Here is a 530,900-nt window from a genome sequence, read left to right on the forward strand (position 1 = left end):
GATTCTATTTAAGACAGTTTGATAAGAATGACCGTACCTCAATTTAGCTGCAGCTACAGCCTTTTTCGGAAAAGTCCCGCCCCTTTAACTGTCTCCACCAATCATTCTTGGAGGCTTAATCACATGTCATCAGTCTTACCAATAAGAGGTTGTTAAAGTCTTCACTTCCTTGTTCTGATTCTGCTCGTAAAGTCTCTCAGTTCCAACAAAATACCAGCTCAATCTCGTCTTTAGCGGTGTAGCTCAAAGAATCCGGCATCAGACCGTGGAAAAAGTGAACAAAACCATTAAGCTCAGAGACACCATTCTGTCTGCGTTCAGTGGCTGTTTGTACTACATCTCCCATTATGCATTGGGTTAAAGTGACAGCGTCTCCGCGCACAATGAGTCTTCCTTGTTAAACGTCTTGAAGCCACAACGAACACACATCAAACAGTTTTTAAATCTTTTAACTTAACTTTTATTACATCTTTTAGAAAAAAAGCTGCAACTTCCAGCTTTTTCTGCCACAATTATCACAAAAATGCACGTGAGATTGCAGAGGGGCTGTAGATCAATACAAACTGTGATTTTCACCTTCTTTTTTTTTTGGATGCTGGTGTGCTGCAGGATTTTTGTCAAGATTAAAGTGTGCCGTGGCTCAAAAAAGGTTGAAAAACACTGATCTAGACCCACAAGACAGTGCGCTAAACCTTTTTTATTCAATGATCTGTGATCTTCACTGGTTTCCTTGGATTACATGAAATCCTCTCCACCTTTATCCACCTTTGTCGTGGTAGGGAGAATACGTCAATTTTCTTGACCCCATAGGATAGCACAAGGGTTAAGACAGCAGGTACCCAAATATTGTGTGTCCCACAGCTACGTCAAAAAAGGAACCACTTGAGGTCAGCAAAGTCTAAATTTTAGAAAAATCAATATGAAGCGCTTCTCTACCCAAAGCAACCAGCAGTAAAGACAACAGAAATATTTAGATTATTTTCAACAAACAACTTTCTGTATCTTGAAAAGTGACGTTTTTACAGACAATTTTACTTTGCTAAAGGCCAAAGATCAAAGCACAAAGAAGCATTTTGCTGCTTCACATTTTCAGTATAGGTTTGTTCTTGGGTTGTTTCATTAAAATCAGGGTTGTAAATGTGTGCAGTTTTCTGGTCCTGTAATAAAAAGTATATTTCTCTTTTCTTTTCCCTTTTTATCTTAGTGTCCCTATCAAACAGATATGTCACTGTGTCACTGAAGGGCTGTGTACCCTTGTGGTACTACAGGTTTTCTCACAATTTTTGAAAGAAATTATACACTCACCAGCCACTTTGTAACCCTTGTGCTATCCTAGGAACTTTACAATTGGGAGTTGGGTCATCTAGACCCACTAGACAGTGCGCTGAACCTTTTTTCTTCAATAATTTGTGATCTTCACTGGTGTCCATGGATTACATGAAATCTTTCCACCTTTATCCACCTTTGTCATGGTAGGAAACACACGTCAATGTAAGGGTGGGGTCATCTAAGATAGCACAAGGGATAAGGCACACCTGTCCAACTAACCCTTAACGCAAATTTCTAATGAGCCAATGAAATGTCAGCAAGTCAATGCATTTAGGTAGACATGGTCAAGACGGTCTGCTGCAGTTCAAAGCGAGCATCGGAATGAGGAAGAAAGGTGATTGAAGTGACTCTGAACGTGGCATGGTTGTTGGTGCCAGACGGGCTGGTCTGAGGATTTCAGAAACTATTTTCAGAAACTACTGGGATTTTCACCCACAACCATCTCTAGAGAAAATATCTAGTGAGCGGCAGTTCTGTGGGCGGAAATGCCTTGTTGATGCCAGAGGTCAAAGGAGAATGGACAGACCGGTTCCAGCTCATTGAAAGACAACAGGAACTCAAAGAACCACTGGTTACACTTGAGTTCTGCAAAAGATCATCTCTAAACAAACAAAACACATCCAACCTTGATGCAGATGGGCTACAGCAGCAGAAGACCACACTGTCATTCCTGTCAGCTAAGAACAGGAAACTGAGGCTACAATTCAAACAGACTCACCAGAACTGGACAGTAGAAGATTGGAAAAACGTTGAGAAAACGGACGCATGCAAACTCTATTGACTAGTCAATTAATTATTTTTGTATTCTAAACCTCAAGATCATACATTCACATCTATAACATCACAAAATAGTGGAGACCCATTAAATACACCCACTAAGTTTCACAATGTTCCATGTAACTGCAAAAAGTTAAAGAGTCAATAGTTTAGGTGACAAAGTAGGATTCTTGTAAATACATTACATAACTTTCAGGGTTAAAGTCAGGGTAGTTTAAACACGCTTTCTGGAATACACTTTAGCTGCAGTGCATTGTTTATACCATTTGCATTTAATGAGCTTTCTGGCAGGTGTCATATTTTTCACTGACTAAAGCACGGGTTCATGCTGATCATGCTATGATCTTGTTTCATGCTTCAAGAGTTTAGTGAAGGTCTTTCACCTTTTTGGTCACATCATTTGTTAACAACATTTTTCTCATCAGAACCTCGTTCCAAAAAGCATGGAAAGGCTTTTTGTGGGTGGAACAAAATCAAAGAAATAAATAAAAATAAAAAAATAAATAGGGCCCCCCTCCCCGTACCTAGCCCCCCACTCCTTGCACACCTCCCACCCCCTAACTGATGGGAAAGACAATGAGAAATAGGCTGAGCACAAAAATATGATGCTGGTAATGCTGGTAATTGGAACCTCCGCCTCCGTGAACAGCCGCATAGACAGCCAAATACAGCAGAAAGAAAGCCCCTTTGTGCAAATGATGGGTATTTCTGTCAAAACAAGAAATAATAACACTTACTGTCAAACTTGATCAAATTCAATCATAATCTGAAAATTGTATCTTTATAAAAAAAAATCCAAAGTTTCATCTGGTTTAGGAAGGAAAATTTGAATTAAAAAGCTTGAATTAAAAACCTAACTGTTTAACGCTTAATAAGTTACTAGTATGACCTGAAGGCGATGAAGTCCCTGTTGAGGTAGCTTCTGCCCCTTTACATGTTTGTTCTGCACTAATGGTGTCTCCCACAATGCACTTCACTTATGCCTTTCTGTGTGAAGACTGGTGCAAGAATTCTATTTGCATGCCCTGTGGGTCTGTCCACCTGTCCAATCATTCTGGCGTAAGGTTTGTGAGGATTTATCAATCTGGTTTAATCATAAGATTCCTGCTTGCCCCAAATTCTGCTTATTAGGTGACCTGAATAACATCAACATGGAATCTAACAAGGCTTATATGGTTCTCACCGCTGTATGTATAGCAAAGAAAACTATCCTCCTAAACTGGAAATCTAAAAATAATCTTAGCATCAACCACTACAGAAACCTCATGTCAGAGCATATTAGTTCAGAGATAATGTCCTCCACAAAAAACCTGTCGGCTTCAGACTCTCCCTGGCTCCAGCTGGTTAGTCACATCACCTAGTGGGGGTGGGATGGTGATAGGTTGAGCCGGGTCCTGGCTGGTTGGGTGGGCCGGGGTGGGTTTGGGGGGGTGGGCTCTGCCGGGCCTGTCGTTCTCCCGGTTCGGGGCTCTGGTTGCCTGGGTGGGGTGGTGGTGGGGGCGCACACTCTGCCGGCAACTTGGCAGGGGTTCCTGGGCGGGTGCCTGCTGGGCGCAGGGTAGGCAGTGCGGCTGACCGGGAACGGCGGCCGGGTGCCGTGCTGGGTGGCTGGTCGCCGTGGCGGGGGCTGGGGGGGGGGCTTGGGGCTCTGGGGCCTGGGGTCGTCTGCCCGTGGCCGGTGTTTCGCCCGTGGCCGGTAGTTGGCGCGTGGCCTGGCCCCCCGGGGGTCGGCCCCGCAGTCACAGCAGGGGTTAATGGGTTCACTTGGGTGGGTTTATTTCATTATTATTATTATTATTATTATTATTATTATATTAATTATTTTATTATTATTATTATTATTATTATTATTATTATTATTATTAGTATTAGTATTATTAGTATTATTAGTATTATTATTATTATTATTATTATTACTTATTTATTTTTTTGGGGGGGGGGCCTGGGGGGGCAGTGTGCTAGTCCTTAGGGGGGCCAGGGTATGAATGGTGGGGCTGGACCCCCTGCCCCCCCGTTCTGGCACCGGGACCCTTCCTTGCTGGCTGTCTCTCGGCGCCGCGAGGCTCTGGCCTCCGACTGCGGCTGGCTTGGCGTTTCTGGCTGCCCGGCCGCTCTGGGAGGGGGGGCGCCTACCGCGGCCGGCTGGGGGGCCGGTCGCTCGGGGGAGCCTTCTCCCCCGGTTGTGCCCATCCGCCCGCTCCTCCCCGCTCTCACCCAAACAAATATTGCACACAGGCACATAGGGCCCCGGGATCTGGATGGGAGGGGTATGCTGGCGGGGCTCACTGGGGATGCCCCTCTCTGGGTTCTCGTTGGCACCCGCCCTCCTCCCCGCTTTTTACTTGCATATTAGACACTCTGATTCATCTAGGGCCTTGTGGAGAGGGTCTGGTGGAGGGGGGCACGGTGAAACATCCGTGCTCACCTTTCGCTGGCCCCCCCACAATTTTAACTTCCTCTGTAGACACACACACTGCATGCTAGCAGCACACACACAGCAAATACACACCACTCACAGAGGGACTCCGGAGTGGGGGGCTTTGCGGCTTGGCAGCGGTGGATCCCCCCACACTGGTGACCTCCTATTTTACCTGCAGCACACACACAGCACTCCCACACCTCCATACATGGGTGGGGTCGGGGGGGGGCGGCCGGTCTTCACACGCCTGGTCCTCTCAGGGCGGCCGGGCTTATGGGTGTCCTGTCGGCTGCGGGAGGGGTCGGGCATGCGGCGCTGGGGGTCGGCCGGCTGGGGGGGGGGGTTGCTGCTTGGCGGCGGGGGTAGGGAGGGTAACCAGATGATTGTGAGTATGTGTGTGTGAGTGCATGGGTAGGACCGACCTGGGGGCTGGCTCGCTGGGACCCTCTGGGGCTTTCCCTCCCCATCACAGAGAGGGGAGGGCACTGAGAGGGTTGGGGAGGGGGGGTCAGATATTATGGCGGGGGGGGTGGTAGTGCGTAGGGTTTTAGGGGGGTGGCTGTGGCTGTGGGTGCGTGGCGATCCCTGGGTTGCTAAGGTCGCGGGCCTGGGCTGGCTTGCGGGGACGGGGCGCCGGTCGGGTGGTGGCCGGCTCTTGGGTTCCGGGGGCCCTGGCTTCGTCCCTGGCCTTTGTCTCGGTGTCCGGCGCCCGGTGGCCCCCATGGCTGCCGCCTGGTACGGCTAAGCGCTCCTGTCTTGTGGCCTGGGGGCCGGACACTGGGTTCGCTTGTGCCTCTGGGCATTGGGGGGGCCCCTGTAGGGGGGCCCTCTCTGTGCCTGGCTGGTGGGGTGGGCGGTCCCCTCCTCCTCCCCTCCCGGGCTGCCTGGGTCCGGATGCTGGGGGGGCTTCTGGCCTGGGGGGCTCTCCTCCCCTCTCCTGGTCTGGCTGGTCTGGCTGGGTAGGATCTGGCTCCCTTTATGAACACACGGTTCACGTCGGCAGCATGCATGTATCTCCACCCCCACGTGCACGTGCACACTCCACACTGCTCCCTGTCTGCTTCATCCCTCCTCCTTACCTACAGTGTATTGATGGACAGTTTTTTTTTCTCGCTCATCTTAGTGTCAGATTTTCACCTTTGATGTAACATTCGTCTTTCCAGCAGATCTGGTATAATTGTTACAGCTTAAATTAATAACTTAGTCAAATCAGTGCTTGTATCCCCCACCTTTTCACCTTTCTTCCTTTTACTCTCTTCCACCCTCCCCTCACATTCTTCCCCTCTCCCTCCCCACACACACTAAATGTAACAAATAAATAAAAAATAATACGACAAAAAGGGGTTTATACAAATCTACACTCTAGTTTCTTGAAGCTATATAACCTCTTTTTGTGATAGTAAAACCTGTCCAACACAAAAAGCCTTCAGCTCTAATCTGTTTGCTCAGCTGTTGGACAGAACAAGTTAAAAAAAAAAAAAAAAAAAAAAAAAAAAAAGACTGGTGCAAGAAAATTTACAGATCCTTGTAAAAAAAAGGGAAAGCAACAAAATGAGTCAGCTGTGTCACATAGTTTTGTTTAGTCCCATTAAGTTCACACATCAATCAATCAATCAATCCATTTGTACAGCAAAACATGCTGTAGAATACAATGTGCTTATAAAAAACGTACATCAACATAATTAAAAAACAATAAAAATTTATATTGAAAATATTAAATTAATTCACTTTCAGTAAAAAAAAACACGAGGGTTACATTACAATTAAATAACAATGACAACACACAGCAAAGAGGAGCATCACTGTCATCTCATCTCATTGTTTACCTGGGTTTTACAGGGAACATTGTATTTTTCCTCTGGCCAAGAACCTGTGCTACATGAGAAAAAAAGATTATATAACAGATTACAAAAAACATAAATAGTATAGAAACAGTAGTCTGTTTCCTTTCTGGAAACACAAAACGTGTTGACAATTTATTTTCTTTTTAGAAGGAAATTCATTTTCCAAAACAATTGCAGAATATGACAGCCCTGTTTACAGAGAAAGCTAAAGCTTTAGCAACTTTGTGAGAGCTTGGCAATGTGGAGCGGAAGTCTGTTGACGTTTTTATGTTTGTATGCCTCAACAGAAGCAAACTAAACACAGGTAAATCCCCTGTTGTAGATGTTCAAAAGAGACCAGGTGTCTGAAATGAGCCACAGCAGAACCTTTAGCCACACCTTAACCATAAAACATCCTAAGTTAAGGTTCAAATGTTCATTTGGGCCTGAGCAGAGCCCCTCCGCAGTAGGTTAGTGGTCTATGTCTAGTAGTTACGATTGGACTGGGTGTGTCTCCTGCAGGATTCTTTTTGCATTAGCCCAGACTTTATCATCCATCCATCCATCTGTCCATGCATCCATCCATCCATGCATACATCATACTCATTATATTCCTGTTGGATGTCACAAGGTTGCTGGAGCCTACACAGCTGCTGAAGGCTGAAGGCAGGGTACACCCTGGACCGTTCATCAGTCCATCGCAAAACCCTCTTCATTACAGGATCGACATGAACATCACAGCTACTGACCTGCATGATCGCAGTCACCATTACTTGGTCCTGTCCCTGAACGGTTACATGATGGCTGATTCTAAAGTTAATTTTGAGAATCAAAACAGTCAGGGTCTGACTGGTTCTGAAATCCTCTTCTCTTTGTGCAGCGTCTTCTATGTAGCTTCTGTCACCCTGTGAAATAAGTGCAAGCAAGTGTTCATGTTTGCACTTGGGTTTGGTTTCACAGCTCGTCCGCTCTTACAGGGTTGTACCTCTGTTGAGTGCTCTGTCTTCGCTACAAAAGGCTGAGATACAAAGTAGACTGTAGTTTTGTTAGCAGTCTGCTCGTTCTGGCTTCCTGTTTTTACTGTAGTTATATAATTAGGCAAACCCCATAAGTCCTTAATAAAGGTGGACCAAACATTGAAAAATTTCTCTTCCCGTCCTTGTAGGGTGTACCTAATTTTTTCTAAATTTAGAAAACATAAAATGTCTCTAATCCACTGGATGTGTGTGGGAGGCTGTGTTTGCTTCCAATTTAAAAGTATTATTCGCTGTGCAAGTAAGCATGTGAAATGAATTAACCTACGCTCAGATTTGTTTTTAAAAGTTTGGGGGTCGGTGATTCCCAGAATACCGATGAGGGGGTCCAACTTGACTGTCTGGTTTAAAATTTTTGACAGTGTCAGAGAAACATCAGACCAAAAGTTTGACAGCTTAGAGCAACCCCAAAACATGTGTGACAAAGATGCTGGAGCCTGTCTACAGCGTATACACAGAGGGTCAACGTCAGGGAATATCTTACTCAGCCTGAGCCTAGTCCAGTGGAGCCTGTGTATTATCTTAAACTGAATCAAACCATGCCTGGCACAGATTGAGGTTGTGTGTGTGGAGCCTAAAGCTAGATCCCATTGCTCTTCTGAAATATTTATTCCGAGCTCTTCCTGCCAGGCCTCCCTCAAGTGCTGCAAAGTGCTGTGGCCATTGAGGTGGCTCAGTTTGTTGTACAAATGTGATATTCCGCCTCTAATCTCAGGGTCTTTCAAAAATAATGAATCGGTAACAGATTCCTCTGGGAGTTGTGGGTAATTTGGAGAGTTGAGTCTAACAAAGTCTCTTACTTGCAAAAATTTAAAAAAGTGAGTGTTAGGCAAGTTATATTTGTCTTTCAACAGTTCAAATGATGGAAACAAACCATCAACATAGAGATCTTTGAAGACACGTAGTCCACGATCATACCAGTCAGCAAAATTATCATTTTTCATTGATGGAAAAAACAAATGGTTTCTAACAATAGGACCTGACAATGAATTTGCTTGCAGGCCAAAATGACGCACAATCTGTTTCCATATTCCGACTGTGTGGGATACAACCAAATCCTTAATGTATTTTAGTGATATTGTAGTTATGTCTGCAAAAACAAATGCCTTAGGGGAAGAAGGGGTGCAATGGTTCTGTTCTATCTCCATCCAGTTTGGAGATTTCTCTGTGATCCAAAATGAAATATTTTTAAGGTTACAAGCCCAATAATAAAGCTGAAAATTTGGTAAGCCCATCCCTCCTGAGGATTTTGCTCTTTGTAGAAACTCACGTCTAATCCTAGCGACTTTCTTATTCCAAATGAATTCCAGTATTGTCTTGTCTAATTTTTTGAAGAAAGATTTGCTTAGGTGGAGAGGAATAGATTGAAACAAAAACAAAAATTTGGGCAGCACTGTCATTTTAATCACCCCCACACGACCGGCAAGAGAGAGTGGAAAAAAAGACCATCTCTCAAGGTCAATGGTGGTTTGTTCAACTAGTTTGGCGAAATTTTGGTTGTAAAGTTCTTTTACCGATGATGTAACTGTAACTCCCAAGTATTTAAATTGGTATGAAAACTTGAGGGGAAGTCCAGATATGTTGACACGGGTGTCATTAATTGGAAAAATTATACTTTTATTTATATTTATCTTATAGCCAGATACATATCCAAAGAATTCTAGTTTTTTTCATTATCCTTGGAATAGAAATGCTAGGATTTGAGACGTATAACAGCAGATCGTCCGCATAAAGTGAAACTTTATGTTCGCATTTTGCTCTTAAAATGCCTGTATAGTCCTCCAAAGTGCGTAAAGAGATTGCAAGTGGCTCAATTGCAATAGGAAAAAGTAATGGATAATGGGCAGCCCTGTCTTGTGGACCTGGCAAGTGGAAAGTACTCCGATCTATAGCCATTTGTTTGAATAGAGGCGACTGGAAAGGCATATAATAATTTAACCCTGGAGATGAAACTGTCTCCAACACCAAATTTTGCAAGGGTGAAGAAGAGGTAAGACCACTCCACCCTATCAAAGGCCTTCTCCGCATCCAATGAGATGAGTAATTCAGATGTGGGCTTTTCACCTCTTGTAAAGATGATATTAAAGAGACGACGAAGGTTATGAGATAGCTGTCTATTTTTAATGAAACCATTTTGATCGGCATGGATAATTGTAGGTGGCACTGATTCTAATCTGTTACTTCAAATTTTTGCCAGAATTTTAGAATCAACATTTAAAAGGCTTATAGGTCTGTATGAGGACACAGATGTAGGATCCTTGTCTTTTTTATGGATCACAGATATTGTTGCCTGATAAAAAGTTTGAGGGAGCCTACCAAGGCAGAGAGATTCATTATATACTTGCAACAACACCGGGGCCAGCCTATCAATAAAAGGTTTATAGAATTCAACAGTATAGCCATCAGGTCCTGGAGCTTTGGAGCTCTGAAGGTCTTTAATGGCCTGTTTTACTTCCTCCAATGTAACTGAGCTCTCTGGAATCTCTGTTTTATTCTTTTGACTAATTAAAGGAATAGAAAGATCTTCAAAAAAATTGTTTACAAGGTTAGCATCTTCAACTTCAGATGAGTACAGATCTTTGTAAAACATTTTAAATTCTGTATTAATTGCTTGTTGGTCGAGGCTTTAGTGCCCGATTTTGTTATTATTTCCTCAATTTGATTTCTTACCGCCATTACTTTAATTTGATGAGCTAAAAGTCTACTTGGTTTTTCCCCATGTTTATAAAACATGTTCAACCTTTTTTGAGCAACGGCACACTTTAACCTTGACAAAAATCCTGCAGCACACCAGCATCCAAAAATTAAAAAAAAAGGAGAAACTCATAGTCTGTATTGATCTACAGCCCCTCCACAATCTCACATGCATTTTTGTGATAATTGTGGCAGAAAAAGCTGGAAGTTGCAGCTGTTTTTTCTAAAAGATGTAATAAAGGTTAAGTTAAAAGATCTAAAAACTGTTTGATGTATGTTCGTTCAACGTGCGTTGAAACCACATCAGTAGGAGAACAAGGAAGACGCACTGTACGCTGAGACACTGTCACTTTAACCCAATGCATCATGGGAGATGTAGTGCAATCAACCGCCGAACGCAGACAGACTCGCGTCTCTGAGCTTCATTGTTTGGTTCACTTTTTCCACAGTCTAATACTTGATTCGGTGGAAAGCTACACCGCTAAAGACGAGCTTTAGCTGGTCTTTTTGTTAGAACTGAGCGACTTTATGAGCAGAATCAGAACAAGGAAGTGAAGACTTTAACCACTTCTGATTGGTCAGACTGATGACATGTGATTAAGGCTTTAAGAATGATTGGTGGAGACAGTTAAAGGGGCAGGACTTTTCAGAGAACAGTTATAGCTGCAGCTAAATCGCGGTACCGTCATTCTTATCAAAATGTTTTTAATACAATTAAATAAACACAAAGAAAACATTATTTTACAATCTTTTATATTCCTAATTTCTCAGTGTTTTATCAGGGCCTGTTTGGATGAACAAAGAGGTGATATCCTGGAGATGGAAAATGTTTTTAGATCAGTGAATAAGGGGAAATTTCCCACGGCACACTTAACCATCTCCCACGGAACACTAGTGTGCCGCAGCACACTGGTTGAAAAATACTGTATTAGACAACTTTTTAAAACCTTTACTAGTAAAAAAAAATACTGCATTTTTCCACCATCCAATTCAGAACCCACTGAATCGCTTTCGGGGTCACAGGTTTGCTGGTTCCAACCCAACAACTGTTGAAGGTGGAGTACAACTGTTGCATCTTGATCCAAAAAAGAAGGTCTCAAACATAGAAAGTGGGTGCAACAGTTTAATTTGCATAACAGAACCTCTCTGTACAGCCTGACCTCATGTCTGTCCCGACTTCTTCTTATTCAACACACAATGCCACAACTCAACTAAACTTGCAGGTCTGCCCTCTGCTGGCCACTACATTACAATACAATATTGAAACACAACCTTCTCAGATTCAAGATACCACATCCCCTCCCCTTTAAGATGTGAACTAACTTTCCCACATAGAGGCTGCTCCAATAAAACAAGCAATTCGACATTAGACAGAATAACATTACACAGAACATTTTCTCTTTTCTTTTCTTTTTTTTTTTTTACTGAGAAGGTACATCCTTCCCGTGAGATCCAGAGCTCATTGTTGCTCTATTCCTGGAAAGATCTCACTCTATCTAACAAAATCTTTGAGATGTCCTGGTAAATGTCTCTCTCTTTGTGAGCGTCGCAACACAGGTGCAACTGGTGACTCAGGAGGAACCCTAGGGGGAGTCGCTGGTGTTGGGTCACGTGACTCATCTGATGACAGTTGGGTTGTAGAAACCACACATAAAGGTGCTTCCTCAACTGCAACAGTTTCCCCATCTTCGCACAGCTCCCGGTCTGCCTCCGGTTCCCCTAGAACAGTGTCTTGGAGCCTAGCTCGGACTTGATCCACATGCCTCTTCATAGTTCGGCCATTCCTGATGCTGACGTTGTACGACACTGATGTACGACGACCTGATGAGTCCATCACGACTGCTGGTATCCATTTTGGACCATAGGAATAGTTTCGGATGAACACCTTGTCTCCTGATACAAAACTTCTCAATGTTTTCTTTGTGTCATGTTGGTCTTTCTGTTTCAGTTGTTTTTTCTGAACTCTAGTTTTTACATCCGGCATGAGCAGGTCAAAAGCTGATCTAAGTCTCCGTGACATCATCAGTTCTGCTGGGGACAAACCTGTTGTTGCATGCGGTGTAATTCGATAACTGAACAGAAATCTTGACAGTTTAGTTTGGAGGGTGTCACCTTTTATCTTCTTCATCCCCTCCTTAAAAGTCTGCACTGCTCTTTCAGCTAGACCGTTAGAGGATGGGTGGAAAGGTGCAGATCTTACATGGTCAATTCCATTTTGTTTCATGAATGACTCAAATTCTGCACTTGTGAAACATGTCCCATTGTCTGATACCAGCATCTTTGGAAGACCAAACACACTGAAACTCTGCCTCAGTTTTTCAATGGTTATTTGTGAAGTAGCTGATTTCACAGGATAAATGTCCATCCACTTTGAATGAGAATCTACCACCAATAAAAACATCTCACCTAGGAACGGTCCTGCATAGTCCACATGGATTCTGGACCACGGTGTTTCTGGCCATTCTCAGGGGTGTAATGGTGCAGCGGGTGGTGATTTGTGGTGTTTTTGACATTCTTCACATAACTGCACCTCCTTTTCGATGCTTTCATCCATACCTGGCCACCAAAGATATGACCTTGCTAGACCTTTCATCTTTGACATGCCTGTGTGAGTCTGATGTAGAAGCTTCAGGATGTTGTCTCTCCCTTTGGTTGGAATCACCACTCTAGCTCCCCAGAGCACACATCCATCCCTCACACTTAGCTCCATTTTCCTTTGTTGATATGGCTTTAGGCGGGCGTCCAGTTTTTCCGGCCATCCTTTTAGTATGTACTCATGGACTTGGGACAGAAGAACATCTGTAGATGTCCATCGCTTGATCTGTCTGGTGTCCAGCAGTGTGTCATCCAAGACATCCATCATCAAAACTTGTTCAACAGACTCTTTTTCTGGTGTTGTTTCAGGTAGCGGCAATCTACTGAGTGCATCCGCGTTAGCATGGCTTTTGCCTGGTTTGTAGACGATGTCATACTCATATGCACTTGATAGCCCATCTTTGCACTCTTGGTGAGCCCATTTGAGGTATGGGCTTCTTCATGTTAAAAAGATAAATCAGTGGCTTATGATCTGTGTAGATCGTGAAAACTCTGCCATACAAATATTTATGGAACTTCTTCAGACCAAATATTACTGCTAATGCTTCTTTGTCCAACTGTGAATATCTTTTTTCAGCGGGTGAGAGAGTACGTGACATGAAACCTAGTGGTTTCTCACAGCCATCCTCCATTCTGTGTGACAACACAGCTCCAACACCATAAGGTGATGCATCACATGACAAAACTAACTCTTTATCAGCTGAATAGTGGATTAACACATCAGCGGAGCTCAGCAGCCTTTTTGACTTTTCAAATGCTTCAACATGCCTCTGTTGCCATGACCACTTTACATTCTGCCTCAAGAGTTCATGAAGGGGGGCCAACAGGGTCGCCAAGTTTGGGAGAAATTTGTTATAATAGTTTAACAAACCCAAGTACGATTTAAGTTCAGTTACATTGGTGGGAGCCGGAGCATTTAAAATGGCTTCCACTTTCTTTTGCACTGGGTGGAGACCTTGTGCATCAACTTTATGCCCCAAATATTCCACCTCTTTTTGCATAAACTCGCACTTACTTCTTTTCAGCCGCAGCCCTGCTTCTTCCAGCCTGCCCAGCACCGCAGTCAAGTTTTTTAGGTGGTCTGCCTCATCCTTGCCACTCACCAAGATGTCATCTAAGTAGACCACCACCAATGGTATACCTTTTAAAAGGTTTTCCATCGTCCTCTGGAATATGGCTGGTGCTGATGCTACTCCAAATGGCAGTCTGTTGTACGTGAAAAGTCCTCTGTGGGTGTTCACCGTCACATATTTCTTTGATTCTTCATCCAGCAGTATTTGTTGGTAAGCATGGCTCATGTCTAGTTTAGAAAACTGTTTTCCTCCTGACAGCGCAGTGAATAGATCCTCCACTTTTGGAATAGGATACTGCTCCAATGAAGCCACTGTATTTACAGTCAGTTTATAATCTCCACAAAGTCTTACAGTTCCTGTAGGTTTAAGAATGGGTACCACCGGCGCTGCCCCTTCAGCATATTTGACTGGAGAGATAATATTTTCTTTTAATAGGCGGTCTATTTCTTCATCAACTTTTGCTCGCATAGCAAAAGGAACAGAACGCGGGCGGAAGAAACGTGGGGAGGCATCTAATTTTACCCGAATGGTGGCTTTTGTGCCTCTCAGGGTGCCCAACTCCTCTTTGAACACATTTTCATGCTTGTTTAACACTTGCTGTAGTGTGTTTTCATTTTCTTTAACCTTGTGCACTCTTTCAGCTTTACATCTCTTTTTTATTTCTCTCCAATCCAGACTTAACTCCTCCAACCAGGCTCGACCTAACAAGCTGGGCCCTTCCCCCTTGACAACAATCAGGGGCAGTTTCAATGTCTGCTGTTGGTACTGTACAGTTACTTTTGTGGTACCAATCACCTCCACAGGATCCCCTGTATAGGTTTCCATTTTGATTTTGGCCAGGTTCAGACTGGGAAGTTTTGTGTTTTTCCATGTGTCTTTAAATGTGGCTTCACTCATGACGGTTAAACAACATCCAGTGTCGAGTTCAAAGTTGACATACTGTCCATTCAGTTTCAATTTTACCGTGTAGGGCGCCACTTTTCCGAGGTCCCCTCCGGCCTGACGTCCTACTTTGTACACGTTGCCTTTTAGATTTGGTCCACTATTGATGCAGTTCAAAGCAAAAGAGTCTTGATCTTCATCCTCACTTTTCTTTTCATCTTCTGTGTCATACACTTTATGAGAATGATAATGTGATCCCCGTTTATTTTCTCTCTTGTGATGTTTATGCTCATGTTTTTCTGGGTTGCTTTTAACTTTGCTTCTACAAGCTCTTGCTATATGACCCACTTTGCCACAAGCATGACATTTTTCCTGCTTGTACTTACAATCTGCAGCTGTGTGTCCAGTTCCTTTGCACCTGTAGCATTCTTTTCTGACTCCTTGGAATGCCCGAGTTTCCTGTTGTCCTCTACTGATGCTGTAGCATTTTGTAGATGTGCCAGTCTGCAGATCCTATGCATTTTTAATTGCCGTCTCATGTGATACTGCAATTCCCAGAGCCTTTTCAAAAGTGAGATCTGTTTCGGCCAGGAGACACCTCTGAATCCTGTCATCATTAATCCCACATACAAGCCGGTCCCTCAGCCTTTGTTGCAGAGTGTTTCCATAGTTGCAGTCTTGGGCCAAACGACGCAGCTCAGCTACATAATCCATAACTGTTTCATTAGGCTTCCGGTTACGAGAATCAAACTTATATCTCTGTACGATTTCGCTTGGTTTTGGGTCATAATGGTTCTTCATCAATAATACAAGCTCATTAAAGGACTTGTCTTTTGGCTTGTCTGGGCTGAGGAGGTTGCGCATTAAACTGTAGGTCGGTGCTCCCACTACACTTATCAATATTGCCTTTTGTCTGTCTTCATTGTCTATTTCATTGGCCGCAAAAAACTGTTCAAGTATTTCTGTATACTCATCCCAGGTTTGAGTTTTCGGATCAAACGCTGCTAGCGTGCCAATTGTTGCCATGCTTCACTTCTCTGTGAGAGGCTAACCAAACCACTTGTTAGCCACGTACCTTTCTGCTGCTTCTTTTTTTTTTTCTCTCTCCCTTTTTCCCGGAGGTCTATGGGCCTTTCTCCTCCTTAAAAATCCTCGTCGCCAAAAAGATGTTGCATCTTGATCCAAAAAAGAAGGTCTCAAACATAGAAAGTGGGTGCAACAGTTTAATTTGCATAACAGAACCTCTCTGTACAGCCTGACCTCATGTCTGTCCCGACTTCTTCTTATTCAACACACAATGCCACAACTCAACTAAACTTGCAGGTCTGCCCTCTGCTGGCCACTACATTACAATACAATATTGAAACACAACCTTCTCAGATTCAAGATACCACAACAACCTAATCAGGTCAACAGTTTGTTACAAACATAGGAGCGACATGCAGACAGCAGTTAATCTGTAAAACATGTTTTTGAAAGGTGGGAGGAAGCAGGAGACAAATCAGACCTGCAGAGGGAGAACATGCAAGCTTCACGTAGAAAGGTCACAGCGAGGATTCAATCCTCTCGCTGTGTGATGAAAGAGCTGACCACCACACCACCGGGCAACCTTTTTGATGACAGACAACTAGTAATCACAAAAGTTCTACCTTCCAAGAAGTAGCAGACATTTCCACTGAAATGTACCTGGGGTTAAAGGTCTCAGACACTTGCATCAAAACAACAATCAAACATTCATATTAATGTTTAGATTTCTAACATGTCAGTCATATAACTGAACAAAGTGATGACAAAAGTTTTGATCCACTGTCAGAGTGGATTATCAGTAGATTGAGCTTAAAGCACATTTTCTTATCCTTGCTGTTCAAAAGTGAAAGTATAGAATCGCATTTACATGTATGGATTAGGAAAAAAAGTGGATTCAACACCAATGTTGTCATTGTAGCCCGGTCGTAAAAGAAGGAAAAAAGTAGTTCATTTAAATAGTATTTGTCTTAAAAAATATCTATATTTGCTTAAGTTTTCTTTAGATAAACAGTGAAGTTATTTATGTTAAGTTAAACTGTTGGCAAAGATTTTGAATATAGTATTATCAGTGTTTTATTATTTGTTTTATTATCACTTTTTTGAAGTTACTGTAAGTGTAGGAAGTGCGCCCATTGTGTAGGTTAGTCGAATGGGATGTCAGATTGTCTATCAAGGGATTCTTTGAGTGTTATTTTGTTGGTTTTGGATGTTAATCCAATCACAACATCTGAGGGCGGGACGACTGAAACACCGTGTGCGTGTTGAACAGACTACGTTCAGAAATTCTCTGACGGTGGTGGATGCAGAGTTCACCAAAGGAGTTCAAAGCATACGGAATACTGCTGAAGGTAAACTTTTTGACAATATTTGTGTATATAATAGCGCTGAGTTTTACAATGCACAAAATGAGAGGAATGCTACAGCATGTAACTTGTTAGCTGCGATTAATTCTGTGACCCAACGTTACGGTAAAAAAAAAATGTAAACGGTGCTAATGTAGTGAAGTTTAAACGTTAGTTAACACCCTTGAATTGAGAGGTTGTTTGGGAATATTAACAAGGCATGTTTGTGCATTGGCTGAGGAGCAGGAGCAGGAGCAGGACCAGGACGTGCTCTTGGATTTTTCCTGTAGGCATCTGACGGCGATCCAGAAAATTCCCGCTGGGACCAGGTCGTGCTCAGTGAACATCGAACGAGAGTCCATTTCCAGTTTTGGGTCAAGTTCCTCTTCCCTCTATAATTTCCAATAACTCAATACGCCATGGAATCTGCACTGACTGACTAGGAGGCAGTGAGTACAAAAACACTGCATGTGCTTATTTTGTTTCACTTTTAAGTGAAGTGATCACTAAGTTTTAGACCCCAACGCTCCCAAGCAACGACACAGGCTGCAAAGGGTATTTTGTTTATTTAAAAGAGACATTTTCTGAGTTTGTAAGTTTGAGTTTGACAGCAAAATAATTAATCCCAGACAGTGTCTCCCTTTTCCACTAGATGGCGTAACAAACACAATTTCATCGTCAAAGGAACTCCACATTACAAAGACACACACATTTTTTTTTTAATTTTTTTTTATTTTTCCAAGGTACGCACTGATTTCTTGAGACACTTTTGCCTGTTTCTGTTGCTTTTGGTTGTTGGTATTTCAAATAAATTCAAAGGATCTGCATTTTTTTAGTCCAAAATTCTCATCCATGAGACATGGAGGACTTAGAATAGTGCACAATTGTACTTTGAAAAAGGTTTCTCGGTGCTCTTCAATGTATAAACAACCTCACATGGAAGCTCCTGCTTCTTTGCTCTTGTCTCTATATTTGTGACTTTAAACACCTCGTAAGGAGGAATCAAGATTTCTGCCTCTGCTTTTTCAAACTTTGAATATGGTGAGATATCAGCTCCAAAGCACGTTTCAATGACAAAACAGCTTTTGTTTCCAAAATCTTTTTCCAATTCTTTGCTTTGGCTGGACTCTAAAGGATACTGTGAGGAGGAAGCAAAATAACCAAAGCGCATCTCCTTGTTAAGAACATCCTGACTGAAGGAGGCAGTAGTTCTCCTGTAGGCAGTGTAACATTTTCCTTTTTTCTTTTTGTCAAGTTTTTTTAAAGCGCTTGTAAGAAAAAAGTGCAGGGAGTGATAATTAAATCTCTTCTTGTACTCAGTTCCCAGTTCTCTAACTTCCTTATTTAAGTCACTGTAAATTTTTGTCAAAGCATTTGTGTAAACATAAATGGCCACAACCTCAGCTCTACTCAAAATTGTTGTCAAAGATGTTGTCATCTCTGCTTCATTCCAAGCAGCACGAAATATCTTATTTTTGTTTTTCTCGTTCTCCAGGAACTCTTTTTCCACTTTTTCAGACATTTTGTCTTCACAGCCCTCATACATGTCATCCACAGAGTTGTCAGCCATGTCCAAGGGATAAACCTGCCATAGATGTATAAAAAGGCATTGTAATTGTTAGTACTGATGCTGTATACAGAATAACTACAGAATGTTACCAGTGAGACACGATCAAGCCTCATTGGTTCATTTTACCTTTGCAGTCACCATGGAGGCTCCAAACATCAGCAGAAAAGCAGCCCAGACTGACATCTTTGTGGTCGGATCACTGCTGGACACAAAGCTCCCCTGCTGGAGCACAGAAGATAAAAAAAATGTGGGAATTATTAAATTAATACTAAACACGTAATTGTACACATAAATCCTTCAACTTTGTTAAATTAGGAACTAAATTCTTGTTTTAACATTTTCCTTAGTTTGGTAAAATATCAGCCCACCTAACCAGTTCAACAGAACTTTCATTTTCATTTCCAACAACAAACCTTTAGAAGATTAGTTGCTTATCCAACAGTCTATTTTTGCAGTCAGGGGCCAGACACTCTGCTGTCTTCCTGATCCTGGTTCTTTCCTGATTGAAACAAGAAAAAAATTCATTGCAGAATTAGCTCTACATTCATTGCTAAGGCACTCCAGCATCCCTGGCCCATGAAGACTCATAATTGTAACAGTAATGTAAGTATTCCACAACATACCTGCAGCACTGCACGATGTCCATGTCCCTCGTTTTTTACCTGGACTTTTATAGCAGTCTCCTCAGTGATAAAATTAGATACAATTATGCCTGAAACAAAGTAGCAGGTAAAAATATTTGCATGGATTGTTGTACGTATCTTTATGACGGGGGACACTACAAAGAAAGCTTTGTGTTAGTTCTGATCAAATCATGTTAAGCCAACAGTTTTAAGGATGCAAAGAGTTCATGCAAAAAAGTTTTTAAAAAAATTGCTATGCTGAAGAGTAGCTTGATTCTTTTTTATGTTTAGAAATAACTTTTCTTTAAAATGTGTGATTCGTTTGCAAATCATTGCAGTTTTGCTGTACTGTTGTTGAATTTGAATTTGTTTCTATTTGTAGCAATATAGAGTTAATTTGACATACTCTGTAACAAAGAAATGCTACACTTATCACAGAAACCTGCACAAATTTCAGAGGAAAAACAGCAGATCAAAGAAAAAGATTTAAATATTTCAATACTAATTCTCATTTTTCTTATAGTGGTTTGTATTCTTTAGTTTCTGTCATTTATTGGCTGACATGTTATTTGGTCATGTGACAGGAGAAGCTGAAAATGGGTTTTGGAAAACTCAAACGATACTTATTCTTTTAAAAATGAGACCTGGTGTGAACTTGATGGTGTTGCTGCTGCTTGATAAGACAACCTATTACAATGTCTGACAAAACAGAGAAATGACTTCACTGCAAATATTTAGCCTGAACTGCATTTCCAACATTAACTTTAATCTGTGTTAACTGCAAGTGTAGTTGGCAAAGCTTAAGCAAAAAGTTGGACATTTTATGGACATGACTCTTACTGCTGCAGATTTGTTTTTAAATTTTACTGTGTTTACAGCTTTTTTGGTTTTATATAACTTTGGGATTTGAATTTTAGTTAACAAAACTCATTTTGTTATTATTATCAACACTTCATAGATTTGTCATTTAAGTCTGCTTGAGCAGGAAATAAATAAAATCAGGTTTGTTTGAGACACTTTTGTGATGTAACTAGACGTCTGAAGTGATAATCTAGTGTCCTCCATCCTCACTCATGATTAGAAACAATGGTGCAGTTTATTGATCAGGAATATAGATGAAGATGACGTCTCACTCACCCACTGGCAGGACATCATTTACAGCCTGCTTTGAATACCTGCATGTGTGCAGAATAAGAGCTCATTTATCAAAGAACTTCAATGAAGTGGGTGCACTTATCTAATTTTTGCATGACTGCATGTGAGTGTGAAACCGCACATTTGCTGCTGTTTTAACCCTTGTGCTAAATTAGATGACCCCACCCTTACATTGACGTGTTCACCCTACCATGACAAAGCTGGAAAGATTTCATGTAAACCATGGACACCAGTGAAGATCACAAATCATTGAAGAAAAAAGGTTCAGAGCACTGTCTAGTGGGTCTAGATGACCCAACTCCCAATGTTAAAGTGCCTAGGATAGCACAAGGGTTACATGTGTCTTCTTCAGAATCCTAAAACATGATACACTTTGACTATTGACATTTTAAACTAGATATAAGGTTCATAACAAACAATTTTGTCTCTTCAGTTCTATTTTATCCATCAATTTGTGAGGGGCGTCCTTTAAAAATTAATCTTTTAACATATCAAAATTTACTAATATAAAATGAAATGTATATAAAATTCATTAAAATTGATTTCTATGTGATTTTCTGTTTCTCACTGTTCAAGTACCCTACCATTAGGATGAATAAATGTCAGTTTTTTTAGGTGGGCAAACCACCAAAGTCAGCAGCGCATCAAATACTCACAGTGGTGCAAAAAAGTATTTAGTCAGCCACCAATTGTGTAAGTTTTCCCACTTAATAAAATGAAAGAGGCCTGTAATTTGCATCATACGTTTACCTCAACTACAAGAGGCAAAATAAGAAGAAAAATCCAGAAAATCACATATAGCCGACACCAAAGAGCTGTCCAAGGACACCAGAAATCAAATTGTTGACCTGCACCAGGCTGGGAAGACTGAATCTGCAATCGAGTGATATTTGACACAGCGAGGATGATGATTTGCTAATGGGTTTTTAAAATTTTTATTAATTTTTTATTTTTATAAATTTGGTATCGTTTTTTTCAGAATTCACTCTAATTTTTTAGAATTTGCTGTAACAATTTCAGAATTTTGCTAAAATTATTTTAGAGCTTCAACAGTAGTTTTGCCCCCCTCCCGCCACCCTAAATAAAAATGTTCTAGCTCTGCCCCTGCATGTTGTTCATTCATTTCTGATCATGGACACATCACCGGAACCGAAGAAGGTGTTTCATAGTGACATCTGATAAACGGGTAGAAATAATGAGACGGATATTCCCAACACATTTCAGTTTAAAAATCATTCAATATTTTTTTTAAGAATTGAGGATGAGTTGCTTATGAGGAAACATTTAACTGTTTAAATTCCTTTTGCATCAACATCACAATTTAAATACTACCTTGGAGGAAGGATTTCATTTATTTTCGCTGGCTAACTCAACAATAACACACCAACCATCAGTAAAAGCAGAGCTCCCAGCACAACAGCGACAAAACGTGTCTGCTTTCCTCTGACAAGAACCATAGAGCAAACCACCAGCAGGAGTGCACAAATCCACACCTTCACAGTGCTGTGTCCGAGCCAGAATGTTCTGGCAGCTGCTAAAAATGTTTCACTTCGCTCTTCTCCAAGTTTGCAGTTCTGGTCGGCTCTTGGTACTCTGGTGCTTTCCAGCTTGTAGACCACGCTGCACCAGGGCTCACGCTTGGAAACTTTAGTGATTTTGAAGACCTCATAGGTGGGGACGAGCACCTGCCCCTGCTGCTTGATGCCGGAGTAATACGTGATGTCAGCTCCGTAGCACGTGTAGATCTCAAAGCAGGACACGTTGCCATGAAGTTCAAATGACAGACTGCTGGATGCTGCCCAGACAAAATGACCAAAACGCACCTGTGTGTGGACCACATTTTGGTCAAAGTGTTTCCACGTCCTGAGGTAGGTGGTTCTGCACGACGTCTGATTGTGACGCAGGCTCTGAATAGCGTCAGTCAGGAAAAAGTACAAGTAGTGGAATCTAAACCTGTGCGTGTTGTACATGTGCTTCCCTGTCTTCACGGCTTTGTTGAAAACCTCCCGGATGTGTGACAGTTTCGTGTACATATACATCGCAATAGCGTGGTCTTCTTTTAAGCGCTCGTGCACAGGCCTATTTGCATATTTCTCAGCGAAAGCCCAGGCCTGGCTGAAGTTTCCATTGTAATTCCACTCAAACACACCAAACAGGTCAATCACTGCGGCGGTTTCAGGTCTGCAGCCTGCATACATGTCGTCGATGGAGTCTGTAGCCATATCCAGAGGTGAAACCACCACTTCTGTTTTCTGCAGATATGAGAAAACCAATAACAGGGATAAGCATCAGCTAAAACGCAATTTTACATCACAAAAAGAGTTCGAAGCTTACCTCGAGAGGTCTCTGAGGCCACCAGAGTATCAGAAATGGGTCGTTCAATAACAAAAGCAACACCAGTGCTGCCATGGAAAAAACTGCCCATTTTCTCAGGATGCCTATCCCAGACACAGCTCCTTTCACAAGCTTCATATCTGAGAGAGCACAAAACACCAAGAATCAGAGACATTCATCTCAGTGTTACAATAAATGCTTAAGACAACAGATAGCAAATCAATTCTACCAAAAAATATCGTTTCAAGTAAATTTTCCGCCTTACCTTTTTTAGGTATTTAGAGCAACATGTCGCTTCTTCAAAGAGGAAAAGTCAGCGGGTACTGCTGCATGGTTGTTTGCAAGACAGGAAGTTCTGCATACAGGACTTACAGGTATGGCAGAGCAGATCTCTTTTCACCCTCGTGTTATGTTTGCGAAATCTCTGCAATTATCTACAGAGCATTTAAAAACTACTGCGGAGTATTTCTACAAGCTCATTCCTCCTACCAATCCCGTAAATTTGTATCTTACTTCAGCTTAAACACGTCTGCATCTCTCTGTTGGTAGATAAATTCCTGCTTGTGTTATTCAGGTTTGGCCGTCAGGCTTCAGGTGGGAGGTCCTGCATGTGGTTACACTGGAAAATCCTGTTTGGTGGCAAACAGAAGCAGCAGATTCACCACACATTCTTAACCTACAATAATGCCTATTTTTTAACATCCCCTTGGTAATCTGCAAAGGTTGAAAGTTCAAATCTGTCTGCTCTGGTTTCGATGTCTGGATTCGTTGTAGTTTGTCCCCGTTTTATTCTTTCTAGTGCATGAAATGCTCATTTCTCTGGCAGGAGGCCAACACAAGAATAACAACTGAAGCCCAATCTGCCATGGTTGTAAAGAAAAACAAAGTCCAAAAACCTTGAGATTGGGCCTTATCAAGTTTCCTGTTTATAAAGAAGTGTTGAGGTAGCCCTCCGCTAGCCTCGCCAAGTTGGTTGATGAGGAAATGAGATACAAAAATCATGTTTAGAAAAATCAAAGTTGAATCAAAGTTGTACGGAGCTCCGGGTGTCAAGCAGCTTGCAGTAAAACGTAGGCAGATTTTATGGCAGCATTGGCGTTTCCTGTCTGAATACACACAAATTGTAAAGGAGAAAACACTCATTTCCACGCCCCGCTTCCTGTCAGGAGGGGAGGAGTATACTGATCACTTTTTGGCTTCATATGGTCCTGGAGGTGTGGCTCGTACTCTAACTAGTTGGGATATGGGTGTCCATCTGGATGCAGCGTCCAATCAAATGGCTCTGGATCCAGGCTCCTGTCACACAGCTGAACGAGGTCATTCTGCTGCACTGTGGAGCAACACCCAGACGAACGTTTCCTTCAAAAGTCATAACAAGGCACTTGTTTTCATCAGTTTGGTTCAGTAAAGTTGAACCGCTTCAAGGCATCAAATGTACGTAAAAGGTGTTAAATATACATAAACAGTATTTGATTTGAAATGGTTTATTTCAAGCAATTAAATAAGAATAATACACAAAAACAATACAATCATAAGTTATACATTCATACAATGACATATCAAATTTAGGATATTTAGACATTAAATTAAAGATTTCTTGAAAGGGAGTGGAAGGAAGCGAATTTATATAATCCCACCCCTGTTCTACTGTAACCATTTTATTACATGATTTATCATTATCCGGTTCATAACTTTATCAGACAGAAGTAACCCTTGTGCTATCCTAGACACTTTACCATTGGGAGTTGGGTAATCTAGACCCACTAGACGCGTGCGGCTCTTTCATCTCTGTGCTGCGGCTCTCTGTGGTTTTGTAAAATAACCATCATGTTCTAAGATTGTCTAGGGGGGGTGTCTGTGTCTGTGAAAGCGGTACAGAGTCTGTTATGGGATGGAAAGCTCTTCTAAAAAGACACTCAGTGGCAGTGTCGTAGGGGGCACATGAGCGCCAAAAAAAAGCCTTATTTTTCTCCCCCAAACTAAAACCACACATTCCTGCATAAAAGTAATTACATTTGCGTAAGGGCGCCCCTACTATCCTGTCAACCTGCTGCGATGATGACCGTATGTTGCGCTGTGTAGGACACGCTGGAGGGGGGGGGGGTTGCACGTGGGGGAAAACAACTTGGAGCTGCAGAGGATGTGAACAGGTAGAGTGGCAGGGGAGGGGCTTAGACTCACCGCTTATGATTCTGGAATATTAACATACTTTATTGGGTTTACTGAATTTAAAGAAAAAAATAAAAAGAAGTTGCATCAAAGTGAATTTGGATTCCATCATCTCACTCATTTTAACTCTGTGTTTGACAAAAGGAAAAGTCAGAATCTTCTTTTTTATTATCATTCTGCAGTGCACAATGAAATTTTTTCCAGCAACTCTCGTCCAACAATATAAAAAGGTAGAATAAAATAAAATAAGAATAAGGAGCTATATAAGGCATAAATACTGTACAGTAGAGGGGGGTGAATATTGCACATGAGTGGGTATTCCACATTAGAATGGATATTGCACATACAGCATGAATATTGCATACATAGTTTAAAATACAGTCAGAGCATTGTCAGCTGTGTGCTGACAGGGGTTAGTGGGTTATGTTAAGTCTGGGGGGAGGGGGCGGTTTCGTTGACCCAGTTGTGTGATGTGTGTGTGGGGGGGGGGGGGGGGGTGGATAGACCTCACTGCTCTTGGGAAGAAGCTGTTCCTCAGTCTGTTTGTGTGAGTTCTGATGCTCCTGTATCTCTTCCCAGAGGGAAGAAGAGGTACAAACAGGTTATGTCCTGGGTGGGTGGGGTCTGCAGCAATACGACCAGCCTTCCGTCGGACCCGGCTGTCGTACACTGAGTCGAGTTGTGGGAGAGGTCCTCCCACAATCTCCTGTGCGGTTTTCACCACCCGGGCCAAGTCCTTCCTGTCTTGAGCGGTGCAGCTCCCGTACCACACCGTAGCACTCAGACAGAGGATGCTCTCAATGGTTGCCCTGTAGAAGTTCCCCAGAAGTTGTGATGAAACTCCTGTCCTTTTAAGCTTCCTTAGAAAGAAGAGTCTCTGCTGAGCCTTCTTCACCAGGTGGGATGTGTGCAGCGACCAGGTGAGGTCAGATGTGATGTGGATCCCCAGGAACTTGATGTGGTCCACTCGCTCCACCTCCTCCCCGTTAATGAGGAGGGGGGGGTGTGCCACCTTTCTAGTCCTTCTAAAATCCACGATGATCTCTTTGGTCTTGGAGGTGTTCAGGATGAGGTTATTGTCAGCACACCATCCTGTCAGGTGCTGAACTTCCTCTCTGTAGTGAGTCTCATCATTGTTGGATATGAGACCCACTACGGTGGTGTCGTCGGCGAACTTTAAAACCAGATTTGTGGAATGAATAGCGGAGCAGTCGTGGGTGAACAGAGTGAAGAGGGCGGGGCTGAGGACACACCCCTGTGGTGTTCCTGTGCTCAGGATCAGAGTGGATGATGTTGAGTCCCCGATTCTCACCACTTGGGGCCTGTTGGTGAGAAAGTCTTTGATCCAGAGGCACAGGGAGGCAGGCAGACCCAGGTTGTGGAGCTTCAGTGTCAGCTTGTCCGGGATCACCGTGTTAAAGGCTGAACTGAAGTCCACAAATAACATCCTGACATAGGTGTCAGGATGCTCCAGGTGGGACAGGGTAGCATGCAGGGCTAATGAAACTGCGTCCTCTGTCGATCGGTTCTCCCTGTAAGCGAACTGATGGCTGTCCAGAGTAGCAGGGATGATGTCCTTGATGTGGTTCAGGATGATCCTCTCAAAGCACTTCATGATCACCGGTGTCAGAGCGACCGGCCGGTAATCATTGAGGCACGAGACAATGATTACCGGCCGGTCGCTCTGACACCGGTGATCATGAAGTGCTTTGAAGTTCTATTTAAGGTTGTGGAAAATGGACAAAAGATCAAAGGAAAACTCACACGCTCATAAATAATTAAAATAAATAATCTGACGGCATTTTGAATCAATACAAGTATCACTAAATGAAGTGTCGCGATATTTTGGCGAAACGATTTCTTCTAACACCCCTATTGTTGCGGCTCCCTGTGCTTTTATTTCTATGGGAAACTGATCCAATTGGCTCTTTGAGTGGTAAAGGTTGCCGATCCCTGCACTAGACAGTGCGCTGAACCCTTTTTCTTCAATGATTTGTGATCTTCACTGGTGTCCATGGATTACATGAAATCTTTCCAACTTTATCCACCTTTGTCATGGTAGGGAGAACACGTCAATGTAAGGGTGGGGTCATCTAAGATAGCACAAGGGTTAAGAATCCTAAAGTATCAATAAAGTATCAATAAAGCACATGACCAAGATGAATTACTTAAATTATGATGTAAAAACATAACTATTTTAGAAATCAACATGGCAAATACAGATCAGTTATCTAAAATATATACAGATTGTTCTAATTTTAAAAATAATGCATATGATTAAAAAATTATACTATATCAGTAAAATTGACATAACACTTTTTTAAAAATCTTCATAGCATACATTGATCAAGTATCAAAAGTTAAAAATATGCGCAAATTAAGTTTCTTTAGGAAAAATCATGAATCAATTTTTGGAGCAAGGGAAGTAATATTAGAGATCAATCAATATGACCATCTTCAATAATTGATTAAGCATTTATTATTATTATTATTATTATCATAAGATAATGCAGTGGAATAAAATAAAAAGGGGTCCATAATCTGTCGATTGACCAAGGTTGGTATTCCTTCTTCTGCTGATTAACAGCCGTTTAAACGGCAGTTAATCGCTGTTATGTCTGCAGACATTAGATGAAGACCATTATCCTTCTGCGGCTGCTATCAGCAGCGCTAAAAGTTGAGATCAAGTTGTCTGCTGGTCAAAACTTTGCTGAAAATCAGGGTCACTTCAGACTTTTGGAGAAGTATAAAGATGAGAAATAGGGAGTCCCCACTGAAGCTTTGCTCATTCCCAGCCCCATCCTCTCTGGTTACCATGGTAAATAGGGAATTATCGTTCTTTTCCATAATGGAGCAATGGTCAAGTGTACTCTTGAGAAGTGATCCAAACCATAGTGCATGGAAATGAATAGTTTTTAAAAGCCTAAAGACTTTCTTTGAGGACTTCTGCATCATCTCACTCTGAAAACATCCTTCATTGGTTGATTAGTGACTCTAAATAGTACAAAGGACTGGCGAACTGTCCAGGATGGACCCCGACAAACCACTGAAGCTGGAACCGACTCCAGCATCCCTCATGACCCTGACCATGACCCTGCACAGGGCTAAGACAGAACAGAAGATGGATGGATACAACTTCACTTTTAACTTTCAAAATATTTCACTTTTTCAGTGATATGCTAAGGAGCCCTTGATTTGACATGGGTAAAAATTAATATTAATATTTAGTTCCCACCAAATAATTAATTCATTCCCCGAATACGTTATTTTGTTCTCACAAAATAATTATTTTGTTCCCGCTAAAACTTTCTTTCGTTAAAAAAAAGTTGTTATAATTCATTTTATTACTAGTTTAAGTTTATTTATAAGTATGTCATTTCATCAAGGCAAGTGTAAAATGTCTACGGTTCTCTAAAAAAACGTCACAACACAGAAAGCACAACATTGTAAAATTCTGTGACTGCAAAGGTGACCTCCAGGAGAACAGTTACTGAAGATACTGTGAAGGAAATTCAACCCAGATAAACCAGTCCTTTCCAAGACCCGCTTTGAAATGTTTGTTATTTTGACGAGCTTTCCCCATGTGCTGCATGGTGGCACAGTGATTCGCCTTCTCACCTCACAGCGGCACAATCCCGGCTTGGACCTTTCTGTGTGGAGTTTGCATGTTCTCCCCATGCATGCGTGGGTTTTCTCTGAGATCTCTGCTTTCCTCCCACCGTCCCAAAACATGATTCCTCGGTTTACCCTAACATTGTCCCTTGGTGTGAGTGTGTGACTGTATGGTCCTGCAACAGACTGGCGACCTACCTTCGCCCTCCTGTGGCCAGGACAGGCTCCAGCAGCCCAGTCACTCCGAAAGTGAAGAAAATGGATGGAGTTTTCCCATATTGTTCGTATAATACAGCGATGTCTGTGTTCCCTTCAGTTTGCCAGGTGGCGTCAAGAGCGGAGTGTGACTCCTCTTCATCCCTCCAAGGTTCCTCTAGGTGGAAACTGGATGATCATGTCAGTGACGGCATCACTGTTCATGTTATTGATGCAATCAGTGACCATCAGGTCAGTCTTCAGGGTGGTCAGAGTTTGTGTGGGGAAAACAACTCAGAAAACACACAGAAAAACCACAAATCTTTACTGTTCAACTGCATCAAACATCCCAAGTGTCATCTGCAGCACCACCTGCTGTTCACTTTAGGTGCAGCTGGCAGCTGTAAACAGCAGGACATGTGAGCAGCAGAAAGCATAATTTGCTGTTTTTCTAAATTTCATTGTAAATTTTGCTCTTCAAACTTTGTACATAAAAATTGCTATCTTAGATGACCCCACCCTTACATTGACGTGTTCTCCCTACCATGACAAAGGTGGATAAAGGTGGAAAGATTACATGTAATCCATGGACACCAGTTAAGATCACAAATCATTGAAGAAAAAAGGTTCAGAGCACTGTCTAGTGGGTCTAGATGACCCAACTCCCAACGTTAAAGTGCCTAGGATAGCACAAGGGTTACGAAAAGAGGATTTTCATTTAATTTTACACGGACTAAATCATTATGCCGATCTGGAGCAAAAACATCTGTGCATTTCTGTCTCAGATATTTGTATTTTGTACAGTTCTGTCATCATCAACTACTAAAAAAAGCACTTCAACTAACATAAAAAGAGTACTGGAGAATCTGCTTGATTATCTGTAAACCAAGTAGAACTAAAAACATTTTTAAAGAAGTCTAAATACACAATAGAATTGTAATCCTTGGCATTATTTTACGTGGCAAAAGCATTTATTCATAGACTTCATAAAAACTAAGTAACATTAGTGTCTGAAGTACATCCGAATATCCAATAGATGGCGCAACTGGCAACTGAGTCAAGCCGGGGAATTCTGCAGGTCATTCAAGGACTTTCAGCTTATTGTTTCTTTCGTTTCCTGTTCATGGGTTTTCTGTTTTCTTGTAGTTTTTTTCCCCTTCAATATGCAAATATTACATGAAGCTTCTAAAAAAAAAAATTTGACAAGTTCAGACAATCATTTTTCATGTTGGTTCCTTATAGTGTGTTTATGGGGAATTTTTGAGTTTTTTTTTTTCTTTTTCTGATAAGCAGCTGCTTTAAGAACTGCACTTTAGTACCATGAAGGAGCAAACGTAAGTTTTAGGCACCAACTTGTACGAGGAGTACTCTCACTAAAATGTCGTAAAGGTCTTTACATTATTACTTATCTGAAAGTTTGTGTACAAAACTAGAAAGAGTTTTGTTTACTAATTTTAAAAAAATCTTCATTTCTATGTTTTTTTTCCTTTTTAAGTAAATAAAGTGTTCAAATTGTCCCTGATATGCGTGTATAAAAATCTTTTTCTTTTATAACTAGGGGTGTAACAATCAATCAATTAATTAATTGATTTCTATTCTAGTTGAATCAAATCGACCTATACCATTAAAAAAACTTTCAAAATTAGACAAATCCATCGTCAAATCAATATTGGAAAATGCCATTTAGATTGAGACACTGTAGGTTTATTTTACCATCATATTAAAACGACCAAGTTCCATCACAGCGGACAAAACACATGTGATGCAGCCAAAAATGATCAGTCCATCATTCCAGTGCAATGTGTGGAAACACTGCAACCCTTGTGCTATCCTAGGCACTTTAACATTGAGAGTTGGGTCATGTAGACCCACTAGACAGTGCGCTGAACCTTTTTTCTTCAATGATTTGTGATCTTCACTGGTGTCCATGGATTACATGAAATCTTTCCACCTTTATCCCTCTTTGTCATGGTAGGAATAACACGTCAATGCAAGGGTGGGGTCATCTAAGATAGCATAAGGGTTAAATTTAGCAAAGACATGTCACCATAGTGTGCTAGAATGTTCCCTTTGGATTCTTTGAATGTGGAAAAACTGAACTTTAGGAAACTAAAATGTGGATTTGACATGAATTATTGTTTACTTGTATGTTTGTACACATATTTAATTTACACTTGATTATCTTGAAGAAATACAAGGAATCTGAAAAACTTCACCTACACTGTTCAGTACCAGGTATTTCTCTCTGAGTCACTCTGGTAGAAGTCGCCCTTGATCCACTTTAGGTCCGTTAATCGGATCGAATTGGAACGTCTAAAATGAACCAAAATCGAAGTTGAAGTTAAAATAAATCGTTTCACCCCTATTCATAAATATTGTTTGTATTCTAACAAATTCATGGTTACAAAAGCATGACGGTGTTTTAGGACCATAAAAAAAAAGAAAAAGTAAGATTACAAGAAAAACGTCGTAAATTTACGAGATTAAAGTCGAAGTGAGCTCACAGTGCAGCAAATATTTATTGTTTTTATAGCTTTTCAGTGGTTGTAGTTTGGCCACTATGGGTAAATGTTACGATTTGCACACTATTAAAATGGTGAACAGATAGTGTGCTGTATATGAAATACAAGCTAATATATACCAGGACAACAGTTCAGCCTTGAAAAAAACGAGTCCATTTCCTTAGAAGTTTTGTAACAGTCAATGCGTTTTAAAATGTGTGTAGTCACAAGTGGGTCCCAATGTCCCTTTGCCGGTCCCCAGCCCGGATAAAATACAGGGTTGTGTCAGGAAGGGCATCTCTGCCAAACCAGGTGTCCCAATCACTTGTGCTGATTCGCTTTGGCGACCCCTGACGAGTTATGCTGAAAGGTGAACAACAACAATGTGCTTTAAAAAGATTTCTGTACACATTAAAAATGTTCTTATTAAGAGCATTTCTGTGCACCAAAAACAAGATGAACAGTGCTAGAATTTAAAATGTGGAAAATATGTATGTCATAATAGCAAACATAATAGCCCACTGGCACTATGATTTAGAAAGTCCGTAAATCAGTCTTTTGGTGTAGTAATCCTAATATGTGTCAGCATTTTCTAGTGTGACAAAGCTCAGCTTTGGTTTTATTGGGATTCCAACGACAGAAGTGCTGGACCAGGAGCAGATGCATTCATCGATGTGATCATCTGCATCATTAAAGGTAAAATAACGTGGAATTTGGATGAAAACATGCTTTCATTTTGATTCTAAATGAATATATATATCTTAAAACATACCTCTTTGAAATTTTCTTTCAAAACTAGTTCGAATTGCACCAATGGGTTGATGTCCCTTCAGGCAAAAACGCAAATTTAAAGACATGCAGCATTCACGTGCTGTCGGAAAGATCGGAAAAATGCCTTTCTGACTCCGAAAACACACACGGACATTAGAAAAGCAACAAATCTGAAAGCAGAATCCTTTTAAGCACCTAAACAAAGGTCAATGTTTCTGTTGTGCATCATCTATGGGGAAACAGGTGAAATATAATTTATCTGTTTAATGGGCAGCATATAGCCATAGTGTGCCCACCCCTACTTTAGAAGAATTTTGTTGGGTCATATTTGGTTTTTGGTGAGATTCGGGTCTGAAAACATGGCAACATTTGATGTGGTGGTCCTTTATCGTGTGGTATGGAGCGTTGTTTTTATTCAGAAACATGACAGGTTTCTCCAGCTCTCTGGAAGATCAGCTTATGATATAACTATCATATCCTTTTGTGGTCTATGAACATCCGTGTTTTACTTTTACTTTTTCTTGTCGTGTTAGACTAGACCCCGGTGTTCACAAAAGTCCTATTTTATGAAGTAGAAGGAGCCGTCCTGTCTTTGGACTCCAACAGCCAATCAACAAAATATCTAAAACTGCAGCAGCAGCTTCCTTTTCCTTTCCCAGAGCAAAGAATGTTTTTGTTATAATAGAAAAAAAAAAGAAACATCAACAATAGCTAATAAAGTTTAATTATCAGTTTCAGAAAAAGTCAAGCAATTGTTACAAGAATCAACCGAACGAACCTCAAGGGGCCATAAAAATATAACAGGAACAATACTAGTTAAAGTGGAAGAACAAAGAGCAACTTCCAGCAGCTTAACGTGGATGGCACCTCTGGGGTGTGTTGCACTCGCACGCTCACATTCACACACCTGTGGACCCACTCAGGGGGGTTTGTGAGGCTCGACCCGGGACCACAGCAGGCGGCGCGGTGGGCCGTCTGGATGCGAACCCCACCGGGAGGAAGAGGAGCCAAGGTCTTGGTCCATCGTTGCAAAGAAACGCTAAATAAATGTTTGCCTTCAAATATTACAGCACTCACAAAATCAAAAGTACAGCAGGTTTACTACGCAAGAGAGAGCAGAACTCCAACACCCCCCCCACTAACTTCCCATGTCAACATCAAAGCACTAAAAATGCAAAGCGCCAATTTCTTTCCCCAAAAACAGTTTCTGCCCCCAACAATAATCAGAAACAATACTATTATGATTACACTATAATGAGGAGATACTTCAGTCACTCTTGTATGTTCAGATGACCAAAGACACATGTGAGTCAACCGGGGATGTCTTATTTCTCTCAAGTCAATAAAAAAAAAACAGGAAAAAAAAACAAGGAAATGCCATCTTCATCACAAAAAAACGTTCTCAGCCTCCGAGCACATTCACGTCATTTCAGCAATGAAAGCTGGGACAGACAGCATGGCTGTAAGAAACAACTGGAATAATCAGCAGCTGCAGTAGTATTTACAACAAGCTTTTGTGTTACTCTTTTAAACAGAGCAGAGATAACCTCTCACAGACGTGTTGCATTATTTTAATATTCTGTGCTGGATCCAAAATGGCCCTGGAACACCGTTTCCCTGGCAGGAGAGGAGGTCTGTCCCACACATAGCAGATGAGATCCATACAGGGAGGCTGGTTACTGCTGTATATTCATTTTCAGCTCAAGAGACAAAAGCAATGAGTGCAGAGAAATAGCTACGGTTTAGTAACAAATGCAAGTGAGAAACCGTACGGGAAGACCACAGAGGACCTTCTCCTTCAGCCTGTATCTTCTGAGTCAATGATGGATTAGAGGATGTTGGTCCAACAACACAAGAAGACATTCCTTCATCGTCATTAAGGTGTCACAGACTGCAAAGGGCAAAAATGCGTTTGCACTGATCCAAGAGTAACAGCAGAAGGGAGGGCGAGAGCAAACGCGGGTTAGGCCCGACACAACCGAGCGTAAACCTGCGTGTTTGTGTCCCACGCGGCTGCACTGAGCTGCTGGCATCAGAACACGAGCTTCACTGTCAGGTTTCCTTATAAAGGACTCCCGTATTTTACTACCCCTTGTGCTATCTTGTGGGGTCCAGATGACCCCACCCTTACATTGACGTGTTCTCCCTACCATGACAAAGGTGGATACAGGTGGAGAGATTTCATGTCATCCATGGACACCAGTGAAGATCACAAATCATTGAAGAAAAAGGTTTAGCGCACTGTCTAGTGGGTCTAGATGACCCAACTCCCAACGTTAAAGCTCAAATTGGGAACGAAAAAAGCAGAAAATGAGTTGACTTTCTCCATCATCTGCCTTGTATTTATACGAACAGCAGCTTTGATTAAATGTGTCACCCAAGCTGCATAAAAAGGCCTGAATTGTTTGCTTTACACTCATCGCTTTTAGATTGTTGGGACAATGAAAGCATTAAATTCCCCCCTGCAGGCCTCCTCCTCCCCCATGTCATGACAATGAAGCTCATCCTCCACGATTCGCTCTCCTTCGGCCTTCGCCGGGACGCAAAGGCACGAGACGACGGATGTGAGAAAACGGAGCGTCTCCGTTGAGCCGGGGGGACATGTAGCTCAAGGCAGAGTTGGGGTTGAGAGGACGACGTCTGGGAGCTGACACCAGAAGGATGCAGCGTGCAGAGGCACTGAGTTCAGAGGGTTCGGAAGCTATCCTCTGCAGAGGCTAACGTTTTCTGATGCATTCACCCTTTCTTTTAACCCTAAAGCGAGTAAATACGTCTTCTAGCAGGAGTTTTTCTTGTGGACACTTCATGCAGCATATAAACCTTTTGGTTTGAATACTACGTGGGAAGCTAAAGGGAAGGGGAGGCATCAGAGGAAAAATCTAACCATGGCTGTGTTCTTCTGTTCAGGATGCACCTGATGAAGAACGTTTTCTTTTCTCAAAGCATCCTTGGCTTCTGATTTCCCAAGAATCAGTCTGACATCTCCCTAAAATGGCCTTTTTCCAGCTTATCAGGTCAAAGCGGATGGAATCATAAGAAATGTCCAGCATTAGTTTCAGGCAACACTTGACCCGTCATAAGGAAGTACTTCAATAGTACGCAGATACATAAAATCTTTTTAAAAAGAAAGTAACGTTTATGTCAGTAACTGCTCCCGATCTAAAAACAGGAAGGCCCGTTTTGTGTAAACAACTGAGGGGATTTCGAACGGAAGGCAAGGGAATGGATGGTTGTATCTTTGGAGGTATAAAATTCAAGTGTTTGGCAATGAGCAGGGGGAGAAAGGAAGAATAACAGCCCTGCCTTTGGAGCGTTAGCCAGGTAGAGTCTGGAGACCTGAGGTGTGTTCACGCCATGATTGTACTGCTCTTGCATCTTCCATGCCATGGAACAGATGATTGTGAAGATTCCTGACTGTATTTCCGGTGCGTCCTATTCTAGCAAATGTTCTCTACTGTGCAACTCAGTCGATCAGCTGATTTTATAACCAAAGATAAACAACTATGCTTTTTACCTCGGTCCTCAAGGCAACTCCCTAAAGGAATGATTTGATTAGAGTCAGCTTAACTAGGTAGAACTAAACCAAAACAAGGATCTATTTGTTAAACAGACCACTAGAGAGAAACGTGAGGATTTTGAATGAAAGTCTGGATTGAACAGAAGTGAGCTGTGGTTACTGTTGGATGGCTTCAGTGGCGGTAACGCTGTTTTCAGGTGAAGACTATGGCGAATCACCAGATATGGCTAAAGAAGTTTAAATGTCAGGGCACTGTTTGGAGGCTAGACTAGTTTGATTGGACTCAAAAGACCTGGTAAAGCGGGAATAAAAAACTCGCTCCTCAGTCCTGCTGTTCGTCCTCTTCAGCATGGTCAGAGTTGGAAGGAGAAGTGGGCGACTGGAGGTGGTTGGAATCAGGTGACGGGTCGGAGGAAGAGCCCTGCGGAGCGTGGTCAGGAAGGGTCAGGGTTTCTGGAGCGGACTTCTTGCGGGGCCGGTCTTTGGGGACAGACAGGGACTCTGGTGCGTCGGTGCACATGGGGGTTGAGGGGGCGCTGGCAGGGCCGGTGAGGGCACAGGAGGAGAGGGGCGTCTCGCTGATGGAGATGGACGGGGGGAACATCCCAATCTTCTGGTTGGTGGCCTCCTGAATGTTGCGCTCATACTCTCTCACCTCATCCATCGTCATGTCTGGATTAGAGAGAAATAAAGTTATGATCAGTTAAGATGATTATGTCTTTTTGTGACATTCCACAAGAGCATCTCTGATTCTAGGTGAATTTATGTCAAAAGACAAAGGTTTGAAATTCAGATCATATATTCTAGGTTAACAACATTTCATAAGAAAGTGTTTTCTTACAATAAAGCAAAACATTAGGATCTCCACTCACTGGCCACTTTATTAAACGGGGACTTCTGTATGTTTCTACTTGTGTCTTCTACTTTCTCAGAAGACACAAGGGCGGGACATGGCGGGAACTGAACGTTTTGATCTTTTAATCAAAGTTCGACCACTTTACCTCTGCACTCTGGCTTCCTCCCTTCTAGGCACCCTGTCACGCTGCTTCTTAATACCAACTTCTAATCAGCCAATCACATAGCAGCAACGTAATGCATTTAGGCATGTAGAGATGGTCAAGACGGTCTGCTGCAGTTCAAAGCGAGCATCAGAATGAGGAAGAAAGGTGATTGCAGTGACTCTGAACGTGGCATGGTTGTTGGTGCAAGACGGGCTGGTCTGAGGATTTCAGAAACTGCTGATCTACTGGGATTTTCATCCACAACCATCTCTAGGGTTTACAGAGAATGGTCAGGAAAAGAGGAAATATCCAGTGAGCTGCAGTACTGTGGGCAAAAAAACTTGTTGGTCAGAGGAGAATGGTCAGACTGGTTCCAGCTGATGGAAAGACGACAGGAACTCAAAGAACCACTGGTTCCAACTGAGGTCTGCAGAAGATCATCTCTGAACACACAACACGTCCAATCTTGAAGCAGATGGACTACAGCAGCAGAAGACCACACCGGGTGTCACTCCTGTCAGCTAAAAACAGGAAACTGAGGCTACAATTCACACCGACTCACCAGAACTGGACAATAGAAGATTGATAAAATGTTGTCTGGTCTGATGAGTCTCCATTTCTTTGCTACATTCTGATGGACGGGTGAGAATATGGTGTCAACAACATGAAAGCATGGATCCTTCTTGCATCTATCATCATTGGTTCAGGCTGGTGGTATAGGTGTCATGGTGTGGGGCAGGGCTACTCATTCCTGGTCCTCGAGATCTAGCACCCTGACTGGTTTCCAGATCTCCAAGTCCTGCTAGCTCAATCAGATGTCTCCACATTCTGATTGAATGAGCACACCTGGTCCAGGTAATCAGCAGCAAGCAGTGCAGGGAGAGCTGGAAAACAGGCAGGGTGGTAGATCTCCAGGACCAAGAATGAGCAGCCATGGTGTGGGGGATATTTTCTTTGCACACTTTGGGCCCCTTCCTACCAATTGAGCATGGTTCCAACACCACAGCCTACTTGAGTGTTATTGCTGACCATGTCCATCCCTTTATGACCACAGTGTTCCATCTTCTTATGGCTGCTTCCAGCAGGATAATGCTCCATGTCAGAAAGCTGGAATCTGCTCAGACTGGTTTCTAGAACATGACAGTGAGTTCACTGGACTCAAAAGTCCTCCACAGTCACCAGATCTCAACCCAGTAGATCACCTTTGTGATGTGGTAGATCATAGATGTGCAACTGACTATCCTGCAGCAACTGTGTGATGCTATCATGTCAATATTGACCAAACTCTCTGAGGAACGTTTCCAGGACCTTGTTCCCACAAAGGATTGAGGCAGTTCTGAAGGCAAAAGGGGTCCAACCTGGTACTAGCAAGGTGTATCTAATAAAGAGGCCAGGGAGTGTGTCCTTATTAGTATACTTCAACAACCTTAAAAAAAAGTCTGTGGAAGAGAAATTATATTCTCATGCCCATAAGTTGATTTTCTTAGGTCATTGAGTCTATTAATATGAAACAACAAACTCAACTCTGAACCGTTTTTTCTGTGTGATTATAACAGATGTTCTTGTATATGCCTTGCAAATATTTACCTAAATTTGTGGGTAATAATTCAGGGCTCCAGACTAACTTTTTTCACTAGGAGCACAGTGGCCCCTAACTGAAAATTTTAGGGGCACAACCAGAAAATTTAGGGGCGCACACCGTAAATCAACATTATAACCAAATCTACTCATTTCCACTGTATTACTAAGAAATACTTTAATAATAGACGCAGAAATTACAATGTGCTGTTTCAAATTCAGTGTCACATTTTATTCTGCACTTTTGAAGATGCAACAACAAGGTAAACTGACAGCACCATCGCTGTCACGACAGTACAAATAAGTAAAGAAAACGGATGGAAATTTATCTTTGTGACACCAAATAGGTGCAGCCAAGATGCACAATAAGCGTGTTTGAGATCACAAAAATATCGCGAGAAAGGGGTGGGAGCAAGGGGCAAACCTACCCGGACACAGCTGGAAACTGAACTGACTGAAAGCTGCCCTACAGACTACAAAACAATGCATTATGGGACACGTGTCCTGATGGTTTTTGTAGTGGAGTGATTAATTAAAATAATTTAAAATACCAATTTATTAAAAAAGGCTACATACATCACAAAACCTTAAAATAATCATACAATATATAATAACACAGATCACACTAAGGGGGAGAAGAATATTAAAACTAAATTGAATGTTAAGGACAACTCAAATTTCCTGTTCTCCTTCAGTCTTGCTGCAGATTTGCTTTCATCTCACAGCCCCCCCGCCTGGTGTCCCCAATGATCCAGGCGAGGTGCCGGTTCATCTCAAACACGCCTATCTTGCATTTTCCCCACGTATTTTCAGTGTGTCTAAAACTAATGTTGTTTTTGCTCGAGCGTGTTTAAAGTTCAAGCCCCGTTAGCTGTCACGCATGTAGGTGGGGGACATTTATTCTCCTCAGCTGACCATCTCCCGCGGGAGCGGTGTGCTGCCGTAAAGGGCGGGCATAAACCCTTTGATGCGCCGCCGTAACCAAAACCTAAACCTTCCTCCGGGTCTGTGCGGCCCAGAGAAAAGTTCAGCACGGACTGCATGTATTTAGAAAATTACGAGCGAATAAATACGTTCTAAAGGAAAGTAAGGAACTCCTTAATGTGGTCCGGGGAGGGAGGGGGCTGTCAGGTGTCCTGCTTTCAAGCCCGGTCATTGCCACGCCCCCAAGAGTCATATACCCCACTGTGATTGGTTGCTTTGTCAGCTCAGCGCACGGCAATGAAAAAGTGTCATTCATACAAACTGGCGGGCTGCAGTAACATTAAACCTTCATATTAAGGCGGGGACCGCAAAATATCATCTTGGGGGCCGCAAATAGCCCGCGGGCCACGAGTTTGAGACCCCTGCTGTACACTCTGGCACTGGTACACTAGCCGCAGGTCGGAAGAACGAATCAATAGTTCGCTTGCTCATAGCTCAGACGCACATATCAGGTTGTGATGATATTTGTCTCAGTTTCCTTCCCACAGATGTTTACGCGCACTCGATTATCTCTAGGCCCCTCCCCCTCCACGCATTTTAGCCACTCACAGTGGCTTTCCCTATTCTTCTCATACGCAGTGGCCGCCTCACACACAGGCATCACGCGAGAGTGTACGTGCTCGCGTTTCATGAGTATGTGCGCGAGTGTGTGTGTCTGCCTGCGTGCGTGTGGCTTGCGTCTCATTGATTATTTCATTGATCATTGACGTGCCCCTTCCACGTTTAATGTATAAAAAATACGGAGGGTGGGGGAGGCAAATTTACTGGTCGCACATGTGCGACTGGATGTAAAATTCAGTCGCACACTCTCAAATTTTGGTCGCAAAATGCGACCAATTGCTCGCAGTCTGGAGCCCTGATAATTTATGTGACACAGTAAAGTGAAAGATATATATTTGAATATTTTTCTCATTATGCTGACCTACTTTTAAGTGTGAGCATAGCGAAACCTTTAGCCTTTTTTGTGAAAGTAGACGCAACTAACAAGTACCGTAATGTCTTGCTTAGGGTGAAACCTTATAGACGTGAGATCCAAAGTCAGGAAAGAGAGTTCAAAATCTGGCTTTTTAGGATTTATTTGATTTTGGTGTCTCAGCAGATGAGCGAAAACAGAAGCCTTATTAAAAAAATTGTTTTTTCTTTCATAAATTGTTAGTTTGCCCCCTTTAAGACACGTGAGTGGGACCATGAACACATGAAGCTGTAATGGGATGAAAAACGGAGCAAAACAATGAAAGAGACATACACTTGCTTTGTCATGGATCTCTATGTCATCCAGTGTAGGTGGGTTTGTTGCAGAATGCTCTTGCTGCTCATCGCAAACCTTAATGTTGGTTTTCTCATGCATTTGTCTCTCGTAATCCCGCACGTCATCCAAAGTCATATCTGGAAGAAGGTGGGGGAGGGGAGCAGCAGGGATGGAAAGGCTGTAACTCATCCACAATGCACTCCAATCAAGAGACAGAGAAGGAGACGTGAGCGGCAAATGTTAGGCTGTGAGGTAGAACCGAGAGCTTCACGTGGCTCGGAAAAGTGTGCAGGAGGAGGCAAGACAAATCCAAACCACGCCGGGAAGAGAGGAGGGTCGAGTGTGCTTCAAGATGAAGGAAATGAGAGAGAGACACCCAATGTTTAATTGACCCCACAGGAAAATCAAAAGAAATATTAGGTTTATCCATAGAGAAGGGAACATTAAGGTTAGTGATTATGCAGAGGAGAAGACTTAAATATGTTTGGTGCCGACGATAATCTGCTTATTAAGTGTGAGCCTGTCAGTTATGCAAAAAGCCGAACAGCTGAGTGAGTAAAAATGGCTTGTGGACGCTCGAGGGGCAAACAAGGCGGCCTCATGTGCAGACAGGAGGAGGCAGACACAGGCAGCATTTGTGTTTCAGTAGATGCACAATTTCTCATCCAAGGCCAGTTTTGGATTTGCTGTTAGAAAGTGCAGAAAATGTTTCTTTGGGCTTCATAACCAAACTCAGAGAATCGTCAAGCGTTGGAGTACAGGACATCCTCGAGCTTTAAACTGAGGCAAACCCTGACCATGCTCACACTCCTGAAAGAGTCAGTGGCGGGTGAGTGGGAAGTGGAGGGTCCGTGCTTAGGACAGAGATGGAGCTGGAGGGACTGCTCATGCAGCAGCAGCAGTCTTACGCAATCAACATAGACGACAGCTTAAAGAACACTGAGCTACAACAATCCAACAGGGCTGCAATGCAAATGCTCGTTACATGGACAACAGATATGGTAGCAGCTCAGTGTCTTTGATGGGTGTAGAAATGTTGTTGCACGCCTACCTATCCACTCATCAACCCAGGCAAACGCCTGCCTGTGTCCCAGCAGCAGCACATCCCGGACCACCTGCAACACAGACGCACGCTCTTCAACAGGAACCGCACTCTTTGCAAATGTCACACAGGTTTTTAGTACACATGTTTTAAGTCAGACAAGTGCTTCTTAGGAGCAGCACAAACTGATGTCAGATGTTGCTGGAATAGCATGACTCTTCGTCTGAAACAAACTGTTTCTATGCAGCTCAGTTAAAATCATTCCAATCTGCCCGAGTGATAAACAGACTGGAAGGAATTTACCACAAACTGGTTACAGGAGCCAAATGGATTCTGGTCTTTCTAAGCCACTTTGCATATGGGGAAAGGGGTGCTTTGTTTTTTGTTTTTAACTGTAACCCATATGGTTAGAAAGAAAAACAAAATTTAGGGTGTATTCAGACTGGAACCCGGGCCGAGTCCTGAACCGTGCCTGTCAACCGGACTACATTGTTTTGAAACAAAAGCTTGTAAACAAAAGCCCGTCACTGGAAATTATGAGGGCGGGGCAAAGCAACGAGAGACAGAATTTATGGAAGTCCTGCGCTTTGCAGTTCTTATTAAGGTTTGTCAGCTTATTCAAACTTTATATTTCGCTGACCAGTTTTGAACACCGGTACAAGACTTTTTATTCGGTATGGTGGAGGCGCTCTGCAGGGTGGTTACTGAGGAGGCAACAGCTGGTTGATAAGTGTTTAAAACATATAGATTGTCAGTAAAACAGTGTGCATCACATTAAAAGTTGTTTTAATGAAGCTGCATTCACCTGACCAAATTTCAATGAACTACTACTCTGTTTACATCCCTCAAGGCTGGCTATAGTGGCCGTTTTGGTCCAGTTGTTCCGCTCTGAGCACAGAGCCTATTCAGACAGAGGAAACTCAGGCGAACTGCAGCTAACTCCGATTAGAAAGAAAGCAAGATCGCCTCTAAAGATGAGTCTAAAAGCGGTTCCTGGTCCCAGACCGGGCTCCGCTTGGGTGCACTCAAGACTGAAGATTTTTTCTGGATTATTAGTGGAAATGAACTCTGGTTCACTTGCAGCAAACCAAATTTTTCCCGTCTGAATACACCCTTAAATGTATCCCGGAAAAGTTAGTTTCTTAAAGACTGGACTCGTCTGCTGGTTGCTCTCCCACCTTGTGCACAAACTGCTCCACTCGTGTCTGCAGGCCCCACACCTCGAACTTGACGGTGACCAGTTTATACGAGCACATGATGGGATCCTGCGTGTCCCTCCAGCCTTCCTGCAGCATTCCCCGCGACGTCTTCTCTGACCTGAAATACCTCAGGTCCTGCATGGTTGGTGGGAGAGAACATCTATGTTGAATTGACCACGGTAACAGGAACTTTCATTAACCCCTGGTACTTCTGGGGAGAGTCAACATAAAAAAGGCTGAACTTACAACTGCAATGATTCAGTTCAAAAACAAAAACTCCTATTTAATACAATAATACATACTTTTGATTTGAGATGACTGAAAGACAGGTCTACATTTTCAAGAGTTTATCTGGCATAATTATGATGTAAATTACCTAGAAAGTCTCAGGAAAGGACGGTAAGTCAAAGAGTCATAGAAAAAATGGTTAAAGAAGCAGACTCTTCTAAGAGTGCTGCATTCAAGCAGACTGATAGACTGATAGAACAAAGGATGCGGCTTTTGGAGGATCTCAAACTAACTTTCGTCAACATTTTAGGTCCCCGAGGACTGGCTAGAGTCTGAGCTTCATGAGCAAACAGGGACAGGCGTATCCATAGTATGGATTCCAGCCAGTGCCTTTTACTGTGTCAAGAGGATTCTGAACCAAAGACAATACCTGCTATTCAGATGAAAATATTGTTTTTTTCAAGACTGGCAAAAAAAATACATATATTAAAAGTTGCTTGAGGTCAAATGTAATGATTTCTCGCACAGTGGTGATGAGGGGATTCATGTCATCTGCCCGGCTTCAGAGAAATTAATACTTATACAACATTGCATTACTGTAGTAATTCATACAAAGCAAGCCCTAATAAATGTTAGGTGTCCTACAATCTCTATATATAAGTAATTCATAATTTCTGTGTGGAAAACATGGTATAGCTTTCTCTGATTTGTAACAGAATTCAAGGTGTACCTATGTTATTAGTATCAAGCACAGGATTTCATTCTTAGAAGGTATATTTGCAGAAACGTGTTGGATAATCAGTTTTATTGAAGTTATTTTATTGCTAGGCTCATACTTTGAGTATTTTCCATTGAAGCTCTCACATAAAGTACCTCTGACTCCTTGTAGTAGCGCTCCGGGATTTCATCGTAGACAATGTCAACGAAGCACACCTCCCTCTCCTGATCCTTCAGCTCCGTGTCAAAGATCTGAAAAATGATCACAATGATCCGGAGCTGTGTCAACACGCCAGTGAGACTGACGTCTGTGTCAGGACGGCAGTCACGGGTGGACTCAAACACCTTCGCTGATGCTGTTCAACACAAAACTCAGTCAGACACCTCCATCGCCATCAGGAGGCGCTCTCCTCACACGTTCCTTTTGATGTTAGGTGACAGAGCGCCACTGTCATATGTTCAGCCAGCTGTCCACACTCATTACTGGCGTTTTACCTCATCATTAGCTGCTGGAGCTGCTGATCACACACACACACACACAACTCTTCGGCTTGATTTCATTCTTGATAGTCTGTGGAAAGTTACCCGTTCACATGAATGTCAGTTCAACTGTTTTTCTCTACGAACTGAAGAAAAACAGCTGATGTGCTCCCATATGACCAGCAACAATTCATTCGTCACTTTGCTTCTGTCCAGAATTTGGCCTTTTTTCCGTTTTTCTTTTTGCTAAAAGTGACAAAGGCAGGTTTCCCAATACCTGATTTAAATGTAAAAAAATAAAATAACTGAGGAGGAAAATGAAGACTGATGCTGTAAATAAAGTAAATATTAAAACCTTTATCATCATCTCATTTGTTTTGTCTCAACCTGTAAATGTGGAGCAGAAGTCGATGGCACAGGTTACACAGCCCCATCCACAAGTCCCTTTGACCACTGTAAATCAATGTGGTTACATAAAAAATGGGATTTCAGAGTATCAGCCTCTCGCCTGAATATGAAGGCATTCAAATCCAAAAAGACATGGATAATGCAGCAGCATGTCAGGTAAAAATGTTGTTTATCTGTAAATCTGTAAGAGATTTGGAATCAACTACAGGTACAGTATTTACATTTTGAAGATGAAATATAAGCTCTTATAGGTCAAAGGAGCTTAACTCCTCATGGTTGCAAAAAGGAAAACAAATTGATTGAAGAGAGCTGTAATAACACAAAGGCCAAAGCCAGAATTTAGTCCAGATAGAGAGAAAACAAATAGACCGGTGAGCTTAGTAAGATAAAACCCTGGACATTCGCAGGCAGCATCGCTGGATTTCTGCAGGGTTGTGGGCTGTTACAGCCGAATTTCACGCTACCATAAACACGACGATAAAACAATACGATGGAGAAAGGGAATGAAAAGCATAAACAAGTAAAAAAAAGAGGCTAAGATTCCCCTAAAGGTCATGTCACACAGCCACAAAACACAAGTAAATCTAAGTAGAACATGAACCGTGTGGGATTATTGCACGAAACCCCCACGGCCGAAACCCTCGACAGACATTTGTGCACATCGACGAGTGACGGACACGAGACACAGTTCCTGAATGTCGTATATCACACATGAATCACAAAAAAAACAAAACTTTATACGTGGAAAATGCACAAAATGTACGTAGTGGCTGTGTGGCACGACCTTTATACAGAGTAGTCCTGCAAAAGGTTTTCTTTTTCGAGTGATGAAGCTAAAACCAAAAAGCACAAAGTACTGTGACATCCACACAGAGGCAGAGAGGTGGGAGGAGCCTAAGCAGCTTTCAGTTTATAGCTGGTGATGTGACAAAAAATTCAGATTTACCTTCAGACAGATTTACCGCCTGCAAACCAAATTATGTTTCCACCAACATTTTTACACGAGCAGAGTTGATCTAAAAACAAAAACTTTCCCTAATTATGTAATATAAAGACACAAAAGACAACCAATAAAGTCAATGAACATGTCAGCCATCCCCTACCATTTAACAGAACATTCACACAAAGCCAGCCATTGGTTTAAACCAACAACAATGACACTGATGTTCAGTCTCTCGGTGCAGTGGATTTAGGGACTGCAGTTAACTTTCAAAATGAAAGACAAACAACATCCAAACTGTGCAGCTTTGTATCTGCTCCTTCATACTCAGCTGTAAACTCTCCCATACTGTTCAAAAAGACCACCATGTCCACTCATCTTCTGTCCCTCCACCATTTTCCTTCCTCGCTTGAAAAAGACTGGTTAGCCTCACTTCCTGCTTCCGCTTTGTGTTTTCCACTTGTGACTACTTTCATTGCACTTACTCACTGTAAATGCAGTGCAATACTCAGTGGGATTGACAGGCGACAAACACAAACCCTGTTCTGTGTAAATTCATTGTGGCATGCATCTGCAATCACACACACATTTGATGCTTTTAACCCTTGTGCTCTTTAACATTGGAAATGGGGTCATCTGGACCCCACAAGACCCAATACCTGTCTTGTGGGGTCATCTGGACCCACTACACAGTGCTCTGAACCTTTTTTCATTAAATAATTGGTGATCTTCACTGGTTTCCATGGATTACATGAAATCCTCTTCACCTTTATCCACCTTTGTCATGGTAGGGAGAACACGTCACTGTAAGGGTGGGGTCATCTGGACCCCAACCAGATAGCACAAGGGTTAAGCCAAGAGTACAATATCAAAACTTGGAAAGCCTCCAAAAGCTGCATCACAAAGTGCATCTTTGCGTTTTTCATCATTACAGCTGAAAGCTCAGTTCCGTCTGTGTGCAGAGAGGACAGATGTTCAAATATTAACCCATAAACTCCTTCAGACTCAGACGTGTCATCTTGGCTTGTTCTAGAATCGTTTGAAGGACAGGTGTCAAACTCCATGTCTCGATAGCCAGTGTGTAATCGGCAACAGGTAGAGCTGGGATTTTTACAAAAACCAGCAGGATGTTGGCGCTGGAGTCCTGGAGGCCTGTAGTACGACACCCCCTGATGTAAAGCGTCCTCCATACCTTCAGTCGGTCTCAACTCGAAGAGTTAACTGTGAGCTACTCGGTCCACTGGAAGAATTTCAATAAATGGGACTTTCTATTTCTATCAACCCACCAATGTATCCATTTTTAATTTAAGAGCCTCCTTGTGGTCAAACCTGAACAGCTGCATTACTTTTCCTACAGAAAATCAGTCTCAGAACACAAAGTGGAATTATCAAATGCTTTCATTTGTGGAAGCTAATGTTTTCTCAGAACCACTAACTGCCAACCTTTAGTCTTTATTCCAGTCCTACTAGATTCTGCCTGGTGCAGAGGCATGCAAATTATCAACAGGGTGACTGGGTGAGATGTCGAGAACCTTTACAAGAATGTGTAAGAAATGTAGAAATAGTCTTTTTAGAAAGAAACAAAACCATATCAGTCAGCCTTAATTCAACTCAATTTATCACTAAAGTGACCTTTTACAGCCGAAGGTGTCAGAGGACGCTACAAAGATATACAAAACATCAAACCAAGTTATAATTGTTGTAATCTAGTTGAGTCCAAATTAGGGCTGCACGATATGAGGAAAACTTGCGATACGCTATATTAATGATCAGTATTGCGATAACGATAAAACTTGCGGTATGTGAACAAAGTCGCAAAACAACAAAAAACAAATTCCCCTTTCATTGCAACAGTTTAAAAATTATACTCTAATGACCCTCGTCGACATAGGTGACAAACATCTAACATAAAAGGGCTCCATCTGATTGGTCCAATGCATAAATGGATTGATTTGATTTGTTGAATACTACCAAGTTGCCATAAGATTCTTTTAGCACATTCAAGGTAACCATTTATTGCAATTTCGCAGTCTTTTGTGATATGCATTGATATGCACAGCTTGATGTCGCGATGACGAAACATTTGCGGTATATTGTGCAGGCCTAGTCCAAATACTTTCAATAAGGCCAGATTGTCTTTTATTTATATCAGAGGCCAATAATTACGTAAATTAACTTGTTTATACCCTGTCAACACCATGCAAACTTTCAGGGTCAATTTGTTTTTTCTTCTTTAAAAATATGAGGAAATTTGCTGATGAATGGCTTTGTGCAGGATTTCTTAACAAAAGAAACATTTTTTGCTTGATCAGGAAGATGTTATTTGTTTTCACCAATGATTTCCATGTTTGACACTGTGAACACAACTGCAGACAGCCACATGCTAACCAGCTGGAACCAATGGGAGTGGACTCAACAAACGTATTGACCACTCTACTCCAAGCACTTCATAGCCACACTCGGTGACTAATCCCTTTCAGCTGGAGTGGCCAGTGTGTTCTCCAACAACTTCAGGCAAATTAGAGATCCATGAGTGGAGCGGTGTGGAGTGATCTCTAAAAACTCCTGCAGGCTGATGGCCTGATGGCTGTTAAATTTCCTCATTTTAGCCACTCAGCAGAAATGATCCGTAAGGCCGTGTCACACAGCCAGTATGAAATTTCATTTTTTTGTGGTACATGCGTCATAATTCACAAGTGTGTCCTGCATTCGTCATTCATTAATGTGCGCAGATGTCCGTCGACATTGCACAGATTGATTTGATTTGTCTGAAAGTTGATGCATCAGAATGGAGCAGAGCAGGGAGACTTTGGCCTGCTGACGATAGCACCTACGTAACAACTACAAGCTTTTTCTAACAACATTCACCACCATTTGAATTGAGAATTACTCAAAAACGCAATTTTAAGCTCAATTTTCTTTAAATATGACAAAAAGGCCACCAAGAACATGTCACTACTGCGCTACTTTTTGACAGTATTTTACTGTAATGAACATTGATTCTTTAATAGCCTACGTCAGATGTTTTTCTTTTTTTTTTTGGTTTTTCCAAACTGTGTGAGCAGGATAAACATCCTCCAGGAGCAGTGATTCTATATTTTGCCTGAGGCTGAGATGAAAGGTTTGAGGGGGAGTCACCAATTCTCTGCCAGCTATCAGCAGTACCGAAAAAAGGCAACACGAAAGAGGAAACAAGTGTGGATTCGATAATTCAGAAATTTGATAGTGAGAAGCGCACAGACAGAGTACTCACATTATCATTGCATCCCTTGTTGTCCTCATATTTTGTCTCTATGTGGATGGAGAACTTGGGCAGGAATGAGCACTATGCAAAAAAAGAGAAAGACAGATTAGTAATGCATTTTGTTTGGAGGACAAGTTTCTGCCGTTTTAAAGATAGATCATCCCACATGTTAAGGAGCTCTTAATAGTCAGGAGTGAGCGTTACATTTGCCTTACGTTGAGTTTTTTATCACTCTTAAATGAACACGAATCACGGTGAAGGTGACAAAATCTAGCATGTTCTGTCTTTTCCGGCAAAAATAGTTCTGCAGGGGAGTATTTTTCAAACCCTGACTCATTTACGAGCACAAAACTCGGCTCCACATGAACATTCTGTCGCTCTCACGTCACCACCCTCTTCTTCCCCCTCTCCTCTTCCCCCTGCACTCTAACGCAGCATGATTCACGCTGCCGACATTCATCTCTGCACCGCAGCAGCCGTGTGGCTGACTCTGACGGAAAGTTTGAAATGTGTCAGCTTTTTCGGGGTTCTCGGGGGTCTGGTCAGGCTGCAGAGGCGTAGCTGGGGCTCTTTGGGTCTTGTTTAGCAGAAAAAGATTCTTTCAAATGTTTCTTCATGAAGGAGGTGTTTAATGCATCAGAAAAGTGCACCACGCTCCGCCAAATCAATGTGAGAATGCCGGACTTCTGCGTCATTTAAATGGATTCAAAGCTTTGGAGTCTTTTCCGAGTAAATAGATAGTTGAGTGAACAGAAAAGGAAATGAATGCAACAGGAAGAAGCAAACCACCACAGCCTCTGCAGGGTGACCATAGGAACACTGACGACTTTCAAACCCACTGTGCATGAACCGCATTGAAGATACTTACAGTGTATTCTTCGGGGCCCAGAGTGGTGAGGCAGGCAGACACCAGGTTGGAGGGGAGAAAGACAGCAGAGATTCAATGGAACAGCACTGAAAAAAACCTTTCATAATGAAAAACATCCAGTGCAAAACACTTTTAGCTCATCGCTTGGGTTATTCCTTCCCCAGTCATTTGCACTCATCAGGAAGCCATTCCCTTCATCTTGTAACGTTTCTTTTCACGGATCAGTATCATTAGAGCAGAGCAGAAACACTTTCTGAGCTCTGCAGCTCAGATCGCTGCAGCTGTGATTACTGCTGCTCCGCACGGCAAAGCCCAACCCGCTGCAGCTCTCCGGTTAGGCCGCGTGAATGAGAAGCACAGAAAACTGCAAAGATGGCAAATAAAAAGACTATACTGTCATGAAATTTGAATCTGCATGTATTTCTTCCCATCAAAACACATGCATGCTTTGGCTTTTGATTGGCTCATTTAGAGGCCTGCCATCTTTTTAGAACAAGTAAAACCAGGGACAGAAGGAGGTTTGTAAACTTAAGCTTCTTGGGAAACTATTCCAGCTTCGTGAACCCTGCAAAGGACATTTACAGAAAGGTCAACAGGTCTAATGCAGAAAAAAAAAAAAACAGTTATAGAAGGTTTATTGTTGAGCTGTTTCCTGACTTAGACAAATAAACCAAGAAGATGTTACAAAATCCCATAAACAAACATACCATGTGTTCATACATATATTTAACAACAGACAGAAAAAGGACAAAGACAGGAGTCCGAACTTAAGGCCCGTACACACCGGGACGAATATTCGCCAGGCGTTATTCGCCAGCGTTTTTCGCCACGTTTTTTGTGTTCACACCCAGGCGATTTTCGCTGACGATGAGTGGAGTGAACATGCAATTTCATTCCCTGACATTAGATGGCGCTTAATGTAAAACAGAAATACTCCTGTACACAAGGTGGCGCTGCGCAACTTTACGCTTCTTAAAGTCGCTTTTCACTCAGAAGAAGAGAGCAAGTTTTTACACGCTTGTCAGAATCAAACAAAGAAAACATGAATATTTCAAGCACCAGTAGCTCCAACTGGTGCTTGGTTCGGGGATGTTTTAGAATGTCCGTCATTATTGCTTCGCGGCTGTGTAGACGCTACTTGGCGTCTATCTTCTTCGCTGGTATGTGTGCTCAGCAAGGCAGTTTTGTGTTTGAGCGCCCCCAAGTTGTGTTTTACTGTAACTTCAGAAGCTCCAGACACGTGAGCAAAAGCGCCGTTCTCATTGGTCGAGTAGATTTCGACGCGACGCGTCGAAAAAAAAAAAGAACCCGAGGCGTTTTTTTTTTTTGACGCTTTAACGCCTGGCGTTTTTTCGCGTCGGTGTGCACACTCTCATTGGTGCCCTTTGTTTAGTCACGAGGCGTTAAACGTCGGCGAAAATCGCCGGCGAAATTCGTCCCGGTGTGAACAGGCCTTAAGCTTCCATCTTCTATTTATCCACTGGCTATAGATCTACAGCCCTAAACCTGTGTTTTGATTGAAGTTTTTAATTAAACATCAATATCAAACATTTGTCTCCTTTAACATAATTGTGGTTCGTATCAGTGTTTCGGTTTTAACCCGTTCACCGTTAGACGGGGCCAAGCAGAAAGCTGCAACGGTCTTATAAGAGTTGAGAGCACTTTCAGTGGTCCTTCTGTGTCAGCAAGAACTGTGTTACAGAATCTACAGAGTCAATTTGGCAGTAATACTGAAGACAAATCAGTAACTCTGACCCCGTCTCTTCACGTGCATGTGAAAGTGGACCACCTGCAATTAACATTTTCCTTAGAATGCAATTAAAATGCTCGCACTTCCTGCAGCTGAAATCCTGGATGAGCCCTGGATAAATCCTGGATAACGTCCACTCCAATCATCTTTTGATCTATTTTCAAAGTGTTTTTTTAATTATGATTATGCCACTTTTAGCTAAAATCCGAAATCCTCAGTTGTTTTTAGGACGTAGTTTCTGCAGAGCGGCAGAAGTTCTGCCTGCACTCATTTCCCACTCTCCCTTTGTTAGTTAAAAACTAACCAGGAATTTGCAGCCTTGCTATGACATCCATTCAGTAAAGAAATGAGCACAACTTTGTCCAACTGTGGAACATATGTCAGGGGCTTCAAAGGACTTTGGTGGTTTACGCAAAGACTTTTGAAATGTGTTAAAAATCTGCTGAAGAGATTAGCAGTCTTGGAACACTACTTGTCTTTTCACACAACGTCACAGTGCTACAAATGTCCAGTAAAGTGTTTGTAACAACAACTCTGTGCCCAGTAAAATCTGTCCTGGCTGCACAGCCTTTGAAAGCCCAACTGAACCATCCCGAGCTCCAGGCTGCTGCGGCGCAGTCACAGTTTGGGTCTCTGTCCCAGTACTCACCCGTCACGGTGTAGGGGTAGTAGTTCCACGCTTTCTCTGTCACATAGAAGATTTTGGGAACCACTGCTCGAGCCCAGCTGGGTAATTTACTGCAGGAAGACATACAAAAACATTTAAAAAGAAATTTGCATAAACTATACAGGAGAAGTAAGCTGCTCTTTTGAAAAAAAATTACACAAATACAACTCATTGACTCTAAAATAGTTCATTTGATCAAATTTAATTATGAAAAGATGCACACTCTGTCATTTTCCCCCCCTAGACTGACACAATATTGACAAAACCATAATGAATCCTCGCAATAAAGTCCATTTAAAACTTCTTAGTGTTTTTTATTTTATGTCTGTAACTAAAATGAAACAGAAAACAGACGACTGTCCAAAGGTTTAAAGTGCGTTTAAAATGTACATTATTCTCTTTTAATGAAAACCCTGATTTAATGGACAAAACTTCTAGCAGGTTCTGAATGTTGTCTTGCTAGTCATTTTTAAACCAGCTTTAAATCCAGGTTTTTTGAGGATCATTCTGCAGATGTGCAGTATTCAGGTATCTTTTTAACTCAAAACAACTAAAGAACTCTGAATGACCATTCTTTTAACGTGTATCTTTAAGTTTTCTTTTCAACATTGCATTTTTGTGTCAATTTCCACAATGAAATGTTGTTTTTTAAAATAAGTAACTCGCTGACTAAAGATTTTATTCACTAAAAATGGGAAAAGTTACAGTAAAGAATAACACAGAGTCAAAATAAATAACATGGAAACTATTTTTCTCAGGTTTTCTGTGTTCTATCCCTCCACACATTTTTGTTTTCCCCCTGCTGGAGTCTCTGTGCCTTTCTCTCTCTTTCTCTTATGCTGCAATTCTGCTTTTTTTCTCACACTACAGATAAAATCTTGACTTTAAACCAGGCCATATAAATGTAATTAAGTGAAAATACAGATTAGCCTGAACATGTGCTTAAGAATTCAATCTAGATTCTGAGATAATTACATCCAATTCAAAATGAATCCAACGCATCCATGCGTCACACGGAACAATAAGCTAACAGCAGCGGATCTCTGGGGCAACACAATCTTGATTAATTGCAAAGTTAAAGGTCGCCTTTACTTAGCACTGCTTAACAGTGCAGCAATAAGGTCATTCAAGAGTACATTGATAAAATACAAATTCTCAATATGAAGTAAGAGATGTGTAAAAAAGAGACATTCATAAATGCAGATGACTCCCCAAACATGTGATCATTATATTAAGGCCGTGTCACACAGCTACTACGTACATTTTGTGCAAATTGCATGGATGAAAATTGCTCATACGTGATTAAACGTCGATATAGTGAGAAAGTTGTACTTTGTAAGTGAAATTTTTACAGAATGAACCACGTTAAAAGCACGTAAGACAAAAAAACTATGCAAAAACACGTCGATCAATTTAGAGCATGAACCGTGTGCGATTATTGCGCTGTTTATAAGCGGTTCATTAGTGACTCATGTTTTAATTATGTAATTTTATCGTGGTATATGCGCCGTATACGAGATAAAATATTCTACAATACATTCATTGGCATGAGGCATAGTGGCATGTACATTTGTGAAAGGTCTGTTACATGGAACGGTAAAAAATCACGCACAATTGCGTGAGATTTATGTAATAATGCATAGAAACTACTTAAATTTGAACCCCTGAAAACTGAATTAACGTAATTCACATCTATACACTGACAAACGAAAAACGCAAGAAACACGCATGAATTTCGTAAATCAGGCATGTATCACGAAAGACCGGAATTTCACATGTGGAAAATGTACGTAGTGGCTCCATGAGACAGCCTTTCTTCTTCACACGTGTTTAACATCTTGAACACCATCTCAGATGATGAACATGTTTTGTAAAATATGTTATTTGAACATTTAAAGGCTACAATGGGAACGTACTCAAAAACTGTACGAGAGAACCAATGACTTGCTTCATCTTCCTGTCCGCCTCTTTTGACTGGCACGGTTCACGGTTTCTTTTAAAGGACAAAAATGACGCCTTCTGGATGGTGACAGCTGTGAATAAAATCGTCCCTGGACTGTGATATCTTGCAAGCGTTGGCAGGCCCACACTCTCTCTCTCTCCTATTAAAGGAGACTGACAGTCCTCCCACACTTCCATCTGTTGATTTCTGCCGTTCCTTTGGTTTTCACTCGAGGATTTTAGCCATTATGAGATGGGACTCTGCACACGTTTGCCAAGTGCAAAAGCCTTATGAGTGGCAACACTTTATTTTAGTCACGGTAGCAACTATCTCCTCCAAGCTCGTAATGAGTTATTGACAGAACGGTCACAGAGAGCAAGCTTTAATGGTGAGAATAAAGTGGGACACAACCAATTTGGATTGATTTTTCTGCAGGTAAATCATATGTGGATTGATTAGTTGTTGTGTGGTTGAAATGAAAGCGACCAAAAACTGACAGTAGAGACATGAAACACTTAATTATTCCGCCTGGTTTATTTAATTTAAAGATTTCTAAAACCCTCCAATTTGTCCTCCTGCTTTTATATCAAATTCTGCTCTAATTTATTCGTTTATTTATTTAATCTGCAAAAAACATCAAATGTTTTTCAGTTAAATTAGAATCAAGTATTTTTTATTTCATCCAACAAAAACTTTTAGTTCACACTCATACAGAGTAATTAGAACTTTTGAATTGTTTGAAGAATCGTTTATTTACTAGTAACCATTCGTCCCGGCAGAACGTCCAGAAAAATTAAACATTTGAAGTTATTTTTTTAACTTAAAATTCAAAAACACTTCACTCCTAAATGTTTTTTGGATTTATTTTCATCCTTTTTCAAATGGATTTTCTTAAAGACAGCTCATATCTTAAAACGACATCTGAAATGTAGACCGATCAGCGTCTTTGACAGGTTTAAATCAGCATTTATAAAAAATATACTTGAATCAAACATCTATGGTGGTTTTGAACCCCTCATCTGTGGCTTTTTGAGTGCTATGGCTTTAGCCCCTCACATTCACTTTTTGTCCCTTTTGCCTTTGTCTACTTACACCAGGGGTGTCAAACTCATTTTCACAGAGGGCCACATCAGCATAGTGGCTGTCCTCAAAGGGCCGGATATAACTTTTACATGTAACTGAATGTAATGAAGAATAAATGTAACTTCTTCTTCATGTTGAATAACTGATTATTTATTTATTATAACTTTTTAAAGTCACAAATACAGTTGCATAGAAAAAAAATGTTTGCTTGTTACTCTAGCATAAATCCTTTTAAATTTGATTCTGTCAGGTTAGGTTACATGGACAGTGTTTAAGTCCTAATGTATAGTTGCCCAATCTGATAGTTTAAGTTAAATTCCCCCTAGATATGAATAAATACACACCAATTTTTATTTTTCATTTTAAGAAATTAAAAACTTTTATGCTCTCGCGGGCCACATAAAATGACATGGAGGGCCACATTTGGCCCCCGGGCCTTGAGTTTGACACATGTGACTTACACTATATTTCCAAAAGAACTGGCTTGCTCATCCAAATGATCAGAATCAGGTGTACTAATCATCTGGTCTGACCACAGGTGTAAAAAACCAAGCACTCAGGCATGCAGACTGGTTTTACAAATGTTTGCGAATGGGGCGCTCTCAGGTGTTCAATGAGTGTGCAAATCTAGTAGGGAAATGTCCTCGCTCATAAATATTTTACAGTTAACTGTCAGCTCTATCAGAACAAAATGGAATAGTTTGGGAACAACAGCAACTCAGCCATGAAGTGGTGGACCACGTAAAGTGACAGAGAGGTCAGTGGATGCTGAAGCGCATAGTGCAAAGAGGTTGACAACTTTCTGCACAGTCATTTGCTACAGCGCTCAGAACTTCATGTGACCTTCAGATTAGCCTGAGTACTGTACGCAGAGAGCTTCATGAAATGGGTTTCCATGCTGCATCTAAGCCACACATCTCCAAGAGCAATGCATTGAATACAGTGGTGTAAACCACGCCGCCACTGGACTCTAGAGCAGTGGAGATGCCTTCTCTGGAGTGATGAATCACTCTTTTCTATCTGACAATCTGATGGACGAGTCGGGGTTGCCAGGAGAGCAGTACATTTGGGACTTGGGCTTGGCCCCTTAGTTCCAGTGGAAGGAACTCTGAATGCTTCTGGATACCAAAACATTTTGGACGATTCCATCCTCCCAACCTTGTGGAACAGTTTGGAGCGGTCCCCTTCCTCCACCAACATGACTGTGCATCAGTGCACAATGCAAGATCTATAAAGAAATGGATGACAGAGTCTGGTGTGGATGAACAGGACTGGCCTGCAGAGTCCTGACCTGAACCCCATCGAACACCTTTGGGATGAATTAGAGCCTGAGAGCCAGGCCTTCTCCATGAGCTTTTGGAAGAATGGTCAAACATTCCTTTAAACACTCCTGAACCTTGCGGACAGCTTTCCCAGAGGATTTGAAGCTGCATAGGTGCAAAGGGTCGACCAACATCCCATTAAACTCTGTGGGTTATGAATAGGACTGCACTTCACTTTATATGTGAATCAAGGCAGGTGAGCAAATACTTTTGGTAATATTGTGTATATTTAAAAATAAACTCAGCTGTCTGAAAGTATGTGTTCATCTTTAATTGACACTATTTCTATATAGCAAAATAAACAGCCAGGCCTGACCCCTAAAGATCCAGTGCTCCCTTTGCTTTCTTCCCCTCCTCTGCAGCAAAGTTCTGCTGACTCAGCACAACTCCTTCCACAGCAGAGCCAACGCTGACACAGGTATTTCTGCTCTCACACAAAGCCATGAGCATCTTCTGCCTCCTTTCATTCTTTCCATTGGGCTTTTTTTTTACTTCACTGTCTTCCAAGGTTGTTTACAGTTTCACATGTATCCTTATTGGTAAGTTCATTTTAATGTGGGAGTTATTGTCTTTTCTAAATAGTTTAGCTGACATTCGGGTGAATTTATTTTTCACTTTATCAGTTCAGTTTTTCTCCACTCAGCTGAATGTCTATTACACAAATACGCAAAACTTTATCGAAATTCAAGAAATGTCGATTTCACAATTACACGGTTCCCATTACATCATATGCGAATAAAAACATGGTGACGGGTGTGAACAATACGTTGATTTACAGCAAATCCATTCAAATTTCTGCCACGGCACTAGCACTCATCATCAGCAGAGGTCAGCGTCTTATTAAGGCCAGGGAGCGGCGAGCTCATTACACATGGGAGTGTCTATGGATGACGCCACTTTGAGTGACATGTGTTGTAAAAGTGCTACATAAATACAGGTTGATTTGATTTGATTTTGGAAAATGGCGGTTGGTGATTTCACAGAGGAGCTGTGGATCCAACAATTCCACAAGACTCGCTTAACTTTTGATGAGCTGTGCGAGGCTGTGAGACCTCTGGTGGCGCCCGCTGTGCAGCGACCAAGGCAGCCAGTTCCGACCAAGAAGCGCATCGCCATCGCTATCTATAAACTGGCTACCTGTGGTCACGTGACTCATTTAATTTGAAAAGAGGGTTTCCATTGCAGTTTTGCGAAATATGTCAATATGCCTCAAAAACGACCTCCTCCAAGCGCAAAAACCCTTTTTCCATAAAAGTTTCAGTTAGGCAAAATTTATTGTCACAAATCCCACTTGTGCAATTTCCTATTTAATTGTTACGGCTGTGGCCGTATTTGCTTTTGTTCTGTCTTTATGTTCTGGGTTTTGTGTATTCTATTTCTTTTAGAGTGTGACTTGGTTGTTTTGTGGATCTTTGTTTGTCTGATTACTTTCAGGTGTGGTGCTGGAAAGGGTGTGGCTTCCACTGGACCCAAGCTGATGGCAGCAGCCTTTAAAAGCATCATGTGGACCTCCAGCCTGGGAGAAGGGAGCTTCGCTGCAACCCGTCTCCACTGCAGCTTGGCGGTCTTCTCCACCTGCTTCTGTCTGCAGCACTGAAACCACATGCTTGTCTTTCCATAACTTTCGCAATTCCCCACATTCTTCAACTTTAGTCTATTCATTGATGGGAATTCTTTTCTGAACCTACATCATAAAAGTCTTTGTTTTAATTATTGACAAATATTTTTGATCCCCCATTTCAAACCTTTTATTTCTGAGTTACAGATCAGTATGAGAGGATAGGCAAAGGTTTATTTTGAATTGAGAAATCAATAGAAACATGTAGATTAGTCTTGTTATAACCTCAGGTCTTTTCTTGAATTTTCTCCACTGACAAATATTTAAAGATAATCAATGTAATGTGATGCTGAAACAGTTGCAGGAAGCCTCATTGTTTAATCAAATATAACATCCTTTTGCTTATCCAGGGTTATAAACTTAAAGAACAACCCTAATGAATGGCAGTATGTATCGGGGGACAGAGTGATTGATTCGTTTTGTCTTTATCTTGGTAGAATGTGGCATCAATCTTTCCCAAAACGGAAAAAAGGCAGCAAAAACAAACCTGACTGTTGTTGAGCCTAGGAAGCCTGAAGGCCTGATGGACTCCAGTCGATTTGATTGGAATTAAAATGTGGTAAACAAAAAGTCAAACACAACTAACTGTTGTTCACCTTTTGTATGTCTTCAAGGGTCGCCACAGACAATCAGCTTCCACTGATTCGAACAGGTGGATCGGCAGCGATCTTTCTGCCGGATGCCCTTCCTGACACATCCCTGTGTTTGATCCGGGCTGGGGACCGGCACAGGGGGACCCACACTTGACCCAGAGTTATGCAGTAGCATGAAGAGTCTTGCTCAAGGACCCACACTGGATGAAGCGCAACTTGGGAACCGAAGCCTGATTTCCGAGTCCTGCACCTGAACCAACTGAGCAGCTGAGCCGCTCAAATGTTACTGCAGACAGTTTTGTGTTGATGTAAATGAGGACTAATGTCAGACAGCATCGAGCCACCTAGCGGTTAATTTGGTGAAATGACGTGGAACAATCTGATTCTCAAACATTTACATATTTTTGTATTTTTGGTTCTTAAAAAGAGATTACAAACCAGAGAGAAGCTAAGAAGAAGGAGAGGGAAATGATTTATCGTGGTATTTCAGATCTGACAGCCTAAAGGAAATGCTTGCAAAGTATTTTGAATGAAGATGTTGTTTGGTTTCTGTAAGGCCTTCAGTTGTCCTTGACACTCCATGCTGACTAGTAGTAGTGCTTTTTTTTTTTTTTTAAAGCAAGCAAGTTTATTTGTAAAGCACAATTCATACCCAGGGAAATTCAAAGTGCTGTACGATATCCAAAATTACAAAAAGAAATCAAATGCTAACTTTCAAAACATAAGCAAAATCATGAAAATCCTTAAGATTAAAAGCCTAGATTTTCAGAAATCTTTGAGGGAAAACACTGAAAAGCTGCCTCGCCATGTTTAGTTTTGACTTTTGGACCTGAGGAAGACCTCCGCGTAAGGTTCGTAGACTTTGAGTCGGGTTAAAAGGAACTAGCATATCATTGGGTGCTGCGCCACAGAGAGACTTATAAACAGGTAAAGCTGTTTTAAACTCGATTCTCTGGGCAGCGGGAAGCCAGTGCAGAGAACTTAGAACTGGACTGATGTGGTCATTTTTCCTGGTTTTTGTCTGCAGCATTTTAAATACCGTAAGTTGCAATTGTTTGATGCCTCGTTTAGAGAGCCCAGAGAGAAGGCCATTACACTAGTCCAACCTACTGGACACAAAAGCATAGATTTGTTCTTGTAAGTCAGGTTTGGACACCATCCTTTTCATTTTAGTGATGTTCTTCAGATGGTAAAAAGCTACCGATGAAAGTGATGAGACGTGACTTAACTCAGAGTCTGACGTAACTCCTGGGTTTCTAAACAGCTTTTTTAGTTTTAGAGAACGGGATTCCAGGTGACAGATAACACTCGTCCTGTGATTTTACAAATATTTCAGTTTAGACGGAGGAAATGGTTTTGCATCCACACATGAATCTGTCCAAAAGAACAATCAAACAAACATAAAAAAAAACCTTCCCACCACCAGGGGGACTTCCTAAATCAATGCAAGTACATAGTCTCACAGGGTAAGAGCATCACAGAGCCATGCTCCACTCACCTGTTGAGGTAGACTCGCTTCTCTGTGAACTGTCCCGAGCCATGAGTGGGGTCTTCAAATGGCTCATTCTGGACGACCTCCACTCCTTCGCCCCGATCGCTCTGCTCGTGGCTGTGCTTGCTGATCATGTACAGCTGTCCGATCCGGTACTGCAGGAGAAAGGACACAGGAGGGTTTGGATTTTTAGGACTTTTATTGTCTCAGCTTCTAAGAGGTGACCTTTAGTTGCTGCATTCTTTCAAAATATTTTACAGACTCTCCAAGTACTGTAAGTTGCCACAGCTGCAATCAAAGTTCATTTATCAACCTGCTGAACGCCACCTGAACATTCAACCTCGTCTACAACCCTGTATGCCATTAAATTTGGCATTTGTGATGATTGCGTTTGTGACTTTAATTGGTTTAGGGTGGGACGACATAAAGACACTTCTAAACCTTTTAAAACCAATGAGTGTGAAGAAAGAACCCAAATGAAATCAGTATCCCCGTTTGTTTTGTTCAAGTTTGCATTTTTATTAGCCAAGGACTTGCGGTCTTAGCTTGTTTCGTAAACCGTTTTATTTCTTTATACTTTATTTTCAAAAAATTTTAGTTCATTTAATAAGACATTTATTTCGGGTTAGGACAATGAGTTTAGACATTTGGCTTTAACTTTGATATAATCAAGCATATGTTGTTAAAGTAAAACTTGTCAAAACAAATAGTTTGATGTATTGGCAAAATGCTGCCAGGAAATCCTTCAGTCTGCGGTAATGACGGCAACAGAACATGAGTGAATTAAGAGTTCAGCTGGGAATTCTCTCATGAAGTAGAAATATTTGCTTTAAAAATCACCAATGAATCTTTTTTTTAATTATTTTTATTTAGACAACCTCCTTTATGAGCAAAGCAAAATGAAGAGAAGCTCGGCACACAATCTCAAGGCCGTCGCTGCAACAATGTGTCCACAAAACAAGGTCAGGCAAGCGGGCTTTTATGATAAACAAGTGTTGCATCATGTCTGTATGACCACCATGTGGAGGAATCCAGTGAATTTAGGATTAAATGTGAACAAAAGCTGGGCTAAAAATTTATAAACTTTATAAAACGGTTTAAAGAAATGAACAGATTAAATAAACACATCAGTGACAACTTTCATCAAAACTCTGAATGTGCTGCAGTCATGCAGTTTTCTGTTTCTTTGCTTAGTGGAGCTTTCTCTGTCTCCCAGACATGGATGTTAGTCTGAAAAGAAACCTGCCACTGCAGCAGACTGTGGTAACGAAGGAGAACCAAAGTGACCAGCTGGCCCGAAGGGGACATTTCCCCCTCCCTGACCTTTACCTGTCACACCTGTCGGCTGAGCTGTAAAACACTGTCAGGGGGAGATGTGAAGAGCTCAGGACTCTCAGGCTGTCAGCACCAAAATGCTGATGAAAGTATGTCCCAAACTCCAGTCCAAGAGGCACAAATGTCTGAAAGACTACAAACAAAAACTCACATCCATAAAGGAAGACTGTAAAAAGAAATGTCTAGTTTGATAGAGCACAATATGAAGGTTTTGAACACCATCATAACCCTTGTGCTACCTTGTGGGGTCCAGATGGACTCACTCCCAACGTTAACGTGCCCTGGACCAGTGTTTTTTAACATTTTTTGAGCCACACGCTTTATCCTTAACAAAAATCCCGCGGCACACCAGCATCCAAAAATTAAAAAAAGTTGAAATGCTGTAGTCTGTATTGATGTACAGTCTCACATGCATTTTTGTGATAATTGTGGCAGAAAAAACTAGAAGTTGCTGTTTTTTTTAAGTTGTAATAAAAGTTATGTCTGTGTCTCCTGAATACAGTTCCAGTTCTTTCTGAATAAGAACAGAACATTCATCTTTTGCAATACCAAAGTATTGCATCTTTTGCAATACTAGTATTTTCAAAAACACAAATGCTGTCCTTGTACGGATGTTTGTGCGAAAACATTCCGGTAGTCAGGTGCCAGACTCAGCCGAAGGTCAGGAAAGGGGACTGTTGTGAAAACAGTGTTCAGCTCCTTTTGGCAGGAGTAAGACCCATTCTAAAGATGGGTTTCGTCCATCCCCTTCCTTTCTGAACTCAATCTGAAACATTCCATGAAGAAGCTATCAGAAGAAACCTCAAGCTTTAAAGCTTTTATAAAACATTAGTCAAAAGGAAGCCATAATGTCGGACGTTCTGCTGCATATTTGGAATTTGAGATATTAATAACCAGGAGTGATTAATATTTATTTTCAAAGAAAATCAAGTTCAGTTCAAGCATTTAGCTTGGTTCAAAATCCAAATACATATGTACTAGACACAGTAAACAGGTGATGGCAGCGTTCTTGACAAACAATTGTTTAAATGACTTTATCTAATTGGAACAGAAAACCCAACAAGTTCAAGGGTGATGACAGATGAATGCTTTCCCAAGACCCCACTGACTCTTGAGCCACACTTCAAAGAGCCAGAAATTCAAAATCCTCATGTCCGTTAAAAGCAGATCTACGGTGGCCCAGAAGGGTCATAACACAACACATTAACTCACAACACAACACATTAACTCACAACACAACACATTAACTTACAACGGAAGTAAAGCTGCAATTAAAGTGCTTTTATTCTGAAATTTCCACTGTGCTGATCGGCTAACTAGCTAACAGAAAGTAACGTCACCGTGAGCTGTGGAGGGAGCACGTTTTTTCTACAAGAGAAGCTAGCAGCAGTGTTGCCAGATTGGGCGGTTTTGGTTCTAAATTTGTCGGTAAAAATGGCTTTGGGCGGGTATGCATAATATGGGCGGTTTTAGGGTCGGTTTGGCATTTTTTTCCCCCTGACGACTATATAATAGCGGACTACGTTAGGCCGTGTACAGATTGCTATTCGGTCACTGCATTGAGGTGGGGAACTGTCAAGTTGCAGAATTCTGAAATTAATCTGGCAAAAGGTTATTTCCAGCACTCGCAGCATCCCCTGAGGACATTTTGAGCATGCACAGGCTCATGTCTGAAATGGCCCATGTGTTCGTCTGCACAGCAGCTGCTGCACTTCTGGAGGAAAGCATCACGATTTTTGTGTTTCTTATATAAAAACTAGAAATGTTCCGTTGGTCTCTTCTTTCTTATTTCCTAATGAGGATACCTACCTGGCCTAACCTAACCGATCTGGATCAGATGGCCATTTCCACCATTTTTATATTTTTTTTATCTTCCTCAAACAACATCAGTTGCTGCATTAATCAGGGTTTATCTTTTGTCATAGTCTTGCATGAGAGCAAGCGACTCCAAAAGCAGCTCTGGGACAGAGAGCCCATGAGGCTGGCAGCTTGAGTGCTACTGTAAATAATGCAGATGCACTTCATCTCTCATCCTCTTTCCAGACACACACAATCAGGAAATCTGGGAACAGTGAGGACGTGAAGGAGTTCATGGGTTCTCTGTGAGGACACAGAGACAGAAAATGAGCCTGATGTTAGGCCGACAAAAAGTATTCCTAACGCGGTTAGGAGGCGCTAAACCGGGACATCAGACAAAATACAAACCCTTTTTCCGACAAGCGACAGCCTCATCTGTTCACGGTGTCCACAGTAGGATCTGAAAATGATCAACGACTCGCATTCATTATCTACGCCTCTTTACCCTTGTGCTATCCTAGGCACTTTAACATTGGGAGTTGGGTCATCTAGACCCCACAAGACAGTGCGCTAAACCCTTTTTCTTCAATGATTTGTGATCTTCACTGGTGTTCATGGATTACATGCAATCCTTTCCACCTTTATCCACCTTTGTCATGGTAGGGAGAACACGTCAATGGTCATCTTGACCCCATAGGACAGCACAAGGGTTAACAGGGGCACTGTGATGACGTGTAAAGCTGGAGATCAGTTCAGTCACAACAGATGGATGCAGAAAGCTCCAAATTAGAGTAGGAGCAAAAAAAAACAACAAATAAGATATTGTGGGGATGGAAGCGCTCCCTGTTCTCCAGCAGCTGTCTCTGGTGAGGCATCTTCACAGCATCATGAATCAGTCAGCGACAAGAGGTCAGCGCTCGTCTTGCCTTTATCTGATTTGTTTGATGACAGGGCACTCTGCTTTGCTGCGGTTCATTAATCAGTGCCAATAAACTGGAGGATGCTGCCATCATCACCCACCGTTACTGACTTCTGGTCTGGGTCACAGTAACCTACATCGCTCCAATGTCTGTCTTTCTGAGGGTTTTTATCAAAGTGTTGTAATTTTAGGGGGAAAAGTACAGAGTGTTATTTACAGAAGTCGATATTATGAATCCTTTTTTTAATTGAACCCGTTTAAAGGGCCTAAATCAAGTGTTTTGAGCATTTGAGTGTTTTATAATATTCATTCTTGACTTAAAAACAACCCCAAAGCGGTATTTTGATTTATTCACGCATCTGAGTATTCCTCCAAAACTCTGCCCTCTAAGCACTGGCACCTTCCAATCCACAAAAAAAAGCAGGCTCTCACATTGTGACGTAAATTAATGAAGAACCGCCCCTTCCAGGAAGAGTCTGCGCTGTCAGCTCCGCCCCCAGGCTAACACACACACCCAGCTTCTCTGTAAAGTTAGCGTTGATTAGCTAAACGCTTTTATTTTCTATGCACAATATGCACATCCATCTTTGCAAAAGTTCTGATGTTATTTGTTTTCGTGGGTGAAAAGCAGACACGCCGCCGAGGCAGACTGTAGGTTGACATCATGAAATGGGCGTTACCCACAAGGAGAGAAAGGCGGAGCCTCAAAGATCGAGTCTTCTTAAGTCCAGGTAGAAAAACGATCTGCGAAAATAACTCAACTTTCTAAAAAATGTGTTCTTTAGTGTGCCAAAGGTAATATCTGATGATATACATGGGTATCCTTCACTCTGAAAGGCTGACATGATATAGGCCCTTTAAACATTAGCCGCTAAATAGTGAAATTTTATTTTTATTTTATTTATTTAATAATGACTTTTACAAAAAGGGCTTTACATATATGCTGTTTTCCTGTTTTTTCTTAAATTAAAATGTAATAATTCTTATTACATTTTTTTTATTTAGGCTCAAATGAATTCTAGATTCTGCGTTTACAAAAAAAAGATTGTCTGACTAGAAATCAGACAATTAAAAAGGCAGCTTGACCCCACAAAAAAGCCTGGCTAAAGCACAAGGCCATTTAGATCAATACCTCTCTAAGGACACACTCTGCGCATTCATAATACCTTTGCATTGAAACCGCTAAGTGGATGGGTGGAGCTTAAACGTAACGCTGAAATCCGTGAAAGATTTGCCACAGAATGCTACAGTACTATGGCATATGAGCAGGAATGACATAAGACACAGAGTGGTCTGTTGTCAACTGCGTGACATGAAAACAGCGAGTTATGTTTTAAAAAGTCTCTTGTAGACCCATGTAGTCAACAAACTCAAAAGAGATAAACCTGTTTGGTTGTCTTTGACAGGGTCCTTTTACTCACTTTTCTAAAGTTTAGTCATTTCTCACATGCGTTTGATGAGAACAGCCTCTAGATCTGGAGAAGCAGATCCTCAACCCCAACTAAAGCTGCACGATATGAGGAAAACTCGCGATATGCGACATTAGAGATTAATATTGAGATAATGATATAATTTGCGGTATATAAACAAATTGTAAAATAACCAAAATTACCATTCCAACAATTTCAATGCAACAGTTTAAAAATTATTCTCCAAATGACCCTCGTCGACATAGGTGACAAACATCTAACATTAAAGGCCTCCATCCGATTGGTCAACAACGTGAAGCCGTCCATCCGATTGGTCAAATGCATAAAAGGATTTATTTGATTCATTAAATACTTCCAGCTGCCCTAAGATTGTTTTAACACATTTAAGGTCTACGATTTATTGCGCTTCTCGCCGTCTTTTGCGATATGCGTATTGCAGAGCTGGATATTGCGATAACGATAAATTAGCGGTATATTGTGCAGGCCTAACCCCAACTAAGCTTTCCAATATTAGAGTTCATATATTTTCTAACGTGTGGCACACTCATCCACTCATTCATTCACTCTGTGCCCAGCTTTTCTCCACTGCACACAGGAAAATCTGGTTTCCTGTTTCTGCTTTCAGATCCCCGAGCTCAACCCCCCCACCAGCTCCAATCAGATCGTCTATGAGTAGTTAAAGGGGGCTCGGAATTCTTGCTATTGGCTCCAGAATTCAAAACCAGACATGACAGGAAAAGATGTAGTTTAACAGTACGACTGCAAAATATCAAAATAGTATTTGAACTTTTAGAACTCTTTGAGAGAGGAGAACATTGGGGGTAAGTAGCCCCCTTTAGCCCCCTCATCACCTTTACGTGCCTGTCACAAACAGAGGTATCGGAGAGGAGGGTATAGTTGACCCAGAGTCAAGCAGGGCTGCTCTATGGCATCACCTCTCTGTTGAAATGTCAAAGTGAGGAAATAATTACGTTAACAGCTTTGATAATCACTTTGTTTCACTCAGACCGAGCTGCATTACTGCCCCCTGAGAGCGCCATGGCACAGAGATGAATGTGTGTGGCGGCTGCTGTAACACTGACAAATTATTACAGCAATTTTGAAAAGGGGGGGGAAAAGCTGTGAGACCTAAAACTAATTCTGCTCTCACTGACAGATCACATCAGCTCAGCGGATCCATCTTACATATAGAGACGGAAAATATGAAGGCGAGCTTCTTTTTTCTGAATAAAACCAAGGAAGCTTTATTTTGTTTTAATGAAAGGTTGCCAAAACTGTGCGAATGCTTCAGTTAGTGAGGGCTGTTTGCTGCATAAATCCTAAAAAGACTAATAAATATTGAACCAATCCCGCTAAACAGAATGCACAGATTTTGGAGCATAAATAAATAAAAGGATTTTAAACTATAGCAAAAAAAGTCATTAAATTCACACGATATTGACATAAATTATGTTGAAAGATTGATAAACCGGTTATATTAACAATAATGCACCCACAAAGGTAAAGGATTAGTGCTGTTTGTTGAGGAAAAGGTTTAATGCTGCATTAGCTTAATGAAGACGCTCTGTGAAAATGCATTGTGCATCCAATTTGACGCACGTTGAAAAAGAGGCTGGGGGGCAGCACCATGACGCTAGCTAGAGTTGTTCAGAAGCATCGCACTTTTCTCGTCACTCCAGTGCGATTTATGCATGATTTTTTCTTTTTGACTTATTTATTTTGGGTGCTGCATCTTATATTCCAGATGACTTAGAGTCCATTAAATGTGGTATGTGCGTACGTCACAGCACTACCAGTTTAGTGTAAACAGACCGCTAGTTTTGGCAGATGCCCTTTTAGAGGATAATTTGGGATGCACTCGATGCCTGGATTATCAGAAAATTCTGAAATTCAAACTTTTCTGGTTTGAGTCAAAGATTCCCCCTGAATTGAATTTAAACTCACATTTACTTCCAATGATTTGGTTCTCATGAGATAACCCTTTTGGACTGACAGAGTGGTCAAAAGGTCAAATTCAGAGGAGTTAGGTTGATAAGGAAACATTTAGCTTTGGTTTTTGTCTCATGTAATACTATTACAAAGTAACAAATTACTCTAATTTAATTACTTTTGTCAGTAAAGGAGTACCATAACGAAATACAGTTCAAATTTTAGCAATTAAATTTCAATTATTAGACTACAGAAACCCTCAATACTTCATTACTCACATTTTAGTGCAATGAAAGCATAGGTGACTAATAAAACAAATTAATTCGTGTAAACAGCGTGGCTTTTGGAGTTCTATGTCATGAAGGTCCGTGAACGCACCAGGCAGATACGCTTAATGGACCGGGTTCCGTCATCCAACCTGTTGTTGGGGGTATGCAACGCCCCGCCCCGCCTCTTAGAAATTGTGTTCTTTAAAGCTTGATATTGCAATACATTTAGCCACACGGCCTAACGTAGACCGTTATTATATATTCATGCGGGAGAAAAACCCGCTGAACCAACCTTAAAACCGCCCAAATTATGCAAACCCGCCCAAAGTCATTTTTACTTGCAAATTTAGAACCAAAACCGCCCAATCTGGCAACACTGCTGCAACCTTCTCTTGTAGAAAAAAACGTGCTCCCTCCACAGCTCACTGTGACGTTACTTTCTGTTAGGTAGTTAGCCGCTCAGCACAGTGGAAATTTCAGAATAAAAGCACTTCCATTGCTGCTCTACTTCCGTTATAAGTTCATGTGTTGTGTTATGAGTTATTGCTGTGTGTTGTGAGTTAATGTGTTGTGCTGTGAGTTATTGTGTTATGAGTTAATGTGTTGTGTTGTGAGTTAATGTGTTGTGAGTTATTGTGTTGTGTGGTAAGTTAATGTGTTGTGAGTTAATGTGTTGTGTTGTGAGTCGTGTTGTGAGTTAATGTGTTGTGTTGTGAGTTAATGTGTTGTGTTGTGAGTTGTTGTGTTGTGAGTTATTGTGTTGTGAGTTAATGTGTTGTGAGTTAATGTGTTGTGAGTTAATGTGTTGTGTTGTGAGTTATTGTGTTGCGTTGTGAGTTAATGTGTTGTGAGTTAATGTGTTGTGTTGTGAGTTATTGTGTTGCGTTGTGAGTTAATGTGTTGTGTTGTGAGTTAATGTGTTGTGTTGTGAGTTAATGTGTTGTGAGTTAATGTGTTGCGTTGTGAGTTAATGTGTGGTGTTGTGAGTTAATGTGTTGTGTTGTGAGTTAATGTGTTGTGTTGTGAGTTAATGTGTTGTGTTGTGAGTTAATGTGTTGTGTTGTGAGTTAATGTGTTGTGTTGTGAGTTAATGTGTTGTGAGTTAATGTGTTGTGTTGTGAGTTAATGTGTTGTGTTGTGAGTTAATGTGTTGTGTTGTGAGTTAATGTGTTGTGTTGTGAGTTAATGTGTTGTGAGTTAATGTGTTGCGTTGTGAGTTATTGTGTTGTGTGGTAAGTTAATGTGTTGTGAGTTAATGTGTTGTGTTGTGAGTCGTGTTGTGAGTTAATGTGTTGTGTTGTGAGTTAATGTGTTGTGTTGTGAGTTGTTGTGTTGTGTTGTGAGTTATTGTGTTGAACTGCGTCAGCTTAAAATTACAATCTTTTCCTGAATAAATAAGGGGCCTTCTCTTAGCAGAACGTGAACCAGGTTGACACAGTTCTAGGAAGAGTGCATAGTTTGGATTTAGACCGCGTGTTAAACAGATAAGACTGCTCTTGAGAACCATGTTAGTCAGTAAGGATGACTGTCCAATCATGGTTTTCCGCTCATTATTACACCCTTTCTGCCCTCCAAGATGGTTATCCTTTTGGCAACCCAGACCGGTGACCCATGCGTGCCCACCACCTCTGCGGTCCGACCCGTACAAGACTCCATGACACTGTCCAGAGCGTCGGCTCAAGTCAAGAATCGCCTCTGTATAATATGTCCCAACAGACACTATGTTTATGCTGGCATAACCTTGTGTCTCACAGTCATGGCAATTGTTTACACGAAGGCTTAAAACAGCTAAAATAACTCATCTGAATGGGATTTAGCTTCAGAGAAAAATTAAAAGGACGTCTGACTCTGAAGGTTGTTTTAATCGCCTTCAAGCAGAACAAATGGAAGTCAGGCATCCGTCTGTGATTTAACCTGATCCATGTCAGCTCAGAGCTCCTGCTAATGTGGGCTAAAGAGGCCAGCTGAGGCATACAAGCAGGATGTACGTCTCACTTCCACACACAGCCCAAGCTATTTTTATTCATAACACGCTGACTCACAGATGATGCACGATAAAACAACAAAATTCACTTACAAAAAGTTATTTTTGTATAATGATGGACATAACGGTTTGGAAAAAGAGCTTCATTTTATGTCGAGTATGTAGTGTATTTAAGTGAGTTAAGGCTGTGTGTTTTTCAAAGCTCAACGCTAAAATGTGCTACATTAAAACTCAGTTAAACATCTTTATAAGATATTTGACTGGATTTGCAGACATGAAACTGGCCCAAAAGGCTGCGAGTTGGTGCAAACAGGGGCAGATGCTGGAGCGTTAAAAACCTGCCAGACAGTTTGGCTGATTCCCACATTTAAATATTCATCAACACCTGATTCATGTCAGGATGACGCTCCACCTGTCGGTGGAGAAAGCTTGCTACAGTTGAAACGGCAAGTCAAGTGTCTGCCCAGAAAATCAGTCAAGATGTTCCAGTTAGGTAAAGGTCACGTCCATTCTGTTATCAACTGCTGCTGCTGCAAAACAAAATAATAGGGATGTTTAAAACCAAAAGAAAAGGACATCAACACCATCTAATTTTGCAATTCCTAAATGTGTTTTTCTATATTTTATGGTGTTGTTTTCTGTTTGTTTAGGTATTCTGTATTTTGGACCATCACAGTTAGACATCACACAATCACATTACCCATTTTTACAAACGCTGTGTTTTTCAATAGGATTTATTTTCTAAGTCTGTTAAAGGTCGCGGAGTTCAAATGAATATAAGTCTAGGCTTTGACTGAGACTCCAAAAAAGAAATGCTGTTTTTTTAAAACCCATTACAGGCTGATTTTTTGCAATGTTGTCCTGCTGTAGTTATAACCAAGACTGCTGTTAGCCTACAATATTTAGCAACTCTCTCTGGGTTGTGCATTATAAGTGGCAGAATTAGCTGTTCAAACCCATTTTAGGCACCTGTGCAGCCATAAAGATTGTTACGTTAAACCCTTGGTTTCAGTAGAAAGCCTGTGCACCAGAGAAGAAGACTCCCATCTCCACACTGATTGCAAATCAATTAAAAGTGAATCTATGGTAAGTGGCATATATTTATATAGTGCTTTATTACTTCTTAGAAGGTACTTTAAATTCACAGTCCCATTCACCCCCACACAAACATTCACACACTGATGGCTGCATGGCCCCAACCTATAACCACCAGGAGCAATGTGGAAAAACGTCGTCTGATCTGATGAGCCACTATTTCTGCAAATGTGGAGCGGGAACCAAAACAGCAATCTTCCAATCAGAGGTCGACGGCTCTACCTCTGCACCACAGCCGTGGTGTCCAAATGTAAATGTGCATGGAGCAGGTAGAAGGGATGTGGGACTTGCAAGTCTCAACCATGGCAAGTCATTCAACCCCTTACTTTTACACTCCCGCCTCCATGTTTGACTGCTGGTGTAAAAATAAATAGAAACTGTTGTTCAGGTTCTATCAAACCATTTCATTTAAAAAGTGGGACAGTTTTTGTTCCTTTTCGTGTGTTCAATCTTTTTCTTTTTTGTGTGACAACTATGAGTAGGAAAACAGTGAGAGGACAAACACTTGTGTAGCATGTAAAACAACATTGTGTTAAAAGGCTAAAGTCTCTCCTGGTGTTTGATGGGCCTTTGCTCCACGCAATTTGCTGAGGTAAACTTTATCCAGTGGTCAGGAGTAGCTGTGGTTTGTATTCAAGAGGCCTTGCATTTTAAAAGCCTCATAATGAGAGCTTTTAAGGATGGCAACCTTACGGAAAAGCTTTAAACCAGGGGTCTCAAACTCAATTTGCCTGGGGGCCACTGAAGGCAGGGTCTAGCTGAGGGAGGGCCACAACGTCAACACACACACACACACAACTAGTGAATGTCTGAGAGCCAATAAATTTGTATGGAACATGTACTATACTATTACTATACTCTATTATTAACTGTTTTCTGCACAAAATTTACTTATAAAACTCTCATTCAAATAAAATACGTAAAAAAAAAATCAATAAGTAAATAAATCAGTAATACATTTCTGTTTATTTATTCTTTATATCTGCTGTTTTCTCATTTAAACATCTTTATTAATACAGTTCAGTTAACACTGTTGAATTCTAACTATTAAACACTAAAGAAGACTTAAATTCTACAGTTCTGTAAATCCATCATGTTCAAAAATCATTTCTGTTAATCCATTTTAATTGTCAAAGTAGACATTTCTAAATGAATCTACACATTTACCTGATAACTTTTTGAAAATGAAATGTCAAATACCATTTTCATTATCATTTTAATTAAGTGACAGAAAAAGCAGTGTTGAGGAAGGAAATGAAAAAGCATTTTGGTGGATTGCTTTTTCATTTTAATTTTGGGCCGCAAATACCCCGCGGGCCGCGAGTTTGAGACCCCTGCTTTAAATAAAAGTATATACATAAAAGTACATATAATTCCATGATGTTTCATTGAGTTTTTCTAAAACTGACTTTTGTAATGCCAGTGGATTTGTCTATTCTAGTGAAATGTGATTCTTTGTTGGTGGTGTGATGGTGGAGTAATGCACTGAGTGAAAATGGAGAGAAGCTAGCAGAGGGGTGACGGAATGAAATAATAGAGAACGGATTAAAGACGGGGAAGCAAAGCTTCTATTACAGACCGCCAAGACAGCAACGGAGGTTTAGATGAGGAAAATGAAGAGTAAGATATATAACTGTCCATGACATGCATATTTAAATAATTAGAAGTCCAGTGATACATTTTATTTAGAATAGATTTGAGTTAGAAAAATGCAAATTCAGGGAGATAACTAATAAGATTGAATGTGTCTGTAGAAAAGAGCTACAGGACAGAAAAAAAGAGAAAGCTCTTTTTCAAACTCTCACATTGTCTAACCTATCACACACACACACATTTACACACACACAAACACACACACCTTCAGGGAATTCTAACAGTCTGAGACACGTGTCAAAGGGTAAAACGTGTAGAAATTCCCACATCAGGACACAAACAAGCATTTAAACATGTGATCCGTTCTTGATATGCAGACTTCTACCAGAGTATTTATATGTAATAAACAGCGCTGATTAGAATGAGAATAAAATAGATATCAGATCCCTCATTGGGGTAAAATATCCGCTTTTGATTAAGTCTGAAACTCTGTGATCAGGCCTGATTTCCAATCATGTCATCAGATCTGGACAACCCTAGTTCACAGAATCTGACAGACACCATAAGAGATTGGTAAGCTGTAGTTATGAATTTGATGGGGAACGATTCGGTTATTTCAACACAAATTGAACTTTCGGAGCAGAGTTTTCAGCACAGGACCCATTACTACAGTCTGTGGTATGACCATGACAGGAATATTAAGTCCAGGGTTATAAGGCTGAGACCACTGAGCGGGTCAAATCCACAAAAGAAAAAAGAACCTAATGCAGAAGCAGAACGTTTTGCAAATACATACTAGGAAAAAAGAGATCAACCATTGCCAAGGAACAGCAACAAACTGTCCATCAAACTGTAAAAACAAGATTTTAATAATGATGTACATAACAACCTAATGATACAGCTGTCTAATTGAAAGTAAACACAAATATCTACCAGATAAAATTCTTCAACAGGATGACATATTGCATTTCCACAGAAACATGCAGCATTTAATTAAAAAAATGACAGCTGTTTTGCACTGCACATTTGAAACCTTGAAGTCCCAAAATTTCACACAAAGAACAGTGAGAATCAACTAATAATAAGAAAGAGTGCTTTGAAGAACACAGGGTTTTATCATCAGGCTTTAAGCACAATGCAGATCTTTCATTACAACCTGTCTGTTATCTTTAGGGGATCTCTAGTCTGACTGAAAGATTATCAGTTAGAAAGGTAATCTACGCTCACCAACCACTTTATTAGGTCCACCTACCGGGTACCGGGTTGGACCCCTTTTGCCTTCAGAACTGCAATGTTGGCATGGCTTCAACGAGCCACTGGAAACACTCCTCAGAGAGTTTGGTCCATATTGACATGAGAGCATCACACAGTTGCTGCAGATTTGTGGTTGTACATCCACAATACCAATCTCCTGTTCCGCCACATCCCAAAAGTGATCTACTGGGTTGAGATCTGGTGACTGTGGAGAACATTTGAGTCCAGTTCTAGAAACTGGTCTGAAATGATTCCAGCTTTATGACATGGCGCCTTATCCTGAAACATTGTGGTCATAAAGAGATGGACATGGTCAGCAATAATACTCAGGTAGGCTGTGGTGTTGTAATTATGCTTATTTGGTATTAAGGGGCCAAAAGTGTGCAGTCTTATCTGTCATCAGACCAGACGCTTTATCAGTCTTCTATTGTCCTGTTCTGGTGAGTCGGTGTGAATTGTAGCCTCAGTTTCCTGTTCTTAGCTGACAGGAGTGGTACCCGGTGTGGTCTTCTGCTGCTGTAGCCCATCTGCATCAATGTTGGACTTTTTTTGTGTTTAGAGATGATCTTCTGCAGACCTCGGTTGGAACCAGTGGTTCTTTGAGTTCCTGTTGTCTTTCCATCAGCTGGAACCAGTCTGACCATTCTCCTCTGATCTCTGGCATCAAGGCATTTCTGCCCACAGAACTGCCGCTCACTGGATATTTCCTCTTTTTCGGACCATTCTCTGTGAACCCTAGAGATGGTTGTGGGTGAAAATCCCAGTAGATCAGCATTTTCTGAAATCCTTAGACCCGCCCGTCTGGTCACTTCAATCACTTTTCTTCCTTATTCTGACGCTCGGTTTGAACTGCAGCAGACCGTCTTGACCATGTCTACATGCCTAAATGTTTTGACTTGCTGCCATGTGATTGGCTGATTAGAAATTTGTGCTAACGGGCAGCTGGCCAGTTGTGCCTAATAAAGTGGCCAGTGAATGTACAATTACATTGGAAATAACAAATGAAAATTATTAGAGCAGATATTTTAGAGAAAATGTTTTACCATTAAAGCAAAATTCTCATTACTTTATTCCATTATTTTCTAGTAAAAGCAAACATTTCTTTCATAGAAAAAGCTTCAAAAGTTCAAATGTCATCTGAGTTTGTGTGTGCGTGTGTGTGTACTCGTGTTTGTTGGTTTCCTGGCAGCACATGAAAGGCTGTGCTGTTTGCTAAAAGGGACATTCCTGTGTCCTCTGCTTCAGTGCTGCTTTTGCAATTATAGCACGCATTGTTGGTGTGAAATTGATGTCAAACCTTTCAAAGAACGTATTCAAAGACGATCCATCACACATGCCATTTACAAAAAAGAGTGCTAAACTATGTTTGTGAATCCATTTGTGGATGGATGGATGGATGGATGGATGGATGGATGGATGGATGGATGGATGGATGGATGGATGGATGGATGGAAAGGGAAATGTGTTTGGCTTCCATCAAACATAGCTGCTAGTGACAGAAATAGCTTGAATGAAAAGGTCAGAATGGGTGAAAGAGGCTTTGATAGGATCCCCCCATCCTCCCCCCGCCAGGCTGTTCTGTTTGAGTGTCTGTATTGAGACGATTTATGAATTGGGGGTTACCTACCTCTATAGTTGAGCGTATTCTCATGTCTTGGGTTTCATCCTTTACTGATAACACAACATGGACGAAAAAGTAATTGCTCTTCAGACGAGTTACAGCTCACACCATTTTAAAATGGGGCTCACTAAAACAAGGCAGCATTCGACAGCAGGAGAGGCCAGTTGCTCACCAGTCTGCCAACAATCTCTAATCACTAATATAGTTTTGCATTGCCCCTAGGGCCATGGCGACCTTAAATACATCAGGGCACCTGCAGCAGATTTCAGACTTTTGTAACAACCTGCGTGAAATATATATCTATTTTTTAAATAGAGCCAAATGCTGTTAAAGAAAAAACTCAAAGAAAGTGGATTCATATAGTAAAACAACTGTAACACTGGCCTCTTACAACAGTTACCAAAATGCCAGACGGATAGGATTATGCAACAGTATAACGTATTTAATCAATTAACCCAAACAGTTTTTTAATGGGCCAAGTTACAATTTAGTGAATTTTGTGACTACTTAAAATTCCATTAAATCTGGCTTCTCCTTTGCTTTCAATTCATTTTAACAACGATTTGATTCATATCATAATTTGTGATAACGGATACGATTCATAGTCAATATTGGTTCATTTTCATCAACCAATTAACTGACCTAAAATCGTTCCAGGACATCTTTAGCCAAAACTTCAGCCAGTGTGACTCGGAGATAAATACCTGCTACTGAACAGTGCAGGCGAAGATTTCCATAATTTATTTGTATTTCTTGCAAGACAACCAAGTGTAAATTAAATATATGTAAAACCAAACAAGCAAAAATGAATGAATATCAAATTCACATTTTACTTTCCTAAAGTTTCCACATCCAAAGAATCCAAAGGGAACACTATCAGAACATTCTAGCACACTGGATGGTCACATGTCTTTGCTAAATTCAAAATGCTTCCACACATTGGACTGGAATGATGGATCCTTTTTTAATGCATCGCATGTTTTGTCCACTGTAATGTACTTGGTCGTTTTTACATTTTAGTCAAATAAAACCTACCAATATAAATAATAATATCATTTTTTCATTTTGAAACAGTTTCATAATGGTATCGATTAACAACTTGCCTCAGACAGATCGATGTGGTTGGATCATAGGAACAGAAACCGATTCATCTATTAATGGATCAATTAATTGTTAAGCTACGTTCCACATATTGTAAATCAGATATACTTTGCCACTGTTCCATGTAGCGATCGGAACAAAAGACATTTGGCAGTAGCTCCTCCCACACGCGTGCGGGACGTCAAGTTCATGAACACATTTTTGGACAGGTGTCAAGCAGCAAATTCGCTGTGCATCCAAACAGAGGAATTCGACGCGCAAATCTGCAGTAAATGAAAATAAATGTTTTAATTCTGAGTATTAACACACATGTTTAAAAATGTTCAGCAAGATGTCAAAACAAAAGCATTCATTACAAATGTGACACATCTCTGTCTCTTTCTAGCTCTGGATTAGGTTAACAGTGTTGTCAAATTGTGTAACCTGCATTCCATTGGTAGACATTTCCTGCAGTGACACACCCGCAGTTTTAGCTGATATAACATCCAAGCAGGGAAAGGGGAGAGACAATCTGCTAAAAGAAAAGAAAAACTGTGGCACGGATGGAACTGCGAACCGAAGATGACTCTGCTGAACGCTTGCAAAACCAGACAGAAAAAAATGAGGTGGGTGTCAGAAATCCTGCGGTTCTTCCCAACGTCAGTCAACAGCAGACGCAATAATGCCAAGACTCTGGCATGATTCTGGTAGATAATTACACAACCTATTGAGGCATTTTCTTAACACACATGGTCATAATTTGGATGTAGAGCATAAATCAGGTCATTTAGACATAGCTTAAACTTAATTTAGAGTAAATTTTTATCATTCCAATGAAAAATGTAACTAAAGTATTAATACCAGCCCTTTTCAATGGCAAAAATAAATAGTTTAAACAAACCAGATGTCTATATAATGTATTATTTGACTGCCTGAAACTGCCTTCATTGCTAAAACAAGAATATTGTAAGTCAGATGTTTAGCTCATTGCGGCACAAAACAAGTTTTAGTAACAGTACATATTAAACTTGTCTTTAGCTTTATCAAAACCTTGAGATGATATGATAACATCTTATTCCAGACATATGCTTTAGAGGAAAAATAGAACGAGATCAAAAATGACTTTAAAAAAACATAAAATATAGGAGAGAAGTAAAACCCTTATAAATTTGGACCAAACTTTTTACCATACCCGCTATCTATTATAGTCCTGTTCTTTCTCTGACAGGTACAAATTCAGTTTTAGATAAACATATAGTCTCATGTAGAAAAAAATATACGATAAACTCATGGAAACATTCAACACACATTTGTCATGTAAACATTTGGTTCCATTGTGTCCCCAACACACCCAAGTGCCTCCTCAAACAATTCAAATGTATACTCATAAATATTTCCAGATCACTGTTTACTTGTGTTTTGTATGTGATGTTTTCTATGACTTTAATAAAGGCTCAGATATGTTGACTGGTTTGATCTGACCCCGTATCATACCCATACCAGTAAGTTATATTTTTAAATAAAATCATTTGATCTAGTTTCAAAAAAATGTTTCCAAAATTTTGGAGCACTGAGGCAACAGAGAAACTGGCCTGCAGTTTGTGAAATGGTGCTTGTTCCTGGTTTTGATTGATTTATAAGTTCAAATATATTCTTATGGTTTTGGGACACCATCAATAACGGTTATTACCAAAGTCATATCAACGTTGTTAACATCAGCACATTTTTCCCTTCATTCCTCTCTCTTTAGTAGCTCATTTGCAATTTCTGGGGTTAAGACAAAATGAAACTTGTATTTCTGTTTGTCAGTGTGTCCATATTTTTGTCTAATGTCCCTGGATCTGGAATTTGATCTTCCATTCAGGTCTTAAATTTACAAAAAAAAAGTCATTTAAATGTTTGCAAAGTCCTCCATTTGGTACATTTCCTTTTCTTCTTTGACGAAATATTTTGGATAAGTAATTTCTTTTGTTCCGCTTCTTAAAATAGCATTTGGGATGTCCCATGTGTTTTTATAGCTACGTCTTGCTTTTAGTGCAGTTTTTAATGCTCCCTACTTTCATTCCTCCATTTCACAGAGCTGTTAATGTAAAGCATCATCTATATATGCCATCCCATTCTCAGGACACGATTTTATGGGACAGAAATACACCAGCCTGTCATCCTGCTGTAACAAGTCAGGCATTAAAAGAAAGACATCTAAACAAACCTACCTCCGGTTGCAGTCACTTAAACCAAACAAACTGGCCAGTCTTGTCTCTGCGCTGCCATTTTTTTATTATGTGTTGATACCAGGAAAGAGGAGTAAGAAACAGCTAAGCACAAGAGAAAGCACAGTTCTCCTCGATCGGATGAAAAAGAAGGAGTTTCTCTGAACCCCACAAAACTCAGGGTGTATTCAGACTGGACAAATTTGGTTCACTAAAAGTGAACGAAAGTTCGTTTCCCTCAATAATCTGGATACATTTGCCTCGTTTCCACTGAGTGGTCCGGTCCGGTTCAGAATGGTCCAGGCACTTGGTGAGTGTTTCCACTCAAAGTTGGACCATCATGGACCAGCATGCGAGGTGTAGACCCATTGAATAGCTTTGCGTCATAGTAGTGCGACTACAGCAACGTAGTAAATCATAATAATAAATTTTATTGCTCAGCTTTTGGTTCTTTGTACATACAAAGCATTTAATGCTTTACATTGTTGTAACAACCTTCGACCAATCAACAGGTTTCATCGTGTGAGGACGGTAGCTCCCCCCTAACCAGTCCATTCCATTTTTCTTTGGACCTACAACAACCAGGTGCACCAAAATGGTACGGTTCGGTCCAGCTTAATGGATCCAGTTTAAAATGGAAATGCTCAAAATACCGGAGTGGTCTGGACCGGACTGAACCACTCAGTGGAAACAAGACAATTGCTTCTCACATTGTTTTTCAGACAATCCAAAAAGAGTCAACAAAACTTAAATTACACTCCAGATGACTCTTGTCTAAACAGGAGGTGAGCATCTAACATAAAAGAAGTCCATCCGATTGGTCAAATGCATTAATGGATTTATTTGATTCGCTAAATAACTCAAGCTGCCATAAGACTGTTTTAGCACATTAAAGGAAACCATTTTTCTCAATTATCGACTTTTGCGATATGCTTATTGCACAGCTTGATGTTGCGATAATGATAAATTTGAAATTTATTGTGGAGGTCTATTCCTGGCCAATAAGTATTGAATCTTTAGTCACATGGTTTACAAGCTTTGGTCTGGCATGGTAAAGTCTGCTTGACGAGGGAGGGTCTAGGGGTCAGTGTGGTTAGCTCAGTTTAGAATTTTCCTATTGAATTCTAAGTATTCATGATCCTTGTGATTTTATGTTTACTTTACAATTACAAGCACGAACCCCATTGAGACGACTGTTGTGATTTTGAGCTCTATAAATACAATTGAACTGAATTGAACTGACGGCAGTCTGAATACAAACCAAACGCAAGGTTCAAGACTTGATCCGGACCGACAGCCTTTTCCTTAGTGCCTGGAGTGACTGGATTAAGAACTGTGTGCTAATCCAACAGCATGCCTGCATTTGTTTTTCAGGCACATGTGTCCAAGTATGTATCTGCCGCCACACAAATCTGCATGCAGCTGAACTGCCAGGGCACACTTACTGTGTTCAATTCTTTACCTAAGCACACAACACACACATAACTGCAGTTGCAAAGACTTTGTAGCGTTACCACAGCAACTAAAACACAAGGGCTAATTATAGTTATAGTTGTGGACTCTTGGATACAAATTCGTTCTTAGACACATTAGGATGAACAAGCACACAGAGCCACTGCCATTAACTCCAAGTCCTTATAGGTTTTGTTTCAAGTGGACGTCATTCTGAGGCACAAATAATCACAGCTGTTCAATTTGATGAAGAAGAGGGTGCAGGAGGAGGCTCAGGACCATTTTTATTTCATGAAAAAAATCATTGAAAACGCACAAAATATGTTGTGTAATTGTTTGAGCTGAACTCAGCCCTGATTAACACACATCTAAATGTGCCCTAAGTGTGTTCAAGAGTGCTGCTCAGCATCAATGCAGGAAAAGAAAAGACTCATGTTTGATGGAACACATCCATCCTGTTGTTAAAAAAACAAAAAAACATCTTTATTTTACTGTTTCTGCCCAGCTCCAGGCCTCTGTGTTCTGTTTCAGTTCCTTGGATTTTCACTTGGCATTGAATTTTTTTACAAAAAAGCTTTTTTTCTTCTCTCATTCTTTTATTTAAATGTCTTGCTAAGGTATAAATGCAAAGACGCAGCTTTACAAGGACACCAAGTCATCAAACTGGGCAACAGAGAGATAAAGGTACACCGTTGTGCTGCTTTTTAACCCAAATAAATTGACCTCTAAACATCATCAATGTCTTCCATGCATTAACTGTATGTACAAATATTAAACAGGCAATGCTCTCATATAGTGATGAGGCAAAAAACTTGATAGTGGCTCCTCCCACATGCATCAGAAGCGGCAAGTTTAGGAAGATGTATCTGGACAAGCGTCAAGCAGTGAATGTGACGCACATCAAAAGAGAGGCACCGGACGAGAAGTTGACCCGTTGGGTGTGAACACAGAATTACACTTCTTAGAGCAAGCCGTATACATACCTGAAAAGGGAATTTGTCTGCTTAGATGGCTTACAAAAGCCAACATTAAAGTAGGGCTGGGCCATTAATCAATTTAATGAGATATTTCGAATTTATTGTTTTAGATGTATTTTTGGAAAAATGTATTTTCCCAACTCTCTTCTGCTAGTTGCCTCCATGTAGCTTCAGATTAAGGAGGTGAAGCAGCGGAACGTGAGAGGATTTTTAACCGGATCCAGAAAGAACTAGAGGATAAACCTGTTACTTACAGCAGCTACAGAGCTTTTAATAAAAGTGTTGGTTTGGAGACAGCGGTGCCGTTACACACTGATGCTAGGATGCTATGCTAGCGAGCTGTTCCGTGTGTCGGCTACATGTAATCATGGACCGGTTTCAAGTCAGACTATATTTTATTTTATTTTAAGACGTGGCGGATAATGCAACAAGAATATTTAATTAAAAAATGTATAAAAAATGAATTTTATAAATACAAAAACAGGCACTTTGTACGAAACTTGGCATGAAATTTTTGTTAAAGAAAGTAAAAGCATGGAGAAAAAAAATCTGTTTGAAATCATATATTGAATTTGGAATAAAAAAAAAATTTGAGATTTTATATTTTGCCCAGATCGCCCAGCAAAAGCAAAATACATTAGATTGTGCTGGAGATATTTCTAGAAGGAACCTGTGAGGAGAGTTTCCTGTTGTAAATCAGGAATCCACCCGGCATTCCTGAGCAGCTTCTGCACTGCTAAGGCGTAACTAAAGAGAAGTTTCCACTGCACAGGATCCTTGAATGGTAATGAGGTCATTACTTTAAACCCCATCAACAGTCCCATGAGTTTTTGTGTTGCCACCTTTAAGTACTGGCACCTTGTTTTCTGCCTTGAGAAACATCTTTTCCAGTTTCTACCTTGAGATTTTTGTGGCTTGAAGCTGGAGCCCATCAGCCAAAAAGGAAAAAAGAAGTTGGAGAAGAAATAAGAATCTCTCTCAGGCACACAACCACCTCCTCTCTTCTTCCAAGAAGGCAAAAATAAATCACTCAGGACCGCAGAAGAGTAATGACGCACTGCATAAAGCACAGTTGGACTGTCAGCATTTTCTGTGCGTGTGCTGCTGGTTGTGACAGCACACACACATGTTCAGTACCTTGGCCAGTTACAATTTCCTTACAAATACAATTTGAATGAAAATATTCACAACCATCCCATCATCTCAGATGCCTTACACCAGACCTTCTAAGACAGCCCTCCGCTAGCCTCCCCGAGTCGATTGATGAGGAAGTAAGAGACAAAAACTAGTTTGTTTTTTAAATAATCCATGTATTAAAAAGTTGTTAAAAGGTTGGATCAAAGTTGTACAAAGCTCTGGGTGTTTAGCAGCATGCATTGCTGACCAACCAACCAGCAGTAAAAACTGGGCAGATTATATGGCAGCAGGGGGCGTTTCCTGTCTGCACACGCACAAATAGTAAAGGAGTAAACAACTGGTTCTAAGCCCTGCCACATGTCGGGGGGGGGGGGCTACTGATCACTTTGTGGCTTTGTACAGTCATGGAGGTGTGGCTCGTGCTCTAGCTGGTTATGTTGTGTGCGTCAAACTGAATGCGGTGTCCAATCAATGATGTGGGCTCTCTCCTCCTGGCTCCTGTCACGCGGCCGAACGAGGTCATCCTGCTGCTCCGGGGAAAGATACCCAGACTAAACCCGTCCTTCAAAAACCATAACAAGGCACTTGTTCCCATCTGAGTTTGCTTCATCAGAGTCGTATCACATGAAGGTTGAAATGCACATTAAAGAATTTAAATAGAGGCAGAATAAACAATTATTTATAAAGAAAAGCGACACTGTCCAAAGTGGTAAACCTCAGCATTACCAATATTAATGCTAACTCACTGAAAAAATTTGACATTATAACTCAGTATCAGAAGAAAGTTAGGACTAGATTTGACATGACAGATTTGGCACTCCATCAAAACCAATGACTGGAATGAGTGAGGCCACAACTGTTCAGACTAGTCTGAAAGTCTAATCCCAGGACTAGAGCTGTCGGTGAAGAGGCAACCAAAGTAATAAACACCTGAAAAATCAATACATTTCGACAAAGGTGGCGTCCATTATTCCAAACAGTACAGCAGGTACAATTTTATTCTTTTCCAGACTAAATCACTTGTTCTGGGGGCTCCTTTTTTCTGGTTTTATCTCATGCATATGGTGACTTTTTGCTTACTTTAACTTACTCTTCTGAAAAATGTGTTATGTTACAATTGTTGAAACCTAAAATATTTTCTAAAGCTTTAACGGAGAGGGTTGGTGCGGTTTTGTATGCCTTATTTTCAGATTTGGTTGTTTTTGTTTTCTTCAGTTCTCTTAGTTAATTTTTTTTAAAGAAGATTGTGTAAAAGTAACTTTATTTTTCACTGATTTCTGTGATTTGATAGAGATTTTGTGCAATTTCTACATAAAACAAATAAAAAGCCACATTGTGTGGAAGGGGTAGTACTATTCTTAACCATCGGACTGATTCGTTCTTGGAATGACAGGACTATGTTATTACCACAGAGTTGGACCTCTTTTTGCTTCTGCTGCAGCAGTGAAGGTTTTTGCCTGCTTCCGAAATTATGTTAACATTTCTTTTGCAAGTTCGTTCTCATGATACTCTTTTAGTGTTTTATATATTTATTAAGTTTTCAGTTTTAAAACATAGAACAAACAAACTCAAAACCCAGTCCCCCACCCCCTGCTGCTGTCAGTGTCATATACACCAATATCAATTTTAGTAATGGAAATATAAGGAAATAAAATGGTGCAAGTTATAAGCAGAAACATGAATATATAAAATCTGTCACAGTATAGGTTAAATAGCATATACATAACAAAAAAATAAGTAAAGTGCAAATATATTAATACACACGTAAAGAAGAAGAAAAAAAAAAAACAAAAAAAAAAAAGAAAAAAAAAACGGCATCATTCTGTTACACTTGTAGATGGTAAACTATAAAAGTTGAGAAATGGTCTCCATACCTTATAAAATTTATGCTCTGATTGTCTTACAGTAAATCTTATTTTTTCAAGCTTAAGATGGTAAAGCACATCTTGAATCCAATGTGATAAAGTGGGTGGGGCAGCATCTTTCCACTTAAGCAGAATGTGGCGTCGAGCTAGTAAAGTTGTAAAAGTAATGATTCTCTGACCACCTGGAGGCAATGTCGGAGCCCCGCTGTTTATTCCAAACAGAAATACAAGTGGGTTTAAAGTCAGTTGGACTCCCAAAATGCAGCTAAGTGCCTCACATATATTTCCCCAAAAGCACTGTATTTTGGGGCAGTACCAAAAAGTATGAACTAGTGTGGCCTCTGCTGATTTGCATCTGTTACACAGTGGATCAATTTGTGGGTACATTTGGGCTAATCTGGCTTTACAGAGGTGAGCACGATGCACAACCTTAAACTGCAATAGACAGTGTTTTGCACAAATCGAGGATGAGTTGATGTTCCTCACTATATTTTCCCAGTCTGTTTCATTAATGGTTTCATCAAGATCCTGCTCCCAATATGTTTTAATGGTTAACATCGAGGAAGACTCTATGGCTGAGATCATGCCAAGCAATTTAGATATGGATTTCTTCCGGGTGGGATTGAAGATCAAAATGTTATCCAGAGTATTTTGAGGAGGTTTAATAGGGAACCCTGTGATGGAAGTCATGATGAGATGACGCACCTGCAAGTATCTAAAAAAATCTGAGTTAGGAACATTATATTTGTCGACCAGTTGCTGAAAAGTGGCCAATTGATTATCAAAAAATAAATCGTTAAAGGTCGTCAAACCGTGTCGCCGCCACCTCTGAAATGCAGCATCCAACAATGAAGGTTGGAAAAATGTATTGGATGCTATTGGAACTTGCAGGCTCATCCCTAAGTAACCAAAATGTTTCCTGAATTGATGGCAGATTTTAATCGAGTTATGTACTACAGGATTATCAATAGTCAGAGGTTTAGTCAGTGGGAGTGCTGCACCAACGACCGAGGGTAACAGACCAGGTCCAGCAGAAAGTTTTTCCATCTCCACCCACGGCGGTCCAACATCATAAGAGTAATGTGCCCAGTATGTCACACAACACAGATTAGCAGCCCAATAATAATATTGGTATTATTAATATTGGCGTAAATTTGGAAGTGAAAAACCACCATGTTGTTTTGCTTTCTGCAGATGTTCCTTGCGCAGCCGTGGTTTTTTGCCGTTCCATATGAACGCTGAGATAATAGAGTCAAGTTTTTTAAAGTAACTATTAGGGATATATACGGGGATGCTCTGAAATAGATATAGAAATCTGGGTAATACAGACATCTTAACCACGTTCACTCTCCCAACTAGCGAGAGGTAGAGGGGAGACCATTTAGCCAGGTCCTGTTGTATTGTCACCTGCAGTTTCCCAAAATTTTCTTTAAACAGATCACAGGGTTTTTGTGTTACAGTTATTCCTAAATAGACAAAGCTAGTTCTTGTTATCTTAAATGGGAGAGTAATTTCCTTCATGGCTGAGTCAGATATGTTAAGTGGCAATAGCTCACTTTTCTGCAGATTTATTTTGTAACCGGAGATAGTTCCAAACTTACCAAGCAGTTCTAAAACGTGAGGGATAGTGTCTTTAGCCTTAGATATAAACAGCAGGAGGTCATCCGCATAAAGGGCTAACTTATGTTCTGTACCCCATCTTGAAATGCCACAAATGTAATTATTTTTCCTTATTGTTATTGCTAAGGGCTCGATGGCTAACACAAAGAGTAGTGGGCTGAGGGGGCAGCCCTGTCGGGTACCACGGTGCAGACTAAACGGTTCGGAGTAGGTATTATTAGTGAGTTCTGTAGCAGATGGACAAGTATACAAAAGCTTGACCCATGATAAAAAGGATGACCCGACCCCAAATTTGTTTAGAGTCTCAAAAAGATATTTCCATTCAATCCTATCAAAGGCTTTCTCAGCGTCCATGGAAAGAAGGCATTCAGATTCGGTTACACTAGGGGTGTATAAAATATTGAAAAGCCGTCTAATACTAAAAAATGACCGACGGTCCTTAACAAAACCAGATTGGTCATTAGAGACAAGACTAGGCAGGACAGTTTCGAGTCGGCAGGCAAGGACTTTAGCCAGGATTTTATAGTCAGTGTTCAAGAGTGAAATTGGCCTGTAAGAACCGCACTCTAGTAGGTTTTTATCCTTTTTAGGGAGTAAAGTAATACTGGCTTGGTTCAAACTATTAGGAAGAGTACCTTTGCAGAAAGAGTCTGCACTCATGATACTCTTTTAACAAACTAATACCGGGTCTCTGCCAGATGGACTCACCTCTGACTCACAAGTTTATAAACTGAATGTAATTTTCAGTGTAACATGCCATCCATCCATCCATCTTCCTCCGCTTATTTGGGACCGGGTTGTGGGGGCAGCAGTCTTAGCAGAGATGCCCAGACTTCCCTCACCCCGGCCACTTCCTCCAGCTCCTCTGGGGGGACCCCGAGGCATTTCCAGGCCAGCCGAGAGACGTAGTCTCTCCAGCGTGTCCGGGGCCTCCGCCCAGTGGGACATGCCCGGAACATCTCTCCAGGGAGGCGTCCAGGAGGCATCCGGACTAGATGCCCGAGCCACCTCAACTGGCTCCTTTTGATGTGGAGCTCGGTTCTACTCCGAGCTCTCCACACATACTGCAATCGCATAACTACGGACTCTGCTCAATCTCACGCTCCGGCCTTCCCTCACTCGTGAACAAGACCCCAAGATATTTAAACTCCTCCACATTTAATATCAATTTGTTTATTAATGTTATAGTCCCTGGGGATTTTTGGCATGAATTTCTGGTATGAGGTATGAAAAACCATTTTTCAGCGACTTAATTTGAACAAAGGTGAATATTTTGTGAATTCTAAAGTTTATTAAAAATGAACTGCTAGAAAATAATAGAATATTTGCTTACAAAGAAACTCGTTTTCTAGATTTTAATATTGCATTTTTAAATGCAAGGCTCATCAGTTTACTGCAGGCAAGTTCCTCCTCAATGAAGCTACCATCATTATGGTAGCTAACATTATGATGCCCCAGTGGACAATGATGTGAGCTTGGTAGGATGGTAGCTAATATCATTATCGTAGCATTGTAGGATGGTAGCTACCATCTTTATAGTAGTATAGTATAGTAGCTACCATTATGATGGTAGCTACTATAATGATGGTAGCTACTATAATGATGGTAGCTACCATCCTACGATGCTACGATAATGATAGTAGCTACCATCCTACCAAGCTCACATCATTGTCCACTGGGGCACAGGTGTACTTAATTCCCATTTGTCCATACAGATGTGTTAACATCTATTCTACACCTATCAACAGGTCACTGTTCCAATTTATCTTCTAACGATTGGACGCTAAGAATGTTTTTTTTTTTTTATTTATAATGAGACAAACTGAACAGAAGAGAGCAGGAAACCTTTGAGCCTGATCCAACGCTGGAGCTCATTAAAATTCTTTCACACGCAACCAACTAAACCCACTCTAAAGTGAAAACCTCTCTGCCAGGGTGGTCGCAAACTGACAGCCCAAACAAACCAACCAAAGAATGAGGCTGAAAACCGCCACAACAGTGGAGGAAGAGGAATTAGCTCAACTGGCAGTTTGTCAACGTGGGGACAAAAGCCTTTCCCAACGTCCTTTCGTCCTTTCTCTTATAGTCCAGCAGACCTTTTCCTAGAAACAGAGCAAGAACCTCATTCTTCCATTGCTGGTAACTGAAGGGCTGTGTCAATTGACAGGGTGACGGGGTAAGTAAAGGTTGGAAATGTTTGAAATACGATAAACTCTCAAATGCTAAATATTAGAATTAAAACAAACACATGTGTGACGAAAATTTAAGCTCATCAGTTGATAGAACCTTCCCTCTCCAGATGTCGTAAGACCAACAAAATGCCTCATGGACGAAATGGAAACACATGAAACACTACACTTTAGAATCCCGGGTTTTCTAAATGCCGATTAAAAAGACAAAACAAGAAAGCAGCCACATCTTCACAGTTCCTCTTAGAAGGGAAAAGGACCATGCTGCTAATGAGAAAGGCCTAACGCCTCATTAGAAACAGGAGGACTGTCAGTTCACTGATCCACATTTTTTGGTCATTAAGATGAAAGAAAACTCAAATCAATCCAGACAGTATGATGGTTTCTAGAAAGTATTTACATAACTTCTCCTTCTTCTAGTCAAGTCTGAGAGTTGCATCTGAACAAACCAAAAGATTAAACTTCTTTATGCATGTTTAGAAGAAACCAAACACAGCAAATCAGCAGTTACATTTGATCATGTCAGGCATAGAGGTGGAATGATGATGATTTGGCTTGGTTTCAGTCACCACGCCCCACTTTCCAACTGCCAGAGATGGTCAGGAAGATGATTGTGCAACAGGGATATGGCAAAATAAAATAAAATAAAAAAATCCTGCACCAAAAACCTTTACCAAAATCAAGAGTAAAGTGAGCAACAGTGTCATAAACTCCAGCAGCAAATCTCAAAAAACTTCACTTTCAGAAAGAATAGAAAAGGCTTCCTCTAAAACATTGCAATTAATCGTAATTAAATGTTGAGTTTTGACTTACACTGTGAAAAAAGGACAATTGGAGGTGTGATGTCACCCAAAGAAAACGCCTCACCTCTTCCGGCTCCTGTGAAATCAGGCCAAATCCCTCACCATTGCTCCCTGATACGGGCGCCGCCATCTTGAAACCCGTCGACAGCGATTGGTCCGAGTCGCTCTGAGTCATCGTCTCTGTGGCAACGGTAGTCAATCAATGTCCACTGGTTTCAATATGGCGGTGTCAGTATCAGGACGCATCGATACTTCCTGTTTGTGAACACTAGAAGGGAGGGGTTGAGCTGTCCAATGTGTTTACAGTCAATGACTTTTAATCACTTTAGTTCTGTAACCTATCGAGTCGGCAGGTGTTTTACCTATTCTTGGCTGTGGCTGACACAGATAAGAACAAGATTCATTTCAAAACAGTAAAAACACAGTAGTTGACATGTTAGTTTTTTTTGTCTGTGGCTCATTTTCCTGCTGAGAGTGGACTGATCCCCTCAGATGTAGAGATGCACTGCTAAAAACAACAGGTGTGATGCTCAGACAGATCAAATGGTATAGAAAAATTATTATTTTACAATAAATATGCCTAAATGTGAGCAAAATCTTATAACATTTTCAGTATTCAGGACGTACTTTCTCGTACCTGATTGATGAAAAGTGAAATTATATAAAAATGACTCACAATAAGGTTGGTAGATTGTGAAAATCGCCGTGGATGTTGTATACACAGTATTTCATTTCACAGATTTTGTTTTTACACCTAGGGACAATTTAGAGTACCCAATTAACCTATGAAGCATGTTTTTGGACGGAGGGCTAAAAACCCACGCATGCACGGAGAGAACATGCAAACTCCACATTGATGTTCGGCTTCAGGCCCCCTAGCCAGGACTTGAACCGTGCTGTGAGGCAAGAGCGCTAACCACTGCGCCACCGTGCAGCAATGACTCGCTTTCATATTAAAATTAATCCCACTTTTTGGCAATGCCAAAATAAAAGCTTGTCGTATTCATCTAACTCAGAAATGTAAAAAAATGTTTCAAACAAGAGTAAAACATGTTGACAGCCTTTACATATAACAACCATTCAAACATAAATTAATAATTAGGAAGAATCGGGGTTTAATCTGAGAATTTTTCATCTTAATTTACAAATGGAATCATATCGCCACTTAGGTCACGATGCGCAGCCCTTATTGAAACTGCACACACTGCTGTTCAGCACAGCCACTATTTAGAGCCAGTAATATCCTGGCATGCACATTGCACGCTACCTTTCACATGACTGCACATAGCACCTTAGTGTGAGGACATCTGCAGCTCTGCCAGTTCTCCATTTTAATTGTTTCCAGTAGCGCAGAGCCGCTTCCTTTTGAACAAATTAAACTGTCAAATAAAACAGGCAAAGGTGCTTCTGGAAGACAGCAGCTCAAGTGTCAGCAGTTAGGCTGAATAAGTCAACCATGACTGCAGTCTTGGTGTCATTCGTCTGCAATGATGAGCATTACACAGGGATACTGAAAGAACAAGGGTAAGTGCTGAGGAGCCTGAATGGGAAGCTGACACAGTGTTACTAAAGCAGTGATGGGGCTCCTTTACCTCTGTTACTGCAGTGCATGCAATAGAGATCACTGCAGACGCTCCCCGAGGGAAGGTGACGGCGTGAGCAACAATGAGACGGAAAGACCCTGTTTTTCTCTCTCAACACCCCCAGGATGAAAAATGGATGCAACAAAAACCTCCTCAGTATCTTGTCACACTGGAGACTGGTTCAGATACAAGTTAAAAGACTGCACATTTTGAGGAGGCACTTGTTGAAAACTGTTCAGGAAAAATGTCGTGAATGAAGCAGACGGGAAGAAAAGCAGCCCAAAAGACGACACATCCAAAAACAAAGGAGTCTAAAACACACAGAAGACCATAATAAAGTGATAAAAAAGTTAAGACTGGTCACCTCAACTGCAGTGTCATGGCACTGGTACCTTTAAATTTTACAATATTTGTTAATACAACAAAAGTGTATGGAACTGACTAAGACTCTAGATTTATATTTTTATCATAAGTTTGTTTTAAAGATCCCAAAAAAACAGATAAAATAGGAAGAAAAATAAAAAAATAAGGTTTAACTTAAGCCCCTAATTATTTAATTTATTTACACTTATAAACAAATTAAATTCTTGTAGATTTTTTTCTTTACAAAGTGAAGCGAAATGAATGGTACATTGTGAATTAGGAACATAAGGGGTTAAAAGTTATAAACGCATACAAAAATATATTAATAATTATAAAATAAAAAAATGTTTAATGTTTGCAGACCTCCCTAAATGCTGACAACTCCATATCAGACACAGAGTGCTGCTCAAACAAAATAAATATTTAAAATTGGAGACAGTTGTGATTTTAAAAAAAAACGATATAAAATGCTTTTAAAAGAATCAGCAAATGGGCAGCTACACACGGCTGATTTAATATTAAATTCAAAAGCTAACCGTCCCTTACTTCAAATAACACCACCTCAAGACCTAAGAAAATACACTCAAAATTACTGTGATCAAATAAAAAAGAAAAACATTTTCCCTCTGAACATCTACATCTGAAGGCCACATTTATAACCACTTTACTAAAGGTTCCTATCAGCTCAGGGACAACGATTAAAACACCACTTTGGGGTTGTTTTTCTAGTGAGAAATAAACATTATAATACACTTAAAAGCTCAAAAAGTGGATTTTTCATGTTACGGGCCCTTTATATCCACTGTTACCGTCAGTTTTATGACGACCCATACAGAAGCATCAAAACACCAGGAGTAATGGAAATGTCAGATGGTATTGTGTGAATTGTACGACTGCTGGAGCAGTGGAACATATTTGCTGGTCTCGCTGATACTCAGATGGGTGAGTTGGGGTTGGCTAGACTTTTGATGCCTAACGGAATTCTATCAGTAGTGAGTTTTATAGAAAAGGGAGGATAACATTGGCTTGATTTTTTTTTGGGGGGGGGGGGGGGGGGGGGGTTGGCCAGCGCACCTTTGAAGATTATCTTCTGCTTCCATTTTACCAGAACATTTTTGTGAAGGCTGTCTCCAACCTTAGGAAGAAACTCTGTGGAGGTTCTTTTTTTCTATTTCACCGTGTCTATGCCTCAGCACACTCCAGAAATGCATGGTCCAATGAGTACAATATGAACAAAATTGAACGTCTGGCCGGAGCATTGGCCCCTGCAGCATCGAACACCTTTCAGATGAACCTGAATGAAGATCACATGCCAGCTCTTTGAATCCAGTAGTAGTACATGAAAAATCCTGCACTGCAATACCTTTACTGTGTATCTATGGGAATGCCTGGACCTAAAGTCCCCTACAGTCTTCACTAACTCATAGGAGAAAGAAATAACTCAATCTGCATGAAAGAAATATGCATTCATTTTGAGTAAAAACCCCTATAGCTTAAAACATCCCATTTTGGAGTTTTTATATCAAAACTGTGGCTTTGTGTTCTTGTTTTAGTGCCAAATGCACCGGGGGAGTGGATATCCTTCAGGAAAAAAAATGCTAACTTAGAGAAATGCTGCTCTTACGTGAAAAAAGATTGTCCAACTCGGAGAACACACGTACATTTCAGAAAAACAACACATTTTACAACACCACATGAATAAAATAAAAAAGTCTGCACCTAAACAAAAGTCAATGAATTTGTGGTGTTCAATCTAGAATTACAGGGAAACACTAATAAGGAATATCATCAATATAATTTGTTCCAGTTTAGTTTAATGGGCTGCAAATGGCCCCCACGCCGTAGTTTGGCCTCCTCTGTTCTGGACTAATGATTAATAAGCTCAAGCACAAATAAAGTTGCGTATAGGTATATTTAGAAGTAGTTAAATTTGCTGTGTCCACTCCGCCTGCTTGGAAAAAACAAATGAGACACCATTTGTACCGTGCAAACATATTTCCTATTCCAAACTACTGACTTAAAGATGTCAACAGCTTGTGAGGTCATGAGTATTCTGGGGGCCAGCTGCCTTCTGATCATCAGATTTACCCCTGGATATTAAAATGACAATATCAAAGCATCACTCACACATTGAGCTGTGCGAGCGATGCTTTCACTGATGCAGGGTGAAAGAGTCGCTCTCCCAGAATGGAGCTCAATGTGTCCCAGAAGCTTCATGCCCCTAAAGGCCCCTACAGAGTGTGCCCACTGCATGTGTGCCCATAGCTGATTTTCCATGACGCCGAGTCAATTTGTTGCTTCATAAGCTTCATTAACCTAAACGAAACATCCAGTCTTGGTACACACCGTCGCCGCTACGAGCTACAGTATGTGACCACAGGCTGACTAGCTCCCATATGAACAATTACAGCCAAATATCACATTTATTCAAGCTTTCTTCATGTTTTTACAACATAAAATAGAATCAAATATTCTTTAGCTCCTGCATCCAACAACCCACTTTCTGCAACACTAAACAGACCCACTGCAATGCAAGCCTTTATGGCCAACTAAAAACAACATACAAGCTTTAAGGATCAACTCCAATAAAAATAGTGCTTTTAGGGTTTGTTAACATGTTCTTGTGGCGTTTGTCTCGTGATGGATGGCACGCATAAAGAAAAAAAAACATTTCTGAGTATTTCTTTTGGGGGTGTATGAATAATCCACTTAATCAGTGAATCGATTTATATTCCTACAATCAATTCGATCCATCTGTTATAATAGAATGGAATAAATCTGACCTATGCAATAAAATTATTGTTTCAAAATGATAAATATTGGAAAATCCCATTTGGATTGAGACATTGTAGGTTTATCTTTACTATAAAGTAAAAACGAACGAGTCCATCACAGCATGTGATGACAGAAAAAAAACATCGATCCATCATTCCAGTCCAACACTCAATTTTGCAGACATGTGATCATACAGTGTGGTTTTAGGCAACAGCATATAATTATGTAAATCGAATCGTTGTCATTGCACATCTAATGGTGGTGAATCGGGAACCGACGAAGAAAATGGAGTTGGAAAAAGCTCGTAGTTGTGACGTACAAAATACAATCAGCAGGCCCAAGTCCGGTCCAATGCATTCACTTGCAGACAAATACATCCATGTGTGTCTTTTTTTCTGAGCTGGGATCTGGCCCGATGCTGTACAGCAGGATAGCTCCAATACTATTACTTGGTTGCACCACTAATGTTAGGTTGGGGTTGTGAGGGACTAAGCTAGCAGGAGAGAGAGTAAACAAGAGGATGATGGGACGTCAGCGGAGAGTTACTTCCGCGCCAACAGTCTCGCCTGTGTCGTAGAAAACAACACAGGTTTTAAAAACGTTCCTAAAAATGACATTAAAAGAACACAAGGAATCCTTCTTAGTGATAGATCAAAGATGATCGTAGTGGGACTTTAAATCCTCTTTTTAGAACTTTAACTTTGTTAGAGGACATAACTCTTATTTTGTCCTTTCCCTTGATTGACACTCTCTATAGAATCGTTTGCCCTGTAGCTGTTCTACCGCTGCAAAGAGAGGCAGCTCGCTGAAAAAACAAACATGACGAGGAGCTTGATCTTTTAGCACAGAGTTCAAGCCCCTTTGCCAGATCCCACTTTCGTGGCCGGCTGCTTGCGTCATCCATCTGCAAACACACAGCAAGTTTACTTCTCACACAGTTCCATAATTGGAGATTCCCCTAATATAAATGAAGCCCAGTAATACCATGAACAACTACAGTTGTTTTAATCCATCTGTACAGACTTTTAAAGCTAGAACCGACAGATTTCTTCATTTTCAACACAAGAAATGCTACTGACATAAAAACAGATACATTCCTTGTCTGATAAAGGGTCTCACCGTTAAAGCAAAGTGATATCTGACCTTCACCTAGAAAGGAGAGATAGAGGAGTCAGAGACTAGTCTGGATTGCAGCGCTCACAAATATGTGCAATGGTCCAGTTTCACCTCCCAGTTACGTCAAAGATCTTTGGGGGGGGGGGTGGTTAGAGCAATTATTTTCCTTCATAACAATGTCATCCTTGGTGTTTTTTGGGTCTTTTTTAAGGTTTGGGGGGTTTGTCTGCAGCTGTGTAGAGCTAATGAGATAATTAAAAAATGTGTAGTATAGCGAGACCCAAAAGTCTGACCATGCATGCTTTTTTATTAGGAAGGTACTGCGCTATTACCCTTTCACTTATGTCTACTAATGCATCTGTAAACAGTTAGAAACTCTGCAATTTATTGGATAAAATCAGATTTTTTTTTTAAAGAAAAGTGAAAAATATGTATTTGGTCACAAACTGATGCAAAACATTGTCATGAAATGAAACACAAAGGCACTGGTTTAGCTTTGGCGAACTTTTAGCTGTGCTAATAAAACCTGCTGCAGTTGGAACCCACCGTCTGCCCGTTTTGTGACACCCATGTTGTTCTTTGAGCCGAGATGCTTGGTTACCTGGCGCTCCAAATGTGTCCAATTACAAGTTTTAACCATTTCTTGGTTGGGATCAAGCAGCAATCTGCTCCTTCTGGGAAACAAAGCCTCGTTTTCAAACACTAACTCTGTCTGAAGAGACACTTAAAAACATAGGAACTGCTTTCCCTAGAGCCGATTCCACAGAATGAGGGAAGAAAGTCGTTGCCAGCATGAGCTGTTTGCTGTTCCAAACACAACAGATGCACATGACTATTACTAGGCCAGGCAAATATTGTCTTCTGTCTTAAGTGGATCTTTTTCCAATGGAGTCTTGCTTTTATGCACACTGCTATACACACAAAAGAGGGCCCATAAGAAATTAGAAGTCAGTATATAGAATTAATAAATACACGTTTCTTTAGGTGAAAAGTCATGTACAGTATATATGTTTGTGCACAAGCACATAGTATTATTCTCTTTAAGTCGTGCCTAAAAAGTCACAGTACTCTTTTTAAAGCGATGCCACGCTCGTTCTCCCAACCACCCCCAAGTGAATTCTGGGATTGTGTAAGAATAATCTTTCTTAGGAGAGAAGATCGTGGGATGAGACTGAGTAACACACGGATGAATGCACTTCAAGAAAAGAAATGTGTAGGAGGTGATCAAAAGTGCTTCAGGACCGTGTGGGTCACATGTGTGAAAGCTAAAAGATAGAAATATCGCAGTCTGGAGGTGGTGACCCTGCGCAACCTGACAAAGCTTTGGAAGTCAGAAGAATTTAAAGCAGACTAACATGTTTGGCTGAGTGCAGGAAGAGGATGTGCAGAAATAAACAAGTGATCTGGCTTGTGACGTCACGCGTTACTTTTCACAGGCTTTTCAACCCTTTAAACTGACTTTCAAGTATTATACATGCAAGCAGCTGTACGTCTTAGCTAAATACACTGCAGGCGTGTCAATCACTGCAAAGATAAGTGATGAAACGAAAACAAAATAAAGCTCTTCTGAAAAATGTTTCCTAGAGGAGAGCGAGCTTTCTCAGAAACCAATCCAACAGAAAAGGAGGGAAATGGCTAATAACTCAATAAAAGCAGTGATGTGTAATTTCTGTGACTCCTTCCTGGCACTCAGAGTCAGAGCAGCAGAGCTGAGCGGGCCACTTCTCTTTGGGTCTATTTAAAGAGGAGCACATCTGCCTCCTGTTTGCCTTTCCAGGGTTGTAAAACCTGGAGAGTGTGATGGAAGACAGGGAGGAAGACAGTCTTAATGAGAGATACACTTTGCACCAGCAAATCAGAAAGATGCATGTGACTGGACCTACTTAACCAACCCCCCCCCCTCCCCCCTGTATTTAATGGCTGTAGCTCAACTGCCTAGGTGTTCTTAGGGTGTATTCAGACTGGAAAAATCTGTTGGTTTGGACCCAGTCCTCTTAATTTGGTCCAGATCGAGTCCTGAACCTTGCGTTTGGTCTTCGTTCAGACTGCCGACTTTCCTGTTCCGGACTAAAGCTTGTAAACAAAGCCATGCAACTAGAGATCTCTTTATTCATTGGTCGGCAATTAAGAGGGCGGGGCAAAACAAGTGGAGGCAGAAATTCAAACTTTTTATGGAATTCAAACTTTATAATTTGCTTTGAATGTCTGCATCAACGTCAGGCTCAACACTATTTACTCGCCGCTTTGGTCCGGTGGAGTTATGCTGCAAGGCAGTTACTGGCAAGAAGACAGCTAAGAGGGCACTCATAAGTGTTTATGACATGTAGATTGTCGGGGAAACAATGTGTATCACGTCAAAAGTTGTTTTAATGAGTGTGAATTTATCCGATCACATTTCAGTGAGTTGCTGTGTCTAACCCTTGTGGTTACGGCGTTATTTTAACTGAAATCTGTTAAGGAACTACAAGGAAGCTTTTAGGATGACATCACAGTAGCCCCTGTCAGGTGCGTGCAGACTCTGAAAAGTGTGCAAGAAGCTGTAACGGAGAGGCCAGGGAGAAAACCCAAGAACAGGAAGGAAAGACACGGATCCAGTTTCCAGACGAACAAGGCTTGAATGCCAAAACACATACCAAACCTGGATCATAGAAAGGACGGTGCTCCGACACAGAGTCTAGAACAGCCACAGTATAAGTAGATATGAACATAATTAACGTAGTAAGAACACCTGTGACTCTCACAGGAGACCCCAGGAAGGGGAGGGCCTCCAGGACAGATCACAGCTGGTTGCTTCATTCCTACCCTGTTTACAGTACGTGTATCCTGTAGTATTTGTAAGGCTAATGGGAGTTGCACACACTTTAGACGTAAGCGTGATGCTGTCGTACGGTGCCCTTTCTACAGAACCTTCTGCTTTTTAAATTATACTACTTGTTGTTTGCATTTATGCTACTTTTTCTTTGTTCTTGTTTTTTATATTATTCTTAGTCTTTTTTTCCCTCTGCTGTCAGTTGCTATGGTAACAAACAAATTTTCCCACGTGTGGGATCAATAAAGTATTTCTGATTCTGATTCAGTCATTAGTAATGCTGGACGTGATACGCAGGTGCTCATAGGATGGCCACACAAAACTACACTCTGATTTCCACATTTCTAACAACCACACTGCAGCAAGTGACCTGCAAAGGGTGCAAAAGGAGCATGCACTTCTCACTTGAACCGCACTAATGACGTCCTTGAGCAGTGTGCAGGGTTAAAAAATGAGAAATAGGTATGACATGACTGAAACTCACCTACTTCCCCCTTACATGTTGTAAAAGACGACCTTTCTCCTGCAGCATGCCTATAGTAGAAATGTGCAATAGCATTTACGCCCTACGGGCTCACAGAGCCAACCATCTACAACTTATATTTCCTACATGTCCCATACAGGTTTGCCCATTTCTTGCCCGCAGACAGCTCGTTTCCACCTCGTAAGGGCAATTGTGACTGAGGCTTAAAGCACACTTCAGGATTTACCAAATCTCAGATCAGCACAAAGCAAAACATGAAGGCAGTTCCCTTCAAAAATGAAACTACATTTATTCTAACCTAAAGCATAAAATTCACTTTAGTTCAACTCTTGTTCTAAAACCTTTTAAAAAGAGTTTAATGAGGGCAATAAACCAACTAAGATGTTTTTGCATCAAAACCTATTTTTTTAACTATAAAATCTAATCAAACATTGTTTGTATGACACTTTTATAACTCAGGTCACTTAAAGTGCTTTACATAAAAACATAACCAAATTTAAAAACCAAAGGACAAGGACAAAAATGTCATGCAAATGCCAACAACCCCCCCCCCCTACACAGACACACACACCCACACACCATGATAAAAAGAGCGACAAAAGGATGCAATGTAGAAATCAAGCAAATTTTTGCAAACTGAGAAATCCTGTCCAGGTTTTGGCTCTTGGTCACAGTTGTGAACCTCTGACAACATAACAATGTTAACAGATGAAGTAAAAGCCTATGCAGAGTGCAGGTGTTGAGGTGGATGTCCAGAGGTTTTCTCACACACAATATATCTATATTACACAATAAAAAATTAAAATTCCTACTAGGTTTTGTTTTTTAAGCTGTGTGCATGGAAGCACCCCGTTACTCCTGTTATTTCGGTAACAGCTGTTCACTCTGCCCGTTAGTTGCTGGGAAGCCTCTTCTTTTGAAGCTGTTTGCTGAGACACAGAGAGTGGACGTCTGAGCCTCTGGTGAGCTTCCAGTCATGTGTAGAAGTAGCAAAAGCCGTAGCTATAAATAAAGTGTTATAGCTATGGATTCACAGCTGATTACACACTGCAAAAATGTTTGTTTTAAATTACAAGAATCTACCTCAACCGCCTGATCGTCTTCAAGCACAGAAACGTTACCCAAAAATAATGCAGTCAAACCTCTTGGAGGCAGATCAGTCTTTGTGCAAAAAATGCCAAATGCTTTATCCTTTTTTTGGAGCTGAATTGGTCAGAAGAAGCATGAGGAACAAGGAGTTGTGAAGCGCAGCTGAGGGGCGTGTTGCTGAATAACTCAGAGGGTGCATTCAGACCCAACATATTTGGTTGGGTTTAAGTGAACCAGTTCGTTTTCTCCGCTCCATGACCCATCTTTGGAGGTGGTCTCAGTTTGTTTCCGATCGGACTGAGCTTCGGTTCGCTCTGAGATCTGAAATCCGTCCTCGGAGCGCAGCAACTGAACCAAAAACGGCCGTCGTAGACCGTAAACGGAGTAGGAATGTAGGAAACGATGAGCCACAGACAAATTTAAAGCAATGACTTTTGTGTTATTAAACAGAAAAAAAGAGCCCAACTGTTTACTGTTAGAATGTTTATCTAAACACTGCAGAAAACGCTTCATACGTGCTTTTCTGCGTCTCATAATGCGTCACGGGCCCGGTGCTGCTGTGATGTCATCGTAAAAGCTAGTTTCCATAACACTCTTTAAACCACAAAGAAAAGACACAGCAGCTCATTTAAATGGGGATGAATTCAGACTCATCAAATCCAATTTTCAGGTGATGCACATAGCATCTCACTGTTCCCCCGACAAGCTATATGTCATAAACACTTATCAGCGTACCGTCATACCCGACGTCTCCGCATCACTGCAGTTTCTAGCAATCTCTGAGTTAAAGCACAAACGGCACGTCTCCTTGACAGTAACCGCACGCCTCCACCATACCAAAGTAACAAGTAAAAGTGTTGTTCAAAACTGTTCATAATACGTTTAAATAAATTATTTGTCCTGATAAGGATTTTAAAGCACAGCTCGTCTGTCTTTCTCTTGTTGTTTTGACCCGCCCTTGTAGTACCTGGCCTGACTGGCATGACTGAAGACAACTTAAGTCGTGTCTACAAGCTTTGGTCCGTAACAGAACGGTCCACTTGATGCCAGTTTAAATACAGACCAAACGCAAGGAACAAATTAAGCAGACTCCATCCGGAACAAAGGATTTTCCTAACCCTTACATTTTTTCCCATCCTTACATTGACGTGTTCTCCCTACCATGACAAAGGTGGATAAAGGTGAAGAGGATTTCATGTAATCCATGGACACCAGTGAAGATCACAAATCATTGAAGAAAAAAGGTTCAGCGCACTGTCTAGTGGGTCTAGATGACCCAACTCCCAACGTTAACGTGCCTCCAAGGCACACCGAACCCCGGAAAGCCGGCTCCACTGACAATAATCTGATTTAGAGTCGCCAAAAGGTTCTGAATCTCTTTGTTTTTTAAACCTATTCGGAAATAAAGCTTCACAAAAGGCTCCACATATTTTACCTTCAAGCTAGGCTCCAATAAACAGAAGACTTTTGTGTTTTTTCCTCCTTAAGTTATGACTGTTTTCCCGTAAATTTACGAGATTTTAAGTTGTAAATTTACGAGTTTTTTTCTCGTAAATTTATGACCTAAAATCTCGTAATTTAACAGTTATGAGTTTCTTTCGTAAATTTACGACTTAAAAGTCGTAATTTTAAAAAAACATATTTTTTGTAAACTGGCCCTGAAACGCAGTCGTACCATGCGGTATTAAATTCAATAGTACTCTTTGAATATGAACTTATGCTTTAATATTTCTCATTTAACGCTGCTAATAGCAAGAACTGGTTTCTGTAAAAACTGCTAACCAAAGGCTGAGGTGGTCACTTCCAGCAACCTACTGAGCCCGACAAAATAAAAGCACCTTGAAGCCCCCCCCAGCCTTCTCTAGACTCCCATCTAAAGGATTAAACCTGCAATGTCAAACAGAAAGCAAGTCCTCCTTGACCTGAGTCAGATGATCATACCGCTGTGAGAATGTTATTAAAAAAGGTTTTTACTGAATAGGCACATTTCTACATTTGAAAAAATGTCTCCCAATTAATGTTGCCAAAAAAGAATATCCATAAAAAAGAAGTGCCTAAAAAAATAAATACTGTTTAATGATGTAATCACTTGATTTTTTTCCCCCTTCTTATCATTTCAATATTTATTCCTTTCTGTTGTTTCTAGAGAGCAGCCTTCAGTAGCAGACAAAATCAAAATACTTTTTCAGGTGTGTAGCTCTTAACCTCTACATGCCTTTTATTAAATGTATTAAAAATATTCTTCTAAGTTTTTTTCTGTTTAAGGTAATGCTAAAGAGTCCTGGAATCCACACGGCGTTCAAAGGCACCACTCAATCAAACCCCAGACTGTTCAGGCTGACTCCGTGTAAAACACAACATGAGACGCTGAAAAGGAGGAATAAAGAAAACGTGCACAGTGAGTAAAGTCAGGCAAGGTCTGAGGAGGCCCTGAGACGAACAGTAAATGAGCTCTGACAGTAAAGTCCCCTCCTCCCTTCCTCTCTCCCTCCACCTCTTTCATCCCCGTTTCTGCTGCCGGAGGAGGGAGAATGAAGGAGTTTCAAGCTCCACAGTGGAGTCATTAAGATAAGACGAAGTTTATTAGTCTCATTCTGTTCCTTGATTGCCACAGCGTTCATTCATCAGCCCTCCTCTGCCTAAGTTACCATGAAATTATTTGTTTTTGCCAGCAAGGTTGCAGATTTACAAGCCCGTCTACATTCCAGCCCTCAGCCATATGGCCAGGAGGTGTGGGAGGAGAGCCAAGAAACAAGCTATCCAAAAGAAGAGAGAGATCCAAACAAAACCGACTGCATCATCAAGTGGGAATTCCGAAAACGTATATTGAATAATACAACATATTTAAAAAGGTACAAATACAGTTTTGGGACAGAAGAAAACAAAATATGTTCATCTGTTTTTTATAAACTGAACAGGAAACTCAACTGTAGTTGATACGACACAAGAACCTTCTTTATCCCCACATATGAAGACTCATAGAACAGAGCAAACAAAAACGAAGCGAAACGGAACAAAATAAAACAAAACGAAACAGAACCAAACAAAATGAACATAACAAAACAAGAACAGAATATTCTCCTGCTATAAGCTAGCGGGAGAGAAGGTAAACAAAGGAATGATGGGATATCAGCGGAGGCTTACTCCCTTCCAGCAGTCCTGCCCACAACGCAGAGGTGAAGTCCTGCTGCTCTGCAGCAACTATGTCATACCACTGCACCACAGGGCAGTCGTGGCGCAGTGGTAGGGCTATCGACCTCTTATCGGGAGATTACAGGTTCGAGTCCTGCCTTACCCGCCCATGTGTCAAAGTATCCTTGGGCAGAACACTGAACCCCACCTTGCCTTTGGTGGGAGGTTGGCGCCAGTGTTCGGCAGCCATCAGGGCGTAAATGGGACTGAGACTGTCAAGCGCTTTGGGCCTTCAAGGAAGGTAGAAAATATACGCCATTTACCAAAAAACAACATGTTTTATGTTGTTTTTTTTAGCTAAAAACTATATAATCATAATTAAAAGAACAATTTTACAATAGATAAAAATACAGTTAGAGTGAGACTTTAAATCCCCTCCAAGCACAGAGTCAGCTAGCAAGACTATGAGCGTCTTCATTCTTTTTTTATACCCATTCTCAGACTGGCATCAGACTAAATTTACAATGATTCAGTTAAGAACGATAAACATGGATGGCGCTTGTTTCCGTAGAAACCCTACCACGGACAGAGGATGATAAACGAAGTGTTTTGGGGAAGATTTGCAAGTATGTAAAGTATTTCTGATGGTTTCTGGGGATGTTTTTCAATCTGAAACATACACGTGTGTGCACATGCGTGTGGGCTGAACTGATTCTCCCAAAGAGACCACGCTCCTGTGCGTGGGCTGAGGCACAGCCAAGCAGCACCATGACCACAGTGTGCCTTTGTATTCTTTTACTGTGAGAGAAAAGTATCGTCAATGACACAAAGCAGAAACAAACCTTTCAAAACATTTGCAATGGATGCACTCATTAATCAAAACCCTTTTAGGGAACCCAGCTGAATGCAGCTAATAAAACAGATGGAAAATCCTTCCCATGTACACTTTTGTTCCCAAGAGTGCTTTCAGCAGTGGTTACTATAGTGGTTAACATCATGCTATACCATGGTCCGGGTGAATACTCGATTCTGATGGGCTGCTGGGTGAGCGTTAAAAAGTGATTCTTACCACAGGATAACCGCACGGTGAAAAAAGAAGTTCCGGTCACATATCCCAAATGTTTTGTATCACTGCGCCGGCTTCTTTAATACAACCTTTAGCTTCATCATTTGGACAAAAACAAGCGGTAAGAGGTGAACTTTCTCTCTGAACTGATGCTTTATTCAACCCATCGGAAAGATCAACATATATATAAATCGCTTTATATCGCTGAATTTTGACTGCAGCGGTGGTGCGGCGCAACGCGGACTAACAAATAGTCCGCTTTTTGTGAGAAAAGCGATCCAAATCGGAAAAAAAACAGAATTAAGGACTAAAAACTGATTAATCGTTTCCATTGACTATGAAATTGCACAAATTGGATTTTCAATAACAAGTTTGCCTAATTGAAACAAGGAAATTTTGAACAAAATTGCATTTATCGAAAAAATCTTTTGTGCTTGGAGGAGGCGGTTTTTGAGGTGTATCGATCTACCCATCCATTCATCTTCCTCCGCTTATCCGGGACTCGTTCGCGGGAGCAGCAGTAAAGGGAAAATATCCAGACTTCCCTGCCCCGGCCACCTCCTCCAGCTCCTCGGGGGGGACCCTGGACACCTCCCCAAGCAGGCGTCCAGGTGCATCCGGACTAGATCCCCGAACCACCGCAACAGGCTCCTCTAAATGTGGAGAGGAAGCGGTTCTACTCCAAGCTCTCCACGGGTGACCGAGTTTCTCACCCTATCTCTAAGGGAGTGCCCAGCGAACAGGTAGCGAGTCAGAGTCAGAGAGCGATGGCAGTGCGCTTCTTGGTAGGAACTGGCTGCTTTGGTCACTGCACAGCAGACGCCACAAGAGGTCCAACAGCGTCACACAGCTCTTTAAAAGTTGAGGGTTTCATGTGGAATTGTTGGATCCACCAACCACCATTTCCCAAAATGGCTTCATCTGTAACCACTCCCACGTGTAAGGAGCTTGCCACTAATTAAGACGTTAATGTCTCCTTTGATAGAGGATGGTCAGCGCTAGTGCCAGGGCAAAGATTTGAATGTATCTGATGTAAATCAAAGTATCGATCACATCCGTCGCCATGTTTTTGATTGACTTATTGCATGAGTTGGTTTGTGTTTATTTGCATAATTATGATTTAATGGAAACAGTTTAATTGCAAAATAGTGTTTTATCTAGAATTTTGATAAAGTATTGTGCATGGCATGCGTGTGATCTTTAAGGACTATGAATACTTATAGAGGAACTGCTTTTCCCTGATACTCTTACCTGATGCTTTACATCTTGGTCATTTAGCCTGGAAACTTGGACCAGAGGCAAATGAAGCTGGATTTCTGGTTTAAATGGATGCTTTACTTCTCACCCAAAATGTTTTATTAGCCCAGAGTTGTGAAGGGGCCAGCCACTCCCAATGACACAACCAACAATAAACTAGTATTGGTAAGTTTTGCTTTAAAAACTTCCGGCTTTAAAAATAGAAAGAGTGAAAACCTGAGAAATTGGGAAGGGATTTATTTTACAGTTTGAAAAATGTTGATTAAAATCTCAAACCCACCACTTTCCCTTTGGGGATATTTTTAAGTCAACCCAGGAGTACCAAAGGCCAAGTTTCACAGGAAGCAGACCCATTTTTCCATAGGCACTCATGTTAACCCTTGACATTCTTTCAGCCAGGGATGGGCCATTATAATTTTTTCAGTTTTTTCCGGATGGATGGATGGATGGATGGATGGATGGATGGATGGATGGATGGATGGATGGATGGATGGATGGATGGATGGATGGATGGATGGATGGATGGATGGATGGACAGATGGTTGGATGGAATTCCAGTTAATGTGTTTCCCCCACTTATGACTTTGTTTTCACAGTTTTGAATCCTTCAGGTGACTCCGGGGAGGGCGCACTCTATATGTTTATGAGCTAAACTGCACATTTACATTAGTTTTATTTTTCAACCACAGTCCCAACCAGTGGGTTCATGTTAGGAAAATGTATTTCACAAACAAAAGGACAAAACACTGTGTTTTTCCTAGTCTCAACAGGCCATGTCAGCGTGATCTCACATCGTGTTAACCCATAGAGGACAGATTTCAGCGAACATGAAAAAGAAAAAGAAGTTGTTGTGGCCCAAAGAATCAGCTGCTTTGTCTATTTTTAGCTCACACTTAACAGAATTAGCAACCGCCTCCAGACTGTGCCAGAAGAAAACATCTTTTATGCCTCCGGTAACCTTACCATTCTAGAGACATACTGGGAAAAACCAATCCACATTCTGTTCTTCCTCAGGGACAAAACAAGAGCCTGAGACTCAAGCAATTAAAATATGTGCTTACGCTTCATTTTTTTTATTCTCTCCATCAGTGTCACAGTCAGCAGGGCGTAACAATCTTATAAAGCTCTTGAACTACAAGACCTACTTTTTTTATAACAATACATAGTCATGGGGGCGGTGACACATACGTACACACACGCAAGTCGTTAAACACAGCCATCCAGGAAATGAGAATAGTCCTCATCCCCGGATAATGGTCTGTCACAACCCATGATGTTTTCCTCTAGAAGGGTAAATCGCAGCAAATAGGATGATTATTGAATCATAGCATTGCCATGAAGAGCTGATGGCAAAAGGAGCCTCACACCTTACCACGAAACACAAGAAACCAATGGTCTGTAAGGGGGATCATCCCTTTAGAAAAGGGATGGGGGAGGATCATCCCTTAGAGAACCGTCAGGGGGAAGGACCTCTGTCAAAAAGAAAGCTACTTTTGGAATTCATAAGGCTCTTTTTTTTTATTTTTCTGAGTCGGATACAAATACAGATACAAATCAACAAAAAATAAAAATAGACCTAAAGAGTCAAATGTTTCTGACTGAACTTTTAGTCTGAGAAGAAAAGTTCAGTCAGCCATGTATAACTTTAAATGTTATCACCTGATAAAGTTTTTCTATTACTAGTTATAAACACTAATTGGTTTGTTTTTATAATAGATTTCCTGCATTACGGTGGGAAATCTTTAAAAAAAAAAAAGTATACCAACTTTTGTCTTCTAGGATAATTGACTATCAATTCCTTAATTCTAGAAGTCAATTTTCCTTTTCAGTCATTTTTTTACATTTTGGTTTTTGGGCACAAGACACCTTGCAGATTAGGGCTTGGTTGATAAAATCCATAGAATCCATTAATTAAATCGATCCAAGCTTAAAAAATCAATAATCGATCCATAAAAGCAGAGATCGATCTTTTATCCCTTTCCTTTTCCGGTACCAAATGGGGCATTAGCTTGATGCTAACGTATAATAGAATTCCCCGTAGAACGGCTAACGCTAATGCTCAGTCGAACTAAACATACAAAAGAAAACCTTTAAATACTTACTGGTATGAAATTTCCAATCTCTTTTAAGGAAACTTTGTTTTTTTTTCTAAATAACCATTAGTGGTTATTTAAAAAAAACACAGTTTTTTGCTAAAATCTTCTGGAATAAAGTTTAATGCTATAGAGCTCCACCTAGTGGCCAAATGGAAAAGCCCTCGAGGAGAGGCAGAATATTTATTTTGTAATATGATCCAGTTTAGAATCTTTATAATATTAACGATCTGCACATTCTTTTTGGAATTTATTCATTTTAGAAACCAAGTAACACCGTATGGTATTAATCTTTTATTATTGTTAAACTTATTATTTCAACAATAATGTTTACAGTATGTAAGCTGTGTCAGATTAATATGAATATCTTCAAAACATATATAAACTATTAATATATTTTTATGTACTATGTCTAAACGTGTAACCGTGTAAAATCAAAATTGAATTGAAATGAATCGAGTGAGTCGAAAGAATCGAGAAAATCGTGAATCGATACGATCCAGTTCAACTGGATCGAATCAAATCTGGAAATTATTGGTGAAACCCAGCCCTTCACAAGAATTAATTTCAATTCAATTCACTTTTATTTATATATAGCCCAATATTACAACACAGTTGTCTCAACTGGCTTCACTAAATATACAAAACATAAAATCAGTTATGAAAAACAACAGCTGATTGATAAACTAAAAACACTAAACTAAATTTTTTCGATATTCATATTAATATTTATATTAATATTTATATTTTCGATAATAATTTAAATAATATTTGTAATTATAATTTTTAATAATTTACTTTTCTTAATAATTTAATATGAATTTCATTTTTTATGTCCTTTTTTGATGTTATATGGATTATTTCTGAATGTCGTTTTTTGCTGCCACAGATATATGAAATTTCCCCATTGTGGGATTAATAAAGTCATCATCTATCTATCCATCTATCTATCTATCTAAAATGAGCATCCATGCCCTTAGACCTTCCTTCTCAGTCTTATGGCAACTCTATCTTCCTTAAGTTTATGTCACTGGTTTTATTAACGTGTTGATGATTAAGCAAACTTAAAAAATAAATAACTGTTAAGCTTAATTGTGGCAAATCTTGAGTATGATAGTGTCACTAGAAGAAGCCCAATGTGATGTTTCAGTCCCATTTTCATGCTTTGTATTCACACTGCAGCAGTCGTGTTGCTTCTGTTGGCCAGCTGCTGTTAGATATTTTAAAGTTCTGTTTTAACAGCAGACGCTAATGTCGTGAAATATACGAGCCAGCCGCTCAGGTGTCGGTGCAGTCAGTCATTTGGCCTTTCATTGAAGAAGCCAGCCTCACATGCTCCTGTTTCCACTGCCATCCCTCCATGAATCAACACAACTGTTTCTTAGTCGCATAATATCACTGGAAGAAGCCGTTTTCTTGCAGGCCGTGTACATTTTTAATGCCCATTCAGAAACCTGAACTCCTTTTACTATGCCCGGGCCGGGACTCATCTCCAGTTCTGCATTTGATAGATCACTTCTCCTGCTTTACTGCTGCCAGTCCATAATAAACTGGATTTATGGTCAAAAATGAACAGACCTATGGGTTTTCAATGTAATATGCCGTGAAACAAAAAGCCGGCCTCCCAGTTTCGTTCTCTACGATTAAAGTCCCAGCAGACATTCAGAAAAAGCACAATTCAACTGCAACAAACAAACTAAAAAGACATTTGACTCATTCATCCATGAATGAAAGGCTTTTTTTTAAGGAAATGACTATTCACATGTAATTTCTAAAATATGTGCTGAACTTTTTTCTTGGCCATATTTATTTTTGAATGCGGAAAAATATGTGGCTTAATATAGCTACACTTCAAATATTTGCTGTGCCACTTGGTAACCATTCCTGGTTTTACAATTACTCCAAGTTTAACCTTGTACACAATGGAAATACATGCGTACGCTGCAGCAAAGTGCATCCTAGTCGTATGTACTACATGTGGCCAACATGAAATTCCACTTTTCGTCTACTTAAAAAAAATGCGAATAACATCAGCCCTTTTTTAATCCTTACTCAACTGGTTCACACTCTGGAACTTAAAAAGTCATGAACTCTTATAATTGTTGCATAATTACTGCAAGTAATTATAGTATAGAATAGAAGTATAGAAATACAGGAAATTAAACAACTTTAAATGAGCCAAAAGCTCAACAAAAGTAGAAACATCACAAAGACATCATGAAAAGAAAGAAATTATTCTTGCAATTTTAGCCAGTACTGTTTTTATTGATTTTCTTTCTTTCTTTCTTTCTTTCTTTCTTTCTTTCTTTCTTTCTGATTCAATGACCAAAATGGAAAAGATTATCTTTCATTCTTTTTGGAAGTGGCTGGATGGCTCAGTTGGCTGGGTGTAGGACTGGCACATGCGTTTTCCCAGGGGGCGCAATGAGTTTCATCCAGTTTAGGCAAGAGCTTTCACGCCCCCGCCTTACTGTGGATCCCCCTGTGCCGGTCCCCAGCCCTGAGAAGGTACCTGGTTGTGTCAGGAAGGAAATCCAGCGTAAAAATCTCTGACAAACCCCCTGTGGCGACCTCTGAATGGGGTGTGCTGAAAGGTGAACAGCAGATTTCAACTATTTTTAGAAAAATTCAACAATCGTACTGGATTTGAACTTGAAATATTTCTTGAACCCTGGGGAAGCAACCTGAGCACAGAAGCAGATTGATATAAGGACAGTTTGGTGACTATAAATGTTCACAGCAATGAAAGCAAAAGTCCTAAAAACTATCAGGAAAAATAAGGAAGTCACGCTACTTTAAATAAAGAAATAGTTCTCTCTAGTCAAACTTTCCTCATTCAAAGTGTTAACTTTATTTAAACTACATGATTTAATCAGATGTTTCCAGTTCTCTTTCCTAGAATGTGCATTTCCATGCTAAAGGCCCAGCAGGTACAGCGATCACACACACCTGGATGATGTTGCTTCTAGATGACTAATACTACAAGACTGGCCTGTTTAAGCTTTGCTGAGGGCAGGGTCTGTTTGTTGCTCAGTTACTAATCTTATTTTAATATGTTGTAACCATCAGGACAATCAGAGCTTCTTATGAAAACTGGTGTATCTTCTCATATGACTGTTCACAGCTTTTTTAGCGGCATAAGCTGTTGTACGGTAAAGTTTATCATGTTATCGGAGGCAAATTAGCTTTCTTAGACCTGCTAAAAAAGATTTCCATGGAGTGACATTTACTGGAATAAAACTACCGGAGCGTGAAATTGTGAAAACTACAGGTTCACCAGCAGGTGGCTCGGGCGAGCCCGGAGGTTGGGCGGTGAGTGCATTGTTCAGGAGAGCCTGTGCAGTTGGTGTCAGTGAAGGTGGAGAAGGTGAAAGGCTTAACAACCGAACAGAAAGGGGAACATATCCATCTCCTGCGATGCGTCACTTCTCCATCCTTTCCAGGAAAGAACTGGCACTGCATTTAATGAATGGCTCAGCTCGCAGGAGAAGAGAGCAGAGTTATTCTCAGGGTGCTTAGAAGGAAAATGATTATTTCGTGGCAGAGTGACCTGGTGTAATGTTACTTCTAAATCTTTCGGGATGGAGCTTTAAAGCCATAGTCAAGCATGAACGCTATGCGGTGATTACAGCCCCTCCGAGATTCGGAACTGAGTGGCCTCTTTAGTTATTGCGCAATGAAAATCAAGCTTAATGTGAGTGAATGTTTTCCCTTCCAAAGGGAGGAGACTCAGCGGTAATGCAGACCAGCTTTCATTAGTGGAAACATTGCGCTGACATTTCAGACGTTATGTAATCTTAAGAGATTAGTTTTTCCAGGCACGGACAATTTCAAAAGTTGTGCCAAAAAAGAAAAGACCCCAACTCTGCAGGAAAGCAGTCACAAACTGACCCTTTCAAAGGTTTTAACCATTGGTTGTACAGTATATGGAACAGAATGTTCCTTTTTTTTTCCTCTGTCTAACGGAAATAGCTCCTCTTTAAATCGTCTAATACATCCATCCATCCATCCATCCATCCATCCATCCATCTTCCTCCACTTATCCGGGACTGAGTCACGGGCAGCAGTCTAAGCAAAGATGCCCAGACTTCCCTCGCCCCGCCCACTTCCTCCAGCTCCTCTGGGGGGGACCCCAAGATGCTCCCAGCCCAGCCGAGAGACATAGTCTCTCCAACACGTCCCAGGCCTTCCCCGGGTATAAAACAACAAGTTCAAATTAATCGATAAAATGATTTATCAATCTTACAATTTCTGGTTCCAACCTGATGACGGTCGTATCGCCAAAAACTGGTGACTGAATTGATTTCATTTGGTTGGAACCAGAAGCAAGTCATTTTTCAAGGGCGATGTTACACTTACTCAGTCCAGTTCTCTTATACAGTCTATGCTCATTCATTTTTTTCTAAACCCGTTTTGTCCCTTTCTAGGTCACGGGGCTGCCGGAGCCTATCCTGGGCAAAGGCAGGGGACGTCCTGGATAGGTCGCCTGTCTGACAGGACCACAAACACACCCATGCACAATCCCATTCACACCTAGGGACAATATACAGTAACCAATTAACCTATGAAGCATGTTTTTGGACGGTGGGAGGAAGCAGGAGTCCCCAGAGAAAACACACACATACACAGGGAGAACATGCAAACTCCACACAGGGGTCCTGAACCAGGGGTCTTCTTGCAAGGGCAAGGGCGCGAGAGAGAAGGAGGGAGGGGTAGAACAGAGAGTGGAAAAAGTATTATTAATCCATGGAGCACACACCCAGACAGGAAAAGCATGACTAAAAGAACAGATCGTCAGGACTAAGAAGGGTTCACATGCTACGTTTCAACTGCATGGTTACGTCAGCCCACATGGTGCTTGTTACACTTGTATAAACAATAGCGAGTCCAATATCTGCAGCAGCATAGTTGTGATGACATAACACAGCCAAGCAGCAGATGCTAATACCATACACAAGGAGACTTGACCCTGCATGTCAGAGACACCTAAGACAGATGCGACAACAGTCTGTGGACAGGGAGGCTAGAAAATGCAACAGAACTTCCTCCTTAAATGTCCCTCCTCGAACTGTCTTCCTTATCTCTTCCTCATCTTCCTCTCAGCAGCCAACAACAGCTCATATTTGTGGACAAGCATCCATCCACGCCACCCCTTCCTTCGTTCATAACAGCTACTCCTCTTTTTGAGAGAAGCAGGAAACAGAGTCCACTTTTAGTGGAAGCTAGATGACACCAAGTGCAATGTGTGCAGCCATGATAAGAACCAACAGAGCCAGCCGCTGTCTTTCCTGCAGTGCCCCCCCCCCAGGGGCATTTAAGGGATTTCCTCCTGAGCTCGGCTGCCTGGGGTTCGTCCAAACTGGGCTTTTTCTTTCACAGAAAGAAGTAGAAAAGTGTAGGGCTTATCGATGCAGCAACGTCTCTGTTGTTTGAGGAAATGTCGCAGACGACTTTGTCCATTTTTAGACAAAGTGCAATCCTTCATGCACTTTGTGGTCCATTTAGCAAAACAAAACTCCATTAGAGAGAAATTCATTGTTAAAAAGAAGCATTAAAAAAACTGCTGGATAATAAATGAAATTTTGCTTGGTAGCCGTTCAAATTTAACACGTGTAGGTGTTATTTAGCTCACTTTGTTGTTCTCAGGCTTCATTACAGACTGGAGGTTGCTGCAACTGATGCATGAAAGCCTTTGCTTTGCACTTCTATCTGGTGGTATTATTTCTGCAACAATATCCGTTCAGAGTTGACAATTTGAAGTTTTTCACCTATGTGCAGGGCAGCATGAATTTTGATTGGCTAAAAGTCATCTTGAGCCGAAACCGGCCAGATAAGAGCCACTTTCTTCACGTGATGATGAGCTCCACAGCGATAAGTGAAAAAGAAGCCCAGGTTCATATCGCTGACCGTCTTCACATAAAGGATGCACTGTGGTTTTTGTCTTTTCACAGATAGCAGGAGCATGACATCACAAACTCTGCAGATTGAGCCACGTTTATTGAACTGCTCCCGGGTGGCAGCAACATGCTAAAACATGCAGATGAGTAAGCAAGGCACTTCCTAAGTAATTGCAGAACCACGCCAAAAAAAAAAAAAAAAGAACAAGGTTTAAGGCTCATGTCCACAGGTAGGTACAAAAGACACTTTTTGTATATGGTAATGTTATAAACATTGACTGTATACAGGGAACTGGACTGAGCAAGTGAGACATCACCAAAAGAAAATGACCTGCTTGTAAATTCTGTAGCCTTTTTTTGATGCCATGTCCATCACTGAGTTGGAACCAGACATCACATCCTCAGTTAGCAGCAATTGGTCCGTGTCGGTCTTATGCTGCATTCACAGCGGACGCAATTTGAGCGCATCTGCCACCTCTCTTTGGGTGCACGTCAAATTTACTGATCGACACCTGCCCTTGACACCTCAAAGCAAAGCAGCAACCAACGTTTTTCTGGACATCAATCGTTGCCATGGAAAACATGGATGATGTTGAGCGAGTAGCTAGGGTTTATATGTTTCCTGTGATCCTTGGGATCCTTCAGACATCTAGCCAGCCGCCTAATAAACTGTGTACCACGCGCTACCGCCCAGGGTCCGGCTGAGTTAGCGAGATCCGCCGCCAAGGCTCAGGCCCGACCGGGGCTATCGTTGTAGCAGGCGCGATAGCTCCAGCTCCATGGGCTCTGTGACAGGCTGGCAACCTGTCCACGGTGTATCCCGCCTTTGCCCAACAGTAACTGCGGCAGTCTCCGGCAACTCTCACAGCTCCAGCAGGTTAAAAAAAATGGATGGAGTTACAGGACAAAAATCACCGTATTAAGATGCCATATTTGATTCTTTTTTTTACCCTTTGATCAAGTCATTGAAAACGCCCGACACCCAAATCGCGCTGCAGGACCTCAGATCGCCTCAGTACATTAGCTTAACATCAAAACTCAATGCCCCTGATGAGCGTATTAGACGAGCATTAGTCTACATTTCCATGGCAACCACTCTCTCCAATCAAGAGTGAGCATGTCAGAAGGCCACACCCCGTCCACTGAAAGCAGGCTGGGAGAATCTGTCAATCAAACACTTCAAACATTCAACACGAGGCACCCACTTTTTTGAGGCATCTGATCGCCCAGATTATAACTTGAATGATTTGCATTCCAGCAAAAATATGAAGAAATTGGGATTAACCAAACAAGTTAATAAAAGGTCGTAGGTCAAGACTGACTAATAGAATGACTGAGAAACAGATGTTTATTTCTCTTTATTAGGCTATGGACTTGTATTGTATTTGGACCACAAGGAGGGAGGGGTCACTCAGACCAGTTCTCAATATACAGTCGATTGTTATAAAACATAAACTTTAACATTGTCAACACCGAAAATACTGGAATACAACAGTTAGAACTGCAGCAGCTCCTGGGAAGAGCAGCGAAACATCTAGATCAGCCCTGAAAAACAAACCCCTGCAATAAAATGAACTGAAGGACTGAAAATCTACATAACCAGGTTGGGATTAAGGATGATCTGATTTACACTGACTTCAAAACCATCTGTTTTCAAGTTTAACTGACCTTAACAGGAAAAGAAAAGTTGCACCTATATGGAGGACCTCAGGAGTACAGGCTGGGTCCAGTCAAGTCAATGGAAAAGTCATTCCTATGCAATAGGCTCCTTTACACGCACATACACACACATGGATGTTAAAGAACACCTTGACATTTCTCTTTTGACCTCATGTTTCCATGGGAGCCGGTGGTACTGTGTCTTTTTTTTTCTCCTTGTGATGCTGGAAGAAATGACCATTCCTGCAATCAGACCTTAACGGTTTTCCTAAAGACATCTACAGGAAGATCTAAAAACATCAGAGCTGCGCAAGAAAAAAAATGAATGAATAAATGTGTTTTTCCCAAGATTCATAAAAAAAATCTGGACTTCTTCACTGCTCTTGCTGACTTTGTTTGTAGTCAATCAGTAGACACCATGTGTGGATGATGATCTCACTTCATGACTAGGCGGTCAGAGAGGAGGGCTGCAGTGGGCAAAAGAAGTTGAAGTGCTGCTGTAAATCCAAAAGACTAACTCCATCAATACGCGCGTGCCTGCTGTAGAAATACAGTTACATGTGAGGAAAACGGCTCTGCCTTGTTAATCCCATCACGTGCAGCGGCGTGAAGAAGTGATTTGATTATTGCGCTGCGATTTGCATGCAACTGCATGTGTCTGCATGGAAGCAGAGGGGAGTGAGTGTCTTTCAGAGCGCTGAACGAGATTATGGAAATGCGTCGTTCCTGATGACCGGGGCGCGCGCTGGTTTGGTTTACTTCTGAATCCGCTTTCATGGAAAGGTATAAAGCAAACAAACAAACAAGAGCATCGTGATGCCAGCGTGACTTGGCTTCGCTCTACTCCGAAGAAGAGACCCTCTTTACGCTCCAAGTTCCTCTAGATCATCTCTAACCTGCAGCCACGTTTCCAAAACAGTTTGCTGCCACGGTCGAAAGCAGCGCTTCACTGACTCGCGCCAGCAAAAGGAAACTTACCTCCTCCACCGTGAGGGGCATGCATATCCGGTACTCCTTCAGTAACATCTTCCCCCTCTTCGTGACCCCGCTGCGCGGCTGCGATGTGTCAAACCAGCGGAGGAAAGGGAGCCTGCGCCGCCCGACGGGATGTGCGTAATGATGGCTGGAGGCGCGTCAGCAGCACATTGGCGCGTGAGCAGAGACCGAGCCGCGCCGCACACGCGGGACGTGTTTCATCGGAACCAGTGGACGCCTCCTGAAGGGCTGAGCTCAGACGGTACTGGGTTGTCCCCTCCTATCAGACACAACCGAGTCAAGCTGCCAGGCCCAGACATCCGTGCCGGAAGTGGACCCAAACGCGGCTCCCAAAATAAAACCATCACAGATGGGAGATGCCTTTTAATGACAAAATGTCATTTATTTGTGATCTTCTGCACTAACTGCCCCCCACCCCCTTTCTTTCACCTTTCTATACCTATAGCCTATGGATAATGACGGAAGGAAAGTTTCAGTAAAGTTATTGGCCTTTCCAACTCCGCGACCATTGGTGAAATAAAAGCAAACAAACTTGAATTTCGTTACTGTTTGCTGAATGATAGAACTTGAATTGAAAACTGTAATGAGAACATAAAATTTTAACAAAAAGAAACAAATTATATGCTCTTTTAAATTGAGTGTAAACTGGGATTTATTTATTTGGTCCTAATCTAAATCCCCATCTCTCTTCTATTATAAAAATAAAAATCATAAAATATGACATACACATTTAAAATTCAAACTAATTCAAGAAAACAACAAAAAAATAATGCAACTCAAACATTTAGCAGCAAAGAATCTCCACTAACAGAACATAACACGCTTTTAAGGTGTGAACCAAAACTGTGAGCTTATTTGTGAGGCTGTGAATATCATAAAAAAAACTCCATTCTCAGCATAGCCGCCAAAATTCAATTGGGAAAAAAAGCACAACATTTTTGGACCTAACGCTCTGTTTTCGACTCGTTCTCGTTTTTCACAGCCAAGAAATTAAAAAAAGAAAAGAAAGAGTGTACATCCCTTATTTTGAAAAAAGAAAACCGGATGTACTACTATCTACGTCGTTTGGGTTAAAAACAAAAGCCTTAACGAGATCAGGAAAGAGCTCGAATTTGTTCATTTAAGCTGTTGTTTCATAGAGAAGTGTTTTGGAAGCCCTGGATTCGTGTAAGGTTGTCCTCTGAGTCACGCATCAACCGCTTAAACGGTGGAACGAGTGACTGCTCGAGTTCTCATCAGCGCTCAACTCGCTACGTGTGAGACTCGAGCAGCATGATCATGAGTGAAGGGGTGTCGGAAAATGAGGGCAGTTCGCGGCGACCTCGACCCCGTTTCCTTCCACGGCGCGGCTGTCTGAAACAGTGAAACCGAGCGACGCTTGGTGCAAACGGCGGCCGCAGCGCAGGAAGCGGCGGCTGTGGTGCAGCGTCGCCCTGGGGTTTCGTGTGCAGCTATGGGCTTCCATGCAAACGCGTTTGTTTGCAGGGCGACTGTCAAAATCAACCTTTGGTCGACAAATACGACCAAACGTATACACTACAGTGTTTAGATCAAACTTAAATATATATATATATATATATATATATATATATATAAAATAAATGCACACAAATAGAGCATAAAAACCCTAAAACACAACAACTCAGGCAGTGAGAAGAAGTAAAACGGATCTCCTTTGTCACTTCCTTTGTTGGCTTCCACTTTTGACATGTTTAATGCAGATAACAAATATTTTCATACACACTATTTTACCAAAAGTATTGGCTTTAACCGTCCAAATGAACAGAATCAGGTGTCCTAATCACTTGGTCTGGCCACAGGTGTATAAAATGAAGCCCTCGGGCATCCAGAGTGTTTATACAAACATTTGGGAAAGAACGAGCTCAGTGAATTCCAGCGTGAAACTGTCATAGGACGCCACCGGTGCCACAAATCTAGTGGTGAAATTTCCTCACTCCTAAACATTCCACAGTCAACTGTCAGCTCTATCAGAACAACATGGAAGAGTTTGGGAACAACAGCAACTCAGCCATGAAGTGTAAACTGACAAAGAGGTCGCCGACTTTCTGCAGTCATTTGCCACAGAGCTCCAAACTTCATGTGACCTTCAGATACCAAGTACAGTGTGCAGAGAGCTTCGTGGAATGGGTTTCCATGGTTGAGCATAGGGATGGGAATAGAAGCCCCATGAAGCTTTCACGGGCTTCATGTAATTATGCCAGAAAAATGAACCAACCATTCAGGGCTTTGAAACCACACAGAACAGCGGCATCTGGTGGCGGACTGGACGTAGATCATATGCTTCAACTAGGCTCCTTGTATCACTTCACTGTGGAAATGATGAAAAAACGTAAAACAAAATAATGTTGTTAATGATTAAAAACAAAAGTAAAACAACACAACGAGTTACATTTTCTGTGAGGAGTGCTTGACACAGCAAAACACACATACGTGAAGAAAATAAACACAAGACAAAAAAAATGCAATTTCATGGTTTTGAACCTAGGATTTCTAGCTGCAGACACCATGACTTTTCCACTAAGCTGTCTCTGCTACTACTGTAATAATATCCCATGCCATTATATATTTATAGAAGTATTTTCTTTATGAACAACGTTCATAGTGTACTCTCTTATTAGGAGAAACCGAGTTTTTACCAGGAACTAGTGCTATGAGCCAGCGCTGATTCCAATACAGGGGAAACAACAGAACTGGTCGGGAAACGTTCGGGATTTATTTGTATTCACAGAGAGTAGCGCGCCCAACTGTTCAAACACAAGTGACATATGAACCGTGGGTCGACCAAACCATGCATTTGGCGCTTCATACATCATCAACCACGTGATGTGCACTAGTTGACACACGCCCTTTGTGCCGAACCTCTGTGCTTCACGAAGATGAAAAAAGGGCCGAAGCGTCTGTGTCAAACGGGTCATCCCTAGTTAAGCAGCTACACATCATCAAGTGCAAAGCCCAGATGCATTGGTGTAAAGCATACCGTCACTGTACTCTAGTCTAGAGCAGTGGAGACGTCTTCTTTGGAGTGATGAATAACGCTTTTCAATGTGGTAATCTGATGGACGAGTCTGGGCTTGGAGGTTGCCAGGAGAACGATACATTTTGAACTGCATTGTGCCAAGTGGGAAATTTGGTGGAGGAGGAATTATGGTAAAGGGTTGTGTTTCAGGACTTTGGCTTGGCCGCTTAGTTCCAGTGAAAGGAACTCTGAATGCTTAAGGATACCAAAACATTTTGGAAAATTGTATGCTCCCAACCTTGTGGAACAGTTTGGAGCGGACCCCTTCCTCTACCAACATGACTGTGTATCACAGTACACAAAGCAAGATCCATAAAGACATGGATGACAGAGTCTGGTGTGGTTGAACTTGACTGGCCTGCACAGAGTCCTGACCTGAACCTCATAGAACACCTTTAGGATGAGGAGCAGAGACTGAGAGCCAGGCCTTCTCCACCAACATCAGTGTGTGACCTCACCAATGCGCTTTTGGAAAAAATATCCAAAATTCCCATAAACACTCCTTAACCTCGTAGACAGCCCTCCAGGAAAAATTCAAGCTGTTATAGCTGTAAAAAGGTGGACCGATATCGTATTAAACTGTATGGGTTAGAAATGGGATGGCACTCCAGTTCATATGTTAGTCATGGAGGTGAGCCAATACTTTTTTGGAATATGGTGTAGTTACTCAGTTTACAAAAGTATATCTAAACCAACTATGTCTGCAACCTTCCAGAGACATGTGTGGCTCCTTTACTCCTCCAATGTGACTCTATGGTTAAAGAGAAATAAACTGTTTATTCAGTTTATTTAGAGGCATTCATTGTGGCTGCAGAAATTTTCAATCTGCAATGCAAAGCTCGTTTCTGCATCATATGATGGTTCATGAGGGGTGGAGTTATTCAGACGGAGCACTACTGAAGGCGCGTGTGTGTAATGCACATGGTTATTGCACATACATTTACACACATATATTATGTTTTGCAATTCAGTGTCAACCACATAACTGAAGATTAGAACTTAAGCTCTCACATTCTCCCATGTACACAACTAAACAACTTGCATGGATTCCAGCCAAAACTTTCAATGGTCCCATTACTTCTCTTAGTACTGTAACACTTTTCCCAGGATGGTCCTCACTACAAAATCTTAACCTCTTAAAAAACAATAATAATAATAAAAATCTGTTGAAGTAATCTTATTTCTGGAATTGAACATAGTTGGGCTGTTTTACAAACAGAGTCCTGAAATTTAAAGGTTTTTGTGTTCTCTGCCTCAAAACCAGATGGATTAAAAAGGCCTTCACATAGAGTAGTTGATTATTCAGCTGATAAGAGAATGACTCTACAAAAGTACTTGGTCTTTTATCACCCACTCTCATCATGTGGGTGTAAACTAAATGATTTAAATTTAGAGGTGAAGACAACTCACTCTGCACCAAATCAGGAAAATAAATGAGGCCCATTTACTCAATTTAAAAGCTACCTTTGGAAACAGAGGTGAACGAAAGCTAAAAAGGACATCTACTGACGGACTGTAGTCATTACATATGGAAGTTGCAGTTATTTTCCCTCTGTTGTAATCCCTTAAAGATTTTGTGTAATTTATGATGTGATGTGTAATAGTTAATTTAGTTCCATCTTTTGTAATGTTATATAAATTAAATACAATCGAATTAAAAACAGTTGGATCATTCAAACTTTATTCAACTCCTTCACAAACGATGCACAGTTAGCATTACTATACCAAGCTCCTGAATAAGCTGCCTATAATGCTCCAACAATCCATTAAGAGTTATCTCTTCATAGTTTACCAAAACTAAAACATTTAGACCTTTTTGTCCATCACCCTCCACCACTTGGAACACAGAGACACCTGCGCCAGGGTGCTCCTTGTGGACTATAGCTCTGCCTTCAATACCATCATTCCTGACATTCTGGTCAGCAAACTGTCTGACCTAGGACTTCACCCACTCACCTGTACCTGGATCAACAGATCACAAATAGTTAAACTAGGACCCTACTTCTCCTCGACCTGGACGCTGAGCACAGGCTCCCCACAGGGATGTGTGCTGAGTCCTTTGCTGTACTCGCTCTATACAGCAAACTGACTGTAGACCAGCCCACACCAGTTACACCATAGTGAAGTTTGCAGATGACACTACTGTGGTGGGGCTGATCTCTGGGAATGACCAAGGGGATCATTTTGGATTTCAGGAAACACAGAGCAGACCAGACCCCACTCTACATCAACGGTTACTGTGTGGAAAGAGTCCACAGCTTCACCCTCCTGGGCACCACCATCTCGGCTGACCTCACATGTTCCATCAACACCCTGGCTGTCATCAGGAAGGCATAGCAGCGCCTGTACTTCCTGAGAAGACTCAGGCAGAACAATGTGAGCCAGGAGCTGCTGGTAACCTTCTACCCTTAAACCATCGAGAGCATCCTGTCAGACTGCATCACAGTGTGGTCTCCACACTGCACTGAAGCAGAACGGCAGAGGCTCCAGAGAGTGGTAAAGGCAGTGCAGAGGATCATCGGCTGCCCTCTCCCCTCACTGAAGGACATTTACCAGTCAAGCTGCCTTAGCAGAGGGACTAGTATCACCACTGACTCCACCCATCCTGCTTTCCCTCTGCTCGACCTGACGCCCTCTGGCAGGAGGTACAGGCCCATCAGAACCAGGACAAACAGACTCAGGAACAGCTTCTTTCCACAGACAATTACCATACTGAACACACATACCTCCACTAACTACACCCCACTCTGACTGTTCTACACACACTACACTACTGTTCACTATGCACTCTATATACTGCATTATGCAGCAGAACTCCCCACTCTGCTCCAAATTGACAAGTCTTATGTGTGCATTAACTAACTTTCATTTACCTCTGCACACAATATTTATTATGCTGCACTTTAGTGCACTCCACTTTATTCTATTTGTTTCATACTTGTATTTTAATTGTTTCTTGTACATATTAGGATTAGATTTACAGCATTTACCACTCCAAAGCTGTGACAACTTTGTTATATTGTTATGTGCAATGAAAATAAAGGATTCTGACGTGGGTGTAAACTAACTGATGTAAATTTAGAGGTGAAGACAACTCACTCTTCACCAAATCATGAAAATTAATCAGGCCCATTTACTCAATTTAAAAGCTACCTTTGGAAACAGAGGTGAATGAAAGCTAAAAAGGACATCTACTGACGGACTGTAGTCATTACATATGGAAGTTGCAGTTATTTTCCCTCTGTTGTTCTATTGGCTCCAAAAATGTGTGTAATCAAGCCCTGATTTGTAATAGTTAATTTAGTTCCGTCTTTTGTAATTAATATAAGTTAAATAAAAATCTTATTGAAAACTTTATTTATTTATTTATTTAAGCATGGGTAGTCAATTCAAACAGTTACTTCGGGATTAAGCTGACTACTAGCAGTGAAAGCTGTGGAGGGTCCTCAGTGGGTCCTTCAGGCGCCGCGGACAGCTCTTCGGTTCTTCTCTTTGATTGGTCACCTGGCAGCCTCGTTCATTTGACATCAAAATAGTTCGTGGCTGCAACTGATCGCTCGAGGAGAACCACCACCGCTAATTAAACTACAACAATGACTGAAGTCGAACGATCGGAAAGATCCGATGGGAAGATTGTGAAAATGGAGGTCGACTACAGTTCGACTGTAGATCAGCGTCTCCCGGAATGTGAAAAGATGGCTAAAGTAAGTAAGAAGGCTGAGTCATTGTGTCGCGCTATCCGCCGCCTGTGTTAGCATTCACGTTAGCATTTAACGTTTACAGTCGTAGCGCAGCCCAGAAGAAAGCCAATCATGAACAAATTCAGTGAACTTTTACATGTTTTTGGCGATATTCTATCTTTCCGAAAAGTTATTTACCGCAAACCTGTATCCTTCCGTGTCTTATCATGTTGATGGATTTCTTCTCTTATATGTTCTAATTCAGATTCTTTGTTTCTGTTTACTTCGAAAAAATAACTAAAAAACTACATCATGGGAAACAAAAAGAAGAAAACTTGTTTTTCCTCCCCTTTACATTTTTTGGGATTAGTCAAAAACATTTGTGTTTGTGTGTAATTTATATATATATATATATATATATATATATATATATATATATATATATATATATATATATATATATATATATATATATATATATACACCCTGATCTGACACGGATACATCAAGCTCAAGGCCCCAACTGACAGTGTGCTCAGTGAATGTCTCAAGCAATAAAGGGCAGAGGATACAGTGCTGGAGGACAGATCCTCATGGGAGGACAAACCCCTGCATGGGGTGTACCACCGGACCATAACTGAAGTGGCTGATATCAAGAAGTCCTACCAATGGCTAGAAAGGGCTGGCCTACAGGACAGCACTGAAGCGCTCATCCTGGCAGCTCAGGAACAAGCCCTGAGCACCAGAGCAATAGAGGCTCAGATCTACCACACCAGACAAGACTCAAGGTGTAGACTGTGCAAAGACGTGCCTGAAACAATCCAGCACATAACTGCAGGGTGTAAGATGCTGACAGGTAAAGCATACATGGAGCGCCACAATCAAGTGGCTGGAATAATATACAGGAACATGTGTGCAGAAGATGGACTGGAAGCCCCAAGGTCAAAATGGGAAACACCTCCGAAGTTGGTAAAGAATGAGAGGGCAAAGATCCTGTGGGACTTCCAGATCCAGACTGATAGGATGGTAATGGCGAACCAACCAGACATTGTAGTGGTGGATAAAGAACAGAGGAAAGCTGTTGTGGTGGATGTGGCAGTGCCAAGCGATGGGAACATCAGGAAGAAGGAACATGAGAAACTGGAGAAATACCAGGGACTCAGAGAAGAACTGGAGAAAGCCTGGAAAGTGAAGGTGACAGTGGTGCCTGTGGTAATTGGAGCACTCGGGGCAGTAACCCCCAAGCTGGAGGAGTGGCTACAACAGATACCTGGAAAGACCTCAGACCTCTCAGTCCAGAAAAGTGCAGTGCTAGGAACAGCTAAGATACTGCAGGACCCTCAAGCTCCCAGGCCTCTGGTAAAGGACCCGAGCTTGGAGGAGAAACCACCCGCGGAGGATGAGAGGGGCGTTTTTATATATATATAAAATAAATAAAAGCAGTTTTTTTCCCAAACAAGGTGATTTTGGAATTGTTTTTTTTTTTTTTTTTTGCTTTTATTCTTTAGGGTTAAAATACTTGCAAGCACTGCTGCAATGTGCCTTTTTTTCTGCAGCGACTACATGTGGCCAGCATGACTTTCCATCTGTTTTTGTGATTGGTTTCACGTGAATATGTGCACATCTGCCTTTTTTTTGTTTTTTTTCAGGATGGTAAGCTGCAGGAGGCCGTCGAGAGCTTGCTGTCTTTGGAGAAGCAAACCAGAACGGTAAGTCAGAATGGAGCCTGACTTGAAGGTTTTTGATGGCCTCACAGTCAAAGCAATAATCAATTCGTCCAACAGTGAAAAGCATCAGCATTAAATTTGTACTTTAAGTAGGGTTAAAGTGTTGCCTTCTGAAGAAGTTCTGTTTTCTCAACTTTAAAGTAGAAAGCAGGATTTTTATTTATTTATAGAGAATAAAAACCCTGCCATCTGTCTGTTTGTTACTGGAATGTAATCAAGTATTAATGTGTTTTTTAAAGTTTGCTCTTTAGTTGTCCTTTTCATCAGCTGTATTGTTCCAATGAATTTCATAAACACCAATATTATTTAATGCTTTGTGAACATTGCCAAATTTACCATGCGACTTGTTCGCTGTGGCGACCCCTGATGGGAGAAGCCGAAAGTGGAAGATTTAATGCTTTGTGATCCCCTTTAAAAAGCAGGTTTTGATGGGATTTTATCAGTTAGTAAACACTTTTTCTGCAATTTAATCACAAAATCACTAACTAGAAACAGTTGAAGCATTTCCTCAAGACACAAAAAAGTAATATTGCGGGGCGCTAGCGAGCAGGCAATGGAGTAGGTCGCATGTTTAGCGTGCTCTGCATAAATTAGCAAAAAAAGCCATAATACTCTAAAAAGTGCCAAGAAAACTCGTGCGGCTTAGCAACCTATCTTCTTTCCTCATCGCCTGGATTTTATTCTACAAGCTGAAATGGCAAGTAGTCTCCGCAAATATAAATATACGGGCAAAGCTGCTGCCTCTGCTAGCAAAGCGTGCTCAGACTCAGCTAGCTCCACACCTAGCACACCACCTGAAGAGCTAGGAGCACCAATGGAGCCGTGTGAACTGTCTGAGACGGGACTTCTAGATCTGAAGAGCGACATACTGGCCTCGATCAAATCAGAAATCACCCAGCTCTTCCAGACGGAGCTCGCAAAAGTGATAGCGAAGGAGTTCGGGGAGGTGAAAATGGAGATGCAAGCGGTCCGAACAGAGTTGGCCAACAACACCGCCACAGTGCGGTCAGAGTTGAAAGCAATTCAATCTACTGTGTCAGAGATGGAGCGAGGACTTTCAGGGTGTTCAGATGACATAACAACTTTACAAAAATCTGTCCAGCAGCTGGAAAAACACATGTCGATCCTCCAAGGAAAGTGTGTGGATATGGAAGGACGCATGCGGAGATCAAACATTCGCATATTGAATGTACCCGAGGAAGTTCCGACCACACCCGATTCAATCTCCAAACTACTCAAAGAGGTGTTGAAAATCAATAAAGAAGTGCTGATTGACAGATGCCACCGCGCTCTACAGACGAGACAAGCAGATGGGAAAGCCAGAGCGATCATCGCCAAGATGCACTACGATCAGGATTACACTGAGATCTTCCGCCGTGCCCGAGCTGCAGGTCCTCTCCTCTACAAAGGTGCCACCATCCTCATTTTTCCCGATTATCCACCGAGTGTAGCCAGCGCCAGGGCGGCCTTCAATGAGGTAAAAAAGCTTCTGCGTGGACGGGAGAACGTGCGTTATGGGCTGCTTCACCCGGCACAGCTGCGGATTACACACAATGGAATTGAAAAACGATTTAAGGATGCAGCACAAGCCATGACGTATGTGAAGGGAAATATTCTTTGAGGAGTGATTATTTTTTACTATTTTCTCTTCTTTTTTTTCCTCAATTTTTTCCTCATCTACGTTATTCCTGTGGGGTTTTTTGTCACACCGGGAGACTGACGGAAATGCTCATCTGTCACACACAAATCATACTTCCACTCTATATGACTACTAAAAGGATGGTAATCTGAATAAATAGGTAAACTATGATCGGAATGAACCATACCTTTTCCTCCCTTTTTTTTATTATTAAACTTTTTTTAATTCAATATATATATATATATATATATATATATATATATATATATATATATATATATATATATATATATATATATATATATATATATTTTTTTTTGTGTGTGACCTCTTCACCTGCACCATTTTTGGACATTTAATCTGAATGTCAGATGTTAAAAGGCTTTTTGGTATTTCTACTCTTAAATATTTTTGCAGAGCAAACTGGACGCTAGAGTTCTAACAAGCACATAATGTGTGGATTTTGTTGTAAGAGGGTTGTTTATGATCACCATGTTCTTGTTGGTGATGGGTGGGGTGGGTTACCTGTTGCACCTAAAGTTATTTTATTTTCATCTGTTGCATCTATTTCTGTTAAAGTGATGAGATCTCATGTCTTACAGGTTGTATTTACTTGCCCAGATTAATACCTTAAAAATACTGTTTTTCATAGCCAATGGCTAGTCAGTTATTCAATAATCAGTATGGCTGTTGCCCAGTTAATTTTGTTAGCTGGAATGTCAAATCACTAAATCATCCATTAAAACGTAGGAAGGTGCTCTCACATTTGGAGCAGCTGAATACTGACATTGCCTTCCTCCAAGAAACTCATCTAAACACCTTTGATCACTCCAAACTTAGAGGGGGATGGGTGGGACATATTTTTCATTCTACCTTTCATTCTAAATCCAGAGGTACAGCCATTCTCATTAAAAAATCAATTTCTTTTAACATGACTAAAGTAGAAGCTGACCCGTCTGGAAGATATATAATAGTAGTGGGAAGATTGAATAATACTCCTGTTATACTGGCAAACATATATGCTCCTAATTGGGACAATGGTGTTTTTTTTACTGAAATTTTTTCCCGAATACCAAACATAGATTCGCACCATCTCATCCTCGGAGGTGATATAAATTGTGTACTAACTCCTTCCCTTGACCGTAGTTCGCCTAAATCCACACAACCATCACAGGCATCACAAGTGATCAACCAGCTTCTTAAAACATATGGAATGTTTGATGTCTGGAGATTCCGGAATCCCAATAGCAGAAGTTACTCTTTCTACTCACCAGTACACAAAACTTTCTCACGAATTGATTATTTTTTCCTTGATAGCAACCTACTTTCTCTAGTCAATAAGTGTGAATATCAAGCAATAGTTATATCTGACCATGCACCATTGTTAATGACATTGAAAATGCCAAGTCCAGGTAATAAATATCGACCATGGCGATTTAATACTCTACTGCTTTCAGATAGAGAGTTTGTTAAATTTATTTCAAAGGAAATAAAGGAATATATCACACGTAATAGCACCCCTGGAATGTCCTCTAGCTTAATTTGGGAATCATTAAAAGCATACCTTAGAGGCCAAATTATATCTTATAGTGCTAGAACGAAAAGACTTCTAACTGAAAAGATTAAGAGGATTGAAAATGATATTCTCCAATTAGATGATATGCTAGCTAACTCCCCTTCATCTGACCTGTTCAAAAAGCGCCTAGCTCTTCAGACCGAATATAATCTGTCGACTACACGGCAGATTGAAAATCTTTTAAATAAATGTCGATATAAATCATATGAACATGGGGAAAAGATAGGTAAAACACTCGCCCATCAGCTTCGTCATCAGCAAGTGGCTCAGGCTATTATAGCCATCAACACTGAACAGAATGTGAAGTTAACTGACCCTTTAGAGATTAATCAAAGGTTTCATACATATTATACACAGTTATACACCTCAGAATCTAAAAAGGATCAAGTACTTTTTGACAAGTTTTTTAGCAAGCTTAATCTGCCTAGAGTAGATGAGGAAGTATCTCAAAATCTGGAGAGACCTTTTAAAACAGAAGATATTCAGAAGGCCATAAATTCTATGCAAAGTGGGAAATCACCAGGACCAGATGGCTTCCCAAGTGAATTTTTCAAAACCTTTGCAAAAGATTTGTCCCCTATATTACTCTCAGTCTATGATGACTCCTCCCTCTCAGGTTCTCTCCCAGAGACTATGAGACAGGCTGTTATCTCTTTGATACATAAAAAAGGTAAAAGTCACTTAGAGTGCAGTTCTTACCGGCCTATCTCGTTATTAAATGTAGATAGTAAAATCTTTGCTAAGATACTAGCACATCGCTTGGAAACTGTTTTGCCCTCTATCGTATCTGATGATCAAACAGGGTTTATCAAAGATCGTCATTCTTTTCATAATGTTCGAAGACTCTTAAATATTCTTCATCATCCCTCTCCACCAGATACATCTGAAATAGTTCTCTCGCTTGATGCTGAGAAAGCGTTCGACCGTGTGGAGTGGGACTACCTTTTTTATACACTTAAAAAATTTGGCTTTGGCCCAAGGTTTATCTCATGGATACGTATTCTCTACTCTTCCCCAGTCGCAGCAATTCGTACCAATAATAATCTTTCACCTTTTTTTAAGCTGGGACGTGGAACAAGGCAAGGATGTCCCTTATCACCTTTATTATTCGCTTTGGTCATTGAACCTCTAGCAATTACTCTTCGAGGTGATGATTCTATTAAAGGTATTCAGAGAGGGGATTCTGAACACAAAGTATCTCTGTACGCGGATGACACATTACTATATATATCTGATCCCCTATACAGCCTTCCTCATTTATTCACACTTTTGCGTGAGTTTGGAAAAATATCAGGTTATAAAATAAATATGCACAAAAGTGAACTGATGCCCATAAATCCTGTTGCACTAAAAGATGTGTCAAATTCCATACCATTTAAATTAAGCCAGCATAAATTCAAGTATCTAGGGATTTGGATCACAAGCAATTATAAACATATGTACAAAACAAACTTTATTCCATTGTTAGATAGTGTAAAACAAGATCTGCAACGCTGGCAATCCTTACCAATTTATTTAGGAGGCAGAATTAATGTTGTTAAAATGAACATCCTACCTAAGTTTCTATATCTTTTTCAGTCTATACCTTTATTTTTAACAAAAACATTCTTTTCTAACCTAGACAAACTGATTTCATCATTTATATGGAATGGGAAGACTGCCCGCATTCGCAAAAATATTTTACAATACCACAAAGATTATGGGGGAATGTCACTTCCCAATTTCCAATACTATTACTGGGCAGCAAATATCCGTACATTACTTTATTGGCTAGAGACATCAAGTCATAAGGATCTTAAATGGTTAAATTTTGAACGAATGTCATGTCAATCTGCCTCTTTACACTCTCTACTTTGTTCAACAATACCACTGTCACAATCCCTCGACAAAATTTCACAGAACCCAGTAGTTAAACATGCACTTAAAATCTGGGCACAATTTAGGAGAAGCCTGCACCTTAAAAATATGTCAATCTATGCCCCAGTTGTGAAAAATATTATGTTTCTCCCTTCCATAACTGATAACTCTTTTACATATTGGTCCACAAATGGTCTGAGAACCCTGAAGGATCTGTTCATCGAAGGTCAATTTGTTTCATTTCAGAGACTAAAAAATGAATTTAAAATTCCTGATGTTCACTTCTTCAGATACCTTCAACTTCGAAGTTTTCTATCTACCACATTCACCCATTTCCCTTCGCGACCACCAGACTCACTTCTTGAAAACATCTTGACCTTTAATCCACAGTCAAAAGGACTCATCAGCAAAATATACACTGCAATCAACTCATCAAACACAGATCCACTGACTCATACCAAAAGAAAGTGGGAAGAAGATTTGGCTACGGACCTATCAGAGGATGTATGGCAGACTGCTCTTCAGAATATTTATTCATCCTCTATATGCTTAAGACAAAGGGTTATACAATTCAAGGTGGTTCACAGACTGCATTGGTCCAAAGTAAAGTTAGCTAAAATCAAACCAGACCTTAATGCTAATTGTGATCGTTGTGATAGGGTACCAGGTACACTTTCGCATATGTTTTGGTTTTGTCCGACACTAAGGGCCTTCTGGCACAACATCTTTCAACTTCTCTCTGACGCATTGGGGACACACATGGCTCCTGAGGCCTCAATTGCAATTTTTGGTGTATCAGAGTTCTCTCTGCGGCTTCCAAGTAAATCCAAAAGTGTGATCGCTTTCACTACACTTCTGGCCAGGAGGCTAATCCTCCTACACTGGAAAAACAAACAACCCCCTACTTTTAGGAAATATCTTGTGGATCTTATGTGCCATCTTACCGTAGAAAAAATCAGATATTCAATGAAGGGTTGTACTGCAGGGTTTTTTAATGTCTGGCAGCCAGTTCTGAGCAAGATCAAAGATATTGATCCATCGCTTCTTTCTGAGGGGTAACACTGTTACTCCATTCAGCAAAATCTTTTTTTATTGTATTTAATTATTTTTCTTTAGGGTGCAACAGGGGGGGTTTGTTTGTTTGTTTGGGGTATTAAGGGAAAAAAAAAAAAAAAAAGTTTGAATGTCTTTTACACTGTATATGTTGCTGAATACTCAAATAAAAAGAAACTTGAAGAAAAAAAAAAAAAAAAAAAAAAAAAAGTTATAATAAATTAATAAATTAATTGTTTAACATTAAAAAAAAAAAAAAAAAAAAAAAAAAAAAGTAATATTGCAGTGAGGCTTAGCTGTGCGTTTAATAAGATTAAGAGTTTGAGTTTAATGTAAAGGAACAACTATTTTGTACAGATTGTTTATACAACACAATTTATGCACAAAGGACAAACAGTTTGCATTAAGGACTGCAGGAACTGACACATATAACATTTAATTCTGAAATGTTTTAGGCTTATTCACTTTGCGTGCAGTAAGATGGAAGGAAAATTATAAACCATTAAACGTCAATGAAACAAAGAATGTGCTGTGGTTTGGGTGTGTGGTTTAAAAAACAAACAAACTTTTTTTTTAATATAAATACTGTAAGTCTGTGTGGTTCTTGCAGGCGTCAGATATGATATCCACATCCAGGATCCTTGTTGCTGTGGTCCAGTTGTGTTATGAAGCAAAGGACTGGGATGCGCTAAATGAAAACATCATGCTGCTGTCCAAAAGGAGGAGTCAGCTCAAACAGGTCAGTGTCTGTGATGACTCAGAAATAAAAACACATTTTTTAATTTTTTTTACAAACATTTGTTACAACAGAGTTTTAGGGGCAGTTTACAGTTTTTATTTTTAAATTACGCTTTTAAGTCGTATATTTATAAGAAAAATACCGGTAGTCATAACTGTTAAATTACAAGAATAAAGTTGTTAGTTTACCAGAAAAATTTCATAAATTAACGAGGAAACACCCCAACGTTGTCTGTTTATCGGAGCCTCGCTTGAAGATGAAAGATGTGGAGCATTTTTGTGAAGCTTTATTTACGGATAGGTTTCAAATAACAAAGAAATTATGAGCCTTTTGGCGACTCAAAACCAAATTCTTGTTAGTGTAGCCAGCTTTCCGGGGTTCAGTGTCGGTAAAGCGGAGTTTTATATGTAAAATATGGAACTCAGAGACATGTTTGGGTGCAGAGGATCGCAACTTCATTCTCCCTTTTCATTCAAATACCCAGAAGTCCATTTGTCACCTTACGTCATGAATCTGTCATGTGTAGAAAAAACACCAAAGTGGAAGGAAACGGTGTTTCATACGCCCCCCCCCTGCAGATGAAAAGTCCTGTTTCATCATGAAACAATAAAGAGGAATGAAAATAGTCTGTTATATTAGCATTAGAACGTTGAAAATGCCAAAAAGTGCTGCTCCTCAGACGGAAGCGTCACACAGACGTAGAGATGTTGGGTTTGGTGGAGGAAGAAAGGATTGAAGTGGACATCTGCAGGGACACCGATGTCTTCATCAACAGACTGCAGAGATCCTGAAAGCCACCCGTAATTAAATAAAACATCAATAAATTGTCGATCAAACAAATGAGCTTCCAAACATTTGAAACTTTATCAATTAACATTCTGTTTAACTGTTAGACTAAGTTTAGTCGGTCTGCTCTGCTGCTGCACAACGTTCACTTGCTGCTCTGTACGCTCACTTTAGTCTCGTAGTTTACAGGGTTTTTTTCTTGTAAATATGCGACTTTAAATCTTGGAAATTTCCTTTTTTTTTTTTTTTTTTTGGTGGCCCTAAAACTCTGCGGTAAAATGTTGCCCAAATGGTTTATTTGGTTTGAGTTTTTCTGGTGGTGTTGTGCTTGTTACTGGAACCTCTGAGCATTATTCTGCTGTGCTCTTTCTCTCAGGCTGTTGCCAAAATGGTGCAGGAATGCTACAAATATGTGGACGCAATGAGTGACCTGACCATCAAGCTGAGGCTTATCGACACACTGCGCACCGTCACTGCTGGCAAGGTTTGGCTTCCGTCCTTTCATTGGGCGGTCTCAGGGACGCAGCAGTAGTTCCCTCACACGTTGTGTGTAGAAAGAAAAGAGTGATGGAGCTAAGGGTCACCATCTTGCTGTATAGAGAGACACGAATACTTCATTAACTGCGTCTTTTTGTGAACCCTGCAGATCTATGTGGAGATTGAGCGTGCCAGACTAACAAAGACTCTGGCAAACATCAAGGAGCAGAATGGGGATGTCAAAGAGGCTGCTGCTATTCTTCAGGAGCTGCAGGTGAGAAGCTGAGATAACTTATTACCTCTCTGTTTGAACAAAAGTGTTACGAAATAGCTATGTGGCGCAAATATGGCTTATTTATTATACTGGTGCGAAATAGACTTAACAGGGGTTGTTTTTTTTTAAATGAAACTTGTCTTAAGATGTGTGTTTCTGTGTAGAAATCCTTCTTCTTTTGCTTCCCTGGTCAGGTTGAAACGTACGGCTCCATGGAAAAAAAGGAGAAAGCCGAATTCATCCTGGAACAGATGAGGCTCTGCATTGCTGTCAAGGATTACGTTCGCACCCAGATCATCAGCAAGAAGATAAACACCAAATTCTTTCAAGATGAGGGCACTGAGGTGAGAAGCTGAAATATCTGACATTGTTCTGTTGTGTTTCAATGGTTTGCTTTCAAAAAGCCTCTCTAATGAACAAAGATAAAAACCAAACCCTTCCATTATTTCCCTTCTGATCTCTCAGGAGCTGAAGCTGAAGTACTACAACCTGATGATTCAAGTGGATCAGCATGAAGACTCCTACCTGTCCATATGCAAACACTACAGGGCTATTTATGACACCCCCTGCATCCTGGAGAAGAGCAGCGAATGGCAACAGGTGGATGTGTTTTCCTAACGCTTTCAAGTCAGGATGCAGTTCATTCACTTTTAAGTTCCTAATGTATTGATTTTTCTTATTCAATATCAGTGTCATTGAGGGATCAGTAATGGTAAAACACAGCCAATCATACACTCCCTGGCCATTTTACTAGGAACACCTGTCCAACTGCTTCTCAATGCTAACTTCTAACCAGCCAATCACATGGCAGCAAGTCAAAGCATTTAGGCATGTAGACATGGTCAAGACGGTCTGCTGCAGTTCAAAACGAGCATCAGAATGAGGCAGAAAGGTGATTGCAGTGACTCTGAACGTGGCATGGTTGTTGGTGTCAGACGGGTTGGTCTGAGGATTTCAGAAACTGCTGATCTACTGGGATTTTCACCCACAACCATCTCTAGAGTTTACAGAGTATGGTCAGGAAAAGAGGAAATATCCAGTGAGCTGCTGTTCTGTGGGCAGAAATACCTTGTTGATGTCAGAGGAGAATGGTCAGACCGGTTCCAGCTGATAGAAAGACAACAGGAACTCAAAGAACCACTGGTTCCAACTGAGGTCTGCAGAAGATCATCTCTGAACGCACAACACGTCCAACCTTGATGCAGATGGGCTACAGCAGCAGAAAACCACACCGGGTGTCACTCCTGTCAGCTAAAAACAGGAAACTGAGGCTACAATTCACACAGACTCACCAGAACTGGACAATAGAAGATTGTCTGGTCTGATGAGTCTCCATTTCTTTGCTACATTCTGATGGAAGGGTCAGAATATGGAGTCAACAACATGAAAGCATGGATCCTTCCTGCATCTATCATTGGTCCAGGCTGGTGGTGGAGGTGTCATGGTGTGGGGGGATATTTTATTTACACACTTTGGGCCCCTTCGTACCAATTGAGCATAGTTCCAACACCACAGCCTACCTGAGTTGTTGCTGACCATGTCCATCCCTTTATGACCACAGTGTACTATCTTCTGATGGCTACTTCCAGCAGGATAATGCTCCATGTCATAAAGCTGGAATCATCTCAGACTGTTTTCTTTGATAATGACAATGAGTTCGCTGGACTCAAATGTCCTCCTCAGTCACCACATCTCAACCCAGTAGAACTGTGGTCCCAAACCCTCAGGCCAATTTGAAAAATAGGTTTTTCAGACTTTAGCCCAGAACAGGCCAGTCCATGAAAATATCTGACAGTTAACCGGTCCATGGCCAGAAAGTTGTTGGGGACCACTGCACAAGAGCACTTTTGGGATGTGGTGGAGATTGGCATCATCTGCAGCAACTGCGTGATGCTGTCAGGTCTGTATGGACTAAACTCTCTGAGGAATGTTTTCAGGACATTATTGAATTAATGCCACCAAGGCTTGAGGCAGTTCTGAGGGCAACAGGGGGTCCAACCCTCTACTAGCAAGGTGGACCTAACAAACTGACCAATGAGTGTGTTTTCATGCGTTGTTTACCATAATGAGAAGACAGACGGATCAAATGGATCATGATCCATTTACGGTTTAATGTCTTTTTCTTTCTTTTTTTTTTCTTTTTGGAAACGATTCTTTCCAAACATGTGCTCCGGACCTGGTAGTCTTTCTGTCTAATGTTACTTTTCTAAACTGCCACAGGCAACAAGAATGTGTTTCTAAATAAATGATGATTTTGTTGCAGGCCCTGAAGAGCGTGGTTCTGTATGTGATCCTCTCTCCTTATGACAACGAGCAGTCGGACCTCGTGCACAGAATCAGTGCCGACAAGAAGTTGGAGGAAATCCCTAAATACAAGTATGGTTTCTCTTGTAACAAATGCTGGTTTGTTGACATTAAAACACCCGATAAATATCGGATATAAACATACGGTCTAAAGTTGGATGTCCACTTTCCGAGTTGTTGCATCAGAAAAAAGCGAAAACGACGGTGATGTGCTCGTAAAGTGACATCTATCTCACTCTCTGCAGATGTTTCCTCTGGATGTGACCTTTAACCCTCTTAGTGGGACATAATGTTGAGTTTAATGCCTTTGTAGAGACGTTATTGATTGGTAGCAGATCTTTGTCTTCAGTCTATTTAACACAGGGGTCTCAAACTCAATTTACCTGGGGGCCACTGAAGGCAGGGTCTAGCTGAGGGAGGGTCGCAACTTCAACACACACACACGCAACTTGCCTAACGTGCCTAACCGTAACCAAAACCTAAACCTTCCTCCGGGTCTGTGCGGCCCAGAGAAAAGTTCAGCACCGGCTGCAAGTATTTAGAAAATTACAAGCGAATAAACACGTTCTAAAAAGGAAAGTAAAGAACTCCTTAATGTGGTCCCGTCTTAAATGTTCCCCTGCTTTCAAGCCCGGTCAATGCCACGCCCCCAAGAGTCATTTACTCCACTATGATTGGTTGGTTCGTCAGCTCAACACAACGCTGAAAAGGTGTCATTCAGACTGGCGGGCCGCATTAACATTAAACTTTCATATAAAGGCAGGGGCCGCAAAATATCATCTTGGGGGCCACAAATAGCCCGCGGGCCGCGAGTTTGAGACCCCTGATTTAACAGGACCTATTTGGGGAGAGCTGGTGATCAGAGCGCAGGTTTTACAGCAATGCTCAGAAATGGGGGAATGGATCAAAATACCACTTTGTTTTTTTTTGTGAGGATTTAACATTATAATACACGTAATAGCTCAAAAAGTAGAATTCCCATGATATAGGCCCTTTAAAGAGAAAAGTGCATTAAGTGTTTAGTGAGGAGTTTTAAACTGTTAAAGTAATATTTCTGCCACTACACTGAGAACAAAGGTCAAAGTTTGGAAATCAAAATTTCCTCATTTGTAAACAAAATGTTTTTTTTTTAACAGTATGATATGAGAATCCTAAGTTTGCTTTAAGAAACCTTTTCTTTGGTGTTGAAATGCATTTCCGTGTTTCCGAAGCGTTGTGCCTTGAATCTCACTTTCTTTCTATCTTTGAAATTCTCAACTCTGAGTTACGCCCTTTGTGCCACCAGACTTCCAATCACAGACAAGATTGTTCATGCTCATTTGTTTAAATTCTGTCCAATCTAGTGGTTTTGCCTGCTCATTTGCAGTTTAACAAGGTATTTTTTTTTTTAAACTGAACATTTTGTTTGTAATTTAGGAAACTTTGATTTCAAAGCTGTGACTTTTGTTCTCAATGTGGTGGCAGAAATTTTACGTCTATAATCCTCCTACTTTGCAGATCGCGGGCCTATGGCCGGTTACTTTTAGAACGGAACTCTTGCAGTAAATGAGGGACCACTGTACTAAACGTACAATTAACTTGCATCAAGAAAATTCCAAGGTTTTAGCAGCCAGGCTGTTATTTTTCTCGAGTGGAAGCACATCTCTCCTCTGCTGAATAACAGATTGACACAGAAACGTTTAAATGTACTTTTTTTTTTAGTTTTTCAAAGTTGCACCCCACGCCAAATATTTTTATCTGTAGACCTGACTGGCTGCATCAGTGACTAATGCACATCCCCAATTACACATTATAGTATTCTATAGTATCATCATTTTTGAGCTTTTAAGTGTATTATAATTTTAATTCTTCACAAAAAAAAAACCCAAAGTGGTATTTTGATCCAGTCACGCATTTCCGAGTATTCCTCTAAAAAATTGCTTTCTGAGCCCCAGCCCCTCCCAATCTGTGAAAATGAGTGAGTACTCACATTGTGACATCACAAAGTGAGGAACAGCCCCTTCCAGGAAGAGTCTGTGCTGTCAGCACCGCCCCCAGGCTAAGACACACCCACTTTCTCCACGGAGCTAAGCACGTTTATTTTATATGCACAACATGCACACCCATCTTTGCAAAAGTTCAGATGTTTGTTTTTGACACGCTGCTGAGGCCGACTCTAGGTTGACGTCATGAAATGGGCGGAACCGACACGTAGCGAAAGGCGGAGCCTCAGAGACAGAAGTCTTACTTCTGGGTAGGAAAAAGGGTTGTGACAATAACTCCTATTTCATTTTAAAAAATTGTTCTTTAGTAATATATTAACATATAGAAATAGTTTACTCTGAAAGGTGTAAGAATAGCATGATTTAAGCCTTTAAATGCAACTTCAACGTTCTTTATTATTTCTTCTTGCAAACATGACTGATATTTATTCCTCACTAGTTGCCTGGGCCTCAAACACTATGGCAGCTGCAGGTTGTGGTTCTAGATTAACAGTTTTTTGTTGCTGCTTCTCCTTAGTGTTTTGTAACTTCTGACAGATTAAAAGTCCTTTGGTTTGATGATTCTGCTAAAACCTCGGGTTACAGTGTTTGCTGTGTGTTTGCTAAAGAGGTTTGGACTTGTCAGAGCTGACATGGAAATTAAAGATGGGATTTATTGTTCTTTACTAAACACAACAGCCTTGCCGTGATGACACAAACACACATGACAGATTTGTCATATTTGACTAATTGCTATATTTTTCAAGCATTTTATTGTAGTGGTGCCCACAGTTTCTCGCTTTCAGTGAGGTGTGTATTTTCACAGGGAGAGAAAGAGCTAACTGATAATATTATGATTAAAAAAACTTTTACCATGTTTAAGAAAACCAAACTGCACAGAAAGAAGAAGTCTACTTTGGGTTCCCGTAAAGGTGTTACCCACGAGCCTTTCCTAATCTGAAAGCATTGAAGCGGTCCGTCCTGCAGTCATGCAGTTATTAATAATAATAATAATAATAATAATAATAATAATAATAAATTTTATTTCAAGCGCCTTTCAAGTCACCCAAGGTCGCTGTACAAGGTTAAAATATGAAAAAACAGAATAAAACATCAATAAGAAATTAACAGGGTAAAACATGAGTAAACATAAAGACATAAAAAAAAACATTTAAGATAAATACATAAAAATTATAGGATAGAAAAACAGACAGACAAACAGACAAATGAGGTTGCGTTAACTGAATGGATTAACTGTATGATTGTTTGAAGAGACGAGTCTTGAGTTTGGATTTGAATAGTGGCAGTGTGTCGGTATTCCGTAAATCTGGAGGAAGAGAATTCCATAGCTGAGGGGCGGAGCGACTGAAAGCTCTTCCCCCCATGGTGGCAAGACGGGCAGGTGGGACATGGAGTTGGAGAGAGGAAGTGGAACGGAGATCGGGAGGGAATGGAAATGTGAAGAAGATCAGAAAATGTAGGGTGGAGCCAGGTTAAGGAGTGCTTTGAAGGTGATGAGGAGAATCTTGAAACTAACCCTTTGTTTTATGGGAAGCCAGTGTAAGTTTTGGAGAATTGGTGTGATGTGGTGGGATAACGGGGTCCTGGTGATGATGCGGGCTGCAGCATTTTGGAGAAGCTGCAATTTTTTGAGAGTTTTATTGGGCAAACCAAACAGGAGGGAATTACAATAATCGATCCGAGACGTAAGAAGACTATGAACAAGTACAGCAGTTGTATGAGGTGTGAGAGAAGGGCGGAGACGAGATATATTGCGGAGATGAAAGTAAGCAGAACGGGTGATGTTATTAATATGAGATTGGAACGAAAGTGAGCTGTCGAGGATGACACCAGACTCTTTACCTGGGGGGAGGGAAGAACAGAGAAGTCGTTGATAGAGTTGGAGAAGCTATTGGATTTGGAAATAGTGGATGGAGTGCCTACAAGGAGGACTTCAGTTTTGGAACTGTTGAGTTGCAGAAAATTGGAAGAGAACCAGGAATGGATTTCTTGCAGACAGAGGGTAAGGGAGGAAGGAGGAAGTGATGAGGAGGGTTTCGTAGAAATGTAGAGCTGGGTGTCGTCCGCATAGCAATGGAAATTAATGTTGTGTTTATGGAAGAGAGAACCAAGAGGGAGGATGTAAATGATGAAGAGAAGGGGACCTAGGACAGAGCCCTGGGGAATACCAGCAGAGTGTGTGAAGGTGTTTGACATATGAGGTTTAATGTGGATAAATTGACTACGGTCTGATAAGTATGAAGAAAACCAGGACAGAGGGGTGTGAGAAATACCAATAGTTTGAAGTCTGTGAATAAGAATATTGTGGGAGATGGTGTCAAAACCAGCGGTTAAATCAAGGAGAATGAGAATGGACAGTGAACCGGAGTCTGAAGCTAAGAGGAGGTCGTTTGTGATTTTTAAAAGAGCTGTTTCTGTACTACGGAGTGGGCGGAAACCAGATTGAAAGTGTTCATAGATGTTGTTACTGGAAAGATGAGCACGGAGCTGAAGAGCAACAGTTTTTTCAAGGATTTTGGAAATAAAAGGTAAATTGGAGGCTACAGTTTGATGATGACACCAGGTTTGTAATCCATAGATCAAGAAGTTCATTCTTTGCTGATATGTAGGTTTTTGTTTTAAAACTTTGGTTTGCAAAATTAGATGGCTTCAACTGAAAGCATGATGGGTAGTTTGTTTAGATCACATTATTTAAAGCTGCGCTTTTTAAACATTTTTTTTAGCCAAGACACACTCTTGACAAAAATCACGAGGGACACAACAACTGAAAACGTAAAAGAAAAAGTGTAGACTAAAAATGATGGAGCAGTCCAGGACCAACATTATATTCGTTTTTAATAAGATAAAAGAAAAAGTGAACGTGCTGAAGTTTTATTCCAGGTTTTTGTTTTGTCTAAAATCAAAAAATGTAGCTTAAAAATTATGTCTTTCTTTTGGGGGGAAAATTACTATTTTTAATAATTAATACTTTTATTTATGTTTCTTTTATTTTGTTATTACTTATACAGGGAACAGGCAAGCAATTGACACCACCCAGTTGCCCTTGGGCAAGACCATTAACGCTACTGCCTACCAGCATGAATGTGCATGAATGATCCCGGTGATGGTCAGAGGGATCGTATACGCGAACTGGCAGCCACGCCTCTACCATAACCAAGTATGAATGAGGAGTGAATGAATAATGGACACATTGTAAGCGCTTTGAGTGTCTGGAAAAGCGCAGACAAATCCAATCCATTATTATTATTATAATTATTATTATCATTCCTATGATCCTACCAGAATGATCTGTCTGAGTTGTTAATCAAATCAACCTATACCTTTACACATATTTCATTTTCACTTGATTATATTGCAAGAAATCCAAGGGAATCTGGAAAACTTCACATGCATTGTTCAGTAGCAGGTATTTCTCTCTGAGTCAGACTGGTTGAATTTTTGGCTAAAGATGTCCTGGATCCATTTTAGGTCAATGAATTGGGTTGATCAAAATGAACCAAAATCTATAATGAATTACATCAGCAAACACAAATTATGGTTTGAATCAAATTGTGGTGTAAAAGAATTGTTACACCTCTACCTAAACATAATTTATTTCAGTAAAACTTGAATGAATTTATTCTCTAATTTTAAAATATTGGCACAGAATACACACAGGATGGCTTTGGATCTTTTCACAAGTATTAGGATGTCTTAAATAATACCTGAAATAAGACCTAATAAATACGATCTCTATTTTTCCTCTGTCTCCATAAAATAATAAAAATTAATAATCTGGGATTTCTGAAGCTCACAAACTGGTTGTAAATCATTTCTCGCCATGTAGCTGAAGTTTTTCAGTCTGGTTAAAAGTTCCACGCTGCGCTGAACTTTCAGCCTTAATCTCCCCCAAAACTTCACACACCAACAACATCTAAACCAGCAAAACACGGTTGTTTCCATTAGAACGAGGACTAAACAGCAGTTTGGAAGAAGAGCGCAGAGCTGCTGCTGCAGCAGTGCTAAACGGCAGAGACCCAACCACTGCGCAGAAAAGCACGGCAGCTGTGTGACAGACTTTCAAACAGACAAATGTTTATGATCAGATAATCAAATCAAACTTTATTTATTTTTTTAAAAAAGCGATAAACTATTTTAGTATAGAAATTGGTACAATTTGGTTCAATTGTTAATAAATGAATATGAATTCCAAAATACATAGAAGAGACAGAAATGAATTTGATGGGGGAGAAAATGGCTTAACGGTCTTTTGTGATAGGCGTATTGCACAGCTTGATATCGCAATAACGGTATATTTGTGATTTATTGTGCAGGCTTAATATTCAGTTTTTGGAAAGGGTGAGTGTGTGATGTGTAAAACCCCAACTTAATATGCTGCATATTAGTTTGTCTTACATTTGGTTTAAACAGGATTTAAAGGCTTTAACTTAACATTCTTAACACATCCTTTCATCCGGTTCAGAGAACTGGACCTTATTTTCTTTTCAAAGTGCAATGAAGTCCTGTATTCTACCTGCACCGTAGTTTTTCTTTTCTTCAGAAAATCTGCTTTTCCTAACCTGGAATGTGAGGCATTTGCCCTCTGAGTTGGATTAGACAAATAAACCATCTTTCTTTTCTTCCTAGGGATCTTCTTAAGCAGTTCACTACCATGGAGTTGATGCGCTGGGCCTCCTTGGTGGAGGACTATGGGAAGGAGCTGAGAGATGGCTCACCGGACAGCCCAGCCACGGATGTGTTTTCTTATTCAGAGGATGGGGAGAAGAGGTGGAAAGACCTGAAGAACAGAGTTGTGGAGCATGTAAGTCCTAAAGGCAAATAGAAAGAAACTGTGGAAGAGCAATGAAAAACTGCCCTCATATGTGCATGCCTGTAACGGTTTGTGGTCTGTCCCCAGAACATCCGAATAATGGCTAAATATTACACAAGAATCACAATGAAGAGGATGGCTAATCTTCTCGACCTTTCCATCGATGTAAGCAAGTTTTAAAGTCTGCGCTAAAACCACAGAAACGGATTTTATTCAGGGTTTAACTTGAATAAAAAAATGAAAAAAAGGATTTTAACCAAATCTGTTTGTTCTTAAATACTTGAACAGGAATCAGAGGAGTTCCTTTCCAGCCTGGTGGTAAACAAAACCATCTATGCCAAGGTGGATCGACTCGCTGGCATCATCAACTTTCAGAGACCCAAAGACCCCAATGATCTGCTCAACGATTGGTCACACAAACTCAACTCTCTCATGTCTTTGGTTAACAAAACCACACACCTTATTGCCAAGGAAGAGATGATCCACAACTTGCAGTGATACAACAACGTTCTTTGTTTTCTATTTTTGATTCTGCTGGGCACCCGTACTTTTGAACACGCAGCAAACTGAGCAATGTTTGACTGCAGCTCAACTGGAGTCTCAGAATTGAGGAAAAATAAGACACATCCTTTCAATAGTGTTTTGTTTTTACTGTGTAGTAACGCAAACAAATCTTTCTGGTTTTCATTTAACCCAATGACCTTTGCAACCATTTGATGGAAAATTACATCCTCGTTTTTTTTTTTCAATTGCTTTATGAAAACGTGGTTCAGCCTGTTGTTTTCATTGTGTACTGTACTTAGCAAGGCAAACAATAAACTTGTTTGGTGAACTTGTTTTAGCTTCAATGTTAATGACAATAAACTTGAATTGTCTTCACATATCTCAGTGTAATCTAAACACAGTGACATGTATAGACTGTCTGTGGTGGTGATCACAGCCTACAGGAAAAGCATTCAGGGTCCAACCTGGAGCAACAGTTACTTTACACATGTTCTGCAGCCATTTCTATGAGCACAGAACCCCTAAAAACATTGTTCTCAATTGGAAATGAAACTATTTTTGCGAGGAATAATGTGCTTCTTTAAACCTTGTGCTATTTTGTGGGGTCCCAACGTTGCAAGTGGGGTCATCTGGACCCCACAAGATGGCACAAGGGCTAAAGTTAAAACTTAGTTTTCTTTATTAAAAAGTCAGTTCATACAATCCAGCCGTTCCTCTTCAGTTTCACAAATTGAGCAGCATTTTTATGAAAAAATCATTTCACAGTTTGAGGCTGATAAAAAGGTCAAAGTAGGTCAATGTATGCTGATATCTGAATTGGTTTCTCTGTATGCAGAATCAAAGGGCAAGGAATTCATAAATGAGCGTACGCCCTTGTGGATTTTATTTTCCTTAACAAAAGCTAAACTTGTGCCGCACTTGCATCCCAAAGTCAAAAATGTTTCTGATTAAAAAAAAAGATGCAATGTGGAAACGTGTCTCCTCCCTAAAATCCTCTCACCAATGCTGTCTGCATGTTTTGCATATTGCATCATGAGTAAAAGCTGCAGACAAACTGTTTTAGTGCCATGTGGTGTACACTCAGAGGCTATAGCAGAAATGCTCATGTGACAAATAAGGAGGTTTTTTTTGCTGTTAGCACGAACTTCCTTAGGGAAGTATAAACATTGCAGCAAACGCTCTTATATAATTGACGCTTTTGAAGGCTTCAGCCAGAACTGATTCCAATAGATTAAAAGGCGTTTATTTTACATGCTGCTTTATCTGTTTTTCATATTTCTTTACTCTATAGAGAACACAGTGCAAAGTTACGCACGCATGCACGCGCGCGCTCTCGCGCAGTCCTCTCAACCTTCAGCTCAGTACATCCCACTATGCTTTGCGATGGACTGACAAGTGGATCCAAGATGGCGTAGAAAGTAAAGCTAGGTAAGTGTTGACTTCCCATTTTTAGTCCTTTTAAATGTCTCTTAACGTCGCAGAGGCACCGACAAGAATCCCCTTCAGGCATCACCAAGACGACAGAGAATTATTCAAGTCCATGCATTCACTCCAACAATGTGTCGTAAAAATAATATGCACATAAACAGCGAGCCATAATGTCAGGCCCCAAACCGTTTTGTTTCGGCGAACCTAGCTAGCTAGCTCGCTAACAAGAGCAAACTAGCCAGCTATTCTTGTGATCTTTGCCAGATATTTTTGAGCCAAGAAAGGTCGTGTTTCTTGGAAAGCTTTTTACTCTTAGTCTCTCTGGTAGCAACATCGATTGTTTAGCCCAAGCGAGTAGATTAAGTGAGCTCCGACTGTGCGTGTGAAATCATTTTTAACAGCTTTACGCTGCCGTCATCGGCTTGATTTGCAGCAGGAGTCATGGGCAAGTTTTCCAGCCAAACAAAAAAACAGAGGAAAACACGCCATTACAGCAGAGGGATATTAGAAGTGCATGTTAGTTTGAATGTCTGCTCGTTGTTGCTGAAAAAAATGTGCGCACGTTTCGATTGTTTTTTTCTTTCTTCTTCTTTTCTTCGTTAATTTGCTGCTTCGGATGCTGCCAACAAAAATAACGTTACAGTCAGGATGAAAGCACAACTGTATTCCTGTTATCAAGCCATCCCATCCAAACACTTTAGTGACTTCTAATCGCTTATGTTCTATTCAACCATACAAAAAGAAAAAAAAAAGTTAGTCGTCCAGTGCATCCCGCCAGATAACTTTATTATTGCTATTACGTCAGATTCTAGATTTTGAAGTTTTAACACATAACATCACATACAGGCGTAATCATACTTTTACTATATTTGCTATAGTTGATTAACAATATTTTTATTTTATGTTTTACTCTTTTTGTTAATAGTAACGTTATAATTAGGATTGGGTGATGTGCAAAAATGGACATTCTGGGGATAACATTGGGCTTTTATTTTGTAGGCCCCTCATGTTGCTGCTGCATTTTGATGGAATGACTGTTGCTGAATGTAAACCTCTTCAGTTTTAGGGATTTTCTTTTGTTGTCCTAATTTTTTTTATTTCGATCGCTCATATGTCCATTTTTAAGGGCAAAATTTGTAAATGCATTTGTCAGTATACTGTGACCTGCTGCGAGTATAAAAATGATGGACCTGGACTTTTGTTGGAAAAAAAACTATTATTTTTTGTTTAGTTCAACTTTATACTCATGTGCTTATAGTCCAGGTTTGTTGGACTGTATGCTATTTTGCAGAGTCTAGAGATTTTCCAGTTTCCCTATAAAATAATTCAAAATAATTACAAATTACTTTAAAAAATTTAAAATGGGGGCAAGCTTTCTGAAAGCTTTTTGTTTATCACATTTATTTAGTTTTTGTCGTGTAACTCAGCAAATTTGAGCAAGAAGAAACTAATGTCAACAGTGTCTGATAATTGTTTTTCTTTTGAGTAGTTCGACTTTGAAAAATGTATGGAATTTAGGACACGGCTCATGCGTGTAATTACCATGTGATAGTGGCTGAGCAGTTTTGAGTTTACAGGCCAAAAATATTTAAAGTTGGGAGGTGTGATGGGTCTAATCTGAATATCCTAATTTTTCATAGGCAGCTACATTTTTGCCAGATTCCCTTATAAATTAAGTCATGTGGCAGGATTTTTAGAGGTGCTTTTTTTTTTTAACTTTTTTAACTTTTTCAGTATCCTAATTAAGGAAAATGTTTATGTTCCTGCTAAGTGTCTGACCACATAGAAGATTGTCTAAAATCAACTATTACTACTGCTATTGGAAAGACAGACCTACTTTAAAGGAATTAAAAAAAAACCTGTTATATTTACAACACACATTTCGATGCATGTGTTTATTTCAATTTGATTTCAACCACATTGATTATTAGGTGCTAAATAGGCATAAAATCCACATTAAAATGTTAAGAATTTCTTGAATTTGAGCAAAATGTCACTGAAGAAAGATATTGTTGAACCAGCAATTTTTTTTTTGCCATACTTGTAAATGAAACTGGCTTGTCATGTTTATTAGTTCTCACTTTTCTTTTCTTTTTCAATGAGATCACCTGATATGTTCAGTAAAATGCATTCTTGCTGTGTAAGACCACCGTCACCTATCCCAAAATGCCACGGTGTGGCGGCCTAAATGCAAGTTTTTTAGCAAATTCTGCAGGTGGCCGCAGTTGTAATTGTGAGGCGGCTGTCACATTATTACACGGCCGCCAGGGGAGGTTTTAAGGAAAAACAGAAATATTTGACGACGACCGGACAACTTTTTTTGTGACACTGGTCAGTGGCCGCCAGGGCACATTGAAGGTCGCACGATGGTAGTTCAGTGACAGACGGGCGGCGGAAAGGCAGCATTGCGATCATTTGACTGATGGGAGGGTCTTCAGGTTCCCCCAAATCGTCTGAGGATTGGCCGATTACAGACTGCCACTCCCCTGCTACCGTGCTGCCATTCCACTGCCACCATCCGATTGATAGACAGTGTACGGTTGCAGCCCGGGCAGTACAGATGGGCCAGGGGCCTGGCGATGACCACATGTCAATCTGGCGATCTCACCCACCGTGGGTCCTGCAAATTCTAGGGAAACGGCATTGATGATGCATTGATGAAGACTCCTGCTGCGGTTGGATCCTCGTTTTCTTGGGCCCTGGGGGATTGCGCTTGCTGGGTTTCTTGGGAGGCTTGTTGTACAAAAATCTGTAAATTGAGGATTATGTGTGCTCAAAATCTGAGTTACGAATGACCAAGGGTACAGAATGACCCGATTGTTTTTAGATAACTGCGGGCTACCGGGTGGCTGGCAGCTGCTGGCACTCGATATGGATGGCCGCCGTCCGGAGACATTTACACGTCAATCAGAGCTGTTGCCGGCTGGCACCGCCCTGTGGTTGCCCAGCTGTCGCCCAATTACGTAAAGATGTCATCCCTGCCTGCCTGACTAACGCCTGACAGCCGCTGTCTACATTCATGACTATGCCAACAAATTTTTAAAAAATCAGGCGGCGGCAAGAAATCTTAAAGATTCTGCCAATGCCTTCCCATCGCATGGTGGCAATTGTGTTCGTAACCGCAAAATAATTTGCCGAAAACTTGCCTAATGCATTAACAATAGGGGGGGGGGGGGGGGGGGGGGGGGGGTCAACATTTCTAACTCTTAATGTTTTATATGTCCTTATCTATGTATGTAAATGTGTGGACCCCCCCCCCCCCCCCCCCCCCCCCCCCCCCCCCCAACTGTAGCTGGGATAGGCTCCAGCAACACAGTGACTCCAAGAGGGCCTAAAGGGATTAAGCAGGTTTAGAGAATGGATGAATGGATTTTTTTCATGATTTTATTTAATTTTTATTGCAGAACCTTATTTATAAGGCTCTCTTATTACTGCTATCAGTTAACATTTTTACCACAATTTTCTCTATAATAAATAGTTTACACAAGCATTTGAAAAGTGAAGATGATTTAGAAAGAAAGTATCCCCAGTACATAAGAATAATTATTTGTCGTCTTGTATTTCTTTGGATTGGCAAAGACAGCAGCTCAATATTCACAAACGCTGTCAGATGGTCCACAGCTGCTGTTAAAAAATGTGGCTGGTTATTTTGGGTTTCAAGTTAACATTTCTCTTTTTTTTTCTTTGTTTTTTGCATTTAACTCTAAAATTCATTTAGTATTAGACATAAAGGATCATACTTTTTATAGATCTGCTTTGTTAGTACTATATCACTTTTTTCTGTTATCCAGCTTAATACTGGTAACCAGCAGATGTCAGACAATGCATTGATGGTCTTTGTTTTATCCAAAAAGAGTCATATCTTCAGATTATTGTATAAAATGTGTATAATTAAGCTACATCATAATTGTGGGAATTTTATTTTAATAATGCACATTATCTGATATGATTGACCTTTCCTTAATCATTTCTGCATTTTTGTCCGTTCTATTAGGTTCTGCTCAAAAGTCATCATTATACGTAAAATTTAGGGGTGGAGCAAATTTGTTTTAATGATTCAATTTGTATCATAATTTGTGGTTGCTGATACGGCTCCTAGTTAATATTAGTTCCTTTTGAACAGTCTGATTCACTGACCTAAAATGGATCCAGGACAACCAGTGTGACTCAGAGAGAAATACCTGAACAGTGCAGGTGAAGATTTCAGTAATTTATTTGTATTTCTTGCAAGATAACCAAGTGTTAATTCAATATGAGTACAGCCAAACAAGTAAACAAGAATTAATGTCAAATCCACATTTTAGTTTCTAAAGGGATCATAATTAGAACATTCTAGCACACTGTATGGTCAAGTGTCTTGACTAAATTCAAAGTGTTTCCACACATTGAGCTGGAATGATGGACTTTTTGCTGCATCACATGTGTGTTGTCCGCTGTGATAGGCATTTTTATGTTATTGTAAAATAAACCTAAAGCACCTCAATCTAAATGGCATTTTCTAACATTGATTCAACATAAGTCTAAATTTTTAATAGTATAGGTGATTCGATCTATTAAGGTTCTCCCACACACGCTCTGTTTTCAGATCATAAGATGGTGACTGAACAGGTTTTACTCCAGTAGTGCTTTTATTTCAAATGTGCTTAGCGCTCTCACCTCACAGCGAGAAGGCCTTTGTTTGGATTCCCAACTGGGACCTTTCTGTGTGCAGTTTACATGTTCTCCCCGTGCATGCAAGGGTTTTCTTCTGGCAGAATTCCTTTTTACTGGGTACTAGGTGTGGTCAAATCTTGGTGAGTTTTCGAGTATGTGGCGGGGGTCAAATTTATGCTTGAAAGTGCATCTATGTAATTTTTTAACGAGGGATTTTTGTTTCGCACACCCACATTTCATATCATATCATGTCAAATGTTATATTGTTTTGTTCAGCTTGAGCCAGGGAATCATGCATTAGGTTTTTATGGCATTATGGTAAAAGAAATGTCAGCTAGAAAGGAAACCCAAATGTGCGAGCTCGCCACGCGTACGCCGTTCAAAATTTACAACTTCTTATGCGTACGTTTTTTCCACATTGCTTCCCAGTGATGTTAAATTAGGAGGCAATACATGAAATTCTCTAGGGTCCGTTTGAATTTGTGGCTGATACTGACATTTTTTTAATTTTATTTTTAATGCATGAAGACGGCCTATTCCCATGGCTAAAGGTCAATGAAACTTTGGTGGTGGTTGTAGTCTACAGCTGGCAAAATGTGAATCAATTTTCGAGACGATCGCTTTAACAAAAGTTTCCTTTCCCTGTTTTGGGGGGCAGCGTGAAGATTAAATCTCAAACCTCCTTTGGATATCCCCGACACGTATGTTTTGGTTTTTGGGGGGGTATTTTGACATATTTTTATGGCTCCATAGGAGATTTTGGCCCCATTCATTTTTCTTGGCAGTGTCGCCCACCATGATGTCATTGTTGTTTGTTTTTTGGTGGAGGGTCGTTCCCTCTGCCCCAAATTCTTTTTTGTGGGGTACTAGGTGTGTGTAAATTTTGCGTGAGTTTTTGTTTATGCGGTGGGGGTCAAATTTTTGCTCAAACGTGCAACAATAAGAAGAAGAATATATAACATTCAGATTACAATAGAAGTTTTCACAGTCACGTTGAGTGTGTCTCTGTGTATTTTATTGATGCTACACACGCTTTATATCTGTTTGGGCTTATTCCTTTCCTTTGAAGACTTTTGAGGATTTTTTTTGTGGTCTTTTTTGTATTTTATTTTTAATCATTGCGAAAGCAATTTGGTCCTTGCAGTCAGGGACTGCTATGGGCCCTAATTATTTTTAACTCTGTGTCTGAGCATCAAGTTTCTTTTTTTTTTTTAATTTTCTTTAAGTCTGTCCTTACTTTTTTCACTTGAGGGTTTTCCAAGAGTTTTAACTTGCCTACAAGTTTTTCAATATATTTTAAAGCACATGATCCAAATGTTCTTGAGTGACATTATTGCTAGGATTAAATTCAGTATCTATACATATACTGAGCTTTAAAATAGTTTAAGGTTTTATTTAAGACAACTCAAGCACTTGTCATTTTCCTGCCGAATCTTATAAAGCCGAAGCTCTTCTTGTTATGCAAGGGTTAACGGCCGATGCAGTGTGCATTATCACTTTTTAACGCACGCCGTGGAAGCCTGAACCGTTCGACGCGAGTTGCTTCCGCGAGGTGCGTTTAAAAAGTGATAATGCACACTTCGAAAGCTTATACCGCTTATACCATGGTCACTTACAATAGCAATACATATTAACCAGTTTTTAGTCCTTAATTCTTTTTTTTTTTTTTTTCTGATTTGGATTGCTTTTCTCACAAAAAGGGGACTACTTGTAACAAATAGTCCACGTTGCGCCACACCACCGCTGCAGTCAAGATTTGGCGATATATATATATGCTGATCTTTCTGGTGCGTTAAATAAAGCATCAGTTCAGAGAGAAATTTCACATCTTACAGCTTGTTTTTGTCCAAATGATGAAGCAAAAGGTTGTTTTAAAGAAGCCGGCGCAGTGATACAAAACATTTAAGCTAGGTGACTGGAACTTCTTTTTTCACGGTGCGGTTATCCTGTGGTATATCACTTTTTAATGTACACCCAGCAGCCAATCAGAATCGAGTATTCACCTGGACCATGGCATACAGATATTTAAACTATAACATTGTATCATTTCGGGATGCTAGTGATGGGAAAACATCAGTTCGTCATCATCGTTTCAACAGTATAATGACGTCACAGTTCAGTGTTACTGTTTGGCCTTCTAATGTTCGAAATTCTTTATTAGTAATAAAGATAAAATGTTGAGACAATAAATTACATATCATCCCTGTTATAGATACATATTTGTTGTGTCATTTAAGTGTACTATATGCACTTACAGTTTGCATGTCTGTTTTTGTTGTTGTTCTTAATTTGATTAAACATAGCCTTTTATTTTATTTAGTAATAGTTGTGTTTTGTTAAACATCCTACTGTAAAACAACTTTTCCTTTCAGTAGTTTGCAGTGTAATGAGATTATGACCTGGAGATGTCTTGACATAAATGTTAGAGGCTGCAATGCCATCACTGCATATGGACTTGAATAATCTAAACCAGTGGTCCCCAACCTTTTCAACGCCACGGACCGGTATGAAGTCACACAGAGGTTCCACGAACCGGTCTTGTGTTTGAAGGCGCATGATTATTATTGCTACGAAAAACAACTAACGCATTTGTGACAAAACAATCCCTGAGCTTTTTTTTTCACATGCATGACATTGTACATCGCACAGGTGTCATCATCCTCTCCCCGTCCCGAACTCATGGTGCAAAAAAGAAGTACTGTCTATTAAATGTAGCTTTCTATTTTTTGCAAGTTGTGGGCTCCTCTTCTGACTCCTGGCTGCGTCTTCCCCTTGGCAAAGAAACTTTCAAAAGACGTTTGTTTTTCACTCGTTTTGCTAGCTCCTGGGTTTTATTTTAGCGGTAACCTATCAACCTATAGACGGATGAAACAGCGAATCGGGCAGTTTTTCAAAATAAAACATCTTTCAGATTCCGAAATAAATAAAACGAATGTAATTTAAGTTATTTATTTTTTCTCTGCGGCCCGGTACCAAATGACCCACAGACCGGTACCGGTCCGGGGGTTGGGGACTGTTGCTCGACCGAGCAAGTTAGATGTCACTCATTGAAAATGGCTTACTTCTGCTCCAACCAAAGAAGTCAATTCCGTTGCCATGTTTTCGCAATATGGAAGCTAACATATTGGAGCCAGTGAACTTCAGTTGGCATTGATTGGTCAGAATCATTTGAGTCAACATTTCAATGGCAACCACTCTTGCCAATCAGTAGTGAGCTTGTTGGAAGTCCACACCCCTACCATTTGTTAGTTGGCTTGGGAGGTATCTGTCAGTCACGGCATCTGATTTCACTACCGGAAAAATATGAAATATTATTACGATAAGCAACAACATTATAAAACTGGTAGTAGAGCCAGAATGGTTATTCTGACAAATGGAATGACTGAGTAATAGCTGTTTATTTCTCTGTAGAAGTCTTTGGGATTTTGGATTCTTGGTACTTCCTATTTGGAAAGCGAGCAGTTCTCATACATAGGTTTAAATGTATGGCTTTTTATTAGAATTTCAGACATTTTTGGTTTAATGTTACATTTATATTTTAAGCTTAAAAACTCTCATCAGTCAAAAGTGATTGGTTGTAATTATGTATGATAGTCTTGTCTGTAGCATAGACTTTGCAAAGTTTAATGCACTTTAGCTGTTTTGTCGTTGCAGTTTTAAAATGTAAAAAGGTTGCTTAGCGGGAAGAAAAAACTTATGACAAAGCAACTTGTGGTTCTTTTGGCCTATAGATGTTTTCTTGCTGAGTCATGGCAGACAGGAGAGCGGAGAAGTCATGTGAAGAAGCCAGCAGATCTTTAGCCAGGCGGGAGTACGAGGCGGCCGTCACTCACAGCACGGATGCACTGGTGGTCCTTGCACCCCAAACTCCAACCTCCAGTGCTCCGGGCCTGCAGAGCCCACCATCCCTCTTCTCTGCCGGACCTCTTCGCAGCCGAGCCCTACTCTATCGAATTGCTGCCTTTCTTCAGCTGGTGAGAAAGAAGTTTTTTTCAGCGCTGTTGGTTTCATACTGGACACGATTGATGTTTGAGTAAAACTTCACTCTTTTGCCAACAGAAAAATTATGATGAAGCAGATGAAGACTGCAAACATGGTAAGTGCTACATGTTGTATTTACCGCAGGAGCTGCTGTTTGCCTTCAGAGAACTGGATAGGATTCCGGGGTGTTTGACCCCTTGGAACTGAGTGACGCCTAAGGGGAATCTTGATGCGTGACGATGACATCAATCAGACCTGATTTACTTATATAGTTAAGATGCTCATCAGTGCCATGGCTTCAAATCAAAGATGGAAAGAGCTAACAAAGCAGATGTGGTCAATTTTTGTCCTAAAATGTTGGAGTATTCGAGGGTCAAAGTATAGTCCACAAATAGAGAACCGACTTGGAAGTCAATTTTAAAAGTTGCGGGAAAGCTTACCATCATCAAAACCATTTTTTTTAAATCTGTCTTTTGATGTTGGATCTGTGGTTCTTTCTTTGTCCGTCTTCTGTCACAGTTCTGGCAGAAGAAATTGCACGAGGAGATGGCTCACTACAGGCGAGTTTGCGCTCCATGCTGTTGGATGGCAGCCTGCAGGAGGTCGCCAGCATCCTCTCTAAAGCCTTGTATGGAGAGCCAATGGTACGAACAAATGAGCACGTCATTTAAAACACTCTAAACATCACGAGTCCTCCCGCTGAAATGCACTACTCGCCACAAGTCAGGAATATTCTGAAAAAGTCAGTGGGTGTTGTTTACACAGCGTTTGTTTTGAGTCATAGGTTTTTGGGATAGGGGGGCAAATGTACTGGGGGGGATAGAAACCTCATTTTGGGTTTTCCACATAACAGCCTCACTGTGCCCAGTGCGCCTTACTTGTTGGGGCCAAAACCAAAAATCTTCTTTTAATGCAGGGGGACTTGGCTGCAGGCAAGATGGTAGCCGGAAAAGGAAATGCTGCAAGGCTTCAGAATCATAGCAGCTTTTATCAAAACTTTAATAAACGGTTTAGTGTGAGGATGACCTGAAAATAGGGCAAAAAAAGGAAATTGTTTAATTCCTTTTAAAAAGGGATCTAAACTAAAGGGTTCAGGTTTGTGAACGTTACACCAAAAGTCTAGCTCCATGTTTGCGTTCCTTCAACCACCGTAACGTTACAGCCTTTGGAGCGGGAAATGTTGCTGTTGAGCTGTCATTGATGCACGACCCGCTGTCGACATGGGCAATTTTTGTTCCTTCGAGATGTCTTTATTATTTTCTCAATTTTGGGGGTAATAAATGTCACACTAATAAAAGTGAAAGATCAAAGGGAAGTTTTACAAATGTCATTAAAGTTCTGACCTAATAGATGAAGCATCTCTAACTTATTGTGAGTAGTGTAAATGTTAATGGGATTAAAAATGAGGCTTCTTGTTGCTAAGGTGACAGTTTTGCTTCCTGTCTGATCGCATAACTGTAAAGTTGTATGTGACACTATTTGCAAATTTTGCCAAGATTTGTCTCAAAATATCTTGTACATTTAACCACAACAGCACGTTATGAAGCAAGTTTAAAAAAAAAAGGCTCAGCAGCATCATATTTCATGCTCCGCCCCTTTTCCAGCTTTACTTAACAAGATTTATTTTACAGTCTGATCTCTAAGAATTGAACAGGATGTGGAAATATTAGTAGTTCAACTAATGAAAAGCTGACTCTCCTCCAAAGTTTTAGTTTTAGTTGAACCTTTGTCCTTATTTGCAACAAAATAGCATTTTCTTTCATGTTTAAGATTTCAGTAATGTCTTCAAAACTAAACAGACATTACTTTTAGATGTCTTCCCATAAATTTCCCTCTGAACTAGATTTTCTTAAAGGTTTAATGTTTATTATGTAGATCAGTATGTTGGTTAAATTGTCCCAATATTGTAGAGTGGAAGCTAAGATCTGAAGGGCCAATCAAAGATTTACATAATTGTGACAACAGGAACGCTTTCACAGCCCACTGTTAAAAAAAAAAAAATTGTGCAAAAGCTGAGCGGTGATATGGCGATGGACCACTGTGTGCAGATTGTTATATTCCATTTAGAGTATTTAAATTGGGACAAATAAAAAGAAAAGGATTTTTAAAACATAGCAGAGAAAGGAAATTGACTCATAAACTACATTTATGCTTTATTGTTGAAGCTCTTAATCTCTTTCCTTTACAGAATGGCATTGTTACAAAAGACTTGACCAGATTAAAAATGCTATTTTCGGAAATTGAGGTAAGAGACCAACCCTGTTTTTGGGTGTTTCTGATGTCTATCTAACAATGATAACAGGAATGATAGAAGCTGTCCCATTTCACAACAGGCTGTAAACAGAGAAATGGCTCCAGACTGCACGGATGAGCAAGATGAAGGTAAGATCACTTCATCATGGCTCCTTTTCTTTGAGTTCACTATCACGATAGGAAGCACAAGCTAGGTTTTGTTGTCTTTAAAACATTTTTAAGCTGCGTACTATAGAAGATGTCAGTATTTGTTGGGCACGAATGCTCCATCTGGTTTTTTGTCGCCTGCATTGTAACAGAGGTCTACGATGGCTGGCAGTTCCGGCCTCCTCCCAGAGGAGTCACCAGCAGCGAGGAGTACACCTTGTGCAAGAGGTACTTAGCCCTGTCATGACAAATGATCACTTTCATTCCTTTATTTTACCAAGAAAACTGTAGGTGTTACTTTAAAAAATATTATGTTAAATGCAAACTGAGAGGAAGTCGCAACATAATTAGATAAATCGCCAGATAAAAAATGTTTTTTTTTCTCTAAGGAACTCCTGTATTGATTTCTAATCAATCTGTCTTCTGCTTTTTGCGTTTTTACGCCGTCTATGAAATGTTTGATTTTCAATCACAAATGATTGATCTGCTTTCTTGCTGAAAAACACCCCTAGGAGAAGAGGGGGTTTCAGTCAGTCACCTGTAGTCTGAACCAACTGGACAGTCAAATTTAAACCTGCTGAGAAAACAAGGACACATTTACTGAATGGAAGCAGATTGACAGAAAAAGCCCCTTTATTTCCAAATTCTACCTCCTGTTGATTCATTTTTACAAAAAATCATAGCAAAAAAATTTGCCCAGCCCTAGTATAAACCATAAATACCATTTATTTTATGCATGAAAATATTCATGCATAAAATGGTTCGCTAAAACGATTCAAAGTAGAAATTTGGCCACAATTTCAGAATACGCATCAACCTACATTCTGAGTCGCAGAGCTGTGACATTCCCAGTTTGCTTCTTTTTGCTATTTTTTTCTTGTTTTTATTTCTGTGCTCAGAATGTTAGAACATAGAATGAAATGGAGCCGAGCAAGCAAATGAGAACGATTAGCCAAACGGTTGATTTGAAGCCTTCCGGCTTTAGGATTGGTTGAAAGTGAAGTTTGATTTTCCCTCAGGTTCCTGGAGCAGGGTCTCTGTCGGTATGGGGCTCAGTGTACATCCGCTCACTCTCAGGAGGAACTAATGGAATGGCAGAAGCGTTACGCGTCACGACTCATTCGCCTCAAACAACAGCAGGAGAGCAAACACTTCACAGAAAACTACATGGAAACCTTGATAGAAAAGTGGATTAACTCCTTTTCTCCAGAGAAAGTGGTGAGTTGTTTTGTGACACATCCAAGCAAAAAAAAAAAAAAATCTGTGAAGCAACAAAAACACAAACATGTTACTAAAATGACAGTTTGCTGTTATAGAGTGACATTCTCTTCAATTTGTAATTTTTTTCTTTCAGATGTCACATTTCTAAATCACGTTTTTCTTCTTTGTTCTTGCAGCTAAGCGACAGTTTGGAAGGAGTGAATGTAGAGACGAGCTCCAGTCTATCCGTTACTGTCACCACCAAAAAATCCTCCCACTCCTGGATATTCTCTTTGTTGTGCAGGGTAAAATAAAACCATCCGCTCTCTTTGTCTAAGCAAATCCCAGAAAAAAACAAACATGTATGGAAAAAGTTCTGCATGATGTTTGTGACAACTATTCGAGTCTGTCTGTTAAATTAATCCAAATCAATAAACACGATCATTTAAATCATCAGTCAATTTTCATCACTTTATTGTTCTGCTTTTTTTTTAAACTAGCCGCCGAGAAAGCTGTACCGCATCGCTCTGCTCTATGATGCCCATCGACCACACTTCTTCATCACAGGCGTGTCGGCCGAGGAGCGCCTTCAAACTGTCCCCAAAGGATGCCAAGAGTGGACTCCTGGAGAGGAAACAGCAGGTTTGTTGGATATTTTGGTCAGGAATTTAGTCTAGCTAAATCTGAGGCCTTGGTTCTCCACCGGAGAAAGGAAGTCTGCCGTCCCTCGGTGGGTGGAGTGTCCCTGCCCCAGGTGGAGGAGTTTAAATATCTTGGGCTGTTGTTCACGAGTGAGGGAAGACCGGAGCGTGAGACTGACAGGCGGATTGGAGCAGCGTCCGCAGTTATGCGGTCGCGGTATCGTTCCGTTGTGGTGAAGAGAGAGCTGAGCCAAAAAGCAAAGCTCTCGTTACTCACCAACACTCACCTACGGTCATGAACTCTGGGTCATGACCCAAAGAACGAGGTCCCGACTACAAGCGGCTGAAATGAGCTTCCTCCGTAGGGTGGCTGGGCGCTTCCTTAGAGATGGGGGGAGGAGCTCGGTCACCCGCGGAGAGCTCTGAGTAGAACCGCTTCTCCTCCACATCGAAAGGAGGCTCGGGAATCTAGTCCGGATGCCTCCCTGGAGAAGCGTTCCAGGCATGTCCCACTGGGCGGAGGCCTAGGACACCCTGAAACTAGGTCTCTCTGCTGCCCTGGAAACGCCTCAGGGTCCCCCCAAAGGGGCCGGAGGAAGTGGCTGGGGCGAGGGAAGTCTGGGCATCTCTGCTTAGATTGCTGCCCCCACAACCCGGTCCTGGATAAGTGGAGGAAGATGGATGGATGGACAAAAGGGTGTTGTTTGTAAAAACTATGATTTAGGGTTTGTCAGAGGACGTATTCATTTTAGTGGTGCCCAATCTCTTGGTACTGGGCCACAGACAAAAAGAAACATACATTATTTCTGTGTATCTTGGAAATCTAGGAGATATTGTTCACCACACCAGTCTATAAAGCCGGAGTCTTTGTTGAAATATGTATTTATTGTGTCAGTTGTTATTCCCGCCCATTTTTATTTATTGATTGGTTTATTTTACAGGGGCACCAGACAATGGTCTTGATCAGTGCATCTACAAGGTGGCAGTGGGTTTCAGCACAGAGATCTTTGGAACCTTCAGGCAAACCATTGTTTTTGATTTTGGTTCTGAGCCTGTTCTCATGCAGCGGATCATGGTGGACGCCGCCTCTATTGAAGGTATTATTGTGAGACAACCCCAGAATCAGATCATTGAGTTTCTAATGAATGCTACCAAGTAAATGCTATAAATGAGATGTGTAACACAGTTCTTTGACGTTAACTTTGAAACACATTTGTGAATCGATTCTGGCCTCCACAGATCTAGAACACCTGTTGGCAGCCAGGCAGCAGTTGCTGATAACTGCAAAGCGCTGGGACTCCTCCTGTAAGACCATTGTAGAGTTCAGTCCCAATGAGACGATGGGTGAGCTTGAACGCAGCCTCCTTTCCCGCTATCAAATACCTCTGTCGGCTGACCAGCTCTTCACCCAGTCGGTCTTGGACAAGACTCTGACCAAAGACAACTACCAGGCTCGACTGCACGACTTGCTCTACATTGAAGAAATTGCACAATATAAAGAAGTTAGCAAGTAAGTGTATGCAAACTCAACGTTTTTATTTTTTTACCGGCCGGAAATATTGATCTGAATACACGTTAATAGTGATACAACAACGTTTAAAGACTACAAATTGTGTTTTTGGTGTTTTTAAGATGTTCTTGTGGCATTTTCCTCATAGTGGAGGACATGTGTAAAGAAAATTAAGCTTAAAATTGCATTTCAGTATTTTTTTTTATTCGAATCATTGTGAAATGCAAGAAATTGGTTTAAAAAAAATTGTATCGGTTCAATAGAAGGCCACGAGGTCCCTGCTCCACTGCATTCTGATGCATAGACAAATAGATCCATGAACGTCTTTGTCTTCTTCATCCACGCTAATATTAGGTTGGGGTGTGAGTGGCTTTAAGCTAGCGGGAGAGTGTGTAAACAGATTGCTCAATTATGACAGGAGGGGGAGTTGCTCCGTGTCAACAGTCTCGCCCGCAACTCTGCGACAAATTTCTAACCAACTACTGCTGCTCTGCAGAAACTGTCCTGAAGAAGGCATTATGGTTTGGGGCTAAAAATGGCAAAACCATAACGAAAAGACCACTGGGAACGCTTTTAGATTGGCTCAAAAGAAGATTGGACTGGGACTTTAAAGACCACAGGCCACCCTTAGTTGCAAATGATGGGACCTTTCAGATTGTGTTGATGTTAATACAGACAGAATTTCATCTATTAATTAATTGCACGTTTAAACTACCCGGACTTTAACCCTGAACTCTGGCTGAAATCCGCCTGAACTTGCTAACTCTGGGTATGTCTGTTCCAAAAGACCGGAAATGAGTTGGCGTAATTACGCTCGACTTGGTAACACTGGGTTAATGCACGTGCACGGCAAGTACATAAAGACATTCTCAATGGATCGACGATTTCAGGAGTCACCATGGAAACGGGTGGGGAAAAAAAGGAGAGCACTAAACTGCAGTGAGACAAAGTTAACACACGAGTTTCTGATCTTATTTCTATTTTCATTGTATTATTTATATATATATATATAACTTATCCAACTTAAATTCATTAATTCAATTGGTAACAAGTAATTGAGTTAAATGTATTCAACCTAATTTTTTACGTCTGCCCAACTCAATTATTGTATTTACAACTCAAATTTACATATTTCCCTAACTAAATGTCATTTTACTCCAGTTCAAGTAAATGTTTTTTTTATCTTAATTTATTGTACTTCTTGAACTCTCATATGTTTAAGTTTGAGGCTGCAGATTTTCTCATTTTTATAACAATAAAATGAGTAACTCAATGTGGATTTGCAATGTGTAACCTCTGTACTCTGTTATCATGAGTCTGACTTTATTATTTTCTTGTAACATTACAAGGCACTAGTGGTACTAAATAAACTCATCATCCTCTTCCTCCCTCTCCCTCATGGTGCAGAAAGAATTAAACATAACAGGACAGATAACTCGGCAAAACACAGTAAAGTAGCTAAACAACTAAACACATTTGGACAAAAATCCACACTTAAACCCAAATTCGTCCAGACAGGCAAAGGGAACGGTATCCCACAATTCCTTGCGGTGCCGATCTAACAGCAGCACCAAAGTTGCACCCACTTAATTGTATTAATTTGAATGAAATTAAGTTAACTGTCTGAACTGTTATTTTTAGGCAGACTTAACTAAAAAAAAGATTTATCTTAACTGAAGCAAATAATTAAGTTAAATCAATGCAAAAAGTTTATCTTTCCAACATCCATATGTGGTCTTATCACCCTTTCACGGTGGAAAAAAGTATTATATGAGCTTCTTCATCCACTAAATCATCTTCAAATGGACACATCATGCTGTGTCACCTCTGTGAAAACAAACTAACCTTCAACTAAACCTGCTCCAGACCAGGTTATGTTCAGAGCATGAGTTGCTATGGCAACTTGACATACTCTGAAACATACCTCCATTTCTGGAACTGAAAGCTGAGGTTATCCGCGTCCTTAGCCTCAAACTTACTGTGGTAACTAACATAACCTGCTTCCTGGAATACCCCCCCCCCCCCCCCCCAGTTCACTACCTTTTCACCTGCTGCTTTGATTTCAACTCAGTTCTAGGTAGGAAGCCGGAAGTCACCACAAGGGGTCAGACTTGAGCCGTGCACTTTAGTAAGGCGAGGAGAGGAATTGGTGTGTACCTCACACACTTCCCTCACCCATTTTGCCACGTTTAGGAAGCCGCTGTTTGCCTTCTGCGTGGCAGCAGTGAGTGTGTACGCTGTTGTTCAGGAGGTGTGTAACAGTCATGTTTGCTGCAATTTATACTCAGTATAATTTTTCCACCAAATCTTAAACCGATTTTGTTAGATGAGTCATGTTGTTTGACGTGGTTACAAACAAAATAATTGGATCTATTGTATGAATCAATACCCATGGCACATTCTGCATAGGAATCTCTGCGAATAGGATCTCTCTGCGAATTTTTGCTTTAAGTGGTACTACACTTTAGAGAAGACTTTCAGTCAGTTTTATTATTTTTTTAATGTACACACTCTGCAGACTGTGTATTAACTTGACAAAGCAAAGAGAACTTGTACAGAAAAAAAGAGAATTAAAAAAATTAATAAGTAAAGCAATACGAAGAACAGCAAATACGTTTTTTAAATCAACAAGTGCAGAACTGAAATGTTCAAATTGAACAAATTGGTTCACTTAAGGCAAGTAAAACATTAAATACAAAAATGAGCTTTAGGGGGATAAAAATGACTCAAGGTTTAATTCAAACTGCATTTCTAAAGTTGAGAAGCACTCCCTAAAGTTGCTCGTGTGAAATTTTCATGAGATCAATATTCACATTAAGATGCGTTTGAGTCGTAAAGAAACCTCAACTGAAGAAACCAGCTGTTCTGTGGAATGAATGGAAATGCTGCAGCATGCACAGCAATCGTAACACTATTATTCGGTTTGAAAATAGAAACAGAAATAAAATCAATCAAATCTTTAACCCAAGAAACATTTTCACTCACATGAACAACAACAGCACTTAAAAAAAACAGTCCAGCAGCAGTAATGGAATACGCTGTATGAATTAGAATGAAAGAATAAAATGAAAACAAGAAAAAGGTTTGTATTTAATAAGAGTGGAACGGTTTTTCTACAGAAGCCGAGAACGTCCTGCCCTGCTTTTTATTTTATTTATTCCCATTTTCTCATAGCAGCAGCTATTATATTGTTATAGCGAGAACCCCTCCCCCCCTTTTTGTCTTTTCTTATGATACCGGACCAAGTCCCCAATGTTATGCAGTCCTATGTAGACGGTCTGATCCCCTCATCTGGTCACCGACGAAATTGCCTGAACTGCAGATGCCTGCGCAGCTGCAGCTGCAGCCGCAGCCGGGCCAACTTTCTCCTCAAATGTTGATGACTGATTTGGACGTTGTTCATGACCATCTACATCAGCAGAAACGCCGCCCGTGTTCATCCGTGAATAAATGAATCAGTAATACATGAATCAGTTCTTCTGGTGGTCAACATTTTCTCTCAAACTGCTTTGTTTAGCTGCAGATTGTAGAAAAATGAAAGAAAGAAAAAAGTTTTGTAGTGGAGTAAGTCGAGCTGGGAGGCTGATGGGGTTCTGCTAATGTTCTAATGTCCGGAGCTCAGTGAACACACCAGGCAGAGATGCTTGTTGGCACTAGGTTCTGTCATTCCACCTGTTGCCGGACTCATAGTGTTCAGTTAGAGGCTGAATAAGGGAAATTGGGGGCTAAGTGGTGCATGGGACAGCAAAGCTCCACTAAGAACTGAAAAAAAAAAAAGAAAACTAAAACAGATTTCATCTGAAAATCGCATTGCTGGAAAGGAATGCTACAGTCTATTCTCCATTGTCTCGTTATTAAAGCAAAATTGTTTTTCTTGTGATAAAAAATACATAGACGTAGTTATCACAAGAAAATTAGCTTAAAAACAGTACAGTAGACCGTCCTCTGCTTCCGAATATTACTACACAAGTATCCAAAAAAAAGTTATTGTTCTCATTTGGAAAGAAGTGTTGTCCGGCCTCGAACTCAAATATACAGCAACTGGTTATGCATGAAACGCATGGATCTAGTAAGTCTTTTAGAATGAAACATTCACTTTTTCTTTTAAGGAGCAGTTCTGGTCTGGTCTCTTTAGGGTTTATGCTTGGGTAAGTGTCTTGCCCAAGGACACAATGACCATCAACCCTAGAACTTGAACCCCCAACCAACTGATTGGAAAACGGTTTCTAAGCCCACTGAGTTACAGCCACTCCCCTTTACCAACTACTGCTGGGAATCTGAGGGAGAAAGAAACTTACAGGCCTGCTGCGATTGTGTAACACCACTAGTTTATACATGTTACTGCAGAATAGATGATTTTGTTTGTCAATCATCCACTGGAAAACATTATCATATTTCTTCCCATTTCATCATTTCCCATACTGAAAAGCCCGCTATATTTAAACAGACCTGAACTGAACCTTTTTTTAAGAGTTGCTTAAATTTCTTTTTTTTTTTTTATTGGTTTATTTTCATCTTATTTAGGAGTTTACTGACACTTCTTTACTCTTTAATTTTCAGTAATTTTCAGTAAGGAGGGTCATTAAAGCTGGGATTCCTTGTATTTACCCTCAGGTCTGAGTTATTAATGAGACCAAAAAAAAATCAAATCAATTCTTAAATGTGATTTTCTGCATTTTTTTTTCTCAGTTTGTCTCTCATAGTTGAGGTATGCAAATTACAGGCCTCTCTCATCTTTTTAAGTGGAAAAACTTTAACAATTCATGGCTGTCTAAATACTTTTTTGCCCCACTGTAGAGGCTCCTTTTCTTTCTAATTTCTAATTTCCAGGAGTTTTTACACCTCCTTTCAGTTAAAAGAAATGCTTACGATCACCGGCAGCTTTTCTCAGTCTTTCATGTGAGTTTTCTACCTTTTTAATATGAGGAATCTGTGTCTCTTTTGCCCCATTTTCTGACAGATTTAACATCAAAGTGAACCTTCAGCTGGTCAATAGCTTCATGCTGACTGGCATTTCTGTTGGAGCCAAGTATGCTCAGAACGGACAACTCTTTGCACGCTTCAAACTCACCGAAACTCTTTCTGAGGTAACTAAATCAGCTGCAGTGGTGCTTCTGTACACCTACTGCTATTCCGTAATGGGGTTCATGCCTCGATCAGTGCTTTGACCAGCTCAAAGAATTGTTCGTTTGGTAAGACCATTAAGTGGTTTTTTCCTTTTTGCCAGGACACACTGGCTGGACGATTAGTGATGACCAAGGTAAACTCGGTTTTGCTGCTACCGTTGAGCCGGGATGGAGTTAGCAGCCAGCCACCTCCGGGTGTGAAGGAGCGGGTTTATGAAGCTGTGATAGAGGAGAAGACCAAGGACTACATCTTCCTTAGGATCTGCAAAAACTGCTGTGAGGAGCTGGGCCTGCAGTCTGACAGAGAATTACAGGTACCTTTGTTCTGCTATCACCACTACGTTGGAGATTAATAGGAGTTTTTTCAATGTGCATTATGACTGGGTTAAAAAAATCTGTTAATCCAAATCAATATAAGCTTTTATTTTCAAATTGCAGCATCAATTCATCAAATATGTGAATTGATTTTCTTCTAAGGGAACTTTTTGTAGTTTTTGCTAGCAAAACAAATAATTTTTTGTTATTTTTGAATAGATTATTAATAAAAACTCTGCCCATTCTTCAGTTTAAATCACTAGTTATGTGAAAATTGAATTCATTCAAATGGAGTTGCGTTCAGAGATGATCTTCTGCAGACCTCGGTTGGAACCAGTGGTTCTTTGAGTTCCTGTTGTCTTTCAATCAGCTGGAACCAGTCTGACTATTCTCCTCTGACCTCTGGCATCAAAACGGCATTTCTGCCCACAGTACTGCAGCTCACTGGATATTTCCTCTTTTCCTAACCATTCACTGTAAACTTTAGAGATGGTTGTGGGTGGAAATCCCAGTAGATCAGCAGTTTCTGAAATCCTCGGACCAGCCCGTCTGACACCAACAACCATGCCACGTTCAGAGTCACTTCAATCACCTTTCTTCCTCATTCAGATGCTCGCTTTGAACTGCAGCAGACCGTCTTGACCATCTCTACATGCCTAAATGCATTAAGTTGCTGCCATGCGATTGGCTGATTAGAAATTTTAGATGGACGGGTGCCTAAGTGAGTCTTGTGTTGCCTTTCAGAATAGGAAATGAGGTGATTTTTGGGCAGTTCTGGCTGTTGACAGTATACTCTCTGTTTACACGTCCTACACATTTGGCAAATCTTCTGGACTGTGGAAGTTGATGATTAGAAAAATAAACAAGCTGCCTCTCTTAACTTTGTTTCAGGTGGAGCTCCAATTTCAGCTAAACCGACTGCCACTATGTGAGATGCACTATGCCCTGGATCGAATCAAAGATAACTGCATCCTCTTCCCTGATGTTACCATGGTTCCTACCATCCCCTGGAGCCCCAACAGGTATGAGCTCTATAACTCACACACATCCACTAACACAAATGTTTAACTTAACCTGCAAGTGTATCATTTTTCTGAGCACGATATTTATGTTTTAATAAGCAGCATCAATTCAAAGTCAATATTTTCTTTTGAAAATGAAGAAGAATGTTTGAAATAACATGTTGGTTCTGCAAGTTGTTCAACTTTTTGTTTGCAGTTCTAAACACACTATGCACACATTTTTGGACATAAAGCAGGAAAGTCTTGTGAACCACTCCAATAAAAATTATGTTTTTTAACATGTTCTGGTAGTATTTTTCTTATGATGGAGGACATATATGAAGAAAATGAAGATTAAAACTGAGTATTTCTTAATTCAAATCATACTAAATCAGGAGCAGAAGAAAAATGTGATTTGAAAATGCTTGTAGTTGTTAAATAGAAACTACAAGCCTCCCTCTTTGCTCCATTCAGATGCATCCACTTGCTGACGACTAGATCCATGTACCGGTACGTCTTTGTTTTCCTCATTTGAGCCGGGATCTGGCTTAAAGTTTTATGGCTGGATGGCTCCGACGCTGCTCGCCAGTTTTGTTGCACCGCCAATGTTAGATTGAGGTTACGAGGGGCTGTAAGCTAGTGGGAGAGAGTGTAAACAAAAGGTTGATGGGAAGTGAAGGCAGTATTGCTCTTCGCAGCAGCCCCACCCACAATTTAGAGGGAAATTTCTGATCAACTCTCGCTGCTCTGCAGAAACTATGCCCCACAAAACCACAAGCTTTGTTTGTTTTGGCTAAAAGTGGCATAATCATAATTAAAAGACCACTAGATACTTTATAATACAAATCTAGGAGCCAGCATCATCGATGATTTATTAGTTAAAAGTTTTAGAAGCAACACACTATTTATGAGTAAATGCACCCCTATAAACCTTTTTTTTTTTAAAGATGTCAAGCTTATATATAACTAATAATTTGTCCGGTGTTGATGAAAAATGAATGAGTTCATGTAGGTGTAGTTTGTTGTTTTTCTTTTTTAAGATGAAAGCAGAGGAGATGTTCACTGCTCACTATAGCTGCATTGTTGTGCATCATCTGAGTTTTGATGCAACCCATTCAAACCTGTCTGACATAATCGTCTGGGCTAAATGCCTTTATTTTCCGGAGTATAAGTTGCACTTTTGGGAGGAAAGTGCAAGGCTTCTGAACGAATCTGCCCAAACAACAACAACAGATTCACGTCCCAAATTTGCGTTCGCTTTTCCTTTTAACGCACGTCAAATGCTTGTCCAAAAATGTATTCAAAAACCTTACACTCCAGACACGTGTGGGAGAAGATACCGTCAATTATTTAGCCTCATTGCTACATGTAAGCATTGGCTTTATGTCTTATTTATTTATTTATTTACAATGCACAGAAGACATGGATGACGATGAGAGATCAGATTTATTTCTTTAGAGGAGCTCTACAAAAGCATCGATAAGCACGTCTCCATGTCTGGGTTCACAAGATCATTCAATCTTTTTTTCTACAGCGATCTTTACCCTCTACTTTGAATGCATCTGAATGACTATGCTTTCAGCGCTACTTCAGTGTATCCGTAACTCTGTTAAATATTAGAAGCAAAAATAATAATGTCTCGATACAAATAAGAAAAATATCAAAGTTCAGGAGGAGAAAAATAAGATTCTCCATTTTGTTTCGGACGGCGCTTCGTCTTCCGCCTTGCTGTAAGTAGGAAATACTGATCCACCTACAGTGCCATCTAGTGGTAAGCAACCGCTGGGCAACCATTTGTTACTGGGAAAATAATGAATATATGAGCCGATCTTGATTTTTTTTTAAATCACATAAGTCCCACCTTACCATGAAGCTACATTCACGCTAGCCTCAGCAACTGGCGTTCAAGCAGCCACTTTGAATAAAAGCTCTTTGTAAACCCGCATCTTGGGCTTCCGCACTCAAAAGTCTCCCTTCTGTGTCGCTGCGGACATTTTTAAGTCTCTTCTCTGGCTTTACATGCAAACCGGGCATTAATTGAACGTCCGCTGACTGCTCAAACAGCAGAACTTTGACCAATTGCAGAGTTGGATTTGGTAGGGTCGCATGGGTGGCATCGGTTTTAAAACACGGAAGAGAAACATCGGTTCATCATTCAGGAGGAAGTTATAATTGTGGTATGTGCCAAGCCAGAATTATAGGACTCTAAGTCTTTCATATTTTGGAAAAGAGCTGTGAAAGAAGTCTGAAGAAAGATTTGTGAGATTTGCACCCTTTTGACATTTCACACCAAGACTCTTCTAACTGTAGGTGGTGGACATGCTAAGAAACAATCACAAAACAAAAGGAAGAAGAAGCCCCTTCCTGCTGCTCCGTGTTTGTCCAGTGTGAACACCACTGACTGCATGGGCGTTCATAAAACCGCGTACAGTACGTTCTTGAACATGCAAAGCTTTATACTTATACAGCATGAACAGACATTTACAAGACAAGCTATAATTTATGATTGTAATAGTTGAAACTCTTTAAAATGACACAGGTTGTCACAGTGTAGGTGAATTTAACTTTTCAACCCCTCCCCAGTAAAACTCCCGATGCTGAGAGCCAGCAGGCTGTGTTTGATATGACCGTAGAACAGCCCCCACACAGTCTGAAGATGGCCACTGTCCCAGCAGGCCAGTGAATCCAATAACCATGTGTCCATTCTTTTCATGCCTGCAGACAGTGGGATGAGCAGCTCGATCCCCGTCTCAATGCCAAGCAAAAAGAAGCCATCCTGGCCATCACAACACCTATCTCCATCTCCCTGCCCCCTATCCTCATCATTGGACCCTACGGTACCGGCAAGACCTTCACTCTGGCACAGGCTGTCAAGCACATCCTTCGCCAAGACAACAGCAGGTCGGTTTGTGTGTCCTTGTCTTTCTCTTGAATCTTTGATTAGTGCCAAGTGGTGGCGAGAAAATCTGTGGATTGCAACAGTTTTGGAATCATGTCTTAAACTATAATATGGTACAAAGGCAACTTGAGCATAACAAAAACAACTAACTAATTAACCCTTGTGCCATCTTGTGGGGTCCAGATGACCCCACCCATATATTGGTGTGTCATCCCTCTCATGTCTGGCATGGACACCAGTGAAGATCAAAAATCATTGGAACTAAAAGTTCAGCGAGTTCCGGATTAGCCCACTCCCATCATTAACGTGCCTTGGATAGCTAAGTAGTTAATATATATTTTTTAATGAATTTAAGTTGATCTGGTTTCCAGATTGCAGTGAAGCCATAGAGCAGCTTATGTTGGGAGAAACAGCTGTTAATTATGTAAGGCTGTCTGGAAGTAAAAAGAAAGTTTATCTTCATAAAGGCAATTTTGAAGAAAACGGGGTCTTTTAAGTCCTGTCTATAGTAAGCTACTTGTTTACCTACGAGTTACGCAAAACAATCAAATTCATTAAATCATGATCCGGGTGAATACTCTATTCTGATTGGCTGCTGGGTGTGCATTAAAAAATGATAACGCACACTCCCAAAAAAAAGAAGTTCCGGTCACCTATCTTAAATATTCTGTATCACTGCGCCGGCATCTTCAAAACAACCTTTAGCTTCATCATCTGGACAAAAACAAGCGGTAAGAGGTGAACTTTCTCTCTGAACTGATGCTTTATTCAACCCATCGGGACGATCAGCATATATATGTCGCCGAATCTTGACTGCAGCGGTGGTGCGGCGCCTTGTCACCTTACCATGACAAGGCGCTGCACCATGTAACAAATAGTCCGCCTTTTTGTGGAGCATCCGTGATGCAAACAGATCACTAGCCATGGTTCGGCACACACGGGTACCACGCATTCCATTATGGACGTGCTGAGAAAAATGCTTTCCACATCTGATTACTTCAGTTTAGAATTTGGATAAATGGACGATAAACTTCTAAATGTGATGTCAACATACGTAGAAGCTAAGGCAAAGCTAACACTTTTTATTTTATTCTATCTGGTTTACAATACCATCAAGGTTGGCCTTGATAAAGTCCTGTTTGATTTAAATATTTCCATTTTGAATAGTAGTTAAATGTGTTGAAACAAACGGATTCAATTCCCCATCATACGCAGCATGTAAGCTGGACTGTCCCCCATCAGTTTTGACCTTCAGCATGATATTAATCGGTGAGAAAACACAGAAATAGTTTGTTGGCTTGTGTGTTTTAAGCCTTTTTTGTGTGGTATTTGTATGATTTGTGGCCCGCATTTACCTTCACTCTGGGTGGTGGTCATTTGGACATCAGTTCATTTCCTGCTCTGTAATGGAGGTCAGTACAAGCTATTACACATTCTGCCAAATGATTTTACTTCAACCTTCCAAAGGGTTTTCTGTCATAGTAAGGTATTGCAAGGTTTTCCTGGACGGACTTTTTTCCCCCCTCATTAGTGTGTTTCCTAAATACGTACAGATACCCACAGGAAATTCTGAAGTTTTACATAATGGATGCAACTCAGCGTGGCACCAGCATGTCAACGGCTCCCTGGTCTTTATAAAAAATGGATGCAGTACTTTCTGTCCCCTAACACAAGATTTTACTGTCATAAAAAGAGAGCATGGGTTTACATGTCATGTTAAAGAAAAATGTAAGTCCCAGAAAACTCGTGACATTGTAAAATTTATTTTTAGTTTCATGCAGTTAACATCTCTGCAGGTGCATTATACATGTCCTAAAAGCCAAGATAAGGAAGGTAGTCTCCTAAAATATTGCTATTCTCTGGTCATAATTGTCATTTCTGAAATAAAACATACATATGTCACTGGGATGAACGGGGAACTCAAAAGTTTTCTTAATAGGAGGCTGCGGAGGAGGAAGGGGGAGGCGACCACCACCTGGCACATTTCAGTAGCTGAAGACACGAGGCGTTGCCACAGGGGGGGGGGGTTTGGGATTCTCTGTCAGGAAGAAAATTTGAAAATTATTGCATTTTCCAGGCACCTGGGGATTATTTCAGCAGATTAAAAAGTAATAGAAACTGAACTTCTACTCTATCACTGCTAACAATGATTGGAGAAGCCCCTGAAGGACCAATATTTGTAAAGTAAACCTATGTGTAACATTCAAATAAGTTTACTTAGTACTTTACTAACAAGTGCTCTTTCCACATTGAGTTCAACTACTACAAAAATGGCAAGAGTGTCAGTTTGATGTATTCAACAAAACAATTTGAATTGCAGTTAATCAGTAATGATCTTTCACAAAAACTCAGTGCTACATGAAAAAGGCAGAGCAGAGAGGAACCGGTTCATGGAGGGATCCTCTCCCCGTTCCTCCTGATCTATTGATGTTTTGTAATTTATGCAGAAATGTGACCAAAAGCTGCAGAGAACTTAGCTAAAATTTTTATGGCCACCACATCAATAGCAACTTGAAAGAAGAAAGCACTATTGACTGTAGATGTTTAATATTCACCGTACTATCAGAACCTCCCAGCGAGGCGGTTTTTCTGGCCTTTTCAGCCATGAATCCAGTAACATAACGAGGATCTTTCTCTGAGACTGCTGCCTTGCTTAAGTATCAACCAATCACAGATGTGCTTACAAGGGCATTTCGGGGTACACCGAAACCAAAATGGCTGTGAAGTAAACAAAAACTGAATATTAGCGCAGTCACACGATTCGTTTTTTGGGATTATGAATTAACCATGACCTGTAATTAATTGATCTAATCTGTTTTTTAAATTTAATTATTGCTGTAAAAACCTCATTTTGAGGTATTTTCATTTAAACTAATGACACTGTGGCCCAGTGAATACTACTGATACTACTCAGCAAGGCTGTTGATAAACTTGCCTCGAGAAAAGCCCCAGGCAGGGACGGGATTCCCAGACAATCCATGAACCGAGACGAGAGCTAGGATACGTCATCCATGGTCAACACGGACCGACGCAGGCCAACAACTACTAAAAAAGTGGCTTATGAAGCTTTCCTAATATAACAGACTTCCGCCAAAAGGTACTTTTTTTTTTCTATCTCAATCTATTAAAAAAAGCAAAACATCAGGTTCCAGATTTAACGCAGCAAAAACTGTAGGAATACTTCTGAGCAATCCTAAAATATTAACCACAAACGTTTTATTAATATCATAATGCATAGTTGACATCCCTTGTTCCACAGTTTATCACAACAGCAAGACAGTAGAAATGGGATGTGATTTTATAGTTTCATTTAGCCAGTTTGGTGAATTTGATCATTTTGAAGATTTGGATGCGGCAGAAAAAGTAAAGAATAGAATAGAATAGAAAAGCTTTATTGTCATTGGACAGAATACAACGTAATTTAGCGGCAGCTTCCTTGTGCAAAGAATGCTAGGAAAAAGGAAAGAAAACAACACATATAAGAGGTAAATTGTAAAACATTTAGAAATACAGTGCTATGTGCTGTCTGCACTCAGGGCTGAGACAGCTCTAGGATAGAAGCTGTCTCTTAGCCTTTTTGTTTTTCTTCATATTGACCCGTATCGCCTCCCAGAGGGCAACCGGTCCAAGAGGCGGTGTCCAGAGTGGATCTGCCTTTGGCAATGTTATGGGCTTTATTTAGGCAGTGAGAGTGGTAAAGGTTGGGCAGAGAGCAGCCGATGATTTTGGAAGGTGGAGGTTAGACACAAGGAGGGGACACCGGAGGAGTTGAACAATTTCAACTTAAGGCTTTGTTTCTTAGTTGTGACTGAACAAAACCAAGTGGGGAGAGGTTAACTATCCCCTCTAAAAAGATCCCTTTTTGGTGAAAAACAACTTATATATATTTCTTTCTTTTGTAAGTGCCCATGATACAAGTGGGATAATCCCCTTTTGAGGTTTCCTTTATCAGAAATGTACGAACTTTACTAAAGTAACAATCCGACCCAGTCAGGCCTCCACTTCCTCCTTAAATGTTTGCTCATCAGGAATTAGTGGATAATAGTTATAGATTAAAAGTAAAGATTACCCCCCCCCCCCAAAAAAAAAAAAAAAGAATGTCCTAATTGGTCTGTAATGAATTTATTACTAAACCATGAGAGGAAGAAGAAAAGCTGAAACAGACTAACTTGCCGTTTTTTCTAGATGCTTTTTGTGTTTTTGTTTCTGTTGAGACCATGGCCGTTTCATATTTATGCTGGGATGCATTTTTCGTTATTTTCTGGTGTGTTTAGCCCAGTATTTCACCTTGGAATAGTGCTGAAATGCCCCCAAATAAAGGGTGTTGGTGGACTCCAGGAAAAAAAGAATGTACCGGTATGTTGAACAGACAGAGGGATGAGCATCCCATGCTGTATTCTGGCCTGTGTGAGTCCTGAGAATACATGTGGGACATTGAGCACTCTGAAGATGTCTCCTGGTAGTTCATTCATTCCACTCATTGAGTAAATTCTTCTGTTTGTTGACAACTTTCTGGGTTTTTCAGAGCAACCCCCCAGTCACAGAGTCATTTCCTTATTTCCCTTTACTTGAACATTTAGAATAAACTTTCAAATCTATTTTTTCAGGAAAACTAAAACATTACTTTGACTTGTTATTGCAGAATTGTGAGGATTTACCTGAGACCTGAAGTCTATTTACAACTCACCATCGCACAACAATGTCACTATTTTTGTTCTTTCTTTCTGCAGGGTTTTGATCTGCACTCATTCCAACAGTGCGGCTGACCTTTATATCAAGGACTACCTTCATCCTTATGTTGAAGCAGGCAATGCGCATGCCAGACCTCTCAGGTATAGTAATATACTTTCCCCAGAACAGCAATGGGTCAAGTGCACCTTTGTGCTTTCCAGCATTCTGCCAAACATCATTCATATGTGATTTATTTTGGGTAAAAATGGTTAAGAAGCTGCAGAGAAGGTTTCTATGGTTGGGCAGACGGGTCTCTGCTACACATTCGCATAGGTTAGCTTATTGTTTTATCACAAAAAGGGAGTTCCAGGACAATTTGTTCTTCGTCATCTCCCTGACACTTTAGAGAGCTTCAAAACTTAAAAGAAAAACTTTTTACCACAAAGTCAAAGAACGAAGGACAGACTTTATACACAAAAAAAGTTGGGACTACAATGCATGATCAACCTCGAAGAAGTTAGAAGAGCTCAATCAAGTATATGCCATTTACTAAGCAGAAAAAACAAAACAAGAATTTCTAAACAGAGTTTAGACCTTCAAGAATTATTTTCTTCTTTCAGTTGAGAGTTTTAGTGACTGAAAACTGCTCTTAATTGTGTTGTACGGCACCATGTAATTTTTTAAAGTTTAAGTTAAAACTGAATTGAAAACACACAGTGCAGGTCCAATTTGCTCTGTCATCTATTGCTGTACTAGAGGAACATGTATGTGTGTGTGTGTGTGCACATGCAAGGCAAGTGTGTGAGCAAGACAACAAACAAGTCAATAATGTAAAAACGAGGCTGATATTCAAATGGCCTACTGCCAGTTGAATAGAGAATTTGTTTTTAAATGACTCAGTGTCTCACTGACCATGACCCTCATCACACATCACTGCTTTGAGGTAACACACAGACGCAAATCTCAACATTTTCTGCTTTGTATCATGACTTGTAATCACACCTCAGTAACCCCAGATATTGCCAAACAGGGAGGCAATTCTGCATTATCTAGCTTGCGATTCTGTCGTCAAATACAAGCCAGAGAAAAATGTCCACAAATGACTTGTAGTGGTCAGTGGCCTGGCTGTGATTCGGTAAGTTGAGCAGCTCTTTAGATCCGGCAGTTAGATCAATTAAATTTAGTTGTTCTGTGTTGCCTTTAGTCATTTTCTGGAGGGGATTCCTCCGTTTCATCTTTGTGCTTCTCCTTGATCCCTCCAGGGTATACTTCAGGAACCGCTGGGTGAAGACGGTCCACCCGCTGGTCCAGCAGTACTGTCTCATTTCCAGCACACAGGTCACTTTCCAGATGCCCACAAGGGAGGACATCCTCAGGCACCGCATTGTTGTGGTCACCCTCAGCACCTCCCAGTACCTCTGCCAGCTTGACTTGGACCCTGGTAAGTCCTGGAAAGGATCACTGTGTGTTGTCGTAAACAACCCAAGTGTGGAGATTTGTAAGTGACTATCTAGGTAAACATTCTGTTTTACATTCTATTAAAATTCCCTCAGTACTAATTTGAACCACAAAAATACCAAACACTGATTTTTGTAATGTTACGTTTTAACAGTTAGGGTTCCATGTTTTATCTCATACTCCAAACCAAACCAGCTCACTTTTTGCAATTTTTATGGATGAGTAATACAAAGTGATGCTGGTAAGCCTTAGCGCCGAAACAGAGTCCCGATGGGATGCTTTTGTTACACAATATAAGAATGAGCAAACTAATAAATATATCCAGGTTATATTTATTCACCTTCTTTTATCATGAAACAATGCACTTCTCTGCTTAGAAACAAGCAAGCAGGTTATTTACTATTGTGCGAGAATATTCCGTGACTTCAGCTTTAGGATCTTCAGAGCTATTGAACATCTTTTATCATAAGTGATTCATATTTCTAATAAAAAATCTCAAAACTTAAGAAAACAATTAATTTTGTCAAACTTTTGTTGTAGCATAAATATAACCAGAAGGAGCTGCTTTTCCAGAAGAAAATGTAGGGATGAATGCTCTATTGCTGAATGAAAAGGAAACTTAAAGGGTCATTTATGGCAACAACAAAAAAACTTGAATAAAAAAATGATCAAAGTTGACCATAAATTAGGGTTGGGCGATGTCCCCTAAATTGGCCGTTGACGATGTTTGCTGTCAACCATCGGGATGGACTATGATATTGTGTGTGTGTGTGTAGGGGGGGGGCTATTTTTAAATGTTTCGTTCTTATATAATTGCTATTCGTTATTTTACCTAATTACTTTATTTATTTTATTTCCCAACTAATGACTCATCTGCGATGATCCAGTATAAACTGGGGGAAGTGACTTTAACAAAAAAAGTAACAAACAAAATAGAGCTCAGATCGTCAGCACTCACAGGGGTGAAAGCTTCAAAGCAGAAATGTCGCTCAGTCCTTAGAAACCGTTCAAACAATCACGTGGATTTGTGTTTCCAGTCGTGTCCCGACTAAATAAAGGCTGATGTTATTACCACATGTTTACGTCCGGCCAGGATGCAGCGCCACCCAAAGCTAATGTTGTTAGCCCGTGTTAGCATACTGCTAATCCTGGCTTCTTTCCGGCTCCGTTCAGAAAAAGCACTGACCACACGGATTAAAATTCAAATGATGAGTGAACAGGTGTTTCATAATAACCGTAACATTATTAAAAGCACGTTTAGAAGATCGTCTCGTATATTACCGAGCTGACATGTCAATGTATATAGCCGGTCGGCGCTGTTTAACATTGTTTTGTATTGAATTGTTACATTCAATAAAGTTTGGCGGAAAAAATAGCCGCTCGGCGGAAGTTAAACCCTCTTCCGGTTTGTCAAACCCTACTGCGCATCTGCGAATGATTTATTCCGACCGAAAGTGTGACCTTATTGAACGTTTGTTATATTCTGAAAACATTTTTCTGGGCCCATCTACACGGTTGGATTCTGACCCGACCATTGATCCCATCAAGATATTTTGCACATGTAACCGCGGCTTATGGTGTCTACTCGCAACGTGGCGGGGGCGTGGCATCACTATGGAGTCTCTCCATTGGGATGTCACTCACCCATCCCGATGGACGATAGTATCGTCCATCGGCACAACCCTACCATAAATAAAGCGAAAACAGCACAATAGCAAAAAATATGTTTTTGCTGTATGTGAATTTCCCCCATGAATCAGGTTCGGTTTGAACGCAGTATTAGTCTAAGAGTAAGCTCGTCTGATAATACAAGAGACATTATACACACACGACAGTGAGATACAGAAATGATTGTTTAAAAAGATGGGTGAAGAAATGAATGAGTGAGAGGCTTCACCAGACCACACCTACGGGGCGTGTTCCCTATAAACTGCTCTAAAGATCATACGGCATCCAATTCGCAGACTTTCTGCTAAATTGCAGAAATAATTCTTTCTTAAAAGCTAAATTGGTTTGCCTTAAACAAAGAATTAACAATTGTATTTGCTTTTCTAGCTTTAATTAACCCACAAATAAGTTATTTTACAACCTCGTGAAACGACTTCATTAGTAATTATCTGCATCATCAAAGAAAACGTTTGTTTTTTTCAACTTTGATATTAGTAAGTCCTGACTGGTAAAGTCAGAAGTGGTGTTTACATGGACAAAGGTAATTGGAATGAACGCCTGATCGGAAGGAAAAGGCGTCATGTAAACACGCCGATTGGAATACTCTGCCCCGATCAGACTCGTTCGGATCAAAATGTCTTTCCGATTGAGATAGGTGGGTTATGCCGATTTTTGATCCGATCGTTGATCATGTAAACGGTTCATTCCGATCGTGTGTCACTGCTGCTCTTGTTTAACGTCATTCATAGACGGTGTTTCGCTGAGAGAAAGCTTTGGAGCTCAAACAGGACTGACCGGCTGCTCCGCAGACGCCTCTGCGCTCCGCCCTCGCCCCGCGGGCTCCTCTCCCAAGGGAGAGGGTGCTGGGGAGGAGCGCTTTGTGCCCCCGACGCCGTCCGGACCCTGCACGGTCTGGGCGCGGCTGCCGGTGGACCGAGCGAGCAGTGTCTCTGAGCAGAGCAGCCGGACTTGGAGCTTTGTGTTTGAGGGGAGGGGAGGATGCTTTGTCACGTGTGGGAGGCTTCAGACTGCGATCCGTCCTGCAGCTCTATGTGAACGAGCTGCCGAACTCAGGAGAACCAGGTCTCCCGGTAGAACTGAGTCCCCAAGCAGGGAAGTGGCTTTGGGGCGGTGTGTGAGCCTTTCAAAGCAGAAATGTTGCTCACTGCTTAGAAACCGTCAAACAATCAACGTGGATTTGTGTTTCCTGTCATGTCCCGACAAAATAAAGGCTGATGTTATTAGAATAGAATATCTTTATTTCTATAGCACTTTTCCCAGAGCAAGTCACAAAGTGCTTTACAAAGAGCATAAAATCATATCAACACACAAAAAAGTGATAAAATACAATAATAATAATAATAAAACAAAACACAGTAAAACGTGGTAAAACTAGGACTAAATCAACTAAAAGCTCTCCTAAATAAAAACGTCTTGACCTGAAATTTAGAACACTCAACGGAGTCAATCTGACGCAACGACAATGGGAGGGAGTTCCAAAAACGAGGAGCAACAGCTTGAAATTATTCCACATATTTATGTGCAGCCAAGATGCAGATTAGGGCATTTCCCGCATGGATTTTATGTTCATCCATGGCTAAATGTTGTTGGCGCGTGTTAGCCTCTCTTAGCCCTTCTTCCGGCTCTGTTCCGCTACAGAAAAAGCACTGACCACACGGATTAAAAATAAAATGATTTCCAATTATCTTAAAATTGATAGAAAACTTTGGCAAGATCTCTGGTTATACAGTCAATAATACAAAATCCGCCATTCTACTACTTGATGAAAAACAAGCTAGCAATCCTAACTCGCGGTCTTTATCATTCAAACTTGTGGATCATTTTACATATTTAGGTATAGAAATCAGACGTAAACTAAACGACGTTGTTAGGGTTAACTATGAATCTTTGATAAATGAAACTACAGTGTCTGTTGATAGGTGGATGTCCTTACCTCTCTCCTTGATGGGAAGAATTAATGCTATAAAAATGAATATTCTCCCCAAAATGTTGTACGTGTTTCAGAATTTACCATTGCCCCCACCTGATGATTTCTTTTCAAAAATCAAAAAACAATTTCTTGCATTTATTTGGAAAAATGATAAAGCACGAATTCGGTTATCCATGATGCAACTGCCATATAACCAGGGCGGGTTAAAATGTCCAAATATAATTTGGTATCATTGGGCTACACAATTAAGATCAATAAAATTTTATTTTGAAATTATTGATGCCCCCCAGTGGAAAGAAATGGAATCTGTTGGTCTAGATTTACCACTGCCATATTATCTTTATTCAGATACGATTTTTAATTTGATTAAGAAAACTACAAATCCAATTGTTAAATACATGATAAAAATCTGGTCTAGGGTATACAAGCATACTAATGAAACTAATAACTTATCTTTGTACACCCCAATTTGGGGAAACCAGTATTTTATCCCAGGGAGGGCAGATATTATCTTTCAAGACTGGTCTTCGAGAGGAATAAAATCAATACAGGATCTATATTTACCAAATTCAGAATCACTAATGTCCTTTGACGAACTGACATGCAAGTATAACATTGATAGGAAATGTTTCTTTAAATTCCTTCAGTTACGGAGTTTTATTAGAGAAAGGCAGGGTAATCAATTAACTAAGCAAAAAAAAACATCACTTGAAAGAATGCTTTCTAAAAATAGTCGGAATAAAGGTGCCATATCAGAATTTTATGATCTTTTGTTGTCCAACTCTAAGGAAAACTCTGATTTTAAATTTAGTGCCTGGAATGAGGATCTCAAAACAACCTTGTCAAAGGAAGATTGGGAGTTAGCTTGTAGCAAAGTTCCCAAACAGATAATCAGTACTCGGCTTAGGGTTCTGCAATACAAGTGGCTTATGAGAACATATATAACACCAGCGCAACTGAACCGATATAACAGTAATATTCCCGATATCTGTTGTAAGTGTGCTGAGGCTAAAGGAACTCTCTTCCACTGCATGTGGCAATTCCCTGAGATAAGTCTTTTTTGGGAGGAGGTTAGAAAAGCAGTGGAGATGATTGTTTCAAAAACTGTTCCAACAAATCCTGTTATGTTTATTCTAGGTATATATCCTTCAAATCCCAAGTTTAGTAAAAGCGAACAAATTATGATTGACATGTGTTTTTTACAAGCAAAAAGAACCATTGCAATGTTTTGGAGAAGAACCTGTAGGCCCAAATTGACTCACTGGGTGAAACAGATGCTCGTAGTTTTTCCATTAGAAAGGATTACATGTATTAGGAAAGGAAAGTTGGAACTGTTTGCAGAAATGTGGGGTCCTCTAAAAATTTTTGTGAGGAGTCTTAATTTGGAGAATGGATCTGTGGATGACCAAGACTAACTAAGAATACTCTGTAAACCTTCAGTATTTAAAAAAAAAAAAAAAATGCATTTGTATTTGAAAAATGTATCAAAAGATGGCTTTTCTTTAATTTCCTGATAAATAGAGGTTGATCTGTTTTTTGTTCTTCTTGTTATTGTTTAGTTTTTTTTCTCTGTTCTATTTTGTTTATTCTATTTTAGTTCACATATACAAATTGGATGTAAAGCTTGTGATTATGGTTGATAATGTACCAAAAATTAAAATAAAAACAATATTAAAAAATAAATAAATAAATAAATAAATAAATAAATAAAATGATGAGCGAACAGGCGCTTCATAATAACAATAATAAAGGCACGTTTAGAAGATCACCTTTTATATTACCGGCTTGTTTACAGCGGGACTCATTTCCTCTTCTGATATTTATACATCACTGCACTTGCCCAAATGATTTATTCCGACCGAAAGTGTGGCCCATGTGAACGTTTGTTATAATCTGAAAAAGTTTTTCTGGGCCCTTGTATGCAGCTGAATTCTGATCCGATCTTTGATCCGATCAAAACATTTTGCACACGTAACCGCGTCTGGTGATGGCGTTTGCACGCTGCATACATGAGCCGTGATAATTCTCGTCAGCAAGAAAGTAAATAAAGTTTCTTATTTAACCCCGTAAAGTATTGTAAACTCCAGCCACATTTGTGCAGCAAACTAAGCTACTTTAGTTTCTGGTGTCCTTAGACAGCTCTTTGGTCTTGGCCATAGTGGAGTTTGGAGTGTAACTGTTTGAGGTTGTGGACAGGTGTCTGTTATATAGATAACAGGTATTAATGCAGGTAATGGATGGAGGACAGAGGATCCTCTTACAGAAGACGTTACAGGTCTGTGAGAGACACAAATTTCACTTGTTTGTTGGTGACCAAATGCTTATTTTCCACCTTAATTTACAAATAAATTCTGTAAATTCAGACCTGGGGATTTCTCATTTTGCCTCTTATAGTTGAGGTAAACCTATGATGCAAATTACAGGCCTCTCTCATTCTATTAAGTGGGAGAACGTGCACAAATGGTGGCCGACAAAATTTATTTGGCCCCACTTTGTAAAAATCAAAACTTGTGAGGTGTTTTCTTTTAATAAATACGTTTTTTTAAATGAATGTTTTAGCCTACATTGGGTTTGCAATCCTGTACCTCCTATCTGTCCTTTTTGTTCAATGCACCAAATTGTACATTATTAGGCAACATCAGACAGGAGTAACAAAAAGATCATTTGGTTTAGAGATACGTTCTCTAAAGCAGGCAGCTTTGCCCCACATAAAGCATTATTTTCTTTCGATGTCACTGCCAGCTCTTTGCTCCTAAGACCAGCTTTTTGTCTTCTGTAGCGCCTCATCGTATCACTGCTGTCACGCCTCTGACTTGTAATTACTCATCAGTAATTTGTTGTGCCATTTTGTGTTCATGTGAACTGGAGTTAAAAGTAGTTGTGCTGAAGCAAGTTTTCTTCTGTTAGACATTACATCAACTCAGTTTCTATTATGCCAATCTTTTTTAATTAGGCACTATTTGTTTGATGTCAAAACTTAAGCAGTTTAGTAGCTCAATTCCAGACTCTCACTTTATTCCAGATAATCCAGCGTTTCCTGCTGTTTTTGTCTAAAGACTAGACGGCCAGTCCTGCAGTTTTTTATTTCTTGGGCTGGACAATAGATCGATTTAATCGATGAATTCAGATTAGTTGTTTTAAAAGCTTTTGTTGTTCGGAGAAGGGTTAGCCCGCCGGTTTCTCGCAAGGCGCAGGCGTGAAAAAGGCATCTAGCAGAGAGGAGCTTATTCAGCGAACCAGAAAAAACCAAAGCTTGTTCTGTGAGATACAGAAGCACACACGGCATCAGAAGCCTTGCCCTGTACCCTTTCTGTAGAGCGTTTGGCTCATAAAGCAGCGAGATGTGACTATTTCTAACAGGATCCAGACAGAACTGGACGACAAACCTGCTGGACCTACAGCAGCAACCAGAAAATGAAATTAAAAACAGTTGATTTGGAGAAAGTGATGTCATTGGACAGTGATCTGCAAAAACGCTTTCCTTCTATTTGCACAGTATGCACAACCATCTTTGCAAAAGTTCCGATGTTGTTTGTATTGGTGGGCGAACCGCAGACACACTGCCGAGGTCGACTCCAGGTAGAAGTCATGAAAGTCACCCATAAGGAGCGAAATAACAGAATGGTTACGGTAGAACAGGGGTGGGATTATATAAATTCACTTCCTTCCACAACCTTTCAATCAATATTTAATTTTAAGGTCAATTATCCTAAGTTTGATACGTCTTTGTACGAATGTATAACTGATGATTGAAATGTTTTTTTTTTCCATAAAAAACGTATTTTCTAAATATAATGATATAGATAATGAAACTTTATTAGCAGTGTCTTTGTGACATTACACAGCCAGTGTTGTGCTGAAACATCACTGTGTCATTTGTAATAATTATAATTTTTTGGACAGACCAGGATTGCTTTGGAGGAGGATTTCTTTCTTTATTTGAATTTGAAAAGCTCTCACTATTCATCTTAAATGAAGATCTTCTTAAAAACAGGTGGTTTTTATTCAGACCTCCACTCCCCTCTTTTGGCTTGACATGCTTTCATTGTTTGTTGACGGCCCGCGTGTTTATTTGGCATTGAACTGTAGCTTTGCGTTCCTGCTCCTGCTTTCCCGTGGAACTGGTGTAGCTTTAAAGGCTGATCGCTGTTTCTCCCTCCTCCACCGCTCATTTGCCATGCCGTTTTATCCCCCCCACTCACGCTGCCAAGCACCATTTGTGCTTTTTCAAATCTGTTGGGTTACTGTTCAACTCCTCTCTGATTTTCCACAAAACCAGTTTAGAGAGAGAAACCGGATATTTTCGGTTCTGGTAAACTGATTTCTCAGAAGCTAATTTATGTTTATATGGGATTGTAAACGATAAAATACTTAAGTACTGAAATTTAAAAATTGGAATGTTTTAAAATATTGAACCTCCTGAAAATGAAACTTTCCATAAAGAAATTTGGTCTAAAAGTGCATTATTTTTATTAAAAATGTTTGTCACCTTTGTGCTAAGACAAATATACTGCATATGCTGTTCTTCATTTTATATTGTAAATAAGAGATTGTTTTTAAAAGTCGGCAGAAAGCCTGATATGTAGAACATGAGCTGCTAATCTCTAACCCCTTGGTGCGTCGTGTAACACAGATGATAAATGTTTTGGCAGGATTGTTCACTCATATCCTGTTGGATGAAGCAGCTCAGGCCATGGAGTGTGAAACCATCATGCCTTTTGCTCTCGCTAGCAAATCAACCCGTATCGTGTTGGCTGGGGACCATATGCAGGCAAGTAGAGGGTCAACAGCATCACAGTGTTTGAACCTTTCTTTGTGGAAGCCACAGGTTTTAGTTCTAAAAGAAAAAGCTAAATGAACAAGCATAGTTCTGCCCGTTTAGAAATCCGTTTAATTAAACTGTACTTTCTTTTAACGAAGACATTTTTTAATTATTTCAATGTTCATGTTTTTCAGCTGAAGCTGTGTGCAGTTTGTTTCTCCGCTGCTGTCATGCTTCTCTTCTGATTATTAGTACTGTAGAAAACTGAAGGATGTTTCTTAATCTCTCTCACTTTTCCCCTTAATTTTGCAGCTCAGTCCATTTGTGTACAGCGAGTTTGCACGGGAGCGCAATCTGCACGTGTCTCTGTTGGACCGGCTGTATGAGCACTACCCCTCTGAATACCCCTGTCGGATCCTCCTGTGTGAAAACTATCGATCCCACGAAGCGATAATCAAGTGAGTGGATGTTCTCCACGCTGCTTTGTGTGAAAAGGATTGAGATGAAGCCAGCAGGGAGGGCAGGTCTGGAGTGATAGCCAGTATGCGACACCTCAACATTACTGTAGGCCAGGGGTCGGCAACCTGTACCACTCAAAGAGCCATTTGGATCAGTTTCCCACAGAAATGAAAACACAGGGAGTTTCCAGTGGATGACATCATTTCACTCGTTTTAAAAGTCCGTGAAGAGGTGTTAAATTTTTATACCATGCTCCGGGTGAATACTTGATTCTGATTGGCTGCTGGGTGTGCGTTAAAAAGTGATAACCGCACGCCCCAAAAAGAAGTCGGAAAAAAAACAAGAATTAAGGACTAAAAACTGGTTACTATTTATTACTTTTGAAAGTGACCATGGTATAAGTGGGTTAATGGCCTTTCGAAGTGTGCATCATCACTTTTTAATGCACTTCATTAAAAACCGCACCCTGTCTTCTCTTTTTATGCAAATGAAAAAAGTAAACTGGTTAATAGTCGACCTAATTTGTAAAACCACTGCAGTCTGAGGTATAACGTATAACTTAAACGTAAACTTGATGGTTAAAATGTTGCACTGCATCGATCCGAAGATGGTAAGAACTTCTTCAGAACTTTTTTTTTTTTTTTTTTTGCATAACTTGATTGTACAGGTTCTGAAGTCTTGGTTTCAAGCCCCTGTTTTTCCTTCTCTCTATAGCTACACATCAGAATTATTTTATGATGGAAAGCTGATGGCAAGCGGGAAGCAACCCTCCCACAAAGACTTCTATCCTCTCACCTTCTTCACAGCCAGAGGAGAAGACGTCCAGGAGAAGAACAGCACTGCCTACTACAACAACGCCGAGGTGAGTCTGCAAGCACGCCGTCCTGAAAAGAAGTTTTTCCTTTTTAACAGCTGTGTGAGCTTCTTAGTTAAACGGGGTCTCTGTAGAGAGTTTTGACTGATAATTTGTGAATGCTTCCTTCTTTAAAGACGTGTTTTTATTTTTATTTTGTGTGGACATAAAGCAACATGAATCAATTTTCATAGTTGAAGTATTAATATGTAGATTATTACTGGTAGTTTATGCTGTTAAAGCATGTTGTAGCCTCTTTAGTTTTTCCAGGATTTTGTCAAACTGTTTTGTTCATTATTTCTTCTTTTCATGTTGTCTGTGGTTCTTTGACTGGGCTCTTTCATTTTTTTTTAAAGAGGCATATCTCAACCACAGAGCATTGACATAAAATGTGATTTGTTTGAAGTAGTTTAGAAAAATATTTTCAATGTATTTACTTCAGAAGGCATTTATAATGTTCCTTTTGAAGTTTGATGTAGATGCCAGCCCTTTACCCCAAAGAGAAAGAAAATCCAGTGTTTGAGCTGAATAAAATGTAAAATATGTACAAACAATAATCCGTCACAGCTCACTTGATTCTCTGAGCATTGTCATCTTTTTCTCTTTATTGCATTAATTCAAGTTTTAACTTACAGCCACACAGAATGTAAAATCTCAATAGATTTATTCGTTACCATAGAAATTTAAAGTTCATAACAAAGTTAAATGCAGCAAAAACAAAATTAAGTTTTCAGCCAAAAGAAAATGTTTTTCATCAGCAGCTACAAACACAACCACATTAAGTCTCACAGGTTAGATGTTAGGTAAAACCTTTTCCAATTCACTTTTATTTTGAATTCCAATGTAAACAGCTTCCCATCATGTAACACGGTCGTACTAATAGCAGCACTGAATGTTGCCAGTGAATCATCTTACAAATCTCTTCATAAATTATTTGTAGCTCTGCAACTTTCAGGCTGTATCTTTGAAGTTTGTTGATGTATTCGTGTTACACACTTTCCCTCTTAGCCCTAAAACTCGTCTGTTCCCAGTGTACAGTTGAAACCAGAAGTTTACACACACCACATAAACACACACACACACATGCTTTTTTATTCTCACCGTTAGACATGGAAAAAAAAGTCAACTTTTCATGTTTTTGGTCAATCATAATTAACAAAATCATTTCTATTTTTTAAATGTCAGAATAATGAGACTAAGGTTTTTTAGACAAGTTATGACGACTTTTATCAAATTCAAAAGTTTACATACGCTAAGACCTTTAAACAATTTGGGAAACCCCAGATGATGATGTCATCTCTTTGGAAGCTTCTGATACGTTTATTGACAGCATGTGAGTCCATTAGAAACACACCTGTGGATATACTTTAGGGCACATTTGAGACGCACTGGCTTGTTTGTAAAAACATCATGGGACAGTCAAAAGAAATCAGTCAAGATATTAAGAAGGCAGATGTGGTTCTGCACAAGTCCGGTTCATTATTGGGTGGAATTTCCAGATGCCTGAAGGCGCTGCGTTCATCTGTTCAGACTATTGTACGCAAGTATAAACATTCTGGGAACGTCCAGCCATCATATCGCTCAGGAAGGAGACGGGTTCGGTGTCCCAGGGATGAACGCACCTTGGTCCGATATGTTTAGAACAACCAATGGACAAAGGCAAAAGATGTTGTGAATACCTTGGCTGAAGATGGTTATCAACAGTGAAACAAGTACTGTACATACATGGGCTGAAAGGCTACAGGACCAGGAAGAAGCCATTACTCCAAAAGAAACATAGAAAAACCAGATTAAAGTTTGCTAATGCACACAAGGATTAAGACATTCATTTATGGAGACATGTCTTATCGTCTGACGTAACTAAAATTGAACTTTTTTGCAACAATGACCATCATTATGTTTGGAGGAAAAAGGGGGAAGCCTCCAGGCCTTGGAACACTAAATGTAAAACATGGGGGTGGTAGCACCATGATGTGGGGTTGTTTTGCTGCTGGAGGGACTGGTGCACTTTAAAAAATAGATCATGAGGAAAGAACAGTATGTGGAAGTATTGAAGCAACATCTGAAGACATCAGCCAGAAAGTTCATGAAGCAATGACCCAAAGCAAACTGGTAACAAAGTGGCTCAAGGATAACAAAGTCAATGTTTTGGAGCCCGGATCTAAATCCTATTGAGCATTTATGATCAGAGCTGAAAAGACGTTTACATGCAGTTAACTCTTTAGAAACAAATCTGCTCATTGCTTTATTAATTTTCAAAATGCATCTTTTTATCCTTATGGTAAAACATATATCAACTGTTGCTTAAGTTATTGATTGATTTGTTACAGATTTTTCTTTTCACCATTTTTAATATCGAACTCCTTAAATAGCGTGATTCTTTTCCGGTGCGTCCAGGTGTTTGAGATCGTGGAGCGGGTGGAGGAGTTGCGTAAAAAGTGGCCAGTTGCTTGGGGTAAACTGGATGACGGAAGCATCGGGGTGGTGTCCCCCTATGCTGACCAAGTCTTCCGCATTCGGGCTGAACTTCGTAAGAAAAGGATGCACGAGGTCAGCGTTGAAAGAGTACTCAACGTCCAAGGTGAGCAAACGTGTACTGAAAGCTACAACTGCAATGTGTGTCCAAAGAGGAAAAAAAGAACCTGACATATTCTGCTTTTTAAACATTTCCCCCTAAAGGGTAAGTTATGAAATGGCAGTGTGATGTTGTGCTTTTACACTGTGTGTCGGCATAACTTTTAGTCAACTTTTCATTAGTGACGAGTGTAAAGTTAATGGGATTTTTTTTGTGTTTCACACAGCAAACTAAAAAGAAACTTCTGGTGCTGCTTCAGTTTATTTTCATGTGGTATTTATGCACAGTTCTAGTAAACTTTAATAAAATGCCTCATTAAAGAGGAAGTTGATTCAAAGAAGGTGGACGTTACCAGATTTAGTCTGATTCATTCCTGTTTAACTTAAGTCTTTTAAGACGCAGCTTTTGACTTTTCTTGATATATACATACATTCACTGGCCGCTTTACTAGACACACCTGTCCAGCTGCTTCTTAATGCTAATTTCTAACCAGCCAATCGCATGGCAGCAACTTAATCCATTTAGGTAGACATGGTCAAGACGATCTGCTGCAGTTCAAGAATGAGGAATGAGGCAGAAAGGTGATTGAAGTGACTCTGAACGTGGTATCGTTGGTGGTGCAAGACGGGCTGGTCTGAGGATTTCAGAAACTGCTGATCTACTGGGATTTTCACCCACAACCATCTCTAGAGTTTATAGAGAATGGTCAGGAAAAGAGGAAATATCCAGTGAGCTGCAGTTCTGTGGGCAGAAATACCTTGTTGATGTCAGAGGAGAATAGTCAGACTGGTTCCAGCTAATAGAAAGACAACAGGAACTCAAAAAACCACTGGTTCCAACCGAGGTCTGCAGAAGATCATCTCTGAACACACAACACGTCCAACCACGATGCAGATGGACTACAGCAGCAGAAGACCACACCGGGTGGGACTCCTGTCAGCTAAGAACAGGAAAATGAGGCTACAATTAGGGTTGTGCCGATGGACGATATCATCGTCCATCGTGATGGGTGACTGACATCCCGATGGAGAGACCACCATCGTGATGCCACGCCCCCGCCACGTTGCGAGTCAACACCATAAGCCGCGGTTACATGTACAAAATATCTTGATGGGATCAATGGTCGGATTAGAATCCAACCGTGTACATGGGCCCAGAAAAATGTTTTCAGAATATAAAAACGTTCACTAAGGTCACACTTGCGCAGTAGGGTTTGAAAACCGGAAGGATATAAATTCCGCCGAGCGGCTTTTTTTTTTTCAAACTTTTTTTCAAACTTTGCTTTTTCTGAACGTAGCCAGGATTAGCAGTATGCTAACACGGGCTAACAACATTAGCTTTGGGTGGCGCTGCATGCTGTGAATAACATCAGCCTTTATTTAGTCGGGACACGACTGGAAACACAAATCCACGTGATTGTTTGAATGTTTTCTAAGGACTGAGCGACATTTCTGCTTTGAAACCGCTCAAACCGCTGTGTGTGCTGACGATCCGAGCTGTGCTCAGCTCAGATACACACTTTTAGACCCGGTTCTGATTTCGGTTGCTTGTACCACTAGAGCTGCGGGGCGGATCGCAGTCTTAAATCTCCCACACATACCGCTCATGTACCCCCCCCCTCCCTTCCCATCAAACACAAAGCTGTAAGTCCGCGCTCCGCCGGTCCACTTCACTAGTTAAGTGCAGGAGCGGACTACACTTCTTTTCTATTTTGTTTGTTAATTTTTTTGTTAAAGTCACTTCCCTCAGTTTATACTGGATCATCGCGGATTAGTCATTAGTTGGGAAATAAAATGAAAAAAGCAAAATAACGAATAGCAGTTATATAAGAATGAAAAATGTAAAAATACCCCCCCCACCCCCCAACCCCACCCCCCCCCCCCCCCCCCCCCCCCCAGGCGATGTCATCGTCCATCCCGATGGTTGACAGCAAACATCGTCAACGGCCAATTTACGGGACATCGCCCAACCCTAGCTACAATTCACACAGACTCACCAGAACTGGACAATAGAAGATTGTCTGGTCTGATGAGTCTCCATTTCTGCTGCAACATTCTGATTGTAGGGTCAAAATATGGCATCAACAACATGAAAGCATGGATCCTTCCTGCGTTGTGTCAATGGCTCAGGGTTGTGGTGGTGGTGTCATGGTGTGGAGATGTTTTCTTTGCACACTTTGGGCCCCTTCCTACCAATTGAGCATGGTTCCAACACCACAGCCTACCTGAGTGTTGTTGCTGACCATGTCCATCCCTTTATGACCACAGTGTACTATCTTCTGATGGCTACTTCCAGCAGGATAAGGCTCCATGTCATAAAGCTAGAATCATCTCAGACTGGTTTCTAGAACATGACAGTGAGTTCACTGGACTCAAAAGTCCTCCACAGTCACCACATCTCAACCCAGTAGATCACCTTTGGGATGTGGTAGAACGGGAGATTGGCATCATAGATGTGCAACCGACAAACCTGCAGCAACAGCGTGATGCTATCATGTCAATATGGACCAAATGCACATACGCACACATTTCTTGGTATAAGACCAATAAGGTAGATAGTTCTTCTTGTGGGCTTTTATCGTTTCCTTTTGATTGCTTTGTCCTGATATCTGTCAGATAGTAACAGCCAGCAAGTTTTAATTAAACAGTCCGGGAGGGGTGGACTCCCGCCAGGATGGGGAATCCCCAGCTGCAGCAACAAAATCTGCCTTTTTTTACCCACAGAATGTTGGAATTGAAGCCACATTGAAAATGTTTTTCTGTTGGAATGTTTTGCTTTTGGCCCCAATAAGGAGGGCACACTAAACACAGAGAGACCATTCTGTTGAAAGCACAAAATGAGGTGTGTCTGTCACTCCAATACAATTGCCTCCCTATCCCAAAAATCTGATAAGTGGAACAAACACTGTGTAAACGACATCCACCGTGCTTTTCATTATATCCCTGACTTTTTGTGACTAGTGTAACTAAGATCAACTAAAAACAGGTACTCTGAAGGGTAATGTTTTCTTAAAACCTAATGTCTGGATCAAGACTCTCGATAGACTTGAACTCTGAAATGAAAACGTGACGTTTTGTGTTGCAGGGAAACAGTTTCGGGTGCTGTTCCTCAGCACCGTGCGGACACGGCACACCTGCAAGCACAAGCAAACAGCCATCAAGCGGAAAGAGCAGCTGGTTGAGGACTCAACAGAGGACCTTGATTACGGTTTCTTGTCCAACTACAAGCTACTTAACACAGCCATTACAAGAGCCCAGTCCCTGGTTGCAGTTGTGGGAGACCCCATAGCGCTCTGCTCTGTAGGGCGCTGCAGGTAATTTGTTTTGAGAAATAGTAATAGACTGTGATCTGGATTCTTAATGATTGTTAGCTTTATTTTTTACAATTATTTGAGATGTTTTAATGCTGTGAAACTCCTCACTACACACTTTATACACTTTTCTTTGACAAACAGTGATATATTCACCCTTTAATCTCTTGTTTAAACACTGAGTTCAAACCTCAGTAGAGAAAAATAAATCCAGGATTATAGAATGGAAAGGAAAATCTGTCGTACAGGACAAGCAACATGGAGGAGATCTATTAACAAGGGTCTACAGCCAATCAGGACACAGTGCTCAGCCTGCACCTAAATAAAAAAAATAAAAGCAGCCAGCCTTCAAAAGGTGAACCGCGTTAGGGCGGGGGACTGCTCTACCTATTAATGGAAAAAATATAAATAATATAAAATGGAAAAAAAGTCAACGTTGATTCATAAATGTTTGGCTCATTCTAGTAACGTGTGATTACTTCTTTTTATTTTCATAAAACTCTGAATGTTTTTGGCTCACAGTAATCTACCAATTACTTTTTTTTTCTAATTATTACAGCTTTATTCTTGCTTTCTTCCCTTTAAATAAATCTGGCACCTCTCTGTAACCGCCTCCTCAGTAACTGATGTTTGTCTCAGCAAATAAACTTCAAGCTGATTGATAAATGTCAGCCTGCAGACCTATGAAGCGTAAGTCTTCAGTCTGTGCACAGCGCATCCACACTCTGAATTATCAGGAATGAAAAGCTGTCGGCGCAAAGTAGCTGGCTAGCAACCAAAATGGAGCACAGCTTAAGCTGTTTTTTCAAACCAGATAGAAAATTGAGTTTGACTTTCTCTTCCTCGCCTTACGATCACAGTTACTTAAAATTCTAACAACACAGAATAAACTGTGTGTTAATCGTCAGTTTCTTGCTTTTTGCAGAAAATTCTGGGAACACTTCATTTGCATTTGCCATGAAAACGCGAGCCTGCATGGCATCACCTTTGAGCAGATCAAGGCTCAGCTGGAGGCCCTGGAGCTCAAAAAGACGTACGTCCTGAACCCCCTGGCTCCAGAGTTCATCCCTCGTGCCTTCAGACCCCTGCAAGGACACCACTCTTCCCCGCAGGCCCTCCACCCCCTCCATCATCCACACCCCCAACATGCTCAGTCAGCCTCTAACAAGCAGGCTTCGCAGCAACAGCAACAGCAACAGTCCCCCCCTAAGGTGAGGTGTTTTACCAGAAAAGCCGCACAGGAGCGTACATTTCTGTTTCTATCCACTACTCTTTTTAAACTGTTAAATCTAAAAAAAAAAAAAAAGATTGTGCAAATAAAAGTCAGAGTACAGAAATTCACGTTTTTTTACATTCACCTCACTAAAAGCTGTCGGATAATTGCATAAGCAAGGTGGTTGTCATGGTAACGCAGCCGGCCGCCTCGCTCAGAAGTTGTGTAGGAGCTCAGAGGTTTGAGAGGCTAAAAGTATTGCAATGAGGGGATTTGTCACGGTTAACGGCAGGCTGAAGCTCAATCCGACTCTGAAAGACAGGCATGCATGTTGGTCTTTGTCACACGACAACAAACGCTAATTTTCTCTTTATTCTACGTCAATTATTAGATTTTTTTCATCTTGGAAGAACATCAAAAGTCACATTTTTATGGTTATGTTTTGATTGGGCTTTTTTCTGTTTATAATACTCCTTTTAATCTGTATCTGCTGTGTAAACACAGCAGATACAGATTAAAAGGAGTATTATAAACATAAAAAAAAGCATGCTTTACACATGCTCTACAGTGTCAAATGTGTGTTAAACGTTCATTTCACAGCAAAGAAAATCCTTTTGTGTGTGTTGGGATGGGTCACATTTTATTGGGACTGAAAATGAAGCAAAGACACATTTCACGTTGTACTCGGGGCTCGCTTTAGAAAGCTTGTTCGGCTCAGGTGGGGTTGGCTCAGCCCGTCTCGTCACATAAAGGTTAACCAAATCAGCCCAGCAGCCAGCCTGCTGCCATCACACACGTGGCTTAATGAGTCAAAACTCTGCAGCATGCTCAGCTTTAGAGGTAAACACACACCTCGCAGTTTTATTATGCTGTTTGTAATGATACAGCACAGATTGACACAAAGCGAATGAGTGACATGGCTGTCAAAGTCTGAAACTAGATCCCACTGAATCCATGCAGAAGGAAAATGTCTATTATCTATACGTCTTACTGTACTAATATTCTTTTTATTCTAGTTCATTGTGGGGTGTTTAGGTGCCTGGTTTTAAAACAATCATGAGTTGAAATGAATGTAAATGTGAATCCCTTTGTTCTAGTCAGCTCAGTACGTCCCTCCATGTTGGTACAGAGCATGAAAATAGACTGTAGCAGATGTATGCATAAAATATCAAGGCTCATTTTTTTCCCTTTAGAGTAAGATATTGGACAGTTTGGGGTTTTAAAAAAATGTTTGCGTTTAAATCAGTAGATACATGTGCAGATTTAGAGGGCTGTCACTTTCTGTAGCTGTAAGTAAACACTCTGCCTCTCAATGAACTAATGCTGAAGTCTTTAAAATGACAGTCTTTATGGTACAAAGATGATTCACGCTGTGATGTTGCTGTGGGCCAGGATTTCACTCTCAAAGTATCAGTTGTTGGTTCCTGTAGACGGTTGTCGTTTACACTTCTTGCTGTTGCTTTATTTGACATTTACAGACATAAACTGTCCCTACGTGACGAACGCTGCTCTTTTGTTTGCAGGGGAAACATGCTAACCACTCGGAGCACCTCCCACCTGAAGGATATGGTGAGTTTGTGGGAGAAATGCTGTAAGAAGGAAATCCAGCTGTATTCAAAGAATCCTTTTGGAGCCCAGACCCAATTTTTATGACTTTATTTAATTGGGGCGAATACAAAAAAACAACTTTTTGCAGGTTACTACTTGACTAAAAGATGGCACTAAAGGTGGTGGAAATAGAAATGCTTTTAAACTGTATATCATTTATGAATTCAGATGGTTAATAACGATTATTTAAAAAAAAATTAGGTGCATTTTTTATTTTATTTTAAAAGTTTTTAAATGTAACCCCAAAACAGAATTTTAAATTTTTTCTCACAGCATTTTTTCATCTTAACATTGATTTATATTTAATTAAAAAGTTTTGGCTTACATTTGCTTGGCACTGCAGTTCAGCCCAACCCTGCTGTGTTGATGGGAAACCCTATCCGGGCATTCACTCCACCCTTGGGCGGCACCGCGGCTGGGATGGGCAAGTCACCCAGTCCGGTTCAGAGGATCGATCCTCACACGGGCGCCAGCATCCTCTACGTTCCAGCTGTGTACGGGGGAAACATGGTCATGTCCATGCCTCTGCCGGTACGTTCAGCACTGCCGGAAAACTACTGTGGTGTGCACTTGTCTGTAGTCTAGTGCACTAGACTAGTAGTCTAGAAGTAGTCTAGTGCGCTAGTAGTCTAGAACTAGTCTAGTGCGCTTGTAGTCTAGCGCACTAGACTAGTTTGTAGTCTAGCGCACTAGACTAGTAGTGTAGTGCACTAGTTGTATAGTGCACTAGGCTCTTCTGTAGTCTAGTGCACTAGACTGGTCTGTAGTCTAGTGCACTAGACTAGTAGTCTAGTGCACTAGACTAGTAGTCTAGAAGCAGTCTAGTGCACTAGACTAGTAGTCTAGAAGTAGTCTAGAAGTAGTCTAGTGCGCTAGTAGTCTAGAACTAGTCTAGTGCACAAGACTAGTAGTCTAGAAGTAGTCTAGTGCACTAGACTAGTAGTCTAGAAGTAGTCTAGAAGTAGTCTAGTGCGCTAGTAGTCTAGAAGTAGTCTAGTGCACAAGACTAGTAGTCTAGAAGTAGTCTAGTGCACTAGTGGTATAGTGCACTAGGCTCTTCTGTAGTCTAGTGCACTAGACTGGTCTGTAGTCTAGTGCACTAGACTAGTAGTCTAGAAGTGGTTTAGTGCACTAGACTAGTCTGTACCGTAAATCCACCCAAAGTACAGCCGATGCTGAAGGGATGGATTTAAGTGAAAGGGAACAGTTTTATTTATTCCATACTTAATGCAAATGGATCATTTTATTTCGAAAATAGTAATTTAAATGCATTATTTTTAATAATAGCATTTTAGTAAATGTTGTGTACATATTTTCTATACCTTCCCTTCCCCTGTGGCAAAAACTGGAAATAATGTTTTGAATTCTCGTCAGCTTCCTTGGCCTGGATACCAGAACCGCTTTGCTGTGGACCCGCGCATCATGAGCCACCCAGCAGCCATGGCTTACAACTTGAACCTGCTGCAGCCGCAGAGCAGAGGCTCCCCCATTCCTTATGGCGGAGTCGCACATCCCTCCCCATTAGGAATGGGCCAGCCCAGTCCTGACAAGGAGCAAGCAGCTGACCCCATCCGAAATGGCAAGTCCAAGTGTTTGCATAAGCTTCAGTATCAAAGCAGAAGCCAAGTTTGATGGGTTTTGTTTCATTTCTTATTTTAACCCCTTCAGGTAAAGTGGAGGGAAGTTCAAAGTCAGAGCAAAACCGTCTTCAGACTCCAGAGAGGAAAAATGCTGAAATAAAAGAAAAACAGGCAAGCTTTGTTGATTATCTAAATGGGTTTTGTGGAAACAACAGAAAATCTGATGATGGTTTGAACTGTAACTGTTTTTTCAGGGAGATTTAGATACGGGGCAAAGTCGAGGTCAGGATCCACAGACAGAAGGGGTCATCGGATTTCCTAACAGTTTGCTACTCCGAAAAGACCCTTCAGCTTCTCAAAGACCTCTCAACTACCACCTGGCGCCTCCCAGCGCAGCGTTTCCTCCCCATCCCGCCAGTGGAAGAACTTTCCCACAGCAGTTTCCGGTCCCTAGGCTTCCTTATCGGCTCGGCCAGCCCCAGCATCCAGGAATGGCGCCGCAGAGTCAGCAGCAGCTCAGTCCCGCCTTCAGCGGCGGAAACCACAATGCTCCGTTTTTGAGTGGCGCCATACCCGCTCACAGGCCGGTGCAGTCGCCTTCCGCGGATGGACCGGAGCCTGGAGGAGTGGAGGACTTGAGCAGCGCTGTTAGGACTCCGCTGGGCCTCCCCACTGCCCAGCATCTGGGTCTGCAGCATAACAGAATCAGCAGCTACGGGGAGGATGGACAGAACGGAGGCCCAGCAGACCCTCTAGGTGAGTGGAACCTGTCACTGCCTGCTTTGTAATCAGGAGGATCCTGTTGTGGTTCCACGGTACAACAGGAACGTTTGGAACACTTGTTGATTTGCCAAAACAGCATTGATACAACAACTGTTATCCACTAAAGCGCATTGCTGAAATGGTATCATGCTGCACATAAAACGACTGAAAGAAAATGAACTTTACTGAAAATGAAAGGCTCACGTTTATAGGATTTTTAATATATATATATATATATATATATATATATATATATATATATATATATATATATATATATATATATATATATATATATTATTTAGTCTTTTGCATTTCTTACACAATTTTTAAATCAGTATTTGTTTTTAAAATTAGTTTATATTGTTGTGATTCTGTTTTTTTACAGTTATCAGTTTATTTATTTGTGTTTACATAAAAGCTTCTAGTGATTTAAGTTGGTATTTAATAGAATTTCTTTTTTAAATCACTGATACAATTCTTAAGTAAATGTTCACTTTTTATTATAAGGGGACATTTTAAAACCCCGTGGGCACATGGTCGCCCGCGACGACCACTTAAAGCGCCGTCAATGCATGCTCTAAAAATATCCCAGATCACTGTGGAATTCAACACAATTCTGACATTTCATTTGGGTTTGGAACAAATTAGTCGATCGACGGATCCCATAGAAAAGCCCTAAACCTCACAAAGGTTGGTGATGCCTGTTTTAGAAGATCATAAGTCAAGTTTGGTTTCAGATTTTAATGAAATTATCTTTCTTTTTCTTTTTTTTTGGTTCGCTATGAATCATCTCTGGTAGGAATGAGTGAAGAAAACAATGAATTTTCAAGTTTATTTTAATATTCCCTCCAGTGATGTCTCAGGATCAATTTTAGTGCAACGAAAATCTGATGAGAGTTTGAAAACTGGAATCCTAGTTAACCTCTGATGGATTTGATCCGAACTGAGCAGCACTGGTGGCTCTGAGGAGACGAAACTGAAACATGTGCAAAGAAGACAAACAGGAAGTAGACGTGTGACGCTCCTCAGATGTATCCAAACAGGGAACTTTAAAAATCCAAACCTGACGTTTGCGGTAGAAACTCTTCTTCACTGAACGTCAAATCTTTCAAATGTGTCAGTTCATAGAGGTGGAGGGGGTGAGCTAAGACTATGAACAGGGATTATTTTCACCTTTTCCAAATAGTTTCCCATGTTGGTTCTGTTTTTCATGTAAATATTGCTGATATATTTGTGTCATCAGAGATGTACTTAAAATAACATTTTCTGAAACGAGTGAATGTGTTTTTTTCTTGTCTTCCCTTGACTGAAAGATGTTGCTTAACAATGACATGAAGGTGCTGGTCGGTCGGTCGGTCGGTTGTTTAATCCTGCCGTTGCCCTTTCAGACAACCAGGGTACCTCGGCGCTGGAGGCCCTGAGTCAGCAGCAGGCGGCCAGGCGGGGGCAGTGGGGGGAGGCAGCAGGCCCTTTCCTCCAGGGGAACGTCGCCTTTTCTCTGCCTCAGCAGCTCGCTCACCTAGCCCAGCCTGGCATGGCCCGCTTCCCCCCCCAACTGCTCCGACCGGCTAGCTGGGGCCTTTGTGCTGAAGAGGAGGCCTTCCCGTCGACCACGGGGCCGACGTTTGCCAGGTATGACTAACTCCTGCCCCATGAGCACTACAGTGAGGCTGCAGCAGCTAACAACATTAAATTCATCGTTTCTACTTTTGTGTTGTTGTTGTTTTTTGGTCAAATAGTTTCCGTAACAAGTGGTGCTTATTTCTGACTTCCAGATACCCAGCCCTCTTGAGAGAGATGCCCCCCCAGGATGCCCCCGAACCAAGGGAACCGCCTGAGATGCAGCCCCCACCGCAGTCCCGCCTCCTCCAGTACCGACAGTCCCAGTCCCGGGCTGCGGCCGACCCTTCGTCCTCTTTAGCTACCATTTCCAACCATGCTGGTCCCTACCCAACAGGACTTTACCCCCACGAGACCGCTCACGCCCTCCCCAATGAAAACATGCTCAACAACCAGGCTCTGCAGCAGCAGCAGCACCCTGGGAACCCCCTCTACAACCCTGGTAGCTATCCACCTCAGCCGTCGGCTCACTCTGGCAGCCCTCCTCCTCCTCCTCCCCCCCCTCCTCCCTCCTCCCAGGGCAAATATCTTCTCCAGGACGCTCAGTGGTCGCACGGTGGAGCTGCTGCACAGCAGAACCACATGTTAGGGAACCAGGGCCACAACCTTCCTTATGGATTTCCCATCATAGCCCACCCCAGCAGGCAGGAGCAGGTGCACCTGATGCAGCTTCACCACCAGCAGCAGCAGCAGCAGCACCACCACCACCAAAACCAAGGCCAAGATGTAGAGTCCTACCATCCACTTTCCCCCAGAACACCAGCAGCCACAGCCCTTCACACTGTAGACGAGGTAACGCTCGCTGTGATTTAACAACACCACATCCTTTCTACACTGAAAAAATGACGGGGGGGGGGGGGGGGGCTTTTAGTGCTCCTGAAGTTGCAGAGGATCTGTCATCCGCTCTCTTTGGATTTGATCTTTTGTTTATTCCTTCAATGAGATTGAGTTAGACTGCATTCAAAGCTGTGTACGGGCTGAAACGTCCGTTCTCTGATGCCTCTTTGCTCTTCCTCCCCTCCATAGTATGAACCCCGGGGTCCAGGTCGGCCCCTCTATCAGCGCCGCATCTCCTCCAGCTTCCCGGACGAGTCCTGTCCTGCCAACACGCTCAACTCCCTGCCCCAGCAGCCCCAGCCCTGCTCCTCAGACCCGGAGCACCCCCAAATACAGCATCATCAGCACCCTGCAGGCTCCTACAGCTACCCCCTGCACGACCACCTGTGGCCCAGCAACGGCGGAGGGCCCGGCCCCTTTCAGAACGTTCCGTGTAACGGAGCCGGCTCGCTCGCTCAGCATCGGGAAAGTCTGGGTAGGTCACCGTTCTCAGCCACATCTGTAGGTCGCTCCCGTTAAGTCAATTCAACCGTCCGTCGGTGGAAAACCTGCTGACATTTTTGGTGACGTCTGTTTTAGCTTCACCGACAAAAACAGACCTGGAAGCTAAAACCTGTTTTAGCTTTTCAGTCCACTTTTTATCAGCCTTTTTAAATCAACCTAGATTGGCGCCGTTTTCAACAAATGTTTTCGGTTTTCTTCTTTTTTCCTTCTATGGGCTTAAAAACCAGCATTTAATTCCATTTTTCAAAAAGATGTGAACATGGAAGATCCTCCCTGATGCTGCAATGACTCTCCATGAAGCCCCTCCCCTCTCGTACGCCAGTATAGAATGCTGAGATTCAATAAAGGAATTGGTCAGCAATGTCAAAATGTGACAGCATTACCAGCTCTGTGGTCTTGTGGAAGAGTGTCCGCCTTGTGACTGGAAGGTCGGGAGTTCAAATCCAGGCCGAGACTTTTTTTGGGACCCATTGCCTCACTAAGGGGTTGGATGGGGGGTTAAACCACCAACTGGTTCCCAAGTGCAGCGGTTGTGTCTGCAGCTCCCCGCACCCCCGGGGAGGGGTCAAATGCTGAGAAGAGTTTAACTCAAACTAGTCACCTTCGATCCCGACCCACTTTCCACAGACGGTGGAAAGCTGCATGGTTTTTCTGAGCTGGAATCCACTGATTTTATTTCTTAATCGTGTCGGAGGCGGTGAGTTCCAATACGACCATAACTGCCTGTTATGAAATGCAGCAGCATGGGGAGTTGTTAGTTTGATACATCGTGTGGGGTAACTACTGTGGAGGGTTTTTGACGAACGCTTTGTTGGTGTCTGAAGTGGCTGACAGGTTGAAGCCGTTTTTTGCTGTTTGTCTGACGATGGCATCTCCTTTGTGCTTTGGGTTAGCGGCCTCCTCCAAGGCCCATCGCCAGACGGATGAGCAGGTAAAGAGCGAGGCCATCGCAGCGCCGCCGATGCACCCTCACCCCGCCAACTCCCTGCAGCACCAGTTTCCTCCTCTCATCTCGAATAAAAAGCAGCAGCAGCAGCAGCAGCAGCAGCAGGCGTCTCCACCCCTGGCCTCCGCTGAAGCTGCACACGGGGCTCCAAATCTAAGCAAGACGCCGACCATGTCCTACGCGAGCGCCCTGCGGGCCCCACCCAAACCCCGCGCTCTTCGGCCTGAGCAGGTGAAGAAGAACAGCGACCCCCTCTCCCTCCTCCAAGAGCTGACTATAGGAAGTTCAAATGGTAGCAATGGTTACTATTCCTACTTTAAATGAACGTCCGTCACACTCTTCTGAAACTAAAGGAAAAAACTAAAAAAAAAACTAAAAAATTCATAATAAAAAAGAAAAAAAAGAAAAATCATTTAACTGTTTCTAAATGTAGACCTTTATGTTTGTTTCATTTTAGCGTTTTATTGGTAACTGTCATTTATTTTTCCTTCGAGTTACATATCTGTGAAAAAACGTTAAGTATATAATAATTAATACATTGCCAGTATATACATACTCATTATGTATATATGAAAATATACTTATATTATCTACACTTGTATATGTATCAAATGATAAAATAAATTTAAAAAAAAAAACAGAAAGAAAAAATCGTTTAAAAATTTGGTTGACCACTTAGCTGCACATTTCTTCTAGTAGAGATGATTCTGTTCTGACTAAAACTCTGGTTTTCCTCCATTTTTTTTTCCTGTGTTTTTGTTTGTTTATATTTCTATGCTTCTGTGCTCGTGGTGGCGGATGAAAGCTAAGTGGTCAACCGACAAACCACATGGAACAGTGTATAGAATTAGTTCATTTTCCTCTAGTCTGTACAGAAAAAGAATGAATCGTTTGCCACAGATTTCATGAGTTTTTTTGTTCATCAGATTCTCTTCAGCTCTTAGTCCTCCGTACATGGAAACCGTTTTCTGTGATTATTTATAGAAAAACACAAATGATGCTCAGATCATTAACCTTTCCTGGGAAAAAGATGAATTCAGTGTGAAAATAGCGACATCCCTGCTTTTCTTTTCTTTTTTAAGAAGTTATATATGATTGCTGCTTCACCATGTGTGTGTGTTTTTTTTTAGTCTATCGTTTTGTTTTTCAGTTTTAGTCAGTTCTGCCTCGTTGCTCCACCTTCAGATCCAGATTCTCACACATCCTTCCCGGCGACACCGAGGGTCTCCATCGTTTTTGCTACTTTAACAGTTATTTGTGCGTTTTTTTTTTTCTCTTATTTTGAAAAGTTCAGTCTACTCTGAAGGTTTGTGTAAGTGGGACGAGAGGGGCGAAGCGGAGTTTCAAAAGAAGAGCGTGGCGGTTTTAAAAAGAGGGGAACGCGAAACTAAACTGTATGTGAAGGAGACGTATTTTTATCGGGTTTTAGGCAAACGCCATCGCATACTGGAGTGTTTTTTTTTTCTTCCAGAGCGCTCACCGTCAGCACAACGTCAAAGCTTTATTGACATTTAACTTCCCGTTCAATGAAAGCTGGCTGAAGCCATAACAGACTTTTATCCTCCATCATGATCTGACATCTAAACTTTTCTTCTTTTTTGATTGAGACTCAACCTTTTTCACTTTTAGATGCTGGAGGGAAACGAGAATGAGACATTTGATGACAGAGATGGTTTAGGTTGAACTGGGAACGTCGGCGGCATCAGACGATTGGTTTGTCTCTTTTGGTACCGTTGCGTTTTGTTGAAAGAGCCCCGCCCAGCTGTTTAAACGCTTCCATCACTTCCTGCCGGTCTTTTTTCCCACTCCTGCCTCTGAAAAATTCATCTTCTTTTTTGAAAATGCTACAGCTGAGATCTTTGGCTGTGAACAGGAAGGCGGAGCTTCATCAAACGTATGGTTTCCTTCCAGTCAAATGTTTTTACTCAGCAGAAAATACATATTTGTAAATATGCATTTTCTATGTATTTACAAATGAGAACTTTGGGAACGCCTCGATTTTATAGATGCTGTTCGAGGAAGAGGTTTGCCCTTTTCAATTATGCAAATTCACACACAAAAAAGTCTAGAAATGGAAAAAAAAATCAACGAACAGTTGCAACATATTGTAACTTTTTAGATCAAAAATCTTTTCTTTTTTTTTTTTTTTTTAAAGATTTTGTTTTTATAAAGGCAGTTACATCGCTGCAAGGCGACATGCTTCTGTGTACGATGTGTGTGTTTTTGTTCTGTTTTTTTGTTTCATACCGATTGCTGGACGGTAAATTTCCTGTACAACAATCAAGGATTCATCTGAAATGTGAAGTCTTTATTTCTTCCTGTTGGTGCATGTTCAGGTCACCGGGCTGATTGGATCCGTTCGCCTTGATTTCTGGTTTGGAAATGAGGGAGGGGGGGTAGAAAAGTTAAAAAAAAAAAAAAAAAAAAAAAACACCAAAAAAAAGGAGTTTTGTTTAAACTAGTGTCAATTTTTCACTCTATAATTTGATGTGTACAATAACTTGTGACATGATCAATATGTTACTTTTACTAACGTGTCAATCAAAGATGTGATGGTCAGTCGTGTTTCCTTTCTTTGGCGTGACCTGAGCTGGGGGGGGGGGGGGGGGGGGGGTTGCTCCCCGTTTCCCTCCAAGCAGAAGTTGTGCAATACTAACATTTCACCGCTTCTTTAGCTGCAGTTGTATTTATTTTCGGAGCAGAAGACGTTGAGCCAAAGACATTTGAAAGGGACTCTGTTTCCATCATGTCAGTACCCCCCCCCCTTTTAACCTGTCAGAGTCCCCCTCTTTGTGTTGGAACAGAAGTCATTTCACGTTAGGACCTCCTTCAGCAAAGGCGATGACGGCGTCAGGAGTAGGAAGGGAGCAACCTTTGGCCCGGCCAGCAGAGAGCGGAGCGTTCAGCCCTCTTTAAGCCCATCGTCCCGTCTATCGGTGATCACCCGTCCCACTTTATCAGTCCCGGTCGTTCCTCTCTCGTGGATGCAAAACTACTAGATGGTTTGACTCTTATACATTTCAGTTGGTGATGGCTATACTAAAGGATTTAAGTTGTGTTTTAAAGGTTTATTTTCTTTTTATTTTATTTCTCTATTAAAGTGTTTTTATTGAAACTGTTGGATTTCTTTTTGCTTCACTGAAAACCTTTTTTTTAATTTTTTTTTTATTCCCAGTTGAACAAAACGATATCGGGGACAAAGTTTCCAATGCTCAAAAGTTTATTTTCTTTACAAATTGAATGCGTTTAACAAACACACACATCGATTCAGAGAAACTAGAATCAGCTAGAATGAAGAAGATCAAAGACATTCATAGCAAAAGTGAGAGAATAGAAAAGAATCCAACTTTATTGATCCCACAAAGGGGACATTTTAATGTTCTTACATGTTCTGGATTGGTTTTAGCAAATATTTCAGATTGGGGTTGCACTTTTAATATATATTAAAGTCACAATTTCATTAACAACCATAGACGTAAGTATCTGCTGCACATATGTTAGTGATAAAAAAGCATTTTTAGTAACATTTCAACAGCTGAGGCCTTTCTGACTGATTGCTCAGTATTCAGGCTGCTGCACGCCGCTATCCTAAAGATGAGCTCAAAGTTAAAGCTGATGGATGCTTTTCAAAGTCAAGAGCGACAGGTTGGTACAGGATACGTACATGATGCAGCACATGAAAGAAACTGGATGCTAAACCTATAGTTATCATTTAAATGCTTTAAAATCAGTGTTTCATAAAAAAAAGTTAAACCACAATAACAAGAAATTAGAGGTGAGATTGAACACGTCTTACGCTTTCAATTACAGATGAAGTGTACTGAGACAGAGCTTTGCATCAAAAGCATTCATTTTTCATTTAACGCGTCTATTTCTGCAATAACGATGACGGTGAGTCAGATAGTTTTAATATACAGTTTGATGTCTTTTATTTTCTCTTTGGAAAGTAATGCAAAGATGTCTTTGGGTCACAAATGGGGCAAACATTCATCCAGAATTTATTCCCATATGGCAGCTTCTTGCTCTTAAAGCCACCCTCCCTTCCCTCAACTTTGGATCTGTTGTGAAATCATTCCCAATGTTTTTTTTTTAAATATTATTATTATACCTTTTATAGCCCAAATCCAAAATCCTAGTTACTGCAGAGCGGCAGGAGTTCATCCAAAATTGAAAAAAAAAAAAAAAAAATATTAAAACAATTCACCTTTGAGTTGTGGTCGGGACTGTTGCCGCAGTTGGTAAGCCTCTGCTGATATCCCATCATCCCCTTGTTTACGCTCTCTCCTGCTAGCTTACAGCCCCTCACAACCCCAAGCTAACATTACCGGTGCTACAAAAAGGACGAGTAATATCAGAGGTTTGACCCACATTCCAGCTCAGACGAGGAAAACAAAAATGTTCGTGGATCTGTTTGCCTGCAAGGATGCATCAGAAGGAAGCGGAGCAGGGAGACTTTGGCCCCGCCCATTTTACTTAACGTGTCACAAAAGAGAGCTGTTTCAAACGGCATTTGTTTTGTCTGCTCCTGATTTGAATAAACAAGTACTCAAAGATGTGAAAAACAGGATATTCATTGGAGTGGGCCTTTAACCCTTGTGCTATCCTATGGGGTCCAGATGACCCCACCCTTACATTGACGTGTTATCCCTACCATGACAAAGGTGGAGAGGATTTCATGTAATCCATGGACACCAGTGAAGATCACAAATCATTGAAGAAAAAAGGTTAAAAGCACTGTCTAGTGGGTCTAGATGACCCAACTCCCAATGTCAAAGTGCCTAGGATAGCACAAGGGTTACGGTGAATCAGTATGGACTTCCCTCGACTGCTTTTATACGTGCAGCAGTCCATCATTCGGCTTGCTCCGGCTCGGCGTCCATGCACGTCTCCCATGGATTCCTGGGCATTTGAGGCATGGAGAGGACGAGAAGTGATATACCGCAGAGGAAGAGGAGGACAAAGCCGGTGCAGGCACAGGCGAAGGACCAGGAGTAGTAGTACTCGATCCAGATCGTGTCCTCGCTCTCAATCATCCGTTTGACCGACTGACGCATGACCTCCAGCGAGATGAAGGCACAGAGACCTGAGGAGAGAAGTTTGTGAGCCAGCTATGGACGCCATCCTTTGCAGCAGATTTCTAGACGGCGCAAACACGTCCGTGACCTTTACAACAGAGCGAGCTGTACTTTGAGTGCACTAATTGGTTTGCTGACCTCACCTGCAAAAGCAAAGAACATGCCAGCAGGCTTCAGGAGGTAGTCTCTTCCTTTGCCTTTGCCGGTGCACCATCCCAGCAAACACAAGGATCCTAAGATCATGAAGGCCAGACTGAAGATGGAGATGGCTGCTGCAGAGATATTGTACTCTGTTGAGAAAGAAAGCATTTATATGAAGTCGCTGGAGGTGGTACTAAAACATCAATTCAGGCACAAGGTTTAAAGTCCCTTCTACATCTCCTCTTTGGTGTGTTCATTAAACAAAAGATCAAGTCATAAAAAGTAAAAATTCTCATTCACATTTTGAATCAAACTTTTTATTTTTATTTTTTATAATTCTCTAGAAAACTGAAACACCAGCTGGTTTGTATTTGAGGAGGGAGGTGGGTAGGATGTGAGGCTTCTGATGTTCTGCCAGTGCAGGAAACCCATGGGAAAAGCCAGTCCTTTGGGGGTGGGAGCCGTCGTCTTTTGCCGGAAACTGAAGCTGAGCCAAACGCCAGTGCTGGTCCTCTGGGAAGGTGCTCGTCTGTAGAACGCGTCGGCAGAAACGCCTCTCAGATCTTCGAGAATTTGATCCTGTCCCGTAGGATTAAAAGACCCCCCCTCCCCCTATGAAGCAGAGATAGAATCACGTTTAACCCTGTGCTGTCTTAGATGACCCCACCCTTACATTGAGGTGTTCTCCCTACCATGACAAAGGTGGATAAATGTGGAAAGATTTCATGTAATCCATGGACACCAGATCACAAATCATTGAAGAAAAAAGGTTCAGAGCACTATCTTGTGGGGTCATCTGGACCCCACAAGATAGCACAAGGGTCATTCCTGTGACCTTTTGTTAGATAAAATGTGTCCTCCAAAGAAAGCACCATGAGAAGAACTGTGTTGGTACTGAGGTGCAGAGTTTCTGCACTTTCAGTTTCAGTTTAGATAATTTCAAACACAAATGAAAAATCAACACAACACAGTGGTTTAAAAAAGACCTAAAGCAATACAGTGTGCTTGAAAAGGATGTCTGCTCCCACCCCTTTTTACAGAACCTTATGATGTGCATATTCAATACACGTATTGCTATTTACAGATAGGTACAAAACATTCACGGTACAATTCTGCATGGCAACTGTGCAAAAGTGACTTTTTTTTGTTTTATTAATCATTTCTGGCCTTATAAAGTTCTATTAGTGACTTCTTGTAGGTTTTTTTGAATACATGGAAAGTATGTGTTTGTTTTAAACCTTCATCCAATTCATTCCATAAATCCACGCCATAATTTAATAGACACATTTTCTTTTTTGTTGTGCGAACACACTGCTTTTTGAAATTCAGTTGTTTTCTTGGATGGTAACTTCCGTCTCTGTCTTTGAACATTTGCTGTAAGTTTTTTGGAAGGAAGTGGTTTCTGGCTTTAAACATGATGAGAGCCGTCTTCAGTTTCACTAGATCTCATAGGTTCAATAAACCCGACTTTAAAAATGAGGTATTTGTATGTGTCCCATAATCCACTCCATGAACAATTCAGACAGCTCTTTTTTGTAAGATATATAAACAGTGTAGGTTTGTTTAATAAGTATTTCCCCAATCTGTACTGTAAATATGGTAGTATTATGGATGAATATATTAGTAAACGTGCTTTGTGAGTGAGAGTATGGCACGTTTTTCCCAACACTTCTATGCTTTTAGCAATTTTAGCTCTGACCTGCTTTATTTGTGGTTTCCAGCTTATTTTGTGGTCCATAATTACTCCAAGGAACTTGATTTCAGACACTCTTTCCAGAACATGGTTATGAATGGCAACTTTTATTTCTAATTCTGCAGGAATGTGGCGATTTCCGAAAATCATGAATTTAGTTTTGTTAACACAGTTTATTTTTGTCAAACCATTGTTTCAGTTTTCCTAATTCCGTATTTACTCTTTTTATAATTTCCCTGAGATTCTCCCCTGTACAGACTATATTTGTGTCGTCTGCGTATAGAAAGTATTTGAGTGTATTTGATACCAAGTGTATGTGATTAATGTAAAGGATGAACAGTGTGGGACCTAATATTGACCCTTGTGGAACTCCACAGCTTAAATTTAGCAGGGATGATTTACAGTCCTCCAGTTGGACAAACTGCTGCCTGTTATTAATGTTTAACCATTTTAATGCAGGTCCTCGTATTCCATACTTTTCCAGTTTGTTTACTAGAATGTTATGATGAATTGTGTCAAAAGCCTTTTTCAAATCGATGAACACTCCTACCACGAACTCTTTCTTGTCAGTGCCATTTGTAATTTCTTCAGTTAGTTGCGTAATCGCCTTCAGAAGAAGTTTGGCGTTCTTCACCTCCAGCAGCTTCATTGGTTGCCTCTCACTGAGGAGCTGCTGTAGGGAGATAAGACGCTAACGGAGTGGATGGACCTGCCTGTGGTGAGGATGTGTGTGCCTCTTGATTCCAGCGTGAAAATGCTCGGGATGGAAGTGAAGGGTTTTATGTGTGTGCGGCGCCGTGTGGACGTCTGTCTGCGGACACTTGAGATCGGTCAATCGGTTGGTGGAAGAGTCCTACTGAGTTCATGCGTCGGTGGGTTCAGGTTTGTGTCAGTGTGCTTCACATCACACACAAGTCCATTTACATTCACACCCCGGGAATTGATGGTGACAATGCACCACTTGTACTCGCCCCAGAGGGGCTGCAGCTCCAAAAGGGTCACTGAGGAAGAGAGGAATGCCCCCCCCCCCCCCCCCCCCAATACCACGTCAGCTGCAGAAATTGGTCTTGAGCTGCACTTTCATGAGATGCTTCATCATTCATGATAGATTCTATCGATAACAGGCATTTTGCCGACTTAGCAGTTCTGTGGAGGAAGGAGCCGCAGCTCAGCTGGAAAAGTCGAGAGGACGTGGTTGCAGACAACAACACGGCGCCTGGACACTATTTACTGGAACCGGAAGTTCACGCATCACCATTTTGGTTGTTTTTTTGGTCCAAAAACAGGAATTTAGTTGGCGACCCTAACAGTTTCAGTTTTTTCCCGCTTGTCAAAGCCCGCTTTGCTCTAGCCGTAACTCCTTAACCCTTGCACTATCCAAGGCATGTTAAGTTGGAAGTGGGGTCATCTGGACCCCACAGGACCTTATTTTTCTCCAATGATTCTTGATCTTCACTGGTGTCCATGGATCACATATAATCCTATCTTATCCACCTTCGTCATGGTAGGGAGAACACGTAAATGTAAGGGTGGGGTCAACTGGACCCCACAAGGGTTATGCGATCAACGTGAATCAGCTTATCAGCAGAGAAAAGTGGCTTTGCGCCCGTCAGGAACCCTTCCCTGATGTGCATATAAAGTGTCAACGGTGATTTCTGGTGATCACATTGAGGGTTGAAAGGTTACAGTTGTTGAAGGAATGTAAACACTGGAGCTAAAGCTCTGAACACTTCTGTTACTATCCTTTTTGAAACGAACAAAACGATGACCGTTTTTGCCCCGATTTGAGCTCATGTTGCTCACTGAACCCTTTAATCATATTCAAAGGTTTAAATGAAATTCTGAAATCTTGTACAATTTCCATTTCCTGCTAACGATGTCCGGGCGCCATCTTGTCTGCAACCAGGTGGGAAGGCAGGTAACCAGACCCTTTTTTTAAAAATATTTTTACTGTATGTGTTGACCTTTCAAAAAAAAAAAAGGATAGAGTGAGTCAGGAAAGAGAAAACCTACCTTTTTGTGTTTTGTATTCAAATATTTCAGTATTTTGTCCCGGAGAGAAGTGTCGGAAGTAGGTGCAGTTTTCCTCTGTGAAAACACAGAACACACATTTAAACCACGGCTGTTCACCACAGTCGCTGAGTGCACGTGATCACGTGCACGTGAGAGTGAGGATGCAGGGACTTCTATAGCACAAACTCATAGATTAACAGAAAAAACACAAATTAACATTTTATGAATGAATAACTAAGTAGGATTCACAAGAGACAATGACGTAATATGCAGAAATGAATCAATAAATAAAGATTCTTTAGCCAATCGGACGCAGTGACCACGGCAGCCCGACAAAGATGGAGGCGGAAGTCACAAACACGTCACGCTTCACAGGTCACGCTTCCTGCTTGGTGCAATCAGCCGATTCTCAGGCTGCTGTAGTTTAAGAGATTCTGATTGTTGTCATTTAGAGCAATTTAAAACGATTGAATGTTTCAGTTGAGTAAAATAGCCATTATTATAATATCAATTCAAAAAGGTACAGGAAATGGAGAAAAGCGGTTTAGGAGGCAACCTGTGACACTTCTTGCAGTGAAAGGGGCAAATCATAAGAAAGTATTTAAATGAGGATCAGCTGGGAGAAAAGTTTATCATGTGACAATGAAAAATACACATTTAACCAAATCCAATGCACATCGGTGCATTTCTGCATTCATTTTTTCAATTTCAGTTCGCTATCTTGAGAAAAAATGCTAAAAGATTTGAGCAAACATGGACATTGGAGAGTTGGGAAATGCTATAACTTCGTGGGGTGGTTCTCATGACTGTCACCTTGGTTATTCTAAAAATCTACATTTTCAGACGGAACAACACCGTTTCAGACACGAGAACCAGATTGTTTTTTATTGTAGTTTTGCTCGTCTTTATTTTGGTTTTAAAAAAAAAAAAAATGCTGCAATGCCCGATAAAAATCAGGAATAAAGACATGTAAGAAAGTGATTGCAGCCTGAACCAACAACACAACCTTCCCTGCCGCCTCCACACAGGCCGGGTCACACAGCCACTACACACAATTTGTGCATTTTCCATGTATGAGATTTCAGGTTTTGTGATAATAATAAAGTGTTCCTCACATACAAATTTGACGACATCCTCTTGTGTTTGAATTCGCCGTTTTACACCCAAAATGCGTGAATTTGAAGGTCGGATTGCAGAGGGGTCAAACCCAGCTCCACAGGGGGCCTAAATCCAAAACATGCTTTAGGGTTTGGGCCGAACAAGATAAACATTTACTGAAACACTCTAAAACTAAACTTTTTAAACTTTCAAACCTTTAAAACTCAACTTTTTGTACATAAACATGAATCAAAACAGAATATTGATCCAAAATGAATCTTGTTAAAACTAAGATAACGTATAATATTTTGCTCTCGCTAAAAATATATTCTGTCAAAATTATTCAAATATAAACATGCAGCAGAACAAAACAAACAAAGCCTGGAAATATGAATAATCAAAAATAATAAATCAAATCATTTCGTTTTCTTTGCTCTTTTGTCCGTTTTTTTACAGCTGGCATCATTTTTAGCAATAAGTTCATTTGTGCTTGGTGTGTGACGTCATGTGTGAAACGTATCACAGTTGTTTTTTTAAAGCCTCTTATTATAAATATTATTTTTAAGTGTTATAAATCATTAAAAACTAAATCACATAACTCATCAGTGGGATTATTCCAAAAATATTTGTAATTTTCCTAATTTTGTGCAACACCAACGGTAAAAGTCCTCCACAAAACTCAAAACATTCATAAACAAATAAGCTATTGTTTATTTATGATGTCAAAAGTGCAGCTGTTTTAGTGCATTACCTGCTGTCTTTATGTTAAATACTGACACCAACTAAACCACGGGCAAACAAAGAAAATACATTTATATGGAAAATAAAGACACATAACAACAATGTCTGCAATAGTTAATAAATAATGACATTATTAGCATTAGCTGAGTAATCTAAAGGCACCCATGACCCAGGTGTTGCGCAATCGCGGCTGCGCTCCTGCGTCCTCCAGCCTCCCCTTTTCCTTCACACACATTTGCAGCACCTCCTCACACAGGAGATGCTGCAGGGGCGCCAACTCACAGCTTTCAGGCTGTTCCAAACTCTGGGATATAACAGATAATAAAGAAACCAATAGTGGCGCAGATTTTTTATATATTCTTTTTCTAGCACTGAGCCGCCGCCCCCTTTAAATTTGCGCCCCGGGGCAATTGCTCGCTACTGCTTGCGTTCGTCATTTGTGCATGTGGGCAGATGTCCGTCGAGGGTTTTTGGCCGACGGGCCTTTATGTGAATTCGGTTTGGAGCAGTTGAGAATCACACAGTTTTACGTTGTTTATGCGCAATTGTGAACAATTATTAGGAACTCTTTCGTTCCCTCTGCCATCAGACTCCTTAACAGCTGACAGGAGTCCGCAGCAGACAAACGGCACCTTTGCACAGCCTCGTCGTTTACTATTACTGCTCTTCAACCTTAATATTCAACGTCCATGTGGATCACGCTGTTAAGCTCATGAAAGTCTCTTTTGCACAGCTACTCCCAGCTGAATTTGCACAACAGCTGCATATAGGTTTAGTCATTTACTGATAGTTATATTTTATGCTATGTGTGAATTTTTCAGATATCTTGTTTATATTCTATCCTATCTTATTTCATTCGATTTGACCTTTAACCTTTTGGCATTCAGAGCAGACAGCAATGTAAGCATCTCATTGTACAGGGAAACCCGTTTCCTTACTGTGCAAATGACAATAACTAATAATCCTTTAAATTATTACGTAAAGTGCAATCGTGCCAGATGTACACGCAAATTTGTGTCTTTCCATGACCGGTCCATGTCCATCTAATGGACTTTTCACGCAGGCACCACCTATGTCTAACTTTTATATCACATATGCATACAGTATATCATGTTAAAATCACGTTAAATTACGTAACTGATGCACACATTGGCCCTTCACATTAATTCACGTGTTATTCGCGTGGTTCATTACTATGTCAGAGGTCTGAACGTGGTACATTCGTGGTACATACATTTTCTTACATTTTCTACGTTTATTCACTTATGACCAGTTTTCGTATGCGCAAAATGTCCGTGGCTGCAGTGTGACGCGGCCTGGAGGTTTTGTTCTGTTAACCCTTGTGCTATCTTAGATGACCCCTCCCTTACTTTGACGTGTTCTCCCTACCATGACAAAGGTGGATAAAGGTGGAAAGATTTCATGTCATCCATGGACACCAGTGAAGATCACAAATCATTGAAGAAAAAAGGTTCAGAGCACTGTCTAGTGGGTCTAGATGACCCAACTCCCAATGGTAAAGTGCCTAGGATAGCACAAGGGTTAAGCAAAGCTCATTAGCATTTACAGTCATGTCCCTTTTCTCTTTTTTCATTTAAACTATGTGGGTTATGCCCCACATCTGTTTCCCTGCTTTCTGAACTGCATCTACTCCCTAACTAACCCCTGGTGATTAAAGTGCATCAATTGACCACTTTACACTCATACTGGGAGAGACACAGAGTAAACTGAACATAAAAAAAAAGAATACAGAGGCACAGCCTGCACTGTGTGGTTTAACTCTCAGAGTGAGTGTGATTACGGCTGCCTTCACATTTAATTCTTTCCCCCAGATGAGGTGCTAAACCTTTGGGATTCGCAGGAATAAAGCCAAGCTGCTCTGTGTGTTCACTCACTGGTTCGGTAGACGAGGTGCCCTTTGATGCTTCGCCAGGCGATAAAAAATTGACTCCAGTTTCAAAACTAGCTGGGCTTCTTGTCAAACCTTGATTAACTTATCTCCAATCACACATGCGACAGACTAATGGAAATGCACAGCACGGGATGGGCGCGCACGCTCAACATGTGAGCCCCTGTTCATGTAGCAGGGAATGGGGGGGGGGGGGGGGGGGTGATGAAAAATGCATAAAAAGGCTTAAATTGTCATTTGCAGAGACATCAAACCTGTTCAGGAAGAGAAAAGTCAAGAGCACTCTCATCTCTGCGCAGAGACATGGAGGAAGTAAAACGTGCAGCAAAACATGGAGAGTAATGAAGCTGCAAGCTATAGCCGACTCAGAGAGACAGTAAAAGACTATTTTCCTGATGCTAAATGAGAGTTACTGTGTTCACACAAAGATGGCCTTTAAAGATTAAAATGTTTTAGTGCTGTACGTCGTATTGCATATATATAAAATACAGTTAGTGGCCACAAAAGAGAGACAAAAAAGAGGCAGAGGTTGTTACTAAGCAACCAGTCCTGCTGTTATCTCTGTAGACAACACGAGATGGTGCATGAAGCCTTGCATTCAAAGGAGAGGCTGAAATGGGTTTGCACGCTTCTAAGTACTTCTGCATGTAGTCCTGATTTGATTTTTTTATTCAGAAAAATATAATCACAGCTACTTTTTTTCCTCCTTTTTTTTTTTTTTTTTTTTTTTTGCTTTCAAATGAGAAGCTTCAGGGATTCCTTCAATTTTCACGTCTATGTGATGAGATACCGGTGCAGACAGTAGGCCTTTGATCCCAGCTCTGTGGCCTTGTGGGAGAGTGTCCAGCCTGAGACTGGAAGGTCATGGGTTCCTCCCTGCTTGGCACTCAGCATTTAGGGGATGGATTGGGGGATTGAACCACCAAATGGTTCCTGAGCAGCTGTGTCTGCAGCTCACTGCTCCCCAGAGGGGGGGTCAAATGAGAAGAACAAATCTCAAGAACAACTTTAACTCTTTAAAGGACCTATATCATGCTTTTCTTGAGAGTGTCAGACTAAAGTATATCCATATATATGTTCATATTTGACCTTTGATACACAAAATATTGCATTTTTTTAATCAAATATGAGTTATTTTCGCAGCTCATTTTCCTTACCTGGAAATAAGACGACTTAATCTCTGAGGCTCCGCCTTTCACTCCTTGTGGGTTCCGCCCATTTCATGACGTCAACCCAGAGCCAGCCTCGGCAGCGTGTCTGCGTTTCGCCCACAAAAACAAACAACATCCGAACTTTTGCAAAGATGGATGTGCGTATAGCGCATAGAAAAGGAAAGGAAAGCTAGCTCCACGGAGAAAGCGGGTCTGTGTGTTAGCCTAGAGGCGGAGCTGGCAGCACAGACTCTTCCTGGAAGGGGCGGTGACATTGTGATGTCACAATGTGAGGATCTGATCATTTTTGTGGATTGTGGATTGGCGCTCAGAGAGAAGGTTTTTAGAGGAATGTTCAAAAATCCATGAATGGATCCAAATTCCGCTTTGGGGTTGTTTTTAATGATGAATGAACACGAAAATACACTAAATAGCTCAAAAAAGTTGATATTGCATGATATAGGCCCTTTGAAGTTTAAGTAGATAAGTTCGGTGCAAACTTGAGATTAGCAGCATTTCAGCACATTTGTCACATCGCAGGAATCTCCGTCCTTCGTGGCTTTAATGTGTTCTGTTAATTCATCTTGTTTATTGCTTGGGTAAAGCTCGGCTCGCACATCTGAGCCCCTGAGCCGCTTCTGCTGTCAGGCCATTGAAAAGCCTGCCATTCTTTTGTTACAGACCACATGGGCGTCCCACACAAAGACATCTTCAGGTTTTCTGCAAAAGCCAACGACTTTGACTGAATCTTTTTTTATTTGTGGTAAAATTAGTTAATTAACAAAAAAATGTAGACTTTTGTACCTAGTACTATAAAACCGACCCTTGAAGAGTTTGTCAATTCTAACCCTGCAGATGCCACTGTGATACTTTGATCCAATTGTGAAGCTCAGAATCAGGAGCAGCCCATCCCCACGTGCTACCTGAACTGCCGTGTCAGAGTGTTGATCTGGAAAACGGCGGCGATTTCACTACTTATTTGGACTCGGCATCCCCAGGAAATGTGTAAGATTACAACTGCATGGGGACAGAAAAGTGCAGCCAGGTCATGAGGGAGCAGACTAGTGTGAGCTTTAGAGTTATGCTGGGCCCTTTCAGCCGGCCCTGTCACTCAGAGAGTCACCGGGCCTGTGCATGGACACTTGACCCCCCCTAGCACAGCTGAGTATTTACAGGTCCTATTTTTAGGACTAGGGCGGAGCGGGTTCACCACCGTTTTGTATGAAAGGTAAAAGAATAAATGAATAAAACAGATTTTGTATTGTTGGGATGCGAGCAGACGGATTCAAAGAATTTATTATTCTCTGCAGTGGCCCTTAAAAATGCCGAAATACCGATTCAGATTTACATTTGGACTTTTTTACACAGTTTTACCTCTAAATAAGAAGCAGAGAAAAACCCTACTGTAGCAATTAAGACTTTTACAGCTGTATCTCTGTAGAGTAGCGAATGATTTTGTTGAATTACAGAGAAAAAGGTGGTGGCTGTCAAAGTCTGAGCGCATTAAGTGTCTCTCTTCAGAGTGCTCTCAGCTTGTGAGATACTTCATAGAGTTTGATCCAAGCTTTTAGCTGATTTTAAGTAGGAGATTTCCCTCCTAGAAAAGGACATGGACGCAAGGCGAGGTCACATGACCCATTTGTTTCAATTCAGCTGAAATAAAGCCATTCTTTTCGGGGTCCGGACCCAGTCCATCTATGGGGTCACAATGGGGTCACAGAACCCTGACCTCTTCAGAAAAAGAAAAGCCGGCTGGTCCAACATCAGAATCTCTGTAAAGCTAGGAATTTGTCAAACTCCGCCCATTTCTGTGCATAACTCTGATATCTGATATTACAACATGTGATTTCTTTTTTTTTTATTTTAGTTTTACGTCTCATCATCTTAGCTTTGGTTTAGCTTATTGCATTTGTCTCAGCGAGGCTAATTAGTTGGGGGGGGCTCATATAGCCGACTGTTTGCACTTTTGAAAGAGACGCAAACAAGAAACTAATTTACTAAACAAATACTATAAAAAGGAACACCTGAACTTTGCTTCATAAAAACTCAACTGTGTCCACAAGCAGCAGCCGGGCTGACCGTCTCATCGGTTCCTCCTGCAGCAGGAAAGACACTAACTCATGTTTCTTTATACAAACCCACTGAAACAACAACTGCAGCATTTCTAGACTCTGTAATACATCTGTCCTGGGTTTTCAGGAAGATCCCTCAGCATGTAATGTAATCTCCAGCCTGTCTGCACTTTGTCAGCAGCCAGCCTCAACAATAAGCCGGTTCATTCTTTCCGGTCGTGCGTCCCACACTGGATGTGATGTCTTTACCCGCCGTCTGCCTTAGTTCAGAGCTTGACACCTTCCTCGGGTCATGGAGGCGGGATAAACAACACTGTTCCTCTCCAAATACAGTTAATGACTCTGAGGAAACCCTCAAAGATTGATAGGAAAGCCAATGATTCTTTTGGCGCTGAGGCTATATCCTAATTCCTTCACTGTACAGTATTAGTGCCCTCACCATTTTGTAGAGCTGTCCAAATCTACAATTAAATCCCAAATTCATGTGGAAATTTCCCACAAGTCTCTAGGAAAAAGCAGTGTGCATCGGTGCTCACTAGATTGGGGAACATGGACCACAATGCATTGCGTTTGAACAATTTTGTGACAGAAAATATTTTTTTGGCAATAATCCATCCACGATTTCATCATCAGAACACAGAGGATTTCGAAAAAGTCTTTGTAAAATGCTTGTATTTATTAGGTTTACGAAATCACTGACGTCATATTTGCCATTAAAATATATATATATATTGATGGTGTGTCAATTACTTTTAAAATCCAGGGCACTACATAGTCCTGCACTATACAGGGTTTCAGTAGTTAGGGATTAGGGAGGGAATTCAGACGTACATTCAGATTGGAACAATTTTGCTGCACTTGTTCAAATGACAAAAGAGGCAAGTTCTGTGTTAACCCAGAGGGTTGAAACATTACTAATACAGGCATCCGACAGAGCCTCAAAGATGACCGCATTCATCTAGAATTAGCCCCATGATGCAACTGGACTAAAGAGAAAACAGGAAACCGACACTTTGAAAGCTTTTACTTCAGTTGCAATCTCCGGCTATAAAACGTTTTCACAGCCAACCAAGTGAAAGATCATTTTACATTTCATTTTATGTTATTAATCTGTGGTCATTTCCCATGTCTATGAGTGGAACAAGACACTAAAATTTGGGGAACATGAGCAAGCACGAGAAAGACCATGTCTCATATTACACGCCCCTCAAAGCATGCAAAACAAAAAAAAACAACAAGAAGAAAACCACAGACGGTCCCCTTCCTCTGCACATCATTCATTCATGTATTTGACCAACTTGTCCAGGAACTGAGCAAACAGATCATCACGGAAAGCCTCTTGAGTTGGACAGATGTCAGTGTTCCAATAGGCGGTATGAATTTGCCGACACACGAGGTGTTTATTTGTATAAACCCCTTTTGTATTTGAGGCTAAACTTTATGCACATTAGTTATGCTTGAATAGATTTCTTGTTGGACCGAACGGGAGAAAAAAGGAGAGAAGAAGAGAGTGGGATGTTAGAGATGGGGGATAAGCGTACAAACAAAAGGGGAGAGAAAAAGAAAAAAAATCGGGGGATGTTAAGGAAGTCTGAATACAAGTCATTAATTTATGATTTAAAAAAAGAACCAAAACATTCTCATGTGTACCTCTGTAAATCAAAACAAACTAATCGTTTAACAATTGATACATAAATTGAAAAGTTACATTAGTTTTATTTACTTTTAAATGTATTTACTTTGGAAATGAACATCAGAGAGCAACCATGTCCATGTATGCAGATTGTAATTGCACTCTTCTTTTTGTCATCCTGAAAGGTTAAACAGACTAAACCACTGACACTGGAAACAAAACAAAACTTCTAGATCTGTATTCTCCTGACTGACCACCATTCTGAAGGGATTTTAACTTCCTGGCTTAGGAAAGTTCCAGATTTTATGATCTCTGCTAGTTTTTAGTTGGATGCATCCAGAAAAATGGAAAACCAGGAGCAATAAATCCTACAAAATAGTCTGAATGGATGTTCTTTCTTAAACATTTGACAGACTTTTATTCAGAAAACCGGCCTTTCTGATGAACCAGCTGACTGAAATGGTCGCAGAAATCCCATCATTCATTGAGAGGAACAACTGTGTCCTGACAGATGGCTGCTGTTTTGATTCCTGCACCCCGCCTGCACCTAAGGGCCACTCCAGCAGCAGATGATGTGCCTGGGGGTGTGTCACTGGGTCACGGCATGTGCTGAATATTCAAAATCAGCTTGACCTTCCCACACACACTGAGAGTCCTTCAGATGTTGGTGACGAGCTGCAAAGCACCTTTAAAGACAGTTAAAATGCATTTTTTGAATCAATGCGAGGAGCCGTTTATTCAACCCAAACAGATCATCCTTCCTGTGCTTCATACGTGTCCATATTTGTCCTTTGAAATTGCCAGGAGTTTTCAGCCGTGACTTCAACCTTAAAAAAAAAAAAACTCGTGTAGGGGCGGGGCATCGAGCCAAAGCAGCTGTTGTGGTGTTTGGATACTTGGGTTTTTAAGTTGGGGTTGCTGTGGTTGATGTCAAACGCCGGCACTTGTTAAGGGCATCTTAGGAGTGAAGGACCGGGGTGGGGGTGGGGGTTAGGATTTTTTACATGCAATCAAATCTCCTTGAGTTTCACAGTTGGAGCAGCTGTTTTTAAACCCAATAAAGTGTGATTATTTCAGCTGGATTTAGACGAGCCTTTCCCTGAATCCCAATTCAAGTAAACAGGATTTCTGATAACTGCATACAACTACCTTTCCTCCAACGACTTGCTGCTGCTAAAGCTGTACCGTTTGGACAGCAGTCTTACACTCCTCGATCACCGATCAACACAATTTCTGGGATAAACAAAAGTTTTCTCTGAGGTTAAGTTGATGACTTAAGCTAATGCGCTTAACCTGATTTAAAGCTAATCAGAATCTCTTTTAGGATGTTACTGTATGAATAGTTGAGATGTTTTTGCAAACTCAAACATTAAAAACAAAAAAGGGTCCGACTGGAACAAACATTACACAAACAAATAAAAAAACCACATGCCTGGAGATCCTCCTCTATTCTTGGCATGCTAATGGTTTAGCAGAAGGGTCTAGGTTGCAGGAAGATCCTTGCAGATTCAAGTATTCGTCAAGAGAAGGTCCAAACTTTCAGAGTTTATCAGCCACAGACACAAAAACAGAACTTCTTACTGCAAATGAAAGCCCCATCTTGAGTTCGTCTTACCTCCCGGCAGACTGATGGGTCCACAGCCGTGCCCCATCACGAAGTTCTCCGAGCTGAGGTAGATGAACTTCTTGCAGAGCCTCCACAGGCCAAAGTGGGCTGCCTCGCAGGTTTGATTGACCTTCTCGATTTGCGGGCTAAGCACTGCCCAGTGGTCTGTTACCACCGCTGTGAACATGCACGCCATTCCCACAAACAGCACAAAGACGGCAATCTTTATCTTGGTACTCTTATGCATAGCTCCAGCTGGTGCCACTTCTGCTCTGCAAAGATTCTCCTTCTGATGGAGCCCAGCAAAACCTTCAACACCAGATGCTGTGGACACTCGTCTGTGTCCACTGGGCTTCTGTTCTCGGTGTTAGCAGTAAGCCTCACAGAACTGCTTCGCTTTTCCTCTCTCCACCCAAGACCAGTGTCTTCTCTCCCCCTGTCACAGATCTGTGCTTCTGGTTCGAATGGAAGGGGGCCAGACTGCTCTGTCCTACTTTCACGTCCCTGTTTCCCCACACACTGGAAGCTGCCGCTCTGCTGAGGGGCTGCAAGTTTAGAGGGTCAGCTGTTGAGGTAGATCAGGGAGGAGGACGACCTGACTGCCGTGGTGGGTGATGGGTGTGTTTCCCGGGCGTCTCATGCTATAAATGTTACGGGAGAGTCAAATTGTCCGCCTCTCTGCTTATCCAGTTACATCACAAGTGTGCTGTGATCTGTAATTTGCCGTAAGTGAGCCAACATTGATCCTAAATACAACAACACCCTCTGAGTTAGGTGTTTCTGCAGACGGAAGCCAGTTTTCTTTGCACTTAGTTTCGGTTCTTACTGCTGGAACTCACCTCCAAACTGCCAAGCTGTGAATTTGACTGAATAAGAAAGTGAACGATAATAATAAGCTGTTGCTCAGATCCAGCTGACAGCAATTTCCCCTGAGGAACGCAGCTGCTTTTTGTCATTCCTGTCAGTATCCCTGCTCAAATACCAGTTCAATCAGCAGCTTTAAATTAAAACCAATCATTAATAACTTCCTTGGTGAGATACTGATGTCTTCCTTGATTCAGAAGTTTCTAAAAAATGTGTCTCCTATCACAAAGGAGATTGAGCTTTAAGAGAAAGGGATTTTTCACAGGCTGCTCTCTTCAAATGTTGGATCTATTTCAGTTAAAGGGACAGAATCAGTTCAGAGATGAAAACTTGGCCACGAATCACAATAACTCTGTTGGATTTATGATTGACGGAGCTGAACCCATTCTTAGCTGTTCCTTAACTTCTATAGTCAGCAGACGGTCCAAACGGAATCAAAAACTAGAATTCCACCTCATGAGCTCTGCAAAAAAACTCTTTAAGCTATTTTCTAATTATATGCAATTATGTGTATGATGTTGAGGAACTGATGAAGAAAACCAGAACGAAGAGGATTTACATTCTAAAGAAACGACAAAATGCTTTTCCGTTTTCTTAAAAGCTCCCCTGATGGGCTTTATTTTTGAAGCGCTGGCCCACTTTTGAGTCATTGTGACCCATTTCCCCCTCACATGAGCAGATGTTCACGTGAAAGTCAAAGAAAGGATCACAACAGTGAAGTGGAACCCGGAGAAATCTGCAAACAAGACACACAACCGTCTGTTTGAGTGCAGCTTCCATCCCCCTGATCCATAAAATCGGCCCAATTCGTTTTATGTTTATTTTATTTTTTTGCATTTGTTTCCCCCATGCAACAAGTACTTCACTTGTAGCAGGTTAAAAACAACCAAAGAAAAAAAAACAGAAGAGTTGATATTTCTGAGCCCAGAGATGTTTCTTTTCCGTCTCTCTGATTCATTTTCAAAGCAGAAGCTTACTTGGGATGAAGTCAGGCTTTCCTTATGTGGGGCAGTAGGTGGTGTTAACAATGTCCCCATGATTTTTACTAAACAGCGCTTTTTCTCCTGGGACAGACACTCAGCCCTTCGTGTTTGGTAGTGCTTTGAAAGGGGAAACGTGGTATTCACCAATCTTTGTAATATTTCGGTCAAAATGTTCTAAAATGTGTTTATTTTGATGTTTAGTAAAAGGCTAGCGGGAGTTGGGTCAGCTGAGACACATATTAATTTACAAATAATATTACTTTTTGTTTTGACAAGTAATTTATTAACAGTTTGGCCACATCCGAATTCTTTCCCTAGCCCTACATTTATCCCTCCAAAAGGAGAGTTCTGGAAAAAATAGTGTCCTCTAATTTAGACCTTACTACCACTCGATGATGTCATGAATAGTCGCCGGCCATCTAGGTTAGCGTGTAGCTGCCAGCGCTTGGAAAATACAAAACAACATTGGTTTTATACGTTTAAAAAGTCCTGCAAAGATAAAAACTCAATACTTATATTCAAATGTAAACTTCTGTGCTTCAAAACAAACCCACCTGAAGAAAAGCGTTTGTCCTCCGCGACGCAGATCACCTTCCCGGCAGAGGGATATCCAGCTCTAAGTCACTTCAGCTTCCACTTAACCCTTGTGCTATCTTGTGGGGTTCACAAGGGTTAAAAAAAAGATAAGTTTAGACACCACTACAACTAATGCACCACTAATGCCCCTACAATTGGAGCAATAGGCGGGAGCCAGAGGGGTGGGGGAGGAATTTGGATTTGGCTGAAGTCATATTAACGTCTGAACGTGTTTGATATGCATTTGAAATGGAGATATATGGTGACCGCTGAGGGCTGCACGAGAGTTTGTGAACCTAGTCGCCTCTGGAAAGAAAACAAAAATGCCCCAAACAAAAATGTCCCACCTGGTCCTCCTCTGGACTGCAATCCCTAAACCAACTGTCGCTTCTGATGCTTTGGCGCTCCGCACTACACGTCCTCCCGTGACAACGCCATTAACCCTTGTGCTATCCTAGGCACTTTAACATTGGGAGTTGGGTCATCTAGACCCACTATACAGTGCTCTGAACCTTTTTTCTTCAATAATTTGTGATCTTCACTGGTGTCCATGGATTACATGAAATCTTTCAATAACACGTCAATGAAAGGGTGGGGTCATCTAAGATAGCACAAGGGTTAACACAAAGCTACGCCTCTGAAGACCCCGGAGACTTCAAAACATGGCTGTCACAGCAGTACTGTAACACCGAGCAAATCAAGACGAGTCAATCTGCATCAGAAGCAGACGTTTAGAATTTTGGTTCAAGTCTCCTTGATTGACAACTTCAGTTGTTAGTGCTCATGAGATGCTGCATCGAGTAAAGTTCTCGTTTCCACATCCTTCTAGTTTGTTAAAAGGAACAATAAACAGGATGAATGTCTCTGCGTTTGATGTTTTACACGGATGTATAGTTCGGTTGCAGGCAGGAGTTTGTCTCTAAAGCTCCTTTCAAAGCAGAGTCTTGAAATGTGTGTCAGCTATGGCGGTGTACTTTTTCACGTTCTTTTACCAGAAAAACAAGGGTGTCCAGATGACCCCACCCTTTCATTGACGTGTTCTCTCTACCATGACAAAGGTGGATAAAGGTGGAAAGATTTCATGTAATCCATGGACACCAGTGAAGATCACAAATCACAGAAGAAAAAAGGTTCAGCGCACTGTCTAGTGGGTCTAGATGACCCAACTCCCAACAGTAACGTGCCTGCAGGCACGTTACTGTTGGGAGTTGGGTCATCTGGACCCCAAAAGACAGCACACAAGCTAAGCAAAGTGTGCTAGCACATAGGGGGTGGGGGCGTGGTTGTGAAATCAGCTGCCCCATTGTGATAATGCTTTGCCATTCTGCCTCAAGCATTCATGCAGTATTTTTTTTTTATTTTTTATTTTTTTATTTTGCAGCAGTTGCTGCATCCAGAACCGCTCAGAGACACGACGGTCGGGCATCACTGGGCTGCAACCAGAACTAATTAGAAAACTGACATGGCCAGAAAGAAAAAAAAGGAACGTGCCAAACAGAGCGGCGTGGAGCAAGTAGGACGACACACACACACACACTCCAAACACACTCTTTCAGACAAGAATCTCATTTATCCCTTCCTCACATAAATAACATATGGAGCTGTCGCCCTCTTCAGGGGGCGGGGGTGGGGGGTGGGATAACAGTATAGTCATCAAGCAGCTGAAGAAAACAAGATGATGCAAATTAACGAGTGAATCTGTGCGCATGCATGTGCCGTAGGGAACAAATGTGGTTGTGTGTCTCTAATTCTTCAGTCCTTTCAGTCCACCTCACTCACTTTTTTTGGATCGAACAAAACTGTAATTGTCTGACCTCCGCCTGCTCCCCCTTTGACCTTTAGCTGCACAACCTAGACCCAAAACAACGGCATCTAGGCGTTTAAGTCCAACAGGAAGTCAAATACTCTTCTCCAATGGTGTGGACAGAACTTGAGCCACTAGATCCTATTGATTTAGCTCCCAGGGGACAGTCATTATGTCCAACCGTGTCTACTTTTCAGCACATGATTTTAACGCTCATTGGTCATTTTGAGTTTGACAGCAGGAAACTATACTTACCTTCTTCAGAAATAAAAGCTGGTATAAAAATGAATAAAAGGAAAAATCATGCAAAATCAACCTTATCAGCTAATAGGTGTATTTCAATAAGGAAAGATCTCAGGAATGTGAATAAAGATTTTTTTTCTGATACAAAAATGTACAAGAAATATTCTATAGTCTTTTGGTGGTTAGGCTCTGAGATGTCTTCTTTATCCTGGTGGGATTAGCTGTGACCAAAGATGGATAGGTCCTCTAAACTAGACGCTGATGGTGGTCGAGGCCAGTCCACCACAGTATTGGCCCAGCTAAACTGACTATAGAAGATAGCAGATGAAGACACAGCAAAACTTCAATAACAATGACTGTAAAAAACCGGAAAACACTCATAGTTCTTTCATCTAAACATGCGGAAACAGTTTTTCCAACAGACATGTTTCACAAACATTCATTCGTCTTCAAATCCGTATTTTCCCATTCAGAGTTACAGGGCTGCTGGAGCCTATCCCGGCCACTTGTGGGCAAAGGCATGGGACATCCTGGACAGGTTGCAAGACTCTCGCACCCAATACCCATTCACACACATTTTAGAGTTACCAATTAACATACGAAGCATGTTTGTGGGAGGAAGCCGGAGAAAACCCCCAATGCTCTGTTTCAGGTCCCCAGCCGGGACTCACAGCCTACTTGCTGTGAGTGAGGAGCGCTAACCACTAAGCCACCATGCAGCCCTTGTTTCAGTCTATAATGGATCTACCAAAAAGCATCCACACGTTTAGGCGAACATAACGACATGGATTCTCCACCATGATAACAGAGTCACTAAACATATCACTTAATTGATCATGAGAGTTTTGTAATATTCTTATTTATATAGTGATTGAATTTCTTTATTCAAATTACCATCCATATTTAACCCTTGTGCTATCTTAGATGACCCCACCCTTACATGTAACCCTTGTGCTATCATAGGCACTTTAACATTGGGAGTTGGGTCATCTAGACCCACTAGACAGTGCGCTGAACCTTTTTTCTTCAATGATTTGTGATCTTCTCTGGTGTCCATGGATTACATGAAATCTTTCCACCTTTATCCACCTTTGTCATGGAAGGAAGAACACGTCAATGTAAGGGTGGGGTCATCTAAGATAGCACAAGGGTTAAAATGGTCGAACTGTAAGGGTTCTGTGGTTTTGTTTGGTTTTTTGGTCATGTTCTAAGTTGTTCTCGGTCACACTGGTTCCAGGTTCATCATGATCCACTGCTGTGATAATTTTATTTAATTGCCCTCAGCCTATTTAAGTGTCTGGTTTATCCTTGTCAGGTCATCTGCTCTGTTGTGTCACCTTTTGGTTCCTACATGGGTTTTGCCTTTTTGAGTTTGTTTATTAAAATTTGTTTCAGGAATGTGGCGACAGGGGAAGTGACCTGGAAACACACCAGAAATCTTAAAAAAATATTTGTAACTAGTGTCAATGTAAGGGGGGGGGGGTCATCTAAGATAGCACAAGGGTTAACGTGTTCTCCCTACCATGACAAAGGTGGATAGAGGTGGAAAGATTTCATGTAATCCATGGACACCAGTTAAGATCACAAATCATTGAAGAAAAAGGTTTAGCGCACTGTCTAGTGGGTCTAGATGACCCAACTCCCAATGTTAAAGTGCCTAGGATAGCACAAGGGTTACAACAAAATCTGTTTTTTAGAACTCATGTCAACTGAACTTCATCCTCCTTTCATTCATTCAAGAAAAAACTCTTGATAGTTTTACTTTGAAAATGAGAAATTTCACTGACACTCGACTTTACTTCTGGTGACAGTAGCGCTTTTTTTTTTGTTTTGTGTTTCCTGAAGAGTATTTTTACTACACTCTGCTATATTTAAAAAGATCGCAAATCAGTGATCTTGGACACCACAAATATTCATACTCATTTTTTCCCAAGGTCTTTTTTATTCCAAAAGTTACAATTAGAGTAGAAAAAAGTTAACAACGCCATAAATATTTGTACTTCTCACGGATCGCGTTTATCCAACAGATATCCAAGTATTTAAAGACTCGTCACAGCCCTACTCTATTAGGTGGTGATTGAATGTGGTTGACAGTCTGGCCAATCCATTTGAAAGATTTTACGGCATTGGATTCACCAAGGTCAAATATCTTTCTAAAGTAGCTAATAACTTTATCACAGTTGATTCATAAATTGGTGGACCAGAATGTCGTCAGTGTCGAAAGAGTCCAGCAACTGTGTACTGAACAAATACAAGACCGTGAAAGGAGGATAGAAGAAGCAGTTAGAGCATAAATTATGCGCCATCAATCCAGCAGAGAGCATGTTGAGAGCTGGAACAGGAGTCCAAACACTGAGCATTGTTTGGTGTAAATAGAATCTGTTAGAATGACCGTTGAAACCCAACAACCGACAGAGTAACTGTGACATTTACAGCCAGGATGTTATCCCGGGGAGAAAGGACCGCAGCAAGACGTCTTTGAATATGTTCGGCAATAAATCTTAGGACTCGGATGTGTTTGGAAAGGGGCTGGATCAACATCTAAATTCCAAGGTCTGTTTTATTCCAAAAGTTAGATTTAACACTTGTGCTATCTTAGATGACCCCACCCTTACTTTGACGTATTCTCCCTACCATGACAAAGGTGGATAAAGGTGGAAAGATTTCATGTAATCCATGGACACCAGTGAAGATCACAAATCATTGAAGAAAAAAGGTTCAGAGCACTGTCTAGTGGGTCTAGATGTTAAAGTGCCTAGGATAGCACAAGGGTTACAGTAGAAAAAAAATCGAAGTTCTTTGTTCTCCTCCAATTGTTGTTGGGTTGACATCAGCTCCCAGCTTCCTTCTCTTCTGAGCTGCAGCTCCTCAAGTTATAGTAAAAGAAAGTTTCAGAACTACAGCTGGAAGTTCTGACAAAAACACCTTTGACTTCTGCTGCGGGAAGGAGCTTAATGCCAAATCTCCACTCCAGCAGATGGTAAACTGTGCTGAAATCTCCGAAGCTTTTTCTTCTAATGTTTCTGACTGGAGTTTCTTGTTTTTTTTTGTTTTTTACTTTCTCAAAGTGGTAAAAAAAAATCACAAACATGCAGAGTTGTTCAGGTTTTTTGTCCTTTTGCCTCTGCTTGAAAAGAACATTTTCTGTAAACGAATCAGAGAAACCTCTGAGAGACATCGTGTAGCCATGCAGTAGTTTGTCATCATCACACATTTCTGCTAAGCTACTGCTGACACCGAGGTGGACTGCCAATCGAGAAAGCTTAAGGCTCAGATTAACTCTAATTTGGTAAATAAACACGTTTTGTCTTTTACTGGCTGGGTCATGAGGTTCTACTTTCACTTTAAGTAAATCTTACCTTCACAAATAACTAATATCTGATGCAGCTGTTGCCTAACACCTAAGGATAGGAGTGCTGACCTCGGCTCCAAAGGTTTAGAGATCCCAACAAAGATCAGCGGACGAAAAAGAGGGAAAAGCTTCAGCTGCTGCCGGCTAAATCCGCTCTGAGTACAGTAACAGATGCTGGAGGTTGGCGGATCGGCAGTACAGCAGCAGCAGCAACGGGAAGCGAGGCATCAACCCCCTGCTGGAAAAAACGTCAGCCGCTTTAAATTTTCAAAAGCATGGTGGGAGGTGAGGGCGTGCCTGTGGAGATGGGATCTCACAGAGGAAATCACATCCCTCTTCCACCCGGTTAATAGGTTTGTGTTGTTACACTGATCTATTGGCTGAGCCTTTCCATGTTTTTGAAATATTTTCCTTGCAGACCTGAAATGAAGTCATTATCTAGAGTGAGTCTTTCCAGCTGAGGTAAATTCTCTCTAGTCATAAATCCTCTGTCTTGGTGCTGAAAGGTTCAGGTTCAGTAAACTGCCACTAACAAGCACGTGGGTGAGCCTGGTGACTTCATGGCCCTGTCATTTCCCCCTCAATTACTGCAGGAGATTTTTCACTGGCACACAACAGGAGGAAGAGGAGCTTTATTGAGGATGAAAATATCGGTGTGAACCCATGGGATTTACTAAATTCAGGCCTTGGTGAAGGAGCAGAGAGAAGGAAGATTTTGGCTTCAGTCCACGAATGGCGAACATGGTGATCAGAGAAGTTTGGCACGACAGAAATCCTTCCTATGTGATGGGTGGAAACATTCGGATTCAAAAATGTACAAACCCGTGTGAGTTGGATGACAGCAATGGCTTGGGGAACACACATTTCATCCAAACTATTTCACCTTCCATCCCTTTATAACACATGTGTCAAACTCAAAGCCCGCGGGCCAAATGTGGCCCTCCATGTCATTTTATGTGGCCCGCGAGAGCATAGACGTTTTTAATTTCTTAGAATAAGAAATTAAAAAATTGTTGTGTATTTATTCATATCTAGAGGGAATTAGACCTGAAATATCGGATCGGGCAACTATACATTAAGACTTGAACACTGTCCATGTAACCTAACCTGACAGAATCAAATGTAAAAGGGTTTATGCTAGAGTAACAAGCAAACATATATTTTCTATGCAACTGTAATTGTCACTTTACAAAATTATAATAAATAAATGGAACATTTAGTTAAACATTTAGTTACATGTCTAAGTTATATCTGGCCCTTTGAGGAAAACCACTATGCTGATGTGGCCCTCGGTGAAAATGAGTTTGACACCCCTGCTCTAAAAGTTTTCAACAAAACGCTGTTGTGAGACAGAGTCCCAAACTGGAAACCCGATAAAACAAGTTCCAATCTCTGCCCGGAAATATCCAGCTGGGAATAAGACCGTGACGCTGACAGGGAATCAGGCCATGTCAGACTTAGAAATGAGAAATCACTTTTTTTTGTAAAAGTAAAACAAACATCAAGCTTTTTTTGCAAACTACTTTAAGCATTTGAGACCCTGTTAGTTCATTCAAGAACTAAAAACGTACTTTGATGAAAATGGTGTTTTTGACATGTTCTTGAGGCATTTTTCTTATAATGCATATGTATAATAAATTAAGCTTAAAATTGCATCACTATTTCTTTATTTATATTGTTGTGAATCAAGAGCAGATTAAAAACGCAGTTTGAAAAACAGCTTATTTGTTACATAGAAGAGCCCTAAGCTCCCTTCTCAGCTCAATTCTGATGCATCACTTGCAGACAAATAGATCCATGTACGGCTCCATTTTCCTCGTCTGAGCTGCTATCTGGCTGGAAACTGTACGGCTGGATAGCTCCAATATTGTTCTCATTATTTTTGTTGCACAGCTACTTTCTCCACATATAGGTGCACATATATGCTGTCCGTGGTCACTTTAGATTCAACTTTTTGACAACTGAGACAGTATTTTTAAAATAAGATGCTAGACTAGTCATGGCCTGGAATTATGCACCAAATTCAACTTCTATGTTGACAACTTCTTGCCTTTAGTCAAAAATAACATGCTTTTGTACTAATAACTCAAAAACTACACAGTAAGAGTACACAAATCTTTGTGAGGAGAAAGCTTTGTTGTGTGTATTAACATTATTTTTGTATTAACACATAATTAGAACACATTAGGTGTTTTATTATAAAAACAGAAAGCAGCGACAAACGCGTTTCATGCTCTGCTGTAAAACCGTGTTATGGAGGGAAGCATGACATGTCCAAAGCGCGGCTGGCTCAACCGCGGCTGAGCAAACAGTGGCCCCAGCTCCGTTGACAGGGCTCGAAAAATGTGTGCTTGTGGACACTGCTGCCGGAGTGGACTCGGATCCCTCAGGCGTGGTCCGCAAACCCGGAAGCAGGCAATGTGGGTGGACGGCTAGGTCAGACGGAGCGTCTCAGAAGATGTTGGACTGGCCGTTCTGCATGTCAATCAAGTGACGTATTTCACGATTAGGATGGTGATTCATAAATATATCTTTATTTATTATTTATTATTATCTTTGATGGCCCATGATCTACCATCACATTCTGGTCAGTGGCGATCGCTGTAATGAGCCCCCCTGTGCTAGACCATCAGGCAGGGATCCCATCACATCTAAGCCTGGGGGTGTCCTTGTCCCTGTGGTGCTGGCTCTGGTCCTTGCCTCCAAGCGCTTGGCCTCTTCAAAATTCCAACAGTGGGGGAGCCTGGTTTACCACGTCCGTGAGGAACCCCCACTTTCTTGGGTGTCCTCCTCTTGGGTGGGGGTGAGTGGGCCCTGCCTCTGCTGGACTTCCTGTGGGTCAGGTGGGTGGTTGCCTGGAGCGTGGAATGGGTCTAACCTCGGGGGCCATGGTTCCCTGGGTTGAGGTAGGGTAGATGCTCAGAACTCCTGGGTGGTGGTGGTTTTCTCATCTGGGGCCTCTCTGGCAGGGGGGGGGGCTTTTGCTTGGCCTTCTGACACGGGAAGAGGCCTGTTCTTTCGCTGAGCTGGGGCTCTTTGTGCCCCTGTATTACACTGCTCTCTGGCGCTGGGGGACCCTGTAGCAGCAGATCCCCCTGATCTGCTATCCCATGTGGGTATCTGACACGGGATGCCACTGAGGCTCCTCCACAGTAGAACATGAAGACTCACCTGAGCAAAGGTGCCAGCTCACCTTTGCATAGATAGTATGCATGCAGGAGTGATGCATGCTTGACATATGTTGGTTTGTATGTATAAGTATGTGCGTGTGAGCTGTATTTGTATCGTGTATGTGTTGACCTGTATGTTTGTGATGGTTTTTTGGAGCCAACAGGTATGTTTGAGTGTGTGGATGAGTGTATCTGTGGACAGACCTCACCCTCTTGATTAACATCTACGTTTGCCTCAAATACAAAAGAGGTTTATACAAATATACACCTCATGTGTGAAAAGATTCATAAGCTGCTGTTGTAACAGTAAAATCTGTCTAACACAAGAGGCCTTCAGCTCTGATTTGTTTGCTGAGCTGTTGACAGGACAAGTTAGAAAAAACTTTAGAGACTGATCAGAGCTGAAAATGTCAGTCAGCACAATTCAGCTGCCAGATCTTATAGAAAGCAGCTGCCGGCTGCTTTCTATAAGTGGATTTTACCTCCTGCAATAATTCAAACTCAGCATTAACCCTTGTGCTATCTTAGATGACCCCACCCTTACTTTGACGTGTTATTCCTACCATGACAAAGGTGGATAAAGGTGGAAAGATTTCATGTAATCCATGGACACCAGTGAGGTTCACAAATCATTGAAGAAAAAAGGTTCAGTGCACTGTCTAGTGGGTCTAGATGACCCAACTGCCAATGTTAAAGTGCCTAGGACAGCACAAGGGATAAAGAAATCTTCGCTTAGCAACAGGTGTTCACAAAAAGCCAAGCTATGGAGAGAAATTAGACTCAGTCGGATTTGTGCGTGCGTTATTCTTGATTTGTGCGTAAATTAGGATTTGTGTATGCATATTCTTGCTTTGTGCGTGCGTAAATTAGGATTTGTGCATAAATTTGGATTTGTGCGTGATTTGTTACTCACATAATACGTTTTGTGTATAAGTTAAAAAAATATAAAATGAAAAAAAGACAAAATACAATTTACGTATGCACAAATTAAGATTACAACAGTTTGAAAGTACTTACACACACACACACACATCTTTAAAAAACACGCACAAATCCCTTGTTACGCACACACGAAGCCAAAGTTACGCACGGATCTACCGTGAGACTCTTTTCACGTCTCACAAATTGTCCGTAGGTGCTGCGTTTAAATACCAGTGGAATGCTCGGTCATTAGAATTTTCCTATCAGCCTTCCCTTCTAAACGTATTTCCTTCAGTGGGTGTAGCAGGGCTTAAAAAAACTTTAAAGGAAAATAAAAATTATTATCTGAGAATATGACGTTCACTTTTAAACGCTAACATATATATATTAAAAGTATATTATTCTCCAAGGCCTCCTTTACACTGCAGGTCTTAATGCTCATATCCGATTTTCTGACTATATCCGATTTTTTTGACGACCCGCTTACATCATCTTTTAAAAGTGACCCGTATCTGATTTTTGCATTTACACTATACAATGCTGAAACTATCAAACGTAGACGTTCTGAGGGAATACGTAGCAGCATTTCCGCCTTCCGCGGACCTCTTTCGGATGTTTGTGATTGCGGTTGTCATGGAGGCAAGTCGGCGACGGAGGGAGGCGTTGCCTTGGGCGCTCCAGAGGGGAGAGGAAAAAGGAGGGCTGCTCGGCCGTCTTATATGCTCTCTCTGAGTTTTGAATGAGGAAGTGTTTGCAGACGTTGTGCTGTCCGAACAGTTTGATCCAAGTGTTGAACCTTTCCTGCGCGATGACTTCTCTTTTCTGATCGTAGTCAGAAACACACGGGATATTTCCTCTGGGTTCTCTTTTCCGTTCTGAACCCTCAGCCTCCAGAGTGGGTTAAGAAAGACTCCAAAACTTTTGGGGGAGACACCTTATTTTTAATTTACGGTTCTCCGACAGTCCCCCGCTCCGCGCTCACACTCACTCTCTCTCCTTACACAAACACACACGCAAGCGCGCATGCGCGCGCTCACACACACACACACACACACACACACACAGTCACGCCCCCCAAAGAAATAAACGGTTTCTACCCTGTTCATAGCAACGGTGTCCCGCTTCATTAGTTACCGTTTGGGTCCGGACCGGACATAACAGCGGTTTCCAACTACGGTCTGAAGCCTGAGGCTGAAAGGTAACACGCTGACAGCAAAATCAGCGCACAAAAGCACCTTAATAAGTCATGTGATCTCAGTTGGTGGTGTCCTGAGTTGACGTCACTGACGTACGACTCGCATTTACTGGGGAATATCCGATTTGTCTGCTTACATGGCACACGCAAATGCATGTATCCGATTTGTTTCCGATTTATTTCCACATATGAGAGAGGCCTGTATCCGATCTGAGAAAAACGGAATCCATGCGCTTTTGTCCTGCTTACACGTTCACCGGTCATATCCGATCTGTGCCACATGAGAGGAAAAGATCGGAATTGGGTCACTTGAACCATGCAGTGTAAAGGCGGCCCAAGACACCGAATTGATACAAAATACGTAACAGGAACGACCAGTAGGGGGCACTGTTTTTTTTCTTCCGGAAAAATCAAAGGCAGTCAGACTGAGAGAGTCACGGGAGAATGGCGGCCTATCTCGGTGGTCAGCGCCCCGAAGTAAGTAGCCTCTATGTTCAACACTAACATCTACTGTCTTCATGTATTGATTGAGTCATTGTCTGGATACGTTTAGAAGGGAAGGCTGATAGGAAAATTCTAATGACCGAGCATTCCACTGGTATTTAAACGCAGCACTTACGGACGAATTTGTGAGACGTGAAGAGTCTCACGGCAGATCCGTGCGTAACTTTGGCTTCGTGTGTGCGTAACAAGGGATTCGTGTGTGTTTTTTAAAGATGTGTGTGTGTGTAAGTACTTTCAAACTGTTGTAATCTTAATTTGTGCATACGTAAATTGCATTTTGTCTTTTTTTCATTTTATATTTTTTAACTTATACACAAAACGTATTATGTGAGTAACAAATCACGCACAAATCTAAATTTATGCACAAATCCTAATTTACGCACGCACAAAGCAAGAATATGCATACACAAATCCTAATTTACGCACAAATCAAGAATTATGCACGCACAAATCCGACTGAGTCTAATATCTCTCCATACTAAGCTGTCCTGCAGAAACAAAACCATAAATTCCCTTAAGTAACCGGGTCGTTTTATACCTTAACTCATTCACGAACATATGAAACAGTATCATAGTTTAGTATAGAGCATTACACTTTAAATTAAACAAAATATTAACCACATGACCATATTGTGTAAAAAAAATTAGGTTCAAGTAAGGTGGGCTATTTTTCAGTTTACATTCATTCATTCAGTCATTCATTCATTTTCCAGACCCGTTTTGACCCTTTCGGGGTCACGGGGCTGCTGCAGCCTATCCAGCCATTTGTGGGCAAAGGTAGGGGACATCCTGGACAGGTCGCCAGTCTGTCGCAGTAAATCATCTTTATAAATGTTTTTTATTTTTTATTTTTTTACAATTTTGTCATGTATTTTCTATTATGGACCTTTGCTGTGGTCAAGTTGGTAAATAAATTGTTTTCAATTTATCATGACAGCTTTTAGAAAAAAAAGGACAGAATTGTTTAGGTGTTTTTGTGTCTCTTCTTATTGTCTCATTCTTACAGGAACTAGCGCTATCTCCTTTGTCTTCTACGAGCTGCATTTTTGTGCTTAATATTATCTCACTGCACAACATCTATCAGCTCTTTCTGCCTTATATCAGTTAGTTTGACGTTGTCATCCTCCAGTTCCCGCGTTGTTGCATTTATTAACAAACCTCTTTTGTCTCAACAAATGGTCTGTGGTTTTTTGTGGAGGGATGGGAGATATATGTCAGCGTCAGTATCGGTAGGGCCTGATATTTGCATAACTTGAGTTTCTCGGTATAGATCCAATATCAAAAAAATCTAACGATATTTCACTGATTGTTTCAGAAAAACGTTATTTAGGAAATGTATACTTGTTCCTAATAGATTGGGAAGCTTGTGTTTACAGTCATAGTCAGTAATTGATTGTTTTCAGGTATGTTATTTTTGATTGGGAAACATGTTGTCGCTAATAGATCCCTGGATATGGGGAGCTTATGGTTTACAGTTATGTCCAATATTACAGATCTATTCATATGAAAGTATTAACTCTTCTGCTATCCTATGGGGTCAAGATGACCATTGGCGGGTTCTCCCTACCATTACAAAGGTGGACAAAGGTGGAGAGGATTTCATGTACTCCATGGACACCAGTGAAGATAAAAATCATTGAAGAAAAAAGTTCAGTGCACTGTCTGGTGGGGTCTAGATGACCTCACTCCCAATGTTAAAGTGCCCAAGATAGCACAAGGGGTTTAGTGAGCCTTGTTTCTATGAGATCCTTTGCTGTATGTTAAAAAAGAAATCTAAACTTTGTATTAGTGTAGACACTTAAGCATTAGTATCAGCAAATATCGGCTATCGACCACAGTTGCAGGGAAAATATCGATTATCAGTGTCGGCCGGAAAAAATTATATCAGCCCATCCCTAATTTTTGTGTTCATCTTCTTCCATGTCTCTTATGTCCTCTCTCCTTGTGTAAATGTTCCAGATATTTTGAGCATGTCTGACTGCTTCTGTACCAACTTATCTTCTATGTTTAGCAAATGTTCCAGTGTTTTTCTGTGTGTCTCCTTGCTTTCCTCTGAAGTTATGACAGATGGCTACCTTCACGGGCCGCTCCTGTTGGACGTTCCTGTCTAATCTTTCTGTTACAGGAAGTGTTCCTCGTGCTCAGTATGAGAATTGCTGCAAAAAAAACTTTTAGTGTCATCTGTTGGTCACTTTTATCCATTATTATTAAAATACAGTTAAGACAATTTGGCTTTTTTTTTAGAACGATCTGGAATGTTTGGAACCCATCTTTAACAATGTACTAATTCTGTTAGTACATTGCTTAATTTTTTCTTTTGCTCTTTGAAACGCGATTTGTGATTTGGTTTGAATTATAAAAATAAACTAAACATAATTTTATGAAGATGTTTATAAATATTAGCCATTTACGTTTCATAAATCACTTCATCTGTTAGGTAATTCAAATGACAAATTTCATTCAAAATAAAACAGAAAAGTGTTTTTACCAGAAGAAATCATACTGTGACATAACCAGAATTCACTTGTTGCAATAAAAAATTACAGAAATTTATCCTGACACAAAATTGTTTATTGAGAATTTGTTAATTGCTTAAAAAATATTTAAAGCTTCTTACATTTCTTGTTGCTAAAAAGCGATAAGACAGAAATACTGTAAACATGAATCCACCGGGGTTTCCTCTTTCTCAAGCAGCAGAATTTGCAGCAGAGCAAATGATCTGAACACAAAGGCAGTGAGAGCTAAAATTCTTGGAAAAAGCTCAGATGATCACAAACACTGAGAGCATGACCGCTTTTTACACCGCCAGCTCTAACAGTCTGTCCGGCTCAAGTTAGGAACTGACCTGTTCCGTTCAGCATCCCGGAGCGAATGGAGAGCAAACTACAAGGACTGTCTTTGCAGAGCTCACACTGACACAAAACACTGAGATGGCCTCACTGAATGGGGGGTATGGTATTCGTTTTACAAATCTACAAACATCCACAGTCTGCTGGATTCTGGACATGGCAAAATTTCACACATAACACTTATCACATCAGTCAAGCACAATTCAAAGAATATTTTATGTACCAATAGAGATCTTTCCATTGGAATGAACGGGGCTGAGGACCATCCGGAGTGTACAGAAGAAGGAAGCACCATTTCTGTTAAGGTTACAAACAAATACAGCACAACAAGGCATTTAAGACAAACAGTCACAAAACACTTTGTTTTAGGATACCTGGAAACAAACATCCAAATTCATTTCTGAAACACCACGTCACAACCAACAACACAATATTCAAAGATCTCTGTTGGTTCTGTCAGTTTGTATCCCCGTGAATGGAAAGCCCAGAGAAGTTTCTGCTGTAAGCAGCAGCATCAAAGAAGAACTGCTGCAAAGTAAAACCCACAAGCTCAGATTTCATGTGGCTCTCTGCAGCAGCAAAACCCCTCTGCTCTCTACTTTAAACTCCAGCTTCAAATATTGCTACATGTACAGTACCTGCAACGGTTCGAAAAGATAATAAGTCTTGACAGGAAATGCTCAGTTAATATCTACTTTTATATTAACTTAAAACAAGAGGGATTCTGTCAGGGAAAGAGGCCAATCTGAGCTCAATCTGAACTTTCAAAAGCAATGAAACTCCCTTACCGACCCCTATGAAAAAACTGCTTGGGCTCCATTGAGCTGTTACTTAGCACTGCCATACTGTTTTTACCTCAAACCGGCGTGGTCCTCCGGTTCGCTCCATCTTTCATGTCCTTCTGGAAGCAGTTGTGGACTTGTAAAAAACCAGAGTCTCTCTCGGGGCTGTAAGGCCCACTTCCACCCTTCAAAGGTTCCCTGTTTAGGGTGTACAGGGATATGTCTCCCATTGGTAGACCCATCCCCAACCCCCCAGCACCAGATCCTCCACTGATCTTCATTCCCAAAGGGGAGGGCTCGCGGGATGGGTTGGTTGATCTGGAGCTGGAGCGAGAGCGCCTCCGTCTGTAGCGGAAACTCGGTATACGAGAGTATGGAGAGGATGAGGAGGTGCCTTTGATGAAGTCATGGTTGGCTCGAAAGTGCACCTCTTTGTTTTTTTCAATGTATATGTTGACTGCAAGAACACCCACGGATTCAGCCACAATGAAAGAGAGAGCCCCAAAGTAGAAGGACCAGCCGTAGTTGTATTGGTTCTTCTTGTCCTCCTCTTTCTTGTCACTGGGATCTCCAGCATTACTGGAGATGTAAACGATGATACCAATGATGTTGCTTAGGCCTAAGGAGATAAATAAAAGAGAAAAGATGTGGTGAGAGGTGGCTGAAGGTCAAAACAACAAAAAACATCTTTCAGGATTGTACTTCAGAATCGCCACAATAGCATGTCAAGAGGAGGTTTCTGCTGTAGCAGGTTGACTTAAAACGTGGAAGGTAACTGATGTCACCTCAGCTTATGTTTCTATTCGTCATCGAATGTATGTCTTGCTGTACCTGCAGCCACAAACAAGATGCCTGCGCTGAGCAGGATGTTGTTCTTTCTGCTGTAGATTCGTCCAACCCCAACACACAGGCCGCCCAGCATCAGAAGAACATTGCTGAGAATTGGGAATAGACTAGAGGCACGAACTACACCTGCCCAAAAAGAATCAGAGGCAATAAATGTAAATGTCAGATGTTATCATCATTGCTTGAGTTTAGAGAACAAAGGAAATTAGATTTGTTTAGACTTTCAGTTCGAAAGGAGCTGTGAATAATGAATAGTGTGCCAGGAACAAGTGAGAAAGCACTCGAGGGAATTCAGACTTCAGATGTGGCCTTGAGTAGGTCTGCTGTTGGGACTTAAGACTTGAACTTTGCTTCAGCAAGGTCTTTGTTGTAAACACAGAAATACATTACTGTGTCCCCCTGGCTGTTCTAAAGTATCATGTGACTGCTTTTTAAAGCACAAAATCTAGTTTACAAATAAAGCATTAGCGGCTGCAGATATTTTTCTGAGGATGAAGATGGAACTTTACCTTCAAAAGTTAAGGGGAAAAAAAATTCAAATGCCCACTTCCGTCTCGCACAGGCCGGACTGTGAAAATATTGTCTGACATTAACCCTTGTGCGATCCTAGGCACTTTACCATTGGGAGTTGGATCATCTAGACACACAAGACAGTGCTCTGAACCTTTTTTCTTCAATGATTTGTGATCTTCACTGGTGTCCATGGATTACATGAAATCTTTCCACCTTTATCCACCTTTGTCATGGTAGGGAGAACACGTCAATGTAAGGGTGGGGTCATCTAAGATAGCACAACGGTTAAACCCATCTGTGGCATGGCAAAGGTTGGGGACCACTGTAATTACCAGTTTGATTGTCAGATTGTTAGGCCCTCTGTCTTGTAAGTTTTTTTTCATCTCTTAAAACATTTATTTGTATTTTCACAATTTCTTCGGTTTTGCTTAAATTTTGAATTTTTTATAAATCATGTTTGGTCCATGTATGGGTCACAACCGAAAGAATAAGGTCCTGAATACAGCTGGTCGAAATGAGCTTCCGCCATTGGGTGGCTGGGCGCTCCCTTAGAGACAGGATCAGAAGCTCAGTCCCCTGGAGGAGCCAGTTGAGGTGGCAAAGGCATCTTGTCCTGATGCCTCAAGAACGCTTCCTTGGGAAGGTGTTCCAGGCATGTCACAATGGGCATAGGCCCCAAGAAGACCCAGGACACACTTGGTAGACTACGTCTCTCCACTGGCCAAGGGTTCCCCCAGAGGAGCTGGAGGAAGTGGCCAGGGAGTGGGAAGTCTGGAAATCTTTGTTTAGACTGCTGACCCATGATCCGGTCTGACTGTAAGAAGATGGATGTTGTTTGGTACATTTACCAAATTTGTTAAATGTCTATGATCAAGCTTTTGGTTATTCTTTCAGTTCATTTGCCTACACAATGCCACTTTTGCAAAAAAATAAAAATAAAAAAAATAATTAATATATATATATATATATATACATAGAATAAAGTTTGAGTTTTAAGCAGAGCAAATAAATGAAAAAAGTTGTATATTAGAATCTTTATTTTTTTTCTTTTTAACCAAATATGGAGCATGGCGACATTTGCATCTATTTGCTTCATGACTGGTATTTACATGACAAACAACAAATTTAATGACGAGAGCCCCGACTTCAGCTTGTTGAAATACATCCATACAGACAACAGACTCAATAGAACTGATGCCTCTGGGAATCTGCAATAATCTGCAAACCATCAAAACAATGCTGACTCAACAGTCAGAATTTCAAGATATCTTGATAAACATTTTAAAAGCGCACTTCTACTAGCTTGCAACATTCTAGTAAAGCTTCTATTATTAAAAGCAACACTTCAGTATAAGCTTAGCTGCAGTGACTGTCATGACATCATCCTTTTATAGGGAGAAGATGGAGATGTCATGATACATTAAGAGCCGTTGTGATAACTCCATCATCACAGACGAATAGAAGAGAGTTTTAAGCCTGGAAGTGTTCGGAGACAGTGAGATTGCATGGACTTACGTAAGATGTACTCCGAGCTGTCTGTATCGTAGTCGTTATCTTCAGGAAAATGATTGATCCGGAAACAGCTTCCTTTGTTGATGCCTGTGGAAAAGCGAGAATGAGTGTGATCGGGACTTGTGCTGGTAGCGACCAGTTAAATGAAAACACTCTGTCTTCATAACAAGGCTGGACTTGACAAGTTCCAGGATGGAGACGTTCACTGAGTCCCTCATGGACAACTTGAATAACATGTAAATGGAAGAAAAAATTGTCTGTTTATACATTTAAAAAAATACAAATATTGGCATGAAATGTTTTCTTGTTTTGCATCTTTGACAGAGTCAAAAACCTTTTTCAAGATGGGCAAGTGTAGATCCAAAGTTCTAAGGCTCTCAGGCCCTCAGGCACTTTGTGTTCAAAGACCAGATCTCTTCACTAAGAAAATCTTCCCTCATCTCTTAAAAGAATAAAACATTGGGAGAATTATAAATATTGAAAGGTTAGAATTTGAATTAAAACTGATAAAATCCTGCTTTTCTACCGCTTTCTTTGTCCCTCAAAAAGAGATATTACTACCAACGAAATGCATGTCAAGTCCATGACATATTTGTATGACAATTCTATGAACATCACAGAACAAAATAGAGACCATGATTACAATACATTCAATGAGAGCTTAGCAGCATATATATGCAGCAGCAGCCCTGGACAGCAAGGACCACATTGTTTTCTCAATTCATCTTTTGTATTACTGCGCATTTAAGCGAAAATGTTGCTTCCGCAACAAATCCAAAAAGATTCACCAACATTTTCACACACTGTGGTTACGATTACTATGGGATGGCCACAGGACCTGCAGCTTGGCAGCCATTTTGTGGCAAAGTGGAAACTTTTACATTTTCCCACAATATGGATAAAGAAAACTTTTGTTCAGGCGATCTTCAAAAAACTCCACACCACCATGTAGAGCTGTGACGTTGTGGGATTTTTAATCACCGCGGGGGGGGGTCGCGGTTAACCGCAGCCCCCTGCCAAACACAAAATCCCCTGGGGGTCATGTCGCAAATGAATACAATTACAAAGCAGTATTCTGTCTTAACAAATAACAGTAACAACTAACTACCTATCTAACTAATGAACTAACTATATAGGTGTTGCAGAATGACTATGTGTATGTGTGTCATTGGGCTGCATATGTAGAAGTAAGGAGCGCACATTAGTGTGTTGGGGTGCGTGTTGATTCTTCTGCAGCTGACTGCTCTGGAGCTGTACGTGAGGCTTCACCTGTGCTCTCTGGTACCGACATCTTCTTAGAATATTATATATTGCCCAGTAATAAACGCATTCATCGAAATCTAACAGTGCACGTTCATGTTTGGTGTTACAGAGTGAAGGAGAACGGTAATAACCCCCCCCCCCCCCCCCCACACACACACACACACAAAATCCTCCAGCGGATGGCCGCGTCTCGCTCTCAAGAACGCACGCAGCTTGTAATGGAAGTTAATACAATGGAAATTAATAATTAGAACGCAGTAAATTTGTCGTATTTCCTTGCGAGACGGAACTTCTGTTGTAGAATGAGGATGTGTATGTGCTGCTGAAACTGCAAGTGTGTGTGTAAGTAGAGGAAGCGCCGCGTGCAGCGTAGAGGGAGTGAGAGGCGCGGCGCAGGAAAACAGTAATAAAAAGTTTCCCCCAGAATCCTTAAAGTCTGAACACAGGACTATGCATAAATTTCAAAGAAAATAAAAAAACGTTCAAAAAATAAGTGCGGTGATGCGGTCATCATCACACCCCTACCACCAGGTTAAGTCTTGACTTGAATAAAAAAAAAAAAGCTAGAATTTGTACAAATTTAGACTCCTCCAAGGGGTTTTGACCTACTGCCTCATCAGCATCATTAGAAAAGCTACTTAGGAAAAAATGTTGGTTTTGAAGTCGATTTCACAAATATGCTCGCATATTTTTCACTGGTCTTCTGAAAGTTACTAAGACCTGTTTGTCACTACCAGATGACCAAAAAAATACAGTTGCTGCTGTAGAGATAAAACCAACAAAATAGCAGTCGTTTTGCTCATGTTTTTTGTTTTTTTCTTCATGAATTTGCCAGATGTAGCTCTGACCAGGGTTGCAGAGACAGTGACATGGCCCATATACTAGGGTTTGGACAGTTAATGATTGGTGGACATGTTTTATTTACACAAAAATAGTACCACCATGTCGTATTGAATGTTACATCTGCTAGCATAATTAGCATCTTTAGGAATTTGCTTTTCTTGCATTATTAATGATGCTAAATGGAACACTAGCCCTTTGGCCAAATTAGCATAGTTAGCATAATTACAATGATTAAAGTTTTGAGCTATATGCTTTTTATTTTTTTATTTTTTTATTTATTTATTTATTTATTTTTTCTAACTTGTCCTGTCCAACAGCTGGGCAGACAGATGAGAGCTGAGGGCCTCTTGTGTTGGACATATTTTACTTTAACAAGAGGGGTTATTAATCTTCAGACAAACCAAAGGTATGTCTGAATAAACCCCTTTTGTAATTGAGGCCAAACTTTATTAATTTCAATCATGTCTGAAAATCTTTGGTGTTGGACCGGACGGAAAAGGAAAGAGGGGAAGAAGAGAGAGGGACGTTAGAGAGAGGGGGGTAGGGGGTGATAATAGGAGGGGAAGGGGGATAAGACCATGAAGCAGCATAAAGCAACAAGTTTACTGGTTGTTAATCATTATGGTAAGTTTCAAATGTAGTAAAAAACAAAAAAACAAACAAAAAAAGGGGCGGAGCCTGTCCACACACACGCTGAAATGTATTAAACACACCTGCTAGCTGCAAAAATGTCCACCTGTCGACATGTACACAAAACAGATAGTGTTCACACGCATACTTATGCCTTAAAACCAACTAGTGTGAAATATTTCAGTCATTCAGTCATGCAAACTGTTAGTGCAAAGGTGAGCTAACACCAGTGCTCAGGTGAGTGTTTATGTTCTTCTAAAATGGGTGGTGGAACGTGAAAAGAAGGAGGGAGAGTGCCCAGCCATCCCCACCCCAAGACCCCCACCGCAGCAGCAGCGGCAGCCGGAATCCCCCCAACGCCACACGGGAACCGGCAGGGAACAACCGCCGCCCGGGCGACCAAGCCCGCCACCCAGGCCAGGGCCAGCAGGGCCGCCGCAAGGCCCCCAGAGCCAGAGGCCAGGGAGGCACGGAGGGAAAGAGAGCGCCGCCCCAGCCCAACCAGGAGAGCAGCCCCCCCGCCGCGCCGGGAGAACCCAACGCAAGGCCCCACCGGAGAAGGATGCCCACAGCCCCAAACAAGCACCCCACCACCACCCAGGAGTTCCGGGCATCCCCCCGCCCCAACCCCAGATACGAGCCAGGACCCCCCAAGGGAGACCCGCTCCGCACTCCAGGCAGCCATCCGCCCGGCCCACGGTTGGTCCAGGGAGGAGCGAGGCAGGGGCCCGCCGCCCCCGCCCAGGAGGGGGGAACCCCGGGGAAAAAAGAGGGCCCACAAGGGGTGTTGTAAATATGGCCCGACCAGGCTCGGCCACAGTTGGAAATTTGGCGGGGCCCAGCACTCAGGAGCGAGGACCAGAACCCACCCCCCAGGGACCAGACACCCCCGGCTCAGATGTACTGTGAACCCCCCCACCGTGCGGAGAGAGCACCGCCGGGCCCAGGAAGCCGACACCCCGGGGACACGGCCGCCGTTGCAAAGGGGCCCGTACCCCCCACCAGGGAAGAGGCAGGGGACAGATGGACCCAGGTCCCACCTTCCTTGCAAATGCTATAAAAAGCTATATGCTTTTTAAAGATAATTGATGATGCTGAATGCAATGCTAGCACTCTTAGCAATCCATAGCATTTTAAGCATAGGCTAATTAGCATTTTTAGCCAAAGAGAATGTGGCTTGAAGCGGCCACTCAGCCAGTGAGGGCGGGTAATAAGAGGGTGGTGTGGCAGTGGCAAGGCCAGGAGCGTGTAGCAGTTCCTCGGCCAGTGGGGACGAGTAGAAAAGGGGCTGCAAGGGGTGGGCCTGTAGCCCCTTTGAGCAGCATTGCTTGCGGCTTTCATTTAGAAAAAAATATTTTTTAATTTTGTGGTTCCTTTAGGGGTCGCCACATAAAATCCTACACCTCCACTTAACCCTCTCCTATGTATTCTCTTTGTTCACATGAACCATTCTCGTGTCCTCCTCGACAGCATTCACAAACCACCTTTTGGTCTTCCATTATTCCTCTTTCTTGGTAGCTCCAACTTCATCCTCACTACCCCTCCTCTCAGCATCTCCATCTGACTTTCTGCATTTATTTCCAAAACATCAAACATGAGCTTGACCCTCTGATGTATCATTCCTGATTCTATCCATCCTCGTCACTCCTAAAGACAACCTTCGGCTCTGCTACTTCCAGCTCAGCCTCCTGTCTCTTTCTCAGAACAACAGCGCCAGACGGCCCCATACAGAATCACAGCTCCTCCCCCAGTACTCTATAATTGACTTTCTGCAGACCTGCAAAGACACAATGCAGCTCCTTCTGACCTTTTCTTTAATTCTCACAAGCATCCCCAAAGCAAACATCGCATCTGTGGTTATCTTCCTCTGCATACTTCCAATACTATTTCCCATAACCTCATTGTTTGACTCATCAACTTTATCTTTCCATAGTTTTTATAACTCTGTGTGTCTCCTTTCTTCTTAAATTGGGCACCAGGACACACAATCTTTATCAACAGCCCAGTCAGAAACTCTACTGCCCCCTCTTCTAAAGACTTCCACACCACCACAGGACCAGCTGCTTCCCATCCTTTTTCAGTTTCTTTCTCATTTCAACTTCCCTCATCTTTGCTATATCCTGCTCTACAACAGCCACTTCTTTACGTTTGTGCTCTCTAGCATTCATAATTTCATCACCCTTCTGGGACATATTGAAACATTTCTTGATAACTATAACCTGGTGGACATGCATATCTTTTTCAGTGCCTTGCCAAACTGTACATATAAACGTTACAAAAGTGTAAAGCTCCTTGGAATCCAAGTCCTAATATCATTTGGTTTGCCTTTGTGTCTTGTTAATACAAATTTCTAATCAGCCAATCACATGGCAGCAACTCAAAGCATTTAGGCATGTAGACTTGGTCAAGACGATGTGCTACAGTTCAAACTGAGCGTCAGAATGACAAAGAAAGGTGATTGAAGTGACTTGGTTCTTGGTGCCACAGGGGCCGGTCTGAGGATTTCAGAAACTGCTGATCTACTGGGATTTTCACCCACAACCATCTTTAGGGCTAACTAACTAACTAACTAACTAACTAACTAACTAACTAACTAACTAACTAACTAACTAACTAACTAACTAACTAACTAACTAACTAACGCACGCACGCACGCACGCACGCACGCACGCACGTTAGTTAGTTAGTTAGTTAGTTAGTTAGTTAGTTAGTTAGTTAGTTAGTTAGTTAGTTAGTTAGTTAGTTAGTTAGTTAGTTAGTTAGTTAGTTAGTTAGTTAGTATGCATGCATGCATGCATGCATACATACATACATACATACATACATGCATACATGCATACATACATACATGCATACATGCATACATACATACATACATGCATACATACATACATACATACATACATACATACATACATACATACATACATGCATACATGCATACATACATACAGTCTGTGCTTGGGGCACCGGAAGCCTAAAAAAATTAAATACAAAAAACCTTTAATCCCATTCAAGGCTCTAGGTGCCTTTAACCCTTTAACACCAGAGTCACCTGCTGTATACAACACACTTCTTTGACATACTTGACTTTTTATGCGATCATCGTGAATCAGCCGACTTGTAGTGATTGCATAAGCATTTCACTACTTTGCATATCAGCGCAAAGCTGCTTTTCTTCGCTTGGAATTACGTTCATTGCATAAACAGTTGCAGAGTTACGTTAGTCGAAAGAATGTCAACACTAGAGCTAATGCTCCATGGTTACAGAAGAAAAAAGGGTTTTCATGAGTATGACTTATTAACAGAAAGCATTTTTACAGAAAAAAATGATCCCATGAAAGCCATCAAATTTGTTACAAATAACATACTCATTTAGTTTGGCTCTTTTTGCCTCAAAAGGAGAGTTGTAACACTTGAAAAACAGTTAAATGGCGTACTGTGTAGAAGATCATTGATCCTCCATTATCATCCATCCATTTTAAGAAATGACAATAAGAAAAAGAAACTAGAAAGTATGTTTAGACAGTGACAGTGCAGAAAATAGAGCTGCTATCAACTGGCGGACGTTTGTTTGAACTTCTGATTGTGTACAAAGAAAGATTAAATGGAAATATGACATGGGTTTTAGCCATACAAACTGGGTGTTTTTAAGCTTTTTCTGTACTTTTTTAAATTCTGAGTACACCACACAGAGATCAGCTAAAGTCTTAGAGATGACACCTTTTTCCCCTTCAGGGACTCAGACTTCAGTTCAGATGGGCTTTTCACAATCAGACAGCAGGGAATGTAAAGAATCTAGAATCTTCTTAAAGGGCCTATATCAACTTGTAATCCTATTATGCAAGGGTGGGGTCATCTAAGATAGCACAAGGGTTATTTAGGGTAAAAGCTCCTGCTCTTGGAGTGGTACCCGGTGTGGTCTTCTGCTCCTGTAGTCCATCTGCATCAAGGTTGGACGTGTTGTGTGTTCAGAGATGATCTTCTGCAGACCTCAGTTGGAACCAGTGTTTCTTTGAGTTCCTGTTATCTTTCCATCAGCTGGAACCAGTCTGACCATTCCCCTCTGACCAACAAGGCATTTCCGCCCACAGTATTGCAGCTTACTGGAATTTCTCTTTTCCTGACCATTCTCTGTAAACCCTAGAGATGGTTGTAGGTGAAAATCCCAGTAGATCAGCAGTTTCTGAAATCCTCAGACCAGCCCGTCTGGCACCAACAACCATGCCACGTTCAGAGTCACTGCAATCACCTTTCTTCCTCATTCTGATGCTCGCTTTGAACTGCAGCAGATCGTCTTGACCATGTCTACATGCCTAAATGCTTTGAATTGCTGCCACGTGATTGGCTGATTAGAAATTTGCGTTGACGTGGAGTTGGACAGGTGTTCCTCATAAAGCAGTTGGTGAGTCTATGTTGTCATTTGTTATTTCATGGTTTTTTACAACAGCAACACAGTAGAAAACTAGTGATTTAGTGAATTTGATCATTTAGAAAAATGCGATGCAGCAGAAGAGAAAGAGAATCTAAGAAGGTGGAGATGAGACAGGATGAGGTAACACAGGATTAATTTGACAATTTAGACTTTATTTCTTTGAAACAAACTTTTGTGTCATCATCTAGACAAAAACAAGATAAAGATATTCTTTATTGATGCCACATTGGGGAAATTCAATTGTTACAGCAGTTCAAAAAGCAGAGACGAATGACAGCAATGTGCAAATGAATGAGGGGTGTTCAAAATGTGCACAAAATACGAATACTAAATGTGCAAAAATAGAAAAAGTAAAAAAGTAATAACTTATGTACACTATAACGAAATAACGTATGTTATGCATAATAATAAAACTAAATAAATAAAGTAAAAACACAGAATATACAGATGGGCTATGGATGTATGATTACCGGTTTGTACATGCACATTTAAACTGTGGCATTGTAAAATTTTACAGCTGTTGGAATGAATAGCCTGCGGCACCGTTTCTTTCTGCATGGGGGGTGTAGAAGTCTGCCACTGAAGGAGCTGTTCAGTGCCTCCACTGTCTGATGTAGTGGGTGAGAGGTTTTGTCCATGATGGATGTTAACTTGGTCAACATCCTCCTTTCCCCCACTTCCTCCACAGAGTCCAGTGGACAGCCCAGGACAGAACTGGCCCTCCTGACCAGCTTGTTAAGTCTTTTCCTGTCCCGTTCTGTGCTGCCTGCTTCCCAACAGGCCACAGCGTAGTGGATAACAGAGGCCACCACAGAGTCATAAAATGTCCTTAAGAGAGGCCTGCACACTCCAAAGGACCTCAGTCTCCTCAGAAGGTGGAGGCGACTTTGGCCCTTCTTATACAGGGCATCGGTGTTGTGAGTCCAAAAACAAGCTGTAAGAGGTGAAGTTTACCCCCGAAAGCATGCTTTAACTTATGACGATCAGCATATACCGCTTTTCTTTGCCTCTTCAGTCGAGGTCTGTGCGGGTTCTGTAGCCGTCACCATGACAACGTGTCACACACCGCATATCAAATAATCCTGTCTTATGTGAAGAAAATGATTCAAACCTACATAAATAACAAGTTTAAAGTAGTAAAAATGGATTGATTTTTTTTTTGTAAGTGACCATGGTATAAACGGAATAACACCTTTCGAGGTGTGCCTTATCAGAAATGAATGAACTTCACGGAAGCTCCACATCAGACGGTTCAGGCTTTTGCTCGTCTATTAATTTCTGATAATGCAGAACTCGTCGGGCATTATCCTTTACATAATAGATAATAGTTGTAGCATTATAGCATTGTTTGGGATTAACTCTGTTACGAACTACAAAGTTGCATATTGATGACATCACAGGAGCCAGCGGTGCAGAGACACTGAGAGCGGAGTAAGACACGATTTCAGCTGAGATCAAATAAACTTTCCTGCAAGTAAAGTGTTGGACTTGTTTTATTTTTGAGAATATGGCAATAGTTATACAGTAGATTAAAAATGAGATTGATGCGATTTAATGCGCTAATTTGTCTGTAATTAATTAGTCGCGATGATTTGACAGCACTATCTTAAATATTTAAATACCCGTCTGATTCTTCAGTGCAATCACTGTGGATGGACTCCACACAAACCAGATAAAGGCTAAGGCCAGAGAGTTTAAAGATTACATGAAAAATAAATATATGCACAGAAGGTTAGTCCACTAATAATAGGAGGGGGCCACAGCATAATGAGAGTGCAGAATGAGAGTGAGCTCACCAGAGGAGGTATCTCCCCAGAGCCCATCTGTCAGAGTTACAGAAGTCGATCTTTTATTACTCAGCATAGCTTCACCATAGCAACCTCCCTCTAGCAACCCAGAATCCCATCTCCAGCTCCACTTCTCAGAGGACGCCTTTGACATCTTACTAATGTATTCACCACTCTACACGCGCACGTACACACACCGCAAAAAACAGAATGAAGCTTTTGTGATTCATAGAAGCTGCAGAATCACTTCAAGAAAAACAAATCAGGAAAACGTAAACCGTCTAAAGTCAGAATTGTTTCCAGCATACTAAGAAGAAACTGGCACGTCTACTATAGCTGAGAAATCTTTATTGTTTCTACAAAAGCTTTTTCAGAAAATTTTCCTTTTTCCTTTATAGTTCCTTTTGAAGAATTGCTACATTGCCAGTGAACCGTTCACTTGTTGAGCCAAATGGGTCACAGGTAAGATCACCGTTTGGATGGATTAGTCAGAACCTGCAGACCAATTATTTTATGCTGCTCAATTTAACAAAACAACTGCCTGCAGGCTGTGAAATCTCTTAACCAAACCGTTTAACCGCAAAACGACAAGTAGTCTTGGCAGAATGTGAAAGAAGAACCTGATTTAAAAACCTTTGCAGTGGATTGAAGAAAGACATTTAAGGGTTGTTGAAAGTTTATCAGCATGTGAGTGAAAGAACAACGAGCAAAACAGTCTGCAGCACTCACATTTCCATACTTGGGAGATGTGAGTGATTCTTAAGGATCCTCAACAAACCATTCCGACTCTTGCAGCCATATGAAAATTCCAGGTCAACTGCAGACTTAAAGCCGGGGATCATCTACCTGAGAGCTAAGCAAGTGATGGCTCCATGCATTAACCACCAGCTGCAACAATGTCAAAGGGCTCTCCATGTCTGAAGATGCCACTTCCATGCCTTCTGCGTTCGCAATCACGAGGATCAAACAGGATTCTAGCATCTGCTTTGTGATTTCACAGATTTCTTCCACTAAACAAGCACAGAAGAGTGCCTGCACCTGGTTGGCTCCAAATGCGCACAGACATCAGATCAGGCAACGTTTTACACAAGTTTCCTCCGTTTTTTCACCAGAGAAAGACAGAGATTGGGAGAATTTGGGATTCTTCGCCACAAAAGACAAAGAGGAGCAAACAGTAGACTTCTTTCTTCTGGTTGATTTAATTGACATTGCTTTGTTTACTGCGCGCGCTCTATGCGCAGACGCTTCCATCCACATCATATGATATAATCGACCTGTTGTCCGAACGCAAGACGCCCAACCCCAAACCCCCACAGGCAAGTTAGCAGGGGACCAAACAGCTTTTCTCCAGAGCTCTACTGTTATCATCTTCATCACATCAACCTTTACTGCAGAAATCGAATTGTTTCATGGAAAACTAAAGAAGAATGCTTTTCTGAAGAGACTGTGTGCTTTGATCTGAGCTTTTTCATCTTTTTACAGACCGCAAGGAGGAAAAGAAGTGATGCAAGCTCGTCTTTACGCGCGGATGACGCGAGCTGTGCGCAACAGTTTTTCAGTGTTTTTGAATTTATGAAAATCCAATCTATTTATTACAATTCCCTAAAAAAAAGGTGTGGCTGCTTTCAGTGCGTCATTCTGCAGAGTCACATCACAAAAATCCTAACTTCCAGATGTTACATGAAGCCATTCAAAGTTCTCACCGTGATAAATAGACGGTACAGTTGAGGCTTCCTAATGTGAGATGTTTTTTCTTTCGTTTCTTTTTTACCTTCAATACAACAAATCCTCCACAGCCCGGAGTGCGTCAGGTCGCCTTTGACTTTCCTGGTCTGCATTTGGCCGTCGTCGGTGGTCACGTTGGTGGCGTTACAGATGTACGCCCGGGAATACAGCCAGTAGTCGGTGCCGATGGCGATGGTCATGAGGCCGAAGGCGGTGAAGGCTCCCGCGACAGCCAGCACAGTCTGAACCCCGCGGTCACACCATGCCATGGCGGCTCATAACGTGAGGATCCTACTCCGCGTGGGGCCACGAGCGCATGATGGCACAAAGGAGCGCACGCACGGGAGCGCGGCGGAGACCCTTTGCGGCCGGCTCTGCCTTTATTCTGGCTCCTCTTCTATGGGAAGAAAACTTTAGTCCGAATTCATCCAGACTCTTTGTGTTCACTCATCAACGCGGCCACAGGTGGAAGCGAGGAGAAACCAAAACTGCAGAGAGAGACGATCCTCAAATAGAAAGTTCAAAAGAGAAATGAAACGGTGTTCAAAATAAGTGAAAGGGTCTCAGGAAGCTGGGATTTTTTTGTTTAGGTTTGCCTGATGTTTGACTCTAAACTGAACAATAGATGAAGCATCCGAGAGCCACGCCCTCCTCCGCAGTTACAGCCAATCAGACGCGAGGAAGAGAGCCGCGGCAGAAACAACAGAAAGTGTGTATATATATATATATATATATATATATATATATATATATATATATATAGATAGATAGATAGATAGATAGATAGATAGATAGATAGATAGATAGATAGATAGATAGATAGATAGATAGATAGATAGATAGATAGATAGATAGATAGATAGATAGATAGATAGATAGATATAGATATATATATATATATAGATATATATATAGATATATATATATAGATATATATATATATATATATATATATGTCTGTGTGTGCTTGTGTGTGTGTGTGTGTGTTGTGTGCGCATACACAAATTTGTCATATAGGGTGGAGAGGTACAAAAACCAGATCTACACAAAAGAAAAGGTGAAATAACTAATTTTTTTATACGAAACGATGAGAAATAAGAAAAAAAAAGAACTCATTTCTTCTAGGTTTTTTTGTTTATGTGATGAATCCTCATATATGTAAGTAATATTTGAAAAATTGTAACCACATTAAATTTATTAAATTTTTATTGTTTATTTTAAAAAGCGCCCAATGTCAGTCTTCAATAGGATTTAGATGCTTCAGTGAGGATACTTCAGAACAGTCAAATGTATTGTTTTTTGTCTTGTCCTGGCTGTTTCAGTCTCAAAATGTCATCCTATTAATACAGATTTAAGACATCCTGCATCAGATGCAGCAAAGCAGCCCAGAGCATCACCACACCTCCTCCGTGTTTCACAGACGGAAATGATTTATTAACAGGCTTCATTACATGTGACAGTAAACCAAGGCTTATGTTAACATGGGCTTCGTACATCTCTGAACAAAGTTAAAGTCCCGTCAGTTGGGGCACATGAGTGATACAGTATTTGCTCACTACATTTGTCGCATCCCTGGGGGTGGGGACGGGGGGAGTAATCTTTGTAATCTTGCTGACTGCTCTCAACCAGAATTCGTTTGTATTGTTTGTTTGTGTTTGTTTGCGTCAATGAAGTAGGACATTCATGTTACACAAAGATGCACTTTCAAGCGTTTTGAGTGTCATGCAAACTCCCTCCACAGTCACTTTGCTCAGTTCTCAGTTTATGTTGCAAATAGCAGGAAACTCTCCTTAGTTCTTGATAGTTTTGTCTGCATGTTCCTGGCCTTAAAGCTGCATTTGCACGCTTAACCCTCGTGCTATCTTAGGCACTTTAACATTTGGAGCGGGGTCATCTAGACCCCATAACACAGTGGGCTGAGCCTTTTTTCTTCAATGATTTATAATTTGCACTGATGTCCATGGATTAAATGAAATCCTCTTTACCTTTATCCACCTTTGTCATGGTAGGAATAACACGTCAATGTAAGTAAATCAAGAAAAAAGGTTCAGAGCACTGTCTAGTGGGTCTAGATGACCCAACTCCCAACATTAAAGTGCCTAGGATTGCACAAAAATTGTCACCTAGCTGTTTATTTCTATGGGCTTTAGGCTTTTTGAACCAGCGGGTACTTCCTGATTGGAACGCGAGGGGAGAAGGGTCTCTCTGTCCAGTTCTCTATGCACAGTCAATGCTAGGAACCCTTACCAGGAACCCCTAGGAATGCCGGGCCTGCTCTATTGAAAGATCTTCGCGTCATGCCTTTGACTTACCAAAAGCATGATCCGAGGATCCGTGTGAGTGCATTCAGCAGGGCCCACAGCACCTCCACTCTGGGCCCTTGGTTAGACTTGGCATGGTTGTGTGAGTGAGAGTGGGACTGTGAGTGGCCCTTGTCCTTTGACTACAAGGGCCCTTGACCTCACTAAGGGCCCTCTCGCACAAGACAGCCCCTAGATGACCCAACTCCCAATGTTAAAGTGCCTAGGATAGCACAAGGGTTAAGAGAAGGACTTCTACAAACAACAAAAATCTTGGAAGAAGTTTCCTGAGCATTGATACAAGGATTTTCATTTGAGGTTGATTCAAAATTTTGTTAAATAAAAGGTTTTCAGAGTCGTATTCAAGATATACTTATTCATAAAAGTCAAAAGTACAATCTGAAAGCCAGTATGACATCTTCAGCATAAAGTCAGTGTTACTACAATCACCAATAGTAACGGTTGGCTTTTCAAATTAGTGATAATTTGACACGAGATGCAAATGAGCATGCTAATTATTATTTATTGTACCTTGTAAAGCACTTTGTGGTATTAACCTGTAAAATGTGCAATGTCAATATTTTTTTCCAGCTTTGCAAGTGTGCAGGGAGCCATGTGAAGCCACAGCGCTCCGATCTATTCTCCAGCCTTTTTGACTTATACTTTTATTAGCTTCACACATATTAATAGTAAAATCCATTCAACATGGCACATACAGTGAATAGTAATAATAAGAACAATAATAGCAACAACATCAAAAATCACAAAGACCCATATATAGGGAAGGAGGAGGCAGAAGCTTTTTTTAAATGAAGACCTGTCCCTATTAAAAAGAAAATAGAATAAATAAAATTACAAAAAGAAAAACAAAATATATATATATATATATATATATATATATATATATATATATATATATATATATATATATATATATATATATATATATATATATATGGATACATTTTCAGCATACCAAAAAACTACATTTATATAGTTCAACAGTCTAATTCATGTTAAACAACTAGTACTACAATTTATGTTTTAATAATTCTGTATTATGCCCATATCCTTTGTTTGTAAGTATATTTTAACCTCTTGGATGTACTTTTTCTAAAATCTACGCTGTTCTAGATTTTTGATCCGCACACGGAGAAAGAACATCTGCGGTTGGTTCGTGCTTTCGTGCAGCTCGTCAGAAGTCTCACATCGCTGCATCAAATGTCATTTCACTCCTGATTGGTTCCATTTTGGTAAAGTTGGTCATTTTTGGTCTAATCTGTAGTAGGTGAGAGATGAAGGAAATTAAGCAGCTACTTAACATACATTGAGAATAACAAACATAAATGAAGACAGCTTAAGGTAATAAACAACTTGCTGGAACAAGATGGACACACAAAAAAGTAAAGTGCAGAGTCACATGGAGATGTAACCTGTGCTTATTTGCATCTTTTTCTATCACATAGTAAATCTTCAAAGGCTTCATCAAACAATACTGTCTGTACAGTACTGACTTCTTGGTTCTTTTGTGATCAGACATGGGTTGTGTTAAAGTGCCTGAGATAGCACAAGTGTTACAGTCATAATAAAGCCAGATTTATTTATTTTTTAAATGCAGTTTTTCAACATTTTTAACATATCTAAAAATTTTCCAACTTTGGTGAGACGAATTGGCTGATGGTGTAGTGGTTAGCATCCTCGCCTCATAATGAGAAGTCTCTGGTTTGAATCCCAGCTGGAGTATTTTTTTCTGTGTGGAGTTTTCATGTTCTCGCCATGCATGTGTGGGTTTCCTCCTGGACTCCTCCCACAGTCCAAAAACATGCTTCATAGGTTCAGGTGGGATTCAAAATTGTCACTATGTGTGCATATGAGTGTGTGTTGCCCTGCAACCCACTGTGGCTTGTTCAGGGTGTTCCCCGCCTTGGTCCAACAGCCCCAAAAGGGATAAACCAGGTTCTGGAGACAGATAGTGAGACAAAAACTGGTTGAACAAAGCAAATGCCATGACTTAAAAATGATTAACCCTTGTGCTATCTTAGATGACCCCACCCTTACATTGACGTGTTCTCCCTACCATGACAAAGGTGGATAAAGGTGGAAAGGTTTAATGTAATCCATGGACACCAGTGAAGATCACAAATCATTGAAGAAAAAAGGTTCAGCGAACTGTCTAGTGGGTCTAGATGACCCAACTCCCAACGTTAAAGTGCCTAGGATAGCACAAGGGTTAAACAAAACAGTTTAAACCACAAAAAAATGAAGAAGAACTTTTAGATCAATTTGATCAAAAGTGCTGTCCTGTGACTACATTTTGTGCAATTAAACTAATCATGACCGGTCATTAATTAACCTAATTATCCTATTTTTTATCTGACCTAATAAATGTTGTCAAAAACTTCATTTTGATAAATTTTCATTAAAATTTGTGACACAGTAAAAAATCAAAATACAACTAAAGAAATGGCTTCGTGAAGTTTTCCTGTTGCAACAGACTTTTCCTTGACCGCCAAAAGGTACATTTGAAACCAGAAGTTTACATACACCACATAAAAACACACGTGTCCTTTTTGTTTTTCTCACCGTCAGACATAAAATAAAATTAAACTTTTGGTATTAATTCTGGCCCGTTGCCTGTAGAAAAAACGACCCAGTACCTGCAGGGGGTGGAGCTCCATCATGGTGGGCAGAACCAAGTACAAGCCTCGTTGCGGGACAACAATGGAGGGCATTGGGTTGCGCCGCTGGAGGAGAGAGATTTGCCAAGAAAGGCAAGCGGCATGCCATGCCTCGCCCTCTTTGAGCTTCTGGTCATTTTAAATGGACAAAGGACTCCTCATGCTCAGTAGAGCCTCAGGTTCAATTCAAGATGAATTTAAAGACTGTGCAACAAATTTAAATAAGCTGTCCTCCCTCTATTAAATCCAGTCAACATCTTTACTCTGCTCCCAGTTGATCAGAACTGTGGTAGGTGGAAACTTTTTTAACCCTTGTGCTATCTTAGATGACCCCACCCTTACATTGGCGTGTTCTCCCTACCATGACAAAGGTGGATAGAGGTGGAAAGATTTCATGTAATCCATGGACACCAGTGAAGATCCCAAATCATTGAAGAAAAAAGGTTCAGAGCACTGTCTAGTGGGTCTAGATGACCCAACTCCCAATGTTAAAGTGCCTAGGATAGCACAAGGGTTACAACAAAATCTGTTTTTTAGAACTCATGTCAGTCAACTGAACTTCATCCTCCTTTCATTCATTCAAGAAAAAACTCTTGATAGTTTTACTTTGAAAATGAGAAATTTCACTGACACTCGACTTTACTTCTGGTGACAGTAGCGCTTTTTTTTGTTTTGTGTTTCCTGAAGAGTATTTTTACTACACTCTGCTATATTTAAAAAGATCGCAAATCAGTGATCTTGGACACCACAAATATTCATACTCATTTTTTCCCAAGGTCTTTTTTATTCCAAAAGTCACAATTAGAGTAGAAAAAAGTTAAGAACGCCATAAATATTTGTACTTCTCACGGATCGCGTTTATCCAACAGATATCCAAGTATTTAAAGACTCGTCACAGCCCTACTCTATTAGGTGGTGATTGAATGTGGTTGACAGTCTGGCCAATCCATTTGAAAGATTTTACGGCATTGGATTCACCAAGGTCAAATATCTTTCTAAAGTAGCTAATAACTTTATCACAGTTGATTCATAAATTGGTGGACCAGAATGTCGTCAGTGTCGAAAGAGTCCAGCAACTGTGTACTGAACAAATACAAGACCGTGAAAGGAGGATAGAAGAAACAGTTAGAGCATAAATTATGCGCCATCAATCCAGCAGAGAGCATGTGGAGAGCTGGAACAGGAGTCCAAACACTGAGCATTGTTTGGTGTAAATAGAATCTGTTAATGTTAGGAACCCTCACCAGGAACCCCTAGGAATGCTGGGCCTGTTCTATTGAAAGATCCTCGCGTCATGCCTTTGACTTACCAAAGGCGTGACCAGGTGTGAGTGAGAGTGGGACTGTGAGTAGCTCCTGTCCTTTGACTACAAGGGCCCTTGACCTCACTAAGGGCCCTCTCGCACAAGACAGCCCTTACTGTTTAGCCGTTGTGCTATCCTAGGCACTTTAACATTGGGAGTTGGGTCATCTAGACCCACTAGACAGTGCACTGAACCTTTTTTCTTCAATGATTTGGGATCTTCACTGGTGTCCATGCATTACATGAAATCTTTCCACCTTTATCCACCTTTGTCATGGTAGGGTGGAGACTTCAGCTATGTCCGAATTCCCTCCCTACACCATAACTATTAAAAAATACTCTTTAGTGCGGGACTTTCTAGTGTTTTAAAAGCATTTTGGACACCTTGCTCACTCCTTTTTTTTAATAGCAAATATGACGTCGCGGATATCCCGAAGTAAAAACCTGATAAAAACAAAATTTTATGAAGACGGTTTATGAATCCACTGTGTTCCGATGATGTGAACGTGGATGGTTTGTAAAAAAAAACGTTTAAGTTATTTTTTTTATACAAAAACCATTCAAACACATTGTGGTCTATATTTGCATATCTAGTGAGCATTCATCTACACTGGTTTTTCTCTGCAAAACCCAGTGACCTGGAACAGGACTAAAGTGGGTTCAGAAGATGGGTGAATGGTTATGGTTTAGTTTAGTTTAGTTTAGTTTAGTTTAGTTTAGTTTAGTTTAGTTTAGTTTAGTTTAGTTTGGTTTGGTTTGGTTTGGTTTGGTTTGGTTTGGTTTGGTTTGGTTTGGTTTGGTTTGGTTTGGTTTGGTTTGGTTTGGTTTGGTTTGGTTTGGTTTGGTTTGGTTTAGTTTAGTTTAGTTTAGTTTAGTTTAGTTTAGTTTAGTTTAGTTTAGTTTAGTTTAGTTTAGTTTAGTTTAGTTTAGTTTAGTTTAGTTTAGTTTAGTTTAGTTTAGTGCCCAGGAGCAACACCGCACAAGTGTGCTAGTCACTGAGGGGCCATCATTGCTAAAATCCCTGAAATGGTGTTCAGCCAGGCTTGGATGTGGAAACAGCTGGAAAACAGCTGGCTCTCTGCCCTACACTCAGTGGAACTCCTGTTTATCGTTTCTGCGTGACATTATTCTGCCAGCTAATAGGGAAATCTTTTATTTGGATTTTAGAGACTCCTAAAAGAGTTTGAAGTTTTCACCTTCCAGACTCTGGAGTCCTCTTCCTCCTTATGTCCGTGACGCCATTTGTCATTATAGTTTTCAAACTAAAACTCAAAACATGACACTTCAAAATGACCTATACCTACGGTAGTTGATTTGTTTTGTTTTGCAATTTTTAAAAGTTGTGTTGGTTTCTTTAAAACCTTTAAAACCATAAACTTCCTAAACAGTGTTCTTTGTTGTTCTGAAAAGCATTTCAAATAAAATGCAATTTTATTTAATTACAGTGATCATATATGTCATTATTAATAATAATAATAATAAATGAACCGTCTCAAAATAATATGAAATATTAGCTGCAAATCATAAATAAATGTATTTTTATTTAAGATTATTTTACTTTAAGAAACTATGCATTTTTGTTAATAAAGAGAGTTAGTTAGGATTATACATGTGACAACAGGCTTATTTTTCTTCTGCTCTGTAAGTTTATATCAGCTCTTGTTTAAAAGTTTTTTTTAAAGTTTTTTTCTGTCAGTTTTGTGTTTGCCTAACCCTTGTGCTATCCTAGGCACTTTAACGTTGGGAGTTGGGTCATCTAGACCCACTAGACCAGGGGTCGGGAACCTTTTTGGCCAAGAGAGCCATAAACGCCACATATTTTGAAATGTAATTTCGAAAGAGCCATACAATAATGTAGTGTCCCTTTCCCACACTGAGGCACGGAGACTTAACCTCTTTTAAGGTTCTTTATTCGGGTTACTGCAGACCGCGACAAACACCGTTCAATTAATTCAGCAACTCCTGAATCTCTCCCGCCGACACGAGAGCGCTTCTCCCAACTTTATATTCCCCTGCTCCCGCTGCAGCCCTCCCCTTTCCCTTATTCGGCCCATAGCTGAACCCCATTGGTCCAAACTACCTAACAACAGGCTGAGCGACAGAACTGAGAGCCAATCAGCTCTCTGCTTGATGCGGTCAATGAACTCCAGAACTTTTAACGCGGCCCAACAGCCACCCAACTCAGTCCGCGACAATATGTTTAAAACTAAAATACAAGTGAATGTGTGCATTTGATGTAATTTCAACCTTTTTAAAGTACAATAAGTCTGTGGATTCTTTTTAATAACATTGTTATGCTGTTTCTAATAAATGATGAGTATTTCTCGTGGTAGTTTTGCTGATGGTCTAGTCTGGTTTACGTGGTGAGTTTCTGCTTCATTGAAGGCGTTGAGACTTTAAACGTGATCTTAGGTTGGTATGAATGTTTTGTAGATGTGAGACAGACTGCTCACATGCGGACCTGGAGCCAAACACACACTCACACGCTGCAGTGAGTGACAGGCAGTGGGTTTTACCTATTTACAATCCCTGCGCGATTCACCTGCTGCCTGTCCCCACAACACCTCAGCCCCACCCTCTGCTTTCTCCCTCACACATCCCGTCCCCGCAACTGCGCGCTCTTTCTCAGAGACGGGAGCGCGCAGTTTTAGGCACGGCAATTCACAGGTTTCCGGGTGGTACAAACTCTGTGAATTAATAGACAATTTTAAACTTATACTAGTGCTGGCGCAGATTTGTCTCTCTAAGCACCGCTACTACTGCGCGCCTCTGCCATCGCATCGCGCACGAGAAGGACTGGTCTAATGAAGAAAAAAAATTTGAATTAAAGATTTGTCTGCGAGCCACATGTGACCATCAAAAGAGCCATATATGGCTCGCGAGCCTTAGGTTCCCGACCCCTGCACTAGACAGTGCTCTGAACCTTTTTTCTTCAATGATTTGTGATCTTCACTGGTGTCAATGGATTACATGAAATCTTTCCACCTTTATCCACCTTTGTCATGGTAGGGAGAACACGTCAATGTAAGGGTGGGGTCATCTAAGATAGCACAAGGGTTAAGATGTTTACACCAACAATAAATGCAAATGTGTGAAACTTATTTTCAGAGAATGTCCATTTTTTTAAAATTAAAAACTGTTTTTCCTGTAATTCCTATAATATTAAATTTCTAATTTTACTGAAAGTCTTATCAGGAAAAAACTTTTTCTGATTCAGTTCTATTTTTCATTCAGTTTGAAAATTAACAAATATTATCCTTTTTATGCAAACTCTGCTATCATAAAATGCTTTGAATCCGATGTGTAAACGACAATGAAGGCATGCATTACACAACCTACACAAAACCTCATTATAGCCATTTAAGGTCATTCTTTAAAAAGTCTGATCTTTTCAACAAATCTCAACCTATTAACTATCAAAAGATTTAATGTATTGCTATTAGTGTTTACCGGAAAGGGAAATATATAATTTGGCTGTTAATCAAATGGCAAGCACTGAATTTCCAATGAATGGGAAATAATCTTGTCAAATTATTTTGTGTAGACACTGAAGTGACAGCAGGCGGCGCTGTTGTCAAACTGAAGATTTCTTTTGCAGGAGCTACTGGAGGAAAGGAAGAAAAACACCCAGGTAATAAAAATTATTATTTTTGGATGTTTAGAGTAACAGATTTAGCATTTTTGGGTAAAATTGTGTCCTGTTTGTCTATGTTTTATTGTAGGACTTGATATATATTTAAGGAAAACGTTCATTCTGCTTCAAAATTATGAAATATACATTTTGTTAGTTAATGTAATCATAGTCATCTATAGCTTCTCATTGATTGGATTTAGTTTTGCACAATTGTTTTCTCAAGTTTGAGCTTTTTTTCTCTAGATTCTTTTTCTTTTTACAAATAAACTCTGTTCTTTTGTAATATATTTTTAAGGAACAATCCATAAATACTTTAATGTTGACTTTAGGTCACCAGTTCATATTTTTGCAGCTATGATGTACATCATGATGACATGACAATACTTTACATGAAACTGCACCTCATCAGCTTTATTACTTTACGTCTCGTCAGAGGGGTCTATTTATCGGCCATGTGGCTTTGCCGTTACACACATTTTGCGCATTTTCCATGTACGAAAATTCAGACTTTCGTTGTTAATGCGTGATATGTAATTCATAAGCGTTTCTTGAATTTGCCAATCGATGTGGGCAGATGTCCATTGAGGATTTTGGCTAACGGGTCTTTACATTAATTCGGTTTTGAGCTCAATCAACCAAAAATTTTGGGTGATGTACATAAACTGTGTCCAAATTCGCACCTTAACCCCGATATAGGGCACTATATAGTGCGTTTGCCATTTTGTAGTGCTGTCCGAATCCACAATTCCAAAATCAAGTGCCCTAGAAATTTCCCAGAAGTCTCTGCGAAAAAGTGTGCATCAATGCTCACTAGATCGGCAAATGTAGACCACAATCCATAGTGTTGGAACATTTTTTGCCAAAAAATATGCATTTAAATGTATTTTTTAAATAAATCCTCAACGTTTTTATCTTCAGAAGACAAGTGGACTCATAAATAATTGTTGCAAAACGCTCATTTTAATTGGATTTTAACTTTGTGGAATTGATGACATCATATCCAACGCTTAAAAAAAATTCACGGCACTACACAGTGCTGCACTATATAGTTTTTCAGTAGTTAGGGGTTACGGTGGGAATTCGGACACAACCGTAGTTTAACGTACATCTTATGCAATTGTGCTGGATTTTTGTGAGATGCGTACGCAAATTTGTAGCTTTCCATGCCTGCACCACCAATGTATAACCTTTATATCGCATATACAGCACATATCACATAAATTGCGTAATTGACGCCCAAATCACTAATGAATTGTATATAAACAGCGGGACAATCATGAGCAGTTCATTTTCTACATTGATTTGCGTGTTCTTTGCGTGGTTTATTTGTATTTCTTACGTGGTTTAGCGTGGTTCATACGTGATACATCTGTAAAAATTTCATGTAAAGACCCCAACTTTTCTCACTTTTTCCACATATATTCACGTATGACCAATTCTCACCTGTGCGACATACCCAAAATCTACATAGTGACCCTGAGACACAGCCGTAACCCTTGTGCTATCCTAGGCACTTTGACGTTGGGAGTTGGGTCATCTAGACCCACTAGACAGTGCTCTGAACCTTTTTTCTTCAATGATTTGTGATCTTCACTGATGTCCATGGATTACATGAAACCTTTCCACCTTTATCCACCTTTGTCCTGGTAGGGAGAACACGTCAAAGTAAGGGTGGGGTCATCTAAGATAGCACAAGGGTTAAAGACCTACGCTGACTGAGTGACCCCCTACCCCTACCTGCTCATTTTGCCTGCTGTTAGGGTGGCCATCTTACCTTGTACTAAGATAGAACAAGGGTTAAAGAGACAATCTCATTCAAAATTCACAACAACATAGAAAAACAGAAAAGTCTTAAAGAAAATCTTTAGAAGAATCTTTATTCATTCATTTCTCCGATCCATGTACAATATGACAAGTCCTCTTTACAATAGACTTTTAAAGATACAGTTAGATAAAGAACAAACAATTTACAACAGGTTATGAATCCTATGTGTCATATTCATTTGAGTATAGATTAAATACTTCCCACACTAACATAATAAATAGGAGTGATGGTAAAAGTTTACATACAGATTAATGATGCCTGACTAAGACACCGACAAGCTGCAGAAGAATCAATACAACAAAGCAAGTGTAGCTTTCAGTGAAGTTTATACAAAAGGTTTTGTCTGCATCACAGATTTTATATGTACAAATATTTAGGTCAAAATATCATCAACTTAAAGCACGATCAAGTTCAAACTGGTGCAGAGAGTGAAAAATATTTCCTCTAACTCAGTTTGCTTTTTGCTGAGCAGATGCTCCCGCTTATGCAAAGTTAACTGCCAGAAAGAATCCCACTGGGCTCAGACACATCTATTAGATATCTAACTCACGGCTATTTCAATGTTTACAGCTTATATGCATCTAATAGACATGGATTCATTCAGTTCTACTGCACATCTCTGTTTAGATCTCTAACAGACGACTTTCCCACAGTTCCTCCCGTCATCATGCCTTCAGCACTGTAAAAAAAGCCGCCATTTCCTTTCGAGGAGGGTAAGCGTTAATTAAATAACATAAAGAATTATTTAGAAAGTGCATTTAGTGTGCTACAGAGGCCATCCTTCAAGCTTTCGATAATGTAACCCAGGACGGTATTTGTTTAGCTCAAATCTACAAGACAATTGATGGTGTCTAAAAATCGGATCATTTTAGTGAAAGTGAATGTTCAAAGTATTTAGGAGATATGTTTATACTTGTGGTTTCAGTAGCTATCTGCATTGTTACTTTAGGGCAGGGCTCTGCAACCTTTCACAATAGAAGAGACATTTGGGTTACTTTCTAAGTGACCAAACTCCAAGTGAGAGCCACAAAGTCCCACTGCTCACCGGTTAGATAAACACATTTTATTGATGTTTCCACTCATTCATAAAACATAGCTTTAAATATTTACAAGTGTTAAAGTATAAAGCTTAATATTTATCTATATATGACAATTTTAACTACTTTTAATTCAACAGCAAGTAAATTATGTCCAAATAAGTGTTATAAATAGGATCCTCCTGCTGGAGCAGATTTACCTCAAATAAAAGTAAGAAAGCTGCATCAAACATGGTGTTTCTATCATTGTGACTTTCTCCTTTTACTATTGAATAAATCATGACAACATTGGTGTACAATTTTTTATTTTCTACACATTTAAGTGGGATTCTACACTTTAAGGACTTCTGAACAGCAACTAGACACTGTTGTGCAGCAGAATATGAGACACAAAATGATTACCTAAATTAAAAAAACAGAATTACCATAATTCTGCTCAGGTATCTGACAAGTTAATCTAAACTTTACACTATGGTTTGGGTGAATACTTGAATCTGATTGGCTGCATGGTGAGGATTAAAAAGTGATAACACACCTTGATAATGGACAACTAAAAAATAAGGTTTAGCTTGAATGTTCTGTATTATTGTCCTGGCCTAAACGCCATTTGGTAACTGGAGCAAAAGAAACACACAACACAGGATGACACAAGACACACAAGACAATGGTAGAGACATGAATAATTTGATAGTTTCCTTTAGCTTGTTTGGTAAATGTAATCATTTTGAAGACTGGGGTGCAGCAGAAGAGAAGGAGAGAAAAGTAAATAAGGAGATGAGACACAAGAAAGCGACAGATTTGAACAATTAAGACTTTGTTTCTTTGAAACAAACTTTTGTTTCATCGGCTGGTCAAGAGTAAGCGGTAACATGTTTCCCTTCCCTCTAAAGAGATGCTTTGATTAATTTATCACGATATTTAAAAATACCACTTTCCTCCGCTACTGCAGAGCCAGGAGGGTGCAGGCTTGGCAGCTGTTACCATGACAACGCCTCGTATCAAATTATCAAGTCTTTCCATGGAAAACAACCTAAAAAAATAACACAATGAAGGTACTATTAACTGATTTAATATTTATTTCGTGCGAACGCAACTTTCTGACAGATAGCGGAGGAAAGTACAAGCCTCTATATGCTCCAATAATTTCTGATAATGCACAGCTCTTCGGGCAGCGTTCCCTTACATACATGCAACATTTAATTAACTTAAACAAATTAAGCAAAACTTGGAACCCATTATTTCTTTAACCCTTGTGCTATCTTAGATGACCCCACCCTTACATTGACGTGTTCTCCCTACCATGATAAAGGTGGAAAAAAGTGGAAAGATTTCATGTAATCCATGGACACCAGTGAATATCACAAATCATTGAAGAAAAAAGGTTCAGAGCACTGTCTAGTGGGTCTAGATGACCCAACTCCCAATGTTAAAGTGCCTAGGATAGCACAAGGGTTAAATAGTTTTTAAAGCCAATGAGCCACAATGAAGGGGTTAAAAGAGACACATGCGGCTCGGGTTCCAGACTGCTGTTTTAGGGGACCTCTGTGTTTAAAATGTCCTAAATTGGGCTTTGATTTGTAAGATTGTTGAAAACTTAAGATGTGGTGTTCTGATTCTTTTGAATGAATATGCTGTTAACAGATTCGGTTACATATACATATATTGGATTGTTTATTTTCTTAATAAGTATCTGAGACCCTTTAACCCCGGGAAGGAGAAATGTTTGTACTGCTTGGAATGTAGAATTTGGTGATTACTAGTTGTCTGTGAATAAAAAGGCTGCATGGTGTCTTAGCGGTTAGCGCTCTTGAACCCCGTTGAGACAACTTTTGTAATATTGGGCCATTTGAATAAAATGGAATTGAGTTGAATTACAGAGAGAAGCATGGAGAGAAAATAGACACAAAAAATTTGTTTGAGCATGATGCTTGATTTCTAACTTGTGTCTGCTTGTTTGTGTGTAACTTTGGATTTGTCTGTGTTTAAAAATCGATTTGTGACTCGTACAATACATTTTTAGGGATGTAACGACAGGGACTCCAATGTTTGCGATCTGCTCCAAAAATTTGATTACGAATATTTTGATTGCTGATTCACAATCTGTATGAACAAAGTAGAGGGTAGTAAAAATACAATATAGATAAATACAATTCAGGCACAACGTGTGTTTGCTCTAAAATGCAGCATAATGTTGGATTTTTGTAGTAGGAAGAAAAAGATTGAAGTTCCGTTTACTGACATAAGGTCAGAAAATAACGAATTTGCTTTAACCCTTTAACACCGCAGCTTTAGCTCCAGTGTTCACACTTTTTGATTATGCTAACTCTTCGACCACTCAATGAACATAATTTCAGGGGATTCTGAAGCAGAGAAATGCTGATATGCAGCACCACTCAGTAGTGGAATGCTTATGTAATCAACGTCAATCAGCTGATTCAGCGGCTTTTCATACCCGCCTAGCAGTGGTATGCAATGCCTAAGAACGTAAAGTGTTGCATGTCGGTCAAAGCCAGCATGAAATTATGCTTTTCTGCACTGCAGAATCAGCTGTTTCACGGTGATCACATGTCACAGTCACGAATTTCACAGGAGGAATTTAAGAATATTGCAAACATTTCATGATTAATGTGATGTCATGTGACTATAAGCATGGTGGAGAAGTGGCACAGGAGCTTTATTTTAAAATGTTCTTCTAAAGTTTTGGGAGTCTTCTGGTTTTTCCACTAAAGCTGAAGACTGTCAGTTTGTAAAACATGGTTGTTGGAAGCATTGTTGTGGGTTTAGATGAAAGGTCTGTGAGTGTTTTCTAGTTGTTACATTTCTATTGAGGTTTTGCTGTGTTTACTATCTCGTCATCAATCTACTAGAACTGTAGTTGGCTAAACTTTGAGGATGGAAAAACTGGAGAATATTTTCAGGCCTGTTACAAAATGGTGTTGTTCTCCTTCCGATTCTGTTTACTGCTGTAAAAACTGTAAAAACACATTATATTAAATAGTAAGAATCATGGTTTGATCTGGGAGTCATTAAGTTTGATTTGTGAATGGAATCGCCACCTAATTAATGATCCACAGCTCTAATACAGTTGTGTAGTCACGTATGAATATCCCAAGGTTAGATTGTAGGAGACCTCTTGCAGATAACTTTCAGAACACTAGTGGTAGACCTCTAATACTACGTACATACTGGACTCGGAAACATGCCATCGAGTGACCGCTTCCACTCCATGGCGAAATACAGACGCATTTCATGCGTCCACGTTCAAAACTCTCGCTTTCGCATTTCAAAACGCAAGTTTTAAGTCAGTTTTGGGCGCTACGTACAGAAGGCCCAGCAATTGAACGTGCGTTAAAGTTTAACCAGTTGAACTTTAACCAATCAAAGACTTTTATTTGGTGGTTACATATGAGTTGTGTTTTTTTTCTTCAAAGCACAGAAGTGCCGACCGTTTGAAAATTGATCGTAAAGGAATTCTATGAACCCAAGTCTTTGTATATCGGAATAGAGCTGTGAAAGAAAAAGCCAGGAGTAAGATTCGCTACGACATTTCGTATCAACATTCTTCCAGCTGGGAATTCATGTGCTAGTTTTGGGTGGAGACAGACCTTAGTCCACACCATATGCTATAAACGGGTTCAAGAATGCTTGTTTAGTGCTTTCCTAAATGCGCGACCCATGCCCGGTGTGTACACAGCATAATAGAGTAACAAAAACGAGTTGTCTGAGATGTCAAGCAGACAATGGAAGTACTGCAGCTGTACATTAGTTATCTAACAGACCTCTTGTGCCCGGTGGGATCATGTGGAGCTGACAGCATGCAACCTTATGAAGAAATAACATCTTAAGAAAATATCTGCCATCTATAAAGAAGATTGCACAAGACATATATGTAACATGTTTTCACACACCAAAAGCAAGAAATGTGAATAGGTGGTACTTGGCGATTTGGTGCATCGTCTTCTATGGAATGTCAATGGGTCATAGGTACATTTGATTGTGACGTTCCTACATTAGTTTTAGCATCATGACAAGGGAAGAAAATGGAAAAAATATGCATCTGTGGTTTGGGTTAATACTGCAATTCTTTGTGGCAGAGGCTTTTTAAGCAGAAAAATCTCATTAAGCAGCGTTTTCTGTCAGCTTATCTTACATTCAAAAAGGCTCCATGTGAAACTACCGACTGACTCATCCACATTCCACACTAAACATGAGCGCCAGAACCTCCTCTTCTCCCCTTTTACTCTCTTTTCTCTAACTGGCAGACAAGGAGACATCTGTTAAACAAAAGCTGTCTTTGCATATGCTGCATGAATGCATATGCTGGCAATAAAACCTTAAACACTAGTGAAAAAGTCTTGTGTTGCTCATGAATAATCGGTGTGAATCTTTGTTATATTCTGTTAAAATAAAAATGTATGACCGCATGAAATTGTCAGAATTTAGAAATAAACAAAACTCCAAAAACAAGAACACATTTCCCTTTGCAGAAGTATAAATGATGTTAATATTCCTTCATCTGATTGAAGATAAAACGGACAAGATTGAAACAGAAATATTAGAAAGTATTAAAAAAATAAAGGTGTGATCTCAGCACTTTTAGATCTTCCTCACTCTAATTAATTGACTTGTATATGAAGTTCTCTTTTCAAACGGTTTTGTTCTGAAAGCTGTGAAGATTAGAAGTTTCTATACTTGTGCACCAGGACATGAAAAGAAATTAGAACGTGGAAACACCTGCAGCACAAACTGCTGCTCTCACAATAAATCCTACTTTGATTTTTTTCCCTCTCCCCTACCAAAGCACAATCCTCCTGAATAAATAATTGTGAGAATGTTTCCAGAGACCCACAGATACAGAATAATTTGTATTCTTGAGCTAAGACTATCTGCTTTCATATTTATTCTTTAGAGACGCTCTGCAATCTCTTCCTCTGATATCTACAGGTAATACTCAGTGAAAGCAAATGAAACTGCTTAAAACGTTTCCTCGTTCATCCTGAAACAAGACTGCTGGAGAAAACAAGAAACTAATCTTGAGGCTGTTTTTATTTTTCCTCCCTACAAAACCAAAAGCTGCTATCAAAACTGGCAGCTGACAAAGAAAAGCAACTCGGGTCATTGTCAGAGCACTTGAAGCGATAACTTCAAGCTGAACGATATATACTTAACGGCCAAAACCCGGGCAGATCAACATGACCCCAGCAATGCCTCAGCAGGGGGAAGAGGACATGTGTTCGTACTCTGGACACTTCAGGAGGGCGGGATAGTTGGAGGAGTTCATCTGGAGGGAGGCCTCGGAGGAGATGGAGGAAGGACTGCGGCCGCGCCCGGCCCAGGCGTCCGGATGCAGGAACTGACCCGAGTAATCCGAGCAGTTGCTCAGGCGGGGCCGGTAGAAGCCCTGATGAGGCCTGTACATCTCCTCTGCTGTGTAGCGCTTCATGAACAGGTACACAGACATGACGCCTGCTGTCTGGACAGGATGGAAAACAATGAAACCATCAAAAAAAAGGTCAGGTCCTATTCTTTTAGTTAACTTTCAATGCTTTTTTGCCTTTCATTGGGGGTTTGAGGATGGAGTTATCAAGTTTGAATGAGAAGGAACAACCGGAAAACGCAGACATGGGTATTTAATTAACACAAAAGCAGATTGATTTAATGGACATACAGATTTAACAGCTACAAGAAAACATAATTCATCTTGTCTGCGATGATAATGTTTCCAATAAAAGAAGCACCGTTTAGAAGCCAGCAATTGTTGAGTAAAAACCTTAGTTTTTAACCTTAGTTACCTCAGTGAGCAGGAAGGAGATGGCGGCAAAGGCAAAAGACCAGCCGTACTTGTAGCTGAAGTAAGCTTCATTCGTTTTGGTCCTGTTCAGCATTTCATCGTTAATGTTGGAGATGTACAAAACCAGCCCGACGACCAGAGACAGACCTGTTGAAGCCCACAGATGACAAAAACAGAAACGCAAATCTCTCGATGACCAAAGTACACGCAAACAAACGTCTTCACAACAAAGCCTGTACCTGACAGGATGAAGAAGATCCCAGAAACAAAGGCGAGGATGGTGTGATGCGGTCGAATGTGGCCGATGTTACTGAGCACAAACCCGATGAACATGAAAAAGAGGCTGACAAGAGGGAAGGGCGTGGCTGATCGGATCATCTCTGAAACGACAGGAAGCACATTTGGAGAAGTCAGAGAAAGTTTTCCTTTGTCTCGTTGAGTGCACAGCATGAGGAGCTCTGCCTCTCTGTCTCATGTTTTCATCAGCGTGACGCCTGCGGTTTACAGGTTTAGGTTATGACTCTTCATTCAATGACTGCAGGAGCTCATCCGATCCTGCTGTGAGGAAATGAAAAAGCCCGTCCCAGAGGTACCCCCCCGCCGCCCCCCCTCACACAAAACGTGCCTCTTTAGCTAAGTGGACTGTATGTTGTAACCTTTAGGGATTGCTCTCTTCAGTAGTTTTACTGCAATCTTGCCTGTTTAGAGCTGCAGAATGTCAGACATTTCCTTTCAGTGCGTATAAACCAACAAAATGTTAAGAACATGCAGAAATGAAAAAGGAAGCTGGTTCAACTCCAGGTAAGACATTTCCTAACAGGTAAGACTACACTACTCACAATAAGTTGGAAATATTATTAACATGGGTGCTTTTTCTATTTGGTCTGAATTCTATTGAAATATGTCAAAGTTACCTTGGATCTCACCTATAATAAATATGAAGGAACACTATTGTCATTAGTTTGATGTGTATTACCCCAAAAATTAAGACGGACGTAAACAGTAGAGAACACAACAAATAGCTTGAACAAATTTTGGCAACATTCAAAATGCAGGAACAGGGGCTGGAATTGCACAGTATCCATTCTGTCTGCCAATCAGGCCACAGTGTTCCAAAGTTGAACCCTCACCACCCAGAACATCTGCTGTTTTCTCGTCTGCCGTATGCCGCTGTGAGGAAATAGTTAAGTTTTGGTTATCATGTAAACCATCTGACCGGTTTCACCATCTCTGTTTAAGTGCAGTTTTCTCACAGTCAAAGCGAAATTAAAGCCCATTTAATGACAAAAAAGACGGACTCATTATCAGTGGAAATGATAAGATCAGTCACAGACAATAATAAATGTTTACCATTTTATTTTTTGTCTTGTCCCAGAAACTTAAATGACTCTTGATTCTTTCCCTTCTAGTCTATTTAGTCAAAAGTAAAGTTCTTGAATTTTTCTAAGATCGTCATGGAGTTGTTTGGGATTCCAATTTAATAGGAACAAATTTCCTGCAGTAATGAAAATATTTAGACAGAGATGCGGCATCCGCATGTCTCCATACTTGCCTGTTTTCTTTAGCCCCGGGGGCAGGAACACATTACACACATTTTAAAACCACTGCATTGGCTCCCTGTGCCATTCAGGATTGGTTTGAAAGTTTTCTCAATGTTTTAATGATCTTGGGCTTATTATTTAACTGATCTGCTTTTAAGATATGAACCCTTGGGGACCCTGTGGTTCTCCAGCACTGGCCTCTTAGTTCTTCCTCAGGTGAGGACCAAGACACACGGTGAGGCCTCGTTCCACCATTACGGTCCTCGCCTGTGGAAAAGCCTGCCGGAGAGCTTCAGGGCTGCAGAGGCCGTAGAGGTTTTTAGGAAGAGGCTCAAGACCCACCTTCTCAATCTGCCTTTTGTTTCATGATGTTAAAGCTGACAAGGGCTCTAAAAATCAGTCAATTCTTGTTTTCACATTCCTGTACATGATCACAGTGTTTAAGAACACTTTTTGCTAAGGCATCCATTCTCCTAAAAGGGTGAACCAGCCTTTGGTGGAAATAACAAGTCAAGTTTAGTTCACAGCTCTTCTCACAGAGGTGTTGTTAAATATTAGCACTCAAGTCAAGCCCAAGTTAGATCTGCTATCACCTAACACTTAACAAATCAAAAGGGGAGCTGGCATGTCTTTACAGCCTTTGTCAACACCTTCAAGTGGTGAATAAAAACAGCTGCTGACACTCATTCTGTCTGCAGAGTGTCTAAAATGAGGATGAATCACAGAGAGAAAAATCCTGCCACTTTGGAAAAATGACTCCAGAGCTCTGCTCATCTTCAATTTATTACTTTTTGGGTTGAATACTGCAACAACGTGATTCCAGATCATTTCAGAAATGACGACATGCCTGATATTTAGTTGTAGTTTAGTTGAATAATTAGGCCGTTAAAATTGCAGCATCTAGTTAGTTTCCCTTCACTGGATCCCAGTTGAATCTACAATTAAGTTCAAAATCCTCCTGCTAACCTATAAGGTCTTGCATGGTATGACCCAATCCTATATCAAAGACCTCATAGTGCCTTACCGACCAAACAGAACACTTCACTCCCAAAATACAGGACTGCTTGTGGTTCCTAGAACTTGTAAAAGCACAGTTGGAGGTAGAGCCTTAACCACCAAGCCCCTGTTTTATGGAATAAGCTCCCAGCTCATGAAGGAGAGGCCGACAGTTTCTACATTCAAAGTTAGACTGAAAACATTCCTCTGTTGACAGGCTTATTGTCAGACTAGCTAGTAATCAGAGATTATTTAACTTATTGCTTCCTCTACCTCACCTACTGTAAGGAAGTTTGGGGGAATAATTGTAATTTTCCTTACCTCCATTATACATATTTCTCTGCAGAGGGAAGATAGTTTCATAAACCGGGCCAGGGTGGCACACTCCCCCTGCTTTGATTAATACTATATTGTATCATTGCTGTTGTGGTAAAAATGTAGAGGTTCTATTCTTGTCATTATTATTAACATCAGCTGTATGTGCCATAGTGCATGCAACTTACTATAAACATGTTTTAATTTAATTTAATAGCAATTAGTTGCTAGTAGGCTGCTAGAAGTTTGAAGCTGGGGAAAGTATGGAGTACTGGGGTTCTGTCCTTGTTACAGCTGGGGCTGTATTTGATTTTGTTTTGTTTGTTTGTTCTGTGTTTTGTGTGTTATTTTTGTATCAGAGTGGGACTTCTGTGTTTTTTGTGGATCTTTGTTTGTATGTCTGTGATTATTTTCAGGTGTGCTGGCAAGGGTGTGGCCTCCATTTGGACAAGCTGGTGGAGGCAGCCTTTAAAAGCCACCACTTGGACCTCCAGCCGGTGAGAAGGGTGCCTTGCAGCAAAAGCCTCCACTGCAGCTTGGCCCTCTTCTCCATTTTGTTTTGTTCTCCATTTTGTTTATGTCTTCTCCACTTGTTTTAGTTTGTGTTGCACTTTGTAGTTCTTTGTAGTTTGTAGTTTTGTCTGTGCCCACTCTGTTTAGTCCTTTGGTTTATGATTTTGTTTAAGTGAAGCTGTAGGGGTGAACCGCCATTTTGTTTAGTACATGTTTTCTCCTGGTTTTGTTAGGTTAGGGAGGTTAGCGTTCTGTCTTTGATTTCCCTTTTCTTTTGTTGCAGGTAAGATTACATGTTGCAGTTAGTTGGGGTTTTGTTTGTTGTTTTGGCCTGGGTTCACCCTGAAGCCTTTTAGCTTCACTTTTAGTTATTGTTGGATTGTTTATTTGTAAATAAATTGGGTTATTTTATGGAGACATTCGTTTGGTGTTTTTTGTTACAGTCAACTTCAGTAGCCAAACCTTTACTTTTTATGTTATGCCCCCCCTAGCACCCCTAGACACAAAGGGGGCGTAACAGTCCTCTATTCTCATCTACTTCTCCTCTCCTCTATTTTTGAACATTTATTTATTCGACAGTGGCTCAGGCAGTTTAGCGGGTCGTCCAATGATCAAAGGGTTGGCGGTTCGATCACCGCTCCCACCAGCCAAAATGTCGTTGTGTCCTTGGGCAAGACATTTCACCCTACTTGCCTCCAGTGCAGCTCCACTGGTGTGTGAATGTGCATGAATGATCCCGGTGATGGTCAGAGGGGCCGTAGGCGCGAACTGGCAGCCACGCCTCTGTCAGTCTGCCCCAGGGCAGCTGTGGCTACAACCATAGCTTACCATCACCAAGTATGAATGAGGAGCGAATGAATAATGGACACACTGTAAGCGCTTTGAGCGTCTGGAAAAGCGCAGAAAAATCCAATCCATTATTATTCATCATTCAGTTCTCCATGCCTCTGTTTGGTTCAGTGCGATTCATGTGTTGTTTCTCTTTCCCACTCCCCTCCTGGGAGTCACTGTAGAGTTAGATAAGCTAATTCTTCTCTAAGAGTTCTGGTACATCACCTGTCCATCCTATGGGAGGATCCCTCCTGCATGTGGACATCCATGAGCTTTCTTCGTTTTTTTACCAGAATTCGTTTTTTTGGGAGGTTTTTCTTACCGAGGAGAGTCAAAGGACAGGGATGCCCAGTTTAGCTTAGTTTGTTTAGTTTAGCCATTACCTATTGAATTCTATGACTTAATGATCCTTATAATTTCATTCATTCATTCATTCATCTTCTTCCGTTTATTCCCTTTCGGGGTCACAGGGCTGCTGGAGCCTATCCCAGCCACTTGATTTCATGTTCTTATAAAAATACCGGTATGAAATCCGTTAAAACAACTATGTTGTAATATTTTGCTATATAAATACAACTGAATTGAATGGAAAATTGAAAACGTAGCTGTTTTGGGTGGTGGTTTGCCGACAGCAGTTAAAAGTCGTTTTTTAAGCTTCTAACTGCTGCAACACTCTTCTTGAATATCAAAATCCAAGTCAAAGAGCCAGACATCGAAGCAGGGAAATTTAACTAACACGAAAAAAACAACAGAAAACCAATGGTTTCAAGCAGCTACTTACTGAGCACACTGACAGTGGAGTCAGAGGTCATCTGCACAGTGGTCGGCAACACATACTCAATGGTGAAGCATCTTCCTTTCTCTTCTCCTGGATAAAAACAAGGACAAATGATCTTACACCATTTGAAGGAAACTGTTCATCATCATTTCAATAACCGGAAAGGGTCCTCCTCAGGATGAAATCTGTACAGAGCTTTAGATGACTTCCATGCTGATTAAACAATGTCTCGGGTTTACAGCTCATTTACATAACGCTCATATTTTGAAGTCAGCATTTAAGGAACACCCAGAATTAGATTTAGCACATATTTTTGACACAAACACAGCAGGTTCACACCAGCTCATGTGCTCCGCACAACCCAAGGTGTTATGCACAGAAAATGAATCTAATACTAAGATTTCATTGGTGAAATTCTTATTAAGTAGCCTATACATATTTTATCTAAAAGATGTCTGGCTTTTAACACATTTTAAAACAATAGTTTTCAATTTTGGGTCCATTTTTCAAAGTTGCTGGTTTGGATTTGTCTAAAATTAGCTTTTTAATATTCATGTCTTCTGTTTTTTTCTCTCCTCACTTCTCAACCAACAGTTTTCACTCTTGTCTATTTCTCCATCCACAAACACAGAGAATGTTGCGTGAATGTTGCTCTTCTCGCCTTCACCCAGGTCCAAACTTCTCACCAATCTACACTTTATGATCATATTATGTCTCATCTGCAGCAGAGATGGACATATGTTCCTATGTTTCCTGGGTCTAATCACCAAAGTTTTTACCAGAGAAGGAAATGGGTTTTCAAATAATCAACATTCATGATCATCCTTCAGCAATCTCTGCTGAGTTTATGTCCAAACAGAAAAGAATAAGTGAGACAAACAGCACCAGACCTAAAGTCTGCTTAGTGATGTCAACTAGAGAAGATTTTAACCTTAATTCATGGAGCCTCAAGAGTCAACTCCCAAGCATTTCTGGGCGACGGAGTGGATCTTCACTGGTCCAAAACCAGATTGATTCCTACTATTGAGAATGCATTACATAATATAATGTCCTTCATAAGCATGCTCCAATCAAAAGCTTTGGATAAAAGGTAGTCATGGTCCCTGGTTTCACCAGGAACTTACTGGTGGAATAAAACTCCACTAGGTCACCGGCAGATTTGGGTCTTTAAACAAAACAGAAACTATTCTTTACAAGTGCAATTTGGTGAAATAAAATCAGAACATTTCAAAGAACAGTTCTTATTCAGCAAATGTGATCCCAAACGACTTTGGAAAACACTGACTGTATAAGAGCACTGGACTGAGTGAGTGTACCGTCGCCCATACAAAACGGCTTACTTCTGGCTCCAACTAAATAAAGTCAATTAAGTCGCCAAAAGACATTAAGGAGCCAGACGACCTCAGTAAGCCGTGATTGGTCTGAGTCAACGTTTCTATGGCAACTACTGTCACCAATCCGGAGTGAGCTTTTTAGAAGTTTTCTTATCCAGTTTTTAAAAGGTATTTTAACAATCATTTTAATGAAATACTGTATGCTGCTGTACAGTTTAATAAGTTTGATGCTGTTTTGATTTAAGACTGTTATTTCTGATACTTTTGTTGGTGGACTGTAACCTTTATCTTTCTCTCAGAAGGTCTTGCCTTTTGCCAGGCCACAGTTGAAAATAATAATATTGTTCTTTATCTGTCTTGCCTGGATAAATAAAGGTTAAATAAAAAAAATTAAAAAACAAGTTAGTAATTTTCCAGTTACTAACTTGTTTTGAGTTATAATGTGTGTGACAGCATTCACTCAACATATCATCTCAACAAAATGAGACAGGTCTACTGCCCCATCACTGTTTGAACTGTGACATTAAGAGATTCTGGGACTAACACTGTGCTTCACACTGGTTAAGTAGGTCATGAGGTCACTCAATTGACACAGAAAGACAAGTGGACCAGCGGTAAATGCGTGGCCTGCAGTGAACTGTTCCCCAGTTTAAAACATCTGTTCTCCAAACTCAGCTGGACAGGCTTCCTACTCACAAAGACGGGACAATTGAGTCCAAAACAGGACAGGAAAAAGCATGACTGAAGCAATGCAGCACCATGTGGGTGAAAACCACAGACAACCATACAGCTGTGTGAAAAAACTGAACTTTTGAGTTGCAGCATAAATGGCATGAAGATGTTATTTTGATCACTTGCAATGCCAAAACACAACTGAAATGCAGAAAAGACAAACTTCTGTATTGAGCAGATACAATTTAGGGTGAATTCATTACCTGCTGGTGAAAAAACCATTGAAATGTTTTAATTAAAAAGTTTCTGATGAATTTGGAAAAAGTGTAAGAAAAATCGGAAACATTTCTGAGTAGAACTTCAGAGCAGAGTTTCTCTTCCCATTTGCACATTTTGCCCAAAAGGATCCTCAGGGCCTCTGACATCCTGATAGATCAGGCAGACCACAAGCAAGGAGCAACTGCATCTAGCAGTCTTACCGACCTCAGATACTTCTCCACACCTGTTGCATTGGAAAAAGGTTTTGCTGTGATGGTAAAAGTGTTCAAGACATATGTGTATGGCGGCGGAGAGCTTCTGAACCGCAGCAAGCCGCAGTTTAGAACAATAGTGGATTTAACAAGTTCATGAGCATCCAGTCAGTCTGATAGCTGCGCCTGTGTGAAACATTTTCTTTTTCCTAGGGGGGGCTGGCAAAAAATAATTGAGAAGCACTGGTATAAAGCATTATCAAAAATGTTGGATACTTTTTTCAGAGATAATTTTAAACCTACAGCTTTGTGTCACAAGCAGAATACCTTTAGAGCTCCTCTGAGCCTCTGTCCGTCACCATTTAAGAGTTAACCATAGTGTCAAAATAAAGCCTTCTCCTTGCTCCTCTGAATGTATTAACCAGAATGAAGTATAAGTTAAGACTAAAAAATTAAACCAGTATGTAAAAGAAGAAGATCACAGCTGTAGGGAAGAAAAACAACCCAATGGTGTTATTAGAGGATGCAAGAAAAGTTGATACCTGTTTTACGGATGGAAAACGCTTGCGTGGAACGTTTTGTCTCTAAGAAAAGATTAAAAGCTAACAGTTAGTTTCTTTTGTTATCTGAAAATAGCACCTGCAGGCATGCAGAGGCATTGCTGGAAAAGGGACAGTTTTCTGAAGGTCAGAAGGTCAGAAGCAGCGGAAAATGCACAGACAAGGGGGGGGGGGGGTTCATTATCAGTTCAAGGTACCAGCATCGCCTACGGATCGCAGTCCCTAACTGGGAAAGGTTAAGCACACACCCATTGACAAACTGGAAAAAGCTAACAGTTTGAGGGGAGAACTTGAGCGCAGTTCATAGACAGGTTTCCATAGAGGAGATGGATAGTGGTCTGAATACTGCAAAGAAAGAAAGTTAGGAAAAGTCATGCAAACATCTACAAACATTTCACACACTAGCCTTCAATAGACAAAAGACAAGAGAGAAAAAAGAACAAAACAAAAGCATTGTACGATTTTCAACCCAATGCCCTAAAACAATCAAAAACAGCTGTTACTGATTGTGTTCAAACAAATGAATCATACTGCTCATTTAACAACAAATCATTATTTTTGAATGAAAACCTTTTCAGTGAAGTTGATATCAATGCTGCTTGTTGTTTTTTATGTTACAGTAAAATAAAACTTATGTGTCTCAATCCAAATGGTATTTTCCAATATAATAAAGTTGTTTAACCCTTGTGCTATCCTAGGCACTTTACCATTGGGAGTTGGGTCATCTAGACCCACTAGACAGTGCTCTGAACCTTTTTTCTTCAACGATTTGTGATCTTCAAAAGATTCCATGGATTACATGGAATCTTCCCACTTTTATCCACCTTTGTCATGGTAGGGAGAACACGTCAAAGTAAGGGTGGGGTCATCTAAGATAGCACAAGGGTTAAATCTGAAACGATTCTTCATGGAATAGGTCGATCCTATTCGATTAACAGCTTTGGCTCAGACAGATCGTTCTGATTGAATCGCAGGGATAGAAATCAATTCATCGATCAAGTCAATTAATCATTACACCCCTAGTAACCGTTTTTTTTTTATTCAAGATAATTGACTTCAGACACACAGTAACTCACCAGCCATGAAACAAACCCTCCACAGGCCAGAGTGAAGGGACATGCGCATCTCTGTGCTCTGGTTCAGGGGGAGGATGACTCCTTCCTCCAGGTAGAGCCAGTAGTCGGTGCTCACCGCTATTCCCAGCAAGCCCAGACCGCAAACAGCAAACACGCTGCTCAGCAACGTCAGCGCCTTCCTGCCACAGAGGCTCATACCACAATCTGAACAGCAGGGGGGGCCTGCTGGCGGAAAAGGGAGCTAAGAAAAAAAGAAAGAGAGAACATTTTAGGTTGTATGCTATTGAGTAGGGACAGACAGCAACAAGTTGAAGGCAAAAAAATGCTGCAAAAGGTAAGTAAACTCAAATTTGGGCTAAAATTCATTCACTTAAGTTGTGCCACAGATGTGAACCCAAAGTTCACAAAGTTAAAAAAGTGGTAAATAGCAGTTTCTGGAGAAGCGCTGTGTGTGGCGTTGTCTTGGTCATTGGGGCTGCATTTTATCTTGGTCACGTTGAAATGCAGGGCTGTGTGAGGAAGGGCATCTGCCGTAAAAATCTCTGCTGAACCTCCTGCGCCAATCATTATAGTTGCTAATCATCTCTGACATGGGGCTCAAACTCACAATCATGACCTTTAAGTCTCTGTCCCCAAACATCCATCCCAGAGTTGGTTCAAACATTCAATTTTGACTTACGGGCTTTCATTACGAGCTCACTTCTGCTGCTTTCAGGTGTGCTGGGCATTTCTAGCATTGACATACACTGACCTCAGCCAACACAAACCCACTTGTTGACCTGTGTGATTGTAACTCCATGAAATCATTCCGATTCACAACTACAACACACTGATCTGTAAGAAAATCCACAATAACGCAAAATATTACACATATTTCAATATATGCATGTTTTTTCTTTGAAGACATTTACTAAAGAAAAAATGTTAAAGTAATTATTTTACTGTTTGTCACTAGTTTTAATCTTTGCTTCTCTGTTGTACATTGGAAAAAAACCTTGATGATTTCAACAAAGTTAATTTCTAAAAAGTGAATGTTTTTATGCACATGTGTCAAACTCAAGGCCTGCGGGCCAAATGTCATTTTATGTGGCCCGCAACAGCATCAAAGTTTTTAATTCCTTAGAATAAAAAATAAAAATGGGTTTGTATTTATTCATATCTAGGGGGAATCAGACTTGAAATATGGGATTGGGCAACTATTCATTAGGACGTAAACACTGTCTGTATAACCTAACCTGTCAGAATCAAATTTAAAAGGATTTATGCTAAAGTAACAAGCAAAAAAATTTTTTCTATACAACTGTAATTGTCACTTTAAAAAGTTATGACAAATAGATGAGTTATGTATCATTAAGGAGTAGTTACGTTTATTTTTTTATTACATTTAGTTACATGTATAAGTCATATCTGGTCGTCCGAGGACAGCCGCTATGCTGATGTGTCCCTCGGTGAAAATGAGTTTGACACCCCTGGTTTAAGGAAAGGCACATGTTCTTAAAAAGGTTTATAGATCAGAAGTCTCTTTTGTATATTTGTATAGGATGTAATATTCTCACTCCAGGTTTTAGGGAGATTTAACAGAATAGGTAGGAGGCAGGTGCCACCATCACCTTCAACTCTCATCAGTCTGTTAAAGTTAAGAGCTCAGATGTGCTTATAAATCAAAAGACATCACCAATGCTCTAAAAAAAAACGTTGTTGCTGCACAGTATTTTAAAAAGAGTTCAAAACTTTCCTCTTGGTCGTCCTCTTGGTGAAGGACATAAAGAAAGAACAATCCTCCGAAAAGAAAAGAGGCAATACAAATTCTGAGACGAGACAATCCTGCATGTTTCCCTGAAGTTCAGAGAATAAAAAACAAAGAGATCAAGGCAGTGGAGCAGCCAGGAGAAAGCCCAGACCTTAACTCAAATGTTGGGAGAGTTTGGTGTGAGCCAGTCTCATGAAATGTTAAAACCTTGTTTTGCGAGAGAAGCAAATATTTCAAACCACAGGCTCCGTGCTCAGAAACAAACATGATTTGAATTTGTTTCCCTTGAATGCACTCCCTCTATGTCTTTCAGCAAGGACTATAAATCAGTGATCTGATTTATTTAAACTGAGTATGTCCTTGCTTTCTACCTAATTAAATATATTTTCAGTGGAATAAAAAGTTGCTGCTGGCCAGAACGAACTGCAGCCATGAAGAGGAAGCATGGTACGTACTGGAGACTCAGAATGAGCAACTGCCGCCTACAATTTTGGAAACCAAAGCCATGCATCCTGGAATCCACGCTGAAAAGAAGTAATTTTGCATAATGAGTTCTGAGAATGCTGTCACACTGATCCCCCCCACCACCACAAACAGAAAACTGTGAAGATGGAGGAAATGTGTGAGCACGTCTGGCAATGCAGGATCTACGGTGGCCCAGAAGTACGGTGGCCCAGAAGGGTCACAACACAACACATTAACTTTAAACACAACACACTAACTTTACACACAACACACTAACTTTACACACAACACATTAACTTAACACACAACACACTAACTTTACACACAACACATTAACTTAACACACAACACATTAACTCACAACACAACACAATAACTCACAACACAACACAATAACTCACAACACAACACATTAACTCACAACACAACACAATAGCTCACAACACAACACATTAACTTTACACACAACACACTAACTTTACACACAACACACTAACTTTACACACAACAGATTAACTTTACACACAACACATTAACTTTACACACAACACATTAACTTAACACACAACACATTAACTCACAACACAACACAATAACTCACAACACAACACAATAACTCACAACACAACACATTAACTCACAACACAACACAATAGCTCACAACACAACACATTAACTTTACACACAACACACTAACTTTACACACAACACACTAACTTTACACACAACAGATTAACTTTACACACAACACATTAACTTTACACACAACACATTAACTTAACACACAACACATTAACTCACAACACAACACAATAACTCACAACACAACACAATAACTCACAACACAACACATTAACTCACAACACAACACAATAGCTCACAACACAACACATTAACTCACAACACAACACATTAACTCACAACACAACACAATAACTCACAACACAACACATTAACTCATGGCCCAGAAGGGTCACAACACAACACATTAACTTACCTCACAACACATTAACTCACAACGGAAGTAAAGCAGCAATTGAAGTGCTTTTATTCTGAAATTTCTACTGGGCTGAGCAACTAACTACCTAACAGAAAGCTCACTGTGACATTACTTTCTGTTCAGAAAGTAATGTAAGTAATGTAAGTTAATGTGTTGTGTTGTGACCCTTCTGGGCCATGAGTTAATGTGTTGTGTTGTGAGTTAATGTGTTGTGTTGTGAGTTATTGTGTTGTGTTGTGAGTTAATGTGTTGTGTTGTGAGTTATTGTGTTGTGTTGTGAGTTAATGTGTTGTGTTGTGAGCTATTGTGTTGTGTTGTGAGCTATTGTGTTGTGTTGTGAGTTAATGTGTTGTGTTGTGAGTTAATGTGTTGTGTTGTGAGTTATTGTGTTGTGTTGTGAGTTAATGTGTTGTGTTGTGAGTTAATGTGTTGTGTTGTGAGCTATTGTGTTGTGTTGTGAGTTAATGTGTTGTGTTGTGAGTTAATGTGTTGTGTTGTGAGTTATTGTGTTGTGTTGTGAGTTAATGTGTTGTGTTGTGAGCTATTGTGTTGTGTTGTGAGTTAATGTGTTGTGAGTTATTGTGTTGTGTTGTGAGTTAATGTGTTGTGTTGTGAGTTATTGTGTTGTGTTGTGAGTTAATGTGTTGTGAGTTAATGTGTTGTGTTGTGAGCTATTGTGTTGTGTTGTGAGTTATTGTGTTGTGAGTTAATGTGTTGTGTTGTGAGTTAATGTGTTGTGTTGTGAGCTATTGTGTTGTGTTGTGAGTTAATGTGTTGTGTTGTGAGTTATTGTGTTGTGTTGTGAGTTATTGTGTTGTGAGTTAATGTGTTGTGTTGTGAGCTATTGTGTTGTGTTGTGAGTTAATGTGTTGTGAGTTATTGTGTTGTGTTGTGAGTTAATGTGTTGTGTTGTGAGTTATTGTGTTGTGTTGTGAGTTAATGTGTTGTGTTGTGAGCTATTGTGTTGTGTTGTGAGTTAATGTGTTGTGTGTTAAGTTAATGTGTTGTGTGTAAAGTTAGTGTGTTGTGTGTAAAGTTAGTGTGTTGTGTGTAAAGTTAGTGTGTTATGTATAAAGTTAATGTGTTGTGTGTAAAGTTAATGTGTTGTGTGTAAAGTTTGTGTGTTGTGTATAAAGTTAATGTGTTGTGTTGTGACCCTTCTGGGCCACCGTAAGGATCCCTTTGTAATAAAATTAATATTTTCCGATTTGTTTTTTGACTCTTGGAACAACAGAAAAGATTTGATCTGCATGGCGTAAATTATAAGAAGACTAGAAAAGAATTAGATATTGTTTAAGATTTTTTGGGTAACTGAGGTTGATACATTTGAAGGTGTATAATTGCCAGTGAAATTGACATTGGGAGGATGGGGGAAGCCAGGACAGTTGCTGATACATTAGACAGTGGTGAGTTCTAAACGACAACGGAGAATAAACCTACACAAACTGTTATAAATAACATTCAGCGGTCGGAGATTAGTGAGAGTGGTGTTTTGATTTATCATGTCACCGTAGTCTAAAGTCTGGATAATCAGTTGTGAGATAATTTTCTTCCTGAAAGAGAAACTAAAACACTTGATTGATAAAGTAATTTTAAATGAGAAATTGTTGAATGGAAAATGGACTGAGCATGAGCACTAAAAGAGAGTGAGGAGTCAAGTGACAAACCAAGGTATTTGAATTGTTCTATTGGGGAAATAGGTGGCATGTCCATGTAAGGTAAATTTATTTCATTAGCAGCTACAGGACAACATAAAATAGGATTTTGATTCGTTGAGTAAGAGCTTATTAGATTGTAACAACAATTGAACAGAATTAAAATCATGTTGAATTGAGTGATGAATGTCAATTATATTAGATTTAGATGAGTAAATGACAGCATCATCAGCATAGAGTTAAATCTTGCTGTCAATGCATTTAGTTGGAATGTCATTAATGCCATCTATCCATCCATCCATCCATCCATCCATCCATCCATCCATCCATCCATCCATCCATCCAAAGGTCGTTAAGGGGATCAAGTGAGGAACCTTGTGGAATGCCTGGAAATATTACTTCCTGTTAGAAATCAAAATGAATGTCCACTGAATTAGAGAAATTCTTTTAAAAAAGCAGATGATGTTGAAGTTTTCCACAATAATGTGACAGAGACCGATGCTACTGGGAGCCCAGGGGCCTACCGGTTTCTAGGTAGCCCTCTACAGCAGAACGTTTTCATTTTTAGTGAAAAAAATATTTCACCCTATTTTTGGGTAGCTTTGGGGTCCCACATTTAATATCAATTGTAAAATTGATCACCCCTCACCCCTTCAACCAGATGTTGGTTTGTTGCTTCAAGGCAAAACCTTGGGTGGTTAAAACACCAGATAATCATTGCATTTGAACTAAACATGAAGCAACAAACAGACAGAAAATTATGTAAACATGTAAACATATAAAAATATATCCAAAAACTTCTATTTATACATTTCTCAGGGGTTCATCTTCTTTACTCTGTCGTAGCGATCAGGTGTAAAACAGAGGTAAAAGCTGTATTTTCTGTTCAGAAAAAAGGAAAAATATCCCAGAGAGAAAAAAATGCAATTGGACTAGTATGCACACACACAATTACTGTTCCAACTGAAGTCTCACTGAACCCTGAGCTCATAAGTGGCCCGTAACCCTTGTGCTATCCTAGGCACAGTTGGGTCACCTAGACCCACTAGACAGTGCGCTGAACCTTTTTTCTTCAATGATTTGTGATCTTCACTGGTGTCCATGGATAACATGAAATCCTCTTCACCTTCATCCACCTGTGTCATGGTAGGGAGAACACGTCAATTGTCATCTTGACCCCATGGGACAGCACAAGGGTTAAATCTGATTCATGAATCTATTTCTTCACTTCCTCACTGTTTTCTGAAATTTCGCTGTCCGCACATTCTGATGGAATCTCCTTCCCCGGTCTCCTTCCATAAAAGCTTTTTCTGTCTATTTCCTATGATCGTGAGTAGATTGTAAAGTAAAAAACACTGACTGTGATCTTATACATGCTTACTAACACACAAACATGCTAATGCATTATGTTAGCTGAAACACACTGACTAACTGCACAGTGTTGCTTTGAGGCAACGGATGAAAATGAACAGTTTTACTGTATAAATCCTTTTTTAAAGTATCAAAAGTACTTTTTCACATCTCAATGTACATTCACATATTTTTAAACGACATTTACATTAATATAAACGTAAAAACGTTTTGTTATAAAGTTTTCTTTCTTGTAGCACAGCTTACAGAAAAGCCCCCCCCCCCCTAAACTTTATTGGACAGTAAAATGACTTGTTGCATTTTTTTTAAAGGAAAAAAAAGTTCTGAGTTGCTCTGTCAAGCAAAGGGCATATCATCACAAGCGGTGCAACTCCCTTCTTTCTGCTCCTAATATGCACACAAACTCATGTCAACTTCAATTTAAGCGGCATATCGGAAATCCTGTGGGTTTCTTTTGAAATGTTCTGGATGATCTTTGAAGAAAATAAAACATGAATTCCTAAGGAAATGCTTGAAAAGTTTGGGATTTCTGACCCAAAATAAAAGAAAATTTTTATCTCAATGCAGATTCTTTTCTTCAGTGAAAATAAGACCAACATCTCACTACTGAATGAAAAATGAAAACTGATTGGTGAGGTAAACATGACTGGGACGAATGGCAGGATGTGTGAAATGTCATCCCAAACAGCTGACACACTCATCTGAACGTGTCCATCTCTGTGGAGGCTCTGTCAGTGTCACAGCACAGATCTCTTTTGGCGTGCGTGTTGACCCACTTCCTATGGCTGCAGGACTGCGGCTGAGTGCGGTCCCTCTGTCGCGTCTGATGTGGACCGGCAGCCCACACTGTGTGAGTGGGCTCCTGTTGGGTGATGTTGCTCTGGGCTCTCTGGAGGACAGACAGGGTCTAACGCATGAGAGGACGTAATGCCACGCAGCCACAGATGCAGCCGGGTGAGGCTGGCAGCCCCCGCTGATGGACATCTGAGTTCTGATTAAGTGGTGACGCTTCGCATGAAGATGTTCACATCAAAAATGTTCAAACATTAGATCAGACTCACTGATGTAATCCAGGGAGTGACAAACCGGCTGAATCCAGTTTCTGAATCAACGCAGATTATTAGACTGTTTCAGGGACCCACAAAGTGTCTGCGGCCAAGCTGTCCTCCTCATGTGGTCAACAAGGTTATGTCTTTAAACAATTTCAATGCAAATATGTTTGGAAAACTTTAGATTTGGACTAAAAGGACCATTTCTGGGAATTTTAATCCCTGGTTTGAACTGGAATACATTTGTTTGTAGCTGATTTTTTTTTTTTTTGTTCTACTTTAGTTTCATGTTTCTGAATAGAAATCAAAGATGTTTTTTTGGCCGATGTTATTCTTTAGTATTTACGTGTCACCAAGCACAAAAAGTGGTGGAAATTGATGTCGGCCCCACGTAATACGTAGGGCTCAGTGCTCACCTAACCCTGACCCCGCCCTCATTACAAGACAATAGTCACTTCCTTTTTTTGTTGAGATTTAATTTTAGCACAAAAAAGAGAAATAAAAAAGAAAGTGAACACCTTGTTTTTAAAATATTTTTAAACATTAATTTGACAATGGCAATTCTGTTATAGAAGTTTGTCGGTTTATTGATTCACTTCAGTTTTATCTGTTTCATTAGTTTTGATTCAAAGCAAAACATCAAACCATGAAGAAACACAATTTTTTATCCTTTCTACTTTCCCAATTCATTTGAACTCTTTCAAACTGATAAAGCCCATAAAGGTGAACTGATTGTTATCTATAGTGAGACAGGAATGAGGCAAAGGTAGAGAAGCGTAGCTCTGACAGTAGTAGTTCCAGACTCAGTAAGGATGAACCTGAGATCAAATAACATTTACCAGCTGATCCGTTTCTTGACATGAATGATCTGGAAGTCACAGTTTTTATTTGGATGGAAACGTGGCTGACGTTTCTCACAACTTCAAAGCATTTGCACTTTAGCCAGTCGTTGCTTTTGCTGACACTTTTATGATTTTTAGTTTGTTCACTTCTTTTCCACTGAGCCATGTGTTCAGCACCACCGTGAGGATCAATGAAGACAATGGAATATTAAAAATGGGATCTGTTTTCATCTATTTTTCTCATAAGGCAACCAATGAAAAAAAAATCAAAAGAAATATAAAAATGCTGAAAAATGGAAGGATCCCTTCTTGCTAGCAGTGTTCAGTTATTCCTCTTTGATCTGGAGTGCCACCAGTCCGACTTTATCCATTCTGGTTGGACTTCCCTCCTTGTATGTGCTAGAACTCAGAACATCCTTCGCCTCCAGCAGGAAGCAAACGGGGGAATAAATTCTCAGCGGCCTAATTTTGGCGATGAATCACCAACTCCTTCAGGGCACGCCAACAAAAAATGAGACACAGTCACGGGTTGAAAGCGCTGCTGCAGGCAAGACGACCTCCTTTGGCAGAAAAACGCAGAGAGGTCACAGCTGTCAGCACGGACAGTCGAGTCAGATTCATAGGAATTCTGGCTCCACATTTTTACCATTTCTCCTGAATAAAATCATGAAATTTAGATAATGTATTGACCTGATTATCTTTCTAGGATGATCAAAACTGATTTGAGGAGTTTGGCCAGTAGTCAAACCTCAGATTCAGGAACAACAGCAGGGTTTCCGTCCTGATCGTAGAACAGTGGACCAGAAGGCCAGCTCTAAATCCTTTATAGGGTGCTGAGGGTTTGTGGGAGTTTGCTCATTCAGTCCACATGTGCCTCGTGGATTTGGAGAAGGCATTTGTACCGGTCTATTGTGGTGAAGAGAGAGCTGAGCCAAAAAGCAAAGCTCAATTTACCGCTCCATCTTCGTTCCAATACTCAGCTATGGTCATGAGCTCTGGGTTATGACCCAAAGAATGAGGTCACGGCTGAAATGAGTTTCCTCCGTAGGGTGGCTGGGCGCTCCCTTAGAGATAGGGGGAGAAGCTCTTTACCCGAAGAGAGCTCTGAGTAGAACAGCTTCCCCTCCACATTTAGAGGAGCCAGTTGAGGTGGCTCGGGCATCTGGTACGGATGCCTCCATGGCGCCTTCCTGGGGAGGTGTTTCGGGCATGTCCCACTGGTCGGAAGCCTCAGAAAAGACCCAGGACATGCTGGAGAGAGACTAGGTCTCTAATTGGTCTGAGAACGCCTCGGGGAAGAGCTGGAGGAAGTGGCCGAGGAGAGAGAAGTCTGAGCATCTTTGCTTAGACTGCTATCCCCCGCGGCCCGGTCCCGTAAAACAGAAGATGGAGGGAGGGAGGGAGGGAGGGAGGGAGGGAGGGAGGGAGGGAGGGAGGGAGGGAGGGAGGGAGGGAGGGAGGGAGGGAGGGAAGGATGGATGGATGGTTAGGAGGGATAGCTAAGCTTTAAAACTCTTCCCCTTGTCTCATCTAAAAACTCAGACTTTAAAGTTTTGTTCTTTGAAATCTATTCTCTAAAACGATGCTGAGACTCTTGTTAGGAATTTTCCTGAAAATCACAAACACACCTGGTTTGAGGTTAAAGCAACAACCGCAATTCTTTACTTGAGCTCAGTAACAGCTGAAGATCCTCTCAGCACCTGAGTAGGTCACAATCAACATTTTAAAAGCTCAACAGTGTCTGGACGTGACACAAAGTGAGCCACCACTACAGGGCTAACATCTATTTCCCAGTGTTTGTTGGGAGAAAAAATGCAACATTTATAAGAGCTTGACTTGACCCTGTCGCCAGGCAACGCAATACGGAGAAGCTCCCAAATCAGTAAAGCATGAACGGACTGATGAGTGCGTTCAGAAGCTAGGCTTTCTATTTGGCTGGGCATTTTCAATGCTGGAGTGGGAAAGAAGGAAAACAGACACACAAAAAAAACCAACAGGAGTTTATGCTGTCAAAAACATTACATGAATCCATAGAAACACATCATCACAAAAACTAAAGGCTAAGATCAGGCCAAGATAGACCTATCTATCTAGATAGATCTAAATCTTAGATTAGATTACGGCTAAATGTTTCCATCTCATTTCTTCCATTTCAGCACATCTTTGAAAAAACTTCCTCCACAGAACATCTAAAAGTGTTTTTTGTCATTTACAGACTGGATTGCAGAAGAGTCGTGACGTTTACACTGGCTGAGTCTAGCCTCAGCCCCAGATGAGTGATCATAATTATAACAGAGAAGCGAGCCGTCATGCGGTGGAAGGTGTTTGAGAAACGGAGCCCACTGCAGCTGTGATCCCAACAAAACAGTCTTTGCTTTAAGCAGATATTCCCCTTCATCCCTGTCACAGAGACACAGTTTCATGGATCCATGCAGACACAGGGAGTAATGTTACAGTTTCAAGTTGGACGCGCCTTTGTGATGGAAGAGGCTGCTTCACTTTAGTCGATTTTGTATAAAATGTAAACGTGACCGCAAACATTCATTAGCAGATGTTCAGAGATAAAAATAAGCCTCCATCTTTAACTGAAATGAATTAACCTATAGTGGTTAAAAGGACACGACATTAATGGAACTGCGATGATGATGACAGGTCTGTGTTAGCTCTTTTTTGTTTTTAGGTAGAAGTCACAGATGTGAGCATAGGTGCTGCACAAAAAAACCCACAAATATAGAAGTGAAAAAATGAAAAGCGGATAGAATAGAAGCAAAGATGGAGATATTTTTTCTTTGGTTCACTCTCCAAAACCTCAGAATCTATAGATTACTTAAACACCCATGCGTTTTGACTGGAATAAATCTAAAAATAAAAATAAAAAACTAAACTCAGAAATTAAAATCTTTTGAAGGCATTTCAACACATTAGTAGTTTATTTATACTAGTATATATATAGTTTTTCCTCTGTGGTGAGACTTGAGGATTCCTCTGTTCGCTGTCCGTGGTGCTGAAGCGCCTCAACAAGCAGTCAACAACAAAGACAGCTGGAGGATGCTGGGAAAAGCTGCTGTGCCGGAGGAAAACGATCGAATCAAGCCTCCGTTTATGCACGTTTGTCGACGTGCAGGAATTTGGTTGTAATGTGAATCATTTTGGGTTCAAATGTCCCTTAATAGTGTGTTCCACCTCCAACCTGAAGCTTTTACGTTTCACTGAACTATCTCTGGTTAAGAGAATGACACTATTTTACTAACAGACGGTTGGATTCCCAGACAGCTAAAGTCGATAACTGACTTCTTTGAAATCGCTGTTAAGTTTAATTCAAAGAGACAAAAAACGTTAATAACAGGAGGGATAAGTAAAGGCAAAAAAGGTACACAACTGTCACGTTTGTTTCAGAGTAGGTGACAGGAAGAGCAACAAAGACATCCTGTAGGAGTGAACTGCTCCATCATCAGCCCAAACGGGTGTCCTACCTTCGTGAAGAAGATTCGTGGATGAAAAAAGCGACACAGTAGCGTCCGAGTCCGAGTCCGAGTCCTGATCTGCGTCCTCTGCCTTCAGTCGGTCCGGGGAGCTCTGACACACGTGAAGCCCGCGTGCAGGACCAGAGCTGGAGCGCGCGCGCCACTTGGACCTGAGCGTGCGGAGCGGAGCACGTGGCAGCCGACCCCGCGAGCCCCCTGTTCTCAGGTGTGCAGAGGAGCGGGACACGGAGGGGTCCAGGGGGGGGCGTGTTCGTTTTATTTTCATAATTAATTTATAAACACGAAGTTTATGCTCACACACCGACACACCGACACACACGCACACACACACAACTTTGCATGCAGCAGCAGCATCCATAGCCGTTCAGTTTTTTGGTTCAGCCCCAGAAACTGGATCTTTGCTGTGTCTGTACTCATGAGGTTTCTTTGAATCGCCCTTAGTCCTGCCTGACCCCCCCAGGAGCTGCACTATCAGATGAAGGTATGGACTTCCAGAAGTCCAAACCTTCATCTGATGGTGCATCTGCCCTGCCCCTGTTAGGAGCAGGGCAGATGCCTGTGACAAAGTTGCTCTGGGGGGTGAATTCAGGCACTCAAACCCCTCCACCACGATAAGGTGGCGATTCAGGGAGGGGGAATTTTTCAGTTTCAAGCCAATCACTAACAATTTGGGTGGGAAAACCGGATTACTCGGAGGAAACCCACAGGCCGTTCTTTTCATCTGGAACAAAGAATTTAGTGTGACTGATTTTTGTGGCCAAAATTAATCTTTTTTGTTTTTGTTTTGAGTTGTAATTCTTGGGTCGTCGTCCTGCACAACAAAAAGCTGGAAGTCAACGTCTGTGACTCTTCAAGATCCTAAACCATCAGGAACCATACATGAAATGTATGTGTTTTTGATATGCTGGTACAAAAATGAAATTGTTTTTAACTTATTTTAACATGTGAAAGTTTTAAGGTAAATATGATGAATTAGTCAATGTATTTTGTGTGTGTGTATTTTTTGCGTATGGATCCCAGGAAGACTAGCGACCACTTTGTGGAAGCTGATGGAGCTCCAAATAAATAAACAAGCTATCAGGAACCACAGAATGGTTCTTCTAAACAGGTGGGGGGAACCGAAGCCCTCGGAGGAAACCCACGCAGACACGAGTCCGTCAGGAACCAGAACTGACCCAACAAACCAACGTGCCGCCCGATTTTTTTCTAGCTTATTTTGGGAACTAATTTCACACAAAAACTAGACATTTGAACTTTAACTATATTAACCCTGAACTCCAAACCCATATTTTCTGAACTTCTTTTACAACCTAAAGTCAGTTATTAAAAAACATTTACAGTCTATAATGAAAAAAATGACATTATTATAACCCCAGTTATAATGTAGAAGAGTAAACAAACTTGAACAGATTTCCAGACTTTTATTTTACAGAACAGAAACTTTTTTTTTGTGCTTTAAGAGTGAAATTGAAAAATATTTTTAAGATACAGGCCTACAAGAATTACAAAAACTAATAAAAACATAGCAATCTAAATAAATAAATATGTCAATACATTAATAATCAACTAACAAATAAATAACTAAATACTAAAAAGATAAAGCATCACTAGATTTTTTGGATCTAATCTCAGCAAACATCCTACAAGCTAAATAAAGATTTCTTGATCCACTATATTTTCCAGCCTCTTTCTAGCTCTCTGAGTCTCTGTTGTTCCTTAGTGAGGGTCTTTTTAGGACCCCTGGGAACCTTCTTTGGTCGTTCGGACCTTTTCACAAACACGGGTTTGGGTCTCAAACTTGGGCATTTTTTAGCGGGACACTGAGTCTTGTTCAGAACAGCTTTCGGCTGTTGGGTCCTTCCAGTATCCATGGAAACCGGCTTTGGTTCTGGTTTTCTCACAGACACGGGTCTGGGGATCAGACTTGGCCGGTTTCTAGCGGGACACTGATGCTGTTGGGTCTTTCCAGTATCCATGGGAACCTGCTTTGGTTCTGGTTTTCTCACAGTCACGGGTCTGGGAATCCGACTTGGGCGGTTTCTAGCTGGACTCTGAGGCTGGTTCAGAACAGATGTCTGCTGGTGGATCTTGGATCTGTATTCTGAAACCTGCTCAGCCAGAACTGCATTTTCCTTCCTCAAAGACTCCTGTTCTTTTCTTAAAGCTTCAAGCTTGGCCGGTATTTGTTGTCTCTCATAGAAATCCACGTTAAGCTCCTTTGATTCCCCTTTCAGGCGGTAGTTTTCCTGTTTCAATTCATCAACATTTTTTACCACCTGATGGAATTCTTTTAGCAGCAATTTAGTCTCTGATTTTGAATTTTCCATCTTCCTTTGTTCTTCCAGAAGGTCTTCCTTTTCTTTTTCAATGGCATTTATTTGACATTTTAACTCCTCGATCTGTTCAGGATAGACCAGTTCTCCATCCTGCTGTTGGCTGTGGATCTGAATGACCTCCCGGATGTGCTCGCATTGGCCCTCCAAGAGGCTCTTTTGGGCTTCAATGCATCTCAAATCGATCCTCATTGCTGCTTCTTTACTGCGTTTCTTCTTAAGATCTTCCAAGTCCTTCTGGAGAACTGCATTTTCCTGCTCTAAGGCCTGGATCTGATCTTGGTATTCTTTCTGCAGATCCTCAGGAGAAATGCCCGGATTCATCATCAGGATGGCTTCCTCTTGTTGGATCTTTAATTGAAGTTGCAGAAGCTTTTCTTTGAGGACTGAGTTTTGCTCCTGGGTAGCTTTGAGGTGGTCTCCTGCAGGTTCATGCTTAACTTTTCTGTCTGACAAAACAAGAAGTTTGTCCTGAAGCTTTTCAAGTTCCTGGACCATTTCCTCATTTTGCTGTTTTAAGTCCAAGCTGCTGGTTTGACCTTGTTTGTGTTGACTTTCTGCTTGAAATCCAGGCTGATCTTCCTGAACTCCTTCAGCCTCACATGTCAGAAACGTTAAATTCAGAGCTTTGTCAGTGAGGTTGGCTGAGATGGAATCGTTTCTTAGCTTCTCAGCTTCCCACACGTGCCTCTGCAGGTTTTGGAGAGCTTTCCGGAGAGAATAGTTCTGCTCCACAATATAATCCAGTTGCTGCTGTTTTTCGCTGTACAGGTCCTCCCAAGACATCTGATCCCTGGGGATTTTATTTCCACGTTTTAACCATTTCCTAAATCTTTGCTTTGCTCTCTTAGTGAATCTTTTCAATCCGTGCTCCAGCTTTCTGCAGTCGTCTAGCATCTGGCTGTCAGAATCACAGAGGGATTCAGTTGAAGAGCTGGTAGCTCCAAGACTTTTAAACAGATTGTTGTGGAACATGGCTGTTTCTGGATTGAAGTGAATTTGTGAAAGAGCTGAAGGCTTAAACGCTTTTGGAAACACGAATTTCTGAAACCGCTTGAAATCTCTCTTGATCTTTAAAATGCTGCAAGACTCTCAGAAAGATGGAGTATATATAAACTTTGGAGAGGCAGCAATTGACCGTCAAATGACGTCAAATGATGTCAAACTATGTCATTTTAATCATTTATGATGTCTTTTTGATTATTTATGATGTCATGTGAATCTTTTTAATTCCTCTGAAATGACGTCATGTGACATCATTAAGACGTCATGTGACATCATTTTTCTGTACGTGTCTGGAGATTACATCATTTGACTGCCACGCCCTCTGGTGACATCACTTCCTGTTTTTGTCCTCTGTCTGTTACTTACGAGCCAGTAAAATGAAGGGATTGTGTTTTAAAAAATGCTTTAGTTTTTCACATTTTAATGCAATCTTTTTGTTCAACGTATGGAATAAAAGATGAAAGTCTGCACTTCAATGCCATCTGAGTTGTTTTATTTAAAATTCACTGTGGTAATGTACAGTAACAAAATTATAAAAGAATGTGTTTCTGTCCAAATATTTATGGTCTTGACTGTAGTTTACTCTGAAAGGCTGAAGAAAAACATGATATAGGCGAAGCCCATAGGAAGAAAATGTTCATGTTTTTTCTGTGGGGATCAGGGTGTGTAGTGGTAAACACTTTACCCTTGTGCTATCCTATGGAGTCAAGATGACCATTGACTTGTTACCCCTACCATGACAAAGGTGGATGAAGGTGGAAAGATTTCATTTAATCCATGGACACCAGTGAAGATCACAAATCATTGAAGAAAAAAGGTTCAGAGCACTGTCTGGTGCAGGGGTGGGCAGTTAGTTTTTGCCGGGGGCCACATCGGAAAACTGAATTGTGCAAGAGAGCCACTAACTTTCCTCCGTTGTAAAATGCTTTTAAAGTAAAAACATTTTTAATAGCTGGTACTGATATTCAGAAGAATAAAGCACTCTGTAAATGTTTATATCAGGTTATGTAAAATTGTGGTTTATAGGTCAAAAAGGAAAACAAAAACAATTATTGAATCTGTGCAAATGTTGTGTGCAAAAGACAAGAGGCAGGTGGTTCCAAAAAACTAAAGATTTATTTAAATAAACCAAAGGCACTGCATGGCAGAACAAGCAAAACCAAAGCAGAAACATGAACTAACATACTTGACTAAATTAAGAACTGACTTGACTAGATGTGACTTGGCTTGACTTGAAAATGAAACATAGCAACCTGAGAGGGGGAACATACCATCACAGTAATCAATTTTTAACTTGTTAATCTCCCCAAAAAATAAACAACAAACTAACAAATTTACAGAAATAGAGCAATACCTCAGTATTGATATGTATTGTTGAACAAACAATAACTTTTAATGTTTTCCATCCATGTTACCTCTTCAGTGAGAATAATCCAGTCTGTTCTGGGCTTGAACAAGGGCACTAAAATCTGGCTGAATGTCTGAAGTGGCAATGCGAAGAACAGCTGAGAGGTGGTCATCAGTCACAGATGATCTGTGTTTGGATTTGTTAAACGTCATAACTGAAAATGCCTGTTCACAATGGTAGGTAGATCCAAAGAGGACTAAGATCTTCTGAGCATGCCTCCTCAGGTGTGGAAAGTTCTCCTTTTTAAGGGAGGAGTAGAAGTCCAGCAGTGACACTGACCTGAAGCGCTCTGCCAGGAGCATATCAGACTGCAGCTCAATGAGTTCCATCTGAACTTCACTTGGTGCATCATCCACAATGCAGTTGAAGGGAGAAGAAACCACATGCATTTCACTCTCAAGAGTTTTGAAATCTTGAAATCGCCTTGAAAACTCTGCATGCAGTGCTTCTAGCATGGTTGAGTACTTTTGGAGGTGACCCTCTGGTCTTTTGGCTTCCTTTAGTGTTGGCAAATGTGTCAGATTATTGTCCTTCACTTGGCTTTAGAGAAACTGCAACTTTCTCATAAAAGCCTTCACTGCATTGTACATCTCATGCACAAAAAGCCCCTTGGACTGCAGTTTGACATTTAGTTGGTTCATTAGTGCAGTCACATCCACAGCGAATCCAGCCACCCAGTCTTCATCTGAAAGTTCTGGGACGTCATGACCTTTGTCAACACAGAAATCCTGAATCTGGCCTCTCAGGTCCCAGACACTTTTCAGCACCTTGCCAAGGCTGAGCCACCTGACAGTGCAGCTTATGTCCAAGGCACGTTGGCATTGGGAGTAGGGTCATCTGGACCCCACAAGGTAGCACAAGGGAACTGCAGGACACACCTGCATTCTCTTTAACCCTTGTGCTATCCTATGACCCCACCCTTACATTGACGTGTTATTCCTACCATGACAAAGGTGGATAAAGGTGGAAGGATTTCATGTAATCCATGGACACCAGTGAAGATTGCAAATCATTGAAGAAAAAAGGTTTAGTGCACTGTCTTGGGGGGTCTAGATGACCCAACTCCCAATGTCAAAGTGTCTAGGATATCACAAGGGTTACGCTGCAGCCGCACCTCTAGGGGACCAAACAAGCCAAAAACCTGCAGCACCTGCACAGGTCGACGTATGTCCAGGGGCCTCATTTATAAATCTTTGCGTAGCATTTGCGTCAGAAGTGGCGTACGGATGAAACATAGGACGTGCGTACGCAAATAAATATTCGGATTTATAAAACCGTGCGCACGCACATCCTACGCATCTTTCCCTTAATAAATCACATCCTATTCTTAATGCAGCGCAGCTTTTGCGGCTCCATGACACGCCCATAGTTGCCCATAAATAGTCCGTGAAACGCCCACAAGTTAATATTCATTGATTGCGAAATCATGGCAAACACAGAGAGGAAATCAAAAAAACGTAACTTCACTCAATGTGAAGTAGAAGTTATCGTTGGCGAGGTGGAAAAGAGGAGAAAATGTTGTTTGGAGGGCAAAGTGTGGGCATTACTAATGCCAAAAAGGCACGTGAGCGGCAAACGGTGGCAGACGCCGTAAATGCTGTAGCTTCACAACCTTGGACCGTGGCCGGTCCGAGGTTGTGAGGCTACAGCGCTCCATGGGGGGGGGACTGGAGCGCCAGATGCATGCACCGGGTGACACGCGTGGTTCCTCCGAGTGCTCCTCTGTAACGCCGGGCCCAAAAGTCCACAGCGGTCCAACAGGACGGCTCGAGGAAGTCGGAACTGGCTCATAAGCCACTCGTCCTTGTTTGTCAACAAGTCTTCTTGCTGTCTAAAGATGCGTTCACTCCGAATTCTACCATTTGCCACATCTTCTAAGGGCGCAAGATCAGCCATTGTGCGTCATTACGCATTGTGATGGGGCATTTTATTTCCCTCCATTTATTGCATCTGACAAGCTACAGATGTCGGTAATAATCGACGTGGAAATTGTTCAGCGCAAATGTAATTTCTTGTTGCTTTCTGAATGGTTGAGACATACGCCATACATTGTTTTATCAAAAATAAAACAAACTAAAGGCATATGCATGAATACCATAATTCCATAGCTTATGAAGAAATGTTTTAATATGAAGACAACTTTCCCCAGTGGACAATTAATATGTACGTCTGTCCGTCCGTCCGCACGCCCGCACCTATATGTCTGCTCCGCCAGACGGACACACTGACGAGAATATCAGTTGTGTACATTATTTCGTTCTGTTAACTATATTATTTATGAGGATGAATTGCACAACATGCCAATATTGCAGAACATATTTCACTTTTCTTTCTGCAAATAAGTGTTCTTTGAATTTCTGTTGTAATATTCGTTTGATCTTTTTTGTTTGTTTCACTGCTGATCGATCAACGGGTGTTCGTGTAGGCTGTTAATTGTAAGACTTGCTTTGTGAAGTCTTCATGTTATTTCTGAGAGGCAGTATTGTCATTTTCACTTTCACGTGTTTCTTCCATCTGCCGACGGTGTCGCCATTTCTCATTTCACCCGTTTTTGTGCGTACGCCTGGGTCAGAGCTTGCGTGGAGGACCGCACATTTTCCCGTCAAGTTTGCTTTTTATAAATCTCAACTATTGCCTAGAGAGTGGCGTACGCCTTCTTTTGTGCGTACGCAACGTTTATAAATGAGGCCCCAGGTGTTTGTGACTAAGGCTTTAGCAGAGACATGAAGTGTGGGAGAAGAAGTTAAGTAAAGTAAACGACATGGTCTGATCTTCCTCATGTAGAAGGAAAAGTGTTGGCCTAATGAGTGGAGGAGATTTTTCCTGTAAAGGTAAGTTGGTCGTCATATTCCTTGTGGAATCGGCAGAAGCATCACTAAAGATAACTGGTAAATGTAAACTTGATGGGAACTTTTGTTGTTGACATTAAGATGAAAAGATTTATATTTTTTGTCCTTTAGGCAGGGAGGTCTGTGGGACAGACAGAAACGATAATGCTGCTGTAGGATCTGATGTAAAACATAGGAGGAGGTGTTTGTGTCTTCAGCAAAGACATTGTATGAAAAGATGATGTGTGAGGGCCAAGAGCAGAACCCTGAGGAACACCAGTGAGGAAGCAGTGAGAGCTGGATTCTTCCACTTTCCAGGATTTTTTTTTAAAGTTCGTCCAGATAAATGGGATTTATGACAGAACAGAGACCCCAAGGAGGAGTGAGAGCCCAGGAAACAATGACACAGAACCAGAAGACAAAATGATTTGAAGACCTAGAAAACGTTTTAGAAAATAAATCTGTTTCAGAAGATAAATACATTTGAATATTTGTTTTTATCCGTTCTGTTTGATTTCCGTTTCTTTTTTCTTTTCAATATAACACAATGTTCCTGTTTACTTTAGTTCCTTTGGTCTTGAATTCCCAAACAAAACTGTTTTTAGAGACGTTTTTTATAGAGTTGCTTGCTGAGCATTTAAGGACCAGTGGGGATTACTCTGCTAAAGGAGCATGATAAATTGATGCCCTTTAAAGTTAATTTTATATTTCCATTCTTCACAACAACGTCTGTTCTAGTGGAACCTAAAAATAGCTGTATAAGAGCACAATACTGTTGAGATCAGGATCCTTGAGTAGAAAACAGGTTTAACTATCAGTTAAGAGGAGATATGATCGTTTCACAACAACATTCAGATCATTGAACCTAGAGTGATGACACTCTTTACTTCTTATGTTTTTTAGGATTGGTTCTCCAGTCATTCATCTTCTTAACCATTTTTTCCCTTTCAGGGTTGCTGTAGTCTATCCCAGCCACTCCTGGGTGAAGGTACGGGACATCCTGGACAGGTTGCCAGTCTGTCGCAGGGCCACAATCAGACACCCATGGAAACTCTAATTCACACATAGGTACAATTTAGAGCAGGGGTGTCAAACTCCAGGCCTCTAAGGCCGACCTCCTGCTGCTTTTTCAGAAATCCTGTCTCATCTGCTGCTGATGACCTGGATCAGGTGTCTTTAGCCAATAAGGAGCTTCAATGGCAGGTTGGTTAGATCAGTGTTTTTCAACCTTTTTTGAGCCACGGCACACTTTAACCTTGACAAAAATCCCGCGGCACACCAGCATCCAAAAATTAAAAAAAAAGAGAAAATCACAGTCTGTATTGATCTACAGCCCCTCTGCAATCTCACACGCATTTTTGTGATAATTGTGGCAGAAAAAGCTGGAAGTTGCAGCTGTTTTTCTTAAAGATGTAATAAAAGTTAAGTTAAAAGATTTAAAAACTGTTTGATTTGTGTTCGTTGTTTTTTCAAGACGTTAAGAGGAGAGACTCATTGTGTGCCGAGAAGCTGTCACTTCAACCCAATGCATCATGGGAGATGTAGTGCAAAAATCCGCCGAACGCAGAAAGGCAAGCGTCTCTGAGCTTTATGGTTTTGTTAACTTGTTCCACGGTCTGATACCAGATTCTGTGAAAAACTACACCGCTAAAGACGAGCTTTAGCTGGTATTTTTGTTGGAACTGAGAGACTTTATGAGCAGAATCGGAACAAGGAAGTGAAGACTTTAACCACTTCTGATTGGTCAGACTGATGACATGTGATTAAGACTCCAAGAATGATTGGTGGAGACAGTTAAAGGGGCGGGACTTTTCAGAAAACAGCTTTAGTTGCAGCTAAATCGTGGTACCGTCATTCTTATCAAAATGTCATTAATAGAATCAAATAAACGCAAAGAAAAAAGTATTTTACGATTTTTTATATTGCTAACTTCTCAGTGTTTTACCAGGGCCTGTTTGGATGAACACAGAGCTGATATCCTGGAGATAGGAAATGTGTCACGGTGCCTGTCAGTTCTCCTCCCCCTCCCCTTCACCTGAAGATTGGAACCAGCTGTGGACACTCAACTCATCTCCCTCAGCGCCTTCATAAGGAGATCCAGCCCAGCATTGGGCTGCGGCACACTGGTTGAAAAACACTTGGTTAGAAAACATGCAGGACACCTGCCCTTGAGGCCTGGAGTTTGACACCTGTGATTAAGAGTAACCAAAAAACCTATAAAGCATGCGAAGAACCCAGAGAAAACCCACACCTGCAAACTCCTCACAGAAAGCTCCCCCATTGGTGTTCTGCTTCAGGTCACCCATAGTCGGGACTTGAACCCTCATGCTGTGAGGCAAGAGCGCTAACCACTGCGCCACCATGCAGCCTATTTTATCTAATGAACTTCTGCTTTGGGAGTATTGTCGGGATGTACTTTCCTTGCTGAGCTCCGTTCAAACCTAGAAGGGAATTATGGGACTTTAATGAAAAAATAAAACGGTGAAGAATAGACTAAAAGTAAAAGACATTTGTTAAAAGGACTGGCAGCATAAAACCCTACACCAATCAAATGAAAGTCATAAATTTAAAGGGGAAGACATTGTTGGTAAAATCACCAAATGGTCCTTGGTCTGGACGACACTCTGGGGTTTAGATTTAGATTTAAAAATTGACTGTTAAATGCATTTTTCTGAGATTTGTCTTCAGGAAATATTTAAATGGATTTTTAAAATACTTTTTTAACCCTTGTGCTATCCAAGGCACGTTAACATTGGGAGCTGGGTCATCTAGACCCAGTAGACAGTGCGCTGAACCTTTTTTCTTCAATGATTTGTGATCTACACTGGTTTCCATGGGTTACATGAAATCTTTCCACCTTTATTCACCTTTGTCATGGTAGGGAAAACACGCCAATGTAAGGGTGGGGTCATTTTGACCCCACAAGATAGCACAAGGGCTAAATCTGGAATGTTGTCTCTTAGATTTGACAGATACTCATAATTGAGAACCGTTGCTTTAAATAGCCTCATTTTTTTTTTCTTATTTAACTTCCACATCTGCTAAACAAATGCTTCTCAGATCTCAATCTTCTGAAGAAAAGACTTTAACCTCTTTTTTTAAAAATTTGTTTCATTCTGACATTTTTTCCCAGTGAATCCTGCAGATAAAACTGTGGCGTGGACTCACAGTTTTATGGCCTCTTGATATGGTTTTGGAGTTCTTCCTGTGGCTTGCAGGCTGTGTTTCGTTAAACAGCTAAATATTGACTAAATGAGCAGCCAGGATGAAAATAAAAAGCTAAAAGCTCTGAATGGATTGAACAAAGTGTTTAAGAGAACAAATTGGAGAGGCTGCCTCCCACCAAAAAGATTCCTTTCTGTTAAATCATCTGACCAGACGCAGAAAAATGACAACTTCATCCTAGACACACTATAATGTTCTGCACAGTGGATAAAACCAATTACAGCAGATAATGTCCCAGAAAAAGCTTTAAATGTGACCGTTATTTCCAGCTATAGGAAGCCAACAGACTGGAGACTTCAACCTTGGTCCAAAAGAATAGAGAATAAATGCAGAATACTTTTTTCCCCTTTATTCTGAATTTATTCCATTTGTTTTTTTAGGCAAAGAAAACAGAAAACATTCAATGTCTAAAAAAACAGGAGGTAATGATTCACAAAGACTCGGGTGCGTCTGAATAGCCCGAAAAGGTTTTCTCTGTCTGAAGAAACAGCAGGATGATGCAGCTGTTTTTTCGCCTCCAAACCTGGCTAAAGCTGGGCCAAACATTTGAGCTTTTGCTTCTAATAAAGCCTGAAACGCAGCAGTGAGAGCTGTGTCGGCAGACTGCAGGGCTTAAACAGAGTTTTGACTACAAAAACGGCAAAAGTGTCATGGTTTGAGTTTGTTGTGTCTTGTTTTTCGTTTTAGTTCTTGTTCTGTCTTGTTTGGTTCTGTTTCCTGTTTTATTTTGAAAGGTTTCCTGTCTTGTCTTGTTTCTTGAGTTCTACTTCCTTTGGTCCCCATCTGCCCTAATCGTGTTCACCTGTGTCTTGTCTGCCCTGTCTGTTTATAAGTTCTGTCTCTGCCTTCCTCCTGGGCTGGTCCATTAACTTCTGGTCGTGTGTTTAACGTCTGTAACGTCTGTAACGTCTTCATGTGTTCACGTCCCTTCATGCCTTGTTCCTTGTCCCTCGCCACGCCACAGTGAGTTTTAGTTTTGTTTTGTCCTCCTGCTCGGCAGCGCTTTTTGTTTACATTAAACCCTCTTGCCCTGAAACCGTTTGCCTCCCGCCTCTGCATTCTGGGTCCTACCGGCTTTCGAGCCACCCCACATCGTGACAAAAAGGGTTGGTTGAGGTTCAGCCTGACTTTGTGCGTTTCCACAGGTTCTTTATAAAAAGAAACTTTGGGACACAATTGAGCCCTGACTGCTATTTCTGATAAGTAATGAAAGTCTGATTTTTTTTTTTTCATGCTTTGGAGTAGTGTATCTAAAATAGAAACTATAAAAATAAAAGCCGAACAACGTGAACTTTACATGATTTGCTTCTAAAAAGCACAGCACCTTCACTTATTTTAGAGCAAAGGCTTGTTTTTCTATGCTTGTAAATGGCCTCAAAATGGCCACAACGGAACCAAAAACCGATGTAACCCTTGTGCTATCCCAGGCACTTTAACATTGGGAGTTGGGTCATCTAGACCCCACTAGACAGTACGCTGAACCTTTTTTATTCAATGATTTGTGATCTTCACTGGTGTCCATGCATTACATGAAATCTTTCCACCTTAATCCACCTTTATCATGGTAGGGAGAACACGTCAATGGTCATCTTGACCCCATAGGATAACACAAGGGTTAAAACGGTTCCAGGTCACATCTCACCTCTGCAAGGCAGCTCCTCGTGACCCCCCCCCCCCCCCCACACACACACACACCACCACCATCGCCAGCGAGCTCCAAGCCTGTGACAATACATCAGTGAAATGGAGGAGATCTCCAGCACACCAACTTTCTCCAGGATTTGTGAAAGATTCAGATTGAAAATGTAATGATAAGCAAGATGGAGGACTGTCCTAAATGCAGGAGACACCAAGGTTAGAAGGAATGAGCGAAAAACTCTGAAGATGAAAGAGCAGCAGGGTGAGGAATCTGACTTATACTCTAGATGAGGCGGATATTTTCTCACAGCTTTGCTATACTGCTGTGCATCTAATGATAACTATAATCCAGTCTTGTTTCACCCTTATGACCTGATTTACTTATAACTATACTAACCTTTGCCTAAAGCCTGTTATTTTTAGTTGACACAACATATATATTGCGCATTGACTACACTTAGATTTATTTAAAAGGCAACAATCCAGTTCTAGAAAAACACCATAAAGAATTAAGTAAAAAGGCCTGAATTAGCCAGAAAGTTAGTTTTGATCAGGAACCCCCTGGCCTTGACGTTAAATTCAAAAGCAGTGAAACACGAGAAGACTGAACACAAGTTCCAAACAAAACAATGGATCAACTGGAGTAAAGAAGCGTTTGAGGAATCAAATAGGATGAGGAATGTGCCATAATTGTCATTAAGCGTCCCTTAATGGAAGGAAAAATAAGTCAATAATGAATCAATTTTCTTTTAAAAAAAGTTTGTGATCAAACACTGAAGGAAGTGAATTTTCATCTGAAGGAACCTAATCACAAAGACAAACCCAGATGGACAACGACTGCCTTTTGATATTTATTATGACATCAGCATGAAAATGTAGAGGATGTCATGGTTTTCAGGCGAGACAGACCCAGGCGCTGGAACTCAGAATGATCAGGCAGGTGAGTAGCTTGGTAAGTGATTTTAATCACAGGAGTATGTGACAAGGTTAGCTTCTTTTACAGGATGATATCCAGACGTGAACGTGGCTTGTGGCGAGGCTGGAGGTACTACTGCGGCTGGGCGGCTCCGAGGCTCGTCAAGGCAGCAAGTGAGTGACAGCAGATTTCCACACGGGTGACCTTCGTTCTGGTGAATCCTGAGACATAGAGGCATAGAATGAGAGCAAGGCAAGGCGAAAGGAAACAGACATGAGCAGGCAGACCAGGCGTAGTCACCGTTAGGGGCAACGAACTGGCGTCGAATGAATGAGCTGGATCTCCTTAAAAGCAGGCCGGTTGATGAGGGTGAAGTGGTCACAGCTGGTGGAAATCAGGAGCAGAGCTGAGGGGGCGGGGCTGACCCAGGCACCGTGACAGAGGATGATGGACACGAGCATTTCAGTATCATGTCAGTGGGTGACAGTTGGCGGATGATGCGTCAGAACAGTTTCAGACAAAGATGGTGGTAGTGAACATGCTGACATGGTTGTGATCTTTGGAGCAAACAGGAATGTTTGTGATGCTCTTTGAAAACCTTCACAGGAGTTGTCCAGTGTTTTTTATTTATCAAGGAATTTGGTTTTGAAAGGACAGACCTTATGGGGGCTTTGGGTCATGTTGGTTCCTTTTACCGTCCTCAAACGTCTTAATAAGATCTCCAAAGAGTTTTTTTTTTTAAATGGGTTTGGAATGTACTACACATTAGAGGACTCACGGTTCCTCCTTTTTTCATGGTTTGAGAAACTAAAGAAGTCCGAAGGCATCGGAGCATGCTACACCAAACAACACTCACACCTGCCTTAACTCTTTATCAGATCAAAGTGAATCAGCGGATTCTGATGCCAAGAACAGCAGCTTTGCACCAATAAGCAACACTTTTCGTTAGGAACGGCAGGAGTTTTTCAGAAACGTACCTCTGAGGTGTGACACTGCTGGTGGCACCCCTCTTTTCCCGTGATCTCTTTGTGCACAGGCTCCCCCTCTAGCGTACAGCCCCTCACAACCCCAACCTAACGTTAGCAGTCTGACAAAAATGGCAATGTCGGAGCTATCCAGCCGTACAGTTTAGAGTTTTGAGACGAGGAAAACAAAGAGCCACATGGATCTATTTGTCTACAAGTGGATGCATCATTTGTAGACATCGTCAGGCGTCCGATTTTTGAACTCTTGACACGCTGCAGATCGTGTCCGGACATCGAAACTCGCCGCCCCTGACGCGTGAATCGGGTCTGCTGGGAATGCAGCTTTAAAGGGATGAGATACAGCTTAGTAGTACACAGTCATGAACAAAAGTTTCATAAACTAGTTCATAAACATATTTCTGGCACAAACAGATCCTTTTATAATTGGCTCTGATCTCAGCTTCCACTCGGGAACCTCCCACAGAACAGGGTGACTGACTGACTGAAGGTGCTTTTATGCAGAGAGGTCAGTGTCACCTCTAACAGATTCTCTCTCGGTGGCGCCTTTCTGATTAAATCTCTAGGTTGGACTCTGCAGATTTTAAAGTAGTAGTGGTGGTTCAGATTTAGAAAGTCATCCACTTGGACTTTATTTTCCACATGCATGTGTTGCATCTGCTTGTTTTGTGTGGGAACGGTGCCTTTTACCCTTTGGAATGTTTTTCTATCCTATTGTGCATTTCATTTGTGCGATAAATGTTTTGCACCCTTTTCTTCTGTAGGATTTGTTACAAAACCTCCTAAAAATAATTTATTGACTATCGTGAGCCATGTATCATTAGAACAAATATGTTTGCTAAGAAAACGTTTTAAAACTGCAGTGGGAAAGAACAGTCCATCAAAAAAATGTTCTTTGTTTCTTTTCTACTGCAGTCTAAAAACAAACAAATGATGAGCAAAAGTACGAGTGTTAAATTGCAAAAGCGTGAGCTGCATGAGGCTCATTTTTCCTGACTGCTGACATTCACTAAATCAACAAAATAAGACATTTCAGGCACCGTGCTAACCAAATTTATGACAAAAATACTGCAGACTTTGACAAAAAAGTTAAAAACATCTCAAGCTAGCGTCAAAACGTGTAGCTTTAACAAACCTTTGTGTTACAAAAACAATTTGCATTGGTGATTTCTTTCCGCATTTCAGCACTGATGACCTCTGACAGCGGCGAGCGCCACACATTGTTCCTTCTCGCAAACACCCTTTTCCCTTCTCCAGGAATCGGGAACGAGCACCAAAGAAGCCTGGAGCGCACACAATCGATGACAACAATCTCAACACAAACTCAGTACTGTGTAGCTGCTAAAGTGAAGGACTTTGCCCTCTCTGGATGCCACTTTTTTTTTGCTGTTTGTATTTGTGGATGTCCTTTTTTACTGCCGATGACAAGAAAATGTCCCCGTTGTGGGATAAATAAAGTTTTATCTATCTATCTATCTATCTATCTATCTATCTATCTATCTATCTATCTATCTATCTATCTATCTATCTATCTATCTATCTATCTATCTATCTATCTATCTATCTATCTATAAAGAAAAACACCTTAAAGCATGCCAACACCAGCATCCATGAAAACAGAACATCTTAAAATAGATGCACCTGATACCATACAGTTTGTAGAAAAAAAACACGTTTGCATGACTATGGATCTCATTTAGCCTTTTATTTAATTTCATTATCATACATTAGGTACAAATGACACATTCAGTTACAAGGTTAAGTAGCTGAGACTCATTTTAAAGGTTTCAGGCTGGGAGAGAAAATAAAACATACAGCATTTGCGAAACACGTGGTTCTCCTTCTGTGCAGTCTCTGTAGACGTTTACTGCGAGTAATTCATGTACGAGGAGCACAAACCAGCAGGGAGTGGCTATGGAGCTGCGTGGTTATAAGGCATTCATTCCTGCACGCTGCTGAACCGGCGCCCTGCGTCATGGATGTTTTCTCTCAGGATGCAGCAAACAGGGACAAACCTGGCGCGGGACACATGTTGGACCAGGACAAAAAAGGACTGTGAGGAGTGCTACTTCATTTAGGAATAACAGGTTGTAAAATGTCTTTACAGGACTTAGTTTGGACAAAAAAAAAAGAAATCGTTCAAAGCGTTAAAAGAGAGGACAGGAGCTGGAAAAAAGCAACAATTTGAGGAAAGTTTCTCAGCTCTGCGTGGGATTTTGCTCATGCAGACATGTGGCAGTGATCCTGTGAATCAGGTGTGCAGAAGATGGTGCGTTTGAAGGGGGGAACAGAAAGAAGCCACTCTTTGAACTGATGTAAACAATTTCACAAGAAAAATGGGACTGAATTCATAGATTAAGTGACAGATTTGGCCCTTGGACTAAGAGGAGGCGGAGTCTTCAAACTAACACCAAAAACTCTGACATGATCCTTCACCTCCTCCATCAGCCCGTTTTCTTTAGGAACTGTGGGGTATAAAGGATAGAAAAGGGAAAAGCAGGCTGTTGTTTCAGAATCCTAAAAGTTCATATTGGCAGAGAAAACATACTTTGATTGCGTTCATCTATAATTTTCCCAGATTTCAGCTGTATATCCTGGGAGTGGAACACACACCGCAGCTGGTGGATGGGTACTGAGAAGGATTTGTACCGAACATATGTACAAGCTGGGGAAGGCACACAAGGGAAGAGCAGTAATCGCGCTCCAGTTCAGTTAAAGGGATGAAGCTAACTATTGAGCCAGAGACACGGTGCAAGTCAACGTCTGCAAGGAACAAAACAACAGCTTCAGACACAAAACTGAAGGATCAATCGGACAAAGGAAACTATCAAGCTGACTGGCACTGTTGGGTTTACTGACACAGTGTACACGGGTAAACTAATGGCAGCGTCTGACCTGCTGTATGTGGCCAGCAGAGGAGCTACCAGTGTCCTCCATGTTACTACGGTTAGTTAGTGCAAGGCTGCTATTGTTGGGTTCTGCTGTTCTCCGGGTTTGGCACATGCTAAATGCTGTAAAGGTTTAGAAACGAGACGGAGGAGTGAAGCAGTAGGACAAACATAGACACACTGAGGTTGCCATTCAATGGTTGCTACCGGTAACCAGTTTTTGATGTGATATTCTGTCTCTTTCCTTAACTTTTACCAGAAGAATCGAAAAACAAAAACAATTTAAACCCCAGAAGGAACTCAAAAGTCAAGAGAAACACATACTTTTGAGAAAATAGAACTTGCATTGGAAACTGTAGTCAGTCAACCTTTAACTGATCCGACTGAAAGTCTAACCGGTTTCTGTCAGACGGACGTTTTTCTGGCTCCTTGGCACCAAACTCCATTAATGCTGCCTAACCTTAAAACTCTATTTCTGCTCTGCTTGAAACTAAACGGCAGGAGAAAAGAAAAAAAAGTTGAACATTTTGAAACCCTTTTGTTTCAATTCATCAGCAGGAATCCTCTGCGCGAATCTCCCAGGACTTTTCCTTTTCCTCCACCGTGAAGAGCAGCGCTGCTGTCACATTTTCACTTGCGGGAGTTTCCTGCTTGGCAGCATGCGGCATTCGAACCGATCACATGCATGAGTGCTGAACACCCAAAGTATGCAGACACAGAGGGACATTCCAAAAGCATCCAGTCAACACCAAAGTACAGCCAAGAATCTTATCCCAACAAAAAAAAAGAAAAGTAGTCGTTTCTGAGGAAAACAGAAACAGAAAACTTTCTATTTGTCCTAAAAGAAGCATCCAGCTGTTACAAAGGTACTGGATTATGCTTTTGATGGTTAAAGTGTTCGAACAACATAGAAATATTGGCTTAAATGTAAGAAAAACACATACATGTATTGGTATAAAATGTATCCTTCTCTGCCCTCTTAAAATAACTCACATTTATTTACAAAGGAGTTACTGGCATTTTTGTTACTTTAAAATATTATGATCTAATGGAAAGATATGAAAGATCACCAGGGTACAGAGTATAAACAAACAGATTTTCTAATATTTTAAACAGAAAAGAGTTAAGGGAACGAAAAACAACAAAAGTATGAAAAGAAAAATATTATATATTACAAGATAGAATGGGAAAAGGAAAGCACACGAGCATGTCCACTGATATAAACTGTCTCTGCAGCTTCAATGTGTGAACTAATGCTGCACCTGTTAAAACTCCATCTGCTATAGTTTTATCTTCAATTTGTAAAAAAAGAAATAAAAATAAACTGCTTCGTTATGTGACAGAAGAAGGGAAAGTTTTGGTAGCGAATGAAGTTTGGACTTCTTGTAGCCGTGTTTTCCTGACGGCTTGTACCAACTCTTTACATTCCCGCGTGTTCAAACTCTTCCTGTAGTCAACAAATGCAAGAAACTGAGAAGGAAACTAAAAAGGAGAAGAAAAAGTGTAAACATGGTAGAGAAATCATTGAATCAAAAGAGCTGCTGACCACCTGTCCTTAATATTTGGCTATAGCGTTTACATTCCTGTACTTCTGTTCTGTTCTTTTAGGATATGTACATTTACACTACTCACAATAAGTTAGGGATATTGTTATTTACATCAGGGCTTTCCCTAATGGTCAGAATCTTAATGAAATACATAAAAGTTCCCTTTGATATCACTATTAATGAATGAGAAGTAACACAATGCTTCCTTCATCTGCCAAAATGACAGAGACGCCTCATGGTGTGTAAGTGCTACATGCAGTTCTGCCAGGTCACTTAGGGATGGGGTCCAATCGTCCAGTCTCTGCCTCCGCTGATCACAGACGTGCTCTATGGGGTTCAGGACAGGGGGCATTGTGGGCCAAACCACATGAGCCACGCTGAATTCCGACCATTCTGGAATGATGCGGTGGAGTATTAACATCCATGACGAGAAAGTTGGGGGAGGCTGGTGGAATTTGGGGATGATGACGGTTCTATGATTTCTCTGAGGTAAGAACTTGCAGACTGGGCTGTCTAAACAGGTCTAAACTAATCTCCTCCTCCTCTAAAGCCAACTCTTGGGACCCTGCGGACCTTTGCCTGATGCTGACGATCATCCTTTCTGAGCAAGATGAGCAGACACTCATTAGTGAACAGGACGGTAGGTATTGTCCAGGTCACGCAAACGTTCATGGCAGTGTCTTGGTGTCAGGGGAGTCACCTGCAATGGTAGTCTGGCGTTAGTTAAACGTGCAAAGGTCCACAGGTTTTGGTCATGGTTATTGTCGGGGCTCCACTCCTAGGTCTGTCTCGCACTCTGCCAGTAGTTTTGTGTCTTGGTTCAGGTGATGACACTTAAGGACGAGTTCACCTGCAAAATCTGACTGTCTACTACCGACCTGACGACGCGCTATGGCCAGGTGGTGCTGCTCGTCGCGTGTTCATGGAGGTTTGAATGATGGACTTGGAATGACTTCCTGACTAAATCAGGTTTTTTACCCACAGAATGTTGCCATTGATGCCACATTGAAAGGGCTTTTCTTTTAGAATTTCTTGGTTTTGGCCCCGATGACTAAGGCACACTGTACACAGTCAGACCATTCTGTGGGAAACGCTAAAGAGTGTGAGGTGTGTCTGTCACTCCAATACGATCGCCTCCCTGTCCTGAAATCTGTGAAGTGAAACAAACACTGTGTAGACAACATCCACTGAGTATTTCATAATATCCCTAACTTATTGTGAGTAGTGTGGATAATGTGTTGATCATCAGTTAGGGCAGCACTGAGAAATGTAAACTTTTATTTGAATTGGAATTTGTTTTTAAAATAAATGGATTATTAAAGCCTGACACTGTCATGTCTTAGTGCTTCCAATAGCCCAATCCTTCTATGGAATTAATCTCTTTCTGTTACCAAAACCCAAACTAATCTATTCCAATTATATTATAGGAACATACAGACTACTTATTTGTGTTTGCCGATGAATCAAATAGATATTAATATCTATCGTGCAACATTAAACATGAACCAGATTAAAGGTTTGAGTTGGTGGTGTTGAGCGGGTTGTTCTGATGCCACTCTCATACGCTGTTGACAAGTGACGGGTGCACAAACTCCGGGTTGATGAAAGAGAACCCTGCAAACTCGGCCTGGTCGATGTTGGCGATGACCAGCTCGTCTGGCGGGGTGAGCTGAGGCTGGGTGCGTGTGAAGAACTTGTCAAAGTTTTCTGCTCCTTTGCCACACTGCAGAGAAGACACACAGAACAGGACAACATGGTCACACGTCAATATTTATTGCTTGATTGAAAATCAAAATCCTATCAAATGCCCCGGCAGCGGCCGCAGAGGAACCCGATCAGCTGAGCTCCATGGTGGACGATGTGAAAGATTTTTTCAAGATTTCTCTGGATTGAAAACTCATTGCTTTACTTTAAATTCTATTTGATGTTCGTTAGTTTCATTATATTTGCTAATTTACCATAGGATGGACATTAATTTTGTTTCTTTGCTGTATTTTGAAGCCTGTCTTGGCCTTTTTTCCTTCCCCATTGTGTGTCTAGTTGGTTTGATCAGCCACTTCCCCTGTGTTTCCAATTAGTTAGGTCAGTTTAAGTGTGTTTGTCTGTTCAGTCGTCCTCCTCTGTTACATTTGTTGCTTTGACCTCTTTTAAGGGCCCTTCTTGCCCATCTTGATGGTTTTTGAAAATAAATTGAAATATTTTTTACCATCCTTGCCTTATACTGCTCAACAAAGTCCTACAAAAATAAACTAAAGGAAATAACATGGAAAAGTTAAATAAGGTTTACTTCAATAACCTACTGAAGGAAAATAAAAACTATGTGAAGCGATCATTAGAAAAGGAACAAAAAAACAAATGTACTCAAGTTTATGGTTGATGAAAAGGCTCAAAACTATGATAATGATGAAGCAGCAAACGGCTTCAATAACTACTTTGTAAATGTGGGTCCAGATTCTGCAACTGAAAAGGTGCCAAAACCAAAACAAAAGGCAGCAGTTTCACCTTGAGGTCAGTTCCAGCTGATGTTCTGCTCAAATCTTCAAGCTTAATGATCAGTCTACAGGAATCACCCGAAACAGAAACTACTGTTTGGGCAACAGGAGACCTTCAAAAACCCCTTTTAAAAAGCTGTCACACTGTACAGCACAGTTTCACCAGAGCACATCTTTTGCAACAACACACACTCGTGTCCTTAAATAAGTGGAACGAATGGCGTGTGGGAGGCGCTCTGAGGATGGCAGAAACATGTCAGCTTGCACCTTTTTGAGGCATGTTTACTTTAAAATACAGCATATTCCGGTTGTTTGGGATTTTTTGGCTTTTTGACCACGTGAAACAAGGAAAGTGTAAATAGCAAATAAAAACTGAAATGACAAAACTTTTCTGAAGATAATGCTTTTTTTTTTTTAATTAACAAAGCAATTTCTTCATAAACAAGAAAAAATGTGCCATTTTAAAACATGGAACCCTTATTGTAACAAGTAGCTGGAAAAAGGCTGTGCAGAAACCTTCACTTCTCTCTGGTAGGTTCATCCACCTACACAGCGGCCTCACAGGTTCGAGTCTTAAAAATACTCAATTACTCGCACGTGTGCTCCCACATGGCCCCTCCCACACACACACACACACACACACAAGAACCTTCATGTTTCTCATCTTTTGAAGCCTGCTACGACTGAGAGCAGATTTCATGGCGCTCTAGCATAAAGCTTCACTAAAAACAAACCAAGATTTTAACATCGAATAAACACGTCAGTTCAGAATATTCAATTCTGGGTATAACTACCAGAAATGACTTTCTGCCTTTTATCTTCCACTATGAACACAACATAATTCCTGCTCTAGAAACGTCAGTTCTGCAGAGCTACATAAAACGAGGGCGTTTTAACACACCCTCCTCTGTTTTCAGTCCATTCCAACCAGGATTATTAGCCATTACATGGGCAGTCCGAGCCCAAAGCCAACAGTGACCGAGCTCTCAAGTCTTGAATAACTCATGGCAAACTGACCTTATCAGCTGCCGTCCTATATTCCATTTAGAGACATGACATCATTGCCAGCCTCAAGTGCATGTTGGTGTTTACGTGAGTGTCAGTACGCATCAAGAGATCTTAATGTCAGTCAAACTGCATTAAGGAATCACTCTTTGTAGAGGTTCAGACGTTTCTTACTTTCTGGATTTGCTTCTGACACGAGTCCAGATGTGAGCCATGTGCAGATCCCAGCACCAACGATGACGGTAGAGGTGTGTCCTGTGCTGTTGTTTGTGTGTCGTGCATGCGACCACCAGTCAATGACATCTGCTTCAAGCTACCGAGACCGTTTCGGGGTGCAAAGACAGCAGGACAAATGAGACACAGTGCACACAGGGAATGCTGCTCTCCCTGCCACACAAACAAAGACCTGAAAGGTTGTAGCCACTAGCCTCCAAATGGTGCGTCTCTCTCTGTCCACTTGTATTTTTCTATCCATCACTGACAAGTCATTGCTTGAGTGAAGCAATGCACTTTTAAAACGGAAATCCCCAGCACTAAGATGTCCCTTTAGTAGGACTTCCTGGTTACATCAGGTCCCAGATGCAGAGAAGCACTACTACCATTCTGCACCTCAGGACATTTCTGGGACCCAACTTTACTGCACAGCAATCGGCATTGTGCCTTATTTATAACAATCTTTAGGGGCTTTATTTATTATCATCTTGTGATCTCTTATCAAAGTCTTCCCGGTGGTCTTTTAATTATGATTATGCCGTTTTTAGCTAAAATCAGGGACTTAGTTTCTGCAGAGCGGCAGGAGTCAATCAGAAATTCCCCTCCGAGTTGTGGGTGGGACATTTGGCACGGGGTAAGCCTGCCCTCATTTCCCATCGATCCTTTGTTTGCACTCTCCCCCACTAGCTTACAGCCTCCTCACAACTCCAACCTCATATTAGCTGTGAAACAAAAATGGCGAGCGACATTGGAGCTACGCAGCCGTGCAGTTTACACTTCACCCTCCCTGCCTCCAGTGTGGCTCCACTGGTGTGTGAATGTGTATGAATGCCCCGGTGATGGACAGAACTGGCAGCCACGCCTCAGTCAGTCTGCCCGAGGGCAGCTGAGGCTACATCAGTAGTTTACCATTACCAAGAATGAATGAATGATGGACAGATATTGTAAGCGCTTTGAGCGTCTGGAAAAGCGCAGATAAGTCCAATCCATTATTATAATTAATTCTTTTTTATGAACATTTGTATTTCCAGTGCTTCCTCAGTTGGGTCCACCCCTTTGGGTCAGCTGCAGGTTCGTTACCAGCACCGTAACCTGCATCACCGGTTTGCTGTGGTGGAGTGGGTGTCTGTCATGCTGCACGTGGCTGGCTATGCGGCTGTCCATGAAGGAGGGGATCCCAACTACTAGCTACAGTATGTGTATTGTTGGAGCCATTTGGCTGAATTTAGGTTATTTATTAGATTTAATGCATGCATGTGCCTGTCATTCTTTGGCCATCCAGCTGTTCCGGCTTCATATTGGTTAGGTGCATTTTGGGAGCCGCCGTGTCTTTTATGGGCATTGGCTTTTGGATTTGAACTTGGGAAGCACGGCAGCACATTAATCTTAGACCGTGCTTAAACTGTGTTAAGAACCTTTTATTTTTACATTAAGGACATATTCATGCTTTTGAGTATTTTTGTGGTTTGTACTTTATATTTTTACCGTTCAAGAAAATAAATGCCATAAAAAGGAAGAACGACCCTTTTTTCTGAAGCACGCGTAAAGACGGTTCCTGCTCCCCAAGATATCCGAATGTAACTGCAACGGCAGTTACATCTATGTACATCGATTAAGGGGGATGGAGGTTTTGTGTGAGTGTGTTGCATATGGGTGGGGTTTAATTTTTATATTATTATGTTTTCCTTTTTCTATCCTATTTGTTTTAGTGTACTGCACTTTGTGTTACCTTTTGTATGATATATAAATAAAGATTGATTGAGTGATTGATTGATCGCAATCTTGCCATCATATCCAACAAGAAATGTTAGGTCAGTTTGTGATCCAAACTGTACTGTTCAGAGGGAAAACAACCACTACAATGAACATGCATATTTTTAAAAGTTCCCAGTTAATGCACAAACTCCACAAACACACACAAGCTACAATGAGACCAACACTGGACTGTGACGTGACTGTGATAACCTTTCATTGCCCTCTTGTGTGCTCTTGCCAACTCCTAATAGGCATTGATGTATCTCCATTCTCCATACGCTACATTATCCCACATGAGGTTCTTTTTGACCTACTTTCTCTAATCTTCAATCTCTCTTTGTGCAAACAGACATCCATGCCTCTGCACTCACAGATATTAAAAGAACACTCAGCTGCTTAGAATGGTAAATGAGTGCAGACTTGCATTAGCGTGGTTCCACACATTCTCTGCGTCTCTTCTACACACTTCTGTCTCCAAAGCTACAATGGGAGGTTTGTTAAAAAGCAGACCCCACTTGTTTTCTCCTAAACATTGAGCTTAGCCGTTCTGACAATGAAAACAAGCAGACCACACATAGCACAAGAGCCTACAGGCAAAAAACTCAACATAGAATATTGGGAAAAACTTTCATGTTTTTTAAAAGTCAGTGATTTCAAAAGTGAGTATCTGATTTAGAAAAAGTACACATGAATTACGGAGCCCCTAAAGGGCCATTGAAGAAAAAAAATTGAAGTAAAAAATAAAAATAAAATAGTGGGTGCGCAGCTGTTAGTAATGGGTGCACACCTGTTACTTCACAAAGAAATGTTCCCAAGTTACCTGGAAATGGCATTACGTGAGCTAATTAAAGTTTGACTTTGCTTTTTGACTTTTCTACAAAGAGATGGCAGCTCTGCTTGCTTACCGTCACAATTACATCATCTCTGAACGTCATCTTAAAAGAGTTTTCAAGTCATGTGGTTTGTTTCAAAAAAGGGTCCAAATTATATTTGGCATTCGGATTCTTAGGACAAACTAAAGCCATTTGTTATTTGTATTAATAGCTCTTAGTAACTAGTAAAAAAAAACAACAAAACTGTTGAAGTAAAAGAAAAAAACACTAATGAATGTGCACCCGTTAATTTCTTTTTTTTTACTTCAATTTTTTTCTTCAATGGCCCTTCAGGGTCTCCGTAGAATGTTGGTGATTAAGGTTGACAAGTAAACAGAAATTTGAAAAAATTCAGTTAAGAAATTTGAACATTGTATAACAAAAATCTGTGATGGAAATTCATAGCATCACATTCTAGTCGGCTTGTTACCACATAACGCTTGCAGATGCTGAAGTTACATGCACCTGCACGGGGATTGACCCGTAGAAGTGCCGCAGGTTTTTGGGTTGCCTGGGCCTGTGGAGAGTCAGACAGGTGCAGCTGCGTCTTAAAGGGGGCACAGGTGTGTCTCGTATTCCCTGGAGGCTCATGTGGTCACCTCAAAGCACGTCATGAAAATGGAACGTATGATTTTTGTGGGTGTGGTATATGTGAGGCTAATGTAAGTTACACACCTATGACAAATGAGTGATGCTGTCATATGGTGCAATTATGCCACAGTCTTTGGTGAAGTGCACGCACTGGTCCCCTACTGCTGCACACATGGGGAGTGTAGGGGATACGTAAGTGCACTGAGCTGGAGCTATCGAGCCCTCTACAACCGCACCCACAGTCCATCCGGACTTTGGGTGGCGGTGTTCGCTAGCTCCAGCTCCATGGGCTCATGATGTTTATCTTTTGAGACAATAATACAAAGATCCTTTAGGTTGTTTTTTTACCCCTCTCGGGGCAACAGATGGACGGACGCAAGTAACGGCCGTCATCCAGGCTTAGCACCTGCAATAAATGGTCAAATTCACTGTACTGCGAGACTCTCTAGAAGTCTCTATAGAGCTCTCCAAAACATATAAACCCCAGCTAATCGCTCAACATCATCTATAACTTCCATGATGAATGAAGTCTAGAAAACGTTTGTTGTTCCTCTTCAGCCGTGGCGTCAAGGCCAGGCGTCGAACAGTAAACTTGACGCGCATCCTGCTGCTGACAACGTGGTGCACTATTTAGTGCGCTTAACAGAATTTTCTTCTTCCGTTTTGTCACAGTCACGGGGCTGCCGGAATTGGTGTTTGCCGTTTAAAAAGTGAGCACGGTATCCAAATTGCCTTTAAAATACAGGGGACTAGATAGTGATTTTTTATTGGTTAGGAAGTAGGGAGGTACTTGGAAATAGTTTTCAGAGACTTGACATATGTGCTAAAAAAAACATCCTTTTATTAACGGTCTTATGACATCATCTGCTTTTCTCAAATACTACATTTTGGGTTTTTAATTATCTTTGGTCAAAACCATTAAAATGAGAAGCAAAAGAAAGTTGAAAAACAGTATTTTATTAGTTGTATGCCTAATAATTCTGTCTGAGTTTGAACTGACTGAATGCAATTTTGAACTTCTTTTTGAGCTACTCCTACGTTTTGGGATGTATCAGTATATTACTTTCTAGCAGGAAGTGTAAACTCGGTCTCTGGGGTCTCTGGAGAGTTTCCTTCCAGTGAAACTAATACACTATTTATCCTTAAAAGCCTTATTTGATCAAATATTAATGAAATTGAAGCAAAGAGTGCAGCTAAAATTTTGGTTAATAGCGCAGAAGCTCTAGAATCATAACGTTGGCTAAGGTTCAATGGATTTAAGAAAAAATGGGTCTAATTCTTGTTAATAGTTTTCCACCTTCAAAAGATTTTTTACTTTCTAAAAGCACCTCATAAGAGTTTTGATTAGTATCAAGTAAGGTGAACATGTTTGAACAAAGGTTTTATTGGTTCAGCTAGTCCAGGGGTCGGCAACCTTTTATACTCAAAGAGCCATTTGGGACCGCCCCTAATAAAAAAGAAAGCACTCGGAGCCACAACCCGTTTTGACATCATTATATATATTATGCATGTATATATTATTCAAAGATGCTCATTACGTCGATCGCGATCGACCTGTCGATCTTCAATGACATGAGTGTAGATAGCGGGCCAGAAAAGATTTTAAAAAAAAGTACTTCTTTAAAATCCACCAGCCAATCAAAATCCTCACTGAGAAGTACGGGACTTGATTGACATGTAGATTGGCCAATCGGACATCGTCTGAAGCATACGTCGCTGCAAATGCACATTATGTTCTTTAAAGGATGATACCGCGGCCGCGTGTGGGAGGAGCTACTGGTTCTGGTCTGATCGCTGCATGGAGCGATGTGTTTATCAATGCATGGTAGACACTGAGAATGTGGAGAGATCAGGTTTATTATTTTGAACAGTTCTATTTGGTAATCATGTTTCCATTTTTGAGTTCATAAAATCATCCCAGGGAAAGTCTCTGCTTCAACTCCCGCAGGGAAAGCTGCGTCTCAATCTGATGCTTTGAAGCCAAAGCCCCTCCTCCGCCTCTTTACCTGCTTTTCCTCTCTACCTGTTCACCTGTTCATATCCTCTGCAGATAAGATTTGTTTACCCCGCGCTCCTCAGTTTGTTCTACACAGAGAGCGCAAAATATGGTAGTCGGGGCGCTCCAGCGCCACACAAGGATGAAAGAGCCGGACGCAGGTTATAGCGGTGATAGAGCGGGTTAAGCAAATGAATGGAAGAAGGCGGCCCGCTGAAGAGATATTCAATAGTGTACACATTTTATTATTAGTCTGAACTATCTTTTATTTAGAAAAATCTTTTATTTTATCAGTCCAGTACGAAAAAAACATCAACAAAAGCTGTGTTAGGCGGTTTTTGGCTGGGTCTGGCGGTTTTCAGATGACTTTTGGGCTGGAAAACTGTGACTATCTGGCAACACTGGCGCAAACTCTCTGTCATCAGCGAGTTGCTCTCTGCCCCGCGGCACCTCAAGTTCCCGGCAGAAGATCAGAGTGTTTATTGAAGCCGCCCCGTGTGTCTCCTCCTGCTATCGGCTCTGCATGTCTCACCCGATAAATACGAGCTCATTACAAAGCTGTTTTTTACGTGGCTCGCGCTTCGTACAGAGCCATCAGCGCCTTTGAAATGCCATGAAAAATGAACAAACTAAAATTTTTTTTTTTTTTTTATAAAATACTCATTTTCCAAAGTCACATGGAGCCACAACAGATGGATGAAAGAGCCACATGTGGCTCCGGAGCCATGGGTTGCCCCCTGAGCTAGTCTAAAGGCCCGTACACACCGGGACAAATTTCGCGCGCGATATTCGCAGACGTTTAACGCCTCGTGACTAAACAAAGGGCACCAATGTGAGTGTGCACACCGACGCGAAAAACGCCACGCGTAAAGCGTCATTTTTAAAAAAACGCCTCGGGTTCGTTTTTTTGGTTTGACGCGCCGCTTCAAAAACTATACGACCAATGAGAATGGCGCTTTTGCACACGTGTCTGGAGCTTCTGAAGTTACAGTAAAGCACAACTTGTGGGCGCTCAAACACAAAACTGTCTTGCTGAGCACACATACGTCACTGCGAGGAAGATATACGCCAAGTAGCGTCTACACTGCCGCGAAGAAATAAGACGAAGAAGATGCACTCACTGACGGACATTCTAAAATATCCCCAAAAACGCTCATGATACATTTTCAGCTCTTGTATCAGTCGATAAAACTCCCCATGTTCTTCTCTTCTCGTAACTATGGGATGTACCAAAAATCAATGTCCTTTCCGGCGTCTTTCATCATTCAACAGAACAATAATTTCTTCATCGCTGGAACTGGAGCTGGAGCTACTGGTGCTGGAAATATTCATGTTTTTATTTGTATGATTCTGACAAGCGCGTCAATACTTGCTCTATTCTTCTGAGTGAAAAGCGACCTTAAGAAGCGTAAAGTTGCGCAACGCCACCTTGTGTACAGGAGTATTTCTGTTTTACATTAAGCGCCATCTAATGTCAGGGAATGAAATTGCATGTTTGCTCGGCTCATCGTCATCGAAAATCGCCTGGGTGTGAACACAAAAAACCTGTTGAAAGACGCTGGCGAATAATGGCTGGCGAATATTCGTCCCAGTTTGTACGGGCCTTAAGAGTAAAGTTTCGTTCCTCTTTGGAAATGTTGTTCCACCAAGGTTTCAAAGACATGAGATTCCTGAGCATGAGGACTGGAGTCGCGTGTCAGAGGCGTCGAGTTTCAATATTAAGTCAATGTACAGACGCCATCTGAGTTCCTGTGGCGTTTTTGTCGTCAGGCGTGACACTGTATCCACCAATCGGGGACTCACATGAAGTTTTCAGTGATTCGATCAAAGGCTAAAAAATTAATCCAAAATGGCCGCTCAATGTGAGGACTATTGTACTGAACTTCCATCATTTTCTTAACTTGCTGGGGCCGCTGAGTTGCTGGAGCCTGTCCCGGTTACTGTTGGGTGAAAGTGGGATACACCCTACAGGTGCTAAAACGGCACCCACGGTCCGGCCGGATCCTGGGCGGCGGCGTTCCCTAGCTCCAGCTCTACGACAGGCTGGCGACAGGTCCCGCCTTTGTCCAACAGTAACTGGGCCAGCCTCCAGCAACTCAGCGTAGCGAGCAGAGGATTACGATCGAGCGAGTGCCGCTCCTCAGGGTCCAGCAGTCAGACCCTGAGGAGCGGCACCTGCTCTGCCCAGCAGACGGAGAGCTGGTGCTGTCATTGTGGCCACGATCGCTTCTTCAGCTCCATGGGCTTATGACGTTTATCGTATTTTCATTGAGACAATATTACAAGACGCTCCAGTTTTAGCTTTATTTTCTCCTCTCGGGTTAATGCTCAAACTGGACACAGACAGACCGTTTAAAATGGCCATAACCCAGGCGCAGCTACCGCTGAAGGAGTGAAGCGCACTAGGAGAGACTCTGAAGAGGCGACGTGCTCACCCCAAAACATATAGACCCAAGCTACTTGCTCAACATCATACTCGAAAATGTTGGCGGCTGCTCCACAGCCAGGGCGTCAAAGCGTTTGACGCGCCTCAAAAGAGAGGCGGCAGATCCTGATTTGACGCACAAATCCCGTCCTCTGTGAATGCAGCACGACTCGCCAAAATGTTTCCATAATGTGTGCATTTCTTCATTTCCTCACTTAGAGTGTGGGTGCAATTCTTTACATGTTGTGGGTCGTAACGTCGCTAAAAAATATAATTTTGACTTGATTTGCAAGTTTAGAATTGTTTTTTTCCAAACTTACGAATAATCAGCCAAACATTTCTTTATCAAATTTGAGCATTTTTGAATTCAGATTATAGCCATTGATGAAAGCAGGCACAGCTAGTTTGTTCTATTAAAACCAAGAGAAAACCACCAGACAAGGGACAATGAGGTAGTTTTTAACCCAATTCTGGTTGGAAGGGGAGTTTAGATTAGAGAGCAAACACTAACACCTGACAAGTTAAAGACGTCCTATTCAGTATTATTGTTTTTAAATATGAGGGCTTGAACACAATGTATCTGAACCTATTTTAGGGGTAAAATTTACATTTGGAAATGCATTTTGTGAAACCATTTCCAAAGTGATTCATATCATGACCCACAAAAGGAAAAGCGGTAAGCTGCACAAGCATATTTCTCCTCTGCTTCTATTTCTTACAGAAACACTGAGTCAGAAGTCATCCACATTGCCATCTGTGCATATGTGTGACTGTGTGTACCCCATGTGAAACAGCCTGTTTGGATACCGCTCCCAGACTTGTGTAATGACTAAGTACTCCCGTTTGTTCTTGGCCTGTTTCTCCGCTTTCGCTCACTAACACTGCAGCTTCTTTTCTGACCTACTTTTTTCCATCCCACTCCGCACAAAGTTGTGAGGACTTTGGGTACCCATAATGTGTAGGAAATAAGAGAGCTGGTCTCTCAACAAGTCATTTCAAACACAATTGAGCGCAGTAAAATGATGGGTATTTGTTTTTGAGCGGCAGAAAGCTGCAAGCCCTAAAAACAGAGATCAGCATTAAATTAGCCGGCGTCCGAGCTCACTCTGTTGCCATAACAACGTCATCTGTGCGGTCTGAGGTCCCGCTGAAATAGGTGCAGATGGTCTCTCAGCGGGTCTCAGACGATGTATTGATCAGAACATTTTTCCACAGCTGTTGAAGGACGATAAAGTGACTAAGCGGGGAAAAAGCAACGGATGTGTTCGAAGTGAAGGAAAGAGTAGATGGTGTCAGTAAACACAGAATCAGATGGCAGAGTAAGACCAGCATGCTTAGAGGGGAGGGTGATCATGGCTGTGACGAGCATTTGGTTGTTTAATTATTCCCTTTTCCTATCATCCCTTATTTATCTGCATATAAGTGTTAGTCATGCAAGAAAATGTTCTGCACACACGCATGCAACCACTGCATGACTAGAGTGACATATACATATGAGCTCCTACACTATTAAAAGTCAGTGTACGATTTGTTTATTTGGTTTTTACTCTGAATACAAAACCTAAAAAGAATAAAATACTTGTTTTTAACTGGAAAATTAAATATTGACTGGATTAAAAAAAAAATCCAATTCAAAAACAATCAAAAACCTGCCGATTCTTGTTTTGTCGATTCCAGATTCCAAATAAAATGTGAAGAAAACAAATGTTGGTCTCTCTTGTTTTGCAGTTCTTGGCAAACATCAACCACCAGCAGTCTGTGTTAAGCCTGTAGGCCAGGAGCCTGCAGCCTTCAATACGGGGGGATTAATCAGTAGTTTGACTTTACTAGAGCTCCAACTTTAAGTTTTTATTACGATCATGTCTTTATGATCCACAGGTTGCAGGTATGGATGGACGTATGCTGATGAAGTTATTAGACACTACAAACCCCTTATTTCTACAAATGGATATCACTGTCCTTCAAAGCCAGAATGGAGATATAAAATCCTGATCAGCAAACCCCTGCACAAGACGACTGACCAAAGATATCTTAGATTTTAAATCAACTTTTTCAAAATTTGTTTTTCAAACATATTGGGCGGCGGCAGCTAGTCTAGAAGATTCTGCCGGTGCCTCCCCATCGCGTGGTGTCAGTTGTATTCATGACTGTAGACCAAGTTACACTAATCGCCTGCTCTCATTGTAATGTATGTTTAAATGACAGAAGGCTATACGAGGTTAAGTTGCAGGATTCTGGACATTATACTATTTTCTGTCATATTGCTGTGATGCCTTAAAATAGCGTATTAACGTTTATTGTATTGATTCTTGACACACAGCGTTCACTCTCAATGCGTTTCAGCTCATAAAATATATGAAGACATATAGAAAACACCCTACGGCATAAACAATTAAAATACAAGAGAAAAAGCTAAACTGAAAAAAATATCAACTGTCCATTCTACAGAAGAACTCCGTCTATAAATTGTTTGGAATCCAGTTTAAACTCAACTGTATTGTCGTTTCACAAAGGAGTGAACTCATTTGAATTCTAGAATATTAATTCAAATCTGCACTAACTTTTAAGATATGTCTTTTTTTCATCTTCAGATGTTTAGGTCCAGCGTTCTCAGACCAAACACTGGGGCGGGCTACGCTCAGAACTGAACTTACCACTTTAGGCTTGAAGGGCGGCTGTATCTCTCGGTTCTGGAGGCGATCCCAGTCAATCCGCCTGAAGAAAGCGTGCTCTCTGATGTCCCTCTCTTCTTCACGGCTGCAGCCCAGACGCTTGGAGGGGTGTTTGGTCATTAGCTGCTCAGGATTTTAGGGAAAACAGAATGACAGAGATGCAGTTAGCACAGATCTACACCCAGTTTACTCTTTTATCATCAGAACAGAGTTATGCACATCAGATTTAATAAAAAAAAAAAAAAAAACATGACCGGAACTTTATGAAATATTATTAAGGTTTAACCCTTTGAAGTCAAAACACACATACAAATAAAAAATGCAGACTCTTTCTTTTGAAGGATGACATGAAACAAAAATAGAAAATTCTTGTTTTTTCTGCTAAATTTGATGCTGCAGGTTAACAGGAAATTGTCCATCAACTGATAATAACTTTTACAATTTGATGTCAATTCTCATTTGAGGTCAGTAAACATATTAACCGACGAGCCAGAGGTAAAAAAAAAACATCAAAAAGGCCTCCTTTTGTCCTCTGCTTGCTGTGTATCTTCAGGGAATCGCAGCCACTTGCTGTCACACCACAACATGAGCACAGAATTTGCACTTTGTTAAGTCTATATGATAGAAGGCACCAGGTCACCATGGAAACCGGAATGTGTGTCAGTGGGTTTTCATGTGGAAAACCTGGCTCAAAAGGAAAGTCGGTGGGAAGAATCAAGCCTGTTTGAAATCTTGCAGAATGTTTTCTATTTAAATAATTGTTTTGATCTGCCGGTAATGTGTCATGATCTAAAATAAAAAAACAGAAGTAAAAAAAGAGATTTTTTGCAAACTATTTTATAATGGTGTTGGTTGATTTAATGAAGAACCTGCCTCAGACAGATCGATCTGGTTCATAGAAATAGAAATCAATTCATTGATTAGTTGCTACACCCCTACTGGAAAGCAGTACTTTAGTTACTTTAAATACTTAAAAGAGGTTGGCTTAGACTTGCAGAACCGTCCATCCACATTTTCACACATCAGCACCACCTCTCGTTAAATCCCTGATCTGTAATCCATGCTTAGACATGGAGCTAAATCACCTTGACAGCTCCCCAGCAACAGAAATGACATGCTTACTTTCAGGTGCTTTACAAACAGAGTTAAACGGCATTACCACTATGACAAAATCTGTAGTTTGTGGAGGGCATGCAAACCACATAAATACTCATGTAAATACTGTAAAAAAAACATAACAAAAAAAAAAAAAAAGGATTAGGCAAACCGGGAAAAAAAGATCTGGATAAAAACCTGGATTTGCTGAAATCTTTTGAGTTAAATGCAGTCAACAGAGAAATGTAGTTACAAAAAAGGAATAATTTGAATTATTTAAAATTGTGTTACAGAAAAGGACTCTATAGTTTCGTGGTCTCGCTGTTTTGCAGTTTTTTTGACGTGCAATTTCCATGGAGCACACTGTGTTCTGCATCCTGATTGGCTACTGACCTCGTCAATCACGTGTTCCTATTCTAAATGGGTTCAGGATGCAGAAATCTTCGATTGCTGGCAGATACTTGTTTTCATTCTAACAAAGGACTTATTTTTCTTGGAAGGTTTGAACTTTGAGTGATTTAAAGAAACAAAGAGTGAGAAAAGTGGGAAAATGTTAAGGGGCGTCTGATGTAGTAGGTGTTTTAAAAATATCTATACGCCCACTTTCCAGATACCGCCTGTCATTTTTAGAACGATAAACAAGGGAACACTGTATAAGTATTCCTTTATAGAAAATACATATTTTATTTGGGATCTTGCTGTGAACATATTGCTTAGTTTGTGTATCGCTAATATATAGTACTACGATTAACTTTATGGAGGTATAAAAATGTAATTTGATCTATTTTGTGAATTGGTCCATGTCTGAACCAGCAGAGAATGTCAGGATGCCGTGGAGCTGAGGAGGAATAACAGGAATAACTGTCTGCTCACAGCCGTGCTGCAAACACTTAACTGACACACCTCACACACCAGGACACTTCACGAGCTGCTGGCCTGCATCAAAACAACTGCAGAAATGTGAAAGTGGCCTGAATTGCTTGGCAAATGTAAGAAAAATAACCATCACCCACAGCATAAAAAAACTTCAGCTGTCATTTCTCAGAATTTTTTTCTCTCTTTTATTTTAGGAAGTGGTTTGATTGACGTTTCTGAAACCTCAAATTTACCATGCTGTCCCTGCTAAGAGCTAAAGGTCTATTCAGTAGCGGTTTTAGGTACGGGTAGTATGGGCTGTTGCCCGGGGCGCCAATTCAAAGTGGGCCCCGGCTTTAGCGCCCTCTTTGAAAAAGTAATGCTGCTATGGAGAACACAAAACGATGAGGTCACCAAAGTGTAAATGTGTTTGTCGAAGTCAGAAGTCACAGCAGTGGAGTCAGTTGAGAATGGTTTGTCTGCTAACCCTAGTAGCCCTCACATCTGGTAAACGGGCCTACAGCTGTGTGGTGTTTGCTAAACCATGTCTGAGGTCAGAGGTCCTTAGGGTTCTGGTCATGGGTATAGTCCATCACTGGCAAGGCTCCACACTGCTGGGTCTGTCACAAACTCTTCCAGTAGTTCTGTGTCTTTATGCATGTCTGCCGAAAACACTTTGAGAGAAGTTCCTCTGCAACATTTGACAGTCTACTGCCAACCCAAAGGCGTTATAGACAAGTGACATTGCTCATCCGTAAAGTGACGTTGTGTTCATAGATGTCTAAATTATGAACTTGAAATGGACTATTAGCAAAATAAACCTTTTATACCCATGGAATGTTGAAACTGATGCTACATTAAAAGTTTTTTTTCTTTTCCTTTTTCTTAGTTTTGGCCCCGATTAATAAGGTACACTGTACACAGTAAGACAAGTATGTGGAAAACACAAAATGAGGTGTTTCTATCACCCTAATATCACAAATCTGTAATGTGAAACAATGTGTAAAACATGAGACTGCCGCAGCTAAAATAGATAAAAACAAGACTTTTTAATGAAAAATAAATTAATTTCCTGTTGCCTCTCTTAATCTGTCTCCAATCACTCTTGTTCTTCCCTCTCACCCTCTAACTTACTTCTCTAGCAGGTTAGGCAGCAGCGAGCACTAAGCAATCATTAAAGAGAAGTATAGCAGCTTTGCAAAACCAGGACCCATCTAGCTTTGTTTCCATGGCTTCAGCAATGCCTGCATTGAATTGTATTATTAGAGTTTTTTATGACGCCAATCTGAACCAGCACTTATGGTAATTTTTAAGGCATCGTTCAACAACAATTGCCTTAAAAATGCATTTCTTTTTCTTTAAAGAAAAAACAGTGAGGCATCTTGCCCCCCAAAGAAACATATTATTATTTATTCTTTTCAAATGTGTCCCACGGCAGGGTTACTATACTGACTGGCACTCACAGCCAAAATGAGATAGGTAAACAGATAATTAAAGGAAGGAGAAAGGGAAAGAGGAGGCAGAGGGAAGCAAGTGGAGAGGAAGTGACAGGAAGACAAAGCACATTAGTGCACAGCTCTCTGACTTTGGATAACCTCTGGTACTAAAGAAAACAACATTTTTCACATCTTGAACTAGTATTTCTCACATTCAGCACATGCTTTTGTCTCACCAAGGAGTAGTTCTGTTCCAAACACAGGTAGTATGTTTGCATGTAAAAAGCACTACTGTATTCTGCTTTCGTGGGGATAAAACATTGGTATCAAAGCACCTTAAGGGAAACCGCATGGATCATATGGGCTTGTCAGAGACATTCATCATCTGAGGCGGGCAGAGCGGTTGGGCTCCTGCTGACAGTGACAGTGGCTCCACAGACAGCTGGACAATTTCATGGTGTTTACTTTCAGCTGGAGTTATTGTTTGGATCGACAGGTGATAAAGTTCCACCTTCTACCCCTGGCTGTGTTGTCAGATTGGGCAGTTGTGGTTCTGAATTTGTGTGTAAAAATTGCTTTGAGCGGGTTGACATCATTTGGGTCGGTTCGGTGGTTTTTATTCCTGATGAAAATACTTTTCAACCAGGAGCATGTGGTCAGGAGAAGCACGTGAGTCAGTCCCACATACGTCATCGTCCTCGCCATTATGAGCATCTCGTGATAAAATAAATGTGACCACTGATCTGTCTATAAATGCAATTTCTGTGTATCATTTAAATCCTTCTTATTCCTAAAATCTGTGTGTTTTGCGTCATTCTTATTTAGTTACTGTTCGGGCTGTGAGGTGAAGCAGCCTCATGGCAGATCTCACTATCCTATGTAAACTGGGTTGAACTTGTGCATCTAGTTTACTCAGCGTATGCTGATAATGTAAGGCTTTATTATTTTTTAATACATTGTTGACACTTTCTATTACATGCAATTACTTTCCATTTAATAGTTAATATTTTTCATGTCTGTCTGATGTTAATGTAGTGTTCAGATCTGACTGCACTGAAAAGACAAAGTGAGTAAAACAGTGGAGCAATTTGGAGTAATCTCAGATTAGATTTAGTTTTGAATGTTTTATCAATGGGCGACTTAAAACAATTAGATTCACAAGAAAAGGTTTTTCAAAATCCAGCCGCTCTTTTAAAAAGTTTCACAAGGACATTTTCTGAATGTTCTTGATATCTAAGAAAAAAAAAGAAAAGCTCACGTTTGACCTCATGTGGTCGTTAAAGAATCTCAACGTGAGTCCATTACTTTATGATTTGCAATGAACGGCAGCAAAAGTTTGGATGTAATATCATATCAAATTTTATTTATAAATCAAATCAAACTTTATTTTAAAAAAAAGCCCATTGTCATACCTTGCGCAAATTTACGCGCTTTAACATTTAAAAATACAACAACATATCATTGAAAAGGTTTCAAAGTTGGACTTTTAATCAAAATAGGAAGTCATAAATAAGGGATGATTAATTTCTGCTAATTAATCCCTGTTTTTGTGGAATTTGGCGGTTTTTAGATGACTTTTGGGCTGGAAAACCGTGACTATCTGGCAACACTGACCCCATACTACATTTAGAAGAAGACAGACTAAACTGACTATACTGTAACCAAAATATCCCATCATTCACCTACCCCTTTGCAGATAGAGACAGCCTCTTTAGACATGGACTTGGGATAGGACACATTGTGCTCCATAATGGACTGGAACAACTCATCTTCATCCTCTCCATCAAATGGAGGCTGTGGGTAAAAAACACACAATATTCAGACTATGACTGCTCAAACATTTTACAAGAAAGGCTCATAGTTTTTCATCAAATTAGGTGCATAAAAGCTGTTCCCTTACAGAGGAGCTGAAACACACGACTCAAGATAAAACAGGACACAATCAGAGCGGCAAAAAACACTAAGGCAGTGAAAAACGAGAATTCAAAGAACAGCACGACAGAAGATTTTTCACAGGCCAATCTCGTGTGGTCAGTGGAGTGGATGACCCAGCTTTTCCCCCCTCTTTCTGAGTTGTAATCATCAGTAACCATAGGTATTTTGACACTTCATAAAGTGAATTATTCCTCATTTCTAGTCCATTAGACCCAACGTCTAACAGTAACAGACAGTGCTTCTTTTTGCTTTGTTTTGGAAAAAGCTATTTTGGTTTGGTTAAAAAAATTCTGCATCAATGTACATTTTAAAACATATTTTATTTAGCACTTTTCAATGAGGATTTATTAAAAAAATTAATTTAAAGCAAATTAGCAAATATATTTTTTGTAAGTTAAGAAAGCAAAAGACTTCCAAAAAATTCCATTTTGTCAGTAACAATTTTTCTTATAATAATTTCTTTTTAGCTTGCCAAAATAAAAGATATTAATAAAACACAACATTGTGTTTGTGCTGATCTGAAATATTTATGATAGAAAATGAAGATTGAAGCACTACACACACCACTCTCTGGTGTAAAAATACACACATCAGTGGCCTCCAACCTTTTTCAGGCCATGGACCAGTTCAATGTCAGACAATATTTTCACGGACCGGCCTGTACGAGGCTGACGTTGGCATCTGTTTTACTTGCTTTTTATTTTTATTTATTTTTTGCTTTTGAAGGTACACGTTTCTCTTCTTCCTCTGTAAAATATCTTCAGCTGATTTAAACTTTATTTGTACACTAGATTTTTTGTAGGAACCATCAAAATATGATGTAGATTAAACTCATAACTGTTAAAGAGAAAAAAAACAAAAATCAGACACCAACATCAGCCTCATCTGACAGCAGCTTTAAGTATTTAACAAATCAAATAAATCCCTTTATACATTTGACCAATCAGATAGACTCCTTTACATCATTGACCAATCGGATCAAGACCTTTTATGTTTGATGTTCATCTCTTATGTAGACGAGGGTCATTTGGAGTTTAACTCAACTAATGTTGACCCTTATTCAAATGTAACAGTTGCAGAAAAATGGAAATTATGTTTGTGGTTGTTGTGTTATTTGTTCATGTATCGCACGTTATATTGTCATCGCAATATTTATCACTAATATCGCAAATCACAAGTTTTCCTCATATTGTGCAGCCCTAGTGTGGTCACTACATTATATGTCCCCAAGTAGTCAGGCGCTGTTGTAAGACGGGCGAATACAAACCCTGTGGCCAAATGATGAAAGCCTCTCTAGGTTTAGGTGATAATGAATGACTCTGAGCAGATGAATCACAAGGAAATGAAAGAAAAAAAAACAAAGAAAAATTATCATTTAATTTACTTTGTGCTGTATTGTTTTATATCTGTAAAAACCTTATATGTATTTTTATGAAATAACAGATTATGAATATTTTGAGTTATTTAAAACCTGCATAATTAATACAAATTTTGCAAAGCTTTTGCAAAAGCCTAAAATAGAGCTTGAAAAACTAAAGTTCTGTAGTTTTGGAGTTCAGTATCACCTGTCCAGCCAGCATTTCATACAGCAGAACTCCATACGCCCACCAGTCTACAGAGAGTCCGTACGGCTGATATGCGATGATCTGTAAAAGAATGACAGAGAGTTCAGTTCATCACAACTTAGCAGGTCACAGATGCCCAATCAGGCTGATAAAACAGTTAACCCCCCCTTCAAACACTGATTTTTATCATTTATTGTTGAAACAATTAACAGTATTCACAGCTTTTTCTTTTATTTATTTATTTTTTAACAACTAATAAGGGTTTAAAATGATATTAAATATAAAGTCATTCCAACTTTCTAGCCCATGATCACTTCAGACGTTTTAATGAAATATTTGATAAGTATATAAATTAGAAAATCATCCAAAACAAATGTGGACTCAGTTTATCACAGCACATTTCCTAAAGGTAACCAGCACTTACAAAGTCAGATCTAGAGAACAAAAAAGAATCCAGACTCTTTCCTTTATGAAAATAAAAAGAACATGAATATTCTTTATTGGCTGTAAACTAAAAGTGTGTGCCAAGAGTTACCGGGCTGATCTAAAACCAATTAAAGAATCAAAACCAGACAATGAACTAGATTTACTTTGATTCTATTTTACATTCAAGAGGGGAATGAAGCACGAAAGCCAAATCATAGCCCTGTACCACTGACATCCAGCTGTGACTGGATCTAAATAACAGCATCTTTAAACCACCCGCAGGATTCAAACTTATTGTTTTGAAAGTTAAACACGTGACTCAAAAATCACTAAAACTCAGACAGACGGACAACATTTAGCTGGATAAAAAGAGCTTTAATTCATACAGTAATTAGCTGTGTTTCCATAAGAGATATGCGTAAAACTTTATCCAAATTCTAAAAATGATCATAAAAACACAATTTCACTGTTTTACTGTTTCCATTTAATCATAAACGGGAACACTCACAAACCAGCTCCCGGGACAAGTCATTCAAAAACATGACAACGGATAATGATTCACAGCAGAAACATGCAATCATCATTTTTTTATTTGATTTTGATTTGAAATGGTTTATTTCAAGTAATCAAAGCAAGAATAATGCACAAAAAAATACAATCAGCAGTTATACATTCAAACAAAGACGTATCAAACTCAGGAGGGAGTGGTTTATAACTTTTTACCAGATATCTATGCCTTACCGTCACGGTTCCAGGTCATTAAGACACATGAACAGTAGAACACTGAGTTGTCAAAGATTTAACATCTTTTAGTATTTTATACATAGAACCTATGCACCTTAGGAGATTTTATTGCTACTTTCAATTCAAGTCACACCTATAGAAACGTGTACTGGATGCATACATAGGAACCATTAGCATAAATGCAGATTTACAGAATAATATAGAATTCCCCACAGAGGCACATAATGTATGCATTCACACTTCTGCACATGTAAATGGCGTGTAATGACATAGTCCTTTACTACCGTCTTAGAAGGCCCAAAGTGCTTTATAGTCACAGTCCCATTCACCCACTTACACACACATTCACACACTCCACAGACGAACATCGGTGCCAACCTATGTGGCGTTTAGTGTCTAACCCCAACAACACTCTGGCGGTCAGGCGGGAACCAAACCTGCGCACTGCCGATCAGAGTTAATGGCCGTTCCATATGTGCAACAAACAAATCACCAACAACACAGTCCAACAACACACAGCCAGCAGGCAGGCAAGAGAAACTCCTCAAGCTCAGTTTGTCAGACACCAAAACCAAAGCGCACGTTCTTCTGGCCTGAGAGAATTAAACACACATCCGGGTTTACGACGCACCATGAAGAGCGAGAAAACAAGCAGCAAACGCAGCAGTTAATGTTGCAGTGCAGCAATAACCTTTGTTTCATCACTTCTGACCTCTCGTGTTGCCCCGGAGCCAATGTATGCTTTACTTTTCTAGCATAGTTTAAATCAAAATATTTTTTTCAAACCAGTGTACATAAACTAAGATAGCTACAAACCAGTTCTTTTATGATTGTCACAAGAATAAAACAATTAAAATCTCAACATCTATTTGTTACAAACATCTAAAAGTCCCCTAAGGCAGTCGTCACTGAAACAAACAGGTACATGCCATCTTTCACTTCAAATGAGAAAAGCTTGACGGACGCTCCTCCCACACGCAGAGGGACAAACGCCAAGCAGCAACTTTGACGCAGGTTAAAACAAAGACAGAGTCCATGAATTAGACACAACAATTGCATTCGGGGTGACCAGACAATTGGTTTAAATTATGCCCACGCAAGGTGCGCACGGGGAGGGGTGGTTATCCGCGGTACACGCGTGTGCTGAACCGCGTCAAGTGATTGTTGCACACGTACCACAAAGACAAATTTCTATTAGAGTTAAATGAAAACCGTGGCCTATTATTTAATCAACTTCTGCCTGAAGCAGAAATGGCTGATAGTATTGCCTAATTAATAGACCAACAATAATTAAATGTTGGTTCGCCCCGCAGTAGTTAGTCCTCACAATCTTAAATAAAACTGGAACATCACAAATGAGCTCATTCTTTTCCTGAATTCAGATGAAGAGGTTCACAGAAGATCCCTGGCATTTTAGATTGGTCAGTGAAGTGCTGGAAAGTTAATGTTACATTCGCAAAGATGTGCGTTTCTTTTTTTCAGGCACTTTGTGTGTTTCTTTAAAAATTATAACAAAATAATCAAGATAAAAAATAGGACTTAATGTAAATCATCAGGTTGAAATAAAGAATAACAGGAAAATGGGTTAAAGTCTCTTTGCATGTCCTCAAACGGTTGGCGGAGCTTAGCCTAAATCCTTGCTTTTCTTCGGGTCTTAATCAAGAAGGTGTCAAGGAAAAATCCTGTTCTCTTATCATGCTTGGGGTTTTTTAATTTGCACTGTGGTCAAAGACTTCATGGTGAGAGAAACCTCCGAATTAAATCCCAAAGCTTACTTTCTCTAATCTTTTATCCTTCAGGGACTGTGTTGACCGTCAGTATAACCTGACAACTGCCGGCAAAGTCGACCATTTGCATTGAAGACCAGCTTTCACACAAGATTTACTATCTACTTAAGTGTTTTAGCATGCATGAGAGGGGCCAGATCCCCTTCTCTGGGAAGTGAAGGCATCTAGCCAGCTAACTGTGGGAACAGGTAGAAGTCTGGATCTTCTCACCTTAGAGCCAAACCACATCTGACACGAGATGCCGAAGCACCAGACATGACATGTTTCTTATGGGAAGCGGCAAGCTGTTTAAAACACCACTGATTTGCTGAGAGAGGATTGTTTTATCACGACAGCATGAAATAGGGTAATGTCTGACAGCATGTCACTGAGGACTTGTACCGTAGCACATCACATTTGCCTGAAGGGTGCTCTGGCAAACAAGCCATTTAAGAACACAAAGTATTTCGACACATGAGGTTAACGTGGCGGGGAGATGTTTGTGTCAGTCAGTGTAATGACAGTGACGATTCATTGTAAAAGTGGGAGGAAGTTGGGAAGGTGACATATGAATTGTTATTGCTGTTCACACACAATTGAAGTTATTAGTAAACTTATTCCCAATGTGTGTAGTTTTTGTGATAAGACCATAAACAACAGACTACAAAAGACTGAAGAATTACAGTACAGACATATTTGTTGTTGCGGGATTACTGGTGTTGTAGAGCCCAAAATGCACGAGATTTAGCTTAGTGGAACCCCAAACATTTAACTACATTTATAGCACTACCTAAGTGTGAACGCTGTAAGCTGAATGTGGCCGCTGAAGATGCTAAAGCTGATCGCTGAAAATGCTGAAAATGAAAATGCTGATGATGATAGCTAGAAAAAGGGCTAAAGCTGATCGCTTGCCAAAATATTAACTAAACTGCAAATTAGAATAGAAAACTTCAGTGGATGTTAAATTAGCCACACAAAAAAACAGCTAGCATGTTGTTAAAATACTAGCCAAACTAAAAATTAGCCTAAAAAAACTCAGTATGTGCCAAATTAGCCAAATGAGCTAGCATAATACTTAAACATAAGCCAAAAGCAACCATCCTCCACTTTGCGTCAGACGGTTAAGGCTTCCACGGCGTGTGTTAAGTTCTGATAATTCACACTTTGGTGGCCATTTTACCTTACATAACCAAAAAAAACACAAGGATTTTTTTAAAATAAAAATGCAAGTTCCATAGCCCAAAGTCTGCTGAATAGTTTAAAAGTTGAATGGTTTCTGTTTTGTAGAGCTGAAAGCTTTGAGTATAAAAAGGGGCATTTGAAGATTGAGTAAGCCATTTTCAATGGAGCTAAAAAAAGCCGTAGTTGGTTAGATAGTTTAAAAAGTTAAAGAGGTATGTAGTTGAAACTTTCGAGCACCCATCTCCTGGAGAAGCTGAACATTTTGATAGTTGAATGAGATGATTTGGGGAAGGGGTTGAAGAACTAGGGATGAACAAAAAGGGTACAGAACAAAAAACAGGAACACTATAGTGTGAATGCTCCACACAATAAATAGACAAAAAAAGGTGACACAGTGGATAACCTGACAGGGATGAACTGAAAACCAGACACTGAAATACACAGAGGCTAATTATCTGTAATGAAAACAGATGTGAATCATGATAAACATGAAACAGCTGTGACTGACAAAAAGGGACAAAAACCATAACACAACTGACAAAAACCCAACCAAAGTTCACAATCCTCACACCACATTGTAAAAACATGAGACAGTGCTCATCTCATTTTTATCTGGATTTCAGCCTTTTTATTACATTTGAAATATATATACACTTAAGAGGATTTGTTTTTTATTTTATTTAAATAGACTAAAGTGAAAAATCTTAAAAAGAAAACAAACTTAACGTCAAACTTGGCTGTGCCAAAAGTCCCATTCGTGAATGGCTTTTCCACATGCCACAGGTAAGCTCAGCCTAACTCGGTTTGACTGTGTCCCCTTTTTTCCTTTGGTTGACAGAGGAAAGAAGAATCTGCTTCTCTCCAGATGACAGCTGAGGCGGCCTCCAGCTAAAGTCTGACTGAAGCAGGGACAGAAAATAGAAGCTGCAGATAACAGCAGGGGAGGTGCACAAGTGCAATCTCTGATTCAAAACTAACTATGGAGGTTTTTGAAACAACCTGACTTCTATGCTCAGCGACGTTGGCGAATTTTTCATGAAGTGAGTGGTGTGGAAAATGAGAGAACAAAAAGAATCTCATAAAAACAAAAGGTTAACATGAATTGGGATATTAAAAAGAAGAATTTCCTGCTTTAACCATGATGGTGGAAACAAAAGAGCCTTGATCCGAGCCATCCCACGGAGCCCTAACACGTCTCTGCCGTGACTCTCTGTCCTTGCCACTAAACACCAACGGACATAAACAGTTTGAGGCACACTGACCTTCGTCCCATGAGCCAGCCTCTTGTGTCTGGATCATATTTTTTCACTCAAGTCGTTATGGTTAGAAATGCCCTCTTTCTTTCTCATGTTTGAAGGAGGCTGATGCATGAAATCCACATTCCTTCTGCCAGGCTGCAAAGGATACAAATGGTCATGCATGACTTGTGCGATTTGATCAGATGAGCGCCTCTAGCATGGAGAATTCATCCACTATGAGTGCACTAGTGTTTCTGTGAGCATCCAGGAATGGTAGCTGGAGAAGTTCTGGTCTTCCTTATTTTGATCTATAGTTTTTCCGCATTTGGGTTTTGTGTGCTTATTTACGGTTATGGCTTTGGTAACGCGGCTTTCTGTCCGGCTATCATGCATTCTGTGTGCATACTGCGGTTTGTTTGTGTGCATGCACACTGCTGCAGACATCGCTCGTCCACTGCGCCTAACACTACTTGACAGTTCTGGATCATACTGCTGGCTATTCAAACCTCCTCTGCTTACTGCAGACACAGGAACACACACACACACACATGTAACAACCTACACTGTGTCATCTTCGTCGAGAGGCAGGAAACAAAAAACCTTGACGACACAGGGCATTGGAGCAGCACTGTGAATGTGCTGCATGAGCATATTGGCACAGTGGTGCTGCTGGATTCCTCTGAGGAGAATGCTGTGAAGCGGTTTGCATCAGGCCACACACGTGTAGTCTGTTTTAAACAGACACTCTAGTGAATGTTTTTTTTTTTTACGTGTATAAGTAATTTAAGATCAGAACTGCATCTCTGAGAACTTCTCTATTCAAATGGTGGTGAATCAGGAGCAGATTGTAACACGTTCAATAAAGCTTTTAGTTGTAACGTAGAGACTGAAATGAGCAGGCCAAAGTCTGCCTGCTCCGCTCCATTCGGATGCATCCACTTGCAGACAAAAAGATACATCGGCGTCTGGCCCAGAACAGTACGGCTGGATGGCTCCAATATTGCTCACCGTCTTTTCTGCAAGGGGAATGTAAGCTTGGGGTTGTGAGGGGCTGGAAGCTAGCTGGAGAGAATGTATACAAATGTATACAAATGTATTAATAGGGATGATGGGATGTCGGCTGAGGTTTACTTCCACGTCCGCAACTCAACTCAACCCAAAATGAGGACATTCTGTTTATTTCTCAATAATGTACGCTGAAGGCTCTACAGGGCTCGACATAGCCATTTGTCCGCTGGCCCGGTCCTGTTTTTCGAGCAGTGCGGACCACAAGACTTTACTTTTCACTTGTCCGCTCGGGCCACTAAAATATCTAACGGTTTATATATTCTTCACCTTTTTCAATAAAGTAAATTTTGCGAAAACGTGTAGATTTACCTCGTCTTCATAATTTAGTTTTTCTGCTAGTCCTGTGTTCAGACTTCAAGGGTTTCTATGGGAAACCTTTGATCACTTCTCCTTCTCTCCCGCCTGCGCGCGCGCGGCTTTCACTGCCGAGCACCACGCGGCACGCGCTCACTACTTTTTTTTTTTCAAACTTTATTGAATGTAACAATTCAATACAAAACAATGTTAAACAGCAACAACGAAGGCACAAGCCAGTGGGTTATCATTACATTTGATTATAAATCCGACACCGTCACTGAAGAGAGACTGAAGCATGTCAGAGATGTGGAAGACATGGCAGGAATAGATAGGAATATGTTGGATGGAGTAGTGGGTATAATTAGTAGTATGGACAGCAAGATATTTAATGAATGCATTGAAGATGAAACTGTATGCACTAAGTTTTAAGCTAAATGTCAAAGAATCAAAGGCAACTCCAAATACCTGAATCTCAGACTCAAATGCAGTAGAATGTTAAACTACTTAATTTTGTTTTTCTTTACAACACTGTAAGCAGTAAGTATTTCTAGTTAGCTGAATGATCTCAGTTAGACCTGCACAATATGAGGAAAACTCGCGATATGCAATATCAGAGATTAAAATTGCGATAACGATATAATATGCGGTATATAAACAAACAGCAAAATAACCAAATAACCATTCCCAGTTTAAAAATTATACTCCAAATGACCCACGTTGACATGGGTTACAAACATCTAACATAATAGGGCTCCATCTGATTGGTCAACAATGTGAAGGCGTCCATCCGATTGGTCAAATGCATTAAGGGATTTGTTTGATTCGTTAAATGGTTCAAGCTGCCATTAGATTGTTTTAACACATTTAAGGTTTATGATTTATTGCGATATTTGCCGTTAGAAGCACCATGAAAACTTCTGAACTAGTGTTACCTACTACACTGCAGTGCTCTCTTCAAAACATCTGAAACAGACTAGAGCAGATTTAAGTTTGATATGCTCTATTTTCAGTCATTGAAAAGTGTAGAAATAAGTGATGTCACCAGAATGCACCAAATTGCACCATATTAAAAGTTTCCGGGGGGGCAGGCCTCCCTAAAGTTGCAAGCACCTGCGGAGCGGCGGGTCCCGCTATGCGCGGTGTCGGGCCAGTAACTTTCAGGCAGGGCCAGTAAGTTTCAAAAACTACTGGCCCTGTGGGCCAGTGCAAATTTCTGGGCTATGTCAACCCCTGCTCTACCTTGAAAGAAAAAACGTTTCTGCAAATTTGCTGAAAAGAAAACACAGCAAGATCCCAAAGTCATAGATATTCAGATCCTACTGCGTAGAAACACCCGTTTGAGTACAGCCTTGAGCCTTTTTAGGAATGATGCAACAGGTTTTTCACATCTGGATTTGGGGATCCTTGGCCATTCTTCTTTGAAGACCCTTCTAGATTGCCTGCAGCTAGTCCAGAACTCTGCGGCTCGCCTTTTAATGAGAACCAGGATGAGGGAGCACATTACACCAATCTTAAAACCTCTGCACTGGCTCCCTGTCAGCTTCAGGGTTGATTTTAAGATTCTTTTAATAGTTTACAAGAGTGTCCATGGTATTGATCCTTCTTTTATATCAGACTTGCTTTTAGCTTATGAACCTCCCAGAGCCTTTAGATCCTCAAGCGCGGGCCTGCTGAAGGTCCCTAGGGTCAGGACAAAAATCCACGGTGAGGCCTCTTCTGTGGGACAGCCTGTCTGAGGATGTGAGGGCCTCATCCACTGTCAAGGTTTTTAAAATGAAATTAAAGACAAATTTATTTAATTCAGCTTTTAATTAGATCGCCTATGGGGGATCTAAGATTTTTACTGGTATATTTTATGATATTTTACTACATATTTAATTTGTTTAATATGTGTTTATTAACATTATTTTTTTTGTCTTAACATCTCAACTCATTCTGATTTATATTTCAGGTGTTTTAGACTTTTCTTAATGCATTAAGTCATTTTAGTTTTCATATTTTAGCTGTTTCTTATATTTTAACTTTTCTATTTATCCCTTTTACATTGTAGACATTCACGAGTGTTTTTCTCACCCTTGGCTGGGGTGTTTATGTCTGTGCTGACGCCCCGGCCGACAGGAGGACAGAGCAGACGGCACCTTCCGGGTTCTATCCTCTAAAGCTTTTTCCGTCTTAAGTCATTTCTCTTTTATTTGTGTTTGTTTTTGTGTATTTTATTAAGAGGGGCTTATGTATTTATTTATTGGATTGGTGTTTTTGCATTCCTGTTTGTTCTTATGTACAGCACCTTGAGCCGTTTCCTTTACATGAAAGATGCTATAGAAAAAAAATTAATTTGAATTTGAATGTAAATAGATCATTCAGGTTGAATGCGGTGAACATTTTCAGGTCTCTCCAGAGATGCTCATTCACAAACATTCACAGAGTCATTCTGAACAACATGCTCTGGGTCATTGTCTTGTTGGAAGGCCTTCAGTCCATTCTGTGGTCCTGTGCACTCTGGGAAGTACTTCTTCCATTTAAGGGTTAATGAGGAACCTTGAGAGCTGCAGAAATTCTTTTGCAGCATTGGCCAGATCTGCGCTTTGCCACAATTCTGTGTCTCTGAGCTCCATGGGCAGTTCCTTTGATCTCATTATTCTGATTTGTCCTGACATGCACTGTGAGCTGTAGGGCTTCTATAGACAGGTGCGTGCCTTCCCAAGGCAAGTCCAGTCAGTTCAGTTAAACACAGCTGAACTCCAATGAAGAAGTCGAATCATCTCAAGGAGGATCAGAGGAAAAGGACAGCATGCGAGTTAAATGGGTGCAGAGGGAGAGATCGAAAACCACCACATTCAGAGGCGTTCAGGAAATGGGCCACAACTGTCAGGTTTCTCGGCCCAAGCCACCTCTTATCCTGTACCAACGGAGGAAACACCTCAACTGGGCCAGAAAGAGGGAGGACTGGAGAAAAGAACTTTGCAGAAGAACTTTCTCAATCTTTGTGAAATTCTTTGTGAAACGGCATTTTTGACTAAAAGTTATATTTTGCCATCAACAGAAAAAAAATTTGTGGAAGCAAAACAAACAAATCACACCATTAAAAACCCTGAAAGGATCCTGCATGTCCTCCCCTTGCATGTGTGCGTTTTCGCCGGGTACTCTGGTCCAAAACTATGCTTCACAGTGAATTGGTGATTCTGAATTTTCTTTTAGCTGTGAATGTGTGTGATTGTATATATATCTGTAGCCCTGTGATGGACTGTTGCCTCACCTTTTGTAGCTGGATAGGCTCCGGCAACCTCGTGACCCTAAAGATTGAGTGGGTACACAAAAGCCTCGTTTCCACTGAGCGGTACGTTACAATGTGGTATTTTGAGCGTTTGTGCATTTCCCGGACTGAATTGTACCATTTTTGGACCCCCCATTGGTTGCAGATACATAGCAAAAGGATTAGGGCGGAGCTCCTGTTGAAACCCGTTGATTGGCTGAAGGCGATCACAACAAAAGAAAGCAGCTGTATTCCTAAGTATCAAATATCATAAGTATCAAAACCCGAGTGGAGAAAAAGGACCTCCATTGTTGCTAGTTTACCCCGCGTGATGATCCAACTTTGAGTGGAAACGCTCAACTGAATTACCTGGACCATTCTTAACCGGACCGGACCGGACCGGACCAGACCGTACCACTCAGTGGAAACAAGGCTAAAATGGATGAATGGATGGAAAAAACATTCAAAAAAGTCCTCTTTAAATAAAAATTTAAATCTTGATGTCATTTGTATTTCTTTAACCTAAACCCTTAAGTGTTTGACAAATCTATCAAAAAATGCTTTCTGAACTATTTAAGCCAAAACCTTTGTTAAAAAAATCAGGCCACGCCTTTTTTCAAATCTTTTCAAAAACCCTCTGTATCCTATCTCATTAAATTTAAAACAAAGATCTGTATATAACATCTTTTCTTGCTTTATCTTATTTTACCTGCCTTAAAAATTGGGAGGTTTCGTTTTCTGTCACTATCAGGTGTCTGTTTGACCATATCGGCGTAGCACTAGTGGTTGATACTTTATTCTTTCTAAACCAAAGAACACCATTTTCCCTCTCATGGATTTTGTTTTTCTCCGTGCCGTCAATGTGCCACGCTCTAGAAATTTCAGCAACTGCATCACCATCTAGGATCCTTCTGATAGGTCTTTTCCCTTTGAAATCCTTTGTTTGTGGCTACACGCTTTTGGGCAAAGACTGTTGAAGTCATGGTCTGTCTGTGTGTTGTTCTGTGTTATAAACCCTAGACATGATGAGTTCATAGTCAGAAAAGTGGTAGTCATCATTTCTGCTTTTCCCTTCAGAGTGTGGAGCATGAAATTAGCCACTGGTGCTTCCTAATTTCACACTCGTGAAGAATAACTAGAGCAAAAGGAGAAAAGATTCAAGTCAGACATGTTCATATCTGAAAATTCTCACCTGAAATGTCACACTGAGCCACGAAGCCGCCGCTCTCACTTATCTTAAAACCTGTTTTATTCACTCTTTGCTCTTTTTTCTAGGTTTTCACACAGGGGAAACTTTTATAACTGCTATCTTATCTTTTCCTTCATGCTTTCTTTCGCTCATGTTTGGGGGTTTTTGTGTGCTACAGAGTCAATGAGGTGTATATTCACATGACTGCCTTTATAGGTCAGAGTCAAAAAGGTGCGCCTGAGCATTTGTGCACCTGTGCATGCCTGTGCATAGTGAGGAGCAGAAGGATTGCTGCTGCTTCCTGTCACACTGCACTGACAAAAACCCCGTTCAAACACAGACATGCACAGAAGTGACCAAACAGGAACTATGTTCATGTCAAACAAAGGAAAACCTTCATTTTCTTTCCTTTGACATAAACCAGTTTTGTTATCATTCTGACATCATTTAGTGCTGCTTGAAGGAAATAATTGGATAATAAACTATGTGGCTGAAGACAAAATTGATTGATCTAAGAAAATCATTAACACATAATATAAATATATATAAAATATAATATTACAAGAAAATAAATGACACTACCTCTCATAAAAATAAGATAAAAAGAAAATATATATATCTTTCCCAGACCTTTTGTATTAAAAAGTAAAACATTGGGTTGAGTCTAATGAAGTGAGAAACTGTCTGTTGTTCTGTTTAGTTGGAGGCAGCATCTCCCATCTTAAGTCTGAAGCTCTGATGCCTTCCTCTGAAGGCCTTAGCTGTGCACGGTTGGATGACAGTGGCATCACTAAAGCAGGAAAGTTTGAGTTATTCTGAATGTTTGAGGAATCTGCAGCCTCTCTAAACGAAGGTGCAGCCTCCATCGGTGTGAGACACTGAGATTTCCCCCTCAGGCTTCTCTGATCTGCTTCTTTAGGAACGAACTGCTCCTCAGAACTGATCTGCATGCAGAGAACAGACAGGGTGAGAGCTGCTCGCTGCTTCCCGGGCCTCCTGAGTGTTTGTGTGCGGACTGAGATTCCCAACAGCCACCATGTCTGAAGTGGACAGTGACTAGGTCTACATGCATGCCGGTTTTGTCCCAAAAATGTCACATTTTTGGAGAAGATCACGTTCAGTGGGATTAGTTGACATGCACTGCAACAGCAGGTTTGTTAATGCTTCAGAACATTTTTGTGAAAAGTGACCGGCGGCGGCTGCTGTCATTACACGACGCATCGTTACCATCGTGCAACCTGTAAATCCAACTCTTTGGGTTGTCCGTCCACTTTTTTCTATTTTTTTAAATTTCTGGGGTTTCATTTCAGAATCAAACAGTTAACCAATTGTGAGACTGTTTCAGTTTTGCTGCAGACACTCACCCTCTTCTGGTCTTACTAAAACTTTGAGCTTTCATATTTAAATCCATCTAACTGAATAGCCTTTTCAGAGTTAAATTAGGAAGTCAGGTTTCAGCTAATAAAAATAAAGTCACAGCAGTCAACTACTTACTGCCATTTCTCGTTGTAACCACAATATATCCAGTGTACCATTCAAATAATTCATAGTTGCAGAGAAGAGAACTGGCTCGGTTGGTTTCGTTAACTAACCTTTAAGTCTTTCATATGTTTAAATTGCTTCCATTTTCCTTTACAGATGCCGTAGACCCCTAAAGCTCAAGGTCTTGGTAGCTATCAGCTATGCCACCACAAAGCTGTTAAACCAATATGCAACATAAAACCTTTCTGGGGGGGTCACTGCACATCTGGTCTTGTAGCATAAAATAGTCATTTTCTATTTTAAAAATACATATACACATATACAAATGTTAAACTCCAATCCCTTGCTTAAAGAATACCAGCTATCTATCCAATTTTCAACCCAGCTGAATCCCTTTTTGAGGATTTTGGGGTTGCTGGAGCCTATCCTAGCCATTGTTGGGCAAAGGTGGGTTACCAATCCCTAGGGGAGAGGTGAGCTGCACACACAGCCATGCTCAGAAACCATTTGGAAAGTTCAACTACCCCACGCCCCAATCCAATCCCTTAATGCAGAGTGTCAAGCAGGGAAGACATTGCGTCCCTTTTTTAAGAGTATTTGGTTTGACCCAGCCTGGATTTGAACTTCCAGAGACCTCCACAGTCACTGTCCCATTCCTCCATCCACACACATTCAGACACTGATGGCAGCTCCGCTGCCGAACAATGGCGCCATCCTATAACCTGTGTGGGGTTCAGTGTCTTGCCCAATGGCGGGTAAGACGGGAGTTGAACCAAATGCGATCAGAGGTTGACTGCTATACCGCTGCACCACGGCCGCCACACTAACTATGACACATGCTAACAGCAAAATGAAATGGACAAAGGGAAATCCTAAGTGATGTCATTTTCTCAACAATGTGGGTGAGTTTCTGGCTGGTTGCCAAAGAGATCCAAAAACGCCGTTTTGCACATCATTGCAGAAACGGCACAGCAGGTATATCAAACGGCGAGGGTCATTTAAGGCTAACTACAGGTCAGCAACCGCTATCTGGAGGCTGATCAGGGTATCCCTAAACAGTGATGAAGATGACCCCACCCTTCACAGCAAACAAGCAGTCTAACAGAGTAACACTGACCTCTGGAGCTATGTAGTCTGGGGTGCCGCAGAAGGTCCGTGTAGTCACACCTTCTAACATGTTCTCTTTGCACATGCCAAAGTCAGCGATCTTAATGTGACCCTCAGCGTCCAGCATCACGTTGTCCAACTTCAAGTCCCTGAAAAGTAGAAAGGAGGTTGAAAACAGCCTTTAAATTCCAAAGGTTACAGTCAGGACCATGAATATTTGGACAGAGACACATTTCTTCTCATTTAGTTTCTGTACATTACCACAGTGAATTTTGAACTACCACCAACAAAGTCAAGTTACAACCAATCACTGTGCAGAAAAAACACTAAATTAAAAGAAATGTTTGTGTGACATGATCATGGTTGGTCAAGTTAGATTTCTGTTTTATAGCTTCTAAACTTAAGGCGTTTCCATTTTTTAGCAATGTGCACATTGCTGTTATGCCTTTCCGGCTCCATTCTACACCTTGCTTGTCTTAAGAACCTGGAAAGAATTCCTTACCAGAAGTTATCTAACGCAGAGGAACACTCTTTTGGTGAACTGTGTGACCTTTTCCATTTGGCTGAGTATATTCAAGGCTTCTCGTAAATCGCCAATGAAGCTCAGAATTTTCCTGCTCTGTGTGAACTGTCTTACCTTTTTCCATTTGGATATAAAGTCGTCATCACTCCAACAAATTATGGGTCTAAACTGCAGCGTGAAACTATACATTGTGGTTTGGGAGCACCAGGCCTCCTTTGTGTTGACTTAAATGTAAAGCATCACATTTAATGCTGGACAAAGTCCACTCTATACCTGGAAATAATGTTATCCCACAGTCTATATTGGTTCTGTGGTCCCTCAGCAGGCAAGGATAGGACACTCATCTGTATGGTCTATATCAGGACCATGGATTTGGGGCTGGAATGCCCAAATCCAGGCATTGAGGTCCGGCCTCCTGCTAGTTTTCCAGAAATCCTGCCTTATCTGCTGTTAATTACCTGGACCAGGTTTCTTTAGTCAATAAGGAGCTTCAATGGCAGGATAGTTGAAAAACATTTAGGACATCAGCCCTTGAGGCCTGGATTTGGGCACCCCTGTTCCATATCCTCAACTATCCAATGACAGAATGTTCCACCTGTCCAGATCATTCCTCAAATCTTTGTTTAATTTAGTGTAGTCAGCTGTCTCTGTGTCTTGATTTTGCAGTTTGGAAGCATTTCTTTAAGATCCAGAAGGCTGTCTCTCTTGAATTCGCCAAGCTCTTGTTTTATGTCTTGTCTGAAGTCCTTCAGCTCTTTCAAGAGGGGGGGTTAGCGCTTAAAGCAGGACCATTGGGCGAGGATAGCTGCTACATTTTCTGTTAGCATAGCTTCTTCTCTGTGGTATGCCTTGTTTTTGCAGTTTTGTTGCATTTTGCCTGTTTTCCTTAGCCGTCTCCCTCCTGACAAAATCAGTTTGCTTGTTTCTTTTTTTTCTATTTTGCCAGGAGGATCAGCTGCAAACAAACTCTCATTTACGATGATGTCCTGCCATTTGAACATGTTTCAGCTTTGAATTTATCAATGGGAAGCTTTTTCTGTCAGCCGAGCAATTGGAGCTCACTAGTATGCAAAAAGAAATGACACAACTGCAACAAGAGAGAGACATGGACATTTGTAGTGGAGGGAACTTTAACATAGAAAACTTTTTTTCTTTACCAATTATTCATAAAACGAAAATATTTTGGGTTATGCATTTCCTCTGCGCAGCCCGGTACCAACTGACCCATGGCCCAGAGGGATGGAGACCACTGCTGAACATGATGAAAAATTCAAATGTGTTCATGCTCACCTGTAAATGATTCCTTTCCTGTGCAGAAAAAAGAGACCAACCGCAATCTCTGCTGCGTAGAATCTGCAAGCAGAAAATCCGATACTTTTATCAGATTTTAGAGAAAAACAGCAAAGAAAATATAACCTGTCAATAAGAACCATGTGGGCAGTGCTGCTTTTTTTTTTTGTAGTAAAAGAACGATGGAAATCCAAACAAACGTGGGCACAGATCGGGCTTTGTTTTCTGTTGGCAATGATGTCTTACACTGCCTGAGGTTCCTTGAACTTGCCCACTTGTTGAATGTGGTACATGAGGTCTCCCCCATTTACGTACTCCATGACAAAGTAAAGTCGGTCCTGGGAATAGAAAGAAAAGAGAAAACATATCAGATAAAAAATAATAGCAGTGTATTTTTAATGTCTTTCAACAAACAATCCACAGCATTTCCAGAATAGGATAAAGAATAAAATACTAAAACGGATTGACGTTTATAGGCAAAGAAAGTTTATGGTCACAAAGAAAGAGATGCAGATGAGTCTTGAAGCCAACCCTAACCCTGCTGTCTGAGATGCTGCAACTCTGCTGCCACTTTTTCCATGACAAGATGACCTAAATAGCCCACAACAAATGGCTCCATGGGAAAAAAAAACATTCCACACAGGCTTCTGTCAGGAAGCATCTCCCTTGTTTCACAGTGCTGGTCCCTTATGACAAGCCTGACCTGACCCCAGTCTGAATGTGTTAGTTGGTTGCCTTCAAAAAGCAAAAGCTACTCTTTCACATAGCAACAGAGTTGCACCACCAGCAGGGCTAAATCGAGCTCCATGCTGGATAAAGTATCGACAGCTAGGCAGCTTTTAGTCCTGACGTCTGACCCACTGCAGCCTCCCGACACAAAGGCAGGACATCCTCTCCCTGTTGACGTTCTACTAACAATGGGTCTGTCTTTTAATACACAATTAGGGAGGTGGTACTGAAACCGGTACTGTTTGGTACCAGTGCCACATCGTCAGTTTTTTACAGAACCGATATGTTTCTGTCTTAACGGTATTGCTTAACAGCACGGACACAGCGGGCACAAAATCCAAATTCAAATTACTACTTTTATTTCTAAAGCACTTTCATGGAAATAGAACAGCTCAAGGTGCTGGACTTAAAACAAACAAGAACGCAAAAACACTAATTCCCACACATCCAATAAAATACTAGAATAAGCCACTCATAATAAAATACACATAAAATCACAAATAAAAGAGAAATAATTATAAAAAGCTAAAGAAGAGAGAACCCAGAAGGAGCCGTCCGCCCTGTCCTCCTGTTGGCCGGAGCGTCAGCATCTAAGCATCACAAGCACAACTAATCCCCAGCACCTCCCACCCCACAGCCCCCCAACCCCCGGGTCCAATGCGCCTAACGTGGGCACACCAGGCCAGGCGGCTCAGAGGACCCAGGACGAGACATGCCAGAGGACAAGCAGGCCCAAAACTCAAACACCACAGCCAAGGGTGAGAAGACACTCGTAAACAGAAGTGATAAATTGAAGAGTTAAAGTATAAAAACAGCTAAAATATGAAATTATAAATTAAAATACATTAATGAAAAAAAAAGTGCATAAAAAGACTAAAAAACCTAGAATATAAAGTAGAAGAAATTAAAATGTAAAAGTACAACTTGACTAAGAAGCATTAATTAAATAAATATCTGATAAAAAATCATTTAAAATAGAAGAGTAAAATTCCCACATACAAGATCTAATATCTTGAAAAATATCTTCAAAATATTTTCATTATACATTGTCCCCCCGCTTGTTCCAGTTTCAAATTATCAGGGTTTCATGTAAACTGTCATGGCAAAGTTTAATTAAAATATGCAAGAAATGTGTTCAATATAAAAGTGTGTGCATGCGCTGCAAATTTTGTCATTAATTAAAAATGTGACAAGATTTTAAAATATTTAAGTTGATTTTTCTTTAACATTACATTATTGATAAATATGGTGCAACATAAGGAAAATGGGACATTTTTCCATTGAAATGAGGTGATATAAGGGATCATCTGAAAATGTAACCATTACTGAGAATAAGAAAGGGCTCAATAAGGGCTCCTATTCACCACATACACAGCTGACTTCCAGTACCACTCTGAGCTCTGCCACCTCCAGAAGTACTCTGATGACACAGCTGTAGTCGGGTGTGTGAAAGATGGATGGGAGGAGGAGTACAGGAGCCTCGTGGAGCGCTTCGTCAGGTGGTCTGGGGAAAATTACCTGCAGCTAAATGTGGCCAAGACTAAAGAGATGGTGATAGATTTTAGCAGGAGAAAGTCTTCGCCCCCCCCCCAGTCTGTATCGGTGGGACAGATGTGGAAGTTGTCTCGTCCTACAAGTTCCTGGGAGTACATCTAGACGATAAACTGGACTGGTCCACAAACACTGAGGCCGTCTACAAGAAGGGCACGAGCAGACTTTACTTCCTGAGGAGACTCAGGTCCTTCAATGTTTGCAGCAGGATGCTCTACATGTTCTACCAGTCTGTCATGGCAAGCACCATCTTCTTTGCTGCAGTGTGCTGGGGTGCTGGCATCAAAGCAAAGGACGCCAACAGACTGAACAAACTCATTAGGAAAGCAGGGTCTGTCATTGGCCTCAAGCCTGCCAAGCTGGAAGAGGTGGTAGGGGACAGACTACTGGCTAAACTGGGGACCATCATGGACAATCCCTCCCATCCCCTCTTCAGGGAGGTGGACAACCTGAGAAGCAGTTTCAGTGGCAGGATCATACACCCTCGCTGTGCCAGAGAACGATACAGGAAGTCATTCCTGCCATCAGCCATTAGACTCCACAACTCATCTGGCAGACTCGGATGTACATGAAAATTCTAGTCACAGACTACACTTTTCAAATTGTATTTTACTCAATTTTTGTCCTGTTCTACTCTCTGTATTTTTTGTGTCTGTGTTTGTCTTTACCCCCCCCCCCCCCCCCCTTTTCCTTAGTGCTGCTACTGCAACTAAATTTCCCTTCGGGGATTAATAAAGTTCTTCTTGAATCTTCTTGAATCTTGAATATGGATAGATGTTTCCTGCCTTGTTGTCATTGTTGATATCTAAGTATCATTTATCTTTATTAATAAATAACTAAAGGCAAATTGTGCAAATTTGTTATTTTAGAAGAGCCCATCAAACTGGTAGCCCTTTGTATGACTCATTACCCATGATGTAGCTCTCAGTTTCAAAAAGGTTGGTGACCTCTGATCTACAGTGTAATTTCAACAATATAACAGCAGTAAAGCTAATGTCTGCTAGCTTGATGCTAATGTATAATGGAATTTCCCATTGGACGGCTAATGCTAATGCTTGGTTGAACAAAATATACATTGCTGACTAAATGAACAGCTTTATGTACTCATTTCAAGTCTTTTTTTGGTCAAAAGTCTCTATAGAGCTCCACCTAGTGGCCAAACTGAAACAAAAGTCTCTTTTGGTTTTAATTTACTTTATTTATGCCACAATGGGGAAATTCTTCTGCATTTTGAGAGCAGAGAGCTGCAGACTAGCCGCGCTCCGGGACGACAGCTGGCTAGGGAGAGCGGGGATCGATCCGCCATCCCTTCGCGTGATGCACAACCTGTTCTACCACCTGAGCCAAACTGCCGCCCTAACAGTCTGCACATTTTTGTTGGCGTTGGTGTTAACAATCCATTGGTTTATTATTTCAATAATAAAGTATGTGAACTGTATCAGATTATTATGAATATCTTCGTTACATATATAGATTATTAATGTATACAAATGTGTCTAAATGTGTAAACTGTGTAAATCTAAAATTGAATCGAATCGAGTTGATCGAAGGAATCAAATCGATCCAGGCTCTGGTGAATCGAATTAGTTCTGGAAATTATTGGTGAAACCCCGCCCTACTCTAGAGGTCATCTTTTCTTGCATTTTCTCCATCCTGAAAATAACATTAGAAAATGATTCAGTAAATACAAAAAAAACGTCATTTTCGTGTTTATCACAAAGAAAATGTTTTGTAAGTAGAGTGTGACAAAACTGCAGAGAGGGATAAAAGCCTGAGAGTAAATATTGTATAGAAGTGTGTGACATTGTTGTAACCCCAAAAGCTTTTTGGCCACATTAGACCAGTGCTTGTAAATAGGTTATGTCAAATTTTAAATTACACTGATTAAAGTTAATAGAATGGTCTAAAAAAAAAAAGGGTACCCATGCAAACGTGTGTGTGTGTATTTGTGTGCACGCCACTCGTGCGTTCATGAATATGAATGAAGGCACTTCTTGCCTGGTTCTATTCCCTTTGCCTCCCACTGCTGCAATGGCTGTAATCAGCAGCTAGAGCTTAGTTCCATTTCTGAGAAACCTGAGCCCCGAGGGACCTTTCTTCACAATCCCGCTCTAAATTGGTAAAGTTCAACAACTGTCATTCTGATGAACGACACCTCTGAATTTTACAGCGCTGTTCCATGTGAATCTGCACGTGCAGATATTAATTTTTCAGCAGCTCGCCCTTCATAAATGATGCTGCCTACCTCGTGTCAGAGCTGGGGCGGCATACAGAGACATGGTTTTTGGAGTTTTTATGTTGTTGTGTTTTTTTTTTGCAACTGTTAAGCTGTCTTAAGTTTTAGTTTCCTTTCTTCTTAAGTGTTGGAAGTGCAGCCAAGACCCCTTTCTTTTTCGACTAGCCAAACCTCATACGATCATCATCCATCTCAAAACTAGCAGATGTTTAGGAACACTAAGCAGTTTTCAAATGGAACACTTGGGGCATTCCTGCAGGTAGATTTTACAGCTAGAGTCCAAAGATTTTAAAGTGTTGGTTCTGCAACTGAAGGAATGTGTGGGCTCCAACATGAACTGCTGATGGTTTAAAATGTTTCAGCTTGATTTACTCCTGCCTGTGAGTAAATAAAGCTGTTCATTCAGTCAGTAATGTATGTTAAGTGACAATGCTAGCTGCTACTCAAAAGCGTGTCAATTTTAAAAGGACCTGGGGTTTTTCAGACCAAAAAGCTGGACACTAATAGAATCAAATGGACTCTAGTTTTGGCCAGTGATCATACTAATTTTCCAATAAAAGGCCACTTTGCTGATTTTTCAATTATAAAGTAATCAATAGTATTAGAAGTGTGTTACACGTTTAATTTCAGTTGAATTTGATGAAAGTCCATGAGTCTCTGAGAACTAATAATAGAATCAGTAAGAATAGCGAGTGGGGAAGGACTATCTAATAATATTTTTACCATGGTCCAGGTGAATACTGGATTCTTATTGGCTGCTGGGTGTCATTAAAAAGTGATAATGCACACCTTAAAAAAGAAGTTCCGGTCACATAGCTTAAATGTTCTATATCACTACTTTAAAACAAGTGGTAAGAGGTCAACTTTCTCTCTGAACTGATACTTTCTTTAATTCATCGTGACCATCAGCATATATATCACTTTCCTTTGCCACTCGTTGTCACGGTAACTTGACAACACGCAGCACCACGTAACAAATAAACCGCTTTTTCTGAAAAAAAGCGTTCTAAACCGAACGAATACTAAGAATAAAGTACTAAAAATTGAATGAATGTTTATTTCTTTTGTAAGTGACCATGGTATAAAGCAAAGGTTTATGAATTTCAAAGTGGGCAGAAATTAACACACTGCACGGAAGAAAGCATCCGACGCAAGGGTTCAGGGTTCCACGCCGTGCGTTAATTTTTTGACAATGTACACTTTGTTGGCCATTATCCCTTCTTAAACTTCTGGACCTTTTTTTTTTTTTAGCACTTCTCATTAACTCTTTTTTTTAGAACCATGACAGCAGCATCACAATCAACAAAAGCAAGAGTTAATATGCATAAAAAGATGCCTACAAAAATGTATGCTTACAGTTTAAGGTTCTACACAATTGTATATCTGTTGTTGCTTAAATTGATCAGTAACATTTACAAAAGTCTCATTCTTTCATTGCTCATAATGTATTTGCCTAAAACAAAGACTCACTATTCAAGGACTTTATGTAACCTTTGCTGGACGATTGTCTTTCTTCGTCAACTGCAGTTGCGGAAGCCTTTGACACTCTAAAGCCTGAATGTTTACATCGTCCCCATCATTTCTGCGTCTCACGTCCGTCCCTTTCCAGACCGTTGACGCATGACTGTGTTTCAAAATAAAAACTTCCTTTTTGCTTTCAAAATAAATCTTTACAAAATGTTATTTTATGTTTAGGGCGACGTGTCCACACGACAACAGGCGTCAACACCGCAGATGTGATGGACAACAAGAGTTTAGTTTGGGAAATACAAAAACATAACCAATCTCCAATAAGGAGATTCAATGGCAGGTTGGACCACACAATAACACGGAGGATGCCGGCCCTTGAGGCCTGGATTCTGACACACCTGCTCTAAGGTTTCCTTCTTCAGCTGAATTCTAAGCTCTAACTTATTTTTCTGAATGAGTCTTAAATTGCAGAAGCACGTTTGTCAGAACGAAAGCCAAATCTGAATGTATGATGCTCAGACATTTTTGATACACACATGCATGAGTATGCACACCCGGAGAAGCAATGCTCACTTACTGCTGAGTAAATGGGGTTTGTTTGTTTTTTTACCTGTTCTTTGTCCCCGTGGAGCCTATCAGATTTGTCCTCCACTGCTCTCCACAACACTTTATGACTAATCTGTTTGGTTAAAAGCCTCCTATTGAACTGATATGATGTGACCTGACCTGTGCAACCACAGGCGTTTTACCTACCACGGTCTGAAAGCACGAGTGCAGCTGCGTCAGGAAGGGTGGCTTGTCCTGTTGGGCCAGGACTCTCTTCTCCACCATTGTGCACTCAACGTCATCGTCCTGGATCACCACATCTTTTTTTAGGATCTTCACTGCGTAAAGCTCTCCGGTAGCCTTCATTTCGGCCAACATGACCTTCAAAGAGACAGAAAAATAAATACAGAATTCTTGCTTTATTTTGTTCTGTTTCAGAGATATTACAGGATTCTGATCTGGGCTTTATCTTGGCCATCTCACCTTGCCAAAGCTGCCTTTGCCCAGCACAGCCAGAAAGGACAAGTCATTGAGTTTGACCTGGTTCAGGCTGTTTGTCAGCATCTGGTTGGAGCGGCTTTCCTCCGTTTCATTGATCACCTTCTTCCCAGGACCCAGTTTGGCCTTCTGCATTTAGGGAAAACCGACAAAAAAAAAGTGTCTACTAGACAAACACTTAAGCACACAGAGTAAGAAACGAAACAAACAACCAGTTCAATGGCTGATACCATGTCCAGAAGACCAAACAAATGTTGCAGCTCTTTTTTCTACAGATCAATATGTTACTGAACTCTGTCAGAGCAATAACTCGAGAACTCACTCACACTGCTCATTAACTCGATTTCAGAGAAGCACTGAGAGGAAAACTTTTAAAAAAAAGTGGTGTGGTAAGATGACCACAGTGTCACTAATGTGCACTAAGGAGTCCATGCAGAAACACTTTGAGCAGGAGGAGCAGAAAAGGGCTTACACATTTAAAACGCTCAAAAAGGCAAACTGATCCAATGACATAGTCATCTTAATTAGGTAGTAAACTTCTAGCTAATCTACCATAAAAGGTACCTGAAGGAGGAAAATGACCAACAGAACAAAAAAATAAAAGAGTCTCAGGGGGCGAACCAACATCTGAAATGAGAAACAAACCCTCAAATGTTCTTGGTAACTCTTGTGTATTTATGGGGAAGACGTTATAAAAACTGCATCTCAACTCAACTAAGATTTAGGTTTTGCATCACCAAAGGTAGCTGAGACAAACCTGGATAAACAGTAGCAAAGTTTAAAAGACGGATCATTGTGGTGGGAGCGCCATGATGTGGGCTTCATAAGGTATAACAGCAAAGATGTGACCTGATGAAAGGAGGATGAAAGCTTTGACAAAAAATGCTTAGTATTATATACTTTATAATACTATAATAATAAACATCCTAAACATAGTAGTAGTTTATAGTTATTATATAGCTTTATTATGGTACTAAAGTACTATGAAAAACATATTTTGTTGGAAACAAGACTTAGATTCAAACTTTCCTCCATACAAGCAAACTTTGCTTCTTTTTACCACAAAGGGTGAAGACTCATCCAACCAGGATTCCTTTACTCTTCTTTAAGGGGACTGAACTTTTTTGCTACAAAGCAGCATTTGAGTTTCATTTATTGAAACTGTAGAAGTGATTTTCACCCAGCAAAAGAGATCAGTGCAGCTGGGTTGCTCAGTAAGGAAATGACGCCATCCTGTGGCTCCTCAGCCCACATGCACGTCTACCCCTGTCTCCTTAGGTCAGCCAGATTCAGAGACGTTTTTTCTATGCGTTATCATCATGCCATGTCATGCTCAGCCCCTCAGCTTTAATGCAAGAACAAGCTCTCCAGAAAGACTTTGCTGAGTCACATCCCTTTGGGTCAGTCTGAGAAACAAGTCCATGACAGCAACCACGCCAAAATATGTCCAGGTTCTATGATCAAACAAAGCACTATACAAGATAGATCGTGCTGTATTCCCCCTAAACTGTTGGGGCATTTTTCATCCATATGCTTGAGTAATTTAACCCATAAGAATCCCTCCAAGGGAATTCAGTCTAAGAGAACAATATCAGAAATGGATTCTGGAGTCCACTTGGTTTGTGGTAAAATACACATCATTTTATGATTAAGAAAAATGGGTCTGGGTTCTTATGGGATAATGCTACTTGAAAAGTAACCTTTAATTTAATTAACTCTTACTATATAAACTCTTTAAAAGACCAAATACCTTAACGACACGATAAACTGCAATTAGATCAATTGATTTTTTTTTTTGATTTTTTTTATCGGGTTCGCATTCAAAGTACAATTCTTCCATCAATCCATTTTCTAAACCCGATGAATCCCTTCTGGGAACATAGGGATGCTGGTCCCAATCCCAGCCACTATCAGGCAGAGACAGGGTTCTCAAAAGGACTTTTTTTTCCTTCTATTTAACCAACAGCAACCAGTGCCAAGCAGTCTTAGCTAGGTTAACCCGAGAACACTTATGCTATAAAAACTTACACCATCACTTTTGCCGGGTAATTTTTACCCGATATAATTTACCCAACAAAAAGTACTTGTCATTAAAAAACAGATTTAAACATGATAAATTAGAGTGATTTTTTTCCCACCTGTGGTATGTGTAACAAAACAAAAACAGAGAAAACGACATAGGAAGTTCCTAAAAACATACTCAAAAATGATGGAAAAATGAGGAATTTCCGAACAAAAAATTCCTACAAAAAAAAACTTTGGTCCAGCCATTCCAGGGACATGTGAGACTTCCCCGGTGACTCAGACTCCTCGACATGCAACATGTTGAAATTCATGTAAATAGCTTTGCTCGGGTGAAAATCACCCAGCGACAGTGCTCTGGGGTTAACAGCATCCACTTCATGCCACTTGAAACTGCGATCGGCAGCCACTACAAAGCCAAGCAGACAGCATGGCATCAAAACACACGTCAACCCAAAAAGAAGCGTGGCTGCATGGGCCGGTCACGCTGCAGCCTCCCTGCCCTCCTCCCAGACGCACCTGATCCACGTTTTCCTCAACTCCCTGGTCCTGAAACCACAGGGAGCCAAAGAGCTGACTCACATTGCACACAAGTGCAGAAGCACAGCTTTCCTTTAGCTGTGCATCATACAGCTGAGGGGAAACCACAGAGTTTAAAGAGCCAGACAAATGCCAAAAAAAAAGTGGTCATTTTAAAAAATACAAACTTTCACGTCCTCATTTGACACTTTGAATTCCGTTAAGCTTACCTACGTTAGTTCTATTAATGTAATTCTAACATTTCAGTAAGATTAGAAAAATGATGACTTAGGCGGTTAACTTATCGGTTACCCTGATAAATGAGGTTGAAAAGAAATGAGTAAAATGCCACACAAAACCCCGAAAAACCTGTGTGAAAACTGACATTTTGAAAGAAGTTTGACTGTCAACTCTGTTCTTATGAGTCACCAAACCGTTTGCAACACTGACACCGTGTGGCTACAAGTGGTATTGTCCTCTTTTGCTGCTGAGTTGGCACATTGGGACACGTCAGACCAGCAAAGGGAAAAAGCCACAAACACTTAGACTGCCTTTGTTAAGACATGAGTCCTATGAGCACACAGCAAGAACACAGGAAGCATAAAAAGAGACAGGACAAAAAGGCACACATGCAGACGAAAGGATACGTGGATTTGTTGCAGTGATGTCAGCGCACAGCCATGATATAACGACAATCTTTTGACAAACTCTGAACAACTATGTGGAAACAAAAGAAGCTGCGCTGCAGTGAGAGGTGGCTCAGATTTTTTAAAACTGCTCAACTCATGGCTAGAGTGATCATTGTCGCTTGGACCCACATTCAAATATTCAGACGTGATGAAGAAAATGTCATCACATGAAGTAAAAAGAAAATACATCAGAGAAGGGGATGGAAGGAGGAGGTGAAGGAGAGGACTACCTTCTTATTAAAGTTAATTTGGCAATCCTGAGAGCAAGGCAAGGAAAGGAAGAGAGAAACTCTTGCATTAAATCCAAACATGTGACTGCAGATGTAGAGTGCAAGTCTCACCGAAGACACAGGGGGGAGCAGGAAGCTAAGCAGGCAGAAGAACAGAGCCACAGGAGGGTTTTAGAGGAGGATCTAAAGCCTCCAGGATCCAAAAACTATAAGGCAAAGTCAAGTGGATGTTATGTGAGACGTGGAGAGACTTATTGGTGAAAGTAATTGATGTTTAATCCTTACCCTTATCCTTTTCTAAATAGTTTATCTTATCTGGTGCTAAGAAAGGCTGCAGAAACGTGTGTAGTGTTGAGTGCAGAGGTTAGGCTCTGAGTGTGAACGCACAGGTGGAAGCAGCTGAAAAACACTGACACACAAACACCAAAAGCTGCCACAAAGAATAAGAAGTCCTGACAAATGTGTCAGGTTCTCCATTTATTAATCCTGCTTTTTTTTTTTTTTTTTTTAGTAATATCACAGGATATCCGGAGTGCATGTTCGCAGTAAGGCCCAAAACATTGTTAAAGGCAAATTTATAAAACTGTGGCTAATTCTAAGTCATGGTTTTTTATTTCGGTGATACTTCTTCTGATCTTGAGATCTGATCCTCAGAAGAAAAAAGGAGCAGTAGCACATCTCTTTGGAGGGCTTTACACAGTCCTTTTCAACCAAACTGTGGAGAAAAGGGCCTTTTAAATAGAAAACATACTTTTTTGAGCTTTTAAGTGTGTTATCATGTTAATTTTGTACAAACAACCAACCCCAAAGCGGTATTTTGATCCCTACACACAATTCTAAGTCTTCCTTTTAAGAACTTGCGCTCTAAGCACCAGCCCCTCCCAATCCACGAAAACAAATTAGTTCTCACATGGTGACATCACAAAGTGAGGAACCGCCCCTTCCAGGAAGAGTCTGCGCTGTCAGCACCGCCCCCAGGCTAACACACACACATATTTTCTTTGTGGAGCTAGCGGTGTTTGCAAACGCTTTCACTTTCTATGCACAATACGCACATCCATCTTTGCAAAAGTTCAGATATTTTTTGTTTTCGTAGGCGAAACGCAGACACGCTGCCGAGGCCGGCTGTAGGCTGACGTCATGAAATGGGCGGCACCCACAAGGAGCGAAAGGCGAAGCCTCAGAGATCTGGTCGTCTTACATCCGGGTAATAAAATGAGCAGCGAAAATAACTCATATTTTATTTTTTTTTTAAATCTTTCTTTAGTGTGCTAAAAAAAATATATTATCAGATACTGTTTATGGATACAGTTTACTCTAAAAGGCTTAAGAATGGCATGACACAGGCCCTTTAAAAAATATTTCAGAAATGTAATAACATTGAACATGGCTTCAAAATGTCAAAGAACTAGGCATCCATGGACATTCAAAGAAATACAAAAATCACAGTAAAGCTGAACATTAAACCGTGCTGGACTCTCAGAGTATGATAGGAATTAAAGGTGAAAGATGTGTGTGTGTGTGTGTGTGTGTGTGTGTATGTGCGTGTGTGTGTGTGTGTGTGTGTGTGGGTGTGGGTGTGTGTGTGTGTGTGCGTGTCCTCCGTGGCTTTGTGTGAAACTAATTTATTCTTTTGAATTATTATTTAAATTATTTAAAGCAGCACTTGGATGATAAAAGCAATAATGACAGCAGGACAAAGCTCCCTTGAATTTACCGTCCATGTGAGAGATAAACACGTTTGTGACGAGTCAGTTGTTACAGTAAACAAAGAATTTAAATCAATACAGTTCAATAGTAACAACCTCACCTCAAATTTCTGCCTCAGCTCCTCATTGCCATCATCTTCTACGGATATGGGAACATTGTAGTACTCCCCCTCCTCCTGGCACAGTAGTTTATACCTGGACATGACAGAGGCAGCGAGGAAAAAAAACAACAACATTGGTTGGGAGTCAAGATCCTCTTGGTCTTTCTATCCGACCGTTCTTCTTCTGCCTGACCTGCAGTACTTTATTTAGCTGAAAACAAACCAACAGTTGCTTTGCCTCTGCGGTGTTTGGCACAGACTCCCACAGTTGGCACACGGTAAGGCAGAGGCAAACACAACTGTAACCACACAACGAGCTCCTCGTAACAAACCTGCAGTGGAACCAGGTCCTTTAGGATGCAGGCCAACATCTCTTTGATCGTCACAAAATCAGCCTCAGCATCAAAATGTCAACACGAACAGGCCTACAGATGCTCCAAAGTGTAAAGAATATTTGTCTAACATAAAATTGAATGCTTAGTGTCCAAAATGGTTTGACCATCTCTAGAACTGCATTATGTGTTAGACATAAAATAAACACATTACTGTAAACCTTTTGGTGTAAGGACACTATTTTGTTTCAGTTTTTTTAGACTACACCTTTAGGTGGAATCAATGATACATGTCTAACTTTATGATATGAACTACACTTATCGGCCACTTTATTAGATACACCTTGCTAGTACCCCCTTTTGCCTCCTTTTGCCTTCAGAACTGCCTCAACCCTTGGTGGCATAGATTCAACAGGGTCCTGGAAACACTCCTCAGAGAGTTTGCTACATATTGACATGATAGCATCACGCTGTAGCTGCAGGTTAGTCGGTTGCACATCCATGATGCCAATCTCCCGTTCCGCCACATCCCAAAGGTGATCTACTGGGTTGAGATCTAGTGACTGTGGAGGACTTTTGAGTCCAGAGAACTCATTGTCATGTTCAAGAAACCAGTCTGAGATGATTCTAGCTTTATGACATGGAGTATTATCCTACTGGAAGTAGCCATCAGAAGATAGTACATTGTGGCCATAAAGGGATGGACATGGTGAGCAACAACACTCAGGTAGGCTGTGGTGTTGGAACCATGCTCAATTGGTACGAAGGGGCCCAAAGTGTGCAAAGAAAACATCTCCACACCATGACACCTCCACCACAACCCTGAGCCGTTGATACAAGGCAGGATGGAACCATGCTTTCATGTTGTTGATGCCATATTCTGACCCTACAATCAGAATGTTGGAGCAGAAATGGAGACTCATCAGACCAGACAATCTTCTATTGTCCAGTTCTGGTGAGTCTGTGTGAATTGTAGCCTCATTTTTCTGTTCTTAGCTGACAGGAGTGGTACCCGGTGTGGTCTTCTGCTGCTGTAGCCCATCTGATGATCTTCTGCAGACCTCGGTTGGAACCAGTGGTTTTTTGAGTTCCTGTTGTCTTTCCATCAGCTGGAACCAGTCTGACCATTCTCCTCTGACATCAACAAGGTATTTCTGCCCACAGAACTGCCGCTCACTGGATATTTCCTCTTTTCCTGACCATACTCTATAAACCCTAGAGATGGTTGTGGGTGAAAATCCTAGTAGTTTCTGATAATAGTTTCTGAAATCCTCAGACCAGCCCGTCTGGCGCCAAAAACCATGTCACGTTCAAAGTCACTTCCTCATTCTGATGCTCGTTTTGAACTGCAGCAGACCGTCTGGACCATGTCTACCTAAATGCATTGAGTTGCTGTCATGTGATTGGCTGATTAGAAATTTGTGTTAACGATCAGCTGGACAGGTGTGCCTAATAAAGCGGCCAGTGAATGTTGAGTGACTGTGTCTTTCATAGCAAAGAACTTCAAACTATAAATGTGTGCACACATTAGGTTATTTTTCTCAAATTTTCAAACTCTGCCTCTATATCATCCATTTTTAAACCTATATTTGCTCATAATTATGAGGCTGCATGAACATTACCATCCATAGGCTGGAGACTTCATGAGCTCGGAAACTCCAAACGATAGAGCTCCCATGAAGTCGTTCCTGGTGGTTCGATCCCAGTCCCACACTTCAATTGACAGCCTGCGGTCCTTATCTGAGGGCTTCAGCTTGCTGCAGGCACACATAGCCAGAGTTTTAACAAAAGAGCTACTTCATTTATTACTGCAGAAGACGCACATATTTACAGTGTTAGATTATTGTCTTTAGCTTGCCGTGCACAAATGTTTGACGCGGAAAATATGTATCTATATATCAGACAGCTTACTCAATCCACCACGGCTGTTTGAACTCTTCATACTCACAAAGTGAAGTTCTCGTTCCATTTGGGGTTGAGGTTGGAGCGGATGGTTTTGGTTTTCTGCTTGGTCTCATTTTTGGGATCTGGGATGAGCTTCAGCTTTACGTATGGATCAGACAGGCCGTTGGGGTCCATAGGGATCAGGTTCTTCCCTTCGTTCACTTACAAAGACAAAAAGAAGAAAGGAAAAACAAAAGGGTGAAGATCAGATGCCATGAATTATTGAAGCCACAACTCTGATAGGTCAATAGGAATCCTTCAAGTGGCACAAATACTTGTCCCTCTGGGCCCTTCACAGTTTACACCTTGTTCAGGATGATGCTCAGAGGAAAACAGGTCATCTCTTGTGGTCAACAGGTTTAAGAGCAGGTTCTCAAGATTAAGTCATGGCGATTGTTTATGTTTGTGATGCATAGATGGTAAACGCAAGACATTTAATGGGAGCAGCGAACCACAAATACAAGCTGTCTCATGCTTAAGTAGGCGGAGGCGCTCTTCTTGTCCTCCTATATGTAGCTATTAAGTAAACAAGGGTGCATCAGGGACATTAGCACTCCATTAACCATGAGATGTGGAACACAGCCAAGCATCAACTACAGTACAGCACACTCGCTTGCAAACAGACGGGTCTGTATGCACACAAACTGAATTCTTTCTGACACACAACAGACCAAGTGACAGAGTGAACTCGTGACAGTTTGGTTAAACCTCAAACTCTGCAGAATGGAGTCTCAAGGTGGGCCTGTCAGTCAAACCTAAGTGGTAGCTTTCACCAGAGGAAAAGAGGAGGGTGCCCGGCCACCAAGAAGTGAAGACAGGACTGAGCATGACTTCTAAGCTTTATTCCTAATGGTTCAGAGTTTATTGCTCCAGACATTTAGAGAAAAAGACAGGAAACTGCATAAAACCTTAATTTCATTCTCATCATCTCTCTTGGGAACGCAGAGGGTAACAACAGCCTGCAGTTGTCTGCTGTGGGGAATTTCAGTGTGCAGCGAGGTGTGAAGTGGGATGAGTGATGGAGAGCGAAGAGAACACTTGATGGAAGTCCGGCGCTCACTGGAGGAACTTGAGGTGTGGGAAGATATTGAGCAATGCGAGACTGGCAGCCCTCTGTTTTCTCAGACACTCACTGGAAAACTGGCTCTTTGAAATCCTGTTTGCTTCGTGAAGAGCTAGAGACAAAATGCTTGCGGTCATTCTTTTAAGATGTATATTTAGGTGGTGTTAAACACCTGTTTGTTTAATAAGACATACCTCTGTGCCCTAATATCAATTACGTGACTCAGGGGTTGAAGATGTAAGAAGAAGCGACATAGACGACAACAGAAGAGTTTGTCTCCTCCATCTTCCTCTTGCCCGTGCATAGAAGCACATAGGCTGTTTCAATGCTTGTTTTATACACTTAGATTGTTTTATATTATGCATGTTCTCATCTCTATTTTATTTCCATTTGTGGTCTATTTTCCACTTTAATTCCTGTACGTTTTAAACCAGTCAGTGTTCAGCCTGCATGAGATATATTTGAGGGTATTTTGTGGGACTTTAGTGAAGAATCTATTACCCTCGTCTCTGTAAAGCTCAAGTGTTGACTAGTGTTTTATCAAGTCAAAACAAAAGAGGTTCTCTTTTGAGTCAATAGACATGTGATTCATGTCACATCCAGAAGGGGGCGATCAAGACCATCAAATATGGCATCCCTTGTACACAGTTTCAGCTCCTAAATTTGTTTGTTGAACTAATTTCTTCCAACTGAATTGTAAGAAATCTACCCGATTGAATACATGAATCTGTTCTTGCACAGTTGTAGATTTATCTGTGCGTGGACCTTGCACAGATTGGCAGAGTGGGTAAGCTATATTTGTCAATAATTTGTGCAGAAATTTACCGTTTATGACGATGCATCTGATGTGTGTGTGTGTTTTTTTACTGCTGTTTTCACACTTTTTTCCTCTTCTTAAAAGGCAACAAGCAGCTGTTTGAGTACTGAGCGGTATTTATTTACGCATCAGCTTGGATCATCCCAAATTCGGTAAATTTCTCTCCTGTTCTAAAGCATGAAGGAGGCAAAGGATAAATGCAGCTGAATGAAACGACAAGCAAACAAATGTTTAAACATTAAGTGAAGTACGGGAACACGAGCAGAAGGGGGGGACCTGAAGTGGGACAACATGCTGGGAATACCAATGACTTCTGGGAGTCTGGCAGCAGAAGTCTCACAGCAGCAAAGGTCAGCTGTTTTCTGAACTCTGAGGAGACGTGGCGAAGCCGGAACAGACTGTGTGCGTATTTAAGTGCTATTAAGATAGAGACTAGCCCCAAAATGGGCTTTGAAGTCAAATAACTTTCCCCAGAATATTTATTTAGAAAGGGCTGAGTTACAAACGCCCGGCCAAAAAGATTTCCTCAAAAGTATTTTTTTCTTTTTTTTTTTTTTGTTATTCTATACTGCCAAAGGAAAAGATATGATTACTAAAAATATTGAAAAAGAATAAAGAAAACTTTAGTATTTTGATTGGTAATGTTAAATTTGAATATAATATCTGAGTAAGGGAGAAGATGTGAAGTTTTTTGTATCATACAATATCTTGCTATGCTAAGACAGAACGCCACTTTGTAAAGAAATGTTTGATCTTCATGTCGTGTATATGAAACAATCCTAAGAACGATCAGGTTTCATCTATTAGGCCTTTCTTTGACTCCCAGAGTGACTGCACATCTGCAGCTAAAACAAGAAAGTGAAGGCTCTAGGATTGTCCTGCGCAGAGACTTTCATTCATTTGTGCATGAGTCTGTCGTTTGAAAAAGGTTTTTAAAGCAACCAAACAGACCGTCCAGCCATCGAAGCTTGAAGAAGGAGGTGCAGCAGCTCCAGCAAAGGGCTTCCAGGAGTGGAAAAGGGCTGTCAGCTGCTCCATTCCAACCATGACTCATATAGGGAAAAGCTGGAATTTGATTTAAAAGAAATCGTTCCATTGGCTAAAGAGGGTCCTCTCCATTAGCTGACTTAGGAATCAGACAAAAGAAAGATAAAATCCCTGCTCAGAATGCCAACAGAGTGTGGGCAGCAGCCCTTCAGTTCAGCTGTGGTGCAGATGTAGAGTGGTCAACCCTCCGATTGTAGGTTCGGTTCCCACCTTAAACACCCATGTGTCCTCGGGCAACACGGTGAACCCAAAATTGCTACAGGTGGTTATAGGTTGCCGCCATCAGTGTGTGTATGTGTGTGTGCGTGGGTAAGTGGGCCTATGACTGCAAAGGGCCTTCCACAAAGGTACTACACACCTGCACTCTGGCCCAACAAAGAAAATGGACCCACCTCTAAATGGGTCTTTATGCGTAACGCTTTTCAAAGCAGATTGTCCGTGCCAAATAAATCTAAAAATGCAGATCTGCTCTGAAGTGTGGAGCTGGAAAATGAATTAAATGGGAGGGATGGATAGGAAACCGGTGGTTGCAGCACATTCAGATTTCTCTTTTCCTTCTGCACCTGCAGTTATTTTTACATCATTCTGTACATTAAATAGGATCGACATTTTAATTTTAGCAAATTATGAACAGAAAAGGCAGATTCACCCACTAGACTCAAACACATCTTATAGATATCATGGCTATTTCAACATTTACAGATATACATATACATTATGCATCCAATAGCCATGATAGACGACTTTCCCGCAGCTAATTCTGTCACAGTTCCATCATGCCTTGCGTATTGTAGACGGGCTTTCATTTTTCTCCAGGAGGGTTAATAAAATAGTGCAATTAATTAACATATAGAATAGCTTAGAAGGTGTATTCATGAACATTTTGTGTACCTTAGAGGCCATCTGTCAAACATTTTATAATGCAATGGGAAAAAGGAATGAAAAGAGACAATTAAGAAGATTTGTAATGCTAGATCACGATCTGATGGGGTCTAAAAACAGGAGCACTTTGGTGAAAATGACTTTTGTTCCAGTATACATTTATTTAGCACAGGTTGCTGGATCCCGTTTCTGTTGATATCTGCATTGTTGTTTAGAGTTTTTGTGTGTGTGTTTACAATGTCCCAAGTTGGGTTTGGATTTGTAGGATGGTTGAAAAACGAAGATGTGCCATCCTAATTTTCTGATTGAATGTTCTGTTAACACATGAAGTAGCATGTGCAGTGTAAATGTTGGATTGCTATTTTGAAACAAGTTTCTAAGACCTTTAACTCGTGCTGCCGTGTGATAATGGCTTTGGCGATTAACTCATTGTCACCTGCAATTAATGAACCTATTTTTAGTCTAGCCTAATATTTGTGTGTGGGTGTGTGTGTGTAGTGTGTAGTGTGCCCCTGCAAAACACTGGTGACCTGGTCAGGGTGTATCCTGCCTTCGCCCAGCAGCAGTGGGGTTGGCTTCAGCAGCCCAGTGACCTCACTGGGTGCTGAAGATGGCCGAACGGATGTAAAATTGCTATAATAAATGAATTAATAAAGGTTTAAAAGCACTCTAATAGACACTTAAAAAGACTGATGTACAAAGCACCTCTATGTGCTTTTAGAACACTACTGGTAGACCGCCAACAGTAGAACTAAATAGAGTTGTCTGAGATGTCCAGTAGGCAGATACAATAGATGTATGTTAGTTAGTTGATTGACATCTTTTGCCGTGTGGGTAGTGTTTGCACAGTAACTTCACTCACCAGATGACTTAAACAGTCAACGATATGAACTTGAAGCAAAAGTATACCACAGAGTTGGCCAGCTCTGTACTACACTGTATATACTTTATACACTCCACTCACTCCTTCACACACTCGGTGCACAAATCTGACCAGCAGCTACTGTGCACCTACTTAAACGTCATGCCTAAAGAAGAATCTTGATCAATGGAGCAGCTGAAACTAACAGGAAGGTGGATCTCTCAGCACCTGCAAACAGAGCATACGTCCATGCAGACTGGAGTGAGGAGCAGAAAACTAGCTTCGCCTCAGGGGGAATCTGAACGTGTTTACCGCCCTCAGCATTCTTCAAATTCCATTTCACTTGACAGCCAACAAACATAAACTGTTGTAGCTCCATCTTCAGGAGACAGCACAAAAATGTCAGAGTTTGGGGGTGACCTATTTAATCTTAGTACTTCAGAGCCTACTGTCAAAAGGCTTGTTTGTCGGTGTCTGTCAGTCTACTTGGTGCTGACGCGTTCAAAGACCAGCTGCTCCTTCAGACATCCACAACACTTCCTGCTAAATGTTTGTCTTGGACTGGTTCAATAGCTGCAGAGGAAATCAGAGTCTCTGAAGGGTTTGAACTTGAAGGGTCTGGATGCAGTTCGCTGAGAGTTGGTATTTTTTCCACGCAATAAACATTCCAGACCACTAAGCTCCAGTGTCCAGTTCCACACTGAAGATGATAGCAACCGTAGGAAAGAGCAGCAAGTTAATCTAAAGGAAATGCAATCAAAGGTGCAGCATTTTTGGCTAAACATGACTTCTTCAGACAGAAGAGACACATTTTAAAGAAAAACTATGTTCTTTTATTGAACTGGTTTCCTCACTGAGAGAGAGACATTTTCTCTAGATTCACGTGTTTGTGGAAGGCCACATCTGGCAAGCATGTAAAATGCTCTCTCTCTGCCCTCTCTCTTCTTCCCTCCTTTCCTTTTCCGTCCAACACAAAAAGATTTTCAAATACGACTAAAATGAATAAAGTTTGGCCTTGATTACAAAAGGGGTTTATTCAGACATACCTCTGGTTTTTCAGGACATGTACAGCAGCTGAGGTCACTTCAAATGCAACCTGGATTAAGTGGAATATGAGCTGGTTCATTAATGTATCCCATCAATGTATGTATCATAAAGATAAACCCAGGATAAAGCAAGCTGTCACCATCAGTATATCACATCACACCATACTTAGTCATCTATGCCATAAAATACAAAACATATTTCTGTATCACAGCCAGAACAAAGGCATGTAAAATAATGTGTTTAAGTGAAAACATGGTAACTATGAACTCTTGGGAATAACAAGTCAATATCAATGTATTGATATGTGTCTGAGAAAGTGCAAAGGTCAGCACTATTGACAGACGTATTGGACAGGGAGGTTGCGGAGGAAGCTTCCAATCACGAAACTAATGATTGAATTTAACGGCTCAACATTAACAAATGAGGGATTTTGAAGACAGGAGGCATGTCAAATCACAAAAAAAACACATTTCATCATCCTTACAAGCAATAATGGTCAAGAGGAAGACATAATTGGGGGTGAATTTTAGCTCTCCCAACAGTTTAGACAGTAATGAGGTCTCTTCCTAGATAATCATAAATAAATTGCACCCATAGGTCAAGATGAAGCAAACACATGTGAGCTGTTTTATTTATTCCTTTCTGGCTGTCAAAAAAATCTGCATCAATATTACGTTTTGCTCTTTAATCATATTTCCTGTTTACACAGTGAGAGGTTAGAAAATCTGCAATAACATTTATCAGTGATGCATCTGGTAGTTAAAAATGTTCACCTGAGAGTCGTTGGCTGTAGAGCCTCTGCAGCGTTTGGACTCAAAACAAATTTAATTTCCCAACCGTGCCATACCCTGTCCTTGAACCTCATCCTCAAATCCAGACACGTTTTTTCCTCATGCTGGGTAACTGCTACTCCAGTGAGGTCACACATCCCAAAATGCCACTGCGTGGTGACCTAAATGCAAGTTTTATTCAGTAAAATCAGCAGGTGGCCACGCAGCGGCATTTGTAAACCGGACGCAGCAGTCGCATTTTTACAAGCCGTCTGGCAGCGGCAGAGGTTTTGAGAAAAAATTTCCATCCACTTTTTAGGAATCAGACGATTCTAATGAGAAGTCTGACAGACAAGAGCCAGAATGACATGAATAAACAGCACCAATGGAGTAAAAACATGACAGAAACGCATTGCTTTCTCTGCTTACCCACTGCAAACTGCTGAATTAAGTCGCAGTATGTTTAAAAAAAAAAAAAAAAAAACATACAGGGGCAACTTACACACAGTTCTAAATTCCCAACATGGTAATGAATGAATTTGTTCAAAACAATCTGAACATGATTCTACTATAAGGCTGGTAATCACAGTGGAATCCTCCTTCCTTGATAGATCTTCATGCATCTTTTTCACAGGAGAGAAGTCAATGCGATCAAAAGAAAATCACTCTGCTGTGCAGCAGCGTAAGATTGATTGTGATGTCAGGGGACCATGAATCGCAGGAACTGTGCTGATTATTGCTTTGAGATGACATAATTGCATGGTACAGTTAGATGCCCGTTTAATTCCAGCTACAGCTATGGATCATCCGGGCCAATTAGTTTAGTGGTTGTCTGTTTGCAGTCCAGACATGCAGGGAAGACCATTGATTAACAGTCAGAGTGACTCTGGTAACAGGCTCCAGATCCAGCCAGTTTTTCTATCGACCTAAAGTAATACATCACACATGTACCACAAGCAGTGCTTAACTGACATTTTTTTATATTTTATAATCTTAATTCGTGAAAAGAAAGAAAAATATGTGTTTTCCCTTGTGGCTACAGCTTTTATTTTTTCAGTTTACTGGATTCTCAGTCGTTTCTGGCTCATAGGTTTGGAAACTGTAAAGAACAATGAGAGAACACTACCCAACCATCTAAGACTGTAGGTGAAAATGTTTTATTAACTTCAAGTTTCATCCCAATAACAATATTCCATTAGAGTTAAACAAACACAGAAACTCTGAGCTGTTGAGCTTGTAAGTGGATCTCCCTGAACTCAACAAGTGACTATTCTTGAGGGTTTGTGTTACTGCACTTAAGAAAAAGAACATGCGTGAAAGGGTCTATATTGTGTCAAATCAACTTGTTGAGCTTTGATCCTGAGATCTGATCCTCAGTAGAAAAAAGGAGCAGTAGCACGTCTCTTTAGAGGGGTTTACACAGTCATTTTCAAACAAACTGTAGAAAAAAAGGGCCTATCAGACAAAATCCCCCTAAGCTTCTAAGCTTTTAAGTGTGTTATCATGTTAATTTCTCACAAAAACAACACCAAAGCGGTATTTTGATCCATTCACACATCACTTAAATATTCCTCTAAAAACCTGCTCTCTGAGCACTAGCCCCTCCCAATCCACAAAAACGAGTAGGTTTAACATTGTGACACGAAAAAGTGAGGAACCGCCCCTTCCAGGAAGAGTCTGCGCTGCCAGAACCGCCCCCAGACTAACACACACACACACACACACCCACATTCTTGGTGGAGCCAGCAGTGATCGGTTAAACGCGTTTATGTTATACGCACATCCATCTTTGAAAAAGTTTGAATGTTTTCGTGCATGAGACGCAGACACACTGCCGAGGCCGACTCTACATTGGCGTCATGGAATGGGCGACATCCACAAGTAGCGAAAATCGGAGCCTTAGAAATTGAGTCATTTTAGGTAGAAAAATTAGCTGCAAAAACAACTCAAAAATCATTTTTTAGTGTGCCAAAGATCAGATATTACCACATATATATTGAGTTTACTCTGATATGGGTTCTTTTTTTTTTTTTAACTTGTCCAACACCTGAGCAAGCAGATCAGAGCTGAAGGTCTCTTGTGGAGGACAGGTTTCACTGTTACAGTAGGGGTTTATGGATCTTCAGACACACAGAGTGTATATTTGTATAAACTCCTTTTGTGTTTGAGGCTAAGCTTTATTTATAATAAATATGTGTATCTGCATTTCTTGTTGAACCGGATGGAAAAAAAGAAAAGAGAGCGAGAGAGTGAGATGTTAGAGATGGGTGATAAGGGGGGAGACAGAGGGAGTGAGGGGGGATCGCAGTCGATTATACAGTCATACCTTAAGGGTGTCATAGGTAAATTGCATTTCACTTACACTCCAACAAATAGTCTATTTACAGATTTCGAGTATATTCAAATAGGTTCTTTACCCCAGCAAGTGAGAGTCTGTTCTTGAAGATTTGTGCCATTGCACTTGTATAAAGAACATGACCATTGCTGTGTTAAGAACCAACTTATGACAGTTTTACTCAACTACCCACAGTGAAAGAACAATGTGCCATTAGTGATGTTTTTTTTCTTCTTTCCCCTCTAAACACTTGTTTCCAACCATTTGCACGCAGGTGACCATGAGCCAGCGCCATTGTCCCCATTTTCTTCCAGCGATAATTTGGTAAGTGAGTAAGTCAGGGAGGCTCGGTGCCAGAGGCGTGTGATGCACTGACCCATGTCTGCAAGTTAATTGAATGATTATGTGTGGCTGATGTCAGTTCCCGGCCCGCTCCATTGTTCAAACAGATGTGCTAATGCAGTATCATTACGGCCCTGGATTTACAGCGGCCTCAAAAGCAAAGCTAAAATACTCAGGATTTCAGTTTTCTGCTAAACAACGACCTCACAAAAAGAATCGCCACGGTTCAAAGATAGATGATCTGCATACAGTTTGCACGTTTTGTCAAGATTTATGAAGAGCAGCAAGTGAGTGGAACTGACTGCTAATAAAACTGTGCATCACTAGCAGAACTGGCAATTCACGAGCTCACCATATGATCTGAATGTAACACAATTGATTCAGATATTTGATTCCCATCCAAATCAGTTGTGTTCTGTTCGGAATGACATCTTTAACACAACCAGTGATTTACTGAACTTTCAATAGGAAAAGTATTATTGCATAAAACTAACAGAACAGCAGTTTTTTGGTAAGAAAGAGTGAAAAGATTCCCTAAAAGGAATGTTGATTAATGGATTTAATATTCGATTTTCATATTTTATTAGACAATTTTTAAGTATTTTCTTTCCCACCATAAAAAGTCTGACGGTTTTATTGAACAAATTTAGCTGACTGGCTTGAACTTAGGGGTGTGACGATAATCGCATCACCACGGTAATGATGCAGTCATCACCGCACGTTTTTGTTGTTGTTGAACGTTCTGCGTATGGTGCGTGATCGGAACGATAATAAACACATTAAACACATTCGTCTTTGCTAATAATTTACTTTTTCTGCTAGTACTGCGTTCAGACTTCCAGGGATTCTGGGGGAAACCTTTTATTCCTGTTCTCCTTCACTTCCTGCGCCGCGCCTCTTTCTCCGGCTCAGATGGGTTTCATCTGGATGGGCCCATCTGCTGGACTATTTAAACATGTAGTTGTAGGGTTAGACCCTCCTTACCGCGAAGGAGGGTCTAAGGGCAGAGATGCCTTGATTAGTTTAGCCCTTACCTATTGATTGAATTCTATGACTTTATGTTCTTCATGACTCATGTTTATTACAGAACTACCAACTATTGTTGTAATATTGGGTTATATAAATACAATTGAATTGAATTCAATTTGTCAAACCGTTACACAGGAGCTTTAGCTACAGTGTTTACCATCACAACCATAACTCTTCAACCCTCGCCACGATCGGTGTGAATTTGCGTATTCGGTTGCTCAGACCAGCGGTCTGCACCCGTATGTATCACTTTATATGCATATCGGGGAAAAGCCGCTTTGAAGAGTTGCTCACCGGCGCAAACTCACTTTTTTTTCAGCTGAAAAAACCCGTAACTGTTAGGGTTGTCAGGGTTGGACCTCTGGCTAATGATGTCATGAGCTTGACACCCCAGACGTGTGAGGGAGGACCTACCCCCAAATGTTTTTAGCTTGATCGCTACATGTAGCAGTATGGTTTACATCTCCTTTACAATGCATGGGAGACACGGATGATGTGTAGATATCTGTTTTATTTATTTTGAAGAGCTCTACAAAAGCATTGGTAAACACTTCTGTCAGGGTTCATGAGATCATTCAGGGACTCTCCAAGTACGGTGAGCTTCACCCCTGCACCAGTCACTAAGGTGTTCCCATCTTTCTGTGGCCCGTTTGAGGACTTGCTGTCCCGCATAAGTCAGAGGAGAGAAAGAACAACCATAAAATTAGAGGATCTTTTTATTATCATCTCCATGAAAATATGTAAAATCTCAAAGTTCAGGAGGATAACAATCAGATTCTCCCCAGTGTTGGTTTAGGACTCCACCCACCGATTGCATCATTGTACACACCAGTCTCATTGTCGTCGTCGCCAAATTTCAGATTTTTAAACTCTGGACATGCCGCAACGCCCAAATCAGCCTGCAATACCAAAGCCGCTGGCGCTCAAATCGTGCCGCAGGACCTCAGATCACGTCGGTACATTGACTTAACATTAAAACTGGATGCCTCTGCCGCACGATTCGCGTCTGGTGATTAAGGCAGATAAAGGCATGAGGTAAAAGAAAAAAAAGTGTACGGACAACATATAAAAAGGATAAGCATTTCTGTCTGCGGGGTGAGGTTGTGGAATAACATGGCGGAAAATATCAAAATGAATTTTGGAGACATAAAAATTAGAAAATGAGAACCCTAATGAGACAACATATGGACAATCATGGCTTTGTGACGTCTTGGTACTTGTTGTTTTGCTTTATGTGAAGAATTATTATTATTATTTTATTATGTAAAAATGAACATTCATAAAATATAGTAAGATTGGGGAAGAGGATTAATAGGATTTTTCTTCTATCCACTCCTTTTTGGAAGACTTAATTACTTCCTGTTTGTCATGTTTAAATGACTTTTATTTTGTGTTTGAAACTAAAAGGAAATCAATCAATTAGACACAAAAGTGTTAAAGCTAAGAGCCTTGTCCCCAAGAGTCTCTGGATCATGTTGCTTTGATCTTGATAAGAATAATTCAACAAAACTTTCATTTGTTCTGCAGCACAACAGAAAACATGTTCTAACGTTATATTTACAAAAAAAGGAGACAAAGTGGAAGACAACCACTCACAGCTGATGAACTATAGGTTTGGTTTGGATGGTCTGTCAAATGTGGCACAACTCTGAACCACAAGAGAATGTCTGACCACAACAACAACAAAAAAAACCTCAAAGGATTTGTGAACTTTACAGCAATATTGCAATAGTGCCATTTTTCATGACATTCTGCTTTGACTTAACGATGATGGTGAATCTCCACACAACTGAAAGCGAGCCTGCAAACGCCTATCAATGTGTTTGCTGTTTTCTAACACTTGCAGAATCTTACTTATAGAACAAACAGTTGCTGGCAACCAACATTTAATCCATGTGCTATCTTGTGGGGTCCAGATGACCCCACTCCCAGTGTTAACGTGCCTTGGAGGCACGTTAACACTGGGAGTGGGGTCATCTGGACCCCACTAGACAGTGTGCTGAACCTTTTTTCTTCAATGATTTGTGATCTTCACTAGTGTCCATAGATTACAAGAAATCCTCTCCACCTTTATTCACCTGTGTCATGCTAGGGATAACACGTCAATGTAAGGGTGGGGTCATCTTGACCCCATGAGATAGCACAAGGGTTTTTAAAGAAGAGACTTCTGGGTAGAGTTAACTGCTGTTACAGATAGCAATACACCACAAACCAAGTGAGGACTGTAATCTATATGTGAAACCTCTTGGTGGCTAGATCACTATCTACACCTCGGATTATACACTTCTCTGACTTTTGTCTCTGTTTTGTAAACCGGACGCTCACAATCTAGCCATAAGTGCGTATAGTTTTCATGCAAATATACATAACCTCAGAACAAATATATCGAGCTCATGTCCTACAGATATTCTGCTGCGTCACTTCTGGGGTGTAAAACCGTTCACATCATTGGCCTTTGAAAGACACGATGAAGGTTATGGTCCTTACCTGCGACCTTCAGCTTGTCCCCACTGACCTCACACCTGAGGAGAAGACGGCCCCTTTTCTCAGTGTGATCCATTCCACACAGGCTGGGCACGTTCATCACACACTGCTTGTGAACGTTCATATCGCACGCTGGTGGGACACAGAGAAGACGAGGGCAGCAGGGAAAAAGAGAATCCATTAATTATGCATTTGATGTAAACCAAATAAAAGGGTAAAAAGACATTCTTAGAAGTGATTTGCACTCTGAAGCTAATGTACTGATAAAAACAGAAGAAATGTGAGTTTGCTCAAGTTTATTAACTTAAACCAAGTATTTAAAAAGCAGGAGGTGCATGCACAAACATTTCCATGAACGCTTCAGTGCAGTAAGCTGCTTCACTCACACCTGTCAGATTTACTGCAGCCGCTTCTGAGCTTATCTCTACGGACATATTTCAATCGTATTTCCTTTTTTGACGCAATATTAAAGGATTGTTTTGCAGACAGCTGTGTAAGAAGGGCAAGAACAAGGTTATAACCCAGATTCTTCTCCCTTATGATACGCAAGCATGTCATGTCTGTCAGCCGGCTGAGCCTCCCTGCAGCAAATGGAGAGGAGTTACCGGCGCTTGCATCATCGTGTCACCAGGTCACAGAATGAAAAACAATGAGAAGGGATCAGCTGCTGTCTGTCACAGTCTGCATGAGGAAAAATGACTTCTGCATTTTCCAGAGAAATCCAGAGAGCATCACAACAATACAGCAGCTTCAAAGGGGGGCGGGTTCCTGTTATTTACGCCACACTGTTCGCCGTCCCAACTTGGAACGAGATTGTTTTTACAGTACTGGTGCAGACAAAAGCTGATGGGGGGAAAAAAATCTAAATTCTCTTATTTTTATAGGAAGCAAAAGTATGACAAGCATTTCATGACATTAAACATAACATTTAGTGTGTTGTATGTATGAAAATAATGTTTTTATAAGATTGATATTATCTTTATTAGATAAGATTTTTTCTCTTTTCCAATTCTGTTTTTTAAAGTTTAGATTACAAAAAACTCCTAATGTATGCAAATGTGTTTTTTTTTTGTTTTACTTTTACTTTAAAATGTACTATAAATGTTTCCCCCCTTCAACTGAGACTTGAACAAGTACACTCTCAAAAATTGGCTGGCTAAGCAAAAAGTGCTGATGGTCATAAACTCAAACTGTGGGGAATTATAATTTGAATGTTTGCAGTTCGATCTTGCATTTCCTCAGTTCTAGTTCAGCATGTCACAGAGCTTCTAATACGCACAGCAAGCGCTCAGTGGTAAATGTCACACATCTGTGAACTCATTAAAGATTCCAGACTTTAACCTACAAACAAGATAAAACCTGATAAAGGGGGGAATTTTGAACGACGGTGCACCTTTGATTGTCTTTTACTGAAGAAAAAAGCTGTGACTGTTATGAGTGAAGGTCAGAAAGGAGAGAAAAGAAAGAGTTAAGTCACTTCAACTTTCTTTTTCCATATCTATTTGAATGGTAGAGAGGGATAACCTCAATTCTGTGCTTTTTCAATTTCAACACAATTAAAATTCTCAACCCTGATTGACTGTACATATTTCTCAGTATTTGTAGTCATTCTAAAATGTAGCAGAAAGAAAATCCAACTAATTTACAACCAATTTCCCAACAACCAATGATAAAAAGAGTATATTTTAATATGAACTAAACTCACAGTCACACTTCATCCCCTGGTGAATGAGACCATAAAGCAGAGAGCCACAGTGGTCGCAGAAAGTGGGGCTGCCAAATGTGTGGATCTTGAACTTGTGCTTTGTTCTGGGATCCTAAAGAATCCAAAAAACAAAAAAATATCAAACATGTGCAGGAAACAAATTAAGCTGCAGCATTTCAGTAAAGGAGTGTTAGAATAGTCAGGTTTTTTAACAGGTCACATCAGAAAAGCCTCAGAAGGTCAAAAAGTCAGGTTTCATGTTAGAATCAAAGTCAAAATACACTGAACAAAAATACAAACACAACACCTGTGCAATAACCAGGCTGTCTAACCAGCATCATGATAACTGGAATGGATTATGTCAGCAAAGGAGAAGATTTACACGGATTAGTGAACAATAATTGAGAGATGGTTATTTTGAGAGATCCGCTCATAAAAGATGGAACAAAAACAAAAGTGCAGCATTTAGATTTTTGTTCAGTGTATACCTTCTTAGCAGATTATTTCTGTATTTTATCTGATAAAGTGTCCAATTTAAAAGCCTAAAACAACAATTACTTTTGTTCACATTTGACATGAGGTATTAAACCAGGATTATTTGAAGAAAAGTCAACATTAGTGTATATGTATATATGGACACACATGATCATAGAGACTTAAGACAAATACAAATAAAGCACAAAGTAATGTAAAAGTTTCGTATGAAATACAGTAAAGCTGGATTTATAACTAGGGATGTAGCGATTCACTTTGCCCACTATTCAGTACAAACCTTTTTGTTTCCGTTTGATTTGTGTATCATAAAGGAAAAACAAAAACAAAAAAATCACAAAAATCATTTTTTTATTAGCGAATAGGCAAATAACAGAGAAAAACCTTTTCGCTAGCCTATGCTAAGCCTGCTGTTATATAATAAAACAATAGACTAAAAATCCCTCTTCAGACTTGACAGCGATCGGCCATCGCATCAATCGTATCCACAATCGCGCGGTTTAGTTCATACTAACGTAGTCTGGTTTTCCTCGCGACAGTCCGCGAAAACTGCGATGAACTTCTGAGTGGCATTTCTGCTTTTCAAGCGAATTGTCTCCAGCGTTTATTTTTAACATGAAGGGTATCTTGCTCATAAACTTGATGCGTCTGTGAACACACTGGTACAGGCTGAGGCAGAGGAGGAAGTGGCGTGTTCCTCTAAACAGAAGAAGGGTAATATAAGGCGAAATAAATAAAAACGAAAAATTATAAATGCACCAATTTGCTTTCTCTGGTGCTGCAAGATATATGAGATATAAGACATTTCTTTCCAGTAACTTGCTCTATTTTCTATTTCTCTCTGCATCTGTGTCTGTGTGTGAAGTTAGACACTTTAACTTCTTCAATTGAGTTTTAATCATCCGGAGTGTTAAAAAGACATTTTCTGGACAGTTTGCTTTTTTATCGCATTCTGTAATAATTCCTCAAAATAAAATCAGGTTAAATGGTGCCGTAAAAGGTGCATAAAATTCCAGTCACGGATGATGTCATCAGCAGGTGTCACAGTTCCACTCAATGGCCCAGCAGAGAATGCCAAGTTTGGTTTTAAACCGGCATCCCTACTTCACATCTGTGCCATGTGCAAAGAAAAACTTCAGATAAACACCATCATTACATGATACTCACATTCTTTTAAGGAAATCTAAGTCCACAGGGAATCAGTGAGTCAAAAAAAAAAAAATCACCAAAAGTGTTTAAACTCGTAGTTCTTTACAAGGGGGATCATCAACCGAGCAAAGCTAATGTTACCACCCATGGAACAGATGACGTGTGCAGCTGGTGTTTTAGCACAATGCTAAGGAGAACAGCAATGTTTGCAACAATCTCAAGAGTCTGAGGCTGGGAGGAATAATCAGGCCTTTCTCATCCAATCTGGACCCCCATCAATGACAAAAACTAAATCACAAAAGTAAGCATTCAAGATAATTGCCAGTCTAGACATGAAAACACAACTTTCATTTGCAAAGGTAGACCTGAAGAAATTTCTTCAACCTCCAAGTGGAGAGGACAAACACCACAGCGACGTGTGGTGAAACCCAAACCAAAGGAGCACAAACACAAACAGTGAAGTCTAGGATTGACTATTTGTGCTTTACAGCTATCCAAGACGTTTCCCCTTCTAAATGAATCGTGGTCTTATGACCTAATCTGAAGGTAACAGAGTCCTTCCTGCTAACCACTATAAACAACAACAACAAAATCCAAGATTGTACAGTTCTTGGTTAAGACCCATAACTGCACATAATACCCAACAGCTAAAACCTTTTTTTTTTTATCAGTTAGGGGGGAAAAGCTCAATAATGCTTTTGAATGCAATGCAAAGTGGGACCGTCCCAGAGAGAGATCACTCTTTAGGATTTATATGAATGATATTGCATACATTTCTGCCTCAACACTTACATTCATCTTTGCTGACGATACAAGTCGCTAGGTTTCAAGAAGCGATATCAATGTTCTTATTAACCCTCGTGTTGTCTTGTGGGTAAAAAGTCACCCATTTCTATTTATAGTTGTAGAGAAAATACATTAAATGTTTCCAACTTGAAACTTTGTGACTTTTCCTAAAGTGACTCTGTCATGCTTTTTGTTTGTGTTTACATGTGAGCTGTGCACCACTCAGGTACAGAGATTGTCTTTTTGAATTATAAAAGCATTTCAGGACCAGAATTAGTTTTCAGGGCTTTTTATTATTTCCTTGTAAATTATTATTTTCAACCAGCCAGGCTCCAAAATGACGTTAGTCAAAATACAAACGCAGCCGAGAACAACTTTCAATACGATTTAATGAACCCAAGCCATGAAATACACCGATCATCCATCTAGTAAATAACCGAAATTCTCCATCAACTTAAAAAACTGAATGAAAAAAAAACATCCTTTTATCCAAACACTTACTGTGACATTGTCAACAAAGTATACCATATGGATTTGTAAAAATAGGAAAAGTAAAATTAACAAATTTTGTTTTGCTTTGCTGCTCCATTATCTTGTTTTTTATCCTTGTTTAACTTTTTAAAAGCCTTTAGGTTTCTTCCACTTGAACATTAGCTTTTTTTTCTTTTATGTACAAATGTATAATTTGATGGGGTTTGTGTGTACTATGTCATTACTAGTATTTATGGTTTGTTTTATTTGTGCTAAGTGAAAATAAAATTCTTAAATGATCATATGAGGGGCTAACTATCACACAAAAAAGCTTTTTAATTGATCCCTATGCTAGTTCTAAAGGCTGTTTATAAGGTCTATAAATAGTTTGTCACACAGCTTTTGAATTTCATTTTCTTTCCGCCCTGGTAACGTTAGAACTGAAAGTGTGTTTCAGTTTTGCCGTGCCAGCATGAGATGAAACAATCCTTTTACTGTGCATCATTTGCATCTGTTACTACTAAACAGACAGTATGTTTTTTTTCAGTATTTTTTTATCAGGGCTTGATCAGTTGCTAGGCTGTATTGGACTAGAAGAGTGGCTCATGTATCAGTAATCACCGGAGCTCTAATTCTAATGTTGACGGTCTTTTGACTTCCGTAACTCTTCAATCATTCACACAATTAACGTAATTCCAGCCGATTCTGAAGCGGAGAAAAGTAGCACTTTACATTGCTGAAGTGCTCGTAAAATGTAAATCACCAAATTCTGTCTAGCCGCTTCTCTCCACCTCAGAATTGGTTGATTCACAGACAATATTTGAATAATCTGTCTTCTAAATGTGCTCTACCGTTTGGTTGAGCAGGTGTTCTAAGGGTTAGACAGCAGAGATTGCAGTGCAAAAGGCAAAGTTGTTCCATGTGTTCTCCATGTGTTGAACTTGTAAATTGCAGAAACCGTGCAGAAGATCTCACATTCAGAACTGATGGGGGTGGTGCACCAATAAACTTCATTGCATATTTCTGAGTCGCTTTGATCGCCATTCGTGTTGGCGCTGAGCAGAGGAGGGTTGCAGAGCAGCTTTTTTTCAGTATGGGAAGGTCAGTCATTCATTTTTTAACCTGGGATTAAAAGACCTTTGCGTTAAAGTGTTAAACGAGTTAGCCTTGCAGCTAATAGCATGACATGCAGGTCAAGGATGGGCCGATATCATTTTTTCCTGCCAATACGATAACCAATATTTCCCCAGCAACTGTAGCTTATAGCTGATATTTGCCGATACTTAGGTGTCTACAGTAACACAAAGTTCAGATTTCCTTTTTGTTTCTTTATTAAAAATGCACAACTTTTCTTTTACTGGACAATCACATTGTACTTGACTTTTTAACAAACAGCAAAGGATCTCATAGGAACATGCATCACTTTAGAACTTCCATATAAATATATCTGAAAGCCTTCAGACCATTTATTGAATATTGGACATAAGCTCCCTTTTCCATGGTTCTGTTAAGTAACAACATCTGTCCCCATTAAAAATAACAAAAACCTTAAATGAAAACAGTCAATTACTGACTATGACTGTAAACACAATCTTCCCAATCTATTAGGAACAATACATTAAACATTACATTAAACTATACATTTAAACAATAAGTGTTTCTGGAAACAGTCAGAAGAATATTGGTAGATTTTTTTAAAGCCTCAACACTATTACACTTTGACTTAGACATTTTTGTGTAAGTCGAAGTTTTATTTTACACGCCTCAAGTTATACATTTTTATTTTACAGGTAGTTGTCATATAGAAGAAAAGAAACTGTTTAATGAGTCTGCCTCGCTATGAAGCACTAGTGTTTGAACAAAAGCCGTAACATTTCCACTTTTCATTTAATCATGACCTTGATGACTGAGAATCTACACAAACTTTATTGTGAAATTCTTTTTTTTCTGCTACCCACTAACACTAAGACAGGGGTCAGCACCCTGAACCTCTCAAAGAGCCATTTGGATCAGTTTCCCACTGAGATGAAAGCACAGGGAGCCGCAATACTAGGTGTGTTAGAAAAAATGTTTTTGCCGACACATCGCGATAGTTCATTTGGCCATACTTGTATTGATTCAAAATGCTGTCAGGATATTTATTTAATTATTTATTTTAATTATTTATGAGCGTGATGTTTCCCTTTGATCTTCTGTCCATTTTCCACAACATTTCCGCCTGTCAAACACCCACAGTTAAGATGAATGAAATGATGGAAACAAATTCACTTTGATGCAGACTCCTTTCAATTTTCTTTTTTTTCTTCTTTAAATTCAGTAAACCCAATGAATTATATAGATTTTTTGGATGACAACTACGGTGTTAAAGGCACCACGACAATCTTAGAACGTGATAGTTGTTTTACAAAACCACACAGAGCCGAAGCACAGGGAGGAAAGAGTCGCATGCGGCTCCGGAGCCGCCGGGTGCCGGCCCCTGCACTAAGAGCTCTGACCTAACTAAACTAGACCTTACTTATTTTTAATTATTTTGACCTTCAATGTTTTGTTATCTTTCTTTTCTTTAGTAGTTCTGAGTGAAAACCCACTCTTAACTAACCTTTTTTATATCGCGATATTTCGTTTGTCGATACTTGTATCGATTCAAAATGGTGTTAAAACGATATTTGTTTTATTATTTATCAGAGTCTGTCAACATCTGACTCTAGTAATCCACTTAAACATCCGACCGCTAGGTGGCAGCAGAGCACACAGAGCCTCTTTGAGCAGCTCTACACCGCAAAAAAACAACAAGATCTCAGGTTTCGTTGTTATGAGACATGCACTACTTAGTTTTTACTTGGGATGGGTACTGAACCGAAACTCTGTGCCATGTTGCACAATGTTGTATCATAAAACACAGATTACGATGCTTTGTAGCGGCTCAGATAAGAACGAGTGAAGCAATGCAGCTGCTCAGCGGCTAACGCACATAGCATCAGCCAAAATGTTGTCGACAAAGCGGGCCAAAGTTCTGGAGAACCTCCCAGCTATAGATTCTAGTTCAGCGTCATGATAAAACAAAATGATATGTACTACACTGTGAAAAAAGGCCAACGTCGTGGTGATGAGCGGTGAAATCCGTGTTTACTTCCACGTGTGAGGAAGCAGAGCTTCAGCTGCAGAGCAGACTGTCATGTTAATAAAGCCTCTTGGCCACATTAAAGTCCTCTCCTTCACCCTGCCAAGCTGCCTCATCATCACAGTTCATTGTGATGATGAGGCAGAAAGAATTTTTTCCTTTATTTTTGAAGCACCTGTTCAAACACCATTCAGGCTCCTCAACCGTTTAAAAGTACAGGAGATGTTTAGCAATGTTGGAAACAAACATTCATAGTGCTTTTATCACCAAAATAAAAGCACCATGAGTTTGCTGGCTTAAAGCAACTTCTATATGAGATACAGTTGCAATGCTTAATGTTTTGATCATAAATAAACAGAATTTTACCACCTTATTTCAATGAAAGGCATATTAATAGTCAGGTAGAGCGTTTTCTAAGTCATATTCCTTAAATAACATGAAAATCTGTTCCGGTACAATATCGCGATACGAATCGTATCGTGAGTTGTGTACTGTGGTACTATCGTACTTCCAGACGACCATAAATCATTTAGCAAATGTTTCTGCAGCTTTGGGTGTACTAAATTTGATTTCTATGGATTTCTTCTCATAAAAAAATTTATACGTGCGCACGGTTTATCAGATTTTTTTTCTTTTTAACCACTGGCCCCTGGAGGGCTCCGTAGACTAATATCAGACTGTGGGTTAGATTACGCCTTTTTCTCCTACAATATCATACACACAACACAAAGGGCCAAGCACAGACATTCGTTTTTTAGTCACCACCGGGTGACTTCTGGAAGCATCACATAAAAATGCACCGACAGCGTCAAAGCTCTGTCTTCCAGGGAATCCTCCGCAAAATGATACGTAGTGACAGTAACTCTCCTCCTGCTCATCAACAGTAACTAGGTCTGCTTTTTAAAACCTTTGTCGAAAACTTCTGTTTTTGCAAGAAGTAAAGGTTTGCTTCAGAAAATCAGCAAGTCTCACTGACTTTATTAGTCTAGCTTCCTCAATCTTATGTGGTTTTGATGTCGGACCACCAGTCTTCCCTTTACAGACTGATCTGGATGAGCGTCTATGTGCACAAAATGAAACTTGCAAATTGCTGCAGCCGGCTACACCATAGTGGGCACACAGAGTTGTCCATAAACACATCCTGTGTGTGAGCTGGGGAAAAGAATGGGTCTTTGGTTTCCAACCTATTTTACAGTCTAATTGAGACCTAATGGGAAAGTCAATCCAGACTGAGTGGCGCTTTTGTTTCAGAACAGCAAAATGTTGAAAGGATGACTCAGTAAGTAGTAATGGCTAAAAGAGGGAGTCCTGCATGACGACTCAATGGCGGAGAGAGAAAGATGTTCTTCAGTCATGAAACAGGCATAAGGATTTTCCAAGAGTCATAAATGGAAATTTTAAGAAAAACGTAATTAGCTTGTGTGTAATTTACAACTTGTAGTCAATTCATGCAATTTAAATAATAAATGGATACATTAGCTAAGTTTGTTCGGGTATTATACAGGCAGAACTGGAAGAAAAAAATGGCACCCATAAAGTAACTGTGAGACTTGAACGTAAAGCTAATCCAAATGAACTGTAATTGAGAAGAAAGAATACCTCTGTATTTGCGATCATTTAAACCCAAACCCAACCTATTTTGAATTTTGAACGGTTGCACAATGGCACCCGTGGTCCAGACGAGAAGAGGTCGATGATGGAAAGATCGAAGGTTTGGTTCCCTCCTCACCCGCCCATGTGTTGATGTTAGAGATCAACCGGTATGTGTGAGTAATCAGGAGATGTCCCCTTAGTGCCCTACTCGCCAATTTTAACTGCACCCCCCTTAGTACACACACCCCTCCCCCTTCAATATATACATTCAAACATAAACACACACACATGCACACAAACACCCTCTCAAACACCCATACACGCACACACATTTTACAAGGAAGGTGGGACCTGGGTCCATCTGTCCCCTACCCCTTCCCTGGTGGGGGGTGCGGGCCCCTTGGCGATGGCGGCCGTGTCCCTTGGGTGCCGGCTCCCTGGGCCCGGCGGTGCTCTCTCCGCGCGGTGGGGGGGTTCATATTACACCTGAGCCGGGGGTGTTCGTGTCCCTGGGGGGTGGGTCCTGGTCCTTGCCCCTGGGCGCTGGGCCCCGCCAAACTTCCAACATGGCCGAGCCTGGTCGGGCCATATTTATAACACCCCTTGTGGGCCGCCCTTTTTTCCCCGGGGTTCCCCCCTCCTGGGCGGGGGCGGCGGGCCCCTGCCTTGCTCCTACCTGGACCAACCGTGGGCCGGGTGGGTGGCTGCCTGGAGTGCGGAGCGGGTCTCCCTTGGGGGGTCCTGGCTCGTACCTGGGGTCGGGGCGGGGGGATGCCCGGAACTCCTGGGTGGTGGTGGGGTGCTCGTCAGGGGCTGTGGGCGTCCCTCTCCGGTGGGGCCCTGCGTTGGGCTCTTCCGGCGCGGCGGGGGGCTGCTTTCCTGGCTGGGCTGGGGCGGCGCTCTCTTTCCCTCTGCGCCTCCCTGCTCTCTGGCTCTGGGGGCCTCGCGGCGGTCCTGCTGGCCCTGGCCTGGGTGGCGGTCTTGGTCGCCCGGGGGGCGGTTGTTCCCTGCCTGTTCCCGTGTGGCGTTGGGGGAATTCCGGCTGCCGCTGCTGCTGCGGCGGGGGTCTGGGTGTGGGGATGGCTCGGCGCTCCTCCTCCTTCTTTTCACATTCCACCATCCATTTTAGAAGAACATAAACACTCACTTGAGCACAGGTGTTAGCTCACCTTTGCACTAATAGTTTGCATGATTGAATGAATGAAAGATTTCACACTAGTTGGTTTAAAGGCATAGGTATGCGTTCGTGAACACTATCTGTTTTGTGTGCATGCTGACATGTGGACATTTTTGCGGCTAGCAGGTGTGTTGATAATATTTGAGTGTGTGTGAACAGGCCCCGCCCTTTCTGTACTACATTTGAACCGTACCGTAACGATAAACAACCAGTAAACCTGTCTGCTCTATGCTGCTTCATGGTCTTACCCCCCTTCCCCTCCTATTATCACTCTCCTACCCCCCCCCTCTCTCTAACGTCCCTCTCTCTTCTTCCCCTCTTTCCTTTTCCGTCCGGTCCAACACCAAAGATTTTCAAACATGATTGAAATTAATAAAGTTTGGCCTCAATTACAAAAGGGGTTTATTCAGACATACCTTTGGTTTGTCTGAAGATGAATAACCCCTCTTGTTAAAATAAAATATGTCCAACACAAGAGGCCCTCAGCTCTCATCTGATTGCCTAGCTGTTGGACAGGACAAGTTAAAAAAAAAAAAAAAAAAAAAAAAAAAAAAAGAGATCAACCGGTATGCTTTGCATTTTAGTTTTTTTTTTTGTTTCTTTTTGGGGGGTGGGGGGTGGGGGTGGGGTCAGGACCAATACAGATTATTAGTAATTAGGAAGGCTGACAACGAAAACGGCTTCTCCTGGGGTTGTAAATTGCAGAAGCCGTGCCCAAAATGCGCTCAGTTGGGACTGATGTGAGCACAAAGAAACTTTATGGCCAATCCTGATATACGTCACTTCTCTTCACAGCTCTCTTAGGGATGGTGAAGGATTCAACACACCAGATTTGACACTTCCCATGAGTCTTAGTGGCTATAGGCGGGGCTAACCCCCAGGTCGCCACAACATTAAATTTGCGCTGAGGCAGAAGAAATGTTAGCCGTGAGTTTCCTCCGAGACGCTATTAGGTGACGGACAGTTAGCATGTCAACATATGGCTAATGCAGACGCGGGGCCAGAGATGAGGACCCCCCCCCCCCCCCCCCCCCCCATCTCCTTACTTTTTCTGTGTGGGAACACTTTGGCTTTGTTGTCAGCATCCATGAAGCCAAAAGACAATTGGATAAGTGGAATGCTGTGTGTCGACATTGTTACACAAAGATAGCGTATGTCACAGTAACACATCTAATCTGTTAACGCATTTAAAACGGCATCACCCGACTGTAACAATCGGGTTTACAAGAAAAAAAATGTGCAAGTTTAAATGTTTGTTTTCAGGCCAGTGTTAATTATCCAAAGTTTTTGGTTCCTGGCAGCAAATAGTTTTTCTTATTTTATTAAGCAGATCACCTTCATAGGTCAATTTTATTTATTGTTATGTAAAACCAATAAATGCATTTTGTAAGTAATTTTTTTCTGCCTTAGTTTTCTGTAGCGAAAAATTTCAAAAAATAGATAGATGGATAAATATAATTTTATTAATCTCCCAAGGGAGAAATTCAGGTGTCCAGCAGCAAAACACACACAATAAATAACAATAAGACAATAGTTCATGAAATAGCGGTTCATATCAAGCAGATTTGTTAGACAGCAGTACCGAACCCAAATGTACCGAACCCAGCCCTATGAAATTCTGAACCGAACCGAATTGAGATTTTAGTGTATCGTTACACCCCTAGTACGTATACACCATTTACCGCATCAAAATCATGACAAAATCAATTAAAACTATATACATAAACATGATCAAAAGCCTCAAAGCAACAAACAGCCAGTGAATAAAACTGGGGTGGATGTGGGGGTGGGCTCAGTCATTAAATAGTGAATAATTAGCAAGTATCTCCTTTAAAACCTAATTAGTGAGCCGAGCACTGGCCAGGACCTCTGCTTCCAAATGGCTTGATGAGAGGGGGCTGCCTTGTCGACGTAGAGGGGCCCTCATGCATTCACTCACAAACAAATTCATTTTCAAAACATAAAACAGATCAATAAAGCTTCTTCAGAAAAGCCTTTCAACTAGTCATAAAGACCTGTGGCCTAGTGTTAGAAGACGGCCTGTACAGAGAATAGAAAAGGGGAATATTTTTCTATCTTCAATCACTCTGCTTTCTCATGTCACTTTCGCGTTTTAACAATACATTACAACATTAGAATGTGTTGTTGGGATTTAAAAGAGAGGGCTCAGACAGCTAGCCGTGTCTTGTTCACCTAAAGGTTTTATTTTTGTGCTGCTTTATCATATCTGTTCAAGAGAGCAGCCGTTACTAGAAGGAACAGCAGGCTGCACTTAAAAAATGCCCTTTCACATTTGGCCGTTCAGACTTACTTTGATTGGGAGGGGAATTTGAAAGAATACATCAATAAAAAATCCTGCCTTTCCTAGTTACGACAATAGTGATTTGGGTAGTAAAGAACTATCAGAACCAGAAATAAATATATTCCTTCACACCTGCTTCACTTCTGCACTTTGATGCCCTAGATCAGGGGTCACTAACAGTCTGGATTGGGACCCAGATGCCGGGTCAAGCGGACGCAGACCCAGATCCGAACTTGGCGCAAAATGAATATGATGGGGGTCTTTATTTTAAATGGTGCAGCTCTTGTGGTCGTTGCAACCAACACATTCTCACATCCAACTAGTCATACTTCGTGGGCCCCTCCACGTCACTTCACTGGGCCCCTCCTTCAGTCACATCACTCCAATTCTCCACCAGCTGCACTGGCTTCCCATAACCTCCAGGATCCAATTCAAACTCCTCCTGTTCACCTTTAAGGCCCTCCATAACCTGGCTCCTCCTTATCTCTCCGACCTCCTTCATCTCAAAACCCCCTCTCGTTCTCTTCGATCCTCCTCCTCTGTTCAGCTCTCTGTCCCTCCCGCCCGACTCGTTTGGGAGAAGGCTCTGCTCCCAAACTCTGGAATTCCCTCCCTCCTGACCTCCGTAACATAGACTCTCTGCCTACTTTCAGATCTAAACTCAAAACCTATCTGTTCATTTCTGCCTTCCCATCCTGATTCACTTTTTATTTTTTCTACTATTTTTATTGTGCTTTTAATGTCTATTTTTAACCTCTGTTTTGTAAAGTGTTCAGGATTTCAGGATTTCAGGAATTTCAGGATTTCAGGAAACTTTATTGTCATTTTATCATGATAAAACGAAATTAGGCTCTCTGGTCCCGGGCCAGCCGTTTACATTCAGACATAAATAATATATATCAATAATAATGTCAGTAAAATATCAGTCTGTTATGGTGTGGTTCCTGATGAGTATTGCACAGAAGTATTTTTCAAATTGCACAGTATTTTATGTTAAGTATTGCACAGCCCTGTGATATTGCACTTGGGAATTAGCTTGTTGTCCATAGAGGGGGGGGGGGTGCAGTGATCAACCGGAGTTAAGCAGTCTGACTGCTTCAGGAAAGAAACTGTTCCTCAGTCTGGTGGTCCTGCTCTTTATGCTCCTCAGTCTCCTGCCTGAGGGGAGCAGGGAGAACAGAGGGTGTGAGGGGTGGGTGGGGTCTTTCAGGATGCGAGAGGCCCGTTTCCTGCATCTGGTCGTATAGATGTCAGTGGTGGACGGCAGGCTGCAGCCCACAGTCCTCTGTGCAGCTTTGGTCACTCGTTGCAGAGCTTTCCTCTCTGCCGCAGAGCAGCTGCCGTGCCACACCGTGATGCAGGAGGTCATGACGCTCTCCACCACACACCTGTAGAAGGAGGTCAGGACTGGGATCCCCATCCCAGCTCGCTTGAGCCTCCTCAGGAAATAAAGGCGCTGGTGTGCCTTCTTGACCAGGCAGGAGGTGTTGGTGCTCCAGGTGAGGTCGCTGGAGATGTGCACGCCCAGATACCTGAAGCTGGAAACCACTTCCACCGCGTCCCCTCCGATGTGAATGGGGGGAGGGGGGCATCTGTCCTTCCTAAAATCCACGATCATCTCCTTGGTCTTCTTCCCATTGATGCAGAGGTTGTTGTCTCTGCACCAGCTCTCCAGATGTTCCACCTCCTGCCTGTAGTCAGACTCATCGTTGTTGGAGATGCGTCCAACCACAGCTGTGTCATCCGCAAACTTCACGATCAGACAGCTGGGGTGACTCGCTGTGCAGTCGTGCGTGAGCAGGGTGAACAGGAGGGGGCTCAGCACACAGCCCTGGGGGGAGCCCGTGCTGAGGGTGATCGGGGAGGAGGAGACGTTGCGGATTTTTACAGACTGCGGTCTGTCTGTCAGGAAGTCCAAGACCCAGTTGCACAGAGTGGGGCTCAGTCCAAGTGTGTGTAGTTTCTGGGTGAGGGTCTGCGGGATGATGGTGTTAAAAGCTGATGTGAAGTCCACGAAGAGCAGTCGAACGTACGCGTTCTTGTTCTCTAGGTGGGTGAGGGTTGTGTGGACCACAGAGGAGATGGCGTCCTCTGTGGATCGGTTTGACCTGTATGCGTATTGGTGCAGGTCCTTGGTGATGTCGATGGATTCTGTGATGCGGGTCATAACCAGTTTTTCGAAACATTTCATGACTATCGGTGTCAGGGCAACCGGCCGATAGTCATTCAGACCTGTCACTGTGGATGATTTGGGTATTGGAATGATGGTGGCGGTTTTCAGGCAGGTGGGGACCACTGCCTGCATCAGGGAGGTGTTGAAGATGTCTGTCAGCACCTCTGTGAGCTGGTGTGCACAGTCCTTCAGCACCCGTCCAGGGATGTTGTCGGGTCCAGCAGCTTTGTGAGGGTTGATCCTCTGGAGGGTCCTCCTCACCTCAGCGGGCGTCACACTGAAAGGCTCTTCGCCAGGTGGGATGGTGAGTTTGGTGCTGGGAGGGGCGGTGTTGGAGTCCTCAAAGCGGGAGTAGAAGAGGTTGAGTGCGTCTGGTAGAGAGGGGTCCTCAGGACATTGTGCATCTCTGGTGTTGTAATCTGTGATGCACTTAATGCCCTTCCACATACTCCGAGGGTCATTCGACGTAAAGTGTCCCTGAATCCTCTGAGCATAGGCGGCCTTGGCCCTCCTCACCCCAGCATGCAGCTCCCTTCTTGCTGCTCTGAGTGCCACCTTGTCACCTGACTGGAACGCAGCATTCCTGTGTTTCAGCAGAGCCCGCACCTCTGCGTTCAGCCAGGGTTTCTGGTTGGGGAAGTCTGTTACAGTCCTGGTGCTGGTGACATCCTCCGTGCACTTACTGATGTACCCGAGGACTCCTGATGCATAATCCTCTAGGTCAGGGGTCGGGAACCTATGGCTCGCGAGCCATATATGGCTCTTTTGATGGTCACATGTGGCTCGCAGACAAATCTTTAATTCAATTTTTTTTTCTTCATCAGACCAGTCCTTCTCGTGCGCGATGCGATGGCAGAGGCGCGCAGTAGTAGCGGTGCTTAGAGAGACAAATCTGCGCCAGCACTAGTATAAGTTTAAAATTGTCTATTAATTCACAGAGTTTGTACCACCCGGAAACCTGTGAATTGCCGTGCCTAAAACTGCGCGCTCCCGTCTCTGAGAAAGAGCGCGCAGATGCGGGGACGGGAGGTGTGAGGGAGAAAGCAGAGGGTGGGGGTGAGGGGTTGTGGGGACAGGCAGCAGGTGAATCGCGCAGGGATTGTAAATAGGTAAAACCCACTGCCCGTCACTCACTGCAGCGTGTGAGTGTGTGTTTGGCTCCAGGTCCGCATGTGAGCAGTCTGTCTCACATCTACAAAACATTCATACCAACCTAAGATCACGTTTAAAGTCTCAACGCCTGCATGAAGCAGAAACTCACCACGTAAACCAGACTAGACCATCAGCAAAACTACCACGAGAAATACTCATCATTTATTAGCAACAGCATAACAATGTTATTAAAAAGAATCCACAGACTTATTGTACTTTAAAAATGTTGAAATTACATCAAATGCACACATTCACTTGTATTTTAGTTTTAAACATATTGTCGCGGTCTGAGTTGGATGGCTGTTGGGCCGTATTAAAAGTTCTGGAGTTCATGGAACGCATCGATCAAGCAGAGACCTGATTGGCCCTCAGTTCTGTCGCTCAGCCTGTTGTTAGGTAGTTTGGACCAATGGGGTTCAGCTATGGGCCGAATAAGGGAAAGGGGAGGGCTGCAGCGGGAGCAGGAGAATATAAAGTTGGGAGAAGCTCTCTCGTGTCGGCGGGAGAGAATAAGGAGCTGCTGGAGTAATTGTTCGGCGTTTGTTGCGGTCTGCAGTAACCAGAATAAAGAACCTTAAAAGAGGTTAAGTCTCAGTGCCTCAGTGTGGGAAAGGGACACTACATTATTGTATGGCTCTTTTGAAATTACATTTCAAAATATGTGGCGTTTATGGCTCTCTTGGCCAAAAAGGTTCCCGACCCCTGCTCTAGGTCCACCTCCCCCTCTTGGGTTCTTGGGTTTCTTGAAAGGCGCTTTAAATAAAATGGATTATTATTATTATTATTATTACTTTTTGACGTTTTGGGTGTCCCCCAACTAGAAGTTAATTGACATGCAGCCTGTTCCCATTATATCAATACCGGTCTGCAGTCCGATGGCCACTTGGTACCGGGCCGCAGACAGGACAAAAAATGCATACGCTAACTTTGATTCTTTACATTTTTTTATTTTGTGATTCAGAAGGAAGTTTTATTTTGGACAACTACCCGATTCTGTTCACCGCATCCGCCTGTCTTGCCGCGTCGCGTGACATAAAGCAGCTGCTCACTCGGAGCGCTAGCTAAGTTATAAGTCCAAAGCTAAAAGGCAACAAAAAGACATGTTTGGAAAGTTTCTTTGGAGGGAAAAGAGCCAGTGAGGAAACTGAACAAGAGCCTTCAACTTTAAAGAAACATAAAGCTGCTGTTTACTGACAAAACCAGGATGGATTTATGGACACAGTTGTTTCCAAGTCGCTCTGCATAATATTAGATCGATAGATATTCTTTATTGATCCCACATTGGGGAAATTCAATTGCTACAGCAGTTCAAAAGGCAACTGACTCTGGAATGTTTCTCATAATCTCACAATAATAAAGATGCAGACACGATGGATTCACATTTAAATTTAGTTAATACCCGTTTTCTGATGGGTGTGTCGTTTTATTTTGCTTTATTTATCCGTCACACCTTAAAGGTCGGACGCGACTGAAGTTAGCGTCCGGTTGTTAGCCTCCACTTCGTTCTTAAGGGAAAATCCTCATCCCTAAGTCGAAGTTTAAACCAGACGCGAACATTCGACAGAGAATGAAGATTCAATCAAATAAAGTTGCCAACCCGCTGAAGATCTTTCTGAACTGAGGAAACTTGTAACAGGGACATTTAGGAATTTTTCTTACAGAAAGGCTGAGTTCAGCAGGACTTTTCCAGTTTTGAAAAGCAACCCTGATAGACTGAAACACGTCAAACATTTGTTCAATTGTCCATTCTTTTGAGGAGGTGTTTGATTTGTGGAAGAGGCTAACGATCCTTTCATCTAGTTTTCTTAGCGATGTTGCCCTGTTTCCTGGTCGTGTTCCTGTTGTGTGTGATTGAGACGCACAGTGCCATGTGTTTTATGTAATGTGACATTTAATACTGTCAACGATTTAAATTGTACTGCTTTCATTTGAGTGAGAGTTAGATATTAATTACATGCAGATGTGCAACCAATCCTCAGCTACTTAACAATATATTATATTGATTATTTAGACATCTTTTTTTCTGGACAAAGTAGGTCAGGTTTGAGCCAGTTTTGTTTCTGTTTCATTGAGACACTAATGCAAATCCAGTTTCCAGTACTTCCTGGGTGAGACATTTTACTAACACAAATCATATTGTTAGCTTAATGTGTGGAAGAACATTTTCAAATGCTGACTGCACCTGGCAACTCAACACAACCTATAATCTCATTACCTAAATCTGCCATTCTTTAACATTTTGAAAGATCATCTTTAAATTGGACAGTGCCCAAAGAGATAATCATTAGCAACCAGTACTGGGTCAAAAATTGAAGGGTGCTAACACAGAGGTTAATTAATACTACTTTATGGATTCCCTTATAATCACTAAAATTGCATGAATAAATTGTAATTTGGCTCTAAATACATCATATAAAATAGTTACATATAATACTTAACAGAATTTCAGGTGAAAAATGTTTCTTATACATAATCCCTAGAAAAAAATATTTAAATATAACTGAAAGCAAATATATCTACGTTATAATGCAGGCATTTTTTCTAGACTGTGAAGCCTGATGGTATTTAAACTAAAAAGAGAGAAGGTTAAACATGAAGGACTTCTCCATTCTAACAACAAAAACATGTTAGGTATGTTACCTGGATACTAAAGCAAAATTCTTTCCTACTTTGCATCCTCAGTTTCTCCTTTTATGGACCTGTACTCTATAAAATCCATAAAAGTTTTCTTTAAAATTCAGTAAACATTTTCTAAAATGGGCTTTAGACTAGACTTTTCTAAAGATAATGTGGAATAACATGCTGCAGCTGCGTGCGTTCTACATAAGAGGTATTAGGAACAAGGGTTGAGGATATACACCTTCAGTGTTGGATAAGAACCAATGACTAGATTGATATCATGATCAGTTGTGAAGAAGGTGGGGTCAGAAAGCACGGTGGACACTTAAAACCGCAATGATGAAGAACACTGAACAGTTTCAGTGCAGCAAGTAAGCAGGTCCGCTTTATGAGAGACTTATGAACATCCTGCAGCCAATCGTAATTAACCTCTTACCCAGAACACAGTTATCAATCATGTAACCACCAGATCACAGATCAATATAGAATGATTTATTGATTACATGGTTTCTACCTATAAGCTGATACTTTCAAGCACAATAACAGCTTGTTGCTTCACTAGAAAATCAATAGTAGTAAAGGTCAATAGGTCATACCGTGGGGGAGGTTCTAAACAGAACAATATAAGCTATAAATTATCTACACCTGATGCATTAGGCTTGACAAGATGACTATTTTTAGCATATAAATCACAACGCTGATTCTTTTTGGCCTTTCACTAAGCTGCTGAAGGCAGGGCAGGTTGCCACAGCAGCTTAAAGAGGTTTTACCTCATCGTGTGCTATCCGTTAACACATCTGGTCCTCCCAGTGCTGAAACATAAACCTCACACTTTTACCCACCTGCCCTTGTTCACATGCTTTTTACAAAAAATGCTTGTGAAAGGAGAGAATAAATTCTATACAGGTCTTTTTACTTACAGTATGTACATGTTGTTAACATGGTGTCATGCTAACTTGATGAAACCTAACACAATTTTATTTTGAGTAAAGAGCTTGGTTCTTTAAAGTCCCACTCCTAATATATTTTTATCTATTGTAAAACCATTTCCAGTGGTCTTTTAATTATGATTACACAGTGTTTAGCTCAAATCAAAAAACATTTTGTTTTTAAGACATATTTTCTGCAGAGCTGCAGGAGCTCATTAGGAATGTTTCTTTTGGGTTGTGGGCGGGACGGCTGGGATGGAAGTTAGCCTAGCTAATTTCACAACATGCCTTTGTTTACATTCTCTCCAACTTGCGACAAGCAACTCACAAGCTCAAGCTAGCATTAGCGTTGCAAAAAATAAAAAGGCGAGAAATACCAGAGCTATCCAGTCGCACAATTTAAAGATAATAGTTCAGACGGAGAAATAAAAACATACACGGATCCATTTGTCAGATTGGAGCAAAAAGGCGACGCTTTAGCGCCTCTTTTCATTTCATTTACTCCTCATCCAAGGCAATTTGAATAAAGAAATACTCAGACATGCAGGTTATGCTGAAATTCTTCTATAAACGTTCTATATTATGAGAAAAATGCTATAACGTTAAAAACACCAAAAAGTTACGTTTAACAGAAAATTGACTTTTTTTTTCCAGATCCAGCTCAGTATCAACTACAATGAATCATAATCTATCTGAACTGAAAAAACTGACAAATCCATCAGAAAAACATCATGCCAGACTACAAAACCTGTAAAATACGGTTGATGCTCAGAATATTTCCACCATAAAATAATAGGGTTAGCCCTTTTGTGCACTGAACATGCACAGATCCGATAGTACTAATGAAAAAAGTTGCAATTAAAAATGTTAAAGTCCTTATGTTAAAGCGTTCTCTGTGGTCTTTTAATTACGATCATGTTGTTTTTCAACAAATCAAAAAGCCAGTGTCATTTTCCAGGACATAGTTTCTTCGCAGGAATTTATTAGAAATTCACCTCCGAGTTCGGAGCGGGACTGGAGTAACCCTTCCCTCATTTCCCATCATCCCTTTGTTTACAAGTCTCTCCTGCTACAGTACAGACCAAAAGTTTGGACACACCTTCCCATTCATTTGAATGAGAAGGTGTGTCCAAACTTTTGGTCTGTACTGTATTTCAAAGCCCCTCGCAGACATTAGCTTTAGCGGTGAAACAAAAATGGCGAGCATTATCAGAGCCGTACAGTTTTGGGCCAGATGCCAGCTCAGATCTTGACCTTTAATTTGGATACTGCAGAGATGTAAAGGTTTACCAGGTTAGCCATGAGCACATGCTGTACACGGCCTCCTTAAGGTCAGGAGAGGACAAGAGGAGGCTATCACAGCTGTCACAACAGCTGAGGGATACAGACGATGATGACTAGTTTCTGGGATAAAATGTTAGCAGATAAACAGGTAATAAAAAAAGAGAGATAAATGTCATTAAAAAGGACCCAGCTGTTCATTTTCTCAGAACGGGCCAGAACAGATGAGCTGATCGGAATAAATCTGCTAGAAAAATAACAAAACGGGAAAAAAAAAAAAAAAAGTTTAATTGTTTTTCTGTCACTTGCAAAAAAACGAAGAAGCATTAATTAAGAGTTTTGCTTAAATGTGGTTACAGTGATCCTTCATCAATAGCAGTTTATCAATGGAATGTGTCCTTCCTGAAACCAGTGAAGTAGGATTTTAGATGTTTTGGGCTGTAAAACCCCTCACTACAAATTTTACACTTTTTTTCAGACAGACATGAACATCCTCACACTTTTCTCTTTTGTTGAAACTCTGATAGTTCAAACTTTATAATCATTCCAGTATTATAGAATAAGAAGAAAGATCTGAACACAATCAAAGATTTGTGTAACTCTGGCAAGCGGAACTTCCAGTCTCTTTACAGGATAGACGGTATGGAAGAGATTGACAAGGCCAACAGCCAATCAGGATGCAGAACACAGTGCACTGTAAAAAGTAAAATAAAATACACAAACGCAAAGTTGTGCTGAATAAAAAACGCGAAAGGCAAACCGCGATATAGCAACACTGTACTTAGCTCTCTGCTCCACAACTGCAGGACAGTTTTGTATATTTGAGTTTGTTTTCATAAACATATGCATCATCTAAGATATTTATTTAAGGTTTGCCATAAGACCTCCTGCATTGGTGACACTTTCCTTTTGGGAGACTTAAGTGTGAACGTACCCATAAAGCATGAATACGGCCTATCTAGGGGTGTGTACTGGCAAGAGTCTCACAATTCAATGTGTATCCATACATCTCAAGTGTCACTCATTCCCATCTGGAGGCCTCTACAAAGCACCACAATCAGCATTTTGACGTGGTAATGGCAGCAAAGTGGCACAGAGTTCCAGTTTGATACCCATCCCAAGGAAAAACTAAGTAGTCCACATCTCATAAGAACAAAAACTGTGAGGCGGACTGAACATTTAGCATTTAAAACAAGCTGACTGTCGCGAGGTCTCGTTGTTTTGGTGCGGGGTAGAGATGCTCGAAGAGGCTCGGTGTGCTGTGCTCCCGACTAGCGGTTGGGGGCTTAAGTGGAAAAGAGTCATACATAATTAAATAAATGTCGCCTTGAAAGCATTTTAAATCAACACAGGTATCACCAAATGAAATCACGATATATCGCAGAATCAAATTTTCCCTACATTCCTACTCCTCTGGGTGTAGGAGTAGGAGTTATCCAGGTTTTTAGCAATCACTTTGTAACATTTTAGTTGAAAGTTTGTGCAGGTATTCCCCATCTGTCCTCCCTCTCATGATAAAACAATTAATCAAAAATAAAAAAAAAACATGCCCAAACATCTATCCTTTTCACTCTTCTATCCATAAAAACCCACTCAATGAAAATCACGTTTTTGTGGCATTTTTCTCACACTGGAGGACATTTATGAAGAAAATTCAGCTTAAAATTGTGTTTCTAAAGATTTTTTTATCCGAATTGTGAATAATTTTAATGCACTGGTTATGTTAGCTTGAGGTTGTGAGTGACTTTAAGCAACTGAAAGAGTGTAAACAGAAGGATCGAGGCAGATGCGGCCTTACTCTTTGCCAACAGTTCCACCCACAAGCAGAGGTGAATTTCTAATGAACTACTGCCACTCTGCAGAATCTATGTCCTAGAAAACAACACAGTATTTTAATTTTGGCCAAAAACAGCATAATTATAATTACTGGAAACGCTATAAAAAATGGATCAAGATGTGATTGGAGTGGGACTTTAAAACATTCTTTGCCTCCCCCTTTGCAAAATGTTAATCAAAGCTCTGATAGAGAACCTCGTCACAAACCATTAGTGAAGAAGCTTCTAGATCTCTTTATTAGGAGCACAGAGAACATAAATTCCTTCAACTGGAGGCCCAGAGAACTCTGAGCCCTCCACCATCAACCATCCCTTCTTATTACAAGAGAGAAAAATAATTGGGTAAAAAAAGAAGCACAAAATGTAATTTAATTTTGTAATTTCATGCTGCCCTATCAGAAATAAAAATATTTCATATATCAGATTTTTCATATTCCTGTTTCTTTATATTTTTGGTTAAAAACTCCTTCATTGAAAGATGGCAAATTTACCTTTGTATGAATAAAATAGAAATATTAATAATAATAATATCCAAAAAGATAATAAGATTGTTGCAATGTAATTTCAATAAATAATTTTCACTGCAGTTTGGCAGGTCCACCCTCCTTTTTCCCTGATTCTTTTAGAGCTCGTGAAAAATAAGTGCAAAGCCTCTTCTTACATGTATAAGGATTAGTCCATCAAGTATATTACCCGTGCATATAGAGTGACACCATATTTGTATCAGAGGGGCACCCTGTGCTTTAAATAAAGAGTGATATCACTGCATCTGTTACAAGCAGCTCAGACGGTGCAGCCCGGGAACTGCTCACTGATCTATGACAATAATTGCAGCTTGCTGAAAGCCCCACTTTTTTTGCACCACTAAGTGGACTGCATCATCTTACTCCCAGTGGAAAGACAGACGCATGCCGTTCCTACCAAATGCCAGCTCTAGTCTAATCTGGAGCTCATACAAAGGTGTGATTTCCAATGCAAATCCTAATACACATACTAAAAACAGTCTAACCTGGGAGCGCTGGCCAAAACACATCAGCGCTCACACAGTTTACATTTAGAGCATGAAGCACATCAAGTGCAGGTTCAAGTTTCACAAGACACTGCTTCCTTGGAAGCAGCATTCATGCGTAGGCTTGCATAAGGGTGTGAGCTAAAAGCATGCTTTACACTGGCTCAGTTCGGCACAAAGTGGGAAGCTGTCCCAAATTCGATTTATACTTCTGGATTACATCAGTTCAGAGCGCACTGTACCGACAGCAGGTGGACTATAAAACGGAAAATATTTATGTCCAAAACCACCCCGCTGCTGAGGTACACCACATAGATTTCACCTCTGCTACTTTCACCTGTTTTACTTTAGGCTTTGGCAATCAAATCTACATTTGGAACAACATAAAAACCAACACTTCTAATTGAGACTTTTGTCATTTACAAATCCAGGTAATCAGCTTTCCATGTCAATATCGGTTAAAGGCCGTGTCACACAGCCAACTGTGTCAAATGGTTATATACGTGGAAAAGTGAGAAAAGTTGTGGCTCTTTAAGTGAAACTTCACAGATGAACCACGTAAAACCACTGAAGAAGTAAAAATAAACCATGGAAGAACACGTAGATCAACGTAGAACATTAACCGTGTGAGATTATTGCGCAGTTTATATGCAATTCATTAGTGATTTGTGCATCAATTTCACAATTTTAACGTGATATGTGCGCCATATATGCAATATAAAAAATTATACTTTGGTGGTTCATGCGTGAAAAGTATGTCAGACATACAGTATGTGGAACGGTCGTGGATAGCCAAATTTGTGTACGCATCTCAACAAATTCATGTAAAGATCTGTGGGCCAAAAGCCGCGATAGACATCTGCGCACATCGACGAATCACGAACCCAAGAAACTCATGAATTATCATGCAAGTATCACGAAAGACCGAAATTTCATACGTGGAAAATGCGTAAAATGTATAGTGGTTTTGTGACACGGCCTATCAAGCTAGTCTGGTCTAAAAAGCGGCTCAAAGCCAAATAAAACGTTTGCAATATGTCAGTTTTCATTTGTATAATTCCAGCTGTCTCAATAGGCGATTTAGTTACTACTTCTTGTCTCAGAGTAAAAGCTCTAATCACTCTGAAGCTGATAAATTTGTAAGAAAAAGAAAAAAAACTGGATAAAATGGGGGGGTTAAAGAAAATTCAGATGGAGGCATTCCACTGCTGAAAGCCTCTGGATAGTTTTGTGATCCATAAAATGGGCATAAAGCAGCAAAGTCAGGGCTATATTAGGTTTTGGTATTACTGCACAGGTTATGGCATTTTTGTTTGGTTCATAGAAAACCCAAAAAGAAAGCCAGTTATTCTTTCTGTTAGAGCTTTCCAAAGCAAGAATGCCTAATGATCACATTCAGGGCTCCTTTCACATTATTAAACTCAGTATTTTATGTCCACGATCAGATTTTTATTACAGTATTATACCTTCTGATGGCACATGCTGCTGCAGGATAACAACTGAAATAATATATAACCATAAAAATAACTTTTGAAGCTGGTTGTGTTTAATCTCAAGCCAGAAATAGTTAAATTTGACTTCTCAAGGTAAAGTACTATAAGTTTTAGAGCAAAGAACAATCTCAACAAACACTGCACTCCATGTAACTCTCAGTAGACTTTAATTAGTATAAGATACTCTTCCAAAATGTCTGTCTTAAAATCTTAGGCATTACCTTGATCCACTTTTCACAGTGTCACTGCCGCTGTCCTAATTGATTTGTTTGAGTTGTTTTCCTTTTAAAAAAGTATTTTGCAGTTGTAAAACATTGTTCACACATACTTGGTAACTGTAGAAAAATGTTGCTAGCAGAAATACTTTCATTCTTTTGTAGTACCAATTTACCCATCTACCCATTTTCCAAGTTAGGGTTAATGGCTGACAAAGTGTGCATTATCAGAAATTAATGCACGCCGTGGAAACCTGGACCATCCGACGCGAACTCACACTTCGGCCATTAACCTGCTTTTACCATGGTCACTTACAAAAGAAATAAAGATTCAACCAGTTTTTAGTACTTTATCCTTGTTACTTTTTCGGTTTAGATCGCTTTTTTCACAAAAAGCGGACTGTTATACAACCTTCGATCTCGACTGCAGCGGCAAAGGAACAAAGGAATTTCTATGCCGATCGTCACGATGGGTTGAATAAAGCATCAGTTCATGGAGAAGGTTCCCCTCTTACCGCTTGTTTTTGTCCAAATGATGAAGCTAAAGTTTGTTTTAAAGAAGCCAGCGCAGTGATACATTTAAGCTACGTGACCGGAACTTCTTTTTTAGGCGTGCATTATCGCTGTGCAGAATCGAGAATTCACTGGGACCATGGTATAAACCCCGCTTAATACCTCTTGAGGTAAAAAAGACTGCTGGGATCTGTTAGGTGATGGTGGGGTATACCCTAGAGCAGGGGTGCCAAACTCATTTTCAGCATAGTGACTGTCCTCAAAGGGCCAGATATAACTTATATACGTAACTAAATGTAATCAAAAATAAACATAACTACTCCTTAATGTTAAATAACTCATTATTTATTCATTACAACTTTTTAAAGTGACAATTACAGTTGCATAGAAAACACGTGTTTGCTTGTTACTCTAGCATTAATCCTTTTACATTTGATTCTATCAGGTTAGGTTATATGGACAGTGTTTACGTCCTAATGTATAGTTGCACCAATCCGATATTTCGAGTCCAGTTCTCCCAAGATACGAATAAATACACACCAATTGTTATTTTTTTTATTTTAATAAATTAAAAACTTTTATGCTCTCGTGGCCACATAAAATGACATGGCGGGCCTCGAGTTTGGCGGGCCTTGAGTTTGACACATGTGCCCTAGTGTCTGCCCCAGGGCCACTCAATCACACGCTCACATCCACACTTAGGGGCAATCCAGAGTAAATAATTGGCCTACAAAGCATGTTTTTGGTCTGTGGTAGGAAGCCAGAGTGAAAACCCAAACATGTACATGCAAACTCCACACAGCAAGGCCCCAGCCAGGATTCGAACCAGGATCTTGGAGCTGTGAGATAAGTGCTAACCACTGCCCCACCATGCAGCCTGAAATAACAATTCATTACTGTGCACTAAAGATTTGCTTCTTTAATAATTACAAAAATGTTCTATGTCTTCAGAAATAATTGTAATATTTTGGGTCTACAGCTGGTGGTCTGGTTTATCAAACCCCATTTTAACCATGACGGCATGTTTGCATAACTGACAGCAGAAAGTCAATAAAAAAGAAGCAAAGGACAAACCTATCTGAAGACATCAAAGTAACATTTTGTTCTCTGATTGGCTTGAGAAAGAAAGAGCGCCAGTTTGCTGCTGACAGGAGAAAGGTGCTGATTGGTTGATTGACGGAATGTTCAAGGTAAACGTCTGAGATTGTAACATACGTTTTGTCAAAGGTAAAAGTTAAAGTCCCACTAGGGACTAGTACAATAGAATAGAACTTTATTGATCCCACAATGCCCAAATGAAATAGTTACCAAAGTTCTGTTGAAATAAAATAACAGATAACAATAACAGTGATCTATGAACTGATGAAATCCAGATCTCTGATCTTCTACGGCTGCATTTTTTTTGTTGCCAGGTGACAACCGCTGATCGTGTAAATGATGCACCCACAGACCGTTTCAGACCCAGAAGTTGGAAAATATGGTCAAAAGAACAGAATAGCAGGCATGCCGTCACTCTTTTGTTAGTTGTAAAAAAACAAAAAGATCAGCTAACTTGGAGCAAAAGTATCTGGCAGCCTACCATGATGCCAGTTCATAAAAAAACTTCTAATTTTTTTGTTGGCCCTAAGGCGAGAGTTGTTTTGTTTTAGCTTTATACACACCTCTAAATGTGGTGTAATTGTATTTTGTATAAGTGTTCATTACACCAGTGGTCCTCAACCTTTTTCCGGCCACGGACCGGTTAATGCCCGACTACTTTCAGACCCACAACTTTCAGAAATGGAAAGATTCTGTTATTCTTCTTACCAAAGAAAATTTTCATGGACCGGTCCAAACGGGGTCGTGTTAATGTTTAACATTTTTAAGCTTCCAGTTTCCGCAAAACCTATTTTTCACATTGAAATGTTATTACAAGAAATTCAGTTAAAAACAATCTAAAAACGTTAGCAGATTTCTTTACAGATGAAACAAAGTTCTTTGATTTGAAAAATTTGTTTCTGATTTGTAAAGAATTCAATAAAAACAACATTACACCTTTTTTTTCATAGAACACCCCCATTATGTGGTGAATGGAATCTGGTGGTTTTCCCAAATAAGACTCCCTTTAGAAACAGAAAATAAACAAAATGGAAATAATCTAGGTAGCGTACATGAATTTTTTTCTACCTTCTGCAGCCCGGCACTAAGTGGCCCTTTGGGAACCCCTCCATTAAACTACAAAGTCTCTCGTTTATGATGTCACTGCACAACATGACGGTTAGTGACAATTTGTAGTGACCAATGATCTACATAAACAAGACATGCTAGAAAATAAATATACTAAAGTTCATAAAACATGTCATCTGTTCATCAGTGCCGGATTCTACTCTAATGCAGAGGAATCATTTATACCTGATGTTCTAACTCTAGTAATAGTCAGTACCCATTCACCCCTTGTTGCATCAATGCTTTGCAGCTTGATATAAATGCATGTGACCTCGTGATGTATTTTTGACAATAATTTACCAGGCAAACAGATAAGTTCATGTGGTTTGTGTGGCAGTCGAAGGCGGGTGCCTTTGCAGCCCAAAAACCGGTCAAGGAACTCGGTTTTTGGGACTTGGAACGTCACCTATCTGGGAGGGACAGAGCCTGAGCTTGTGCAGGAGGTTGAGTGGCAGATATAGTGCCTGGAGAAAACCCACACATGCACGAGGAGAACATGTAAACTCCACACAGAAAGGTTCAAACCTGATGTTTCTCTTTTTTTCAAAATTCTGCACAACTTTGTCAATTAGATTATGTTTTCATTTTGACAGTTATCTTGCCCCATAAACAGCCTTTTTTTGTCTAATCGTTCAAATGCTGTCATGTTGGCATCAGTTGCTAGTAAAATTGTGGAATAGTAAAGTTAATTCAGAAAACCTTGCTGCCTAGAAGCATAATGACCTGATTGAACGAAAAGGGAACTGGGAAGGCTCAATTGCCTGCATTCACTGCGGATTATAGCAGGTATTAACTTGCAATGCCTGTGGCACAGATGACACGATTTTCCAACGGTTCAATTCAATCTACATCCCCATTCCCGGGAAGAATCCTCGTATGACACTGTGTGGGAGAAGAACACCTTTTATACAGATCTGCAGTCTGCCAAAATATAATTGTCGTTGGTGATTCACCCTTTTAAAAATTGGATCAAAACTTCCCACAAGATTAGTAGTTAGATATGTGATTCTTTTTATTTCTAACTGTCTGGATGATAGGGAAGTGTATTGTATTCAATGAAAGACTTCTTGTTGTGTGTGTATTGTTGTGTGTTTTTTTAATGTTTTCTGTGATTTTGGTTCTATTATTTTCAAGAACTACAAACAGGCTGGGCACGAACCTCATCTGCTCATAAAAACGATAATATGAGCAACAATTAAAAGTTGTAAAGCCATAATGTGACTCTGTCATAGTTATGATACGTTAACAGACTTCTCGTCTGTCTGTTATGTTCTTCCTACTTACCTCATCCACAAAAATTACAGAGCAAAATGTTGGATGTAGTTCTATGGACCAGTATAAACAGTTTATTTTTATCTGTTGTAGTCCTAAAAGAATTTGAGCGAATTCTGATTTTTTTTTTAGAAAATTCAGAAAATACTATTAGCCACAACGTGAGAATGCAGCAGAGCACTCATCGCCTTTGTTGCTTTGTGCCCGATATTGTTCTCGGGATTGACTCACAAACAAACAAACACATAAACAGTTCATCCTTTTCAATAGAACTCCATCCAACGTTTTGCTCTGTGATGTTTGTGGATTAAGTAAGTAGGAAGAACATAACAGAGTGGTGATATCGTGACGAGCACTCAAACAAAACGGGTCATGTGTATGACACGGACACATTGCGGTACAGACATAACATTGTGTCCAAAATCTTCATAGCATATTCTGATCAAGCATCAGAATCTGCGCAGATAATTTTTTTTCATTAGAAAAATATGAGAAATAAAGTCACAGAAAACAATTGAACAAAGATCGTCCCTTTTTTAGTTTGTTTTTTAAGTAATACACAAAGAAACTTCTTGAATAAAATGCGGCTACATAGCATTAAATCTAAGAACTTTTCTAAAAGTAAAAAAAAAGAAGGCCTGCTTTTGTTGTGCAAATTAGAATTTGCTGTCTACAGTTTTAAAAAATTGCCAAACTTTTTAAAAATAAAAAATGTCAAAATGAACGACGTTGGGAGTATTTCGGGCAGGCAGCTCAAGCAGTACGTTTAACCTGATTACTCCTCCCTGCGGGCGGTTCAGCCCAATTAACTCACCTGTTCAGCGTCCTACTTAAGGTCCAGGTGTGCGGTCCAATTCCTCTTCATCAAATTCCGCGAGCTCTGCGTTTGTCCCCCCACCCTCCTCCCCGACTTCCACCTGTGAGCTCCGTTACGGGTAGTTTAATACCCGAAGTTTTCTATGGAGATCTTTTCTATGCATCTGAATGGAGCCTTATGCCAAACTATAAAAAATATGGAAAATTAATCTTTCTTACTGCATGAGTTGTCTGACTGAAATGGTAGCAAAAACACAAACTCTCACAATTCCTAGAATACAACAGATTTGAATTATATGTAAGCCAGTCAAAACCATCTGTGAAGTCAGATTGAATTGCTTGGCTGAATTCTCCACGGACATCTCAGAAATAAAATGACACCTGCAGGTCTCTTCACGTCTCCAGTTTTTGACATCTCCATCAGAGAAGTGTGCTATTCTATAATTCCAGACTCTGCTTCATCCCCACAACATCTCTGATGCTGGATTTTACTGCAATGTTAATTAGATAAACAATTGGAATGGTTGTGTTGATCAAGAGGCTTGATCTTGCAGCATCCCAGTAACATAATCAGAACACATTTTAACCGTATAACCCCCACCATTAGGTATGTGTCCAGGTAGCAGTGTTGTAAAGGCAGCTTAAAATTATATATTTTATTGGAGTTGTGAAATGTTTAATAATTCGTGATTTAATTTTTATCACCTTGGAGTGTACAGTGAATTTTGTTTGAAGTATGTTCATAAGAATAGAATTATTCTTGCGAGAATTTGAGCCTTTTATGTTGGACGCAGGTGAGCACGTCTTTTGCTCACAAGGTTGCAGCAATTAGGAGTTCAAGCTGGGAGAAAGAGCTGCCAAAAAGAATACCTTGGACTCAAAGAGACTCTTTTTCTTGACAAACGGAAACGAGGTATTTGTTATGCTTGTTTTTGTGTTTTTTTGTACTGTTTATTTCTCCTCAAACGTGTATAATGTTTTGTTATAGTTTTCACGGCGTAATGAAGCCTTAATGAAAGCGATGGCATGCAATGTCCCACAAGAAGTGGGATGACCTGCACAAGTACAAATAAACGCCCGTTGTAAACCGACCTGTGTTGTCATGAGAAGAGTCACAAGTGTCATTTGTGCTTTCTGGCATTCGTCTAACTACCAATACTGGAACGGCTCCTGCAGCTATTTCTGATGATCAACAGCCAAGAGTGTCCAACCTACAAGCAAACCCGAAGCACAAACAAATCCGTCCTTCTGCCCATTGAAGGAAAGCATGTCATTTCATCTTTCTGCATGTCTGGCTCCAGACAAGTCAGAGTGATGGCAGTTGCCAATCCGATTCATAGTCGATATCGCTTCCTTTAGATTTGCTGACCTAAAATCGCTTAAGGACATCTTCAGCCAAAAAATGCAACCACTGGGACTTAGAATGGACGAATCCCTTTTTCATTTCGTTTTAATAGTGGTCTTAGAAAATTGAGGTTTCCTTTTTCAAAACATCTTTTAATAAAATTGAATAATTTTCTTCTCAATTGTTCAGTTTCTGAAATGGACAAATTCTGTGTTTCTGTTAAAGCTGTCATATAATGCTTGGCTTTGTAGGAAATGAGACAGCAGAAGTAGAGTGCTCCTCTGTAACAATGTAACTGTCACAGCTATCTGTGCGCTCCAAGAGGGAAAATGCTCAACTGTACAACTGTGTGTGAGTAAGCGGAGTCCAAATCAGTGCAAACGGACTTACATACAGTTTGCCCCGGGTCACATGTGCTGCTCTGGCTAAGTAGACATCAACGATGTAGGAGCCGCTCACGAACACTACCGCATCAAACCTCTCAGTTTCATGTGCTGACCCCTGCGGTACGACTGAAGGCTCTTGTACCATTGGCGGTCCAATGTTCAATGATTGTTTCCTCGCTACATCCCAGTTTACCTTTCAGATTTTTTTCTGTGCAGTTTTGCATTATTTCTTTTTTTTTTTTTACAGTGACTTGTGTCCTGCTTCCTGATTGGCTGTAGACCTTGTCAATCAATCTCCTGTACAGAATGCATTCAGAGTTGCATCATTTTTGATTGCTATCAGATCTTTGTCTTTCTTCTGTAATAATAAACGTATTTTTCTATGGCTTCGAGGGTTTAAACACGTAATCCTACTTTGCAGATTTCACCTATTGCAGGTTATTGATGAAAATGTTTAACCCATGAAAAACAAGGGAATGCTATATGTGTTTTTCCTTTCTTTTATTTCTGCTAGGATACCTGCACCCATTAGCATGAAACAGAGATTTCAGTTCTTTAAAAATTCAAAGACTCGTGCTAAAATCAGATTACATCACACTGCAGAGTTTTCCCATGTGCAATTATCCGTCCATCTCCACCTTCAACTTTTTTATCAAACACCCAAGGCTGAGGCCGTGATGAGGGATATCTTGCCTCATCACACTGTAGTCGATGTCTGTTAAAAAGATCTGTGACCGCCGGGCGCGTTTTACTCCAAGTGGGAAATTATTAACCATAGACGTGAGTCACAGGATGTGTGCAGCCTAGTTCCTGCAGATCTGTTCGGATCTTCAAGATATTTGCAGGCCAAGAGAGTTATTGCCTTCCTGGACTGCAAACCCTGGAGGCACCAAGCCATGTAATATGTGTGGTTGCCCTTGGCAACAGCACTACAGCTGTGAAGTGCTCAGAAATATGGACGAATCAAAAGATTTTAGTAGGAAAACAAGAAAAAACATCCATCTATATTTAATATAGCCTCCTTTGTGTTGGGGCTTTGCTGTACATATAGTTGTGACATCATCAGAAGTGTCTCTACTTTTGAGATTTCTAACAGAACATTTTCAAGGGGTTAGATGTTCTCTGTTCTCCTTTTTGTAGTGACTAATTAAATATGAGACATCGACGTACAAAGCTGCTTAAACCTCAGCTGATAAAGGCTTCTATTGTACTTTTGAATTTCATTTAAGCACTTTAAAAATGTTCTTCATATTTTGAAACCTTCTTATTCAGTTTTTTACAATTTTTTATGAATCAACATTTAGATGTTCCTTAAAAACAATAAAGTTGACGTTTTGTTGTTTTAAATGGCAAAACAGAAGGCAATTATTGTGTTAAATAGAATTTTTTTTAATTATTATTAGTGTAGGGCACTCAGTGTCCTGCATCTGCACGTATCCTTACTGTCCATGTAACCCTTGTGCTATCCTAGGCACTTTAACATTGGGAGTTGGGTCATCTAGACCCACAAGACAGTGCTCTGAACCTTTTTTCTTCAATGATTTGTGATCTTCACTGGTGTCCATGGATTACCTGAAATCTTTCCACCTTTATCCACCTTTGTCATGGTAGGGAGAACACGTCAATGTAAGGGTGGGGTCATAGGATAGCGCAAGGGTTTAAAAAAAACAAACTTCTTCAAACCTGTTTTTATAGCCAGCCTTTTGAAACAGTATGAGACTCTTGTGATTATTGCTTTTTCTTTTATCAGTGTTATTCTTTTATGCCACTACTTTTATATTATTTTATTTTTTTTAGCTGTTATTTTTAACGTTTGAAGATTTGATAGTATTGTACCTTGTTTGACTGCAGCCATGTTAAGGCACCATATATAAACACATGGAATGAATTAAATTGAAGACCTGCAAATAATAAATCCGCTGTTCTTTTTATGAATTAAAAAAGCATGGACTGTTTCATGCCGTTACCCCATGTCATCTGTGTGTGTGGGTGGGTGGGGGGCTCTATTTAAAGAGTCTGGGCGGATGATCCTGAATGACACACTAGCATATCTCTAGTTACAGAGGTCAGGTCATGCTGCTGCAGCCACCATAAGGAACCTGTGAGTGTCAGCAAGCAGGTTTCCCACTGTGCATGCAGGTCAGCCGTGATTGCTGGCACATAGTTGAGACTGAGGCCTATTAGGAGAGGAGCCCAACAGCCGAAAATGTAACTATAGCAAAACAAAAATATTAATTTAGTGGACAAATGCTAAAATTTTTAAAGAGATTCATATCTTTAAATGGTTTTTAAATTAAATTAAATGTAAACACAAGTGTATCCTTTCTTAATCAGGAATCTAGAAGCTAAAGAGAATGTTTTTATTGTTCTTAATTATTAATAGATAATAACTGTTGGCTCTTGTTATCCAAATGCAGTAGAAGAAAGTTTTATAGAAGTTTTCAAAAAAGTATTTCTGTGAAATGGATCAAATCTGAGACAGAAGAGGGTTAAATATTTTGAGGATAGAATAATAAGCTGTATCTCTTTGATTGGTAAAAATAAGCCTCATTTTGGTATATTGAAGTGAGAAGAGGCGACTCTTCTTAATTTAATATTAAAAATTCTAAAGGAGCACAAAAAATAAGCTCTTTTTTTTAAGATTTAGAGGTGAGCTCTCCCAAAAGAAGAGTTTAAAGGCAGCTCCAAGCCTAGTACAGCATCTAAGTTGTGTTATCCTCAGAGCACACGTGAAAATGCCCATCTATGACAAACACAGCACGGTTAATGTTATTCCAGAGCAGTATCCTGCAAAAGCAAGCAGCATCCTAAATCCTAAAATAATAAGCAATTTCCTGCCGAGCCCAGAAAAACTCTGTTGAGATACTGAGGAAAGAAATGAATGAAGCAGCAGAATTCCCTTAGGGGATTTTGAGATGAAATGTAAAAATATATGATGGCGTGATGAGATGAAGATCTGAGGTGAGGATTTGAGTGACCAACAAAAAGACCAAAAGAACAAAAGTAACGGGTATGTCAGACAGCTGAGAAAGAACTCTACGAAGACGTCTTCCTTGCCCTGTAAAGACGCAGCTGGTGTAGGAAAATCTGCGAGTACAGCTCTGAAGATGGCCTTTCATGTCAAAGGGCCTTTCAGTGAACATTTACACGAACATTTCTTTGTGCTCCTCAAAACAAAACATAACTTTTGTTCCCTGAAAGAGAGGAACGAGGTACAATACACAAGGTATTTCATGCCCTCGAGTGGCTGGCTCAAGACACCTCCATTCATGGCTTCACGCCAGTACGATGACAGGTGGGAGGTCCCGCCCCTCTTTATTGTCATTCCTATCAAGTCGGTGGCCGCTCTTCACCGAATCTTATTGTACGGCGGGGCAAGTGTTGTACCTCGTTTCTCTTGTTGAAGGAACAGAAGCTATACACAATTTGTTCCCTTTCAGCTCAAATCCAGCTGGATCCGGATCCAGCTATGGATCCGGCTTGGTTTCACCCAAAATTTTCTGAATTGATTCACCAGAGCCTAGATCAATTTGATTCAATTCAATTCAATTTTACACTGTTTACACATTTAGACATATTTGTATATAAATACATTAATAATCTAAATATGTTACAAAGATATTCATATTGGTTTGATGCAGTTTTTTATGCATTTTGTAATCTGTCAAGCAGTTTTACAGTCGTACAACGTGATTGTTTCAAAGCTTGATCTCGCCAAATCTCACAAAATCTCATGAGAGTAGCGTTAGGTCACTGGAAAAGGAAAGGCACAAAAGATTGATCTCTACTTTTATAGATTGATTATTGATCTATGACTCTTGGATCGATTCAGATGAATTAATCAATTCTATCAGCCCAGCCCTAGTATGAAAAAACTTACAAATGCCCCGCAACCAGCTGCCAAACCGTATTAGTATTATGGGCGGGGCTTTTTAGAGCTTGTAGAGAAAGTCCAAGAGGCCATTCAATTGGCTGAAACCGAGCACGCCTGTTTTGCTGATGAGTTTGATTGACAGATTCATTAGCCAATGGTAAATTAGTTAACCTGCCCGTCTTTGATTCTGTACCGGTCGGTCGTTAGCGTGTTAGCTTCAGCATGACTCCTGTAGGTTTATTGCCTTCGGTCGTCAAAAATTACTGGCTTGTGCAACTTTCCAGTGGATTTGAAAGCAAGGCAACAGTGGTTGAATGCAGTTGGCATTGAATGCAGAGAACTGTCTCCTGGTGATGGGATTTGCAATGAATGTTTCACTCAGGATAGATGCTAATATTTAATCCTTGTTAGCTATGATGCTAGCCTCATCCGACACCGGTCCCTATGTTTTTTTTGGTTTTGTTATTTTGTTTAATTTATCTGAAATAAATTATTATATTTCTTTTACAGAAAGATTTTTGTATGTTGAGTCTGTTTTAATGTTATAAAGTTCTTTTTACAAGCTTTATGCTTTGTGGTTGCTTGTGGTAAAAAACATCCTCAATTTAGATGAGGTGCTGCAAAACAATTAATAAACTGTTAACAAAGTCAATTAATACATTTGTTAAGCTCGTAAGCAGTTTAGTAATATGGACTTTGAAGACAATGGTAGGACTTCAGATGTTAACAAATCTCATTAACACTTTCAGGTATTTGCAAGACATCTATAATGCTAATAAATATTTTACTAGCATTTTACACATTACTATAGCCTATTAATTTGTTAATTTAGTTAATAAAACTTAAAAGCTTATTAACACTTTGGCTTGTGTGAGACATCTATATTGCTAATAAATATCTTACTAGAACCCCAAACAATAATAACACTTCTTAATTTGTTAACAAAGGTTGTTCATAAATCTTAATGTAGAGTGTTACCAATCTTTGTTTTATTTTGCTGGAGCTGGCATCCGGCTCAGATCTGTATGGCTGGATGGTTGTGATAATGCTCACCATTTTTGTTGTTGAGGGGCTAGCAGGAGTGTGTGTAAGAAAAGGGATGATGGGAAGGCTTACTCCACACCAACAGTCCTATCCACAACTCAGAGGCAACTTTCTGATAAACTCCTGCCACTCTGGAGAAACTATGTCCTAAAAACAACATAATCCTAATTAAAAGACCACTGGGAACGCCTTCACAATAGATCAAAAGGTGATTGGAGTGGTATTTTACGCCAAAGAAATGCATCAGTACAGTCTGTCCATTTACATTTTATCTTGTAAATTTTTTATGGTTTAATTATTTATCTTTGCAGGCTGCAGTGGCTCAGGAGGATAGGTTCGATCCCCACTCCCCCCACTCAACTGTCGTGTCCTTGGGCAAGACACTTCATCCTCCCTGCCTCTAGTATGGCTCCACTGGTGTGTGAATGTGCATGAATGTCCCGGTGATGGTCAGAGGGACCGTAGGCGCAAACTGGCAGCCACGCCTCTACCATCACCAGGTATACATGAGGAGTGAATGAATAATGGACACATTGTAAGCACTTTGAGCGTCTGGAAAAGCAGATAAATCTAATCCATTAATATTATTATTTTATCTTTTTGTTGTCTTTACCCTTTCACACCTATTCTATACCTTGCTTGGTTGCAAGAGGATATAAGACACCAAAGCCAAATTCCTTGCATATGTACTGTACTTGGCCAATGAAGCTCATTCTGATTCTGATTCTAACCTTCTAACAGATATGTAACATATTAATAATACTATGTATAATTTTATATATATATTAAAGCAAAATAAAAATACAACAAGGAGAGAAAAGGGAAATCCATGGTAAGGAAAACGAAGGGAACACAAAAGAGGCAGTAAAGAAAAAAGTATTACTTCACACTTTAATCTGTTTATTATATTTGTATCGCACAAGTATTGTGTGTGTTATCTTCACACTTAGTAACAGTATGTAGGCGACAGAAAACCATAAATAAATATTCCAGTTCAGGCAGGAGCAGCGAGGTTTAAAGAGAAGATTCTGTTGAAGAAGCTGAGAGTAAAAACTGTTGCAAAAACAGAATAAACCTTCAAAGGTATTAAAACATCTTCATGAAAATGTAAAAAAGAGGAAAGAGTTTGTATTTTCTGACTATTAATTCACTGTTATTAGCTTTTTAATGTGAAAGTGTCCAATATGAGAAAAACAATAATTAATTAAAAATATCAAGGAACAACAGTTAGTTATGTTTTCAATTATAATACTATGCATATATTATATGGTGCTTAAGCACTGGCTTACCACAACTATAGTATTATGGTATGTACAAACACCTGCATTCTACAAAAATGAGCCATATGAATAATTTATGAAGTGGGTTATGATGAACACAGCATTTTATTCTATTAATCAAAATTACTAAAGGTTACAGTTTAATATTTTGTACCATGCAAATAATGTAAGAAGTTAAAAAATGTACTTCCACAGAACACACAAAGCTGTAATACAAGGAGAATATGTACTAAGAAGAAAATGACATCAAACAACTTTGTGTAAGGACGATACAAAAGAGTGTGTGCATTGCCGTGATAAAAGTTGTCAAAATGAATAAAAATGTTACACAACTTATAATCCCACTCCTATATTGTTTCAAATATAAAATTGTTGCCAGTGCCGATTATAATTGCCAATGATAATTGTGCCAATTATAAATATAATTATATAGTTTTTTAGCAAAATCCAAAAACCTGTCTTGTTTTTAAAACATTTTCTGCACATCTGCAGTAACTCATTAGAAATCCGCTTTTGGGTTGTGGGTGGACTGTTGGCACAGATGTTAGCCAAGCTAATATCCCAGCTTGCCTTTGTATACTCTCTCTCGCTACAACAAGCACTTCACAAGCCCAAGCTAGTGTTAGCGTAGAAAAAAAACGGCAAGCAGTACCGGAGGTATCCAGCCGCACAATTTAAAACCAGATGGCAGCTCAGAGGAGGAATTGAAAAACGTACATGGATCTATTTGTCTGCAAGTGGAGGATTTAGAATTTGAGTTGAGAAAGTGAGATTTTGGCCTGTCCAAGGCAATAGCTGCGTCATAAGTCTAAGCTTTTTGAAACAACCGCTTTTCATCTGCTCCTGATCCAACGCAATTTGAGTAAAGAAATACTTCACACATACACACATACTACATTCACACTGCAGGCTGAAACGACCCAATTGCCCCTATGCGACCTGTATCTGATCTTTTCATGAGAATCTGAACAACGCAGATACGATCTTTCTAAATGCGGCCCTGGCCACTTGGGTATGTGCTCCTGAATCCAGTACGTATCCGAAATGCGACCTCCGTCTGAACGGCCAGGCCACATGTATCCGACCCGTACGTTATTGATACACTAAAAACATCATCATTCTGCGTTGAAGTAGGTGGGAACTAGAACATAAACATTAACCATGGCGGACGATGTTGCTGAGACCAGTCAGTGGAAGGGAAGCAAGGTCACTGATTGGATTCATATTTGGGGTGACAGCTCTATTCAGGTCAAACTCCAGGGCTCTTATCGCAACCGGGTGCTTTTTGAAAACATTTCCAGCGAAATGGCCGAGCATAGTGTTGAACCCTTCACACGATTACTTTTTTTCCTCTCTGACCATGGTCAGAAGCGCAGGGGGACAGAAGGCGGATCATCCTTCGGGGTGCACTTCCCCGTTCGGACCCTAAGATTCTCCAGAGTGGGTTAATAAAGAGTCCATAGCATTTATTCTGGGGGAAGCCTTCTTTTATTATTGTTCTCCTTCCTCTGTAACATACAGCATGAATGCATGCCCCCACTGCCCCTCCCATTCCCTACTGCGCTGCACACACTCTCTCCTCTCTCCTACACACATGCGCGTGGCCCCAGCACATACACATCCCCATTCCAAAACAGTGGGTACAGACAATCCCGGCTCCAATGCTTTCTCAAAATGAGAAAATTGTAACTGTGCTGGCTCCTTCGTGAAAATACATTTATTAAGTGCAAAAATAGCTCAGCTGTTGACAACACTGTTGTTGACATCCATTGTTAACGTTAGCTACTTCCCTAAACAACGAGTGACGTCGTTCACCGTTGAGTACTCTTCTGCGGGTCACTTCTGGCTCATTTAATGTTCACACAGGAGATCACAAAAGTTCGCATTTAATTGGAAATGTGAACGGCCTTGCAAAAAAATCAAATCGAATTTAAAAAAAACATTGGAATTGAGCATTAAGCCCTGCAGTGTGAGCGTAGCTTTAGAAACGTAGTTTTATTCTTCTTTTTTAAAACATGTCCTTCATTATGAAAACAATGCAACAAGAACATGTTGAAATCACAAAAAACACAATTTTAATTGGAATGGGTTTTGTAAGGAGTGTCATTGTTCCCCTTTCAGAATATCCTAGGGTGTGCCACAGCGAACCAGCTTTCACTGAGTCATACAGGTGGTTTGACAAGAGATTTTTATACCAGAAGCCCTTCCTGACACAACCCTGTACTTTATCCAGGCTGGGGACCGGCACTGGGGGATCCAGACTTGGCCCCCCCTTGTGGCTACATAGTTAGGCAGTAGCATGAAGGGTCTTGTATCCATGGCAACTACTGTCCTCATGGCCATAGATACGATGACTCAGAGCGACTCGGACCAATCACTATCAACTGGTTTCAACATGGCAGCGCCCATCAGGAAGGAATGGTGAGGGACTTTGCCTCAATTCGCGAGAGCTGGAGGTAAGGCATTATCTATGGGTGACTTCATACCTCAATTCAACTATTGTTTTTACAGTCTATGGTCTTGACCAAAGACCCACACTGCATGAAGCTCATCATGCCCCCTGGGAAACAAACCCTGATCTCCTGTGCACCACCCCTGCAAGCAGCCAACTGAGCCATCCAGCCGCTGGACACACATCTTAAAAAAATACAAACTGAAAATTTTGATAACGTATCAATTAGAAAATCCATCCATCCATGTTCTTAACTCACTGTATCGGGGTAACGGGGTCGCCAGAGCCTAACTTGGTACTGTCGGGCGACGGTAGATACACCCTTTACAGCTCGCCAGTCTGTCACATGGCACACACTCACACCTAGGGACAATGTAGAAAAGTCCCAGCCAGGATTTGAACCATAGCCTTATTGCTGTGAAACTAGAGCACTAACCACTGTGCAGCCCTATTTTAGAAAACAAGAAGCCTAATGTGACAATACGGACAATCACGACGTTTTGGTACTTTGATGCTTTTTTCTTTCTTTTTTTTATTCTTTGGTGTCTATGTGAATAATTATTGTAAGTTTAACATGCACACATGTAAACTTGTATACAATATAAAATATATATGTAATATTGGGGGTGGAAATAAATAAGAGTTTTTTTACCACCCACTTTTCACTGTTTAGTTATCCTGATATCTAACAATTGTATTTTAGGTTTAAAAATCAAAGAAAATCAAATTTAGCCATCAAAATAAACATAATTTAAAGCATTAAATCAAAATAGAAACAATCAAAGCACTATTTATGGCAGATATCCCTTCAATACAATGATCCATTGAAACATTTCAATCGGTTCTAAAGACCCGGAGACTTCACAGGAACACAATGAACAATGAACGAATCTAATTAGCCACTTGCTGCGGCTGTGATTGAATCGCTCTGTTCAGTTTGACCCTTGAAAGGCTTTAAATGGGAAGACAATAACAAAGGACAAACACATCAATTACTATCATTCTCAATAAGCCTTATCTTCTCCACGCTGTTGGTATAATAAAGATATTTGCATTTTGTAGTTCTCTGTGCTTACAAAATTACCTTCAAAGATGTCTGTCTGCTCAATTCTGATAGAACTGCTGTCCAGATATTAAAGAGAAGTTGTGCATTCAGAGAACAGGTCTGTCTGATATCTCTGCACATCAATGCCACACAAAGAAAGGTCTCACAGCATCAAAAAGCAAAGGGGAAAACATGGGATATGGTTACTCACGTCAGTGTCAGGCCCCTTATCTGCCCCTGGGCAGCAGAACGTGACAAGTTCATGGCACCTCTTGTGGACAACAAAACAGCAAACTGCAGCAGAAGATTTGGAGGAAAGACAGAAACATCACAGATGAGAAATTAGTCATTTAAATAAAAACACTGTGCTATTTTTTTTTTTCTAATTGACCAGTTCTGCACAGAGGCTCCCAGATCCTCACAGCCAAGAGACAGACAGACACACAGAAGCCATGAAACATGAAAAAAACGGAAATACAACATAAATCCACTGAATCCATACAGACACTCCACAGTTAGATTTATGGGCCTACTGACTGTCGTAAAGCACAGTCGTTGCCTTGCATGTGTCTGGTCACTAAGTGCACTAAACCTTGCACTGAAAACAAATGAGTCAAAGTGGAAACAGAGCTGTCTGCTGTCTTTCTTACATCAGTAAACATTGTGTTTGAAGAGGCAATACAGGCCCTCACGATTTATGATCGTCAAAACAAAAACTGGGATCGTTTCACCAGGCTGACGGGAACATTTTGAAGGAACAACTGCTATTTCTGCCCATGTCTTCCTTTCTCTTTTTTTTCCAGGAACTCAATGGTTTCAGAGCTGATGCTTGTGGCTTGAGATAAAAGCATCTGAATTGGCGGTTTTCAATTGTTTTAATTTCCATCATCCATTACTGCTTTGAATTGCATCTACAACATGATGCACTTTAAGAGAGACCTAGTTTTTTTTTTTACTGAGCTAAAGAATATTTTAGATCCCCCACCTTCTAAAAACCCGTGTTTTTATGATGACATTCGTGCACACACACACACACAAGCTTCAATACACCACTAAACCAATAAACATTTACACAGAACGTCTCATCAAACAGACACGCCTAGCCAGTTTTATTTCCTTAACTTAATGCTTTGGCAACAGCTTTACACACTTCTGTATGTTTACAGTAAGGACAACAATCAGGAATTACAGGGAAGGACTGGTCAAATATTAACTAATGGAATTGGGTTCCTTGTTAAAACATTTCATGTCACAGTATATACAGCAGGAGTTCTACTATTCTGTACAGTATTGTTTATTTGAAGAGTAATCATCATTTAACTAAAGTTATTAACTGCAAGAATAGCTTTACGTACATTTTGCGCCTTGTCCACTTGTGAAATTTTGGTCTTTCGTGAAACATGTGTGATATACGTAAATTATAGGTCTTTCTTTGCGTGGTTCATTCGTCGATGTGCGCAGATGTCCGTCGTGGGTTTGGGCAGACAGGTATTAACATGAATTCGGTTTTGAGCTGTTCAAAGTTTTTGGTTAGTTGAGAATAATTTAGTTTATGTGTTATTCACGGAGTTTAGCTGCAATTATCACGTAAATCTTAACCAATTGTGCAGGATTTTTGCAAAATGCATACGCAAAATTTGTGGTCTTCTATGACTGTTCCACCTATGTCTAGTGTACTTTTCACACATCTACCACCAATGTATAACATTTATATTGTGTATATGGCACACATATCACATTCAAATTATGTAATTGATGCACGAATCACTAATGAATTGCATATAAACAGTGTAATAATCACGAACGGTTCGTTGAGTTAGATGTTCTTAGCGTGGTTTATTTGTGCTTCTTCCGTGATTTTAACATTTGTTATACTTCTGTAAAAATTTTATATTAAGACCACAATTTATCCCACTTTGTCCACATATGTTCAAATATGACCAATTTTCATCAGTGCAATATGACAAATGTACGTAGTGGCTGTGTGACACGTCCTTTAAGGAGATAAAAGTCTTAAAAATTCAGATTTTGAGATGGAAACACATAATACATCACAGAAGACAGTGAATTCAACCACTGTGGTGTACATGCTGCAAAAAATGCTAATGGACACTACAAGAGAGCTTTCTCAAACAGGAAGTACCATATATAGTCATCAGACCAGTAAGTCTTAATGAATCCCTAATGCTATTATTGGTTTCACTCGTGTTTACATGAGAGGAAGTGCTGGTGGACAGATGGCATGGGTGGTTCTCACCATGAAACATGAAGATGGAAGTGTGACACTGACATAGGGAAGCCCAAACAGTATATGAAGCTGCTCATTGCTGAGATGGGTGTGAAAAAATGAGCCACCACAGAAAAATGAAGCTAATTGTTTTTTGAATAATCAAAGTACAGCTGTCCCCCTCTTTATAGTGTTTTACCTTTTGCAGTCTCACTGTTTTTTCAGTGCAGCTTTGCTGTTTTTTTGTTTTTTTGGTATAGCTGATTCGGCTCTGTGTCCTGTTTGGCTGCTCCTGTTAGCAGCCTGCAAAATCTACATAAATCTTTGATCACGTGTATGTCTTTGTTTTCATTCCTTAATACTGGAATTGTTTCTCCTAGAGGGTTTGAACTGTGCTAGTTTAATAAGAAAGAAAAGCATGCAAATGTTGATGTCTGATAAAAGTGTTTAGTGAAGTATTTTACAGCCTTAAAACAAATATAATCATGCTTTACAGATATTCTACCTATCGTGGGCTTTTATTAGAACCTAACTCCCACCATAAACCAGGGAACATTGTAATAGTACTAATTCTAAACAGTATCTTCTCCAAACAAATCTTCATCCCTAAAAATATATACATTTTACAACATATCAACATATTCAAAACTAAATTTATGTGTAAAAAAATAATACTAAAACAAAAACAAAAATCAACAGAAATGTTTTATGCACTCTATTATTCCAGAAAGTGTCAAACTGCTGACCTAAACTTGTACTTTATTGATGGCAAATCAATACAAACCTGACATGCTGACATATCAATTCCGTGAAAATTCAATGCCTTCTACTCATTCATGCCCCAGAGGAGCTTTAACTCAGTGCACTCCATCACCAGTATGAAACTAACCAGACAGACCATGTATTTCAGCCAAATGAAAACTTTCATAACTCATCTCACACTCTTGTGCTCTGTGGGACTTGATTCCCAAATTTTCTCTTCACAAATCAAAAGATAACAGGATGTTACAGTAAATGAGCCAGCACTGTTTCATCAAACTGAGTATGAGCAGATACTTTTCATGTCTTTGTAGCAGTTGATACTCCTCACAAAGAAACACTTTTTTCTGTGAATACAAACAATGGTTTGGGCTTTTTACCCATTCCAACACATCAGGCATTCATGACAAAATGCAAATAAAGGCAAATAAAGAACAAACAAACTAAAGCCCGAATAAAAAGTCTCATGTACTGTATTTTGTGCACTATAAAGGCCCCTACACACCGGGACGAATATTCGCCAGGCGTTATTCGCCAGGCGTTATTCGCCAGCGTTTTTCGCCACGTTTTTTGTGTTCACACCCAGGCGATTTTCGCTGACGATCAGCCGAGCGAACATGCAATTTCCTTCCCTGACATTAGATGGCGCTTAATGTAAACAGAAATACTCCTGTACACAAGGTGGCGCTGCGCAACTTTACGCTTCTTAAAGTCGCTTTTCACTCAGAAGAAGAGAGCAATTATTTACGCGCTTGTCAGAATAATACAAAGAAAACATGAATATTTCAAGCACCAGTAGCTCCAACTGTTGCTTGGTTCGGGGATATTTTAGAATGTCTGTCATTATTTCTTCGCGGCAGTGTAGACGCTACTTGGCGTCTACACTGCCGCGAGTATGTGTGCTCAGCAAGGCAGTTTTGTGTTTGAGCGCCCCCAAATTGTGTTTTCCTGTAACTTCAGAAGCTCCAGACACGTGTGCAAAAGCGCCATTCTCATTGGTCGAATAGATCAACAACGCGTCGCGTCGGGAAAAAAAAACGAACCCGAGGCGTTTTTTTTTTTTTTTGACGCTTTGACGCGTGGCGTTTTTCCGCGTCGGTGTGCACACTCTCATTGGTGCCCTTTGTTTAGTCACGAGGCGTTAAACGTCGGCGAAAATCGCCGGCAAAATTCGTCCCGGTGTGAACGGGCCTTAAGGCGCACAATTAAACATGATTTTTTCCTCAAAAAATGTCAGTGCTTTATTATAATCCAAAGCACTTTATATATGGAATATTCTAAATGTGCTTACTGATGTCAAAGAGATTTTGAGAGGTACATTCTTTTCATGTTGCAAACAAGGTTGGGAGTGATTGTAAATATGCTAACATTCCTAATGTGTAGCGGTGTCAAACTGTGGTTGGGCTTCAGCATAGTCGCAGTAATATTTGTTTTAGCAGTATCAATCTGTTTATTTTACATGTTGGAAACAAGGTTGGGAGTTGCCGCTTTGTGAATACTCTAACCTAGCTAACGTGTTGCATCTTACAAACCAAAATTAACAAAACTAAAATGACTGTGAATGCATTTAATAAGCTGGCTGACAGCTCATCTCTGGTTCTTTTGCCTCACTTAATGCACTTTATGTCATGTTCACACCGGGCTCAGCAATGAGCATACATGCAGCCACTTTCAATGAAAAGTCTGTGTAAATGCATGTCTATGCGTGTTTTGGGCTTCCATATTTCCAAACTGATGTTCACCATCGCCACGGAAGGTTTTGATGCTTTACATACAAAACACGCAGCCATTGAACGCACGGTGAAGGTTAAACCAGTTGAACTTTGATCAATCTGGGACTCTGACTTTCCGGTAATTCACGGAAGTGCCAATCGTTTGTAAATAACCTGATCGTGGAGAACAAACAATTTCAGTTTGTGCCTGGCCAGAATCATATGATACCAAGTCTTTCATATATCGGACTAGAGCTACGAAAGAAAAAGCCTGGAACAAGATTCACGAGATTTACACCACTTAGCCATTTCGTACCAAGCCTCTTCCAACTGTAAGTACATGCGCTAGAATCAGGTAGTGAGAGTCCAGTGTGAACATCGTATGCTAAAAGCATCGTATACCCAGTATATATGCATCATTATAGTTTGGAGCACCTTTTAAATGCCAAAAGTTCAAAAATGGACTATTTATTGACAGGGTGCCCTATAATCCGGTGCGCCCTAGTGTGCTGAAAATACGTCAGCACTACTATTTCCTATGTGACGAGATACACTGATCAATGCTGGTGCAATTAATTCAGAACCTAGTTTCCTAAGGTGTATTTTACCTGGGATAGGCTTCCCACGGTATTCATCACAATTATGTTGACACCATTTTTTCCACAGACGATATAATGTATGTATGTATGTCTACCAGGTCTCATTATATTGAGACAGGTGTATTTTATTACCTCTGTATTTTATGTTCAGTGACATTTTTCGCTTGTGGTTCAATAGGCGAGCTTTGCTCATTTAAAGCAGGACTGAAGTGCATTTCAAAGAGCATCATATAGGTACAGTGATGGAAAGAGGAGATCAAAGTCCGAGCTCCTGTTTGACACTTTTGAGCCTACAACAGAGTTGGCATGTGGAGGACGGGGTGAACCGACACAGAGGAGTCCACAAGCAACCCTGCTGTCACCCAGCTAAACTTGATATGTCGGTTTGGTGTGTGTTCTCCGTCAAGCTAGTATAGCATGAGGAAAATATTAAAAAGGGCTACAAAGAAGAGAATAAAGATGGAGAGAAGTCTTAGTGGGGCCAAATGCAACTATTTCATTTTAAGTAAATGCATAGCAAAATCAAAAACATATGAAAATGGCAGGTTGACAGTTGGCTTTAGAGGGTTTGGGGGGGCCGTTTTTTAGAGGGTGAAACTTTTCTGTTGTAAGAATGTTTGCAGATAAAGATAACAATATTAAAAAAAAAAAAACTTAGCTGATAATTACTGTAAACAGGCTGGTACATCAATTGTCAAACTAAGCAATTTTTCAAGAAGTGATTGAAAGGATGAGAGTGAAATGAATCACTACAACTTTGCTGTCTCCAAATGAAGGAATTGGTTGACCTGTGGAGGTCTAATCGTATTTTTTGTTAGAATACAGAATCCTGTCTGTCTGCCAATCAAATCCTTCCACTTGCAGGCTGGATTAATTACAGAGAAAGTTAGAATATAATGTGGATTTTCAACTAAAGTAGGTTGGTGTGAGTTCACTTCACAACCTTAAAAAAGGAAAACGTATTATTACAATCTTTCTATCCAGACACTTTATTTGCTTACTAGCCTTGTAAACATCTTTCTGACAAGCTCACAAATAATAAAACAGATTGAAAAGAATTTGCTTTGATCCAAAATACTTAAAATACTGTAGGTACAAATACATAAAAACTATGTTGACATAAAGATGCTTTTAATTGCATCTGTTGAAGGTGATTAGAAAACATTATTTAACTGGTAAGGTTTGTCCTAATTCATTTGGGTTTGCTGTTCTGGAGGCTCACAGCTAAAAACAAGCAGAGTCAGCCTGATGAGATCACTGCAGCTGGTCCAGTCTGACGTGCACTGGGGCTCAGCAAGGATTAAAGGTGCACTACTTCCTACACGAGTCAGCCCCAACCAACAGTTTGACCTTAACCATCACCAGGAGATCACCTCAATCTTTAGCCAAAATGTTGTCCGAATCTGTTCAGAATGATCCACCTCTTCTAGGGTTGTAAAGGTTAATCGGCTAAATTAATTTTTATTCCTCCGAACCAACAAGATCTTTCTGTCTGAGGTAAGTTTTTAATCGAATTGACCTATACCATTATAAAATTGCTTCAAAATGAAATAAATCAATTATATCATCAGTTATATTGATATTGGAAAACATCATTTGGATCAAGCCATCATTCCAGTCCAATGTGTATACATACCATACATACAAAATGTTTGAATAATGTTCCCTTTGGATTCTTTGGATGTGTAAAAACAACAGTGGGCTGAATGGATTTGACATTCATTCTTGTTTACTTGTTTGTTTGTACACATATTTCATTTACACTTAATGATCTTATAAGAAATCCAAGGAATCTGTAAAACTTCACCTGCACTGTTGAGTACCAGGTCTTTATCTCTCTGAGTCACGCTGGCTGAAGTTTTAGAGAAAGATGTTCTGGGTCCATTTTAGGTCAGTGAATCGGATCGTTTGACAATCAGTTGTATCAGCAAACACAAATTATGATATAAATATACTTGTTAAAATTAATTGTTATACCCCTAGTCTCTTCAGAAATATAGTAAGCCAAAAGAAATGTCATTGTATCAATGATGCACATTTGATTTTTGCTGGAATGACTTTGCTCATGCATTTCAAGTTGTAATTTAACGCATTTGGTAAACTGCTAAGCTCATGACAATCTCATTGAGAGTGTGTGAAAGTGCGTATCCTTTGGATTCAGGATGTGGTCAGTCGCCACATTGACATTTGTTGCCTATTTTTCTGCTCGAACTGTCATCATATTGTTGATAATCAATGCCAAAGACTTTGTCATGGTTCGTTTTAGAAAGTTAAAGTTAAATGTCTGACTGAACTCAAAAAAGAGTCTAATCACTGTAACACAAAGCCTCCTGTGCTTTCTTCTTTGCATTAACAATTTTGAATAAATAACTTTATCTACATATTGCACGATCAACATGCATGACACCAGACTCAGGAGTAGCTAAAAGTGTGTTGAGTCATGGTCATACACCGTTCCGGTTTTAACTGTGCTTTACATCACTGTTTTTAACCCCACCCCAGGTTTCCTTAGCACTAGAACAAATGGTTCACATGAACAACGACTACATACAAGTCTGATCTCATTTATGTTTGATTTGGCGCTTGGTCACTGGACTGCACTACTGCTCGTTAGCTGGATGGTGTTCTGATTGATCATCAATTCTGGACTGGATGTCGGTCATAAAGATGAGCAAGCTCAAGCTTTTTGTTATTCGTCATCAACATCTCTTCACCGTTAATTAATGAAGAAACCAGTCATTTTTGGGAAAGAAAGCAAATTAATGATACAACCAACCAACTAAGTCTATGCCCTCTTTATTCCTCTTATTGAGTTATCTTGAACGTTTGTAAAAGTATAAGCCAAGCTTTGGCACTAAATTCTCTTCTGTGATTAAAAAATTAAATATAACTTTGCATTTTTCTGTTTTCAGTGTCTTCCAGTGTCATCTGAAATTATTCCTTCTTTGTGAAACCACATTAAAACCTTTTAAATTACATTTGATTGGTATCATTTAAAAAAATCGAAATTATTATTTTCACATGTGCAATTACATTTTCTTTAAATCTCAACCAGTGACATAAAAGTTGTTTATACATGTGAGACTCCAACTTAGAGCAAGGAAGGGGCCAGTCCCTCCTGTCTAGGAGGAGGGTGCCCAAAAGAAACGGGGATCCAGCTTATGAAGGCAAAGGCCAGAGCCAGCATCACAAAGACACAGACCCCCCCAGGCTAAGATGTGATGTGATTCCCGCCTCATGGCCTAGCCAGAGATCTCAGAAATCCTCCTGGGAAGAGGAATAACAACCACCACCAGAGGTCTGGTTCCTCTCACAAGGGATGGAATAGGGGATAGAAGATCATTGGTCACCTCCTTCCACATCTACTGTATGTCTGTGTGCCTGTGTGTGTATTGGAGTATTTCGTGTAGTGGGGGTGAGGAGTGTGTGTAATAAAAGTCGTACTTTAAATTGGCACCTGTATTCTGGCAGGAATGAACAATTCCCATTGCACCAAGGGGTCCAGCATGTCTAAAGAGCAGTTAAAACTAAGAGGGGAGGGGCACAGAGCCTTGTGGTAACTAAATGGGGGGGGCAAACCACTTCTAAGTAGACCAATCTCTAAGGTGCATCGCAGATTGCGTGTTGACACCTTAATGATTTGTTTTGGGAGGGAGGTGATCAGTTAGAGGACAGCTTCCAGATTTACCACCAATAGAAATTTGAAACAATTGTCCCCAAGCCACTCAAAGCATTGTGCTCCAGGCCTCTCCAGCCGTAAGAATCCATTTTTTTCTGCGGGCATGCTACAAATGTCAGGTCGTCCCAAACATTTAAGCAGAAAGTAAAGGTACTAAGGGCAAAGTATGTGAGACCCAGGTACGTCGCAAGGATTTGTCATTACCCTTCCCCCCCGAAAACTGCGCAATGCACAAGTATCCCGTTAGTGATGTTCAAGTGATGAGTGCACAATGATTGTGCACTCATCAGCCTGACTTTTAGAAATTAGAAAAACTGTAGTTTGGACATCCTTTGGCACTTATGTATCACCTGCACAATTCATACATGCAGCATTTGCACACTACCTCACAAATGACTAGACATAAGTCTATTGTTGATTAATTAAATTATCAACAATCATACGTTTAATTTCATGATGTCCCTTAGGGTAGCCACACTGCAAGACACACCTGTGCAACTTTTACGATGTCTACTTCCCTCCAAACCGCAACACCTGTACAGGTCAACCCTCCATTATGGGTCCAGGTGACTATAATAATGGATTAGATTTACCTGTGCTTTTTCTTGGTGCTCAATGCGCTCACGATGTGCCTGGGTCAGACTGACAGAGGCGTGGCTGCCGGTTTGCACCTACGGCCCCTCTGACTGGGACATTCATACACATTAACACACCAGTGGAGCTGCACTGGAGGCAGGAAGAGTGAAGTGTCTTCGACTGGCCTGGGGGGAGCGGGGATCGAACCGCCGACCCTTAGGTCATTGGAAGACCTGTTCTACCGCCTGACCCACTGCCGCCGCAACCAAGGCATCACATATTCCCTCATCCATTGATCCACTGTTAACTTTTCTAACTAAAACCCAAAGAATCAAGTTTTTATTTCAGAAAAAAAAGCTTTTCAGATCAGAGGACAGTAAGATTAGAGGCTTTCTCAATGCTTAGTTGAAAGAAAGTAGTTAAGAATAATCCAACGCAAACACAAAGGTCCTTTGCGTGCCAAACTGCACACATAATGAGGTCCCGTGGGGAAAAGTCGTCAAAACGACGCGCACAAATTACATGACTGGGAAACCCTGCAGATAAAGCAATTAGTGATCTGCAAAGTTTAAGTTCTAAACATTCCAGTGAGCAATTAGGAAAACGCCAGACTTATGTCAAGCAGAAACAAAGAAAAAGCTGAGACTTAGAATAATAGGCATTGTATTGAACACCTCTGAAGGTGCATTACTCAGCACATCCTGATTCAAAGTCTGCCTGAACAGAAAAAAAGGAACCAATGGCATCAGCCAGCACAGCATTTAGAAACTATCATGCATAATCTAGTTCACTTACAGTTTTTCCCAACTGCTAAAACACTAAGTGCCATTGTCCAAACCAGTCGACCAACTGCTTTAACTCTTTTCTCCAAAACATCACTCTTTGGTGTAAACCTAAAACACAATTTGCAGTTAACACACAAATAGCAAAACTTTAATCTTTTCAGATCAAATGACACATTCTCTATTTTAAAACACAGTAAGCATTCACTACACTCAAGATGCAAAAAGTTAACACAAAAAAGGCTCTGTTCCAACACTCCAGTCACCATGAACACACAACTGATCAAAAAACACTTGTTAAAAAGCAACTGTAGTGAATATAAGGACAGTTGTGGCACAACTGAGCAGCATTTCAAAGATGGATAACAGAGCAAGACCGCCACCCACCCAGACCCGCACAAAGACATGGACCCAGACAGAGGACAAGAATTCCTGATGAGATCCAGGATATAGTTATAAATCATATGTTGGTTTATGGAATGACCATAAGGGAAGCGGGTCAAAACTCAGCAGGTTGAAATTGTTAATCAACATCATTCATATGGATATTCAACAGGAAAATGAAAGAAGATTTTATTGTTGTCTGGGACAATCAATCACAAAAATGTGCACATCAGACAGGGGTTCAACACAAATCCTCAATTTGTATAAGTTTCCTTCCACCTTGTTCTTCATTCCTTAATGTTTCAAATAAAGAATGTATTCTTTATTTGGGAGAGACAACCATATACTCAAGAAAAACTGTTTCCGGCCACGGACACGGCTTATGATGACGACATTTCAACTGTCTTGTCAAGGCTGGATCAGACACACAGGATCATTGTTATCCTGTTGTGTGGCTGGGGTGAACATTGCCTATGATGTAGATGAAGTCCTCTGGTCTGACCCGCACAGAGAAAAGATGGTGAAGAGCAATAAATGTAAACCTGGGCTTACACAGTAGAAATAAAAAAGAAATCCTGAATACATTTTGACTCTGATTTTTCTTTTTTTTTTCTTTTGGGGGATGGGGGGTGTTACCATTCTTTATTAATCATTTTGTGATTAGTGTCAGGTGTTTAGTTGTGTGGTGTGGTGTGCTTGCAGTGTGTTTGTTACTTTTGACAACAGAGTCTTCATTGTAACCTCAAAGAGAGCGTTTGAGTCAAGAGTTGAGCATTTTGTATATTTAGCCCACATTTTGAAAATCATTTTTGGTGTTTGGTTAAATTCGTCTAATATATCAGGAAATGTGGTTTAGCAATCGGGAAAAACTGTTAAACTAAATGATAAAACTTTTAAGAATTCTATCCAAAGTAGAATTATGCACAATTTATACACATGTTATCAATGTATGAGTACAGAAGTATAAAAACACGTCACATCACACTGACCCATATGAAAATGAATCATGAGACACAGTAAATGTGAGGAAACATCCTAAGTGCAAATGCAATTAAATGAATCTGACCCAAAGTAAGTCGAGGTTTATTTAAATGGTACTTTTCTCAGATAACAGTCATAAAGTGGATAAATAAGAAATAAGAAAAGACCATAAAATAAAGAAACAGCTTTAAAAGTACACAAAAAAGCAGGTCAGCCAGCCAATGGTCCATTTATTGGTTGTTTATAGGTGCCTACAGAGTTCAGTGAGTGTAGGGAAGTTGGGAGTTTGTTCCACATTCTGGGTGCCACAGCTTTAAAGGAACAATTTCTTTGAGTTTTAAAACGTGTACTGGGGACCAGCAGTAGGTTTTGCCCTGCAGATTTCAGCCTTTGGGAGGAGTTATAAAAGAGGAGCATGTCTATGTAGAGCTCTGAAGGTCAAGATTAAGATTTGAAAGTTTATTTTAAAAGTTCCTCGGAGCCAGTGAAGAGGCTTACAAATAGGGCTTATGTGGGCTCTTTTGTTTGTATGGGTTACAAGCCTAGCAGCAGACAAGTTTTGCAGTGGTCTAGATGTGAGGACACAAAAGCAAACATGTTTAGATATCATAGATCTAGGTTTAGAGATGTTACTGTAAGATATGCAGTATGGGGTATAAGGAAGGAGCTTGTCCACGTAGGGCTCTGAAGGGGTTTGACGGCCACAGAAAAAAAGAAAAAAAGTAGCATCAGGACCGATCCCTGAGGTACCCCGCATGTCAGACTTTTAGGCTCATATTTTATGTGGTTTTGCAGACACACTCCTTCCGGCCAAATATGAAGATAACCACTTTAGAACCATCCCAGTCAACCCAACCAACTCACGCAGCCTGTTTATCAGAATGTGGGGTTCAACAGTTCAATGGCCAAGACAGGTCCAACAGGACCAGCACTGTACAGTTCCCTGTGCCGGCTGATATCATAAAGTCACTGCACACTTTCAACAGTGCTGTTTTGGTGGAGTGTTATTTGCCAGAAGTGTTGTTGATGTTATGTTTCTCTAAAAAAGTTGTGAGCTGTTCAGATACCACTTTTCCTAACAGTTTGGCCATAAATGGGAGTGAAGCTATTGGCCTAAAATTCTTCAGTTGAATTGAATTGAATATTTTGGTTCTGCAACAGCATGTTGCACACCAGATGAAAGAGACAGGTTTACCATTTGGGAATCCCAATATCCCATAGTGTCACAGACATTAACAAGGAACCTAGGCAGGAGTACATCAAATTTCCTTTGTTACACATGTAACAAATTCTTCCACCAACCCTATGGCTTCTCCCTACCCCTAGTATTTAGCCTTCCAAACAGAGAGTTATGGAAAAATAGTGTCTTTGTCGAGATCAGGTTTGGGCAGGGGGCTTGGCAGGGGACTTTTTTCTTTTTTCATGTCTCTGATTTTATTTAGTCCCTAGACCCCCCAATAAAAAAATGGGATGTTTTAGAGTGGCCTCTTATTGTGGCCAGTCTAAGGCACACCTGTGTAATAATCCCGCCGTCTAATCAGCGTCTGGATATGGCACACCTGTGAGGTGGGATGGATTATCTCAGCAAAGGAGAAGTGCTCGATATCCCAAATTTAGACAGATTTGAGAAAAATATTTGAGAGAAATGGTTATTTTGTGTTTGTAGAAAACATTTCAGATCTTTGAGTTCATCTCATGACAAATGAAAGCAAACATAAAAGTGCTGCGTTCATATTTTTGTTTGGTGGAATTTTTTAAAAATCGTTATTGTCACAACTACAGCTTTGCAAAACACAGGGCAGCTGGCAGAACCGGAGATCCAATAGAATGAAGTGTGTCAAACAGTACTTTAGGATTTTTCCTTGTTGGATGTTATCAGCTGATAAAAACCTTTTGCTCCAGTTAGAGGAGTGACTACAATTAGAAAAATGATCTGGAACTGATCGCGATATCTCTAACTGTAAGCTCAGGAAGAAACAAACAAGACTGGCTCATGGTGGTTTCACTGATTCTGTGCAGAACACAGATGGGTTTTGATGCAGTGTTATAGCCAGTCATCACATAAAACTGTGTGTGTGGTGTGTGGGTGTGCATGCGTGCGTGTGCATCTAGAGAAAATCTTTTATCGGATTTAACCCCAGATGCTGCAGCTCTCTGCCAATCGGTCCTTAATAAACGTGTGAGTGAGTCAACTTAACAAAGGCAAAAACTTTCACACATCACTGACTCATTATGATGAGCCAGGGGGCTCTGGGCTTCCAAAATAAGCTAACTGATTTGGAAAGATGCAAATGACTGAAAGTCTTACTGAAGGCTAAAACAGCTCTCAGTGACCAAAAAAAGAAATAGCTACTCTCAACTCTCAAATTTCTTCTTTTATGCAATTGAAAAAGAAAACATCACTGCTTTTCCAAACAAAAGAGGAGAACAATAAAGGAAGAGGATTAAAACAGCTCAGCAGAACTGTCTTTACAGGATGCAGAAAGAAATTAAGACCATAATTGAAAGCTGTTTTATCTCACTACTGAGGGCTCTGTACCGTTTTCAAACAGTCAGTTCACCTATCCATTTTATTGCCTGATGCTGCACACTGCATGAAAACAAAGATCATTTCTTTCTATTAATTTTACATACTGTGTGTAAAACTCATGATTGAAAACATTTGGTTCAATCCAAAAATATTCAGCTGGCAAATTACGGTAGAACAGAAAGGCTTTAAATGGAGTCGATGCATTCGGATTTGGCAATGTTCCACATTATAAACTCTATTTCAATGATCGCTTTCTTTTTGAATTATTTATATACATTTATAAATGCTGCATATGCCTCTTTTACTAAAGACAAAGGCATTTCCCATGCCCAATTATTTCAATTTAGATCAACAAACATTTGTATAGAACATAACCTTCTGCTGGGTTGTTTTTTGTTGTAATCTTGTTTTGTTTTTTGTTATTTGCTGCTTTGATTTAACATTGGAGATATCGCCAGCAACACCTAAATGACACACGCTCCTTGAGACAGTAACTCTTCGACCATCAACGCCATCAACGCCAGTCAGCTGATTCAGACTTTCCTCTCCTCTGCCTCCAGCTGCCCTGGAGGGACCCCAAGGTGTTGCCAGGGCAGCCGAGAGACTCAGGCCACATCCCAATTCTTCCACTAACCATATAGCTTCTCCCTACCCCTACATTTAGCCTTCCAAACAGAGAGTTATTGAAAAATACTGTCTTTTTCATGACTTACGTTTAAATGTAAACTTCTGTGGATCAGAGCACAACCACGTGATGAAAAGCACTTCCAATCCGTGGCACAGCGGACGCGGAACTCCCTCGCGGCGGAAGGCTCGGCATTCCACCTCCACTAAGCCCCTAAAAAAACTATTTCAGACAACCGTATGACCTTCTATATGCCCCTGCAATTGGAATGGTAGCGAATTCGGATTTGGCCGTAGTCTTTCCAGCATGTCCTGGGTCTTTCCTCGTTCCAGTAGGACATGCCCAGAACACTTCCCCGGGGAGGTATCCCGACCAGATGCCTGAGCCACTTCACTTGGTTCCTGTGTGCTGAGTGTTTGGGGTGTCAAATCCCCCGAAGCCCATAAAATGCATAGAAAACCATACTATTGCCATATAAGTTTACCTACCCATACATTTATCTTCTCCTTTGATCCATTTGATGTGTGTTTCATAATGAATGATCCTATTGTGAATTAATGACCAGCCTAAGCTGGTCTGTGCCCTGCTGAGGCTGCGTTTTTTTATGTTTATGCCTATTTGTCCATCTGTTTCTCAGTCCACCCTTATGTTTATTTGGATTTTCTCTTTTTGTGAGTTTTTTTTTGTTGTTGTAATTTTTGCTTCATTAGTTAATTGTGGATATTTGTGGGCCATTGCATTTGGGGGAGAGCAGTCCTAGGATTTAAGGGGGCATTGTCCCCTCTCACCTATACCTATTTCCGGCCTTGAGCAGAGGCTTCTTGCAGAGAGGGCCTGAAAACAGTCTAATTCCTCTCAGCTGGCTTGCAGGGAGGGGCCGAGTTTCGTGGTGAGGAAAGGCGCAGCTGGTCTTGATTTGGCCTAATTCTACTCAGCAGGAATATGAAAGTGCAGAAAATGCTCTGCTCTTTCTGCCGTGCTGAAAACGGGGAGGATTCTGACGATATGTCTCTGGTAAAAGTTACCATATTGGGAAATAAAACTCCCCTCACAATACAGGATCATAATTTACATACCAGTAGTTGACAAAAGTATGAACTAACACTAAAATCTTTGGAGGTGAAATGAAGTCCTGATGGATTTCAGACAATTTTAAGTCATCTGTTCTGGAAATCTTACAATTATAAAGTACAGAGGCATGGAGCTCCGTAATTTTTTATCATACAACAAATACATGAATAAACTGATAAATCAAACAGTCAAAGAACTGTTTAAAATTTGAAGAAGAATGAAATAAATTGAGAAATTAACAGACTCAGATTGGGAATTGTTTTTAATTTCAAAGAATGTATTGAGATTATGGGCACGTTTTTCAAACAAAATGAAAAACAGCATTTTAGAATTTTAAATATTCTGTATTTTATTCATTATTTTTGTCAGAAACTGTGATTTTAGAAAAACAATGTCAATGTCATCTTTTCATTGCACAGTTGCACAGACTCATTTAATGATGTCCTTGAAATAAAGGTAAAAAGTAGAAATAATGTTCTGAATTACAAATATATGAAATATATATATATGTTGTAATATATGATAAAAGCCAATTTTTAAGCAAAATCCAATATATTCTTGATTAATTTGATTTTTTTAAGTTGTATTTTGACAGATTTTTATTTTTATTTAGAATATTGTATTTTTATGAACTTTTTGGAGTTCTATAAGGAAAAGCACCGTAAATCATGTTTATAGCCACTTAGCTCAAAGACCCGCCCCCACGTCAGTTCGGCAGTGGAAACTTGAAAACTGTATTAAAACTGAGAACTGAAAGCAAAGAGAGAGACCGGAAAAAAAATTGAAAAAACAAAAAAAAAATTGTACCAGTTTTAGGTTTCAATTTTTCTTTTTATCCAAGTTTTAAATTTACTTTTGTTTTCAATTTTTCAATATTTCTGTCAAATTTACAATGTTTTTTTTTCAAATTTATAAAATTCTTTTTTTACATTTTTAATACTCCCTTCAAGTTTACAATGTGTACTTCCAAGTTCAAAACCGTTTTCAAAATTTTTTTTTCTTCAAATTTTCTATCTGCTTTTTTCATTGACTTTAAGCTCATCCACATTTAACTCCATAAACATAAACCTTGGATCTAAACGTTGGAGTGGCTGAACTTTTCAGTAACTTCACCCCGGCTGAGATTTAGGGTAATTGATACAGTAGAGACTTAATGGGATTTTCAAGGGGCCAGGCTAATCCATATCACAGGCTGTAATCTCCCAGCAGGACAAGTAAAATAAATCCCACGGAGGCAACTACTGACACTTCTATTTGCAGTGTGCCAGCTGCAAACTTTGCTCTGAATTCTGGAAAATGAGAAAAATGCTTTCCTTATAAACTAAAGCGGACTGTTTTTTTTAAATGAGCTAAAAGTGACGATAAGGATTTACATGCAACTAAACAAGAGCAGCAACAGCTGACAGTTTAGCCTACATAAGACAGTCCATTTGAATTCAAGTTTCTATTAGCACAATGCTGAGCTTTTGTCATCCAAAATGAGATTAGCTATGATTAAAACCAACCCCACTCCCTCCATTCACACAAACACACAGAGCCTCAGTCAGACTATTTGCTGCAACACAGGTTGATGTTTTTTTGTTGTTTTTTTCAAACACCTCTCCTGCCAGATTCATCCAAATCTCAAACTGTCGGTTTGGCTCAGAAAACCGCCAGAGAGAGTCCTGCTCTACTGTTGGTAACAGCAAACGTTTCCCCTGTCTCAGTGATAAAGGGATCAATTTTTATCCCCATGTATTATTCACTGCTGACATTTAAGCGTTCGCCATAATAGGAAACCCCTTAAATGACACAAACAGAGATCACTGCATCCAGAAGACACACATGTGTGCCAAAGAACTCCACGGTTGAGGGGTGTGGTGAAGGAACCCTGGAAAGTGTGATTGTGAGGACTATGGTCTCAAATTTGAACATTTTTTGGGACCAGTTAACATTTTTTTAACTTATTGCAGTTTATTTGGTGAAGAAGACCCTTTTTTATGCGGGTGTGGTCTAATGGGATCTGAAGTAAGCCTTTGCATTGCTTTATTACAACATCTTGTACATAGTGTATGAATTATTTACGCTGACTGCATCCCACATAGGGATATTCTCGACATCATTATTTTTATTTTCCCACAGCAAAGCAATGATTTATCAAATGGTGTACACATGTAAAAGCCTACTTTCTTTGCCTGCAAAATTCCTAGCAGTCATGCATCTTTGTGGTTTTTAGGGCTGGGTATTTTACGATTCCATTCTCCAGAGCCTGGATCAATTGGATTCACTTTTTTTTTCCTCCACAATTCTTTCAATCCACTCGATTTGATTCAATCCAATTCAATTTTGAATTTACATGGTTTAGACATACATGTATAGAAATACATTAATAATCTATATCTGATTTGAGATATTCATATTCATCTGATAAAGTTTACATACTGTAAAATGTAATAGTTAAATAATAATAAGCCAAATGGATTCTTAACACCATACAGTGTTACATGGTTTCTCAAAAGTAGAAGCTCCAACAAAAATGTACAGATCATTACCATTGTAAAGGTTCTAAACCGGCTCATATTAAAAAAATAAATACTCTGCCTCTCCAGGAGGGAGTTTCCTTTAGGCCACTAGGTGGAGCTGTATAGCATTACACTTTAATCCAGAAGAATCAGAAGAACACGAAAAACTGTGCTTTAGACCAAAAATGGTGACTTTAAAGAATGTTTCTGTAAAAGAGTTTGAAAAATTCCTGCCTGTGAGTAAATGAAGCTGTTCATTTAGTCAGCAATGTATGTTTAGGTCGACCGAGCATTAGCATTAGCCTTCCAATGGGAAATTCCATTATACGTTAGCATCAAGCTAGCAGACTTTGGCTTTACTGCCGTTATTGTTAAATGAAACTGTAGTTGTATGAGAGTATATTAGTCTGGCTCAGTGAAGCTTCCAATTGTATTTTGTAAACTGTCTAGCAGTTTTACAGTTGTACAACGGGATTGTTTCAAAGCTTGATCTCACCAAAGGTCACAAGAGTGGCGTTAGGCAACCGGTAAAAGAAAGGCACAAAAGATCGATCTTTACTTTCATTGATCAATTTCACAATCTATTAAGCTTGGATCGATTCAGATCGATTCGTCGATTTTTTATAAACCCAGCCCTAGTGGTTTTACCATCTGGAACTAATTGACTATGGTTATCAGTGAATAATTAACAGTGCATATATGTGTGATATGCTGGACACTGACCCTTGTGCTGCAGAAGAAACTGCCAAACACCAGCAGCATCCATGAATTAATGACTTTTAATAAAAGGGGATGAACAAAAGAAAGATGAGCAAAGGTTGTTTATAACGGAAGAGGAAGGCAGTTAATTGAATGAGTTTATCTCTATAGACTTTTTTAAAGCTGTCAGCAGCCAAAGGCAGGTTTTAAAAGCATGAGGTAATTTTTTGCATCATTGACTTCAAGTCTGAAGTTGAACGTGAAGCATGGAATATAGAGAAAGTTTAAAAGTGCTTCACTTATATACAGTTTACATATTAACCTAAAGTCTATGAAATGTGTCTTCTCCTCACAGTTAGGCTGGAGCAGTGTTTTGAAATCCGGCATATAGATTCTAAACATGTCTGTAATTGCATGGGGGGGAAAAAAAAGGAATGGTGTTTTGGGACTGCTTGGACTTCTGCAAAACTATTTCACATCCCAATGTCCAACTGTGGAAGAGAGACAGCAGGAGTGGGAACCCAGATGGCATCATTTGTGACATATTCCTGTCTTTTTAGGCAGCTCTGCAGATTTTCACACAATAAATCTTCTCCAGATGAGCTACAGTTCCAAAAGGAGCCAAAAACATAGATCTCTGATAAAGTCCTGGCAGTTCCTGATATTACACTGGGATATAAATTATACTTCACAACCAAGTAGACCAATAAACAAGGACTAGATTGATAGCGGTTCAGTGAAAAACCAGTTTTTGGCAGCACAGTGGTATTTGATTAGCTCTCAAAGTGACTGATATCGAAGCAGTTCTCTAAATTGAGGCCAGCTTGCTTAAGAACTCACAGGCGTGAAAATAAAAACTGTATGTTTTCAGTCAAGATACATAAAGTAGATAAATCCCACTTTTTAATGATGAGCTATAATAAAGCATAAGCTACATAAAACAAAAAAATTAAATAAAAATATGATAAATTTTGTATGTGGTGACTTTAATATCGGCCTTTTGAATCCTCATAGGGTTAGTTGAAGAATGTATTAATACCATGTGCAGCCTTAGCTTATTTCCTAGAATTACCAAACCAAGGAGGTGCAACATTAATTGATAATATATTTTCCAATGACAATGGAAATAAAATAATGAAGGGGTTACTAATTAATGACATTAGTGACCATCTGCCAGTGTTCATGGTATAGATTACAGGCCAAAAGTTTGGACACACCCTCTCATTCAAATTAATGGTAAGGTGTGTCCAAACTTTTGGTCTGTACTGTCTCTCAATTACAAGTTACATTTCTCAATGGAATACATACATATTAGGTATTTACAAACTAAACTGTCCAGAAGTATCTCAGTGTTAAATAAAGTAAAACTGGTTCTGGACCACAAATCACTACACAATTTATACTGTTTATTGGTCTCACCATATTTTTCTTATTCAACTACAAAACAACGTTACAATCACTTTCAATACTTCAAAAGAGAGCAAATCATACACAACGTCAGTTACCATGATTACACAAACAAATTGTTAATACAATCAAAATTACTTCAATTTTATAATCTAGTTGAGTATTGTTCAGCTCAAATAATATTCAAGGGAGAAAACAATTTTACAGATGGATATCCAAAGGTTATTTATCAAAAGAATACAATGTCATGGAAAAAATAAAATGTTCATGCATAAAGCACATACAAACAAAAAGAGGTTTTTTATTTTAATGTGTGGAGTGAAGTTGTGGAACAGAACCAGTAAATACTTGAAACAATGTCCAAACATAAAAGAGTCAAGTATAAATACAGAAAAATGATTCTTGAAAATGATGTACAAAACAAAACATAAGCATTTGTAAATATGAATGCTTATAAAACGCGATTGTATTATTCATTTGGGTGTTTTTGGAAATGGAAATTACATTTGCATACATGTGTGGCTGTAACAGAATGTAGTCTTAGCTAGGGCACTGAACTTTGGTAGTGAGTGTACTGGCTTTAGGAATACTATTAACATAAGGTACGGGGTTGAGAATTGATCAAAGTTTTCTTTTTCTCACTCCCTTTTGGATTTTTGTTGTTTATATACTTTTGTCTTATTTTGCTCTTCTACAAACATTTTCATTCATTCATTCCTCTTCTAAACCCTGTCCTTTGTCCCTTTCGGGGTCAGGGGTCTGCCGGACAGGGGACATCGTGGACAGGTCGCCAGTCCACCACAAATCAAACACCAATGCACACTCACATTCACACCTAGGGACAATTTAGGGTAGCCAATTAACTTATAAAGCCTTCTTGCAGCAAAGCATGAGCGCTAACCACTGCCCCACAGCCCCTTTTACTTTGAAAAAGGTGATAGGAAGATGCCTATTGGATATGGTTTGTCCTTTTGTAGCTGTGTCAGCACAGAAACTATTCTCCAGAATCTGAAATGAAGAAAAAAGATTCCCACACTATTAGGCACGAAAGAATGAGCACATTCAGAGACCAACAACTGTCTACCTGAAACCTAGACCAACCTACCACCCAAAAGATGAAGATACAATTTGACACTACATATTTGGACTTATTTCCTTGTTTTGCTGTTGGACAACAAAGTAAAAATCAAATAACTTAGGAAGTCAAACAGATGCACATGTGCAAGGTAACACATTTTTAAACATAAATGCAGCAAATGGGTTCAACGTAGAAGCCAGCATCATAGAAAATATTCAGATGTTGCTAAATACCAGCCTGACACGAGTAGCATTCATAGTAAAGGAATTGGTAAAGACAAAAAAACAACCCTTTCCTTCCCTTCCTCCCTATCTCCAGAAACCACTTTCTTTCAGACATGGAGGCCTTTCCAGAGGGGTTTTCGGTGAGTGCTTGGTTTGCTACAAGGTTTTACCATAGTAGGACGGGGCTGTGAAACCTCACCCTGGTGGCAATCTCTTTTTATCGTGCCAGAGTAGCACCAGAACTCCAAGCTTTTGCCTGATAACTGAACTTAACATCATGTCACTAAAGAAGACTCCAGCTGCACAGAGAAGAAAGATCGTTTGATCCTTTCAGTTTATTCACCACCCAGAGCTCAAAGCATCTGGTGAAGGGAAGAGTATAACTCCTCAAGAAAATTGAGAGCCTCACCTTTTGATTCAGCCTTTTTTTTTTAACCACAGTAAAAATGGAGGTATGGCCTTAAAGTCCCACTACAATCATCTTTTGATCTATTGTAAAAGTGTTTCCAGTGCTCTTTTTAGTTATGATTGTGCAGTTTTTAGCCTAGATTTAAAAAAAAAACCTGTGTCGTTTTTTAGGATGTAGTTTGCAGTGCAGCAGAGAGGCAGTAGTTCATTAGAAATTGGTTTCGGGCAAAACTGTTGGTGCGGATGAAGACCGCCCCCATTTCCCATCACCTCTCTGTTTACACACTCTCCAGCCAGTTTACAGCCCCTTACATCCCCAACACAATATTACCGGTGCAACATAAATGGCGAGCAATAATGGAGCTAACCAGCCGTACAGTTATGAGCCAAAGGCCAGCTCAGACAAAGAAAACAAAGACATACATGGATCTATATGTCTGCAAATGGATGCATAAGAATGGAGCGAAGCAGGAAGCGTGTGGCCTGCTGCCTGCAGCCTCTGTAAATCTTCTCAATGATATGGATAAAGAAAAACTCAGAAATGCAATTTTAAGGTAACAGTAAATTTTCTTTAGATATGTCCTCCATCATGAGAAAAATTCTAAAGGAACAAGTTATAACACCATTTTCATTGGAGGGGGCCTTTAGACAGCTCTATTTGAGAGGCAACTCCATTCTAACATGGGGTGAACAAGCTATTGTTTCAGGGAAAATTCCTTTTGAGTAGCCTAAGGGTGTATTCTGACAGGAAAAATCCGCTGGTTTGGACCCAGTCCTTTAAATTTATTCTGGATCGAGTCCTGAACCCTGCGTTTGGTCTCTGTTCAGACTGCCGTCAAGGGGACTTTCCTGTTCCAGATTAAAGCTTGTAAACAAAACCATGCGACTGGAGATCTCCTCACTCATTGGTCAGGAATTAAGAGGGGGGGGGGGGGGGGGGGCAAAGCAACTAGAGGCAGAAATTATGGAATTCCTGTGGTTTTACTTAATTCAAACTTTATATTTCTCTCACAAGTATATTGAATGTCTGTATCAACGCCAGGCTCAACACTTTTTACTCGCTGCTTTGGTCCGGTTGAGTTATGCTGCAGGGTGGTTACCGGTAACAAGACAACTAAGGAGTTACGCCGATAAGTGTGTATTGCATATTGAATTGTCAGTTTTTAAAATTCATTTCCAAATATCATAAACCAAATTGCAGTTTGAATTGTCATTTGAGAGTTAAATTTTACTTTGAATTACGGGTGAAAAAATATTCAATAGATCTTTGTCTGCATCGAGTATCCCTTGATGCATGCCGACATATGTCCATTGACTAACTGAGCCAAATTACTTTGCTTCAAATCCCAGAATTTCACATTAATACCTTCTTTTGGAGAAGATAACCTCAGGTTCTAAAAATAAATACAAACACCACTGGCAAAAAAAGTTGTTCATAGGAATTCATATCAAGATCAAGCCTATGCAAGCAGCCACAAAACCCTTCAGTGTTACATGGAAAAAGGGAAATTAGTCTACTCATAGCGGTCTATGACAGAGCCTCTCGACAGAGTTCAAGCTGAACATCACCTTTAGGCGGTCTAAAGGCCCGTACACACCGGGACGAATATCGGCGCACGTTATTCGCCAGCGTTTTTCAACACGTTTTTTGTGTTCACACCCAAGCGATTTTTGCTGATGATGAGCTGACTGAACATGCAATTTCATTCCCTGACATTAGATGGCACTTAATGTAAAACAGAAATACCCCTGTAAACAAGGTGGCGCTGCGCAACTTTACGCTTCTTAAACTCGCTTTTCACTCAGAAGAAGAGAGCAAGTATTTACGCGCTTGTCAGAATCAAACAAAGAAAACATGAATATTTCCAGCACCAGTAGCTCCAGTTCCAGCGATGAACAATTTATTGTTCTGTTGAATGATGAAAGACACCGGAAAAGACGCCGATTTTGGGTACATCCCATAGTTACGAAAAGAGAAGAACATGGGGAGTTACAAGAGCTGAAAATGTATCATGAACGTTTTCGGGGATATTTTAGAATGTCCGTCAGTGAGTGCATCTTCATCTTATTTCTTGGCGGCAGTGTCGACGCTACTTGGCGTATATATTCTTCGCCGTGACGTATGTGTGCTCAGCAAGACAGTTTTATGTTTGAGCGCCCCCAAGTTGTGCTTTACTGTAACTTCAGAAGCTCCAGTCACGTGTGAAAAAGCGCCATTCTCATTGGTCGTATAGTTTTGACGCGGCGCGTCAAACCAAAAAAACGAACCCGAGGCGTTTTTTAAAAAATTACGCTTTTACGCGTGGCGTTTTTCGCGTCGATGTGCACACTCACATTGGTGCCCTTTGTTTAGTCACGAGGCGTTAAACGTCGGCGAATATCGCGCACGGAATTCGTCCCGGTTGGAACAGCCCTTAACACACAAAAACATTGTGCAGAGGTGGCTACCCTGAGTCCCCAAAAGCAAACAACTGAATTTAACAACATCCAGACAAATGACATGCCTTAATGATGAAGTGCACAAGACTAAAAGCAGGGCTTTACCCACAGCCATTAGTTATTCCACTGTCTCACTGTTGCATATGTGTGGAACCAGTGCCGGTGCATGCTAGTGCAGACAGTTTAAAGAACGCAAAGGGACGCACTAATGACTTCAGGGGCAGGGGAGGAGACAATTCCAGGTAGAATGAAAAAAGAGAGAATCTGAGGTTAAATAAAGGCCGAAGAAAAGTAAGAGGAGGGATGATGAGGGGAAGGAAAGATAAAGAGGAAATGATGACTAAACGTGATTGATGAGAACCTAGATAAAACTTTGATGTAGCCTAAGGGTAAACTGAGTAATTACAGCAGCCTATTAAAAGATCAGGGGAGGAATAGCTTAGATATTGCCACGACTGTATGACTACATGACTGCAGCTTTGGAAAGCATTTCCCCAGATCCCTTAGTTGTGGTTATGTGGCCACCAAAACTGCTTTGAGCTCTTTTTTGTGGTTCCTACAGCCCACAGTCTGACAGGACATTACACTCCACAGCCTTGCACGGAGTGGGTCAGTGTGGTGGGGGCGTGTGAATATAAGGAGAGGCGCATACCACAGGGTTGGAAACTATCCAAGTAGTCAGTGCACGACTACAGCTCCTCACATTTAAGAGCGTTTCTTAAACGTCTAATTGAGCTTTTCCTAAGTAGAAGTGGAGCCTCCACGTTTCTTTCCCCTCCTTGCTGACAGGTTTATCTCAAACAGGATGGCTTAACTGTTAGTACAGACGCTGAACAAGGCCTGTTGCGAGGCCTCCCAGCTTCTGTGTTGGAACACCATGCAGACGAAAAGCCAAGACAGGAACAGCGTTAACAGTTACTCTGTGGTTATGAAACATTGCGAATTAGCCCGCAGAAAGGAAAGCACCGCTAAGAACACGTTGCTCAAAATCAACCACATCCTTTGTCAACGTAGTGGAGTAGGAAAAGCAGGTATAGCAATGCAAACGACTGCTGTGAGTACAATGCAAACAACTCTGGGCGTAACGTTTGCTCCACACTGCTGGAGGCTCTGCATAGCATAAGCAAGCAATTGTTTCTCCAACAACTCTGCACGCTGTGAAAACATTAATGGGATTCTGCAGCTGATAATATCTGTGCACCGGTGCACGGGAATAAGTTTAGCACAACTACAACCAGTTTTTGTTTTAGAAAAGAGGACCTGAGAGGAGTCCGATTGCATGAGGATCTTTAATCATAAGGTATCATGAGGTGTCAGAGAAGGTGATGATTGGTTTATGAAATGTGATCTCTGCTTGTTTGTGTCCGCCTGGAGTTGGATGGAAAAGAACACATGCTATCCAGACCAGCCAATGACTTCCTGACACAATAACAGCCACCAATGATGGCTGAGCAGGAAGGCAGATCTTTATTTGCAAAAGGAAGCATCAAGTGATTACAGCATGTCAAGTCTATTGTGTGTCCTTCTCAAGACAGTCAGCTGCAAAATTCTGCAATGTCAAAACAAGCATTCAACATTACAAACAAGAAGTCACAAAGTCCAGACAAGTGGGGATGTACAACACAAATATGACAACCGATCTTATCTGATTCGACAGTGAACAAACAATAACTAACACAGCCACCCTCAACAGACACTGCATTCAGTGTCTCCAATAAAATAAAAACTTGTTCATGACACCACTTAACTAGTTAATTAACCCTTTAACACCAGACCTTAAGCTCCAGTGTTCAGTGAAGTACTGGAACTGTTCAGCTGTTTACGCTATAAAGATAACACCTTTGGATTCTGAGGTAGAGAAAAGCAGCTTTGTGCCGATACACAACACTTTACAGTAGTGTTTACGTATTTTAAAGCCCTGTACCATGCCATTCTTAAGGCTTTCCAAGTAAACAATATCCATGTTTATGATGGTATATTACCTTTGGCACACACAAAAAACTATTTTTTTTATTAAATATTAGTTGTTTTCCTGAGTTCTTTTCCAACCCGGAAGTAAGATGCCTCAATTTATCATCGACTTTCGCTACTTGTGGGCGCCGCACATTTCATGGCGTCAACCTAGAGTCGGCCTTGGCAGCGTGTCTGCGTTTTGCCCACAAAAAATATCATAACTTTTGAAGAAGAAAAAATGTGTGCATATAAAATAAAATCTCTTTTTTCAGACACTGCTAGCTTTGTGGAGAAAGTGGGTGGGTTTGTGTTAGTCTGGGGGCGGTGCAGGCAACTTAGAAGGGACTGTTCTCACTGGTCTACATCAGCTCGGGAGAACCCGCCTGTTTTGTAGATTGAGAGGGGCTGGTGCCCATAGCGCAGAGAGACAGAGACAATACTCAATTCCTGAGGAATTAACATTATAATACATTTAAAAGCAAAGAACACTGATTTTGCCTGGTATAGGCGGATTCCGTTGTGGAGAAAAGCAGCTTTGCTGCAATTTAGATAGATAGATAGTCTTTATTGTCATTGCAACATTGTACAACGAGATTAAGGTGCAAAATAGTCAAATCAAATAGTAAAAATAAAATCACAATAAATAGTATAAAAACAATATAAAATACGGACTGACTTAAACAGCAGACATAACCCACACACGCGTGAACATTCTGTCATATTTCCATTTATGGCTTGTTCTTTACAGCGTTTAATGTAGTTATTGCTACTGGATAAAAACTTTCCTTAAATCTGTCAGTCCTTGTTTTGATTGACCTGAACCTTCTCCCTGATGGCAACAGTTCAAAGAGGGAGTATGCAACACTTTAGAATCCCCACAGCGTCAAATTGTTCGGGTAAACCCTATGGGAGTTGCGGTAGTTCACAGGAGGGTGTTATTTCATGACACTGGCAAAATCTCCAGCATTAAAAGATTAAAAAAAAAGATAACAGTAAGTTTTAGTTGGGTCATATTTGTGCACCAATTAGCTTAGTAGGGGGGAAAATAAAGTCAGCTAATTTTTTAAAGCCGAGTGTGCCATCTAATGAGGCCTATGGTGACATATCAAGGATGTTCTGTTTAGCTGACTCTATAAACAGGGAAAATTGCAGTTGCAAGGCCACGTATGTCCATTTTTTAAAAACCAACTCGTGAATTTGTTCTTGTGCAAAAAGCCACCATGCACTTTAAAGTAAAATCCAGAGCTGAAATAACTTAAAAGAAAAGCAAAAAACTCAAAAGACAAAACTATAAAAAAATATATTTTTTGGCAAATGTAAAATGCAGATTGTCATCTGAGCATAGGTTATTCTTTATTACACCATTTCCCTCTGAGTAGTCCTGATAAAAGACTGACAATCTGTACCAGGCACGAGGCAATACCAATTTCGTTATCCAATCAACAGGGACCATTAATGTTAACCTGCAAAGCTTCCTGATGAAACCGTGTCAACACTTGAGCTAAAATAATCACCCACCAGACACAGGTTTACGTCTGTCACAACCCTCATACAACAAACACACTGGCCCTCTGTGCTGGAGAGTCTATCATGCAGACTAAACACATCCTCCACTGTCACCATTTAACCCCGGAAGTCGGGGCTGACACACAACAAGCCGAGGGTCGTACAGTTTTTAACCGCAGCTGAGGAGGCGGTGCAAAGGAAAAGAGAACGGAGAATGATGAGGGTGATGATGCTAAAATTAGCGTTCTGTGAGGAAGAGATGGATGACTCCAAGCTGGTTATCAGGTCCCCTTGCCAAAGATGTAAGAGAAAGGCTGCTTTCTTCATCCCCCCCCCCCATCTCTTCTTCATCTTATAAAACATTTGTCTTCCATTCCAAATCTCTACATAAAAAGTATTCCAATTTCTCCCTGACTGCAACTTTAAAATGGACAGAATTGAAACTCTCCATCTTTAATGTAGAAGACATTTTGAAGTTAAGTTGCAAACAGAAAAGAAAGAAAAGTGATTTTTTTGGTTGAGCTACTAATAATTCTATTTTATATTTCCTCTGCTACAGTGTTTTCTTATTTCTTCACAGAGTATGAAAGAAACACACCACAAAACAAACTTCCTCTATCAGATACTGTACATTGACCTTTTTGTGGCCCCCTTAATGGATGACCACACACACAGAGCATCGTTATCTCCCATCCACCTCTCTGAGCAAAGATCACTTTAAAGGGAGAGGCTCCATAAATCTCCTACAATGGAGCTGGGTTTTTCTAGAGCAAAGAAAGGCCAAAGCCCTGACGGGGCCATTCTTACCCCTTGTTCTGCAGACGTTCCCTCCTCCTTCCTGTATTATATGCCCGACATTTGTGTCACTAAAGATGCAATAGGCTCTGTTTCTTAAGGTGAAAGAACAGAAATGGGTGCTAAAGGCCTGTCAGTGCCTCAAAGTGTGCACAAAAAAAGGACAGAAGATAGATGTTCTGGTTTGTGGTAGTGATAGCAGAGCTCATTAGGTGCACCAGCCTTACATGTGTGTTCCATGTTTATGTAAAGAGAAAGGGCAGGCATCCAGAAAACAAAATGCGGCTGAAGAGCCTGCCAGAAAAAATGATAAATGAGACAATGAGTACTTTAGTATAACAGTTACCCAGTTTTTTTAATACTTTTTTTTTTTGGTAAGCACAGCTTATTGAGCATTTTGTTTATTGAATATCAACACGTTTACACTCGTCTGAGCCCCCCCCCCCCCCATTTCATGTTATAGTTTTACATAGTTTTCATAATCTGGTTCAGATTTGATACATGCTTTTCAAGTTACAAAATCCAGTGCCTAGTAATGACTGATCATCATCAGAAAACATTCATTCATGATTTCAGTAAACAGTAATGGTGACCATTATGTAATAATCATTGCTTATTATTAGAACACATGATCACATTAAACCAGTAATTATTGCTACACTTTGCAGACCGAGTAAAGAAAATGAATAGCTTATTGAATGTAATTAAAAACATTTCAGTGATCATTTTTGCACATTACACAATGTAGAACTCATTGAATTTAGTTAAAAGAGCTTTGATTATTTCCCCACAATCAAGTTCACACATGTTTTTGGAATGATTAAATGTTTGGCCAGGTTTAAATAATTAAAGTAGCGCTGAGAGGGAGCAAGTCCCACTTACAATAATGTTTAATATGTTGACAAATTTTTAGAGTAGCAATTACAATTGGGTTCTTTGTAAATTGTCAGGGCAACCGATTAAGGCCCTTAGGGGAAAACAACAGGAACCAGCCTGTAATTCACACCATTGTGTTTTGGAGAAAAAGAGCCAATATGTTATTTTTAACATATCAGATACCCAGTAATAGTGTCAGAAGTCAGGCAGTCCTATGCTTCCACCAACTCTAGCTCTTTTGGAGAAGTGTTTTTTGGAGCTTAAGAGGCTTTTTTTCCCCAAATGAGCAATGAAATTAAACTACCGGTATTTGCAAACTGTTTTGGCTAAGAATATAGGTAGACACTAAAATGTAGTCTTAATAACTAAGTGCTTTATTCTTCCAGCTAAGCCCATTTTTGCAAGTCCTCCTAGATTTAAAAAAATCAGAATAGCTTAATTCATATCAGAAAGTGCTGTCACAGTCCATGGTATAACAAAAATTAACTTTTTCCGGAGAATAGGTATTTTAGAGGAGCAATATTCTTCAGATGTGTTTTGTTTTTTTTGTTTTTTTTTTTTTTTTTGGGGGGGGGGGGTCCCTTTTTGCTATGTTAAGTTTTTTACCCAGAAAAAACCCCAAATGTTTTGAGGGTGACTAATATGTTTGGGAAAGTTTTGACTGGGTATGAGATATAAAGCAAGAGGTCATCTGCATATAATGAAACTTTATGATTTACTCCTCTCTTGACACAAGATATACGGGGGTTACTGTACATGTAGGCATAATTAATAGGGGTTCTATTGCAAGGGCATTATATGTATATGTAACTTTAACAAAAAATCATCCTCTCCAGCAAGACCTTTTCGGACATCTAACAATGCTGCATATTCCATTAGTTTTAATCCTCAACAGTGAGGATTAAACACAGGGATTATAGTGAGCAAAAGAAATAACAAGATATGTGTGGGTACCTAAAAAGGATGGCTTTACACTCCCTACCGTAACCCAGTCCACAGCTTGAGTCCCCTAACACAACTAAAGGCCATCTAATGAATACTGGCGCAGGGTATAGACAAGAATGCTTTAATTATAGTGTACTACTATTTCTAAGGCAGATCTAAAGTAAAAGACAAAGTGTTTTGTAAAACAAAAAGTTATTCAAAAGATGAATCCTGGATGATTCGACTGGTTTTACAGGGAGTGATGAAAATGAAAGAGAACTCAAACTGAAAGACTAGGTACTTGTCTCAATGGGCCTGGTTTACTAAACATTTTTCATGTGTTAAAATATATTTAAACTTGATATCAGGTGCAAAAACATGGTCCACATTGAAATACTAATCAAATTGAATGGGCCAAATAATGAGCACAATACTATGATGATGGTGTTTAATCTGTATGCATTATGGGTGCGCCTTAAGCAAATAAATGGAAAAGTAAATGGAAATAGATAAACATAGCAAGGACAACATGACTTAATTTAAAAACATTACTGCCGTTGATGTTTGGCATCTAAATTTTAAAATGAACATATAGCTCTGTTTTTGTTGCCAAGATGAACTCTAGACACCACAACAGACTCATAGTATCAAATTTGCAATCCTTCTTTAGTTACCCACAATTCTTACAGAAACAATCCGTTTGCATGTGCAGAAATTGTACCTACTCATGGCACACTGGTTGGTCTGTACCATGCCAACAGCAGCACAGCAGGATGATTGCTTACCATCCCTGACTCCATTCATGAACTGTTTTTACCCTCAGTGCCAATACGCTGCTTACTTGTACAGGAAGGACCACCGTTCACTCATACTGGCTGCTAGATCTGTCAGAGGTCGTGCTTAGGGGTGTGACGATAACCGCATCACAGTGTTGAGGACCACACTTTTTTATATTTTATTTTTTTTAAGTTTTGCATATGGTGCGTGATTGGAACTATAATAAACACATTAAACGCATTCATCTTTGGTGATAATTTACTTTTTCTGCTAGTCCTGTGTTCAGACTTTCTTACTTTCTGTCAGAGTGTTCTCTACTTCCCTCCCTGCACCGCGCCTCTCACTCCCTCTCGTCGGCGCACGGCTCTCACTGCCTCTGCCCTACACGCGGCGCGCTCCCTCTACTTGCACAGAGGCGCGCGGTTTCAGAAGCACACACCCTCATTCTACGACAGAAGTTTACGTCTCGCGAGGAAATACGACAAATTTACTGCGTTCTAATTATTCATTTTCATTGTATTCATTTCCATTACAAGCTGCGCACGTTCTTAAGTGCGCGACACGGCCGCCCGCCGGAGGATTTTCTGTTGGGGGTGTTTATTACTGTTCTCCTTCACTCTGTAATACCAAACATGAACGTCCACTGTTAGATTTTGATGAATCTCAGTACATGTTTTGTTTTGGAACTATTTTGTGCAGCGCACACTTACGCGTCTGTATATACAAAGGCGGAGCCTCCTGCCCCGTGTTCTTCATGGGTGTCAGGCTCATGGCTACTGGAAAGGTGCAGTCTGTTTATTACTGGGCAATATATAATATTCTGAGAAGATTTTTATATAGCCGGGGGATTTTGTGTGATTTTTTGTTTTTGTTTTTTGTTTTTTTAGTGGGGGGCTGCGGTTAACCGCGACACCGCGCCCCCTGCTGGTTCATCACTGCGGTGATCAAAAATCCCACACCATCACAGCTCTAGTCGTGCTCACAGCACCTCTATCCCATTCTCAAGTCAAAAGGGTGTGACACCTATGCTGGGAGCCCAGCAACTGGAAGACTCAAATAGAGAGACATGTAATCACACAAACACTGTGGCCTTGTGCAATTTTAATAAATTACTAATTTCTAAAACTAATTACAGTAATCATGTTTAATTTTTATTTTCCGTGTCAGACTTACATTTGAACTGACCTCAATCAGTTCTAAACTCAAACTGAAAGTGTAGGTGCTTTTTTCAATGGGCCTGATTTACAAAGGAATGAATTAATGATCAACTATTCTGTTAATTATTTTCTCTTGAGAGTCAAATGTCAGAGGTAGAGTCTATTGAACCCATTTTGAGAAGGAACATTAGTATAAAATTAAAGAACACTAATAATCAGAAAGAAATCTGATCCTGATGCACGGTGATGCATTAGCCCTTGCCACACAGTGGAGTTTGCAAGTTCTTCCCGTGCGTGTGGGGGCTTTCATGTGTGAGTGATTTTGTGGCCCTACAACCGATTGGTGTTCTGCTCAGGGTGTAGCCCCCTTTCGCCCAGCGGTACCCACAACAAGCTCCAGCAACCCCGTGAGGTTGCATATAAATATTATTTAAAAGTACAGGTGTATAGGAGCGTATTTAGATTGGGCACGTAAGATCCACTTAAGGTGAAAAAGACTTCTTTTCCCCCGATATCCAGAACAAATTTTCAGTCTGAATACACCCGCGCAATGCACCTGCATGGTCCGGGACCAGGAACGGCTCTAGGACCCCTCTTTGGAGGTGGTTTTGGTTTGTTTCCAATTGGACTGAGCTTTGGTTAATTCTGAGATTCCGCAGCTTAAATACGATCCATCCTCAGAGCGGAACAACTGGACCACAAAGGCCACCGTAGCCGGTGGTCACGTAATCTCAACCCAGTAGGAATGTAGAAACAGATGTAAAGCAATGATTGTTGCGTTATCAATGAGCCAAAAAAAAGAATAGTCCAACTCCTTATGTGCTATGTTTATTTTTAACACAGCTTAAAACACTTCTTACATGCTTTCGTTGTCTCGTTACGCAGTACACGCTGCTGTGAAGTCATCCTAAAAGCTACCATGTAGTTTCCACTAGATGTAGATTCCATAACAAAATTCTCTCAAAACGATGCCATAACACCACACAATGAGACACAGCAACTCATTGAAATGTTGTCAGATGAAGCCTTCGTAATTCCTGACCAATGAGTGAAGAGATCTTTAGTCATGTGGTTTTGTTTACAAGCTTTGGTGCGGAACAGAGAAGTCCGTGTGACATCAGTCTGAATACAGAGCCAAGGCAGGGTTCACGACTCGATCCGGAACAAATTAAGCGGACTGGGTCCGGACCAACTGATTTTTCCAGTCTGAATACACCCTAAAATAAAATGACAAAGTCAACATTCTTGACTCATCAGGCATTAAGAGATAGATCCTGTTTGATCAAGGTCAAACCTTAATCAAACAGTATCTGTTGGTCTATATACAAAGAGTAGGCAAGGGATTCAACTTTGTACCATTAAAATACTACAAGACACTTAACGAAATGCTCCGTAGCCAGGATGAAGCTTGGTCATTGAACTAAAATTAAAAGGAAAAAAACATTGGTAATGCTTCAGATTAATGGTAAAGAAATCTATTGCCTTAAATATAAATGTAGAGAAATGCTCACACTAATTTTGTTCTCGATTAATTAAAAGATGAACTGATGAAGACTTCATTTAGTGCATATATATTTAGAGAGCCGCTCTGATGATAATTGTGTTTTTGGTATTTTCTTTTTTTTTTTACATGTTCTTGAAGCAATTTTCTGAGGATATATTGAAAAAAATAAGTTCCACCCAGACCTTAGAAGAGAATTTCTAAAGAGCTCTTTCTGCTCTGCAGAAACTATGTCATAGAAAACAACAAAGGTTTTTGATTTTGGCTAAATACTGCATAATATTAATTAAGAGAACATTGGGAATGCTTTCAAAATAGTTTTGAAAAATGGTCGGGATGGGTCTTTAAAGAACAAGTCTTGATGACCAAAATGCACCAAAACAAAACATCAAATATTTATGTAAAAAACAAGAAGCTAAAGCATTTCTAATTAAATATCTGCACTTCATATATTATTCCTTATTTCAATGGTCATGCCAATTTATGGTGTTTTTAATCATTATGAAGAAACAAGATTTACTGCATTTTTACTTAATAATCACAAGCTTGTGCCCAAAAATGTGCAAGCATCAGTACAAATCTGTATGTCTTGACCGTTGTTAAACACAAAAATCCACAAACGTTTGTGCCCTCTGGCCTAACAAGTGTTTTGTTATCGGTGTTCGCTCTGGCATTCATTAGGACTTAGCCACAATTGTGTTTACCATTTTTCACATTTTAAAATCAACAACAAAACCATGACAATTTTGATAAAGGATGTCTTTGTGCCAGGGGTTTTGTAAGAATCTCAGCAGCTACCCATTCTGCTTAATCACCCTGAAGTGGGAGTCCCACATCTGCGACTGCAGCCCTGCCCTCTCCATTTGCCTTGCTTTTTGTTCTGAATGCAAGCCTTTCCAGGGCTCTTCCATTAGATAATACTATTATCACTACAAAACTCATGGCAATTAAACACAGATTAAGCCATAATTCAGAGCCTGTGCATTAGTCTGTGCTACGTCGTGGACCTATCTAATACACTTCTAATGCATTCAGGCAGTAATATCCTTACTCTAATCCTTAGCAATGTTCAGAAGGGCACCTCCCCGAAGGGTTACATAAACCCTCCCCATTTTAAAAGCATTCCTAATCGTAATATAAAGAAGTGTTCACCTGTCGGAGCTCATCACAAAAGCATTTCTATTCTAAGCTAAATCCTCATTTATGCCAGTTCTGTTGTGACTCCACACCTGTTGCTCAATAAAGTTGTTCCTAGTCAATAAAAAGTGACAGTGAAAATGAAAAAGTATGCATTTCCTTTGCTGTGTGCTGACCTGCATTATAAAGCCCCGTCATGGAGCCAGTTTCCATTAGAGGCGCGACCAAGCCCAGTCTTCGTTCTGTTTTTGTTCTGTCCAGACCATCTCTAGGAGTAAAAATTCTACCATAGTCTAGCTTTTTTTTTTTTTTTTTAACAGCCTTGCGCCTGGCGTTAAAATTAATACTCGCCAGGCGCCAATTGTGATCATTTTTTTTTTATTTGGTGGGTAAAAGTAAGATGGCTACTCACCACACAGCAAGTAGGTCAGGGGTGTCAAACTGATTTTGGTTCGGGGGCCACATTCAACCCGTTTGGTCTCAAGTGGGCCGGACCAGTAGCGTAAAGGCAAAATAAAGCTTTATTCTTGTTTTTTACCTAATTGGAAAACATGCCTCAACCAACATGGTAGCCTTATCATTTCTTTTTGCACATTCATTCACAGAGGCCAATGGATCTTAAATAAAATGAATTTCACTTTAAAAAATATTGGTTTGTTCAATTTTATGCAGACTGAATATTTTAAATCTGACACTGAAGCAATCCTGATAATAAATTCAAGAGGGGCTACAGGAAAAATTGAAACATCTTCCTAAAATGTAAACGTCCAAACGATGACAAAATTACACTAAATTAAACTTGTAGTAGGTTTAGGGGATGTCAAATGGACTGGTTTAAAAGTTAGAACACGTTTCACCTCTTATCCAAGAGGCTTTGTCAATTCTGAAAAAGCTGGTCGAAGAGCTGGTATATTGCGCTCATGGGGGAGGAGTCAGACCTGAAACTGGATGGTATTGTCAACTTAGCTTACATGGTTTCGGGTCGTTAAGAGTCTTGTTTTTGGCACATACAGAGTTATGTTGTTTCACCTGTTAAGCTTTTCCTTTGCTCCCCCTAGTGGCGGAATTGCGCATTTCGGTTATTTCTTTAAAAAATCATAACTCGTCACAGGAATGGACTAGAAACTTGCTTTCTATTTTAAACATCCTAATGGTTTTTACTTTTCATGTGTGGGCCGGACTAAACCACCTGGCAGGCCGTCTGTTTGACACCCCTGAAGTAGGTGTTTGCGCCAGATTAGTCATGTTTATCAGCTGTCCTTTTGGTGAAGGTTTTCATGTGGCCATCTACTGACCACATCCGAGGAGCACAAGCGCACTCGATACCAGACCCCCCCACACAATCATGTCTGTTGCCAGTATGTGACCACGATATTTTCACAGTTCGGGCTTTAAGACGTGGCGGATAAATACAACAAAATTAATTACTGGAAGTGGACATTCGTTAAAAAACTGGTGCAAATAAAATAACAGGCACTAATCCACTGTGTTTGCAACTTTATTAGCAGTGTCTTCATAACATTACAGAGCCGGTGGCGGTGGAAAAACACTTATAGTGTGAAAACACCCAAAGTAGAGAGCAAAGACTTATTAGAGATAAATAAGGGTTTCTTAGGAAAAGTTTCTTTAAAAAAAAAAAAAAATGGTTTATGTCTTTTGTTTTAATTATGTAGCGAGTTCCTCTCAGTTTGCGTTCAACATATTATTTAATAAAATAACACCTGTGGTTAGTCAAAAATAATCTAATAATTGGCCTAAAGTCAAAATTCTATTTAATTTCGACTTCAGACAAACACAGATAAAGTGTCTTGACTTAGTTTCTGGTTCTAACCAAATGACGCCAATCCAGTCGCCATTTTTCCACGATATGTACTTCGCCATGTTGGAACCAGACGTCCTCATGTCTACATTTCTATGGCAACCACCTTCTCCAATCAGGAGTGAGTAGGCTAGAAGGCTTTACCCCTTCTACAGCAAGCGGGTTCGGGAGAATCTGTCAATCAAACGCTTCGAACGTTTGACACGAGACACCTACTTCTGTTGAGGCGTCTGATTGGTCAGTTTATAACTTGAATAACTTGCACTACAGCAAACATATCATGAAAAAAATAGGGTTAGCGAGAACATGTTAATGAAAGGTATCAAAAGGAAGAATTGGTATTCGGACGCACGTAATGACTGACTAACAGATGTTTGTTTTTCCATAGAAGTCAATGGGATTTCCGCTTTTTGCGACCAGTGGGTACTCCCTTTTTGGAACCCCAAGGAGGGGAGGGGTTGTTCAGTCCACTTCTTGTTTTACTGTCACTGAGAAAACTACATCTTGTTCCTGCAGCACACGACAACAGGACCGCAGACACAAAAGTGTAAACACAAACATGAGCTGGGAAAAATTTGAAATCAATTTAAATGTTGAATGACTGAAATTTGCTCGTCAGCCAGGTTTTCATTTGTTAAAAGAAAAAAGAAAAAAAAATCCAACAATTTCATAAATTCATTGTACAAAGAAGTCACCCAGAAAGTCAAGTTGAATAATTCTCAATATAAATATGAAGTTGGATCATTTGAATTTTAGTGGTCACTTGGTAAACTCCGCTTCTCTTTCTTCTATTAAACTCGCTTTCATCTGGAAGTTGAAGGGTTTCCTCCTGATTATAAATCAGAATTAAAATGGCTCCTAGCAGATGAAGATCTCAGCTTAATGATGCACATTAAAGCAGAAAGGCAAACATCACTACAAACAGGTGGAAACACAAAGGCAGCTTTTATTCTGATAGTTCCTAGTACACAGGGGTTTGAGAGCCAAGTGGCCTTAGACATCAGTTGAAACATACTTTGTATTCATGAAGTCTCAATCGAAGCAACAAATGATCCTACAATGATGTTTCATAAAAACGCTGAATCAGTTCATTTGAACATAACTTGTGTGGTGAGTTTATGGGCGGTATCTTCTGCAACAACTGCCTGTCCAAGAAACACGATGCCCTTCTTAACAGACATGAATGTGCTGAAGATCAAAAATGGCGTTAAAACGTTGTTATTTGATGGCTGGACCGAACCGTTTCAGCTCTTTACAGTCTCTGTCAAATGGCTCAGCATGCATTATGGGCTGCATTTCCCTCCATCCTAAAAGCTCATGAGAGCACTGACCCTGTAAGACTACACTTAACAATGCATATGCTTCCTCAGCTCAGTCAGACCAATCACAGCAAAGCTCTTATATGATAAACTAAATACCCTATAGGGGTTTAATGCCACGATAGCTATTTAAATGAATTTTCCGTCCACTTCTTGCATTTAAAACACAGTTGTTCATTATTTACTTGACATTTTATTAGACAGCACTTTAACAGAACACAGTTTGTTATAAAGGAAAATGTTACAAAATCACAAGTCAGTTTTTAGGTGCTGCCTACAGACTAGAAGAAGCCTTCATTACAGCATCTCAGCAGGTCTGGGAGGACAAGGTACAGCCATAATGATGATGATTCAGAGTTCCACCGTAGATTTAGCTGGAAATACCAGCAGACACTTTGTTTGAAACCCCTATAATGCTCTGTTTGAATTGCAAAGACATAAACAGCACTGGGAGGGAAACATGCACATGACATACTAGCAGGTTTAACTAAGCATAAGCTACAAGTGCATTATTATGTGTCTGTTTTGAATAATATTTCTATATTTAAAAAAAAAACAGCATTCATGCATTGCTGGCTAATTCCCATTGGATGTGTGTTATGTAATGGCTTCTTCTATGTATGGCTACACATGGATTAACATGAGAGCATGAGATAAATGTGGCCCTAACTGAATCTCATCTTAAACCCCTGTATGATTTGTAGGTATTAGTAAGCATCTGTACATTCGTTGTTTTTAAGACAGCAGAATGGACGCCCAGCTGTGCATTTACCAACATGGATGGAGTGCACTTTTTGTTGGGTCAGGGTTACCAGCTTACATCTGGCTGTAACTACTGGTGATGGCGAAGGGGACAGGGTCAAACAAATTTATCATCATAAGGATTACTCAGCAGTCTCTAATCCATGAGTGATTCCAGAGCAACTAGTCGCAGTAGCCTGGCAGTTTATGTCCTTGTTTAATGTACCAGTGGGCGGGTCAGTAAATTTATATGAGGAAAAAGATAAAAGCAAAAAGATGCTTGTTTGTTTTTTAATCCAAAAGACTTTGTGACTTTTTAATGATTTTTTAAAAAGGTTCCTACTGCTTAAATCCGATTTTACCAACTGGATTTTTAAACCAGCAGAAAATGCTCAGTCTTGACTTCACATTTTGCCTCAAAAAAGGAACAATGGAAAATCTCCAAATGGTTCCCAAAGATGACTGCAGCTTACTGCTGCTCGGTCAAAAGCAAAGGACTCATTTTGCACACTCGGGTGTGCCACAGGTTGTGGCACTTTCAAGCTATCTGAACTGAGTGAAATCCATTCTTTACATTTGACCTGTGCTCTTTGGGAACTTAACCAAAAACAGTCTTTTTGACTGAAGCTACATTGAGAGTGAAAGTAAATGAAGCCAGATGCAGTTGGCTCAGTAACTATTAGGGGCTTGTTTCACAATCGTTAGTTCCCATCCACTTCAATTTAAAATTTTCCACTCAATGCACACAGAGAAACTAAAATCTGGTTTTGAAAACCTTTTAAAAACCTACGTGTGTGTCTACATTTTATATTGACGACTACAACAACAACCGCGTAGGATGGTGTAAGGGCAGGGAATGTCCAGTTTTAGTTTACGGTAGTTAGTTCAGTTTAGAATCTTTCTATTGAATTGTGTTCATGATCCTTTTGTTGTATCTTTTACCCTTCATTTATCTGCACAAAGCCCATCGAGACAACTGTTGTTGTGATTTTGGGCTATACAATTAATTGAATTGAATTGAACTAAACTCTGGCCTCATGTTTATGCACCTCATCATTTTATTTAATACTTGACCTCAAGACTGCACCAAACAGGAATGTAGTGTTTGATCAACAAATGACTGAAATCCTCATCTTCACAACTGGACATTTTCCCTACAACGGCCAGGCTTCGTTGTCAAGCTTTTATTTTTTCCTCATTTTTGAAAAGTCCAGTGTTGTGTGCAGGTTTTTTTCCCACCGTCATTCCTTCTTCCTTCCTCTACATGTGCTTAGTGAAGACACATGGTGGAGACCTGACGAGCTGTCCAACCAGAGCCAGCCACCAGGCCTTCATATAAGCTCTTGTGGATCACTGGGAAAGGGGGCTCTGTCTTGACCACAACTTTCCCATGAATGCTTATGTCCCCTTCATGCTGGAGTGTGGGAGCTTTATGGATAGGTAAGACAGGGTACCCTGTACACCTCATGCAGCTTATCTTCTGTTATTCGCACTCGGTAAGTTGGTTGGTGCCACCTCTTGTATGTTTTCATTCCCTTTTTGTAGATACGTCACTGAGACTTTTATTCTTTTGTTTTTGTTTTAGGATGGTGATAGCTCGGCTGTGTTTTGTTCCATATATTTCATTCCTTTGGCCCAACCTTGGTCCCTATCCTTCTCCTTTTATTCGAGAAAAACTTAAAAGTCAACCATTGTGTATTTTATGTTACGTACCTCCAGCCCTAGACCTGTATGATTGTGGACGTAACATCCAGGTTTTGAGATCATTTCGGGCTAAAATGGCTACAACCACAGAGGTAAATCAACTGACTTTAAATCCCTTTTTAGACCCTGCCCACCACCCCTCTTTTTCTACAGTTGCTGGACACAACCCTCCAGCGGCCGGTTGGCTTAGTTGGCTGCGTGTAGGACTGGTGCATGGAAAACCAGGGTTCAATTCCTAGAAGGCCCCACGAGCTTCATCCAGTGTGGGTCCCTTGGCAAGACCCTCATTCCTCATACTCTGCTTATTCTTCTTTTTGGAGGTAAGACTTCTTCCAATTTTGATTCTGCTTATGTGCAGTTATAGATCCACAACATGCTGTAAGACAGTCATTAATGAATAAATCATGATAACGGATGGGCTTAAATCATTAATGTTTGGGTATCTCTTGAACCAAAATCAAAGGCTTTATTTAACTATGGATGTCCAAATAAAATAAATGAGGTCACAGCTCAGACTGTATGCCTGTCACACATCTGCGGCGGAAAATGGGCGAACTTGTACAGTTCACCACTCTGTGAGCCCGTAGAGAGAAAATCTCCACGCATGTTTTTTTTCAATGGACATGTTGCAGGCAAGAGGCCACAGGAAACCCTTGAACAACACAAAGGTAAGTAAGGGTGAAAATCATAATGATTTTTCATTTTTTATAAACCCCCCTGAAATCTGTGCACTGCGAAAGGGGCCTGTTGCTGCTGTTTAAGTAATAAGAGTGCAATCCTTGCGCACCCATTGCTCACTCCATCTTTGTCACCTGACTGTTAGAAATTGGGAAAATTAGACAATCCAAGTGTAGTTTTGTGTGGGCATCCTACTGGCACTTATGTACAGTACCTGTGCACCCCGTGCATGCTGCATTTGCATGTCAGTGAGGAGCCAATGCACACACCTCGCTAATGACTAAAGTGTGGCATTACGGAACCGTACAACTGCATCATCCGAATGTCATAAGAGCCTGCACTTTACGTTATCCTTACAAATACTTTAGGAAACATCTACTTCATGGACAACAATCATACCGTACATTTCCATGACATCCCTTAGGGTGGCCGCATGAGCAACAAGGCCCGCAAGACACAACTGTGTTTCCTTTAACGTCCCTCTGCAATCATCTTTGGATCTATTGTAAAAAAAAAATCCCAAAACCCAAACCAAGCAAAATCCAAACAACCCAAAAACCTACCGGACCCGTATGGGTCAACCTCCCTACGGGTGCATGTGACTAATGCATTAGTCTGACAGGAGGACAGAATTACACTCCTGGGTATTACAGTAGTTCAGCAAAGGTTAATCCCAGCGAGCTGGCAGATGTTCTATGAAAACATGACAAAACAACTGTTTGTGCTTTTTCCTCAGTAAAAAGAAAGAGTGCTCTACAAAAATCTTTCATTTAAAACTAATCCTCCATTTAGCACTTTGAGTATAATGCAAAGTTGTGCAGAAACAAAAAGGCCAATAACGTTTTCAGAAAAACCTTTTTTCAGTTAATGTGCCACACCAAAATGTGCAGACCTCCTGTAGGAAACTTTGGAAAAGTTTGGGCGAAAGCTGTAATGCGGTCTTCCATGTGCTCCAGTTAGGAATATGGGATTGGTGCATAGTCGGACCGACTGAAAACCACATGGAAAAGGAACTGTTGCTTCTTGAATAAAACAAACTAAGTAAAGAAAATCCGTCACAATTAGGTTTCTAAAATATCAAAGGATCCCTGGTTTTAAAACAGTCTCCAGCAGGCCCATGTTGTTTTCTGTCATTTTGATAATTGATTGCTAAATAGAGAGCATTTATTTTAAATATATGTAATGTTTTTTTGTGAGATGGTAGTTATCCTTGAGTGGTCATTTACACAGACAGCCCTGTTCGAAGACATTTGTCTTTGTTAGAAATACTTCAATTATCATTTCATGCTGCTATATGTCTGGCATGTATTAAAGCTGAGCCAAACAGAAAATGTTTACATCATTAAATGCATTTTGTAGAAGCATTTTTTTGTGCTATATTACTAGTTCAGTGGCAGTCACAAGTGAAATACTTCCAAAGGTTTCCGACTATTCCTAATATTTTCAACGATAAAATAAAGACATTTTATATGGTGAGGTGAATATAATAAAAATGACAAGTCTGTCACAACACTATGCAGTTACAAAGAAATATTTATAACTTTTTTTTAACAAGCCAAAGTGAAAGATGAGTGTGTCACTTTGTGGCTAACTAAAGCATATCTGGACGCTCTCAACTGAAATCCACTTGCGCTCAGCTGCCCCGCCTTTCGCTCCTTGTGGGTGACGCCCATTTAATGACGTCACCCTAGAACTGGCCTCGGCAGTGTGTCTGCATTTCGCCCACAAAAAAAACAAAATCCAAATTTTTACAAAGATGGATGTTCTTATTGTGCATATAAAATAAAAGAGATTAGCCAATCACCGCTAGCTCCACAGTGTGTGAGTGTGTATGTCTGTGTTAGCCTGGGGGCGGGGCTAGCAGCGCAGACTCTTCCTGGAAGGGGCTGTTCCTCACTTTGTGATGTCACAATGTGAGAACCCAGTCATTTTTGTGGATAGGGGATGGCTGGTGCTCAGAGATCAGGGCTGGAGAGGAACACTCAGAAATCCACAAATGGATCAAAATATCACTTTGAGGTTGGTTTTTGTCAGGAATTTACATTATAATAGACTTAGGAACTCAAAAAGTTAATATTGCATGATTTATGCCCTTTAAAGAGCTAAAGATTTCAAAACAAAAGGTTGCACAAAACTGGAGCAGGGAATTTGTTTTCTACTTACTCCCTCACGGGTAATGCTTTCAGTGCAAATGTCTGCTATTTATCAAGAGACACAGAGAGTGTGGACTTAACTCATGTAGCAGAACTCCTTTGTCTAAGTGAGTAATGGATCTGTTTTTATTTTTTGCTGACTACTGACTGTGGTAAAGAAGTTTTTTAGAATTTGAAAAATCATTTAAAAAGTTCACTGGATTTTGGGAAAAAAAATAAGGTTTTACAGTCGTTCCTATGACAAACAATAAAATATTTAATGCAAAAAAAAACTGCAAGTATGAAAACAATCCCAGTAGGATTTTGTGTAAACCATCAGAGATGGGGCAGATAAGCATGGAATTTCAATTACAGTTAGATTAAGGGGTTTTCCTTTATGATAAGAAGATTTCAGTTGTCAAAGTTAAAGATAATCAACTCAGAAACTTGTAATTTCAGAAGATATGGTTTTTCATTGGAAATGTAAGTCAGAGAACTCGGATTTCCATCTGATGCAAACACATCCATAGGAGCCTGTGCGTCATCCCACCTGCGATTACCCAGTTGGTCCCTTTCCTTGGTGATAAAGATTCCTTTATCAAACTGTGACGCAGATTTGGTCTACATCATGACAGCATGCAAACAGGAGGTGAGCAGAGCTCTGCAGTCCCATGAGATGCAAGTCTCAGAGGGTGCATCCCCTGTAAGGGAGGGGGCTATCCTGTGCTAAACACAAACAGATTTGCACTAATCTGTGCTGGAGGTCTCTATGGAGCTACAGAGAGAAAACTAGTACAAATTCAGAAGCATGAAGAGATGGACTGCAGAGAAGGCACAACAACATGTTTCAGAATACTCATATGTTTCCCAGAGAAATTAGATTGGAGATTTAAAAGACAACACTTTGTATTAATACATTATTTATATCTTCAGAAGTCTCTCAGGGCAAAAAAATATAGTATCTCAACATAACGAACATTATACATGGCCAAACCCATTAGAACTTCTCAGCCCCTTTTTGGAGAAGACACAGCATTTCCTCCAAATGCTAAATGGGAATTAAGGCGATAAATAATGCAGGTCGCCATGATGGATTAGTCTAATCTTATTGCAGCTGCTCTGAATTGATTGCAGTAAAACCGGGAAAGAGGTGGGAGGCTTTCACCAGAATCCTAAACATACAACTTCACTTTTTTTTTTTTTTTTTTTTTTTGGGGGGGGGGGGGGGGGGTAAAAACACTGATTTTTGATAACATCCTCTGCGTAAACTGCACCATCAAAGCCCTTCTACTTAGACAGGAGAAAAATTCAGGAAAAAAGGAAAAAAAACTCACTGTGGAGAAAGACGGTAGTTTGACAAAAGTTTCACAACACTCCAATTTTTCCAGTGTTTTAACTTTAAAGGTTTTCAGAGAAATTTCTAGTTGCACTTTGAAATGAAAAGATGGCACAAATAGCCAACCTATCCTGCTTGAAGTAGCCATCAGAAGATGGAAGACTGTGGTCATAAGGGGATGGACATGGTCACCAACAATACTCAGGTAGGCTGTGGGGTGTAGAATAGAATAGAATAGAATAGAATAGAATAGAATAGAACAGAACAGAATATCTTTATTTGTACAGCACTTTACCCAGAACAAATGAAAAAGTGCTTTACAAAAGGAGAATAAAATCATATCAAAACACAAAGAAGTAATAAAATACATAATAATAATAATAATAAAACAAAACACAGTAATACCTAATAAAACAAGGACTAAAATAAACAAAAGCTCTCCTGAATAAAAATGTCTTGACATGAGATTTAAAACACTCAACGGAGTCAATCTGACGCAACGACAATGGGAGGGAGTTCCAAAGACGAACAAGAGATCTCCTCTCATCTTAAAGCCAGTTTTTGGAACGGTTTAAAGATCATGGTTGAAGACCTCAAGGATTGGGCATGAAGAGAACGGGGTTAAAAGGTCAGATATCTACGTCAGAGCTAGACCATGCAAGGCTCTAAAAACTAAAAGTAGAATTTTAAAATCAATTCGATATTTGACTGGTAACCAATGTAAAGCAGAAAACAGAGGAATGATGTGAGTCAGTTTACTGGTTCCTGTTAAAAGCCTTGCTGCAGAGTTTTGGAAAAGCTGAAGACGGTTTAGGGAACGTTTGTTAAAACAGGTAAAAAGAGAGTTGCAGTAATATAAACGAGAAGAAATAAATGTGTGGATAATTGTTTCCAGGTCAGATTGAGCCAAAATACTTATAACCATGCTGACAAGGTACTAAGGGGCTCAAAGTGTGACAAGAAAATTTCCCCCACACCATGACACCACCACCACCAGCCGTTGCTCCATTGATACAAGACAGAATGGATCCATGTTTTAACGTTGCTGTGGCCAAATTCTGACCCTACCATCCGAATGTGGCAGCAGAAATGGAGACTCATCAGACCAGACAACGTTTTATCAATCTTCTATTGTCCAGTTCTGGTGAGTCTGTGTGAATTGTAGCCTCAGTTTCCTGTTCTTAGCTGACAGGAGTCACACCCTCTTCTGCTGCTGTAGCCCATCTGCCTCAAGGTTGGACGTGTTGTGCTTTCAGAAATTTTCGTCTGCAGACCTTAGTTGGAACCAGTGGTTCTTTGGGTTCCTGTTGTCTTTCTATCAGCTGGAACCAGTTTGGCCATTCTCCTCTGACCTCTGGCTTCAACAAGGCATTTCCGCCCACAGAACTGCTGCTTACTGGATATTTTCTCTTTTCAAAGGGTTCTCTGTAAACCCTAGAGCGGGTTGTGGGTGAAAATCCCAGTAGATCAGGGTTTTCTGAAATCCTCCCTTCAGTCACCTTTCTTCCTCATTCTGATGCTCGCTTTGAACTGCAGCAGATTGTCTCAACCATGTCTACATGCCTAAATGCTTTGACTTGCTGTCATGTGGTTGGCTAATTAGAAATCTCCGTTAACAGGCAATTGTACAGGTTTGCCTAATAAAGTGTAAGTGTAAGTCCTCCATGATGAAAAAAATGCTACGAGAACATGCAAAAAGCACCAAAAACACAATAATCATGGGAGTTGGTCTTCAAAGTCTGGTCTGTGAAAATATTGTCCAACAAACCAAGTTAATGGTCGCATTCTAGCAACACACAGAACAGCTCATTAGCATAGCATCAGGGTCTTAGTGTAGTCAGTGTCTAATGACACCATCTCCAAATCAACACAATTCATTAAACTTTCCGTTGCTGCTGTAAGTCCACCAGGTTTATCCTCAAGTTCTATCTGGATCCTTTTTAAAATAGTCACGTCTCGCTGCTTTATCAACCTAAACTAAGCGCTTCACAGATTACCATACTGACTTTCATTTAAAATGCAATGTTTTTCAATAAAGTTTATAATTTATTATTGAATATTTTTCTCAGATTTTTTTAAATTATGGATGGAGAGATACAGGTCTATACCTTGAGGAGTTTTTCTCTGCTCTTATGTATTGGGATTACTTTTGCAATTTTTATTGTTTTGGGAATTTCCAACTTTGCAATGATAAGTTACATATGTGTGTCAGGGGCTTAGAAACGCTATTTATCACATTTATTTATTTCTTTTTACCACAACTGTATCTACAATTTGCGGTTGGTATCAGCTTGCTTTAGTTCACATCAAAAAGAAGGATTCTGTTTGGGATCTTTATGATTCGCACTTTGGAATTTCAGATGCCAAGTCTGGACTCACATCTACTAAATGGGTATTGAAGCCATTTTCTACTTCAAGAATGTTATAGTTTTGCCCCTTCATGCCCCTCATCATCAAAATCATCTGGGTATGTTCTGTTTTATGTCCCTTTATTAATGACATTGCTTTTATTTTCGTTTGGTAGATTATTGAAATACACTTTTTGACTATGTAGTATGATTTCAGATAGTTTATTCTTATATGGTTTGCACTATTCATTTCAGCTTCACTTGACCTCTGTTTGGGGCATTGTTTATAGAGGTTGTTTATCTTTTTACATGCATTTTGGAAACCAGTAGTTAACCAAGGACATGAGGCCTTTCACAGAATGTTTTCTCAATGTTCTAGAGTTGTACAATCACCTCTTTATGTGATCTGGAGCTGTCAGATGCTAATTAGGCATTGTACAGATTCTTTATCCATTATTTATTGGCTATCCGGTCTTTCAGCTTTTAGCAGCACCGGTCAAATAGTCTTCGATTGTTTCTATCCTATCCTACCATTTAAATGCACGTCACATGTCTTAAGAGGCCATTAGACTGATCTCCAATTATTCTACTGTGTGCAAATGTGAATACTTCAATGAAGACTACACAATAGTTCAAACCAAACAAGGATTCCAACTAGGGCTGCGCGATACGAAGAAAACTTGCGATTATAATGATATCAATATTGCGATGACGATTACTTGTAATACATTAACAAATAGCAAAACAAACAATAACATCATTTCCATATCACTGCAACAGTTTAATTTAAATAAGAGTCAAAATACCTTACGTTACAGTCCAAATGACCCTCCTCTACATAGGAGGCAAGCATCTTACATAATAGAGGTCCATCCGATTGGTTAAAAACATAAAGGGATTTATTTGATTTGTTAAATACCTCAAGTTGTTTTATAAGACTGTTTTGCCACATTTAAGGTAACCATTTATTGCAATTTTTGACATCTTTTGCAATATGCACATTGCACAGCTTGATATCGCAACAATAATAAATTTGTTATTTACTGGGGAGGCCTAATTCCAACTACAGGCACTTAAGTCATTTCTGTGACTTAATATTGTGGCATATTTTTTTTCACAGAATCCCTCCTTTCCGCCAATGCTATATCTGATTGGAGCACATTTGCCCTCAGACGATGTCAGGACCCAAAATGCATTGTGACAGAATTTTAAACATTTAATAAATAAACTTCAAAACCAAGGGAGCAACAAAAGAATGACAAACCGGATGACCTGACGATGAAGAACTGAAAAATCAGACACTTAGATAGATTGAGGGTCAATTAACTGAAACCAAGACAGCTGTGGAGGATTGGCAACCAAAACCTGGCGTGACTGACAGGGAGAAAACAGCAAACAGAACATGACCGAAACCCCAAAACACAACAGAAAAACCAAACTAAAGTGCTCAATCCTCGCAGACGAAGCATTCTAGAAATGCAAATGGGTCTATCCACAAAGACAGAAGGAGTGTTTTCTATAAACAGAAGGTTTATGTGATGCATAGTGGTGTGTATCTTAAGGGGACCACCAAGCCGCTCTATTTATAGCCTCTGCAGAACCCTGGCACCGTCGTTTTCTGTCTCCTCACATGCTCACACACAAACACACAGAGACGACACCTCAGTATTTCTGCCCTAAAAACATTTAATAAATCTATCAGTTTGTGAAACCTTCAACAAAGTCACGATATTTCAGATAACTCAAACGTTTCGCTGATAACATGTAAATTAAGATATATTGATTTATGATGTTTGAAGATAAAGAGGGGGAAAGACACAGCCATGTAGCTGGTCATAGATAAAAAGAACCAGTAAAGAGAAGGCAAAAGGGACAAGCAAGCCGTTACCATCAAAGCAGTTAGAAGGCTCAAACAGAAACAGGGTCACTGCAATGGCACAGATAAACCAACAGATGTTGAATGGTGGTCGACTGAAGGCTAGGGCTTATTAGAATCCCAGGAATGCTGGGATTTTATGCGTAGCTAAAACACCGTCTTATCTAACCATGCTTTTAGGACAATAGCAATAGTAATGGAACATATTTAGCACTTAAAATAAAAACATCATCAATTTGACATTTGTGTGAAGGAAAATGTACATTTTACTTCCCAAAATATGTGAAGGATAATGAAAATGCTCAGGGAATTAAAAGGGCATCACAGTGCATAACGCAGGGTCACTCAGCTGACATTGACTGACTTACAGTCATTTTTTTTATATCCGTCTTCTCAAATATGTAATTGTGCTTAATGCTGGGTATCTCTCTCAAAATCGATTAAGTTTTGATACACAAGTTCACAACTAGACTCTGGCTCTGCAATGGACTGACAAACCGCCCAGGGTGTTCCCCTGCCTTTGCCCAACAGTGGCTGCATGGGTTAGGGTTCTCTGCGACCCCAACAACTGAAATATCAATTACATATTGGTCGATTGATTGATTGGTTGGTTTTTATCCTTTAAACCCAGTCATAATTGTGCTCAGCTTCAGTTGAAATCCTTATCTGGATTTTCTTGATTTTAATTAACTTTTATACCATCTTTATAAATATATTGTGAAGAAACATTGAATAAAATAATCCTGACTCAAACCAATATGAAAAAAGTCTTTAAATCAAGAGCTAAACTGTGTTGACTGCACTCTCTGAACAGCCATTCAATCTCTAGAAATGCAGTGTGCAGTGTAGTGGTGGAAAAAAACTTAAGACATAGCTACCCAAAGAAACAGGTGGATTAAAGTAATCCCTGTGATGATAAATTGTTGGTCTTTTTTTAAATTTAAACTCCTTTTTATGTCTATCTCGACATTACCACTTTTTCTGTCAGGAAATTGGGTTTCTTTGGGTATAGAGCTTATTAACTTATACAGACATCTGAGAAAATGCAATGTTCTAGACAGAACTCTGTCAACAAGGATCTGCCAATAAACCAATACAAAACTTTATTAGTAAAAAAGACTGACTTCATTATGGACACAACTCTAGACTTTCTTGACAAACTTTGAACTCCAATCAACTGAGGATTCAGTTTGCTTGCGCAGACTCTACATCGTGGGAGATAGCTTTCCCTTGGGAAAACTGGATCATAAAGATAGTCTTCAGATGCTGACATAAGTAAAAAAAGTACTTTAATCTCTTGTCTTTAATATTTGTTTTAAAAGAAATTGACTTGTTATTAAGAACAGATGGTCTGCAGAGTTAAAGTTGCCTTGATTTCACATTCAATGCCATTATAAACAAACGTGAGAGGACAATGAATTTTTTGGAAAGTGCTTGAAGGCACTGCTTCAAACAACAAGCTCTGCAAGTATTAGATAGTCAGAAGTTACTATTAAAATTCCAGAAAGGATCAATGCTGGGAGACAGCAGTGCCCCCACTAATGGCTTCATGCTCCAGCTTACAAATGCTGGAGACGAGAGAAGTGCACCACTGACTATTAGTCGCAAACATCCCCATTTTCTGCTTTCTGCATTCCCACGAGGCAACGGACCCAACAAAAAGGAAAACATTTGGATGATTCTGCAACTAAAGATCCCAAACCTTTGATTCAGAGAACCATAAAGCCTTCTATATTAAATACTACTTCATTTAATCTCATTAAAGATCAACAAGATAACAAATTAAAAACGCAGTTTACAGTAAATACACTTGGTAATAAAATTATTCAAATATTGTGTTTTGTTTGGTCAAGCCAGACAGTTTTTAACGTGTTCTTGTAGCCTTTTTCTTACGATGGAGGACATAAAGAAAATATCAAAATTATGTTATTGAGTTTTTGTTTATTCAAATCGCGATGGGTGTAAACAAATTGATTCATGAACATCTTTGTTTTCCTCGTCTGAGCAAACGTCTGGCTCAAAATCGTACAACTTCAATATCGCTTGCCATTTCAGTGGCACCACAAATGCTAGCTTGGGATTTTGAGGTAAACCAGCGGGAGAGATAGTAAACAAAGGGATGATGAACGGCTTACTCCGCCGATGGTCCCGCCCACAACTCAGAGGTGAGTTTTGAATGAACTCTTGCTGCTCTGCAAAAACTAAGTCCCAGAAAACAACACATTTTTTTGATTTTGGATTTAAAAGAACAGCACAATCATAATCAAAAGACCGATCAGAGTTGGACTTTAAACATAAAAGAAGCCACATATATTTTACATCGTAAAGTTAGTGCCTGATGTCATATTTTGTGGCAGTTTTTGGGTTGAGACAGCATCTACATGGAACTAAGCCCTCTATTTTTCTGCCTGTTTATTATCAACTGGTGCTTTGACTGGTTTACTTCACCACATTAAACAAAAAGGACATTTTTCAAATTTTGTGTGATTCTTTGGATTTGGATAGAGGGCTTTTCATCCTAATCAAAACACATCTATGTTTTACCTGCCGCCCTTGGCTTGATGGATAATCTGCTTTTTCTTGACACTGCTGCTGAACCAGGCTTCATATAGAGTGTGGGCCAAGCAACCAGAATTTGAAAAGACAAATAAAGCGCTCACATATCCTTAACATGACCAGCTAACAACTGAGTTTCCCAAATAGTTTGATTTTTAAATATCACATAAAGCGAACACCTGATTTTTCTGATCTAGGGCAGATGATTGGACGAACCGGGTTTCCTGTGCAGGAAAATCAGTGCTTTTCAAAAGCCTTCTGGCATAATAAAGACTCTGACCGTTCAAAAGACAAGTACCTGGATAAAGGGACAGAGGATTTTCCAGTGTTTATTTCTTTGGTTTCCCTCAGAAATCATGGATACCAGAGAAATCAGTGCAGGTTTCTCCAAGCCCTAAAACATCGCTGACACCCTTGTTGTTCAGATGACTGACATAATACAGGTCACCGGAGGGGATTAACTCCTGGATTAAACCTTGATAAATGAGAACTTCATGTAACGAAAGCCAAAATAAACCCCACTTTGAAGTTCTCCGCAGACGCTTGATCTTATCATGATCTGAATGTAGCATCGGTTGAGTGACAATAGTCCAAACGGGCTGGCTGTCTTAACAGCTTCGTCTAAATGGTGATTTGAGACACTCTGTTGCAGAAAGGCACCATGCCAGACACTTGTAACAAGACTCCAGTGAAAAATGTAGCCAATGCAGATAAAATCTACAAACGTAGTTTACTGTTTGAGCATTGAGTATTTCACTGCAGTTATTTTGTATCAACATTTTGCCTGTAAAATAGTCAGAATGTGGACATAGTTACTTCCTCCCATCCCCATACAGTATTATTATCAAATAATAGTACTATTTCTAACCTGCTATTCAGTTTTTTATTGCAGTTTTCCATCAAATGTATTCATTTAAAACTGGCCGGTAAACCTTCAAAAACACAAGAAGTCATCATACTGAAGCTTAAGTTTGGATCAATCCGTTTTTGAATTTTTTTTTTTTTAAACCCAGAAAAACAAACCAATAAAGCTCGTCGCTGTTTCCAATTAGAGTACTTTAGGTATAAACTTGTATAAGTGTGTGTGTGACCATCCAGATTTAGCTCACTATTCAGTCAACTCCTTTAGACAGCATAATAGAAAGCAGCCCATCCTAGAAGAGACATTTACAGGGCTTAAAATAAAATGTCACTCTAGTTATAGAAATGCCAGTCTCCAGGTTAACACTTTGTCAAATAATGACTTAGAGGCACACCATCCCTGCTGGAAAATATGATCCTCATTTCATGGGATTTAAAGTTTAATATTTGATGGCTGAGCAGTGGTTATGAAATGGAAATCTTCGTCTCTTTGAATACCTCCATCGTGATGAAGCCAAGCCATTACTTATGCAGCGGGTCCAGATCCAAGCTTTGTGCTTAGACAGGAAGCATTCAAGGGAGCAGAGGATAAATCCCCAAAGTGTTCTTGGTGTCTCTGAGGTGTTCCTTCAATCGCCTGCACCGAACAATGGAGAATGACTTCAGCGGCCGTGGACAGCCTTGACGGACATGCTGCGGATAATGTCAGCATATGCATAAACATGTTTGGCTGTCAACACTCTGGCACCTTGGACTGACTCATCTGGAGCCCAGCTTCAAGCAGGTGCTAAAGGCCTCCGAAGAGGCTGCATCTCAAGTCTGTGAGAGGAGATCACGCACAAGCGTGGGAAGGTAATCGTTGGCAGCCGTGCCCAAGAGGAAAACACGGATTTACATGTGGACTCGGGCTAATGTGCCTGTCCTTGTCAAGTCATCCCTAAGGCCAATGCTTCGGAATACACCACCAAATAGTGTTTAGACTAAACTGCAGTGAAGATTCAGCCTGCACCTCTGTCTATTTCAGCCTGAACAAAGGTCATTCTGAATCATTAAGATTAAAAGCCAAGTTTCCAACAGAGAGACCGCCTCCTGCTACAGTGAGCAACTTCAATAGGAGCATTTCTAATCACATCATTTAGTCCATTTCAATTTTGACTCTTTAATCCCAAACAATCAGTCATCCACTAATTTAATACCTTTGCCAGCAGGCACTTCAGCACAACATATTCCCCTTTCACCCAAGTTTGAGAAGAAAGAACAAGCCAGATAGCTACATACGTGCAGAATAACAACCATATCCTTTCAAAAATGATCATGGAAAAGTATATTCATTTCCATAAATTTATTACAAATATGAAACGTTCATAGAATATAGATTCTGGGCTCACTGTTTAACTAATTTGATTATTTTTTTGTACATAAGCTGGGGTTTTGGTTCCTAAAACCCATGAAACCTGTGGAGAAATCAGCCCAACTTCTGCAGGACTTGAAGGTTTTACACAGAGTTTAACCAACTAATCAACGCTTACAATCGCTTACTGCTAGCTAACGGTCCCGCCCACAACTCAGAAGCAAACGTCTGATGAACTCCTGCCGCTCTGCAGAAACTATGTCCTAGAAACCCCACCGTCTTATTCATTTTGGCTAAAAAAAACGGCATAACCGTAACTAAAAGACCACTAAGAAGGCTTTGAAAGTAGATCGAAAGTGGGTCTTTGAAAAGTTTCCACTGTTGAAAGACGCTCTAAAGTACAGACATGTCTAAATTCAAAACAAACTGCAATCTTGCTTAAACAGCAGGCGACAAAATCATACAAACTGCTTGTGTTCTCACAGGAAGCAGTAAAGTAATCCCATAATCCCTTTTTAAAGAGGTATCTAGATTTTGAAGAACATCCTGAACATTTGTGTGTCGTGGGGCTTGATGATCCACTCATGGTGGGTTTTGTGGTTATTGTGGTTATTCCATCCTACAAATCATGAAATGGTATTAAAGAAAAGCGCCCAAAACTGGGTATGCACCTTTACTTATTAAATTTATAAATATCAAGAAAAGAACCTGAAACTACCAAACACAAAACAGAAATGTGACTAGAGGCCGTGTCACACAGCCGCTTCTTACATTTTGTGCATTTTCCTGGTACGAAATTCCGGTCTTTCGTATTTCATGCGTTACATTAGCAATTCATAGCCGTTTCTTACGTTCGTCATTCGTCGATGTAGGCAGATGTCCGTCAAAGGTTTCGGCCGACGGGTCTTTACGTGAATTTGGTGTTTAGCTGTTCAGATTTTTGGTCGGTTGAAAATCACGCAGTTTACGTGTATTTTACATAGTTTACATGCATTTATTACGTGAATCTTACGCAATTGTGCGTGATTTTTGCAAGATGTATACGGACATTTGTAGCTTTCCCTGACCATTCTATGTATGTCTAACTGACTTTTTACGCATTCCGCCGATGAAAAGTTTTTATAACGCGTATACGGCGTACATATAAACAGCGCAATAATCACGCATTGTTGTGTTTTCCGGGTTTCATCCCAGGGAATTTCAGTCAATTTTGGGCCAGATTTGGCTTTTACATGCATTCACGTGTTCTTTGTTTGGTTCATTCATACTTCTTTTATGGTTTTAACGTGGATCATTCGTGACACATCTGTGAAAATTTAACACAGACCACAACTTTTTTCACTTTTTTCCACGTATATATTCACTTCAGACCCATTTTTATCCGTGCCATATGTGCAAAACGTACATAGAGGCTGTGAGACACGGCCTTCAGTGTTAACACATGAAGAAAATGAATGAATGCTAGAAAAAAAGAAGGTGCAGACTTTATTGTTCACACTCGCACAAAGCACTAAATGCAAAGAGGTGCAAACACACATATGTTGTACGTTGTTGTTCTTACCTTGGCACTGAAATCCTTGCTTTCCAAAGCCCCTGTGAAAAGAGAGAAGACACTGATTGGAGCATGCTCACATCAGGCAGCGTTTCTCTTTCATTCCAAGGACACACTGCTAAATGTTACAAAGCTTTCTGAAAAAGTACAGCCTCCTTGCAGTTCATTCTAGGAAAAACAGATAAGATATCGAGGTATTTGTTACACTAACTCAACAAATGAAAAAGCTCTCTAAAACTATCAAAACCTCGTGATTTAACGGTTAGTAATCACTTCCTTGTATGATGTGTGTCTTGGATGATTACATAGACACTTCCAGAAGACTCATATTGACTGTGTTACTAATGTTTAATAGCTGGTTTCACTTCTTTTTGTATACAGGGAAGTTCATGTTCACTGACTGCCATGCCAGACCCAATCATCATCCTTCCACCTCCGTGCTTCACACTTGATGCACGGTAGTCAGGATCTTGGCAGGAATTCCAACAAACATCCTGCAGCTTCTGCTGAAACATTTATACAAAGAAAATCCTGCAGCCCTGAGCTCCACAAACACGACCTGCTGTGTGAAAAGAAGTTTTTTCATCATCGACCCTGCAACAAGCCACCAAGCATGTCCAGTTGATTCCATTAGTACTTTATTTGCTACGTTCACACCGGGCTCGGGAACACGCCTTTGGGCGACTACTTTTGATGAATTCACGTATATGCAGGTTTTGGGGTTCCTGGTACAAAACTCTCACATTCAAAACTACCCAAGTTTTTAAGACGGTTTTTGGGCTCTACGTACAGAAAGGGTGGTCGGTCATTGATGTCAAAGGTTAAACCAGTTGAACTTTGATCAATCAGGGGCTCAGATTTGGCAGTGACATATTTTTCAAAGCACAGAAGTGCTAACCGGTTGAAAAATTGACCACGAAGGAGAAATTAATGATTGCGGTTTGTGTGCGGCTGGAATTATATGGCACCAAGTTTATCGAATATCGGATAAGAGCAGTGGGGGGAAAAAAGCCTGAAGCAAGTTTCATCCGATTTGCGATAAGCCTCTTCCAAGTGCAAGTACACGCGCCAGACTCGGGTCGCGACAGTCCAGTGTAATTACCGTATGCTAAGAGCGCCTTCAAAAACTCTGGAAGGCGCCACACATACCTGGTGGGTACATCGCATTTGAACAGGCTGGCTGAGATGCTGCAGGGAGATGAAACCCTCTTAGGTTCTGGTTACTCCATCCCATCCCTGAAGATTGACTGTCTTATGAACCAAACCTCTTTCTTCAAAGAGACCATTGCTTCAGTCTTTTCCCTCCTACCTAAACCTAAAATTAATTATGTAACTATCCCCAAGTTTGATTGTATGAATGCATAACTGATGATTGTAATGTTTTTGTGTACCATTCTTATTTGATTGCTTGAAATAAACCAATTCAAATCAAAAATCTAAAATAGTTCTACTTTCATAAAGATGCTCTTACAAGCAGCCCTGATTTGAACTCAATGGAAGATATTGGAGATGAATGAGATCCAACTGCATTAATACCCTCTTAGCTGCACCAGAGAGGGCATCACTTTCAATAGGGGTGTAACAATTATGTTCCAACCATTCAACCAAATCGATCCGCCTGCGGCAAGTTACAATCAAATCGACTCTAACTGACCTATGCCAAAAAAAAAAAAGTTTACAAACGAAATAAATTGATTACATTGATAATGGAAAATACCGTTTGTGTCGAGACACGGTAGGTTTATTATACTATGACGTAAAGACATGTGACCATACAGTGTCTAGAATGTTCTAATAATGTTCCCTTTGGAACATTTGGATGTGGAAAAACAGTGGAAACTAAAATGTGAATGGATTTGCCATTTCATTTTTCATTTGCACTTGATTCTTTATCTCTGAGTCACACTGGTTGAATATATTAAAATGATTTTAGGTCAGTGAATCAAATTGTTCCAAAATGAACCAAAACTGACAAATCATATCGTCAACCACAAATTAGGATATGAAATGAATCGTTGTTAAAATGAATCATTACAGCCCTAGTTTTCAATCATCCAGGCTGCAGTAAACAGCTCCCCCCTAATTTTACAAAAAAATAAATAAAAAAAAGGAGATTGTTGTTTGAGTTAACGTTTCAGATTCTTTGCACTAAGGAGTACCGGTAGTGTTTAGGAGGCCACAAGGTCACAACGTGAGCCTGTCAATGATCCATGCCACCAGCAATAAAGGCCAATACACCACCCACAGTCAACAGAAAAAGCCATAAACAAAAGTTCAGCTCCTCCCTGAACAAAAAAAATGAATGTTTGGAAAATGTTCATAAATTAGACTGACATCTGTCTTGAAAAATGCAGGGGGGGGGTTGAGTCTGCCGTGCTTTGCAAATCCCTTCCTACACATGTGTCTGAGAAACAAAACCCAACAGTCTACACGCCCACCACGCACTGCACACCTCAACAGTTGCGTAGCTCCAGCCCCCACTGAAGCACCAAACTGACAACTCCTTCATCAGGACCTCAAGACAGAAACAGGCTTCTTCTGCAGTGACAAATCTGCAGAAACTCTGTTCTCTCCCACTGACAAGGGGCCAGCTGTTGTGACAGCAGAACTCCTCCCACATGGTCGCTGGACAGACGGACAGAGGAGCCGCAGATGAGCTCCAAGGAAAAGCCTGACTCCTGTCTGGAGCAACAAGGCTTTCGGGGGTGCAGAAGGGGACAGAAGGCTGAAGCTGCATCATGCGGGGCTGAAGTTATCCGATATGCAACAGGCGGCGGCAGTCAGGGGGGTGGAGGAGGTGGGAGGCTTACCAGATGAAGTCGGTGCAGTGGCTGCAGAAAGTCGGCTGCTTGAAGAACCTGGCTATGAACTTGTGGTCCTTCACTTCGTGGACGTTTTTCTGCCTCAGCGCACCTTTTCGGGCAAACCTGTTGGCTACGTCCGCGGTGGACGACTCGTTAAAACTTCCATCGGCCATGTCTCCCTGAAACGCTTCGCTCCCTCAGGGTTCGGGGTCAGTCGGTCCGCGGGGATGCGCTTCCTTCGGCGTGGAGGCTCGGACTGCGGAGCGACGGTCTCCGCTGAAGGCTGGCAGAATGCGAGGGCTTTCCCTCCCGCTCGATACCACCGGGCTGTTCCACTCACACAAATGACAGCCCCGCTTCCGTCAAGCGCAACGTTCTCAGCGTTTCCGCATCCGGTCACAAACCTTCAAAGTAAAAGTCCGACCTAGCGTTTCTTGGTTTTCCTTTATAAATGTTATTTATTTTTTAAAATGACAAAAATGTGTAAATATGATTTGTGCGAGTTGAAATGGGTCTTTGAGTGACCTTAATCTTGTCCATTTTTGCGTAAAGGCCTGTAGTTTTCATATTTTTTATTTAATTTTTAGATCACATTGTATTTTATAAACAACACTTTGGGGTTTAATGTACTATTTTTAATCACAACATTTTCTTGTTTAAGTGTTTAAGTTTAAGAAGAAGTTTTGCTTTTCGGTAAAAAAAAAATGCTTTGCTTGGCTTTTTTTTAATTATATTTTTTTAAGGTTTCAACAAAGATCTAAAGCCTTATCTAGTGACATAAAAAAAACATTTTCAATTATTTTCTAACCCTGAACAATATGAGGTAACTCCATAGAACAATGATTGACTTGTTTATAAAATGTCATAAGCACAAAGCAACTTATGGAAGATATTTTTTGTCCAACCACAAACCAAGCAATCAAGAAGCTGTTCTGTTTCTAAACAGAGCAAAGAAACTTCTAAATAGTAAAGTATTGTTGTTTTACTATATTTTCACTATTGTACATACATTTTGGAGAGTTGATAAAATTGTTACAATAACCCACATTAACACAATGATTTTACACCCCTAGGAAAAAAAATCACCATTTAATTCTCCGATCACAAATCAATAAAAATAAAGTACTTTCAATTACGTAAAGTACTTTCAATACTTGAATAGTATGGTCAGAAGTCCGGTCCGGCTGGAATCTGCATCTCCATCCAGATCCTCAGCACAAGGAACCTCTGACCTCTCTGCATAGGCAGTGCAAGGAGCTGCAGAAGATTTAGTCGATTTTTTGACCAAAAAATAAATAAAAATGCTGGGACAATTGTTTAACTTCCCTTATAAAACCAATACAGATCATTTTAAACAGATATGTTTAAAAAAAAATCTATTTTCCAACCTTAGAATAGATTGGGCGTGATGTAATATTCTGTATTTTTATTGCATTCGTCCATAAATAAGTATTACTAATATTTCTGAAGGTTTTTATTCAGATACTTATGATAATTAGCTGGACTTTAAACATCTGCTTACGAAAGTGCATTTGTTCATCATCACAGATGCTGCTGCAAAGCAGCCCTCAGTGTAAAAACACAAAAACAACTAATTCATTGATCTTTAAATCTTTATTACAAAAACTCATCTGAATATTTGCACTTTGTTTGGATGAATAAAGAATATATGAAATCCTAAATGCAATATTTTGGGAAATTCTTGCAAAATAAATTTGCTCAATTTTTATTAGAAGTTTAAGTACTTTAATCCACACAAATCCTCCGGGTTTTGTTAGCATTGAACACATCTGAGAATAAAAAATTGGTATTTTAAAATGAAAACACCGTTTCCGGTTAGGAACGCATGAACCATTAATAACTTGACGAGGTTTCGCTCCTGTTCCTCCCTCTGCTCAGGCTGATGTCACTCAACAGGATCTGGCGGAAGGGAGAGGAGGCTCCTTGTCCACTGGAGGAAACCAGTCTTATGGCGCCATCTTGTGGACAAATTCCATAATGAAACTCTTGTTTCCATTTTTTCCTTTTCTTGTGGGGTCCAGATGACCCCACTCCCAACGTTAACGTGCCTTGGAGGCAGATGGTCATCTGGACCCCACAAGACAACCTTTCTTCTTCAATGATTTGTGATCTTCACTGGCGTCCCTGGATTACATGAAATCCTCTTTGTTTTTGATATGTTTTAATGACTTTTTTCTTGTATTTGAGGACTACAGGAAGGAAGAGACCAATTTAATCATTGAATTTCAATGTCCATCCACTGCAGGGGATGATAAGTATAATAAAACATTATAGATGTGCAGCCCAGTCATATCTGGAAGTTTAGGCATTTTAAGCCTCCTTGTTCAATAAAGTAAAGACAAAGGGAGTCTTGACTTTCGGTTTTTCCAGATAAAACATACCAAAAACTTTCTAATTTGTGGGAAAATATCCAGGAGGAGGTGGTAAAAGTATGTTTTTAAATCAGAGTAGCTGTCAAAGGAACAGGCAGGCGGCTGGTTCCAAATGCAGCAGGTTTATTAGCTCAGCTAAAAGTCCACAAAACTAAATCAGGGTCAGGCATGCAGGAATCAATAATGAGCATGAGAGCATCAGCGAAGAGACAGGGGTAGTCAGGATCCAGGCGAGAGCCAGGGCAGGAAAACTAAGTCAGAAACAGAAACTTACATCCAAATACACCGCTCAGTAATGAAGGCCAAGTGGCAGAAACAATTCTTCACACTGAGTGAGGCTCAGTGCAGTCCTTAGACTGTGATTAAGTGAGTGAATGAGAGTCAGGTGTGTGGCATCCAGGAAGTGCACGCTGTGGTTGCTGGGAAATTAAGTTCATTCAGTACTCTGGAGATGGTTCCCGCTGGTGACCAGAGGGGGGGACAGAGCTCTGACTTCTGACAGTAACTTTGGCAATATGTTCATTTTTGATGTATTAACTCTTCCAATCGGATATATTGGTAATTGCATCCATCTATCAATTGAGTTGTGAATGTCTGTCATCAAGAGATCATAATTAGCTCCCACAAATTGTTCTAGATTAGGTCAAATGTGTATTCCTAGATACCTAAACTGTGTTGCTGCATTAAATTGCATTGTATCTTGCAGCAGGCTTGCCCTCTCGTTTGCATTTAATAGCAAGATGGAGGATTTTGCTTTGTTTGTTTTGTGGCCTGACACTTCACTAAATAACTTAATCACTTCAAGAATCATCTGCATTGATTTACTTATATTTGACCAAAACAAAAGTACATCATCTGCAAATAAGGAAATCCAATGCTCGGTTGGTCTAACTCGGATTTCAGTGAGTTCAGGATGACAACGTGTTGCAATAGCAAATGGTTCTATAGCTAAAGTGAACAACAGCAGTGAAAATATATTCAATTTTAATTAATTATGCATACTTCATGTCTGCGTCCGTAGACATGGAATTTGTCTGATCGCAGACTTTGGCGTGTGTCTAACAGAGCGAAGCGTGGGATATTATTAATAAATTCAAACTGGAAGCACTGAACCTTAAATAAACAATGTATAATAAATATTAAAGATAAGGGGGGGGATCTGTAAACAAACAAAAATTTTAAGATTTTATTCCGGTTTCTTTGCCTGGACTCAGAGAGACAGAGAAAAGCAGAGAATGCAAAGTAGTCAGTTTCAGGTGCGTTTTGTGTCAAAGGGTCATTTCTTTTTTTTTTTTTTCATCTGAAAGGGTCATTTAAGATGCATGCTTTGGGGTAATAAACAAGTGAGCACTTTGCGTTTTTTTTATCATGATAGTTCTAACATTGTGTTTGAATTTGATTTATTAAAGCCATCAAAACAATGTTGGTCCCATTAAAAATGTGCATGATAAGCCAGAAAAACAGAGAGGACTGTTTTCTTCAAAACTGCTCTCCATTACAGTAATTTCTTTCAACACTCGCCCACACTTACATAAAACATTTGCAAGCTTTTTTTTTCTTTGTCTGTCAGTCCTCCAATGTCATGCTTGATTCTCATTTTAATGAGCTCCTGTTTTACATGTTTTACATTTTAAGTTCATGTTTGCTAATTCAGACGTTTTCTATGATGTTGTTACTTTTGTCATGATCAATTTAAAGTGTCCTCTTGTTTGAAATAAACTATGCAGTCTAACTTTCAGCCACATTTACCCACAATTCATTGACCTCAGGGTCAGCCTCTGCATCTCAGGGGGTAAATATTGACAGATTCCACTGAGTTTATCAAACCAAATCTTGCCGTTCTTTCAAATCCCATGAAGGATAATCACATCCGTTACTGAAAAGGCAGAAATAAAAACTGTAATAACAGTAAAAACTGTAAAAACAGTCAGTAACCACTCTAACAGTGTTTACTGACTGTTTTTACTGTTCTTCCAGGTCAACACATGAACACTGTGTGCAAGTGAACCACCAAATCCTGCATCCAATCCCAGTGATCAGTCTTTGAGTAAACATGCAGGATTCAGGACCTTTGCACTCAATCAATAAAGCACTTTTTCCACCAATTTTCTCCTAAATCATGTGACTGGAGGATACTGTGTCTTGCACAATAACACAACAGATTTGTGTTGTCCCCTTTCCCATCCAGACACTGAGTAGACCTCAAGAAGATGGCTGCAACTCTGGCTCTGCTTTTTCTCAGCCAAGCACTTTTATACACAACTGTAACATCTGCAAGTGGTAAGCCGGGCCCTTTCAGCATGTGATGAATTTCCCGTGCACGCACTTTAGTTTGACTTGCACTGTTTGCTTTTTGCAGCCTTTGATGTGTCAAAGCAGGGAGAAAGTATGCATAGCTTTCGAATATGCTCCTGATCTATGCGTCAAAAGTGGATTCTTGATTATTATTGCACTGCTCCGCCAAATCTTGTCAAAGTTTTCCAAAACATTTCCTTGTTTAGGTGCCTGCAAACACTAAATTCTGTGCAGGTGATCCACCGTTTTGCTTTTCCTCTCCTGAACTAGTCTGTGGCCGGCCACGTGTCGCTGAGGGGATCGATGTCACCGTGATGAAGCGTGTGTTTGAAGCTGGAGAGGAGGTGACCCTCAAATGCGAGCAGGGTTACCTGCCTTCATCTATGGGAACCGCCAGAATAAGATGCACTTCAACTGGGCAGTGGACGGAGTCGAACCTGGCGTGTTCTCGTGAGTTAAACTCTGCTCTTCCTAGCCTCTTCGGGGGTGGGGGGGGACTTCCACTGAAGCAAAGGCTGGTTTGCTTGTTGAGTGTTTCTCCAAATCCTCTCTGGCGTGTTGTGGTTCCTTCCACCACAGTAAAGAGGAAAAATTGGTTTGAAGGTTGAACTTAAAAAAAAAACTGCTTACCGGTATATTTTTATAAAACACTGTTTTTTAAACTAAATTTACTTTGTAAAAACTATGCTAAAGTTTTTCTCATGAGTCATTTACAAAATACTTCATAATTTAATAGTCTACACATTAGACACGCTTTAAGGAAACCAGAGTTTGTTTCCCCCGATAATCCAGAAAATTTTTTCAGTCTGAATACACCCAAGCGGAGCCTGGTCCGGTACCAGGAACCGCTCTCTGACCCATCTTTGAGGTTCGTTTCCAATTGGACTGAGCTTCAGTTTGTTATGAGATTCCTACGTCTGAAAAGGATCCGTCCTCAGAGTGGAACAACTTGACCAAAACAGCCACCGTAGCAGGGCATTATGGGATGCAAACATGACTATGAGACACAGGAACTCATTGAAATGTGGTCCGATGAATGCAGCCTCGGTAAACAACTTTTAATGTGATCCATGTGGCTTCTCACTGTTTTCCCAACAATCTATATGTCATAAACCAGGGGTCCCCAAACCTATTCCAGTGAGGGCCACTTGACGTTTCCATTCTCTGATCGGGGGCCAGGGTCAGTTTGAAAAATGAAAAAGTGTGACAGTGGGCCCAGGGTTGCCTGAATGTAAATATTTATTGTTTCCCAGAAAGCCACACATAACCAAATGTAAATAACCCGATCTGATACCAAATAATCCTCTCTGGGTTCTTCACCAAAAAAAAGAATATAATTAGAATCAGCAAACATATAATAACTTAATAGCTATAATAGCTTTGAGAGTTTGTCTGCTCGCATTTGCAAGGTATCATATTTCTCTTTGTGACGGGATTCATAATCTGGGTATAGATTGTCTTCTTTGAATCCCGCCCCCGTCTATTGGCAGATGATACAAACAGCCTTTTCTTTATGTTGAACAAAAACATTCTTGTTTGTCCAGCGTAGGTTAAATACCCTGCATTCCTTTTTGTCGTTTTTCCGTTCTGATTGGGGGTCTGTCCCAGTCGCCTGGACAGAGAGCCATTTGGCAGTTCTACGACCGGGGCAAAGTGAGGTTGCAGTAGCAACATTTTTAGGTTGGCTGACATTTCAATTCAAATAAGCTTTATTGACGTGAGGAAACAATTCCAGGGATTCCGTTGGGCAGGCCCAGTTCACCATGCTTCACTTTTCCATGCTTCCATGAGTCTCGATCATGTGGCCATGTTAAAAAAAAACAAAAAAAAAATGCAACAAAAAGAAAAGAAAAAGGGTCCCTCTCTGGTATCATTCAGGGGGCCGGGTCAAATGCATGGGCGGGCCGGGTCCGGCCCCCGGGCCGCAGTTTGGGGACCCCTGTCATAAACGCAGCAGCGTACCTTTAGGACTCGGCCCAGACCAACAGACATTTCTAGTCTGAATACACCCTCAAATACACTATGTTTTTTTTTAGAATAATAATAGGCAGTGGCTTTACCTGACCTGTTGTTTGAAATTAGTTTAAAAAAAGATTACGTCCAAGCACATTTCTAAATTACTGTCGCTGTCATCTGGTTAAACATTCGACGTACTTTTACCAGCTAACTAAAACCATGACGAAACGTATCAAAGTAAAGTGTTGTTACTGATGGAAACTATTTTACAGCCAAGATGTGCCCCATTCCTGAACAACTCCAGCCCTTTGCAAAGGGAAGGACAGAGGCCCCCTTCAGGAGTGTGCTCAACTTCTCATGTGATGACGGGTAAAACACATGTCTCACTCTGTTCTGAATGCATGGATCCAGAAAAACCGCAAAAAAATATGGCAAGTAGTAACAATCAGATGCAGATCTGTACTGTTTTGCTTATCAATGTTGTCAGAGGATTCTTTCTTTGCACCTTTTTAGCTTATTGCATCACCGTTTGAAATTCAAATAAATTGAGGGGTGAATTTTTAGTACAATCAAACTCAACTGAACTGATTATATATCTGTCCTAGCTGGAAAGTTACCATCTGCTCCTCATTCAGGGGTCATTGCAAATTAATTTGCATAAGGATGCCCTGACTGAAACAGTTGTAATGTGACTGAGTCACACAGCCACTATGTACATTTTGCACGGATGAAAACAGGTCATACGTGAATATATACGTGGAAAAAGTAAGAAAAGTTGTGGTCTTCACATGAAAGTTTTACAGACTACAGAAGAAGTATGAATAAACCACACAAAGAACACATAAATCAATGTAGAACATTAACTGCGGGTGATTATTGTGCTGTTTATATGCAATTCTTTAGAGATTTGTTTGTCAGTTACATCCTTTTAAGGTGCTATGTGCGCAGTACACCTTATAAAAGTTATACATCTGTGGTACATGCGTGAAAAGTCTGTTGATGTGCTAACTGACGTTCCACGTAATTTGCGAAAGCATCTCGCAAAAATCACGCACAATTGTGTAAGAATTACGTAATAATTGCATAAAAACTACGGAAAATACGTGTGAACTGCATAATTTTCAACCGACCGAAAGTTTTGAACAGCTCAAAACTGAATTTACACAAAGACTCGTTGGCCGAAACCCGTGATGGACATATGCGCACATCGACGAATGATGAACACAAGGAAGACTTAAGAATTATGACACATGTATCACGAAGGACCGAAATTGGTGGAAAATGCACAAAGTGAACATAGTGACTGTGTGACATAGCCTTGAGCTTAGTCTCACTAGCTTGAGTCAAATGTCTTCATTAATCCACAAGCTTTCATGTTCTCTTTAGAAGCTGCATTTGATTATAACTCTGCTGTTCACATCAGATACGTCTTAATAGGAGCCAATGGAAGCAGCTGTTTGCACGATAGCAGCTGGAGTCATCCTCCACCCATCTGCAAAGGTAATGTGAAGGAAACAAGCACTGAAACACTATTGTGATGCTCACCAAATTCTGTAAAATAAAACCATTGTACTTGTCTTACAGCTGTGAACTGCCCTCTGCCGAATCCTCCCAGAGATGGTCGAGTAGTTCACGGCAGGCCAGTCACAGGAACGAAGACCATGTATGGACAGGAATGGACGTACGAGTGTAATCCCCCAAAAGCACCAAGTCACGAGAAGGGATTCTGTAATGCTGATGGAACTACGACTGAACCACCTGTTTGTCGAGGTGCGCAGACATACAACACTACACATCATTTCATGTATTCATGTATAGAGCCCCTTCCACCACCTTTCAAGGAGGCCCAAAGTGCTGTACTCAGTATTTGCATCAATAAACACACTGTTTTTTTCCTGTTTGGTTTCTCCTCTCAACTACTTTCCAGAGGTGAGCTGCTCCATCCCAACTAATATACCAAACGGCTTTATCACATTTGCTGTAATGAGGCCACACGCCTACAAGGAGAAGGTTAAGTACGCCTGTAATGAGCACTACAAACTAGAGGGCCAGGCTGAGATACAGTGCCAAAACACAGGAAACTGGTCGTCGAAGCCCATCTGCAGAGGTGAGTCTTGACACAATCATTGACATTTGTGACACAAATGAAAAGTTAATCATGTCCGAACACATAAAAAGGAAAAATATGATTAGAGATTTCCATTAGATGGGTTGTAATAGGATGGATTTGTTTGATAAAAAAGGCTAAATACATTATGTGTGTTTTTTTTCCACCTAGCTCCCTGCACAGTTGGCATAAAAAGGGGTCGTATCTTCTACAATGCCAGAAAAATCTGGATTGAGGACCTGAAACCAAACAGGGTTTTGCATGGAGAAATTGTCGTCTTTTATTGTCTGAACAGAGACGAGAAGTGCGGCTATCCTGTGTCCAGCACCTGCAATGATGGAACCCTCCCAATCCCTGAATGCTTTGAAGGTTAGTTCATGTCAGCAAGAGTAATCCAAGTCTGGCTGCTGCTTGTTTGCATTACTGACTTTTGACAACAACGAACTGAGGTACGTGAGACACAGGGACATCATATAGTTTGTTTGCGCAGTGCACAGGGGCCTGTTAATGCTGTTCATGTGATAAGAACACAACACTTGCACTCTCCTTGCCAGCAGCCTGACTTGCTCTGTGTAGTTTCAGTGCAGTTTGTGTGGGCGTCCTACAGGCATTTACAATTCCATACAACCAGTGTGCACACCTTACTAATGACTAGAGTGTGACGTGGGGGCCCCATACATAGCATCACCTTTACGTCATCGCAGCGACCAACGTACTCTATTCTTACAGCACTTCACGATACATTTACCACACGCACGACAACGGTACGCTCCATTTACATAATGCCGCTCGAGGTTACCACATGAGCCTCAAGGGAATTGCAAGATACACCTGCGCACCCCGCAAGATGCAGCTGCTCCCCAAAACAACCCAAAAACCCCCAGCATCTGTACAGGTCAACCATCCGTATGCATGTGTCAATTGAAACATTTGCCCAGAGACTATTGTCACATAATCAGCAGCAGATAATGTTGAACATATTGATAGGAAACTGAAGAATTATTGGGATTTTTTTACTAAAATACGTTTTTGTTTCTTCCTTTTTTCAGAACCTGGAAAAGTAGAGTATAACTTGAAGTCTAAATCCCTACCGTCAGAAATCCGAATGTGTGCTGCCTCGCCGTCTGAAAGAGCGACAAGACCAGCATGAGCTCACAGAGAAACATGTGGTGTGCCAAGAAGATGTATTTCTTTCATTTACAGTGACAATATAGAAGAATTGGTTGTGATCCAATAATCAAAAGGTATTAAATAAAGTGCTAAAGCTGTATTCAAAATGAAAACTAAGAACTATTAAAATAATAGTGAGTTGACTGCAGAAATGTGACCTAGAAGGTTGCTTTGGCTTCACGTTTGTGGACTGTGTTGATCTGTATGTTGACCATCTGATGTGACACTAAAACAAACATATTGTATTCACAATTAATAAAGAACCCTGAGGTTTTGGGTGTTTCTGATCTATGAATTCAGAAACTTTCCCAAAAGCAAAAATAGAGACAGTGCTTCGTCCTAAATTAAAAAAAAGATAAAGGCAAACTGTTCTACTAAGGAAAGTAAAAAAAAATTAGGTTCTGTTAATGCCTATTTACCTGTAAATACAGAAAAAGCTGATCAGCAAAACATTGCAGCAATAAAGATTTTGTGTTTTCCACATTGCATGACTACGAGACAACACCAACAAAAGTTGGTATGAACTTGGTAGTAAATCCATGAGGTCTTTAATTTAAAATAAAAGCGGCTACAGTATTTCAAGCTGGTACAATTTTTAATCACTACTTACAATTTAAGCACATACTTACACACATACTTAATTTATATTACTTATATATATTACTTATACTATTATTTACATTACTTATACTTATATTGATTTGATGCACTCTATGAATCATATCTTAAAGCTACATAACCAGAATGGTGAGATTCACGTTTGTGCCTGAGTCTAAGTAGATATGAGCAGACATCTTGTTCACCTTTCAGCACATCCCTTCAGGGGTCGCGACAGATGGTTTGGCAGAGATTTTTACAATAGATGCCCTCCCTGACACACACCTTGTATTTTAATCGGGGTTGGGGACCGACACACAGAGATGTGGTTACATAGTTGGTCATACGTGAATACACGTGGAAAAAGTGAGAAAAGTTGTACATGAAATTTTCACAGATGTATCACGAATGAACCACATTAAAACCACAGAAGTATGAATAAACCATGCAAAGAACACGTAACGTGGAACATGAACTGTTTGTGATTATTGCACTGTTTATATGCAATTCGTTATTGATTCTTGTATCATTTACGTAATTTTAATGTGATATGTGCACATATACACGATATAAAAATCAAACCTTCGTGGTACAGTCTGTTAGACATACGTGGAATGGTCGTAATAAGCTACTAGTGTGCGTATGCATTTTGCAATATTCATGCACAATTTACATAAGATCTACATAATATTTGCGTAGAAACTAGGCAAAATCCACATAAACTGCGTAATTCTTAACTGGTCAAAACTTTTGAACAACTCGAAACCGAATTGACGGGAGAAGTGCCTGTAAATGTAAAGACCCATCGGCCAAAACCCTCGACATGCATCTGTGCACATCGACGAATGACGAGCACAAGAAACACTAACGAATTACGTATATCATGCATGAATCACGCAAGACCGAAATTTCATTCATGGAAAATGCGCAAAAAGTGGCTGTGTGACCCGCCCTTTAGAAAGTAGTGTGAAGGGTCTTGCCTTCTTCACTGATCTACACCCCATACCTGTGTTATAAACTCAGTGATGGCCTTCCAATTAATCAATAGGATAAATTCCGATTTATCTGAGTTGATGCAATAGAAAATTAGTTTTAATGAAGCAGTATTCAATCAAAACAGCAGACATGATTTAGTTAACTAAGTCAAGTTTGTTCTGATTGAGAAGTCAGGTTGGCCCCGCCCATTAAAACCCAAAACAGAGATCCTCTTTAGTGTCTTGTTCCAACTGGATATATCCAAACTACGTATTTGTATGAGCTTTGTTGGACAGTATGCGCACCGATAGGTATCTCTTTTTATCTGTCACAGTCATCTACAGTTTTAAAATGATTAAGTAAGGTCTCTTAAAAAACATAAATAATAAAAACAAACATACCATAGTTGCTATCAAAGATATTTACAAAATGTATTTTTTATCTCAAGAATCCCTCCTACTTACAGTTTTTCCCAATTGCTAAAACACTAAATGCCATTCCCTAAAACCAACTGATCCTTTGCCTTAACTTTTTCCCCCCAAATCTTCCCATTCTAGTCTTAACCTAAAGCACAATTTGCAGTTAACACGCAATTTGCAAAAGTCTAAATCTACTCTTTGCAGAACACACAATTTTGCACTTTTATAACAAAGTTTGCATTCACAAGACACAAGATGCAAAATGTTAAAGGGCCTATATCATGCTTTTCTTAAGCCTTTCAGAGTAAACTTTGTTGTTCACCCTTTGGCTAATCCAGTCAGGGGTTGCCATGGTAAATCAGCTTTTACTTATTCCCATGGGTGGTTCGGCAGACAGTCTTTATGCCGGATGCCCTTCCTGACTCAAAGCCTTTTAGAGTAAACTATATTGTTACGACCCCGGGGTGTGGGAGGGAAAAGGGAATCAAATTACAACAACACCGTATTAACTGATTTATTCGGAGCAATAAGCTACAACTGGTTCTGTCACATAGATATCCTCCCACATGGGATCACAACGTGATGTAGACAATGTTAACAATAATCAAAGAACATATGCCCGTAAAAAGAAGCATTTAAACATGGCGAGGATAAGTAGAAATCATACTAATGTGCCAAGAACCGAAACAAAACACAAATAAGTGCACAGAACACAAATGGCGAGCTGAAGAGTCAGCCGCCCTGGTGCTTGGGCCACGTCAGCTTATGTGTCCGTGCCTCCAGCGCAGAGGGGCGGGGCCGACGCTGTAGATGGAGTGACAGGCCAACTAGGACGATGAGGCAATGACGTCTAACCTAGAAGAAAGGAGATGGGCCGATCGCCTCCCAGATACCACCGCGTTCAATTAACATAACTAATAATCCAAGAAGAAAGCTCATCCACCCCCGAAAGACTCGGCACGTAACAATATCCACATTTATGATGATATATTACCTTTGGCACACTAAACAACACATTTTTGAATGAAATATTAGTTATTTTCACGGCTCATTTTCCTGCCCGAAAGTAAGACGACTCAATCTCTGAGGCTCCGCCTTTCGCTCCGTGTGGGTGCCGCCCATTTTATGACATCATCCTAGAACCAGTCTCGGCAGCGTGTTACCAGCGTGTCTTAGTTTCTTCCTAAAAAACAAACAACATCTGAACTTTTACAAAGATGGATGTGCACATTGTGCAAATAAAAGGAAAGCGTTTAGCCAATCGCCACTAGCTCCATGGAGAAAGTGTGTGTGTGTGTGTGTGTGTGTGTTAGCTTGGGGACGGTGCTGACAGCACAGACTCTTCCTGGAAGGGGTGGTTCCTCACTTTGTGATGTCACAGTGTGAGGATCCGCTCATTTTTTTGGATTGGGAGGGACCTTGGCTCAGAGAGCAGGTTTTCAGATGAACACTTAGAAATGCGCAAATGGGGCAAATTACAACTTTGGGGTTATTTTCTGTCAGGAACACTTAAAAGCTCAAAAAGTTGATTTTGGTCTAATGGTTTGATATTGTCCCTTTAACAAAAAGAGGCTAAACTCAAACTCTGCTCCAATACAGCAGTCACCATTAACACAAAACCCTTGTTGCAAATTAACTACAGCAAAAAGAAGGACAGTTCTGGAACTAAGAAGGTTTTCAAGGATGAACAACAGAGCAAGGCAAGTCAGACATAGATCCAGACTTGAACCTGCACCAAGACCCAGACCAGCACCAAGGCCTAAACCTGAACCAAGACCCGGACCAAAACAAAGAACAAACATCCTGATGAGATCTGGGCAACAGTTATTGACCGTATGCTGATTTATGGACTGACCTTGAGGGAATCGGGTCAAAAGGTCAACCGTCAACACAGCAGATTCACTGTGGCATTAAAATAATTATATAAACATTCAACAAGAAAATGACAGAGAAGATATTGTGGTTTTTTTACGACTGGGATAATGTCAATTTTCACAAAAATCTGCTTATCTTACAGTTACATCATGCAAATCTACAATTTGTAATAGTCTTATTTCCACCTTATTCTCCATTCCTTAGATAGACAACTTTATTTATCCATTTGGGAGGTTCCCGCATGGAAATTGACAAAATTAACCAAATTGAAGTTTTTCTTTTCTTGTTGGTTTTGGAATGTGTACGAGAGACAACCATACACTCCTGTACATTTGGCCTATATTTTCAAAAATCATCTTTGGTGATTGGTGAAATTGGTCTAGAAAATGTGTTTTAACAATTGGGAAAACTGTAGCAAATTCTTTACAAAAAAAAAAAAACTTAAACAGATAAACAAACTAAAAAACAAGATAAAAAAAACAAGGAGAAAATGCGCAACAGTTATGGAAAACTCAAAAAGTTCCACTTCTGCAGAAATATTTAAGCAAAAAGATGAAAAAGGGGGGATACTTTGTACTACTCTGTGTTTACTCATCAGTGAAAGTAAACAGCTGAGGAGACAGCAGTTGATGTTTGTTCCACAGACAAATGGATAGAACAGTGTCTGTATTTCAACTGAAGATGGAGGATGGGGCGACTTTTTTTCTGCTGTCTTCACTTCTGCTCTTTACCTCCGGTGCATCCGGGGATGACAATGGTATTGTTTTCTCTTTTTTTCAATAGATTTCGCTACTGAATAATCAAATACAGGATATTGTTGTGTATTTCTTTGCCTGCTTCAACCTCTTATGTCAGAGATTCCAAATTAAAACAAATCCAGAAAAAAAGGAGAGGCCAGTTCTTTTGGTAAAAAGATTTCTGTTGGTAAAACCTTGCCTACACAAAGAGTGTAGAGCGTACATATACCCATGTGTTCATGGTTTTGAGCTGCAGAGCTCGAAGATTTGGGATTACTGCATTAAAAACTCTGACGTTAACTAGGTTAAAAAGTATTTTTATGATAATTCAGTCGTTTCTAGTTTTTAAACATTTCTTGAGACTGGACATATTGTTCTAAATAAATGTTTTTCTTCCAGCTACGTGTGTTAGACCCATCCTGGATGCCAACATTGAGTTGGTCAGTGACCAGAGGCACTTTAGCCCCGGTGTGGCAATAGCACTGTCCTGTAAACAAGGATACACCCCTGTGTCGGGTCCCCGCAGGATCGTCTGTACCATCGACGGAATGTGGACAAAAACCAGATACATGTGCATACGTAGGTCATTCTGGCTTTTTACATGCATGTTCTTTTGAGAGTTCCTTTAATGTTTTTACTCTTTATTATTTTTTCTCTTGTTTTTGTGTTTCCTAAATGTTTTAGCCCGTTTGGTTCACTAATGCTCATTCGACCTATCCTTTGTAAACTTTTTTTATAAAAGTTTTTTTAAAGAAAGGTGTTGCCTTTTATCTGTTCTCATTTGACACTTTATTGTGGTTATTCTTGCAAGCAATGTTTTTTTTACTCCTTTAAAATTCAGTTTTTTTATTTTTTTTACTTAAAAAAACACTGATCACTCATTAGTTTATATTATAGTGTGTATCTGTGTTCTTCTACAGCTTTTATGGACATTTGGTAATTCTTTTAATTCTTTTTTTTGTATTTTTTACAATGTTCATTACCTTATTTGATACTTTATTTGACTATAGCTGTGCTTCCATTGACTATGAACTTGCACAAATTGGATTTGCGATAACAATTTCGCTTAACTGAAACACAACGATTTCACCCCCCAAAAAAAACAACCTGGCATTTATCAAAAAAAAGGAATTGCGTTTGGAGGAGGTGTTTTTCAAGGTGTATCGAAATGGACATATTTGCCAAAACTGCAATAGAAACACTTTTTTCAAATTAAAAGACTCAGATAGTGATGTCAGTGCGTTTGTTGGTAGGAACTGGCTGCTTTGGTCGCTCGCTGCACAGCGGGCGCCAAAGGAGGCCCCACAGCCTCACACAGCTCGTCAAAAGTTTAGCCTTTCATGTGGAATTGTTGGATCCACAGCTCCTCTGTCAAATCACCAACCACCATTTCCCAAAATCACTTCATCTATAGACACTCCCACGTGTAAGGAGTTGGCCGCTCCACGGCCCGAATAAGACGCCAACGTCTCCTTTGCTAGACGATGAAGAGCGCTAGAGCCGCGGCAGAAATGTGAAAGTATCTGATGTAAATTATTATCCGTCATCATGTTTTTGAATGAGTCGGTTTGTGTTTATTCACATAATTGTGATTTAATGGAAACAGTGTAATTGCGAAATTTTGTTTTTTCGACATTTCTAGAATTTTGGTACGGTTTTGCGCATGTAAATGCAGCTAAGAACAGTTTTGTTAAATAGTTACAAACACATAATACAGTTTTTTAAATGATCCCATTTGTGCAGAACTATTACAGATTTTTTTTTAGTTGGAAATTTTCCTGCACTTTATGCACAACGTTTCTAAATGTTTGCAGCAAAGCGATGTCCCTACCCTGATCCACCATCCAATGGAGAACTGCATTATGAAGACACCGTGTACCTCAGTACCATTAACTACACTTGTAACGAAGGGTAACACTAAACCTTTTATCAAACTTTTTTTGTTGTGGTTGCACTGACAGAAACACTGAACGGACCCAAGGGTCATATTAGTTTCAGTTTGGGACTTTTCTAACGATTATCTAGAATGTCAAGCAGAGTGGGCTTTTGTTTTGAAATCCCTGAAATTGAAGATTGATGGATTTGTTGCACAATATGACAGGATGGTCAGAAACCCAAAATGTCTTAGCAGCTAATTACTGTCAAATAATTAATCCACAGATAATGGAAGCAGCAAACTGATCTGTTTTTGAAAAAAAACAGCACAAGATTTGTGTTAATTTTAGGGAGGGTACACACCTTACTGCAGATTAAATTATGATTATTCATGAGCAAAGCGACTAAAGAGAGAAGGGTTTGAAAAAGCAGCACCAACGAGAATCCTTTAAAACAAAAACATGATCCATGTTTACATTTTTTTCACCAGGCCAAAGCAGAAAATATGTAACACTTTTGTTAAACTTAAACTTTAAGTGTTATCTTTCCTCCTTTAGCAAATCTTCCAGCAGAAAGTTAACAGGATTTGACTTTAATAATTTCATGTGTATTATTCCTATTTGATTGCTTGAAATAAACCATTTCAAATCAAAAATCAAATCAAATCAAAATCAAATCAAACATGAGACAAGCGCTTGTGCTCTGACAATGCCGCAGAAGCTGACCCTCATGTCAGCCAAACGTATTTGATGTAGATGACTGTAGATGGCTGGTTAACCTTTACTTGACCAGGATTTAAAAAAAGTCATTGAGATTAAAAATCTCTTTTGCAAGAGCGTCCTGGCCAATAGGCAGCAGCACAACAAAAACACACATTTCTCCTTTACACTCACACTCAATCAACATAAAAAAAGGTAGTCTTAAATAAAGTATTTGCAGTTTGATAGCTTTGTCTCACGTTAACGTGAAAGTAATTTGAAAGAGTCCAGAGAAACAAATTCTTTCAATTTAAAACTGAAAGAATTGGTTTTAAAAACACAATTGAACAATTTAAAAACACAAGATTTTATTTGCTTGAAATTTAAAAAGGAAATAGAACTAAAATAACAGTAAAATGTAATTTCCATTAAACAGAAAATTCTGTTATGCGTTGTTAATATAGTTGACTTTTCCAAACAAAGCTGAAATTGTAAATATTTAACTTTAAATGTATTTTCTGAGTTTTCTGGAAGCTCTAGCTCTAAATCTGAACTAGTTCTGAGCCTGGTATCATTTTAACAGATGACTCGTGTCAGTTATGTGCCCAGAGATAAAAAAAATCAGCCTAATCTTAACCTTTATTAGGTATCACAATTCCAGTTCATTTGTGAACAGAACGCTATGGCACTAAGCCCTCCACACCGGGATATCTGTGAGCCTCTGGAAAACTCCTCAGTCTATGTTCAGCTTTAAGCTCCTCAGCCGACATGTTTCACAGGTTAATCTAGTTTTTGCATGTTTTTGCTTGTTAACCCCTTTCCAATGCACACAGTTCAGCTCATCATCTCTGCAGAGGTGCGGGGCTCTACAATGATTTCTCTGTGACTGAATAAATTGGCTCCACACAGGTATACATTGGACGGATCCAGCACTGCTGTGTGCCAAGCCAACGGGACGTGGAGCACACCAGCTCCTGAGTGCAAGGGTAAGAAAAATTCTTCCAATCTACCTGGATTGTTTCACATAAATTCATTTCCTGTAAATAAGCTAACATCTGGGTGGCCTGTTGCAGCTGTGTCATGTGGTCTCGCTCCAATTCCACAGTTCGGAATGATCATCTATGATAAAATGGTCAGAGGAAACCAAACTTATTTTGGCATCGGAGGAACTTATAGATGTCTGCCTCCCTTGGCACTCTTTGGTAATCCAAGGGCTGAGTGCACTATCAACGGGACTTGGGCCGAGACGCCTGAATGTCGAGGTACAAATGCTACTAGAACTGTTGATCCCAAGCAAGCCAAAAGTCTTTGTTTCCTGTTTTTGAAAATCTGAAAATCTGTTTTTGCAGGTTAATTTGAGTTTTTTATAGGCCAAGTTACATAAAAAAAAAGAGTTTTTTATAAACAGTTAATGAACTTTACTATAGGATGCCCTGAGAAGATTGAGAGTTACTCAACGGTTAATGTTATTTTTTCAAATATCAAAATTAAAAAACCCACACATGCCGGTGCAGCAGAAATACCGATAGCCAACGCATCGTCAGAAACAAAAGTAGAGCCAGCAGCTTTTGTGCAGCTGGAAATTCAGGTGTGTGACAAAGTCAATTCAGTTTGAATTTTATGTCCGATTTATAAAATGAAACTTTCTAAAGACAGATATTGGGCCAACGGCAGCACAAGAGGAAACATAAATACAAAAAAACTACAAGTACTGCAGTGTACAGTTAAAACTAAATAAAAACTGGGGGGAAATGGAAGTGAATCTATTAAAAAATGTAAAGTGAGGACAGATAGAGCTTTTGCTAAAAGTCCATTCCACCTTTTTTAGGAGCCACAATTGCAAAAAGAAGAGAAATCCATCCAGCATGTCTTAGTGTCACTCTAGGAAAAGACAAGAGAAGCTGACCAGCAGATCAGTCCCCTTTGGAGTGGCAGCCTAAAGATCCAAGACATGTAAAGGCTCCTGAATGCATCAGAATTAATATAACTGTTTAAAACTAAAATTAAAGGAGGAATGTGATACCATTTCCATTTTAAAGTGATGAATCTCAGAGTAAAGGCAGCATAAGAACAAGGAGGAAGTGAGTGAAAACAATTTTTAAATTGGCTTAAGACTAGTTTGCAGATAGTTTTTTTTAACTGAAAGTCAAAACTTTACAGTGTTAATGAACAGTTAGCTGACGCTTGGTAACTTCCGACTTGGGCCCCTTTTACTTTTAAGGATGTCTAACACAAGATCTGCAAATGTTCAAGAAGAGCTGTTAAATGCTCTTGTTAGGTCTTTGGGAATATTGCGTTTATGAGCAAAATCGAGCCATCTGTTCTTGACAAGAACTTTTCTGAATATCCAAAAGTTTCCCCATTTTTACCTGAGTAAGGATCAGTGCTAAGCAACATGAACATTAAATCAGCATAAACTGGCGTCTGGCTCTTCAGTTTGCAATAAAAGGACAACAATGCTCCCCGACAGTGGTGACCTGCCCTCCCCCAGAGAACATTGAAAAAGGCTACATGTCTAATGAAGACAGGAGAGATTTCGACTTCAGGGAATCAGTGAAATATGGCTGTGAAGGCGACTACGTGCTGGAGGGAAATATGGAAATAGTTTGCCAGCAGAATGGGAACTGGTCTGAAATGCCGTCCTGTAAGGGTAAGACACCAATTCCTGTAAGAAATATTTAAGCTACATTCAAAATTCTGATGTGTAACATACACTTTTTTAGTTTGAAAATTAACATTTCTCAAGTAATCACTTCAGAATAACTCAAGCTGTATTTTGCACTTTTCTTTTGTCTTCTTTCATTTTCTTTGTGCAAATCACACCCAAAAAAAAAATCCCTCAATGCAAAGACATACTAAAGATCACAACAAGAAGAAAAACGTCAAAACGAATGCTTAAAAAAACAATGTTACATTTTACAAATCAAAACTAAACTCCGCCGCAGTGGTTGGCGCTCTTGCCTCACAGCAAGAAGGCCCCCGGTTCAATTCCCGGCTGGGGGGCCTGAACCAGAACATCGATGGGGGACCTTTCTGTGTGGAGTTTGCATGTTCTCCCCGTGCATGCGTGTGTTTTCTCCGGGGACTCCGGCTTCCTCCCACATCCAGAAACATGCTTCATAGGTTATTAGGTTAATCAAAATTGTCCCTATGTGTGAATGTGAGAGTGAATGGGTGCTATGAAACTTCCCTGATTGGATGATTTGAGTTTTTTCAAATGCATCTTTAATGTCAGCATACTTAAAAAATTATTATGATTAGTACAAAGCAAATCCAGTATTGTTTCATGCTAAATGACTTTCTGTCAAAATGATGGAGAAATGTCATCATCCAATCAGTGATAGTCCCACACACACCTGCCTTTTCCAGTTTCCGTAAAAAAGAAAAAGTATTTCATAAAGCAAAAGTAATTTCCACAAACCAAAATGTAATGTGGAAAAACTGAAACACAATAGGAAGCTGGAAAAGGGAAGTTTGCTAGGTGCAGGACTGTCACACTGGGTTCACTTCCGAGGGTGTGTAATGAGCCAAAATCCAGTGTCAGTCTCTAAACTGGACCGGGTCCTTGGCGTTGTTTCCTATCTGGGACATCTGGTATGTTGAAAATACATGGTTGTGGCAGGAAGGGCATCCGGCGTAAAACTCTCTGCCAAAAGTGTGGTGATAAGCCAAAATGAGGACAACAGTATATAGTATATCCAGGCTCGCTTCATGCTAAATAACTTTTCAGGTGGACAAACATCATCATCCAATACCTTTTCCAGTTTTTGTAAAAAAAAGAAAAAAAAACATTTCAGAAACTGTAAAGTAATTTGAGTTTTTTCTTTTTAATTTCACTTCTTTCTTTATTTTTTGGAATTGTGTTTTCATTTCTAAAATGTAATGTTTTTTTGTTCTGTTTTAATTGTTGTGATCATTTATATGTTTTTGCATTGTGTGATTTGTTGGTGTGATTTTCTCTTTAGGGCCACCGTAGTTACAGACTTCAAACCCACACAACTACCTTCAAAGATGTTTTACTTTAACTCTGGGTTTGGACAAATTCATAACATTATCACATTCACAGTTGCCATAGACAGTTGCACACATCTGTGACAGATGAAATATCGGTAATTTGTTCTTTTTTTTGCTGTATTATTTTTTAATATTTGATATTAAAAAACTGAAAATAACAGGCACAGCTCTAGACCCACACGTTATTTACAGTAAGTTTACCTGAGGTGATAACTCACAACTATTTAAAGACACAGCATTGCAAAAAAAAAAAACCTGGTTACTTTTTTTGTTTAAAATGATTCTTTTGAAGTAACGTTATGTCTTCAATTTTCAAACATTGTATTTTCTGTTTGTGGTTTTCAGCTCCTTGTCCTGTTGGAATACAAGGAGTAAAAATACAGTATAGAGGGGAGAAAATGTGGATTGCTGACTTAAAAACGAAAGCCATCTTACACAAAGAAATATTGTCAGTCTACTGCAAGGACACAGTCAGGAACTGTAGTTATGCTGTTCCAGTGCAGTGCTTAGACGGAGGGCTCAGACTCCCAGAATGCTTTGAAGGTAAGACACCTTATTTGTACTATGATGGCAGCAAAAAGAGCAGCACAATGTTTTTGTTTAACATGAGTTCCTTTATAAGTAAAAAACAAAACAAAAAACTTTGCCCATAATGTCCAAATATGACCAACTCTTAACCTCAAAACTTTAAAAACCAAAATGATGTCCAACTTACTACTTGATAATAGGTTTCTATTTTTAACCTGGGTGAAGATTAAACACATTTTTCTCCAGGGTTTAAATGCAGACTTATCATACATCAAATTCTTAACCAATTTGGTGCTGTTTCTTTTTCCAGCAACCTTATTCTCTTCAGGCGGTTTGAAATGAGTCCTAATATCAACCATTGTTAGAAGAAACTGTGAAGACATTAGCCTTGTTTCCACTGAGTGGTCTGCTATTTTGAGCGTTTCCATTATAAAATGGACCATTAAGGCCCGTACACACCGGGACGAATATTTGCCAGCGTTTTTCAACACGTTTTTTTGTGTTCACACCCAGGCGATTTTCGCTGACGATGAGCCGAGCGAACATGCAATTTCATTCCCTGACATTAGATGGCGCTTAATGTAAATCAGAAATACTCCTGTACACAAGGTGGCGCTGCGCAACTTTACACTTCTTAAAGTCGCTTTTCACTCAAAAGAAGAGAGCAATTATTTACGCGCTTGTCAGAATCATACAAAAAACATTAATATTTCCAGCACCAGTAGCTCCAGCTCCAGTTCCAGCGATGAAGAAATTATTGTTCTGTTGAATGATGAAAGACGCCGGAAAAGACGTCGATTTTGGGTACATCTCATAGTTACAAGAAGAGAAGAACATGGGGAGTTTTATCGACTGGTACAGGAGCTGAAAATTTATCATGAGCGTTTTCAGGGATATTTTAGAATGTCCGTCAGTGAGTGCATCTTCTTCGTCTTATTTCTTCGCGGCAGTGTAGACGCTACTTGGTGTATATCTTCTTTGCCGTTACGTATGTGTGCTCAGCAAGACAGTTTTGTGTTTGAGCGCCCCCAAGTTGTGTTTTACTGTAACTTCAGAAGCTCCAGACACGCATGCAAAAGCGCCATTCTCATTGGTCGTATGGTTTTTGACGCGGCGCGTCAAACCAAAAAAACGAACCCGAGGCGTTTTTAAAAAATGACGCTTTTACGCGTGGCGTTTTTCACGTCGATGTGCACACTCACATTGGTGCCCTTTGTTTAGTCATGAGGCGTTAAACGTCGGCGAATATCGCGCACGGAATTCGTCCCGGTGTGCACGGCCCTTTAGGCCGTACCATTTTTTGGACCCCCGTTTTGATTCATGAAAAAAATGGACTGGTTAGGGCGGAGCAACAGTTGAAATCCGTTGATTGACTGGAGGTCATTACAATAAAAGAAAGTGCCTAGAAAGCGACTGTTTTCCTCTTCCCTGCCTGCAATCTTTTCTCAAACAACATTAAATGACTAACCAAGCGGGACAAAAATGAGCTGCTCGACAACCTCCATTGTTGCTGTCACCCTGCATGCACCGTCACAGTCCAACTGAGTATAAACACACTCACCTGAATCACCTGGACCATTCTAAACCGGACCAGACTCCTTAACCCTTGTGCTATCCTATGGGGTCCAGATGACCCGATCCTTACAGTGACGTATTATCCCTAGCATGACAAAAAGGTGGATAAAGGTGAAGAGGATTTCATGTAATCCATGGACACCAGTGAAGATCACAAATCATTGAAGAAAAAAGGTTTAGCGCACTGTCTAGTGGGGTCTAGATGACCCAACTCCCAATGTTAAAGTGCCTAGGATAGCACAAGGGTTAATGGAAACAAGGCCAATGTGGCTCTAATTCTTTTGCTCCAGTAAAGAGACCTACAGAAAAAAGTTAATTTAATTGAAGATTCGAAATAAACAACGTTGCAAAACACAAAATAAATACATTTGATCATTTTAGATGTTTAATCAAAATAGTTTTTTCCTTTAAGCTGTTATGGTTCTTTGATCTGCTCTTCAAAATAAAATGTACTTTTGTTTAGTAAGTGTTGTTATCATCTCTTATTAGATATTCTGCACTTGATAAATTAGGGAATTTGCCTTCCTACATTTTTCCAGTTTTTTTATTTAAATTTATTATTATTACTTTGTTTTATGACATGTTTGTTATTTTATGTTTCTTTCCATAGAACCCAGTGTGATTGGATACAACTCAAATTCAACTTCACTTCATTCAGAACTTCAACAGTGCTGAGTTGGACACCCCTTTTGAAGAGAATGTAATACTATAACATCTTGAGTTTTGGGCTAAAAGTTTTTCCTTTTCATCTCAATGTTTTGTATGTACCTCATTTGCTTTAACCAAAGTATTTGTTTGCCTGTTCAGTCTCTATTAAAATCCTTTCCTTTTTAGTACTTAGACGAAAATAAATCCATTAAACAGGATAAAGTTCATAAAGTTTTCTCATATTTGGAATTTTGTCAAGTGGTTTTGAATTGTTTACTTGTCCATGCAAAAATAGAGGTCTAATATACACTTACATGCAACTTTCTTATATCTCAACATCATACACCCATCAATTCCTCAGTGACAGCTTGTATCTAAGTAGCTGTCATATCAGAGAAGAGACAGAGTAGTCAGGATCCAGGCGACAGTCAGGGCAGGCAGCAAGCAAACTGCAAACACTTTATTTCAGACTGCCTTTTTTTATGTTGAGTGTGAGTGTAAATGAGAAATGTGTGTTATTGTTGTGCTGTTGACTCTTGGCCAGGACACTCTTGCAAAATAGATATTTAATCTCAATGAGTTTTTTTTTCCTGGTTAAATAAAGGTGAAATAAAAATAAACAGGGACAAACATAACGCTCAGTAAGGAAGGCAGAGTGGCACAAACAATACTTTACACTGAGTGAGGCTTGGTACAGTGCTTAAGTAGACTCTGAATGATTGAGTGAATGAGAGTCAGGTGTGTGGCACCCAGGAAGTGCACACTGGGGTTGCTGGGAGATGAAGTGCATTCAGTACTCTGGAGATGATTCCCTCTAGTGACCAGAGGGGGAGACAGAGTTCAGAGTACAATAGCCTCTGTTGGCCACCAATTATCTTTCAAATTAAAAGCCATTTTGACAAATCGATGGGTTTTCTGATGTGGACTTGCTTTACTCCCAGCATCTTCAGTGGTCTGTGGAGAGATTGGCATATATCTTCTGCACCCAACGTCAATGGGGTTGGACCAATTGATTAAGTGTGCCATCCCTTGCTTTAATATATACCTGCTATCTCCTTGTACTTTGACTTTTTCCTCTCCCAGGCAGCTCAGGAATTCAGGATGTGGTCAAGCAATCCTCCTCTCTGACATCTTTATTAGAGAAGGTTATCGGTTGAGTGGCTCAAATCTCCTGAGTCCCTTTCTATAAAATCCTCTAGTCTTTATCCAACTGGGTCCATGATCTCTATTGCCTTGGGCTTCCTCAATCCCAACCTCTTACTAGATCAGCTGCTGTTTTTCCTTTCCTTGGGACTTCCAATGGGGTAAAGGTTATTCCCAGATCTGGCTAGTGTTGTTCCAAACAAAGCTTAGTGACAATTGTGACGCAGTCTGTAGACAAGAAGATTCTTCCGGTTGAACTTGGCTAGCTTGGTTGGTAAGGTGAAAAGGCTACCACGCAGGGAACCAGGTATCGATTCCCGGAGGACGATGGTAACATTGGTAATGGGGCAATTACCATAGTGTAGCGACCAGGGGGTTAGCCCCGCCTTCAGCTCCTGAGACTCAAAGTGGGAAGTGGAAGTAGGGAATCATGGGTGAAAACCATGAATGAAGTGGAAGTAGAAGTGACCTCCATGCTGTTTGGCTGTTTGTCTGTGTTCGAATGAATGGGCGTTGATGCTGAAAAGGAGACGTTGCTTCTCTGCCTATTTCTTCCTCCCTGAGACTGTCCGGGTCGTGTATGGGGCACGACAGCTCTCCAATGAAGCCACTTCATCAGTAGCTATAGTGATCCGCTGGGTTGTTACATTGCTGTCAGAAGTGGGATCCTTAACCGGCGCTGGAGAGCTACGCCGTGGAGCGAGGAATGGCTGAGATGGAGCAACAAATTCACATCCTGGAGGCAACTCTGGACAAGGGAGGAGCAAGGGCAAAATTATCTCCCTGATGATACGAGCACCCGCCGTCATCTGCAGCCTGTCCCTGCGAGTCGGGTTTCCACGCCAGTTATGAACCGTCCAGAGCAGTCTGTGATGACGGTCCGCAGCCCAGTCAAACTTTCCCGATGCAATGGCTTAACACCACTGGAACCACACCTGGCACAGGTCAACTTGGCGACCGGCTATGAGGGCTGGAGTCCTGAGGAGACTTGTTACACACCCAGACCTGGCGTTGGAGGGTGCTACACTCCAGGTACTGCTGGACCTCTCTTCTGCAGAGCTGCGAGACCTGTTGGCACTGACAGCAGCATTAGAGCGTTGCTTTGGAGAGCAGGGTTCCACAGAACGGATCGACAGCAGCTGGAGTCTCGTTGTTTTAGAGATGACAAACACCTGGGGACCTTCGCCGCTGATTTGCAGCTCTTCGCTCGGAGAGAGTCTACTCCCCCAAGGCGACGTGCACCCTGAGGGTGGTGCTGCCACCGCTGCTGGGACACTGATTGATTCTGCTGGCTGGGCACATACTGGCACAGAACTGTGTTAGTAACAGATGTGCGAACCTAGCTAGCTGGGAATTGTGAGCATGAGTCTTCATCAAGTGTGTTCATGTGTTTTGCTGTCTGTGTTGTTTGGTTCTCAGCTATGTGAGGGTTGTGGGGACACTTAATCCTCTTAGGTGGGGGTAGTGTAGCAACCTTGGGGTTAGCCCCGCCTTAGGCCCCTAAGACTCATGGGAAGTGGGAAATCATGGGTGAGACTGTCTGGGGTTGTGCGGTGTATGGGGCATGGACAGCTCTCCAATGAAGCTACTTCATCAGCAGCTCGGCTATAGTGATGTACCAGCTGGGTCATTACAATATCAATGGCGAGCAATTAACATCACCCAGTAGGGCCTCTTGAGCAAGACCCTCAACGCTACTGCCTCCCGAGCGCAGTTCGGCTGCAGCTCCCAGGGGATGGGTCAAATGCGGAGAAGAATTTCCCCATTGTGGGATAAAGTATCAATACTTATTATTATTATCTTTTAGTTTTAACTTTCATTCGGCTAAGGTGACTTTGATTTTACAAGACAAAACATTATTAATCTTTCATTGAACATTGCTTCAAGTAAGGCAGGTTTCCACCAACTTGTGCAGCATGTAGATAGTAAAATATGTGACTAAACATTTTCACCATACAAACATTGAACACACCAATTTTGCATTAGGTAAAAGTTACCACGCCATACAACCAAGAGGACCCCCAAAGAACAAACTCTCCTCTTCTATTACGGTCCTTTCGCCCTTCTCACCATGCCCCCAGTTCTCCATAATCAACAGAGCAATTTAGCATCTGAACAACAAAACGTTAACAATGAGAACAGAACACAGGGAGGCTACAGTATTTAAGCAAACAAGTTGGCATTTTGTTTGCACCAGTTGGCATTTTGTCCACACAAGTTAGCATTTTGCAATCTTAAAATACCATTTTGTGCAGACATGTTGGCATTTTGTGGGCACTAATTGGCACTTTGTGCATACAAGTTGGTATTTATTTGCACCAGTTAGCATTCTGTTAGCACTAATTAGCTATGTGTACGCACAAGTCAGTATTTATGCACATACGTTAGCATTTTGTTAGCACAGAATAGCATTTTTTGTGCGCACAAGTTGGAACAAAAGGTGTTAATGGAGAAATCAAAAAGTGAGTCACGTTTAATGAGTTATATACTGTAGGTTAGAGTTGCTACGCTAGATTGTTGTGTACACAAAATTGGACGGCATATTGGATAGGTCGAGGTGCCAGTTGGAATCCCATTATTCTTTAAAATTATGATTATAAAATCTTAAATTTGCTTTTTGCCAACAGAATAAAAAAATGTTTACCTTTACTTATTGAATCGCAATCTGGATTTATGAAAAATTAACATATAGGAAATAATAACATCAGACTAGTTCTGGACCTCCTGAACTCCAGTAACCTCATGGACACCGAGAGCTTTTGAAAGGCCTTTAAATTATTTACAAAGTAATAGAAAAATGTGTCTTTGCTCCAAATTTCTGAAACACAATCCAAACAATAATAATAATAATAATAATAATAATAATAATAAAAGTGTGAGTTACTGTCCATCAAAAAATCTGCTGCTGCTTCCATGTGTTATATTCAAGTAAAAAAAATGTAAGTCACTTAACTCGGTATAACTATAAATAAAGACTTCACACAAAGATGCCTGGCTAATTTTTCCTCAATTGCAGAAAAAGCACAGAATAAAATGAAAAAAGAATCAAATTTATGGCTCCAAAGACATTTTTCCCTAATGTACAATAGTTGCCTCTCTCTGCACAGGATTTGTTGTCTTTTAATGGGTTTCTTGCTGTGTTTTTTACTGTGAAAAAAACAATAAACTAAAATTGTAAAAAAAGGCTAAAGGCCTGATCAGTCTCTGCATGAGGAGAGCAGGATAGGATTCTGCTGGACTTTATTTGGAAAACGAAAAGTTAATATTATGAAAAAGATCTGTTTCAATTAATTCAGTTGTATGTGCTGGTTTAAGCTTCATAGACTTTTCGACTATTAATAACACTTTTAAAATAAACCAGTTAAAAGATTTTCTGTCCAATCTGTCTTCTAGTTGGAATATTATCCTCTCCTGTGTTTTTCCGTGATTTTTTTTTATCTTAATTTATTTTATCTTATTTTTTTAACTTGTCCGGCCCAACAACTGGGCAAACAGATGAAAGCTGAAGTTCTTTAGTGCTGGACAGGTTTTACTATTACAATAAGGAGTTATGTATCTTCAGGTAGCCAGGGTGTATGTTTGGTCTTGTGTTTTTAGTCATTCAAGAAGGGAAATCATTTCTTATTTATTATATCATTGTATGTACACAACAACATTTTGGTCACATATGGAAGAATTCTGTCACAAAACTGAATATGATTAATATATATATATAATATATATATATATATATTTTTTTTTTTTTTTTTTACCTTGTCCTGTCCAACAGCTGGGCAAACAGATGAGAGCTGAGGGCCTCTTGTGTTGGACATATTTTACTTTAACAAGAGGGGTTATTAATCTTCAGACAAACCAAAGGTATGTCTGAATAAACCCCTTTTGTAATTGAGGCCAAACTTTATTAATTTCAAACATGTTTGAAGATCTTTGGTGTTGGACCGGACGGAAAAGGAAAGAGGGGAAGAAGAGAGAGGGACGTTAGAAAGAGGGGGGGAAGGAGGGTGATAGTAGGAGGGGAAGGGGGGTAAGACCATGAAGCAGCATAGAGCAACAAGTTTACTGGTTGTTAATCACCATGGTAAGGCTCAAATGCAGTACAAAAAGGGCGGAGCCTGTCCACACACACACCCAAGTGTCAAACACACCTGCTAGTTGCAAAAATGTCCATCTGTCGACATGTACACAAAACAGATAGTGCTCACACGCATACTTATGCCTTAACACCAACTAGTGTGAGACATTTCAGTCATTCAGTCACGCAAACCGCCAGTGCAAAGGTGAGCCAACACCCGTGCTCAGGTGAGTGCTCATGTTCTTCTAATATGGATGGTGGAATGTGTAAAGAAGGAAGGAGAGCGCCCAGCCATCCCCACCCCAAGACCCCCACCGCAGCAGCAGCGGCAGCCGGAATCCCCCCCACGCCACACGGAAACCGGCAGGGAACAACCGCCGCCCGGGCGACCAAGCCCGCCACCCAGGCCAGGGCCAGCAGGACCGCCGCAAGGCCCCCCAGAGCCAGAGAGCAGGGAGGCACAGAGGGAAAGAGAGGGCCGCCCCAGCCCAACCAGGAGAACAGCCCCCCCGCCGCGCCGGGAGAGCCCAACGCAGGGCCCCACCGGAGAGGGACGCCCACAGCCCCAGACGAGCACCCCACCACCACCCAGGAGTTCCGGGCATCCCCCCGCCCCAACCCCAGGTACGAGCCAGGACCCCCCAAGGGAGACCCGCCCCGCACTCCAGGCGGCCACCCGCCCGGCCCACGGTTGGTCCAGGGAGGAGCAAGGCAGGGGCCCGCCGCCCCCGCCCAGGAGGGGGGAACCCCGGGGAAAAAAGAGGGCCCACAAGGGGTGTTGTAAATATGGCCCGACCAGGCTCGGCCACAGTTGGAAGTTTGGCGGGGCCCAGCGCTCAGGAGCAAGGACCAGAACCCACCCCCCAGGGACACCAACACCCCCGGCTCAGATGTAATGTGAACCCCCCCACCGCGCGGAGAGAGCACCGCCGGGCCCAGGAAGCCGGCACCCCGGGGACACGGCCGCCGCTGCAAAGGGGCCCGTACCCCCCACCAGGGAAGAGGCAGGGGACAGATGGTCCCAGGTCCCACCTTCCTTGCAAAATGTGTGTGCGTATATGTGTGTTTAAGAGGGTGTGTGTGTGCATGTGTGTGTGTTTATGTTGGGATGTATATATTGAGGGGGGAGGGGTGTGTGTACTAAGGGGGGTGCAGTTAAAATTGGCGGGTAGGGCACTAAGGGGACATCTCCTGATTACTCACAGTGATGTCCCCTCACCCTCCCCACCAAGGGGCCCTAAATGTCTAAGGTGCGGTTAAAATTGGCGGGTAGGGTGCTAGGAGGACATCTGCTGCTTGCTGGCAGTGATGTCCAAGCACCCCCCCTACCAAGGGCCCTACATGTCTAAGGTGCAAATAAAACCGAAAGAGGGGGGGCCCACTCCATACGGCAACCATAGGAGGGGGGGCCACTGCCTAGTAAACCCCCCCCCCCAAGGCTCATCGCAGGCTAAGCCCCCCACCCCCTCACCCTATTATGAGGTTATATGAGGAAGGGGGTAAGTTGGGGACAGCTGGTAGACTGTCCCCCGGTGGTCAAACAGCTGTCCCCCGCCCCCCCCTGATGATTAATATATTTAATGTCGTGTTATAATTGGAGCTAAATGGTTTATCAAAAAATTTCATTTTTATTGTTCAACTGTTTATTATATTTGGAAAATTCCACATCCATAAATGTTAACGGTCCAATTCACAAACTGATGCTTTAGTGTATTCCATCATATTACAAAACTATTGAACAAATACAAAAAAAATGAAGGCTACAAGAACATTTCGTTTTCTAAAGAGACTGTATATTTGAAGAAAAAAAGCTTTTCATATAATTTATTTTCATAAAGATAATTTCAACCTCTGAGCTGTAAATCAGCTTGTGTTACAGTCTTCTCTTTTTTTCCAATTCTTTAATTAACAATATTTGAGCACAACACAATTACAGACGCACACAACAGACGTCCAATGTATACGAGCAGAAGAAAAGAAAAAAAAAGGAAAAATATGTAGTGTTTTCTCTTAACTGTTGTACGTGTTTTTAATAAAGTTTTTTTTTTTGAAGAAATAAAAATACAGACGTTCCCGTTAAAATTTTTACTATCGCGAGATCACGTTGTCTCCACCTTCTTCTTGCCTATCATGGCAGCCCTGTGTGAGGGATACACGTTGTGCGGATTAACCCCCGATCAAAATAACTCTACTTCTGGTATTGATGGAATCGAAGAGGAGCGAGACAGCGACCATGTGATTGTTACGGACTCCAACCGAACGGTGACTCTGTACAAGGTAACCCTCGCTCTGCTTTTCCTAGCGGCTAGCTGCAACCGTTTTTGTTAGCATCCCTCCTCCTGGCTTTATCCTACGACGTAGAGACCATTTCACAAAGAGGCGCATCCTGCAGTTTTAAAACGCAGTTTACGTCTGTGTTTGGTATCGACCATGGAACAGTATGTACTTTCACCCCAATGTGGTCGATGCTTAGCTAACCTAACATCAGCCACACACAACCAGTGGGGGTCACGAGGTCTAATGCTGCTGTGTATGTTTCCCCTAAACGCTTTGCTCACGTGTGTACACTTGCCTGTTCCAGGGCGTGTTTTCACACTGATATTTTCTCCTGCTGCTGTAATTAAACTGTCTTGGGTCTTGTCTTGTTCCGACAGGTGTCAGACCAGAAACCGCTGGGCAGCTGGACAGTAAAACAAGGACAAACTCTGACCTGCTCAGCCGTTTTCAACTCACAAGCCAACGAATATGTAGCTGTGTCTGACAACAAGGTATTTCTGTCAGCTTTTTTGATGATTATTATATTGTCGGACCACTTAAATATCTTTTTGCTCTCAAGTATGGTTGGCTCCCCACACTAAGTCCCAGCAACATATCCAAAGTAAATCATCACAATCTTTGTTTTTTTTTTTCTTTCTTTTTTTCCCCCTCAGGTAATTAGGATTTGGAAGGAAGGAGACGTCTTATTAGACAAGACCTTTAAAGCTACCGTAAGTCTGAATATTTTTCATCTGTTTGTTGTGTAGAGGTTTTCCTTCTCTGGTGATCTGTACAAACTGCCTATAGGTTCAATATCCTTCCTGTTCTGGATAAACTGACCCCAACGCCTGATATAAATTAGGCGTTCGCTAAAAAAAAGCTGAAGGTCTTCCTTGTGACTCGAACAGGGAACCCTTGTAAGTGTTAAACAGCGATTCCAGCCACATTGGCCGACTTGTTGTCCCTCCTCCCTCAGGTGAAGGCAGATATTTGGAAGGTGCACTGTGCTGGCGGTGAGCAGCCCGTCGTCCTGTTTCGGAGAGGAGCCGTCAGGCAGTTGGAGCATCTGCTCAGTGATCCCCAGCAGCCAATAGAGGATGTCTTGGCTGAAGATGAAGCAGTCAGGTTGGTATCCATACTTTTTTTTTGTTTTTTTTTTACAAATGCAGGACGCAAGAAGGACATTTCTGACAAACCAAAAACAAAAATCTGTTTAATAATACATTTGCAAAGCATTTGCTAATCGTGGTGAGAAAATTACGAATGTGGGTTAAAAAACATGTATAAAATAATGGATGGCTGAATCTTAAAGATTAAATTTGCAAAGACAGTAAGGTTATTCAGGTAGAAGTCATAATTTAAGAAAAATCCAAGTTATTTTTTCTGAGGCAACGAGACATCGAAGAAAGTGTTATGAAAATGTATGGAGAAGAAATTAGCCCAGTTACATGTTTGGTGGACCAAAGTTTTCTGTTTACAAAAACAATGAAACGTGGATGATTAAGAAACAGATAACCTCCAGATTTGGACAACTTTTCAGTCAAATCGAGGCAGGTTTACCAGATTTAAGGTGAGCATCTGGGTGGGAACGATTGTGCGATGAATGTGCGTGTTAAAGCTTCCTGCACCTTCACGGACTCTTGCTTTAGTCAGACGTGGGGATCAGACACAAAGATGTACGTTTCATGATCCTTTAGGATGAAAGGTACGCATTTAACAAAGGAGTGAGCGAGAAATGTACTTTAAAACGTTCAAATCTTTGAGTTGTTATAATTAATTTATGAGAAAAACCTGGATTTCATAAACAAATATCCAAGTATCCCTTACTTTTTTTTTTTTTTTAGCAGATTGTGACTTCATTAACATGAAACTAAACCTTTTTAACAGTTTTTGGGAAGAGTGAAATCTTCTCCAGGGTGACGTCCCTTTTCCTAATTGTTTTTTTTTCATTGTGCTTAAATGGTAAGGATATTCATCGGTGATCTATTTGGGGTTGAATCCTAACATGAATCGGTATCATAGTGGCAGCAGAGAGATGCTTAGCTCTGTAGGGTCAAAGGGCATTTAGGGAAAGGAGCCCAACTTGTGTAGTAAAAAACAAAACAAAACAAAGCTTATACTTGAGTTTACAAGCAAATGATAAATGTTAGAAAACCCCAAACAAAAACCGATAAGCATGCTTTTAGTTTTGAATGCGTCTTAAGCCAAGGCAAACAAATGTTCAGTTTTAATATTTTCTAATAAAAATGTGAGTTACTTGCTATGACGGCGTTTAAGTGCCAATTTATAAACAAAAGCTGTTTAAAGTTCGACTTTAAAGTCGTAAATTTTTCGAGAAAAAAACACCAAAGTTTTCTGTTTATCAGAGCCTCGCTTTGAAGATGAAAGATGTGGGGCATTTTTGTGAAGATTTATTTCCGGATAGGTTTCAAAAACAAAGAAATTCTGAACTGTGTTGTCAGTGGATCCATCTTTCTGGGGTCTGGTGTCGGTAAAGCGGGGTTTCATATGTAAAGTAAGGATCTCAGAGACACGTTTGGGTGTAGAGGAACCCAACTTTATTCTCCCATTTCATTCAAATACCCAAGTCCATTTGTCAACTTACGTCATGAATCTGTCATGTGTAGAAAAAACACCAAAGTGGAAGGAAACAGTGTTACATACGCATCCTGCAGATGAAAAGTCTCGTTTCAACATAAAACAACAAAGATAAATGAAAATAGTCTGTTATATTAGCATTAGAACGTTGAAAATACCGAAAAAATGCTCCTCCTCAGTTGGAAGCGTCACACAGACGTAGAGATGTTGTCTTTGGTTGAGGAAGAAAGAATTGAAGTGGACATCTGCAGGGTCTTCATCAACGGACTGCAGAGATCCTGAAAGCCACCCATCAATAAATAAAACATTAATATATCCTAAATCAAACAACTGAGCTTCCAAACATTTGAAACGTTATCAATAAACATTCAGTTTAACTGTTCAACTAGTCGGTCCGCTTTGCTGCTGCGCGGCGTTCACTTGCTGCTCTGTATGCTGACTTTAAATGTCTGTACTACTTTTTTTGGTGGCCCTAAAACTCCGTCTTAAGTAGCCCGTAAACAAATATGGTGCTAAACTTTAGTTCTAGTTTAAGTCCTTCTGGGTAACCTGAAGGAACTTTGTACAGTGTTGTTAACAAATTAAACGGTTGTTTGTGACCTCAAACCACTTTTTTCAGCCTCTCATCACCTCGATACCAGGGGAAAGCATAGGCTAAAAGGGAAAAAATAGGAAGTTATAATGTACCAGCTTTTCTGTCTGCACTAGAAGTCAACAAATTTGGAATAATTTAAACAATAATATCAAACAGTTTGCTACAATATAGATATTTGAAAGGAAACTGAAATTGCAATTATTGGCAACTTATGGTATATAATGTTGCTGTGGCTGAAGCCACTGATTGCTGTGTCTGTTATCTCTCCCTGTTTGTGACGCCTATATGGATACGCATCTGAGTTTATTGACTAACACTTTCCACTAATATTACCATTAAATTCTTATTCTATCATTATATCTATTTTAATTTTCTTGCTTTTATGCTTGGCAAAAATGTTTGAACCCCTGGTGTCCATTTTTTCTTATTCTTTTTTTTGTCCATTTTCTTCCACGTTTGTACTGTGAGGTGATTTGTTGTTGTGACACATTGTGGAAAAATAAAAACGAAACTTTCCAGGGCTTACAGAGCAACATTTTTCACCTAACTGAGGTCTGACCTTATGACGTCTTCATGCTGTGTGAACAGGTGGAGCGCCGCCATCGCTGTGCAGACACAGCAGTTTGTCCTCTTCACCACTGAACTGGTAAGCATGTTTCCCTTCAGACACCGACAAACCTGCAAGTAAATCGCCTTCAGATGTGTCCAGAAAGATCAGTTCTTGTCCTCACACAGGGGGGAGAGAACTTCTTCTACCTGCAGAGGCTGAACCCCCATTCCCTCCAAAAGTACCACCTGGAGAGAGAGGAGGCCGGCCTTCTCCCGCTCAGCGTCTCCGCCTCCTACAAAGACGACCACATCAGTCTGCTTTGTTTATGTGAGTGTTTTACCCATGAGGTTTGCACGGTAGACGCATGGGGCCAGGCAAGTTTATTTTAGTGTCCAAAAGACAATTACAAGCGCTTTACGCGATGCTTTAAAAAAACATTCAGAACAGGTCATAAAGGAGCGATCATTGGAATCCACATTTTGGGTTGATGGTTTAACATCAGTCTTCTGGCCATTCGCACCCGGGCAATGCACTTTTTTTATATCCTGTTACCATCAGGAAGAAGGTTCAGGAGCATTGGGTGCAAAAACAAGCAAACTGAGGAACAGCTTCTTCCCCAGAGCTGTTAAAGCCATAGCGTCTCCTGCAGCGCAAAACCCACAGCCATCCACAAACCCCAAACATGTCAATTATCAGCAACTTTGTCCTTATAGCCTATTTATTTGTTTGTTTTTTTATCATTATGCAAAAATCATTATTTTTTTATAATGAGACTAAATATCTTGAATCTTCCCGCCTATCCCCAACCATGTCCACCATGTTTACCATTCCTTTAGGGCACCAATCAAAACTTTAGGTTCTGCATGTAGTTTATGTTTACCTTTCACAGTAGACCATGTAGATCAATGTTGGCTATTAGAAGTCTAGTATTTTCACTTTTTGGCAGATGTGGTTTTATCTTTCATGATTTATTTTCTGTCTCAGACCCCAACGGCTTTGTGTACCGAAGCCTTGTCTCTGTGCGGAGCCCGGTGCTCGATGAGGGGCCCCGGGCTCTCCCACTGCCACGGAACCGAGTGATGAGTCTTCCCGTCGGCGAGGGTCGGCTGAAAGCGGCATCCGCCCTTTTCCTGGACGATTCCCACATTGCTGCCGTGGGGGCGCACCACCCTTCTGCTGGAGCCGGTAATAAGTTTGTGTATTTCTAGGTGTAAACAGACGCAGGTTTACGTTTGGAACCTTCCGCTGCTGAATCCTCGTCATGCAGGGGTTTATTTTGGCATCAGGTTAAAATGATCTGTGTCTCACTTTTGATTTTAGACTTTCTCTGCATCTGGAATATCAATTTTCAGACCCTTCAAGCTGGAAAAGAAATGGGGGGTAAAATTTACGGACAGGTAGGAGTCTCCATATTTAGTTATTGTCTTTCTTTGTATTCTAATTATGAATGGAACCATTAGCAGCTCACGTGTATCCTAAATATCAGCAGAAATGTGTGCTGTGTTGGACTGCTGCCCTCAGAGGTTGAGACCCACAGGCCAGGTTTCCCTGTCCTCACAGCTGCTTGGTGCTGGTGGAGGACTGTATGACTTTGGTAGATCATTGTGTCTGCTCTCCACTGTGGGAGGGATTGCTTTCTCTCCTCACAACTCAAAAGCAGTTGACACTATTCTCTGTTTCGTGAAACACACCGGCTTCTGGGGTCTCTGATCTTCTGCTGCTCATGTTCCTCTGACAGCTGTGGAACTATTCAAACAAGTTCTTCATTCCACACGGGAAAAGGCTCTCGGTTATCCCATTCACATGCCACAAATCCTCTCTCGCCTCTGCTCTGGGAAAACTAAGGCAAGCCAGGCCTGAAGGTTAGTTCATGTCAACGTATGTTATACTGTGTCTTCTGAAGGCCGTGCCACTACCGACACTTGGTGCATATTGCACGGATGAAAGTTGGTCAAACGTGAATATACGTGGAAAAAGTAGTAGATTATGGTGGAAATAAGTATTTGATCAATAACAATAGTTGAACTTAACATTTTGTTATATACCCTTTGTTGGCAATGACAGCAGTTAAATGTTTTCTGTCAGTCTTCACAAGGTTTTCACAAACTGTTGCTGGTGTTTTGGCCCATTCCTCCATGCAGATCTCCTCTAGAGCAGTGATGATTTCGGGCTGTCACTGGGCGACATGTACTTTCAACTCTGTACTAGGCCACTCCAGGACCTTGAAATGGTTCTTACAAAGCCCCTCCTTCATTACCTGGGCAGTGTGCTCAGTGTGCTTGGTATTGTTGTCATGCTGTTGTTTCATCTTCAATGCCCTTGTTTTTACTCAAAGTCTGATGATAGATGGCCCCATTCATGTCTTTTTTTTTACACGGATCAGTCGTCCCTTTGCTGAAAAACAGCCCCAAACCATGATGTTTCCACCCCCATGCTTTACAGTAGCTATGGTGGTTTTTGGATACAACTCGGCATTCTTTCTCTTTCAAACACGATAAGTAGAGTTCTTACCAATTTGGTTTCATCTGACCATAGTGCATTCTTCCAATCTCTTCTGGATCATCTAAATGCTCTCTAGACGGGCCTGAACATGTACTGGCTTTAGCAGGGGGACACCACTGGCACTGCAGGGTGTAAGTCCCTGGCGGCGTAGTGTGTTACTGATGGTAGCCTTCATTCACTGCAGACATTCACCGTGTGGTTCTTGGATGTTTGCTCACTGCTCTTGTGATCATTTTGACCCCACGGGGTGAGATTTTGCGGTGAGCCCCAGATGGAGGGAGATTCTCAGTGGTCTTGTATGTCTTCCATTTCCTAATAATTGCTCCCACAGTTGATTTCTTCACACAAAGCTGTAATGAGGGCATTTGTGTAGGAACTAATGGGATGGGTGTGGACATCCAGGGGGACGATATCGAAGGACGGACTGAGAGTGAGCTGCGTGTAATAAGCTAGGAGAGTGTTAATAAAGCTTCAGTTGAACAGCTAGGAAGGACTCCTGAATCATTGGTTACGACGTGCCTGCTCCGACATAATAGTACAAAAGCTGCTTACTTATTGCAGAGCCAGTCTTCCCAGCCTGGTGCCGGTCAACAATTTGGTTTCTGGTGTCCTTACACAGCTCTTTGGTGTTGGTTTAACTAGATAACCAGTTCAAACAGGTGCCATTAATGCAGATTGTACTTTTCTAACAGAGCCCAGCGCATAACACACAGGTGGGGACTTACAGGCTGGAACTGGCGCTTCACAACAACAGAGTCCTGCTTAGTTTGCACCTTGTTTTGCGAGCTGGCAAAGCACTCTTTAGCTAGCGTAAACAGTCTCGAAACTCACGGACAAAGACGCACACACCTTTCCACCTGTCCTCCAGAGCATGTTTTTCCACTGAAGCCTGGGGGGGGACCTCGCAGAGTGTGTCTGAAAAATAATTCTGTGGGCTTGAACCGAGCGACTCCTGTACCGAGTCGGCAAACACCACAAATGGGATTCCCTCATCCCAGTGTTTTCCCGTTTCTATGGAATATTTGCATGGACTTCAAAGTCTGATGCCAATGTTTTTGTGCACCCTGAGAGTCTGGATGATGAGCACTGGGTGTGACATGAGTTCTGCAGAGGCTTTGGACAACTTGGTTGATCTGAATTTAGCTCCCTGCTCTGTCAAACGGCATACCGGTACTTAGGACATCAGACCAAATGGCAAAGAAAAAGTACTTGATACTCTAATGTCACTGTTGATAGTAGCCTTCGTTTTTACTTGTCTCCATTGACGGTGTTTGTCTAACTTCCACAGAGTCCAAATGTCCGACTTATGTGCCGTCTTGGAATAAAATCCTCCATGAAGAGAAAGCTCCGCTCTCTAAAACGGGGGAGACCAGGAAGACGGTGTGTTGGATCATTGTTATGAAAGACTGAGCTGATGGATCCCTGTGACCCTTTAACATGGGCTGATGGTGTAGATCCCTGTGATCATTAGTAGAACTTTGTGGTAAAATTCTGGGTTTGTATCTCATCCATCTGTAATATTTGATGGGAAATGTTGGAAAAAGTCACAGAGAATGTTGCCACAGCCTGTTTTTTGTGTGATTATTTTATTTTGAAGGCTTCTTCTAAGATTCAAATCCACTGCTTTTTAAACTGAAACCATGTAATTTCTTAAAGAAAAATTGAGTGTTTGAAAGAAAGTTGTGTTTTTGTACTCTTGTGTTAATTTTGTCATCTCTTTTTCTGTGTAGAGATCAACTCGTAAAACGCAGGCATCCCTTTCCCTAACCGCTGAGCAAGTGCTAGAACTCGTCAAGGTGAAAAAAAGAAATCTCAAATTTACTTGTAACTAGCAACGAATCCTAAAAGTGCTGAATCTTTGTGGCTCCAAATGCAGACGGCGCCAGCTGAGGAGGTCCAGAAGGAGGTGGCGGAACTCCTGTCCAGGCAGGACATCCAGGATCTCCAGCTGGGAAAGCTCGCGTCCATCCTGGTGTGCCGGAGCCAAGCCGACCCACATTTCTACGCACACAGCTCGTTTGTGCATCTGGTGCACAGCCAGTTCCTCTGCCACAGGTCAGTGAAGACGATAAGTCCTTCAAATGAGAAATTGTTGTTCCAAACTATTCACTTTGGTCATCAGTCAGGCCGGTTTAAGGACCAGGTTGATTCTACTTGAGAATAATTTCATTTTCTGAAACCAAGTTAGTAGACAAGCCTTTTCTATTGGTGTACTATTTTTATCCATTTCTTTGGATGTCAAGCTGGCTCCGTTTCGTTCTTGATTAAAGTGTATTTTTGTTACTATTAATCTTCTAGGAAGAGTCTTTGGGACGCATGCTTTTGTTGCAGCACAGTCTGCAGAAGGTCGTTGTTACCTGGAGCAACAACAAGATATAACGGATATTTACAGGACTTTACTGAGTGACACTCCATCTAAACAGTTGTCCTTAGTACAGTGTTTTGATTCAATTTTGATTCATGTTTTATTTCAAGCATTGACTGCACACAATCCAACAAAATCGCACATGTATCAAACTCATTACAGAAATAATGAAATCCATTGATTTAAAAAAAAAAAAAACTAAAGCAAAGAAAAACGAACGTAAATGTAAGAAGAAAATAATTGTCTCATAATCATACGTGGAGATTCTTGTAGGTAGAGTTTGATTTATTACTTGAAAAAAAACTGTGAAGAAGCAAATTTGTATAATCCGACCCCTACTGAGATGTTTGCATGATTGTCACATTCCAGTTCGGATCAGATCAAGTGTTTTTATGTTGATCTTACCTGCCATCATTTTTTGCCCACCAGTGTGTGTCCAGATCTTCTGCCCCTGGCCCTGGAGAGGAAAGATTACTTCTTGTGTCAAATGTGCTTGCTGCTTTTCCCCGACATCCCAGAAGTGCTCACCTGCACCTGCCTCAAAGCATTCATCTGGTAAAAAAACAAAAACGAGGCATAAATCTGCATGATCATGCCCTGATTTGTGCTGTTTTGCCGTCGACCACAGAATGGTAGCAACTCTGCTATTCCTAAGTCACATCTGTATTTTGCATGACAGGCCCTTTTTAATGTTATCCATGCTTTTGCATTTGAATTGCTGAAAGCGAATTAGATTTTCAGTTTCTGCGTCTTCCTCGTTCGTTTCTTTCAGTTTACCCGATGTAGATGCAGAGAAGATGTGTTTGGAGCCAGAAAGCGTCTCTCTCATGGAGACTTTGATAACAAGCCAGCATTGCCAGGGTGACCTGCAAAATGGTTTTAGCCCACCCTCCAGGGTAGAGGCCCATTCAGACACCGCCAACGACCAACAGACGAGAGAAGGCAGCGAGAAAGCCACAAGTCGACTGGTTTGTCCAGTCGGATCCCACAAGGCAGCTCTGTTGTATCCTTCCAGCCTATCGTCACGATGACTGAATTTTGACGTTAAAAGTCTATACAGACCTTGTAGAAATGTCACTGACTAGCTCAAACTGACATGGCTATAAATTCATTTGTGAAGTGAAAGATCTTGACAAAAGACTACATAGGAATGGGATCCTGCAGACGGCATACAGTGACACTTTCCTCCTCCCCCATCTGAAGGATCTCAACTCCCAACACGTCCTTGTAAGCAAATGATGTTTGCACGTCGATGAAGCACCCTGCGCTCCGTTTTTTTGGCGCAAAACTGTTTCAATGTTTTTTACCTTTTACCTTTTGGTTTCCATCCCACCAGCTCTTCCTTCGGTACCTACAGTTCCTCTACCTGCGTTATTCCCAAGATACTTTTCCACAGGCGCACAGCGAAAGGGCACCAAGTCTTCATCAGGTTCGTATCTCATTGAACGTGGAAAGCACATCCGCACACCTGTTTGAAATGTTGAACTCGTTGGGTTTGGGTACAGATCCTGGACTGGATTTGCATGATGCTGGATGCACATTTTACAGTGCTGGTGATGACTCCAGAAGCCAAAGGCTTTCTGCTGAACCTCCACGGTTTTGTTCAGTCTCAGGTAACAAACACCCCCTTCTGTCAGCCTGTCACTATTGTCTGCCTAAAATTGACCGAGCGGTCCCTCTCTCCACAGGTGAAGCTGTTTTCTGAACTCGGAAAGATTGAGGGCAGTCTTCAGGAGCTACAAAAAATGAAGAGGAAGCAAGACGTCGGACAATACTCAATCGAGATCATTGAGATATTTTAGAAATGATGCAAAGAAATGTTTTAACGAACTCCAGTGTTTGACATTAAATGGATTCAAGGCTGTAGCTGTCTGGACGGGCCTATTGGCACAGCTGTTGGCCATTTGACTCACTATATGACAAAAAAACTTTGGGAATTGTATTGGTGTCCGAGGAAGATTTCGCAGACCTGTAAAAAGTGGCCTTCGGTTAAATATTGTTTGAATGTTTAGTTCACACTTAACTCACAGGCTGTCAAAGTGAGAGTGAAGAGAATTGTAAAATTCTGACCACAAATCTGTTTTTAAGCGTCGAAACCACTTGTAAATCTGCTAGTTGACTTTTTATTGTAAATTATGTTTTAGATAAAAAAAAAGTAGTGAGATAAAATTTCATTTGTGTGGTGTCTTGTTTATTACAAGTTAACAAATCATCCATGCACGTTGTATGCATTGAAATCTTGTTGCTGTATGTCTATTAACAGGCAAAAGCTAGGAATGATAAAAAATCTCTAAGGATCTTCAGGGAAAATATGGTTGATCCAAAAGAGGCTTGCAGAAGGTTTTAGGAACTGGAAGGTTCAGAAAGGTTGGACCCATGTATCTACATAGCACAAACTAAGGGTCTAATGATTCATTTTGGACCCTACAGACCTGTAGTTATTAAAAAAAAACAATTATTAAGCAAGGTTTTAGAAAAACTTGTTTTTATTTAGCTTAATGAGTTTCTCTTGCAAAACATTTGTGAGATGATCTGGCTTTAGAATGAACCGCAGTACTGAGACAGCCTTGTGTAAAACTGGTTAATGATGTCAGGTGTGCCTTGGATTCAGGTCAGATGGTAAATGGCGTATACTTATATAGTAGCGCTTTTTTTTAACCTTCGAAGGCCCAAAGGCCTTTACAGTCAGGGTCCCATGCTGCCGAACACTGGCGCCAATCTTCCAACAGAGGCAAGGTGGGGTTCAGTGTCTTGCTGAAGGACACTTCAACACATGGGCGGGTAAGGTGGGAATCGAACCTGTGATATTTCAATCAGAGGTCGACCGCCCCATCACAAGTAAACAAGAATGTCGAATCCATTCACATTTTAATTTCCTAAAGTTCAGTCCACTGTTGTTTTTCCACATTCAAATAATCCAAGGGGAACATTCTAGCACACTGTGGTCACACGTATGCTAAATTCAAAGTATTTCTGAACATTGGAGTGATCATTTTTTGCTGCATCACGTATTTGTTGTCTGCTGTGATGCACTATAACGGTTATACTACTATATTATATATTATTGTATATTACTAAAATTGATTAATCGTTACACCTTAGTGGATACTAACCAATACAGTACCTCATCAATACACATTCGAGAATTGTTTGGATATGACACTAACTTTAATTGTAAAAATTGGAACCTTTTGGGGGAAAAGTTTGAGCCTTAAATATATTAATTTAGTTTAAAAATTGAATGATCTTATAATTATAGAAAACTTTGGATTTCATTTTGTTGGCAAAACTGGATCTGTCAAGCATAAGGTCAAAGATTATTGAGCAACATTCGGACCCTGACTTCAGCATTACAGCAATATATCTGTAATGTTCGTTTGGGTGTAATTAATGCGCTTTCGCAACGTACACCTACCTACAAATATGGACCCAAGATACAGGCTTAATTTGAATTCTTAAAAAACTTGTGACAGCAAGTAGACATCAGTTGTCGTGGCCGAGTGGTTAAGGCGATGGACTAGAAATCCATTGGGGTCTCCCCGCGCAGGTTCGAATCCTGCCGACAACGTAGTATTTTTCGCCCTTTGTAGACTTTGGTTCAATTTTTGGAGACTGTTTTTAATCGCAAGTTTTGACAGAGCACTTAAGGCTGTTTAATGGTTTTCTTGCATGAGAACTGCGGATTCAAAGTTTGATTGACAGCGGTCTAACCACATGGATAATCTATTTTGGTGCATTATTTTACGTTTCACCAGGTGTGCTGTCAAATCATTGGTCAATTATAAAAAATTGTGTGCAATAAAGCGGATCTTTTATGCACAAGGCACAGGTTTATGTGCCAGCTAGTGCGCACATCCTGAATGAACTGGAGACAAGTGGGGCTTGATGGTTGCTAAAAAATATCAACATAGTAGTAGTGCAGTAATAGTTGTAGTGGTAGCAGCAAGTGGTGTCACCAACGTTGATAATGGAATTTCCGTCTATCATGGTTGGTGGCTTCTTCGTGGCTGCATAATAAGCCACGACAGGAGCTAAGATTCAGAAAATCGGCCAGTATTTATAAACACATACCCGTAAAGAAACACCACTTAACACTTTGTTTTGATAACTTATTTATTGACTATAAGACTACGGCATTTCTTGTAGAACGGGGGTCACGTGACCAAAATGGATCCAGAGGATTCGTGTCAAGCTAGAGATGACTTTCCCCCCCGGAAGTTCATATTAAGCAGTTAAAACTAAATATTTTAGCTTTTTTTCCATGTAAAAAATTGATACATTGTCAAAAACGTGTGCAGTGTAAGTTATTCGCTTGATCAATTTGTCCTTTTTTCTTCATATTTTTACGCTTTATTTTGAAGAGAGAAAAACACGACTTCCGTTTGAGACGGCGCTTCCCCAGTTTACCTTGACACTCATCTGAGGCCTGCTGTGTTTTCAACGGAGGGAGAGTCGAGCAGAAAAATGGCGTCTGCTAGCGACCCAAAGCGGGACGCCGGCCATTCAGTTTGAGCTTTGCGCTGAAAAATTGAGGCCGGGGCTTGACAGGGACCGGCCGGGGAGTGTCGCCCGTTTCGTGGTCATTTGATCCTTGTTTTAAAACGGCAAACGTGGCTCACTTGAGCAGCGAGATTGCAGCGGAGTATAAGAGCGTTGCTCTTGCTATGAGAGGGAGAAGAGGAAGGCCGCCCAAACAACCTGCCGTGATGCGGGAAGGTTCACCCGCGCCGCTCCGGGGCTGCCGGGGCGGCAGGACTAGGGGGATGCGCGGGCGGGGACGGGGCAGAGGAAGGGGTCGCGGCCGGGGAGGAACTAGCGGCGGTGTTTGCAGCATCGGTCCTGCGGAGATGGACACCGAATTCTCCGGCCGAGAAAACTTTCATTCGTCGCGGGGCCGGCGGAAACTTGGAGCCTCCACGGCGGCTGCAGCGGCATCGCGGGGCAGAGGGAGCAGAGGCAGAGGCAGGGGGTCGAGGAGCGGCCGCGGCGGGAGAGGAGGAGTGAGGCAGCCGCAGACGAAGGTGGTCTACGACGACAACAGCGACGAGGAGGAGGACAACATCAGCTACCGCTCCGACGAGGACGAGCTGAACGACAACCCGTCGTCGGATCTGGAAGACGACGAGGCCTTGGGAGACGACTCCGACTATCTGGAGGACCTCCCGGATAATGAGGATGCCAGCTACTGTACGGAGAGCAGCTTTCGGAGCCACAGCACGCTCGGGAGCACCCCAGGTAACGTTCGCCCCCCTCACACCGCCGAACCGAGCGGGCTCGCACACGTCAACCCGGGCTTTATGTTTTTCTTTAGCTCAATGCATAAAGCAAGGCGCATTGTTCAAAATGGAGTTTGAATTCAGAATCGGGCCTTTGTTTACCGTGCGCTGCTCCGTCCGCGCGCTCTTTCTTGCAGGTCTTCCCCGGTTTAAGCGGCTTTTAAAGGCTTCGGTTTGAGCCGAATCAGCAGATTTTTGGGGTCAAGTTGCTGGATTGATGCGCTTGCCCCCCCCCCTCCATGATTTACCTTTTGCGTTGAATCTCATTTTCCCGCAGATCATCGTCAAAAAGTGTCTGAATCTGAACTTTTTTCTACTTTTTTTTTTTTTTTTTTACTTATTTCAGGTTAACCCCACGCTTCTTCTGTGATCAATGCATTGTTCTGCAGTGAAACGTGCCAGTCTTTTATTTTAAATTAATCTATTTACCAAATAAAAACTTTAGCTTTAAATTAAACTGCAGTTAGATGTCTCGATTTTAACGCGTTTTTCTTGGATTAGGTTCCGTTTCAAATGGTTTGTTTTGGTGGCCTGATGTTTCCAGATGAGCTTGACAAGCGTGTGTTTCCACGCACTTGTTGCGTGGTCCTCCGTTACCACAGTAACCGCATCATCACGTTATTCAGGTGTGGAAGTCACTCACCTTTCCACCTCTTGACATTTAATTAATGCTGTTTAGCTTTTTTAATATGAGCTGCTGGACACGTGACTAAATTATTTAGGTTGTAAGAAGAACACTTTCTTAACATTCTTCTTTTTTTTTTAAATTTTTTTTAGAAATTGTGTAAACATACTTGTAGACAACTTCTTTGTAACCTTTATTTTTGCTTTAAGGATCGCTAAAAACATCAAGTCGTTATTTTTTTTAGCCCTTACTTTAATTCAAAGAGGTAATAATTTAAAGACCCACCCAATGAATTTTGCGTTTTTAACATTTATCTCATGACGGAGGACACACAAATACAAAATTATATTTATTTTATAAAGTCTTTCTCGATCCAAATCGTGGTGAATCAGGAGCAGATGAGGTTTGAAAAAGCTGGTAGGTGGGACGTAGAAGCTGCGAACTCCCTGCTCCATTCTGATGAATCCGCTTTCAGACGTAGAGATCCGTGAAGGTCTTTGTTTTCCTCGTCTGAGCTGGACTCTGGATCTAAACTGAACGGCCGGACAGCTCCGATGTTGCTCGCCATTTTTGTTTCACCGGTAATGTTAGCTTGGGGTTGTGAGAGGCTGTAAGCTCGGGGGAGAGAGTGTAAAAAAGGGATGATGGGAAATAAGTGAAGGCTGACGCCGCACCAGTGGTCCCGTCCACAACTCGGAGGTGAATTTCTACTGAACTACTGCCATTCTGGAGAAACTATGTGGCTAAAAACTGCATAATCATAACTAAAATAACCACTGGGGATGCTTTAAAAGTAGATGCAAACTGGTCTTAGAGTGACAATAAAATTTTGTTGATGTAATTTGTCTAAATATTTATTCGTGCTGTGACACTGAATGAATATGAAGGGTGGTTGACCTCTGATCAGAATATTGCAGGTGTTGAAGTGTCCTTGGGCAAGACACTGAACCCCACATTGGTTGTAATGGTTGTAGGTTGGCGCCGATGTTGGGCGCCAGTGTTTGAAAAGCACTGTAAAGCACTTAAGGTCTTCTAAGAAAAGCGCTGTAGAATTAGACACCATGTACCGTTTTGTTAGTTTGAATGTTTTTTTTGTTCATTGTTTATGACAAGCTACTCTCTATAACTCCCTCTTTTCTTTAGCTTGCCATTGCTTTCTCTTATGACTTTTGTTGTTGTGTTGTAGGTCCTAAGCGGTCTAGGGCTCCACGGCCCCGGTCTCCCATTCTCGAGGCAAAGGACATTCCTCCCCTGGAGCTTCCCAAGTCCTCAGAGGACCTCCTGGTTCCCGCGTCGCAGCTCCTCCACGTCTGTGCCGTCTACGAGGTCCTCCGCAACTTCGGCACGGTGCTGCGGCTGTCTCCGTTCCGCTTTGAGGACTTCTGTGCGGCCCTGGCCAGTCAGGAGCAGTGCACCCTGCTGGCAGAGACGCACATCTCCCTGCTCAAAGCTATTCTCCGGGAGGAGGACACTTCGAACACCACATTTGGTCCCGCTGATGTCAAAGACTCCGTTTACTCCACTCTGTATTTTGTGGATGGGATGACGTGGCCGGAGATAGTGCGGGCGTACTGTGAGAGCGACCCCGAATACCGGCACGTTCTACCTTTACAGGAGACTGAGGATTATCCGTACGAACCCCTGGAGAACAAAATCAAAGTCCTGCAGTTTTTGACGGACCAGTTTCTGGCAACCAACATTGCCCGGGAGGAGCTTATGTCGGAAGGCGTGGTCGCATACGACGACCACTGCAGGGTTTGCCATCGTCTGGGCGACCTGCTGTGCTGCGAAACCTGCTCGGCGGTGTATCACCTGGAGTGTGTGAAGCCGCCGTTGGAGGAGGTGCCAGAGGACGAGTGGCAGTGCGAGGTGTGCGTGGCGCACAAGGTGCCCGGCGTGACGGACTGCATCCCCGAAGTGCAGAAGAGCAAGCCCTTCATTCGCCAGCTCCCCGTCGGCTACGACAGGCACCACCGGAAATATTGGTTTCTAGATCGCCGGATTGTTGTGTAAGTTCAGCAGTTTTTCCTTAGAATTCACCGTGGTAGGTAACCTAGGTGATCTATTTTTTCCTTAAACCCCACCCTGACTTTAAAGCCACATATTGGAATTTAATGAAATAACAAAAAGTGATCTTTTATTTAAAAAAAACTGTACTTTTTAGTTCTTGGTGTCACGTTCAAACATTTTTCCTTGGTTATTTAACTGCTGCACACTTTCCTGTACACCTAATTTTTACATGTTGGGGCCTATTGACATTGGTCGATTGGCGAACCAATAATAATAATTTTGTCAATTATAAGCTGCCTTTAAAAAAAGTATTCATCCAATCAGTCTTTGCATCCATACTGACTCATCAAATCTGTGATCCAGTTTTCTGTAGGGGTTTCTTTGGCAAAAAGCAGCAGTTCCATTTGTTACGGTTAGAGTTTTTCATTTTATTTAGTAAACTATTTCCTCTTTTTCCTGTTCAATTATGTGGTTAGCTTTTCCAAACCAAGCAAAATTGGTATTAGAATTTTACGAATAAAATAATATTTTGTGAAATCATCTTCCGTCTGAGATGGATTCAGTAGTTTGGCAGTAAAACCCAGCCCAGTTGTTACAGTTATGACATTAAAACTGTTGTCTTTCATTGAAGAGGTGGAAAAACAGAAATTGTTCTTTCTTTAGCTTCTGAATGGTCTCTAGATTTGTTAGGCTAGTAACCCACTGAATGTTAATGATGCATGAATGAGCAGTTTATGTCCAACCAGGGCTGCACGATGTGAGGAAAAGTTGCGATTTGCAATATTAGTGACCAATATTGCGATCACGATATAACTTGCGATAAATGAACAAATAGCAAAACTACCAAAAACATAATTTCCAATTCAGTTTAATTTAAATAGGAGTCAACAAAACTTAAGTTACACTCCAAAAGACCCTCGTCTGCACAGGAGGCGAACATCCAACATAAAAGGGCTCCATCCGATTGGTCAATGATATAAAGGGATTTATTTGATTTGTTAAATACTTCAAGCTGCCATAAGACTGTTTTAGCACCTTTAAGATTACCATGTAAGCAATTTTCACCAACTTCTGCCATAAGCGTATTGCACAGCTTGAAATTGCGATAACAATAAATTTGGGATATGTTGTGCAGGCCTATGTCCAACCAGCCAAAATTGACGTCTACTTACACCCAAAAATACAGGACTGGGCTGTAACTCCATGAGCGACAACGTGGTGGCGTGAGAGGTTCCCTGCTGTCTGTGTCCGCTGAGACACTTTCAGACGGGGAGGTGACATAAAGACATATTGGACATAACTGTAAGCCATAACCTCCCCAATGCAGGGATCTATTGGGAACAATATGTATTCCCATCAAAAATAACATTTTCCCGATAACAGTCAATTACTGACTATGACTGTAATCTATTAGGAACAAGTATATATTTCAAAAATAAAGTGTTTCTGAAACCATAAGAATATCTGTAGAATATTTTTAAATCGTGCGGTACCAATATTGGCACAGATATAGTCCTATATATATATATATATATATATATATATATATCCCTACACAAAATGTCTAAAACTTCACTCTAAAATGATAGAAACTTTTCGTATAATCCACGTCGTTCCAAAGAATTCCTATGTTTCTTAATCCCATTTGGTCCATATTGTATCCATGAAGCCAAAGGGTTTTCCGTTTGTTTTATTGATTGCTTATGCAAATGATCTGCAGATTACTCCGAGTAATCTTCAGTGTAATCCTTGTAGAGTGAGCGTAAGGACAGATGTGTTTGGCAGAGCGCTGCAGCCCTGGATGGGTGCGTTCATAGACGGTAGTAGCTGGGACGTGCTTGAATAAAGCATCTCTTTGCTGCCCAGCATTAGAATTGGCTTTGAATTTGGTTCACCTCATGTTGGTGTTGAGCCGTCTGCATGCCGGCTCGGCCGCACCGGGCAGGATTATAGGTCACCCTGACAGGAAGCCGAGGCTACTCAGCTTTGGAGGATTTCATTTCTTCCTCATGTGTCTGCGTGTTTTTTTTTTTTTTTTTTAAGATCATTCTTGACCCAAAACATTTGAGAAATTCCTCAATCTCCCCTCAGATACAGAAGTGCTGTGCAGCTATGAAACGTGACTTTATTGAAATGGAAAAACGGTGAAACGTTCATTGTGTTTTCTGAAGGCAGAGCACATTGAATGAAGTAGCTGAACAGACAGTTTGGTTTCGCGGCCATGAGGCTTCACAGTCCAAACGCACGGATTAGGTCGGCTAACAGAAAGCTTTAGCTGTAGAGACTCACTGAGGCGCAGGTGCAAACAGTTTTTTCCCTCATTCAGTCTTTCAACATCCTGAAATTGGGCAAAGTTTTCCCAAATGGAGGTTTTATCCTTTTTTTTAAATCTTATTTTCACATGAATTTATTTTTTTTAAACTCAGAAGTTGTGCATCTGTTTTGTTGAAACTCTTGTATTTCCTGCCAACTCTGACCTGAGTTTCCGTAATCCACAGTTTCCTTCTAAAAGTCCAAATGACTCCAATGTTATCCAATATTTAGACCATGACAGGATACTGATTAAATTGTGCCAGAGTTTTTAGGTTAAACTACTATACCGTATGCAAAAAGGCCTTTATGATCAAGTCCACCCTCTCAATGTGGAAAGTTTCAAGTTTTTCGTCTTTGGATTGCAGTTAAAAGTAAAAAACCTAAAGGATAATCAACTAGAAATTGTGGGGAAAGGCGGTTCTTTGGGGTTGATCCCTGGTTGTTGCTTTGATCTCTATTTCTTATCGTTTCTCCACAGTGAGGAGGATGATGAGCAGGAGGGAAAATCCATCTGGTACTACAGCACAAAGGTAAGAAAGTAAAAGACGTAGTCATTACAAAAATGTTTTTTCTTTGCAGAATGTGGTTTTCTAGCTGGAAAAAAAAAACCCCATATCAGTCATTTAGAAGGCAGCATGTGTTTAAATAAATTATAACGCATTCAAGTCCTTTAGCGTAGACCATAATCTAAGTGTGCAGAAGGACTGCAGTGTTGACATGGATTTGTTTCTTGTACTTTTTAATCAAACTTCTCACCGGAAAAAGATGTCAAATCTTTTGTTTGGTCACAGTTCTTGTTTTTCCACAGCTATTTCTGGCCCTTCAGAGCTAAAAAAAAAAATAAACATAAAAGCTCAACTTCAAACGCTTTGGAGTGCTATCTGAAGCTTTTTCTGTCCTGCTTGAAGTACTTTAAATGGTCCAAAAGCACAGACATGATGAGGATTCGTGCAGTAGTCATGACACGCTCTGTGAACTCTCTAGGTCCAGCTTGCTGAACTGATAGAGCGCTTGGATAAGGAATACTGGGAGGCTGATCTGTACGCTGCACTGGAGGAAATAAGGGATGAAGTGCACTCTCACATGGATGTCACCGAGGACTTAACCAACAAGGCTCGAGGCAACAACAAAAGTTTCCTTGCTGTCGCAAACGGTAATGTCTGTTTTTTTTGTTTTTCACACTAGAAAGCTGGTAAATTGCAATTCCTCCTTGCTGAGTTAATTTCTGGTTAAAAGTGGGATTTTCTAAATCTAGCTCTCTTTGTCCTGTTTTTTGATTGTTTTGTCCTCTGCTTGTTCACTTCCCGTCATGAAAGCGGCGGGGTTATCGATGATCTGGTCATAGAAGGCAGCTGAGCTGCTGTGTAACCTCAGCCTGGTCCAAGTCTGATAGTCCATGTCCAACTCTTGCTGCATCTTTTCAGTCCCTCTTCCAGTCACACACCTTTATGTTTGTTTTATTTGAAACACATCTGACCAAGTTACATTTAAAGTCCCGCTCCATCTACATTTTTTCCATCGTAGAATCGCCCCCAGTGTTTTTTTTTTTACCTATGATTTTACCATTTTTAGGCTGCAGAGCAGCAGGAGTTCATTCGCCTCTAGGTAGTGGACGGGACTGAGCGGAAGTTATCCTTGCTTAAAATTCCACTTTTTCTTTTTTTTTTTCCCAGCATGCCTTTGTTCAAACTCTCTCCTGTTAGCTTACAGCTCCTCGCAAGCCCAAGCTAACATTACTGAACCAAAAAAATGGCGAGTAATATCAGAGCCATCCAGCCGGACGGTTTTAATCCAGATGGCGGCTCAGACGAGGAAAACAAAAGACGTAAACGGTTCGAGTCGTCTACAAGTGGAGGATTTAGAAATGTAGCGGAGAAGCGAGAGTTTGGAAGCTGCTGTGACACAAACTTTTTTTAAACGGGGTTTTCATCTGCTCCCGATTCATCACTCAGAAGGATGATAAAAAAGCATCTGAACATTTCTGACTGGGAAAACTGCATCCTGGATTCATTTCTGATTTTTTTTTTTTTTTTTGGAAATGGGGAATAGATATTCCTTCCCCCTACAAAGTTATATTTTATTGTTTCATCTGAAGCTGCCCTTTTTCCTTTTTACCATCAACTTTCTGCACTTGACTCAACTCTCTCTGCAGAGTGTGTACTTCAGAATCACCAAAAACAAAAGAAACTTTAGTCTAGAATTTATAAAACCATTTGAAACAAATCAAATCAAAAATAATTTAAATGTTGTTGTTTATTATCATATTGAAGATATGAATAACAACGTTTTTGATTCCCCAAGTTGAATTTTTTTCTTATTAGATGAAAAATTAGATTAGATTAGATAAACTTTATTCATAGCACAATGGGGAAATTCTCTTCTCTTCAGCAGCAAAAAAGACATTCAGAAATACAAACAGCATAAAAGTGGCATTCACAGAGAATAAAGTGACCTTCAGAACAACATTATGGATAAGACAGAGGAACATCTGTAAAAATTGCATTTTAATATTTGTATATATAGCATTTTTAAACATCATTTTGCTTGATACGCTACCTTTGTCTTTTAATGGGTTTTTTCTAAATTGAATCTCTTAAAAAACAATTATTTATTGGTTTGGACGATGCATATCTGCTCTTCTTTTTTACATCTATTTTAATCCGTTTAAATCTTTTGTTATGTTGTTGCCGTTTTGTAATTTGCTTTGCAAATGTCTGTCTTCTTCACCCAGAGGAGATCCTGGAGCGACTGCGGGCGAAGAAGGAGGAGGAGTTGGAAGAGGTGAAGAGGCGGGCGGCTGAGGAGGCCCAGAGAGCGTTCTTGGAGAAGGAAAAGAAGGAGGAGGTAGATGGTAAGAAAGAGGAGGACGAAGAGGAGCAGCAAGAAGGGAAGATGAAGAGGGAAGAGCAGCGGACAAAGGAAGAGCCGAAGCTGGAAGAAATATGTGAGATCAAAATGGAAGGTAGTTATGTTCATATTTCATAAACTGATATGATGTTCAACTATATCAGGGGTCTCAAACTCGCGGCCCGCGGGCTATTTATGGCCCCCAAGATGATATTTTGTGGCCCCGCCTTAATATGAAAGTTTAATGTTAATTCGTCCCGCCAGTTTGTATGAATGACACTTTTTCAATGTTGTGCGCGGAGCTGACGAACCAACCAATCACAGTAGGGTAAATGACTCTTGGGGGCGTGACATTGACCGGCAGGAGAACATTTAGGGAAACCTGACAGCCCCCTCCCCGGACCACATTCAGGAGTTCCTTACTATCTTTTTTCAGAACGTATTTATTTGCTCGTAATTTTCTAAACGCATGCAGGCGGTGCTGAACTTGTTTCTGGGCCGCACAGACCCGGGAGAGGGTTGAGGTTATGGTTACGGTTAGGCGCGGCGGCGTATCAACCCCGAGCAAAAGGTTCTCGTGCGCGGCTGTCACTGCCGCACAGCGCTCCCGCGGGAGATGGGTCACTGCGGAGAATAAATGTCACACACTACATGTGTGACAGCTAACGGGGCTTTAACAGTAAACACGTGCGAGCAACAACAAGATTTAGTCTTATCTGGTGAAGGCGAAGCTGCAGCGAGACTGAAGAAGAACAGGGAGTTGGAGTTGTCCTTAACATTCAATTTAGTTTTAATATGCCTCTCCCCCTTAGTAGGATCTGTGTTTATTATATATTTTATATTTATTTTAATGTTTTATAATTTATGTAGCCTTTTGTAATCAATTGGTATTTTAAATGATTTTAATTGATCACTCAACTACAAAAACCCATCAGGACACATGTCCCATAATGCATTGTTTTGTAGTCGTCAGGGCAGCTTTCAGTCAGTGCAGTACTAAATTTCCAGCTGCGTTCACTTAGGTCGGGGCCTTGCTCTGCCCCTTTCTCCTGACATTTTTGTGATGATTGACAGGTGACATTTGTCACACACCAGGTGATCTGTTGCCGCGTTGCGCCCACCTGGGTGATCTCAAACACGCTTATTGTGCATCTTGGCTGCACTTATATGGTTTCACCAACATGAATTTCCATCCGTTTTTGGAGCCTTTCTATGATCTCAGGTATCTGTAACGATTGTTCTGATCTCCAGTGAACAGCGCCCGTTCTTTTTCTAACCATAGTTTCAATTCAACCATGAAAATATAGGAGTGGCTGACCAGCTGCTCTACAGTAACTTCTGACCAGGGTTTAAATGTGCAAAAAGCCATAAGAAAAAATTTAGTTTGAGACCCCTGAACTATATGTTACCCCAAATCATAAAGAAGTATAATTACACCGTTTTTCACAATTAGGTGCTTCAAAAACAGTTGATTTACAATAAATTCTCACTGTATATGAATTGTTCAGGTATGAAATATTTAGAAGAAAATCTGAAATCAGCTAGTCCAGGGGTCGGCAACCTTTTTTACTCAAAGAGCCATTTGGGACCGCCCCTTATAAAAAAGAAAGCACCCGGAGCCACAACCCGTTTTGACATCATTATTTATATTATGCATGTATATATTATTCAAAGGTGCTCATTACGTCGATCTTCAATGAGTGTAGGTCGCGGGCCAGAAAAGATTAAAAAAAATAAAAGTACTTCTTTAAAATCCACCAGCCAATCAAAATCCTCACTGAGAAGTACGGGACTTGATTGACATGGAGATTGGCCAATCGGACATCGTCTGAAGCATACGTCGCTGCAAATGCACATTGTGTTCTTTAAAGGATGATACCGCGGCCGTGTGTGGGAGGAGCTACTGGTTCTGGTCTGATCGCTGCATGGAGCGATGTGTTTATCAATGCATGGTAGACGCTGAGAATGTGGAGAGATCAGGTTTATTATTTTGAAGAGTTCTACTTGGTAATCATGTTTCCATGTTTGAGTTCATAAAATCATCCCAGGGAAAGTCTCTGCTTCAACTCCCGCAGGGAAAGCTGCGTCTCAATCTGACGCCCGTGTTTGCATCTCTCTGACAGAGTTTGAAGCCAAAGCCCCTCCTCCGCCTCTCTACCTGCTTTTCCTCTCTACCTGTTCACCTCCTCTGCAGCTGAGATTTGTTTCCCCCGCGCTCCTCAGTGTGTCCTACACAGAGAGTGCAAAATACGATAGTAGTCAGGGCGCTCCAGCGCAGCACAAGGATGAAAGAGCCGGACGCAGGTTATAGCGGGGATAGAGCGGGTTAAGCAAATGAATGGAAGAAGGCGGCCCGCTGAAGAGATATTCAATATTGTACACATTTTATTATTAGTCAGAACTATCTTTTATTTAGAAAAATCGTTTATTTTATCAGTCCAGTACGAAAAAAACATCAACAAAAGATGTGTTGGGCGGTTTTTGGCTGGGTCTGGCGGTTTTCAGATGACTTTTGGGCTGGAAAACTGTGACTCTATCTGGCAACGCTGGTGCGAACTCTCAGTCTGTAATCAGCGAGTTGGTCTCTGCCCCGCGGCACCTCAAGTTCCCGGCAGAAGATCGGAGTGTTTATTGAAGCCGCCCCGCGTGTCTCCTCCTGCTATCAGCTCTGCAGGTCTCGCCCGATAAATACGAGCTCATTACGAAGCTGTTTTTTACGTGGCTCGCGCTTCGTACGGAGCCATCAGCGCCTTTGAAATGCCATGAAAAATGAACACACTAATAAAATTTAATTATTATAAAAAACTCATTTTCCAAAGTCACAGGGAGCCACAACAGATGGATGAAAGAGCCATGGGTTGCCGACCCCTGAGCTAGACGGAACATAGACGGAACATAGACAACAAGTGATGTCCTTCTTTTTCTGTTTGCCTTTGATGTAATCTTTTCCCTCTTTTCTCCGTGTTGCTTCTCTGTAGCTCCCGAGGGTTCTCCCACCGGCCAAGAGGGCAGCATTGACAGCGGCATCTCCGATGAACCTAAACTTCCAGAGGTTTCCTCTCCAGCCAACATCTCCTCTGCGGGCCCCCGTCAGCCAGGCGTGTCCCCAAAGCTCCCGGCTTCTTCTCCGGAGGCTCCGTCAGAAGGTTCCTCCCAGATGGAGGTGTCGAACAGCATCAAAGGTGAACGGAAACATCTGTAGTCACGGAGCTTTTCAGTGCAACACTCTGCAGTGTTGCTTCCTGTTGTTTTTAGGACATTTCCAGAAGTCCTTTGCACCAAGTGCAATAAGACTATTCAATGCAGCTGGGAGGGGAGGAGCCATAAGGAGGGGTCACTGAATTTATTCTGGTCTTAGTGGGTTCGATTGACTTTATTTTTATGTTTTTATTTGTATTAATTTCTTTTAATATTTTAAAAGGATCATGATCCTTTTATGCTCCTCATATTTAATTTAGTGTGTAAATTTGGAGCAATAAATGGACATGCAAGTTCTCTTGGGATTAATAAAGTACTCTGTCTGTCTGTCTCTTTCTCTCCTGCCCCCCTCTCTCTGTCTCTGTCTGTCTCTTTCTGTCTGTGTCTGACTCTCTCTCTCTCACCCCCCCTCTCTGTCTGTCTGTCTGACTCTCTCTCTGTCTGTCTGTCTCTTTCTCTCTTCCCCCCCTCTCTCTGTATCTATCTGTCTCTTTCTGTCTGTGTCTGACTCTCTCTCTCTCACCCCCCCTCTCTGTCTGTCTGTCTCTCTCTCTCTCTGTCTGTCTCGCTCTCTGTCTGTCCATTCCATTTAAAAAAATGATTTGTGTGTTTTGTTTCTTTTTTTTGGTTTGTTTTGCAAGAACAAAAACAGAGTTGGTTTTAACTCTGAACATGCATCATGGTAGACTAACCAGCAGAGGGAGCCACAGCCTTACTTCAACTTTGTTCGTGGAGCATCTTCATGCTCTGACAGGGACTTGATCCTTTATGCAGAGACACAAGTTCTCCTGGTTCACTGCTTTTCTCCTCAGCTGAGAGGTCTTTCCTGTTTCATCGATTATCAATTATCTTATCTCTAAGTTCTGTGTTTTCTTTTTCTGTGCAACAGAAAACTCGCCTTCCGATCCCGTCCCTCCCTCTGAAGACAGCGTTCCCAGTCTGAGCCAGTCCTCCCAGCCTTCCCAACCCGGTGAGGAGAACAGTAACGGCAGCGTTTGTGCTGGTGCGCCTCCCAGGGGGCCTGAACCCCCAGACTTGGCTGATAGGTCCTCCCAGTCATCTCTGGCAAGCTTTGAAGATGCAGGTACTCGTCTTCTGTTGTGTCGGGTCCTTTTCTAACTGATAACAGCTACGACTACAAACTTGAGTTTTTTTATCAGTACATTTGGGTTTAAAGGCCTCACACTGACTGGCCTGCGCTCTGCATTGAAGTAGTTACCGTGTTCGCAGGGGACAGCAAAGACTCGGTCAACGGGGAAACGTCCGGGATTGGCAGTAAGAAGTGTTCAGCAACTCGCATGGTGACCCGATTGAGGAACCCAGAGAGCAAGCTAAGCCAAATGAAAAACCAACAGGTTGCAGCTGCTGTTCATGAAGCCAACAGGGGCTTCAAGGAAGGGAAGGAGGTGAGGACCAGAATGTATTGTGAAAACTATCCTCCTGCTTATCAAACCACAAACATTGATGTTGTGCTGCAAAAAAGACACGCATGTGGAGCATGTGATGTTTTTAGAGGCATTCACTGACATTAAGATTCGAAGGTAACGTCGAATCTGTCAAGGGACTCCAAACCGGAAAAAAATCTAAATGTGGAATATCAGAAAGGGGGTTCAAGTCATCATTATGATTTGATAAAAAGAAAAGAGAATTTTGAGTTTACAAGCATCTGTTTTGCATTTATGTTAATCACTTCTTAGCTTATTAATTTTTGATTATATTCACATTTGACTCATTGAGTTTTTGGTACATTTTTCTTTTTCTTCTTTTTCTCTCCTACCAGGCCACTTTCTTTGGGTTCTGGGCAGTCAGTTTTCTCTCCTTGGATCTATTTTCGTGACGTTCCCAGTCGTCTTTTAATTATGATGGCGCCGTTTTTAGATAAAATTTAAAAAATCTGTGTCATTTTCTTGAACGTAGTTTCTGCAGAGTTCATTAGAAATTTGCCTCTGAGTTATGGGCAGGATTATTGGCGCGAATTATGCCTGCTTTCATTTCCCATCATGCCTTTCTTTAGATGTTCTCCCGCTAGCTTACAGCCCCTCACATCCCCAAGCAAACATTAGCGGGGCAACAAAAAATGGCGGGCAATATTGTAGCTATCCAGCCGAACAGTTTTGACCCAGATTCCAGCTCAGAGGAGAAAAACAACGGATCCATTTGTCTCCAGGTGGAGGCATCAGAATAGAGCAGAACAGGAAGCTTGTCACCCAACGCTTGTAGTTTCTACGAAACAACTTAAAGTTTTTTCAAATGGCATTTTTTCGTTTGCTCCTTATTCACCAGTTTTGATCCCAATTTTCTTTATAAATGTCATCCATCATGAGAAAAATGCAACAAGAACGTGTTAAAAACACCAGAAACACAATTTTCATTGGAGTGGGTCTTTCATGCTGTCTCATGACTTAAAGACGGCGCCATAAACATTTTTCCTCTTGTTTTTTTCAGCTATATATATCATATCATTTGACATTTTAGCTCATCATTTTTACATTGCTAAATATAAAAATTTTAATTCATTTTTTTCAAATTGTGGTGTTTTTCATCCTTTATTTCCAAGCGTTGCATTTCGTCCAGATTTGACGCTGTGATCGCATATCTGTAGGTCTTGGTGGTGAACGCTCAAGGGGACATCACCCGTGTCAGCACGCGCAAAGATGTGGTGATGAAGAGCAGCCTCCCCCAGTACTTCAAGCTCGGCCAGGAGGGCAAGTACCGCGTGTATCACAATCAGTACAGCTCCAATGCCCTGGCCCTCAACAAGCACCAGCACAGAGAGGTGAGCGGGGTTAGCGGTCAGGGGAGGTGTCTGTCAATCGCCTTTCAGCTGTTCCTACTCACCGTCCGGCTTTTCTGTTAGGACCACGACAAGAGACGGCATCTGTCCCATAAGTTCTGTATGACTCCTGCCGGAGAGTTCAAGTGGAACGGGTCCATTCACGGTTCCAAAGTTCTGACCATCTCCACCTTAAGACTCACCATCATCCAGCTTGAGAACAACGTTCCAACACCTTTCATGCACCCTAACTGGACCTCACACAGGTACACGGACGAATCGCGCTCCGTCTATTAGCAGGGATGAGTGCTGTTGTTTGGCCACTGTGCAGCTGGGGGAACCAATGCCAAACAAAGATCTGCAGCCTGTACCAGGTTTTCCCTTTACCAGCAACCTGCGGAGCTGCTGTTTCTGAGGCTTACAGACACTAAAAAAACACTAAATGCACTTTGGTTACTCGTCCAGAAGGATCCTTAAAGTATTTTACTGCATATGTATCACAACTTTGATCAAACTTTGAATGAAAAGTTAGTTTGTTGCTTGAGCAAAACAATTGTAAGATAAAAAAAAAAACCTCTAAAGCTAAGATTTTCCTTTTCTTTACCTGTGCTGCCCATTCAAGAACTGGTGGCGGTGGTATTACCCCATCATCCATAGTTTTTTACTCCACTCTATTAATGCGTTTGGTTGGAACCTACAGAACGAAATGGGTCAGTAAAAATGTTTTCAGCCAGTCCACAACAAGGTTGGAAATGTTTGTGCAGCCCTTTCTGTGCAAAGGTGAGAGTCTGCATTCCCAAAATTCCCACAGCATTGTGTGTCCACACTCCCCTTCTGCCAGAAGAATTTTCCTTTTTTTTGAAGACGTCTTTTTTTGTATATATTATCGTATAACTCGTTTAATCTTATCGCGTAGCTTTTAATGAGTAAGAGGCATCTTCCTCTTAGTGCTTCAAGAGGACACCACTATTTTGTGCATCATTACATATTAAAGCAAAGTAAACAGGACCTATGAATGTTTATTGTTGACATGTAATAATAATCTCAAGGTCCAAAAGTGTGGACTATCTGGGAAAAGGTGTCCTAACCTCAGCACTTCTGGAAAACTTTGGTTGTACGACGTTTTTACCGTCTTTTTTGGCTTTTTGGCTATTCAAAACATGGAAGGCGTCATAAAAACCAAACCGTATTAAGCTTTATGTAGGTCCGATTACTGAAACGTGCTCGGACTAAATCCAAATTCATTCCCTACCTAGGATGCAACTTCTTTGTTCATTCACTATTGTGGACTTTCTTCTTCTTCACCACCTCTCAAATGTTCTTTGTGGTGGAACAAACCTAATCCAGGTAATCGATGGTAGAAAGCAGAGAGATCCAAAACCTGTACCCCCATTTAAGATGGGCACAGGCAAAATCAAAGGAATGGGTTTCTCTCAATACTTTTTTTTTTGGGTGTATTGATTAAAATTTGAAAAAAATTGCTTTTGATTTCATCTATTATTTATTTTGTTTGTTATTGGACAAATTCTCTTTAAAAGTAACTGTAGTTAACTAGAACGGTGTTTAAAGTCCCACCTGTGTCAGTTTTAAGACATTTTCTGCAGCCCGGCAGCAGTTCATCAGAAATTCACTTCTGGGTTGTGTGCAGAAGTTTATTCTACGTTAAAACCCCAGCATTCCTTTTGTTTACACACTCTCCTGCTACCTTACAGCCCCTCACAACCCCAAGCTAACATTAGCGCGGCAAAGAGAAACAAGAAAACTGCGAGCAATATCGGAGCCATCGAGCCGTACAGTTTTGAGCCAGAAAAAAAGCTCAGATGGGGAACAAATCAAGTGAAATAGATCTGTTTATCTGCAAGTGGATGCATCCGAATGGAGCGGGAGGTTTTTGGCCCACCTGGGGCAGTTGCTCCGTTCTGTCTGTGTTACGCCCCCTTCTGTGTCTAGGGGCACCTAGGGGGCATAACAATAAAAAGTACATTGTTTTGGCTACCAAATTTGAATTAACAAAAAACGCCAAACAAATGTCTCCATGCAAAAACATAACATAACATAACATTAATTTACAAATGCATAAACAACAACCAACAAGAACTAAAAGTGAAGCCAAAAGGCTTCAAGGTGAACCAAGGCCAAAATGACAAACAAAACCCCACCTAACTGAAATCTGTTTTCTTACCTGTACCAATAGAAAAGGGAAATCAAAGGCAAACTCTAACGTCCCTGAACTAACAAAAACAGGAGAAAACAAGTACTAAAGAAAATGGCCGCTCACCCTACAGCTTCACTTAACAGAACTACAAACCAAAAGCCTAAACAGAGTGGGCATGGACAAAACTACACACTACAAAACAAAGTGCAACGCAAACTAAACAGGTGGTGAAGTCCATAACAAAATGGAGAAGAGGGCCAAGCTGCAGTGGAGACTGGTTGCAGCCAAACTCCCGTCTTGCAGGCTGAAGGTCCAAATGGTGCTTTTAAAGGCTGCCTCCATCAGCTGGAGTCCAAATGGAGGCCACACCCTTTCCAGCACACCTGAAAATAATCACACTTAGACCTACACACACACACACACACAAAGATCCACAAAAAACACAGAAGTCCCACTCTGATACAAATCAAATTCACAAAACACAGAACAAAACCAAACAAAACCAAATACGGCCACAGCCGTAACAGTCTGCCTCTAATCCATCGCAATTTGAGTAAAGTAAATACTGTGAAATATATATGTATGTATGTCCTCCATCGTGAGAAAAATGCTACAAAAACGTGTTAAAAACAGTTGATCTTTAAAGTCTTTAAAGGAACTTTTTCTGTCTTCATTTTGCAGGACCAATTGGATCAAAGCAGTCCAGATGTGCAGTAAGGCCAGAGAGTTTGCTCTTGCTCTGGCCATCCTGGAGTGTGCCATCAAACCTGTGGCTATGCTGCCCGTCTGGAAAGACTCGCTGGGTCATACCAGGTAGATAATCCAACAAGTCATGGATGGTC

At 40.7% G+C, this 530,900-nt stretch overlaps 13 protein-coding genes, 1 long non-coding RNA gene and 1 other non-coding gene across 20 annotated transcripts in view; 7 read left to right on the forward strand and 8 right to left on the reverse strand.

Moving 5' to 3' along the window:
• Positions 1-17,706: 17,706 nt before the first annotated feature.
• LOC105354861 (ecto-ADP-ribosyltransferase 5-like) lies at positions 17,707-19,328 on the reverse strand. 3 transcript variants are annotated; one of them, XM_011480001.4, is made up of 4 exons: positions 19,189-19,328; positions 18,979-19,064; positions 18,692-18,784; positions 17,707-18,580 (listed from the first exon to the last, which is right to left on the reverse strand). In XM_011480001.4, the coding sequence occupies exons 3-4, from the start codon at positions 18,746-18,748 to the stop codon at positions 17,864-17,866; spliced, it is 774 nt and encodes a 257-aa protein (XP_011478303.1). In that variant the 5' UTR covers positions 18,749-18,784; positions 18,979-19,064; positions 19,189-19,328; the 3' UTR covers positions 17,707-17,863. The 3 variants fall into 3 exon arrangements, with proteins under 3 accessions (XP_011478303.1, XP_011478298.1, XP_078805884.1); XM_011479996.4 differs by having other exon boundaries at positions 18,692-18,787; XM_078949758.1 differs by lacking the exon at positions 19,189-19,328 and having other exon boundaries at positions 18,692-18,787; positions 18,979-19,110.
• A 2,222-nt stretch (positions 19,329-21,550) lies between these two features.
• Positions 21,551-23,785, reverse strand: LOC101161465 (GPI-linked NAD(P)(+)--arginine ADP-ribosyltransferase 1). Its single transcript, XM_078949741.1, has 4 exons — positions 23,574-23,785; positions 22,943-23,306; positions 22,678-22,817; positions 21,551-22,595 (listed from the first exon to the last, which is right to left on the reverse strand). Exons 3-4 carry the CDS (start codon positions 22,813-22,815, stop codon positions 21,708-21,710), a joined length of 1,026 nt encoding a protein of 341 aa, XP_078805867.1. The 5' UTR covers positions 22,816-22,817; positions 22,943-23,306; positions 23,574-23,785; the 3' UTR covers positions 21,551-21,707.
• Positions 23,786-32,635: 8,850 nt separating this feature from the next.
• On the reverse strand, positions 32,636-115,037 carry LOC105354903 (cytoplasmic phosphatidylinositol transfer protein 1). The gene is made up of 9 exons (XM_023960453.2): positions 114,708-115,037; positions 59,854-60,002; positions 51,780-51,868; positions 49,381-49,388; positions 48,522-48,593; positions 43,597-43,692; positions 42,475-42,630; positions 41,306-41,369; positions 32,636-36,114 (listed from the first exon to the last, which is right to left on the reverse strand). The coding sequence occupies exons 1-9, from the start codon at positions 114,753-114,755 to the stop codon at positions 35,765-35,767; spliced, it is 1,032 nt and encodes a 343-aa protein (XP_023816221.1). The 5' UTR covers positions 114,756-115,037; the 3' UTR covers positions 32,636-35,764.
• Positions 115,038-121,157: 6,120 nt separating this feature from the next.
• Positions 121,158-141,549, forward strand: psmd12 (proteasome 26S subunit, non-ATPase 12). The gene is made up of 11 exons (XM_023960450.2): positions 121,158-121,466; positions 123,092-123,151; positions 129,905-130,033; positions 131,196-131,303; positions 131,466-131,570; positions 131,765-131,914; positions 132,036-132,170; positions 133,834-133,946; positions 140,483-140,657; positions 140,754-140,831; positions 140,955-141,549. Exons 1-11 carry the CDS (start codon positions 121,356-121,358, stop codon positions 141,162-141,164), a joined length of 1,374 nt encoding a protein of 457 aa, XP_023816218.1. The 5' UTR covers positions 121,158-121,355; the 3' UTR covers positions 141,165-141,549.
• A 786-nt stretch (positions 141,550-142,335) lies between these two features.
• Positions 142,336-200,219, forward strand: helz (helicase with zinc finger). The gene is made up of 33 exons (XM_023960442.2): positions 142,336-142,598; positions 150,983-151,225; positions 151,311-151,347; positions 151,752-151,876; positions 153,421-153,477; positions 153,566-153,614; positions 153,785-153,860; positions 154,652-154,850; positions 155,030-155,137; positions 155,333-155,474; positions 156,415-156,570; positions 156,713-156,983; positions 161,944-162,070; positions 162,211-162,423; positions 163,316-163,446; positions 166,147-166,326; positions 171,055-171,156; positions 172,258-172,436; positions 180,725-180,843; positions 181,147-181,292; positions 182,008-182,155; positions 184,544-184,727; positions 187,806-188,034; positions 188,957-189,242; positions 190,768-190,813; positions 191,196-191,383; positions 192,227-192,431; positions 192,521-192,603; positions 192,687-193,188; positions 194,586-194,829; positions 194,973-195,609; positions 195,844-196,129; positions 197,052-200,219. Exons 2-33 carry the CDS (start codon positions 151,001-151,003, stop codon positions 197,426-197,428), a joined length of 6,057 nt encoding a protein of 2,018 aa, XP_023816210.1. The 5' UTR covers positions 142,336-142,598; positions 150,983-151,000; the 3' UTR covers positions 197,429-200,219.
• An 87-nt stretch (positions 200,220-200,306) lies between these two features.
• Positions 200,307-216,856, reverse strand: cacng1a (calcium channel, voltage-dependent, gamma subunit 1a). The gene is made up of 4 exons (XM_004066261.5): positions 216,246-216,856; positions 206,027-206,101; positions 202,323-202,469; positions 200,307-202,187 (listed from the first exon to the last, which is right to left on the reverse strand). Exons 1-4 carry the CDS (start codon positions 216,481-216,483, stop codon positions 201,955-201,957), a joined length of 693 nt encoding a protein of 230 aa, XP_004066309.2. The 5' UTR covers positions 216,484-216,856; the 3' UTR covers positions 200,307-201,954.
• A 15,541-nt stretch (positions 216,857-232,397) lies between these two features.
• Positions 232,398-247,696, reverse strand: LOC101171469 (voltage-dependent calcium channel gamma-4 subunit). Its single transcript, XM_023960429.2, has 4 exons — positions 247,080-247,696; positions 236,354-236,437; positions 234,311-234,451; positions 232,398-234,098 (listed from the first exon to the last, which is right to left on the reverse strand). The coding sequence occupies exons 1-4, from the start codon at positions 247,300-247,302 to the stop codon at positions 233,554-233,556; spliced, it is 993 nt and encodes a 330-aa protein (XP_023816197.1). The 5' UTR covers positions 247,303-247,696; the 3' UTR covers positions 232,398-233,553.
• An 11,112-nt stretch (positions 247,697-258,808) lies between these two features.
• Positions 258,809-286,504, reverse strand: cacng5a (calcium channel, voltage-dependent, gamma subunit 5a). Its single transcript, XM_004066210.5, has 6 exons — positions 286,292-286,504; positions 274,687-274,927; positions 270,578-270,664; positions 265,840-265,980; positions 265,602-265,747; positions 258,809-265,282 (listed from the first exon to the last, which is right to left on the reverse strand). Exons 2-6 carry the CDS (start codon positions 274,880-274,882, stop codon positions 265,019-265,021), a joined length of 834 nt encoding a protein of 277 aa, XP_004066258.1. The 5' UTR covers positions 274,883-274,927; positions 286,292-286,504; the 3' UTR covers positions 258,809-265,018.
• Positions 286,505-299,644: 13,140 nt separating this feature from the next.
• Positions 299,645-302,043, reverse strand: LOC144993035 (uncharacterized). Its single transcript, XR_013657040.1, has 3 exons — positions 301,775-302,043; positions 299,957-300,076; positions 299,645-299,877 (listed from the first exon to the last, which is right to left on the reverse strand). It is a non-coding gene; the product is annotated as an uncharacterized LOC144993035 (long non-coding RNA).
• Positions 302,044-302,329: 286 nt separating this feature from the next.
• prkcaa (protein kinase C, alpha, a) lies at positions 302,330-469,297 on the reverse strand. Its single transcript, XM_023960408.2, has 17 exons — positions 468,925-469,297; positions 466,124-466,155; positions 410,746-410,828; positions 370,506-370,617; positions 368,804-368,932; positions 356,127-356,283; positions 355,801-355,935; positions 353,847-353,940; positions 348,562-348,705; positions 348,286-348,459; positions 341,793-341,884; positions 341,547-341,609; positions 339,744-339,882; positions 325,982-326,062; positions 324,168-324,275; positions 319,078-319,218; positions 302,330-306,797 (listed from the first exon to the last, which is right to left on the reverse strand). The coding sequence occupies exons 1-17, from the start codon at positions 469,089-469,091 to the stop codon at positions 306,633-306,635; spliced, it is 2,016 nt and encodes a 671-aa protein (XP_023816176.1). The 5' UTR covers positions 469,092-469,297; the 3' UTR covers positions 302,330-306,632.
• Positions 469,298-473,442: 4,145 nt separating this feature from the next.
• Positions 473,443-479,891, forward strand: LOC101167181 (beta-2-glycoprotein 1). Of its 2 annotated transcripts, none has more exons than XM_004066209.5 (8): positions 473,443-473,591; positions 473,877-474,056; positions 475,835-475,931; positions 476,986-477,062; positions 477,147-477,332; positions 477,490-477,669; positions 477,841-478,038; positions 478,719-479,891. In XM_004066209.5, exons 1-8 carry the CDS (start codon positions 473,522-473,524, stop codon positions 478,817-478,819), a joined length of 1,089 nt encoding a protein of 362 aa, XP_004066257.2. In that variant the 5' UTR covers positions 473,443-473,521; the 3' UTR covers positions 478,820-479,891. The 2 variants fall into 2 exon arrangements, with proteins under 2 accessions (XP_004066257.2, XP_078805920.1); XM_078949794.1 differs by having other exon boundaries at positions 477,965-478,038.
• Positions 479,892-483,290: 3,399 nt separating this feature from the next.
• LOC101166938 (beta-2-glycoprotein 1) lies at positions 483,291-493,029 on the forward strand. The gene is made up of 8 exons (XM_004066208.5): positions 483,291-483,462; positions 483,842-484,021; positions 485,257-485,353; positions 486,925-487,001; positions 487,089-487,277; positions 488,486-488,665; positions 490,375-490,572; positions 492,743-493,029. The coding sequence occupies exons 1-8, from the start codon at positions 483,354-483,356 to the stop codon at positions 492,805-492,807; spliced, it is 1,095 nt and encodes a 364-aa protein (XP_004066256.3). The 5' UTR covers positions 483,291-483,353; the 3' UTR covers positions 492,808-493,029.
• Positions 493,030-500,082: 7,053 nt separating this feature from the next.
• nol11 (nucleolar protein 11) lies at positions 500,083-511,030 on the forward strand. The gene is made up of 18 exons (XM_004066259.5): positions 500,083-500,272; positions 500,650-500,763; positions 500,926-500,982; positions 501,228-501,376; positions 504,033-504,090; positions 504,180-504,321; positions 504,979-505,179; positions 505,315-505,391; positions 505,733-505,856; positions 507,785-507,876; positions 508,227-508,292; positions 508,373-508,551; positions 509,291-509,416; positions 509,634-509,864; positions 510,010-510,088; positions 510,198-510,290; positions 510,367-510,474; positions 510,550-511,030. The coding sequence occupies exons 1-18, from the start codon at positions 500,126-500,128 to the stop codon at positions 510,661-510,663; spliced, it is 2,157 nt and encodes a 718-aa protein (XP_004066307.2). The 5' UTR covers positions 500,083-500,125; the 3' UTR covers positions 510,664-511,030.
• A 1,317-nt stretch (positions 511,031-512,347) lies between these two features.
• trnas-aga (transfer RNA serine (anticodon AGA)) lies at positions 512,348-512,429 on the forward strand. Its single transcript has one exon. It is a non-coding gene; the product is annotated as a tRNA-Ser (tRNA).
• Positions 512,430-513,261: 832 nt separating this feature from the next.
• The window catches only part of LOC101168342 (nucleosome-remodeling factor subunit BPTF), a 48,186-nt gene continuing 30,547 nt past the window's right edge, over positions 513,262-530,900 (forward strand). For all 3 annotated transcript variants that reach the window (XM_023960379.2, XM_023960380.2, XM_078956545.1), the window contains exons 1-11: positions 513,262-514,096; positions 515,949-516,771; positions 519,564-519,615; positions 520,070-520,238; positions 521,817-522,047; positions 524,911-525,114; positions 526,020-526,214; positions 526,361-526,536; positions 527,733-527,906; positions 527,988-528,169; positions 530,740-530,871. In XM_023960379.2, the coding sequence (XP_023816147.1) occupies positions 513,526-514,096; positions 515,949-516,771; positions 519,564-519,615; positions 520,070-520,238; positions 521,817-522,047; positions 524,911-525,114; positions 526,020-526,214; positions 526,361-526,536; positions 527,733-527,906; positions 527,988-528,169; positions 530,740-530,871 (2,909 nt within the window). In that variant the 5' untranslated portion in view covers positions 513,262-513,525. The remainder of the gene's footprint in view (positions 514,097-515,948; positions 516,772-519,563; positions 519,616-520,069; positions 520,239-521,816; positions 522,048-524,910; positions 525,115-526,019; positions 526,215-526,360; positions 526,537-527,732; positions 527,907-527,987; positions 528,170-530,739; positions 530,872-530,900) is intronic.

The sequence above is a fragment of the Oryzias latipes genome, chromosome 1, assembly GCF_053564925.1.
Source record: "Oryzias latipes strain Hd-rR chromosome 1, Olatipes_Hd-rR_3.1".
Taxonomy (NCBI): domain Eukaryota; kingdom Metazoa; phylum Chordata; class Actinopteri; order Beloniformes; family Adrianichthyidae; genus Oryzias; species Oryzias latipes.

Coding starts and splice junctions, on each gene's coding strand:
- helz (XM_023960442.2), top strand. CDS start 151,001: ATGGCAGACAGGAGAGCGGAGAAGTCATGTGAAGAAGCCAGCAGATCT. Junction 155,475..156,414: donor TCCTGGAGAGGAAACAGCAG/GTTTGTTGGATA, acceptor TTTATTTTACAG/GGGCACCAGACAATGGTCTT. Junction 162,071..162,210: donor TCACCGAAACTCTTTCTGAG/GTAACTAAATCA, acceptor CCTTTTTGCCAG/GACACACTGGCTGGACGATT.
- LOC105354903 (XM_023960453.2), bottom strand. CDS start 114,755: ATGTTACTGAAGGAGTACCGGATATGCATGCCCCTCACGGTGGAGGAG. Junction 43,693..48,521: donor ACAAGGGATGCAATGATAAT/GTGAGTACTCTG, acceptor ATCATTTTTCAG/ATCTTTGACACGGAGCTGAA. Junction 41,370..42,474: donor TGGAGCAGTTTGTGCACAAG/GTGGGAGAGCAA, acceptor TCTGTGTTGCAG/GTGGTCCGGGATGTGCTGCT.
- psmd12 (XM_023960450.2), top strand. CDS start 121,356: ATGACTGAAGTCGAACGATCGGAAAGATCCGATGGGAAGATTGTGAAA. Junction 132,171..133,833: donor AGAGCAGCGAATGGCAACAG/GTGGATGTGTTT, acceptor ATTTTGTTGCAG/GCCCTGAAGAGCGTGGTTCT. Junction 140,658..140,753: donor AGAACAGAGTTGTGGAGCAT/GTAAGTCCTAAA, acceptor GTCTGTCCCCAG/AACATCCGAATAATGGCTAA.
- cacng1a (XM_004066261.5), bottom strand. CDS start 216,483: ATGCATAAGAGTACCAAGATAAAGATTGCCGTCTTTGTGCTGTTTGTG. Junction 206,102..216,245: donor ACCCATCAGTCTGCCGGGAG/GTAAGACGAACT, acceptor GTGTTTTCACAG/AGGAAAACTGCACCTACTTC. Junction 202,188..202,322: donor CATGTTCTTTGCTTTTGCAG/GTGAGGTCAGCA, acceptor TTCTCTCCTCAG/GTCTCTGTGCCTTCATCTCG.
- LOC105354861 (XM_011480001.4), bottom strand. CDS start 18,748: ATGTCAGTCTGGGCTGCTTTTCTGCTGATGTTTGGAGCCTCCATGGTG. Junction 18,581..18,691: donor CCTCCATGGTGACTGCAAAG/GTAAAATGAACC, acceptor CATCTATGGCAG/GTTTATCCCTTGGACATGGC.
- cacng5a (XM_004066210.5), bottom strand. CDS start 274,882: ATGAGCCTCTGTGGCAGGAAGGCGCTGACGTTGCTGAGCAGCGTGTTT. Junction 270,665..274,686: donor GAGGGTTTGTTTCATGGCTG/GTGAGTTACTGT, acceptor GTTTTTATCCAG/GAGAAGAGAAAGGAAGATGC. Junction 265,981..270,577: donor CTCCACTGTCAGTGTGCTCA/GTAAGTAGCTGC, acceptor CTGTCGTTTCAG/AGATGATCCGATCAGCCACG.
- nol11 (XM_004066259.5), top strand. CDS start 500,126: ATGGCAGCCCTGTGTGAGGGATACACGTTGTGCGGATTAACCCCCGAT. Junction 501,377..504,032: donor GCTGAAGATGAAGCAGTCAG/GTTGGTATCCAT, acceptor CTGTGTGAACAG/GTGGAGCGCCGCCATCGCTG. Junction 505,857..507,784: donor AAGGCAAGCCAGGCCTGAAG/GTTAGTTCATGT, acceptor TAACTTCCACAG/AGTCCAAATGTCCGACTTAT.
- prkcaa (XM_023960408.2), bottom strand. CDS start 469,091: ATGGCCGATGGAAGTTTTAACGAGTCGTCCACCGCGGACGTAGCCAAC. Junction 370,618..410,745: donor ATAAGGGGCCTGACACTGAC/GTGAGTAACCAT, acceptor TGGATTCTTTAG/GATCCCAGAACAAAGCACAA. Junction 339,883..341,546: donor AGGAAAGGAATCATTTACAG/GTGAGCATGAAC, acceptor TCTACTTTTCAG/GGACTTGAAGTTGGACAACG.
- LOC101166938 (XM_004066208.5), top strand. CDS start 483,354: ATGGATAGAACAGTGTCTGTATTTCAACTGAAGATGGAGGATGGGGCG. Junction 484,022..485,256: donor AACCAGATACATGTGCATAC/GTAGGTCATTCT, acceptor AAATGTTTGCAG/CAAAGCGATGTCCCTACCCT. Junction 488,666..490,374: donor TGAAATGCCGTCCTGTAAGG/GTAAGACACCAA, acceptor TGTGGTTTTCAG/CTCCTTGTCCTGTTGGAATA.
- LOC101171469 (XM_023960429.2), bottom strand. CDS start 247,302: ATGGCATGGTGTGACCGCGGGGTTCAGACTGTGCTGGCTGTCGCGGGA. Junction 236,438..247,079: donor GAGGATTTGTTGTATTGAAG/GTAAAAAAGAAA, acceptor GCTTTTCCACAG/GCATCAACAAAGGAAGCTGT. Junction 234,099..234,310: donor CATCTTGTTTGTGGCTGCAG/GTACAGCAAGAC, acceptor TTATCTCCTTAG/GCCTAAGCAACATCATTGGT.
- LOC101161465 (XM_078949741.1), bottom strand. CDS start 22,815: ATGAAGCTTGTGAAAGGAGCTGTGTCTGGGATAGGCATCCTGAGAAAA. Junction 22,596..22,677: donor GGCCTCAGAGACCTCTCGAG/GTAAGCTTCGAA, acceptor TCATATCTGCAG/AAAACAGAAGTGGTGGTTTC.
- LOC101167181 (XM_004066209.5), top strand. CDS start 473,522: ATGGCTGCAACTCTGGCTCTGCTTTTTCTCAGCCAAGCACTTTTATAC. Junction 475,932..476,985: donor AACTTCTCATGTGATGACGG/GTAAAACACATG, acceptor TGTTCACATCAG/ATACGTCTTAATAGGAGCCA. Junction 477,670..477,840: donor GTCGAAGCCCATCTGCAGAG/GTGAGTCTTGAC, acceptor TTTTCCACCTAG/CTCCCTGCACAGTTGGCATA.